Here is a 494,053-nt window from a genome sequence, read left to right as displayed (position 1 = left end):
TTTGCCATCACACCTTTACCATCATTGGTAGAGTGATAGGAGCAAGAAGCAGCAGGCATGGCAACACACCTCAAAAGGCAGCTTCTGCACCAGGAAACAGGGCTTACTTAAACCTTTGGTCTAGGTTGCTCTGGCTAGTCTTAACTCTTATTCAGTACAGCTCAGGTTAGTCTCCACATAGAGAGTACGTTTAAGGAAAGATTCAACGTGGAAGCTTAGTCTGATGCTCTGCATACCTTCTAAAGGATTCTCCTTTTCCCTTTCTCTCTTTCTCTGTTTACGATAAAGTCTACAGATTAAGACAACATTCACAAATACCCCCCTCCGCCTATTCTGTTCCTGTTCAGGAAGGAACCCAGAGTTCTGTGCCCACACAAACATCCTTTCTGCCAGGGTTTAACAGACAGTTGCATTTTTTTTTGACTCAGGATCATGAGGAACAGCTTTCTTGAAACCTGCAGAGGGAATCATGCAGAAGAAGAGCACACATTTCACAGCTGGATGTCGGCCAAAGCACTAAGGTTTGTGCTACAGTGCAGTGGTAGTGGTTAAAATAGATCAAATGAAATGAGGAGAGCAGCAGGAAAGGAAGCAAACTTGGACAAAGCAGGGCTAATTTTCTTCATGGCTTTGCGTCTTCCAGTATGTCTTCTAGCAGCAAAATTTCAGGAGCCATGAGGACTTGCTGTCCATGATGAAACTAAAACAAATAAGTGATGCTGTGTGTATCAGAGAGATCTAGTTTCAATCTGTAGATCTTCACATAAAGGGTTTGGGGAAGCAAAATCACCATTTTTAACTGTTACCTCTCTTGCCCACTACTCAGTTGACAAATCATTCAAGCAGTCATCACCTGAAAAGGCGGTGTAACTGGTGGCACAGCAGCTGTACAGCACTTGGAGGGCTTTAGCCACTTGCTCTAATGGAAATGACGGCAGCAGCGATGACCAAGGAGCACAGCTGGGACTGATTTGCAGCAGGCTTGGAAAGGCAAAGCAGCCCCAGGCCAGGAGTCTGTAGGTGGGCTGCCCCACCCTTTGGCAACACCAGCATCCTGCCCTTGGCTGCCGACCTCAGAGCAAAGGCGCTCCCAGCTTCTACGGCTCAGCCAAGCTGCAAGAAACAAACGTGCTTCTCCTTTTCTGCCCAATGTTATTGTATAGCAAGAACCTGATAATCTCCAGGTGGCTTTATTGGCCCCATTTCCCAGCTGGCAAAGCAGCTCTCTGAGAAGGTACCTGCCTGCTGCAGTTACCCATCTGACTGGCATCTGAGCAAAGTGTCTCAACTGATTGAAAACTGATGCATTAACTTCTTTTTTTTTTCAGTAAAATGTCTTGATGTGAATCATTTAACCTCTGTGTCACTCATCAATAATGACGATAAGTGAAATTCGATAGCGCTACATGAAATACACAGAGGATTAAACATCACTCGAGGCACACTGAAAGTGGGCGGTGTTACCATATCTGGGAGATCTTAAGGAGGGGTGAGAAAATGAGTTTTGCTCTGCAGTCCAAGAAGTTTCGTTCCTGTAACACAAAAACCAACTCAGCAAGGTGCTCCAAATGGTGATCTTAATCCCTTCCTGCAGGCCAATGAATTTCCCTCCTTATCCGCCATCCAAGAACTGAACAAGTCTCACCTTGCTTGAGGAGTGCTCAGGAAATGATCACTTGTCTTAGCAATGTCAGAAGATTTGTCAATGAATATGAAAAATGTTTTCAGGGAATAGCAGTTGGGGCTGAGCCAGGTGAAGGTTTCTACTTAATTGGGGGGAAAAAAATAGATCGCAGCATTTCCATCACTGTGGAAGCATTTTGAGATCAGCAATGGATTAGGCGTTGAAAACACCAATGGCACCGACGTAGCTGAGAAGACACTTAGTTAGTGATGAACCAGATTTTTGACCATAAAAACTTCCAAACGGTGGCCTTTAATTGCCCAAAATAGAAAGGAAATTTAAAATCTGATCCCATTTGAAAAGCCTTCCCAAAATTTAGTAGTGCGTTAACAAGTTTAGCCTAAAAACCCTCCAATTCCAAACCCTGAATTTAGAAGAGCATGGAGTTGAGACATGACTTTCCCAAGTAGTCTTGTAAAAGTGACATCAAAAGGATTTTCAGCTAAAATATTATCAGTATGTTTTTTCCATTAATGGTTTAACTGTCATTTATGTTAAAAAAAATAATAAATCAGTATGCAGAGAGCTGAGTTGGCTTCACCATGGTTGAATCAGTACCAGAAAATGTCATGTCTCCAAAAGGCCCACGAGGAGCCTTTTTTCCACCCCTACTCTTCCTATGAAATTCTTCCACTTGTGAGAAGACACGATCAAGCAGATCCCATAAAAGATGAAGGTATAAAATAAAGTCAGGGGCTGAGGGCCCTTTAGATTAGCATAATCCCTCCTCATAACAGGAAAATCCGCATTGCTAGTGTTTAAAATTATCCCAACTAACACACAAAGTATTGTACTGTGTTGCAATTAGATTAGCTAAGGTAGACCATCTTTCCCAGCCCTCATTTCAGTGCTGACAGAAGGTACTTCAGGGAAAGTGCTGGTGCACAGATGTTTCAACAGTTTCAGCAAGGCTCAGAAATGGTTCATTTGGGAGCACAACTGGTGAACAAAGGGGGTCTTTTCTCCCTTCAGAATAAACCTCTATGACAGAAAAAAGGAGGTTTATTTATTTTAAGATATTTCAAACACTGTTACTAATATTAAAAAAAAAGACGTTGCTTCTTGAATAAAATAACTGCAGAACTATCAGGAGGTTGCTGTTGTAAACTTGCTGTTGTGTACATGCGCATTAGATTGAATGAAATTACTCAAATTAAAAAAAAAATAAATCCCCAAATAAACCAAACTGGGTATCATGCCAAAAAGTGAGGAAGATTCTCCCCTAGCATGAATAGCGCAAGTGAGGCAGCGAAATTTGTGTCATTAGCTCCATAACCACTGCACTGTCCTGTTATGTAGGAGGACCCAAGGAGAATGCTTTGGCTGTGTGAAGAATGGGAAAAGAGGTGAAACATGGAAAGACCATATTTTAACAGCATTATGAAGGAGGAATGTGAGTAGAAGTCCAGCTCCTGAGACACTCTGTCAACAGGACCATTACCCTGAAGTTCCCACTCCCTTGGCAAGTGCTCATGCATTCCCATCTTCTCCAGGGTGCCCAGCAGCCTGTGGCAGGTGGAACTTCTCCTGCACTTTGTAGTTATATTTATTCTGCCAAGGGTGGCCACTCACTTGCCCTGTGTCTTTCACGCTCTGCTCCTTGCACTGCTGCATCCCTGCAAGCTGACAAAATTTCTCACCTGTCAGCAAAACAAGACCCACTCCGGGGGTTTTCTCACCACATTGCGTCAGCTAAGAGCATTTCTTACATCCGACCCATACAGTTAAGCCAGAAAAGACCTTGAGGCTGGGCCTGGGCTGTATGTTTCTTTTGGTGGTTGTGGTTTGCTTTTCTTAAGACGCTGAATTTTGAGCCTACTATTGCTCACAGCTAAAGAAAGTACAGAGAAATAACGCTCATGGGCAAAACTAGCTGGAAGGCTGAAACCCTGGCCAAGACATGACTTACTGACCTCAAGGATTTAGCTAATCCTGTCCTCAGTGGGGTTTTTCCTGGAGGCAGATGACTGTAGCAGTTTAACCGAGCGGTGAGATGAGGCTGTGCTGTGCCTTACCTCACTGTAACCAGCAGTACAGGATCCAAGATGCTCCTGTAGACAAGCAGAAAGGATGGGGAAGGTGTGAAAATGCTGATCAAGTGTTATGAGAGGAGACAAAAACATGGGGCCCCTCTGATCACAATTGCCCCAAATTCCTGAGGCCTCAGAGTCATTCCTCTGGGCAGAGCATGCCACTTTTTAAAGGAATCTTCCCCTAGATCAGTGCAACTGCCAGTGGCGCAGGCTGTTTTCACTGCCCATTGGGGCGGTTGCTTCCAAGACATGCAACTCACCTGCAAGGCAGGATTGAGGCTGCTTGCTTGTGGGGCAGTACTGAAAGATGTGGGGCTGATCTGTTGCCTGATGGGGCAACACCAGCACGCTGGTGTCTTTTGAAAAAAGTTTCTTGAATGCTCAGGCCTGAAAAGTTGCTGTTTCAAAGCACCCATTTGTTTTACAAACTGTCTTAATTTAACTTTTGTCTCACAGAGCAACCTGCTGCTTCGTTGAAAAGCAATGTGGGGAGTTTTGAGCTTTCCTATTGTATCTTGGGGTTGTTGGTTTCAGATTGCATTTTTTTAAATGAAATTGCATAAAATGTTGTTTTTCTTTCAGCTAAAAGGGAAATAGCTTTTGTCATCGAATCATCAAGTCGTAGAGTCATTTAAGTTGGAAAAGACTATTAAGATCATGGAGTCCATCCGTAAATCTAACACTGCCAAGTCCACTGCTAAACCATGTCCCTAAGCACCACATCTGCACATCTTTTAAATACCTCCGGGGATGGTGACTCAACCACGTCCCTGGGCAGCCTGTTCCAATGCTTGACAACTCCCAGCTGGACAACCAGCAACAGAAATATCCAAAACCAACTTAGGTTTTAAGTCCAGAGACCAAACACCACCAGTCAGAGGTGTGTTCAGTGGAGAAATCAGAGCCTTCTGTCCTTCCGTGCGAACTGAGGAAATCCAGCTCTTACAGTTCAGAACATGAAACGTCTGTGAAGAACAATGTAGCACCTACTGAGAAAAGTCTTTAATTTTTTTTCTCCAAAAGCCATGCTGGGAGAAACGATCACGAACATCATATGAAGCAAAGCAAAAAGTAGACAAAGAAGCAGCAGTAGGTCTGAGCTTAGTGACTCAGAAATGGCAAGTTGTATCACCCAGGTAGGACTGACAACTGAAAGACCACTAAGATGTAAAGCACAATATGTGACAGCAAACTCCAGCCACCTGCATCCTCCACAGTGTGCTTGAGGTGATGTGCAACAAATTACAGCTTCATATGTGATTCTTGTGTCAGGAAGCAGAGATGGAGCAAGTCAGGGTATAACCCAGTTATGGAGGACATCTAAAAGACCGTATGAGTATCAGAGGCACAATGGCTCTTTGGATGGGGTTTTCTGAAAGCTATGCAAGCTTCTTTTTTTATTTTGCAATGTCCAGGATGAGACAATGCTAGTACCGTCACTGCTTCAACCAAGAGGCAAATATCTCATTTAAAAGTTTATTTTAATGAAGTTACAATAAGGCCTCCAGCTGGAAAGGTTATTTATTAACCTCTTATTTACAAATCGAGCCCTGATTTGAAAATTAAGGCATTGTAATTTAATATTAACCCGCATGTCAGAAAATAATGAGACAAACTACAGGGAAAATTGCATTCCATATTGCAAAAGACCCATTTTATTTATAATGACCAGGAATACAAGTCATGCCAACACTGATGGATCATACTTTAAAAATCTTGATAGCTCATTCATTTCTATAATTATATTTATTACAAATTAAATAAGTTGCGGACACCCTTGATATACAAAGAGACAAAATTAATTTGTGAATCAGTATTAATCTGTCATCAAACTAAATGAACTCTCTTTCTAGCAGTCTACTGAATGTAATGTACTGTACCAGGCTTTCTGTGATCCTCAGGACATCAAAGCGGTGGAAGTTCAAGTCCAAGATATTGAAAGAACACCACAACAATTGGTTGTATGTAATTTCTCAGTGACGCTTTTAAAAGCAAGAGATGAGATCATGCTAGAAGACTTCATTGGCCAATTTCTGGCAATCTAAACAAATTCTAACATTGCAATGAGTCTTGGTGTGAGGAGTTTGCCCAGGTGCCTCAATGCAGTTAATTGTTAGATCTCCATGGACCTTAAAGCAACCAAGCCCTGTGGTGTGGCCATCCTTCACCCTGCAAACTAAGCCAGCAGTCACGGCTGCTCTATGCCACCACTCCAGTCAGCAGCAAAACGGAGCATGCAGCTTTTTAGCACTTTTTCTTTTGACTCCCTATACCTAGATCACTCTGTGGAAATTGAAAAGGCTCATTCATTACTGCTGTCCTTTTCCTGACACTGCAGGTCCCAAGTCCTTCTGGCAAAATCCTGCTGCGCGTTGGCCACAGTGAGTGATATCAGCCCAAGCAGTGTGGGTGATGCTTCCTCCCCTTGGCCAAGGGAGAAGCAAAGTTGGCTGTTTGGATGTTCTTGGATGAGATCACAGACCCTAATACTCAACAACTGCCACTGCGGTTAGCTAAAATCTGTGCCCATCTGCTCTGGGGTTTTGTGCCTGTGTACAAGGAGTTCTGCCAGCTTCAAGAGGCTTCAGGCTTTCCTCCAAATTAGTGTATTTGGAGGGGAAAAAGAAAAGGCTCAGTGCTACAGGTTAGAGCACATTGTCCCAGCAGACACTTGAAAAGTGTGTGTGGCTGCATGGTAGCCCGTCCCCTTGCCACCTACATTTCCATCCTAGTTTCACCCCCCTAGTCAAATAGGACAAAACTTGCCTAAGGCAGCAGAAGTGCTTGCTTGTCTCTGGGAAGCAGAGAATCATCCCTGTGTTTACAGTCTTCTTATTTTTAGCTTTCTTCTACCATCTTTACTTACTTTCACTTTTAATTCCTAATCCACCAGCCCCCCACCCGAGCTCTCCCAGAGGGAGGTGCGCTAGCTCATTGTCTCCAAGGCAAATTTTCAACTCCAGAAGGTTAGATCCCATTCAAAATTGGCCAAATCCCTCCCCTGCCATAGTCTGCTGATCTCTCCATGTCATTTAGCAGCTAGGATCAACTAATAAAGTACAAGATGTAGAAATGTCATTTAGAGTTACATACCCGTAACTAAATAACTTTGTAATGAATGAAAGGCCATTTTGAGCTGATGCCTTGAAGAATAACTTCATCTCCATCAAGAAATAAATATGACTATAACAGAGACAGCCTGCATGTGGCATCAACAAGCCCTCTTTGTGTTTCTGTAGGAAAGACTGACACCAAGTGAGTTGTGTGCTTGCATCATCTTCACCTTATTTTGTTTTAATACTGATGTCTCCACCTCAAAGTATTCCTATGGCTTTCAGTCTGCTTGCAGGCAGCTGCTGGGCCCCTTCTGTAGGAAACAGAGAGCTGAAAAGGTGTTTCTGAGCTAAAAAAATTTGTCTCGGGTTAACTTCATGTATAGAACAAGAACAGTACCTGGTTTTGTAATATAACAGTAATTAATTCTGACTGTTCATAAAGGAAAATTCAGTATTGCCAGAAGAAATTATTTACACATCTTTATATGACAGTGTTTTTCCATTCACCTTTTTTGGAAAGTTTCCTTCAAAAGACATTAAACCCATACATTACTATTTAGAGTTTAATTCAACCCAGGCAATAATGACCCATAAATATTCATGATTTTGTTTTAACATTAAAATAACATCTGTTTCAAAACATCTGCAATCTGTTTTCAATGCTTCAGTGACATTTAAATTAACTGTAACTAATACAATAAACCACTATTAGGGATAATGATAATGAAAGATGCCCTATTAACAGACAGGAACAACATGGAACCGAATGAAAAACGAAACAAGAGGTTGAGGGGACAAACCCAACAGTCAGATACCAAAGCTCCTTGGAACCTAAATTCACCATTATAGGAGAGTTTCCTCTGTGTAGGATTATTGTTTAAGTATCTCAGCTGCTGTGTCTCAGCTCTGCTTGGGTCTTGTTCAAATTTCCACTGCGAGAGCAGTAATTTATGGGGCAGGCAGTGTGACTGCTTTTAACGCGGGGAGGAGGGCGGCGAAGAATCGTGCTCTCCAGCTGAAGGGGCTCGCAAAGTATTTCTGAGCTGGAAAAGCCAGCCACAGCCCGCCCAGGGCTCTCCCAGCCAGATGCGGTTAACAAGTGTATTAACCTCCCTGCCGGCCCACAAGACGCCTCCAGCAAGCAGCTGTGATCAGTGACTGTGCTCACAGGCGCTGCTGTGCTCCGGAACATGGAGTTAACCAAACCAGTTAACTTTCCACCCAAAAGGCTGTTGTTTTCTACTATGATTTCTCTTTTTTCTCCTCCCGTGGTCAGAAGAGATGGCATCATGCACATCTGCATATCATTGCAAGGGGAAAGGGAAGGTTGAGCACATGACAGCACTGAGGAGGAAGGTTCTCATCCTTTGCAGGTGGCTGCCGGTGGGCTGATACTTGGCACTCACCTCCGTGAGACCCATACACACCTCACGCCTACTACGGCACCCAGCTGGAAAGTTTTACTTTCATGGAAAGCCTTGGTGGGTCAGATCATCAATCATAAATCAATTTGTTTAAAAATTACTTAGAGGTTTTGTGGTTTGTTTGGGGTTTTTTTTAAGCCAGCCCTCCCTCTTCGATTTTTCCTACTCCTCAACAAAAATCCAGGAGGAGTTTTTAATCTCCTGGATCAAATGCAGAAGGCCAGAGCAGTAAAAAGCAAGGATTACAGCAGCTGGGTTTGCTCTTTTCTGACCATTTCTTCAAAAACAAAATTCCATGTTAAAATACATTTTTTTCAATCAGAACAAAGCCAGGACTTGCCACATATCTGTCCATCCTCCAACAAAATAAGAGCAGATGTTTACACTGTCAATGACACTTTTCTACCCCAAAATACTTTGGCAATCTAAAGAGGTCATTGCATACGTACAAATAACTCCAGGAATATCCCCACGGGCCCTCATCTTCATTGGCCCAAGCACCGCACCCCTAGCACAAACCCTGTCCCTCGGCTGTGCTCTCAGCCCCTAGCACCAGGCTGGACCAGCTCCTGGTGGGCCACCATGAAGCCATGCCTCTGCGCCTTTCCAGCAGTGACAGGAGTCCATGGAAAGCAGAGCATAAATCCAAACCATTTAAAGTGTGATTAAGACTTCCCCTGATTACTGCTCTGCATGATATTGAATGCTTCGGCTGTTCGTGATTTATTGAAGTAATATATAATATGCTGCATTCAGTTAACAGTCCCCATCAAGCACAATCTAGCTGAATAAAAAAAAAAGAGAGAGAGACAGGGTACTCTAACAGGAAATCTCCCTGGATTTAAGGGAAATGGAAATATGTGCATGGTAATCTGTGTCCAAAGCTTTTAGCACTTCAAAAAGTGCCAGTTGCACTGGTTAAAATCAGCATTGCTCTGATGGTGAATGGTCTCAGTGCCATCCTCATCCACTGCTTCCCTCCATCACTAGCTCCTTTACCCAGACTACTTTTGACGCAGACATTTCATTTTGGGGTTTTTTTCAGCTTTGGGGTTGTTTGTTTTTTCATTTTTATTTCAGAGCAAAATTTGTCTTTCAGGTTCTTTGGCACAAGGGCCACTGCACTGTGTTTTGTGCATCACCAGCAGTGCATCACTAGTAGTGCATCAGAGTAGAAGAGGTGAAACTGGTGGTAACTATAACCTGAAAGGGAATAAACTGAGACTGACATGCAAAAAAAGAAAAAGAGAAAATAGCAGTATAAGCACTCAGTATAGTTCCACTGCTTTTAATGCTTTAGTTTTAATAGCAGAAGTAGCTGTTAGATACGCATGGAAGAGGTTTATTTATTTTCATGTAAGATACTTGATGTATTATCACTCCTTTAGGATCTGATGCAATGAGATACCTCCACAGTGGGCTAATTTGAAGGCATCATCTTCAATTAACAGTGATCTCAATCACAAGCATTCAAAAATAAGGTGGCTGCCTTAGAAATGATAAGATTATAAATCAAATGTTTTATTTGACTTTAGTTTTTGAGGACACTTGCTTCCAAATTCTTGAGTGTTTTTTTTTTTTTGTGAAGGAATAATCATCGGAAATAACTTCTAAAAACCAGCAACAGTGAAAGCAGATCCTCTCACAAAATCACCCCTACACCACAAACTGGGGCTTTCACCAAACTAGATGCAGTGTCCAGAAATCACAAGCATTCTCAGTGCAGTACTCGAACTTCTCCAGCTCATCCAAAGCTGTGTCTGAAAACACACGTGGAGTCTGGTTTCTTTTCCTCAGTTTCTAAAACCGAGGAAACAAAACCCAATGCCAACCCTGATACTGATGAGAAGGACTTTTGTTCAGTTCTGATGTTCTTGCATGAATGTTGCAGAGGTGTTTTCTGCACCACAGCACATATCTGACTTACAGTAACTGTGTGATGGACATCGGTGCCCATGTGTATTTCTCTCCCAGTGAATGTACATTCCAGCAAACAAGGGAACATTCTTGGCATTGCCTTGGCTCAGCTGGCAAAGAGCAAGGCTTCAGCTCATGTCTTCAGTTATTCTTCATCATTCTGGATGCCAGGCAGATGTCCTCCATGCTGACTGCAAAGACACACAGCCCTCAGAATAGAGTCCCTGCTGTCAGATGAGACTCCAAACACACTCTCACCAGCAGAATTCAAGAAAAATCCTATTTACACACCCAATGCCCCCAGCCCAGGGATGCAGATTTGGTCCTGCTAGGGAGTTGGTACATACATGTTTGGGTGGGGGCTGGAGCACTCACTGAGCTCATGAAGACGCAGCATTTGGCTTCCGAGCTCTAATATCTCTAAAGTGCACACTAACAAACAGATTTTTTTTCCTGCAACTAATGTGGGTGCATTTAGATGGGAGGAGCAAAAGTGCAGCCCCAACCTGAGACTAAGTACATGCCAAGTTGTTGAGGTCTTTCTCCAAAATCTAGGAGCCCTAGAACTTCTCTGGAAAATGTCTATAAGAATATTTTAGCATGTTTTCCCTCAGTCTCACTTTCAGAAATGATAGCATTGTTTTAGTTGAAACTTTCCAAATCAAATTAGCCCATTAAAAGTCTGGCAAAGTTGTAGACTGCTGGGCCTTCAAATGGGAAGACTTGGGTAGCCTAGCAGAGCAGTGAAAGTCCCACCTCTGCCAATGAGGTGCAATGCTGCATCCCTCCTGAAACCCAGAGAAGCATCAACAGCCCAGAGCCCAAACATTACAAACCTTAATATTGCAGCATCAAGACTATTGCTATTTCACAGCCCAATAAAGCAAAAAAATGCATATGCAATAAATTGCCTTTTTTTTGTTGTTTTTTCACAGTTTGATTATCCATCGTGATTAGACATTACTTAAAGCAGTGGTGACACTGTCTAATCATTCTTGTGAAATATAGACTTCTCTCTCCACTTCAGACAGAGCCAACATTAATACACATTTATGCAAAGCAGAGCTGGAGCTGTCAGGGGCTAATCTTTACAAGTATGATAAATGATGTTTATTTTCAGTGATGGAACGAAACACCCGGGCTGACAATAATTGTAATAAAAAGGACAGATCAACTTCTATAAAGTGATTGAATTACCAGTCTATTGCATTAATGCCTGATCTTGGCTCTGTCATAAACCTGCTTTAGGTTACCAACGACTGCACATTAGGAAACATCCACCTTCAAATAGACACTCTGCCCTTGACCTGTGGAAATGCAAGGAATCACTGCAGGATGCAGGTTTTGGCTGCTCTTACTTTCATTTGTTTACAGTAAAGTGACATTTCCTCTTCTCAAGGCGACAAAGAAGCATCCTGTGTCTTCTGAGCCTTGCAGCAAAACTGCAAAAGCTCAGCAGCTGCATGTGCCTCTTCAACACACACACTATGCCCAAGTTCCCATGCACAGGGATATCAGTGTATGGGAAACACTGAATTTGCTGCTTGTGCCTGCAGCGCAGGTCAGATTCACCAGCATACACAAGGACCAACACAAGGACTGTGGGTCACCAAACCTCTCTTGAAGCAAAAAATGGAGAGAGGTTGACCTCCCGCACCTACCCAGGTAAGCAGCAGTGTCCTGCACTGGACAAGGTATGACACAGCCCAGAGCGATGGAGAAAAAGAGAAGAGGTGTGCCAGACAACTGGACAAAATTCCCATGTCGCTTATGCATTCAGACTGGCCTCCAGTCCACACATGAGCAGGAGACACCCTCCACATCTCCAGCAAAGACAATTGTCCAAAAGGCATCCTTGGAAGACAGAGCTCTCTTTGCCCGCATCTTTAGTTTTGCAAAGAAGGATATTTTAGGTCTCAGCTTTATCTGTTGGTATTGTCAAATGGGAGCTCTACCCCTAGGTTTCTCTGTGCTTGCCCTGGCTGTGACATGAAGGGGAAAAAAAAAGGCATTTGAAGCCCTCACAGGGCATCCCTTTGTGTGTGTGTGTGTGCTCACAGGTAGTGACAGGAGACATGTTTCAAGCAAACCTGGCTAAAAGTGAGGCTTCTGCAGCTTTCCCAGGCTACGGACTGCTTTAGTCCAGATTCAGGACCCAGCCACAGCCCACTGACTACTGGGCTACAAGAGGAGATGCTGTGCCCTGGTCTACAGCCCACCTTAGCATCTGTGGTATGACCAAAACTGCCCACAAACAACTGTGTCAATTGATTGCTTTGTAAGTAACTCTGACATAGGAAGTAAAAACATTTTCAATTTTCAGAATGGGACAGATGTTGTGGGGAAAAAGAAAGAAAAACAAACAGAATAAAAGTGTGCAGCTATTACCGTGTACATTTATATACATACTCATGTATCTATTTTTCTGTGTTTCCCTCCAACTCGGCATTCTGACATAAGACTGAAAAACAAAAAGCGAAGATAAAAATGGGGTTCAGTCTCTCACAAAACAATATGCTGGAAACGCTTTCATTCAGGTCAACTGAAACATTTGTTTATGGGTTTGGATTATTTCTTTTATAGGTTTTCCATTCCATTTTGTTTATATTTGATGTCTATTCCGTATTTTGAGTATTCCATGTTACTATTCCAGTTCACTTTTTTGATTATTATTCTGTTTCATAATTCATTTTGCATTATTTCATGTAAGAATTTGTACTGTGCACAGTAGTGCCAAACAGAATTCATTTCAGACTGAAAACTTGAAATGTCCCATTCTGACAGATGACTGCTGTGAGTTTATTGAAATGAGTTATTCTGATTTTTTTTTTTCCTCTAAACTTATGTCTGTCCAAATTGACACACTCCCATGGGATAGTTCAATTTTGGCAAAGCAGCATTTTCTGACAGCAGACATTAAGCAGGAAATTTTCAACTTTTCTCAGACGTGTATTTGTTTGCATATGAGTGTGTGGTGCCACAGGACAGGACTCCACAGGGACTGGGAACTGATGACCACAGCACGGGCTGGACAGTAGGAGTTCTGATCACAGCCCGGATGACAGTTCCTGACTCTATCCCATGGTACTTCTGAAGGTCCTTATAGATTATATATTGATTTTGCCAGCAAAATAAGACAAGTAAACATAGTTGATCTAGAAAGCTGACTCACATTACTGAAGAGCATTCCCAGCATCAATTCCTTTATGAAATAAACCTTCTTTCTGCTGGATTTGGTCTGTCCCCAGCATTGCTGTTACAAGGTTTCATCCTTTGCAGTCCTACCTGCAGTCAGAAATGCAACAGACCAACCTGCAGCATGGCTGCTGTCTGCAGACCTGGGACCATCTGATATAAAGCCAACAGATGTGGCAATTTCCTAGGATGGTTCTTCAGCCTCTGGAGGGCATAGGAAGAGAGGAGGAAGATGGACTCTGACCTCCTCATTCAGCTCAGGCTGTATGAAGAGGCTCAGGTTTGGAGGCACTTCCAGCAGATGCATCAGAGAACAGCAATACATGAGTGTGAATATCCCTCATCCTACTACTGCAAAGGGTGATGAAAGCTCCTACCCCTAAGCTTCTTTCCCTCCCATTTGCTAATCTGAGCATTGAGATTTTTCTCAATACTCTGCTGCTAAGGGGGTCACGTGTATAGCATATGCATCTCATAAAGAAGTCAGAAACCTCTAAATTACATCATACCCCAATTTTACACGTCACATAATGCTACATATTCTCTGGGGTGAACTATTGTCAGACTGAAAATCAACCTTACCATTGGCAGATTTTTTTTCCCCCCATACAGCAGTGATAAAAGATCCGGCACAAACTCCTGATCATCCAGCATTGCCTGTGCCTACACTTTGATGGCAGAAGTGCTTGAGGGCTGAGTCAGAACTGCTATAGCTGCTTTTGTCACATCTCACACGTCAAAGAGGAAAGGAAGGTGCCATCATCCAATAATGTCAGCAAGACATGGATGTCCTCAAAGCATGGCAACCCCCAAAAGTGCCAATTGTTAACCCAGCTGTGCAAAGTGCAGGTGTTTACCTAAATGAAAGAAAGACTGAAGGAAAAAAAAAAGAGATATGCATCCCCTTGCTCTGTGACAGCTGTCACCAGCAGGGTGACAATTTCTATGCCCTGCTCACAGGCTGCTGAGATGCAAAACATGGGCAAAGTGGCAAGAAAACATGTGGTATTTTCAGAGAAAATGCTCAAGTTGTTTTCTTTGAGCACCAAAGCAGCCAGTCTGCATCCCAGTGCTGCTCCAGGCAAGGGAGGGATAGGGCCAGGGTTACAAGCCTCTCTGGCACTTTCCAGGAGGAGAACAGGGAAACCAAAATACTCTTAATTCTTTAAATAAATTGGTTTTTGCCATACCAGTCAGCTTCTTACTTTTTTCTGTTTTGTTTATACCAATCAACCCGCAATGACCACCAGGAAGAGGTAATGGGATAGCAGAAACTGTTGGCCTGGTCCTCTCAAATCACAGGACTAAATCCCTGAACACAGAAGGGGTCCCATTTCAACACCAGGTGCTGGTGAAACGTGTTCTTGTCCCCAGCTCCCACTTTGATGCTTCCAGCGGGAGCTACTGCTCTTGCAGCTCTGTGCAAAACAGCCTGACCCGCTCACATTCAGTATGTTGCTGGTCTGAACCGACCTCTGTGGGTTTTGCCTGGGGATGAGGAGGAGACACTTGCGTAACCTGCTCCCCCAGCAGGGCTGCTGTGACCCTGGAAAATTGAAAAGGAAAAAGCAGGAGGAGGCAGAGCATAGAGACCTCTTTAATGGCCAGGGCATCTCACTGCAGCAAAGAGCAGTAGTATGAGACTGGAGGAGAGCAAAGCCAGGGTGTCAAGCATTGTGCAGTGGAGAGGTCACACACAGGGTGTTTACCGGGATTGCCAGAATGGGGAAAGAGGTTTCTGGTATTAGAGAGCATCAAAAGGCAGCACCATGATAAAAATTGTGCAAACAGCAGGAACATTTCTTTAATAAGTCTCTAGACAGATAAATCACAGCTTAAGGAGAGATTGCGGTGCTGTTTATTAGTCATTTGTGCATGATTTGCTCACACCATTGGTAGTGGAATTTCTTTTTCAGGTATTTAATTTTCATCAGAAATGATTTGTGTGCTGCACAGCAGTTCATACTGACACCATTGCCCTGCAGTGTATGGGCACCTGTAACCAACCACATACAGATGGCTCCAGCCTGGAAGAAAAATGCTGACGGTGGCCTCCTAAAGGAGAGGCCCCAGTGGTTTAAAGGCATAAATTTTACGTGTATCTTTCTAACTTTTCAAAGCTGTTAGGTTTCCTTGCATGGCTGAGCAATATCCACCAAGTAGCCTTTAAGCTAGATTCCTTATTTCAAGCCACTTCCACATCCCAGATTCACACTGGGAAACAATAGGCTAGATGGTAATATGTGACGACACACAGAACGAAGGAGTTAGAATGCTGGTAAAAAGAAAAATGAGCAGAAATTATTAAACACACACAAATTACATTTTAGAAGGCTGAGTTAAATGTCAGCGTAATTTGTACCTGCTGTCAATCCAAGGGGTTAAATCAAAACTGAATTTTCACCTGTATGTAACAACCAGCAATACAGCAGTGCTATGACTAAAGCAACATAGCAGAAGCTCTACAGCAGTTACCGCTGTATAGGTGAGATCTCCCTATTTGGTGCCTCTCCAGAGCATATATTCCCAGATTTGGAGAAGTAACTAGCTGTCTTTCAGATACTTGTGAGACCTATTGGCTTGTTTGTCATTTTTGGGCAATTTTTTCATTTCTGCTAGCAAGAGACAGCAAAGCAAGATCTTGTATGGTAGCCAGAGGCTTTCAAGATCTCCAGGACAAGTAACAGCAAAGGTTACTTACTTGGAATAGTTTAACTTATTTGCAAATCAAAATAATCCCCATTTCTTGTTCTTCTGATAGTTCAATATACATTGACTTCTTCACTCAAAGCCTCACTCGCCAGAAGAAGCTGTAATTCAAAATGTTTGGATTTTGGAAGCCATTATCTGAGAAGCATGAAGAACCCCAAATTAACACTGCACCATTGTGTAAAACTAATTTTTTACCTTATTCAGACACACAGAGAAATTCAGTCACTAGTCTACTCTCTGCCCAAGTCCTTGAACTCGCAAGAAACACTAGCAGATGTTCATTAGTGCATTGGTAACTAGAGAATTGAAGGCACTTGTTCACTCTGTATGTGATGAATAAATGTTGGAAAGTTTATGATGGGGAATAGCGCTTTTAGTTTGAGGCCAACTGAACACACTCGAAAAAGTGTGTGAGGAGCAAGGGGGACTTATGGCCAGCAGTTCTGCCATTTTGTTCCCATTACTATTAAATTATATACGTGAGCTGCCAAAAACCTGGGGGTATCATAACAAATAAGAAATATTTGGGTGAGATTAATGATTTTTTGAGGTTTAATAAATGTTTGGCTGCCTATAGATATGTGTGTGACGCCTTCTTGCTCCCTGGCACCAATAAGAGCCTGGACATCACAGTCATTTCACAGACCAATGGCCAAGAAGAGCAGGGCTGTCACGAGAGCTTTGCAAGCACCAGTATCACTTATGGTCACAACACGCCTTCCAAACTCATCTTCAGGTTTGCACTTACTTGACAAGTTCAGGAAGTTTTCCTGCCCTGCAAATACCTCTCCATGGCCCAACTCCACCACCAGTCCTCCAAAATCCAGCAAACCTCTCCTAAACCCCTGGGTACCTGTCACGTGCACCAACCAGCCTCTTTAGAAAGGAAAGAGGTACTTTCCTTAGTGTTAAACTGAGCTATGCGTTTCCCAGTTTGGCCTGGGACTTCAAACAAAGTAACACTGCAAAGAAAAAGCCTGAACTGTGCAAAAGAACAAAAGTAACATACGGCTTGGTGGTGGAGAAATGGCTTCACTCTGAAAACCTCAAATGTTTAAGCACTTCTTGTTAAAGTAATTAAAAAAATGCCCCTCTGGTCCAAAAGGAGAAAAGCCAATACTTCTCCCATGGAAGCTCTCTGGGCCAGAGCTCTCGCTGAATGTGGGAGTGAGCAGCTCCGTTCAGCCTGTTAGTGGAAAAATAACTGAAAGTGGTCTGTTGGAAGCGGTCTCCACACACCCAGGCATGCAGACACATACACATATACACAGAGCATGTGGGTCTGACTTAATTATAGCTGGCAAATGCAAAGGTTAGATATGATTGAGAATGATGCTTGACAAAACTATACTCTGCGAAGGAAAACTCAGTTTCCCAGATTAAAATAAAGCAGACAGTGGCCACATCTGGATTTTTTCTTGCTCTCACATTACTCTGCATTTTCTGGTTAAAGCTGAGATCTCCCCAAGAGAGTCTTTTCTTGTGGTATTTCTAGCTGGGACTGGACACACCACAAATCTCATGAGAAAGTCTTTCCTTCCAAGATTCATGAGCTGAAGGCTCATGAAGCACAGATAGTTCAGGGAAGTGACTGACTGTGTGGATGCTTTCCAAACTCTCAGCCTTTTGGGAGTCCAGTAGCCTCCACAAGAATACAAGGTCTCATCTCACCCTCTTCCCACCAGCATGGACACTTGATGTTACAACTGTCTGGAAAGTTCCTTACTTCAAACAATTAAACAGGGAAGAGAGAAGTCTCACAGTGTCAGAGCAGAGCAGCAGGGCTTGGAGGTCTGCCTGACTGCTTCAGGGTCATAAAGCAGCCATCTCCCCACAAGTGCTGATGTAGTTGGTAACATACTAAAAGGAGAGAGGCACTTAGAATCGCCCATCTGCTGGTTTCCATTGCCAGGGAACACCAAGCTTTCTTTCACGCTGGAAGGTGAAAGACATCCAGCAGGGGCCTCAGACCTCCTCTTGCAGGAGAAAAAACGAAACGTTCCACCCCAGTCAAGTCTGGATCTAATCCATCTCCATAGCACACACAGAGAAATCATCTGAGAAAAACAACACACACTGCACTGCTTCAGAGCCCTCTCCATCCAGGTTCATGCACCTACGTGCTCAGTCTCTGGATCACCAGAAAGGGTATGATGTTTTGGAAGGCATTTATCTGCCTGTGGGACGCTAGGATCTCATTCCTGCCCAGCCACAGATTTGATACCTGACCCTGGATAATCTACTTAAATCATCTGTGCCTCAGTTCCCTATCCATAAAAACAAGAAGGAGAGAGAAGTAATGATATTTCCTGGCATCCCTTGGATGCTGTGAAGATTAATGCATTAAAGAACAAAGTGCATCAAGATTTTCCAAAGGAAAAGCAAGTCAGAAGGTCAGTATAGCACTGGGAAGGAGTGTGTTTGGACACAAGTTTTGTTTATTCCATATTGTTTGTGTCCAAGGGAGATTTGAAGGTTAAAATTAAAGCAGAGTAAGTGCATGTCTGTGCTCCAGAACAGACTGCTCAGTGTGTGGGCACATAGGAATGCTTTTAGGAATAAGAGGTTTGAAGACTATTGTGAAAACTGTGGTCAAAAAGAAGTGAAATCTACTGAATCCTCCAAGGAGCCTTCACTGCCAACCCCTCAGTGATCTTGTGGGCAGAGCTGGTGGATATAGACTTCCTTGTTCTTTGACCCAAATGCGAAGTATGGAGCTGCATAATCGGAAGAGGCTCAGCCACCCAGTGCCAAAGCTCTCCCTTCTCACTCTGGCTCTATTGTGGCTTCAGAGTAGCTCAGGCTGAGCCCCCAAAACCCACCAGGCACCTCTGAAAAAAACCTTAGCACAAATCTCCTGAAGGGTTAGAGCCCTCTTTGCAATGCAGTCCCGCTCCTGAAGCGCACAACCATCCTTCCTGCCACTTCATCACCACTCAAACCTGAAGGCTTGTAGCTCTGCCTCTCCTGGAGGAAATCTCACTCTAACAGTGTGTTTTGGCACAGTATGTGTTGGCCGGGATCACACCACATGGGGACTGTGGTCATCATATTTTAGCACAGGACAATGGGGCTTCCAGGACCTTTCCTTTTCACATGAGAGAGCCTTTGTTTAATAAGTGTGGAGCCAGCTGGGAGCTGAACACCCTCCAGTTCATTCTGCAGCATCATGCACCACAAAGTTTATTTTCCTTCTGGCCTCAAGAGACTCATGTTCCTGGGAGGGAACTTCTCTCTCTGGAGAAGTTAATGCTGTGTATTCAGGCCTCCTTCAGCTGACAAAGATGCCTAAATTCAGGTCAACCTAGGCTCTATTAGGCAATATCTACCATTGTCAGGAGCACACCTATCTGAAGAAAATTGAGCTATTTCTATTTGAGCACTTATCTAGGCATTTAAGTCCAGGACACATTGCTTCTGAGTTCTCATGTCATGGAAATAACCACCTCACAACTCTAGGGATTTTCCAAATTAATTGCAGTTACCTTCAGATTCAAATACATCACTGGTAAGTCCTCTCAGCTCAGTTACATCATTGTCACACCCCATCCCTATCAAGGCTATTGTGCTTAGGAAATTCACTACATGGGAAACAAAGGCATCTGAGCCAGCGTTATGCTTCCCAGCACAGTGCTGGGATCACAACTGCTCTAGGACAAGATCAACCCTGACTGCTCAGCTGCACACCTCTTGTTCATCCAGTTTGCCCAGAGAAGCCTGAGAGAGTCTCTGCTTTCATGCCAACACAGGTAGCCCCATCCATTTAGAGTTCAGGTAACTAAAAGAAACAGAGCTAGCGCTTCCACCCTCCTCTGAATGGTTCAGGTAACTAAAAGAAACAGAGCTAGCGCTTCCACCCTCCTCTGAATTACAGAGGTGTGCAAAAATAAATCCAGGCATTTGAGTGATGGGCTCCTGACATACCTCCAGTCTACAGCACCTGTTGCCTTTCCTCTTTTGAAGTATTATTTTAAAGAGTGCAAAAAATTCCTAAGGCAAAAATGATACAGTGAACCAGCAAAGAACACAGGGTGCTGGGGGCTGGTGCATTGCTTCCTGTGAGCCTCCGACTGGGAGTTCAGCTCTGAACCTGTGAAAAGAGCCTGGCAAGTACAGACTAAAATTACCTGGGGCTGAAAATTCAAGCTGGTCTTTGTAGGAGTCAAGGGTCCTAGGTGTTGACCCACAACTGCATCTCCCCCTTTGCCCAGCCCTGCTGAGCCTGAATTTCAAGGAAGACCTTGGTGATGGGGAAGGGCACTTGAAGGATGTGCATGAGGGATACAGGACAGATCAGGAAATAGCAGTTTCTTAGTGTAGGTGTGGTAGTGGGCTTCAGATATGTGATAAACTGTAATGAAAAGGAAAGACATTGCTTTCCTGCGCAATGTGTATTGCATAAGAATTCAGGGTTACCAAGCACAGCAAAAAAAGTTTGAGATTAGGCAGCAGGAAAATCTAACCATAAGAGGAATACAGGGGGAAAGCTGCAGAATTTTCCCCATCTTTCAGAAGCAGTCAGATGAACAAAAAAACATCAGGCAGCAGCCAGGTGCATTTTATCCTATCTTCGTGTGTGAACCTTTTCAGACCTTTGCCACTCCTCTGCCCTTCCAGGGTGTGCCGAAGCAGCCCAGGTACACCAGTCCCCTGGGGACGCTGTGAATCCCAGCCCTGGTTTGTCACTGAAACCACCAGAGATCTCAATGTGAAATGTCACTTTCTTGAGTACCTCCATCCAACATGTTTATCTCCCCATTCCGGATGAGCATGAATCCTACTCATATGCTTAAAATTGGTTAAAATTTCTAGAAGTGCAGATGCGTTTCATTTGTGGGAGGAGAAAAAAGCACAGTTACAGGGAGTCAACATCAGTGGAAAGCTCTGAAGTTTCAGTGCGGATGTCAGGGATCTCAGCAGCTCCTTGATGGGCTGTGGCAATGCTAGGCCCCCTTGCAATCAGTATGGGTGTTCTCACTCCCCATCTCTCTTCGGTTTTTTTTTGTTTCTGTTTTTTTTTGATAGATATAGACCATTTCAAACCATATTTCCTAAGACCAGTCCTAATACCAAATGTGCCTCCTGTGCCTGGTGCAGCAGGGATGGTGACTGGTGGTGAGCAGCACCCAGTGCTTGCTGGGCTGCTGGTACTCTTGCCTTGCTCAGCACCCTACCCACTCGCTGCCTCCACGTGCCCTGCCTCTCCCCCAGCACTCTGCAGCAGCACCCCTGATTTATTTGACTCTGTTGGAGTCTTGGCTAAGACACAGTGCTTTAGTTTTATATGACCCCCCCCCTTTCCTTGTGCTCAGCTGTGAGAAGCAGGAGGCTTTTTCAGCCAAGCTCTTCCCTACCACCTAGTGGGAAACCAGATCTTTCCCACTGTGGTGTGCAGGGGATTGCTTGCTTGATACCTGGACAAGCCTTTTCAGCCTGTCTGCTGACAACCACCGAGGACATCCTAACAGTCCTCAAAGGCCAGGGCAGCATCAGGCCAACTGCTCCTTTCCTGCCTTTTAGCAGTATCCTGATTTAGAGGCCAGCAAGCCATGGTTGGCCTAAGTTGCTCCTTCCAGTGTCCAGGATTTCTAGTGCAAATAGGAACTTCCCAAGCCCATTTTCTGATCAATTACCAAGCAAAAAGGAACCGAATTTTTCACCATCTCAATGACTGTCAAAGCAGCAACACCCCCACCCCCAAAAGAATCTGAATTTCCCACTTGCACATACTCTCCAAGTTTTCCTGCCTCCTCAGCCAAGGTTTCAGCATGACCCACAGAGCCCCGAGCTGCCCACAGCCTCGTGAGCTGTGATGGCCCCGCAGCACCTGAGCACTGGCCATCAGTGTCCAGCCCCACGTCGGCTCTTGGAGGAGCACGGTTCTCACCAAACTCCAGAACAGGTTATTGCAGTCTGCATACTTAAATTCTCCCTGCAGATACAGCTGCCTTAATTTCCTGTCCTAAACTGTAGGGTAGTGTTGCAGCGCGTTGTTAAACAGCTGCCATGTGCTACCCAGAGGGGCTTGTATTTCAGTGGTGGGTGAGTTCAGCATGCTTCAAATACAGCGAGAAAACAGACAAGAAGGGCACTGGATTAAGGCCACTGCTTGCATCCCTGCTTCCCCAGCACAGTCTGGGCATTGCCAGCTCTCTACGCTTTTTCTCACACAACCAAAATCTGAACACCTCTTTCGCCTTGACCAGTCAGCAAGTCCTGATGGGGAAAGCCAGCCCTTCCTCCAGCTGCTGCCAAAACAAAGGACACAAAGGGTTAACAGAGTGACTGCCAATGGGGGGAGATCTTGCAAACTGGAGACCCCTTTGAGTTTTATGGAGAGGGCTAGTGGGGGCGGAGGGACTGGGTGGGGGAAGAGAATTTTCTTTATGGCTTTGACAGGAACTCCCATCATGGTATAATTATGGAAGTGAGAAGTCTGCATGTAATGAAGACCATATGCCGTGTTAAAACACACACGCACAAATATTAGGTCCCCATGAGGCCTGCGGGGGAGCATAGAGGGGATCAGGAAGGGATGGTGAACTCAGCCCTCCCCCCAAAACTCCTTGCAGATTTTCCACCCAGCTGTGGCGAGGGCAGCAGGAACGGAGAGTGGCTGGAGAGCCCAGCACAGCCAGGCAGGGCCAGTTTAGTGTGACAAACTTCCAGTTTCAATAACACATTAAGTGGAAGGAAGGATCTTGATGCCAAAAAGAAGGACTTTCACCCTGCATTGAAGCAGACAGCCTCTGGGAGCTGGGTCTCGTTCAGCAGCAATTTTTCTCCAAGTCCCACTACAATTTTTCCTTTTCCTTTCAAACTACGCCCTCGCTGCTCTTTTCTCACTGGAAAACATCTGCATGCAGCTGCCTGTGGAGGCAATCAGCCCTCTTCCTTGCCCAATCCAGCTGCGCCAGTGAGAGCAGCGGGAGACACACGACGTCCCTAAGCAGCTCCTGGGCTGCGGAAGACGACTTCAGCGAGTGCCAGGGCCACCCAGCTGGTGTTTGAAGTCCCCATGCCATCCTCTCCATCACCCCGCCTGCTCTTTATAATGTGACGCTTTCTTGGCTATGGCATATTCGTCTCTTCTCTACGGATTGCATGTCTTCTGCTTCACATCTCCCACTCAGTCTCTTTCTGGGTCCTTTCTGATTTTTTGAGGCTGTTTTTCCCTTTTCAGGTCACATGCTTGCAGGACTATCTTCTTCTTAGCTCACCTTCTGGGTCTGTCTCACTGCAAGCCTCTGTGACATCCACACTCACCCTCACATTCGTTCTGTCAGCCTAACAGCACACACCATGACGCATTCAACTCTCCACCATATCTCTCAGGGAGCCATTCTCCATGTTAACCTTCACGGGGGTGGACACAAGCTGTGCTTCATCAGTCTTAAATCCACTTACAACATCCACCACCCAACTTTGTCCACCCTTTTCACTGCTGACAGGACAGACTTTGAACTGTAGCAGATGCCTGGTTTTCTGCACTATGGAGCATTTTCTCCCAGCTCAAGCTGTCTGACGCAAGCCCCTTTTGCTCTTCCAACTCTTTTGCCAGCAAAAGGAAAGTTGTGCTATTGCATAGCAGGGCTGGAAGTGAGAGCTGCAGGAATCACTGTGGGCAGCGATGCTGCTCTCCTTGCCCAGCAGCATCAAGGGCATCCAGCTGCAGGTCTGGCTGGGGTCAGCAGGGGAATGCAAGAGTATGGGAAAGCAAAACTGATTAGCTCAACATAAAGCTCCCCTTGCACCTAAGGAGGGGAAAACGCATCCGTGTGTCTACAGTAGAAAAGAGAGGTGAGAGGAAAAATCTCATTCCTTGGAGAAGAAATGCCAAATGAACAGTGGATTATTCACTGGAACTGACAGCGTGCATGAGAAGAGAGCCCCTAAACTGCATTTGTCTTATCTTTCATACAACCCGCATATAAAAATACCTTTTTCATTCATTTACATATATACTATTGTGTGTCCTCCTAAAAAGAATGTAGCTGCTTTCCACCACCCAAAGCTGCTACTATGATTCGTTACAGACACAAGGTTTGGTAACATGACTCCAACAGCTTTGAGGGCAGTATTAGAAGGGAGTCATCCACTTCAAAGGGGGAGAGCCCATATTTCCCAGACATGCAAAGGGTATTCACCAAGAGTGCAGCATAGAAAAGTGCCTGGATGGAAGTTGCTGCCAAATACACGCTCATTTTTTGATTTATCTGTCCTCCTTTATCAGTGTAGGTTCCTTCTGCATGTTTCCCATCTGCATCTGCTCTCAGGCAAAGCAATGAGAATTACAACATGCAAAACTGTTGCTCCAATTAAAAGTATCCCTCACCATAGTGGCTAAAAGTTGCTAACATTCGGGGCTCATCCTCCCCAACACTCACTACCCACACACTGCAAACCCTCCTTACTGCTGTTTCTGTGCCTGACAAGAAACAGAGACATGTCCTGGTGTGTCCAACCCAGCTATGATCTGGTGAGTTTTCCAGGGCTCCTATAAATTTTACAGCTGGTTCTATGTAGGAGAGCTGTCATGCAGAGGTGAACCACAGGTGCCAATACAAGTGGCCTTCCTCTGCTGAGGATGCTGGAACAAGGAGCAACCTTTTCTTTTCCTGGTGTCTGCTGTGATCTGCTATTCCCATCATGCACAGTGTGTCATTTCCCATGAGTACCTGCCTGTTTCTGCCATCTGCCATGATTTATAGAAAATGGGCAGTGATTAATAGCCCAGTCAATGCCGAGTGAAGCCATTTTCTTTCATTTACCTGCTCCCTGACCTCCCTGTGCAGTCCCAGGCAGGGGCTAGGAAAGTGTATTAATCATGCACTTAAAAAATATTTAAAAAGGGAGATTGGCCAGGAGCTCAGTCGTGTTTATGGAGTCATTTTCTACAGAGGGTGCAAGCTAATTGCCAGATAAAATAAACCAACTCTTTGAAATGGATATGAGTCACGTGGAGGTACTCAGTGTTTGGTCCTTGAGTGATGCCCCAAACCCACATTCCTCCCTGTCACCTACCTGAGGTGAGGTCCAGTGGTGGCTGCAGCTTGCAGACACAAAGGATGGGGTATAGTGCAGCAGCTCAAAGTGTGGTCATGATTGTAAGAGGTCTTTATCACTTGAGAGGTCTGTGCTTCCATTATACCACAGTAATGGCACCACGACAACATGCAGCAAGGCGGACAGAGGGCTTACGCCAGGCAGGATTCCATCTGAAGAGATCCTCCTGCAGGGAAAGAGCATTTGGGGAAAAGACCTTCCTTTCCTATCATGTTGGCTGTATTCCTGGAGCGCATGAAGGTATTTTGTCCCTGTCTGTACACATATGAACAGTCAGTAGAAGTGCTCCAGCCCACCTCCCCAGGCGCAAAGAGGGCTCTCTTCACCATATTTGCCAGCTATGAGTGACAGGACTAGCTCCGAGACTCCTTAAACCCCAAGAGGAACAGATAACTTTATGGGCATGAGCATCCGTGTCTCTTGATCCTCCAGCCCCAAGACAAGAGCCAAGAGCCCCTGTTCACCTCTGCCTTCTGTGGCACAGAGCTATGATGCCATCATCTGGAGCAGCACCCCATTTTGCTTCAGCTCAGCTCCGTTTCCCTTGCTTGCGCTATGTCCCTGGGTGGCACCACATGAATCGCATCCTGTAGAGCTCTGCATGGCCTCCTGGAAAAGGTCGCTCTGCCCTGGGCCTCTAAGGACAGCCAGGGTTGGTAGCAATAAAATTAAAATCTCTTGTTAAGCCAAACGAAATTATTGAGTTATTCTCACCCGCCGGAGACCAAAGCTTTGTTGACAACTTAATTAACTGTGTTCGTAATGAATTTTTGGCCACATGCAACAGACTAATTATCAAAGCAAACTTTAATCTCTTTCTAGGCACATCAAAGTATTGAGAGCAAAAAATATTTACATGAATCTCAGATAAAATTCTTTGCACTAATTCTAACATAATTAAAATTATGTTGGGGATAAGGTAATTATGCAAGGTGCTTATATGGCATAACAATGTAATATGAGCCTGTGCTTCTTTTTTTTCACTTGTAGTCAATCAGCAAAGTCCTCAAACTTGTATAACTTCTATTAAGTGCACTTTTGAACTACAGAAAACAGCATGACTTTTAAAGTCAGTTAAGGCATCTAAAACTGCCCACTAAGGCCAGAGGTGATACAAGCACCTTCATTATTTGCATTATCTGAGCTTTTTCACATAATAACCAGACATGAGTAAAACTAGTGAGCTTTAACGGGCCACTGCAGCATTTCTAACTGTCTCTGTGCAACCAGTGATGGGTGTTTTTTTTTTTCTTTCCTTCAATGTGTTGATGCAAATTTGGTGACTGAGAGGTGAAGAGGACTGTATCAACCCATCCTTTCCTAAGGGATGCCCCTAAGAACAGGTCAAGTGAGAGAGAGAAGAGCAGGAGAGGGGAAAAGGACCCACTTTGCTACTAGGATGAGCTGTGGCAGGACACCTCTTTGCCCCAGGGGGAGGACACAGTAACACAAGGCTGGCACCTCTTCCGTGGGGGTGGTAATGCCTGAACACCTCCCAAAAGTTCCAGAGAGCAAAGGCGGTCAGAGAGGATTCCTGTTATTTCCATCTCCATTACCTAGACTTGCACAACTGGCTGTGCCAGGTGTCCCCATAGCTGTAAGGACCTGGCCACAGCAAGCTTGGTCCTGGCTGCACGTGTCTCCGAGGAACTGCCTGCAGTGCAGCCCCCCAGCTGAGCCTGGGCATGAGAAAATTATCAAAAGGCAAGGTCATTCCCAGGTCCCACCAGCCATCTGTGCTGGGGGTCACTTCTGCTGTCACAGGAGGTGACCTAGTTTCAGGGAGCAGGTCCTGGACCTGTCACCCTCCATCCCTCACTGCGTCCTCCTGTCCCTGGGACCAGCACACCTGCACTGCTGTGACCCAGGGCCTTGTGGTGCGGACCATGCGGAGAGTCAGTGATGACCCAGAAAATCTTTCAACTGATGAGCTGAGAAAGCAAGTTGTCTGGGTGTGAAAAAAAAACCCAAAATAAAATAAAACACTGCCTTAAATCTGCATCACTGAACCGCAGAGATAAGTCTCCACAGGTCCCCAGCTTGCTCCATCCCTAATGTAGAGTCTGATGGTCTGATCCACCATGATCAGCCTCCAGTGCTGGAGATGACACCTTGTCTTTCCATGCTGGCACTCCCATTAGAAAGTTTTATAACTCTTCCTGGCTGGTGTTTGAGCTTTATGTCCTCCCCACCAGCGATGGACAGAGCTGGAAATATCCTTGGGTGCAGCAGCCTCATCTCTCTCAGGATGCTCATCCAGTGCCTGATCCCCATCCCTCCGTGTGGGATGAAGGCAGGACCCTTCAACAGCTGTTAAAGCTGCCCCGTCTTGTGAAAACACAGAGCTCCGCTCCTTCCTCACCATCCACGGTGGGTGAATCGGCAGCAAGGCCACAGGGCCTCGTTCTACATCAACATGCAGTGGCTGTGAGGAGCAATCAGTCCCTATACCATCACTGCCACAGATGTCGGGGCATATGTTCCTGTTGTCCCAGCTATTAAAATCATCTCCTTTGGAGACATTCGCTGGTGGTAAGTTTACTTTTGAACAGATTTCTGCCTAGATTTGACTTCATTAATCAAATCATTTCTCAACACAAAGCACTGAGGACTTGCTGGAGGTACAAGTTTGGAGAGTAGGGCTGTGCTTAGCAGCTCCAAAGGGCTGCCTAGAGGCCCTCCCAGAAACACACAGCTTCAAGAAAACTGTTAAGCTTTCAGCTTGGTCTGCAGAGCTTAAAAAAATTAATGGGTAAGTTTGGAGCAACAACAACAACCACTCTTCCAAGCTTGGTTTTCTTCTCTATTGCTGTAGTGCCAGTGGAGCCTCGGTGATGAATCCAGCCCAGACTGGTGGATTTGCCCCTATCTCTGCAGACTGGGTCACTCTATAAAAGCAGAGGTCTGGGGCAGGACTTGGTGGAAACTCAGGCACATGGCAACACACCCACGCTAGGCACCTCCAGCTCTTCTCACCTTTCAGCTGGTCTGAAACCACCTAAAGCCACCTCAAAGAGCTTGTCCCCTATGGCATACTAAGACTGGGACACAACCAGGAGGTCTCCTACAATTTGCATCAACCACAAACCACTCTGGAGCCAGAGCAGTTTCATTTTCTGACTAGATCAGACTTCTGATTTCATATTTTCTAGTATTCCTGCCTCTACAAAGCACAGAGCATCAGACTGAATGGAAACACAGACTAAGAGACAGATAAATGAGCAGAGAAGAGGCTTTCAGGAGCTAACAGCTTTGCTACTCCTCAACCTCAGCCCACAGTCTGCTGAGAAGACTTTTTGCTCAGCATCCCATCAAGAGGGACGATGGACTCCTGACGAGTAGAAAGAGCTCTAGAAATAACTCTCTTACTGGTACCAGTATTAGCCAGTGTTATATCCGCAAGACAACTAAATTTGCATCAAGAAAAAAGAGCACATCCCATCTCAAGGTCCTAAAAAGGTGAATAAACTATAAAGAAACTATGTGGGTTTCTTCCACAAAGGCAGGTGTTAATCAGGAGTTGCTCAGAAGACAAGCCCTACTACTTGGCCACACAAGTAACCAACCAGGTAATTGCCCCAAGGCATCTGAGAGATGGGATGGAAGAAAGCTTGGTCATTAAATCTGTGCACAAGGAAGGGTTGCAAGATCCTTTCCTCCCCCTATCTCTCTGGTCAAACACTTTTTACACTTGTTCAGCATTTGAGTAGATGTAGTCAAATCTAAATTCTCATCAGGCTCCTGTGCAGTGCTCTTCCTTAACGTGCAATTGCCTAAAAGACAACTCCCACTTTCCTGGAGTCTCACAACAGCTTGCCTTTTTTTTTTTTCTCTTTAAACCTTCAAAGCTCCTGCAGGGTCAGGGCCGCGTTCAACCTCCAGAACTGACAGACATGTTAGGAATTACAAAGATTTTAGGACTCTTCATTCTTGGCTTCTCGGCAGAGGCCAGGACCTTTATGTCGCTGACACCATCCAGTCAGAGAAGAGGTGCTAGGGCTGCTCTCTAGCGGCAGCCTGCAGAGACCAGAAAAGAGCAGCATGCAGATGTTACCCACATCTGGAGTAGCTGAGCTCAAACACAGCGCAGGAGGCAGACAGGCTTTTGGGGTGCAGGGAACAGCAGCAAATATTAGATAGGGGAGTGGCAGGCTACAGACTGGTATGTATATCCCCTGCCCAGGTTTCTTCTCCGGACTAAAAGGAGTAGCGTTTTCCATTAGTTGTCCAAAATCATTTGTAATATCCATTCAATATATGTCTTTTAAAAGAAATCATTTTTCACAATTTTTTTGCTGTTTGCAAAGCAAATGCTCTGGGTGCCTTTTACTGTGGTACTCAAGCAGCTCCATATCTTTTTTTTTTTTATCCTCACAAAAGCTTTTTGAGATTAAGAGATATTCAGCCCCTTTTAGCGATGGGAAACACAGAGAGGGCTAACTTTAAAGGGGTTTTAGAACTGGCCTAGGGGAAGTCACTCAGCATCAGTGGAAAAAACAATTCATTACCCATTCTCCACTTCATAGCTACAAAGCCTTTTAGAGGAAAGTAGTAAACAAAAGTCATTCCCAAATTATTATTCCCATCACTCTGCAAATGATGGGATTTTTCGATCTGAATAGAATCTACAAGACTGTGTTTTGGAGAAGAAGGAGGTCTTATTTCAGCCTTTACACCAGCCCCTGCCAGCAGCCGCCCCCTTTAGAGGTCATGCATGGAGCAAAGGTGTTAAAGGAAGGCTTTCCTGCCAGGATGAAGCAGCTACTGCATCCCTTGGCCCCAGGCAAATTCCTAGGGCAGCATCCAGCCATCTGAGGGTCCTGAGGGTGTCCGGGCCCTCAGCCTTCCACAGAGCCACAAAACTGCTGCCAGCATCAAAAGCTGCCACAGGGCTGTGGGGGAGCTTGAACCTGACTGGCAGGAGCAAGAGTTGGGTGAATCAGAGCTGAAACATTTTTTTCTGGTGCAGAACAAAAATACAAATCATTATTGACAAATCCTTGAACCTGCTGTGGTGACAAGTAAATCTAAGCCTAATCCTTGTTCCAGGGAGAAAAAAATATACTCGTTCAGTGTCCTGCAGTCCCCCTTTGGAAGGGGAGCACCAACAGCAGGTGGAGCTCCGAGATCAGGAGTAAGGGCTGGAGAGGGATGTTACAGCTCCTCGCTGCCCAGGGAGGAAACTTAGATTGGGTTTTGAAGGAGACCTGAAAAGTCTCAGCTCAATGTAGGCCTTCGAAGCTCCCCTCGCTGCCACAAACTGAAAAAAAAAAAATGAAATATTTTTTTTCAAATCCAGAAGGAAAGTCTGGGAGAGGACAGAGCCTGCTGATTTTTCAAGGGAAGATGGATGCTGTGATGTTGGGACACAGTGTTCAGCTCCCAGTCCTGCTGCCATCACAGGCTTCCTGTGCAGCCTTGCCCAGATCACTCAGACAGAAGTCAGAAATGGCCTTTCACCATTTTTCAGGGAACTTAGACTATTGCCAAGCAAATGGACACAGAAGTGTCCTTCAATCCCTATCCCTGCCTCTTCACTTGTCAGCCCCCAAGGTACCCTCCATCATACATGAAGCCTCCTGCAAAATCTTCCAGTGACAGCTAATATTCTCCTGCTCATAGCCAAAATGCAGAGCCACAGCATACCACAGGCTTTTTAGTATTCCCAGGGTCACCTTCCAGGGCAAAGCTGGTGTTCAGTCACAGAACAGGGCTCTGGTGCTGGTCCCAGCAGCAGCAAAACTGCTGCTTTACACTTGTTGCTTTGGTACACTCTGAAACTCCCTTAGGAAGTCAGGGATTAGAGTAAACGTAAGTTTTACAGATATAGAGTGTTCTTTGATGGTGTTTGGGTCATGAGAAGGAATAAGGAGAGAAAGAGTGATGCAAGGGTATCCAGGTCAGCAAGGCCAGGCTGACCACGTGACAGATGGGGACTCATCCATCTCCCTGCCAAATGCTCAATGTAGCAGTGCTCCAAGTTGTGAGAGAATTTATAGAAGAAATAAAGCAATAACTTAAAAGTAATAAGCTCAGACGATGCCCTCCTTCGCTTAATTTTTAACTGTGGGGGTGACATCCAACCAACAGAACAACTTCCACAACAGATCCTCACCAGAGCAGATCCTTGTCCTCCTCTGGGGTTTCTCAGAGGTGGCAATCTCACTTTCTAGGGCAGGCCTGGCTGGTAGGCCAGCAGCTGACATGGGCATCTCAGAAGGCATTTAAAAGAAACACATTTAAAGACAAACTGCATTCATGCTGTTAGATTTAACATACTGCTTCTGCAATAACTGCAATGAAGTTACATGTATGCGAAGAGTTTGGATAAAGCTGTTCTGCAGGCCAGGTCTAGGCTATCCCATTTACCATCTCATTTATGGACTCGGCAGTCAAAACAGCAGTAGTTTACGGCTCAGGCCACATGGGAGCCAACACACAGCTCCAATGACTCCCCCTCGCGTCCACATCTCTGGAATGCCCCTGCCATATGGTAACAGTAGGGAATGAACTATTTGCTCCACAAACATAACCGCAGCCCAACATTGCACGAAAGACATAGGAATAAAAATAAAAGCATGTTTTAACCATGTTGCAGCTATTGTTCTTTAGCAGGATTTTCATCTCACAGCAATTTCTGAGGGAATTGAAGTCTTTGTGGTTTCTTGCATTTAAGGGGGAGAAAAGAAAAGATCAAAGTACAACATCCTCTGAGACATGGCCTGGGTGACACTGTCCCCAGATCACTCAGTGGCATGTGACGTCGTAGCTTGCAAAACATGCTTTAACAAGGAAAGATGCATGAACAGCTCAGTGCTGGCTGCCCCACTACGGAGCTGAGCAGCAGAATGTGGTGGGTAGTGGCACCTGAGCCCCCCACATGGCTCGGTGAATGAGGTAGCCGTGTCCTGGGTAAGGCCAGCACAGTGTCCTATTAAGCCCATCCTTTGAGACTTCTCCCTATCTGCCTGTCATTACTGCCTCATCTGGGACATGCAGGCCCTTCACAGTACAGCTCCTACTTGCCAAGGAAGACAGACTGAAAAATTTCCTGGAAGGAAAATAACCTAGGAGATCATGGGCTGGTAGAGTGGGCATCCCATGGTTCCCTGTCCACCTCTGCACCCTGCACAACTTGTAAGCATCCAGCGACCTGTAATTCTAGCAGAGGGCAGGAACATATGGTGACCAAGGAGCCTCTCGGCCTTGCAAGGCAGGGAGCACATCAGAGGGTCAGCAGAGCTGTGTGCCTTGAGCTGCTCCCAGCTAACTCATCTGACCACCCAGCTGCTCTGTACTCACCTATAAGCCTTACAAACCCGCAAAGCTTGAGCAACATGACCTAAGATCAAAGTGAGTCCTTACTAGAGTAAGGAGTTGGACCTGAGACCTCTTGAGATCCTTCCAACCTGATATATTCCGCGTGCACCATGAGATGGTTATCCTGGGTCACCACAACATCTTCCTAAGCACCTCCCATAGTGATCCAAGCCCTGACACAGAGGCTCTGAAGCCAGATTTCTCCTGGTATTTAGCTTATCCTTTCTGCCAACCCAGCTGGTATAGACCATCACCCGAGCTGCAGAGGACCTAGAAAAGCCCATACATCATAGATGTTTTAAGTCCAGCCTTCCCGGGATTTCTTCTCCAGTTTATGCTACACCAGCAAGAATAAACCCACATCTTCCAGCAGTGTTTTGCTACAGTTGGCCGAGATGATGCAGAAAGGCACAGGGCTTAGCTCCTGAACCCTGTTAAGTTTGCAAGGCTGGAATCTGAGGGAATAGACATCAAAACACCTCACAGAGCAGCCTCAAGAGGCAAAGCAGAACTTTGAGCCTGGGAACTTTGACCACATTGGTAAATAAGCAGGCAGGGATTGGGAGACTGGAGAAAGACTCCTGTAACATCCTGGTCTTCCCATAAAATGAAAGAACAGGCTGTACATTTAATAACTTTGCACTTTTTATGACATTATTGTCTGTAAACCCTTTTAGTTTCCTTAGTAATCAGAAAGCCAAGTCCTTTAAGAGAAAATGCAGTGTGCTCTCCACAAGAACAGAGAATGAAATTTGGTCTCCTATGCAAATAGTTCAAATACAATCAAAAGCAAACACTGAAAAAGGTCAGGTTCCCAAAAGGATATATGTTTACATTATAAATAAGGAACTGGGAAACAGGAACAATTTGACAGTTTTACTACTTGGGAGCCTTGTGACTCACTAAGGTAAATAGCAATTTCATCAAGGGGCTTGAGGTGCAAACTCCCAGTGATGGCACCGTGAGGATTTCTTTTTTTGTGGAAAACTGGAAAAAGGCTTATTCTTTTTTACAAAACCACGAGGCTGACCCCAAATAAGGTGACAGGGCTTCCTATTTTGTGTCCTGTGTGTTTGCTTAGTTGACCTGAAATCAGCACAAACAACTGTGAAGAAAGAAGAATTTGTCACTTAAATTATTCACTGAAGATAAAATAGTATCTAAGATGGGTCCAAATCCTCAGGGATGAGGAGAAATCAGTTTCTTGTAATTATTTTTAACTCCTTTTTGTTCCTAGTCATGGATTGTTAGTACACTCTGGCTTTCAGACATTGGAGGGTGTTTGGAGTAACAAAATCAAAATCACTAAATATTTTACTATTTATAAGTAATCTGTTACAGGCAAGTAATGAAGTCCTACTATAACTTTGAATTAATGTATAACCTAAATAACGGCTAGCTTAGTGCTGGCTAGTTGGCTTACATCCCAGAAGGCTTTAGGCTAAAGCAGGGCCTCATATGGATGGTTAAGTAATACAATATAAAGTAAGAGACCTTAACCCAAGAAAGAAAGAATGCCCAGTATAGGGAATTCTAAATATAAGACACAAAATACATACAGAAATGTAAACGTAAAAAAGCTTTCTATAAGGGAAGACAAAAATTCCCTTTGTCACCTCCCAGGAGGTGTATGAAGTGTTTAGGGCTTGTAGGCTGAGCTCCAATGCACCTCCTGACTCCCACCTGCAGGAAGAGGTGAAGGCTGGTGAAGATCTACAGTGAATATCATTCAGGTATGAAACATTTGGCTTAAACGTTAAAATGAGCCGTGACTGCTACGGTATTTAATGTGAGAATAGCACTCTCCCATAGCCATCCTCATTTACTCTAACACACAGACTTGAAAAAGATTCTCCCAGACAGAAAGCTGTACCTGTATTCCTACCAGTCCGTCAGCTGTGCACAGCCCCTCAAAAAGGGAAGCTCAAATCCCCAGTTAATTCTTCTCAACCCCCGTGTTATCATACCTTGAGATCTACATTTAACAATTTCAGACAAAAAAGACAGAAGACTACACATTCATGAGAGTAAAAAGTCACATCTGTACAGTTTTGGTAGAGTTAATTTTGAGACTGGGCATATGCCTACACGTCAGTGACATGCTAAGCGCTGAAGGCCAGGTAGCGTTTTCCATCATTTTCAGAGATACAGAACAGTTTCAGCTCCCACAAAGATGCCAAGGATATTTGAAGGGAAAAGATTACCTTTGTAACAAGACAGACCTAAAGACAGCAAACCAGATTCCCCAAAACTCCATTGTATGACAGCTCCCTCCTGGAGTTGCTCTGAATTTCAGGCACATTCAGCAGAATTTAGCTTGGGTTTTCCCTAGTTATAACATAAAACTTTGTATTGATCTCACAATATTGGATAATTTCTCTATGAGAAGGCAGTCAAAGCTCTTGAATGCAGGATTTCACTACTTTGTTTATACTGACAGGCTGAGAGAGTTGGGCTTGTTCAGCCTGGAGAAGAGAAGGCTCTGAGGAGACCTTATAGTGACCTTCCAGTACCTGAAGAAGCTACAAGAAAGCTGTGGAGGGACTGTTTGTAAAGGCCTGTGGTGATAGGACATGGGGCAATCGGTATAAACTGGAGAGGGACAGATTTAGGCTAGACATAAGGAAGAATTTCTTCACCGTGAGAGTGGTGAGGCACTGTAACAGGTTGCCCAGCAAAGTTGTGGATGCCCCATCTCTGGAGGTGTTGAAGGCCCTCTTCTCCAGGCTGAACAGACCAAGTGACTTCAGCTGCTCCTCATACGGCTTCCACTCCAGACTCTTTGCCAACTTTGTGACCCACCTCTGGAAACTCTCCAGTAGCTTCATATCCTTTTCATACTGCAGCGCCCAAATCTGCACACGATACTTGAGGTGGAGCTGCATCAGTGTGGAGTAGAGAGGGACAATCACCTCCCTCAACCAGCTAGCAGTGCCATGCTTGATTCACCTCAGGACATGATCAGCCCTCTTGGCTGTTGTTGGCTCATGTTCAACTTGCTGTCAAACAGAACCCCTAGATCCCTTTCTGCAGGGCTGCTCCCCAGCCTCTCACTCCCCAGTCTGTGTGTATATCCAGGATTGTCGTGTCCTATGTGCAAAACCTGGCATTTGCCCTTGTAAAACTTCATGCGGTTGGCAACTGCTCAGCTCTCCAATTTGTCTAGATCCATCTGCAGCGCCTCTTTGCCCTCAAGAGCGTCACCAGCACCTGCCTCCATGGGCACCAGGAACTGGGCAGCAAAACACCTCCCAGGGAACACTGAGATGACCTGTCCACCAAGAGGTAAGCTGATAGCTCATCGTGAGTCAATATGCACTGCAAAGCACAACACACGGACATCACACACGCTTAATTTTATCAGTACATTTTCAAAGTATTCTCCAATTGCAACTTTTGCAACCATTTTATGACTGAAAAACTGAGACACAGAGAAACCAAGAACCTTCACTTAATTTCAGATATATTCAACAATTTCAGTGTTTCTTTGGGAAAAAGCTCATGTGAGGAAAAACTGATGTACATTTGTATATAACCAGTACCAAGTGAAAGAAGGAGCCTGTAACAGTCAGTGTCTCTAATTCTCTGTTCAACTCCTCTGCCCCCAGTTAATCAGCAGATTTCCAGTTCACTAAAATCACACTAACTATTGCAAACTTCCCCGAGTGCTTCCAAAGCTGAAGATAGTATCTGCTTCAAAACAGGTGCAACAAGACATACTGTGCATCCTGTTTAAGACCAAGCCTCTGATAGGTTGTTCTTTTACCTGCCCTGGTTAGGGTATTTTAGGCTGTGGGAGAAGTTCAGCCCAGATCTGTCTCTGCTCCCACATGCATGTTTGGCTTGTAGCTTAGAGTGACTGCAAAGCTAAAAGGACACAGAGAACCATACGCCAGCAAGGCTGAGTCCCTGCCCCCTCTTCTCTGCTTTTGTAGGCGCCGCTGAAATTTCATCTCTGCAATCAGCTGCATCTGGCACATCGGATCAGACTGGTTCTTTCCCAGATGCAAATGTCAGGAAGGGAGGGAACACAGGCCAAAACTAATTTATTGTAAATGTGGGACAGTAGGAGGCACCTGTGACTACAAGAAAACCCAAGCCCTGAAAACACCCAGCAGAAGAAAAAGGATGGCCTGAGGAACTGTGTAATAAAATATCTTTTCTCCTAAGAGGCTAAAAGAGAACAAACAGTCGGACAGAGATGAAAAACACTGTTTCAGTTGAAAGAGGCATTAGGGACTGCTTCCAAGAGGAAGGACCAACCAATAAATTCATAGCGAGATACAGTAAGAGCCATGGAGCAGGATCTCGGTGACAGCAGTTTTTTACTAGATGCTCACAGAGACTTCAGCAGGACTCCGTTTTTTTTTTGGAGTCCACATGATCTGCAGTGCAGCACTGAACAACTGCAATCTGAGATTCCTAGGGGTGACTGCACACCAGCAGGGCGAATATGCGCATACAGCACATTAAATACATACCTCTCCCACAATGGTCTCTGTCTATACATTAACTGCTGATCCTGGCTGGCTGCATAACATCTGTGTAACACTCGGTGCCAGTGCTGCACAACCATTTTAAATGCTTGAGTGAAGAAAAGCACAGATGTTTTCCAAAATCCTGCAGGACATTTTCACTGTTACTAACAGCTGGGCATGCTTTTGCATGGTATCATCACAGCAGACACAGTAAACACAGAAGAAAAGAAGAGCTGGGGCCTGAACTGGTCTGCCAGCATTCCAGAAAGAAATGTTATTTCAATAAGGAGCACAAACGCAGATGCTATTTCTGAGCAGAGCAGAATCCCTCCCCACCAATTCTTCATACGTTGCTTGAATTTTCTACTGTCTCTCCCGTATAATAAATGAAGTTATTTGTCTGTGTGATTTTTGCTGCTGTCATTATTCTCAGACTTAGTGGTTTCTGGAGGGGAAAAAAAAAAGGGGGGATAGGAGGGGGGGTGGGAACTGCAGGTTTTGAAGCCTCTCACATCCGGGCCTCCCTGTCTGACTGGAGTCATTTGGTCTCCACGTGTAGCAGGGGGGCTGTAGCCTACGCTGGACCCTCTGACACCCAGAGCAGTGGAGACGCAGGAGTCAGGATCCAGCTGGGAAGCCCAGGAAGGGGAACCTGTTGCATATGCACTCTAGCTGCAGGTACTCGCAAGCAGCAAAGCTATTCTGCATGTGCTAATGCTGTTTTCACACACTCTGCCTCTCTCCATCACAAAGACAAATGCTTGCCAAGATTAACACGTTTGCTGAAATGAACCAAGACTGAAAATACTTCCCTCTAGCCACACAATATCAGCAGAACCAAAGTGACCCTTCCCAATCAGATCTTCAACATTCAGAGGATGTGAATTCAGTGTAACATTTTGCCACGTCATTTGAACAAGTTTGTTTCAAGAAGTGCATAGAGGAGGGAGGGGCTGTTATTTATGGGCTTTGCTGGTTCCATGAAGAGGTGAAATTAAAGAGTGAAAATCAAAGTATATCTCACAGTGCCGCATATTAACATAGTGTTTTAGAAAGGTTTGTGGTTATACCCATGGAAAAAACATTAAAGAGGAAGAAATATACTCTGAGTGGTGTAAACTTATTTTGTCACATTATTGTGGCTTCTTTCTGCCTGAGAAGAAAACATTAAACTATGCCAGTGTGGAAGAAAGCTGCCTTTTGTTTGTTTCTTTTTTGTAATCAAATCTGTCTTGCAAACAGACAACAAAAACTGGAGATTGGCTTGGATTGTAAGAGAGTGACATAGTGGAACCAGAGCTACACAGTGCACCTGGAAGTCACTCTCTATGCTTTTTTTTTCCTCCTCTTCCTCAACTGCTCTTCAGGCCCTATATACAGCATTTTAATGCAAATATTCATGTTTTTCTTCCAAACATTGTGCCAGAATCTAGGATTCCTCCATCACAATCAGTATCCTCACTGGGATAAGTCCTGTGGAATTGTGGAAGCACAAACTAGTTCCTGATCATTTTTGAGGTAAAGTCTATCCAACGTGAAAAATTCTGGAGGGCCACACCAGTTTGTATGGAGCACAGTCTGAAACAACCTGTATTTCTTATCTCTAATTCATGAGATCCATAGCCAGAGCTTATAGGTCTAGCCAGCAGAGCTGCTTTTCTGGCTACACCACGTCTCTCTGGGATTTGGCCCACTGTCCAAAGTGCTTCTACTCTCTATTCTAATTGAGAAAAATGCAGAGAGCACCTCAGGCTCCATTTGTACCAACCTGCAAACCAATTTAGTTATACTTTAACTCATACTTGAAAATGAGGTCAAAAGGTGAAGCCTACAAGCCAAGGAGAAGTCCTCCAGGAGGCATGTGGTTATTGGGTGCAACACAAAACCAGCTACGCCATCTCCAAGCATAACCTTCTGATTCACCATGTGCAGAAGCCTTTGGAAAATGTTAAGGACCACTATCGTCCCTGGAAATACCAGTTAAATTGGGTGAGAATGTAAAGACTTTTGTTGAATTCATTCATTGTATTCATTCTGCCACTAGATGTGATGCTGGGCAGCTCACTTTTTTCCCCAAAAGAAGCTGAACAAGCAAGTCAAAGCTTGCAAGAGTCTACCCCCTCAGCTCAAAGTCACCACGTTTTTACCCTGCTGGGGCTTCTGGGACCCTAAAAAGCTTCCCAGGCACCCAAGACACAATATTACAGATTCTGACATCCCTCTCCCTGTTCTCTACAAGCACGTAAAGCCCTGTTGCTTCAGACAGATCCCAGATTGTGTTATTCAACCTGAAATGCACAGAAGACATAAGACAAGTGAGAGCTTAAGTAGTGAGGAACCTGCTGCAAATCTGCACCATGAGCAACGTGCACAAAAGCAGGGGACTCTGCAGAGAAAAGCATAGCACTTGCTACAATGCAAGAGACATGCGTAAAAGTGGGGCAAGCAGATCCAGTGGTACTTCTGCAGGATGCCTTTCAGCACAGGACACGTGCCATCCTTGTTCAGATATAACTAACAATGGGACGTCAAAATTCCTGAAGTTGTGAGGGTCCAGGCTTCCTCTTTTATCTGATCTCACACACCTGTCACCTTGGTATCTTAGCACAATCTCAAGCTTTTCTAAGTAAACATTTCCACAGAGCAGCAATGGTATGTGCTAACTCTTTCATTTGCTCTTTGTATTTCTCAGGGATGCAGGCAACTTCCCATTCAGCAGGGCTGAGCACCTTTTGCCACAGAGCCAAGGGAAGGCTCTCAGAGGATATGGCCAAGCGTAGCATGTTTTTTTCTCTCATTTTCCCCTGCGGTGATGGTTCTGCCCTGCCCTTCCTTCCCTTCAGCCCAGTTAGACAAGTCAGACAGTCTCCAGTCTGACCTTTCTCTGCCTCCTCTCCCCCCTTCATCTTGCTTTCCAGCATTTACCATGGCACAACAAAAACGCATGTCTCCAGACAAACTCTGTGCCTGACCCACACCTGCCCATCGATCCTTCTTAGATCCTATTTTTGGAGTTGGATATAGATACCTCAGTAGGCTTATAGCATTTGTGTGTCCTTCACCCCTGTCATTGCAGAATGACTCTATAATTCTTTTCACTTCCTTGGATCCATGGAAAATAATGGGGAGTTGATATTTGTATCTGGATGTCTTACAAGATACTTCTGCATATCTGAAGAACTATTGAGCTTAGGAAGTAACTGTCAATCTAAACTCCATCCATCCTTCTCTGAGCATCTGGGTAAATCTCCAGCTGATGTAAATCAGTGCAACTGTGCTCCATTACTCCAGCTGAGATCTGGCACATATATATTATAGCTCTTCCAATATTAAAAACACACATTCTCTTTTTATGTGAGCTCAAATATTCATATTATTTTCTGTGGGCACTTCTACTTTGTTTGGTGCATATTAGTGTCCCCTAAAGGATGGGTGTGAGTAAAATGGTTGTAGCATTTAGGCTTTACTCAGTGCTCGGTTTCTGTGGTTCTTCTCATTGTTGTATGCATCATTGTTTAAATGATGTGAAGAGTAGATGCAAATAAAAATCTGTGTGTGAGAAAGGAACTGATAAAGGACCAAAAGCTATTTGTAGATGAAATGCAAAGTACTTAATGGGATTAATGCCAACAGAGCCAAATAAGGATAGTTGAGTTATCTGGGTGCCAATCTAGAGCTGAAAAGCAGATTTTGTACGTTTCTAAATGCTATATGATAGGACACTGTATTGGAATATATCCATTATCATCGAGACAATGTGCTCATTTACACCAGAGGATGAATTGGCCCCTTCTCTGTATATGGAAATGTATTTATTTCACTGAGATTACCCCACAAACTTATCTTTAGTCTTAGGCCACCTGAAACTGAATTTTAAATCTCTGTGTCACCGTAATATCCCAGTGCCTCTAAAGGTAAGACCCAAGCTCTAATGGTTTTCTCCAAACCCACAGCCTTGCAAGAGTCCAGGGGATCTTTTTTCCACAGCTGTGAACTTCTGCATCAGAAGATTTTTCTCCTGACTTTCACTGATTTTTACATTATTTGATGGCCATGCCTTGAGTACCAGGCAGACTTACTTGATGGCTTCTGAGTCTTGACTGCAGTTCATCACTGTTTTTCACAATAGTTGCTGAAACAGCTCCATGTTAACTACTACATAAATCTCCTATTTCCCCGAACACAGACAGTTTGGAATCTTCTGCTGTGTGACTAGAGAGTTTTTTCCTTCCCATCATTCACAGTAGAAAAGTTATTAAAAACAGTGCTTTTAATAAACCCCAGAAAGCTATGTATTTCCTGTACATGCCTGGCTAGCAAAAGAGGCTCTTTTTCAAAAGTGCCATATGCAAAGCTTGTATCATCTGCCAAGAAAATAATACCTGTACTAAGAGTGAACCAGAAGAAGAACCTGTGCTTGTTTCCTTTACCAATCAACTTTCAATTGGTTCAAAAAAATTACTGGGAATGAAATTTCTACCCTTTTTTAAAGCCCACGAGATTCCTGTCAGCACTAGAAAAATCCTATTGCAAAAACCCTCTCCATCTTGTCTTGTCTGTCTACAGAATGAGCTGGCTAAGAAACATGGTTTACTTGGTCTGTTGCAACATCTGGAAGTCATATTGACACATCCAAGCAAACGAACTGGAGACCAGTAAGCTACATAAAGAATGAACATGTCTGGCCGACCCTCTTCTAGACATGACACTATCATGAGGGGGAAATACATAGAGCCCAAGAGGCAAATGCGGGTGAAAGGAAAGGATTACATAAGTACACTCACCTTCACCATGTCACGGGTCTTGTCTTTAATTTGGGTTCAGAAGGACAGCTGATAGTCCATGCTAGTCAATATGTACACTTTCCTGCAGAAGGTTAAGGGAGATATACAGAAATGCTGTTATAAACAATTTGCAGGGTAATATCTCCTAAGATGCATTTTTAGCTCATCAGATGAAATAAAGAATGGTCCAATCTACAGTGAGACTTTACTACCGTAATAGTCATGGCTGTACAAAAGTAGTTGGTGACAGCATCAATGCCTTGTAAATAAAGCTGTTTGTAAATGGTATTTCTTCCACAGTGGCTATTAACTGGGGGAATTTCCATATTTTCCCAGCTCAGCATCACACTGCAAACTGAGATGTTCCAACTTGAACTTGTTATCAGCATTTCTCACTTGGTGGTGTCAATTTGACATCTTTTACATCACCAAAGAAGCGCTGCTGGTCTTCTCTATTGTCTGCCTTTGGAAGTCATCCAAGCAGTGCTAATCACAGCTGCCAGGCCTGGGATGCTGGTATGCTCCAAAACATCTTATAAATTCTGCCCTGGCATCTGATGTGCAGTTTGCTGCACAGATGGCATTGGTGAAACATCTCTTGAACGCACTAAATATTTGTCAATAGCAAGTCCGTGTCTCAGAACCATCCAGCAAATTGGAATACACTATTGCTTTGTTGGCCTTTAATTGGTGTGAAGTTTAATGCCACATCATTCCCCAAATCTATGCGATAACCACTGAAAGATATGCTGGGTCTGCTACTGTGGTTTTGCGGCTTTTCACAAAACATGTCATTTGCCACAGCCCTGCCACAGAGCAGTGTCTGAGTGACCTCTCTGGGCGGTGGGTGGCTGCTTCAGGCAAGGACAACTGAAACATTGAAAGCAGGAGACACTGATTTGGTAACATGTCACATCCCCACTGGCACAAGGAAGGTGCTGAAGACATGAAGACCTTCTGCTTCAGGTAGCAGTGTTGCTTAGAGCAAATACCTTGCCAGGAAAGGCAGAGGTCAAAGCCTGCAGTTACAACAGAAAGTCTCTGCCTGGCACCCGGTCTCCAAGCCAGCCCCTCCAAATGATCCAGTTGATAATACCCCTGCTCATTGCAGGGAGGGTTGGACTAGATGACCTTTAAAGGTTCTTTTCAACTCAAACTATTTTATGATTTTGCCATTCCACAAATTTATGGGAGGTAGTGCAGAGCCAAAATCTGAGATTATATCCAGGTTTGACATAAATTGCATCCACGATGGTTCACCGTGACTATACCCTGCTACCTGCTCCCTTTTGTTCCAAAGAACTCTCCCAGGAACAAACTTCTCTAATAGCAGCAGACTGTTCCCAACTACTTCTATCTTGGTGCAAGGTAGGAAGGACCTAGAAGAGGAAGTGATACATTTCCCCCCAGGAAGGATCGAGTCACTAGAGTGAGTGCCAGGTTGATTGCAGGGCTTTTGTTTTTTGGCTAAACATAGCTTACTGTTCAAATCATTTATTAATGGTTTTTAGAGACATACATCTGACTGAAATGATAACATGCAAATTTGGGATTAGGGACCAGATACTGGCCCTCAAATGCCATCTCGGATTCAGAACTGAGAGCAGCATTTGTACAGAGGAGCAGGCATCCAATGTGCAGGATTTCCTTGGAAACCACACAACACTAAATTGATTGACCTACGGGGCAAAGTTATTTCTCCATACAGCTGCCACAGGATGAGAAAGTATCTTGTTGATGTAGGTATTACAGGGAGTTTATTGCTACTTGTAAAGAGCCCATACACATCAACTCTAAGACAGACAGCAGACAAGGCAGCCTGGCTGCGGTGTGGACAAGTGGCATTGCCGCTCTGTACATCAGCTGATTCTACATTTGGCTAAGACCACCATGTTCTAGTAGAGAATAACTTAAATTTTTCATATCTGGAGGAAGCAAGGAAGTATTTTAAAGGTAGATCTGAGCCTCCAGTACATAACTCAAAATACAAACACTAGGAATTTCACATCACTCCATGACAGCTACCCAAACCTAGTTATTGCACCGGATTCAATCCAGGTCCCATCTCAGGAACTCACCTAAAGGTGAATGAGGGCCAGAAATTCAACTGATACCCTAAATATCATTGAACAAAGAGCAAGCACTGCATATAATACAATAAATTCCTTTGGTCACCTGAGGGATGGGCAGGTCTTGATTTGACACAAACAGTTGTAGGGTTTTGTTGCAAACGACAACCATGCAGGCATTTCATTTGTTTTTACCCTTGGCTGTTATCATCTCTCTGGAGCTGGCTCCAGCAGAACCAAGTCAGTTGGTTCCAGTCTAAGCTTTCAGGGGAGGGGAGGAAGGAGGGACCACTTATTTGCACTGCTAAGCAAGGCTAGTATTTCTGTCACCATCTGCCCTGCTCTTTTGCTAGATGGCTTTAAAAAAAAAAACCTAACATTGCTAAGAAGAGAAAAAAAATAACAATCCAAAACCATTGCTAGGAAGAAGAAAAAAAAGAAAAACAAAAACACAAACCCAACCTACCCCAGTCAGCTTGCCTCCACTACATATCTGCTCTAATCAAAGGTTAAAAATGAACTCAAGCCAATAAGATAGAAATGGAGAATAAACATGCAAAAACATCTGAGATTTACTACTCAGATAGTACTATTTTCCATAGGATTTGACTAAGAATTCCTCACAGAGGAATGGAAGGCCAATCTCTCTCTGTCCTTTGAATGGAATGGGGATTTTCAGGTCTTTCCCTAAGTGCAGGCATGCTCACCTTTCTGTGGATGTGAGCAGACGTAAATGCCACGTTCAGCAGTCAAAGGTTCAGTACAAGCCTGCTGCTTTCAGGGGATCGGAGGTTTAAACAAAGCCTGTAAAGACAGCAGGAGCCGTCCTTGACTCAAATTTCTGATCCAAAAGCCCAGTGAAGCAGCAGGTCATCTGAGTATGGATGATTTGCTCATCCCGAGTACGAGGGTTTTCACTGAAATTCATAATGAGGTTTGCAAAGAACGCTGCAATAATTAGTGCCAAAAGGTGCAAAACCCCATTCTTCCACTTCATTTCAGCTAAACAACTCCAGGCCTTTACAAATTCCAGCTCTGCAGCCCAAACACACAGGACATCTCTCTTGGCAGTCATAAATGCGTATGTTTATGCCAAACTTATTTTTACGCAGGAACTGTTGTCATAAGAACAATAATCCTTCCCCAGTGCGGGAACGCTACACATCCCTAACTAACATGTCACACAGACAGGACATGCTTAATTAAACCCCACATAATTAACTGTGCTTCTCGTTCCACTCTAGGCACCTGAGATGGTGTCTCTGCATGATGCTGTTCTAGAGAGCGTGGACATACCCATATTCTCCAGGCTAGCTTGGGCACCTCAAAAAACACAGCACAGACTGATCTCCTGATTTTTCAAAGAAGAGAGACATTTCCTTGACTCAACCAGCCACATGCAGTACAAAAGCCCTTATGGTTGATAAATTCAGATTAACGCAGTAGTCATTTTATTTAAAAGTTGGGCAGAGGGACAAAAGAATGGTGGTTTCAGACTCAACATAAATTGTGTGTTATTGTAGGGTAGCAAAGTGTGTGTTTTCCCTCCTATGATCCCCATAAGGAACAACCTATAACATTGTGAGGACTTGTTGCCATTCTACTTGTCTGTACTGAAGCCAATCTTACTTGCCCTTTTATGCCTGCACATGCGGACTCGCACTGAGGAAGTTCTGATCCCTAATTTCTGTCCACTGAATGCTGTCTCCAAAATAACCACCCTTTACTAAGCCCTGCAGCAGGCACAGCACAAATACGGAAAAGTATACAACCTCTGACAATCTAACAGCCCTCACAACCTAGATAAGCAAACCTGAAGTAGAGCATGTCCATTGCCAGGCACTGCTCTGTCCCCAGCTGGCAAATCATTCACTGCTGGTCTTCACTTAACCATATGTTCTCCAGTTCATGGGCCAGGGATAGGTGCTAAGAATCCCCCCAACTCCTGCATCCCTCCTGGCTTTGCACCTCTGCAAACAACACAGGTTACTTTGCTGTGCTGGGGGACTGAGGAGAATCACTCCTTCTAATACCCCAGGGTATTAGAAAAAAATATCCAGTGTTGGAGGGAAACCTGTAAAAAGCCAGCAAAACACTAAATCGCCAAGGAAAGGCTTACATTCTAAGCTGACTGTATTATCCTTGAAGAGCAGAGACCCAAGTCCTCAACTGATGTCAACTGGTGTTAACTGGTGAGGTCCAGATACATCATCCATTTATTTAACCAAATTCAGTATATTCCATGGGACTGTGTCGTGCTTGGCAATAGGCTTCTTGTTCTATATGTGCTCCCAACTAGCACAACCCACATTGAAAGCATGAGATTTCCAGCCAGTGTTATTTGAAGTTTGGGATTTGGAGGTGGCTCAGCAAGTGAAACATCCCACATGAGTTCAGATCACAGCAGCGGTCAGAAGCAAAGCTGTGCGGGCTGGCTGTGCCTGAGGAAATCCAGAGCAAACAGAGCAAGCAAGCCAGACTTTGCTGAGATCAGCAAAGAGAGGCCATGGCTCAGTGTTCCACAGTGCACTTACTACGTGGCTATCTGGGTACATCAAGTAAAGAGAAGGTGGAAGGCTGAGAGACAGACTGCTAGCATGCTTTTGCTTGAACCATGAGAAATCTTCGACTGTGTAATCTCCTTCTCTCAATGTATTTAAATTCATAATATGTTTAGTCCTATCAAATTACCTAATGGGGTGAGGAAACCCTGTTTTCAAGACAGAGTTGCATCACAGGTAAACAGTATGATCTCGCAAGGTCCCAATTCTTATCAGTGCATCCAAATTCCTATTTAGGAACATAAATATAATTGTAAAATTTAATCCAAATTAACCACTTATTTTCAGACATGCTGAACCAAACATGCAAGCAAATATCCCTTTAAGTCTACGTGCAGATAGCTCATCCCTCATTCACAGTGGATCCATCTAGCTTCAATGGGGCATGCAGGGAAATCCAGGCAGCAGGTCCCATGTTCCCAGGTCTGAGATCCGTGCACAAAGAAAAGCCCTCACCCGCAGAAAACTCTGCTTGAAATTCACCTGAAAGCATGCCATCCAAGTGCCATGCAAACTGAGCTGAGGAACAAGCCTGTGGCACCTCCCACGCCCACCTGCCAGCTTAAGCAGACAACAAATCCATCACTTACGTCTAGCATTTTGCATTAATCAAAGGTGGAGATGACAATAGCAGTAGTTTGGGTTTGCTCTACCCTTGCACATGTACTGCAAACCCAGCAAGTACTCTGCACACACAGCTGCCTCCTCCCATCTCCACAAGGTGCTCAAGTTCATGGACCGAGTCCAAGCAGGGTTTGATCTGAGAACAACTGAGATTCAACTCAGTAGACATCTCAGGACAACATGTGCTTTCTGTGACCCTTAGCAGGAACAATTCCTCAACAGTCATTTAAGAGACAATTCTGACTCACTCCAGGGAACTGCCAGCCTAATTCTGCTTCCTTTCTTCCTGAACACTAGAGGGTCCAGCAGCAGTTCACATCCTGACTCTAATAAGTTCCATTCTGGACCATGGTCATCTCCTCCAATTTAACTCAGGCTGATGTACCACCTACAGCTCTTCTTGGCAATGCAGTTTCCTCGCCCTTAGCTCCAGCATCCTGGAATTATCCTGACTTACTCCTAAATTACAATAAACCAAGAACATTTTCTTGGTTTTCCTGTAAATAAAAAGCTAACTCAGGTCCTGCACTTTCTTCCCCAGAATTATAAGTGTCAGCTAATAAAAATTTGAATTAAGGAAGCAAGTACAAAATTCAGGAACCAGTTCATTACCGAATAGGTGCCTGATTGTTTTGACAGAATTTTGGAAACTCTTTTAAATGCAAGACAGATAAATGAACTTTATATCAATGAGCACAACCAAGAATTATTTAACATCAGCATGGACAAGAGACAGCTACAACACAAACAGCGGCCCTTCATTGAACCTTCTGGCATGCAGCTTCTGTTCAAGTCTGTGTCCTCAGAGACACCTTTGTGTTGTTCTGTAGTGTGTTTACCCTGGATTTAGAAGCTTTTGTCCTTATCAGTCTGCTGTGCCTGATAATAATCTTCCCTCACTCCTTCCTTTGTAAAGTTTGTAACAGAAATTCGATGTTTGTGGACATTATGAAAACAAATGCGAGTGAAAAAAAAAAATTGAAGAAGCTCTAAGGCTACAGCAATGACCTGAGGAATGTCTTTTTTATTTCTAATGTAGAGTTAGTTTTTTTAATTTGCATAAACATGCAAGTCTTCATATACGCCACTCAGCAATGGTTTGGGGTGAAACTAGGGCAGGGAGAGTATGGACACACACTTCTAAAGTGCATCATCTCAGCTACATATTCACCCCAAAACATCTACCTCTCCATAATGTACATCTCCTACTACAATATCAAGTTTCTGGATAGACAGATGTTATCCTTTTCTTTCCTGACAGCATTTGCTTTGCTGTCAACCCAGCAAAAGAACCAAAGAGATCTTTCTGCATGGCTAGGACTCCTGACAGAAAGAAGAAAGCCCTTCAGCTTATGTCAATATATATAAAAAAGGAGGTCAGTATCACAGTTCCTGGTTGACAGATGAGAAAAGCTAAGAAAGAGAGCTCATACCTCTCCTACTTTGAATGAGCGGGTTTGAGCTGCACAGGCTCCCACTTGCTGGCCCACGCTATCTGTAGAAAGCCCAGGTGGCTTTGCCTGGAGGCACAAAAAACCGCTGTGTATGCCTGGGAGAACATGCATGCCCTGGATGATGCCTCAGGCATGGGTCACTGGCTGATTGTACAGCCAATAAGGATGGCCTCAAGGCACACATTGCCAAGCATATAGCTCAAAGACATCCAACAGTTCTCAGAGCCAAGAGGTGGACTTCAGGCTTCTGGTCCTGTTCTGTCTGTATTGTCTGTCTTCCAGTCCACAGGAAATTAAAATAGCCTCCAGCTAATCTAGTGAGGTTGTGTTTTCAAGATATCGATATTCAACCTGAATATGATGGCTCTTTATAAGCAAAGAGGTGTATCAGAGTATTCAGTGCCTGTGATAGTGACATTTTCATCAATATACTGAATGACATACGGAGTATAAAACAGTGGATGGTTGCTAAGAAGGCAAATATGGCCTGCAAAGGTGTCTCAGTCTCTGTAAACCCAGTCCTCAAGACTTGTCTTGTGGAACAATGGGGTTTAGAGGAACAACTGGGATTTACCAGAAAGTTTTTTTGGTTTTTTTCCTCCTTGTTTTCTAAGGATATCACACTGAGTGTGCTACAGTACACAGGAGCAAAAGCTGGGTCATAGTCTAAGATAACACAATCCAAGTGCTAAAAGGAAAAAGAACATCTGCAAAAGGACAAGTTTGATGTTTAAACAGCAGAAGTTATCATTCAGATATTCTGATAGAAATTCTGCTGGTGGCAAAGAGTGAAATAACGTACTTGTTTCAGCTCCAAACAGTGTTCTTTACGTAAGTCCCTGCTGGATATGCTACAAGGAATTTCTGTCATTACAATGATTATTGGTTTGCTGTGGAGTCTTCGAAGGCACATAAGAAATCTCACTTTAACCACACTTCAGTCCTACCTGTGTTAGTGCATGGAACAAAGACCCCAGTGCTACTAAGAAACTAATGCTATTGCAAAACAAACACTCCATGCAAGTCGCCTGTCCCATTTTCCTCAATATAAAGTGCTAGAAATGTGTGTCTAACACAGATGTCAAATGTGCTACAGGGCTTGAAAGTTCATCTGGTGTGAACAACTGTCATTCCTTGGATGAGTTCTCTCCCTGAATGAATCACTCTGCACAAAAAGTCCTAATCATCCACCCCAAATCAGATAATGTTATTCACCTGGCTGCAACCACATGCTAGCTCACCCACAATGAATTCTTCTAATTACCAGTGATTCACCCACTACTGAATCTGGTACAAGTCCAAGTGTAGAGGTTGTACTGAATCAATTCAATAACGAAGAATGTTAAAGACAGTTATTCCCAAGTTGGAAGGACAGTGATCAGGAGTATTCACTTAATTAGGAAAAAAAACCCAAACACCTAAGTTTTACTGCAAGAAATGAGTGTTCCTGCTCCATCATCAGTGTGCCCTTCACTGTTTCATCCACAAAAAATGCCAGATTTTTATGTAACTTTGTGTGAATCTCAAAGGGCTGAGTTAAACAATCCAAAACTTGGAAAGCTTGCCCGAACTATTTGACCTTCTTAAGTCTGCAAAGTCTGATACCAAATACTTAGTCAGTTCCATTTTCAGCCAAATGCAGAAGCACAAAGATGCAGAGATGAAAAAAAAAAAAAAAAGAGGTGGAGGGGGCACGCAATGGTCACTGAAACTGCTTACGACACTGACTGTATAGAACCACAGAAGTCAACAGCCACTGTTACTTCTCTTGTGACAGTTCAAGTGAGATTTGCACACTAGAGACATGAGTGTGACTGCTACCAAATTCAAAGGGCTTTTCCAATCTGTTTCTGCCCTAGAATTGTTTTCTAAGCTAGCTCCATCTTTTCTGGAAATTGCTCACAACTTTCTTTAAGGATTCCTTTGGGAGATGAAGTTTTCTAGGCTAAGATTCAACCCAAAAGGTTTTAATTTTAGCCAAATTGATTTGACCATTTTTGAGTGGTGAAGGAATGGAAGAAAATACTTTTCCCATATGTTCCAGTCAGAGGAGTATGCTTGCCGAGCAGAAAGAATACTTGAGGAGACAAAGGAGGAGAGGGGGTAAATATCACTAATGGATAAAAATACTCCCAGACACACTACCATGAGCTAAGCCCTAACCTTGCGTCAAAGACTACAGCAGCAATGGCATTTGCGTTTACACCAGCTGAGTATCTGCCCCACAGGAATAGAGAAGAAAGCTTTCTATTAAAATTTTGGAGAGGACACATCAGAATCTAAACAACATGGAAAAAGCCTCATATGTTAACCCCCTTCTTGTTCTTTCTCAAGACTAAAACACAACATATTCCAATGCACAGAGAAGACAAAGTGTTGCAGACCCTGCCTGGACGTGATGAGTTCCTGCAGTAACACATCTCTGCCCAGACCTTCAGCAAGACTCAGGACCCCTCAAGGAGAGGGTCCTTAACCACAAGGGATCACTTAATATCTGTGTGCTCCTGGCAGCCCAGCTGCTCAACCTCTCCGAGTCACAACAAGCCTCCCATATCTCTACCTGTTCCCTCTTACCTGAGGCAAGAGAATATGAAGTCTAGGAAGGAAATGAACAAAGTCAGTGGTGAACACTACTCAAAACCAGAGTTGCTCAAATCTTAGCAGTTCCAGAACAAGGCAAAGACAAACCTTAAATATTAGAGCTTCTAGCCCTGAGCATAGAAGCCCACGGATCCATACTGCAAGACAACCCACGCTGCCACGCTACTTTAGGCAGAATTATAAGGCTTGAAGGCATGCCATGTGAGATAAGAGAGCTGGGCCTCACAAGAATCCAGCTGCACAGTACGAAGCCCAAAAATTAAAAAAAAATAGTTTCTTTCTTAACTTACTCTCAATAGAGGCTCCAAGGTTTTCTAGATTCTTGATGTCACAAATGAAAGAGGAACTAGGCAAGGATACAAGCAGAGTTATGTAATTCAATGCCTGTTTACATTGTGAAAATCTATAGGTATACTAACTACTACCCATAAATAACCTCCTTCAGTACCTCCCATTGGCTGTTGAACACAGGCTACTTGTAAATGCATGAGCACAGCTGGAGGACACTGAGATTGCTTCTAAGTGTTTGATAGGACACAGATGAGTAGAGGCAGAGCTCTCAGTAATGAAGGAAGGAAAAAAGCAAACAAGGTCTGAAAGGCAAGCTTGAGACCCTTGTGCTTGGTATGAATAGACAGAGAGAAGCAATACTGAAAAAGAAGTGCAAATGACTGTAACACCAGCATCATAAATCAGCAGATCTTCCTAATGATGACCAAGCCTCCATACTTTTGGCAATAGTAGTCTGTGTGAGGTTAGATGAGAAAAGTTAAGCTAGCAAGAGGCTAAGAAGGAAGAGAAAGATGCAAAAAGGGAGAAGGAAAGCCCTTTTAACATAATAATAAAAAAGTTTATATAGGTTATATACATGTAACAGAAAAGACAAAAGTCACATAAGCTAAGCAGCAGCCACTTAGTAGCCAGGAAGATGGTAGAAAACCAATAGGTTGGTATTTTAATTCTGAGCAAAGTTTAACTGTAGGTTGTCAATGATGACGACTAACCCACTTATATTCCATGCCATGGACACCTGGAGACATGAGTGTCTGTAGGAAGATAGGACAAGTCTATTCTAAAAATTTTTTTGATGTAACTATATCAGCATGAAGAAACAAGTGCAGACAGCTTACAAAAAAAGCCCTCTTGCTGGAACAGTTTATCCTGAATGATGCAACTGAATGATACAACTGAATGATACTAGTTTTAGCCTGGAGAAGAGGAGGCTGAGGGGAGACCTTATTGCTCTCTACAACTGCCTGAAAGGAAGTTGTGGAGGGGAGGGGGCTGGGCTCTTCTCCCAAGTGACAGGGGACAGGACAAGGGGGAATGCCCTCAAGCTTGGCCAGGGGAGGTTCAGGCTTGACATCAGGAAAAATTTTTTCACGGAAAGGGTCACTGGGCACTGGAACAGGCTGCCCAGGGAGGTGGTTGAGTCACCTTCCCTGGAGGTGTTTAAGGGATGGGTGAATGAAGTGCTGAGGGGCATGGTTTAGGGATTGTTAGGAATGGTTGGACTCAATGACCCAGTGGGTCCCTTCCAACCTAGTCATTCTATGATTCTATGATTCTAACTAATCCAAAAAAGAGGATATTTTATCACCTTGCTTTTTACTCAGGAACATTTGCCAGCACAGATCCCCTGAATGTGAACATGTCTAACTATTGTTAGTCCATAGCATAGGCAGGTTTTTGCAAAATACACCAATCTAAGGTCCCAACTCTGCAACAAGATCAGCAACGTGACATTCTAGGAAAGGTTTTCTATATTGCAATCTGCTAATTCACTTGCTGTTGTCAGATCTCCATGATTAAAGATAAGTAACACACCCTAAAAGCTGTATGTTTATGTCAAACATGGTGGGGTTTAAAAAAAACATTAAGTAATAAACACTACACTTCTTTTTAACTACCCTTTGTTTAGGGTTGTCAGTTGTGCAGGTTAGAACTTCGATTACAAATAAAGCTGATTTTTTTTCACCCTGGGAACCGCAGCTGTAGGGTCAGCTCGTTGTATCCCCAGAGCAGAGTAATGCTGCAGTGGGCACCCATGGCAGCATTGACAACTTGCCCAACCAGCCACACACCACTGACTTCAGGTCCAGCCACAAGTGGGGACAGTAGCATTGACCACACAAGGGAGAAACTCTGAATCTGAATGTGGTACAGCCCTCTTTCCCCCAAAATTAGAAGATGCATGTGCCTGGGCCACTGGGTCATGACTCTAGAGAGGATCTGGATCTCCCTGTGTGGCCTTGGTTCCTTATATGAACTTAACATTGTGTCTCTGTGTCCAAGTTCACTGTCCATCAATGGGTAGAATAATTGGATGGAGGTCCTCTCTGATCTTTTTTAATAGTATGCAAAACTCTTAATAGTATGCAAAACACATTAAGGTAAGAGCTTCACCTGCAAACATAATTCTATCATGGTTATAAATGTTCTTCTATTTAATTCCACAGTTGATTTCATTTGATCCCGAACGAGCACACTAACTTGCAGACAAGAACACAGGTACAGAGATGCCATTGGCGGTACTTTGCTACTACTACAAAATATTTTTACTCCTGTCACACAAGTAAAAAACTTTTGAAGTGGCAAAGTACATAAACAGTCTCTATACCCAATTCTATACTCTGTTGAAAAATAGGACAGTTCTGTGCCCTTACTATGAGGTCTGGGATGTTGGATTAGTGGGGAAGGCCCCGAGTTTAAACATTCGGAATATAGTAGCCAAGCAAAGGAAGTGTCATGAAGAGCAAGCTCCAAGCAAGGGAGGAGAAATTAATAAGTTGTTGTAGCACTGCAATATCTGACATCCTTTAGAACATATCAGAAGTCTCTAGAAGATACTGGCTACCATGAAGCTTTGTGGGTTCCCCCCTGAAAAGGAAAGAGAAATGGAACCCATGAATAGTTTCAATTACTTGCTGATGAGACACACTCATCCCAACCCTTCAACTCCTCTACCACCACGCATCAAGGATTGTGTTGACCATAATGCTTCTGAAAGCGATCCTGATATCAAACAGAAATGTGGAGAAAATCTCTGGTTTAGATTTCAAGACTCCACCAGAAGGGAGCAGGAGAGACCTACAGGAGAGCTCCAAGTAATGCATGTGCAACAGACAGTGTTGCCCTGCACAGAACTTGGCTTTGCTGTAGGTGTGTCAAAGAGAAGCTTCCAACAGATATGACAACAGCAAGATTAAGAAATCTCACCAACATTACCTTGTAGCCTGGGAAATGGTAGCTTTGCAGTTTTCTCTATGCATGCAAATTCTATGCCTATAACCATGCAAGTTCATGAAGCAGTAGAAGTTGTCTCTTTCCTTTCCCACTGCTGATATACTTCCAGTTTATAAATACATGTATTCAATTCTGTGTAAAAGGAATAAAAATTAAGTCCAATTTAACATACTTTTCTAAAAACGCAGCTGTATCTTTGCTTGCCAGTAGGGCAGGTTAAGACTAAAATAGAAATCTCCTCTCACTTGGATATATCGGTCCTGGTATCAAATTTGCAGTAAAGAATTGAGAAATCAAGTCTTAACTCAGCACCATGAAAAAAACAGCAAGAAGGAATGTAGTTTAAATCACATCTAGTTAGGAACAATATTTCAGAACAGGTTTCACAATATAACAGAACAGAAAGTACAGAAAGCCAGACTGGTGCAGAAGAGTTTCCTAGACAACACTTCACAAACCCCTGCCGTGGACACAAGGCTTCAGTTGCTGCCTGGCACACAGTTGCAGAAACAGCCCTGCAGCAAGTTTTACAGCTGGTTTCTTGGAAGACCACATTAGTAAAAAATATTCAATGTAACTATGACAGTCTTTAACTGCTTGGCGACCTGCTTTTACCTACCTTCCTCTAACAGCAGCTCCCCTCAAAGCACAGATCAGGGCCCTCTACGCTACCACTGAAGAGTCAATGCCTTACACTTGACCTTGGCAAACTTGCGTCAGAGGAAAAAGGTTCTGGTATTTCACATCTGGCCCAAATTCAGGGTCACAGTCCTTGGGAAGGCTTAGGACTGTGAACTTTTCTCAGAATTGTCATATAACCTGTGCTAGTCACTAGTGGATGTAGTAGCTGAGAAATCTTGGACACTCAACATAAGCAGTTTTACCCTCTTCGTCGTGGGTAAGAGTTCATATTTAGAAGCTATCATGAATGATTAAATTCAAGACCTGGGTTTGAATGACATTTGATGATTAACTGCAAGCTAATTAAGAAGTTAAGCAGAAGAAGTGGCTAACCTTCATGCAGGTGTCCTCTCAAGTCCAAAAGCAATCATCCCTGTTGGCTCTATCAGGAACAGCTGTGGACATTTACTGTCCACCTGCCTGTCTTCACTCCCTAGCTCAGTGTTATTGCTGCCAGAGTTTACCTGGAGCACACGGGTACTCCCTAAGCTGTTCCAGTGCAGAACCAGCCAACATAGAGCACACTATTCCACCAGATTAAGCAGAAAGAGAGGAGCCCTTCAGAGAGGAGTGGTTGACACTTCCAGGTATACATTACTGTCCATCTGCCAAAAATCACTACGACCAATGATTTGAATTAAACAGCTTCAGTGACAGCTCCAAGTTAACTCATCTGATATTGCCCAATTTGAAGCAGGGCAGAATCGCACCTGCTGCCAAGGAGAAAGAAAACAGGAACTCAATAGATGGTGATAGTCTGGTGGTGACTGGAGGAGGCAGATATCTATTCACAACCAAGAAAGCCAGCTTTGCACTGAGGTAGCTAAGGAGTACCCACAAGGTCCAGGGTTTCGTAGGACACCCGCAGTCAAGCGGTGGGTTATCCAGGCACAAGTAATGCCCAAAACTTGTCTGGACATCTTCAGGAGCACAGACAGGAACCCTGTGGGCTGAGCAATGGATCCTGTTTATCCCATAAACTCAAAGTATAGTCTCACTAAGCTTTCCTGGCAGCTGTGTTATATACACAGAAAACTGAGTGTTGATGTTTACAAGACCCAGAACTCGTTTCTGCTCATTTCTATACACAAAGAACAAAACATTTAGGTTCTTTCCATCTAAAATAACTTTGCTTTTGTCCTTTTGCCTCAGCTGTTCAAGAATGAGGACTATGTGACCAGGAGAAGGGAAATGCTTAGAAATCCTTCTTGTTCCACCGCTGCTGTTCCTTGCTGACATTTAGCCCAGACAATATGAGCACCACCCTCAGCTACACCCAGCTCGGCTCAGTGACTTCACTGGGAAGCTGTGGTGTGGCACGGCTGTAACTAACAGCAGAAACAGCCCAAATATTTCTGTGTGGAGTATGAAATTGTTTGCTAGACTGAAGTTTTCTTTGCTCAGTGTATTTTGGATGCAAGGTAAGTTGCTTTAACTTTGCTGCACCATTCCTGGTCCCAGGGCAGAAGAGATGGGAACACAAATTCCCCTTCCTGGCTCTGCCTCAGCGACAGATCTCACCTCTGCTTCTATCTTCTCATCAGGGAAAAAGAGTGATCCACACACCGCTTTGCGCCTCTGCAAGCTAGAGATGGAAGTGCAGGGTGAAGAGCTCTCTGTTGTAGCTCCATCACTCACACCTTCCAAAATACCAGCTGCAAAGGGTGATGGCGAATCACAGAGGGGCATTTAGGGAGGATGTGGTAGACACCATGCAAAGGGAGCAGAGTTGCTCTACTGCTGAAGCTGCATTATTTCAGTGCTGCAAATCTGCAGGTCTCTGGAATTAATCTATGTAGCTGAAATACCAACCCAAAACAAGACATGTCCCGGGTGAATATCAAGATGTAGGATGAAGGCAGAAGCAGCGGTGGTCTCCCCACTCACCACCTCCAGCCAGGAGTGAGCTGGGACAAGCTTAGCACTTGCCTAAAAGAGAGCTCTGAGCCATAGTGCAAGAGCCACAAACCCTTGTGCTGGAACAAGAAAACCCCATCTGCATCCCTAACCCTGGGACTGTACACCTCCCACACTGCCTCAGCCCTGGTGTTTCTCCAGAGATCCTTACATTGTGATGAGGGTTTGGTTCTTGCTGTGATAACCTGCCTCCTCACATACAGATGCCCAAGTCCTAGCTCTGGCCATAGGTCACCCCCATTTCCTTTACTTTGCCCATTGCAATGCCAGGCTCTTCATTCCGACCCAGCAAGCTGCCGCATGCAACATCAAGGATGGTGGAGCTCCCAGCCAGGACCTTCAGACAGCAAAGCCAGAACTCCTTATGTACAACAGCCAGTTTAGCTCACTTGGTCACTGGAAACCCTGCTTTTGATCCTATCTAGCCTTGCACCACTCAGCTTCATGTACACGTGGCAGCAGAAGGCAAGGATTAGCCTGCAGTGCAGCCTGACTGCCAGATCTCTGCGTATCAGCCCACCCTGTCCAACGAGTTCCTCACCTCACAAAATCCAGAAATAAATAAAAAAATGTAACAGCTAGAACGTCCCAGTTAATGATTAAACAAGGACAGTTGCACAACTTCCCATGGAATGTCTACGTTGATGGCTGTGGTACACTGGCGGGCAGGAATGACAAAAACAGTCTGATGGTGAGGAGAGGATGGGGTCTGGGTGTCAGCTGCAGCAAGACTTGGCAGGAGATGGGCTGTCCTTCTATGGTAGGAGCCTGGTCCCCCTATTAGTGTGTCTCAGCCCCAAGCTTCAGAGATCTGGAGCACAGGGCCAGTGTCAGGCAGCCTCTGTAGAGTGTGGGAGTCCTACGAGGATGGTAAGCAGGAAAATGCAGCATCGTTGTGTGTTTTATACAACTGGTTCACTCGCAAGCATGGGTTAGTGCAAAGCAAATGCAAACCTCGTGCCTCAGTGTCCTTATATATGTGATTAAAAGCACACAGCATGCTCATAAAAGAGCTGAGTCTCCAGGGCTGACTTATAAGTGCCAGACAAAAATCCATCAAGATTGATGGGTCTTTTTTAATGCATTCGACACATCTGACATTATATCGGACTTCGAAAAGCCCTGCAGGAACAAAGGCCATTAAATATCTAGATTAAATACAGTCAAATAGAAGTTCAGACACCAAGCTGTTAGTTTGCATGGGCATGTCCTATGCTTGGAAATGCAGTAAGCTTTCAAGTCAAATTCCTGGAAAGGTTAGCCTAACGCATAACTCCCAGATCACACAGCTTGTTAGGAAGAGACTCTAATGCAACACCTTTAGCAACACCCATGTGCACACCAGCAAGGCAGCTTCTTGCAGACAGTTGTTGGAGACAAAAATCTGTTTGGCTGGTCATTGGGTCATTTCAGCTATGGAGATGGCATGCAGCCACAGACAACATCCAGCCGGTGCTTCGGGATAACAAGAAACGGGAAAACCTAATATTGTCGCTCAAAAATGGATTAATGAATTGATTCATCTGTGGGAATAAAGTTCTGCATGACACACCTTGAGTCCAACAAGAAGGCATGGAAGCACACACATAATGGCCAGCACAGTGTAGGATCTATTTAATGATATGTCCTGCAAAGAAAACCCTCCCTTGCCAACTTCCCTCATTATTTTTGAAAAAATAAATGAAATTTCCTGATCATAGCCTGCATGAAGGCATCTGGAGGTGAACCATGTCATTTCCAGTATTAACAATTTGTTCCTCTAAAAGACGTCAGGAGAGACATCTTTGTAGAGGCCACCAAAGAACAGGCTTACAGACAAGGCAGGGTAAGGGAGGGAGATGATCCCACTGGGAACAGTCAAGAAGGACCATTTTTAGGCAGGCTGTGATCTGAAAGCTTGGAAACCACTCCATTTCTCTCATGTTGAACAACACAGAGGTCTATAGGCTGATATTTATTGCAAATAGCCCATCTACGCCACACAGGTATCTGAAACACTTTAGATGAGCAAACTTCTCAGTCTTGAGACCAGTTCTTTCCCTCAGCCTTGCATTGGCCACCCACTGGCCCCTGCCTGGTTAAGGCTTCAGAACTGCTTCATAGCTAACAGCAATTATTATTTTAGTTTCATCATTGCTTTTCCAAGTGGCTTCTGCCTCTGCTGTTCGGAAACAATGCTCAAGGCTACCAGCACCAGATCATTAACTCATCTGGGAACACAAAAATGAGATTAAGATGGACAAGGGAGGACGTTTTTACTGAGGGAAGGTTTTCCACCCCATGATAAGAACCAGAAATCGTCGTGGGAACTTGGTCACAGAGGGCAGGGCATCAAGAGGGAAGGGCAGACGTGGTGCCAGAGAGCATTGCTGCATTTTGCTGACATTAGCGCTACTCACCAACTTGTGCTGCAGTCAGCTGGGAACACAAGATCTTTGTAGCCTTGTAGGCATCATATGTAATTCCCAAAGTGTCAGAAAGAAAGTTGACATAATTTTTAAAAAGGAAGCCCTGCTCTAAAAGTTTATCTACTGGGATGCCCAGGGTTGTGTGAGACGATTTTGAGGGTGTTTAGGAGATGCATTTATTGGAAACCACAGAAGAACTGGTGTTCCCTACAGCTTGTCACAGTTAGAGTAGCTCTGTATGCATGCATCATCTCCCAGAAGGAAGGGGGCAGACAAGACACTGTGCTCAGGCACAGTTGATGTTAGGGGTTGGCAGCATAGCTGTATTCATCTATGTTATGTCCTCCGTGCACAGCACTAGCAGCTGTTAGAGCATTCTCAATGCTCTGCTCATGCCTGCCTTCTTTCTACGGGTTTTACCTATCAATATAACTTAATTATTTACATCTCTGCTGAAAAAGCTTCTCAAGGCTCTGTTCATAAAGCATTTAGTTTCTGATTTTCTGAGCCTGATCCATTGACATCCTTTTAAGCCTTCACATTCATTCCTTCTTAAAGTGACACTCTCCTACCGAAGTGTTCAGTAAAGGGCTTTGGAAATCAAAGCAGAGAAGCAGGATCTTGGAAAAAAAAAAAAACCATTTTTGCAGGTGCATCAGTTTTGTATCCACAGCCTGCCTTTAAAACATGGGAGAGCATCACTTTTAATGGCAGCACAGCTGTCCACGCCGGGACCCCCCGCTATTGGCCATTTGCAGAAGGCAGAGCCAGCCCACAGTGTTACACACTTCATCCATTTCCATGTGTATTCACAGGGATGAAGTCTGTGTCAACATTGCAAGGTCTAGTAGGTGCTAATGTCCACTCAGAACACAAGTAGCGTGTTTCCTATATTCCACTGCACTTCCTCACCTCAATTTCTGTTTAAGACAATCTTGCTTGGCACACACCTTGATGGTGAGGTATGTGCCATCTGTATATAACTGAAAGTCACCTCTTTATCTCAGGAATACCTGAAAATTACCAAAACTAGGAGTTTTGTTTCCTTTCTTGTGACTTCAGGGTTTGCGGTTTGTTGGTAATAATGTACACTTGTACGTTATCAAATAAACAAGGTACGCCCCTACACCACCCATCTAAACATTTCCAAAGTACTTCTCACACGTTCTTTTCTTTCCCATATTCTGAGTATTAAGCAAAATGTTTTGGCTTGTAATTTTTTCCTACCAGCACATATGCGGATTTTTTACCAAATGGAGGACTAATAAGTGTATTTGCCAAGAGGTGGAGTACAAAATTCCATACATCTGCAACACTATTAACCAAAGACTCAGCTTTTGACAAGTATTCATCCCAATATTTGCACTGGAATATTTGCAAAACACTCATATGCATCTCTCTCCACAGGAAGGATCAAAGAGATAATCATGGAGAGAAATGCTCAGGTATTATGAATATAATGGCATAAAACCTGCTGAATATAGCAGAAAGGAATAAACATCAAGCATCTGGCCCAGTACATGCTTGGGTCTTTTCCCAGGACTGAATACTGAGGGAGGTATATTGAACTTCATAAATGGCATGACTGAAAAAAAACCCTAATACTCTGATAATTCAGAGAAGCTGAAGTCAAAAGGAAGCATCTTGCTTGTCAGCTCTATTGAAATGGCTTTTTCTCTGTTAAAATAGTACCTTGCTATGACTAAACATACCTTTCAGTAAGGATCTCATCCAGTAGTTATCAAGAGGCAGATTAACAACCACATCCCAGAGTAATTTTTTTAATCTTCTTCCCTTATACTTTATTTTAAAGTTCTAGCTCCTCGCTTCAGCTGGCTGCAAACGTGTCATGTCATGTTGCTCGTTCTAGAAGAAATGGCATACTGCTCTTGCTTCTGCTAGTACTTAGGATGACAAAGTCAGCCTGCCCTGCATGAGTTAAAAAGACAGAGGGAGTTTCTTACAACTCTCACTGTAAAAAGAGGCTTCTCCAATCCCAGTGCCCTTTTAAAGGCACTTTTCTGTGCACCATTCATTTTTTCATTTCTCTAAAAATCTCTAGAAGTAAAGGTACTATGCAGGTATCAATCTCACCAAGACCCAGTGAAAGCAGCATAATACAGTTGAACCAACAAATGAGAGCATTAAAAGCTACAAATCTACTGAAATTTTAGCCACATACTTGACACTTCACCACCACTGAAATGCAGCCAACTTCCAAAAGCACTCCTGGTCCTTTAAAACTACACTTCAAATACACTCCAGTTGCTTTGGCCTCGACAAAAAGATCACTACAAAGACCACAATATCATATCAAACCATATCGCAGAATAGAATAGGATATATGACATAATATAACATGACGTAATATAGCATGACATAATATAATATAATATAATGTAATACAATATAATTAATAGAATTGCAGTGATTAATATCCCTGTATTTAGAAGTGCCTTTTTCAGTCTTTGAGGGCCATATCTTAAATCCTTTAGCAACCACTTAACTTTATGGTAGTATGGCTATGTCGGTGCTGCTGAGCCTGATTCATCCCTGTACAAGAGGCTATGTTTTGGTTACGCTGTAACTGAAGTGAAAATACAAGTTCCGCAGCTGTTTCATGCATGGTAGTAACTCATTTGCCTGACGTAATTGAAGTGCCTTCCTCAAGCTTATATGATTGTTAAAGATGTCTTAGGTGAGTTGAATTGGACTACTGGTAATGAATCTTTGCGGATGTCTATAGCATCAGATGACAAAAAAAACCCCAAGAACAATCTTTTTATAGGTCACAGGTAAATATATTTGAAATGACTGTTGGTTCTACACTCAAAAAATCTTTTCAAATTCCTTAAATATCTCATAAGATCTCTGTCTCTCAAACTGCACTGGATGAGATTTGAAGTTTGCACTGCATATCATCACCAAGGAGTTCATAAAACACACAGTCCCAAAGTGGGCATGGTTTTTCACTCTCAGTCACACAGTATGTGATCCTAGATGCATTGCAGTTTTTCCATTAGTCTGCTGTAAGAACCACAGATTAGAAATTAAAGGCTAGCAAGAACTGGACTGACAACATAGAATCATAGAATCTCTAGGTTGGAAAAGACCTTTGAGGTCATCAAGACCAACGTACCTGTCTGCTACTAAACCATATCCTGAGCACTTCATCTACAGATCTTTTAAACGCCTCCAGGGACGGTGACTCAACCACTTCCCTGGGCAGCCTCTGCCAGCACCTTATAACCCTTTGAGTGAAGAGATTTTTTCTGATGTCTAATGTGAACCTCCCATGGTGCAACTTGAGGCCATTTCCTCTCGTCCTATTGCCTGTCACTTGGGAGAAGAGACCAACGCCCACCTTACTATAACCTCCATTCAGGTAGTCGTGGACAGTGATAAGTTCTCCCCTCAGCCTTCTTTTCTCTAGGCTAATCCAAACAAGGTGATCTAATTATATTACAGGGGAGGTTTTTCTGAAAGCTTCTGCAGGAACAAGGGAGTTCATCACTATTTTTTAAACTCTGAAAAAACGCCAGCCTTTGGCTAGGTTAAAAATTGACCCTAAGTGTAGAAATTGCTGTCAGCAAACATAAGTGATGTGTCTAAGTTGAGAATTCAAATTGCAGACCATCTTTGCTGGGGGAACTGATGTTGCCTTACACAGCCTCCCTAAGGAGGAGCTTGTGTGAGTGTGGGCACGTGTATACAAACCATGGAGGTGCCTGAAAATATGACTGGTCAGCTCTATAGTCAATTATTATTCGTTCTTTCTCAAGAAGAACAACTTAGAGTCTCTTTAAAAATGCCAAATATGAAATTTAGCTCATGGGTGCTTAAAAACTTAAAATAAAGATACAGGAAATCTGTGTTTTGTAGAGGAAGTCAGTTCTTTGATAGGAATTGTATATGGCTGAAGACATTGATATTCAAATATAGATGCTTTGAAATTTTTCAAAAATGAGTGGCAGTGCATTGTACAACAGGCATTGTGATAAAGGAAAGAAGACAATATTTTCCAGACAGTGTCAGCATCTGCGCACTCTATATTCTGACTAAAAATAGAAGAATTACAGCAATAAACTACCAATTACCATATTTCTGTGTGAATTACTTTCATCTTGCCAAAGAAAGAGCAAAAATTTATACAATACTGAACAATGATCAAAACAGCATTAAAATATGACATTTCTGTAGGTATTTGTTTGATTCTTGAAAAATGAGTCAAGATTATTTACAGAGTTATGTAAATGAAAGGACTGCCTATACATACGCACACACACATATGCATGCATTATATTCATTATGCAGAAACATACCCAGAATTTCTTCAGCCACATTGATTTGAATGTATGCCATTCCCTTCTCACCATCCTTTGTAAAAAGCATTCCTTGGTTTCAAAGCAGTAATGTGTTTCATGGAAAACTGGCTACAACCAGTTCAAACGGGTTGAAATTTATGACCTTTCTATCAGCAATCAGTCTCTTGCAAGGAAAGCTAAAGGGAAATGATCCTTGAAACACCACTCTGGGTGGCTATGGAAATCCTTTTAACTGCTCACTAGTCCCAACAGTGACAATAAGTAGATACTATTTGCCAATAACATTGATTGCCATCAGTCTGGGTTTACTATACTTTCACACATATAAACTGCATCTCAGAAAACCCATATATAAATGTATGAGTGGTTTTAAACGCAACCTCAGTTCACCTTGGCATGAACTACCACAGATCTCCACAGATGAGTCCAAAGCCTGGCAGAAATCATACAGCTGCTACCAGGACTTTTTCCAAAGGAGAATCTTAATACACATGCACATTCACATAACTAACTGAAATTAGAAACTAGAGATCCACTAGGTCAGTCATTCCAGCCCCTCACTATTTTTTGCAACTGTAGGAAAGTCTCTTTTAGAAATTAAACTAAGAGGACAACCATGTCCAATCCCATTTTTTGCCAATTTACTTTGTTTAATACAGCAACAACATACAAACAAGTCACGTTCCTTCACCTTTCTTGTGCAATACAACCCTTTTGTTTTTCTGGTTGTGCTGGGCGTGTTTCTCTGTCTCTCTTTTGGTTTTAGTTCATTTTCCTTGACTGGAAGTCACCAGAGATGTAAATCAGCACTACAGAGTAATTGCTCCATGCTAGCTGAGCATAACAACAGCCAGGAAGCGCGGATATTCTGCATTTATGTCCCAGGAAAAGAAAGGGAAACCTAACTCCACACTAGTTACAAAGCACAGGAATACACTTTCCTCAGAGATGGCGTGTTCTCCGAGTCCTCTCCCATTACCACGAAGGCCTCCTGCCTTCTGCAAATATTTGCCACATTTGTCCAGAGGCAGCATTGGTCCAGAGGCAGGTGCCCACATCCCTACACAGCCACTGCTGCTGATCACCAGCCATTTTCAGCAGCAAAGGGTCTCACAGCACTGGAACAAAATATAGAGGACTGGTCACAACAAGCTAGAGATGAAGCTCACAGCCAGCTGTGTCTTGAATTTAAGTGGTATTAGATTTCATATTCTGTAGGGTACTCTTAACAGATAATATATTTTGGTATAATACCTCATTAATATATTTCTGGATTGTGCAACAACACAGAAGCCAGATGTTAGCAGACAACCTGGACTACTTGTCTTGAGACTAGTCTTTCTGGCGCACCCAGCCAGGCAGTGTTCGGAGAGAGGTTGGCTTATTTCTGTTCAAGACAGAAAGGACAACCAGCAGGTCCTGTGCCAAGATGTAACTTCATCTGCCAGCAGGGACTACATGGACACCAATCTGTGTGGGGCTACAGGACCAGAAGGTAGTTTGTAGTGGATGAGGTGCTGCCCACAGCCCTGCCAGCCCCTGTCCTCGCAGGCAGTCCACACTTGGTGCTCAGAGACCCTGGGAACTGAAGCTGCCCACAGACTGGGCTGCAGCACATGCTAAGGAGGCACTCATGGTTCTTATTGGTGATGCACCTCCCACTCAGGCTTTGCTCTGCTGTGCAAGAGGCACCAACGCACGGGGCACACTCTGTTCCCATGTGTTAATCCTTGCCAGAAACCACCGTATCTAACCAGAAGATTTACTGGGGAATTTTTCTGTTTATGAGGCAATAACCCTCTTCTTGTCCAAGTAAATTTGATAATTGCAGCGGAGGAGACAGAAAATGCTATTCCTGGGCAAACAGAGAACACCTCGAGTCATCATGGCTACAGCTGGCTACTAAAAATATCTTTTGTTCTGGCCTCAAACAAACCATGCACATAGGCTGGAGGAGGTGGCGGGGGAGCCTCGAGAAACCAAAGAGCCACTGACACCTCCACCTATCAGGAACCTGTAAGTGTTTTCTCTTCCAACATGCTAGACCACAAGGGAGGCACACAGTACAAAGAGACCTTCCGTTCATTGGAGGCACTGCTCCGGGATCTACCCTAACATCTATGTAGCCAGCTCAGATGTTTCTCAACCTCCACTCCCCAGATAAGGATGAGTGTGGATGCAGATTTCTGAGGTCTGCCCCCACCTGCCACCAGCTGGTTTTTGGCTCACGCTCAGTACTTGATGTACTTCACTAGAAGCCACTAAATGTTTATAGGGAGTTTCTTTTGATTTTAGCTTGATTTAAAGAAAAGCCATCAGAGTTTGGAGGATATGGGAAGTTTTGCAAAGAATACTTACGGCCTGATCAAAGCTTGGGAAATGAAATTAAAACAGCACTGTAATTCCAAGGTAAACACCAGGGAGAAGGAAATCAGTGTGGAACGAGACATAGCTTGATCACAACCAGGATAATCTTCATGATGGCATCTGCCTAACAAGCCCACCACAACAGGTAAAGAGGAATATTGAATCAAGGAACCATCAAGTCTGTTAAAGACCTCCAAGATCAAGTCCAACCATCAGCCCAACACCAACATGCCCACTAAACCATGTCCCAAAGTGCATGTTCTTTTAAAACCTCCAGGGTTGGTGAATCAGCAACTTCCCTGGGCAGACTGTTCCAATGCTTGACCACTCTTTCAGTAAAGATCTTTTTCCTAATATCCAATCTAAACTGAAGAAACTGAAATCTGTTTTGCAAAAGTGCCCAGCAGCTCGAGTAGGCAAATCTGGAAAAAAAAGTTGGAGACAGTTCACAAAGCGCCACAGTTCACAAAGTAGCACACAGGAACATAAAACTGTTTCCAGACACAAGAAAATGAGGCATTTGTTCAGGCCCCTCGGAGCAGCAGCAAAAGCCGAGACAAGTAGCTTGTGTATTCACTCTACTAACAGCAATGCCAACGTGCTGAAACAGGGAAAGCAGCTTTGGCTTAGGGGTGAAAACTATTGCATCCTCATGTACCATACAATCCCCTATGTTGCCAAATATGGCCCCCAGTTCAGAAATATAGAGATTATGTGCTCTGCAAATTGAAGACAAATGTGGACTTGAGTGAGGGACTGAAGAAAGGATGTGATAAAAGCAGCAAGGAGCAGAGACCACAGAGACTCTGTATGACATTTATATCAAGAATAAATCCTATCTGATCTCAGAACAAATGGTGACCGCAATTACCACAGTTACTGCTCAGAATTATAGAGTAATTAAGGCGCAGTCAGGTCAGAATAGCATTTTCCCATTAGTTTAAGGTAGAGGCTGCAGTAACAGGCAGGATTTTGTTCAAAAGCACCAACAAGCTGCTCAGTTACACATTACAGAAAAATATTGGTGAAAAAAATCCACAAAGGTTATTTGAATATTAGAAATCAAATAGAAAGTCCCAAGCCATTTTTATTGGCCCTAAATGATCAGTGATGTGAAGGACATCAGTCAAGTTTACAGCATGTATAAAGGCTGGTGGAATAAAAAAATGTGTCCTTCTGAGGGTGATGCATGTGCAGTTCTTTAAACTGAATGATAAATTAATTGATATTTTTATTCTCACTCCTCGGGCAGAAAGTAACAGAGCCAAAGTGACAATTTCATATCCTAGATATTTTTTACTGTACACAGTTCATCTGACACAGGGATGGTAGTCACATAGGCTTTAGTTCTGCTAGGTTTTAAAGGCCTTAAGGTGTTTTTTAAGCAAATAACTGCTTGGTCTTACTGCTAGCAATCCAACAAGACATTTGAGAACATTTACAAAATAATAAAGCAACTCTCACAAGGATTTTGAAGCTTGATTGATGTATGTTTAGTCCTGTTCAGGTACACAGCAGTCCCATTAAAACCTGCAGATATTTTGTATAACAGGGAACTGAAAATAAAAAAGGCCTAGAATGGCAGAAACTGAGATGAGAGGAAGTCAGGATTTGTAAGCATATTAAGAAATACATCAAGCTAAAGAAGAAGCCTGTCTGAAATAATGCCACAGGAATGCTCCCAGTTTACCAACATCACACCAACCCATATATGCAATGAGCACAATAAGGCAGACACACCCACGGTCTTGGCAAGGAAGGACCTAGAGAGAAGATGATCCGGGCAATTCTCCACCTTCCAGAAAAAAGAGGGATGCATACTTAGGGAGGACTGGATTCAAATCAGTATCTTCAGCATTCGAATGATAGTCACCAGTGTAAGCTGGTCGCCTAGGTTGTTTCTGCATATCTATGGGTGAAGACTACTGATGTGGAGACCTGAAGCAGACTGGAGGAATTGCTCCAAGCTGGCTGACCATAGTGGGATATGACACCGCTAGCTTAGACCAGACGCTTGACTTTTGGATGGTAAAAAATGGCTTCTAAGCATGCCTGATCTACCGAGTTTGTTTCCTCCAAAGAGCGGTGGAACTGAAGGAAACCTTCAAATCAAAGCTGCCACAGAAAAACCTGAGTATTGTTAGCAAATACTTCTGAGACCAGTCGTACCAAATTTCCTTGATCCTATGAGCAAAAACTTTCATACAGACAAGTGCCATGAGACCTGTTTGAGGTCCTGGCCCCAAGGTTTGTAAAAAAACAGGCCCAATGGCTCTGCTGTCCTTGTGCCCCTGCAGCTAAGCCCTGTCTCCTGCCACGCTGGGACTGGGGACAGGTTGCCTCCTGGAAGACGTCCTCAGTGGAGGAGAGAATGCAAACTGCCCCTCGCCCTTGACTGGAACGATAACAACAGGGGTGGCCCAAGGCCATGTCAGGGATTGTGCTTGAGATTAAACAGCATGGACAGCAGAGAGTCAGAGCCTGAGACCAGGCTTTGGTGCTGTGGGATTTGCCAGGTCTCATTATTCTTTACTGGATAATACACAGCTCCTGTTTAGCTGAAGCATCTAGATTGTCTTCCCATGGAAACCCAGTCCATGCCTGTAAGATCTTCCCTCTGCCAGGCACTGGGGCACAACAGGATCAGGATCCAGGATCAGGAACTGGGTCTGGGAGTTGCAGTCAAACTACTTTTGGTTCCATGCTGTTCCAGATCATCTGCCTTCTTTAAGCATTTAAGTTTCTCAGGTGATGGAGACGGCATTTTTCTAGAAGGCAGAGACCTGCAGAGCTGCATTACTGAATACAGAGGGTTTCTTTCAATCACTTCTGCCCAGAGTGACTTCTGAGCTCCATTCAACTTGTCTAAAGTTATCATCTATGTCCAAAATATCTTAAGTTCTCTCTCAAGGAAAAATTTGTTCTGACCACTGACGTTTTCTGCCTTATAAAAGTTTTCTAGAAAAGGCAAACCATAGTAAATTATCTCATAAAAATAGGAGTTGTCGACATTTAACAAGCCTGGATCTTGAGAAGAATACCCAGTTAAATCAGCATGCTTGGTAACAGCATTACATTGTCATATCCCAGTAGATATTGTTATCTACCATAATCCGTGTCTCTATTCTCAAGCCAAAAAATTGACATGCACTACTTTATAAAGCCATGAGTCTAGAATCTCATTCCTTGGATCAACCACTAATATCTTCCCTAATGTTTGAAGGCATTTTATTCCCTTTGCACACATCAAGATATTCCCCTTTATTTTCCTCTAAGGAAGGCTTTGCTCCTTCTGTCTGCTGAGCTACTTTCTCTCCTTAATTTCATTGATGACAAAAATCACATCACTAGCTATCTCACACTAACAACCCTGATCATTGTTTTGCCTGGTTATGCATTGCTACAACACTTAGTTTCAGTGCCCAGGCCCTATGATCAGCTTCACTACTGGAAGACTTTCCTTCTCCCATTCGTTTTGTTTTCACGACCCCATCTAATTTTGTTGCTTTCTGGAAAAAGCTGGGTTTCTGGGTCAATAATTTGTCATCTTTGGAATTTCTCCAACTACTGTTCTGCTGTTTCTTGTGGTACCCTTATGACTACGTTGAGCTGCTATTGCTAAAACTGTTTTGGACTATTTTATCATTCCCCTCCTGGGATGAGAACACACTCCTAGTTCACATGGTCTTGAATGCAGACTTCACAGCACTGCATGCATTTTCAGCAGTTTCCTTCATTGTAGCTTATTTGCATTGTCCAAGGATACATCCCACAACACTATGCATTTCCCTTGCCTTTGTCAGTGGCTGCAGTCAACCCACAAACCCAGAATATGGCATGGTAACTCTTGCTTTCCATACACAGAGACAATTTATTGTCCTAATGGATTTAACATTCTGCAGCAGAAGATTTACAACTCCTGCTGGGGCTGATACACTGGATTTGCAGCTTAGATGACATACCAGATCCGAACGGCACAGCACATTCTCAGATCTAAACAAAGACCTTCTCTAGGCTCCTCAAAAGGGAGCTGTCAGAGGACATAAATTGTAACAGCTTAAGGAAGTCAGTGGTATAGTTTCACCAACTGGCATTCAAGTTAACTTCATCAGTTGATGAGGCAACTAATCCATGCAGTCATCTCCTTTTGAGGTAGTCGTATCACTTTATTTTAATTTCTGTCTACACTTCTGCTCCTAATGTTGATCCTCAAGCTGTCAGCTGAGCTGTTCTCATTTGTTTCAATATCATTGACAAACCATTTTTGGTAAAGCTAATGATTTTTTGTCTGCTGGTCTAGGTACTTGGCTTATGCCCTTTCACTATTGCCAAATTTATCTTTGCTCTTATGTTGCAATTGGTGGTTAATGCCATATGTTAACAGTTCTTTCTAATTAGCTTCTCCTTTAAACACATGTGACAGGGAAAGCTTTTATTTTCTAAACACAGATTGCCCAGTAAAATTAACATACAACATAGGTTTTTTTTCTAAAGCAAGAGTGGTGTGTGTTATGGCCAAAATGCCAACAAAGTTATGACAACACAATCCAGGATACTACAACATAGAATCTGCCTGCTGATGCCACAGTTTGCAATTTTTTTTTAGTTTAGAATTCACCCCCTTCAACGAACTCAGGCAGAACAGAACAAAAAACAAAAACAAAGATAAAAAAAAGGACAACAGAAGAAAAGATGAAGGAAAGGAAGGTATTCTGCTACAACCCAGCACAAGTAAAGCCACTTGCCCTGCCTGTTTTCCTCCTTTGTTTAGAAATATGAGACTGAGGGTCAAGGATCTTCCTTCTAACTTTCGAGTTCAGTGAGCCGGCAATGGATGTGTCAGCAAGAACCATACCGAAGATCTCACGTTGCTAAAGCCCAGGTTCCACCCAGCTCCCTGGCCTCCTTTGACCCCAGCACAGCAGACCATAAGAAAAGACACAGCATCATAAAGAAAACTTCCTTCACCATCCTCTACTAAGCTGCAGACTACTGTACACTTACATTGGCCATTTATAGTAGAAAAGCCTTTAAAAACACCCAAAGCCAAGCTGTCTTTCCTTGAGAACATCAGGGATTTCATGTAACTATGAAACGTTCACTTTTGTGTGAATAATGTGTGGATCTTTGAATTGGGATCTCCTTCTCAGAACAAACTATGGCTGACCATAACTCTCTTCATGGATACAAGACCCTGTAAATGAGGAAATTGCTTAGAGGCCTTCAAGATACTGAGTTATAATATACCCAAGTATTTTGTATGTGTATGTTTCCCGAAACAAAACTCCATACATAACACTTGAGCACCACCATGACTGCTTTTAATCAGATTCAGTGTTGAAAATAACTGGATGTGGTTTGAGCATATACAGCAAAGAGTGCACCTTTGAGATGTACATTCCTTTTCTCCACACCAAACAGCATGAGGAGGAAGGAAGGCATTTGAGCAGGTGACTCAGTCAGGTCAGGGAGGTCTTTCAAAGGCTGAACAATTTTGGCACCATGTAAAATATTTTCCTTAGAGTTTGAAAGCCTAGAACACTTCAGACAGTTACAGAAATAAGATGAGACATTATGATTCACTATCATGATAAACCTGACCAGCTAAATCTCACCCAAATGACATTTAAGACCCTTATATGCTTTGTTGATCTTTTTTCCTAAGTCTCCCATGCCTTTAGCCCAGTCTGCCTCCTGTCCCTTAATATAATGACATTTTACAGAGATGAGAGCTGAGATTTTAGACTGCAGAACTGTAGCAGCTATACACATAACCCATGAAGCAGAGTGTCAAAGATTCTCAAACACATTTTTACTTTGCTTTGTGGAACCTCATGTGTCAGTAGTTGTTCACGACAATAAGAGTTTAAAATTAACACTGCCTTAAAATTAAAGGAAGGGAATTTGCCGAACATATAGAAGTTCTTTCCCTTGTGACTGAAGTAGGTGAGATGTCTTTATTCATTTTGTACAGATACCAAATGGTACTCAATACAAACTGTTATTTTGCCACATGACCCTGTAACTCTCGCGGAGAAAGTCACAGCTGACCTTCAATCTGAATTTCAGTGTTTGGCTTAATACTGAAGACCATAAATTTGATCCAGTTATCTGGTGTGCTTTGTCACATCTGTAAGCCCTTTAGCTAAAGACTCCCAGGAACCAGGCGAGATTCAGTCTGAGTGGAGATGGACTGGAGCCACAAAATCTGGATGCAATCCCATGCAGTAAGTGTCTCTCATGAATATATATGTCTTTTATTAAGAGTCACATAAGGTGGCTAGACGAGACTGTCTGATTCCTACCTTTTTCATGTCCTGCAATAGCTTCTTTAGGGCTTCATCATCATTGCCTCTTGCACAATACATGCTTTACTTGCTTCTTTTCCATGTGTAGGACCAGGTGGTCCTTAAACAGTGCTCTCCACATGGCTCTGGATTGCAGACCTGCAGGGGGAGACTACGGAAGCGGTGGATGCTGGGTTCTGCTTGTCATGTTAGCCCCAGCATCAAGGCAGGATTAGGGCAGTAGAGCAGCTTCCTCTGCCCCCAACCCACCTCGTGTGCCTAAGCCCTGGCAGGCAGCAGAGGGTCAGGAGCGTGACAGCTGTGGGAAGCAATCTCCCCATAAGGGGAGCAGGCACTCTGTCATCTCCAAGGTGCTGCATTGGTGAGAACATGATGACTAGATTAGATAGAAGGAAGAGAAAACAACCAATTTGATGCACATGGCAAAATTCTGCAACACCAGCACTGGTACATGAGCTAGAGACAGCTGGAAACAGAGCAAATGCTGGCATGAAGATAGACAAGCACTTTAACACCACTGCTAATACAGGGTGAAGCAGAGGCAGGGAGATCAAGTAGTTTGCATAAGCTATGGAGCAGAGCTCAGTTAGGCATTCTGGAGCTGGACTCAAGCCGCTGTTAGACCAGCGGATCTCAAATAATCATTCCCACAAACTTCTTCTGTGGTGATATTTCTGAACAATACCAGGGAACATTCCATCATAAATTGTGCTGTGCTCCATTTTCCACATTATAGCTATGATGTAACTCAGTAACACTTTGTCCCATCAAGCTCAACAACAATAGATTTAATCAGAACATTTGTCTCAGAGAGACAATGGGGAGTTCTGATTAATCTGGCACTAAATTCTGATAGTTGCCTACAAGGGAAATTTTTTATTTATTTATTTTCTAAATGCTTGCCCTTGGCGGCTCTTCAGTATGCAACATGCCAAGCCTGTGGGCTGCCAGGAGACCTGTGAAGATGTCCCATGCCATTTGACATGCAAAGAACATACTTCATTTTAGACATGTAACATTTCTGCAGGAGCACAAGGAGGAAGACAGACATCCCACCACATAAGCCAACCACATAAGCATCAAGGACATCAGACCAGAGTCAGGTGTGAAGGGTCAGTCCTGCAAGACCTTGTTGGTAGAAGCTGAACTGCAGCCACTGAGCACCCAAAAGAGGAGAGGGGACAAGGATAGCACTGCATCACTTCTCTACACTGGGTTGGTTGGTTTTGCTCCTTTGCTACTCTTCAAGACACCGAGACCTCAAAAACCTTACAAGTTGCTGCAGAGTGGAGAGGCCCCTTCACATAGAACAGGTGTAGATGGAAATCCAGAAGAGAAGTCAATACACAGGCTTACTTGAGTATGGCAGTTGACAGACATCACATTCAGTCAAAAGTACAGAAGCAAAAGCTACAGCACAGTGTGATTACAAACAAAGCCAGGGGTCAGTCCTGCTTTGCTGCATATTTATGGTAAGATTGGAGTTGTAGTAGGACAGTTTAACCAAGACAACAAGCAGTCGTAACAACTTCACAGAATCACAGAATCACAGAATCACAAGGTTGGAAAGGACCCATTGGATCATCGAGTCCAACCGTTCCTAACACTCCCTAAACCATGTCCCTAAGTACTTCATCCACCCGTTCCTTAAACACCTCCAGGGAAGGCGACTCGACCACCTCCCTGGGCAGCCTCTGCCAGTACCCAATGACTCTTACTGTGAAGAATTTTTTTCTGATATCCAACCTGAACCTCCCCTGACGGAGCTTCAGGCCATTCCCTCTAGTCCTGTCCCCTGTCACTTGGGAGAAGAGGCCAGCTCCCTCCTCTCCACAACCTCCTTTCAGGTAGTTGTAGAGAGTAATAAGGTCTCCCCTCAGCCTCCTCTTCTCCAGGCTAAACAACCCCAGCTCTCTCAGCCGCTCCTCGTAAGACTTGTTCTCCAGCCCCCTCACCAGCCTCGTTGCTCTTCTCTGGACACGCTCCAGAGCCTCAACATCCTTCTTGTGGTGAGGGGCCCAGAACTGAACACAGTATTCGAGGTGCGGTCTCACCAGTGCCGAACTTGCATGGCTCTTGACAACACTGGCAAGAGACCACACTGTTGCACCCAAGCAGCAACTGGGACCAAGCAGACCCATCAGGCTGTAGGGTGGGTTAAAGCATTTTTAAGGTTGGGCTTATGGATTATCCTGTATTGTCCCCTTCTGCAGCCATCCCTGTTCGCAGCCCATCCCAGACAGCTTCCTCCCTGGTTCACACGCAAACAGCTTCCCCACATCTCTCCTTTATCCACCTGTCTCATGCACACTGAAAGCCACCAGTCCCGCTCACATCCCCCAGCCAGGGTGGCTCCTTGCATGCAGCTGCCTGCATCCCCAGCACAGTAGTTGCAAAAAACTTTTCCATAAAAGGCCAGGATATATCTAGGCTGAGACTCAGAATTGCTCTTGAAGTGGACTCCTGCTGGGCAGTAATACTTAGGAGTTGAAAATTTAATGTGAGTGTCTATCTCAAACTAGCCCTTAGCATTAGCAATCTAAGGAAATTCGACGTAGGTTGGAGAGGGTATATAAAAAAGAAAACAGTGAATAGGAAAGAAGAAATGTAGTAACCACAGCCTGCAACAAGTTCCCAAAGCATCTATCAGCCTTAGGGTCTCGTTCTATCCTTCTTCCTACTGCTCAACTTTGCTATCACTGCTTTCACTGCAGTAGCACAAAAGGGCCAGTTATCCTGGAGGGGATTTAAGTCCAGAGAAAGAAACTGGACTTCCCTAGTGCTCCACACCAGAGGAAATATAAATAACCTATTAGCATGGCGTCTTCTGCACATCCTTCTCTTTCCACAAAAAAAAAGCAGCTTCTCCAGTACTTGAGATCAGACAAAATTCTAGGTTGCCTTGTTTTCACCAACACCGTCCTTCACCCTCATCCTCTTGCCTTTTTGACGCTCAGCACAAGATACTTTGGCAGTTACAAAAGATTTTCTGTGTGTTGATGCTGGAGTTGAAGAATCTTTCTCTGGATGGATCTAGTCAGTCAGAGAAGAAGCTTGAGGGCTGTTACAAATATATTACTTCTTTTGGCCAGCCTCTGCCTCCCATTCATTTCAGTAAAATATGTTTGTTTTGTTATAAATCTTGATTTGATTTTTGGGAAGAGAAATGCCCACCCCTGCCAAGAAGAAATGGTACATTCTACATGTCACCACTATGTCACCCTCTTCTTGAGTTAGACGTTGTGAAATAAAAAGATCAATTTATATTAAGGCCAGATTTTTATCAGGTCAAGGCCTGTAACAGAAGGAATCTATGCATGGAAAATATATTAAAAATTAATAAGAATTACAAAAAAAAAAAAAGTCCCTGCTCAGAGCATGTAAGCTACTACCTTGTTTGCTAATTTATCCAAAACTCCCTAACATTCTCATGACGGTTGTTTCGTCCACCACTGAAATATTATCCTGACTCCGATTCCATTCCAATAGCTCTCAAATCATACAGTCATGTTGCTAAACAGATAATAGTCCCGTTGAACAGTCAAGAAGGGTTTACATGATGCTTCTCCAAACAGATATTTCTTCCAGAAACTATTCACATCAATAGCCATATCCACAGTTATTCAGTGCTCATCAGACTCTTGCAAATACTCATCAGCCAGAGAAAACCAGAGCCCTAAGTTAATGATCCCCAAGTTAGTTTATCTCAATGTATTATTTATTCACTTCTCACTCTCTTTAAAATAAGATATTTGAAGTTCTACCTCAAGATTTTTCCTTTCCATATGAATTTCTTTTGGAGTCTGGTAGGTTTAATTATTTTCAGCCCTTGCAGCAAAAAGCAGAATGCAGAAAGAAACTTAAAACATATGATCAGAACATTTTTTGCTTAAAACACGATGAACAATCCATTATAATTATTTATGACTTTGGTCTGAGTCAAAGTCAGAAAACAAGTATGTCATAAATGACATTTTGATATATTTCAGTATACCACTGAACTGCGTCAATGGAATGACTTTTAACTTGTTTGGTTCAGGTTCCTGAGAAATCTTATCAGGATTCTTGCTGAACACAAGCCAAAGTTGAGATTGTTTGCATTTTGAGTTGCAAATTAAGGGAAACACAAGAAATGTTTTGGGTAACTCTTGAAGATAACTAAAAGAATGAATGTTTTCAGAAAACAGCAGTGGTTATGATGGTCTAAGGGCACAGGCAAGGCAGTGTCTGTAAGCAGCAGATAGTATTTATGGAAGTGTTCGCTTGTGCCTGAAAATCTACCTAATTTTCCAACTATAATAGCAAGTTTAACAAAAGGCATAGTCTCTACCTAATTACTCTATCCAGGCTACTTCTACCCTATCCTCTGCCTACAAAATTTGCTCCGTTTACCTACAAACCCTCCTGTCCTTTCAAGGAATCCAGCTGCTTTAATTCAAGTGGGCTATAAGTGAAATTCAACTGATGATCTATGGTGAATTAAAATGCATGGTCTAACAATAGCCATAGCACATATCAACACTTTCAGATATGTGATACAGAAGGACACTACATACTATTGCACATACCTGCATCCCTTTCATTGCAAGAAATCATGGAACTGACTTGTCTTGGTTTCAACTTTGAGTTTGCCATGATAGGATGACTCAATCCACTCATTCTTAACTAGAAAGACTGATGATATAGCACACTCCTCTAGTAAAAAATGGTTCCTAATTAATTCTCATTCATTACTTCTCCAGGAAAATATTTACTACTTTCAGCAAGCAATAGTCCTGTGCTAAAAACAAGATCAGGATAAATTTTCCAGCTCTGAAAGGCAGTTTCGCAAATCCAGTGTGATTAGTAGTTTTTTCTTTCATTTCTGAAAATCTACAGTTTCTATATCACTGTCCTTATTTTGTTTAAAATTTACAAGATGAACTTCCTGCCCCTGCAGTCACCATTTGGGTTCTAAAAGGCTTGTGAGCAGGCTAAGGCAAGCTAGTTCACTCATTCATCAGAAATGGTCAGCACTCTAAGGAAAACTTGCTCTGCTTTAAGGTCAGATGAAGTGGGTCTATCTTCCCACACATCATCCACTTTTCCCAAAGGAAGCAGCCAGCTTGTGGCTTCCCACTCTGCAGCACAAAACAGACAGCAAGTGGAAACACAGAAGTCAGGATTAAATAATAATGTCAATCCATGCTGCCTTGCAGAATGACAGGCACTCTGGGTTTGGGGTTTTTTTTTCCAGTTAACACATTCAAAAAATACTGCAGTGCAAGGATTTGGCCTATGCACCATTTTTTTTGCTTTTGTCACATCACCACATATCCCAGTTTGTATTTGTGTACTGCCAAATCCCATGTGAAAGCAGTTCTGCCACAGCAGGGCTACCTGTGATGATTAAGAAGTGCATGCACTGAGTCTCCTCTGTGGTCATGCTGTCTTGGTAGAACTTCATGCAGTCATAACTCATCTTGAAAGAGCAGTTCTGATTCAAACCTCATGGAAGAGGCTGCACATAAGTTAAGCAAAATTAGTGGTGCTGGCATTTATGTGTCATTGCAGGTAGAAGATCTTAAGACTTCTGTGAGTTCTATGAACTTTACTAAAATGACACATCTTCAATTCTTTAATACATTGGTTTTGGTTAAAAGAAAAACCCACATCAAGCTGTTTTGCAGCTTTATTCTTAAGAACCAATGACACAATATCTGTTGTTGCAGATAAAAATAAGAGCTCTTTGTGTGAGATTTCCTGGTTTGAGCAATCCTAAAACGTTGCATAGCATAACGTTTCAAGGGCTTTTAAAGTCATCAAGAGACACTGAGGGCTATTTTCAAGCTTTCTCTCAAGGGGAAACACAAGAAAGATAGCATGGATTTTTTTGTCTTTGAAAGAGCCATGCTTAGTGGAAGCACGAAAACTGGTAGAGCTCCATTTGGTGATTGAATAACAATTCATAGCAAGTTATAACTCTACTCATATTGCTTTTTGAAGTAACTGCAAGAGGTAAGGATTTGGGGCTTCATCTCCTCACAAAACATGCTGCAAGTACCAGCAACAGGAAGCCACAAGCAGCTCTGGATCCACACTGCTGCCTCAGTAGACTTTTGTTCTGTTTCTCTCTGGGCTTGTGGATTTTTTAAGCTACTCTTATTAATTAATTAATTGCTTCATCACTAACTAAGGACATCAGTCAGATCCACAAGCAGCTTCCGGAGCCCATGCTCAAATTGTCTATAGAGAAGCAAAGAATCAGGGTTAAGAAGGGCACCGCAGACAACAAGGGCAGTCATAGCCTCTTATCCCAGAGCCACAGATACCTGCAACGGCACAGAAGAGACCGCTTCCACTCTTGCAGCTCTGCTGTTTGAGAGGTCAGATACCTCAGTCCTGTCATCCTTCTGACAACACCACCCTCACACAAACTGTCCCCATCCCCAGCACCACCCTACCCCACCAGTGGCAGCTTTGGCCATGAGCAGCCTTGGCTTTTGGAGGGCCATAGTCAAGCCACACACCCCAGCCCTTCGTGCTGATGGGCTTCAGCAGCCTAGGATGGAGGTATTAATCAGATCAGGCAATTGAGCCTGGTTAAGATAAATAAAAAGAAACTTTTTTTTAAGTGGTCAGTTATCCCACTCCTTTCACAAAGTGTCTTTACCCCTACCTGCACCAAAGATACCCTGAGTGATAAGAAGGGATGATGGGAACTAAGAAGGTAGGCAGAGCCTCAGTGCAATGAGGTAAGAAGGGGATGAAGTTAAACCATCACAGACGTTACTGCTGGAAGCTTAGGGAGATGCTGAACCATGGAGATCCCATCCCTCATTCAAACTCCACTGGAAAAAGAAACCAACTCCTCAGGGTGTAGCACCACTATGTTGCTGAACTCTCTGGTATTGTCTGCAGGAGGATAAGATACACGCTACATTCAAGGCTTCCACTGGTACACTTGAATATGCATTTATTTCCCTGGCCTCCTCAGACACACTGTCCTGGGCCAATATAATCATTGTTGCAGCTATGGGGTGAATCAGATGAGAAAGTTCCCCAATGGCAAAACCAGTCATTTATCTCTAACCCAGAGTCTCCACTGTGCATGTGCTGGCACACAGTGCAGGCAGCACACCACAGCCCAGGCAGAACTGTGGTGTAGAGCAGAAACATGTCTTGGGTCAGCGTGGCAGCCAAACACCTCCTGTTGTGAGATCCCATCCCCAGGCAACCCACAGACATCTCATCCTGAAACAAGCAGTGCAGAATCAAGAGTAGGAACAGGGCAAATCACATGAAGAAAAGATGAAAGGAGAAGAAAAGGGCTGAAAAGATGCAGTGGCCTTACCTACAGGTGTGTAGTGAGGTGTTGCATCAAAGGCAAATGTTGGACAACAGAAAAGCTGGGTCATTAATATGCACATCAGTCCCTGGGATTGTCTGGCCGGTTGACACCTTAACCCAGGCAGTGAGCAGCACCAAGGAGGAGGAAAGGTTTGCTTTGATCTGTTAAGCAATGAAGAGCAGGCTCATAGTGGTGCATAGATAAGGATTTTACATCTTGCTAAGTTCACAAGCTCACAAAATCTCTGAAGATATGGGAGGCACAAGCTGGAAACATCAACTACAGGTGTTCTGATTGCCCATGACTTCTACCTTACCTGTGCAGCAGGATGAAATATTGCTCCTGCCTGCACAGGGCAGGGAGTCCCACCTCTGAGCCTTAAATCTCTGGTGACAGTGGGAACTGGTGCAGCCAGGGCTCCCTTCCCTTTGTCACAGGCTACATTTTCCTGTGTGGAGGGACCAGTCTGTGTGGTGTCACACACTATAACTGCTTGGTGCCGATCCAGCTCTTGTATGGCTTGTCATAGCGGGCACTAACCTCCATGCATGACTGTCAGCCAAACACTCTCTACCACACTTTTTATCTCCCTAGTTGGTAATTACACCAAAGAAGGCTCATTGATAAATATATAAACATTTTCTCCCTCACTTGTCATTGTTCTTCTGTGGTTCAAACAGCTTCAAATGACAGGTTTGAAAAATAGCCAGGGCTCTTAAAGTGTGGGAATGGAAAGTTTCTGAATGCTGGCAAGTGTTTATCAACAATTGCACAGTAGTATCGGCAACCAAGTAGCAACAGAATTGTGCCAAATCAGATGGAAAAGGAGTGGACACAAAGAAAGATCAATAGATTTAAAGGCAGAAGTGAGTTCTGAATAATTTCAGAACTCACTGTGTGCAGGCCATCCCTGTGTGCAGGCCATCCCTGTGTTCCGGAAAAGGAGCCGGTGGGGGGAAAAGCCAGCTTGGTGGAGTAGGGAGATCTCAAGATGCGTCAATAAGAAGAAGAAGCTCTATGTGCTCTGGAGGAAAGGACAGGCATCTTGGGTGGACTACAGGGACGAAGTGAGATCGTGCAGGGAAAAAATCAGGAGGGCCAAGGCCCAACTAGAATTAAAACTCGCTAAGTCTGTGAAAGACAACAAAAAGTCTTTCTACAAGTACATTAACAGGAAAAGGAGGACGAGGGAGAATATCCAGTCTCTAGTGGATGCAGAAGGAATAACAGTGACAGGGGATAAGGACAAGGCTGAGGTACTTAATGCCTTCTTCGCCTCAGTCTTTAATAGCAAAGGAAGTTGTTCCTTCTGTTTACAAATCCAAGAGTTAGAGGGGCAGATTGAGGCTCCCGTGATCCAAGAGGAGGCGGTTAGAGACTTGCTTGCCCAGCTAGACGCCCACAAGTCTATGGGGCCAGATGGGATCCACCCAAGAGTATTGAAGGAACTGGCGGATGTCCTTTCCAAACCCCTATCCATCATCTTCCAGAGGTCCTGGCTGACTGGGGAAGTTCCACTAGACTGGAGGCTGGCTGATGTTGTGCCCATATACAAGAAGGGTTGCAGAGAGGATCCAGGGAACTACAGGCCTGTCAGTCTCACCTCAGTGCCAGGGAAAGTCATGGAACAGGTAATCTTGAGTGCTATCATGAAGCACACGCAAGAGAACCGGGTGATCAGGCCCAGTCAACATGGGTTTACAAAAGGCAGATCTTGCCAAACTAACCTGATCACCTTCTATGACAAAATCACTCAACTACTGGATGGGGGAAAGGCTGTGGATGTAGTCTTCTTGGACTTCAGTAAAGCCTTTGACACAGTTTCTCACAGCATTCTGCTGCAGAAACTGTCAGCCTCTGGCCTGGACAGGCACACACTCTCCTGGGTTGAAAACTGGTTGGATGGCCGGGCCCAGAGAGTGGTGGTCAATGGAGTTAACTCCAGCTGGAGGCCAGTCACAAGTGGAGTTCCTCAGGGCTCAGTACTGGGTCCAGCTCTGTTCAATGTCTTTATCAATGACCTGGATGAAGACATCGAGTGCACCCTTAGCAAGTTTGCAGATGACACTAAGCTGGGAGGAAGTGTCGATCTGCTGGAGGGTAGGGAGGCTCTGCAAAGGGATCTGAACAGGCTGGACTGCTGGGCCGAGACCAATGGCATGAGGTTTAACAAGGCCAAATGCCGGGTCCTGCACTTGGGGCACAACAACCCTATGCAGCGCTACAGACTGGGGGAAGAATGGCTGGAGAGCTGCACGGAAGAGAAGGACCTGGGGGTGCTGGTTGACAGCCGACTGAACATGAGCCAGCAGTGTGCCCAGGTGGCCAAGAAGGCCAACGGCATCTTGGCTTGTATCAGAAATGGGGTCACCAGCAGGTCCAGGGAGGTTATTCTCCCTCTGTACTCAGCACTGGTGAGACCGCACCTCGAGTACTGTGTTCAGTTCTGGGCCCCTCACCACAAGAAGGATGTTGAGGCTCTGGAGCGTGTCCAGAGAAGAGCAACAAAGCTGGTGAGGGGGCTGGAGAACAAGTCTTATGAGGAGCGGCTGAGAGAGCTGGGGTTGTTTAGCCTGGAGAAGAGGAGGCTGAGGGGAGACCTTATTACTCTCTACAACTACCTGAAAGGAGGTTGTGGAGAGGAGGGAGCTGGCCTCTTCTCCCGAGTGACAGGGGACAGGACTAGAGGGAATGGCCTGAAGCTCCGTCAGGGGAGGTTCAGGTTGGATATCAGAAAAAAATTCTTCACAGTAAGAGTCATTGGGTACTGGCAGAGGCTGCCCAGGGAGGTGGTCGAGTCGCCTTCCCTGGAGGTGTTTAAGGAACGGGTGGATGAAGTGCTTAGGGACATGGTTTAGGGAGTGTTAGGAATGGTTGGACTCGATGATCCAATGGGTCCTTTCCAACCTTGTGATTCTGTGATTTCACCCACTATTTGCTGCAGCAGGAGTTTCTCTTCAGTAGCATCTCTAATCATTCTCCCAGTGACTCTCAAGGAAACTCATAGAAACCTCTAAGATCTCCAGTTGCAGGACAACATATACCTCAGTCAACTTAGCAGCATTTAAGTAAAACCAATCCAATAGTTTTGTTGTCATTACTTGGGGAAAATATTTTATTAACTCATGAGCTCTTTGTATCTGCTTAAGAACATTAAAGTGCTCAGGTAGGCCTACAAAGACAAATGATGCTGGGTATCATGTGCTACATGACGCTACAGAATAGTTGCTGCTCAAGAATATATAGTGAATATGTTGTTCTGTGTAGTGGGATGCACTCTGACCAGTTATTTATAATAATAGAGTTATTTCACTGACCACCATTGAAGTGATGCTCTCAGTTACAGTATGTGAGAACCCCGAACACTGAACAGTCACACACTGTACATCTCCCTGTGGTAAAAAGAGCTTGCCCTTGCTTCACTAGGGCAGATATGTCACAGGATTCTGCAGAGCAAAGCTATTTTGACACTATAGAATTTCCTTTTTCAGAAAGTCTCTGTGGGGAAAAAAATACCTTCACCTCCCCCAAAAGTCCATCCAAATAGCACAAAAGTAATAGAAGTAAAAAAAAAATTAAAAAATCATTCTGCCTTTTCTCCAGCAATTTTTGCAAAAACTGGGGCATCTTTACCAAGCAAGGCTTCTTATGCACTGAGAAAATCCACATTTGATAGCATTAAATTCCCCTCCACAGACATCACGTCCTCCTAAGCACTCTCAAAGGCAATCCACTAAAATACATAAGTAGTAAAACATATGACAGACTAGTTAGTAAAGGCTAGGCTTAAATCTAATGCCAAGTAAGATCCTATTAACCCTGCAGATCTCAGCTGAGCTGTTCTCTGGGATGCTGCAACCGTAGCCAAGTGGCATTCAGATTTATCCAATGTAGTGCCTTCTCTGATGGGTCTTGTGGATGCCCCTGCCCGATGCCAAGCACAGCTACAGTGAAGTCCAGGTTATACAGGGCAGCCCAGCACACTTGTGTCATTCCTCCTGAAAGGGAAATGCTTAAAAACTTGATGCAAGCTTGGGTTTTAAAAGTTCTCCTCTACTTTTGCCATATCTGTGATACCCATATCTTACACCACTGACTTCTGTTGTGTATTTGTAGCAAGAGGAATCAAGACTTGTGAATATTGCCATGGAAATCAGGAATTGCTGACCCTGGTAGACAGACCGGACCTGAAGCATAAGCATACACTTGGAGTCAAGAGGCTTGGTTATCAACTCACAGGTAAGCCATTTCTCCCCCAAGACCACAATAGCATCCAGGCTTCAAAGGTTGTGGAGGGTAGTCAGGTGCTCACATAATTTAGAGGCTCTAAGTTTAAACCTCTTAGGTTTTGTTTCCCCTCACTGAATGAGGGGGAGCATCTCCCAGCCTCCCCAGACTCTTGCGAAGAATCTAGGATATGGGGTGAGATGGCACTGCACTCCATCAGCAGAGCAGCTAATAAGATATTTAGCTATGAGGGACATGTGGGGATCCAAGGGACAAGAAGAGCTAGAAAAGTCAGTTTGCCCAAAGTTCTAGTAGTAAAATGGGCAATGCTCTTTGGGTTCTTTGTACTCTTTCTTGCCTGAAGGCATGAGGGACAGCACACTCATGCTATCCAGAAACCACATCCTTCCTAAGTCAGGACTCCCAGCAAGCACAACTGCAATATGCCAGGAGGTCCTTCAGCCAAGCCACTGGGACAGGTGCCTTTTCAGAAGACATTTTTCACACTCGAAGCAGTCAGAACAAAGCGTACAGCCGAAATAACTTAATACACAAAAATGTACCTTAGGCAACTGGTGTTCAACCCTGCTCTGCTGCCCTTCAATTACTGAGGTGAACAATGAATTAAATTATGCTTTGCCAAGACAAAAAAAAAAAAAAAAAAAGAAGTCTGTTGAATTGTGTCAGAACATCCCATTTGGAAATGAGGCAAGTATTTTTGAATGGCAAAACCTAAATTTACCATTTGTTGAATCACAGCTTTGGAGTGATATTTTTACCCTACATACAGATAACTCAAAAAGTTACCAGTAATGAAACAGGAAGAATTCTGGATTCTTTTAGGGAAGTTTGAAATGAAATTCCACAAAAGCATTTACTACTGAAAAGACCATGGTATGCACAGTTCCTTAGTAATGTTGGTAGGGACTACTCGCAGCAGCAGATGTGTCAGGTAAGATTTGAAATGGGGAAAACAAAAAAAAGAAATATTTAATTGTTTTTATTATTATCATCAGATTATGCTGTTCTCCACATTTTAGGTCTTTCAAAGGTCAAAGCCTTCCTAGGGTGTGTCCTATATTCATCATGAGTGTATTGCACTTAGGACTAGACTCTTCAGTATGGAGACCATGGTTACAATTTAGATGATTAAGAAAATTGCAAAAACACTAGCTAGAATTTTTCCCTTTTTGAAGGAAAGCAAGACAAGCATGCTTGCCTTCAAAGGAAAGGCACGAAGGCACAATGTAAGACTTCTTGTGCTTATGAGCCAGACTCAACTTGTAAGACTTGGTTTCATGGTAGAAAGTCCTGCCACTTGTAGCCTCTCCATTCAAATTGAAAAGCACTGAAAGGAAGATGACCTGCAACTTCATTTACTTCAAGCCTGTAACTTAAGGATTGGCATCTTTCGCCCACCAACTCCACAGCCATTTTTCCTCTTGATGGTGTATGCTTTTACCAAATGCAATAAAAAGCTGAGTTAATGCACCCTTTCATATCTCAGTTACATAGGTCACAAGAGCAAACAGAGCTGGAAATTTGCAGGATGCACAGCCAATTACACAAGATCCTAGTTTGGAGATTTAATGCACGCGCATCACAGGTACCCTAAGCTGCCTAAAAGGCAGCGTACACTACCTTGCACCACAGCACATGTAGAGCAAAAGGGTATCCATGCAGCATTCAGTAGCTCATCCACTGCAGTTCAGCCTCAGCTTAAATCCACCACACCCCTCACACTGCCGGTTCCACCTGTCACTGTGAAGCAATACTGTTTACTGTTGTCAAGTAAAATCTTAAATTTCTAGTTGCAATTTATGTCTTCAGCTCCATTGTGACAAGTTATAAGGTTAGCTGGCAACCATTATCTCCACAAGAACTGCCAGACTTAATAGAAAGTGGTTGCCAAGTTAAATTCTTTCTATTTGCTGGGAAAAATTATTAAGTAAACAAATGTATCCCAATTTAATTTTTAAATAGTCATTCTTAAGGGATGAACTGACAGATAATTACAGCTTGGCACGCTCGTGTTATTTTACTTTTCTCCCACTCAGCACTGGAAAGACAAAAGCCTTTCTTAGTAAGTGCATTCATAGATTATTGGAGACAAGAATGGGACATTATGATCTATGGTGAGATCTCCTGGCTAGCACCAGCCATGGGCTTCCCCTTGCTGACCCTGCACAACCCTAGGAAGCCTTTGGACTGCTTCTGCATTTCCAGATATCTTTTGAAGACTCCTACCGCCCTAAATTATTTTATGAGCCTGTGAGTTTATAGCCTTTGTCACAATAACAGGTTGACGTCAATCACACATTCTGGCAAGACAGTGAAACCTGATATTAAAGACAGGAGCAAGTTTCATCCATACTGCCAGTTTTCAAGAGTAATTATCTCATTGAATGCAAAATCACCGGCCTTTAATTAGTTTAATTGCATCCTTCTGCAGCTTCTGCCAATGCCAAGGACAACACAACCAGTACTAGGCTAGTAATGGATTAAACACCCTCAGGTGAGACATGGCAGGAAATATCAGCACAGCTTACAGCAGCAGACAATGCTGTTGGCTACCCCAATACTTTGGCTTTATGGTTTGGGGTCTGAAAGCTTCTTGCCTGTGTGACAATTTTTATCACCTAGGCAGCTTAGGCAAGATGAATTTCTCTCTGCATTCCTCAGGAGTCATCTCATTTATGCGACTGGATAGGCAAAACCTCAAGTCAAACAAGGCTCTTGAGAAGCAAGACAGAAAGAGCAGATAGAGCATCACTTACTAGAAAAAGACCACCAGGATGACTAGGGGTGGCCCGAACTTCATGTCGTTAGCTTCATTCCTAAGGAGAGAGCACTCATTGCTATAATGACAAAGCCTTAGAGCACTGCTGGCATGGACCGGGCACTGCCAGCCCTCAAGGAAATGAGAGAGAAAGACAGATAACTGGGGAAAATACTGTTAAAGAAGGGGAAAGACAAAAAATATAAGGATTTTCACATTGTGAGACTTCATACAGACCTTTAAGGAGAATAATAAAGCCCAGCAAGAAGTGCAGTACATACTAGTGGTTAACAACACACAAGTTCAACCTCTTCATCCACTCACATGGGATGAGTGTGTTCCCCCTCACCCTTTTTCTTCTTCTTCTTCTTCTTCTTCCTCCTCCTCCTCTTCTTCTTCTTCTTCTTCTTCTTCCTCTTCCTCCTCTTCCTCCTCCTCCTCCTCCTACCTTAGCACTGCCTCTCCTCCAGCCAGCTGGGGAGGAAATTTTCTGGCTTTATAAAGCCAGGTCTCCTGACCAGGTGCAGAGAGGGCTCCTTGTCTCTGCAGTAGTAAGGTTGACCCCATCATGGAACAATCTGGGAAATTAAAACTTACATAAACACCTACTGGGTTGTTTGAATGTGCCAGGAATATTTTTGCAGGTTTGGTGGAAAGGACATTTACAGAACTACCTTTCTTTCAAGATACCCACAAAAAAGTCAAATGTGTAGGTAAAAAAGTGTCATTTCCCATTAAGGGCCACCATTCTCTTCCCCAACATTTACTAATAAGAGGCCTCCTTGCCCTCAACCCACCTGGCACCCTGCTGAAGGTGACAGGAAAAACAGCTGAGAAAGGACTCCAGGGGTGTAACTTGGAATCTCTGGAGGTTCAGCACTCTGCCAGGATGGGATTTAGTGTCCTGTACTCTTGACTACCAAAATGGCCTGTTAATTTTTCACTTAATGGCTTATCCTGGCTTCAGCTATAAATCTCTACAGGAAGAATAAAGTTAAAAATTGTCTTATGCTTAGTGATACACCCTAAACAGACAATACAGACAACAAACACACTGCCACAACGAATCTCTATATTTAGGTCAATTATTAACTAAATGATGTACATAATGCTTAAGTTCTTACTGTTCTTCCAGTGCTTAATGGGTGCTACATAAATTTTCAGTTTTTTTTTTATTTATGCATTTTATATTTATTACATTTTTCTCCACACATATGCACATATTCCCATATTCATTCAACTGGGATTGGCAGCAACCAGTCAGGACTTTATCAGAAGTCTGATGGTTTGGGGTTTCATGAGTTCCACAATGCTGTGATGTCATGAGGATTTAATTTTAAAAGCAAGTTTAAAAAGGACCCTGATGGCCTATCCCTCCAGCCAATGAACCCTTCCCCTCCCACAGGGCCTTGGGCTTGTACTTAACAGCCACCAAACCCTGATGAACATGCACATCTCTTTGGCCCACACTGTTAGTTTGGGCTCATGGTCCTGCTCTTTGCACCTCTGGGGCTTGGAGGCTTTGCATTTAAATGTAATTTTTAAGGACTTCCTCACCAAGAGAGACCAAGAGAGACATCACCTGTGGATGTGAAAGCCTGAAAGGTCACATATTAATACCACTTGATGACATTCAGGAGAGAGGAAAAATTGTTTCATTGTTTTAAAGTGGGAGTCTCCAAGAATCCAAAGGCTCATTTTCTCAATTGCTTTGCTTATGTAGCTGGGCAGTATGTGACCACAATGTTCACCACAATTAGATGGAAAACTCAACTGTTCAACAGAGAACTGAAAAGTGCAAAATAAAACCAACACAAGACAAAGTACAAAATTGCTCTCACACAGAACAACAGGACCCTCTTTGCCATGCAGACATGGTCCGCTCTGCACATGGGGCATGATCATGACGTTCCACAATTTCCCCAGAGTGGCTGTGATGTTTGAATTCCCCTTAGCAGATGGGCTGGAGACCATTTCTTTAGCTGGGATTCATCTCCATTTCAGACACGGATAGACAAAACAGGACTGAAACATCCCAGCCCTGTTCCTACTGCTGCAGCAACACAGGTGGGCTTCACTTTACTTGTGCCCTCTCTTCGTCACAGTCTTTCAGATCAAGCCAGACCGTTATCCAAGAACGAGATGGGTGGTTTTGGGACACATCAACTACCATCATGAAACAGAATGGCTACTCTGTCATGACTTCACATGAACGAGGATATCATTGCACCAGCTGTTGGCTTAGCCCCCGCCCCAACAATTCTGGAATAGTGTGTGCAGTCGTCAGTTCTTTGGGGGAAAATAGGAGTAAAGAAAGAGCACTCAAACAATTAACATATTTTCTGATGTTAATTTTAACTACACAGCAGTGAATCAAATTTTCTGATAACAAACCAGAAATCAACTGTAAATAACCTATTTTAAATACGAAGAACCACTAGTACTTGAAAAAGGTGCCCAAAGATGAGATTCTAGGTGACAATCCCATGGCTTACTTTCAGCCATCACTTAAGGCTTGTATCATGAAATACCCTGTATCATTCATGGAGAGACACAGTGTCCTCCAGAAACAGACTAACTGTGAGGCTCGGGCTCCCTTTATCCAGGCACCCCAGGCGAGGAGCAGAGGCCGGCATTGCAAAACCCACCTCCCCACTCTCATCACAAAATTTGTGGACTCATTCTGTTTGTTTAAACAACGACGGAGGGAGGCGTCTTCCTAAGCAGTCTGTTAGTAGTTTGCATTTCTGAGCAGGGTGTTCAGGAGGTGGACATGCATTTAAACCAGCAACATGGCTACAGGCATATCTCTCTGGGAACAGCCACTCCTCTTCTGCGAACAAGGCAGGGATGATGCAAAGCTATCAGCAGGGTCTGGCAGAGCCAGAAGAGAGCCAAAGCTTTTGAAAAAGCAAAGCAGAATGCCTTTCTTTTCTTGTCACACTAATTACTTCAATAATCACCAAATTTATCCCCACATTCTCACTTGGACTTCATTTCTCTCAGGCCACACATGTGACAGTAAACAGCTATGGCTGGTCAAAAAACAAAGTTGTGGCCACATAGGCACCACTGTGAAATGAGGTAAATCTGCTGGAAAAGGGAAACCGTGGGCGGTTCTGGAATAATTTTGTTGGGGACAATGTTCTTTGTCCTTGAGACAGCTGTGCTGAAGCACGCACTTGGCTTAACATTTGTGGCCTCCATGGTTTTGTGCTGAGCTTTCCTTTCCCAGGATGCTCCAGCCATGCAGACTCAGCCACATTTTTCTTCCTGCACAAAGTCATGTGCTCATTTTTCACTTGACTTTTCCCTGATTTTACAACAGGTTGAATTAGTAAGTGATGTCACAGAGATCTTCCCAAAGTGGTACCAACCATCCAGAAACTCTTTCTTCTGGGAGAGGCTAAGCTTTGAAAATGTATTAATGAAGAAATTCCTCCTACTGTTGCATTTCCTCCAGTTTACCTAACCCAACTGCTATTTCTAGCATTCCTCCTCTCTAAAGTGTAGTCTTAACATGACAATTTAATGAAATTTTCAGCTTGGAAATTGATTTCTCAATCACTAATTACTCTTGGCTAATTTTTGATTCCTGCTAATAAATCTTTCTTCCCACTCTGTCATACTTGCTTATGACTTAATATCAGTGAAATCAGAACTGAGGCTTTTCTAGGCTGCAAAATGGATAGCAGCATGGTTTGCAACAGCCAAAAATAAAAGATTTCAAGATTAAAATGATAGATAGCAAAAGTAAGAAAAAGTGTATGTATTTCATAATGAGCAGTACTATTAATGTATCAGGCGTCCTCAGAAGGAAAATGACAAATGTGGGCCCTGTGCCTCCACACCCACACTAGGGAGCAGGCAGATGCTGGTTTACAAGTCCCAGCATAAGGACATAGGCGATCTCATACTCCAAGATCACCTACCATATGAGGAGGAGGGACACACTTTATCCGGGGTGGTAGTATACAGTCTTTTGCTACTTCATTTTGCTTTATTTAAAATAACATGTTCTTCCAGCTTTCTATTTGCTGTTCTTGCTCAACAAGCTCCAAGGTGGATTTTATTTCTTGTTCTATCTTACCAGAATAGCATAATACTGAGTGTAGAGTCTGATTCGCATCACTGCTCTCCAAGAAATGGGAGGAAGGACATGTTTGTGTGTGTGTGATGAACCAAGACAAACACCACAGCCTACTGTGCTCTCCTCGGCAGGCTCGTAGCACTTGGCACTTGAGTTTCCTCCTGAAATGTGAGAGGCTGGTGCGCCCCAACACCCAGTGGCTTCTCTGCCTCCCTGGGCCACGCATCTCTGTGGAGCAGAGAAGTCTACATTTGTCTGAAACTCCAGTTTCATCAGGACAAGCAGACTTCCTGTAATATACTACAAAAAAAAAAAAAAGATTAAACTGTTGCAGTGTTAAATCTTTTCTACCGAGGTAAGCCTGGAAGCATTTAGCTTCTTTACAGAAAGGGTATAAGGGAAGGTATTCCCCTGTCTGCTCCACAGTTGTGACTAATCCATTTACCTGACAGACTGCATTGTTTTACAAATTTGAATATTAATTTTAAAATGTTTGTTTGCTGTTGAGGATTTAGATGAGGCCAATGCTTTGGTTAAGCAGCTCCAGTCTTAGGTCTCGGCTCTCCTCGCTCGCGAAAAGCTCTTTTCAATTCCAGACCAGTCTCAAGCGCGGCTGCCACTGACTTCCGGGGATATTCTCTAGGTTGGTCTTTTCCTTACAAGCTCCTCTTGTGTATTTCCCATGGAAAATAAATTGTGCAGCATTACCCCTTTCTCTGTCTTGGAATCCCTTTTATTAGGCAATTTCACACAAACAACCTTTTTTTTGCGTTTACCAACATTTGCCAGCATATGAGTCAGGTTTCCAGGAGAAGAGGGATAACTCTGCATGGAGCTCAGTGGTAACTACCCACGCATGTGATGTTCGCATGGCACCTCATGCCGGTGGGGCTCAGGGCAGGATTCACCTTTCTCTCCCTGAAGAGCTGCAGGGACTCTCCCTGCAGCTGTCGCAGCTCATACAGCCACTAAGCGCTTACTACCAGTGGTCTCATGCGCTCAGTACCCTCCAGCCAGCCCTGGAGAGCCCAGATGCCAGCCTTGGACCCACAAGTGCCTACCAGCATTCTACCATAACACCACAACCCACTCAGCTCCCCTGCTGCTGCCTGTTAGTGGACTTGAACCTATACTGAAGCAGCCGTGTTGAATTCCAGCAGCCCTGTAAGACATGATGCTTCTAACCTTCTTCATCTCAGGGTTCAGACAGATGATTTTTACCTCTGGGGATACTGTAAGCTGAAAGAAACTATGGTAGAAAGACCCTTTCCTCTTCTCAGATGTGCCTGAGTCACCAGTAAGGGAAAAATAATCAATGCTCACCTATCTTACTGCAGGAACATTGTCTGTGCACTTATACTTTGCATATGAACTGATATATATAGATGTACACGCTGCATTTTCTAGTTTCGTGATTCAAATACTTCTTCAGCAAAAGAAAGGAGCCAAAATTGCTCAAAGTCAAATGGATTTTAGGAGAAGCTGCTCACTTTCAAGATTTCAAACTATCTGCAGTTTGAAATTTGGATTAAGGAGCCCCACTACATGTAGGACATTCATTCCCTCTCCTTTGCCTTAATGTGAAATTTGGCTGCTGTAAGGTACTATTTGCAGACTCAGCTCCATCTTCTCCAACTGGAAAATGACACTGAACACCTACCAGTCTCCCAAACATGTATGTTATTAGATCTATGGCTTAACCCTTTGAGGACTAGTGTTCCCAGCCAAAACATTGTGAATGCTCCACATCCAAATCTCACTGCCTCTACTCCAGCATGTGTCCAACAGTTGCTAAATGGGACAGAACATTGCATCCAGGAATGACTTTCTGCTCATCTCTGATGTCATACAGGCTCTGAAATGCCTGTGTCCTCTGAGCACTGCAAGACCAAAGCCAGTTTTGATCTAACAGCCTGTGCTCTCACTGAAGCGTATGCCCATTGTCACGGTTTCTGTAAGAACTCATGCCCTGACCTGGATTAAATACAAACTGGTCGCTGCATTGTGCTGCAGAGAAGTGAAGTCAGTCCAAACACAAAGAAAACACTGTGGGACATTTGGCTACGGTTGATGTTCTCTCAGCAGCATTTTGCACACTTCAGTCCTACTGATTTTGAGAGTGTGCCCGGCACCTTACATCCGCACACCAAGGAGGAGCCACCACCAAAGCTCTCCTGCGCCCATTCACACCAAGCAAAGCAGAGACCAAACCCATGCTTCTTACAAACAGGTTTATTTGTATTTTGACTGGAGCACAGATTCTAGATACAGATTTCTTCTGCACAACAGTACAAGAGCCAGTGCAAAATATGCTTTTTTTTTTTCTTTTTAATTCATGTACAAAAAAAAAAAAAAAACCCAAAAGCCAACAAACAAAAAGACAGAGTGTGGCAGTATTTACTCACAACTGGTATGCCTCAGCCTCCAATCAACCCACCTCTACCTGCCCTCGCCTGTCACGCTGACTTTGTGGTCAGCCTGTCTCGAACGGCTGCATTGTCAGTGAAGAGAGGTAACTCCCTTAGCCCTTTGAAAGATAAATACTCACCCCAAGCAAACTGGGACAACAGCAGGTTGCTTAAAAAAGTTGGACACGCCAGCTGCTTACCAATGTGTGTCCCCCCCCAGAGAGCAGAAGAATATTGAAGGAATGGCAAAAAATAAAAGGTACAAATTGGAAATGCACAAATCGGAAATGCACAAATTGGAAATGCACAAAAAATAGGCACCAGCTTAACCCATTTTTTTTTAAACAGAGGCAAGAATATTAAAATACAACTCCAGTCTGCCTTCTCATATTCGCCTACAAGTAGCGATGACCAAGGCCAAAGGAACACTTCCCCCTTTGAGTACCCTGTGCGATCAAACCGATTATAATCTTAAGAAAATGTTTCTAATAGTAGCATAAAGTTAAACCATTTCACAACTGAAGGAGAAAGAAAAGCTACAGTCTGAATACAAGTATTTCTTTGAGACCAGTCAAAAACAAAAACAGAAATGAAAATAACCACTGTCCCAGTCATCAACCAGATGATAGTTAGAATTACAGCCAATGCTTAAGCAATACAACATCGAGCTAGGAAAGTCATCATATGGTTGTTCTGCTCAGGGAGTAGCTCTTACTAGTTTACAAAGCATTGGACAATCTATTTTGCTTTTAATCTAACTAATTTTCAGAAGCTGCAATATAGAACTGCTGTGTTACTGCAGGAATATGCTTGCCTTCACCAAGGCCTGGAATTTATATTGCAGAAATTCATCAAATTTACATCTCTCCAAGTGTACCATGTCCAAATCACCTAGAGTCATTATTATGGACTTCTACATTTCTACCCAAGGAATGGCTGGGTTTCAAAGCTTAACCTACCGGAGTCTTTTACATTGAACTGCCATTAAACAAAGCAGAGTACCAGTAAAAGCCAAAGAACAAAAGTACTCAGCACATATATGTTTTGATACAGTACGGTTTGTATGTGTGTATATATATATGCGCATAAATATGTATATTACATTATAAGAAGAATGCCATTCAGGACTTCTCAACTGCAAAAATTGTTTATCACCTGCAAATCTTGAAACTTCTGCCCATTAAATTTCACACTAAGACAACAGAACTCCAGTACTTTCCAGACTGAATTATTTCTATTTTAGCCAATTAACCAGGCAGGGCCAGCTGAAAGAACAGAAGCTTTAACACCAGTTCTGCCAGGCGTCTCAGGCAGATGGCACAAATTTCTGTCACCAGATTATTTGCCCCTGCCCTGCAGCTGTGTTTCATGGCCATTTCTGTGAATTTTCAGACCATCAGCAGTGTCATACTAACTAATCTCAATTTACTCAGTTGCCAGAGAAACTTCTGCAATTTATGAAATAATTTCAAACAGCCAGTATAGTTTTAATTAAAACTTAGCAGTACTGACTGGAGTCATATTGGTTTTAATCGTATGATGATTCTGCCTTTTCATCCCTAGCAAGCCCACTTCTACAAGTAGCGGCTGTTACCATACATACAACTTAAGAGCTGGACAGTTTGGGATACCATACTATTAATTGTAATCCTAAACTCCAGATCTTACAAAGGTCTGCTGTACAAATTTCACATATAGAGCTGAAAAAAAGACTCATTTAAATCACTTCAAGCAGGAGGTTTCATTTGCTACTTTTTAAAAAGGAAATAGGAGCAACAACAACAAGAAGAAAAAAAAAAAGGCAAGAATAAATGTAACAGGTACTTAAAAGTAAATGCAAAACCCTTTTGGATATCTGGATTTGGGGGAGCTACTAATCTCCTCTGCCTTTAGCCTATCTTGAATATAGACATCCAGCCAAAGATTAGTGCTTCCTCCAGTCCCGAGGAGATAAAAGCTTCCTCCTGGAAGCTGTCATATCCTCAACTAGGGCAAATTAGTTTCTCCAGGGATGTCAGACCCTCTGTAACCACAGTGAGAGTTTAAGCAGTTAGCTAGATTGCCTGCCACTTACACAAGTGAGACACGTCTCTCTCTCTCACTCTTCACATAAGCCACCAACATAAATCCTGAAGTCTTTGCTTTGTTCCTGTATGGACAAACTCCCAAACTTCAACAGGGCAAGGTTTTGTTTTTGTTGCTTTGGAGGGCAGAGAGAAAGGTTGGTCAGTAGTCCACTCTCACACCGATGTTGCTCTGAGCACTTGCATTAGCCATTCAGACACGATCACTCATGGCCAGTTTGCCCACACACAACCACCCACTGGTTACACAGCATCAGACAAAGGACAAGGGTACAATATGTTTTCCTAACACCCAGAGATGCATCAGTGTCTACATCTTCCTTAAGGGGCACAGTGGAGGGGAAGGTGCTGATCTTTCTGTGGTAACCTGTGATAGGACACAAGGAAATCGAATGAAGCTGTGTCAAGGCAAGTTCTGACTGGACATTAGGAAAAGATTCTTCATGAAGAGGGTGGTTGGTCAGTGGAAAAAGCTCCCCTGGGATGTAGTCACAACACCAAGCCTGTCAAAGTTCAAGGAACATCTGGATGACACTCTTAGTCATAAGGTTTAGTTTTAGGTAGTCTTGCAAGTAGAAAGGAGTCAAACTCAATGATCCATATGGATCCCTTCCAACTTGAAACACTCTATGATTCTAACTTGAAGTAACTTTACACTCTCTTAGACACCAAACTAGCTGTGCTGCATCACTATATTACCAAGCACAGACCTCAAAGGTTCTGCCTGGATTAGAGAAGCTCAACAAGGACTAGAATGACTGTCAGGAAAGTGCAGGCCTCACATATACACTGAAGTTCTACAGCTTTACAAACATGCTAACATACATACAACGGTAGAACCCATCCTGTAGGACAATATTTATATTTTGTGTGATTGTCTACTCTGGTATACCTTCTTACAGTGTGGAAAGGAGAACATGATGTATTGTTAAATTCACCCTCATATCAGTATAACATTAATTTATTTTAAAAATTTAAATATAACAAGGCCCTAACAGAGAGTTATTCTTGTTTAAAATTAATCAAGCAAATGCTACTGAAACACTACAAGAGTTCTGCATATCGTTCCTCATGGGCAAGATCTGTTTTTTAAATAATCAAGAACAAATCTTATTTTTTTATAAAATGAGCAAACAGTTAGAACCATAGAATGGTTTGGGTTGGAAGGGACCTTACAGATCATCTAGTTCCAAACCCCCTATCATGGCAGGGACAGAGTTAGGGATAGTTCTCAGTCTCTAACTCTGGGAACAAAGCTCCCTTTATTCTTTTTTCATGCTGCTGTTTTTCAGTATTGCCTTCCCCCTGAATTACAGGGCTATCACATATAAGTGGGTACAGTACAGGCTATACTTCTGGCAACTCCAAGGTCTTTTTTAAACCTAATGCACCTGATGAGAAGGTGGCCAACACGAGCCATACAAATATTAGGCCAGTATTACAAAACAGAATGAAAAACTACAGCAATTGTGCATCTTCTAAGTGCTCCCGACAAAATAAACCAAACAGCTCCTGATACGCAGGAGCACATTGGTCCCTCCTACTCACAAACACAACTGGAATTTATTCCCTGTTTTGGAAGGCAGCTGTAACTGTGTGGACACCACCTGGATGACTCAGTGCCCCGGTCTGGGAGCCACCCAGGTGTCCTACTCTACATGCAGAGCAGCACAGATCAGACTGCAGAACGAGAAAGGTGACACAGGCACCAAAGCATGGCCTCACCTTCTCAAAAAGATGGCAAGCCCTATCCTCTACAAAGGCATAACTTCCTCCAGAGCTTCTCCCAGCTTCTCTGTCTGATTTCCCTCACTCCTGGAGGCCACATACAACTTCCTCACCTATTCAACCTGTGGTCAACCAAGAAGTCTCCAGCTCCTTCACTTCATGGGAACAAATCGCCATGTCCCAAAGCTTGGGCATCCTTTTTGGAGAAACACTACATTTCATGGAGCATCTAGGATGGCCAGTTGAGCAAGATTGTGGCTAAGTAGGCAATGTTACTCAATTAGCTGAGTTGGCTGAAGGTTTTCCCATTGTAACATGATTTTCTATTCTAGTATTATTTTTGGTGAAAAAAAAATCAGTGGGGATGGGTGGAGATTTTGCGCAAAACTTGATGTTTTTAATGAAAAAAATGTTGCTTTTCTCAATATTTTGCTGTTTATTTCTGTTGGGAAAACTTGAAACACATTGGTTTTGTCCGAAAAATATCAGTCCTTGTCTGTTCAAATTCCTCCACTACCAGCTGGGAGCTGTAATTCAAGGGCTCCATGTCCCCCTCTTTCCCAGAAGGCTGGGCTCCTGGGCACCCCTCCAGCCTTTATGACGCATTCCCCCTTTGACTAACCCACAGTAAGAGCATCATGCGATCTGTAACTCAGCCAAAAAACTCAGCTCCAAGGAAGACACGGCACACAAGGCACTTGAATGGTAATTTCTGAGGTCTGCAACAGTAGCTCAAACTGATGCTGCTTTAAGGGCCAAATGGATTTAATTAAATGTTTCCATTTCAAAAGGCTAGAACGTTTTATTCAGCGTTTTCCAGCTGACAGTTCCTCATTTTTTGAAAAATGTCCATTCCAGGAAAATTTTTGTATTCCAGATTTCCATCTCAACTCAAGATGAAATTAAATCAGAATTTGATGCTATATGGACATTCTGTTTGGGAAATAGCCTTATTAATTAACTGTCAAAAGTGAAATGGCCCCGTCCGTGCAAGAAGGGTGTGATCCAGTTTGTCTTTGACATCAATGGAGGCCACTTTTTCAGCTTAGTGGAGCCTGGATGGCATCCCAAAGAGCAAGGGAGGGTGGAGTTGACCATAGTAGCAGATATTGAGTAGCAGATATAGGAGTCAAGAGTGAAATAGCAAGAATACAAGAAGCAGCAACTAAGATGATCTGTTACCTGAACTCAATCAACACTCAGTTTTACTTACTTTAGTGAGTAGCAAGGAGGAAAAAATCATTATTATAAAAGCTAATTCCCAGTTACAGTAAAGATAGTTAATCAATGCTTTGTAGACTAGAATAAATCCATAGTATGAATTTGTCATGAGCTCTATAACTTTCAATGTTCAAAACATTTCCTCAGAAAACATTCATATACTCCATTCAAGGAGACTAATCTAAAGATAAAGATACAATATGGTACTTAACTGCTTGCCTTGGGTTTTCTGTCCTCCCTCAAGCCCTGCAAAATTGTTTTGTTGAATCGGTATTACAGAAGCTCTGGCAGGACGGACTGAGGTCTCTGGACTTTGAGCACATCGACATTGTAAAAAGCAGCTAAGTATGGGCTTCCAGGGCTGACACTCTAGGTGAGGACTGGGCACCAAATCCATCCTCTGCCTTGACCAATCTGTTTCTAGATTTAGCCCCAAGCCTTTCACCTCAAAGAGTAAAAGAGCCCCAGGGAGGCTACATCCATTAGCAACAGGGTGTGTGTTGAAAGGAAGGGAGCACTCAGAACAGTAAATAAATCAATTCACCCAACCATGAGGGGTCTAGAGAACAGGTGTTTGTTTATCTTTCATTTCCCTTTAGTACAAGGCAGATGTTTTTAAGTAATAAGGAGAAACCTTGACAATTTTTAAGACTGAAGAGGAAGGGAAGGAGGAAGAAACATGGACAAGCTTTGAGGATGTTCTCAGTTCCAGCTTCAAAAAGCCCAAAAATAAAACCACACACCACCAAAAATGTATATCTGTAAAAGCAAGTTTTTCCTTAAGCTGTTTGGTAATTCTTAGTTCATAGGACCATTTTATCCAGAAGGTTCTTCATGTTTCCAGTCTAGGTTGTAGCAATCTCAGTGAGGCACTAAATTTTAGGCTGTTAAAGTCTTTTGGTGCAGCTCGGTCATTTTAAAATGATGTGGTAGCCATCATTGCTTTCAGCTGTAACAAAGAAATGCAAATCATTTTTTTCAATGCTTTTAGAAAACAGCACAGATACAGAACTCCAGATTTTCTTCTTAGACAGTTTGCAATAGTTTGTACTCTTGTTCCACAATCCATTCATAAAAATCAATGTTGAACATCTAGGTCAAAGTATTTATAATAAAAAAAATACAACATGCTAACTGTCAACATTTAACATTTTACTAAGGATTTTTGGTCATTTATGTCAGTGTTATCATTGGAGTTATGAAAGTTTTATAACACTGTAACTGGGAGGAAAGCATAGATCAATCACCATCAGTGTAAATTGATGCAACACCTTGATTTACACTAGATTAGATTACTTATTTTTTCAATATAACAACACCAAGTTTGTGATAACGTTCAGTGCAGTTGAAAGGAGAAATTATCTTTAGAACTACATGTAATAGCGGCAGCAATACATACCTTTTAATGTGCTGATTACAAAACAAGATTCATCTTGGAAGTTTTGGACCATCTGAAGGGCAGAAGGAAAAAAGCCAACACAAAATATTTTTAGCAATTTAATTTAATTTTCTTTCAGTGCCACTATAGAGTTTTGAGAAGTTATCAAACAGCATTTGGTATCTAGTCCTACACAGTCCTGAACAACCCTACTCATAAGATTACTGAAGTACACGACTGATTAATTAACATTCTTGAAGCTGCTAATGCACTTAAGAGAAGCTTATACTTAAGTGCTTACTTGGAAACAATCTGGCTTGTTCGGCATTTTACCATCCCTTTTGCACACTTGATCCTGCAGGTTCTTATACCACTCCAGTTAGTCTATTAAACATCATGCTGTTAATTGCCTTCAATGAAGCTACAGTAGTTTAGGCTGGATGAATACAGTCCCTCTCCTAAAACCTAGCAAAGGTAAATCACACGTTCAGCTAAACAGCGAGGCTTTGTTCAGCTTACATGAACATCTGGGATCATATCTAGAGGTGGTCAGCCCTGACAAATAGACTCCTTGCTGAATAAAGGCATATAGCTACCACAAAGCAGTGTCCACCGGGTTATTCTGACCAGACATCAGTATAGACACTGCACCTGCAGGAATAATGTCCCTGTTCGTATTTTGCCGAGGCACAGGAATCTTAATGAAACTGCTATGAGAGGCAAGGCAGATCATGGGAAGCAAGATTAGTATCTAAAGCTATTTGAGTTATTCTTGAGAAACAACTAGATTTTCAGAACACAGCTTCTAGTTAGGCCCTGAACTAAAGAGGTGAATTAAGAGATTCAGTTGAACTCAGATCCGATCTGAAATGTTCACTTAAGCTTCATCGTCAATGCTTCCTCCCATCTTAGAGTAGCTGCGTGAGACAGAGGAGATGAGTAACTTTCAAGAGAGGTCTCATACAGTTGGAGAAGATGCTCAACACTTAACTTCAGAAGAAGGGTGACCAGAAAGTTTCTGATCAGCACAGAGAATCCAACTTCATGCAAAAGCCTTCTCCTAGCTGTTGAATATCATTCACGTAAAGCACTTTCAAGCTGTAAGTTCTCACATCAAATATGCTTTTCATCTTAGACTAATCACCCTATTCTCTTTGGTTTTAACATCCACCCCCTGCTCTCATAAATCAGACTTCACTGGCCAGTCTGTGTGTCTGTGCCTAATGATGCATGAAGTACATTCATAGAGTGCCTCACTCTTGCCACTATAGTACTGGAACAAGAAAAAATTATTAAAAAAAAAAAGCAATAGACTTCGTTAATAATTGACTTAAATAAATACTTAAAGCCTTATATACCCAAGCTGGCTCAGACAATTCCCCTACCAAGAGTTGCCTCCAAGCATTTTACATCCATAAAGCATTGAGGTTTCAGATTTAATCAAGATGAAATAGCAAGGAGACCTTAGGAATATGCATTAGAGCCTTCAATTTAGGCTCCAGTTGAGACCCATGCTCTGCTCCATTTGTTTTAACAATGTTTCTTACAAATGAAGCTCCATAAGTGATTCTGGTGCATGAATAAGTAATTTAGTGGGGGGGAAAGAGGAAAAAGGGCAATTCACTATTAACCTGCAAGTTAATGGCAAGGACTAAATTAAGCCACCCTGTAATGGGACAAAAACAACTAACAGAGGTCCATGAAATTAAAATATATGCTTACATAGCACTGACTCTGACCTGGTGGTTGTAATCACCAGCAAAGGTGTAAGACTAATTGTCCTAAAGATTTTTAAACTTGCCTTCTTAAAGAAACTTTCCTATCCAGTTTTAAAGGTCCTCACTATAGATCCTTACTTCAGAATTTATTTAAGCAGCCAACATGAAACAAAAATTACTGATTTTGTTGTGTTTTGGTTTGTTTTCCAGAAAAAAAAAAAAAGCAAAGTCTTTAAAACCAAACCAAAATCAATGGTATGCATGAATGAGTTGTTTAACTTTTTGATATTAGTAACTTTGCAAAGGTTCACTGAAGATTCATTCCATAATTTAAAAAGTCATTCTAACTTCAAGAAGTCAGACAACTATGGCTCTGACAGAGTTTTTATTAACCCCTTACCTCATTGCTCACTAATACATGGATCCCTGTGGGTCCCTGCCGATAGATTCGATTGATCTGCTGTGGAGAAATGCTGTACAAGTTTGCAATTTTCTCCATTAATTCCAGTGTGGTCAATTCTTCCAAGAAGATTGCATGGTATACTGCAACAAGTTGAAAGCCATTACAGAATTACAGAGTAATTATAGAATAGCAACTACAGATAACACTAAGGTGCACAATATCAACAACCAAATAGGTTTAAGATCAAGGTTCAAATCTTGACAGTAGATAAGCTTAGTACCTTTACAGCCGCCCCCAAATATCTAACTTAATGATTTGTAGAAACATAGACAGTATTTGGATGCAGTCCACAAATAAAGCACACGTCACTTTTGCCCAGAAGCTAATGACAACATGTATCATGGGCCACTAAAAGAACCCTCTCATAAAGGTGTTAAGATTCTTTGATAATGTGCTTTTACCAAAAAACCATTTTAAAGTAGATCCAATTAAATAGCATAACACGTTATCATGTTACACAAAAGTAGTATTTTAGTAGATGTTATCCCACTGACCCCATAGACACAAACTAAAGACCATGATGTAGCAATCAACTGTAGATGAGAGTTTTATAGATAACAATATTATTTTTAATATCCAATCCAAACAGAAACAACCAAGTAGAAAAGCTGTGCCCAGTTAATGCTATGTGTGAGAACTGAGGACAATATTTATTCTCATTTGATCGTGTATCATGTCACAAGGAATGGTTAAGAGCCATGAGTCCCCAAAAGCTTTGAACTTCTAAGAATCAGAACCTCTTTTAAGACACACTGAACTTCCATTTCCCAGAATATTTTCAAACAAGCCATAGTCTAAAGCAAAGTGTGGATGGGAAGGCAGTTTTTAATGCTATGGTCCCTCCCAACAACTGAATAGAGACTTTGATGGGGCCCTCTGCAGATAGCTTGCAAGTTGGATCTGTCTCCCAGGCAGACAGTACCATCTGGAATCTGTAGCCCTGAAACCAACCTAAGTATCAGAACTGTGATAAACAGGACCTCTTTAAACACACAGGACACCAAGTTGTTCAATGCAGGAGCTCAAGCAGAATGCAGCATTCTCAACAGATAAGTGTTTAACAAAATCCAAATTAGAACTTACCACAAAGACTGCCATCTCCATTTTCTCGTTTTTGGTGGAGATGGGACCTGTTTTGCTCTGGTTCTTGACAAACATAAATTGTCATCTTGGGCCTTACATTTCTATGGATTATTAAAAAATAGTAGTGAGTTATTTAGTAGATGTAAAATTTTTCTAGTCATCTAGCAAATACTGAGAGATGGAATCATTCAGGCTGTGCATAAAAAAAACAACAAAGGGATAGTCTTGATGCTGGTGATTAGATCTCTTAGGAGGTCTAGTAAGAGCCCCCTGGGAGGTGGTGGTACAGTGCAGAGCATCTTAATCTCTTCAGGATCAGATAAGAATAAACAGTTTTCAGCACTTGCCAAGCAATTCCTTATACCTGCCTCTACTGATTTGAAATCTGCCCAGCTGGAGAATTTATGTTATTGCCATATAAGTAAGTTTAAGAGTCATTTGAGGCTCCAGGGTTTGACTGGTTCATTTGTGGTTTGTTAGCTCTGATGGAGATGCAACACAGGGTATTGTAGGCTGTCTCTCTCATATGAAGTGGATGAAAGTTGTCAGCTGGTAGTAAACAAACCACTGAAGATCCACATTATGATGCTATTTCAGCAACATTTCTGAGCTGTGCTTGGATTTGAACACTATTGTGAACTCCAGCCTCTAAGATCTCTCTAAAGTGTTAAAAGGAGGTCTAAATGCTGCAGTTTCAAGAGTAAGTTCTAGTTAACACTGAAATTATCAAGGGATGCTGCCATAAGAATAAAATAGGAAGGAAGATGTACAAACCTTCCTTTGATTGCATTAAAGAGCCGAATTCCATCAGCAGGCCCACAGATTTGAACAAAATCTTCTTTGGACATCTTCAGTAAGTCAGCACCTACATATTTCAAATTGATTTTTTTTCAGAAGTTAAGTAAATCTTAGCTTCCAAATTATATGGGCAGCAGGAAAGGGCAGGGGGAAAGAATCCACAAAGTTAAATCAGAGGAGGTGTAAATTCAGAGAAGTGCACGCTGCAAATCAATAATTGTGAAAAGGAGAGCTAGAAGCTGCCAGAAGAATAGTGCTGCACTGGAAGATATTCTAGCCAACTCAGAGACAAGATATTAAACAGTGGCTATTAAAATGCCCAATTTTCTCCAACTGCCACATTCACCAGACTGTTTAACCATGTTGCAAGTCAGAGAGGCTCCCCAAGATTTCAACATCTTTAACAATTCCTCCTTCCACCACCTTACAGCTACCGTTAGGGAGAGTACAGTGAAGACGGAGCTGCAGATGGAGCCAGACTCTTCCCAAAGTTGCACAAGGACAGGATGTAAGGCAGCAGACAGAAATGGGAAACACTGATTAGGTATAAGGAAAAATTTCTTCACTGTGACAATAATCAAGTATTTGAAAAGGTTGATTAGAGAGATTGCAGAATTTCTGACCTTGGAGATACTCAAATGCAACTGCACAATGCCCTCGACTTCTTTCAAGCAGGGGGGGTTGCACCTAATGAACTGAAGAAGTCCCTTCCATCTGAACTTATTCTCTTCCATCTTAACTTATTCTATATTTCTACAAACCGTTTTGCCAAATACTAACTAATCTAGAATGAAAGAATAACGACACTGGATCAGACCAGTGATCCCATCAACAGTGGCCAGCAGCAGATGCTGTTGATATGAAGCATGAGCTGCACTTACGAAAGAGAATAAAGACAAAATAATGGGACTGTTTAAACTCACCCGAAAAACTTGAGAAGAGTCTACAGAATGGAGAGAACCTATTACGATGAAGCCACTGCTGGGCATCTTGAATAGAAGCAGAAGGAAGGAGATGCTACATTGCAAAAAGAATAAGAAGGTCTTGAAATGAACTGTTCACCAGTGTCCTAAAAAAGAAAAGCACCACATTAACATGATCTCGAGTACTTACATCATTGCTGGGAGGCAGGAGCTCCACTTGGTGGGTTGGAGAACTGTTGCTAAAAAAATTATATGAAGTTGGAAAAGAAAAAAAAAAACATTATTTTAAATTTTACATTGCATTGTTCATCCTCTTCCCCCTCCTCCATTTGACTCAATTGCCACATGTTATGTACCAACTTGGCTTTTTTCTCTATTACATTTTAAAAAAAAGTGTCCAAAATATGGACCAAGGAAAGGAAAAAAAGCACAAACCTAAAAAACTCTACTTGAGCCTTTGTTGGTCAGTTGAGGTCCTACTCAACACAGAGAAAACACTGACCTCATTCAAGCTCTTCCATACAGGTGACTCACTAAAATGACGTCATCTAAGCAAGGAAGTTGTAATCTATTAGTGTGGCTGAACTGAAACATTTTATGAGCCAGAGATTCCCTACCTAAATCTACGCCCTAATAATGATTCTTTAAAAAAATGTAATAAATAATCTTGTAATTCAAACCTGGTGTTATTTTAAACACAGTAAATCATGGTTTAACTGTATTAGACAAAACCATATTTCTACTAAAACTTCCCAAAACACAGACAGGACCAACACATCAAGGAATTTCCCAAAGACTTAATAATCTAACACTGTAAGAAAATGCTCAACAGATCTGTCTTCTAACACCAATTTTTGTCATTTCAGTGTTTTTCATTATTCATCAGTTGAGGTTGCTCATTGAAAATTTGTGAAACATCAATTAATTAATGAGCTACACAGGGAGGTGACAAGGCTGTAGAGTCCTGCAAGAGTAAAAGAAAAGCCTATGCCAAATTCCGAGGGGAAAATGTGTTGCATGGAAGACTCAGAAGTACCGAGGGACCACAATGTGTATTTCTGTCATCGGCTATCATCTTTGGTATTTCAGGACCACCAAAACTGTTTCTTTATGATGGCTCTATTAACCAATTAAACCTGCCTCATATGTTAATCCCTTATTCTGCAACAGCTTCTGAGAACCTAGCCTGAATTTTTTTAAATCCCATTCAACTGGGAATTCAGCACCCCAAACTAGAAAGACAGAAAAGAAGTAAGAAACATCAACTCTGAAGATGTGCTGAAGGTTGAAAGTCTCTAACTCTCTTGCCAGAAAATACTGGGAACTGCTGATACAGAGCATGGTGTGTTCTATGAACCCCACAGAGGAGTAAGAGAGGAAATTTGTGACCATAATTGCCCTGGTGGTCCACTGATGCTCACCTCCCAGCCACCACAGAAGCAGTGGACATACAAACAGTACCCTGCATTACAGGGAATTCCTGGATGGAAGGTCTTAAAAGGCTTTATGGGAAATATTTTCCTCTTACTAGGAAAGGTGGTCCTTGGCCTCTTCTTCCAGGATATAAAATGCAGGGATACACAAAACATATATACACAAAGACTATCATATCAACAGGAAAGATAAAGCATTTATTTGTTACATACCCATCTCCAAGGTTAAAGCTGTTCGGAGAACTGTTGTAGCTTGGAGATGGATCATTGTTCATTTGATAAGGCACATCTGGCCAGGGAGAGCACTGTTGGAAGAAAGGCAGCAGGGATACTTTCATAAGGATGGAAATAAAGGATTCGATTCTCCTCTCATACCACATTCATACTGTGGCCACACCACTAACTTCAGCACATCACTCCTGCTGGGAGGAGGAGACGGGCCATGGATTTTCTACGCTGCTGTCCAAGTGGGTTGTCAGGGGGCGAGATTGATTCCAGTTGTGCATTCCACAATTCTCCCATTTCACAAAGCCTGTCCCCAAATAACACTGGGCCAAAGTGTGCACAGCTGTAAGTCAGAGCAAAGCCAGTAAGTCATCTCAGACTGAAGGCAGCGATGATACAGAAATACCTCTGGTCTCAATTATAAATCCCTAACTAAATCCAGGCAAGAGTGACAAATACGCTCCAGTGGCATTGCTTCAGGTTTATACCAGTGAAAGAGCAGAATTCGAACCAGCCTGTTAAAACCTCTGACTATCAGTCTAAGAGATTGAGTTATACATGGATATTATTACATGGTGAAAATTTAAGATAGACAAACAAACACAAAGCTACTAAAAGCCTTCACAAGCACAGGTCAAACCCCATATTCCATTACAGTAGTGTAAAACCAGAGTAACCCAGCTAGAATTGGGGACCCTGTTCTGAATTTAAGCCACTGTAATCAGTAGGAGAAATCTAGCTCTGTGGAAACCCCTGCCATCAATAGCTCAAGAAAATGCTCTGTAGTACCCTTATTTGCAATGATAAAAAGAGGACAAGTGTAGCTTTGGAGTTTTATCACCTCCACAAGCACTAGCAAATATTTAACTCTTTGGCAACCCACATTTCCCATGCAATATGTCAAAGTGCATCAGAGCTCATAGGGAGAGTTTGGGATCTGCCAACTCAGTAGAATTAGGTCTGTGTACACAAGAGCCTTGTTAACAACCACCACGTTGAATCAGAAAACATGCTGGTCGCTCCTGGCAATGTGAGGAAAATTGAGTGGGAGGGACTGGATCTCACAAACAGGAAGTTTATTTAAATTAAGAAAAAACCCTCATTTTTAGAAGTCCAGCAAGCCACTTCAAAAAACAAGAACTAAATCAAATGACAAGAAATTCCCACAGGGAGATGGAGCAGAACTTTAAAACCACTGTCCAGAGCCCTGTTGCTTAGTAATTCTGCACCCTGAGGTAATCTTAGTTATGGCAGGGAGGGGTAGAAACACATATATCTACATTCAAGATAATCCTAGAGTACAAGCCAGAATCTTTGAGGTCTTGTATGTAATAGTAGCTTCATAGGCACATTCACAGAAAAACAGATTTTAATAATTTAATCAGACAGCCTATTCGTTTGTTCAAGTGCCCCATCTCCAACATGAGCTTTTCCCAGATAGTTTTGAAAAAAACACCTCACCTATCTAAGTGCCATGACAAGTGCCTGAGAGCACAGCAGAAGATAGAGAAAATGTTTCTTTTAAAGCTAGGCTGTTAAGGGTTGGTTTATACCATGAAACAGAAGAAGCTCTGGCAAGAGATATTTTATGATCCACTCTCAATTTCAATCATATCAGGGCAAACGTGTCTCCACAAGACAATCTCCAGGGCTCAGTCAGACTGCTTTTTGTCTCAAATCTATCTCCCAACATGCTGAAGTAGTATGACATGCCTAAACCACTTTACCTCTGTGAGGATGGTTGTCTCATAGGAAGGTTGATACTTCTCCTTCTCTTGGGTGGTCTTCTTCTCCATTTTTTCCCTGTCAGTCTTCTGTTTTCTGTCTGCTCCTTTGGGCTATAAACACAAGCACAAGCTTTCCCTTACGCCAAGTATTACAAGTTTGGAAACATAGGCCAAAGGATTTTTTTTCTATTCTGTTCAAAAAAGTCTCCTTAAGATATAAGGGGAAACTACATATGAAAAAAGAACAAATCTGTACTTTCTAGATGAAAAAAGAAATAGGCAAGCATCTCTACTGTTTCTGTAGCATCTCCCATTAATGCCTATTGCGATTCCAAAATAGGCTGACCACAGTCCTGAGATTTTATACCAACTATTTCAGACCATAAGCCCCATGAGTTACACACCTCAACTGGTGTTTGTACTATCTCTTCAGAAGCAGGAAAGACACTGCTCACAGGAGCAATACTGGAGCAGCAGATCCTTTTAGAAAACAGGCCTATGGAAAGCTTGTTGTTAAGTGGCCACAGGTCGACCATGTCCAGTTTAGGAGCTTCAAAGATGCTTTCTCTCTGAAACTTTCTCTCCTCCAGGCAGCAAGGAGAGGAAGTCTACTGCAACAAGCAAAGGGTATTTAAGGTCTCCAATATATACTCTTATTGTTCATGGAGGACCAAATCAAAGAAATTGGAGACGCCATAATGTCTTGATTGCCTAGGCACACCAAAACACAGTGGATACCCTAAATATCTCAGTATTTGTACAGTGTTCAAGGCAAAATGGACTGGGATAGATCTTGGTGCTGCACCTGACTCATTAGAATTTAACTAGAATTGCTATCTAGTTCAACATTTGTTACTTTGCGTGCAAGCGCTCTGTTTAAGATCATAAGCACACCCAGTTAGAAGTCAGTTCTTTTTCTTCATTATTTGCATCATTCCTACACCACTCAAAAATTGTGCATGCTCCTGTGTCAATCTAGTTGATGACAAAGACCGAACTACCTCATACCTTGAATACTTTGATCTGGCAGCTTGCAGAATGCAAGTGTTCTGTGTATTCACCATTTTCATTCTGCTTAAAGGTGTCAATTTGCACCCGGAAGGGCACCCCTTTTTCTCCTCCATGTTTCCGTGGAGTAAATTCTGTGCTGATGCAATGTACCTGGCAAAACAAAAGCTGTGCTCATCTCTGGAGACAGTTGGAAGCTGTGGAAATCTGAATTTCAGATTTTGCCTGAACATGAGGTTTTGGCTCCACCTGAGAAACTAAAAGAAGCAGAAGAGTTCATACACTTTAATTTCTGTTCCTCAGAACAAAATGATTAGAACAAGGAGCCCAGAAAGAAACACAGCAGCAGGGAAAGCCTCCTTTGACTTAAATAAATCCCACATACAGATTAAAACCACATAGTTGGTGTTTGGAATGAGAAACACTCATGAAAGGAGAAAGCAAGCAAAACCAACTGGTTGTGAACAGTTTCCTCCAAACAAAATTCATGCTTAGAAAGCAACATCTTTTTTTAAAAAAAAAAGAAAATCCTAGCTGCAGCAAGAAGTAGTACTCAAAAGCTAACAAGTGGCTAGCAAGTTAGTTGAGCAAGTATCCTCCAAATTAGTTATATATGTTTGTTACTTGAGTTTGTAAGTTATCACTAGCATTTTTCTCTCTTCTTCATGTCCTGGCTACCTTATAGCTCTCCAGGTCCTTATAAGATACATCACCACTGCATTTACCACAGGAATATCACTTCCCTCTTACCTGAATGAATGCTGAGGCTCTCTTTGATGGATCCCACAGAAATTCAACGGTGTTCAACTGGGTTGGGCTGGCTCTGGGATCCAAGATACCAACTGACAGTGGAATATCTGTAGAAGAAAACCCCTAAAATTTTAAAAATATTAAATTGAAGAAGAGAAAGCATTTCCATACAAGATGCATGTGAAAAGCCAAGCCACCAGTGATATATCTGTTTGGCACTTATAGTGCTAGATGTTCTTCCCACCCAAAGACATACAGCATCTTGCTTCGAAACTCTGCATAGCAACCATAACGAAATACTCTCACCTATATCAAGGATGCGGTCCCCGGGCCGACTCCACCTCCAGCCCTCAAGCTGCTGATGCTCTGTATACTGCAAGCGTCGATCATGGAAAACTACACGAATTATGCTCTGTTAAGAAAAGATAGCAAGATGAACAATGTGATCCAGAAGCCCCTCTCTTGAGATGACTTTGGTTTTCCAGTGTAGAAACAAAAGCTTGATCTATTATGTTCTTCACCCCCATTCATGAGGAGAGTAGAGGGTCCACCAAAAAGACCCATCACCATCTTTACCAAATTCCTAAGGGACCCCTGAGCGAGAGAGCAACACACTTTCCCCCTTCACAGGGCACATCTACACTGCATAACACAGCCCTGTGCAGCTTTGGGGTTCAGTCTGGAAGCACCATAGCAATGTCCACCTAATCTTAGGTGTCATGCCATGTAAACATCACTATACTGTCTTGACACCCAAAATGGTTCATACTAGGGTAGTATTTAATGTGTCTGTACCATGCTCCAATCCTAGTATATTCTAGTCTGTTTAGCAAATATGAAGGCCAGCTCACCTCTTCCTGCACCAGTGGAGCTGATATGTCCAGACACCTTGTCAGTGGGAATTGAACTTGATTCCAGCCATTAACAGCCAATCATTGGATTTGCCCCAGTGTAGTTACCATGGAATAGGAAAGCTTCTGTAACAGGAGAATTTTCATCTCTAGTCTGCAATGGTGCAGCCATGTCAATAACTGGAGAAAAAAGGCTGGCATAAAGGCAATCCCCAGGGCAGACAAGTCTAAAGTACTCCTAACTAATTTATCCATTTCTATATTTAGAGTGCTGTACTTACATGAGTTAATGACCCTTACATCCCAACTTCTCAAGTCTGTGCTCCTGTTAGGGGCTTCCATATCAAATGAGTGAGCAATTTTTGCCAATACATCTGAGAAATCCCCAAATGAAGCCCTAGCTCCAAGAAGCAAGCGAGCCACAGTGGGAACAGCTGCAAAATTGGAATCCCAATCCATGTGCCTCCTGAAATGGACCAAACAACAAATAGGGAACTGCCTAAACTTGGGCAATACTTGAAATCCAGATTGGAATCCAAATTTTGCAACTAGGCCTCACTTCTCCTAAGAAATCCTGAGGCAGAACAGCCAAGAATCGGGGAGAGGAAGGCTTGAAGGCTGGATCCAGAACCAAGATCTGGACCAAATTCAATTTGAACGATTTTGAGAAGAGGGGAACAATAAAAAATTCCCCAAAACCAAACCAAAATATCAAGTTCTGTATGTTCATAGTTATTCCCATTACCAAAGTAAACTGGAGCTATGCAGAATCTGCATGGCAGAACGATGTAAACACTGGGGTTAAGAAGAGAAACAAGTCTGCCTCTCAGCAGTTTTGACCATGTTCACCTCTGAACTTTGGGATTCCCCTGAACCCAATATTCACAGTGAAACTCTGGGGTCATGATCACAAATAGAATAAAGTTTCCCCTGAAGCCCTGTAAAGCCAAGCTGCATAGTCCCGTGAAACTAGCACTCAACAACTCCATCAGCCCTGCTCCCATTAAAACCAATGGCAAAGTATTTTCCATTGTCTCAGTGTGAGCAAGGTCAGGCCCTTCATTAGAGGCTGTATGTAGTAGCAGGAAGAAAAGAAATCTATATTTCTCCTTACCTTTACATATTTTGTGTTTAAATCTTGAAACTCTCCCAATTTCCTATTCTCAAGTAGACGGATTTCATAAGACTGACCTAGAGTTTAAGGAAACATTTCCAAGGTGTTTAATATGTTGTAGCAATGAGAGAGTCATGCTGGCATTTACGTGGCTAATAAAGCATACGTTTGATCAGGGAAAGCTCATTTTGGTAACATAATGCATTTGCCCCAGTAATCGAGTAGGCACTAAAAGCACAGCAGAAATCTGAGGGGAAGGTTTGTTGTTTGGCCGTCAAAAGCTCTCGGTTAGGGTACTGGTCATAATCTGTCTCCTGGGGCTGCTGATTTTCTGGTTACCCTTCAGAAAGTTGCCAAGATGTTTGAGGCAGTTGTCCCTTCATGCCACGTGGCTGCAAGAGCACTGCCTTTGTCTGTCCCTTCTGCTGAAGCAATGAATAAGAGCTGCTGCCACAACAGGTCTAGACACTATACCGAAGAGGATATCAGCTTGGGCAAAATCTCATCTTCCTCAGAAAGCAGTCAGGTCTGTAAGGTGTTTCGGTGAATCAGAAATACAAGATCTGTTCCATAAGATCTTGAATATGGCTTCCCAGGGCATAAATACTCCTTCAGACATGCATGTAGAAGCAGCAATGGGTACTACGGCATGTGCAAGGACCAGTTGTGGGAAAAAAAAGTCATGCGCCAGCACCCTTCCCACCACCATCACCCACAGAATTAGGAATTTAGCCAGTTCACCAGCTCATTTATGAAATAACATTTCCCTCCAAGGCTGAAAGCAGATAAAGGAGAATGATGTCTCAATACCTTATGCACAAATGTCTAAGACAGTACAAAAGTTCATTGTATAGGACAAGCTTTTTACAATAAACCTACAGCTGGTACAGAGGTAGAACAGGACCATTAGGATTAATTGAGCATACATATACTTTACAGCTAGTTTTTCTTGTTCAGCTTGCTGTCTTCACTTCTACTGAAAAACATACAAGGTATGACAAGGCAGGCACAAAAGAGACCAGTTTAGGTTTTCTGCCTCAACCAGTATCTCCTCAGAACTGGCTCTGCAGAAAAATGCAAAGCTGACATCTCCCTCAACTAAGAAGCTGTTATCAGCAGAGACAAAAAAATGCTACATTTCTGGATCTGCATCTAGAAACAGAAGACTTATGACAGTAGACGTGTCAGAAAGGCATCATGTTTCAGGCTGATTCCCTTTGGGGAATCTCAGCTCTTCCGGTTGCCCATGTGAGTACAGACCATATCAACAGAGCACAGGGATAATTGTGCTTATTCAGCTGGCTGGCAGGGGAGGGGGAAAGGACAAGAGGCCATTTTGAAACCCCAAATGTTTGTACAACACTCCTACTGATGTCAATAGGAGTTCTGCAAACAGGAAATGACCCTTGAGTCTAGCAAGTGGCTTAGGGCATGGGGAGAGAGGAGAATAAACCAGATGAAGTACCAGATTAAGCACTGGAAACACGCATAGATCTTAACTCATCTCTTTGTGCATAAGTAAACCGAAATGACAACAGTGACCTTCTTTGGAACACTGTTGGACAACAAAAGTGGGTTTCATAAACCAAAGTCCTGAAACAGACAGCTTCCACATTTTAACTCCAGAGACTTTCTAATGTTCCTATTGATACGTATTAATGTTGCTCACTTGGCAATTTTTTGAGATATGTACATACATCCCCACATGATCTATACTGCTGCATTAGCATAAAAAGATCAGGCTCATGTTCACAAAACTGGTTTTCTCTCATAGAATCATTTAGGCAGGAAAAGATGATTAAGATCATTGAGTCCAACCATTAGCCTAGCACTACCAAGTCCACCACGAAACCATGTCTGTTGTGCTACATATGTGTCTGTGTTACATGAAGTGCTTGGCTTGGCTTGGCTCAGTTCGGCTATGAATTTCACCAACACAATACAGTTGTCTCAAACAAATTTATACAGTCGAGTATCTCTTACACTTACAGTTCATTCCTGTGCAAATATGAGGCTAATTAATCATTATAGGAAAAATAATTTAGGATTTGAGGCCGTGAGCATCCAACAGACAGTAAAATACATCTATGACTATTCTCAGATGGGGTACGAGGGACAGAGAAATTACATGGCATGAGCTGTGCCATACAGGAAGGCAATGGTAGAATGGTAGGAGCACTACCAGCAATTCAGTGAGTGTCTCAGGAATTAGCAGGTTTTGGGGACACTTTTGTGCACTGATACACTCCTGCTCTTCAGTCAACCCGATTTGGTTATTTGTAGTTCCATTGACACAAAAGAAAATAACGGGCATAAAAATATTGTCTGTGTTCCTTTCAAACTAGTGTCAAGTACTCAGAATATTTGCAGCGCGCATCTTCCAACCACTCGCATGGGATAGGAACAACACTGCAATCTAGCAGACAGCAGGTGCCACACAGCTCTTCCTGATGAGAATGATTCAGCTGAGATGGAGTTAAAAACAGATACCACCCATTGGTGAAAAAGAAACTGTAGTGCAGACAGAGTTAATATTAAATGGAAAGTCAAAGAGGAAATTAAATTCTTTGATGAAAGATGTATGGGTCATCTGATGTAAGCCCTGGAACTCAGTCTATGCCATGGAAAACCTCAATCAAAACGGTATTTTATGCTAACTGCTTTCCCCTTGACCCCTGAATGTTTAACTGCAGTTAGTACACAGAATTGTGATCAAAACAAGACTGCTCCCAGCCAAGCTTCGTAAACACACAGTTTACTTCCTTATCTGTGGAACTCCATCAGTGAGAATTTGGTCCTAGTTCCTCACAATTCCTTTATGTATAAATGTTTTCGTACCAATTTTGAAAAAAATTATTCTCCTTGCAACTTATTCCAGCAAATACATATCATTGCTTTGTGGCTAATGGAAATCATAATTCATTGGTATAGCACAGGCAAGGTTCAGATACTACTACTTCCATAGCACCAAAATGCTTTGATTATATTTTTTCACTTGGAGAAATACCTTGTTTACTCTATGTTTTCTACCTTAACTACCTGCAAAACTCCTGAAATTGTGAATTACAATCTCAGCCATATAATTATGAGAATTGCAGGCAAAAAAAAAAAACTGGATCCTGCTGGAAAGCAGGATCCCTTTATAAAATAAAGCAAATAGTAGCAACCTAACCTGAAGAAAGCTAAACTCCTCCTAGTATCAAAGAGGGCAAAGATGTCGCTCAAGACTCAGCTACACAGATCACGTTTGAATCCCGCATCCCTGGCTCACCAGCACTAGCAGGTGTAGAATGACAGTTTTCTGCTAGAACTAAATCAGTAACAGATAATTCTCACTTAAGTATCTAAATCTGTAAAGAAATGTGGCTGCAAGTGTAACTAAAAAACTGCATTACCGGTTCCCAAGACAGACTGCAACTATCAAAGCCCAAAACATACAGCTGAAATATAGAAAGTTCCCCCATACTGAGTTTTTACACCTGTTTTAGATGGAAATACAGATTAATGCAGGTTAGACTTCATCTTTCCAAGTCAACGTTTGGTGGTAAAGCTGGAGACAGTGGCAGAGAGTATCAATGCTGAGACTATGCAATGAGTAGATTGAATTGTTTGACATTGACTAGGGCAGTATGTGGTCCTTGGCTGACGAGGGTTTAACATCCACTGGGCTCAGATGAAAAGAAGAGCCTGAAGAAAGCAGCTGTGGCAATGGGAGCAGCAGCAGCAGTTTTAGAGCAGTCCTTCTTTACCAGGATGATATTCAACATTGCTGAATGTTAGTCTTAAACACATTGCTAAAGCTGGCTGAAACCCTTTTCCTTCCATATTCTCAACACTGGCCTTAGTTGCACCGCCACAGGCAACGTGACTTCAAGACAGCTTCAAAGCTGACGATTAGCCCAGACTCTGCTGTTGTTTAAATACTGGACACATACATACAAGGTCCCCTAAAGCATATCTATCACTACTTGAAACGAAGAATGCATTTTTTAAGCAAGTCTCCAGCACAGCTGAGGCCAAAGCAGCCTCCTGCCTGCACGACTCAGTGTTCTTCACACACAGACCTTGCCTCAAACCTTCTTCCCTACCTCAGGCAGGGAACAGAACAGAACAGTAAATATTTGGAAAACCACATTAAATTCCTGAGATACAATTTGTCTTCCAGCTTCACTGAAAACTTCAGGGGCACCAATGAAAACCTGGGCAGACAATTATACAGTGTAATTTGTATTTTGAACAGATATTCCCTGAGCAACAGCAAATTTATGCAATCTCCTCCTAGGGTAGAGTTTGAGCAACTCTGTTTTAAAACAAGAGCAGTACCCAACAAAGTAGTAACCACCCAGGTCCAGTGAGTTCCTGCTTGGTGATTCATGAAGCAATTGCATCGATCTTAAGAGGATTTATAGACCCTTTACTTTTTTAACTTTTATTGTCCTTGGTAATTAGCACACATTAAAATGCAGGTGTGACCACTTAGTTTGGGGACAAAAAGAACTGAAAGTCAACAATTTGCTATAGATAAAAAATAATTTAGTTCAACATGGGAATGCTTTCACACGCTTAAAAGGTACAAGCTATAACAGTTTAACTATTGCTGGAGTTCAATCAGCCATCAGGAATCCTAGGCAACTTCTGGTTATAGAAGACTGTGGTTATTTCAAGCTCAAAGTTACATTTTGTTCAACAATTATTTGCTACACAACTACAATACTCTGCTTGCTCTTTTTTGTTTGTTTTGATGTTGTATTTCCAGGGCCACTTGCACAACACCTTTAGTGGTTTTCTGCACGATACACTGAGACGATAGGCTAATTTCCAATTAGGAAGCTGATGTCCTAGACCAATAGGACTCAAGCCTTACTTAGTCAAGCCAAGCAGTCTGTTTCCCTTTCCAGCAATTAATTAAATTCTAACCTTATATTATACTAAGCAATATCAACAAAAGCCAGTGAAAAGAAAAAAAAAAAAACCTGCAAGTCCTCTTTATCAGAATGGCTCCACACAGCGCTAGACAGAACCAGCCTGGAAACTGTTTGATTATTAAGCCAAGCTGGCCAATAAAAATTCCATTTAGCAACTTTATATGAACATCCTAAACAGCATACAGATAAAGGCAAAGGAATGCTGACAGTTGAATGCAGCACGCAGAAGGAGGGGAAAAAGAAAAAAAAAAAAGCATTTATCCTCCCAAACCAAAGAAGATTCAGCAGGTAGGAGAAAAAAAAGGAAGATTAATGAACCCACAGGGTAAAAACGCAAGAGTGACAGAGTTGGTATCTGATCTTGCATGCTTAATTGACCACATCTTTTTAGTCAGACAAAAGCAAAATTAAAACTTCATGTAAGAGTGTCCCGCGTGCGGACACTCTGCAGGACAAGGAGCAAGGACCAAATCCTCCCTCCCCAGGCCACAAATAGCAGTGGAAATTCTACAGTTGCTCAGTGCAGCCTGATTTGACAGGATACTGTAGAAGGTGTTTATTCACAGTGCATATTATAAATTCACCGGCTACACAATAGGCCAACCTGAAAGCTTTCATGGTGCTATGAACATGGCAGTCCCACAGAGGACCATCTATGGCTCAGGAAATGCAAAAGGAACAGAAGAGTTGTTCTGGTACAGCGGCCCATCTTGCCGCACTACTCATCTTCAACAAAGCATGCAGTTATAAGCGCAGGGCAAATACAGCCCACCCTTCCCTGGCCATAACTTCCCAGTTTCTTGCATTCAGTGTCCAGATTCTATCCATATCAAACTGCCCAGCTGTGACTAACACTCACGGACTCCTTTGTACGATCTCCTTCTGAACTTGCAATAAGAATCACGATTTACATATGCCTTGCTTTAGTATTCACTATTGCCCTTCACCTGCCTCCTAACTGCTTCCTTTTGCAGTAAAGCTACATTAGTTCCACTATGTTTCGGTACCCATCTGATTCCAATATAGAGAATATATAAGTGCCATGCTTGCCACTACCACCAAAGCAGCAAGACTCAGGAACACAGCAGACCAATTTGACTACTAATTCTGCTACCACACCAGAGAGCTACACTGTCATCGTGTTCTCTTCCTATGTTCTTCCTCCATTTACAATCCACCCCCAGTTTGAGGGGGTTTCATTGTCCCCTTCTTTCTCTTTCCCTACCTCTTTCTTGTGGGAAAACCAAGCACATGCCTCAGAGCCAAGTTTGCTGGAGGAAAATTTCAGTGCTCATTTACTATATGAACATTTGGCTGAGCCCTGCTCTTCCCAGACTTTTGAAGATGGTGTATTTTACAGTGGTGACACTTCATAGCTAACAGGCACTAAAAAAACGCTTCTCATTTACAGTGTTTTCCATTCAAAAGAGAGGGATGTACATTTAATTCCTCCAAGACAACAGGCTAACTTTGAATCAAGGACACAAAACCAGCCAGTAGACACAGAAACACTCCCAGCTGCTAAATTCACTGTATGCACTCGGGCGTCTCTTGCACAGACCTTGTCCACTTTGTTGGACCACACCTAATTCACACCATGGTATAAACTTTGATTTTTAATGCAAATTATTAAGTGAAGAAATTATGGACTTCTGATGGAAACCTGAAAAAATATCTGCCCTGCAAAAATAATTTCTTCCTGTATTTCCTCTTCTGTAGGATGCACTTGAAACACTCAGGACTATCTTAGTCACATCTGTCCAGCTCAGAAAACCTCAACCCCCTCCGAGTAAGTAAAAAATACAGGCTTTTTCTGGTTTCAACCTGTTGTAAGTCAATTTGGACAACAGGTTTTATAGCTCTTTAAGAGTACTTTTGTGTGTAATATTTACTTGAGTTACAGATAACTAAGAAGAATGGTCCTGGGTTAGGGTGTTGAAGAGAGATGCAGAATAGCTAAGCATGACTCCTGACCCTGCCCAGAAGCTCCCTCAGATGCCCTCATGTAAGTCACTTCCTTCACCCTTTTTCGACAGCAAGAAACTGGGAGAAAGCAAGTCCTCGTCCCACACCTGGCTGCTCAGTTAGTGCCTACCACTAAAACTGCTATAAAACCACAGGCAAAAATTTCTCTACCATAATTACCAGAATCTTAGAGTAGATCTGGATAATGGAGAAAAGGAAAAAAAGTGGCATGGAATACAAGGGAAAAAATCTTACAAATAATATCTTACTTCTCACTACACTCAGAGGAACTTCTAAGCACTTCCGTCCTTCACAGATATTAAAGATTTACAGAAGTGGGAGAACAAAATCCAGTCTAGAGGCTTCCAGTAGGAGCTGTGCTCAGGCTACAATCCAGCAAATTCACAATCCCATTTGACTTTCATCCAGATGCAAGCAACAGGAGAAAGGATTACAGAAAGAACAGAAAATAGCTTCTTGGTTAAAAGACAACGGAGATTCTAGCTTCATAGGGACAACCAAAGTCAGATGCTCTACTTACACAGAGGTGCCCTGTCATCTGAAGCAAGATTCATGGTGAGCTTAGGGATGGTGTAGTTTGGAGACAGGATTGCTTTTCCTCGGCTGCCAAGTAAAGACAGAACTGCCAAACATATGGGGAAACTGCTGCTAGCACAATTAATGGCTTCATCTGAGACATCAAAACCTGCTCAGAGCAGTCTTCAAAGTCAGGCAGGAGACAAACTCTTTCTCCAAAGACAAAGAGGTGCACCACCAGAACCAAAATACTAAATAGCCAGTCTCAGAAACAGGAAAGATGAAACAGTTTTGTTAAGTCATTTTTTAAGCCATCCAATCCCAGGGACAGAGTGTAAAGAGATCAAGGAGCAGTGTGGCACTGCACAGTGTTCAGCGATCAAGGATGCGCAGACAGGCAGCCACCAGAGAGCACCTGATATTCACAGTCTCAACAACACAAAGTCATTGTTGTGTTTGTGTTCTCAGGCAAGGGTGGAGTACACGTTCACACAGGAGGGGCCACCAGCAGTAAAGCTCCTTGAAATACCCAGGGCCTGGTCAGCAATGGCAGTGATTCTTAGGAAAAGAGGCAGTTCTTAGTATGGGGCAAAGCAAAAAATATCACCACAAACAAAGCTATAATTAAACCAGAAGCACACCCAAGCAGACTTGGTCACTCAGCCTCCTCTACACTCCATTTAGGCAAATAAAGAATTGTTCCAGGAAAACTACAAACACTCAGACAAGTCTGACCCATAAAAACTCAATTGCGTATGAGTTAACGTCAATACAAAACAGCTTTTTTTCATTTACTGTAAATCTCAGTGTTTAAAGCTGGGTTCTCTAGCTGTAGATTAGAAAAACAGATTTGAACTTCAGACTTTAAGGGAGGCAAAGGTTCTCATTCACCTTCTGTCGTGAGCAATTTTGTCTCCTAACTAAGCAATTGGCAATCAGCTTCAAGAATGACCTCTTCAGCTGCTCACTGCCCAGTCTTTTCTACACCTTTCCCTGGAGGAGAAACCAGGAAAAATCTGCAGTAAACTGAAGCACAACAATACCCAGCAGAATTTAAACACAGCACAGTTTTAAAGTGCACCAGTTTATGCACGTGTCTTGAACCCAGATACATGCCTTTGCACTTGAGGGCTGAAATTTGGGGCTTTCATTTAGGTGTGACCCAGGCTCAAACTAAGTCCATCTTTAGCTCCATGAGGGTTGCTAATATACCTCTACAGCAGTGCTCCCAGTATCATCACAGATCTTCTCAGATGTTAGTGGTTTTCTTTCATGGTTTGGTGTTTTAGCTTGTTTGTTTTCTGAACTGTCTAGGACTGGCAATAAAGATGACTTCTGGAAGACACTGTAAAGCAGAGATGGCCAGCCTTCCTAACCCAGCTGTATACTGAAATGCTCACGCAGCCAAGAACCACAAGTCACATACCACAGATCTGCAGAGCTAAACAGAGACTAGGAAAACTTTACAGGCAGGTGATGACCCGTTACTCTTAAGTATCACTGTGGGACAACGCTGGATTTGTCACACAGCCTGCTCTCAGTGACCCGCTGCCATCAACCTCAACCACCCGCTATTTGGACTACTTTAGATCTAAGGCTCCGAGCCAACTCAATGCTGGTCATGAAACAAAATCATGACTTCAATAGCTCACAGTCCACATGTGGTTCTGGCACCATGAGCTGGCTCTCTTCGGCAATGACTTTCAGGTTTCTGTGGTTTTGGGCTTTTTGTTTTTTTAAAGGCATGATTTTATTTCCTCACATTTATTAGCATTGAGATCTACTGTACAGTGCTTGTTTCCTCTGCATTCTCCCTGGTGCAATTTCTGGAACCACCTTCATTGCTCCCATTTCTGTCCATGTTTGAAACTAGTTACAACCAGCCATGGTCAAACCACACCCCATATGACTGCAGACCATGGAATACACAACAGCATCAAGCCCTCTTGCTAAATATAATAATAATATTTTTAATTTTGTAATATGGTTGCTGGTTGATTGTTTGTCTGAAAATCCCTATCCACAAGAGACATTGAAGTAGTGCTAAAAGGTGGGCTAGTTCCAAAAACATTAGGTGATGTTTGTGCGGAAGACTTCTGGACAATGTAACTCTGTTGATAGACGCAATTCCTGACCAAAAGAGCAATGCCAGCAGCAGCTCCTAATGTGAGGACATGGCACCTTTACCAGTTTTGTGGACTGAAGAAAGGTATGATGTCTTAACGCCACTCCAACAAGCCTATACTCTGCCCCACCAGCTGAGTAGTTCTCCTGAGGTCAGTAATGATCTCTTAATGTAGGAGCTACCCTAAGGATTAACTAACTAAGATCATGTTCAGTTTGGGCTTACAGGACTCTGGCTCCACTTTCGCAAAGAATGTGAGAAGGCAGGGGGGAAGAGATTGGGAAGGACAAGTGTAATGAGTCAGTCTTTGGAAACCAAGCTAAGAATTTGAGTCTAGTTACTTCATTTACAGGCTAGTTCTAAAGCCATTGCCAGCAAGCACTCATGGTTTCAAACCGGAGCAGACAAACTTGGGAGCCTGCCACTGCTGAATGTCCCCAAGTCACCTTAATACAACAGCTAAGCTCACTCCCTTATGCTCACTCACAAATGCTTCCCCTGCCCTTGCTGAAAATACTGGTCTCCAGCTCAGGAGCCCTCTCAACTTCTTCCTTCACCTTTCTGGAGAGGCCAGACCAAAGACCTCTCCCTCCCCAGTGCTACTGATCATCCATCTGGGTCTATCCATCAAGAAGCAAAACTCGTGGGAAGTCATTACCCTCCACAAGCTTGAAGCCCTCTCCTGTTTGTGCACAAACACAGCCACTGGACAGTTCTTCTTCCTAGCCCGTATGAAACCCTTTCGGATCTCACCTGAACGTCTCCACCGGTTCCTCTTCTATCTCTGCTACGCAACTTGGCCTTCAATCGCTACCCAGTTCTTCCAGCCTTCCTCACTCCATAGCTCTGTCAGACCTGACCCTTCTCCTATCCAGTTCTGCACATATACTATCCTCTGAGCCGGTCCACTCAGCAGCTGATATTGAACCACTCACATGTGGAATAGGTGTTTTGAGGCAAGAAGCAAAGCTGTTTCACAGTGACAAAAGGTGTTAGAGTGGTGAAGAGGTTGAGTCATGAAGGAACATTTGTTCAGCAAGTAGCAAGAGTCACCCAGCAAGCAGAAACGTCAAACACAGTTCTAATGATTTGGGTAAGCAACCACACTGGACATGAATTGCTTTATTGGAGCTTGGACAGCCACTATGTCTTTTTATCTGCCTTATGAGGAGCCAGCTATGACTGAAACTCTCACCAGCACAGATAGGGTGGAGGCACATACTTCAATGAAGTTACCCATTTGCTAACGTAATCCATCACAAAACTCAAGTATACAAGGAAGAAGGGAAGTTTTATGTAACAGTGTTTGGCCAGAGCATGATAAGCATAGAAAGAGGGTAAGGTGCAAGAGACATCCCTTTGCTTACAGTCAGTGTAAGGTGATAAGGTGTAGAGAACGGTTTAAATTGTTTCATTAGATGGCTATGGCACTGCAGCTGGGTCACAGTGCTCTGGAGCCAATCAGCTCTTCTGTCACGTCGTAAGTATTGGCTCCACAGACCTGGGCTGTCTCAAGTTCCCCTTCACGTATCTTCTCAGGCTCATACAATATAATTCTATTAATGGGATTAATTTTCTGTCAGAGCCTTTAACTTGCACCTAGCTCTGGGTCAGTCAGGACAATTGAGATCAAGGTGAGAGTCTCTGGTTTGTTTTAAGCAGGTCAAAGTAAAGAGTTGCAGCACCCTCCTCTGGTTTTGGAGAAGGAATGGGAAACTACCTACACAACAGGTATCTGCTGGGAAACTATATAGCTTAAGAAACAAATGTGGTTCCTACAAAGAACTGTTGCTGAAAGAAGAAAATTTGACTTAGCACTTTGATTTTTGCTTTTAAACACACATCTCATATTTTTTATTCCAGAAGCTCAGTGTAGGAGGAGTATGGTTTTGACACTGATGTCATAAAAAAGGCCAAATGTCTCTTAATGCAGAAGTTCCTAAACACAAATCTCAAAGTGAAACAGGAGGTTACCTGTCAATTCAAATCGATTCTTTGTCTGGAATTGCAAGACAAACCCTCATCTCTTTTTAACCCTAGGCAATGTCTTCTCTCATATCCCACCAACAGAAATTAAGACTCCCCAGCACTGACCACAGTGGGTTGAAAAGCGTCCCCAGCATCCTCTTCTCCCCATATCTGTAGTTACCTTCAAGGAACACACAAGCTTCTCACAGCAGCTCATATCCACATGGGAGCAGATTCCAGTCCCTTTTTCCTAACTAGCACAGGCGACAGACTTTGGTCTAAAGGACTTAGTATGAAGGTAGACTACATGTCAGATGACCTTACAGTCAAAGCCTGCCCTTGCTACCAGAAATGGTCAATACTAGAAGCAAGACTGTACCAGTGGTGTGGTCTCTGAAGCAACCTGCTGGAGTGGAGCAAAATGGCTTTTAAAACAGGTAAATTGCGAGATCTCAAGGGGAAAAAAAAAAAAAAATCCATCTACATACAGAGGTTTTTCAAGAAACACAGAGCATCTCAGAGTAAGGAGGAAGACTAATTGCTTGTGAGCTTAAGTAAATGAGATGACGATGCTCCTGAGAAGGTGTCTGGCAGATGCAAAGCTCTGACAAGAGAAACAGGAAAGCAGTGAACCATTCAGCTGTCAGGAGATGGATCATCTTTTACCACAAATAACCTCAAAGACCATCTAGAAAAAGGTGCTGTTGCCACTGTGGCAAGCCAACGTCACTAAGGAGTGACCTCTTCTTCCCCCAGCTCCTTCTCCACTCTGCCCCACTGCACAGCTCCTGACAACTTCATCCCTGTTTTGTTCCTCCAAGTCTGTCTAACCTCATGCTCTCCAGGGGGTATTCTGCAAAGACACACCCCACCTTGTCCTTTTGAGGGATGAAAGACAAGATGCAGAAGATACATGAGAACTGGTGGTCTGTCAAGGAAACAGGTCAGTACTATATCAAGACAGAGTAGGAGACAACTCCTTGTGATACTGAGCAGGAGAAAGCCTAACACAACGTAGTCTATCTGCAAAGGCAGTAAGTCTTACTCTGCACAGGAAAACTCAAACTGCTCTAGTTACATTTTTTAAAACTCAAAGTATTCTGTAAAGAATTGGCTAACTTTTGCCCTATCTAGACAAAAAAAAAAAAAGAGCAGACACTGCCTCATGTATACTAAAGTATTTGGCCATCAACTGCTTTTCATAATAGAAAAACTTTTACTCTGAAACAGGAATGGATTTAATGTTTCATAGGAAGATTCATCTCCATCTCACCCTTGATGTGCCCCATATCACCTTCTGAGCTCTGCTGTATTTGGATGGATAAACAGTGAAGATGGTCACAAGCCTGAAGAATCTTTCTATCGCTGACACAGCACAGTGCCAGCTTATGTAGCAGGAAACATCTGGCTCCCCAGATGTAGGCTGCAGCATTTGGCTGATCTTCCTAAGGAGGCTGCATGGGTCTATCAACCAGCAACACAGACCCAGCAGTCAGATGAACCTGAGGTCAGAGCCCAAAGCAGACGAGCACTCTGCTTTGTACAAATGTTGAGAGAAATGCAGCTGGAGCAGCACCTGAGCAAGCTTCATGCTCAGTGTACAAAAGCTTGAATTGCTAGGGCAGCGTCCTGAAGCACGAGAGGATCTCGGTAACACAGGGCAGACAACTTTCAGCTTGTTTCTAGACTAATATCCTTGTTTACAATCTGGCAGAAAATAAGTGTAGTAATTTTTAGGATAATGTGTGCCTGGAGAAGTCTCATCCCTACAGGACCCACATGCAGAAGGTGCTGCAAAGTGGCAGCCAAACTCCAACCATGGATGTGTCTGCACAAATTCTGTCAAAGGGAGAAAAAACCCTAGAGAAACGTGCAGTGCTTGTTTATCCAGGAGTAAAAGTTAGCCTGAGCTCAGTTACAGAGGACCTTGCTGTACTGAACCTAGCAATTCGTCACATTCGGGACTGAGCAGATCCACATTGCCCAGCCAGCCATTGAGAGCAATGTCAGGCTCTGCCCAGACCACTGAGGAGCCCTTGGAAGCTTGCTAACTCATCCCCTGGCAATGCCCTCCAGCAGTGGTTGGAGACTTGCAATGTTAAGATTACTCCAATCTGTTTAATTCATCTGGCTTTTTAAGCTGGAAGTAGGAGGCTATGGTTTAAATTGTCTGAGATCAAGCCAACGCCTGACCACAGGGAATGGTGCACGCTATAACGCTGCTTTAAGTCAACAGTTACATCAATGGCACTTCATTATTTTATATCAGTTGACAATCTAGTATATAAATGTGAAAAAATATCCTTTCCCTCTTTTTCCCATCCTGCTGCCCTCCCAGAAAGGCACAAGTATGGGATTCAATTTCTCCCATGAATCGCTCCCAGGAAATGCGCCCTCCTTCAGTACAGTAAAACCCCTACCTTGGTTGAGGTAGGTCAGAGTTTCTTCGTGCAGTTTCACAGCAGGTGACGTGGCTGTGCAGAGGACGTACTGAAAGGGAGGCAGTTTGGCATCATTCTCAGGAGACAGCTGCGGTTCTTCCTGCTTGAAGATTGGTAGTGCAAGGACATCTCTGTAACATACAGTTTACGCACATTTAGGTACAAAGACTTTACGGAATATCCTCACCTTGAGCTGCATTTGATTCTCATGCACTGAGATAATGGTCTCTGGAGAAATGCCAAATTATGACAGCTAAAAATGAAAGAATTGTGCCTGTATAATGTAACAAGGTAACTTCTGCCTCTAGGATGTCAGCATTAGACACAAAAGAACACAGCATTAGTGAAACAGAATATTTCTGACAATTAATTTACTATTCTAGAACATAAATTACATTTACTTTTCAGTTAAGCAGTCTTCCTGATGAGGAAAAAAATTATCAAAAATAGATTCTTCATCCTTGTGGAAACACACTGGTTTAACAGATCTTGGGTTCACAGATTAAAGCCTTTCAGAAAAAAAAAGCAAGAAAGGGCACTTTATTTTGACAGCTGAATGTCAGATTAGCAAAATGTCTACAAGTAGTAGCCGAGAGTGTGCAGCAGACACAACTCTAGTGTAAAAAAAGATATATTCAGGTGAATGATGGCATGAACTGCTGGATTAATTGGCTCATAACATCTCCTTGCACTCCAATAAACCTGGTCACTAACTATTAAGACAGTATGGGGCTACCTTCATAACTGCAGAGGTGCTCAGGGACAGTTTCACTAGGACCTGTGCACAATCCCAGTTCTGTCTCCTTTACAAGATGTGCATGCTGACCTGCCTGCTGATTTACAGTGAGACCTATCCCAATCCACACTAATCCCCAAGCAGAATGGGTGTTAACAAGGCTGAGAGCACAACAGAATGATTAGTACAAAATGAGACGTCAGGAATAAGCATCCTTATCTTATGTCTGATACTGAAGAACCACATTAGCCTTTCCCACTTCACTAACATTTCTGATCATTGTCTCCACGTACTTAAGACATAATTCTCTGTCCAAATTAGGAGGATTATGTTGAACACCGGGACAGTTCAGAATAAGAAGTGATTATTTTTTTCCTCCTCCATTTCCTCCAGATGCGTAAAGACTTGACGTTCTCATTATAGAGTCTACAGTTCTGCTCCTTTCAGTAATTCCATACATAAAAAGCTTTAAGAAAAACTGTTCAGGAACATGCCAGTGTGTACAGGCATGCCCCCATGGAATGAGCATTAAGAATTTTTTCCTTGCCTGTTCAGTTAATGATCCACCCTGCGTTCATTCACAGCGCCCACAACCTTGAAGGCCATTGAGGTCATTTGTGAAATGGTGCAGTAGTTTATAGCAAACTACTAAATTACCTGATTCAAATACAGGTACTCCTATTTATGGTAAAACCAAGCCAGAGAGCAAACTATGCCATTTCGGCTACAGATGGGAGGAAAGAAACACCTAGTTCTGCCCCCATTCTCTCTTCCAACCCCAACTCCCTCCATATTATCACCAACTTGTAGGCATACAGCCCCAGCTGCTTACTGGCGTTATTGACATAATCACAGCTCCTGCAGCCACAGAGACCATTATTTCCTTAGTGGTGATGATTTACTACAGTAATGAAATGACAGAAATGCCTACAGTAGATTTCTGAAATAGATAACATTGCTCCACACACACGCAGGATCTGATACTGTTCCACAGTCATCTCACTCGCCCCAGATGCCAACATTTGCTCTTAACGCATGCATCTGCATAATGCTATTGGAATGTGCGTTGCTTTACAAAGAACAACAGATCAAAAATTCTGAAGCCTGAAAGATTTTGCAGATGTGCAAAAAAAACAGCACAAAATCTGGCCCAGGTTTAAGAGTTAGGTGTGAGAAATTTGTACACCTATTCAGTGGAAACAGCTGAGAAATTTAAGCAAGGGGAAGTCAAGATTCAAATATTTCACATCAGGCTCTTAACACCACTACACTTGCTGGAACAGCTGTCTGATTGCTGAAGACTGTAAGCATGGAGGAATTCATGATTTGGTTTCTGGAAAGCTTCACCGTATTAAAGCAATGATGAAGCCACACGAGCTAACCACACTTCTGTTCCTATAGGATTTGAACTAATGGCCAGTAGTATCCATGGCTTTGGATGGAGCTCTTCTAAAATATTTCACAGATGAAGGCTTACGAGAATTTCTAAGCTATAAGTATGTAAGATATCATGATATTTGCTCAACTCTCTTCATTCAAGAGTTGTAAATCATGTTTTGGAAAAAGTAGGCTATTGCAACATTTCCCATCCTTAAAAAAAAAAAAAAAAAATTAGAAACCCTTAAAATCCTCCCAGATTTCATCTTTAGGCTAAAGCCTTACAGTTCTGGTCTTAACCAAGGGCTAGTCAGCTTACCTAGAAAGAGAAAAAATTATTTGAAACAGTTCAATTCAGCCATACAGGGTTTCCATTAAAAAAAAAAATATTATTCAGTAATATTGTCTTGCTATAACTATAAATACCGCTGAGGTACGGCAGAATTTACACAGAGGTCTCAGAAATGCACAAAGCCTTTGATCTCTGCAAAGTATAATTGATAAAAACTTTTCCTACTACTACTTCAAGCATTGTACTATTTCAGTTTCCCATGCAAAGTTGCTACAAGTGGATACGGAAAGCCTGCAGAAAGGCACAGCTCTGCAGAAAAATGCCCTCTAGAAATGCATGCCTTGACAGATTCCCATGGCGAGTGAATTGGCCAGAATTAGAGGCCCCCACAAAAAAACAAGGGTATATTCAACTGACATTTCCTGAAACACCTGAGGCCATTCCTGCCATATGACTGGTTTTAGGGCTTTTAGTCCCAGATCAAACACACCACAGTCATAGTGGCAGATATTAAAGCTGAAGTTTGTTGCTAAAACACTGACAGGTTACCTTCACACTAGCAGTCTTCCTGCCAGATCAGCCATCCTTTATCCCCCCTAGACAACATCAGGCCAGCAATAATGCATTTTCTGGCCAATTAAAAGGAATCGGGATTTTGGGCTCAAGCCTGACTCAAACTTGATGGTCTTGTAGGACTTGTGCCACAAATCCATGAAGTTAATGAAGTAGCCTGGGTACCATAAATTCTCTCTAACACAGAGAGTACACAGAAGTACCGATGCTGATGCTCCTCTACTGCTACTGTTCTCACTGTCTTAAACCAATCAGGTCTGCAAGCACAAAGCGAGAATGAACAAGACGTTTGCCAGATACATGTTGTTAAAACAGACTTACTGGGACGGAGTGAGGAGGTGTGTGATGAAGTGCTAAAGCTGCCAGAAAGCAAGAATCTCACAGTACTGTACCATTTAATAAATGAAAACTATTATTTAGTAAAAACATCCTTTGCAAATACACTGATAGGAATCAGGAATAGTTAAGACTGCGGGTTTCCTTGAAAGGGAAGTATTATCTGCATCCAAAGTGCTTCGCCAGGCAAACTCGATATTCTCTCAACAGTGGTTATTTGGGGGTACATTTGGAAAGAAAGGCTCTTGGGCCACAGCCAGGTTCTCCACTGCGGCAATTCAGCAAAATCACACTTTAGCAGAGCAGCAGCAGTTGACACCAGCTGAGAGCTCAGCTTTACATATATTCCGAAAAGGAATAATTCATAAGCACCCAGCAGAAAAGAAACTCCCAAAGTTGTCTGCTTTGCTGTCTTTTAGAGAGAGGAAATATGGTTTTGTGCTACACATGTTACAGACTATTGTTTAGCAGCCCTTGTACTTAAATTAGGGACTTTTAATTAAACCCAACTGTGTGGAGGCAGGAAAAAGCTGGTTTAGACAAGTTCAGAAAGTGAAATTCTGAGCTTTTTACCCATCGTCCCAAAAAGAAGAGAAAAGAAATCCCATCCTGAGAAAACTGAACGCCCTCTTCTTTTGCCAAGAGACGTTTTCCACATACTTTTGACAGCGCTTTGCAACCGTCGCACCTTTTCCGTTTGAACCGCACTACCTGAGCCCTCCAGAAGCGGGAAGCCGGCAAAAGCAATAAAGCCAAAGTGCAGAGAGCCGTCTAATTAGGCGCTAAAAAAGTGAAGGGGGGGATAGAAAAGAGCGTACACGTCTCAGGAAGCGTTAGCAGCGCTGATGCCGGGGGATGCGCGGGGTCCCACCGCCGGGCATCCCACCCTGGGGGGCTCTCGGGATGGAGAGCAGCCATCCGGGGGGGCTCCCGGGGCCGGGAGGGGACTCACCGCAGGTAGCTGCCGGTCGAGTGCTGGTTGTAGTGCTCCGGCTGCGTGTGCCAAAACAGCATCTTGGGGGCGAAAGGCGGGGAGGGATGCGGGGATGGAGGGGGCCCGCCGCGGTCCTTGGGGCTGGGGGAGCCCGGGCAGCAGCAGGGAGCCAGCCGGGCCGCCCACCCCGAGGCGCGCCGGGCACGGCTGCGGCAGACTGGAGCCGCGGCTCCGCCGGCTCCCGGTGCTTTTACGGCTCAGCCCCGGCGGCCGCGGGTTGGTCGCACCGGGGAAGTACAGAGCCTGCCGAGCCCTCCCCCGCCCCGCCCCGCCCCTCCTCGCCGCCCGCCCCGGGCACGAAAAGGATGGGGCAGTCCCGGGGAGGAGGGACGGGACCCCCGAGGGCAGGGAGGGGGCTGGGCACGGGGGCAGCGGGTGATGGGGGGGTGGGGAGAGCGGGGGTGTGCGCGGCAATGCCTGCCCTGGGGGGAGCAGGGCGTACAGGGCAATCCCTGCCCTGGGGGGAACAGGGGGTACAGGGCAATGCCTGCCCTGGGGGGAGCAGGGGGTACAGGGCAATGCCTGCCCTGGGGGAGCAGGGGGTACAGGGCAATGCCTGCCCTGGGGGGAGTAGGGGGTACAGGGCAATCCCTGTCCTGGGGGGGAACAGGGGGTACAGGGCAATGCCTGCCCGAGGGAAAGCAGGGGATAGAGGGCAATGCCTGCCTTGCCGAAAACAGGGGCAACAGATCAATCCCTGTCCTGGGGAGAGCGGAGCCGGGGTGGGGGGTGGACAGGGCAATCCCAGTCTTGGGAGAGGGCGGGATAAAGGGTATAATCCCTGTCCTGGGGAAGCAGAGGATTTGCCCGTGTTCTTGAAAAGCCACCCTGCTCAGGTAGGCTGTGAGGTGTCCGGGCAGCGGGGAGGCCGAGTATGAAATCACTGCTCAGGAGCCTCTGAAGTCCCTGGTTTCTTAAGCGAAGGACAACTGCGTGTTTTACCTCCGAGCTGTCTGTCTCTTACGCTGGCCTGTGCTTCATGTGAACTTTATGTCAGGGGCGTACGTTCCAGCTGAAAAAGTGAGAGACAAAGTAATTTGCCGGTGGACATACAGGAACAAACAGATAGTATTAGGGACTAAACTCTCCCTGACCCATCCAAAGCCTTTCTGTCTTTCCTAATCCAACTTTCCTACTCCCTAAGGAGAGATATCTGTTTCTTTACCATTTCCCGTTGCAGATCCTGATCCTCACCTAGGATCTGTCCACACCCATCATTTTACTAAGCCCCAGCTCTCAGGACATCTTCCTGTCACATTAATCCTTCTCATGATTGATAGTTTGGAAAGGGGGAACAAAGAGGTAGAGGAGGTTCCCTGTTTGGTCATTTCCTATTGTCTGTCCACCAGCAGAAATGGAACCAGACCTTTAATTACTCAGGGTCATTAAAAATTTTCCAGTCAGTTTTGCAGGAGGCTTCCTGTGCACACAGCTGTCACATTTCAGCCAAGAAAAGTGCCGTTTACTCAGGATAGCCGTTGCCATGTATTATGATGTACTGCCGTATTTTACAGCTGAGACAGCAGTATTTCACTGTCAGGTGGAACTTTTATTATCCTGCCATGATTACAGAATATCGATATTGTCACAGCATCTATAGATCATCATTAGGTTGAGCCCAAGAGAGTCAGATGCAGTAGAACTATAGGCATTGGCAGTTCAAATGCTGATGTGTCATGATGTGAAAAACTAAGTAACCTGAAGGGTAACTAAGCAGCTTCACAGAGGTGCTGTGAGTCTTCAGGTTTGTAAGATGCGTTATTTATATCTACTTATCTCTTAGTTTCAGCCTAGCTCACACAACATCTGAGCAGCAGGAGCTCAGACCTTGATTGAGCAAAGTCTATACATAGCTCTTGGACAGAGAAACAAGACAAAGTTTGCTGAGGTGTCCAAGGACTTCTCTGAACCATAAATATCCTTCCACAGTTTAAGCAGTTTGCTGCACCAACCAGAGAACAACGTAGTCCAATGGGAGAGTAAATGACCACACTATACAAAACAAAGGATCCCATCAAATCTGGCATGTCAATATTTTCTTTACTGTCTTTCTAGCAAGTAAATATGTTGGAGGAAAAATGACTTTAATCCTACTCGTTTGCTCTCTGGCCTGTTGCTGAATGTAGAAAATAAAGTGAGATTTGCGAAATAATTTTATAGAAACTCCACCAGCAGTTCTGTCTTCTGAATTTCCTGTGCCTCCCATCTCCTTCCTAGCCAAATCTGATAAAAAAAAAAAAAAAAAAGACATCTTTGGTTTTTTCCTACCTCTCCTGAAAGTAATCTCAGCCCTCTTCTGTTCTAACTCCTGCTCTTCCCCCAGCATGGAAGTTTGCATGACAGCATTAAATGCCTTCTCCTGATCTTCAAAATCCACCACATCATACAGACCAAGTCCTCATCCACTCCCCTCTGGGGCTCTCTTGATCACCCAGCGTTTGTCCTTCCCCTTTCCCTAACACAGCCTTCTTCAGTGAAGAAATCTTCTCCACTGCAGCTTTCTCACCCAAACCTCCCTTTGCTCTCCTACTCCATCCCAGATGAAAGTAATTTCTTTCCCTCTGCTGTGCTGATTGCTCTTCATCTCTCTTTTTAGATGCTTGTTCATTTGGCCACAGTAAAATCTTTGCTCATATGATCAAAAGGGATTGAATGACTATTTAGTTTGATGGATTTTCTACTTGAGTTAATGCTATGAAGGGACCTTGGGATATTTTTTGTGTGAAAAAATATTTTAAAAATAAGTATATTTTCCTGTGGACATTTGTGCTTGGGCACAAAAGTACCATGCCAGTGAGTTCAAGATGGCATCAAGAGGAAGAACATTTTTAAGTATGTAAATCCTCTAGATTAAAAAAAAAAAAAAAAGAAAAAAACATCACACAAGAAAAAAAAAACTCACAAAACCTTCAAGCATTAATATGTGCACTTTCAGTTTAAGATATTATTGCCTCAAAAGTTTCTTCTTCGCTGGTCATTACAATCCCTTTAGCTAAGCACTAAGTGGAAAACGGGTGCCCTTCAACTGCTTTGCTGGAGAGTCAAGAGGTTTGCATCAACTTCTCAGTGCTCAGAGCCAACCTAATAGACTTTGCACTGAAGTGGCTGAGATACATTCATGTTTTCTATGCCCTTTTTCTCCTAAAAAAAAAGGTGTTTCCATTAGCCAAGAAGGTAACGGGATGTGAGCATGGGAGTCCTATAACACCACAGAGATGGCTGAGTAAAAAAATTCAGACTGATAAAGTAATTAAGCACTTAAGTCCCACAAAATTCAAAGGAAACTACATATCTTTATACCTTTATAACTTCCACTACAAACATCTGAATTGCCTCTGAAAGGTCTAACAATAACTTCTACATCAGATAAGCAATTTTGTGTCCATGAAGCCCAAAGTAAACTTAGGTGAAGGATGAAGGTAGAATACTGTACTGAAGAGCTTCCAAAAGCTACCATCTGCTTATTGTGGCATTAGACAAGGTTATTCAGGGATTACTCCAGGTCTCCCCTGATGCACGTGCCATAGAGTTACAGCCCGTCTGGATGAACTGCAGGGATCTGAAATGAGTTGTAGAGACTGACATGGCCAAGCAAGCACTGAATATGCTTTTAAGAAAAAAAGTCAGCATGGTGTCTCTTGTGTTGCTTCTGTGTATTTTAGCTCATGGGTTTCCAGCCTCTGACTTGGGGATCCTTGTGGGGAGCTATATTTAAAGAGGCCCTGCAAGATAAACAAGAAAAGTGGCCATACTGTGACTGGTTAATTTGCTCTACATTTCCTGGAAAATACTGAAGGCACCGGAAAGGACTGAAAACTCAAGGTCTTAATCAACTGCAGTGTTCTGAATGAAGAAAGGAATCACAGAATCACAGAATCGTTAGGGTTGGAGGGGACCTTAAAGATCATCTAGTTCCAACCCCCGTGCCATGGGCAGGGACATCCCACTAGAACAGGCTGCTCAGGAACAGCTTTTATAGAGCCCTTATTGTTCTAAAAGCTGGAAAACCATTGTTTTACTTTTGACGGGATTTGGGACAGCTCCCAGTGGCAAGTGCAGGCTCTCCTTGGTAGCCCACTGACCCCTGATGTGTCCTCATCCATCCTGTCCAGGTCCACTTTTCAGATGGAAGCCAGGATAGATGGGTTCCAATTGCCCTCTACTGAAGAGCACCTCGAGGCATAGCTGGTGCCAGTAGTCTGGGGCAATGGCTACCACCAAGAGTATGAATATAGTCTTGGTGTTCCAACCAAGAAGAATGACGCAGAACTGGAAAAAACTGAGAATGAGAAAGGTCTTGAAAATATGCCTTATAGTGAAAGAAACGAGGAGGCTAGTTTGAGTTTACCCAGAGGAAGATTAGCAGGTGAATCATCCCATCTATAAATACTCACATGGGAAATCAGCATCTCATGACAAATGCTCCTGAACCACACAGCAAAGACGTGAGAGGCAGTGAATAAACACTGCAAATCAATAATCCAAGGCTAAGAACAGATTGCCTAATTTAACCAGGAAAGTAATCAACCATGAGTGCAACTTTCCCAAAGTTTGTGGTTAAAGCCCCCATTCACCATTTTCTAGATGTAAATAAAGAGTAAATTTTTCTCCTAAGAAAAGAGAAGTTGAACAGAAAGGATTTCATTTAGGTCCTGTGGCCAGTTTGACAGAGAACAAAGATGCTCGCTGGGACCCTTTTTATCTTCAAGATCTCTGACATTGCCTGGCCAAAGGCTTCCATATGCCTTCCTATTACAGTCAGCTCCCTGTTCTGCCCTGTGTGTCTAAGGCAACGTAGCCCCTTCCCCAACAGCCAAACAGCCAGCAGTGCTCATCTGTTGTGATGTGCTGTCAACACAATCTTCATGACACAATAAGAACCACATTAACTGAACTTAATAGCAAAACAAATATCAGGAATAATACCACGCAGATTGGCTTATTTATTTTCTAATTCAAGTCATTCATTAAAACCCTCACCATTTTCCTTTTATCAGAGGTCACCATCAAATTTCCAGCTGCCATTGAATTTCCAGGCACAACCAAGCAGTGATGAATCCATGAGGTCTTTTTGCCACAGAAATTACACCTTGTTTGCAAGCTTTCCCCAATACCATATTAATCATTTTGACTGTTCTGATTTTATCAGCAGAACCAAACTTTTTTTTTTTTTTTTTTTCCCCCCTTCCTTGTGAATATTTCTTTCAAAGTCATTTTGTTGTGGAAACAAAAAATATTTACACAATGAGGATGATCAATGATTGGATGACACAATAGCACGTTAAAAATGCTCATTATATATCTGTTGGCATTGGCTGTCTCATTGTGAACAATTACAGGGACCGGCACTCTCTGGGATGGAGCACACACAGTAGCTGTGTTTACGTTGCTGCAAGAGAGGCCTCCGCCACCGACAGTGCTACTAGGAAAGCAGCACATGGCTTGAAAAAGAAAAAAAAAAAAGAAAGAATAACAACAAAAGAACGCATGCACTTTTTGGCCAGCAGCAGACACTGACTGCAAACAGCTGTGCCCACTACGCGCCTTGGGTTAGTAACAGTCCCTCTGCCTGAGGTCACCGAGCATGCTGCCAGCTCCTCGCAGCCTCCTCTGTCCTGGATGGGAAGAGCATAAATAAAATCATGTAAATAAAGTCGTGTCCTCACACACAGTAGGCTGGCAGAACAAGGAGGATCATCACTGCCCAGTACTTTGTGGGGAACGGTGGCCCAAGGCAAAGCATTGTCACCCAGGGCCAAAATCCGGCCAGCTTTGCTCACAGCTCTGTTGTCTACGGAAGATTTCTCTTCATGGCAAAAAAATTGTAGCTGCGATAAAAATATCTTGATGGTTGCTTGTATCCCACATCTACCCACCAGCCTGGTTTGCCACCCTGCCCCAAACGCCGGTGTCAGCACAACCAGAGAGTGGAAAAGGAGGGATGGAGCAACCAGAGGCCAGGCTGCAGCAGGAACTGCTTAAACCAGCTTCGCCAGAGAGGCTGGAGTGTGAAAGTGCAGGAAGAGGTGCCAGAAGATATCTAGTCCATAGATCCCACAGACCAAGGCTGTGTCCTCTCTCTTCATGAAAAGGAAGTCTGAAAAGCCTGAACAGAAGGCAGAAGGAACTCTGCAGATTTGCAGACACTAAATTAGGTGGGGCTGTGTGCATGCTGAACACCAGTGCTTCAATCCAGCAGGACCTTGGGAAATTTGAGGTCGACAGAAACCTCATGAAGTTTAGCAGAGACATACGAAGTACTGCATGGAGCTGGAATAACCCCGTGGGCCAGTTCAGGCTGGGAATCAACTGGTTGGAGAGCAGCCCTACTGAGAAGGATGCACGGGTTATCTTGAAAGACTTTAAATATGGGACAACAGTTCCTTGCTACAAATAAGGCAAACTACTTGTAATGCAGGAAATCAAGTGAAGTTATCATCCCTTCTTGTCGATGTTAGCGAAAGTGCACCTGGCAGACCCTCCAGTTCAAGACGGATGTGGTGAAACTGGACAAGATCCAGCAGGTGACTGCTGAAACACTCAGGCCCTAAAGCACTTTTCCTGTGAGGACAGCTTGAGGACATCAGGCTTGCTGAGTAATGATGATGAAGTTAAGACAGGACCTAAGAGCAGCTCACAAGCTATGCAATGGCAGCTAAAAAGATTGTAGAGCCAAATCCTTCTCGGCAGCAAAGAGATTGAAGCAATGTCCGCAAACTATGACTTGGAGATTAGACTGAACAGCAGGAAAACCTTCTTTACTAGGGATCTGGAACACTGGAACAACAGACAGTTAGATTAAAGATAACCAGAGGTCCCTTCCCACTAACATTTCATCAAGTCTATGAAATCCAGCCACAAAGGATACTGTGGTCCTTACACAGGAGTTCCTGTGTACAGGCCCCACAATCCTGTTCATGCTCAAGGCAGTGTCCAGGTCTCACCACACAGGTGGTGCCCAAGCACATATAGGATGTCTGCAGCTTCCCAGCTTCTGAAGACAGTCACGGCGAAAGGTCTATCTGCTGCTCTACTGCATGTGCTCTCCTGCCTCAATGAGACTTCTAAGCAAAAGCCCTCTAAAAAGTGTTTAACTCTGGAGGAAAGGTATTATAATTTCAGCTTGGAAAAGCAACACTGACAAGCAGACTCATCCTCTCCAATGTAAACTACTCAAATGTGAAATGAGTCCAGGGTAATAATTAGACACAGTTGAACATGTAGAAAGATCTGAAATGCTCCACCTCAGGGCATTTATCTGTTATAGGACAGCACAAAGCATGAAGAAGTGCATTACAGAGCCTTTCATCTCTTCTCAAACACTTTAGAGACAGTTTAAATTCCTTGAAAGGAAAACATTTTAAAACCCTTCAGATACTCAAAATGCCTTTCAATAGTCCCTCAGAGAACTCTTTGTACAGCTCACAAGACCGCTAGTCTTTCACAAATACTATGACTTGTAAAAACTCAAAATATGAGAAAACAATGAGAATTATTATTATAATATTTGATCTTCGCTTCAAAGCTCTCTTCCATCAAATGAGATTTTTCTTATAGAAATGCTATAATTAGATGATTCATGCAACAAAGTCATAACCAAGAAGATAAATTGGAAAAGAGAGTGTGGTTTTCTTGTATTAACTGCATGTAATCTGACTGTAATTGTTCCCAACTGGTATATCTACACATAAAAGCACTTCTGCAATGACAGTAATTTGTACAATTATTCTAATAATATGCTATTCCCTTAGTTTTTATAAATCTAATTTAAGACTTTTGATATGATGTCGGCACAGCAATTCCAAAGTCTAATAAAAAGCCTCTGAAGTCCCCGGCAAGGTAAGGTGAGTGGAGCATCATCCCTACTGGCTAGTTACAAATGCATTTATTTCCTTGTTATTCCTTTCTCCCCTCAATATCCCAGATTTCCTGCTTGCACGAGGTGTCGCCTCTTGTGTCTGCAAGTCCTGTGGAGCAAGTTAAGTACTAACATCGCACAATAGTACACAGTGTGGATGCAGCTTACACATGCAAATGTCCTATCAGCATCAGGTAAGGAGCCAGTGGTCTCACCTTACAGGTGAGGAAACTAAAAGGCAAACTGATATCCCATCGCCTAGACAGGGACAGATCTGTAAGTAAATCCCAAGGTTATGGATCCCATCCTGTACAGTCTGGCTCTCCTTCACAGCCACACAGTTAGACCAGGGAGGGGCCATTTCTGTCAAGGTGAGATATGCTGTACTGAAGTCTGTGACTTCACTTTCTTCTTATGCGTATGGGGGTGAACTTAAGAATTGTTTGACAAAGATTAATGGGATTACACAAATGTAAAAACCGTGTAGGTAGAGGAAGGATCAGACTCTTTATCTTTCTGTAGCAGCAGTGAGGTACCTTGACCTGTATATACAATAAATTTAATGAGATAGTAGAAAACCTGACAATTTTAGCTCATTTCAACACAACCCATGGCAGCTGTACTTGTGGTTTAAGACACTGTTGTTTTCAAATCGGCACATATTTCGTATCTCTTTAAGAAACAGATCACCTGACTGCTGAGGTACCTCTGTGGCATTCATAAAGACTTCCCAGAATGGGGTGGGATGGCAGTCTGAGGGCATGAACCGTAATGAATATCCCCAGATAAGACAATCCAAGTGACCAAAGTGCAGAGCTGCTACATCCTCACTCCCAAACCAAGGCTTGCTGGTTTGTTTTCATAGTGAAGTAACTAACCTCACTGCAAAACCCTCCAGAGACCATTGCCTTAAGTTTTCTCATGATGTAGATAGGCATTGTCAGCAGCAGTTCAGATGCATGGTATTCAGTAACACTTGGTATACCATGGCAGAAAAACACCTACTTCTTCTCTCCTTTATGTTTGATTGCAGAACAGCTGTTGGACAAGAGAGACAACAGATACTGAGGATATAGCCAAGGGTCATTATGCAAGCAGAAACCATAGTCTTCAACACGATTTTATCTCAAGCTAGAAGCACTCCCATATTTCATAGTAAGGACAAGCATCGGACTTTCAGAGGATGTTTTCCGTTGCTCTACTTTAATCAATCAGTGCCAATTAACCAATATTTAGTTTCAGCTTGAGGAAGGGATGACAGAAATAGTTGCATCCTGAGACAGACATCCCATCAGCTTCTCCAAACCTATTAACTACCTTAGATAAATTGGCAATCAATTAACTGAGATCAAAAAGTCTAATACACAAACTATCTTCTTTACAATCATCCTTACATGGATGGCCAGGCCCAAGGAGTAGTGGTAAATGGAGTTAAATCCAGTTGGAGGACAGTCACAAGTGGTGTTCCCCAGGGCTCAGTGTGAAGGTGAAGGAGGATAAGGTTGCACAGTTTTAGGTGTTTACAAGGTGTCGGTCTGCCATTCTTAATGACCTAATGTAAACATCTGTTTAAGATAGGACACACAGTGTCTTAGACTCCCTGGACTGTGCCAGTGAGATTCCACTGTCTGTAAACACTGGGGATGAATCAGATTAATCCTGCCAAACATCTGTTTTCATTTATCAAAACAAGGTTAAGAAACTTGATCAGCGTTTATAAATATCTCTTGGGAAGGGACTTTTTGTAACACAAACAGAAGGGAGGCAGTAACACTGAACGGGAAGCTGACCCCATCCAGCAGCGTCCCCCTCATAACACCTGGTGTGAGCAGCAGCAATCACCAAGATTATTACGAGAGACAGCACCATTAAAATTATTGTGAATAAATAGAATAAAATCAAAGTGACATAATCTACTTGGTAGTGTCAGGCAGTTAGATTTACATCTAGTCTTGATAGCTGCTTTTCAATAGTCTCTGTTTCTTTAGTGCACCTGGCATTTTGATTTTGTCGTTATACTCACCACCTGTGCTTTTGAAATACATTTAAAAATAATTCCTGAGTTCTTCTTGTTTGGACTTTTCTAACCTTAGCAGTAAGTAAAATTACATATTTTTAATCCAGCTAATCCAAGCATAAACTGTGTTGAAGAATGGTCTGTACTATTGGTGCCAGCATTCAGTGTGACTTGGAATCCATAGGGGATTTCAGAAGAAACCCCATATTGTAATAATATTTACAAAAGGAGAGGGATGGACTCCTTAAGTAGCTTGCTAATTGCCCAAAGCTAATGAATCAAACAGTAAATAGCAAGACAACAGAGGGAGATGGCTCTTGGTGGGCCTGTTGGAGTGGCTCACCTGGTGTTATGCCAGCTCAGCAGAGGGGAGTTGGGAACAATCACAGACTGTCACCTTTTGGTCACAAGAAATGGACTTTTAGTAAAGGTAATTTCTTAGCCAGACCTCTCAGTCTTAAGTATTAATAATTTTATTACCACAATTCTAATAACATTTGGAAAAATTTAAAATCTAATTAACTATACAGAAGATACAAAGATTGCCTGGGTGATACATACCTGAGAGATGCCGAATCTCCTAGCTCAGAGGCAAAAATGAGTGATTTAATACAACCAAGTAGGACCACAGGACATGGGGAGGGACAGAGAGCATCAGCCTTACTCATGGAGGTCCATCTGCCAAGGAGATGGTAGGCAGTACCCGTTGGTTAATGATGACAGAGTCTCAAGATGAGACTTTGGAGGTGGGGAAGGGGATTTTATTTCAAAAGCAAACTCACTTTCACTCACACCCTTGTACCCACATACTCACAACCAGGAAATGAGCATCTCTCCTTCACCCAGGCACCAAGACGTGTGTGTCCAGCGTCTGCTCAAGATCCCTCGCAGTGACACAGAGCACAAGGGTCATGACTCTGTATTCCTCATCCTGGGTCCTTCCATGGCTCGTGACCTCTCACTGCTTTGGGATGTGTTTTTTGAATCTAGAGCTGACAGCAACTACCTTCTATTTTCTGTCCATTCCACTCCAGCTCTCTGGGCCATCAGAGTTGACTCACTGCTTTTTCTCTCCTTCTTGAGTGCCTCAAGGCTCCAGTCTCAACCTTTATCCTCCTGCTATCACACCTTCAATGGTCTAAAGCCATGGTTTAGACTCTGCAGGTTGTCCTTTGCTGCAGGCCATCCCTTGTTTTCCTGATCCACCCTGAGGACACATTTTTGCCAGCACCATTTCAGCCCAACTTTGCCTGGATAATCGTGACCAGGGGTGTTCTTCTGCAGCATCTCCTATGGTGATTTAGAAGCCAGCGATTGCAGGTGCAATCCTATGGCTGCTTCTGGATAGAAGGTCACACTATAGCAGATTACAGCCAGTGACCCAGAGAACCTGCAATGGCCCAGGCTGCTCCTAAAAGGTCTGTGGAAAGTGATTGCATCGAGCAGCCAGTTGGTTATACATCTGACTTAAAGGGGATTCCTATCCCTACTGGAAATAAAGAAAAAAAAAAAAAACAAAAAAAACCCACACAACAAAAAAAGCCAACAAACAAACATTGAAAAATGTTGAACTAGATAATGCAAGAGCCTTCCAGTAGCATTGAATATGCTATTCATTGAGGTCGGAAGCTATTATGGAATTTTTCAATACATGATTAAATCTGGGCAGCCCGAACTCCAGAAGCAGAGGGAGGAAACCCAGCAACTCTGGAGCCAGGGCCCCTCCGGCAAGGAAAGCAAACATTTTCAATGGCTTTTAGAGGACAAGTTGGCCAAGTCACACAGCAGTTCACAAGCACCATTATAAAGCCAGCAAAGCATTGTCAGGTGAGCTGCCTAAGAGGGCAAAAATTGCTCCCTACTCTGCAACGTGTTAATATTTGGGCATTTGTGGGTTTCAACTGCTGTATGAACAAAAGACAAGCTCTAAAGCATAGGGTTTTAGTGCCCATCCTAGGCAGAGATAGCAGCAACTCCTCAGCAGGCAGAAACCTGCTCTGGCATTAACTTCTCAGCAACTGAGATGACCCACAGTAGGAGCTGGGGTGACACAGACCTGCCCAGGCAGGAGTGTTGCCTCCCGCATGTCCCTTTCCGCTCACCACAGGACATGCCTCACATCTCCCCTTACCTGCACCAGCAGTGCCAGGAAGTGAGCAGTTTCCCCTGGGAACTAGTCTTTTTCCATTAGAAAAAAAAAAAAGTGGCTTTTTTTTGGTCCTCAGTTTGTTTCTTATCTGGATCGGTCCCTGGATCTGAGTCCCAGTGTGGCCATAGAAACAGTGGTGCCAATGCAGCAAAGGGAGCAGGGAGGGAAGAAGCCAAAGGAGGACTGGGGGCACATCCTACCCTCAGCACAGCGAGATATGGGTACCACTGAAGATATAACCTGATGTCAACTCCAAAGACACCAGTGGCAAAACAGCTTTCCATGAACCACTTCAACAGTGCTTTGCCTTGATGGTGTTCCATTCCTCCTTGTGCCTGGAAAAGCCTGCTGAGGCTTTCTGCAGACAGCATCTTCTTTTCTATTGCAGTAAGTCTGGGACATTGTTAATAAAGCAAACAAACCTGTGAGCTCTAATCTTCACTGCTCTGTTTCATTCACTCCCAATGTCCCAGGAGAAAATAAAACAATGCATTCACTGACCGGTTCCTGCAGGGTGCAGGAGCAGCTCGCAGTGGGGACAGGTGGCCCAGAGCTGGGGAACACCCAGGGGACACTGTGCCTGTCCCTCCTCACCCTGCATTGTGTGGCTCTTCCCAGGCAATCTGATACATGTATGATATGACAGATCTTCAAGGGTAACATCCTGCAGTCAAGGGAGCGACTCTGCCATGTCCCCTCCAAAAAGGAGCAAATTAAACTGTCTGTCCCTCAAAAGCCAGTAGCTTTTTGATGGGTCTCTGATTTTAGAGACTGCTAGAGCCCAGGTATTTATACTTCACACTCAAATACATCCAACTGTTTTTAAACCAGAGAGCATTGGCAGCCTTATCAGAAGGCCTTGAGAAACCTGGTGGCTGTTACGCGTCTTCCTCCTTGGAAGCTCTTGGTCAAGGGCACCAGATGATAACCAACATTGATAAAATGGCCGCATCCCCTGCTGCTGAAGTGGTTCCACTGTTTGAAGTTGATAAGACTCTATATTTTGTTAAATATAAAAAATATATACCACTGCCTGGAGAAAGGCGTTATGCAGGCGCTGTCTGAGGTAGAGCTCCCTGTCCATCTGCACGTATCCTCGGCACCAACGGACGATGGAGACCTCAGTTCAGGCAGCAAAGTCTGCACGGTGGCTTTAGTCCCAGGACCAGTGGCATCGCTGCAAGCAGGCAGGGACCATCAGTTGCACTACCCATCGTGGGGCAAATTCACCTTGGAGAGCTGAGGGGAGGGCAGCAAGGCTCCTCGGCAAAGGCGCCTTCTGCAACACCCATTAGGTGGAGTGAATCTGAGGTGTATGTGAGGTCAGAAAACAAACCTTGGATATCATTTAAATGTATTTTAACAATAGAGGAAGCCGATGTTTGAACATGCATTGTATCCCCTGCAGACACATAATAGATGTGGAGAGATCCTGGAAGTGAAGGGAATCAGCAGTGATTTGTCATCCCCTTGATAGCAGGGGCTTTGAAGGAAGATGTTCTACATGCCCCCAGTGATCATAAATGCTTAGGTAATTTTGGATTTTTGGATGCACGGTCTGCATGGCTTTCTCCAGAAGGGGACCCTGCTAGTGCACCATCTCGTGCCTTGATTTCCCCATCTGCACATCTAGGATAACTGGGCTGTCTGCACAGGAGCATTTGGGAAGGTGGATTGGTTAATATTTGCTTAATGCTACAGAGGTAGCACTATATAAGTCTAATTACATTTTATGCCCTCATGTGATAAGGATGTCATCTTGGATTAGAGGGGATTAGTTGTTAATGACATTCCTGTACATACCAGTCCCCTCCAGGGCTTTGATTTCTGCTGAGAAGGTTTTTCACTCTGCTTCCCAGTCAGCAAGGACCTCCTAGATATGCTAATTAAGGAAATCAAAGGGGTTTGATGGCTGAAAACAACACTTGGTGGATACCTGGAAATGTCTTCAGCCAAGCAGAGGTGTGTGCTCAGTGAACACAGGTGTGCACTTGGCATCTCTCTTGCTTTGGCATCCCCAAACCTTTAACAGGACTGGGGAAGGGGTTGACTGCATCCCCTTTCTTCACACTGGGCTCCAAACGAACTGCTGAGTTATTAAGTACATTTCTAAGTTAATGTTTAGCACTCACCCAAAACACAGAGATTGCTAAATGCTGAAGGAAATCGAGTGAGAAACCACATGCCGGTAATAATCACAGGGCAAAATGCTACTGAGAGGACAACCCCACATCCCAGCAGCACTGCTCTCAAGGGAGTGCTCCAATCTGCAGCAACATCCCAGAGCAAGCGAGAGGGGAATCCGGCTCCCACACTGCATGGTGAGAGCCAAGCAATGATTTTTTTCTAAACCTATTGCTGTGAAGTTTATATCCTTACATCTGCAGTGACACTAACCACTCTCAGAGGACTGCCTGAAGACTCCGTGTTCTCCCCTGGTTGCAGAGCCATCAGAGAATGAGCTGAGATCCCTTCCAGGTATTGCTTGCCAGAGCTCCCACCAGCTCTGAGCATTGGCTTATCCTTAGCACAGGCTGGATTTCAGGCACTGAAGGAAAGGGCTATCAGCTCTTCAGAGGGAAAGGGGTTATCCTGCCCCCAGCTCCTACTAGTGTGAATTTGTCAAGGAGGAAACTCTGCATCCACCACCTACTGCTGACCACCTAGGATTAGACAGTGGGACCCAGAGTTCTCTCAGCATCAGGATGGGAAGGATACCATCTCCTAGCTCTCAGCCCCCAGCTGACAGGAGCAGCTTGTGCTCAGTGCAATGAAGAAGCTCAGTGGAAAGGAAAACCACCAGGGACTTCTAAAGCTGCACTAAACTTCCAGAGACAGATCCCACCTCTGTCCTTCAGTGGGGACTCTCTGCAGCCAGGTATAAACCAGGGAGCTGTAACATGAAGTGGTGGGAACTGGTGGACAGGGAGCACTGAACAAGAGCAAAACTCTTGCAAACACCCCTAAAGCCATGAAACTGATATTTGCCCAGGCTGCATGGTCATGGCCAGGGAAGCAGCAGGCTGGCAAGAGCATTTACCAGCATTCTAGGAGGAGATAGTCTTCCCTGCAATTAAAGCTGGGAGCAGAGGCTGGCAGCCTGAACTTGTTGCAGAAGCAGCATCAGCACTGATCTGCGTGGAAAAGTGCTCCCAGGACAAAGGGGACCCAACTGAAACAGATGCTGAAGATGCTGGAAGGGAGTTTGGAGAATGCCAAAATCTCATCTGCAGTGGAACCAAACATTGCTTATGGCTGGACACAGGGCAAACAGCCTGTTCAGTGGCACAGCATCCCAGACGAGGACAGCCTTAAGCCTCAGACAAGCCTTCACCGCAGGTCCTGTTGTCCTGATCTCTGAGTAGTGCCTCCCTCCAAGCCTGCAGGGGCAGATGGATGCTCGTTGGCCAAGGAAACAATTGAACATGCAAGGGAATATGGACAGGGCATTTTGCAATTTATATTTCAATGGGAATAGGCAGCTGCAAGACTAAACAATGCATGAAGAAAAGAACCAGGTATCCTTGCAGTTTTACACTGGGAAGCCCACGTCCTCTGAGCCAGACAGCCCGTCTTTCACATACAGCATTTTGGGAAGGGGTTGTTCTGCATTGTTCTTATTGAATAATAAGTGAGGAGATTTTTTAATTTGTTAGCACAAATAAAATGACCCCAGAAAGGAGGAATCGCTGCTATCAGTGCAGGTTTTGGGTAAAAAGGGCACTAGGAGCCCTTTATGGCCCCAGGAGCATCCACAACAGTGCCAAGTGGGCACAGTTGAGCAAGGCAGAGGGCTGCCAAACCTTCAGTCCCAGTTCTGGGGTGCCCAAAAGGGCTCAGATGAGCACAGCACAGGCTGAGTCTGCCAGGAGCTGGGCTGTGCTGGTGCTGCTGCTCCAGGGTCAATGGGATGCAAAAGCAACAAGGGATTTCCACTTACCTGGATTAGTGCTACAATGCAAATAAATCTCTCCATTTATTGCTTATTGTTTGCCAGAAGAGCTGGGCTGTTGCAAGACAGAGACTAAATTGCTGCAGCTGTCAGTCTGGGTAGGTGCTCCCTGTCTCCCTGGGCGAGAGGAGCTGGAGTGCAGATCAGGACATCCTATTTAACTGCCCGCAGCACAGTATCCTTAGCTTAGGACAGTCCTGAAAGGCAAAGCTGCAGCTGGCCAGGAGGCTGAATTTTCATTCCTAAAAAAAAATAAAATTAATGAAGATTTTGAGGAAAGATTGTTAGTTTGGTGTCTGAAACAAGACACATTCCCTGGAAGCCAACCCATGACACAGCAAGCACTAAGGGCAGCTGTAAGTTGGGGTGCTGGGGGTCGTGTGGCTGCAGATGCTACCAGGATGCCCTGGCTTGGTGCAGCCAATCCAGAGCCACAGCAAAGCCGTTGCCCTGTGAGCCATGAGCATCATGTTCCTTTGGCTCCAAAGACAAACCTTCCTCCCAGCAGCTACTCCAAACACAGGGCATGGAGCCAGGCTGTCAGGGAAACCAGCAGGGTCCCATTAGCACTTTTATCAAACTCAACATTTTTTGGCAGAATATTTCTGGTTTTGTGAGTCAGCAGCCTTGCAAAGTGTTGGCTGCAGTGAAGCTCAAGGCAGACGCATGGGAAAGTCGCCCAGGATGTGCACCTGAGCCGGCTTGCACAGACACCATGCTCAGAAGGAGCCATGCTGCCAACTGCCCAATGTGCCGGCTGATCCCACTCTTCGTCCATCAACAGATGAGCTTGTCAAAGCTGAGTTTTCAGGGTAAGTGGAATAATATGCATCAGGTCAAGACAACAGAAGGATCCACCCTCAGGCACATTCACTCTTCAAGAGTTACTTTCCCTTTTGTATGCTAAATCAAATCAAAATTTTGTCAAAATTAGGTCTGGAGACGAGTCAACTTTATTACCCTGGCTGTTAAGCTTTCCTCATCCAAGTTTTTCTTGCTAATGCCAAGACTTCGTGACCCATCCTAAGATAAGAGGTGTCCACCCTCTCTGCATTCCCCTCTCGCATATTTGAGGGCTGCTCTCACGTCTCCTTGGGCCCCTTCTGTCACCCGTTATCCAACCCAAGTTGAGCTTTCTGGGAGTCATCACGTTCTCGCTGATCTTTGGCCACCTTCCAACATGTCCACATCTCCCTTGTCCCAGCATGAAGCTGGTCTTTCTTCACAGTCCTTGTCTGCAAATCCCCGGCTCTTTCTTCCAGCAAGTCCTCATGCTCTCCACGAGGATTTATGGCCTGGGAGTTGCTCGGCAGGGATGGAGCTGTTAGTGCTGTTGGAGAGATGGAGGAGATAGGGCAGGGGATGAAGGCACAGGGCAAGCCAGCAGATGGGAGACCTGCTGGGAGCCCAAAAATGCTGCCAGGCCCCACTCCCTGCTCCCTCTCCAGCTGATGGCCAGGAAGTTTGCATGCAGGGAGCAGAGTCAGGGCTTCAACATCAGGTCACAGTGCTTGGAATGGAGTTTCACTGTCACGGGCTCAATGTGGCTCAGGGAGAGAAAATGCAGGGGACTGGGGTCTCACAGCACAGACCGGGGGACGTGGAGCCCCCGCCAGGGGACAGCTTTGTTTCTCTCCTCTCTATCTTTTTTCTTCTTTTTTTTAGTTTATAATCAGTATAGTTTACAGGAGGACCGATAGACGGTGAGTGGAACACGGCTGCTCATCTGCCTCTCTCAGCAGCATCCGAGGGGCTGCAGAGCATCAGCTGAAGACACCTCCACACAGGAAAAAGCAGGAAAAAACTGGCAGGGAGTGGAAACCTGGCAAGCAGATTAGAAACCCAGCTTCTATTTATAGATCAGCAGTGAGAAACTGCCCCTATGACAGAGCCATCTGTTTAACTCTTTCAGCGCCGAGCACCAACCATGAGGTGCTGAGCCACCCCTGCCCCATGCCAGAGGGGTGAGGGAGCATTTTGGCACAGGGGAAGCAGGAGGCCCCATCCCAGGACACCCCATGGTGCAGAGGGGGCAGGAGGCAGTTCTGAGCATGATGGATTTTACAGAGATACTCCCCAGCAGGGATGATGGGGATGCAGATGAGGTTACAGGTGTAAAGCCACTAAGTCACCAGGACAAGGAAGAGAACATCCCAGTGTCCTGTGGCCAGAACAAGCCAAAAATTTCCTCCAGAGGAGAGGCAATGAATAAGTTTTAGACGCAACTCCAGCGTTCTCATTTTCTTTTGTGGTCCCTGAGCTTTGGCAGGATTGGCAAATGGGGCCAAGAGGGACATCGCTTTGAGGACCAGCACAAACCTGTTGCCCATGAGTGGCTGAAGATGGTCGCAGGAGGCTGCTCCATCCCATGAGAACGGATAGTGGTCCCTACCCGCTGCTGCTCCAGAACTTCTTGGCAAGAGGATAGCCAGACGTCATCACCAGCTCCCTGTCAAATTAGCAGCGATTTGTTAAATCTAGTAGTGTTGCCAAGGAGAGATCATGGAAAGAGCAAAACCCATAGAGCTCACACTGCCAGTGCCCTGTGTGCCCAACAGCTGGGACCAGGAGCCAGAGCACTGGGTGAGGCCCGGCAAGAGGCAGGCAGCACACCTCCAAGACCCAGGAGCAGAGCACACTGGTGCCATCTTCCTGAAGCTCCCCTTCAACTACTACTTAACTGCTGCCATTTGTGAATGCCTTTACACTATACACAGTTGTTAAATATTGCCAACCTGCTCAGCCTCCTGCTTTCCCAGGTCTACATTTCACCAAAAGTGATGGCAAGCAGAGACACATCTGAGGAGGGTGAGCTTCACTGTGAAAAAGACAAACCCCGACGTTAGCCCTTGGGGCACCTGAAACAGAACAACAGAGCTGTTTAGCTCTGCCACGCTACGTTAGACTTCAGTATAACCCAGTTTATCTGCAGGGGAAGAGAAAGAGCTGCAACACTGAAAGAGTGTAGACTTACTTAGATTGGACATAAGGAAGAAATTTTATGCTATCAGAGCAAGGAAGCACTGGAACAGGTTGCCCAGAGGAGTTGCGGATGCCCCATTGTTAGAAGTGGTCAAGGTCAGGTTGGAGGGGGCTTTGAGCAACCTGACCTAGTGAAAGTTGTCCCCACCCACAGAAGGTAGAGTGAACTAGGTGATCTGCAACTACATACCCCAACCATTCTATGATTCTGTAAAAAAAACGTGCCGTAGCTGCTTAGCTGAGAGTTGGGGTTTGGTACCTGGCCAGCAACCACTACCTGTAACAGAGATCTTTGAGTGTGAAGCTGCTGTTTGCTGGACATGCATGAGCTGTCCTGTGCCACAAGCAATGCATCTCCTGTGCTGGCTGCAGCAGGCAGACAGTGGGGAGTATTTTTCATTCCATTTCACCTCCTGCAGCTCCACAGCCAAGCAGCTCCCCTTGGCCAGCTGATCCAGGGTCAGCCCTGCTCCCTGCACAGGGATGGCTTGCACAAACAGGTCTGGGTGCAGGCAGGTTTCATTACAATTCTCCATCATTTAAGTACCAAAATTTCTTCTCACATACACCTTCAGCCATAGGCCTCAGCCATTTGCTGCCTCTGCATGGAGAGACTGTCCAGCTGTTCTCCCTTTTGCTTGTGTCAATAGCTATTTTTATAAAATTGCTTTTCTTTACTTCTTAATTGATTTAAATCCTTTCCCTTAGCTTTCTTGTTAAAGGTGGATTTAAAGAGGAGTTCATTATCTTGGCCATTTTTGAGTCATTATGAATTTCATCCCTCTCCTCATTAATTACTCATTACCCCTCGCTCTGGAGTGCTGCTTTGTTCCTGATGTGTTTGTGAGCAGCTTCCCCAGCACCCTGTAATCCCTCCAGCCTCGTGTTAGCTTGGTCTGGTTTATGCTGCCTTCGTTTTCCCCTCCGCCGGCCGCTCAGCTGCTCCCCATCTCCTCCCAAATGAGTTGTAGGCTACACATTGTGCCCAGGTGGCTGTTTCCTGCTCAGCCCTCCCCCAGCACCCGGCCCCTGGTCTCTTGGCGAGTCAAAGCCCCCAAGCATCATCCTCACCCCTATGCATCATGCCTGCCCCAAGGGACAAGTGTCCATCCCTGCTGACCCCCATACTGGGCAACAAGAAGAGTCACAGCTCCCAGTCAAGGGGTTGGCACTGGAGTTCAGATATAAATAGACTTTTTTTTTTTTTTTTGAAAGCAGCGGCTTTGCTCGGACTGTTGCAGTACCCACCAAGTTATGACAAAGCAGCATGGAGAGCAGAGTAATGATGCACAAGGACCTTTGGTTTAATGAGCCAATATTTCCCAAGCCTTTGCCTGCAGTCAGATCCCCAGGGAGAACCCGAAACATGCACCTCCTGTGCTGCAGCTGCAGCAGTGCAGGGGAGCAGCTCCAACGGTGTAATTGTCCTCCCATCCATGCATGACCTCCCCTTGCAGGGGAGAGCCAAACATGGTACGGGCACTCAGGGAATGATACTGCTACTGGAGCAACCTTCTCCAATCCCATGTGCATATCACCTATAATCCTGTATTACCCACAAATGGATCCTTGACTGGGATGACAAGCGATGGTCTTTCTCTGCACGTAAACAAACACACAGCAAGAGACCCTCTCCATCCCAGAGGATGCTCAGGTTGACCTCCATGTCCATGTTGTCCAAGCAGCTTCCAAAAAGCCTTGCAAGGACACATTTCCTCACCACAGCAGGGGATGGAGATTTAGTCTGTCAGTACTACATGCAGTTCTGCATTGAGCCTCCTCCCAGCAGGCTCCCACCAGGGCTGGGTTGTACTCACCAGGGAGGGCCCTTTCCATACTTCATGGATGTATATGAAAAGGCAAAGCAGGAAAAATGGTTTGAGCTTGTGAAGGGAAGAGAAGGGTGTGCAATATTTGCTTGAGGAGGGTAAACGAGCATTGCACAAGCAAGTAATAGTGTTGCACAATCAGAAGCGGTGGAATTATTTAACTTAAGTTACCACTGATCAACTGAGCTGCACTTTCTCAGGGATTTTAAGCCAAAACATCTTATCCTTTAACTGGAGCAAACTAAGATAAGTCACCTGGTCCAGGACTGCAACTCTGCTGACATGCATCGAGTTGCTCCCTCCTTGGTGGGAGGGAAGGGGTCACAAAATCATTTGAGGGGGATTGCAAATGCTGGGCTGTGAAGAAATCAGCAGCAGTTCAGACCCTCAAGGACAAAGAAATTAATTGAAAATGGGCTGCAAGTGCTTAGATCATGGCTTCACCATTGCCGAGAATCTCCTGACTACCTTTAATTGCTTACACCAGCCCTGGTCCTCCACTGTAGGGGAGAGCCCAGCAAAACCATCTAAGCCAGCTATTGGAGCCATTCCTCATTCTCCACGTGTGAAGCAATCGTGCTTTAGGACAACAGGGGACTTCATGTCAAAGGAGTTAAAAAGACAGATACTTTGAGGTGGTTCAATACACACCCCTTTGTCAAAGCACTGCAGTCTCAGCCCTAAGGGACACGCCAAAATCCAGCGTGAAAGGAGCCAGAAGATGCAGTGAGAGGATTATTTTCTACTGCTTCTGTATTTCACTGGGAGCAGCCACTTTGGGATGCTCCTGTTGCACTTTCCACTTGCTGCGGTTGCATCCTGTGAAACTGTTGCCTTCTGCCATGCTGCTCCTGCAGCAAAGAGGGGTGGCCTCTCCTGGAACCCCGCAAGGTGCAAGTCTTGACACCAAAGCCCATATTAGTGTATTTTCAAGGGAGATCAGGAGGGTCAGACCTGGGCAGCGAGTGCTCGGAGACATGAGCCATTGCTGTAAGACAACTTCTCTCCCCGAGAGGAGCTCTGTGCGTCAGGCGATGGTTGGTGATGAGCCAGCAGTTGCCCTTCTTGCCCTTCATCCCTCATAACCTGAGCAACAGCTCAAAAGTTTGGTAAAACCCAGTTGCAGGGTACAGAGGTGCTCCTGGAGATGGAGTAGGTGAACGCCCAGCCTCCTCTGGTCCTTATTGCCTTCTGCTCCAGAGGGAAAGCAGACCTCCAACCATGGAAACAGCCCTCTGCACAAGTCTCGCACAAACTGCCAGAATGACTTATTTCTGCATCTATGGGATATCCCTCTCCTCACCTCCCCCCCGAAGTGTTTTGCAAGGACTGACCAGTTTTAACACGTGTCAGTGAAATCCAGCTCCCCAGCTCGGGTTGTCTAATACCACATTTGCAATGCCTCAGATTTCAGGGCTCTTCCAAATCTCTCAGGGCTGCGAGGCTAATGTAGTCCAGCATCTGGAGTTTTACAGGGCACAGACAAGATAGAGCTCTATTCATTGTCTCTTGCCTTTTTTTTTTAACCACAGGTACTTGGCACTGCTCAAGAAAAAGCACATGGGAAGCGCTCTGGGAAGAATCCAGAGTCACTGGGGAAGGCTGGACCTTCCCTTGTATTGCTCTGACAAGCCGCAGTGCCAAAAAAGCCCCTGCCACTGCAGGGGTGAGATGGTCCATCTGCAGCAGGGAAAGCACTCACTGCTCCTCACTCCCAGCTGGAGCCCTGAATCCTCATTCAGAAGCGTCGCTGGGCTGGCACGGGCAGAGCCTGGTGCCAGGAGACACCAGTGAGGCTGCTGATGCTGTGAAGGGCCTGCAGCTAAACAAAACTATCACTTGGCTTAAACCTCCCCCCAAAACTGTCAAACTTGTTCTAGCTCAGTAACTAGTGGAGGGTATAAAGGGCAGATAAAGGAATCCTCTTGCAGGAGAGACAGAGTATAGCTTAACCAGGAGTGCCTTATCCAGCATCGCCAGAACCATCGCATCCTGAATGCTGCTGCTCATGCACTGTAAAGCTCTCCACATACTCCTCTCGCTGGGAATATTCACACCAAGAGCCTCCCATATAGGATACCTCAACAACCTGTGCTCCCTTGCACCCACCAGAACGTATTTGAGGACCTTTTACCTTGATGCTAAAGAAATAGCATCAAGGTAGAAGTGGGCATCAGCTTCCCTAGTGTAGAGCATGGCTTCAACTACAAGTTTTTAAGCTGGGATGAGTCATTATTCCCCCAGGATAACACCCAAGCGCTTGATCGCTTAGGCTCCTTGGCCACTTCAAATTTAAGTTCTTTGTTTTTTGGTACCAAGCACAGGGACCTGTGCAGTTCCCAACACCCCCTCACCTCCCCAAACACTTCCTCACCCAAATTTCTACTGTCTCATATTTTACAACCTCTGTGATTCTCTTAACGAGCCTCATAACCCAGGCACCTTTTGAAGCCCTTGCTCCTTGAGTTATTTTGCACATGACCATCAGCTTTCAAGCAGCATGACTTCTCCAGTTGTCACAAGAATCCAGTTGTCACAAGAATCCCCTAAAATCATGACTTCCCAAAAGCTTTTAAAAGCTGACAGCAAAAAAACAGCACCCCAAAACAAGCAGCTGCCCTCTGGTGCCACTGCCACCCAGCCTGCAGGAAACAGCCAACCCACCACGCGCCCTCTGACACTTACGTGGAAACAGTGCAGCCAGGCAGGAATAAGAGCAAATTCTTTACAATCAAAAGCTTCTGGAATGAAAAGATGTGTTTGATAAGCAATCTACTTTAGTATTTCTCCCCAACAAAAAACTCCAATTTCCATTTATTCTAGGGCAAACTCAAAAGGGTTTAATTTTTTTTTTTTTTTTAGCAAATTCTATCACATAAATGTTAACAAAAACCATCTGTACAATTGCCATGATACACTCAAAAGTGAAACAAATAAGATATAAATACAGATATGAATGTAACATGACAAAAGCGAAAAAATAGAAAAAAATACATGCGCATGAACACGGTGCCAACAAAGTCATTTCTCATGGATGGCATTTGTCAGAGCGCTTTTTTACTTCCCATTTAAAACATTGTTAGCAACATCCTGCTGTATTCTACAAACGTCTATTCTTCTGTCCCTTAATATGTAATATTATGCTTGATAAATAAAGGGGTGGGGAGAAAAGGTTTTGATGACAAAGATGCGAGTTATATTACTTATACAGGTTATTGTAAGCTAGTAATAAGCAATAAAAAAGACAGTCTCGTATTGTATTGTAATCCAGGCAAGCACACATAGTGTACCTTAAGAAAGCCACATGCCTCGATATTTCTGCACTACATGAGAACTACAGTACGTAGACCTGTGGGGCGGATGGATCCAGTATTTGCCCATGCCCACGGAGCACTGGTGCAGCCAATGGCAGAAAAAAACATCCACATCTGAGATTTCAGCAACCTTGCAGCCAGGAGCCGCTGTCTGCTGAGAGTTTTCTCCCATTCAGACTTCTAAAGCATGGTGGGCAAATGAAATTCACTTTTTTTTTTTTCTCCTTTTTTTTTTTTTTTTTTTTTTTTATGGTACGAAAAATTGAAGCCCTGCATAATGGGCAGCAAGAAAAAAAAAAAGGCAGCTGCAGTAGGTGGCTACTGCCGGGAGAACATGAACACAAGCTTCACCGGTGCGGTGAGGCACTGCCAGCATGCAGATCTTTCTCTGCAAGTGTGTGTGGACACTGTGATTTGTAGCCAAAGAGACCTTTATGCTTGCTGAAGAGAAAACCAAAATGATTGTACAGCTTGTTGAAGTCAGAACACTGGAGATCAGAGAGGTGACATTCAGAGCTAGCCCTTTGAGTACTTCAAAGGAACACAAAAACAACCCTGGTTCATGTTCAACATACTAGACAACCTTACTATGTACATTATACGCAATGATTTATAAATACCTAAGCAGAATGCTCTCTACTGTATACAGGTATAACACACTTCTAGAGTACTCAAAGGATGAACAGTCCTCGACTGACTCACGTAGAGAAATTAAGTAGCACATTAATGAGCATCTGTTGACAAACAGAACCAAATCTGATTCAGAAAGTAAGGCCTGGTTCTACCATTTGCAGCCCCAAGTGTGCCAATAGTACTGGAAAACATGCTCGTTGCTGGAGTTGCACCCGTCCTTAAGGACGAGCTGTTAACTCCTGCTGTAGTGTCAGCGCACGTGCCAGGGTCAGTTCAGGGACGTTACAGTGTGTTCACTCTCAGTGCATACTAACAGGATTTCAAAAAATATATAAAATCATTGGAGAAGGAATTCGATTCCTGGAGGCTTGCTACAGTGTGCCATTAAAAAAAAAACTTAAAAAATAAACAGCAAACAGTGATGGACCAAGCTCCAACCCAGCTGGGAAGGACTGCAGGCCATTGGGTCAGCTATGCTGACTTCTGAACCCCAGAATTGGAACAGAAGATACTGAACTGAGATGGGGAGAAAGAGAGGCATAAATACTAAGCAGTTAAAAGTACAAATTAAAAAAAAATAACCAAAAAAAAACCCCAAACCCACTACTAAAAATTCAAACAAGACAGCTAACTGCTGCCAACAAGTTGGCTCAATATTTCCTCAAAAGGGAAAATAAATTCACGTTTGAATCATTCAAAATCTAAAAAAGAATATTCTAACAAGCATACTGAAAGATGTTGAAAAGGAATGGTCCACAGAAAGGGAGACACCAACCACGAAGCAGCCAATTCTCCCTCTAGCAAGGATGGCTTTTCTGAGCCTGTAGAAAGAGCCTGGGGGAATCCAGTAATCCTACCCACCAGGATCGTGTGGTTTCTCCTGCCACGCATTGCTCATTGGAAAAGATGAGGAAACAAGCACTGCCAGCAAATGCCTGGACGTATCTTGACAAACTGAGGAGCAGGTCACCTCCTCCGCTCTCATGTCAGCAGAGAAAGGAACTGACAAGCTTTGCCACACAGTTCTGCACAATTCCCACCAACCCCTCCCGAGCTGGGGACTGGGAGGGGAGCTGGCACCAAGCATTACCTCCCAGCACAAATGCTCAGGCCAGGGCTGAGACACACCAGGATGAACTGACGGAAAGGGAGGACACCAGGGATTTAACCTCCCCGCTGCACTCCCCTGCTGCCATACCGGAAACTCATGTTCTCAGTAGGCTACCAAGATGTCCCTTCAGCTCCCCAGAGGGGAAATGGAGGGAGCTGGAAAGAGATCCAGGCACTGAGAGCAACTAGAGAGCACACATCCAACACCACAGCTGCAGGCCCACCATCCTCTTAAATCACTGGCACTGGAAGAAAAACTCAGTTCTGATCCATCACATGTTTGGGGTGGGCAAGCCCTTCAGCAAGGATCCAGCCCAGGGTCAAACACACCACTAGCATCGTCCTGCTTCCCCTGATTACAGGCAGAAGAAGGGCTAGCTCACCCTCTGCAAACACGAGGGTGTTCCTTTGCGGAAGGGCAGTGCTGTGCGGTATTTGACTGCTGCTGGTTCAGCTCTGACTTGGTCTTTCACCTGATCTGCCCTGCTGCACGCTCACCCAGAGCGTCCTGCTGACAGCAATGCGCAGAGAGAGCCCTCTGCACCCCTCCAAAATGCAGAGCTCCCAGCGGGGCTGTGCGTGGGACCGGCCAGGAAGGAGGAGGTTTCTAAAGGCAGCTAACAGCACTGCAGGCTCTTCAGGCACAGAAGGGGCTGTGGCAGGCAACCAGAACTCTCCCAGATGGCTCCGCAGGTGCTTCCATGGGGTCAGTTTCAAATGTCCTTTCTGTCCTCTGGGATGAACATTTTTCCCAAAGCACAAAGGAATTGTGGGGACAAAACACTAGCGGGTCAGGTCAAAGCTCAGCCCTTCAGATGCTACAGACTTCAAGGAAAAATCAGCTAGTCTCCCAGGGCAGCACTGAGATACAGCCCTGCCAGCTCCCAATGCCCACCTATGGATACACTCTGAGCCTAATTCAACACCCACCCACCCAACTCCAGTGTCCCATCGCAGGCATCAGTCCCAGAATTGGGTCTCAGGAGATTCCCTTTGGGAAATAACAACTAACCTGGAGAGTCTTTTGAGCGTATGAAAGAGCCGAATGTGTTGAGAGGGGAGAAGTATTTACAAAGTCAATGAAAGAAGCAAAAATCCAGCTGTTTTCCACTGCACAGCTGGCTGAAAAGCAGTTACAGAGGGATCAGCCCATCAGAGGCCTGTCAGAAGCACTATGTACAAAAACTCAGGTGTTTAAAAACAACCTACTTTTTCATTACTCACTTGCTATCTCTCAGTATTAAAGCATCCGAGGCTGGAATCACAGCCACATCTGCAAAGATCTCCCTAGAGAGCCCTGCACGTTAGGCAAGCTGCAACAGGGAGTATAAAACAGGACAACAAGACTTGTAAGAAGAGGAGAACCTAGCCAGAATGGCTGTGGCCACACGGAGAGAGCAGGTAACTAGCACACAGAAACCAAAACTGGGTATTAACTAAACCAACAAGATTTGTTTGAGCTTTACGCATGTCCAGGTTCTTGGACTCAGTTTTGAATGCTAACTTAAACATATTTCCAAGATTTCAGCAGGCTATACAAATACGTTTAAGTATGGCTTTCTGTTGTTCACTTTTAATGAAGACTGCGACACAGACCTTGCTTCCTTTACATTCAATACCAGTAAGATTCTACACAAAAGCTTTTAAGGGACTAAAATACTGATTGCAATAAATATCTGCATGGCCTCCTTGAGCTGATGGAGCGCGCCAGTGAAGAGTAGCAGAAAGGTCTCTGAGAGGCACCGTTGATTGCTTCTAAGTCTACACATATGTCCACATATCTCCATTAACTGTGCGTTGAAACATCTGAAGAGGAACTGCTGTTGCTGTTGGTGGTCTGGGCCCTCTTTATGTACAAGTTCAGTAGCTTCATCTGAAATAAAAATACAAATAGCAGGTAAAGATGTCAAGAAGAAAAAGCAGACAAAAGTCAACTGCAAATCTTAAAACACGCATTCTGTGGTGAAATCAGTTTGGAGTGAGCTGACACTGGGTCTGGAGGAAAAGCAGAAGCAAAGCTGAGCATATTTCAGAATGGAAGGAGGTGAGAAGGTATACCTAGTTTGGCTGAAGTTCCAGACATTTAATGGTATTTAAAAAACACCCTGGCATTTCACTTCAGCAGCCAGCAGTTCACAGGCATCAATCCTGCTCTGGGGAAGCAGGATTCCCATGGAGGTCAGTAGGGCTGCAGGCTCACTGGCAACCCAAAAGCCACAGTCCTTCCTAGGAAACACCCTGAACTCTCCATGCCTTATAAAATGTTGATTTTCAATGACATTTAAATATCTTCACTAAATTGATACTTCTTGTGAAACTGCAGCTGTAACAACGATGCATTTCCTTTGCATGGGTTTCATGTGTTGATCTGCCTTACCACCTTAGCTCCAGATCCTGCAATGACTCATGCATATGTTTAACTTTAAACATGCAAGCAATCTGTGTAAACCCAGAAGAATTACTCACATGTTTATAGTTAGTTATGCGGTGGAGCAAGTCCACGGCACCTAGGGTACTGGGATAATAAAGTCTCTCCAATATTTTATAGGGGGATTTCCTAACTGCCCACATATAACAAGGTAAACCTCAGCACCCATAGCTGTCTCTTTCCAGAGCAATTTGGAGGCACAAGTAATTTAAGGGCAAGGCAACTCAATTCAGAAATAAAATCCAAGTGTCCTCGGTCTCAGGTTGTTTTGGTCTAGACCACACTTCCTATCCACAAAATAAATCACTGTTTCAAAATAACAGAAGGAAGCCCTCTGAACTAAGTAGCCATTCACAGGCAGAAGTCTATTTAAAAAAAAAATGCAGAATTCATCTTAAAATTGCAGAGAATTCTTGGGTATAATGACTTCAAATTGAAGAAGAAATCTTGTGATGGCTTCCTGAGCAGCACTGAAAAACAATCAAATACTACCCACCTCAACTTTAAATGCCAGTTCTTGTCTAAAGGACAGAGCTGAATTAGGACTTGGTTTCACTTGCAGCATCAGGTCAGAATTTGAGTTTTACTCTTTTCAAGGATCACCTGAGCTTGCTGGTGTCCCAGGAGGAAAGGGATACCTCTCCTAAGAGTGAAGCTTCACCTGCATTTCTGCTAGGTCTTATCACAACCTGCTGCGGAGGGGACCTGCTCTCCCACCCATCCCAGCCCTGTATTCCCGCTGCTCTTTGTACGAGATTCCCTGTGCAGCCACAGAATGGACTGAAAGCTAATGAACTGGCATTGCAGATCTGGTTCACAGCCAGAGCAACTACCTGATGCAACTCACTGCACAGTCACCCCCGGATGCAACACCAAACGGGTGATGTGAACGTGGCTGTAGTGAGAAGGACCCGCTCAGTGGCAGCTTGCAGTTATGCAGGATCAAACGCATCATGAAACTGATCCCCGAACCCTATCAAGACTTACTTAGTGGGATTTCAAATGCTCACGCTGCTGAGCAAGTGCTGTGCTGTTCTATTGGAGTTTGGCAGGGGGGGATAGGTTTCAACAGAGTGAAGGGAACTTGACCCAGAGCTACTGTGGAGCCCCCGGTCTTGCTGCTAGCAGTGCAAGCCATTCAGCTGGCTATTAGGAAAACACCAGAGATGCATTACTCTTATACCTTGCTTCCTGTGAGCTGTGCGAGATGAGGTTTCAGTTCTTCTCCAATTACTGAATAAATTGCCACTAGGCAAAATACGCTAGCTTTACGGACGCTGCTCTCGGTATTATCATAACCCTAGGAAACAAGGGAAAATAAAGGTCAGAAGTCAAACAGCACTCACTAACATCCTTCCAGAGATGAACAGACTAAAGAGCTGATGAACATTTTGCAAACGTGGCTGACCTAATGATCAATAGAAAGGCCCTGCTTAACCTGAATACTCAGAGCAAGAGAATACAATCACTCAGTATGTTTTATTTGTTCCTTATATTATTAGTGTCATGTTATAAGTTACTAATAACTTGTTATTTACAGCATTAAGTAACAACAGTTTTCCAAAACGAGCTTAGGACTATCAAACACACACAACTCCCGTGTTCAGTTCAGCCAACCGTATGTTATCCTGGATGATCAAGACTTCTTGGAGGGAAGCCCTTGTGTTCCCAAGCTTGCCTTCAGAAAAGTTTCTCCTGACAAATCCAACCCAAAGAAAACCAATGCTGCTCCTGAGAGCGAAGTTACATATGCAGATGAATTTTGCAGCAAAACAGCCTGACTGTTGTCTCACTCAGGACACAAAACCCAAAATCTTGTTTTGTGAACAGATAATTCTACCCAAATATCTCTTTGGACAGAATAGCTCTATCTAGGCATTAGAAACTGCAAGAATCCATGGATGTTTTCCAACTCTTTAAAAGCACTGGGCTTAAGAACTGCATATAACAGTGCTGCCTGATAGATGAACCGCCTCCATAGCATGGAGTTTTGTGATTACACATCAGGTAGGAAACAGGACAGAATAGAGCATGTTGAAAGACCCCTGTAGGCGTGCTGGATGTTTGGCAGCTTCAGGAGAGTTCACGCTAGCCACCACGTCACTCAGCAGCTGGTGACATCAGTCCTGTACTCAGACAGTTATTTATCACTAAGCAGCCATGCCATGAGAAATGCAGACATCACTTCAGCCTGAGGGTCACTGGCTCCTTCAGATACAGGGTGACCACTACCAGGAAAGCCAGGAGGAGGGATGACGTTCTAGCCGCAGGGCCAAAATACAGTCTAAAATTACAGTTTGCAGTCTCAAAGAGCGCTGAACTAGAAATGCAGGAGACCTAGGTGAGCTCAAGAAACGTCAAGCTATTGAGGACCAAGGTGGAAAAAAGGCTGAGCCCAGGCCCACAGCACAGGAACACCCACGGAGAGACAATCCACTGCTGGGAGATCAGCTGGGACACAGCGCTCTCAAGTTTGCTTGACCTCAAGTTTCCCTAAGGGCCTGGCATTTTGCTTATGTGTGCATCTCAAATTGCTCTCTTCGGGGCAGGAGAATCCACGTGGTGTTGAGCCCCGAGGGGGGTGCGTCTCAGCGGGTGCTGGGCTGGTACAGCCTGCTCTGCATGTGCCAGTGGGCCATCACCCCACCTCTCCATTCACCAACTTGCTTGCAAGGCAGCAGCTGCTTCCTGCGTTTAATAAAACAGCCCAATGGTTAGAGCATTTGCTTCTGAGATTACACAGATTCAAAGCTCTCTTCAGCCTGAGAAGATTTCACCCCCTCAAGGCAGCCAGGGCTCCGTGTCAGGAACAGGGCAAGCAGCACAACTCTCCCCAGCCAAGCTCTGTTCTTACATGGAGATCCCCATCTGCTCACAGGGTTTTCCCTCCAGGCTGCTAAACCATTGGACCCTCTTTGTCTCTTCAATGCTTTGTCAGCACACTTGGCATGGTAAACAAGCACATGGGCCATTCCCTCTGCACAGAGTCCTTCAGTCAAAATGATCCCAAAATACTTTTCAAAATGAAGAGATTCCTCCAATAACTATGAGTTTCTAAGGTGAGGAAATAGCACAGGCAGCTCCAATATGAAAAATGGCAAACTAGGCTCCAAAACAAGATCCATTTTAAGACATGGAAGCAATTTAATAAAACAAGTATAACTGCATTTTTAAAGGCATGCTGCTCCCAAACTTTTCCGGTGCATTGAAGCTACACTGTTCAAATTGATGTTGCCAACAATTATGGCTAAAAAATTTTTACAATATAAGTTTAAATCAATACAGAATTGCCCGATTCCAAGGGGTGGAGATTTAAGAAAAGGATTGCACGAGTTGGCACTACAAAGTTGGGATACATGCTGAGAATTTGTGATTTTGCTCTTATTGTTCAGCTTCTGTGCTCACAACGTGGAGGCTTCTTTACCGCGGGACCTTACCCTCTCACACCTGTCTCTCCTTTCACATGGATTTGTTGTTACAATGCCCCGGCAGGAAACACACACACACACACACTCACTGCTGCCTTCCCTTATTTCTTCCTTGCTTGCAGCCTCATCCCAGCCACTGGCACTGCTTGTGCAGGGGAACAGAAGACAACATTGCTACAGCCAGCACTGAAAGCTAAATTCACAATGTAAGACCAACCCTTAGCACTGGCAAAAACACAGCTTCCCACCCAGCCTGAGAGTGTTTTGTAAGAGGCTGAATGAAGTCAGTGAGTAGGAAAAAGAGAAGGACACTACAAGATGTATTGCTTGGGATGTGCTGAGACATAACATGTGGCTAACTCTCGTTCTCAAATTTATTAAATGGTCACTACCAGCTTGTTTAGGAGTCAGGTCAAGGCACCTAAATTGTGGAACATATACATAAGAATCTGAGTTTTCTTCTCCTTAACATTAAAAACATCAAAAGATCAAATATGAAAACTTAAATGCATTAGAACTTTCATTTACTGAAATCTGACCCAAGAGGGTCCATTCTTCTTTTATGTCACAGACCTAACAAATTACTCAGTGCTGTTTTGTGCTTAGTAGAATTTGGGATTCTGTACCTGTAACAACCCAGGAATGATATCGGGAAGGAGCTGATGTAATGATTCCTTGGAAATCCTCTCGATGACTTTCGTCTGCATTTTGATGGCAGCTAAGTTAATTGGATAATCTGCAGTCTGAATGATGGGGCAAAGCACCTTGATGCACTGCTCAGGGTGGATGGAACTTGCCAGGGTGGAAGCAGCTTCTTCAGCAGCTCTGACAACCTGGAATGAAAGCAGAGCAAAACCTTCCATTAATAAGGTCACACGTCACAGCCCAAAATCACTGATGTGTACTAGGAACGACTGCCAGGAAATGCTCAGGGATGTTCATTAACAGATCCGCAGGAGGCTCTACAAGAGGTGACTGACTCCGAAAATTCACATCCTTTGCCTCCAGTGCCATCTTCATTCCAGTCAGTGGTAAGAAGTACATCCTGCCCAAAGTAACTGTGTCAAAGTTGTGGCCTGTCACTGAAAAGAGACGGGCACTCTCACCCTAAGAGATGTGAGAGGATGACATCTCTCCAGCTGCTGTCAAGGAACGTAAACTCACCAGCTTACACTTAATACAAAATCGACCTCCTTAAACTTTATAATGAATGACACCGTTGCACCTTTTAGTAAACATCTCACCTGCCAAGTGCTTGGGTGTCCAAGCTGAGGCATCCATGTCTACACAGACGTGTCATGCAAATTCCCAGTTAAACTATACTGTAATCAAAGCCAGGCTGCAGACACAAACAGGCTTTAGGGTACCCCTGGCCAGGCAGCTGTGCTCTCCACACATCTGACCCACTGGAATCACTAAAAAACACGGGGGAAAGAACAAGTGGCAACAGTGGTAGCACCCACCTTTTGCAACTAGCCCTCACTGTAGAGCAGTCATGCAAGACAAGGGAGATGATAAATTAATTTCCACTGATAGCCTGAAGGAAGGGAAATCCACAAGTTTCACACTCTTCCCCACTGCGAAGGACAGCTAGCTGAAAGAGGAAAGACCCAGTCCTGGTCTCTCCTCCCACGAGAATTTATTCATCTTACATTCTGCAGTAATTGGATAAAACAACAGGATGGGAAGTCAGGTTTGCTTTTTTCAAGTGTCTGCACTAATTGCCAGGCAAAAAAAGTGAAGCTTCCTTTTGGTTAAACTCTTCCTGGCCACAAATCACACACTCTTTGCTCCCCATGTTCTTGTTTCAGTACAAAAAATAGAGGATGCTTTTGCTGATCTTTTCCCACTCCCCTCCTCTCAGGGTTTACTTTTAAGGGAGGGTAAATTGCAAATAGACAGGGATGCCCCACTGGGCAGACTTAAGTCTGACACCTCAACTCTAAGAAGATGCAAGCATTCACGGATTCTCATGCTTAGGATCTCCCAGGCAGCCTCAAGACAGTCCCTAACTTCGAACTCAGGAGCATTAATGCAGCCTTTCAAGGCACACTCTCTTTCCTGATCGTGTGGAATGCCCAAACACCTAGCATCACTTCTCTAACTCATCCTAAACTGAACCACCTGGGGTTGCCTGAAGTCAATGCTTTGAAAGTAGCACTAGGAATCCTGTCCCAGGCAATCCCCCAAAAAGCAAATAAAATAAAACCACGTCTCCCACCACTTAAGATTCAAGCCACAGCTGCTGGACTCTCCTTGTTCCTCTCCTCCACACACTGTCATAATACCTAATGGGGATTTCTGTTTGACTAGGGCAACACATGGACAGACATAGCTCTACAAAACCTCAAAAGAAGGCAAGCTTTCATTATTTTTAAGTAACTACTGTGGGTAATGCATGAACTGGAAGTATTTGGAAGCTTATTTCAGACCTCGCTAGGACAAGAATGTCTCTCTGCCTAGACTACAAAACATTTTCCAGAAAGGTTTAACAGATTTTAAGGCAGCAGCAGTGAATAGTGACCAGAAGAAATCACCTCCATCTACAAAGCCTGCTTCACTCACAGTCAAATCACTAGCATTAACCTTCCACTCAGACAGATAGCTACCTCCCTGAAACATGAATGGCCACAGGATACTTGCAGACCCAGGAAATAAACTCATCTGCTCGGCTCTTGGCATCCTCTAAGAGCAAATCCAACAGTGAAAATGATCTCAGATACTTCAAGCAAGGTACAGGCAAGACAGTGAAGCAGAACTGAGACCTTGACTGCTTTTGTATCAGCACCCCATTTACAGAAGAAAAGCTGTCAAACTGCTCCAGCTACTTCAGGCCTTTCTCAGCATTTAATTATAATACTAAAACATGTTCCAAAAAGAACAGCAATCCACAACATGGTCAATACTCAAAAAACGTCATCCTGAAAGATCTGTGAATGACTATCTAGCAGAACAGAACGTTAGTTTTGTTTTTCCCTCTTCCATCCATTTCATTGGTAATTCCTCTTTAATTTTACACACGAGAAGCATGAAAGTTAACCTCTTTCCACAAAAGCTATCTTAGAAGGAAGCACTACCATGATTTTGTTGGGAAAGGAGAGAAACACCTGAATACTTAAGGGAAACCTAATGCCATAATTCCATGCTTTGGTACCACAGCATTCAGTTGCTGGAGTGGATGAAGTCAGGAGCTCACAGGAGGTCTCCTTTAAAGGAATTAATTTCTTGGCACTACAGCTTTTGACATCGGCTTTCCTGGTGCTGAAATACTGCTACCATCAAGCTTTCCACAAACAATGTGCTGGACATATGAAGAGCCCAGATATCTTGTAATCAATTTAACAACATTCACGAGCAAGCCACTCAAGCTCAGCCAAGCCACCAACTACAACTATTTGGACATAGGCCATTTAGGATTTTGCTTTGCAACAATTCCAAATACTGTTAGTAAAGGTTTTCAGATACTCTCCGGAAAAAAAAGCTTGCATATCGCAACTCACTACAAACAAAAAATATATTTTTTAATCTTAAATCCCTCTCGTATCGATAAGAAAGCAGCAATATTTTAGAATGCATCTAGGGTCAGATGCTGATCTTCAATATACTACTGTAAACTCCTAAAAGAGCAGGAGAAGGTAAAAATTTCAAAGAGTAATTCTACCCGGGTTTCAGCTCCACATCCTGTTGGTTGCATACAGTTTACCAGGCACGTTAAGTAGCAGGTAAGAGGCAAGTGCATGAGTCAAAACCTTTTTTTAAAAGCCTATTAACCAATTCCAAGTACAATGGGTTAAAATACAGCTGTAATGTTTCATAAAACAAACGAGGGTTCAAATAGCAACAAGGTTCATCTGTAAGCAAGCACTGCAAGCTTAAGGTCAGCAAGAAAAGTTGTAAAGGTGCAGGGTTTATTTATGCTCCTGCAAATCCTCCTTTCAGCAAAGCTGCCCATTTCTAGCAAGGACCTGGCTGCATTTACGCAGCAGTTGGGCGTTTCACATCACTTCTCCCTGAAGTGCCTTCCTTCTGAATACAGGAGGACATATTACACGTGTCCAGTAGGCTTCCTGCTGATATTAGCTTGTAAATGTGACAACACCAGGGAGACTTCCAAGTCTTCCAAGAGCACATCTGGCAGACTGTGTCTGCATCTAAGCCACACTTCAGCGAACCCCTTAACCGTATGTTTACCCTTAGTAACATGATGAAGTCTCACTGACGTCAATGGGATTGAAGCGTGTTCTTACACGCTTGCTTGAACCAGAGCCTCTACCAGTAACTAGCTCCCAGCTCCCTTGGAAAGGGCTGGCATGGGATGGTGTAGGAAGGGGCAGGGCAATACCAGCTGAGACTAAGCCAAAAAGACAAGCCCATCCCTGCCAGCTAAGAAAGTCGAATGCCACCATTCTGCAATGCAAGTTACCAGTTCTGTCCCAAAGGTCTTCCCTTCTGGCTTTGGCAGAACAAAACATGCAGCCACCCAGACAAACTCTGCAGCCCATGAGGGAAAGCATGTCTCTGAATATTTATAGAGCACTCTTGAAGCCCCACTCACCTGGTAAGGCCAGAGAAATCAGCAGCATTCACACAGAGGGAAGTGCATTATCAAAAGATACAAACTGCCAGGTCATTCAGCAATAAGAACATGCAATTATATCAGAGTTTAGCAAAGATATTTTGCCGTGAGGCACAACACTTGTCTTGCGAATTATACATACCATACAATATCAAAAAAATCAAATATCTTTTTTCATCAGGCCTTTAACCTGACCAGCAAAGTGAAACAGCCTTAAAAGGAGTGGGAGAAAGGAGCAGACAGCATCAAGCAACAGTTCTTCCTCCAGTCTTTGGAGGCGAGACCAACAGATACACACTGGGAAGCAACAGGAACAAACCCATTAGGCTCATACTAACAGCAGACACCACAAGAAGCAGTGGTCAAGAAATGCATCCTTTAAATTTGAGAAAGAGCGCTGTTTCAGTACATGCTCAGACCGTGGAGCTCATTGTCACAAGAGGATTAAAACCAGACAAGTTTACTTAAGAAAAAACAAAGACCAAAAACACAGAGAGGCAGGCAGAACATTAGCATGGCAAGGCTGTAAGCTTCTGATAGCTGGAAGGAGGGAGGATATTAACAGGGAAGCATCACTGTACGCTCAGCTTCTTGCTAGTCAGTCAGGCAGAGTATCAAGTGAAGTAACCTTTTTCTGACCTAATACAGTTATTCTCGGTGATCTCAGAAATATGAAGGAAACTAGCAAAGCCATCAAATGATGATGGTAGTTGGAAGCAGCAGGCTCAAAAGGGTGGCTATGAAGCAAGATGGGCAAGACTAGAGAGAGCCTACAGTATTTTAAAAACACACACTAAGCTTTGTGTAAGGTATGTCACAAACATGACTCTACCTCCCAGTAAAAGCTTAGAGCAAACTATGGCTTGAACTGGATAGTTCGATATCATTCAACACAGGGCAGGTAGCCCAGGAATGCAGATCTAAGTGATAGCACTTTGCCTTAAAGAAGCAGGTTTTTCTTCTTTCCAAATGTTTACCTTAACACTGTACAGGCTTGAGACTAGATTCAGCCTGACTTCTGCTGGCATAGCATAAACTGTTTGCTGATGGGTTCCTGAAAAGACATCTGTTGTGCATTAAGACCTCTCTAGCGAGTCTCCCAAATGAAAGAAATGGTTATACTTCTACACAGTTTGCTTCAGGGAAGGAACCATATTCACAGGCATGAAGCCAGAGAGGTGTAGCACACAGGCAGGCTGTTCACCTCTAATAATGTCTTCCTTAGTGCTATAAAGGAGTACATTTCAAAGTAACAGGTTAGACTGCCCCAGGAATATGCGCATGAAATGCTCTCATTTCAGTGGGAGGGGATATGCCGAAGTGCAGTATTAGGAAGAGTGCGGTCAAGACAGCCACCTTTCGCAGATCCCTTTCTTCCAAGAGAAAAGCACATCAGCATCATTGACATCCTACAAAATTTGCTGGACAAACTTTGGATGATAATTCCCACTGGTTTAACTGATTCACAATGCATTGCAGCCATGGGATCATGTTTGCTTAAGACAGCCAGGACCAAGACACTCTCTCCTGTGAAATTTCTTCTGCTCAGCTATTACTCTGTAGCAAGACATTATCACTGTCTTCACAGCAAGCAGTTCGTCTGTGGTAACCTGCTCTTGGTCGATACACAGAAGCTTTCTAAATGGTTTTGATGGTTTCATTTCTGCTTTGAAGTGACACAAACTACTGGCAAATAAGGAAAGAAAAATACAGGTCCTGACTCGCCTGAGGCAGAACACACCAATGTTCATAGGCAACACAGGGCATCAGGGTAACATGCTGGGGTCTCAGCAGGGCAGCATCTGCACACCTATACAAGAGCTGTATGCAGGATCATCAGCTGGTGTACTTTGCCACAATTGCTACCTTGCACCATCTCTGCAGAGAGTCAGAGGATGAGGCAGCGTGGGTAAAATCCTGCTGAAAACTTAGAGGCTTTGTATGCTATTGTGAAATACATGGAATGCCAGAGAATTTTATTAAGCAGAAGAATAAGATCTTGCTTTCGGGCTTACTAGGCACACAGCTATGGTTTTGAGCCAATTTTTGCCATCTAGAGGTGGTTACCTAAAGCCTGCATAATCTAAGCTGGAGGCGATGCAGGCTTACCAACACGCAGCCAGGCAAACTCCCGTCCCTGAAGGCTTTACAGTCTGATCCAGACAGGAACAAACAATTAAGAACTTGGTTGCAAAGCAGGAAGTGGGCTCAGCAAAGTGGAGCGCTAAGTAGATGAAAAAACAATGTGATTTTTATGAGGGATTCAGAGAAGATGAAGTAGATTAGACTGCTTCTCCTGCGCGCTAAATACCTGAAATTAGAAAAAGCTCATGAGGATATACTATGAAACACCAACAACTACCAAGATGCAGCACTTGGTAGCTTCCAGCATGGGCTATCAATTAACCTTAAAGACTGTGATTATTTAGTGCTTTTCTTCTTTAGAAAGCTACATTTTGCAGAAACCTCCATAAATCAAACCATCATCAGAGGGCAGTGACATATATAAGATGATTTGCAAGAGGCCAGCCTAAAAGCAGCTCAGCAAGATAGTAGTAGTTATCTGCAGTTAATGGATAGCTGTGATTTCTTCTTTTTAACACTCTTTTAGAGGGTTACAACAAAGAATGTTACATCCCATGTTATGTCTATGGACCTTCTTGATATTAAGAGACCAAAATTAGATATCTAAGACATGGCACAATATCCTTTCTTTACACACAGAAAATACTCATCACATAGGTCTACAGGCTTAGTTGCTTATTTTCACTTTGTAACCCTTTCCCAAGATAATGAACCATTTGTCTTCCAATACAGTCAATAATAAAAACATACTCGTTTTGCTGGTATGAATCTGAAGCAATGTCATATCAATGGTATTGGGTCAGCAGGCAGTATCTCTCCTTAGTTATGGGTGAGTAACTACACTGGAACAAATGAGTTAATATTAACTAATTGGCAACAGAAAGATGGTTCTCTTCCAAATAACTCCAAACAAAGAGTGATAAAAATCAACAAGATTTAATACCATCCACAACTTCAATTACATTCTAATGCCACAAAAGTAAGTGAAAGGCATTTACGTGTCAACCTCCATAAATATTTACAGTTATGACTGAAGCAGGCCTGACTCTTCACATCACCCCATAAAATCAACAGCACTGAATAGATGGTTATACTAAAAACAGTATAAAACAGGCTGAAGTCAAAAAAAGGCAAACTAAACATGGATCCCAACAGAGTCTTCTTAGTCTGTAGCCTAGAGTTACATTAATTTTGAAGCTCCACTGTGGTCTGTTCTTTGCCCATCTCCTGTATTCACGCTTACAACAGGATGTGACTGAACATCCAACTCCATGTACCAAATTCCCCTCCCCTGCGTCCCTGGAAAGAGAAGCGGTGCTCTTAGCTGTGCCATTCTGCTGACATTAGACCTTGCCTTCAGCAACAAAAGGCAGAAGAGCTCTAGGCATGGCAGATTCAACTGTCTAAAGAATTCGGCTTGGACACAGCTGATTATCCAAGCATCTCAAGATATCTAACTATGCTAACACTGCTTCACACGAATTACATTATTTGGACTAAAACCACAGACCCTTTTGTTTCAGACAAACTTCAACGAGATATCAGCACTCAAACAGAGGAGGGGGTGGCATTTGCTGAGTGGTGAATATGTTGGTTATAACTTTTTACTTGATCCCTCTTGGCCATGCTGAACAGCAGCAATATTGAAATTTAGGAAGTCAAATAAAGCTCCCTCTCGATTTCCAAAGAATCATCTCTTAGTACAACGACCTATTGGAGACAGTACCAAAAATTAAGGGTTCTGTACTATGCTCCTCTTCAAACTTTTTCCTCTTTCCTTAGTCACTTTAGACTGATTTTTCTTACACACATAAGAAAATCAGAGCAATAGCTTGGGGCAATTAGCAGTCCCTGTGCTGAAGGGGAAAATCAGGTAAGAAAGACTGAAACAGATGCAGCTCACTCAAAACAGTTATTTTCTGCAGCTTGTTACATATCACAGGACCTCAAACTATAAAACCAGGATCATTCTTGTCTTCTAATACAAGGCAGAAGCAGCCCAGAAACATAGCAGCCTGGAAACATAACAAATATAGGATGGAGTGACATCCTATCAAGGCATCACTGGCACAAGGATTAACACTCTCCTAGCCAAATTATATAGCAGCTTCCCTCAAAATAGTTTTTGCAGTACAGGGGAAGACACTATGTAGTCAAAGGACCCGTACACCACTGCCCTTATTACTTTTCTGATTTAGTGAAAAAGTGCAAAACAGACCACCGAGACCTTCCCTTCTGTTCTTCAGCAATTCTTTGAAAGTGCCCTTTTACCACCAACTGGTGAATCTTCACTTAATCTTGACCAACTCAAAGGGCAGCTCCTCCATCCCTTCTGGAGAGCAGTGCTGCAAAGTCAGCAGTGAAAGTGAGCTGAAGGGCCAACATGGGATGGGAATTTGTGACGCTCTGGCCCAGGGCTATGAATTTACCAACTGAGCCATGCCCACATGGATGCTCATTTAATTTTTCAGACTTAACTAAATTGCCAAGCCCCAGTTACAGGTAAAAATACCCAAAGCATATTCCCAGGTATATCTTTAGCCTAGTTCATGTAGAAACCCAACTGCAGGTTGGGAAGCCTTTCTTAACTTCATGAATGCTGATATTCTCAAGCTGCTAACAGACAGATGATGCCTTTCATGGGCTGCGTCATGGTTCCGAAAGCCTTGTTCAATGTTGTGCTTGATTTCTATAAAACACCACCAGTCCCACGAGGGCAATGAGTTCTGAGAGGCATTAAGAACAATGCCAGAGACAATCTGGAAAGGTCCTGCTAGAAACATCAGTTTTGGAGGACTCGGAAAAAAATACAAAGGGCACAGAGTCAAGGTGAGCTGAGAAATATGCAACAAGGAAAACCTGCCAATAAAAGGCACTCCTTCAGAACACAATGTTTTGTCTGACTGCTTTATCAGGAAATCAATTTACAACTGCTTCTTATTACTCTGAACTGAAAATGACAGGAGTGCAAAGGCTCTAAATCAAGGAGAGGAAGGCAGGCACGGCATGACAGTCCTCATTCACAAAAGGATTAAACACATTCTACTTTTGCATTTTAGAGAAACCCAGCCTGTTAAGTTTCTTTACCTGAGGGCATTTTTTATTTTGTTTTGTTGTTTTGATTTTTAAATAGTACAATTTCTGCTACGCACAGCTAACAAACTTATGCCACTAACAGAGCAGTACGATCTATACGACCTTTACGGTCAAAGCTCTCCAGACAGAGGTGTCTAAAATTGGTAGTTTAGAAAAAGCCTGTTGCAGAGAAGACTAAGTATCACAGATTTCAAAGTAAGGACTTTCGTAAGAAAGCCATCACAGACACATAGAGAAATTAACACAGCACTTTCCAAGGTTTAGTTCAAACTTGCAACGTGCACAAGATAGATGAAAGATTCAGCCTAGAAGTCGACCTACAAAGACAGACTTTAAATGTAATTTGAATTCATTTACTTTAAATGTTATCATCATGTCCCTTTACTTTTATTTTACTTCAGAAGATAATTTTAGTTTTACACGTGAGTTCTCTCACTAAAAGAAAATGCAATTCACCCTTCCCCTTGCTTCTTCCTCTGTCTCAGTCTCTTCTCAGCAGCATGGCCTCTGTCCATTGCTTCCTGATACTCACCAGTTCCCAGTTCTCCAGCATAGCCCAATTTCACCACTCAGTTCTCACACACAGTTCTGCTTGAACATGGGCTTTGAGTTCTCCAGGACATTTCCTATCCTTACCCACACAGACAGAGGGAGCACACTGCCCTAAACGCGCTCTGCAAAATTATTAAACATGCACTTTTCCAAAACAGGATCTCCAGCTCTCCCAGAATGAGTAAGGAAATCCCGTGAAGTTGGTAAACAGTGGCCTACAATTCCATATAGCTCCAAATCCACTGAAACAGCTATGACACCCTCAACTTTTCTCCTCCCTCCTTCAGCACATAATAATTCTGCCTCTTCTTACTTGGGAAATTTGTTCTACTGACAAGATGAGTCAATGTTTTTTCCTGTTTAATCTCACAGTTCCAATATTTCCTCAGCAGGTCCATACTGCCTTCCCAGTAGCAACACTGAAAGGTTCACTCACCTCCTTGTGAGAATCTTTATGTGCTTCCAATGTCTTCATGATGGTCAACTCTGCATAGTTCTTAAACCTTGCTGGCTGGTTCCGTAAGATCTCTCTCAGGACTCGCAGTGCCAGAGCTCTTATTGAATGCTGTGTCAAGAGAATTCCACATACAAAAAGTCACATCTCAAAACTGCAGTTTGAAGTAAATTCTCATGGCTCCCTATGCCTTGTATCGCTCTACAGGCTCTGGTGGAGTGAACAGTGCCATTCATATCACCAAAATTCAGAACTGGTCTCCTTGCTTGCTTTTGTACAAAAATCCACTTAAAATGACTGTTGTCACAGATGCAGGAAAGAATCAGAATGCCTCTACTTTTTTAAATTGCATACTCTTTTGGGAGTAAAGTACAAATTTTTACCCCAAGCAGCATGTCTGCATTACATGAACCTACAAAGAAACTCAGATCATATTTGTTTTGCCCTTCCTCTCTTACTTTGCTTTGCAGATTTCAAACTGAGCTCCATCCATGCGACAAAGCTGTTTCTCATCTACTAATGCAGTAAAATCAACTCTCTTCCTGTAACCCCTGCAGAAATTACTTTCAAGAACAGTCAGTCATTGTAGTCAATACAGACCTATGTGTTAAATTTTTATATCAAAAGATCATTAGGAGAAGGGATTTGTAACACCTGCTTCAATTTCTGTTTGATAACTGTTATCATAAGTTTTTGGCCCGTGGCCACTGCGGGTAGATTCTATCATTTCAGCAGAGGAATACTTACTTTACTCTATATTCAGCTTTTAAAGCATATCCCTTGCTATTCATCTGGAAAAATTAATGCAGTACTACAATTCACATGTATTTAGATAAAGCCACCATATCTTCTGATAGGTGTGATGACGCTACGATTAAACACATCGGACTAGAGCAACTCATGCTTACGCCACAAACAACTGATAAAACGTCAGCCACTTACACTGCTTCAGAACGATATACTTTACAAGGAGTATAAAAAAATACAATGGATTTTGTATTAGATGAAACAAGAACTGAGTGCTTTAGTGTTTTGAAGCCTAAATATTAAAACATTCAGATGGAGCATGGCTCTGATGTGAAGGCGCAGCATGGTGCTGAGCCTTTACCGTAGAGTATCACTGTGCTGCAGGCTGAACAAATAGCCCCATGTGGAGAAAAGTCTAATCTGTAAATCATATTTGATAGCTGATCAAAGTGGTAAAGCTGTGATAATAATGCAGTGCTTTTTTTAACACTTCAAAACAAGATCCCCTATAAAAGCAGGGTGTTCTTAATGACATTTTTGCAAGAGACAGAGACACAACCCATGAGATCTAATAGCCTGGATCTTTAAACCACACTGAGAAAAATAAGTAAATCTTGTAGGGTGCCTTTATTCTCCCTTTTGGGGGGAATGGGTATGATATAGTTGAGAGCTTGTAACTTCCTAACTTGGAAAAGAACAACTTTTAAAATATTGATATTTTTGTACAAGAAGTTATCTTCTAGTCTGAATCTAGTTCAGTTTCCTAGTTATTTGTTACTAACAGTTGGGAGGAAGAGGGGAGAATTGGAACACTTCAGAGTGGTTTAAGAGGCACTGAAAACAAAAGCAGAGTTGTCAACCTTCACAAGAATAAACAAGCGGTGCAGCATCACTGATGAGATCCTGTACAGAAGCAACAGGTTTCACTTTCACTAGCGTTGAAGAACCATCACCCCAGATGAAAGCGCACATGAGTCAATACAAAAATCTACATCTTACATCTTTGTCTCCAAGTGTTTCCAGCAGCAAGAGCAGAATGGTTTTGAAATGTTCCTCCCAAACTCCAAGATTGTCTTCTCTTGTGATCTTCAGCAGTTCCAGGAGAGCTCCTTTCCGCTCCTCCACCCGCTCGTTGTGGTTGGAGAGCTCTTTCAGAAGATCAGCCACCAAATCTGAATGGTCAATGGGTACTTCTAGGACAAATGGGGGCAAATCATTTGGGGAAATGGGGAAAAAGATCAAGGATGTAAAGATTACTAACCCTGTACAGAACAAAATTGCAGATAACAAGGGTCCCCCTCAAAATGCACCAAATCCCAGGTGGCCTCAGTTCAGCAGGCAAAAGAATCCAACTAGCCTGCAGTATCACCCCAGTTCATAACGAAGCTCATGAATCTGCACATGGCTTCTAATGAACCCGGAAGAGACGACAATTGAATTTCATCCAGTTCCAATAATTACTTCTACAAGATGAGAACTGCCACAGTTTTTCCCAGACACACACACACCCAACACCAGTGATTGCATGTATGACCTTAGATCAAAGAACAGTGACTCATTAGTGTACCTTCCACTCTTTATAACTGAAACATCTCACTCAATAGTTCGTTGTTACTGAGTGTTTCATGTCATTTAATGGATGGCCCCCCCAACAGTGTCCTTAGAGATGCATTTAGATGCTTAAGGGACTAGTTTGAGGGAAACTCTAGGCAAACAAAAATTAAAACTCCAGCTTAACATTTTTCTCAATATCCACAGATCAGGTTCTGCTGATACATGACAACACAGAGTATTTTCGTACCACTCTTCAGCTCAGATAAAAAGTAATACAGAACACATTTATGGGCAGATGTATCCGAGCGCACTACCCATACACAAATACACCACGAACAGAACAAGCTGCCTGCAGTTTACAAGATATGCTGATACAAACCATCCCGAAGCTGATCCATGTCATCATCGAACACTGCTTCCTTCAAGGCAGTCTTGTCATAAGTGTTAATTGTGTCAACATATGGGTAGGGATTATACTCTCGACCACGTGGCCCTGAAAAGGTGCGGGGAGGCTGGGTGTTAAGTAGGGAGGTTTTGTTATCTAGAGCCATCCTTCCTCCTTCCACGATGTCACTGCTTCCACGGACATCGCCGGTAGGCACAGCAAGGCCACCATCTCGAGACACCTGAGGGATCAAACAGACAGAAAATACATGAGACTGCTCAAATTCTGGAAGCTGTAGCCTTTCTTAAATTCACCCACTAATATGAAGATACATAGAATCATTCATGCATACATAAAGCTTGGATTACCACCTCTTTCCCTTACACATCTACAACTGTTCCAAAAGTATCTCATGATCATAGGGCAAAAAGCTATGCTAATGTTCCTAAATCTAAGTTATTATTGCTAAAACTGCATGAACTGGCGAAGATAAGCTCTGGAACACAACTAATTTTCTAAGAAAGAGAAAGGAAGCAAAAGCAACATCCTCCTCCTGATGAAACTTCACAACCCACTTATGGGAGACTGGATGACATTTAACAAGCTAACATGAAGTAAACAACAGAAAGGTCCTGAAGAAAAATCTCAGACCAAGAATGTTTAACTTTGAAAGCTAACTTAATCTACTAATCTAAACTTGTTTGTCCAGATAGGAAGCAAAACTGACACACAATCATAGAATATCTGAAGTTGGAATGGACCAATAAGGATCATCGTTAAGGCTCCTGTACATTTTGAAGTCCATGTATTTAACTAAAACATGTGACGTCTCACACGGTAGATAATTATGTAACCACTCACGCAGCATAAGTGACAATACGAGTTGTGCACCCAAAGTGATTATGGGTCCTTTCTATGGACAAAGAAATGAGCCTGAGAGGGAAATCCCCCATGCATTTTGAGAACTAACATTTCCCACTACAGACCTGACACACCCCATGAAAAAGCCATCATCGAGTCATGCTAAGCCTGAGGAACACTAGCACTATTTCCTTCATACACAAGACTCCCTCAAAAAACCCAATGGGCACATTTCACAACAGACATAAGGGACTATTTTAGTGGGACCTCATAATTTAGTTACAAGAAGTTGGCAACCAATAAGCCAAAGATGCTTGCAAGAATACAGTAGGAATAACTGTATTTTGCACTGTCACAGTTGAACACAATGATTTAAAATTTCACATATCCAAGGAGGGGGGGATATTAAACAATTGAATACTTACAATGTCACAGTCTTTCTTTACATCACGTTTGATTGGCTCATTGAGGTCCTCTTGACTACGGAAACTAAATTTTTCAATCGCTTCTGTGACTCCACGAAGAGAGCTGTAGATTTCATCAGAATTTAGGTTCTCCGTGTCATAATCCAGCATACTAAAGACCAAACATATATGAAACGTTACGCATGAAATAATTGGAATCTGCTTTTGACCGTTAACAAAAACAATACCAAGTCAGAGACTGATGATTTAGCGAACCCTTTCTAACAGAGACTTGTAACAAAACACAGATGGAATGAAAGCAGACTTTGGGTCTGAGTTGCCCCTGAAACGGAGCTTAATCTAGGAGCCCCCCTTCACTGAAACTGGTGGTGTTACATCGCTGTAAGTGAGGGGAAATTAGGGCCACTGTTTGTTACGTTCCACAGTAGTGACTGTGCTAGCTTCTGTACACACAAAAAAAAAAACTACCCCCAGCATAATAATGGTGTTATTTAAAATGGAAAAATAAAGAAAATCTATCAACATGAAAACTCAAAGGGTTGTGACAGCTAGTGGAAATGAAATCAATGAAATTCAAGTTTCATAATATATCAAACATATCCTACCAATGGACTCAAATGTGACAAAATTAAATGGAAAAGAAAATGCATCTTGACATAAACCTTAGTCTAACACGTCCTGTTTTCATTTACAGAGCAGTAAAACCAAACCCACTTGCACTATGTCTTGATAAAAGATGCATTTCAGTATTGAGCCTAAGTTTGGGAATTCTCTCACTGAAATCTGATGCTCTCTCGCAGTCGGTCTGTTCCACAGAAATTTCTCAGTAGCATAAAGCGACACAAGTTTTGGGGATGCCTTAAGGAGTATCCAAAATTAAGTTCCATGAAAAAATACCTGGCATGCCAGGGCAGAGAGGATGTGGCTAAGAAGAGAAGCTTCTACACACTTGGAGAAAATGAAAAGGCACTATTGGCAGGGCTTTGCTCTGTCTAGGAGGAGAAGTTGAGTTTGCATGACAATCAGTTTTCCAAGAGAGATTTAATGAAGCGACCCAGTAGCTGAGAACAATTTCTCTGGGGGAGTCTGGGATCTTAGTAGAGCCAGAAGCAAATAAACCAAAAGAATTTGAGACATTTACATCAAGTTGTTTGCCAATAAATGGAAAGAAGTGGCTCCCTACAGGGGTGAATTACTATTTCTTAACAGCTGGGGAAGGATGACAGGATGGGCTTCGAGGGGGATGGCTGAACAAAGAGCTGTGTTCGTTTCCCACAAAAGAAAGATTCCCTGTGAGGTGGGTGGGGGGAAAAAAAAAAGACACAAAATCTCTTCTGAACCCTGGGTACACAGCTACTAATTTAAACAGAACTAAAAGTAGGATGCTAAATATCTAGAACCACTACTTTTTTTTTTTCTGGAAGAAACTCAGGAACTTCAGACAGAGGAGAAGTCAGACTGGTGCTGCCCAATTCCTTCGAGATTAACACACTGAAAATAGCCATAATCCCTGGCTCCCAAGCAACGCACTTGCACTACGATCACACAAGCATCACATATTCTGGCAAAGAAACCAAAGAACAATTCCCCAGTTTTAAACACTGAAGAAAGCAAGCACCTAAAGAACAGACCAAGACTGGGGAACAAAAGCTGTTTATAAAACTACAGAAGTCAAAGTATCTAGGGCTTTTAAACAGCTGAATGACACTAATGCACTGTGATGGCTTTCCAGACAAAAGTGAAGGCAGTTCTTAGATTCTTTATATGCATAAGCAAGGGTATGACAGCCTGTGTTTCATATGATCTTGAAAATGTTAATTTTGAGCTCAAGCACATTTAGTTCATATATCTTATGGGGTTCTTCATACTATTTAAGTGAGCAATGAAACCACCATTCAAGAAGATATACATGTGACTGTACTCATGTACCCCCACCAAGAGATGGCACGACTTACCAAAGTCACACAAAAAGAGAAACAATCACAGATGCACTGACACTAAATCTTCTGCTACAATCATCGCTTCTTTCCTTAGGGATGAATTTTGCCCGACACTGTTACCAAAGAATAGACCAAGGCATGGACTCTTCAGTTCTAAAGGACTAAGGCAATTTCCCAACAAAGAGCCACCAACCTGATGTATTTTTCAAAGCAAAAAAACACATTAATAAAAATCTAAAGAATCCAATTACTTCATATGTCAAGAGTAAGTCTGTGTAGGAGATCACATTACGGCTGTGTGCGACATAAACGAAAACTCTACATATGAACACACTTGTCTATTGACAGTATGTGTGCTGGAATACTTCACAGACAACACAATGGGGGAACAAAAAATAAAATGGAACTACACCCACCTTGCAGGAAAAATAATGGCACAAAAGGGAAAAAAAAAAAAAGTTATGACCCATGCAGAAAACTTGAGCAAAGTCACAGGATGAATAAGAAGTGAGTAGAGATGAGCAGTGTTTAGGGATGTCACAACATTATTTTCCATCTTCTGCTGCACTGAAACAATGCAGCTCTCTACAAGTTTATCAAGATGAAGGTTGGCAGTTTTCCAGTCTGACATGAAATATATTTTAGTTCCATAAAATATTATTCAGTTTCCAATCCAAACTATATGTAAATAACCAACAGTTTAGCATCCTCAAGCAGCACACAGTAATCTATTCCCTTGCACTTTCAGGCTCTGGCCTGGAATATATATCAAGTTATTCCAAACCTTTGTCAGTTAATGAAAGGAGGAAAAAAGTTCTCAATGAGTTTAACTCCAAAAATCAACGTGGATCTCTTCCACAGCTATATTAGCGTCCTAGAAGAGTCAGAACATTGATTTAAAGTTTTAATTCTGCAGGTATTCACAGAGGTACAGACTGTGGGATTCTATTTTCTTTCTCAGACATCACAGATTCCCAGATTGTAACCTCAAACAACAATTTGTTCACTCTCCTTTCTCTGATTTTCGATAGGAACCTCTTGCTTCAAGGAAAAACTACATATAGTCTTTCTCAGGTAACAGCTATATTTAAGTCAGGAGAAAACACACCTACAGAAAGCCTCTTGTCAGACCATAAACTTAAAAAAATCCAAGAAATTTAGCATAGAGGTCTGACAAATTAAATGTGCATTCGGAAGGTTTTTTTATTAAACCCTGTATACAGCTTTAGTCCAGTATACTTGTTAAAGATCTGTATACAGATTATAACAAAATGCAAGAGCACATAAGGAGGAAGAGATGTCAAAATTAGCGATTAATAACCTCTAAATTTTGTTGTAAGGACAATTTTAATTTCACTTTACAAATTTCCAAAGTGTTCCACAATCTCACTGTGCCAAATAGCTGGTAAAATCACAAACACAAGCTTCATCCTCATTATCCTATGGATATTCCCTACTGCAGATGTGAAATCACTACTGAGCTGTATTTGTCTGTTTGAAAGTACTCCTGTGCCACGTGCACAGTGTGGCCAAATTGAAAGATCTTACTCATGTTATCTAGATGCAACCAGTGCCTGCTGAAAGTGCTCAGCAACTGCGTTCTGCGTTGGAAACCAACTGTGAAATGCACACCTATTCAGGAACCTGACAGGGAGGAAAAGTCTGGAAAAACACACTTTTTTTTTCCCACTTGCACCTTCCCCGAGCAGTGAGCAAGTGGCTGCCTGCCACCTCCACTCTCTGAAAGCTATCGTCATCATCTCTTTTCCTTTTCCAACCAAAGCTTCTGCAAATCATTTCCCACATTTGAACAAATCCCACAGCGTGAAAGGTAAATAATACTGTGACACCTCTGACAAGTTGGTTTAAGAGGTAGCTTGTTACCTGGGAGAGTAAGAGCGTCTGAAAGTCTTGTGGGAAGGAGCAGTGGGGATGGAGTTAGGCTGAGAAAGGGGAGGGGGGTGCTTCGACAGCCCATCTGCACTCCAACCCCAGAACCGACTGCCGCGATCAGAGGAGAAACAAAAGAGAGAAAAAACAGAGAAAGGAGAGGGAGAAAAAAAAAAGAAACTATAATCTGAGTGGTTTAATGCTGTCATGCTACCTTGGAGAGAGAGAAAAAAAATTAATAGAAACAAAATTAAACAAGAATACTCCATTGAGCCCCATAAGTCATTGGCTCGGCCTTTATTATTAATTTCTACTTTTATTCCTAACATAAAGACATGGTTCACAGAAAAAATAGTCCCTGCGTGTACTAACCAGTAAACTTTACAAATCGATATAGCCTCTATAAACAACTATTAAAATGCTCTGAGTGAACAAACCCTGACTACACGTCTGTATTCAAACTCCAATCAGGTATTTGCAAGCAACAGGGTTTCCTTGGAAGAAAGGAAAGTTTGAGTCCTTTTTCATCAGACCAACTAAGGTAACTTGTCTAGTTTGGCTCCTGGTGCCTTCTTAAGAGCCTGCAATCAGGCCCTACACAACCAAAGCTTTGCAGGGCTTAAGATCGGATCCTACTCCACTGGATTCAAACCGATCCCAAAAAATACACAGCCAGTGAAAGTCAGTCTAGAGTGGAAACATATCATGTAAACTGTGGACTTGGCCTAGGTTTCAGCAGACAAACTTGGAAAGACTGGATGAAACCAACCTCTACGTCAATTCAGATCTCTCATCAAACTTTCACAAGCCCCTTCTGATTACTGTTTGATTCTGCGCCTTTGGGTCAAGGCATCCATCCCTGTACCAATTTGCCTATCGTTTGCTTCTGCCCTGTTCCCTTTATGGTGCATCGATTTTCAAAACCATCTTCTAAAGGAGACAGTAGATGCTTGAGCTGGGGGGAGTATTCAGGATAATGCTTTATTTCTATTAAGTTCAAGTACACTGTCTCAGAAAGTCACATTTGTGTATACGCAAGTCAAAGATACTGCAAGATGAGAAGCAGGAATTGCTCCCCGTGCAAACAGCAGCAAAGCCGTCTGAAAACTCCTCTGAAGAGTGGTGTCAAGAAATTAACTCGTTAACCAGCAATCAAAACCCACAGGTATTACACACAACTATTAAGGAAATCACCAGACACCCACACTGCTCATCAGAAGCCTCACAGCTCAGGTCCCACCTACCTGCAAACAGGCCACCAAACAATGCAGGATTAGGACAATTGTATAAGGTGGATGGTTTATTTTAATTGTTTTTCCATGCCTTGCCTTGCTCAACTTAATACTGAAAACTGACAGATTTTATTTTTAATGGCATTGCCTATTGTCAGTGAAAAAAATAAGCATGCAAATTTACAGAGCCAAATAAAATTATTAGTGTTTTATTTTGATGCCTTCCCTCTGGAGATCTTTGAAGGACTAGCTCTGGGTTTTTTAATAACTGGAACTATGCACAAGTTTCTGGGCTACTAGGAAAGGCAAGAACACTACACCAAATCTATTTATTTGATATTCCTTCAAATATTCCTGTAGAATTCAAGGTGAAAATTCACAACGCGAATGTTAAATTTGAGTTTAGAGAAGTTCATTTGCCATTCAGAATGGTATTCCTACACTGGAGGACTTAACAACTAAGTATCCTTCTTTTTACATTCATGTAATAAATCTCAGAAGATTTTCTCTGTCAAACACATACTCAAGCCGTTCATCTGAGCACTGCCCAGGAAACATTTTTTCCCCTAAGTCAGAAGTCTGTCTTTTCCCCCTTCTATTTTCAGTCTTCCCAAGTGGTCTCCCCTGCTTTTCTTCTTCAGAAAATACCTCTTCCCTCCATAATTCCTCATCCCCAAAACTAAAACTGCTAAGACAAAAAAGACAGGTACAAACACAGAAGTAACTCACACATGATGCATATGTTCTAGTGATCATGAAGCAGAACGGGATGGAGCAAATGAAAGCAGGAGAAGGAAGAACTCTGCTCAAGCCCCTGAATGCACGCTATCCTTCTGAAGACACTAACATCAGGGGATGCTTAAGCAGATGTTATCATCTGGATAGGCAAATCAGCTGTTTGCATCAGCAAAGCCCAGTTCAACCAAAACATTCAAAATATATCCAGAGAACTCAAATATACGTAGCACACACAAATACAAACACACAAAAATTAAAACACTGGCCACCTGGAAATCAGTCGGTGCAGTAACATGGGGAAAGTAAGGTGATCTGAGGGTAATGGCATGCATACACACCACAGAAAGTCATTATCAGTGAAGACTTGGTGATTAATATTTAGGATATTGTCCACAAACAATGGGAATATGGGAAAGCAGCATTTTTACATTCCCACATGACCCAAAGTATCCTTTCTACACATATCCCAGCCCCAAAGAGACACACATCTCTAGATATGACTCCTCCAATCTGTGCATCAAGAAACAATTCTAAGGAAAGTATAACTTCAGAACCAAAGCTGGCATTAAGAACAGGAGAAAATCCTTCAAGTGCCTGCACAAGCCAAAGGCACAGACAAGGTAAGCAGGGCCTGTACATGAAGCACCCCAGGAAGCAATAGCCATTCAAAACTTCAGTACAACCCTTTGGCAATGGGTCCCATAAAAACGTAAAGCCAAGCCTAAGTTTCAGAGGAGAGCTACACAGAGAAACTGTGGGTATCTTTATCCTTTCACAACACTATCAGAATGACTCAGGTATGCTCATTTTCCATGTTTTTAGAGACAAAAAGTAATATTTCACAACACTGATGAATAGCAAAATTACAAGCATTTGTAATGTAAACATGACACAGAAGCTTCTACGCCAACAATTGCAATCCTGCAGTGTACCCTACTTCCTGTAATCTGTTATCTCATCTTCCAAAGCCTTTTCTGAAAGAAGGACGGCCACATGTACTTGTTAGAATCAAGAGCTAAATTATCCCGTGTTCTGTAAGTCAGGACGACGCTCAAACTGTGCTACAGAAGACATTTTCAAGAAAGATGCAGTCCAGCAGAGCATCAGAAGCTAGTGCCACTGATTCGCAGCACTCACCCCTGCCTTTTCTATAAATGGCAAAAATATGCAGCTCCTGTTACTGCTCAAAGGTCACTCACCAAAAAAAAGTAGACCTTTTCCCCTGAATCTTCAAAAGGCTTTTACAGCAGCTTCCACTTTCACCTACCACTGAAGAGTACCTTTTACGCATCACTGACATAACTAGCAAGGAAGTAGGACACACTTCTTGAAAAGACACCTAAATTTTTGGATCAACATCTCCAAGTTCTCCATAGAAAATGGAAGGAATGATTGTTTTCCAAAGCAAATTCCTGAACCACTGCAACAGTGACAGTTTGGGTCTTAACAACTTAATGGCAGAATACTCTGGAATTGCATAATATCTAACTACTCCTTGAGAATAAATCACACGGGCAAAAAACCCTCCAGTTCCTAAACCCAAAATGCTAGGACCTAACAGCAACAAAGTATGAATGCTGAATGCTTTAATCAATATTTTGATACATGCATCCTGACATCAAGAGTTGAGAAGAATGCAAAGGCAAACTGAAAAGCAGTGAGTGAAACGGCAAAACACAGTTGTGTCTCAATTGCAAAACCCCAAAAGCATGGTAAAAGGTCATGGATTTATAAAACTAAGTGCCACATGCAAAGGTGGCCAGAAAAGCCACAGGGAGACATATCTCAGTTTATAATTTCCCATGACAGAAATCAGCAGGGCAACAATGCTCAAACTAGTCAAAAAGGAAGCAACATAGTTGGAACCATTCCCCTGAAACTCTATCACTTGAATTTCTTAATGAAACCTTTGTATGTATAACAGGCAACTCAACCTTGGCTTGCAGTAACTCATTTTAGTTTTGGATTACAGCAGATTTAGGAGTCAAAGATGTATTTAGAGATCCAAAACTTTCCCAGCAAACCCCATGTGCTCCTCATATGCTGCTGGAATTAGTCTAACTACTCATTAAAGGCTAAAAGCCTATATTCTTCATGACACAAGGTAACTTGCGTGTCTAAGCATCCCTCCCTCCAGACAACGTTTAGCAAGTCACGACAGGGTTGATGAACAGATTTCAGTGTAAATTACTACACTAGACTACAAACTGCAGTTCTCGCCCAACATGTTTCCTTCTGTCTCTTCCATGACAAAGGCAAGTGACCTCCCATGGAGAAGGCAGGCAGACAAGAGTAGCAGCTTCTAAGCTTTCTCAGCACGAATCAAAGCTTGTCCAGGCAACAGCCTAATACTTTGCTCCAACATTTCTATGGTCCCAGAGCATACTGTTTAAATTCCAATCTCCTCTGCTCTAAGTTTTTATGGTGCAAAACATGCACATGCCCAATATCCAATAGTCCGTGTTTGCGCAATAAAAGATTTTGGGGTGGACTAACATATCCTAAGGTAGCATCTGCAGCTTCAGCAAAGCATCTGGTTGCAATAGACCTGCTGCCCAAAGGATCAGATCACCCTTCTGCTGATGAGCAGCCAGGAGAGTGATTTGAGAGGTATTCAGAATTGAAACACAGTCACCACCTTTGCTTGTTCTGCATCCTCACAAAAAGCATAAGAGGGGAACAGGAGATTCAACGCTTCTCTCAGCAGCACAAGCACTGTACTGCAGTCAGATAAATTACTGATCACAAGGGCACACCTTAAAAATAAACACCATCTGAAAACCTTGACCTGAAAGTCATCACATACTTTCTGATATTTGCTGCCTCAACAAGACTTCATTTCTAAAGCTGCCTTTTAATATTACCTTTATTGAACCCACAAACGTGATTCTGGAGAAGGCCTAGTTATGAAAGAAAATAAATATTAAAAGAAAAGACATTAAGATTACACAGATAACATGAGGACTGGAACACTGAAGTCAATCACCAACCACGTATTATCATGTTCAAACCCTGTTTCTTTGGAGCAATCTACTGTAAGCTTTTGGTCTTGTTTTTGCTTTCAAAGTGAGTCACATTCTGCAAATGCACACTCAGTGTTGAAATCCTTTAATATTTTGCAAGTGGTTTAATTAGCCTATCACATTACCTTGGAGACAGTCCACCATGGGAGCAGTTGGTAGGTGAAGTTAAGGGGCTGGTTCTGCTGCTGGAGTGTCGGGAAGGAGTCCGACCAAGGGTATTGCTGGGAGAGCCCTGGCACAAAAGCAGGAAGACAGGGATTAGCAATGTGTTGCAATGCACAGGGCAAGAGTACACAACAACAACAGGTCCAAATACTGTCTTTGTTTGAGCCAGACAAGCTTAGCGCAGTTTTGGTTCTGGCTCCTGCCACAATGTCTGCAGCCAGGACTCATGTAATCATTCATATGATCTTGAAGGTACTGCTCTGAGGATAAAGAAAGCACATGCACACTTTTACACAATCCATAGTACCTGCAATTTTAACTACGCAATATCTACAGCCTGAAAATATTGTCAAGAGAAATGGTTTATCAATCCCCGAGGCTACTCAGCTTCTCAGACATGATTTGCCAGGCTCCAAAGTATGCAGATCATTACTCTGGCAATTTAGCAATTAAATTATGCAGCTATTTTGCACATTGTCTAAAGCATTCTGATTGTGCTTGTTACAAGCATAAGTAAGCAATCTTAACTTATCATTTTTCCAGTGGCCTGCACAATCTTTATACCACAACAAAATGAGTAGAAATTGCTCCCAATTCAGACTCTCTTCACATAAAATCAAAGGTACTAGGAATCCAGTCCATTTGCCTGCAAGCCTAATACTGAAGTTCTAGGGTCCACAGAGGTCTACTTGTCCCTCTGGAAGTGCAAAGATAAGAGGGTTCTGATTCCAGCAAGTTTCACAAGATTTCCATGTAAGAAAAGCAAAAAACCACCCTACTCCTTGCTGCTCTAGAGGGAAAAGAAGTTTAGAAGCACACTTAAATCCTCTAAGATATTGCTTCAGAGGAATAAAAATATGCAAGAGCTTCTTGTAAAACCAAAACATAATGTAATAGGCATAGACTGAGGAGACCTTGTAGGTCACATCAAAGATCCTGCAAGCTTCTTTGTAGACAATGCACATAGTGGTAAGCCCATAAAATCTGTGGTATCAGGATCTCTGTTTTAGTCACAAGGTTGTAACTGGCAGGATTTTCAAATGCACCAACTTGAAAGCTCAAACCCCACACCAACTTTCACATGCTTCTCAGTAATATTTTTTCCCCCCAATCTGTACCAGTTAAACTATATTAAATTTAAAAATCTCATTTTTTGTTTTAACTGTCCCTATAAAAACATCATCAAAGAGAAGCCTCTGTTGCCCTATTGCTTCAAGACAACAGCTATAGATAATTCATGATACTGAACATCTGTCACAGCTCAATGAGCATCTGTCTTTGGGACTCTGCTGTTAGCAAGGACAAGGGCCTCTCACCACACTGGTGTTACTGGAGTTCTTGAGGTGGTTGTGCAGAAGCTTGGTAGCACCATCCTGGAATGTTTTTGGCAAGGCACCAAGTAACATGGTAAACTCAGGAGTGTTCAATTCGAAGAGAGAAATCAGGACTATTTGTGCCGCCTGAAAAGAGGAAAGAACAAAACATCAGCTTTTATTCTTTAAAAAGATTATGCATTCTGTTGGCAATGATCCTTACGGTAAACACTGTGTGTTTCATTCAAAAAGATTCCCGTACTAGAAAAATTTTTGACATATTCCTTGTGATATGCCATAATGAATTGCTAACTGCTATGGGTAACACTAAGTTCTTGGAGCATACAATATAGTTTTGCACTTATATTATTAACTTCTCAGAAGTGAAGTGTACAGCTGTTCACAGGTAGGGAGAAAATCTTCCCATTGTCCTGTTCAGCACGTAGTTCAATTGAACAAGTTACTGCAGAAATTTACAGGAAGAAAGTAAACCCAGAATCTTAGATTAATAACCTAGGGCAGCAATTTGTCATTCCCATACTTTCTCTTTTAAGCACAAATGGGACCAGCTCTCTTCCCATCCAATCTCTCCTCTTGCTCAGGATCTGAAAAGTTTGTTTCATCAGATATATAATCCCTGTTTCTGGTTTCCCACCCCTCCTTGCAAGTCTCACCATTGAGGCTGTTTCAACAACAGGAGACTCCATTTTAAATTGAAGATTTACTGAGATGGTGAGAACTACCTCTGTCTCATCCATGGACAGCCTAAGCCCACCAGATTCCCTAAATTTAATAAGTGAAACCAGGGCACCACTAAAACAATTGAGAATTTTACCATTCCTTTCACTAGACAGGGTTTGCCCCAAAAGCCTGGGAGAAAAGCTGCCAGAACAGGATCTCCACTAACTCCATTAGCAAACATACAGCTCTGCATATCCTGAGCTAAGACAATGGAATCAAATGGGAACGGAAGCCGAATAAATCACGTAGTGCAGATCTGCAATAGTAATTAACATCACATGTTCCTAACCAGACTTCTCCAGCAGCATACAATCCACGTGGATTGCACCAGTTCTGGTTTGGGGTTTCTTTTCCCCTGCCTTTGCCTTGAAAATATACAAAAATACAAAAAAATTATTAAAAGAACAATAAAAAATGAAGCAACAATGAAGGACCTCTGATGGTCTGCAGCACCACCTTCTCCAACTTGAGTGGAACCATCGACACATCAACCTCCAGAATACAGATCTGGATATAAAGCAGTGGCTTACGATCACAAAGTAAGAAGTAAGAAGCAAAGCTACGCATACTCTTATTTTGGAACAGCATATGTATAGGCTTAGGAAGACCAAATACACGTTTGACCCTTTCAGGAAGTTTCTAAAACTTCCTGAAAGTGAAAAAGAACTTTAAAAAAGGGTAAAAATATAACTCATTGCTGTGGCAATTACTGCACATATATTGTTCTCAGCAATTCAAAGGCATTTTTAGTAAGTAATGTGTTTGTGAAGTTGCAATAATTAAGTGTATCTGCATTTCCCTGTGAAGTGGAATCCTTTAGCAGATGATCAGATCGGGTACACAAAACCCCTTTCATAGTGGAGGGGAATCAAAGTACCTCATTGTCTCACTGTGCAAATTGCAGTTCAAGCTATACTATTCCTTCTGCTATTGACCTCAATTTACAGTAACACAGCTTTGAATAATAAAAAAACCATTTTCCATCCATTCAAGCTTGGTAAGTAACCTCCTTTTCACATGGCCAACAAAGAAACTGAGGCACACAACACTCAATGAGCTTCCAGGGACTGCAGCGAACAACAGGTCTTCGGACTCTTCATTCCAGATGGATCATGCTGCTTCCTGCCAAAACTCTCACCGACTTGAACAGAAACACAGTATGTCATTATTCACTTCATGCTAAAGATCTAAGGATGAAAGAAGTGGGGAGATAATTTTCCCCATGGCTTTTGTAACTCCATACTCTACCCTCCTCTGACCTGAAGTTTTGGGCAACTCTGCCATTGAAGCCTGCCTGGTATCCAACAAGGATGTGTAATTCTGTCCATTTTGATCCAAGAACTTTTAAGTTTTCACCAGCACAGTATTTTCTGTAATAAAAATATTACTGCAAACAAGAGATCTCAGAACAACAATCAGCACGCTGAGCTGAATGCAAAGTGATAAATCATGCCAAAGTTCATTCTCATTTGTGAATGGCATGCATATCCCGGATGGTTAGGAAGTGGACATGCAGGTCTTCTGTGTCACAACAAGCAGATCTCATATTCATTGAAATTAAAAAAAAAAACAACCAACACAAACACTAAATACCACACACCAGGAAAACTGATCCAAGAGGGTTCCCAGGTTGAGAGATTGCTCAGAGACTAGAATATCTGAATGTATCAACTGGTAAGTCAGAAACTCACACAGGAACAGTGAGGTGGGAAAGGATTTCGGATACCTTTGTCCCACATACCTCCCATTGATGGGTTAGAAATAAGGTCATCCTTGGAGACCTCCTAAGCAAATAGAGCAAAACAGGCACAAGGGCACACACACTCTATGATGTGACGTTCTGGAGGTACCTTTCTTGTGTGCCAGAGAGGTCTAAGATGCAACTCATAGATCTGAGCAAAACCTGCACCAAAGCTTCTCCGGGAACTTTGTGATCCCATAGCTTCACTTTGAAGCAGAGTTACCAGTTGGTACAGTTTAACCCTAACACAAAAACTGATAGCACAGTCGTCGTGCTACCGGAATATCTGAGGGAAGTTTTGCCTCCCATAAGTCAATTTTGTTGTATTTTTCTGGTTTGTCTTTCATGAAAATAGGACTGTGCCCACCCTCCCTCTTTGCACAAAATACAGGAGTGTCTGCCAGTATCCTGCGTACGTGGTGCTCTTCGGCAACTTTGCAAATAGGCCACTGGGCTCTGAACAGAGTGCTGAACAGTTGTTTACAATCTTATGTCACCTGAAAGAAAGCAGACCTACAGTCTATGCTTTCTGAAATAAAGCCAAGTACTTCTAGAGCCTAGGAGTGTTGCTCAAGTAAAGTTTTCGAAAGCCACATTGGAGCTACTTGGGTTAACCTCAGCTGTGTTCTTTTTAAAAATCCTCAGCCATCCAACTGCTCTTCTAGATTTATTTCAGGCAGAAGCCATTATTTGGAAGTTCAGCCATGATTTCCTACTCAAGATTTAACAAAGGCCTTGGTCCCTGCTGCCATAAAAATTAAGAATACTATCACTCACTGACCTCAAAAGCTAGAAGGTCCATACCAGCCTGAAATCACATTTAGAACATGCTCCAAGTTTCACCGTTGTAATACTTCCCAGTTCTAACACAGTTAATTTCACTTCAGTAACGAAGAGCATCAGGAGCAGTGTTTCTACACCTGTCTAACAGTTAGATCTGGACACACTTGAAAATCCTCTAATTTTCATTTATCTAGCATGCGTTTATCTAGTTAAAGGACAACTTTTACAGGAAAAATTTTAAAGAGTCATAAATTTGTGGATTTTCAGCTTGTGACAAACCAGGGCATTTTCATAATCTCAGAATCACCAGTCCTTTCTGAAAATCTGGCCTCTGTTTCATTAGATTACTCAAGGAGTAGGTAAATTTAAAACAAGCAATAAAAAACTTATTCTCCATGCAATACTTATGCTTGATGGTCTATAATTTGAAGAAAGAGTAATATCTGGATTTTCCCTTGTCTTTGTGTCCCGGTACCATTAGCGTGGTACACTAATCCATCTTCTTTCAGTGACATATAACGTAGACTCTACTAATTATCTAATCTTAATGAAGCAGTTCTCTGCTGGCTTGAGCTGGAGAAACTCTAGTGACTTCAGAGCCTGGCTATTCTAGTGAGGGGGCCTGGCTCCACGTCACGTTCTTGAACCATTTGCAAAGGATCGCTTATGTAACTTAATTATTTTCCTTATAACAATGCAGGAAGGGATCAGGTTCCACAAACTGATAGCAGCTCCCAAAGTTTCACACTTAAGCGGGTGCAATTCACGCTGCCCAACAGCGTCAGCTGCTAAAGGGACACAGCTGCTTCAGCACCTTATGTTCTTTTTTTTCACCTAGACAGGGGGGTGTTGGCCAGATTTATCAAAATCAGTAACCTCTGCAACTTGGTTGAATTATACAAAAGTCTCTTTGAAATGGTATAGGCTTACCAAGCAAAAAGATCAAGGCTAATTGGAAAAATCTATTTCTTTTAAAGAAGAGACATGGTCAGTGGCCTAAGCTTAATACAAGTGCCTTACGGTTGCTGCTGTCGCTGGTCCAGTAGACCAAGCAGAATTAGCAGCTTGTTGACTAAGCTACATGAAAGCAGTTTTCAAGTTAGTCAAAATTCTATTGGAGACGGGCTCACAACACCTTCAGCCCTGTAAAAGGAGAAGACCTAATATCCGGATTTTTAATAAGGGACTACAACAAGAGAGTTTACAGAAAAGCACACCAAAGCCAAAAATTACTTGACAGACACACACGCTTTTTTCAGGCTCCCATTCAAGACCTCTTTACACAGCTAGACAGTTGAGTTGAGACTGCAAAACACGATTAGTGTGATTAGTGCACACAGCTTTTAGTCTACCTGTTTACATTTCTCTTCCAAGTTTCCTTCACCGGGCCCTGAGGAAGCTGTAGTTGTCCTAGCTGGCAAATCCTCACCCACCCAACTATGCATGGTCTGGGTTTGACAAACAGGAAAGTTGATATTATTTAGAGAAAATATATATTTCAACTAAAATCATCTAAACAGTACACATGCTATCTTTTTGCAGAAGAGTTAATCAGTTGCTTGCTTAATTTCAAGTAACAATAAAGCATTAATATTTGATTTAACCAGAAGAGCATTCCTTTCAGCAGAGGGCAGCACTGGCTCAAAATTCGAAGTTCACCCACAACTCTCAAGCTCATGGATCCTCCCTTGGTACTCCTACACGACTTTGCTTTGGCGGCCTTCTGATGGTCTCCAGAACCACCTGAAAAACTCTGCTGAGGCATAGAGGTTTGGCAGCGCTGCACTGAGAGGGCACCAGGACTTGCATCAGGCCATCCAGGCACAGGGGAATTAGGTGCTTGCATCTGCTTGCACCCACCCTTGCAGACATCCCTCTCTAAGTTGAGAGGAGGGAGGAGTTAAGAACTTGCAAACTCACAATTCCAGTGTGGGCATCAGTCTGATCTCCCTTTTGATAAGTACAATCATACTCTGTATGCATCATTCATTTTGCCATCTAGTCTAAGGCAAATGTGGTTTGAATAATTTAAGGCACACTGGAACAGAGAAGCATTCTCACATCACTTGGAATCATATTAAGCTGCAGATCAAGTATCGATTCACTTGAGATCAAGAGGCAGCAATGACACGTTAGGCAGCTTGTATTAGCACACATTGGCACAGGGCAATGCTTCGATTCTCCAGTGAGCGCAGCTTATGTTAACTGAGTTAATGTACATCTACTAAGAGTGTTTGCAGGCTCTAAACAAGTGTTAATTAAGTATACTTTCCAGCAGACATTTAAGTGTTAGCTGGCATTAAGCTAACAAATTATCTACCAAACCTCCTGCTTGTTCTCTTTTCAGGTCTAGAATCAGATGAGTATGGACATCCACATCACTGATATGGTAATATGAAGCACAATGGCTTCATCAGTTTATACATAATCCAAGCACGTTAGCTTGAACTCAAGTTTTTAAACACACCACTTTTCCAAAAGACTTCTGAGAATATGCTGTTTGCATTCACATCCTGAAAAGGAAGAATTTATTTAACAGATTTACATACAGAATTCACGTACAGATTAAATCCATATTGTTACTGTGTTTTAGACACCACACACTTAATCTATAATGAAAGGATTTTACAAGTCACTAATGGTTGCATTACATGTGTCAAACACATTTCAAACAAGTGACAGCAAAAATCATGTGGCACCAAATCATCACAATCAGATTACTGCTGTACAATGGGTTACAACTCTATGTGTGGATTATTCTTTTGCATCCTGGGCACTCCAAAGACTACAGCAAAAACGTTCGGTATTTCGGGACAGCTAGATGATACCTTAGAAGTCAAGTCAATGAATGCTACTCCAAGAAACTTCACTCCTTACAAAATGGCAAATGTTGCAAAAAAAGGTTTCTGGACTAGAAAGGTAGGTTATATTTCATGAACAACTAAGAAACTCTTATTGTAAGTCTAGCATGATCTAGGTCTGAATTCTGAAAGGCGGATTACCACATACAAGCTGAGAAATTTTAAAAGAGGCTACCAAGTAAGATTGTTTGCAATAAAAACAGGCCCTTTAATCTGCACGGAGTTTCAAAATGCTAGAATAAGCACAGCAGACTTATCCACAGTGCTGAGAACACAGCTCTACAATGCATTATGTAAATATCACCTCTAGTCCTGATTTTCAAAATAGATACATCACCTGTACCTATGGAGATGTGTGTATATTTCCATAAATGGCAAGAACAAACTTACCCATACACGTAATATAAGCATAAGTATAATACATTCTATGAAGAAATTCCTTCTAATCTCGTATTATCACGTACTAGCTCTTACCTGTTTTAAGCAAACCAAGAAATTGTGCTTACATTACAAAGTGCTTTCAACTCAAAGGATACTAGAAGGCTGTATAAACAGAGATTCATTTGAAGGAAACCTACCTCAGCACCATGCTTCCACAACAAGCACATCATGATTTTCTAGCCACTAATGTTGGGAAAAGCCATTTTCCTTACACTGCATACACTAAAAACATTTGGGCTTTCATAGCTCTCTAGCATCAAATTCAAAACAAACAGAAAATTATGGCTCCTATTTTGGAAACACAGCTAGGACACAGAGATCCTTTCTGTTCTAACAGCATTAAATCAAGTAAACGCTGAAGCCCGCTATTTTTCCTAATGCTGATTATACGCAAATGCCTGAAAGGAGTTCCTCTGTGCATTTAGGCTAAGTTTGACTTGTTTAGGAATACCCTTTGGCTAAAAGGCGGACCTCAGTGGTATGGACATGGTCCTATTTTAGATTCCATAAGGAGTTTAAGGGCTGGGTCTCTTGTAACTTGTTTCTTCATGGAGTTCACGAGGTTCACAAATATGACGTAGAAGCATAGCAAGAGTGCCAAAGAAACCTCCCACACAGAAAGGTAAGGGTCTGTGATGGGGGAATATTAAAACAATTTGCCATTCAAAAGCATTTCTGCGAACACCCTCTTTGCTGCTGCTGCCATTAACAGGCCATGACGAACAGTGTTTATGTCCCAACACCAGTAAACATGAATGCCACGTCGGCTCCCTACGAGTCTTTTGGAATGCTTTTACAGTGAAGCTTCTTCCCCAGAGTTGCTCAAATCACCCTGATGCTAGATGGAACATTAAAGCTCCAGGACAGAGTTTAGACATCTCATGGCATCATGTTGCAAAGGAGCTCGATTTAATTTCCTTGGCAGTGTTTGCTTTCCTGTGGGACCTCCAATAGGCATCACGGTGTTATTTAACCGATACTTACTCTGGGCCTTATTTATAGACATGATTTCCCTATCGAAGTCACAATATCAATATTTTTCGAGAAATGACATCTAGGGCTACTAGTTAATGAAGTAAATAAATCTTTACTGCCTGTGAAGAGCTAATTCGTTGACCTGCAGGTTTCTCTCTGAATTCTGCCTCATCTTCTAGTATCACTCAGAAACAGTTTCTCAGTTAATCAGTTTTAGGAACAGAAATCTAATTCCAAACTTGTTTTCTTTGGACATCTCTACACTTCATCTGTAAACCAGTGGTGATAATCCAAGGAGGACCCTACCCCTAGGTGATCTGAGGGGGACTTCATCTTCATGTAAAGCACAGTAACACAAGCACTCTCCTGGGCTTCTTGATTCACAGCAGTGGTTGCAGTTTCTGATCAAGTTCCATCCACTGTCTGTATTCAAGGGCAGCTGCCAAACTCAGAAACAAGTGGGATAGTTGGAAGTTTTCCCACTTACCTAGGTGGAAGGCAGAACGACATGTGGTTGCCCATAACATGTAAAAATATATTCAGGTTGTAAAATAAAGCTCCTATAGGAATGTTTCATCAACAGAAGTGCCATGTAAGAATCTGGCACAAAGGAAAAAATTTCTTCTTCCCTGAATACCAATGACAATCAAGCAATACAGATCTTGTTCTTTACCGTTAAGACCAGGGCTTGGCTGATTAACAAGATGGTAGGCAGTATCACTGCCCCCTCTCCTCAGAAGGCCTTGTTCCCCTTCAGCCTGTACAAGATCCTCCTAAAAGGCAAGATCTCGTATGCCCCCACAGACAACTCCACCCCCTCAAATGCTGAGCACTCATGTTTAATAAAAGTTTCCATTCACCTGAGCCTTGGACATGAGCCTCCTTTAGGCTTTGGTCAGAGCCAAATCAGAAGCCTCATTTTAATTTCCATTCTCAAAGTGATGGCTTTTTTCCAAGATCAAAGTATTTTCCCATGCAGAGCCCAAACCTGTCATCCAAATTCAATAAGCACTTCACCTACGTCAGGATTGCACAATAACTTTGCTGACAATATGAGTGATAACATGGTGAAGTTACTAACTTAATGTCCTCAGACCTGTCATCGTGGAATTCGCATTGCCATTTTGTATTACTTTTCTGTGCGGTAATTAACTGGCTTTTGTGCAATAATTTCATTAATTCTTAAACATTTTCCAGAGCAAAAATCAGAATAAACACCCAGTTACACAGAATAATAAACCAAGGCAGAGGAAAGTCAGGTGCATTGCACAAGGTTAGACACTAGGACAATGAAAATCAGAGCTCAGTTATCTGAAATCCTGATGTGCACCCTGCCCATCAATACGTTCTGCTTGGGGTAAAAGCAGCGAGTCTGCTGTATATGCGGAAATGTATCAACAGGTGCTCTCCTTGCACTGGAACCACATTCATTCCATGTCTCCACACAATGCTGCATTACTTGTTCCTACCTAATGGCTTTTGTCCAGCATGGAGGACAAATGCCTTTCACCTTTCTTTTAGCACTGCCTGCAGGAAGTAAATCCTAACCTGAATGCACGGTAAACACCCAGAGTATTAACAATCTTTAAAACAAGACAAATATTTACCTGTAGCACACTGTGGATCACCTTATTTTAAATATAAAACTTGACAATAATTTTGACCGTACATAGTTCATGGCTATCAGCAGCTTATATGGTTTCTGCCCCGAGACTGAATCACGACGTTTTGTCAATGACACTATGTAATATCAAGTGTATGTTCCTTAAAGTACATCATGTTTTCCTTGTGATAACAGAGTTTATGTTTAGCTAAAGATATCAATCCTCATGAGAACACAAACTGCTTTATGCACAACAGTATTTCCTTTGACTAAGGATTCTTTTCTGATTTCAGTAGCTATAAAACACAGTCTGTAGTTCAAGGGAGGTGTCAGACAAGTGAAGTGTGCTCAGTTAGTCATCAGAAGAGTATAAAAATTTATTAATAAAGCTGGATCATTCAGTTTGAAAAAGGTATTTTGAATAAATGTCACTTTTGCTACTTTTTGCTCTATTTCTCCAGCACCTTAACACTACAGGGCGGAGACTTCTACCACCATAACACACAGTGAATAACAGTAATGGACACATGATTACTAATAAAAGGATAATCCCACTATTTACTGAAAACATAATCCTTTTCTTGAACAGACCCCTTGGTTGCTACCACGGGATCAGATCTACATGACTAATTATCACATGTACACAGCAGCCACGTGCTTTCCCCATTGGCAGAGATCATTTAAATACTTCAACACAAGCAAGCTTGTTTTACCTGCATCTGCTCAAAGGTAAAATCCAGGCAGAACAGCATGGACATCACACACACAGAGATGCTACTTGCATTAAGGTGGCATTCAGTAACTCAAATCTGGACAAGAACCACACTGGCCGTGGGACTACACCTCTTAAGGGAAAGAGTCCCTGTCTCCACGAGCAGCTGAGCACTGGCATCGCTGTTCCACCAAGTCCCCTATGCAGTAGCATAGACTGGACTACGCCAGCCAAGACTCCTCAGTACCACAACTAAAGTTTGTTGTTAGCCATCTTCCAGGAGCTGAGCTGATCGCACTGGTGGTCTCAAATCCAGATTCTATTGAAAAAAAATACCTTATTTTACACCTTTTACAGGCTTCTTGTATTACTCTGATCATTTGAAGACAGAGTTGGTTCTCCTCCCTCTCCTCCATAACTTCAACTGCTATTTTAGGTTGTGACAATGCTTACTAGGCATGGTCTGCTCTACTCTTAGAAAACCTCAGATCTTGAAAGCCATCGTACTGTGTTTCACAAGGACAGAATCTTCTAATCTTTAAATGAATCATCTTGATATTAAAAAAGTACTTTTTGTCCAAGTTCTAGTCTCCAAAAAAGAAGGACACTTTCTTAATTGTGTTCTTTAGACTATTTCACCTGGCTGGGTTGGTGCCCTCAATAATCCAGTTCATTACTGCATAACGGCTTTATTAGTCTGTTAACTACAGTCCTGACAGAGCTAAAGGCCAAAGATTGCTTATAAATCCTTTGCTGCAGTGTTTCTTCTAAAGCCCCTGGTTTGTACTATGTTCTTAATAAAATCATAGAACAGCAACAATATAATGAAATAAAGATCACCTGGGCACTCATTTTCAGCAGCCTACGTAAGCTTATCAGTGTAATGATTTATCTGGAAGCTAGAGGCACCAAAGGCAAATCCAAGTCACATGCAGGTTTAATAAGAATTTAGATTCAGTAATCTTTCATCAGCCCCCAGGACACCTGCCCAGGTACTGCTCCGGTGGAGTTTGCTGGAGGTTTTGCCAGAGCTCTGCACATCTTTGGAACAGATAGAAGGATGGACATCACACTGTGAACACCTGCTCCCCACAGCTTCACAGCAACAGCCAATTTTTTAAGCTACTGCAGATACTCTTCACTCAATTTTGCACGCAGCAATGATGACCCCTAATGGTGAAATATCTCTTCTGCTGAGCAAGATGCAGAGATTTTGCTTTTCAAGGTATATTTCTACTTAAATTAAGTACAGCTCCCTCTCAGACCACCAGCAGAGTAAACTGCTTGAGGTTTACTTGAACTGTAACATAGAAGCAGCGTCCTTGCCTGTTCAATTCTTTCTGGCTTTGTAGATGGAAACTTCAAAATAAAAATGCACGTTCCTGATCTAAGTTCAGGATTTATTAAGTCACCCTTTCTTTCCAGAGGCAGACTATGTTACAGAAGTAAATTTGAGTCCCACTGGTGTGAATAATCGTTGCAGAAAGTCTTCAGAAAAAGGAGGATGAGACTTTTTCTCTAGACCTCCAGTCAGCTGTACACCAGAAAGCAAACAGTGCACACCCAAAAAGTTGCCTTGCAGCCTTGAACCTATCAGATAATGCTACAGCTGCAGCACCTTTGATACCCAGTGATATTTCAATGAGAATCAAATAATCACTAATAAAAATATAATTTTCTTATTTCCAAAGGCATAAAATATTATTCCAGTATTAATTAACATTTTAAGTTCATATAGAACATAAACTTCTCATACAATTTTTACATTCTGAAATGCTGAACATTACATTCTGAAATTCTAAATTTTTTTAAATCTAAGTACATCTCAAAGCTTTTAACTCCTACTGAAATCTATTTCTACATCTGGGCTGGAAAGAGAAGGTAATTTTAAATCGTGTTACAGACACCAGGTACAGAAGTCTCACTTTTCTCTTGGGAGAGATGAGTATCACCATCTGCCCATTTCAGCTTGCCTGACACTTGCATCTACAGCAAGATAAAGAACAACGTAACTGTATTACTCAGGCCTGACCTAAATGTGCCAGTTTTTTCCAAGTTGAGATGAACACACAGCTCTTAAAAGAAAAGAGCTGAGAGGCCCTGGCAGCTTACTGATTTGTTTACTTTCTTTTAACAATAAAGTTGTGCTAGATTTCATTTGAGACTAACAAAGCACAAAGCCTTCACTAAATAAATAAAAACCTAGAGATATTTCCAGACTGCACAACAAAGGGCACATTTTCAAACTATGATCTCTTTTTGCATGGTAATAGTAGCTAAAAATAACACAACTAAGTACATACTAGAAAAAAAATAAATGAAGGCATACTTCAGAAACGTGTCTTTACTGAATTGGCAATTTGGTTTAGACAGAAAGGTATGTAAAATAATTTTTTTTTAATTAGAATGTAACTACTGAATTTTCCATTACCTTTATGACTGGTTTTTGTTGGTTTTTTACCTTGAGTTTTTTTGGAAGAACAATAATTACTGCAAATACTTCACCATTCTGGCTTACCTTTCTCACATCTGAGCTCTTTGGTTCTGTTGTCCAAGTTATAATTCTAGATACGGCAAGTCGAGTCTCGCTGGAGTTCACGAAGTCTGTTGGATCCATCTGTCTTGCCAAGGATTCAATATATTTCAGGATAGCAACTTTCACCTGAAAAGCAAAAAAAAAAAAGGATTTCTTATCTCATAAGCTGTCAAGGATTAATTTATCCCATGATAAACAGATGCCACTGCAGATTGACAAGACCTAGGTCACGTTTAGAGGAACAAATATCCCTGTGATATGTCTCTATAGCATGTTTCAAAAACCAAGAGCAACTCTTACCCATGACAAATTTCATGTATTAAGAGTCTGGCATGGTCTATAAGAACTGTCTTGAAATAGATACGTCTGCTTGTGCATTTGCATAAGTGAATCAGTGCCCTACCACGGTGTTTCCACCAGAGGTTATTGTTCCAGATGCCAAAACACAGCTTTTGGTCTCAAACCAAATGCCTGATGCTGGAATCTTAAAAGATCCAAAATTCAGGAGACTGAAGAAAGAATACTTGAGTCATTTGTCATATCTTTGGAAGATAAATATGTACAATTTCTAGAGTTCACAGTGTTCCTACAGTCTTGAAACAACAATCTCCTGAAAAAGAGTCTGCAGAACAGCATCCCCTTGGGAGGATTCAGTAAAAGAAAGCTCTGGTTATTTTTTTTGCCCCCCCCAAACCTTACTTGCCATATGCCCAACCTGTGCAACAAGCAAATGTGCCTATGGTCCCAAGTTTCCAGCTTTTCGGACTGAGTCTGGTTCCTTCTGTCCTTCATAGACAGGTTTTCTTCCCACCAAGACCAGGGTGAAGAGGAATTTTAATACATTCAGTGTCCCTAACGCTCAACTTTTACTGACTCGTGACGAGTCACAGGGTCCTGTTCTAAAGATATTTAGATTTATTAAAAAGGAGAATGAAAGAGTTAATCAAGATTGCAAACAGAATTTCTACATCATGCAGGTAGTTAGGACTAGTTATACTGTCAGGAGTTCTATGCCCGACATGGCAAGGAAAGACAACCATGTTGATGCTTTAGTGAAAAGACTTTTGATACCAACCTTCAGGTTTGGTGTTTGGGTCTGATCTACAATAAACCTCATCAAAATGTTAAATTGTTGATCAAATGGAAAAGAATCTCTGTCCAAAGAAAACAAAGGCAAAAATGTAATGCAACAATTTTTCAGGACTAAATTAACACAATACATTAAAGCTTACAGAACAGATTTAAATACCTACCGTGCTTTTCTTCTTAACTTTACCATCAACTAGACAGACTCCAAATCTGGGGATTATTAATTTAATCCTACCAAAATATGCTAAATCAATACCTTTATACACTCTTCCTCTACTTGCTCTCTGTACATTTATCCAGCTTTTGGCACACTCATTCATTCCTTCTTCATTTCAGGCTGTTATTTGTACCCTTATCTCTAGTAACAGACCAGTTCATCTTTTTCCTCAAGGTTTATAAATGGTTTTAATCTCCCTTCTCTTTTCCCCTCCTCTATGCTATCTCTTCCTGGATTACTACTATTTCTTTCTTAATTATTTAATTTCCAAGACAAGCTCAACTTTATCGTAAGAGTGTCCTGTGCTGGACGTCCTTAGAAAAGGACAGACTACAGAACTGGCGTGTACACTGCAGCAGCACGCAAGGTCTTATCCTGATACAACCTTCATTTGCTGTTTGAACACATGAAAGATGCTTTGAACTTTGCTGCAAAGCATCATTCAAATTCTGAATACTGCAAATACATAATCCGAATGAAAACTGATATTGAAGCATATGCACACCAAAAAAACCCCAAAAATTAACAAAAACTATCAGTTACACGTTTTAAATGTTATGCGTTCAAGTTTTCTATTTAGAAAAAGAAAGGCCTTTTTAATTCAATGCTTGAAATACTGTGACATAACTTTGTTCTCCTTTATTCTGGTATTCATCAAGACTGAGCTCTCAAAACATATGACACTACTAGGTTTCTAAAATGTTCATTAGATGCCTTCCTCTAATCCTGCAAAACCTCCGCAACATTTGCCATCCGAGTACTGTACCTGGTGACATCCAGAGCTTTTTGAACCTTTGCCTGCACAGACCCCAGCAAATCCGCTCCCATTTTCTTCAGCAACTGGGTGAGGAGAACAAAAAGCCAATCCTGCAAGTCATCTTTATGAATGATGATGAAATCAACCAAGGTTTCCAGAAACATGCTGAAGACCTATAAACAAAACAAATGTCACAAAAAAGGAATACCACGATGTAAATAAAAATAATCAAAGGGGAGGGGTTTACACTGAGTTTCAGGATGATTTTGTTATAGACAGTCTCACAAATGAATTATTTTAGTGACTACATTACTCTGGAAAAAAAAATACAAGACATGTCTAAAATGTGTCGTATTAAAATACCACATGAAACAAATGAAGGAAGGGGGTAGAATACACTTACTCTCTTTTGTGAATTCCACAGCAAAGCAGGCCATGCAACGAAACAAACCACTCGTTAGCACACATAGTGATCAAGGCTGGTTGTTCAGATGCAATTTGTCAACAGATAAAAGATGCATTCATTGAAAGTTCACATTTCCTTAAAATACACTCTCTTCTCAGTGGAGTTCCTTATAATATTCTATACCTTGGATCAGATCCAGTCTCCCCACTCAAAAGTAATATGTTTATATGTACCAAGGCTTACATGTGTTTAACACCACAACTAATGAGTTTGCAGCAATAATTTTATAAAAGCAGTGCAAATGAACAATCCCACTGCCAAAGAGGACACATTTGAGTCCAGTGCACAATAAACCCTCACCTTCCTCAGAAATTGGAAATATCTTGCAAACAAATAGCTACAACTTCACGCTTATGATAACATCTTCTGAACCTCTGAGAGCCAGAGCATTAGGCCTTACAGGTAGGAACTGCCACACTCGGAGGCGTGCAAGGACAGCTGGTCTGGACTATAATTACTGTCAAAAATGCACACTTCGAGCAAGACCTGTGACAGACAACTGTGTTTGGCCAGGAGGTTTCCACCTTTATTAGAAATTGTTTACAAATTGGTCTGAGGTACAAATATTTATACAACTTACTCTTTCTAAAACTGTATTTAACCCAACAGCAGATGTATCTCCCCAGACATTACTGTTTGCCCTCAACCAGCGAACCTCAGGCAAGAGCATGAAACTGTTTTTCCCTCTCCCTGCTCCCGCTTACCTGTCAACAGAAGACCACTGGGTCTGAAAGTGCCTGTGGGCCCAATTTCCCCATCCCCTAGCTCGCTTCTTAAGAGATGTCTGTAAATCCATGCCCCAGCGTTTAATTTCCAAGGTCAGTGTTACAAAGAAGGCAAAGTGGCTATATTAAAGGCATTATTTATGAGATCCAGAACAATACATCATTGAGACTCCATAGTGTTCTCTGGTGTGTGCAACAAACAAACCCCAGTGATGCTGAACTGTGGCTCATCACCCTCTGTGGACCTCACTTTAGTGCTACCACCAAGACAGTCCCCTAGAGAACTACAGAAAACACTGAATCTCTCACTCCAGGAGCTGACATCTAAAAGGCATTGGGCTGCTCCTTAGGAAGCACAGAGTAACCAGTTCTAGCAACATAAGAGAGAATGAGATATCCCTTCATTGTAAAATAGATAAAAATCAAGGAGATTTATAGATGCCAGTCTTCTCCGGCAGATGGCAGGGGTAGAAATACAAAACATTCATCTTGGAACAGTGTCAAATGTGCACACATGGTAACACAAGAGAACGAGCCAAGTCTTTGTGATCTTACCTTGCTGTGAGGGTCAGCAAACATGCGAGTAAATATTTCACACAGCCTTTTTAACTCGACTCGGCTAAAATACATAAATAAAATATGGTATTAATGCTAGAGCTCTCGTTGCAGCAAAAAAGCTAGTAAATACTAACAGCTGAAAAATCTATGCTTCTTTATTTAAATGTTACTTAAGTCACACTTTGAAAACTTTGAAAATTGAAGCAAAGTCTTACCTGCTATTTTAGTTTAGCTGCTGGGATCAGCAGCCTTACATTAAGAAATCTAATAATTTTTTTTTAAAATAAATCGAAGCCAGACACTTGCATTTTCTGCAGCTTCTATTTTCTTCAATACTGTGGATGGCAGAAGACAACTTGAACTGTGCATCTTTGGGAGGTATTTAGTTTCTGCCCACATTAAGGTCACTGATTCAGTGAAACACGGGTTTTTTGCAGCCTAGGAACAGGTATCTCAAGTCTCCTTTGTGTCAAGGAACTTAAATTTTCAAGTCCAAGCAGAACTTTTATGCTGTTTGGGTATATACTAATCAAATACTTAGGTCTAAATTCTCAGCAGCTTCAACAAAATCAGTCTAGAATCGCTCAGTATTAACAGACACCAGAACTGACTCTGAAGCCTGAGAGCAGGCACATTAAGGACACAAAAGTATAGACCTAGAAGAGCAACAAGTGGGCAGCCTGGTAAATCCAAAGATAATTTAATCAAGGCACAATCTAAGTGTAAGCTCCTATTCACAGGAGATTATTAGATGCTCAATAATGCTCCTTTTATGACAGGGAGGGGAAAGAACGACATATGAATCCTCTTCATATTGAGTTTGAGTCAAATGTAGAATTGTTCGATGCCCAAGCTCTTATTTGCAATGTATTGAAAATACAACACAAATCTCAGTTTTCCTGTAATACAAACTGTCAAAGAACTTATAAGTTTTGCATCTATACTGTGCAAACAAAAACAGAGCAAGATAGGTAATATTTCCTGCATACTGAGGATGCAATTAGATATTTTTCACAATTACTATGAAACCAGAGCAACTAGTGAGATGCACATGGATTGCTCAGAGAACAGCCATTCAGGTCTCGACTACAGGTACTCCCTTTCCAGAAAGATGTTAATTCTACAATCCACCAACGTATCTCCCTCCATCTCAAAATAAGCTTCAAAGAAGAGGCCAGAACATGCTAGTAGTCTGCAATGGCTTTACGTTAGCTTGTTTACAAGTAACACGGGACATTTTTTCAAAAAACCTATGCATGAAAGGCTGACTTGGGAGTCTGAAGTAGAGGAAAAAGTCTTTGTAGTGATACCAGAGCAAGCTGTCAGCCGCATTCAGGATGAGACTGCAGTCTCAAAATGACTACTCTACAAGGCTTTCCTGACCTCATGCAGACTGCAGCTCTCTGAATGAACTCCTGTTTACTACTCTCACGAATTTTCTTTCTGGACAAAGGTTACATAAAGAGTACAGGCATAAGTGTCTCTCTTTCTAAAAGCTCATGCACTGAGGTAACAACCCACGTACTATATTGAAACAGGCAATGGAAAAACATTTCCTTAAGGGACTTGTTGGTCTTGTTTCATTTACAAGACCCATAAGAAGCCCTTGGAGGACTAGGCCAAACGACGCTGTACAAGACAAAGAGGATAGGTAAGTACCACACCACTTTGCATGCACATCTTTCTGGATACGCAAATCTCACTTCATATGGGATCTGTCATCTTTCAGCTCAGAGTACTAAAGAAAAAGCAGCCACATCACTGCCTTCTATTAAATTCGTCATAGCACAATAGAAGATATCAGGTTTAATTAGAAGACAGACAGAGTTGCCCCTTGGACTAACCACCCTGATAATGTTCTGCAAGATGCCGTGGGAACAAATTAGGTGATAAAAATCTAATCATTAGAGCAGGCACCAGATCAACTCTGAACCAAGGAAGCAGACTGAAAGGAAATATAATCTAGAGAGCTAAAACCAATATCAAATTAAAAATATAACTCTGAAGGGGTGTAGTTTTGGGGACAGGTTTATAAACTATTCAGGATCGAGGCTAAATAAACGTGCTAGCTTAAGGGACTAGTGACAGCAATACAATTCAAACACTGCAACCTGCAGGACTGAAAACAATAACCGAATTCTATTCACATTTCTATTCTGCTAAGAGCTACTCATCTGAGTAAATAGCTCATCACCCAACCGTCTCAGTATTTCTTCCATTAAACTGTCCCCAACAGCACTCAAACTCTTGGTTATCATCCTGACACACCTTTGTAACAAAAATTAAAATCTCACTCAACCTTTTTGTGCAAGTGTACGAGATGCCAGAGACTTTCCAGACAATTCATTTGAATAAAAAACCACAAAAGACAGCATATATGTGGGAAGTATCTTTTACAACTTGTAAATAGACCACATCAAAAAGCATCTCTGATCTAGAGACTCTAACTACCAATATATTAAAAAATGTAGCGCTTCCCTTTTAAGGACTGTACCACATCATGTGAAGTGCTGGAATATTCTTATGATGGCAAAACCTTTCCAGGCCTGCTCTCAGTACATTTTCATTCAGTCTGTTAACAACAAATATTTTCAGCGACCGTAAATGCCTTTTAAAATGGAAACAATTGCGCAAATCCAAGTAGGTGCACTATAAACCACACAACAACCACTTATAAACTTGGTCATAATTTAAGTACATACTATTCATAATAAGAAAATAAAAATGTTGCAGCTATTTGTGCACGTTATCTTCAAAGGAGCCAAAAGATAAACAGCTTGTTTCCAAGAACTTTCACTGTAAACTAAGGGCGAGAAGCCTATGGCCTGAGAGCCAGTTAACATAACCTGTGGCCATATGAAGTTTCCGCATGACTACTGGGTAATTCTAAGATCTCTTTTAATATTTGCCATGACACAGGTGTATGAAGGGTTTATGTGTCTTTCAACAAGGGAAAAAAATCTGCCTCTCCTACCATAAGCACAGTTTTAGAGTTGGAACACCTACTTTATTGCCTTCAGAAACTTCCCTCTATGTTATAAATAACATCATTTACAGGAGACTCAAGTTTCTGATAAAAGATCTTTCAAGAGTTACAAATAATAATCTTTAATTATACCTAACACAGCCTTCATGAAGAGTCAAAGTATACTCAACATACTGAAAGTATCGTCTGATGTCATCTTTGAAACACACACACCCTGAGCCATTTTAGAATAAGTGCAGTGTTTGCTTCACCAACTAAGTTGCTGGGGAAAAAAGATACTGAAGGTTCAAACAGGCTAATTAAAAAGGGTAACACCCTTTGAGTGCAATTACATTACCATCATTGTGGGAAATCTCACTGTGCTGCAACAAGCAGCTACCATTGGAGGCCTTCACAAGAAAGAGAAAAGCTAAAAGAAGATAACATACTTACCTGAGTCCCGTCTATATTACTGCTACAAATTTAAGACAAATTATACTGATGACATAGCAGAAATTTTTCTAACAGCAAAGCCCCACATTGCAGAGACAAAACCTTCACAGCTGTGAAAGCTACTGTCAGCGTAAGGTAGGTAAGCATTACTGATTCCTGACTACAGCTCTCTCTCATGAATGACTAACACTATAAAGTTATCAAGGTCACCTCAGTGTCCGTTGGCTTTTCAGTAAGTTCTGAAGACCTATGAGCCCCTCTTTCCTTTCAGACCAGTTGGAGCTGGCACAGTGGTTCAGGACCTCGGCCACATCTTCAGTCTGCCGCAGGTAATGTGGAATGCCCCCATTCCTGGAACCATAGGAGCGCTCCGAGCAAGCGCTTGATGCATCACTGTTAGCATCGTCATCAGAGTACATCCCATAGGGTTCATATCTTCTTCTCACAGGCTTTTTCTGGAAAAGAGGAAACTCAGACTTAGTAGATTATATACAGGTACATCAATGCCAAAAGAAAAACATTCTACCTGTAATCATTAAAAGGAAGACTAATGCTTTTGTTATAGTGACACACGTGTTTTAAAGAGGTCACCAAACACTGCCCTGCTTACCTCTCACAGTATAGTAAGACAGATCCCATTGATTTCAATGAGACCATTTGAGTGACTAAGGGGAGCAGGGCCTGCCTTCCCCAGCAAGAAAGCAAGACACTTATACCCAGTGGAATTAGCTGCTGGTAATGAAATCGTGTGTTGTTCTAATGCCAATAATGGTCAGTTTCACTGTTAGATTCTATGATGATACAATCTCTACTTAAAGAAAAAAAGAAAAAAAAAAAAGAAAGAAACGGATGAAGGAATCCATGTTAGCATGCACAGTCACTTGGATATTGATAATTAAGTGACTCTAGAAATGCACTGGGATATAGGAGATGACAATTTCTCTGTTAGATCACGCTAGGATTTTTCCAGAGGCTGCTAAGGGAACTGAGTATTGAAATATCAGTAATTTCCTTAGCATGGCATTAGATGACCCAGTTCCCTTAGGTACATCCTTGACAACCTTGATACTTACAGAAGTAATGTTAGAATAACTATAGGAGAAAAACAAAATGTTATACTACAAAACAAACTCTTAAGGGAACAGGACTGATAAGACAATGCATCAGAAAAAGATTTTTTTATGTTCTCAAGTGTCTGCTATAGAATTCCTTCCAGCGTACAGTCCTGTAGTTCTTAGACTTGCGAAGCCCACAGTTTTGCTTCCACTAGGACTGCAGGATTGAAACATAGAAATTAACTCAAGTGCAGTATCATGGGCGTTAGCAAAAGGGTGGGGAAAGTTGTAAAGTAGAAATAAAAAGTCAAGAAAGCACTAGTACCTTGCTCCTGGAGTCTCCTAACAGCTGTAGGCAGGAAAATATTGAAGGGTGGGAAAAAGCATAGAGAATTATGTCAGAAGCTTATGTAGGGATTGTTTTTGCAACAAAAATGTATAGCAAATGTGTCTTAGCAAATTAAAAAAAAAATACAGTTTACGCAAAATAAAAGTGGGTACAATAACACCTGACTTTACCTCCTAACTGTTGCGCTACTTGCATTGCCTATAATTTCCATTAGGGAGCTTGGAAGTAAGATTATCCATTAATAAGTTTTTTCATGACAAATCTATATACACCACCTCTTTGCTTACTTTTCAAAAACTCTGCTTTGGAAGATACCAGAGTTTTCGTTAGTGATTTATTTCCCCACCCATTATTAGTAGCATTTGCTTTTAGAGTCTTGGAAAAGAAATTCTGATGTCAGGAAGCCACTATCTCCAGTACAGCACATTTAACCAAGTTCTCTTTCAACTCACAGTTCTTACACTACACTTTTTTGAAGCTCAGCTTTTCCTAAGACCCCCTGGCTGGCACCTCTGGCTTAAAGGCCTTTTCCATCACCCTTTGAGGTTTTCTGACAGATCCAAGCACTGATTCCCAGTATAGACCCTGTGGATTTAGGCCAAATCCAGCTCTCAAACACAAGCAGTGAATCCAACAGGAATTGTACACAGACAGTAGAGTTCACAGAAGGACCCGCTGTACTTTCCATTTCCAACTACAGGGAAAAGAAGGCTGCTGGGTAAAAGCTGGCATCAGCTCCCTCAAAAGGAGCCTGAACAGAGTTTGTAAATTTTCTGTTGTGAGAATATAACCAAGACAAAGAGCAAATTGTGGTGGTGGGAAAGAGGGGGGGACAACAAGACCACATTGCATCCCCTGAAGTCATACAAATTCAGATTGATCAACCAGTCAGCAGCATCACCACTCGCTTTCCAGCTAGACTTAAGGATCTACCTTTTAAGCATCCCACCCTTTAAGATTTTAACATTCCAGTATAACGTCATTTTGTTTAAAAGAGTGGAATAGATAAAAGGGAACTGTTGAGTCTACCTGAAGATTAAGTCACACCTAAAGAGATCTCGCAGAGTAGCAGTGAACTGAAACACTGTGACCCTCTCCTCCCTCAAGAAACCTGTATTCAGCAACCATGGACATTCAGGGAAACAGGCTGATTTCCTTTACATAGGCAAACCATCACCTATGATTATTTCCTGAACTGCTCTGGTAGCAAATTTGAGGTGCTGAGAGCAGAAATTGGCTCACAAGCTGTTGTATTTGGTAACGAAAATGGCCACTAATTATATCAGCCCACTAAATGCATCAGTGCCATCTATTATGTACTGTCCTACCTTTACACTATTAACAAATACTTGGGTTTTTTTTTTTAATGGAAAAGTAGATTTTGTAAAAAGTGACATTTCTGTAGCAGTACTCTAATGCTAGAAATGGAGGTGACAGGAGCGGGGTGATAATCAAATGAAAACGGGAAAATATTAGCCATTCTTATGGAAAGTAAACTAGGAAATGGGGAAAGGACATTTATCACAAATTGTGCGGACATGGTTCATTATCCATAAGACAGAACCAAGATATCTGTCTTGACATACATCAGGAAATCCTCCTCTCGGCTCAGGTTTAGAGCTGGAGAAGACCCAAGGTACACAGCTAATGCTGCACAATAATTGCTCCTGCCTCTACACATCCTTTCTCCCCCAAATACTCAAGGTAAATCCAAAGGTTTAACTTAACACTTATCTTAGCACTTTCTGGGCTCTAGCCAAGAACTATAATAGTACAACAAGATTACACAGCACAATGAAATTTTTAAAAATTACAAGAGATTTTCTTTGAAATGCACTGAATGTTTGAAAGTACTAGCAGCAAACTAGACAAATACACTTCAATTTAACTGCAGGAGATGGTTCTGATTACAGACAAGCCATGTTATGAGCCAATCCAAGTACCTAGCAAGGTGCAAATAACTCAGCGCAGGAACTTGTGAAATTCTCAGTTCTTGTTGAAACCTGACCAGGAATCAGCACTAACAGAGGGAACACTGTAGTTTTTGACAATCTCCATGCAGGTAATGGGACTGATAGAAATCCCTGACTCCGCAGGTATCGAGCATCCTCACAGTGCCGCATTCATCCTCTGACAGCAAAGTGGAAGACAAACAGCTGATTCAACACATCCTGAAGCTGTAGCACCGAGGCACAGCAGTCTGTTTGGTAACAACTGCGGAGAACTAACATGGAATAAGGAAACAAATACTGCTGCCAATACACCCAAAGCCAGCAAAAGGCAACTAACTCTACAGCATCAGGCACTGCACAGTCAGAACAAAGCTATTTAGAAAGAGGAGAACGTACGTACAGGTAACTTTAAGCCACTTTCCGGTGTTGGAAGCATTTTGTATTTTTCCTCTTACCAGTGCATCAGCCACAGCAGCCTCCAGATCTGTGCTTGTGCTCAAGACTCTCATGGCATTCACGGAAGCAGGCATCCTGCCTGGCTGTCCGAGTCCAAACCGGTCTGCACAAAAGACAACATTGAAAGGGATTGTTAAATGAATTCACATTCACTCGGAATCCTAATCAGGTGCCTGAGCAGCTCTCCCCACGGACTTTGGGAACTCACAGTGCTTTTCCACTAAACGCTTTTATGCACAGCTCTAGAGACTTTGCCATTAGAACAAGTAATAAACTATTGTTTGTTGGGCCCCAGAGAGAATTTTGGATCCTCAGGGCATTATTTTTAAAAAAATATTTTTATTCTTCTAAAGCTGGGAAGCAGGGTATCTATTTCATGTTTCTTTCTCAACGGAAGTTATTCTGAAGTTGTATTTTAATATGGTAGACATGCCAGTCCCAAGTAGGCACTCTCAGAAATCAAGAGATAGCTTCTCATTAATTTCAAAGAGACAAAATCATGCCCAGCATCAGAACATGTTAATAACTGAGCACTTATAAATCCTGCAGCTTTTTCCCAGGCAAGGATGCAGGACTGACAGCACCAGATTAGCCTGTTTATGTTTCAAGGCTTGATTAACCACTAAATTCTCCCCCTACACCCTAGAGTATAAAAATAATATTTATGTGCTTGTGAAGTGACTCCAACTTTTGGTTTGTTACTGTTTTTAAGAAGCTTTTTAAACATACACTGGACTGAAATACCATTTATAAGCTCTATTATATCAAAACCAGTATTTTTGATCAAACAATACTGTTCTCCCATCGAATTTGATAGCAAAGCTCTTAGTGGCATCCAGACTAACAGGAATTAGTCCAAAAAGCTATTTACACTATTAATACTAATTAGGATACTTTACAGTTTGCCCAGTCTGCCAAAAAAGTTACTGAAATTAGTTTCTTGGCAAAAGCCAAATTCAGAAAGGCAGGCTAGCAGGGATATGAGAGAATCAGTGATCTGAGTATCGTGGGACAGGCTCTGGCAGCACGGTCTTTCTAGATGCTGGTAGATCAGACACCGTGTTACTGGGACCGTGGCTCTGGTCTATAAACAGAAAGAGACTGGTTTCGGCATTTGAAATTTTTGTTTCAACATGGGCTTGTCTTTACTCACGAAGGACTGGGAACATCCTTCCTGGGATGTACCTTATACTTCTGCCCCCCTGCACCCACACATGCCAATAAGAGTTTTGCCAGAAAATTCGGTGGTGCGTGAACCAAGCTGCATGAATTCAATAGGCCTTCAGCAGAGCCTCATCAGAGGCAGTCATCAAGAAGCACGACAGAGGGATCAAGACACAGGGGCCTTTTATTAGATCATCTGTATTTAATTTAACAACAGAAAAACACTGTTTATCGAAATGCATAACTATATTGTGGATTTCCATTAAACTGAGGTCAAATATAATAATCAGCAGCTTACTGTATTTTGGGGGGGAAACACTGCCCTTATCACAATACTTCCTTGCTTTCCTCTTTACAAACTTATTGCACTGAAATATCTTTTAAAGAATTAGCTCACACTGACATCCATATTTTAAATTGGAGGCTGAAGTTTGCCAGTCTACTCTCCTAATTCTGAGGCTTTAACGAGTGTATCAGGTTGTGCTGCTGGGGGAAACAGGGAAGATATTTTTTTAATCTGAAATATTTTGAGCAAAAAAACCAAACAACTGAAGGCTAGTATTTATTTCAAATAGAAGTGCTAGCTACCGAAATTTACTGTTTCTCAGAGGCATGTACCCAGACAAGACATTTCCGATTCATAACAAAAACACATTTTCTACAAAACACATTACAAGGGAAAAAAATAAACTTCATAGAACTACTGCCAAAAAGTAATCAAATCATAAAGTTTCACAAAGAAATAAAAGTTGTATGTGTTATTACTATCCCCTTTTTTAATGCACTTGTGCTGAAGAATCATTTCAAATATTTAGGTGAAATAGTCCTTTGTCTCCAAAATGGAAAAGGTCTGTACATGCTTAGCAGAAGCACAGTGAAGGTGATAATGCATAAGGTCTGATCAAAACTAAAGTCACTACCACAGAGATACACATTGCAAAGATGTACAGAATACAAGTATTTTCTTAAGTGTAAATGATATCTGGTACGGTACAAGGACGGTAAATGTTGAGACAAGTTCTGGAATCAGTTTTGTATTTAATCCCAACCCAGTAACATTACTCAACTGTCACTGAGATCAAAATTTGGCTTTAACTTTTGAAATAACATAGCATCAAAAATACCACTTTCATTTGTTTTCACGTTACTTTAGTATTACATTAGAAAAGGGAAGATAGTTTGGTTTTTTATAAAATGAAGAACAGAATGACAAAGTAATTCAGTTGTAGATCAGCTTAAATATCCAGCATAAAGAAACAAAATGGAGCTTTTTTTAACAAATTAAGTAAGGTGCATCATGCTTGCTGTTATCTGTCTCCATGGCTATAAGGAATTTTCCAAAATACTTCTCCTAGTGATCTTTAAATTCATAACACTCAAGTCCCTCTGGGCTTCTCCTCAAGACACTGATGCCATACCCGAGTGCAGAAGTTAGACTTGAGGAGAAACCTCAGCGTTTCTCTAACGTGGGGCTGGGAATATATCTGGCTTCAGGAATAACCGGTGCAAGCAAGCCCAATATTACTAGGCAAGAAATGAGCAAAGTGAGTTTTGGCCATATTTCCTTGTCTCCCAGTCTAGATCCATTATACTGGTTACAAACCTCGTGAAAACTCCCAACCACCATTTTTGGCCCAGTTTTGACATTTTCAGGGAGATTTTCACCTTCTTTAAGGACACAAGTAACCATATACAACTTCAATATGCTTTGTACTAAATCACAGGAGCCAAACTTTAAGCGACTATTGCAGGAAGTGGAATGCAAACAAAGCCTTAATATAAGGTTTAAAACTGAGGTTGGGGGTTTTTTTTTAATCTTTTCAGTTATTTTTGCTAAATGCCTATTGAAGTTGTCTCTTTGAAAAATGCCAGAAAGTCAAATCAACTTGCGTTATTTCTGCCAAGTAAGCTGACATGGGAAATGTTTTGAGAGTTTTAGGTAAGTGACAGCCAGTTAACTAGAATTAAGAGAAACAGGGTATTTTTCACTCCCTACCTGAAGGGGGTTAATTAAGTAACTTTCAGCAGCACTAATTCTTTACGCAATTTCAGCCTCCAACCAAACAATGAAGCCCCACTCATCTTTGACATCATCTTTGTCCCCACAACTAAGTTTTTATTGACCCAAAGCTTGCAGCCTTGATTCACTTCTTTTTAAGACTCCCAGTGAAATAGCCTGATTCCAAAAGGATTTGCAAGTTCTCCGCAACTGTGAATCCAGAGGTGAGGAAGAAGCCACTGGAATCTGCAGATTTTTCTACTTATATGTAAGCATTAATCTTCTGATGCAAAAGCTCAGTGAAATTAAGGGAATCATCTTTTAAACAACTTCCTTGTACTTTGGACAAGGCCTTCAGAATTATATGAAGGGTGGGTCAGCACTTATTATCCTCCAAAGTTCATTTTGAAAGCTCATCAGGTGCTTAATTCTTGCTGCTCTCGTGTATTTTGGAGAGGATCCCACAACGTACTTTCAGTCCATAATATTCAGTAATAAATGGGCTGAAACCTACTGGGATCCAGTCCTACGTACTGGGAACAGCTACGCTGCTAAAGATGAAATACAAACAGAAGTTGCAAGTACTCTGCATCAGTCAGGATTTAGCCCATGCTGCGCAACTGATCCAATTTACAGGAGAATTGAGAAAGCCCTGGATCACCCTTTGTTTAAACACTGCTCACAATGTTCCTAAAATATGTAAAATTAAAAACATCCAATAAATGAAATTCAAAACAAAAAGCCAACATTGAGCAAAACGGAACAGAAAGCCCCCCAGCGGTGAGAAGCACATGCCAAGTGCTGGCTGATGCACGTGACAGCAAATGTTAAGATGGTGTAAAACAAGACTACGGATAAGAAGCGGATTCATGCAGTTAGCGCTTGTTCACCTGACTGCCCAACAGAATCAGCAGTGGAGAGAGCACTAGTGGACCTGGAATGACGTCGAGAAGCTGCAAGTAGAAGGAATGGCAACACCCACAGGATTAACACACATTTAACCCAAGACAGCAAATGCCACAATCCAAAGGGGATGCGTGTGACCGCTACCAGTAAAGGTGTTTCATAGCGACAGCGAAATGACGCTGTATATGAATGCATAACAGATACAGTGCAAGCGCCACAGCGACACCTCCGTCTGTAGCTTCCTCCCTTTCCCCCATGACCATAAACACGATGCGTGACAAAACTCATCTGTAACAGTCCCAAACCCGGTGCAGTTCAGAAAAAAACCCAGTGCACATCAGTCACGTTCCAGACCCACAGATCTGGAAGACAGCGATCACGAGAACGTGGAGCACATTAACCACAGAGCAGGATTTAGATGTGTTTGATCTAAACCCCAAAGTGAAGCCATGATGAATGGTTAGGAATTGAGCTTGCAGGTGTTTTTCCACAACATTCTAGCCTATGCATAAAAAAAACATTAACAAAGAGAATGAGTAACCACAGAAGTAGAAAGAGTCATACAGGGAGGTCAGCCAGCCAACATATATAGGTCTTTGGGTTGTCTTTTTTCCAGGTAAACGCATGTACACACATCGTAACTCTTGCTACAACCAGAAGTCTCTTGCTTTTAACAATTTCGCATACATGTTTCTTGAATTTGAGTGCATACATACACAGATAATCTGAATACGTATACCACACACCTACCTAGAATTACACCACATGTATACAAACTGTTAATAGCAACGGAGCACACAGTAGCAGAAAAGCTGAAGCCAAATACAGCTCCCACTTCAATTTCCAGTTGTCAGCAGCACATGAATCACAAAATGCCTTTGGAGAGTTTGTCAGTTCTCGGATTCAACATAAAGGTGGGTTCTTTATAAAAGCAAATGGAAAGCTCGTCCAGCCATTTCCAAATTACAGAAATATAGTTTTCTAAAGAGGCTTTCCTGTGTCTAGCTCAAAGCAACTGACCCAAGAAAGTGATTGCTTATTTGAGCATCATAGACTCACTGAAGGCCTTGCTGCTTTAACATCGTTACTAGTACAGCCAAGAAGCTGAAAAAACCAAGCAGAATCGCCTTCTAATACAAATAGGTTTTGTTAATTACGTACATACATGTGCAGTAGCAAAGTTATAAGTCTCCTGTTTCAGGCAAAGCATTCATAAATACAAATACTATAATTATAAAGCAGAAATCATCAAAATGAGAAAAATAAAATTTAAGGCTTTTTCCCCCCAGCTGTGAGAGTTTGACTAAAAGCTGTACAGAATAAGCAATGCTGTCTTTAACTAAGGAAAACTCATGCATTTATTCAAGAAATCCCACTGACACCATAGGTAACTCATGAAACATTTGCAGGTTCAGTGCAAGATTATGGGTTGAAACACAAAATTAAGATTCTGAGCTCACAAATGCTTTCTCTGGAGCTATCTGCTGTGCCCCTATGGACGTCACTGCAAGATCAAGGCCCGTGAAGAAAGAGGAATAACAATTTAAAAAAAAAAAATCTCACATGTCTGCAAGGAGGCTGAATGTAGAGTGACTCTTCACTGGTGTTCCCTAACTTAGGAAGCAAGAGATTTGGTGCACAGACATGCATTCCTGCACAGCAGCCCCAAAACGAAGCAGAGCAATTTGCAAGGTCAGGATGTCAGTATCGACATTGACTATAACACTATTAAACCCAAGAATCAGCTTGCATATAGCTGGCTTAAATATAATTCACTAATATACAAGTTAATCTTTATGAGCAAAAATAGACCATGCATAGTAGGATTATATTATCTTAGTATTACTGCTTAGATTAACTGGGTGTTAGAAATACTGCAGAGCCATACAGTTGTGTCTTAAACTGACATATACCAATTTCTTTCAGATTAATTACATACTTAACAAGTTCATGAACATGTCTGAGCTTAAAACATTTCAATGAAAACACAAGAAAAAATGTCAACTGTATTGGGTTACTATTACATTGATACTTCCTCTCCACCTTTGCTTCATGATTTTCAATAGCAATGTATTTCTAGAAATGCAATCTTCTAATTAAATATCATGAGCTAAAATGAAATTAGCATCTCCCCACAGTAAAGTTCGTTACAACCAGTGTAACAGACATCTGCAACTGAAATTTTACAGTCAGTGTAGGAGTTACACTCAGTGGGGTTGGTGTGCAAAATTCACACCAACAGCGATCCTGGTAACACTGCATTTATTTTTCAGAACAATGGCTAAAGACAGTATTTCAATTCCTGTATTTTCACTTCAATAAACAAAGCAAGCACAATGACATAGAACACTGACAAATTAAACCCAACATCCAGCCTGCTTAAACACTTTGGCTGGAGAAAAAAAGCTTCATCCAAAATTGAAGCTAGGCAGGTAACTATAAAAATGAGCTACAATTGTGTATCTCTTCATGGCTTCGTTTAATCCATAAAAAGTTAATCTATTTATCTTAAATAAACCCTAAAGAGCTATAAACTGAGTTCTGAACTCTAAGTTGAACTCCTTATTTTTCACCAAAAATTGAGATACTACATATAATGGAAATAGATTATTTTATAGCTCAAAACAATGAAGTTTTGAAGCCCCAAGCCTCTCTAGTATTAAACTGAAGATTCCACTCTGCACCACTGAAATCAATAGAATTTTTGCCAATGAAGACAACCAGCCTCTGCACTGATGGCCAAATCAATAATGATATCATCCATCTAAGCTTAAAAGACTAAAGTACAGTATATTAATCAAGTATGAGAACCAAATAGGAAAATTTTGCCCTTCTCTATTTTTCATAACTTTTTCTCACTATTGGATTAAAGTTGCAGAATTAAGCACTTACACACTACATCATATACCTTTATTTTGTCACTATGTGCGAAAGATCCCGTAATACCATTCTTCAGCCTTGATGAAATTTTAAGAGCTTCTTTCTCACTTTTAATACCACATGCACAGCTAAGAAATCAATACATAAATGAGGAGGGTCTGGAGATAACTATATTTCATTATGTCTGAGATGACAAACGGTTCTTTCATACAAGTAATGTATTTGGTTGAATATATGCTACGGTGTCTGACAAGAAACATTAAACGTTTCCATCACTGTGCAGAAAAACTCCTGCTTATTGTGAGTGTAATGATATCTTCCATTTTTCCTGTACACTTAAGGTGCACGTTAATGAAAATCTCTTAAAACCTCCATCATTTTAGGCTGCTTGAAAAAGTCTCCTACGAAACGGCATGTGCAAATTGTTAACTCGTGATTGACACTCTACAAAAAAGAGCTTCTATCTCTATTGGAGAATTTAGTAAAGAAATTACATACTGTTACAGTACCCAGCTGTAAGAAAATCAGATCATGAATAATTAGAGTCACTCAACAGTCCACGATACTACCGACTACTTCACCGTGACCTAGAAAATAGTAGCTTGCTCTCCTGTGTATTTCCATCAGCGCCGTAAAGTGAAGCACAGCAGCCCCATATAAGCTGGTTTAATGAAACTAAACATTACAAAACTTCAAAACCTAAGATATTTTCCTGCTAACAGTGAAGTGCTGAGAACCAGAATTGAAGCATGCAGAAGAAAATAGAAAGGAAACAGGGTTGAAAATAGGGAGTGTGTCAGGAATCTAATAGAGGACGGGAAACAAGCTCATTCCACCTGGCAGTGCCTTGAAAGGGCAACCAGAACAAGGGAAAAGGAGGAAAAAATTGACCCTTAAAGCTCCAATGCCTACATGTACTCACCAAGTGGAGGAAAGCCCCGAGCAGGGCTTGTATCTCGACTGCTCTCACGGCTGGTATCACGGCTGCACCCCTGACTCATGCTGGGTCGGGGGATACGACTGCTCCGTGCTAGCATGCAGCATGGAGAGTTTCAGAGAAGGTGAACAAGTTTAATGAGGACAGAAAGCTCAAAGTCAAGTCACATTTCTGTTAGTTACGGTAATTAGTACATTAGTAATTATAATTTGCAGCAGCCCGTTCAGGCTCTTCACAAACCAACTACCTTACATGCTGAGCTGTGTTTGCAATGTGAAGTTTCAGCAGCATTCAATGTCTGGTTGACAGTCTGCTTTTTCCTTAAGCAATTCAAGTTTTGTTATTCAAGTAGAGCAGGAATCTTTAATCATTTAAGGGAGCTCTACTGTTACCAAACACGCAAAGCAGATGAAGCTAAAAGAAAACCTTCTGGAATATTTTTTCCTTAATTACAAGATAACACCCTGCTGGAACAACACAGTAATGTTTTTAACCAGGTCAAAATTTTTAAAAGTAGTCACAATACCAATATTCAATTTTACATAAATTTGTTTCTCACAAGGATAGTTTTGCAATGAACAATTATCCTAAGGATAAAAAGTGTGTTGTACAGACTTGCAGAGGGTTTTTTTCTCTAACGAAAGATACTGGGAAAAAGCATTTAGACCCTGAATTCCTGAAAGACGGGTTAAAAAGTTGTTTGAATTTTAAGACGGCAGCGGGTTCAGATCTTTCACAGAAGTTATTTAACTTCTGCCGCTCAAACATTACTAAAACCTTATTTTTATGCTTTTATATGCACACAGACTGAGACATATGTGCACTTAAGGGGAGCTTTAAACTATATTCTTTACTTTGACAAAGCCCTACATCAAGAAGACTCTCATCTTTGGTCTGGCACCTATCAAATGTTCGATCTCCCACAGCCTAATAAGGCTCCTGCCTGGCAGCTGTATCATGGGAACTCCTCATATGCTCACTCTTCGTCTGGCCAAATGCAAAGCAGAAGATAGATGATTAAGCTGTTATCGTAGTAAAAACCAATCCCACTGCCCTTAGCTAAAGTTTTGCCCAAGTAGGAAAAACAGAGCTAGGCCCTTAGAAGGTCTCTCAACATCAAGGATTTTAATTTTATGATTTTATACAATGAGCATTTTAGGTATTTAAAACTGTATTGTTCCTCTGCACATTCTGTGTCACTTTGACACAAAAGATGTTTGCACCTTTATGCCCAGTAGATAACACAATGTTTTCTTAGGTAAAAGAATACCAGTTAATTGTTATGAGTTTACCTTGAGGAATTTAATGACTAAAGAGGGATTTCTTCTGCTGTTCTGAAAATGCAGTAGCATATTTTAAGTGTTCAGGAAAAGCCTTTAAGGAATTTTCTGATGCATGGAGCAAAGTCTAATCTAGCAGCTTTGATGACAATGGAGCAGAGGCACATACATACAACATGAACCTGCTTTATACTAATACTTTAACACTATCCTCATATTTATAAAAGTAGTGCCATGTGCACAATTCAGAAAATATATATACTTCTAAAGCTCTATTGGTTTGTTTACAGAACCTAAATACCTAGACTCGGGCTAATGAAGTTCCCCTACAGTGTTTCAGTGGGCTCACAGACCCTGGATCTATTAGTATTGAGGAAACCAGTACAGAACAAAATAGAAACCTTCATATTTAGGCTTTACGATTCAAATAGGCTACTGCCAGATTCTTGGTTTGCCATATCCTTCCCAGTTTTGCAAAACCCAGCTGATACATCTCAGATGAATTAATGGTTCCAATGGTTGAATTTTGATGTCAGACAACACAAGATGAGCTACTGAGCAAGTTGATCACTATAATGTCTACAACTTCCGAGTTACATGGTCTTATAGTAAATAGGACTGACCACATAATATGAACTGAATGAAATTAGGGTCCATGAGTACAAAAAGCCCACCTCAGATGACAGGTGAACTACAGGTGAAAGTAACACTCAAGTCTTCCACAGCAATACTTGCTTGAAATTGAGGACACTCTAGAAGCAAACTTCTCATTCTTGGGTCTCATGCTTATATGTAAATAATGGCAGCCTTCGCATCTGGTTTGCACAAGAATTTTTTTTCTCGTAAGCAGAGAAGATCAGTCAATCTTTTCTATAACAAAACCCTGCTAAAACTAGTAAAGCTCTTTAGAGAGGGAGAGGTGTGAACGATTAACCAAAATAGTTTAATGGATGCACACAATACATCCTCCTTCCATAACAGCTAACAGCAGCTGCATGAAGTACGAAGAAAATGCACTTTAATTGCATGAGAACAGACTTGTAGGGTAATGCTGCAGATGAAGCACAATACTGACTGCACAAACAGGGCACCCAAAACCAAACACTAGGTACGTCATGAGTAACAGTCAAACAAAAGATCTGCATGTTACTGGATACAAATACAAAAGCAGGGGAAAAAGAATGAATTGGAAAAAAATGAATGATATGTCTGTTGTGGACTCCCAGGCACCTGCCCCACATTTTTACTGCTGCGCTGTGTAGAGAAGATTGGATATCAGCTGTTCAGAGCACTTTCTTTGGGCACTGCCAGCAGTAAGGGGCAGCAGTGTTGTCAGTCAGACAAGTCTCTCATACAGTCCCAGCCTGCCTTTGCAGTGCAGGCAGCAAAGGCAGAGAAGAGAGACATTAGTTTAAATTTCGGAATTCCTAACCCCTGAAAGTCAGACAGAAATTAAGTGAACTGATTAAAAGGAGTAGGCAGGATGGAAGCAGAGAGCGTGCCTGCAGCCAGCTCTGAATTGAGAGCCCAGGACAGCACCAAAGTGGGTTGCTTTCAGTAAAGTCCCAACTTCCCAGATGTGTCCTATACATCTAACTTTTACCAATTTCATCTTGAAAAGCAGAGCAGTTGGATGTGGTTCACATAATTATTAAAACACAATATTGTGCTGTCTTACACCAGTGGAACCCAATAGATGTAAATACCAACAGCAGAACTCAATAGAGCCCCCGTTAACCAATCTGCCACTTGGAAGAAACCTGTATCTCATTAGGGTGTGATTTTTAATAATGCTTAAGGAGACTAAAAATCAGCAGAAGTTTCTTTTCACAGCAATACAAGCATTTTAAAGAGCCTGTAAACACTACTGTAACAGCCAAAGTAAAGCTCCTGCAGTTGGGTACACCCAGTAGAGGCAAGTCAGGAACTGCCTTCAGCTTTCCAATAAACATACAGCATAACCCCAACGGAACAACCACTGCTGCATGAAATGAAATGACCAGCTGTGGCTTTTGCAGTTTCTGGAGAACGATAATCTTGAATCACCCCTTTCAGACCTACACCATCTCCTGAGCGTCCCACAGGATTAGTGTCAAGCAGATAAACTTTCATTCCACGGGAAATGGACATCACCTTTTTTGATGTTTCCTTCAAAGGGCTCAAAGAAAAGCTTGATATTAACTGGACTATACTTTTCCTTCCCCAACAGGGTATCACCACTGAGCAGGCAGCAAAGGCAAGCTTAAAACCACCAAGGGCCACAAAGCAGCTCCAGAGAGATAACCTCAGCATGCCAGATGTGCCTCATGCTGCCTCTTGAGAAATAACATACCCCTTCAATGTTTCCAGCATGCAGAAAGAGCATACTTCATGGATACTTGTGGTCATTACGGAAATCTAAGCTAGCAGCAAGCTACCGATGTTACCAGGCATCCAAATGCAGAGGCTCTACTAGCTTGCCACTGCCCCAGAAGGGCCTGAAAAACTCCAGCAGATGGTTCCTGGGTAAAGCCCTACTGCATGCAAGGACCCATACAGCACTGGTCTGGCTGCAACTCTGAGCCACCTCTGCAAAAACTACACAAGTCAGTGAAGAACAGGCTTCAGGAATCACCCAGTTCTACCAGCCTGATCTGCACAATGGTTCCACACCCACTGCACTGCAATGCGACCACATACTTAAGAGGTGTTTTAGCCCACGGGATGAACACATGTGAATCAAATATATAAATAATCCCACAAAGCCTAAAGTATTGCTTCTACATTTGATGTATTATGTATGCTCAAGCACTCTCCTGATAGACTCTGAACAAGTCTATTCACATACTCGGGGCCAAGGTGAGTGGGAGTCTATTTAATGAAATGAACAAACAAAAAAAAAGTCAAGGAAAGATAGGGACTGAAGCAACACAATGAGAAAGCATAAAAACTGTTCGCTACAAAGTAATAAATACAAAGCAATAATGCTATAAAGATGGCAGCTCAAGTACTATCTCCATCCAAGCCAATATTAACATTTTCAAGATCCAACTGAGTGCTAAAGGCACAAGTATCAGACTCTCCTGCTCCCATAACAGCCTCAAAGAGTAGACTGTGGCCACCAACTGGGAGCACGGGTAGAAGCCACACATCCGATGGATCTGTCAGAGCTCTCTCCCACTCCCAAAGAACAAGCACTGACTGTGTTCACAGGGAGCACATCAGAGCAGCAAGGTAACAAATTAGACTTTCAAAAGAATTCAAGGCTTCCATAATATACCTGAAAGCAGGCAACCCAAGAGTGAGGATTTTACACCTGGCAATTTCCCTTCCGATGCTCACGAGTGTTTAAAATCAGACCACACAAATGCGATCATCAGCTTAAGCAATTGTGATGATACTATCCATCATTCTTTGTTTCCTCCTAAAAACAATATCCTTCTGCACAATGATAGCAGAACAACTGCCTCTAATATTTGGGAGGCACTTCACATTTAAGAGCAATGAACCCAAAAGCACAATGTATTCATACAGAAGCCATAAATTAGATCTGACATGATAGGAACACTGAATTTGGAAAAATAATCACAATAAACATTCAGTATTTTTATAAACCATAACAGCATATGCACTCAGGTGCTTTAAATTCATTCCAATACACTTGAAAAATGAATAAGATACTTCTCAATTAAGAACATACTCTAAAAAGAAAGTTAGCTTGAATTTAAAATATGACTACTAAAGCAATAGCTAGTATTTAATTGACAACATGGATATTTCAATCAATTTCAACCTACTAGTAAACCTTTTAGAGATATAAAATAATCTAGCGAAAGTACTATTTAGTGTTCTTCCTCTACATAAGCTTCAAACTTCTGAAATAATTTCCATTTCAAAAAAGAAAATATTTGCTCTTTCAGATAGAACACACTGAATACCTGTCCAGCTCAGTTCAGATACACAGAAGTTTATATATAATGATGCTTACTCACCTGACTTAAAAAAATGAGTCTGCTGATAAATTTGAAAATAAAAACTATTATACAATATTTATACAACAGTCATCGAGACAACAATAGTGGAAGTACAGTAATTAAAGCATAAGTGTGAAACATCACCTAAGAAAGTGGCTCCAAGATATTGAAGATGAGACAAGCAAACCATTTAAGCTACAAAATTGCTAAAATCATCCAAGAAGGTGCTCTTTGTTCTTGATTCCAACTGAGTGTAAAGATTGTTCAACTCAATTCAGGACTAAGCTGCTGATGATAAATGAGGTATTTTTGCTGTGATGGTTATTCACGACAACTTTTTTGCTGCCTGATCTAATAACATCGCTCATATTGAATTTCAAACAGAAGGCATCTCATGACACCTTTAGGCGTACTTTGAAAATATAGCTCAACCTGAAAAATTAAAATTTCTCTCCTACAAACCACAATCACGTTAACCTGCCAGCTGAAAAGCTCATTAGAGTAACAGCAACATGTAAACAGTTTCCTAATCAACAGGGTGGCTCCTCTTTTGAGCACGCTGGGCAGCATGTCACTGCAGTGATTATTCTTACCTAGTCCTATTCTGTTGGGACTCGTCTCTCGACTGCATCCCTGGCTTCGAGGGATCTTGCTGCGCTTCTCTGAAGATGATGGCATTGGCTGGACTCTGGATGCTCCACCGCTCAGGCCACCATAGGCGCTTCCTAACAGCTTACCAGGAGAACTAGACCGGCTACCAGCTAGAAGAGAAACGGAAAAAAAAAAAAACAAAAACCAAAAAAAAAAAACAATTAAAAACCCTCAAGATTTTTAATACTCTGACAGCAAAACTGGAATACTATCAGCTCTATCTAAGAATTTGATCCAAATCACTCAAAAGTAAAGGGCTTTTGAAGAGAACTGAGCAGAGTTTAAGGACAATACACACTGGCACATGAGCAGCCCCTGCCTATATGAACCACACTGCTCAGCTGGGATCAAGACTAAAGCAGACACCGCAGTGTGTGAGTACCCCCAGCTGGCTTTACACAAGCTTGGGGAGGTGCCAGGAGCAGCCTTGCTGCACCAAGCATGGAATTCACAGGCTGCTTCACTTCCTTGCAAAGCAACACAAATTAGCCTGCGTGGACTGCTGTGCTACAGCAAGCTGGCTTCTGGCACACCAAACCTGTTGCAAAGTAGCTTAGGTATCTCCACACTACACCGCAGTGGTGACATTACTTTCCTGCAATAATTCAGTGAAGAAAATCCACAGGAAAAAAATACCTCAGCAGGGGAAAAACATATCTCAACAGCAGCAGGTCAACACAACAAAGGGTAAACCAAGCGAGCCTGTCACATGTTGGTGTACTTAGGTCTCACTGGTTAAATCTAAGCTATCTGGTTTTCAGCTGGAAAAAAATTTTAGCAAACTGAGTAAGAGTAGTTGGTCTGGTTTATTTTTCATTGTTTGTTTGAATAGTCCATGGCAAGTTGACATTTCTTCTAAGCATGGTGTCTGCTAATCGAGTTCTATTTAATCACAGTCTACTAATCAAGTTCTATTGATATGCTTACATTCCAACTGCAGGAATTTTTTTTGCTGTGGATCTTCATTTGGTACGTTGTTTGAAAATTAAGTAAGGCAAGCTTAAAGGTAATCACAAAGAACCATGGGAGTAATAGATTCAAGACTCTTCAAGACTTTTGCTTCTTCAGATATGTAATAGTCACTGAAAATTTGCTGCCAACATTGCCATTCCTAACATTCAAGTTGTTTGCTAAACTACGCAGGAAAAGTATATTTAAAAAGATTGCAAGAACATAATCAGGCAAGCTCACACCCTGAACCAATATTCAGGTAGTTTTCTTTCAAAAAAGTACCCACTCATCTCACAGAAATTTCAGTTTCAGATACTATTATGACAGGCGTTCTTCTGCCTTAATTTTAAGACTGTATGCAATTCTATTAATCTGATGGACAATACCATAACACATGTATTATTTTAACTTACTTGCCCCTCTACTTTCTTAGACAAAGTCAAAGCAATTAAATCACAAACTCCAATACCGTTTGTGGTGCTGGCTCCCTCTCAAAATAAGAGAGAACATTCGTGAGAGATGCCAGACTCACACACAGCATCCACACCCTAAGGCAGATAGATACTCCTCTCAGTGACACTGCTGCAATCTCACTGATGTCAGCAGGGTTGCACCGAACTGGAAGAAGAATTTAGCACCTGAGGTTTACACTGCAGCAATGAGCCAGCTTCAATACGCAGAATACAGGCTTACCATGTTTGATTACTATGAGAAAGCAAAATCATTTCCTGTACACATTTGGATTTATGACTTTAAGAGAATGCTTTTTAAGTCTCACAGTTAGCAGAGAGCAAGGGAAGCTTTAGCAGTTAAAAAATGTGAAGGAAGCAACATGAGAAAACAAGAAAGGGAAAACGTTTCTTACCACCAGCAGGATTAGCTGATCTGGATCCTTCATTATGAGGGCAGACCAAAGGACAGGCAAAAAGTGAATTAAAAGACAGCAAGACAATACAGTGTTCAGCATGCGGTTTATGCTATACACAATGCAGGCAGATTTATTCACAAACATGTCACTCCTAAAGCCTCTGCATAATGCAGTGACTTAACGTGCAGATGCAACTAACCATTTCCCACGGCTGATCAGCTGCCTAGCTAAATATCAACCAACACACTGACACCCAAGTTCTCCTCTAAGTCACACCCCAGCCCAGTCTGCAAAATTACAACAGGATTATCCACTGTGTGGGCATGGAGAATTTGATCCTGTGACTGTATTATGTTCAAATTCATAAGTTATTTCATGCAATATTCAGCTTAAGGATAAGGATCACATCTGGTTGGGCTAGGCTGGAATCAGGATTCAGCAAACTATACCAAGAGAACAGGTTCAGATGTGACCATCATTATGCTTCATAAGACATTCCATAAAAAAAATAAGCCCATAATCTTTGAAATCTTTGGATACTCAACTATTCTTTAAACACTTCTGAGACTTGTCTCATCTGGTCTGATCTTCTTACACCAAACTAAGTTTAGGAAAAAAAGGTCATTTCTGGCTTTGGATCATTTTTATGTTCAAAAATGAAGAAATCAATTTAGATTAGCATTCCAAAGCCCAAATTCCTTCATGACTTCAATGGAAAGACTTCTATTTTGCCTCATCCTGAATATACTACTTCTCTCTTCAGCTCTCCCAGCCTAACACAATGCTATAAACTGCTTCCCCATCCCTCCAACATGACAGAGCAAAGCAATGAGAGCATGAACAGAGAAGAGCTTTAAATAAGGGCGCAAAGCAAGACAAGTCCTCAGAACAAACATATCTTTCCACAAACCCCATCTCCTCTTACCCACAGGCTTGAAGGTCCTCAAAGTACAAGTGAAAGTTTTCTCTCTCCCCCCAACTCCTTTTAAAGTTCAAGTGACAAAATTCTCCTTAGATACACATGACAAATACGCAACAGCACCGCACGTGTGGCTCGGCTCCTAGAGGAAAACTATGCCTTGTCCGGTAGCTAAAGAGTGCAGATGTGTCATGTGAATCAAAGAGCAGAACTCTTTTCCCCATATCTACACAAAATAGATAATGTCCTATTTTTAATTGATACCGAATCACATTAACTTCGACAGCTCACGTGTTACACATACAGAAGTACAGTCACATAAGCAGAAGAAGCTTGGCAGCGGCAAGAACCCAGTCAGCTACAGACACAGAGGGTGTCTCAGAGGGACCCAATACAAGCTCAGTCCTACGCATCCCAGCAACATGAAACTCTGCTGTGCAACTGGTTAAAAAAAAGCAGCAAGGAAGCTCTCAGATTTGGGACCATATTTGTTAATTCAATATATTCAGCACACGGTGGCTGAATAGGGACTCATTTTACTACAGGTCCAAATGTTATTTGGCAGAAGTGAGCCAAACCCTCTGCTGATGCTACCACAATTCAAGAGAAATGTATTACTAGCTATTTGTTCTCCTCCCCCAAAATGAAACACTTCTTACGCTGGGACTGGGAAACCACTTTAGCCCGGCTGCGGCCTCGGGTATCAGCAGGCATCGAGGTAACACTTGTGGCACTGCCAGAGCTCTGTCTCCTTGTACGAATCCGACCTGGAGGAATGCAAAGACAAGCAGACTGTTAATAGGTTTCTTCCAAAAGCAGCAGCCTCTAACATGCTTGTCCTATGCTTGCAGGGCTGCTATACACACAATTAACCAGGGTACAAAAGAAAAACTCTACAGGGAGAGGCAACATCTTTCATTAGACTGGCTGAGACACAGGGAAGGAAGCAGAAATACAGTCAAGATCCACGAGGCTGAAAAATTCTTCACTTTCTGTAACACTATCAGTCGGTTTAATTAAAAAATATTACCTCTCTACAGCTTTTGCTTCTGTTCTATAGTAGCTTCTTTACAAAGGATTTACAACAAAAACTTCAGCTTCCTAAATGCCTCTTCCTATATCCAATTATTACTTTCTGACAAGATGATCACCCTTCCAGAGACTGGCGTGACAGATGCCCCCAGAAATTCCATCACTGGGATTTCCAATTAGCAGTTCAGTGCTTTATATCCTGCTCTACGTGCGCAGGCTGGCATGCACTCCTGCGAGAGTCTGTCAACACAGCCTTACTATGCTTTTATTTCAGGCTCACTGAATTTTCCCTGCTGTTTACAGATCCCTCATATTTATCCCAAGATCAGTGTAACTTTACTTGTAATGGAGAGTCCCATTTAACACAATCAACGTTGTGGAAAAATTATTCTGTGTGTCAGCTCTTTATTTAAGCAGAGAATGGATAAAAAGTGTTCTTGGTCCTTCTTCTGTCCTTTCCTCGTGAAAAAGCCACAGAAATTTGAGCTAGAAAAAGCTTACAGGGTCATCAGTTCATCCCCTTCCAGGGCAGGGCGGTTTCCTACAGAATGTTCTTTCCAGTGCTAAGCTTCAATTATCTGTCTCTAGTTAATGGGAAAGAAATGATAATTAAGAGCAACACAAAGAAAGCCTCCATCAGCACTTTTCAACAACTCGGTTCTCGGCCAACTCTGAAGCTGTTTCTCAGGCCTAATGCCAGTGCTAGCCTGCATTCAGAGGATGACTTCAAGTTTCAGGCATAATAATAAAAGGAAAAAAACCACAACATGGAAAAGAAGAGCTTAGGCAACTGCACCCACTAGTTACAGATATTCATCTCCTATTCTTTGTCTCCACCCTAAGCATATAGAGAAATATGGACAGGGACATACATACTTCCCACACAAAAAAATCCCTTCTCATAAGGCACTCACGCAGGACAAGACGATGGTAAGCGAACCAAGCTGAACGGACTGAGAGGACTGTTCTTCACTGATCTCTCAAAATATTCATAACGTGGCCTGCAAGCTTCTTACAGACAAAGTGACAAGGAGATGCTCAGCTTTGAGAAGAAAGCCTAGCCTTGTTTCCCAGGAAAAAGCCTAGAAGACAGCTGAACTTCACACCTCTTCCCCAACACCTCATTTTAAAACAGCTCAGTGGGCGAGACAGAGGTTTCTATGCTCAAACAATTATTTGTAAAAGTGACACAGAAGAAATAATTACCACAAACCTAGGAAAACATGGAACACTTTAACCACTGCCTCCATTAAACAAGCTCTGCCCACATCCATGTGGGTCCAAGATCATGAATCTGGTTGCTAAGCTCTTCTTAGCCCCAGATCTCTTCCACCCTAGGATATTACTTGCCCCTTACCAAAAAGTCAGCGTGTCACATAGCCAGAGACAGTTCTGCAGCTCTCTCCAGGCCCTTTCCGATTGCTTGCAAGCCTGGCAGACACACAGCTACACACAGAGGAGCAGAATCACCATGGGACCTGTCACAAGGTGCATACCCCAAACCCCACTGCAAGCTTCAAAGAAGACGTGCATGGGGGAGGAAGCAGGACCACACTCTTGTTGGAAGCCTCAAGGCTTCCTTTCATTCCCCGCATCAGGAAAACATCACTGGAGGCAGCAGGGGTACAAGCTAAGACAAGAAGGTAAACTTGACCAGCCTTAGGAACTACTAATGGAATTAACTTCATCTTTACAGAAGGTCAACAGAAAGCCTGGGCATTGGAGGTTTTTTGGTTCTGTTTTTCTTTATCAGCAGGTAACTTAAGAAGGGGAACATTGAACAATATGTAATAAATTACTCTCCCACCTCAGGAAACACAAGTCCTAACATACTATACAAAAAGAAACCAAGGTTAGCATATGATACCAATTCTAGGGGCTTTAAGAAAGAAAAATGAACCAAAGACTTAGAACTAATTAACTTGATTATCAGCAGGATTAGAAATACAGAGCTAAAACCTATTTCAAAACCCCAAATAGTCAGTGGACAGACATAAACCAACTTGAGTAGTTTCTGAATGAATGCCCAGGAACAAAATTCTGCTCCCTTTTCGACTGGTAGATTTGCACAATGATTTTGGCCAATGGGTGTCAGAGAGAACAACGTGGGATGAAGAGTTGCCCTTCCACAGAGTCCCAACACTGATACTCGTTCTCTTATGCTCCTGAAAAGGCTGACAAGCATTTCAACTAACACTGCACAAGACTTGCATTGTTCAGATGATAACAGGAATAGCAGGAACTAGAAATTCATGACACAAATATGATGTTGAATTGTACGAATACTTTGATAGCACAGTAACAGCTCCCATAGAAGAACTTCATTTTTTTTAAGTCTATGGCATAAAGTAAAATGGGGAGAGGGGAAAATGTCTCTTAAAGTCAAGGTCAAATTCTTCACACAAGCACAAGGAAAGAGTGCCATCCGGTATCAGTTATATGTATTCCTTGAAGCATAAATTATTAATATACTTTACAAAGGTGGTTTGAATATTTTTTTAACTTCAAAAACTATGTATTTGGTTTTTCATACAGATAATTACTTGCTGCATAGAAATGGTTCAAAATAAGTGACTCAAAGCTACTCTTCAAGAAAAAAGTTAAGATGCTAAGTTTTTCCTATCCAAGTACATGTTTTAGCTGTTAAAAAAAAAAAAAATGACCCATTGGAATTCAAAACTGCTTTAGGCAAATCGGTATCAGATTGAAACACAAGAGGGAGATCTGCAGTGTTTCATATGTTAACTCATCTTTACCCGCATGCACAATTTTTAAATTGGTCTGATGATACCCAAAACCTTTTAGCTTTATAGCAATGTAAGACAAATCAATATTTGGCTTGAAATTCTCATTTTTTTTAATATATACTATACCAAGTAAAATATGTGTGTGTATATATATAAGTTCATCTATACACATCTCTACTATAATATATTCCTTTAAAGATTTCAACTATATGTGGCTTTATGCCTATCAGTCTACCCCAGACAGAAAACTTCATTTCAACCAAGACTGTAAATAACGTATCAAATTAAGTTATTCAGATAACATTTTTGTTGTTGAACTCAAGTAAATACTTCCCCTCCAAAAACTTCTTTGCTTTCAAGTAGGTTTGTTTATCTAGCTCAAACTGCAGATGCAGTAATTCATATTTCATAACCATTATTTTCCTCCTCCTCTTAAAAGAATTAGTGGATCGTGACAACAGCAGCACAGCAAAAGAACAAATAAAGACTGCCCCAACTAGTTTCCAAAAACCGTGGAAGTATTTCCATAAAAAAAGCCCTTGATATAAATTTGACATCTGACATCTCTGCTCGTAGAGAAAGTATTTTGAGACTCCATATAAACGCTCTGTGTCAAGAGACCATTTGTGGATTTTTTTAAGGGGGTTTTGCTTTAATTTTTTTAAGGTTATTTCCAGTTTTTACAACAACCAATGAATCAGAATCAACCTTGGAATGTCTAAAATATGCACAGATCTATGAAGTTTGTTTTGTTTTTTAAAAAAGGAACAAGCACAGGAAGACTCTACGATAATGGTTTTGTGCTACAAGAGTCTTCATCCAGCAGCATTGTTCTGAGCCCCTCTGAGAGGACACTACAGCATCTCCATCGCCCATGCTCAGAATAGATACAGGCTTTGTGAGACCCAGCCTGAATATTACATGGAAGAAAACAGCTTTCAAATAGTCTAGAAATGGGAAATAACAGCTCCACAACTGAGTTAAATCAGTTTAATCAGTTCCATGCTGTGAATAATGACACCTACAACCAGACAAATTCAATAAGGAAGCATTGGGATGGTAATGATCTCTCCACCGATCACGTTAATGCAATTTGGTTACTCAGCACTGGGTTCTTCCCCAGCTTGGAGGAACACATTCCTGAAAGAGCCACTAGGAGACCCCTAGCTGTGTCCCCGCTAAATGACAGGTGGACATTCGAGACATGCACACACCAATTAAAGATACAGATAAAGATACAATTTACAGATAAATCTGCCAACTTTTTGCAAAAACCACTGGAATGGTTTCCATGCATATTTAGCATGTGTCCAACACTATACCAGTATAAGACCTGGCTCTGCACCATAATTTCCCCTGAGAATCACTTGACCTGTACTGGAAACCATCAGCATACACTGCCTGTGTGTTTTGCACAGGAACTCCCTCCAAAGCAGAGGGAACCATAGTGGCACCATTTTGCCCTACATTAACAGGCACAGGCAAATCAAGTCAGCATTTGCAAAGGGATGGACCAAGAGAACAAAGAAAACCCCTACTTGAACATTTCCATTCAAGATATCACGTTCACTCATAACTTTGAATCAAGGCTTGCCCTTGACAACAAGCAAGACCTTTAAACAGAAAAGAAAACATGAATGGTGATCTCTTAAAACATATGTTATTCCAAAGTCTTTGGTAAGGCTCAAGATGTCCAACAGAGCAGAGCACTCTTTCTGAGCCTAAGAAAAACAAAACAGACTTTATTTCCTTTCTGGTGAATAATAAAGACTATTAAAAAATGTGCTCCTGACTCTGGAGACTGATGATTTTGTTTTAAATTGGCCAGTTTCAGGACAGAGCAGCATTTATGCTTCCTCCTTTTGGGAAAGGCTTATCTGAAGGGCTTGCCTTAGTGATCACATTGAAAAAAACCGGCAGGCAGGTAACACAAACCCTGTGAGCCATTGTTCTGTACTGAAAGTCAGGGCTATGCACCTTTTTAAAATATTCCTTGAAAAGTTGTTTCATGATAAAACAAGCAGAAATTTTTCTGAGGTTTCATTTTAATCAGATATAGGGCACAACTGTATAGCATTGGCTGTGAAGTCCTGATCAAAACTATACAGGTTTAGATAGTACAAGCTTTCTGCCTGCAAAGCTCTTAATGAAGTTCAAGAGAGACCCATGTGTGAAGGGTCTGGGCAATCAAGACATTGTGCTGTGCATGAAAACACAGCCCCCACAGCACAGAGGCAGCAGAAGACCCTCCCACACTTAAGCGGTGTACAGCCTCCTTTTCATAAGGAAATGCATTTCAAGAGCATTTGTCAATCAGAATGACACTACTTAAAACCAAAGGACCAATACTCAGCTCTTTACTTGTATTCTTGCACCAGCATAACCCACTTTATCTTGCTCCTGTTTTGAAATGTCTGGCTCAAAAACAAAACGCTGAGAATTCAGGGCAAAGCAGATGGGAACTGCCAAGTTTGCACAATGCTGGCTCCTGCTAGAGGGGAAGGTGCAGAACTTTTACACGGTGGATGAAGAAAACCACGACGGGAACCACACTGCAAATTTATCATCAAGCTGAACCACACAAGAATCCAAAAGGATTTGCTTTTAAAGTACTTACTGGTGACCTGCAAAACACCCCAAACACATTGGGCATTGTTGTGGATAGAACTCTTGCTTTATGTTCAGAGTCCCTCTTACAACTATTTCCAGAGCAAGGGGATGCTTTTCTCTTCCCCTGCCCTCGCCTCCTTAATTTTCACATTTATGTCAAAAATATAGAGTTTTGCCTTCTCTTTAGTTCCTGGCAAACTCTGCAAGATCAGAGCTGGCAGAAGACCATTCTCAGCCCTCATCTGTAAGATACAGCAAATTCTGAACAACGGCTGGTTTTCCCTCAAATGCCTCAAGAAAAGAAAATAAGATGATGAATTTCAAACAGTGATTAAAATCAACCTTCAACTGCTCCAGCTGTAGTGTGCCACGTTGTTCTAATCATCCCTGACGCTCACTCCCTCAAGAAAAGAGAATCCTATAGCAAAAATATGAGGGGGATGGTAAACTCCATCCCTGATCATTCACCTCACAATCTTTCCCCTCAAGTGACTTGCTGGTTTCTATAACAGATTTCCACTAAGTCCAATCTGATTCCAACATAGCCAAACTGAAAAAAAAAAATCTACTCAAATTAAAAAGACCACACTTTTGCATGATGACAATAAAGTATTTAATAAGCTAAAAATAAAGGTATTCCAGAGGACAGCAGTTGGAACAGGCCTCCATGAATATTACTACAGCCTAGGAGAGTATTGAGAGCTGCATAGGGTATTTCATAAATTATTATTAAACATTCAACGTCTCAAAGTTAGGTCAAAAATAGAAAATCTTGAAAACCAGACGGGGGAAAAAGAAAAGGAAAAGGAAGGGTCAGAGGTGAATAAAAAAATCTCATTATTACAACAATCTGGAACTTCCACCGAATTTGCCTTTGATTTAGACATACAGGTGTTTAGGCCAACTTCATATTCCATATTACTGACAGATCACAAAGCACAAACACCTGCCCATCACCCAGAGCCAGCTCATGTCTCAACACTAATATTACGTGACAGTTCCAAAACTGGTAGAGATCTTTCCCTCTAAATAATAAATCAATAGGAAGGAAAAAGAAGAAAATATACACATGTCACAATGGCACAGTAGCACTTCTGACAACACCACAACCAAATACGAGCAGCCACCAAGGATACGAGCACAGTCCCACGAGACAGTAATAGATCCCTTGAAAAGAGACTTGCATTTGAATAAAATAAGTTTGCTAGGGGGTGTGATATCCTTACTAGGCATTCCTGTTTTGAACTCCTGTCTGCCTCAGAAAGAGTGATTTCCCAGTGACTTTTTTGCTTGAGAAAAATAAAGAACGAGCTTTGACAACAAGCCAGAGACACAGACTGGGAGCACTCCCAAACTAGCAGGCTCAGTGTGCTTGCAAAGAAAGCCTTTCCTCCAACTGTCTTAGATGTAAGCCATTTCACTCAGACAGTTAACAACAATAAGAAAGCACTCATGTTTAAAGAGGTTGATCAAATATTCCTTCCCTAGAGATCATTGTTTACTGTCCTCATTTTTCTGCCATGTGATCATCTCATTCAATTCGCTCACTGCCCAGTCTCTTCCCGAAAGCATTTGGCAGTTGTGACCTGAGCTTTGGATGGAAAAACACAGCAAACCTTTACACATCGTGCAGCAAGAAAGCACAAGCCCCATGTTGGTTTTTTGGGGGGTAGGGTTGGTTTTGTTTTTATCTACGCACAGGCCACCTTCAAATGAAAACAGTGCCATGATAAGGAGACCCACATACACCTTTGTGATCAGAAGTCATAAAAGTAGACTAGTGCCTATTAGTGGGGAGGAGCTTGAAGAGAAAATGAAGAATACCCCATGGCATCAAAATGAGCAGGACAACCATGCAACATTTCATGCAGGTCACCAGTGAACATGGATGAGAACCAGATAACACTTTGAGAACAGAGACCAGGTAGGGTTGTACGACTGTGGACACACCTCAGTTACACAAAGAGACTGCTTACCCTCGGCTTTAGTGGTAGTACCATCTTTAGGCAAATTAAAAAAAAGAGCAAGGAAAGGGTTAATAGAAAAAATTAGTAACATCAACAGAGGTGGGCACTATATATTAGCTACAGAAATATAAAAAAAAAAAATAACACCATTAAAGAAATGAAAAAAAGTCGACTGAGCATCAAAACAAAGCTCAATGTATCTGAAGAACATGGTTGCAGGTTTTTCCTTCCATAATAACCAGCACTGGCCAAACTCCATTTCCTTTGTTTGCCTCACCATTTCTCTTGTAGGAATGTGCAGGTGACAAATGTCTCTACTGGCTCAAAAGGATGCAGACTACTTCAGGAGCAGCCATGTTTGTATCACCTAAGGTATATTTGCTGCTTTTTTCCTACAGTCTGTTTTAAGAGCTAGGCTAACAATGCATTCAATATCCTGGCTTTAAGGACAAAGAAGGCTTTATTAGATGCTTTACCCCCTCTTCCATTCTTCCTCATTACATTGGACTGTTTCAAAGCAGTTTTTGCCACTGAAGCCGGTGTGCAGTGCAACTGAAAAAATGGATGCATCTGTAAGCTGGAAGGCACACTATTATGCGATCAACTTTATATTCTGTGTGATGCTTTCACTCCAATGTATCTGAATCTTGAACTAAGTATGAAAAATTTAAATCAGAATAAGAATTCAGCTTCTGAACCAAACACAACCAACACACAACCCACAGTAAAATATTTCAGAAATGGAAGAAACCTGTCTACAAAAGGACCAACAGAAATGAGATGGATGTAATTCACCAAGTATATTTTGTCTGACTAAAGACAAATGCTCTATGCTAAGGAGAAGCAACTTTTCAACTGACTCAGTGAAGACAATCTACGGAGCTTAAATGAAGATTACCAAGTTCTGATTTTCCTCCCTCTTGCAAGGGTGAATCAATGAAAAAGTTCGGAATTAGACGAGCGTGAAACCAGCAGAATGAGAAATTAGCTCAGATGATCACCTCTGCTCATAACTAAGACGAAGCTCTGCAAATGCAGTGTCAATCACCGCCTCACATTTCCTCCTCCATGCCGCCTCCTATGGCAGCTCCAGGAGAAAAAGATCAAATGCAAACTTTGCTGTAAGAAATCCTGAAGCACCCGAAAGTGATATAAGATGCCTTGAGAGAATAATGCGATACGTGACTATAATTGAAAAGGGATCAGAGTAAGGAACAGATACATATATTCCCGCATGGTGCAACAAGAAGGCTGATTTTTTCTACATCTTTCTCTTTTGTAAAAGAGAAGGATAAAACTAAGATGTACTATTCAAAGCATAATACGATTAATGGAAAACCAGTTTCAGGAAAGGAAGGAAGGAAGAGAAGGAAAAGAGATAGGAGGACATGTCAGAAGGAAGAGAGCAGTAATTTCCTCAACAATGTCCCAGAATCGTAATAAGATCTGCCCTTCCCCGGAAAGAAGAGTGAGACGCAGACTAGTATACAATTCAAAAACTAAGAAGTCGCTTCAAGTCAGTTCTGTTGCAATTTTTCCCTTAATCCCAAAGGGCAAGAGATCACACACTGATCCTGGAGAGCTGGTAACTATCTCAGAGATACGTTCTTCTAGTTAGTTTAATATTCAAATAAAACTACGAGGAACTTTCTAGCAGTAAAGAAAGCTAACTGCAAGAGTAGAACAAGCAGATTTACCTAGTGATGCGTATGAGCCTGGGGGCAAGGCTGCAGCAGAACTGAAGGGGGTAGATGCTCCAGAAGACGTCACTTTTGACTTGGCACTAGCTGCTGCATTCACATCGACGTCACTGCGGGATCGCTGCAGAGATCCTGGTGTTGACACAGATTTTGTACTTACTGTAGATGCTGCAGATGGGAGTGGGAGATCCAGAATAAAGAAGATTAATTTTTTGAGCTGTGTGCTTCAAAGAGCCTGACTAACAGTTCAATGTACTATTTTTAACACTCCCTGCTGGCACTGAAATACCTCAACTAATAATGCTTTATCAGAGCAATGTGGGTTTCCCCAACACTGCCTGCAAAGATATTTCAACGCTGACCTGATGCTACCTCTAAGAACTTTATCAGACACCGACTTAAATGCTGAGATCAAAAGGCTGCCAGGCCAGTAATAAAGAAATGATGGGAAAGTTCAACCACAGAACCCATCACCAGCTTGTGAGTTGCTGGCTAGACCTGCAGATCCTTCAGTCGAGGTTCTAACTCCCTTCTCAACACCTAGTCTTCTCATGAGGACTGCTCTTCCCATCACTTGATGCTGATGCTTATCCTCTTAAGCACAAAGCTCTTCTACTTAGCTGCAAGTAAACATGTATTTGTGTGCACAATCAAGTAGGTTACACAACAGCTCCTTGAATGAAATGTCTCAGCAGGGTGTACTGTATACACACACCAGCCAGAACCCTATCTTAGTCAGGTGTAGAAGGCAGCTTATCTTCTAACAATGAAGTTTTGCCTATTATATTCTGTATTACAATTTATTATTTAGGTTACTGTATGCATTTACTCAGGACAGGAAAGCTGCACCTGAATATTACATCTGACAGTAAAAATAAATTCCATCTCATTGCTAATCTAAGACTGTAGGACTCATGTGCAGATGATGCTTCCAGTAAGTGCTGAAACCACAGAGAATAAGTGACAGAAAATTGTAAAGCTTAATGCACCGTTAGACTGTGTAGCTGCATATCTTAGTGTAAGCAGTAGTTTATACCAACTATTGCACAGCTAAAAATACCCTGACTAGAATTTTCAAAGCTCTTTAGCCTTCCCTTCAGGTGCAAGGAATAACAGATTTACTAACTTTCAAAATGCACCATTATTTCAGCAGTTGGTGCACAGGATGTGGTGTACAACCCGAAACTAATTAGAAGTGTTACATAGTAAGTTGCCATTTTAAGGAGCAGCAAATAGCGATTAAAGTTGTTGTTTGCATACTAGTGTCTGAAAGTCTCATTCTAATTCATCACACTTCCTCAGCAACACCTGAGCACATTTAGCAGCTCCTTTTCTCACCTCTAGATGTAGTACTTCCAGTAGGACTTCTTTTGGCAGACAATGGACGGCTAGAAGTTAATATAAATACTTATTAAAACAAAAAACTGGTATTTCATAGTCAGTTCTACTGTTCCCTCAGTACACAACTGAATCAATACGAAGTTATTTACATACAGGGATGGACTAACAAAGCTACTGTTTAAGAATAAATACAGCACCACCACAAAATTCTTTACAAAAGCACTAAGAAAAACTGGTATGTACGTTACTTGATCAAGAAGAGATTTTTAAGAACACTCTTTGTAGATGTAGATAGTTACAGGTATTTTTTATATAGGTCTAACACTTAACCTGCAGACATTTGGAGCATAAGCTGACTACCTCTAAGAGAAGCTAAAATAAATACAATCAACAGAAAAGTTACATATTGATTTTATAGTTACAACTCAAATTTAGGTTGGTTATTTTTTTCTGTTATATTGAAAGAGGCAGACTAACTCCTCTAGGATTAATACTAAACAGAATTTCAATTCAAGCACTTTTAAGCACAAATGGAAGGAATGACTAAGAATATCCGCTGAACACAAAAAGATTCCTAGAAAATTATTTATGGAGTCAAGATAATGATTTTTTTTTTAAGCCAGTAATGGGTTTTGCTAGCTCTATATTTTAATGCAATGCTAACTGAAATAAAAAAAAAAAAACAAAACACTAAATTGAAGAAGCCAAGCGTTGAGGCCAAGCAATGACCAGATGAGACAAAGCAATCTAATGGCTTTCTCCAATTCAATGGAGCTATCCGCAATTTTTTAAAAAACAAGAGGTAGTGACATCAAAGGACTTACTTGAGACTCTCCTGGGAGCTGGAGGAGGAGCGATCTGACTGTGGCAAGGACACGATGCTGTCAGAGTTCTTCAAATGTGACTGCAGGGCTTTCTGGTAGGAAGACTCCAAAGTGTGGTACAAATGCTCTGCCTCTCTGCTGAAGTGACTGTGGAAACCCCAATAACACCTGGAAGCAAGGCACAATGCTGTGAACATTTCCTTGTTACATTTTAGGAGGCAGCAGAGAGTACAGTCAGAGCCCTTTTCACTACTGGCATTAGTGGACTGGGCTGAGGAGCCATTTCAGCCACCTACTACCCCTATGACAGGCTCAAGACCTCACTTTCTTCAAACCGTTGTAGAGGTCAGGCAGCCACACAAGACAAATGAAATTAAAGCAAGAAGACAGGAACACATCATTTGGTGTGCTGTAAAAACACAAGTAGTCAAAAAAGCTTTATTACAGAAGAATTCCTCATCCCTCCAGCTGTCTACTGTACATGGGAGACTGCAAAGCCACAGGCTGATACTGGTTTGCGACTAGGCGCTCAAAAGCTACTTGAAAAAAATGCCAAAAGCTTAAACACACATGGGCCTGGTTCAGGAAAGCACCAGCTGGTGTTGTTTTCTTCTGTGAGTTTAACAAACAGGTCTTCTACAATGCTGCCGATACAAATCTTCTGTACTGAGTTGAGGCTGTTGACTGTCTTTTGGGGAAGAAATAGTGAGGGAAACAAAGGAGATGCTCGTATAGGTTTCCAAACACTGCCACACTGAAAAAAGAGCATTTTAAGATGAGAGAAGAATTCCTCTCTGATCCAAATCTAGTGGCTAATGGCTAAACACTATTCACTTTTGTCACAAAGGAGATGAAGGCTCTGAACTCTTTTCAGGGGGCAATTAGTGGGCAGTTTAAGAGTAAGGTCCTTAGCTCAAATGAATCAAGAATTGTTTGTGTGTGACAGCCAGTTTTCAGAGGCTCAGAGAAGTCACGTGCATTCTCACATCACCAGGAGGAAACAAATTTCTGTCTTACAATTAGCCATGCTGTTAATTAAGAAACGTGGTAAGAGAGAATTAAGCATGCCCTCCGAAGTCTCATGCCATTCTCCTTGCTGTCTATTCAACTTAACCAGTCACCTGCTGTGAAGTCTCAGTGCCTACTGTACTTTTCAGTGATGGACAAGTTCCCTTTCAAAAGGATTTAAATAGGCCTACTGTGAAACATCTCTGCTTATAACATTTAGATTAACAAAATTTATTGTTCATTGATTCCACGTTTTACAGCACTCTCTTTCTGAAGAAAAATGTTCCACTACTGTTCTGTTCAGAGGAGCATGACTCTGGTAACTCAGCATACTACTGTAAGTACAAATATATTAATGGAAATGCAAGAGATCTTCAACAGAAAAAAAAATAGTTGCAAATATTAAAGTTTCCTACAGATACACACAAAGATATTACTTCAATGTCATAAAATATTTCCTTAATTTAGGATACCATTTAGCAGTGTACTAACATAAGGATTTTTGTTTCAAGAGTGGCAACTAACCCAGTTCTGCATACAGGCCAAAATAAAAGGGGAAAAAATACTAGAAATAGTAGTATTATTTTTATACTAAACAGAAGAAATTTCAGTTAACTACAAGGAACCCAAAGAAAGATGATGTTACTAGTTCTCAACTCTAGACTCTTGAACAAGTCAGGTAAGCATTTTACCTGCTCAGACAGACAATAAGGCAGTAAAATATTATAAGAACAAAGTGAAACAAGCACCATTAGAAGGTGCAATACATCTGTAACTCATGCCTATACAATCACCTCCCACTGAAGTACACGCTCCCCTTCAAGGGAAAGCTGGCATTCACTGCCAGGAGAACGTAACTTGTCTGGACTTCAGTCACTGACACGCAATATCATTGACTCAGTACACAATTGGGGCAAAACAGGGGAGAATGAAAAGACCACCAACAACTTTCACTTACTTTCTTGCCTCTATCCTGGCTTCAGAGTCTGCATCGTGAATTCCCTTCTTTATTGTTTCAGCTAACACTGATATATGTCTGAAATAAGAAGGGAAAGAAACATTATCCAGCAGTCCAGACAGATGCATCACACTTAAAAACAAATGACTAATTTGATTGTCCTTTGGTCTCCAGGAATAAAGAGTTCATCACATACTACCATTTCCATTTAAGATCCTTTAGAGCCTTTATTTAGCTACTCTTACAAGTTAGTTTTATTTCACCCATATTGCTAACTAGGAAAAGGCAAGCACTGTTCTTCATAGGTCAGTCTTTAGTTAGCTATGGAAACTGCCTGGGTACTTTAGGGCTAAGGAAAAAAGCTCCCACCATTATTTTCGCTGCTCATTAGTTTGAAGTGCTGTAGAAGCCTCAGAAACTCCTGACAGATGTTTAGTAGCCTTCACTTCATCATCTCAACTTCTGGTGCAAAGAGGGTTGGAGGGGTACAGTGGAACAAGCAGCCAACAAAATCTATTGAGTTCAGGGATTCACTTAAGTCACGTTTTTCAGGGCTGCATGGAGACAGATTGACTGAACTCTGACTGCTAGAACCACAGGAATGAATGTTGTGTGTGCACATGCGTACGTGCTTTTTTTGTGGCAAAAATATCTCTGGTAAGAGGTGAGATTATATCGGGTAGCTCTAGATTATCCTTTCTCCAGAATTATCCTACACACACATACAAGCAGAAGAGAATTACTCCACCTGTTTTCAGAGCTTACCTTTCTAGGGAGTGTGTTTGCCACTCCTGCAACAGCAAGTCTAAAAATTCAAAGCAGCGCCTGAGAGAAGAAAGAGAAACAATGCTGAGTTCTCCACGTTAACAGAGGCACACCACTTTTGCCGTACTTGCCTCTAGAACAGCCATCTTTTGTTATGAAGCTTTTGGGGACATTAGAATTCAGTAATGACCACCATAAAAAACATCAACATCTCTATAAATGCCATCAATAAACAGCCTGAAGTAGTAACCAGAGGCATCTCTTTACAGCAAAGTCTGAGGAGAGGGCTTGACACAAAACAATCCAGAAAGCCTCCTTTTTCATTAAACAGGATACAGACTCAGAAGAGCCATGCTAATGCTACGTTGTACCCGTTAGCTCAGGCTTCACAAGGAAATTTCATTTAGCTCCACATGGAAAGAGACTTTTCAACTTTAGTCTTTCTTCTGTATGTCAAGAAGCCAAGACACAAGCATTCTGTTATTTGTTCAAGGTTTGTCACCAAATTCAGCAGCCACAAAGCCCTTCTTTTTCTTTAACCAGAAGAGCACTAGCTAATCTACATGCACCAGGCAAGAGTCTCCCAGTGAGGTTGTGGACTGAAGTACAAATAGAGGACCATTAGGACATCCAGTCCAACCTCCAGGTGACACTATCAAAGAACGCTACTTCTGCTGACTGGCTCAAAAAAAAGAGCATCACTAGAACAGCTAGAAGTGGGAATAGGAATGTGTCTGTAAAGAAGCCAAAATAATATGACATTATCACAGTGACATGTAAACAAAAAGATTAGTTTAAAAAACATTTCTCTTCCAGAAAGTGCCTATTCGTCTCTGCAGTGCTGTAGCTTATACAGGAGAGCTGACTTTGAATTTGATCCCAACTCATAGCAGAGAATGAGATGCGTTCTTTAACTGTGTACATAACCCTTTTCATGAGTAAAAACAAATACATGACTATTATCACAAAGTACATGTGAACATATTTACTGGTTAAAAAGAGAATAAATTCAAACCAAACACTCACCTTCTAACTGCAACAGATTTGGAGGTACAATTACTGGTTATGATGGGTATTAGTCGAGGGATGTGCGTATGCTAGAAGAAAACAAACGACAAAACCAGGAAGAAATTTTTACACCTCAGTTCCATGGAATGAAAGGCCACATCCTTCAGTCACCTCAGCCTACTATGTACATAGTTATTTTTGTTCAATTCTTAAAAACAGAACTGCTAAATAAAAGAACACCAACAGATACAGATGGATTTTTTATTATTAAAAATATTTTATACTATATATCTGTTAAAATATATTTAAATAGGTATTTTGTTTTCTTCTATTACAGGCTCCAGTCACTTAAGGAGCTGAAGTCACTGCAAGAGGATCTAAACTGTCAGTGCTAACAACTTGAGATACACGAGATTAACTACAGCTTCCCCAGTGAACCACTAGCCCGAAGTCACCTCTGTGATCTAATGGTTTTAGGAAACCTGTACTGTCTACAAGGAATTCTGGAGCATAATTAAGACAATAAGTTTGTCCTGCAAGGCAGGTTTAAAACCTATGCAAAGGAAAAAGCTTGCTTAGTTCTTAGAGGCATGTAAACATATTACTCTGCAAAGAAACATTTTTCCTACTGTTTTGGCAGGGCTTAACTATTAACATTTAAACAAGGCTGCACGACATCTGAGACAGCCGAGCCCAGCACAATCCCCAAAAAAAGATTATCTTCTAATTTTCATTGCAATAACATTCACATTTTCTCAGAAATACCACAGTATCTGGAAATCACATTGTTGTCTTTTGATGCATACTTACTCGAATGATTAATCTAACTGCTACAACACCAGAAGTGGCCATGACTTTGGCACTATTCGGAATAAGATTAAAAATTGTTGGCATGATGGCTTCTGCCACATGGTCAAACTTGTTTCCCAGAACTGATGACAAATGTCTGAAAAACAGAATGAAGTCAGGCTGGTAAGCATGGTGAGGATTAAGCGAGTCAGACTTCTACAGAACATGTGACACAAGCACATCTGGCATCTCTGCCTTTGCAACTGTCACCTCCTCTCCATCTCCAAAGAACAGGACATCACGTTTCAAAAAAACGGTTCCTTTGCTTTCATTTCAAACTACAGTTCTACATTCATCTGAACTCTGAGAAACAGTAAGTTCAGCATAAAATAAAGTAACTAGCACAGCTAAAAATTTATTATAAAAAAAAATGGGATCACGATGAAAGAACAGATTCTTCTGAACTTGTTGGTTTGTATTACAGCTTCTCTGAAATTCTATTTTGCTTCAATACACACAAATTTTAAAAAAGCTGTTAGAAACACAGCAGCCTCCTTTTCCTTGAAGTGTTTCACAAAACAAACCATCGAAAATAAAAACAAGTTCGATGCAGACTAAAACAAAACATGCATTTTCAGCTTTATTGTTCAGTCTTTCCTTACTCAGTGCACGATTGCATTGCTTGCTTGTTCATTCAGTATATCTCAAATCAGCATCACTTAAAATTCAAGAGCACTGTTTGGCAAAACTACAATTAGTGGCTTACATGGACGTGGGTATAATAGCTGCAGCAAAAATCACAATCTACCTACAACTATGTAGTACTAGCAGCATGAGTTATATCCTAAATGTGTTTTAACCAGTCTCTATTCCTTTTTCACATTTCAAGTGCATTTAGAAAGTAAACTTACCCCAATGTTATACAAGCCTCGCGCACTACTTGAGACCGCAGGTCTTTAGCGGATAATTTAAACGCTCCATCCAAAAGTCTTAAGTGTTGGAAGAAGTTATCATATTCTGCAGCTCCAGCCAAAAGTAAGGAGCGGATCTTTTTCAACTGTGAGCACCAGAAAAGAAAGCATTGATTGTTAATGGGCAATGAACACAATGACAGTTACATTCACGGCTGCTACTTAGTTTCCAGGGTCTTTGTACAACTGTTCCTCAACTTGCATTGAAGAACTCTTGTTCTTAAAGTCCAAGCAATTTCATTATTTCAGGTCTCTTATTCATCTTACAGGTTAGCACAGTAAGCATGATAAACACGCTAGCTAACTGATGTATATATATATATATATGTGGTGCATACAGCTACTTAAATCGTATTGCTAATAACCCAAACATTACTTTTTAAGCCAAAAGTATCCTGAAGGTTCTCCTCTCTTCCCCTCAGAAACTACCTATCTACAAGAGCTTCTAAAGCTTAGGTGCTCTCGCAGCTAAGTATTGTATTAAAAAGATGATTTGACTTGAAGGGCATGATTCATACTTAGATCCGAGTAATACTGATGTATATCTAAAATATATCCATTGACTTCACCAAAATAATTATCTGGCTCTACTAGAAGTGGAATCCTGACCCCATCATAAGGGGAAGTTTTCTATTAATATTTCAGAGATCACTGTTCTATCCTATAGACGTTCTTTTGGACCTCTTCATGTGCCCTCATGTACACTGATGCACTGTACAGTGCCTCAATTTAAGCTGTGACTCAGTATAGCGAAAAAACACTGAAGTAAGCTGAATCAGCACAGTTTGCCACTCAGATCTGTAATACAGAATTTGACAGACATGTCAAAGTTGCTACACCACTGATGAAAGCCTACAGCACAGACAGGATCATGCATCTATTTATATCATGGAAACACAGTTCACTTCAGTAAAAAATATTCAGGCTTGGCATGCACGTAACATCTGATTTTCCACTTCCACATTTCCCACAGTTATATTTATTTATTCACCTAAGTGTGTAAATTCTTTCTGAATTGTTTTACACCTCTCCTTTCATAACAGTATAAACAAGTTCCTCATAAGCATAGCAAATTTCTGCCTCATCAGGAAGTTTTATGATATTCTGAACACCGACATTCTGATTTCAGCATCCACTAGCAGATTTCTAGCTTTACATCTAGATTTGCTGCATGACTTTCAGTTTGATCTGATACTGTCTCAGTGGATTCTTGTGTCTCAAATAGCATTTTCCTACACAGCCGTGGTCTAAATTCAGTCTCCTAAGGAAACATTTCCCCCAGGCTTGGGGGACCATAACAGATATTCACCACTTAAACTACATTCTACTCTTATTCTGAGCTTCTCCCCATACCCTTTTCATAGGATTAAGGTCAGTGCAGCAATTCTTACTTCAATAGAGTTCATGTCTAAAGTTCACTACTTACCGCAGAAACTCTCTGTTCCCAGTCATGCTTATCATCTGATAGTATCTCTTTGATTTTGTTCATGGATTCCTCAAGATCCCGGCTGGAATAAATCTGCAAATTAAAATATGGAGTTGCACCATAATGCAAGATTTACTCTAGAAAATCAGACTGCTTCCCAACTACATTCTTCCATCTTTTACCCCTCAATGTTCGAATGTCACATGCTTTGCACAAGGCAAAGAATTGACACCTATTTCCTGCAGTCAAAAATTGCTAAATGACCACAAGATGATTAAAAGACCATCTTTTATTATTTTACTATATTTTCACAATTCTAAGCAGATTTCCCCCTGCAGCTAGTGGCTGTATTAGTGAAGACCTACAGAAGGTCGTGACTGGATACATGTGCTGTTCAGCTGTCCCAGAAACAGAGCTCTAGTGAAGAAGACAGGATACATGACACATCTCAAGTTTTTGTTTGGCCAGACTCTACTATGCAGCATGTACATCCAATCCCAGCTCCACGTCCGCACCTGTGATACCTCTATCACAACCCTCCCACCCCCATTCCCTCCACTTCCTAGGGTTTCACTCAAACTACTGGAATATACCACCATTTAAAACTTTTTTTCCTCCAACTTCCAATCTGCCTTCCCCTTAAAGGTTTGCCAACATCACTATGAAGCATGATCTTCCAGCAATTAGGACTAGATACTACATTCATCTTCTGTTTTTCAGTACTCTTTGTTTGAAGATGTGTTTCAACTTACCTGAACTGTTGGGACATCTTCAAATGCCTTAATGAAGTCTTCTTCATCCACAGCACCTGCTCCCTCTTTGGCTGCTGACATACAAATGAAAAAAATCTTTTCAATCCTCTTAGCAACAAGAGAATCAATTAAGAAACGACCAGCTATCAAAGCACCTAATCAGGAGAAAGCTCACTATCCATGCTGCCTCCGAGTGCTGCAGATGTATTGAAAGCAGAGACAGGGAAATCCAATGCCAGGCACAGACCAGACATTCACAGCACCCTTCAACTCTTAGGCACAGAGGGCACATTAGGGAAGTCATTACAGTAGTCACTCAACAGTTAGGGGACATAAGTCCGACAGATGAAAGGGAATATTTGCTTTAATTATATGGGAGATTTTATTTTAAAGGATTTAATCCTTTCTATAATAGATGAAAGTACAGATCTGACAGGTGCACAAACAGACAAATAAGATAAATAGTCTCTGGAATACTAATCAGATACAGACTGAATGATATCGGGAACATTCTCTTTTTCTATAGGTCACACAGAATTACTGCTCACTTTTCTCTCTGCACCTTCATTATCAGCAATGCCCAAAGGTCTTAGAAAAAGGCCAGTGTATCAATTTTAGATTGCATAGGCTGAAGTTTAGCCTGCAGCTGTAAGCAGTCTGCCTCAGTTCAAGTAGAGTGGCAGCTATAAAGGCAAAAATCTACACACTGCAATATTGACATGATTTACGCAAAGCCCTCAGTACATAACACAGGTCCAACCTTTCACAAATTCAAAAAACATATTATAGGGATGTGGGGACTGCATGGAGATTCATTCTACGAAAGTTCAGTTGTGGCACACAGGCAGCATTCACTTAATGATTTCACAAGGGAAAATTTGTTATTGGATCCTGAGAGCCAGCACGGAAGTCCCTGCAATAAGCTCAAACACGAACGCTATAAATATTTCACATAAAGTCCAAATCACATCTGCTATTGGCTTACTTGAAGACTTGGAGCCCAGAGCTGCAGACCCAAGTCTGCGGGTAGTCCCCATCCCAACTCTGCGTGAGTTTGCAGGGGCCTTTGAAGATGTAGAGGAGCTGGCTGAGGAAGGTCTGTTCCCATCCACGGAGTCTTCATCATCAAAAATTTTATCTGCCAAAAAAAGCACACTCATCTGTAAGTCCAATGAAGCAAATGGATGTCCCAGGGAACACACCCACGTAATGGCAAACGTGCTGCATGTTCAGGTCTGTTCTGCCAACTCTCAGCAACACCTTCATGCTAGAAATTCAGTTGCGCACAAATGGTCACCAGGCCACCAAGCCCAATACTTTGCTATTGCAGCCACCATGTTATAAACCCTTTCAATGAATGCATTCAGATAAAAAGAATAAACTTCTAATCTACTTCAGAAAGATGCAAGCCACAGGTGATGCTTGGGGTGTCTGCAGTCTGTGTTTCTGATGCCTATGCCTCTGCCAGCTACTTTCCTACAGGCTGTAGTGAAACCAAGACCATGAGCAGATCCAAGATCCAAGTGGGGTGGAGGATCACGCAGCACAAGCTGCCCTGTCACACCCTGCCGAGTGCCTGCACCAGAATGAGAATAAACAGGGGAACCCAGGAAATATCCCACTGTTGATAAAGCACAGACCGCTAATCAGACCCATCCAGATTTACAATTCTCCTCAAACTTTTGAAATAATCACCAGAGATACTCTACAAAGAAATACAAAAGGTTATTTCAAATCCATAAAACCCATAAATTTAAGGTGTAGAACTTACTGAACCTTTTATGTGCATCCAAAGAGAACTGCAGCCTCTACCTCCAAACATGAACATAAATTAACTTAAAACGTATTACAGTCACTTTGATTCTCAGTGAAGGTCACTTCAATGCCAAAGGAGTGCTTATATTGCAGTTTTACACAGATTAGCTAATCCACTTTAGAAACCGGCCTTCGGTTGAAAGGTGACAAAATGTTTGGACAGCTGATATAGATGGCGCACGTTATTTATTGAGGCCAGAAAGCCACCTCGGTCTCCATCACTCAGCTTCTCCGCACTAACACTTCATTCAAGATTTGAGACCTGCCTCACATCCGTCCCTCTCCAAAAGTGCAAGGCACACACCCGCTCTCCATCATTTCAGAAATATTGCATTTGAGAAATGTCACTTGGCAAAAACTCGAGCATGTCCTTTAATCCATCCCTATTCAGGAAAGCACCTGGGAATAACTAGTAACAAACAGAGGCTCCCAGTTAGACACTAATGAGTGAAATTCAATACAGGCTGAGCTTTCTGATAGTAAGAAAATAAATTGATAACAGTGTAGACACATTCTAGGGGAGGCCAAAGAACAGAAAGAAAAGCCCGTATCATCTCTTCAGCTCAGCTGCCTTAAGGACTTTCCCTACCCAAACTGGTATCAGCTCATTAGCTGCTGGGCACAAGAGTACTGTCACAAATCATCTAAAAACCTAAAAACCACATTTCCAAGATGCATCCATGCACATGATGCCTTACTCTGATCACAGCACAAGACTGAAACGACAGGTAGGCAGCAGCAGAGGTTTACAGTTGGACTCAGCAATCCTTAAGGTCTTTTCCAACCTAAATGATTCTATGGTTCTATCCAACAAGTTAAAAAAGGTAGCCAAGGACATCTCTCCCTTAATTCTGATGTTCAAGAAGTCTTGGAATATGGGAATGGGCTAGGAAAAAATAGCGAAGAAGAAATAACAACAGATACTTGGGCTGTTGTTCAGGTAAAATTGAACACGATGGAAGTGAACACACGAACTTTAACATCAAGAAATTTAAGGTCACATAGCTAGGGAGAAGCCACATTTAGGATGTAGGCTCTCTCTCTAACTAAGTACCCTAAGGCAGCCACGGAGGTTGTGCTACCTCCCTATTGACACTGGTCATGTTCTGACACGTGTAATTCAAAAATAATTTGAAAAGAGCTCAGGGAAGAACCATGAGAATGATTAAAGGATTGGAAAATATGGTTTTAATTAAATTAAATGAAATTTCACTGCAGGGGACTGTTTAGCCTGGCCGATTCTTAACAAGTTGTTTGATTACATTCTGTGTTAAAGCAACAACACAAGATTTATTAACATAGCTTTCTAGTGATTTACTAACATTGTTTCTCATCTAATAGAAAAATATACAACAAGGTCACTGGCTGGAGGTTAAAAACAAATTAAGTTCTGAATTGCCTTTTTTCCCCCTCCCCTTTTTTCCAACCTCCATTTTTTGCAATAATCACAGGACTGACTGCCTGTGAGGTTAGGGGGGTTCACCCAGAGGATTCTAACACAGGCAGCTCTTAAACAGCAAGGCTGAATTCTTTTTTTCCCTGAAAGATACAGCCTAGTTCAAAGAGAAATTATTTCAAAAACATTATTTAGTGAGAGCTACACAGAAAGTCATGGCAGATCAAAATAGAATTTAAAATGTATAATCTATGAATCCTATAGGAAGGGCTTTAAGTGATGCAGAAAGACTTGTACAAATCTTGAATACAAAACTTCTGAGCAAAATTTGTCCCAACTGCATTTATTTCAAAAGATCATATAGATACTAAGCAAATCATTATTTGTCATATATATTACCAGCCAAGAGAAAGTCAGTCATACTCAAAATAAAAGGTACTTTACTACTTCAAAACCACTTTCATCTGGTAATAACGCTCTCTATCAGCTGCATTTCAGACTATTTATATGCAGTCTTAGTTAACTCGCTTCCTCTCATAGCTGCATTTTTAAAGCTCCTCTGGAAAGAAAACTGGGTGTGGTTTGCTAATTCATATAATAAAAATTCAGAAAAAGAGATATTAAAAGGATCACTCTCCTGTAGCATTTTAGCAATTGCATCGACTAACATTTCAGTGTAAAACAGGCTTTTCTGAGCATTAGCTGAAAAATAACACTCAACAAAACCAAACAGACAACCCACAGCTTTGGGGATGTTTGCATTATAATCACATCTCCCTGTTTGTTAAGTCTACAAACTAAGCACTACATATTTATCAAATCAGAATATCCCTTCAATAACCCAACAGCATTTTCTCCTCTGAGCAGTGTAGAATGACAGCGCCACATTCAGAACTGCACATCAAGTCTTCCAGCAGCACGTGTGCAGGACAGAAAGAGAAACAAAGAACAGAAAGAAACCTGAACACGGGAGTACAAAAAATAAGACAAAACTAAGCTATTATACATCATCATTAAAAAGCCCTTTTTTCCTCCCCCATTCATTGACTCCTGTTCACAATAATCATTTGAACAAAGATCCTATTTTTTGCAGCCTATCTGCAAATCCCAAGGTGGTAAATCCAGCATGGGTGTAACTCTGATGACTCCAGCAGAGGTGCACTGAAGCGGAATCGGTGCCACATTCTAAAATTAAACAATCATTGATGTTCTCCCATCCCAAGACCCCCAAAGTGCTCATTTATAAGGGCCACATAGTCCCCTCCGTCACAGACATGCCCTATAAAAGAGGCCTTTGTCTGCTCACCACTCCTGTCTCAGACAAACAGAAAACACAATTTGCCTTACATTTTTCAATACCTTTAAATTATTTAAGAAGAAAAAAGATTGCTTACAAGTACATATCCTTCTGCAAATAAGCTTCCTCAACATTCCTTCATATTTTCCATAGCGTGCCGAGATGTAACAGTGCTTCACAGAGCGCCGCAGCTTTCAGTCCAGAACATAATCAATCATTGCCCCTCGTATTCATTAAGCATGCTGTCTTCACACGTGGATTTAAACAGCTACAGCTCCAGTCCTCTCTCTATGGCTGCAGCCCTGCAGGATTCTCCTCAACATCCATTTCAGCCCAGGAAACTTTGGTTCACTTCTAGGAAGGAAATTCCCTGCTAGCGAGGGAAACCCAGGACAAATAATCCGGGATGAAGATGAGCTGACTCTGCCTGGCTGAGCTGGCTTGCAGTAGGAACCAGCCTGACTTTATCCCCTGGGAAGCTGCTAACAGGAGCATCTCAACAGCTGTCATCATTTGTCCATGACGAATAAATTTAGTCATTATTCATTTTAAACTGTAACCCCTTCAGGTCTGGGCAAGGTGTAAAATGGGGAGTAGAGACTGTAGGAGTAGTTCAGGAACAGTGACAAATAAGGGCCAGCATTTTCCCTGCCTGAACCACCAGTCTGGGACCTTTTAAAGCAAAGTAATTGAGTCTCAAATTTCCTTTCCAATGAAAGGAGATGCTTTCTGACTTTTAGAAAACTTTAAGATGTCCAATTCAAATCTTTTAGTTATTTATCTGTAAGCTTTGGAGAAAAGAGCTATTCTGTAGTTTCAACAGAGCATGAAAAGCAGCTTGCAATGAAGTCAGTTCCTAAAGAAGATGCCCTGCTATGGTTTTTAGGCCTTACTCTGCAAGGTACTAAATCTGCTCTGGCCCCACTGTACCCATTTGTCATAATCCACATCCAAGAGTCAGTGCCTCTGGAGTGGGCAACTTGCAAGAATTTCTACTTACAGGACACCCCTTCACTGCCCTCCAATTCTGCATTTAAATTTAAGCTGTTAAATCTCATGTTTGACATCTAAATAGACTAAAGCACCATGGCCAGAAGGTGGAACCTAGAGATGCTCTGCCTGCTCCAGAGTTTCTTCTTTTTCCCAGATACAACCCAACATGCATTGGCCAATATCTTTCAGACAGACACCCCTTAGACACTTCAAACTGTGCCCTCCCCAAGCGCCAGCCTCTGGCATCCCTTCTCCAGCTGTAACTCTCATAGGACACAAGGCACAGCACTCTCCTCTCTGCGGGTGTACCAGCAGCTTCCAAACATGACAGCTTCAGCTGAGTTAAATACCTCTTCCCACCAGCACACACCAACCCACATATGGCCTCACTGCAAGCCTGCTCAGCCCAAACATTTATAGGTATCATGTAGGTTTCTCCAGAAAAATGAGTTAGGGACCCACTGAAGGTAAAGGGACCTATATATGCTCCACAGCAGGACTAAGTGTTTAAAAACAAAGGAATCACAGTCATGAGCAGCAGGATGCAGGCAGAGCACATCATCATGTTTTCTCACTGCCATCTCCCACAGCTTCCCAGATGCTCCCTCTTCCTGATCCCAGCCATGGCCCCTCCTTCCCCACCCTCCACACCAGGCCCAGTATTTTGAACCTTTAAAACGCCACCCGCTTGGGCTCAGTGTCCCCAGTCAGCCACCCCAGTGCCAGCTGCCACCCCATCCCCTCAGGTCCAGTTCTCCCAAGCTTTACCCACCCACCAGCTCCAGTGTCAGTTCACTCCACTGCTATCTTTTTGCATAATTCAATGAACCTTCTCATCTTCCTTCACAAGTGGCTTTTAAAGGAGTTCTCTAACCTCAGTGGGGGATCCCTCCAAGGGTTCCCCAGGACTGAGCCAGGCACAGCGATGATCATGTCTGCAGGACTGTGTCTGCCACCACTACCCTATTTTCACTCTCTCAGCTCACAAATTCTGCCCTATTTAAACCTAGAGTATGTGTAATTGTGGGTGGGAGTTTGTCTCCTGAATAGGGTTCTACAGTGTAAATCTAGACAGTACGTTTATGAGCAGAACAGTGATACAGCTGCCATCAGCCAGTGGTAAGGTGGTATTTAAGAGATGCAAGCCAAGAATGTCATGTCAGGCAAGTGGATGAGTGCTTTTTATTTTAATAATCATTCCACACACTTATGCTTTTCTTTAATTCAAAATGTTTCAGTTTTCCTTCCCTAGCCAGGAAAGTTAAGGCTGCTCCCTCATTCTATCTACTCCTGATATTAGATCATATTCACACAGGCAGTTGTTCTGATACAAGTCCTGCTCAGTTTCAAGCGCATGGCTATGGCAATTTCAGAGTACTGCTGTCTGCCATCCCCTGTAAGCAGACAATGACAAACAAAGCACATTTATGTAAGTGAGGATTCTGACATTTATTAAACCAATTCCAGTATGATAAAGTTAACTGAGGAAACTGATGACCTGACCACATCCAGTCGGCACATGGGAAGTAAATACTAACTTCTCCCTGAGAGAATAAGCAATAGCCCCAGTAACATTCAAAATCTGATCTCAAGGATTGGCCTGGTAAGTCAGACAAATCTTCCTGCAGAAGACTCCTCTAAAGTCATGCAACTCATGATTGATTGAATTTGCTTTTCTTAAGAATACTACAATTTTCAATCCTGGATTCAGATGGCTTCGATCTAAGTTGTATCCATGATGGCTTGAGAACAGCAAGCTTGAGAACAAGAGCTTTAAAGACTTGAAAACAAGAGACAAATAAAAAGGATTCAATATTTATGAGCCTGTTTGCTTCCAAACATGACTTTTTAAAACCATAAGGCTGACAATATTAATGCCAGCATGTTAACAAGCCACAGTATGCATTGTAATCGCATGTGAGGATTAATACAACTGAGAACAGAGGAGACAAAGTGCTTTTTCCGAAATTGGAAGCTGAGATAAATCCATAAAAATAGCCAGGATTTATTAGCTTTGCTAATTACTTTAGTACAGTGCATACAAACACCTAAATAAGAATCACAAGCCCATGTGCTAGGCGCTGCTCAGACTGCCTTTGCCCTACACTGTTTAAAAAGAACATAATAAGAGACAGACACAGACATGCACACAAGGGGGAAAAAAAGTGAGAAGATAAAAAGATAAGGATCTCTTTTCCGCAAAGTCATCCTTGGAAATACAATACTCCCACAGTGCCCCTTCAAGCCAGCCACACAGCTTTCCCCCCAGACCTCAAGAGCATCAGGAAATCCACAACGCACACTTTGGAAAAAAACACACACCCAAAAGGCCACATGTTTATATATACTTTCAATTTAAAGCATGAAACCAGCCTTTCCGTACCCTGCACTCACCCTTCCTGTCACCCACAGGCTCACTCTTGTGCCTTTCAGGGCACCTGCCTGCCCTTCATAGCCAGGTTCTCCATACAGAGATACAATTATCTCGGAACACAGACTTCCACAAACACACCAACTATTTCAGGGGCCATTAAACAGCCCACAACAGGGTGTTACATCTGTATTTCACTGCCACAGCTTTCCCAGTCGACTGTGCTTGAGGGTGCTGCCCCTTTTGTTGTTGTGCACCCTTGAAAACACTCTTTACACTGCACGGGGTGGGAACAGGCCAGCAGCAGCCCCCAGCACAGACCCCGCTCCCTCCTCACAGCGCTCTTGTTCACAAAATTTTGCAGATAAAAACACAAAGTGGGTTGTATACCAAGAGCCCTAAAGACATTAAGCAATGAGAAAGGCTCACAATGGATCAAGGGGGTCTTTTAGAGTCAGAAACTCTCTTTTTTCCAGAACTATAGGAATTAGTGGCATTTCCAGACCGGTGTAGCTGTAAGGAAAGCCATCCTTCATCCCTGAAGAGCAGATAAAGCTATCCTCTGTGCTGCGCAGTGCCAACATTGTTTCTCTTCAGTTTTAGTGAAGTTTAATTATTAAGGTAAATAATTATATAAAAGCAAGCTAATTACTCTGCCCTCATTCACAAGACAGCAAATTTCAGGTCTGTAAAAGCACAGGAGCTCCCTCAGGCAGCATCTCCATACACACACACATTGCAGGGATTCCTCTTCAGGTTGAAGAGGAAGCAAAAAACTTTTCCCCTCGTCTTCACCTCTAGTTTTCAGCCGGCTCTCAGCACTTGCTAGAAAACTTACAGCAACAGCCTGGACTGTCTGTGCTTGCAGCGAGCCTCTGCTCTGTCAGAAATTCAGGTAGCAGGCAAAATAAGCAGTGGAATTATCCAGCTACCGGTCATCCACACAACACCCACCACCCAGGAAACAGCTCACTTTGCCTGGGTCGATGGTCAACCTTGCACAGACCTTATTCTAAAATTTACATAAATGCAATTAAAAGGCACAGCCATTCAACAGCAGTGAGAAGTATGTGTCATTAACATGTAAGTAAACTGAAAATAGAGTTGCTAAGGGACATTAATGATGTGAAACCTTTAGGGCATTACCAGAATTTGGCTTAAGCTCCATTCCTAAACATACCTTTTTCCCCAAGTAATTTTTCATCTCACTAAGAATAAGAGTAGCGTCCCAAATATTTGCTTATTTATCTTCAAATCTGGTTTATGCATATTCAAAAAGGACATTTGCAAGTGGCTCAGAGAAATGAGAAATCACATCACAAAGTATTAGAAAAAAATGTTTTAATTTAGTTCTTGGCAGGCTGCTTGGAGCGTAGCCACTTCTGAAACCCAGTCCTCTGTTTCACAGGGCTGTTACCCAGCAATGCCACAGGAAAACCGCTACCAAAGACAGAGCTAAACTGAGCTCCCAGGGAGACATCTGCTGGTGACGGCTTGGGTTTTACTGGCCAAAACCCAAGTGGAAAAGCAGATATCTGGGGAATCAATAGATGAAGTTCTGCCTTATCTGGACTGTCCATACCCTATATGAAGTGAATTAAAGGCACACCAGGAATCTGCAGCCTTTTAACGGACATGCTTTTCACTCGCAAAGGACAAGAGCACCCAGTGCAGACTGATCAGGTGCCTCCAGCCCCACAGACCAGGTTCAGGTTTCCAGCTATTAGCACCATCTGTTCCCATGACATCATAGGAAAATGCATCTTCTCCACTCCCCAACTGGCATTCCCTGCACAAATCCCTCTGCTTACTCCAGTAATTATCACAACTGTAGCTCAGATCTTGACTGCTATAACAGGCATCACTGTCAACAAAAGGAAACCGCATTTTATATTGCTATCACTTACTGCTTCCTGAAGGGCTGCTCATTTTCTATACAAGCAGCGCACTGAGGGGTAAAGCACTGACAACTGGTACACAGAGCTGTATTAGGAAAGAAAGAGGATCCTGACATTTTTAGGACAAAGCACTGACACAAAAAGGCCAAAAGCATCTTGCTGCCTCGGGTTATGCAGAGCAAACTGGGGGAGGGAGGGCAGAAATGCAGGAGGAGATTTCACTTTCAGCCACCACAGAACATCCTTCCCAGTCCAAAGCCTACTGCTGCACACAAGTCCTGTGGCAGAAACTTTCTATAAATACCTACAAAGAGAGAATACCTCCAAGCCAAGAAACACACATGCAGTTATTCCTGAACAAGGCTGTCAGCCTACATCTTCTATTCAGCCACAGAAAACAGGAGCCAGGACCTCTGTCTTGAGATGTTCAACTGCCTAGTTAAAGGCTAATGTAAGAATGGAGGTACTACAGCTGCAAAACTTGCGTTGTTATGCACATTACACATCAATGACTCCCACCCACAGTGCATTGCCTGATGCATAATTAATATACTTTAATTAGATAACCATTTAAAATACTGTAAAATGCTCAGTGGGGCAATAACCATGCAATAAGAATGTCTAAAACTGCAGGTGGTGGAGACAAAAGGAACACCATGAAAGGAAGACTGGGGAAGCAATGGGCGGTGACTCGACACCCTATGTATATTTTGAGAAAGATTATCAGCTGCAACAACACGGCTTCACTAAGGGCAAATCACGCCTGACAAATCTCATAGCCTTCTACAACAGGCAGTAAGGGAAGGCAACTGACTTCATCTACCTGGACTTGTGCAAAGCATTTGACACTGTCCCACATGACATTCTGGTCTCTAAATTGGAGCGACATGGATTTGACAGAGGGACCACTCAGTGGGTAAGGAATTGACTGGATGGTTGCACTCGAAGACTTGCAGTCAATGGTTCAATGTCCAAGCGGAGACTAGAGACAAGTGTGTTCCTCAGGGGGTGGTACTGGGACCAATGTTAAATATCATCTTTGTCGGTGACATGGACAGTGGGATTGAGTGCACCCTCAGCAAGTTTGCCAACGGTACCAAGCTGTGTGGTGCAGTCAACACGCTGGAGGGGAAGTGATACCATCCAGAGGGACCTTGACAGGCTTGAGAGATGGCCCTGTGCAAACCTCATGAAGTTCAACAAGGCCAAGTGTAAGATCCTGCACCTGGGTTGGGGCAATCCCAAGCACAATTACAGGCTGGAGGGAGAATGGATTGAAAGCAGCCCTTATCCTGGCCTTGAACACTTCCAGGGATAGGGTTGTGGATGAGGAGTTGAGCAACGTGGTCTAGTGGAAGGTGTCCCGACCTGTGGCAGAAGTGTTGGGAATAAATGATCTTTAAGGACTCTTCCAATCCAAACTATTCTATGATTCTACAAGCACAATGACCAGGAATTTCTACCATAAGGAAATGCTTAATCTTTACAAAGATGCATATTGCAACAGCCTGTGAAGGCACATATGCAAACAAAGCATACAGACAAGTTATGTTTATTTAAAAATAATTCAAAGTTGGATTTTTATTACCTGGCTATGCTCTGTATCTAGAAATAGTTACCAAACAGTGGTTTGAGATGTTTTTGCTGATAGAAAAAAAACATCTGGCAAAGGCTTCAGGAGCTCCTGGGACGGTAAAATTGCTAGTAGGTTAAAGATCTGGCAGCATCCACCACTGCTGTTAGCAAAGAAAAGGGGAAAGGGACAGGGTAACTACCCGGATGCAGATTCCTCTTCTGGAGTATTTAGTAGAAGTGACTGGCTGCATCAGCCCTCCTGGAAAGAAACAAACCCAAAAAAGTTTCTGCTTCTGCCTACTCTTAACTAACAAAACTAACACAAGGAAGAGGAGCATTTTTGCCCCACCACCACCTCAATTCACCTCTACGCAAGCAATCAAGCAGGAAAGCAGGGGCTGGCTTTGATAAGCTGCACACAGAAAGGATCCTACAACTCATCCTTCAGGACCATCCTGCCAGTGCCAAAGTTTGCAGCTCACACCAGCTTTCATAAATTCACCTACAGAGCTCAGACCAGCATCTCGTTAGAGCTCATCTATTTCCAATCGACCCACATCACACCCATTTTGGTAGATACTAGCAGAGAAGCAGCAAGTTTGCCATCAGTGAAGCCACCTTTGTTTGTTCTGTTTTGAGACACTGGGAACAAAAATATCCCAGATTATGAAAACATTCTGGACTCTAGTGACTGCTTTGAAGGAAAAAAAAAGCAAGCAGCACTCAACCTCAGAACACTATAGCATGCTTTACTTTTAGTGGAAAATGCTTGTTCAGTAACTTTTAAAAGTTACTATGGATTTTCAATAATGGTTACTTCTTGTAGTACTTTGCACAGAGTTCTTTGTGTATGATCTGAATAGGATTATTTCCATTTTTTGACACACAGCAGAAACAGAAGCAAAATACCCTCACGAACAGGCTGACTCCAGATCATCGGGAAAAGTCAGAATCAGCAAATGCAAGAAGATATGTCCAAGTATAGGATTTCCTTCATTCAGTCACCATCACACTAGGAAAAATTCTGCTTCCAGCTAATCGTCTGGCTTTATACATTGGGAATGAAAGTGAATGCAAGGCAGTGCAAAAATTGACCTGATTAGTTTTTAAACACTAATAACTCAGATTGCCTTCTATGTGATTTCAAATAAGCACGGAGAGGTTTTGGTAACCTACGTAGGGGCCTGTTCGACAGACCCTTCAGTACAGTGTATGGTTTCCATGTGGCTGGATAATGGAATCTTAAAGAATCAAATTCATATTTAATATGACTTCAAATAAGCAAAGCCTGAATTCCTGATCTACAAGTGGAAAGCTTCAATTCCTGAGACACATCAGTTTCTCGAGTCTTCTTCACCCACCCTTCAAAGCTGCATTTTAAGCAAACCATTGCCTTAAGGAAAACAAGTCATGGGGAAGAAGGCTCCAACGCCAAAAATGTGTCACAGCTTATAAAATATTAACTTGGCTTCTGTTTTCCCAAAGCTTGTTTCCCCTCCTGCAACTCCTTTAAAACAGAAGATAAAGCTCCTTCCCTCCATGTTTCTTCCCCATGAACAAACATCATCATTAGCTTCAGCAAGTAAAGCAGTCATATTCAGGAAGGAAAAAGGAAATACAAAGGTGGAGTCAAGACGCTGCTGAAACTTCTGTTGCTTTTGTCATTAAAGACATCAGACTATCAAACATGATTTTCATATTTCAGAGGCCATGTGAAACCCTGAGTAAGTAGAGGGACTCTATTGTGCTACAAAGAGAAAAGCATTTTTCCCAAAGCACTTATAAAATAAATAATGCAGTCAAAGCACAGTTAAAAAGAATTGATATTACTCAGACTTCATATATAGGAAAAATAAGTGCAAAGATTCTCCTCCCTTTCTTCTAAAAGAAAAAGGGCAGTCAAAGAAACACAAGCGCTTGTGTGTTAATCTATCTATTTAACATAATGCTGCCTAACCCATTATTATTTAGCCTCCATCAATGGCGCTGTTCACTTTCTCCTTATGGCTCAGCATCCTAAGCAGTCTGTACCCAGGAAAAACAAACTTGGCACTCAGTCATCTAAAATTTTCTGCCATGACTGAAATTTGGTCACAAATGCGACTCAGTAATTAACTGATAACACAGCTGGTCATTCGAGTTTTTTAGTAACCATCCTGATTTCCTCTCCTGTACTGTGTGCAAAGTAGAAAACTTCCACAGCTGTTACACTCATGAAAGAATGATGAAAGAATCAGTTTCCTCACATAAAGCTATTTGCCACATCAAATAAAAATATCAGTCAGGAGCAATTAGGAAATCAGAATCAGAAAAATGTGATGTGACAGACCAGTATAATCTCCATTCATCTGACCTGAATTCTACCAGGTCCTTTATCATAGCTCCTATAGCACTTGATTGTAGACCACCTCACCCACCAGAAAATCTAAACAAAGGGACTCAGGGCAGGCTAGTTTTGACCTTAGTCATTTGGTTTAAATCAAAACTTAGAACCTAGTAAGAGGTGGTGGAAGCTATAAATAAACATATTTACAAGCAGGCAAAAGATCTCCTCTGGTTCAAGGACAAAGTCTGTCAAGTAAAAACGAAGGATGAATCTGCCTCAGGACTCAGACTCACAATCAAATTATTGCTGCTTAACAAGTTATAAGACACCAGCTGAGCCACGGTAACAGCCCTTGTGCTGCTCTTAAGCTACAGCAAATGTAAAGTAATATAATTTAACCTAGCCCTAAAGAAAGTTAAGCCAAGCAGAATCACTCACATCTACCACAAAGAATACAAACATTAATCACAACCCAGTTAAACATCTTATTCTGGATATAGCCATTACAAACTTCACAAAACAAATACTGACCTAAAGGGAATTAGAAGACATTAAAATACAAAGATATTCCCATGCAAAAGCTGGGAACACTGATGGCAGAGCCTGCCTTAGCCATTTTCACTACTGCTGGAAAAAGAGTCACATCTTTCCTTAGCAGTGACACCTCTTCACCAGTGACTCTGCCAGCACAGTGCAGCTGATGTAGAACAAGATTCAGCATCAGGTGAGCACTGATGCTTCAAGTCCTACCATCCTTCTTCATTCAGAAAAGGCACTGAAATCATTAAGTGAGGCAACATCAACAGCAAACATTGGCATTCATGAAACTAAATGCCCCAGATCTGAAAAGCCACAAGGAATGTCAGATTTATGCAGATGCAAAGAAAACCTCCACCCCAGTCTCACAGATTAGCTTAGCCACCAATTTCCATCTACGCAGATTTCTTGTTTCACACAGGCAAAGCTGCCTCCACACAAGACTTAAAAGGAGACAACAAGTCAAAATTAAAAAGAAAACAACACTTCATTAATATAAGGAACCATTTTCTAAGCAGCTTGAGATCTTTCCTCTCCCTAAGGCAAGTCTGGCTGGCACAGCTATTTTGTACATCTGTGACCCTGAAAGATCACTGCATTGATAATTCAAACAGACAAATGCGATAGCAGCTTCCTCCCCCTTGCACCGAAATGCCTGCTCAGTAGAGAGCTGCCTCCTTTCGTACATGACATTTCCACTTTATTCCTAAACTGCAAGCTGCGTAGTGTAGTCCATATAAAGGCTCAGCTTCTAGAAAAATGCCTTCCCCTTTGCAGCAGACTGCTCATCCTGCAAGCAGTGTTAGAAACTCTCTGACAGGTTCTCAGGTTGACATAATGGTCTTCTACTTGGCCTTTTCCAGTGCATTTGCCCGTAAGTGATGTCTAGGAAGAAGACATTTGTTTTTGAAGCTCACTATGAAGATAATCACCCCAAGGTTAGTATGTGCAGTCTTCAGACTACAGACACAACAAGCAAGAGCAGAGGGAAGGAAAGCTCTTCCAAGCATCTTTAAAACCAAAGACAGGAAGAGGACACTTCCTAACATCTGCATCATCTCCTACAGCCCTATTTTCACTGAGTATTTTTCAGATGATTTTGTTGCCATCTTCCCTTCACTTCACACTGATATACAAGAGGAAAGATGACTCAGCAGAGGTGCAGAAGAGCACTGTCTCTATTTCACAAGAAGCAAAACTGATTATTTTCTTCAGAAGGGCAAGTTCACCCTGCACATCCTCACTCACATGTGATGCTCTGTAACACACCCAGGTACTGTATGGCAATAAAAAAGCCTAAGTTCAAGTTGATTAAGGCCCTTTGTGTCTCATGCCCTACATCTGCATCCAGATGCACCTAGGATTTATATTCCAAAGCAGGAACAAAACAGAATAAGGCGTAAAGAATAATTAAAATATTTTATTTTAAACACATTTCATTTCAGGTACAGGAGCATGCCTCGAGTCAGTGGTACAAACATTACCAGGATGCACCAAGACTAAGATGGCTTGGATCCGCTTTCTAGTATTAAAAGTTCACATGAAAGACTCCTTGAAAAATGATTTCTCCTTTTACGCATGTCAAAAAGGAGTATATGAGTTGGGAAGAATTAAAAAATGAGGGTAAGTTGCTCAAAACACAATATGTTTTGGAGTAAAAACTAAAACAAGGGAGGTGATGGTTCTTGTGTATAACCCATTTCATAATAGCCTCACCCTTGATGTGCAAAGCTACACATCTGTGTTATGTACAAGTGCATATACATACATATTGGGTAGTTTCTATTTACTGTATGCACTACTTGGTGCAGCAACATCAAGAATCCAGGTGACACCAAGATCTTCCTTCTACCAGCTGAAGGAGGCACTGAAGCCAATCTGCAAATCACAACAACGAGTTACAGACTTGATCCAAATGTTTCATTTCTGAACCTCTGACTTCTTGGCTTATTCATTTGGGTTTTCACAGCGACCTGCAGCCCTAAGGAGTGTATCAGTCCCAAAGTACAAGCAACTTCAAACGGTTCTAAAATAGTTTGAGAGACTCATTGTTTCCATTTATTCATTCACCAAGCAAAAGGAGCTTGACAAGCAAATAATTTCATTTTAAAGTATAATACTGCTTAGAAGCAACAGTGAGATTCCAGGCTTATGGATTTGCTTTACATTTTCACAAGTCACAAGCAGAAGGAGCGAACATGTTGGTGTTATGCTACATGTAAATAAGTGCTAATACTCACTTTGACAGGCAGGATTACTATCTGTTGGCACATTAAAAAATGCTCACAAACTCCATGACTCAAACACTATCAGGTATGGAAGTGGTAATAGCACAGAGGAGGTGTGAAAAGCGGAGGCAGATACGAGTACCAAATTAGCAAGTTTTTATTATTAGCAGCTGTTTCCAAGCACTGTTCAGACTATCTGAAGAATCAGTATGAAGAACTAACATTAAAAAAATTAGCATGAACAAGTGACTATAGTCTATAAAGATGAGAACTGAAGAAAACTGAAAAGTATCAGTAGTAGCATATCAGAACATGTCAGCAGACTGGATTGCAGAAGAAAAAGCCACATAAATCTCTCTCCACTCAAGTCAGTAATTTTTAGCACACAATATAGGCTGCTGGTGCCTCATTGTGTAACCAAAATAACAAGGAGTGCTCATAGGGCACTGCAGTCTGACAAAGGCTGTTACTGAAAACCAAACACAAGGGGCAGACTAGCAGCACTGCTTCCAGAAGCAGCAGGAATAAAAACTTTGCAGAAAAATAACATCTTATCAAATCCCTAAACCCAAATTCTGTACTCAATGTGTAGATAAACCTTCAGCACGTCTGGAGAAGGCAAGTACTAGTTACAGCTTTGAGTGCCAGACCACTTCGTTCCTTTTACAGGCATGAGCACTGAAGCCCTGTATCCTTGCAGGCATCCCAGAAGTAAGATTTCTGTCTAAAGATAATTATTGTTCATATATGGCCAACTGCTTTACTGGCTCTCGGTCTATTCAGAGAGAAAAGGTTCTGGGGCTTCACAGAACACAAGAGCAGTATTAGACTGGTTCATCTGAGGCTCACAAGCCAACCACTTAGGTCCCTTAAGCCACCTAAATCACTCACCTCCATTACAGAGTAGTTACTTTATTTCCAAGCAGCAATAATCATTATTTTGTCCAGACTGGAACTGAATGGTTAGACAATGGCTATTTACCATTTGTACTGCTGGGGTAGTCTGAAGCAACTGGTGACCAGCAGCACCTCAGTCCACTGGGTATTGCGCAAAGCCCCACGGTTCCCTACACATTGGCAATCACTGGACCCACACTTAGGAGCCACAAGCCAGCCAGGGAAGCAACCTTTGAACCATTAGCCTGCATATTAACCAGCACCTGGGGAGCTTTCTGTCCCACGTTAACTCAATTGAGCTAAACAGATGAAACTATGCTGACACTGCCCCTCTGGAGAGGGTCTCTTCTTGTCCTTATTTAGTTTGAAGTAAAGGGTCTGTGAAGGGATAAGGAGCCCTTTGCCTCCTGGCACTATTGAGGGAGGAATCCTTAAGTTTCTCATGGAATTAAGGCACATCCTAGGTTTGAACTTCTCCCTGCGTGCCACATTCTCACTTAGGTTCCACACCTGAAGAGAATGGATCCTTTACAATAAGCAAAAGGTCAACCACCACCTTGCTAGAATGGAAAAAAAATAAATGAATCCCACCACAAACGGGAAAAAAAAGGGGACAAAACTGAGGAATTTCAACTTTCTAAATGAAAATGTTTAACTAAAAGCAATAACAACAAAGCAGCCTCAAGCCTGTCCAAGTCTCACTACTGCAAACACCACCACTATGCCGGCAAATCATCTGGTTCTCTTTAACAGCCATCTGTGCTTGCCTTCACTTAAACCAGAATTAGCAACAGAGGAATTGGCATCCGTGGCAGAGAACTATAGATTCATTTTCAGCTTTGCTCCAGAGATTAAAGCAAGTAAGATCAGGTGTTTTAACTGGGAGACATGAAGACGTGACATTTCAAGGCCACTTTTACATACTGGCATTCACAAGAAGTAAAATGCTCCAATTAGCCTCAGTTTGAACTGCTTGGCTTGCTTTCTTTCCCATGCAAAGCTTCAAACGGTCCCTACTATTGCACTCCTCCCCAACCCGGAGACTGAACTGATGAAGTTTTAACTGAAAAGCAGAACAGAGGAGATGGGCCAGAGAGCCTCCACTCCCTCTTTGTCTTATAGTAGATTTTGTATTCAATTTTTAAACACTAGAACCAGGATCCTTCTAATTCATGCTGGCATCTGGAAACCCCCTCGCACTGACATAAAAGAACCACTGATAACTACTGCCTAGAACGTGGTGGGGGCCCCGTTTCTTAGCCACCTAGATTACATTTAAACCTGGCTTACTTAGCTTCCTTTGGCAAACATTATTAAGGTGGTCAAAAAAACTCCTCTGTCACCAAGATGAATAAAATGCGTTCAAATATCATGAGTTAAAATAAATGCTTTGTTTTTCTGCATGGGGAACTGGAACACACAGCTCAGACAGCGAAATAAAGCTTACCATTACAAGTTAGGTTCTGAAGACTTCTAAAAAGAGTATTTTGAAGAATGGCAAGAAGATTAAATGGAACAAAATAGTCCGCCTACTAATTTGTAGCAAGCTGCTCTTCAGACAAACAATTAGAATGTATCTACAATTAAATACCAAGCTTTAAGTTCTTAATATTAAAATCTAAGTGTAATCATCTTAATTCTTTATACATATATCCATGGTCCAACTTGACAGTCACACTGATGACAGACCAATAAAACTAGAATAAAGTATTCTCATCAGTTCTAGAATAACATCAAATCAGCAGAGGATGTAAATTAAATGATACATGCTGCCATTTATAGAGGTGCCTCTGTTTTGGCTTGCAGGCATTTCATGCTGACACCAGGCTGTGTTGTTTGCTGAGGTCATATTTTCTTCTGCTTTTAGCACTGTTACCATTCTAGAAAAACTGCAGCATTCAGTAACAAACACAGCATCTCAAATGACAATGGCAATCTTTGTCTTAAGCTTACTAACACACACAGCTATAAAAGTACCGAGTAAAAAGACATTTGATTACTTTGGAGATCTTTCTACTGCCTCCTGCTAAAGGAAAAATAAAATCCTAGAATAATTTAGGTTGGAAAGGACCTGTGGAGGGCAAGTGATCCAACCTCCCTAAAGCAGGGCAGACAAAGCTGTACCTCATTGCACAGGGCCTCATCCAGCCAAGCGCTAAAAGTCTCTATGGATGGAGATCTTCTTAGCAACCTGTTCCAGTGTTTCATTCACTATCCCCAAAAACTATCAGCTCATGGTAAAAATTAGCACAGCGCTGTCCCCTCAGTCCCTGTTGTACATGAACTACTGGAACTTGCATAAAACCTAATGAAAATCTCTTGCTGGAAAAGGTCTTAATTCCAGTTCAGAGGTATTTTGGAATTAGTGATCTCTGTGTTACAGGTACAGAGAAAGATTCTAGCCCAAAAATTAAAAGATGAGCTGCTCATCACAGTCTTTCATTGGCATTTGTACTGTGCTGTTTTACAGAAATCGCCCCCATGCCGTAAGGGAGCAGAAACCACCCATGTTCAAAACCAGCTGGTAGGGTAGTTACCGGCCAAGGGTGGAGAGCATTATCAAACATTGCCCAGTAGATTCTTGCATTAGACTGATAACATACAACATTTTCTGGGGCATGCAAAACATTTTCTGGTTTAGACAGCTCTGTGATCCAGCCTTCCCAGGAGGAAGCTGGTGGAAAGGGCTGAACCATTTCCTCAGGCCCAGAATGGAACATCCTACTGTAGGTGATAGAGTCCCCTGCCTGGTTTTATTAAAAACATTGCTTCCCATGGTTGTCAGGCAATCATCTTTCACCACTGAGAGTAGCAAATAAAACACTTCAGTTTTTAACTTTATTTTTAATGCTGACTAGGGGGAGAAAATAAAATAAAAGCTTCATGTTTACTATTCAGCAGGACCTTGCGCTGCCCACCTCTGCCACAAAACTCCGCAGTGCCCCAGTGTCCTACCACATCTCTCACACTCTCGGGCAACAGAGAGTGCAAAGGCACTTATACCACACTGCTATAAACAAGAAATAATTTGGACAAAATAGGGACAAGGCTGCTTTAGAGCCTATAACACTATGCTTCAGGAAGCAATATGAAGGGGAGCAGCAACCAAGGAGCACAATGTTCATACCCAAGACTCATCCCAGATTCTGTTCCTTGGAGAAGGCCCACTGTGGTGAGACAAGATCCAGCACATAAAAAAAAAAAACCAAACCAAAAAAAAAAAACCACCAAGGAGCAAACAACAAACAGGAAAGCACTAGAGACAAGGATGAAGCTTCTTAAGGGGGAGGGTACGGAGAGTAAGTTTCAGTAAGCTGGTGCATAAAAATTTTGCCGGTGGAAGCTTGGGATCAGATCTTATTTAAGTCTCCAGTGAAAAGGAGCATGATTGTCTCTCCACATCACAGAAGCTCCATGTGATTAGAATTCTCTGCAGATCCAGCTCCTGCCCAGCACAGGGCTCAAACAGCAGGAGCGTAAATGGGAGCTGAAGTGCACTGGCAAAGCTGCAGCGGGAAAGAAGAGTGCCCAGCCCTGCCTTTCCAGGGCTGGCTGCAGGACTGCCCTTCATCTCTCCTGCTCACAAGCAAGAGCTGGGGTGTGTTAGGGTGGTGGGTGTCAGGGAGAGGGAGAAATATAAATGATCAAGAACAAAGTTAGACCCATTCTTCATAAAGCAGACCTAATTAGAAATGTCTGATCTCATTAAGAGACAGAGCTCCACTAGACAGGGGTTCCATTACTCAGGAGAGATGTCTGTGGAAGACATGCATGATTTCTTAAAGATGTACTCTTTTTTCTCTACCCACACTGCACCAAAGGGAACAGCCTCATTACGCAGCAGTGAAGGGTAGCACCAACTCCATATGTCAACCGCATAAAGAAAACATTGGAAGAAGCAGTGCCAACCCCATATATATACAAAACTATTTCATATACAAAACTATTTCTCCCTTCCCTCTGAAAAACTAGGACTATAACACCCATACGATGCTATTACAATATAGTCAACCAGCAGTTTACAAACGGCCCTGTTCCATTTCCTGTTTAAATCATTAGAAAGCATCCATTAACATAAAAGAGATCAAATTTGAACTAAAAAAAGAGTGTAAATTTACCTTCCTTGCCTCTTCATATAAGCATCTAAAACACTATCAAACCACAATCCATTCTGGTCTCCAATGAAGTCCAGGTACAAATCACATCCACTGGACATTAGCATCTGCATCTAATACCAGAAATGTCCATGTCAAGCATCTAAAGGACTTTTGTGGTGTTTTGATGAGCTCTGAAGGAAGGTGGGTCAGGTCTGCCCACAGGAAAAAAAAAATCAGGGCTGGAAATGTAGTTGTATGTTTTGCCATTCTTGAGAAAACCAGCTCAGGTGACACTGTACAGTGATTTAAGGTATTTTTTTCTCTTCCTCTGTCAGGTATTGTTTGTGCTAAAATTCACCTGGCTTGATTCTGAAGGCCAACTGCAAAGCAGCAGCCACTAGCAGCTTTCCTCATGGAGTTCCGGCTGCAGTGAGCTCCCTGCAGGCTACACGTAGGGCGTAAACCAAGCCAGGATTATTCAGGTCTGTCTGCAGTTTTGGACTTCAAGAGAATAAACAAGAAAGATACTCAAACTGCTTTGTACAATGCAACAAAAAGATTCCTTTGACAGAGCAGCAAGGCAGAATTAATTCCTTCAGCAGAAGAAACCTAGTCATTATACAGTATTTGCTGTCTTAATACTACAAAAAATAGGACACTTTTACTTATTATAGTTTGGTTTTGCTCTATTTCACATCACTGTATCTATTTAAGTTACAAACAAAACACTTCAGCCAAACATAATGAAGGAGAAGGGCGACGTAATGCCAGACCAGGGCCAAGTACAGACAACGTATTAACTGTACTTCCCACTAGAGTAACAAATGAGCATTTGTCCAGTCCTGCATTTAGAAGAAAAAAGGTCCTCTTCATGCCCCCAACGCACATGGCTGTAACTGCAGTTATTGTTCTACCACTGTATGTTAAAACTGGATACACCATCTGTATTATTATGTCTTTCTCAGAAATGGACTTGGCAGTCAAATCTCACCCAGCCTAAGGTTAATGATTCGTATATTTGAAGCGCCCAGATATGGGAACACCTTCAAGCCTGCAAGCATTTGCTCTTAGGTTCTTCAGAAATTAAGCAGGTGCTTTTCAGTATAGACACTTAAATAAAAATCTCACTAAGGTTATGGTAGCTGCAGCTACTGGGGTTATGCTACTGCTCTGAAAGGGCAAGGATGCTGCTCTTCATAACCAGCAGGAGAAACATGGATGCCTCACGTACTCTCATTAGCCCCAAAATCCTATCCTATAGTTCACTGATTACGTTAGGGTGACTGCTGGCCTCAGAGGCTGCTAATTACAGCAGCCACGCTCAGTTCACTTGTTACATTCTCAACCGCAAAAACAACTTCATCAAATAAATGAGAGCAGCAGCATAAGAATTCCACAAGTGTTCCACAAGATGTGCAAGAAATTTCATCTCTCCCCAAGCAGTCATAATCAGCAGCCTCAGCAATGGCCAAATGACAGCAGTTTAATTCTAACTGGGACAGTGATTCTATATAAACCCAGCTCAGAACATTCACTGCTAAGTATCAGGAGCCTGTTCAAGAGAATCTAGCACCCAGCCAATATACAGAGGAGGAACAAAGACTCTCAACCCCTCCACCATTTTTTGTGGAGCCTGAACTATCTGTGAGCCTTTGGCAAAATTTCCTGCTCAAGAACACTTCTGTAATTCTTTCCATAGCAGCAGAAAGCATGTGATACCTTCACCTGCGCTCGATGAGGTACACTACTGTGCTTCTCCAACAAACACTACAGACATAAACAAAATACAGACTAAAGACACAAAGCACTACATAGATAAACAAATGTGACCCAAATAAGCTTCATCTACCTGCACAACATACAATTATGGGATACTTTTTACTCACAACAGGTTGCCCTTAGCATGCCACTCCTCCTTTAAAATATTTGAGTAATTTGTATATCTGTCTCCCAGAGAATTGTTGACAATTAAAAGGCTGACTTCCAAATCACTGTTACATTAACAATAGATATATGTGTGCGTGTGCAGGTGTATGAACCATCCTACTGATAAATTTGCCCCTGGAAGAGGCAGTTTGTAATAAATGACAAAGCTCAGAGATCAGAACTATGGAATTCAGAGTTATCCCCTGCATGCGCAAATGTCACTGGAGTTATAATATTGCTCCAGTCTTGATCCTTAAACTGTTTTTCACAAAAGATCTACAAAGAAGAAAGCTGGGCAAAGCAGGACAGAAGGTACCAGGAAACTGGTCAAGATTTTTCAAGACAATGACCACCATAGATTTGAGACAGCAAGAGTACTAAGCATTACCAAAATGTGATGAGCTCCACAGCTTTACCAGGTGTTACTGCAGTTTCCCTGTGAAGGTTGTAGGATCTTTTCTAAATCATTCTAATTCTTGTTACGGACACTGGACAGTAGATTCACCCTTACAATGTGTTCCAAGATGCATGCATTCTCCAAGACAGCCGTTGAGGTCCCTCAGATCCACACAGTACTTTCACCAATAGGGATGACGAGAACAGGCCTTGTGTAAAGAAGCTCACCTCCAGACATGCAGGATATTCATGCATTTAATCCCCACTGGTGTTAATTGAATTGTGCATGTTAATCTTTGCTCATAAGGTCCTCAATAAACAGCATCATCTCATCAGTTAGCTGCCCACTCCTTTAGCCTACATTTCATGTTGGTTTGCCGGAAACACCCTGAATTGCATCAGTAGAGTGGTTCTGCTTGGTTACTCCAAAAGCATTGTCAAAATACCATTTCTGTGTTTATATAAAATTACTGGCGGGGGGGGGTAGGGAAGTGATGATGCGCACACAATCAAACTCTGGTCTGCTGCTTCTTTGCAAGTGAATCCTAGGGTCAAGACACAATAGCACTAACAACTTACACACTTGTTTTTCTTCTGACATTTGCTACTACCACAGTTCAGGCAACCAACCGTGACCTGGAGGTCAGGCATTTCCCAGCAGATAAAACCAGCTGGACTATGCCCCAGGCTCTTCATTCCACCAGCTGATTTTTCAAAGCTGAGAAGCTCCCAGCATGATAAAATCATCATGCTTCATTAACAACAGATATGTGCTTGTTTTCTTTAATAAGCAGTTAGGTACATTCATTATTCAACATAATTCCAACTTCGGAAAAACAATATACTGTTCTCAATTCCTCCTTTGACCTGGACAGGAGTAGCCAGAGTAAAAAGGTCTGTCAGCCGTAGATGGTGACAGTGTCCTGTGAAAGGTGATGTAGTTCAGGATGAGAAGTAGACTAGACAGCTTTTGGTGTTTTGTTCCTGGAGCTGGAAGACATTTACTGACTGCTCACAAGTAAAAGCACACAAATGCATCCCCTGCCTCCTCTAAAAATAAAAATGTAATAATTGCCATGGAAGAGCACTGTGAAACCATAATATTGCAAAACAATCCAAGCCCCTAAAATGAAGAACTGCCTGTAAAAAAATGGCACCTACTGTCACATGCAGTATTAATTCCATAACATTCAATTTCCCCAGGTGATTTCCACCTTCAATCCATTACAAAAAGAGCCGCCAATTAACTCCTATCTTTAGATAGTAAGTATCAATACAAACCCATGGTCTATACAACTCCAATCATCTCAGACTTCCTAAATTTAGTCTACTACATCCTCAGTGCAATAAGGATTTCAACAGGACAACGGGTACATAAAGTGGAGAGAAGAAGGGAAGAAAAAATGAGAAGGATGCAGCTTTTGCAAAGATGGCTAACAGAAATCATTTCCTCTGAAAGCTGAGACGAAAGGCATGGGCTTCTGATGTACCAAAAATAGACCAAATACACGCTTCCACCCTGCAAATTAATTCTTTACAGGTGAATAGATTTAGAGCTCCTCTGCCTTTCCATTTCACCTAGTCCTCTCCAGTCTCTCCAATTGCCACAGATACCCTTTCTGTTACAGAAACACAGTTAAAGCACAAAAACGCAGAAAAGTCAGCGATGTCTCCATTTGGCACGTCCTTGGAACTGTAATACAGTGTTATTCAAAACTTACAACCAATTTAAATAATCTTCCCATCTGATGCTGCAAAAGAAAACAGTTAGGAAATAAAAACCTCAGTGATCGATCAAAAACATCACAGTCCAGCCTGTCTGAAAATACCTGTCCTTCACCTCTCACAATCTGTTCAGTTCAACTATATAAACACATCCTCTTCTTTCACCCAAATACATGTATCAAATACAGAAGCTTAAACTGCGCGTGATGTTGACACCAGGCTGCAGATGTTTACAAGCTATTTTCAGCTGTTCAACTGAAAATAGCCTGTAAACACGTAAATAGCCTATGTTTAACTTTTACAGCACAATTGCTTCAGTCTCTTCACATCATTAAAAAGAAATTTAACAGGCAAATACTCAGACACTAACAAATAAAGCCATCCATCCCTGCGACACATTCATTAGCACCCACCTTTCCCTGTAGTCATTATCTGCAGTGCTGCTGAGGTGCTGGGGAAGAGCACTGTGCTCCGAAGCAGCCTTACAGTACATGTCTCTCGGCAACTTCGCCACCAGAAAACTCTCCACCCTCCTGAACGACTTGTGTGTGTGACCCAGCTGAGATTGCCACCTCTCCTCCAAAATAAAAGCCGGCTCAGCATTCAACCGAGAACCGCGTGTCCTGCCATGCTGGCTCGCTCACATCCCTCCCATCTAAATATAAAAGATTAAAATCCAGGAGGCAGGAACATGCTTATTTACAAAGCTGTGTATTACACAGCAGAGCTCGTCTTGTCCACTTGTACCCTCCACAAGGATGTACCACCAGTTAATAGAACTCACTCAAGTATTGCTCAGAACTACTACTGCTCTCAGCCCCTGTGCAGGTGAAGGGATATTTCCTTGCTTTTTTTATGCCACAGGAATACTGAGTCAATGAAATGAATTTTCTATTTCATTTTCTATTTCAACTCAAAAACAGTATTCATAGAGAACAAGCCATAAGGAAAACTAAATTGCAGGAGGAGGTATAAATGCAGAATAGCATAGTGCAGCGTTTGCTGTTTCAAACCCTCTCTGTATTATCAAAGACAGTCGCTCCTCCTTCCACCATGTAATCCTGGTGCTTAGATGTGTGTTGACAAACAAACAAAATCCCACCCACAGACACATGGCAATGCCTGGCACATGTGGGTGATTTTTCCTACTTATAATAGATACCAAAATAACATTTCAGTGACTCTGCTTTATTACCACCAAAACACAGGAAACTAGAATAGTCTTCGCTTCCATCTAATCACCTCCAAGCTGTCAACTTCATCATAAACAGAACAAATTCAACAAATAGCATATTTACCTTAAGCAATATCTCAAATACAGAAGTACTTCTATTCAAGAGTAATATTGTTCCTTCTTCGTAGGCTTTCAGTAACTGAAATTATCACATCTGCCATTTCAGTATTGTTTAAATTAACCTGCTTACCCTTAGAAGACTAACTCAGAGAGGCAACCACTGAAACTACATCATCTCCTTACCTTACTCTGTGCAAGTATCTGTAGGGGAGAGATCTCAGCTCCCGACTTTTGGCTTTAAGATCTGCTTTGATTTCCTTGCAGCCCAAGACCGCTGCCTCCTCCACTCCTGAGCACAGTCAAAACTCAGCATAGACAAGAAAGTTTAATCCCCTCCCTACCCACAGGCATCATATTGGCACATTGTGTGCCTGCGCACAACAATATAGAAGCATCTCCCAAAAATTTTGTGCCATCTAAATAAAAGGAAGGATTACATCAAAGAATGTCCATATTATGACGTTCACAATGAGCCAGAGTATAAAAAACAAACGTTTTGGTAGTACCAGCTTCGGTTTGGATTACCCCCTATCAGCCTGTATCTCTCAGTAGATCATCGAGTCATTCTTTATCTGTCCTGAAACTTGATTATAAAGTCTTCTGGAGTCCAGGATCTGATCCAAAGACAATTCAAATCCAAAGAAAAACTGTATGCTTTATGTTCAGGTCTTTCCAGCCATAATACAAGGAAGCCCATGCAGCATAAATTTCTTGGAGTCTCTGTTTAAGTCCAATAGCCGCTCTCTGTATCACGTCCAACTAAAGATCATCGCACAATGCCACGCAAAGTCAGCAGCTGACTAGCTGGCAATTATTGGCTCTTTCATGCTGAAAATGTATTTGTCCCAGGGGAATAAAGCATCTCCGTAATTAGCAAAAGCAGTTACACAAAAAATAATTAGTTTGCTGAAAGCCCAAAGGGGGAAAACCTATAATTTTTGTTTCAAGAGGTTGACTAATGATACACCAAATAATACAAGAGAGATGCACTGAGAATCATCGAGAAATCCAACATGCATTTTAACTTCATATTCTCGCTATAAGAGCTGCTGGTAGCCTAGCAACAAGCAGCATACTTTGGCATGCCAAAACCTCCCTCTGACTTAATGAAACACCTCAGATCACCATGCAAACCTCCCCCACCCCACTACTCATTTAATTGTTGTATTACTAAATGATAAAAATAGAACCTAGCCAAAAAAACAATCAAGCAATACAAGATAAACTCAGAGAAACACTAGTGGACCACAGTACAGAAATATAAGTAAATATAAAAGACAAGTTATTTTCATAGACTTAAAATTCATATTCTGATTAGAGTTGACTCGAGTTATTCATGGGATCAGAAAATGCCCTATTATTTTAAGCACCTTTTCTAGTCAATTAAGATTTCTGTTTGTCTGCGTCTTGGGAACCACTATTTAAAAAGCCTTTAGCAGCTTACTCACTAATCTCCAAATCGCACCCGATATACAAATGATGCTGCAACTACTTTCATTTACTCAAACCCTCAGTGAGCTGGTAGAGAAAACTTATCCCAAACAGTAGTAGCAGAGCTAAGAGACCAGTTTTAGTCATTAGTCTTTGACCAATTCTTTTGCCATATTTCACCATTGCAGAAGCCACAGTTGCTTTCCCACCTGCCCAGCATCACTATGTCCTGCAGTAAATTAGGTTTAACAATTACTTTCAAGTCTTCCAATTATCACAAAGCCCCAGGCCAGGAGCAGTGGCACAGTTGTGAGTGACACTCTGGCCAACAGCTTGCTCTGGGTTACCCACCAGAGAAGTACAGATTCACCATATTCACCCATAAAAGCAAATAAAAACAAGTTAGACTTGATCTTTGTTAGCGAGCTGGGAACTCATGATACAGCTTCAGTTATCCTTTGCATTTCAGAGGCATGTGTTAACCCTGAACAACAGAATGCCCTTGCCCAAGGGGTGAAGTCTGTTACTTTTCAGCCAGGTCCGTTCTGCAGCCAGTATGCACCCAACACAAGGAGGAGCTCAGGGCAGAAAACTCAGCATGAGGGAGCTTCCACGGTGCCATTTCACACTGACATTTCACGCTGAGAGGGGCGTACAGACTGCAGTCTGCACGAACACGTGCCAGTCTGCCTCCCAAAACCTTGGGGACAGTCACGAAGCCTTTGTAGAGCGAGAACGAGTACACTCTGGCTACAGAGAGGGAATAGCATAAGCTTTTAAGACACAGTACAACTCTACCATATTGCCTGAAGTCATCTGACCGAGGCCATATAACGCGAAGGTTAACACGTTAGTAGTGTGTTCACACACTGACCGCCGCTACAGGCCATGTCGGGCAGGCTTACAATCTAAAAGGAGAGGTACAATCATGACAGACTGACATCCCCCACAATCAATACTGTACTTTGCCAGTCTCAAAGGATTAACAACACTGACACAGCTGCTTCCTGAGAAAGGGCAAATCTTCAGGATGTGCAGTACTTATCATCTTTCCCGGTGTTTTTGACAGCTGCTGAAAGTGTCACCTTTGTTCAAAAGCTGCAGGAGGTGTCAGAGACACAAGAAACCTGACAAATTTAGCTCATCTTTAGGCCATAACAAACTTGTGACTATGGGTGAAGATAAGCCTCCTCCACTGGCTTATACAACCTCAAAAAGATAAACTGGAAGCTGCACAGAGCTGCTGACATGTTAGATATGGTCAGCCTGTGTGCTCTATTTGTGCTGTGCTCAGAGGGTGAGGAAGAAGTAACAAACCAGTCTATAGCACTATGGGAAGCCGAGCCCTCCGCTAGACGCACAAAAAAGAAGTATTAATAACATGTTCTCATTATTAATTTAAAAAAAGTTCTAATATGCGAAGCTAACTCATGCAACTACAGATTTTTTTTATTGTTAGGAAAGATGAAAAGGTCCTGTAGAGCAGTGGGAGAGGCCTTTCCACATCTTGGTCTTTGATCCCATAACACTTCTCCATTCCCCCCAACTCCCTTTCCTCCAGGCTACTCTTCAGTCTCAGTGCCAAAACAGGAGCTTTGGCAGTAGAGAAAAACTAACGCACACGCTCTGGGGATTGCATCCAGCCACAGCACAAGCAAGGACAGTGAGACATCAGCAGATCGGGTTATGCAGAGTGAGGAAGACAGGCATGCTTATGTATGGAAGCAAAAAAAGCCTGTCCATGAGCTCAAGGACATGAGAAGCTGTGCAAAACCTCAGGCACTGTATGAAAGCTAAATCTTTATATTCATCTAAATAGTGACGGAGGATGGAATAAAAGAAGAAAAAAATAACTCTCAATGAAGCCTAAAACGAGCAGATCTAACACCCATAGCTGCTTTACTTGTACTTATGGACAAAAAAACCCCACTCATGCCTATGGAATTTTGAACCAAATGGTCTGCTTTCTTGGAAAGAGATGGCACTCTGAGAAATGTCAGCCAAGAAGAGGTCATCCCCATAATCCCATCTTGCTCCTGCAGCCTTGAATCACATCCCAGCGTGCACCAGAATGCTCAGTCTAGAGATCAGAACAACCTCTCAAAAGCCAGTGATGAGCAAGCGATGTGTCTCATACTGTTCTGGGACATACACATGCGAAAATGACTGCACAGCTAAAACTTGAATTGCAAATCTAAGTTAACTTCAGTTTCTTGCTTTTAACTGATGCTTAATCTTACACATCTCACCTATTTCATACTAAATACTCAGCCGATGCTTTTCCATATCACGCAAAAGCATAAGTTAAGCCTATTCCATCACGTGCACTAGGTCTTCAGCATTCCCAGACATACAAGAAAATCACATCACACTTTGGAATAATCCAAAATGTAACTTCAGAATTTTCAAATAAGTCCATTTTATTATTTCCTGCAGGAATGAAGTTTACTGTATTTTAAAATGGATACAGCAAGAAGAATGGTGCCTAGGAGTGAAAAAGACTTTCTTTCCTATTTAAAAGAGCAGAGACCTTTCTACATTCTTGGCTTCTAAGACCATGGGGACATCTCAGCCTTGCAAGGGATGCAAGCTTGATAAAGAACCCGCAGCACTGAACCCATGTTCCTTCTTTCTGCTCTATTTGGCTGTTGGCAGAAAGATGAATTCCTTTACCAATAATTCTCCCAAGAACCTATCCCTAAATATGAGTGATACTTACTAAAAATACTTCCTAGCTCAAAAGCTTAACTATAAGAAATGCATTAATAAGACATGTGTTTTAAAAGCAAGCAAGTACTAGTCTCAGACAAGAAAAAACAGAATCAAGGCTCTGATAAGGGCTTTGGCTATCAGTCATAAACTGTAATACAAAGCACACAAACTTAGGAACTACAAAATACAATCCCTAAACAATATAAGCTTTAAATAGAATATTAATGCGTACATTAAAATCTGCCATTCAGGGCATTAAACTGTAAAGACTTCTTCTTTTAAATTACTGATTTACCTTATGAACAATTTAAACAAAGACGCACAAGGACTCAAAATCAGAAGTTCTATATCCCTAATGACACTTCAGGAGAAAAGAAGGACAGCTCTAACACCACCTTGTGCTCTTGAAACTTAAGCTTCATTGTCCTCCTGACATTGCTCATAAAACAGAGCAGACTAGACATCAATTTATTTTCTGCAAAAGCTATATATTTCTGAATGATCACCCAACACTTGTCTTCCCTAACAGAACACTTACTCTGTGTCCATTTGAATGCCTCACCAGCTGAAAATTGCTATAAACACCCCAAAAGAGAATTCAAGTACTTCTACTCACCACTTGTGCTCTGGATCATGTTTCCAGATTTTTGGACTTCATCGAATTTTGTAAAAATTACATTCAATCTGTTTGAAAGTTAAAGAAAGAAACACATCGTGAACAAGTGAATTGAATTTTTAGGAATCTTCTAAATTCAGATGTTACACGACAAATCCTGCTTCACTCAGGTCATTGAGTCAACATCAGTGTCAAGAGAAGTTATGTAGAATTCAAACAAAAATCACAACATGCAAAGGCTGATGAGAAAACTGAGAAACAACCGATATTAGAGATGCAAGAGATACACTGGAAATCTACATTACTGAAGAGGACACTTCTAATTGTAGGAGCATTTCCAGTCCATCGCTACTTTGCCTGCATTAACTATTTGCAGAAACACCATAAAAAACATAAACAGCTTCACACATTTGGTTTTAGCCTTAGCACTTCTTTCCCATTCATGTTACAGGCTCAATGGAGCAGAAGATCTTTATCACATCTCATTATCTGTTAATTACACATCTGTAACTATTTTATTGGTTTTCCAAAGGTGCTGTGGTGTATTTGGCCAAAGGTACAGGATCCATGTTAAGTGCAACCTGAGTGTTTGTAAGATTAAAAAAAAAACAAAACAAAACGCACCACACTGACCACAGGAAAACGTTCAATCATGCAGCTCCTGAAACCTTCTAGAGGAAGGAAGGGAATAAAAAGCAGCCAAAAAATAGTTAAGATAAGGACATTTTCCACTCACCGAGACTGGGGTAGTCCTTTTTTACTGAGATCAGCCCTTACACGTTCACCAACGTGTCTATAAATTTCCACAAGACTGTTTATTGCTGCATCTCGAACCTGAATGGAAGATGAGAGAAATCAATTGTCTTCATAATTTAAATAAATAAATCCCTGCCCTACCTTGGAGAAAGAAATTTGCATATTTCTCAGCAACAACCGTTGCCACTATTCACATCACCACAGAACAAGCTTCCATCCCTGCATTTCAGACATTAGCAGTATCAGCAGGTCTAAGGGAAATAAAAAGGCAGTCAAGAGATCAGATGAAGGGTTTGATACCCAGACACATACACAGGGAGCTCAACTACCTTTGCCAAGCTCCAACCTTCATGTGCAAGAGGTACATTTACAGATGGAAAAAGCAAGGGGACGCACACTAACAGACCTTATATCGCTAGCACACTATACAACAAATGGATTTTTAACGCTGTCTTACAAAATTCTGCTCCCGAGTTGATTAACATGGAGCAGAGAAGGAGTAATCAATCACCCAAGTCACCACGAATTTTGCAAGTTTACCAAACTGAGCTGAGCACATCCTTTTCTCCACCCAACAGAAGAGCCACAAAAGTGGCTGAAGTGTCAGTTCTCTACTGAACTCCCTCCACCACTGGACATGGCAGGCAGAGAATGCAGATTATCTGCTCTGCCTACAGAAATGCCACCTACAAAGCTGTACATTTCTGCTTCATAGAAGATGGCCTGGCAGCCACCCAAGCACCCCCACACATCAAGACCAGACAGAGGATGTCTTGTGGGCTCAATCTCAAAATATGTGGGCTCAATCTCTACAGGTGGGAGTCAAAGGGCAGGCACGCGTGCCCTACTTCCTAGCCAAAAAAACGTAACACTTGACACCCGCTGATCTCGCCCCGTTCTCCTGCTCCACAGCCTTCCCTGTTCAGCAGGTCACCGCCACCCATTTTCAAACCCCTGCCTTCACTCACACCAGGCCTGACTCAAGAGCCCTTGCCTCTCTTCTCTCTGCCCACCAGCCCCGTACACCAGCAGGCAGGGCCTCTGGGCACAGCTGAGCCCCAGTTCCTGGGTAAGCAGACCCTGACCCAGCCTTGCTCTCAGCCTCCCACAGTCAGGGAGGAGAGGTGGCAGCACCTGCACCTCGCACGCCTGCAACAAGCCCATCTGCCCCACAGCCCCAGCCCACACGTGGGCAACTAGGGCACGCTCTGCCATCCCCCGAGCCTGCTGCGGTGCCCCCTCCAGCCACCGCGCGCAGGGCAACCGACCACAGAGGTCCCGGCTGCATCTTCTGCCAGGACTGCCTGTGTGTCAAGCTAATCAGAGGCTGCAGGGGTAAACGCCACACTGGCTAAGGCAGGGAGCACCTGCTGTCGCACTCAGTTTAGTGTACCACAGTAATAACAAAGCTTTAATACTCATTTTACTTTTGAGAAAATAGCCATACTTTAAGCCCTGTTCTCATACTAGATGCTCACTGGGTGACACAATTGTATTAGCTGAAAAGAAACCAACAAAAACAGTCTTTCTGGAAAGGGCAGTAACGAAACAGTTTCCATGTCCATAACAAAGAGGAAAAACGCTGCACTTGACCAGGAGCTGTATCTCCATCATCTCTCACCAAGAGAGGGCAGCACTGACCGAGCATCGATCTCCCAGAGCTCAGGAGTGAGCACTGGCAGTGCAGAACCAGCCCCAGGGGAGGCAGGACCAGAGCAGGCACTGTTCAACCAGGAGCCACCTGGACAGCGATTTGTGTCCCATCAATTCGGACAGGGGCTTTCCAGGGATGAAGAACCAGATCCAGGACAAGGGGCAAGAGATCAGCCTCATTTCCCGCAGCAGCTCGGTACTGGGATAATGAGCTGTGTGCCAAGCACGTGGACAAGACAACACAAAGGGAAAGCACTTCTCCGTGCCTTCACCAACTCATTCAACAGCTCACCAACGGCAGGACCAAGATGTCTGGCTGTGCAACAAGTCCAAGTAAGCTAAGCCCAGTATCCGCTTGAATGGCAACAGCTTGCTCAGTCACAGCTCAGAACCACAAAAGACCCTGAACATTAAACTTCTTTAGAAACTTATTGCGGTAACAGATTTACCCTCCTGCACCACCACAACCAGCAAGGGAAAGCTGCTTGGTCCTCCTGGAATACCGCCAGCTCTCCAGAGCCAGTGTAAACATGGCCGTCCCACACTTCAATCCAGCTAAACACCCACTTCAGACCTGGATCATGTATGTGTCACCCGTGCTGTGAGAGCAACAGTGATATTCAAAAATTGCTAGTACACATCACATGACAGAAGTTTGAAGCCTGCTTTCCTACCCCTCCCTTCTCACTAGCCTCACATGCTTGCATCCAATTTCAGAGTAGGTTCTGTCCAGGGCAGGACAGAAAGTGGGTAGGACAAGTGGTGTATTTTTTTTATTTAGCGTGCACTTACTAATCTAAGGTTCCTTTACAGCCTGCCCTCCCTCCACCCTTCATTCAGAATCTCCCTGTACAACTTCTGGCAGTGCATCTGGCCAGGCTGTCCGACTGGTCCCATTTTCCCCTTCCTGCCCAGACTGGTTCTTCTCTGAAGGCAGACGGGTGCTGCACTGAGCCCAGAGGGATCCCTGCAGCCTCGCTTGCAATCAGGCTGTAGGGCACATGAGCTCCCCTCCCACGCAGGTTACCTGCTCTGCTCATCTCAGTAGCAGATTCACATTGTTCTGTTGAACTCTTAGAGGAACTGACATGCTGGTATAAGCCCGCTTCAAATCATACCTCTTCAAAACAAGCCAAGGGCTCTTCATGAACAGCATTGTTCAGAGTTCACCAGCAGCAGCACAATTAACTAGTTTACAAGCCAGAACCAGCAAGGCCATCAGCACAACCTTTCAACGTGACTCACAGCAAAAGCTTACCTGGCTGTTTGGATCTCCAAGTAAGTTACATATATGTGGCACTATCTTACTCAATGTTAAACTCTGGGCTCCAGATCTGGGAACAAAGAACAAAAGAGCAACGGTGTGAATCACAGGGCAGGCTTTGTACGTAACGCAGGCTTGCAGGAGGTTCCAACTTACGCATTGAGTGTTGCAATAAGGCAGAGGCAAATCCCTTCTCTCGTCCGGAAATTCTTGTGTTTGAATCCTCCTAGCATCCTGTCCCACACATACTGTGGAAGACAGAAAAGAACATGAGACAGAAAAAAATGAGGCCGGGGAAGAGGCAGGGGAAGTAGCAGGTTCTTTATTCCAGCAGACATACAACACCTCTGGAGCTTATATTTAAGGTTTACATTCCTCCAATCAGGACAAGCAGAAAAAGAACTTTTAGATCTGACTGATTCTTTGCTCTCTGCTGACTTGACAGTAACACCCGAGTAGCTAAAGCAATACTTACAGAAAGCAAGTACCTTCCAAAAGCCCAGAACAACTACTCCAACATCCACCCATCGAATCCTTGGGAAACCCACTGAGACTGACCTTCTATGAGTATCCTGACATGCCACAGCATTCTCAAGTGAAGCAAATATAACAAAGCATGGAGAGATGAAGCCACTTCAGACAGAAGAAAAACCTCTGATAGAAAAAAGTTGTCCTCCTTTAAGAAGCCAGTCAGTCACTCACACCACAAAGGGCTGTCGGGCATACCTGAGGGTTAGCAGCTTGTTCCATGATTTTTAGCAGCAAGGCTTGATCCTGCTCCCTCACCGAGTCCTTAGAGTCTCCCAGCCTATCAAGTAAACTTGGCAGCACTGAGGAAAAAAAATAGGAAGAACCAAACCTCTAATCAGGAAATTGTGACAATGACACAGCCTCTCTGCTCTACCCCCTTGCTTGATGGAGAGTTCTGGCCCTCTCACCCTTCAGCCCAGCCTGAAAACACCAAAATCCTCCAGAGAGCTCTCCTGGGGAGAAGAAAGGCTTTGTTCACAGCAGCCAAAGGGGACCTCAACACAATGATGTCAACACCCTCCCCTCTCCCCCCCACCCCGAGCACCCTCACCTGTGCCAATCTGAGCCTTGAAGCGATCTTGCAAGCGGGACACGAGCGCAGAAATTATGTCAATCCCCAGGAGAACCACCTGTAAGCACAGAACAGACAGCATTTTAGTGTGCAGCCCTTCATCTCCAACCTTTGCACTCAAGAGGCAGGAGCACCGGCACACGCTTCCATGGGAGAAGGGCCCCTTCCCACCCAAACACCAGCACTGCGCCCATCTGCTCCAGAGCTGGTAACAGGCTTGCACAGATGCACACAACCTTCCCTTGCACATCTTCTGCCAGGCAAGCCGAGTGGTTTACAAACTGAAAAGACCTCAAATGATTACTCCCTGTGACATTTACAAGCTGAAATCCAATGCCAAGAACTCAACAAAGCCAACAATTGTAGCTGCTGCTCAATGCTAGACTCATTCATATGCAATGTATGCATACCATACACATAACGATTTCAGTATTTGCTGTAACTAACATTTCTCATTAATTTTAATTATTATGTTTATAATTAGAAAATAGTGGCAATAACAGCTGCTTAATTATTCACTTGCAGAAATTAAACCCAATGCTTTCATGACATAACTGAAACCCAGGGAAAGTCACTTTATTGAGAGAAGCTTCAGGACAAGCTGCAGATCAGAAAACTCACTCTGATTAGCTCCGCTTAATAATGATGCAAAAAATACACCATAGACCAAATACACCCTATCGCTTGTACACTAAGTATTTGGCAGGACTCTGTAGAATCAGAGAATGGTTAGGATTGGAAGAGACCTTAAAGATCATTGCAGTGGGGGTTGGAACTGGAGGATCTTTAAGGTCCCTTCCAAGCCAAACTATTCTATGATTCTATGATCATCCCGTCCCAACCCCCCGACCATGGGTAGGAACACCTCCCACTGTACCAGGAGCTCAACACTTCATCTGACCTGGCCTTGAACACCTCCAGGAATGGGGCATCCATGACATCTCTGGGCAAACTGTGCCAGTGCCCCACCCTCCTCACAGGAAAACTTTTCTTCTTAACATGTCACCTCAATCTCCCCTCTTTCAACCTAAAACCATTTCCCCCAACCTATCCCTGCACACATGGATCAAGATCCCCCCCACACACACACACACACCTTTCCTGGAGCCCCTTTCAGTACTGGAAGCTGCTCTAAGGTCTCCCCAGAGCCCTCTCCTCTCCAGGCTGAACATCCCAGTCTCCCTCAGCCAGTGCCCACAGGGGTGGTGCTGCGAGAGCTCTGCCAGCCCTTAGGACGGCCACTCGTGCGCTGCTGCGCGCGGGCGGTAGGGGGCGCGCTGAGCTGCCGCCCGCCGCGGGTGCCCCGCCCCTATGCAAATCATATATGCAAATCACCGACGCCTGGCGCGGGGCACTCTGGGTAGCGGCTTGGCCGTCGATAAAAAGGGCTTAAACCGGAGCCAGGAGAGAAATGCCGCTCTCCGTGCCGGGACGAGCGGGGCGCGACCCCGGGCCGGGCGGCGGGGGAGGGAGCCGATCGCCGCGCCTCGCCCTGACTTTGCGCGCTGTTGGCTTTCTCATAGAGGCGGCGCGGGAATAGCGACTGCTTAACCGTCCTTATCTGGGGGTTGCGTGGCTGCTCAATGAACGCGTAGTGAGAGCAGCCCTGCTAACACCTTGAGCAACACAGTAGCGTCCGCCTCGCTGCGCGGCGCAATTTTTGGAACCTCGCTCCGAGGCACCTGCCCGGCGCAATCCCGAACACGGCCGCTCCTACGGGTACAGTGGCCTCTGTCGCCGGTACTGGCGGGGTAGAGCTGCCCACTGCTTCCTTTCTGTCCTGCAGCACCGCTTGGCTGTGCCCTGTTCTCAATCACCCTCTTAGGGCGCTGCCCGGCACCGGGAGCGCCCCTCCAATAACAGCGGAGTCTGATTGCTGCTTGTAGTGAACCCTCTGCCGCATCCAACCAGCCCGTTGTAACCCTCCCGCTGGAGCCACCGCGGCTGCTGCGCCGCCTCCACCCACCCGGTGCCCGGTCTCCAACCCAGCTCCGCTTCGCACCAGGGCTTAGCCCAGAACCCAAGGGCTTTTCTGTACACCCACGCAGAGTCGCCACCCCATCTCCTCCACACATCAGCGCTCAGTCCAGAACCCAGTTCCTCCGCACACGCCGGGGCTTAGCCCAGAACCCAGCTCCTCATACCAGTGCCCAGTCCCCAGCCCAGCTCTTTCACACTCAGACCATACGCTGGCTCCTCCGTGCACCACTGCTGTCCCGAATCCGACTCCTGTGCACATCAGCGCTCAAGGTTTCCACCCTCCGCTTGTCATACAGATTCACTCCAAATTCAGCTCTATAGCAGCAAAGGCCACGAAAACGTGCTGAGGAAACAGCCTACTCCATGTCAAGTCTCCTAAAAAGAAACTTCCTAACAAAAGCAACTGGATCTTAATTTCTCCCAGATTCTAACTTCACCTTCTCCAACCCGCTCCTGCACATCAACAGGTCCTTCAATCACATCATTTTTTATCTCAACGCCACTTGCAGCATGCCCACAAGATCTCTAATCTATTCATATGCTAAAGGAGAGCTTTCCCCATGCTTTCACATAACCTGTGTTTCATTTTTACATTCACCTTGCACCCTGGATCCAATCTACCACTGAGCCAGCTGCCCACTTGTCCACCAGCTCACTCAGCTGCTCCGGCCGGGGTCTGGCAGCACAGCCCCAGCGTGAGGATGGGCTTTCCATCCTCATCAGCAGAGAGATGCTTTTAAGAGAAGTCGTTGGGACTCTGAACGCAGGTCATTATTCACAGCCATCGCATCAGCCACATCCAAGCAGCATCCTGTGCAGAGACACCAGCATGCTGCCTGCAATTACAAAAGTGTGCCCGGGGGATAAATCTGATCCCAGGAGAGGAAGGGATCCATCTCTTCTTCAAACTGCCTGCGAGCCGGAAAGAGCAAGAGGAACTCATCACTCAAACATTAAAAGGAGACACAAGCAGAGTGCAAACGCAGCCGTTACCCTGCAGTCCACCCCTAGGGTCAGACAGTGAGGATGAGCTAAGCCTCCTAAGACTTTCTGCTGTTGGGCTTATAGAAACAGAGAGCTAATTAGCACGATAATTACAGTGGCGGCTGGGACAACTATTGGGAAAGCCACCCCTGGGGGTGAGCAGGTGTTATTCCCTACTGCACTGCATTCATTTATCGACCCGATGTGCCACTGGCCTCTGACACAGTTGAAGGTCAGAGGTGGGAAGTTCAACTGTGCATGGATTGAGATCCCACGTATCCATTAGAGACAGAGAACAGAAAATACAGGGCATGATCGCAAAGGAACGAAGAATTAATTGAATTCTCCCTGCTCCTGAGGTGCCTCCTTTGCTGTTTTGGACTGACTGCAGCAAAAAACCCACCCCAGTTCTCCATGGCAGCAGCTCCTCAAACTCTGCTTGGATTAACTCACAGATGACCAGGAGGAACCTCAGGAGCAGGGAGGCTATCACGCAGGGCCAGAGCAGCAACGGGCCCTGCCAGCAGCCACCCCACCTTGTTGCTGTGATTTTGCAGCACACCCTCCCCGGTGAAGCCAGCCAGCAGGCACTGCTCCACACCGAGGAACACAAAGGGCAGCTCTTCATCCGAAATTCCAGATAACGCTGCTACAGAGCTATTCCAGGCCTTTACATCAGCCAAGGTCTTGCTTTAGCTCCAAGCAAGGGTAGGACTCAACTGTACCATATCTCTAGTAGCACAGAGGCCCCCAGCCCTCAACCAAGAAAACACCGATCATCAGCTGCTGCTTTTAGCCCCCTTTTACTCAGGTCCCCAAGGGAGATCTCGGGTCTCCCAAACCTGCTGCAGAAACACAGAGCTGTACAGCCCTAGGTCTGCGGCTCAGCCACTTTGCTTATTTGACTCCAGAAGTTTCCCTCCAACTGCCAGGTCTCAAGGCACCATCATTCCCAGTAAACAAGGCTGTTGTTAGTTCCTGGGATGCAACACAGTGTTTCATTTCTTTTTTTTTTATTTTCCAAAGAGGTCATTAAAAACTTACTTCAAAGAACTCAAAGCATCTGTCCTTTAATACTTGGGTGGTGTTGAAAGGCCTGCAGGCAGCTCCACATATCAGAGAGCAGACAGCCTGCCATCATCTGCAAATGCTCATCAAGCACAGCAGACAATTAAATGCATCCGTACAGCTTAGAACAAGACACACCTAAATGCACTCCCATAAAAGGGCAAGAAAGCAAGAGCTCCATCCTGCACCAGCTGATCCAGCACAAAGTGACCAGTGAATCACAGCCTCAGGCTACCACAACAGCCAGCACTAACAGGGCAGAGGTGAGCCCTTTCCTCCACTCTCCACACCACGTCACATGCAACAGAGATGTGCTGCCTGCTGCGCAAACCTTTACCCCACATCTCTTGCAGGGAATCAGCGATGGACTGAACAGCACATCTCCACAGGTTTCACTCTGCTGGCTTCCCGCTGGTCCTTCCACACTTGGCAGCTTGAGACACCAGTGGGAATGCTGGAGATACAGTTTCTGTCCCAGCTGTGTCACCGTCCCAGCTGTGTCACCAGCTTCATTCATGCTCCGTTTCCTCATTTCCAACACTGTGGAGACACCTCTTGGCTACTTCAATTTGGGGGCTGTCTGTGAGGTCTTTCTTGGAGGAGGGGAGGGAGGTAGGAAGGACAAAGTTCTGAATCTCAATATGCAAAATAACTGTAAGAGAATTCAACCAGTTTTTTTAAATACTTAGAATCATTAAGGTTGGAAGAGACCACTAAAAGCTCATCAAGTCCAACCATTGGCCCAATACCACCGTGCCTACTAAACCATGTCCTAAAGTACCACGTCTACATGCTTTTTTAACACCTCCAGGAATGGAGACTCCCCCACTTCCATGGGCATCCTGTTCCAGTGCTTCACCACTCTTTGAGTAAAGAGATTTTTCCTAACATCCAATCTAAACCTCCCCTGGCACAACCTGAGGCCGTATCCTCTCATCCTATCACTTGCTATTTGGGAGCAGAGACCAGTACCCACCTCACTCCAACCTCCATTTAGGTTGCTTAGATTCTATTGGAATCATAAAGGGCACAGAGAAGCACTCACATACTTTAAGTAAACTTAATATATTTATAAAAAAGGAGAATGCTTCAGATTACACATTGAGAAGCCTGAGATGAGCCCCAATGTGCTCCATCACTGATCAACAAGTACTGCTCAGTCAGACAGGGAGCAGTCCTGATCCTCAAGACATGAAACATCCACCACAACTGAACTGGGCACACAAGACCAGGCAAGAGCTCAAGGCAGCAGACAGTTCCAAGTTTAGTTTTGAAGTCAGGTATGGTTTTTGGGTCAGGACAATAACAAAACTTCTGGCAGAGAGACAAACGTGAAGTTAGCTTATGAAATGCTGACTGCTGTGTTCCACATGCACACGAGCATAACCACATCCACCCTGGAGGAGTCTGTCTCCTGCCTTTCCAGCAGTTACTATTTCATGTTCTGAGGCAGGATCACACCTGCACTGGCAACATGAGCGCATCGCCTCAGCCCAATGATCCTAGTACAGACACAGGTCCCATGTGCTATTCCGTACAATACAACTTGCAAATTCAACACCAGCAAACAAGGTGGCAGCAACATGAGCACAACTGGTTTTAATGGCATGACTACAAGTTGCGGTCAAAGAGCTGAACAGGGGAAGACTTGAAACAGTTATTCCCGAGTTCTTTACATGAGATCCCACCCATTCTGTCACAGACACCACCTTCAAAATCTACAGTTTTGGCTGTGGGGCACTGCTTCATCATTCAACATAGCAACACCTCAAGAAAGCAGCTATTTGGTTTGGATATACAAATTTTTCCATTGGAACATGGACCAAAATCTCTTGTGCTTTTTATTTTTCATCATCTACAGATTTCTATATCTTTTATATTTAAAAAATGTAACTAACACAGGAATTTAAAATTTCAAACAGAGCAATCTTTTAGGGACTTTTCTTCTGCTTCAAGATACTGATGAGATGCAAGACATCTGTTTTGGATTTAGAAGAATGAGGAAAAGAGCTACAGAAAACAGGGACAGGACACTGCCCTCTTACACTGCCTATCAGTTATTCTGCCCAGAATCATACTAGGCCATACCAGATCAAACGCAAACACTACCTATGGCTGAGAACAATCAGAGACAGCCCTGGCACTCCATCCTTCCCTAGCAGGGAGGCCAGATCCCATACACTGGGCAATATTAGCATTGAGGTGCTCCTTATAGCACAGCATGCAGCTGTTCAGCACATCAGACTAGCAGTACACTAAACAGATCTAGATTTAAACCATGCAAAAATTTCCATCTCTATATCTCTTTTCCTGGTCCCTCCTACCTCATGCTTGACAATCACTTCTCCCCTCCTGGCAGTACATCCAGAGATGCCTCGCTATTCCTTCTCTGCTGTGAATCCGTCCCCTGCTGTACGTTGGTCCACGAAAACAGCCCTCTCTACAGGCAGTGCGGCCCAGGCTGATCATGCTGTCATGCCACCTTCGCAAAGGAAAATCCTGGAGGTTCTGACTTCCCTGTGCAAGTTCTCAGATCTCCACTACTTGTGGGCTCCTGTGAGTCCTAGGCTCTCCAATATCATCCTGCAACTTTACCTTCCCTGCACCTCCATGCCAACCCCCACCCTGTGCTCCTATGACTGTACTGACCCTGCAGGTCAGCAGAGCCTCCCTTCCTCTCCAGTACGACAGCCAGTGCTATCACAGTCTCCACATTACAGTCCCAACCATTTCAGCCTCTGGCCAACACTTCACTTGTACAGAACAGAGCAACACAACTTCCCACAGGTCTTCTGGGGCTGGAAGAGCAGGGAGAACTGCCATCAGCCTATCTCCTACTCCCCTCCCACTGCTCTAACACAACACAAAAGACCACATCAGAGCACACATCAGCATTTTTAAACTACTGATTGCAAAAGACTATAAAGGAGCAGCATCTCTGAATTATGGACAACCAATCACCCCAAAGTCCAGGGAAGATGCTTATTTGATGCCAAATCACCAGCCTACAATGGTACAGCATCGTGGGACCATGAGGAAGGACAGTAAAGACGAAGAGACAAGTGACTGCCTGACGGGGCTCACTGATGGAAATGGATGAACCAAAACACCCCATGAACAACCAGCATTGCAAAGCGAGTAAAAACCTGGTTATTGAAAGTTCTCCATCTATAGATCAGATAAGCAACTCAGTAAATAATGCATATCTCTAGAGTGAAACAAATCTCAGGACTAAGGTCATTTAAATGTTGGGAGGTACTAACAAAAAGTTGTAAGAAATTATCACTACAGGGCACCCTTCTTTTTAGAGCCAGAAAAGCCAAAAATCAAAAAAACTCCAAGAACAATCTTCTGGATCCAGTAAAAGAAGTCAACAAAAACCTAGTTGTCTCCTGATGTAAGAGCTAGAGACTGCACAGAATGTAAGAAAAATTCAAAGTAACTGAAGGAAATGCACCACAGAGCAATAAGTTATCACTGCAGAAATTCCAAAAAGAAAAATGGAGGTGCTTAAAAGAAAAATGGGATCATTCTGAAATATGGACGTCTGCTTCCAGGAGAGCTGACAAGGCCTAGGTGAAGGAGCTCCATCAAGCCAGCGCCCCCCACACTGCTCCCTGCCCTGCCTTGCCTCTGCTCACTGGAACTGAAGGGGTGACTTCCAAAGAACAAGCTCATCATCTTTGGCAAAGGTTCTGCATTGGTCCTTGAGCGTTTGCACGTAACCGTGGTGAGAAAGAGCAGCGTGTAAGCCCTAGGCTCTGCTCAAAGAACACAGAGGGAATCACAAGCTCCAGAGTCACCGCTGTGGAGCACAGCTGCCTCTTCCAGCCAGAGCAAGGTCAAAGCTCTGGACAGCACAGAAGGTAAATCACTACTGACACAAACCACAGGCTGTGCTCCATCTCCAGAAAAGCAGCACTTGAGGTAATACAACAGGAGACTTTTTGCTGTTGAAGGTAAAGTCTCAATTTAAATTGCTCTTTTTTGTTTCAACTACTCCAAACGCTGCTGAAAACCAGCAGCAGCAAACACTTGTTTCAGACAGGTACTCCTGTTTTTGCAGCCCTTCATTGGTATGGATATCTGCGTGGTGGTATTCAGTGCTCAGTGACTTCACATAAAACACCAAAATGAAACACCTGCAATACCAGCTGCTATTGCTTTTGGCTCCTCACCAAAAAGCAGTTAAGTGTCTTAGTCACAAACACTGCCACCCTTCTGTATGTTTCCACTTCCGCCAGCTGAGTGCTTACACTTCCAGCCAGGTTCTCAGCCATTAAGGAAAAATGGATGCTGCTCTGGAAGCACCAATGAGATCACGCCTGTGTGCATCAGCGGGGGATAAGGCTCACCACATCCCTGAATGAGCCTACAGCTGTGGCGAAAAGTTGCATCCCAGGAGCTCACGGCAAAATGAAGCATCCTACAACGAGTGCTAAGATGTCTCTTACAAAAGAGCAACAAGAATATATCAGGGAAAGGAAAAAAGCCATTGCAATTCTCTGCTTTGTTTTTCATAAGAAAACTGAAAGCCTTTATTACGACAACTAGTAAACGGCTAGTGTAGCAAACTGCCTTATTAGCAGATCATGTTGGAGTTTATCTAACAAAACTATTTTCCTGTCCATGAGAGGTAAAAGCCTGCTACGGCGCACAGACAAAGCAAGAAACCACACTGGTAATCCACGCCTTTAGGCAGAACTGTATTAGCTGGGGCACCTCAAAGTTCCCAGCACAGAAGTGCTGACCTTGACTCCATCTCTAACACCTACAGGAATAGAAAGGGTTTAGACAGCATCTGGAAAAAAACAAGGCAAACACACAATCTAGGTGAGATCATCCACAGCCCTTTACTCTTGAGGAGAGCACTCAGGAGGTGCAAACACAGCCAAGCCCCACCAGCTGCTGGTCATGTGGAAGAAAGCTGGAAAAAAAAACCTCAGGGAGGCTGAGAAGCCACTGTGCTGGAGTCAGCAGAGCCGACTTGAGTAGGGTAGAGGGTGGTTGCCAGACACTGGCATCTTTCTGGATCACAGCTAGTGAAGCTTTTTATTTTGCTTTTAAGAGTAGAAAAGAATACATGCAATTAAGGATGCGATGGCATTTTCAGCAGCCACAGCCTTTGCAAAACTCTGGAAACAGCTTGGCACCTGAAGCCGCAGCTCTGAGCCCTGTGCAGTCAGACTGCCTGCTCAGCTTCTACCACATGCTCCTTCATCTTTGAGAAGAGTCTCCCAACATAATACACAACATCGTAATAGTACAACAACAAAGAACTCCACTGAAAAAAAGGAGAAGAAAGGTTAAAGATGCCTTTGTTAGCTGCAGAAAGACAGACAATAGCCCAAGTAGGTAAAGAGAAGGATGCTAGGTAAATAAAGGGGCCACAGGTGGCAGGAGGGAATGCTTCCTCCATGGAGGGAGGCATCAAATCAGCAGGAATGCAATTCCTGCAAAGCTGTTTCTTTAGTCCACAAAATCATTTCACCCAGAGGAGACTGTAAGAGCTGAAGCTCCAACCACTTGCCACACGGAAAGCCTTAGCCTCTTAACAGAAGGGTAATAGCTTCTACATCCTATCTACATTCCAGCTTCAGTAATTACAAGATTTCTACCTGGAATTCCCCCTCAGTTTCTGCTTGCAGAATCCTTTCTTCACTTTCCATTCCTAAGAACTGCAGCAAAGTGCTGCTATCGCTGTAATGCTCTAACAACCGAGTAAATAACTGATTTTACAGCTCCCAAAGAGCCTAAAGGTCTGACTACTTAGAAAGAACAGCACAAAGTATTATGCTGAAGAGCGCAGTTGGAAGAAGACTCAGACTACACTAAACCACAGAAAGTGAAAGAAAGAGGCTGCTTACTTTCTTTTCGCCTGCAACCATAAGACAAGATAAATTTGCAGCCAAAGAAAATCACTTTACGATGCAGACAGTCACAATCCATAGGGCGAGGCTAGGACAGAGCTCACTGCCTCAGCAGCAAACACAGCAAATCAAACAAGAATCCAAGCAAAGCTTTCCTCTAATATATCCATATATACATATATATGCTTTCACAGCATGTCCTGCAGATCTTCAGGCAAGTTTTATATGACAGCCCTAACAAGTGCTGTTCGTAACTCTGGGACAGCTATTCCAGTGCCCAGTATCACAACGAGATGATTTCAAAACCTTATGTGACAAAATTAAAATTCAGGGTTTCAAAAGATTTCAGAACCATGTGGGACTCTGATGCACGAAGGAAAGAGCCAAATGTGCAGAGAAGCACAAAGAACCAGCCTCTGAGACTGAGCAGCATCATTTTCAAGTATAGTGGATGTCTCAACACATGCTGCCCTTCTCCACTGGACCTACATCTGCTCCTGTCCCCTCAGGGCTGGTGAACATGCAGCGACCGACATGGTACTGGCAAGCACTACCCTCAAGGGAAGTTTTCAGTAGCACAAGGTCTTCCTTCACAGACAAGCTTTGGAGAGGACATGCTGCATTTCAAACACCTTTCTGATCCATTCAGGAGAGCCCAGATATCCCTTAGAGACACAGGTTAAAATACTTATCAGTCTCTCCTCTGCCAGTGAGGGGTGCACCTGAGCTACATCTAACCCAGCAGCCAGATCAGCACAGCCCAAACAACAAACAGAAGGCTTCCTATAGCTTTCTGCTACTCAATACTGTCAAGGCAGGTCAGTGAAGATCAAGAGCTACAGGTTTAAGCTGTTGATTATAACAGTTTCTTATTTTATCATTTCCCTCATTCCCCAGGGTACAGTTAAACGCTGTTTTTCAATGAATGTCCAGCAATTCGAAGGGAAAGCTTGCAGAGATTTACTATTGGTGCTATACCAGTGACTCTAGCTGAAACCAGGACTCCAGAAAACCCAGTGACACAAACACAGTAAGGGACCATCCCAGTCCTGTCCTGCTCACCTGAGGGTGCCTATGCAGGTAGAACCAGACCTCACATCAGCAGGTACGCACCAGCGCCCACCTGCAGCCTGGGCAGTTGTCACCATACGCTCTGCCTGGGACACTGGACTGAGAAGGGACACAACTGACCCAGGCCTATCACCCTTCAGAACTCTTTACAGAGCTTCTGGCTCAGCAGCTCCAACCAGTCTGTAGCCCATGCAAGCCTCTCACAACTCTGGCTATCTCATACCCAGCTTTCAGCACAGTTCTAGATAACGCAGGCATCATTTTTAATTTCTCTTAACTTCTGGTAAGTAGATATCTTCCAAGAATTTGATCTATCTGGTCCAGGAAACAACAATCACAATGAAAATAGATTCTGTCTCTGCCCATTTAAAAGCTACTACTAACTTGGAGGACAATGCTTTCCATGCACTCCAGAACTAAACTCCACATGCCAATTTCTGCACAGGAAATAACCATTCTTTTCCTTCCCAAATATATTCCTCTCCTCAACTCCTTTTGACTTGCACGTCTCTCCCTTTGCCTTTTTGGCTGTCATCACAGAGATCTGGAGCAACAGCTGAAGCATCACTACTGAGCTCTCACAAGAGAATAAAACATCTGTTTTCCTCCCTCAGACTAAAAACAGACCCCTTTCTAATGTTTCTAACAGATACTCAATTATATGACAGCATAGTGAAGCACAATGCATCTAAATTAGTGCACAGTCTTGGGCCGCACTGGGGTATGGCAGACAGCCAGAAACTCCCAGGAGGTTTTGCAGTCCCATGTAGGCTACCAGGTACCCAGGGTCCAAGACACCCACAGGCAGGCAAGGGCAGATCTCTTGCCTTGGCACTCAGAGGCTGCAGACGTCTGCAGAGCTACTCTGGAGCAGAACACGTGCACACAAGCGCTGTGTGTTTTTGCTGTGTTCAGCTGTGTACTTGTGACTTTTCTAGCAAGCTGTTTGGAAAAGCCAATTCCATACACGTAACACTCCATGTCATCCTACTCACCTGACATTCCAGGCCTGAAGTGAGTGACAGTCATCACCATGGGCCAGCTGTTCAACAAAATCTGCCTGGAGAGAGCTACACTGGCTATTTTAGTCCTGTTGGAAACCCACTGCTACACAACTCACACAGTTGGCATCTGCAGAAGCCCAGCCACAGGCAGATCTAGGCGACCAGCTTGGCAATAGCCAGTTCAGGCTCCAACTGGAGGCACAAGGGTGGGCTGATACCAGCTGAGACTCAGCTCAACCACTACTCACACTGTGTCTGTTCCTGTAGCTCAAGCGCTCCAGTCTCCAGAGCTGTTAAAGGGCTGAGACACTTTACAGAAAACAAAAGGAAAAAAGAAAAACCAAAACATACCACACAAACACCTCAAGGGGAGAGAAGGGAATTCTTCACTGTGCATCGCTTGGGGAGCCAGCATTTTCTTACAGGAAAAGAACAAGCCCTCTGAGCAGCTGACAGCACAAGTGGAAAGCTGATTGGAAAATTACAGGGACAAACCACATACATTTTGGCTTCTATATCCAGCTCCAGAAACAAATTTAAACAAGTCAGGCAAACAGTTCCTATCCATGCTGTAGCACCGCAGCTACATACACACAATCATCTCACACATTATCGGCTTCCACAAATTCTTGTGGATTAATACAAGAAAGGAATTAATCGAATATTCAACTAAACTATTAGGTCTTGGATTTATCTTAAATGGAACTATTAAAAAAGTGAAATACATCAGAGGAACAGAATCTATAAATGCACCACAAACCACCACTCAGTTCGACACAGGGAACACAGACAGCAGACAACTGGGAAAGTGCAGCCAGAGGGAGCAGGTACCTCCTGGCCAGGCTCTACTCGCCTTTCACAATGGTTGTACCACATTTTTCTCTCCCTCACAGCTCCCAGCATTACCCTCAATACAACAACAGGCAAGCTGATCAAGTGTTTAAATAACCGTTTTGACTGTGATTTTAGATCGGATGCCCTGTTTTGCAGTTCAGTTATTTCTTCGAAGAGCTATGTTCTCACCAGACACTTGTTGACAAGAGCAGCCTTCCAACTTTCTGCTGAACAGGATATACTCACTATATTTATGCAAGCAGTTAATAGCACAGCATACCTTTATAGAAATGCAAAAACTTAAGAATACAAATATAGCTTAGCAACAGAAGCTGTGCCATGCTACAGGGGGCATGGAAGGGTTTTTTCACATCAACGCTACAGAAAAGGAATACTGAAAAGCAACTCTGAAGATGAACAAACGCAACCTGCTAAATTCCAGTTACATTTCACCTCAGAGAAGAAAGAGAACAACGCTTCAAGAATTTTGAAATTGTTCTTTAGTTAGAATCAACAGGTTTTGGTAGAGAAACACAGAAACATTTGTAATTTGTCAGGGAAGAGACTTGAGACTCAGCTGTCCCCTGCCATCACAGGCAGGCTCAAAGGTGGATTTATTTATTACAATCTCTAACAGATTGGTGTAAGAGAGGCTTGGTGCAATTTTCTAAAGCATAAATTAGGTGTCAGCTTAAATTGAAATATGCAGCACCTAGAAGCACCAATACCTCTGAAGATGTGCCCTTCACATCTTCAAAACCCTTTCATTCTATGCCGGCTCATCTCCTTTTATTCACACAGGGTGGAAGTTACACAAGCCTTCCTGCTCCACTAACTTCAAAAGTGGTTTCTTGACTTTGAGGCACCTATTCCAGACTAAAGTGCCCCTATTAACATAGGCTGGGGGATGAAGGGACCAAGAACAGCCCTGCCAAGAAGGACCTGGGGGCACTGGTGAATGAAAAGCTGGACATAAACCAGCAATGTGTGCACACAGCCCAAAAGGCCAACTGTATCTTGGGCTGCACCAGAAGAAGCCTGGCCAGCAGGTCAAGGGAAGGGATGCTGCCCCTCTGCTCTGCTCTGGTGAGAATTCAGCTGGACTCCTGCATCCAGTTTGGGAGCCCTCAGCACAGGAAAGACATGGATCTGTTGGTGAGGGTCCAGAGGGAGGGCATGAAGATGATTAGACTGCTGGAGCACCTCCTCTGTGAAGAAAGGCTGAAAGGCTTGGGCTTTTTCAGCCTGGATAAGAGAGGTCTCCAGGGAGATCTTGTAGCAGCCTTCTAGTATTAAAGGAAGCCTACAAGAATGATTGGGACAAATACATTAGCCGGCCTGTTGCAATAGGACAAGTGGTAATAGTTTTAAACTAAAAAAGGGTGCATTTAGACTAGAAGAAACTTTTCACACTGAGGTTGGTGAAATACTGGAACAGTTTTTGCCAGAGAAATGGTGGCAGCCCCATCTCTGGAAACATTCCAGGTGAGGTTGGAAGGGGCTCTGAGCAGCCTGATCTAAGTGAAGATGTCCCTACTCATTGCTGTGGGGGGCAGAGGGGTGGACTAGATGACCTTGAAGGTCCCTTCCAACACAAACTATTTTATAATTTTATGATCGGTATTAGTGTTTGTCTTAAATAAGGAAGAATCTTTTACACAGAAGAGAAAATATGATCATTCCGAGAACTCCAAAAACCAAAACTTGATGCCTCATGAATTCTGAAACAAGGCAGACATAATGTTGGACAAGATACCGTGCCATTGTTAACCTGACATGAAAAAGATGCCAGATTGTTTCCTCCCATCCCATCCAGCCCATCTATTGCAAATGCTGTACAGAGTTAAAAGACACGATAGCTTTTAAACTCTTCACATCAGAAGGGGTCTCCAAAGGCCAACAAGTTCAACAACATCCCCATCCTGCTGCTCAAAATTAGATCAGGTTTGTCATATTTCTACAAAGCATTTTGTTTTACTTGATTCTTAACATGCAGGCCCTTCAGCTGCCATTGACTTCCAATGTTCATTAAAACTTGAAATAATTTTACATATTTGAATTAGAATCAACCCTGTCGATGCACAGATTTAATGAGCTTCTATGTCACCACTAATAAGATCTCACTGGTAGATTGTGAAACAGCAAAAGTGATTTTACTTTTATAATCCTTCTCTAGGTACAGTAGTGTAAGCCAGGCAACATTTGTAGCCCCCAAAGACTTCAGCTACCTGACAATCTGATCCGTGACAATCCTGGCCTTCAATGGGATTTCACAGAGTTGTAAAGGACCCGAGACATGGATCAGGCAGCAAGATCTCCACACATACACGTCAAGATCAAATACTGCCAGTCAAAGCAGGAATCGGTACATTCTTTTCGGAAAGAAATGGCACTGAGCTTTTGGTTTATTTATCTAGGAGGTTTTCTTTACCTTCACATCATCTGATAAAAGTAAAAAGTTTAAAGTCCCACACAGTGATAGGCTCTGATTACTATTCCTCTATCAGTCTGTGCCAACATCAACTCTGTTCAGGAAGGAAGAGGGATTGCTGCTGGCAAGTCTTTTGCAGTCTACAGCACAGAAACTCCTTCAGAAGAACAGGAGATTGAGTTACAGATAGTAACCCCGTCAGAGTAGAAAACATCATTTGGAGAAAGAGGAGTTAAGATACAACGATGCCCAAAGATAACACCAAGAAATTTAACATGCTTTTCTGAAAGCAATACTTGTGGTACAGGTTAGAGATCGAGTGGCTGCTTTCTCTTCAGCACAGACACTGTAAGAAAAGTCAAGCAGATCAGTTGCTAATCTTCCATAAATGACCACCAACTGATTACGAAGGGGATCCAGCTACAGTCGCTTCTCTTCGTGCCCTTCCTCCACCCTAGCAAGATAAGAAACAAAAACTAGTGTTTTTCAAGAGCTTTCATATCTTCATCTGGAACAACAGAGCATTATAACTATCGTAAACTTGTCACGCTGAGGTCTAGCAGTGCTGTGTGTTGGAAAGAAGTATTATTTGGCTAGTTCATATACATCTGCCTGCAGTGCTGGGACTGTGCCAGCACGCAGTCCAGATACAAATGAAGTTCAGCCTAAGATCTATACGTGCAGAACAAAAATCCATGCAAAGCTACTCATACACTCACATCACCATTTAAAGATATTTTTCCTTCCTTCTTCAAAGGATTTGACATTTTCTGAGAGCGCACACATACATTCTGTTCCTTGTCTTTGAATTCATACATCAAAGAAGATGCCACAAACACAAAGCAACATAGAAGCAAAGCACAGATCCTTCATTAAATCTTTCTTTAAAGAAAAGAACTGCAAGAGATATGCAAGCCTGGCACTATTTTTTAATGTATCTTGACATTAATCAAAGGTAAGGAGTCCAGATTTGCTGCTACAGGCCAGACTGACCCATCAGACCAGCGCAAACCCAGAATCTTAAGCTAGCCGTCTGCAATCACACCATTCTCCTCAGAAACAGAATAGGTGAATCAGCAGTCACCACACACTTCTTACCTGGCTTAATTCAGACTTTAAAAATCACCTAAAGGTTATTAGGTAGGGAAAAAAAAACAATTTCAGAAACAAATTTACAGCCACTAAGCTACTTTACTCTACTAGGTAGAGCATATGCTCTTTAAAAAGTTTATTTTAAGTTGTTTTTTAATGGTTCCTTAAGTGACTCATTAAATAATCTTTAGACAATGAAAACTTTATTTTGCAAGACAGATGAATTCAGTTGCATTATATTTCAAAAAAAATTTTCTTGATCAGTGAATAATCTGTACTAGAAGTCAGGATATGGCAACAAAGACCTTCCTTTTATCCCTTATTTCCAGCAAGAAACAAGGTCCCAGACAAAATATCCATGGAAAGTAATCTTGCTCCCTGCTCCTCAGAGGTTAGTCTGAAATCCCTTTGTAGCAGGGTTAGAGAAGGGATATAACACTAATCAGCACTGATTTTGTTGTTCCTTTCACCTCTGCAAAGTGGCACGCAGACAAATAGCACCCTTTCAGCCTGCACCATCTCTGCAAGGACAGGAAGAGATGTTCCTTGACCTTACAGAGGCAACAATGCACTTCCTAGATGAGTCTGGGAACCACAAAACAGAGTTAGAGCAGAGCCAGGATTAGGGTCCCAAGTCTGCCTCCCAAGCCTCTGGTCAGGTCTTCATCTCGCCCACAGGATATGCGAGTCTGAACCATCTCTGTCCTGCACTCCGGCAACCTGAGCTGACAGCAGTGGGCAGACTGCACCAGGCCTGGGAGAGGGTCACATAACATCAGAAGAGATGTTAATTCCACCCTCTTGGGTGGGAACACAGGACCCAGCTCACTTAAAACCCATTGCTAGAAAGAAACTGTTCTAACATAACCATAGCGAAAAAGAGCTGCTGGTTATGTCCTGCCTAAACAGCCTTAAGTGAATGACTTTACCACTGCACCCACCCACGAAAAGCCTGAAAGTCAGTTCAAGTGGATCCAACTCTCGCACCTTCCGTCAAGGTCCTAGCACACAGTGCCTCCCACACCATCAGTTTTCTGGGTTTTGATCAAGCCTAAGCAAGGCACGTTTACATGATAAAGGTCCTACAGTAGGGCCTGGTGGCAATTAACAGGCAGATTGCAGCTGGAAGATTTTGAACTTCAAATGCCCGCAGCCCCTGCTCCCTGGACATAGCTACCCCACCACCAAACTAAGCCAAAAACAAGCCCAGCACATGGCACGCTCAGGAAGGAGCCGACACACATGGGGCAGCTCTCCTGCCCCACCATGTCAAAGCACAAGAGCACGAGCCAAGCCAGTTTACTGCTAACACAACTGCAGTTCAGGAAGTTCTTCTGAGGCAGGCTTAAAGGCCATCGCTTGCTCCTTCACGCTCCCACTGTATTCATGTGGCCCCTCCCAGCACGCTGCAGTTGAGCCTCCACACACACGCAAGGTGTACTCCCACAGGCTGCAAAGCTAACCAGGAAAAACAAAAAGGTAGCTCCAGCAAGGAAGAGAGAGGGAAAAACACAACCACTAAAGAGAGACAGTCACAAATCAAAGCACCCTTACCATCACAAGTCACTTTTGCCACATATTTCAGATGACTGTAAGACACTTTATAAGCCCAGTGATCACCGAGGAAACTACATCCCAGCTGACTTGTCCAGGTCACTCCTGCTGCAGCCAAGAGAACAAGTCTTCAAGATCATTTCTCCACTGCTGCTTTCCAGGCTGCACATGCAAGAAGCTCACTCAGAGAGACTGACTAGAGCCCTTTATCTCCATGGGCAAAATTCTTTGTGCACACAGATCAATCCTACCATCTTGTACTGGTGCCCCTCACTACAGAAATGCCTTTAATGCATGTCACCACATTCTTGATAACAGCAGAAGTTACTGCCCAGGGTGACAAATCAACACTGTGACCCACTTGTCTGCCACAGCATGAAAGCCTCACAACGATGTCTCCTTGGTAAGACTGCAGCCACACTCACCCCATCTGCCAGCATGCTCTTTTCCCCGCCACATGCTGCACCTTTCCAGAGATTACTAAAAGTATCTCTGCCCACGACAATGCCTTCAAAGCTTCATCCCACAACTCCCCCCACCTCCTCTGTGTTAATGACACTGCTACAGAACTAGCTAGGAACCAGAGCAGCTAGTGTAAAATGGATAAAGACTTCTTTAGATCTTCATTAAACAATGAAGACGTTACACCTCCAAGAGCACACAATCCCTCAGCCAAAGGGAGACATAAGCAAAGCCCCTGCCTTTGAGCCGCTCTATCGGCAGGCTGGTGAGGTTCCTCTCTATCCTTCAATTACTTATCACCTTCCCGAGATGAAAAGAGCAGCATGCCCTTATCCTGGAATCAGGCTAGATCAAACAATTACAGGATGCCTTCACACAGGCAAAGTTCTACCAGTGCTGCAGAACAAAGCACAAATTACTACCTGCATTTGGCAAACAGGTAAACAGTTGTAGTGGAAACTATTGTACATTGAAGAGACTTGGCTCGCATGGACTTGAACGAGGGTGGCGATCAACTTTCCCATTTCCTCCAGGAGAAGGATAAAGATAAATCCTCTTAGATTAGCTAGAAAGGAAATTAAGCATGAAGAGCAGAGGGGCACTGGAACAGACTAATTCAGGAGGCTGTGAAATCTTCAAAAGATATATTTTAAGTATCAGTTGGATAAATGTCTGACAGAAGATATTTGGGTACATTTGGTTGTCCTCTATGGACAAGAAACTGGATTTGACTGTTTCCTCAAGTTCCTTACAGTACTATACCTACAAAGCCCGTCATTAGAAATACAGTAACAGCACAATAAATTATGGCACTAGCTGGTAAACATCCTCTGCGAACAATACAGAGCAAAGCTACAATAGACTCATTAGCAATCCACCACAGACATAAATTATACCAGCACATAGAAGTTACTCCCCAGGGTAAGGCTGACACCCTGGTTAGCAAAACTTTCCAACACTGGCTTAACTCAAGATTAACGTACAACAACAAAGAATATCAAGGCTAAGGTGAATCTTAGACTCCCTCTCCCATGTCTGAAACCAGAACCACATCCATCCTTTCCTTCCTTGCAGGATCCTTAACTAACTCTACACTAATGGCCCCAACTTAAACACAAACAGAATTTTCTTCATGACAAAACTCATTTGGGGCCCAGCTTTGAGAAGTATGAGGCAGGAGATTTCTTGGAAGAACAAACTAGGGAAGCGCTCACTCACAGAGTGCATGAAAGAGTCTCCTCCTGCTGCAAAGAAGATGCAAGAAGGTATTTGGATTCCATCATGCTAAGCTGCTCCAAGACCCAATAAAACTCCTCATACTTGTGACAATCATTATTCAATAGCAAACAATAGCTCTTAATAAACTTTTGGCTATCCAGAACAGCATTGTAACCACCCATACATCTAACTTCGCAGACCACACATGCTGGACACCGCATGAAAGGGAACCAAGGTTCGCATATTCAGTATGCTCTGTACTGGTTTTCTTCTAAGGGTGACTCAACTGCACCACCACAGCAAGTCCTGCTGCTAAAGCCAGAATAACACACAGACCAGCCCTTTCCCAATTAAATTGAAGCCATTTATGCAACACTAAGTGAGCTAAGCCTTGTAAAAAAGTCCCCAGGCCATTCAAATCAATGTAAAATTCACTTCAGGCTGGTAGTGTTTTAGCTCATTAGGGACAAATTTAAATTAAATTGTATGAAAGTGTGTCAAAAGGAATTTGCACAATTCCCCAAACCTTACAATATGGGAAGTGTCTTCCCTTTACGTAGTTTAAATCCACCAATGAACGAAGCCCCAAGGTGAGGCCTGTGCCGGGAAGCATTCACACATCATCCTTAGCTGCTGGCTCTGGAAGGGGCAAGAAACAGGCTGATCTGAATTTAGACATCCTCCCTCGACTACAGAGGTCTTGGCATCAGTCCCCAGCTTCAAATCACTACAATGGGCTTACATAGCCAGGATTCTCAATCCAATAAGCACAATATTTTCCCAAAAGAAAAGAAAAGAGACTCAGGAGGAGGGAAAGATGTTGTACGCTGGGTACTGCCACCAGAGAAGCCAGCTGAACCTGAGTCTGTAGCAGCCCAGTCTCCCATGAAGCATAAGCCTCATATCTCCACTGACTCAGGCTGTGAAGTTCACAACCTGTGCTCTCAGGCCTTGCAAACAGACTGATTTATGTAAAGCGAGGACATTAAAACAGTCCAAGATACCTAGAAGAAGAAACTTTACTTGAAAACCTTACCTCAAGGGTTTTGTTTTTCTGTGGATAGCCTGAACATCATAAGGGCAGAGACCACCAAAACACATTGCTTACCACAGGCTAATCATACACATTAATGTGTAGATCTTGTATCACATTACAATGCCTATTCATCTTGAAACCACAGTGAAAAAATACAGTCTAGCTTGTGGTTAATATTGCCTAAGAAGTCATATGCAGTCTCAGGATGCTCCAATAGCTTTTATCCAGAGCTTTCCCCTGAGCACTGATGAACAAGATGGGAAAGAAATCTCCAAGTGGGCCACTCAGCCCTGCTGCTGGGATCCTGTCTCCTGTTGCTTCCTCCACCGCAGAGCACAACCACCTACAGGCAAGGGATGCATCGCCTTTTTGCCTGCAAACACCGTGAGCAGGACCAACTATCAAAAAAAAGTCTGCTGGTGTCTGCAAGGTATCTAAACCCTCAACTCATGAGTCACCTTGCAAATGTACCAGACAGCTCTTCTCCCTGCACAAAACAGCTTGGTTGTGGTGCAGGCCTGTGGTTTGCAAACTTGGATCTTGTCATTACCACCTCTGTTCTATAGCTTTAGCAACTAAAGGAAGGAGAAGGGCTTGCTGCAAGCCAGGAATCAATGGCAGGCTCTTCAGTATTAACCACTCTTCACTATCACTCTCTTATTCACATGAAAGAAAATCCACACAGCTCCTTCATAGGCCACACTGGGAGCAGTAGAGTCATTGAATGCTTTGGGTTGGAAGGGACCTTCAGAGACTATCTAGTCCAACCTCTCCGCAGGAGCAGGGACATCTTCAACTCAATCAATCAGGTTGCTCAGAGCCCCATCCAATCTGACTAGGAATGTTTCCAGAGATGAGGCCTCCACTACCTCCCTGAACAACCTGTTTCAGTGTAAAAAATTTCTTCCTTATAGCCAGTCTAAATCTAGTTTAAAACCATTACTCCTTGTCCTGTCACAACAAGCCTTGCTAAATCATCCGTCCTGGTCTTTTCTATAGGCCCCCTTTAAGTACCGGAAGTCTGTTATAAGGTCTCCCTGCAGCCTTCTCTTCTCCCAGCTGAATAGTACTAGTTGACTAACAGTGATCTGCAAGGGAAGTTTTCTACTTTCAAAGCCAGACTGTGCAACATCTTTGGGAAGGGGGAAATGGCAAGGCTCTGCCCTCTAATCGTTTCTCAAGAGCCCAAAATACTTGAGGCATAATTAACTGCTGCTAAGGCCATTAGCTCAGCAGCAACTAAGCTCTTCCCACGGCTCCTGAGCAAATTCACTGGAGTGGTTTTGGGAGCTGGATGAACAGACCAGACCCAGAGAAGGAATCCTGCCAATACACTTCTATCTTCTTTACACATCCTCCTTCAGACCTGGGGGAACAAGGCATCATTAACTTGGAATGACAAGCATCTGCATGTGGCATTAGCTAGAGCACCTGAATATCAGCAAGAGAGAAACACCTTTTCCCTTGGAGCTAATCCCTGCAAGGGCATCTGCTTTCCCAGCAAACCTTTACACCAGAAGAAACCCATATCCCACCCAGTTGCTCACAGTTCAGCAACGCAGACAGATGGTCTTTAATTAGTAATTGTAATCTTCAGACACACACAAAACCCACCTGCAATTGTTTAATCATGGTCTTATATCTAAAGGGGCAAGGCTAGCAGGCAACCTACTCCTCTCTTCCACACAGTGAGGAATCCTTCTCAAAAGCAACTTGTGGGGCAGCCACCGTTCTTTTGGGAGGGACTTACAGCTTCATAGAAACCATAAGGCAGAAAATGAAGAGTGTGAAAAATAACCAGGGACTTCCTCTCCGCTACAGAGTCACCTCGCCTGCTGACCTACTTCAGTCATGCAGACAGAGGAGGGCTCCTTCCCACCACGTCAGGTACAAGCACTTTCCTAACACTGGTTCTGTACCTTTCTTCCCAAACAGAGAAGAACGCCTCTTGTGCTCAATTCATGCATACCAGGCTCTTGCACTCAAGTCACATCACAGCAGGTCAAGGAAGCTCCAAACCAGCCAGATAAGGGAAAGTTTCAGCTGCCAGAGCTGTGGTGGACAGAGACTGCAGGAAAAACAACAGCAACGAGCCCTGGGAGCCAAACTACCTAAATGTGACTGCTGGTGAAGCAAATGGGAAAAGGCAGAAGAGCTCCTCCACATGAAGCAGGAGAGAGTGAGAAGGCGCCCCTCTACTACTGTTTTGGCAAATACTCATATCTTCAGGGCACTTTCTTTTCCATTCAGAGTGCGGAACAGAGGCAGAGTGTACTACATGCACCCTGCACCACTTTCTATCCAGGTCCCGCAAGGGCTAGTTTCTGTAGCTCCAGAAAGACTCAACGGGAAAGAGATAACATTCTATAAAGTTAAGTCAAAGGCAGCAGAAGAGAGGCATCATCTCACCTCCTATCTAGCCTTCAGTTTGTTTGGATTTTGTTGGTTTATGTTTTTTTTTTTTAATTAATTTAAAAAGAGACTTTCTCCTAAAAAGGTTTGGAGAGCATTGTATAGGAGAGCAAAGGACTGTTCCAGCTACCAGCAAGAATCAGAACAAGCTCTGCTTGTAAAGGGGGTAAAGGACACAAGTAGGGACCTAGCTCCCATGGGCTTGTGGTACCTGCCTGCACAGGAACACATGGCCATCAAGATCAGCAGAACTGAAACAAGGATGCAGCCTAGCAGGGCTCAGCAGGGTGCACAGCGTAGCAGATCCTAGCCTCAGCCACCAAGCAAGAGCTCTCAGGCAGGAATGCCATGCTCTCCCTCCTTTCTTGGAAGTTTCATTCCATGCGCTGTGAGCTGAGCTTTCAGATCTGCTCCACACTTCACCGGCAGCCCAGTGGCACAGTAAGAGGCCAAAGAGCACTAAAATTCACTGGTCCATTGACAAATTTTCTCCATAGGATTGCTTTGCTACTTTGTGAACTAGGAACTAAATACAACCTCTGCCCCATCATCTAGTAACAAAAGAACACAGCACCAATATTTAAAGCAATTTAGCTCCCTTGGCATAAAGCAACACTTTTATGCCAAGTTCATTGTCCAACCAGGTGAAAGCAGCACACTTCAACAATGGATTTAGCCACGTTTGTTGTATGAAAAGTAATTCCAGATCCTTCCGGAAAAAAAGCACAGCAGAATTTAAAAATTTATATTGCTCTCATCCTTCCAAAAATCATTTTACTTTCTTTCTTTTGATCTAGCAAAGACTTTCAGGATATGTACATAATTAACTACGCCAATCACAAGAGCAGCAAGTCTCCAAACCAACTATTTACAGTTTATGTAGGGAAAAAACCGCATTAAATGTTTCTAAATCTGATCTTGCAAGATCTGGGGAGAAAAGCAGTTGGGTTCCTCCTAACAAGAAGGACTTCCAGTCAGTTTTATAAGCAGACTGATGCCAGTGAAGGTTTTAGACAACAGGCAAATAGCTTTATCTGCATTAACAGAATCCATTAAATGCTCCAACCCTAATATTCTAGACAGATAAGAGTCCCTCTACTGAAAGAAGACGCTACACGAGGCATGAGCCACCACTGCAGTCCAAGACCCACCAGGCCTACAAAACTACACAGACTAAAGTGAGGCTCAACTGCCCACAGCGCAGAGATCACTTACTGCTCACTACTGACAAAAGAGCATTTAAAAATCCAGGAGGATTCACAGCTCTCTGCTATCTCCCCAACTCTCCCCTTGCAGACTCCTGGAGCTCACTGTATTAAGGAGAAAATTAGCTGTGCAAGTCAAATGAAGAGCATATGCTTCTTTTCAAGTTTCCTTTTAATCTTTTTGATGCCAGATAAAAGGAAAAAATGAGATCCACCTCACAGGTATGCAACTGTTCCCAAAATCAGCACCAAACAGAGATTCAAAACAGACAGGCACCAAGATGAAAACAATATCCATATGCAGCTCAAGTGTGTCATCCACAAACACTAAACCTATCAGTGAGAAAAAGACAACGATTTTGTTGCAAAGGACCCCTCTCAGCCTTATCTGGGTTCAATCACTATCTCCCTCCCTGCCAAACCTGAACCTTCAAATCAAAGGAACCAGATGCACAACAAGTTCTTGCAAGAATCTGGACCTACTGCAGGTCCTGGGACGACCAAATAACTGCTGATGGGCTCTTCCAAACACCTCATTCTCAGCTCTTCTACTTGTGACAGAACAGTAACTCTTTCAAATATGAGACAACCCTCAACCGATCAGCCAGCACGGACCCAAGCAAATAATGCCTGCACAAGGACACCCCTTCGTGACTGAAGCCTTAATTTGAAATCACAATCCAGCTTGCAATGTTGCTTAGTCAGCTGCGTTCCCCAGAGACATTTATACCTATAATGATTCTATTCAAGTTAAATGAGATTCTAAATTTCCCCCAAAATAACCCAGAGCAGAATGCAGGATGTCAAAATCACCATTGTCTGGAAGCAGAGGTCCTTCTCACACCACTGATCTGGGAAGGGCAAAGAAAACAGCAAGGACAAGAGAAGAAAAAACTGATTGAAAACAGTGTTATCTGTCTATCATCAAGCTACATTAAACAACGCAGACAGCAAAGACCATGATCTCTTTACCCTATGTTATTTGCACCAATAGCAGCTTTTTAGAGGCAGAAGGGGCTAATTAGGTCAATTAATCTGATATCCTGTGTAATACAGTTCATGAAATCCCAACCAGTTCCTCCTCCACTGAAACCAATTATTTTCTGTGAATAAAGCGTTCCTTCTGGAACAGGATTGAGGCTTAATCTGATTGAAGACCTTCAAATCAAATAAAGGCAGAAGATCAGGACTAATAATTCCGACCAATTTTATTTTTGTTACAAACACTGCATACACCACAGAAAAGGCAGACAGACACCAGCATTCTCCTCATGGGCCAAAATAGTACCCTCCCATCCTGAGGTTCGCATGCAATAGTCTTCAAGCATCTGAAGTGTACAGGCACCTACACACTTTCTATAGTAAGGATGTGGGTCTCTAGAGAGCAAATGTAAGCCCACAGGCAACAGCCTCGCTTCCTTCAAATTATCTCTTATAGCTCCATAATCCAGGTTCCACATAGCCCAGAGATCACAGGTGGGAAACTAGCACACTCCAGTCAGACTGCAAAAACAACCAGCGAGGGTTTGGATTGTTCTTCTATCAATTCCTGTAGCAGTACAAAAAAAAAAAGTAGTAGCCAAAAAATATTTTTCCATCTTCTATTTTGTAAAAGCTTTTGTACAAAACAGCACCTTTCAGACATGACACATTCACACAATGTCACAGTAACTGGCATAGAAGCCAAAATTTCACAGAAATTCACATTTAATTGACTATAAAAACTACCAACTCTTTCTATGGTTGTTCTTTTTTCTACTCTAAAACCACCAAAACCATAACAAGAAAATACAGATTCAAAAGCTTCAAATAGGGGAGTGGGAAAATGAGAAATTTCCATCACATACCACATACTCTGACTTCTGCAACAGTAAACAAGATTAGCTACCCTCAATTACCTATTACTGAAGGTCAGCCTCAAAGGAACGCCTATCAGAAAAAAAAATTCATAATAAAATTCAAATGTGAATTCATCTTTATTAATACACAAGTAACACAGGCATAGATGTTATTACAAGCATTTCAAGAGTTAAAACTAAAAGAAATAAGACAGATCTTTCCCACATAAGCTGCGGCATTCATCCAAAATTGCATCCCACCTCCAGAGAGCCTGCACATGGGCAGTATTTAAGCAGCACATTGCAGCAGGTGGGGTCAATTTGACAACTTTACTGGCAGCAGGATTTGGCTGTTAATTAATTAAGTACCAGATTTCCATTGTCCCAACCCTACCACACCTTTCCTGATGAAAAAAGGCATCTTTTGGAGCACTTTTGTTTTAATTGTTGTTCAGCCAAGTTTGGCTGCAGAGCCATTTTCTTGTTTCATTCACTTAGCAGAATCACTGCTCTCACTTATCACAAGCGCCTTTGCAAGCCCTGGAAAGCAATCCCAATAACACATTTCATTTCCATCCTCCCAGCTGGAAGATACCAGTCACCTACAACAAGAGCAGTGAAGGGAACAGAAGGAAGGCAGCAGACTCAGTCATCTCCTTGACCTCTCAGAAAACTTTCCTAGCTCACCTCCCACCCTGATGAACACCATCCCGAAGGGAACAGAAGGAAGGCAGCAGACTCAGTCATCTCCTTGACCTCTCAGAAAACTTTCCTAGCTCACCTCCCACCCTGATGAACACCATCCCAAAGCCCTGCCCCTCAGCCTCTTCTCTTTGCAAGAGACACATCAGAACTTCTGCTCTTTTTCTCTCAGATCCACACATGCCAGGCATCACTGGACATCTCCCCACAGGGAAAGCAGAGTTTATCCCACCCTCATCCTTCCCTATAGCCTCATCTTTCCTCAGATAAGCAGGTCCAAGCTGCCAGCCCAAGCACACCTGCTCAGATTTCCCAAGGCCTTTATCCAGGCCTTTTGAACCCTATCTGCACAACGAGTTCTTGGAGACATGACCACTTACAGAGCTTCCCACCCTTTCTCAGTAAGTGCCTCGTAGATCCAAAGCACAGGCTTGGCTTAGCACTGTCTCAGGGCTGCAGGTACAGGACATGAGCTCCTCTGGCTGGGAGCATGAGAACCACAGGACCGCCCCAGCCCCCTTTTGTGCCCAATCCAACAAGTATACTGATGTTGGACCAATGATTTTGGGATCATCACAAAACGCACACCTACAAAACAACTGTGATAAATTTGGATTCTAGTTAAGAACAGAAAACACATAACACATGGATGTCTGGAGTAGCCACAGGTACAGAGCATCAGGTATGTATTCCAACAATTCATCCCAGCTTTCCTCTCTAAACCACTTCCCCTTCATCTCATTTCCCTCCTTTATGTTAGCTGAAAGGACTGGGGAACCCACGAGACTGATCCAACCCACATAACTTCACTGCTTTGTCACAAGAAACCTGCTTTCCGCAGACAAAAACATCAGCAACCACTCTCACACCACCTTTCTCACTTAGTTTTGTAACAGAAATACCTCCTAGAAATGCAATCAACTCTCCTTCTTTGTGTTTGTTCATCTACAGCACTCTCTTGTGCTACAAGTCCTACACCATGCACTACTTCCTCCTGCAAATGGCCACCAGAACACTCTTTGAAAGATGCCTGTAAGGCAGCCATCATTGGCATCAGCCCTGTTCCCTCAGCAACAGCACGCTGAATGGCACACAGCTGACAGAAGACCACATCAGCACAAAATACTCAGTTAAGACCTCTTCCTGCCTACGAATATGAAGGATGGCTTTCAAGTTTACTAAACCCCTAACCTTGCAGCATTTCATGCAGACCTAAAATCCAGCCTTTCCCATTTCTCCAAAACAGCTACAAGTTCTCACATGGTTCTCAGTAGCTCACTTTTCTGTTGTTGCCTATCCTTTCCCTTTCAGCTTTCCCAAATATTCAATCTCTGCCCCATTTATACAACTACTGCTGCAGAGGGAATTGTCTTATCCTAGTACCTTGCCTAGGATGAACCTTCTTTTCACAGCCCCACCCTCTCCAGGAGTTCTGCACATTGAAGCTTTCACCTCTCCATCTTCAAAGCACTGTCACTTGGCCTGAGATGTCAGCTCCTGCTTTCCACTCATCTGTGATGCCAGTTCTCATCACGCCACCTCCAGCTGAAAGTTTTCAAACAAGAACGACAGCACTTTTCTCCACATATGCCCTCCTGTTTGGGAAAAATCTTCTCATTAGTTGTAGACTGGCTGACTAGAACTGGAAATTCCAAAAGGAAACAGATGAAATTGAATGGGGAGAATAGGACCAGAACACAAAGAAAGAAGCTGAGCTCTTTAAAAGCAACAAATAAGATCAGATCGTAACAGGAACTGAAGGTGGTGGAGTCTTTCACAAGCAGACTTATTCACAGAACTTACAGCACAGCAACACTAAACAGGAAACAACTTCCCAAAGACTTAAGTGGACAGAAGGTAGGATGCAAACAACAGACTACCAGGAAGACCACCAACGCAGGCCTGAAAGGAAAGCTTTAGCCAGACAGACAAAATTAAAAGATACATTCCAATCTGTAAGAGCAGGTACCTCCTAAAACCTGTTTGCAGTTTCAGCTTTCCATACAACATCCAATCACTGCAAAAGAAATTCCTTTTGGAGGCTAAGCAGTTCAGCTATGCACAGAAAAGCAACATGTCAGCAGTCCCCTTCCTTCCTCAGGATACAACACTGCAACGCTTCTCTGAACGTCTCAGAATTAAACAGCATACACAAATATCTTCTCCAGAGTCTTCATTTGGACAGCTAGGAATGTACTCCAACATCTGCCTAAGGATCATTGCATCCACAGCACTCTAATTAAACAGCTAAGAACATGCACAGATACTTCAATGTTCCTCAGCAGTTTAAGTCGGTGCAACAGGACCAACTCCATCAGCTACGAGCAAACAAGATGCCCTCCAAAACTTGGGCACACCTTTTTGTTTCAATGTTAAAGTCAGTTGTTCATATTCATAAGGCCACTACAGAAACTGGGTTCTTAACAGGTCTGGCTCCACTGAACATTTTGGTGATGGGTGTACATCAGTAAAGCCTGTAACAACCAGCTTTAAACAGAACAAGAGGTATCTCCTTTACTTAAGCTTCTCATAGTGAGACGTGAAGTCCTCCTACACTCTTCAAAGCAGACATTTGTTCCACATCACTGCAAGAACTGTGATGCCTCCATTTGCAGTAATATATCCAATCAGACCCAACCAACATGACGATGTCACTTGATGTTAGTCACTCATGACAATACAAGGCAAAAGCACTGCCTTTAATGGAATATAATTCTAACAGATACACAAATAACTAAGACAAATAGCAGACAGAGCCAATTTATAACGCACAATTCACAGTAAACACAGATATTACCCAAACAGTATAATTTCAAAATACACTAAGCAGAAGCAACCTCAGGTTTTCCATTTGCTATTATCAGGTTCTCAGCCACCAGCTCACTGGCATGAACACTCCTACCCTGGCAAGGCAGTAACACAGTCAGCCTCACAACACTTCTGCACACCCGAAGAGATCCTGCCAGCCTTTGCACTTGCGCACACATCCCGATGGTCTGAGCAGAGCCAGCCACAAAAAGGTACAGGCAGGAAGGGGCTCCACTACCTAGTTTTTCATTGTTTTCACAAACTTCCTCCCAGAAAGCTACTTTTGGAGGTTAAAAATTATTACTAAGCACAAAAATTTTCTTTCTCACACTTAACACAGAGCCCAATCCTACACACTTTCTCCTCTGGCTAAACTCCCAGCCATGCTATAAAAAACTATCTTGCTTTCCATGCTCTGATAACTGGGACTCTTTGCTCTGATTCTTGAATACTCAAATGTTGCTTTGTTTTAAAGTTTCATATTTGGCACAACAGCAATACCAAATGAGGAACATAGCAGGTTTTGTCTAGTTATAGAGAGACCTGATCGAGGAAGAAAGCAATGAACAATTAGTGGGAGGAAACATTCACTTGGAGAGAAGTCAGAGACTACACATCTCCACTGTTTTCCACACCTGCCCTCCTGCATTTAACGACATGGCCACAGAGTAGATCACACACGAGGTACAGATAGATGAGGCAGCTTTATGCAAACTCATACATAGCACAGTCCAGACATCAGAAACTTTGAGCTCTGAGCAAGTCAAATAGCAGGAAAAATCTGACTGCATTGAGCCTCAACGAGATTGTCACTGGTACTCCAGGTAGTTCATCCTAGAGTGAGAACATTCATTAAGACAAATGAAAACAGCTACACTGTCATTACTGGCATCCTAAAAGCGTTTATATGGGAGTTGATTCACATAAACACTCTGACACTGGGACACTCACCACTTATGTGCTAATAAATTTTGTTAGAAAAAAATAAGAGGTAAGTTCAAAGATCCTGGCTATAAACAATGTTACAGTGAATGGAACTAGATGAGCCCAAGGGCTATTGCAACAGGAATTACCCTGGGATCTCATGAGCTGATCGTAATACCATACAGTAAATCTTACTTTGCAGCTTCTTTGAGAATGCAACTGCTGCAAAAGGAGGGCTGCCCGAGCCAGAATCACGTATCTGAAACAAAACATACCCCTGCATCAGACTGCCTGGTCCTCCAAAAGCTAACACAGGCTCAGGCTAAGAACACACCAGAAGGTTAAAAAAATTAATTCATTTTTATTATTATGTATCAGGTATTTTTCAGTCTTCTTTTTAAAAAAGAGATCATTAAACTGTTTTGTCGACCATCCATGTATTCTTCCCTCTCCCACAACTTCTAAATTCTCAACCAATTTTAGCAAACATCAACCTAATATGGTAGAGAAAAGAGATCCCAGAGATATTATGCTCTCACAAATAGAGTAACCAGGCAAAAGAGGTCCCAATAAAAAAACCAGACTCCCACATGAGGAAAATCACAGCATTAGACACCAGCAAATCTACATAGAAAAAGCCAAAGGAAATGAGGCCTCATAAAACTTCTCTGCTTACATAATGAATTCATTAAAACTAGACAAAGTCAGAGGCAACCAGACCCCACTGCCAGCGGAACTGTCAGTGATTTTTCATGCTTAAGTTCAAACGGTGAGACAAGAATAACTTTCAAGATGACTTCAAGGAATATCCCACAAAGAAGGCATGGAAGAGCGTGTGCACTTTTAGCTGAGAAGCAAACAGGCTGGTGGTGTTGGTGAGGGGAGCCTGGGGGCTGATGAACATTCCTTTCAGCATCAAGAGGACAACAGAACTCCACTGAGCCATTTAGAGACTAGCAGAAAAATCAAGATGCCTGTAAACAGACCACTGCAAACAACCTGCAGTTCAGGCAACGATGCTTAGGCAGGAGTCACTGCGTCAGGGAAAATGAGGATTCTGCCCTATTCACTCTGCTACCTACATTCTTCCTACACGAGTGGAGCCAGGCCACACATGCTTATCAGAAACTGCTAACTCTAAGCCAGAGGTAAGAGGCTCGTGATCGTCAAGCACAACATGACAGTCTCTAAAGTCACTTTGGGATTTCTGAGGACCAAGACCAGCACACCTGTTAAAATATTTGTTTATTCAAAGTGTTAGAGCAGTTTCAGGCATAGTATTGTACCTCTTCTCCCATACAACGGGCTGAAATTAACTTTCCCTATCACTGCGCATAACCCTGTTACTCTATATTGTATATAAGCTATTCAAAATCATGACAAGATCTATCCTAAAACCAAACATATCTTGGTCCTTATCTATTCCTCTCAAAGTTTTCCAATGTGCTTGCTGCAGGAAACCATCTCTCAACCAGCCTAAATTTACTCACAGCTAGTTCATACCCGTTCGCTCTTGTGCTAACCTTGCCCTTTAGATAGTTCTTTCCCCTCCCTGATGCTCACCCCTCTGATGTATTTATAAACAGCAGTCATATTCCCTCTCAGCCTTCATACTGTATACTACACAAGCCAAAGTTTCAGCCTTCTCTGGTCAGCCAGGCTCTCCAATCCCCTAAACACCACGCTGGCCCTTCCCTGCACCTGTTCCAGCTTGAATTCCTCCCTCGCAGACGGGCAACTAGAACTGTACAACACATGCCACAGGAGGGACCAACGAGGCACTGCACAATAGCATTAGTATGACCTTATCCTCACAGAAATAAAGCCCCAATAATCTGCTCTTTCCACCGATGCCTCAGCTGTGACCCCCAGCCTGCAGTCAAGTAACACCCCCAAGGTTTCCTGAGTGCTATTGAACTGGGTTAGATCTCCAAATAAACCCTCGGGACAAGCACTGAAGTGCATCAACTGAAACACTACACCAGCATTAAAGGAATAAATTTATCCTCTCAATTTAGTAACCACAATGGTTCCTACTGCTGTGTATTGACCAGACTCTCAGTCCCACACAAGTGCTTGTTTAGCCTTTCCAATGCTGAGACGACCGCACAACCAAGCGCCCAAGAGAAAACAGCTCCAAAACCAAAGCCATAAATGACTCTTGCCCTGAGCCCGTCCCATCACTGAAATCCGGTGGGCATGTAATAAAAAACTGGCCAGAAAGCGAGACTAGGGGCTCAAGTCTCTACAATCCAGAAGGATATGCAAGGGAGAAATTAACTTTGTATCCCGTTTTTCTACTCATCTCTCACCATCCCATAACGGCCACAGAGAGACAGGACACCACATCAAACAGCCCTTGCGTGCAACACTGTGGAAACAAACTTCTGCCTTATTTATTTCAACATCGGGACTCCACTCCTCACACTCCCGCGGGATCCTGTAGGTTCTCACTATTTATATTAAATTTCATAATACATTAGTAAACAACTGAAAAATACTTTTGTGAGACTGAGTGTACCAGACAAACTTCTTTGTTTTCTGTAACCAGCAGCACATTCACACCACCTATAAAACAACCACAGTGTTACTACTCCACTGCACTTCTGCCCACTCCAGCTGGAAAAGGACAACCCTTCCTGCTACCACCAGTCATTATTACCTTTTAAGCATTAGGAAAAAGCCACAGGAAGCTCTAAATGCTGGTTTGCTACAGCAAGCTAATTTTTTCCCTGCCCTGAATACGAAAGACTGAAGCTTATATTGAACCTGATCCAGCCCAGCTGCTACCAATCTCCTACACAGCACTGCACCCTCCATGGCACTCCCTGCTCTGCAGATACCAAATAGGTAAGAGCTGCACCATAATCCGATCAAATTACCACACGGAGCAGTAATTGTTGGAAAGGCAGGCCCAGCTACCAGAGCCTAAGTGACTGATCAGCTGGCCTGGGAATTAACACCAATGCCTACAGGAAACTGGATATCCTGGAGCCCAAACTCTGCTCTTTTGTAAGTCTGAGGCAGGAAAACCCACCTATGAGGAGCATGCCAGCAAAGGAGCATAAAAATCAAGGACTGTGCATACTCTGCAAAAGCAGTTCAAGCCCCATGAGTCTTTAGATCTTCTCCCCATACGAGGAGTGCTCAGAACCAGTTTTTGCCAAGGCATCTTTTGCAATATAAGCATATGCAAGGATTAGTCTCTACTCCAAAGTCTAGGTCTCAAGATCACTCTTCCTCCACAGTCCATTTCTCACCTCTTTTGGGCATCACAACTAATTTAATTCATTTTTAGTAACAACTATAGCTTCATGGTAAAGAACTTTTCAAGGATGAAACTGTTAAATTAATGTATATAATATTACTGATGATCCTCATGTACCCCAGTATCCCCGAACTCACCAGCTAACAGCAGCTGCTTGGAAACCCTTTATAAGTCTCTTTTTCTTCCCCAGATGGCGAAGTCTTTTCTCTGTGCATTAAATACTCAACAAAACACACTTACCAAATTATATCAATCCACAACCATGCATAAAAATTATTTCTTAAATCAGGATTTCTTCCACTGAATTTCAACTGAAATAAACATGGTATAGAGAACAAATGTATGCTTATAGTGAACAACCATTCATCAGCTTAAGTAACTCTAATGGATGCCACTCTGAACTAAGCCTGCACCATCTGTTCTACCCCTCAATTACAGAAGAAAAAAAAATATTCAATACACAGTTTAAGAAAGCCAACTAATTTAGCTAAGTTTTATTTCTCTTCAGCTCAGTGAAGCATGCTCTTGTAACATTTGATATTCAGACACAGATCAGAATGGAAGGCTGCTTTCTCTAACACAATCAGGAATTCTGTCAGGGGAAATAAAATCTCCCTGCAATATTTCACCATATACAAAAAAAAAATTCTCTGTCACACTTGCCATACATTTTATAAAAGTTGTGATGTCTCTATAAGCCACAAAATCAGACAGGCGCTGAACAAACCAAAAACGAACAAAGCTTAGGATCCAGTCCTGCACAGCCCTCACCTTGACAGACTGGGTCTACCAGCACAGCTTTGCCTGTTCTGCCAGGAGGCCTTCCCAAGTGGAAATGTCCTCAGGAACCATTCTCAGCCACTGCATCAGCATCCATTAACCATGTCAGTTCTTAACTCCTCTTCTGCAGGCAAAGCCCCATCCTGTGAGCTGCTGGGCACAGAGCCTCACGCAGACCAAACTGTGCTGTGGCAAAGGGATTACCCCATGTAAGGGTGAGATTCCCTCCTTGGCAAGCACAGCCTGTGCAGTGGAAGTAGTGGAACACCAAAAAGTCACTACCTGCCAAAGTGCAGGGAAAAAACCAAGAAGTTTCATCCAGTTCCTTACTGCAAAGCTTCACCCAGGTTCACTTCAAACTGGCCTCTGCTACCATTCTGCAATATAAGAAAACATTGAGTAGAACCTCCATCCAATTTGATAGACCCTGGACTGCTCAAAGGTTCTGTCATCACCAAATCTCTAAGCTGAAACTGCTCTTGAGTGCTGCTAGCCAAAAACAAACCGGCAATACCAAGGGCTACTTCTACTGTGAATCACGACTGCAACAGCACATACCACACATCACAGGGAAGTGAAAAGTGCAAAAGACTTCATCCCCATTGCCAGACAGAGGTGACGGTATAAAACTCTCCTGTTGCAGAGAAGCATGCAAGAGAACATCGTGGCCTAAAACACTCAGTTCACCTCTAGGAATATCACGCTGGTAGAGCAACATTTTAAGATCCCGGGCATATTCCTTTATGCTAAACTGCTGCACCTCCAAATGAAAAAAATCAATGGCACATCATAGTCTGGGTACTGAGAAAGGCACATCAGCCACAGATGAGTCGGAGGATCCCGCATACTTAACACCACCATGACTAAATACTACCACAAGCACCTAAAAGTGAGATTGCTCAACAAGGAATTGCTGCTATTTTCAGCTCTCCCCACTTGCTATACAATTGTGAAGCAGAGGCCGTGCTGAAGGCCCTGACGCTGCTGTGTTTTTCAAGGCAGACAGATCAGTGCAGGCCTTAGTTATTGTTCAGGGATTCAAAGCTCTGCAAAATAACTCTCTTTTTTGCTTAGCAGGGTAAGAAATGGAGTCCAGCAGAACCATCAGCCTGAAACAGCACAGACCAAGCAAACAAAGCCTGCAAAGAAACACAGTGGAGTCAGGATTCATTTCTCTTTGGGCTGCAGCATCCTGCAACACCTTGTCCAGACCAACCTCGCTAATAAGCCCCACAACTACTAGTGCCCATGCAAACACAGGCTGTCCACTCCAAGTAACTGAGCATCAAAAAGTAAGAGCTCTCAAAGAAATCATCTTTTCCACCTTGCAGCCTCCTTCCAGCTACCCATAAGTACTGCTGGGAAAGCGCAGGCCAGGCAATACCTGCTGGGTGCAGCTCAAGCACACTCCTGGCAAGTACAGATCCATAAATGGCCTTGTGCTGGGCCTCAGTGCCTTGTTTCTGTGACAACTTTCACGCTGTCTTGACTTGAAAAGCAACTATCAAATGCTCTCTGCACCTACGGCAGCTGCCTGCTATGAAGAGGAGATCAGTGACCAGGTCACAAGGCCACTTGTTAGAAGAGTTCCAGAGAGCCGAGTGCTATCAGTAGTGCGCTAAGTCTCACACTCTTTCACACACAATGCCTTTACAGTCTTGGACAGCACCAAGGAAAGGGAAGCATCTCTTCCCTCCATCATTGCTCTTTTGTTGTATCACTTGGAAGAAAAGATAATATTATCTCTTATCCCAATGCTGAGGTCAAAGACTTCAAAAAATAGTGTCATGCTAAAATAGAAACAATGTACAAAAGCCACCAAAGCCTAAAAACGTCAGTAAGGGTCATGACTTACACAGCTCAAACTCACATGCCAGCGAGAGAGACAGCTTGAGCCCTCTCCATGAAGGCACAGTAATTTCATCATCAGTCAATGCTCCTTTTAATCCAAACTGAACTGGATTGGCTCAGAGATGTCACCTCACTTTGGTTTGCTGATGTTTCCTCAGTGATAACATATAAGCACAAGTGTTTAGTTAAAAAAGTCCTAGACAGGGAGGAGCCATGAATCAACTGGATGCTCTCCCAAGATGATGGGCCTGTTATCCAAACCCAGTCTAATTCCAAAAGCACATGCTCTATCACTGAAGTGTTAGGAAATTTCAGATCACATAGATGATCTCAATCTTTGTTTTAAGCTGACGCTTTTCAATATGGAGTGGGGTGAGCAGGGAAACAGACTGCAAATATAACAGCTTTTTCAACCGTGACCAAACAACTGCAGCTTAGCTCTCCAGATGGCTATTCTAGGGCACTGATGCTTGGCCTTTCACTCTTGGGGTTGTTACACTAATCCATGAACAGGATCGGATGACACCAACTACGTGGTTCTCCCTCAGACCAGACAGAGCTGAGCTTCTGAACCCCCACCCCAGAAGCAGTCAAGAAAGGAAACAATAATGCAGATACAGGCACTAAAACAAGAGACTGGCATACAACGATGAACCATGCCTCAGCTGGATACTGAAGCAGGCCTCACTACATCACTAACCTCCAGGCAGCAAGCTCACTCCACTCGAAAGATTTCACATCCTCTATTATACTCATTCACTAAGAAAACGTCGCTCGGATGTCTGGAGGGTGTCTCTATTATGTTTACTAATCACTTATTAATTACAGCAGATGCTATGTATGGAAGATGCACATTAATGAACAGCCAGCTTAGTAGCATGAGTTCTGGAACAGAGTCACTGCTGTACAGAAATGCCACCAGTTTGTTACTGGAGAGCAAATACTATAGTGAACACTAAGTGTGTACTTCAACAGACAAAAGACTGGGAAGGGGGTGGAAGAGAAAGAGAAAATGTTATCCTAAAAGAAATTCTGCAAACTAAGCATGACACTGGAATTGCAAAGCATTGCATAGCTCTGCAATCCACATTGCTTCATAAAATCCAAGCAAACAGCACATTTCATAACAATTTCTAGTCTGCTCTGCTTGGGTAACCTTTCCATTAAGAACCATGGAAGCCTGTTAGAAAGTCAGTTAGCAAGAATAGGGGGAATAAGCTCTCAGAAAATTATGTACACACACCGCTTGTTCATGACACTGAACTAGGAATTCTTCATGTGCTTTCCCAGAATGGATACTCTGTTAAGACTGTATTGGTTTTGCAGCTTGTTAGTCAGGCTTTTTTGTTCCTACATGCCAAACCCCTTCTACCACAGCTGCTTGTTGACAAAAATGCAGCTGTGCGGAACACACTGACCAATAAATGCAATCTCACAACCACTCCCTAATCAAAATTTCTGTTAAAAATAGTTTAAATTAACCTGAGAACTTTTAAACTAACTCCAGAGCACTTGCAATCTGCATGGGTAGTCTCACCATCCCTTCCACAGGGAAGCACACTAGCGCAAGTTAATTATCTTCGGGTTCAGCTCTGTAGGAACTTCCAACTCTCAGATTTTTCTGGACTTACCAGAAAGGAACAAAGTCTCCTCTTACATCCCACACAACAGTTTAAGTAGGCTCTTAGACTTGTCAGGTGCCTCATGAATTCCTGACCAGGACAGGAGTTTTCCAAGCCACAGATGAGAATCCCTCCCCATTCTCAAAGTGCATGCGAGCAGTAGGACTTCCTCACTGAGGAAGAGGAGATAAGCAACATGACAGGGATAACAAGACAGAGGAGTTCCATGTCCCACCAACCTATTGCAACACTGCCAAATTCAATAGAATACACGCACACATTACCCTTCCTGAACCAAATGCAGATCACTTGTACCTAAGTTGTCCATAGAAAACAGGAAAAAAAAATTCTAGCAAGAACTAATGACAGTGAAAAACACTGGTGTTTATTGCAGTTTTATAAACTTATCTGGCAGGAAATTACCAACATTGCTAACTACTGGGATGATCAAAGCATGCCACCAGCTAACAAGGTCCACAAACGAACCAGGACAAACGAACAAAGTATGAATACCAAATGTAAATAGATTAAAACCCCATTTACTGAATTCTTACTGCCTGAAGTCCTCAATTCATATATGCTATCAACTACCAAGAAGTGGATCAAGAATGGTTAATTCAGTATAATTATCAGCTTACAGTATAGCATATTAGAAAGTCTACTATGCTACTTTCACTTGCACCAAGTAGCACTTGACACCAAAACTTGACTGTAATCACATTCCATCTGACAAGCCTTACCTTGTAATTGCTGGAATTTACCCAGGAAGTGGCCAATCCATCAACCATTTTATCCAGCATAGTCTGATCATGTTCAAGATCAGATGACTTCTGTTTATCTGAGAAGTAATCTATCAGTTCCTGGCCAACCTGAAGTCTCTTCCCAACATCCTTCTGCAGCACCTGTGCTAAGCAGTACTCCATACTGGGCTCCATACCGTCTTAGAAATGCAGCACCAGCAAGAAAACTAGAGGGCAGTAGGTCCGAAAAATCCCTCTATAAACATACGCAGGAGGTTGCCTCTTTGTTCGATGAAGGTTACTGAGGGTCTGAGTTTCAAAGATGCAATTCTGAGAATGGCAACAATGCACCATGTGTGTGTGAACAGCAGCTGGCAGGATATTAAAAGTCCAATTTAAATAACTAGTAATAGACGAAGCAACGAGCTGTGCTATACTGTTGAGTCTGCGGTAATTCCCAGTTCAGCAGTCCATTCTGAAAGAAATAAAAAAGAACAGTATTATAGGTTAAATTAAGACTGGAGCAAAAAAAAAGATTGAAAGCATGTCACAAAATAGGTTATTCATATACAGCTGTGAAGCTGTGATAAGCTGCATACGAGCAGCATTGCTCTATTTTAAGGAATCAGGCAAGGTAGGTCAGGACAAAAACCTTCGTTTTTCCTTATTACAACAGTCATCCACCAATTCTCTAGAAGTTTTAGTGATAGATAGTAAATCTGGGGCTTAAGTAAGAGATGATTAGTAATCAATAGTATTGTAACTACCACGGTCACCATCCACCCACAAAGATAGAGAAAAAACCCTTAAGCAGGTCACCAGGAAAACGCATTTGCTTTAAGAAATGAAGGCAGGAAGAGGTCTGGATCCTGTTTTGACCGTTCACAGAATCACAGAAACATGGAATGCCAAGTTGGAAGGGACCTTGCGGATCATCTGGTCCAACCTCTTAGGCAATATATAGTTTAAATGAGGTGACCCAGCACCCTGTCAAGCTGAGCATTAAAAGTATCCAGTGTAGAGGAATCCACAACTTCCCCAAGGAGATTATTCCAATGTTTAACTGTTCTCATGATGAAAAATTTTCTTCTGGACTGTAAGCCTTCAGCAGTCAATGCTCAGCTGGCCAGCATGATACAGCCCTAACGCCTGGGCTCCAAGAATGGAGAAGGAGTTCTCAAAAACTAGGTTCTCAAGCTGTTTCCAGGTTCTCAGCTGTTTTCCCAACTACAGGTGCCCAGGAAACAGCACTGGCCTAGTAGAACAGCACGAACACAGCTCAACCAGCGATGCCTATGGTGTCCTCAAGAACCAAAGCCACACACAAGAAAGGCAAGGCCAAACTCTGCTGCCACTCAGAGGCACAGCACCATCTGTGAAGCAAGCTTCTGGCTTACGCGTAAAAGAACAGTTAAATGTCCGGGATTTGGTTACGCTCCTCAACCCTAGAAACTTTTCTGTCCAAGGACTTCACTAAGGACCCAGTTAGTTTTTTTGTCCCTCCATCTGTAGCCAAACAAATCCTTTCAGGTAGCTAGGAAACAGAGACCCATCCCTCTCTTCGCTCTCCCACAGACCAGGGCTCCTGCATCACCATGCAGCTTCCTGAAGAGTTCCCTCGCCACAGGTTAGCTCTTTTAAGGAGGGAGGGATAAAAATCTAGAGTGCCTTTTTGTTTCCTATCTAATAATACCCAAAGCTAAAAATCTGCCCTACTTTTTCCATCAGTACGAGGAAAGCAGGTCAAGCTCAGAGCAAGGGAAGAGGCTGTGGAGCAGATACGTGGTTCAACAAACAACTGGAAGGAAGCTGGAGGCACATGTTCACTAATTGGAACCACTGGGGCAGCAAATCTAAATACCTTCTGTTTGAGCAAATAAAACCTTCACGAAAGTCTTATTAAAACAAAGCGGATCTGACAGCAAAGGAGATGCACACAAGAACCCTGGTATGGAAACAAAAGCACACCTTGCACAGCAGACTTGTTCATTATCTCACCTCCATCCTCCTTGGCCAGACTTCCAAACTGCCACATCTTAGCAACACCACCATAGCATCCAGATGCAGCACAGTGGCTTGAGCTTCCCTTACCCTCCAAGTGCTGCCAGACAGGTCCCAGCTGCCAGCACCACTTATTCATCAGGCAGGAGTCACCAAAGAGCAGGTCCTCCCATTCCAGACAGCCTGTTCAAATCTCCGCTGGCTGACAGTGATCAAAACTGGTTCTATACATCCAAGGAATCACCTCAGCCAACCACCCAGAAAATCCTACAGCCAGTCAGAGGGGACTGTTTGTGCCTGTAGACTAAAATCCCTCCTCACCAACAAAACCTCACTCTCCAGAAGGAAGCATCAGATACAACTGCGCACACAGAGCACCTGGGGCTTTAAGTCAGTGCCATGACAGCTTACTGCCTGTGACCACTACTCCAACCTTCTTCAAATTCGAAAATTGTGACTTGACTTCAAATTCGAAAATTGTCAGCAACACCCTAATCAATACTTTCAGAGTAATGCCTTCTTTCTTTCTAAAAGGGAGGCACTGGTTGCAGACTAGAAAAAAGCCACACCTTTTCTTCTTGCTGAAGCTATAGTTCCTCACTTGTTTCAGTTTTACACCAACTCTGAACACAGCACTCTGAGCTTTTCCCATCCTTAACCAAACTGGTTCACAGCATGGTTCTGACTACCCACGGCGGTACAGGCAAAACAGGACCGCTTCAAGCAATCAAAAAACACAGCAGAAGTCTTTCCGAGTCTCCCTGTCTGTACCTTTGAACACTGGACTCCACCCTGCCCTCCAGCATGGGCTGATCTTGCCCCCTGCTGCAGGCACTCCAGTCAAACCAGACAGGATTACGCAGAGGAGTCTACAAGCTTCCGAGCATCTAACTGAAGGGTTTTTATATGGTAGAGGAGCATTTCACTGGGTAACTCGTTAGCAGAGAATTACTGAAATAAGGGCCAAGTAAATGACATGTAGCAGCTACCACGTTCTAGCCCAAACCTTTCAAGGTACCTGTGTGGTTTGCTTCTGGACTCCAGAAGCTGCATGCATGTTCCAAAGAGGACTTCTGTTAAACCAGGTAGAACATGCTAAAGAAAGTCCCTTAATTGCTTTTAAAATGGAAATGTCAAACTTGCTTAAACTTGAAAATTCAGATTACAGGAGGGTGTGAATGACTTAGTTACCACAGAATAGCCATTTTTTATTAACTCCGCACGCAGACAAGTCCCAACACGTCCAAAGCAACCATTAGCCGCCACACTGCCATAAGAAAGGAATGTTCAGTTTCAAGTCTTTCTTCTACATCGTTTTCATGTAAGAGTTTGTAAATCTCTGCCTACAAGCACAGAAATAAACTTTTAAGCCAACTAATATAAACAAATTTCTCTCCAAGTTCCTCATTTTTTAAATATGTGAAGGTAGACAGAGCAGAGAAATTATGGTGCACTGCAGAAGAAAAGACTTGAGTCGATCTTGAGGACTGTAGTCTGAAGAGGATCCACTACACATTATGGCAGCACCAAACACATGGGGGAGAAGAGCCAGAAATGCCTCTGAATCCTGGGGAAAACAGTAATAATAAGCCAACAGGGAAAGCTGAAGTTGGCTCGCATCTACCAGCCAGCAGGTGTAAAAGTTGCACCTTTTTTAACTACAAAAAAAAAAACCAAAAACCAAACTTTTCCACACATGTTAGGAAGTCTGTTGATTCCCCCTCTTCTTCACATAAGGAAGTTGAAAAAATACCACCTGAGAAAACCAAGATCCAAGCTGGCAAAAAATGCAAAGAAGCATATGTCTGCTACAACCCACCAAGTTTAAAATCAGCTGGGCAGATGCTCCCCACAGAAGCAGCTTTGGAAAACACCAAGCCACACTGGTCCTCTTCTGTTCCTATAGGATTTAAATGCCATGGGTTTCAAGACACAAACAATTCAGGACTAGGATTTTGAGTACAACCTCTTCCCACAGAAGCACAATCATGCAGAAGTCAAAACTAACAACTCTGTGGCACAGGTCCTGTGTTTGGAGCTCCTCGCAAGTTTTGAGAAGGCTTGAAAATATAGGATCCAAAGCAAGGGCTTTCTCCAGTTCTCTCACTAGGCTTGCAGATTGCACTTGGGGAGATAGTGCCAGGTGTAGCCTAACCTATGTCAACATGTAGAAACAATAATGCAATAGGGGAAAAAAAAAAAATTCTCCCCACCAGCCCAGCTCTGTCACTGCAAAAATAAAGTTCACTCTTTCAGTAATAAGCCATTAAAACTACAAACTTTATCAAAGCCTCTGCCAGTAACACCTAAATTTTCCATCAAGAGCTATCCAGTAGAAAGCCATTAGAGAGGTTTAAGTTTAATGCCAACTTGGAGCTCAAAATGATAAATTGAAAGGACATGCTGACAAAGATTGAACAGCCCAAAGTTACTCAGCTCGGAAACTACCACCATGCCATAAAAGCTGGTACAATTCACAGCAACACAACTGCCTCAGCATGTGGAATAAGTCGATCCAAACAGCAATAAAGGAATTATTATTACCTAAGACACTGTGGCAACATTAAACTGGGTACATAAGCTAAGGAGCTTTTTTTTTTTCAGAGCTTAGGACTGACCCCAAACTAAGTGAAATTGCATTATCTGGAATTCCAAATAGGACTCTATCTTAAGATAACTCCACAGGAAATTTTAAATCTCCTTCCTCTTGCAATGAGGAAGGAAACCTGAAGCATGTAAAGAACACAACACTACTCTCTGGGGGATTGCGTATACTTGGCAGCTCTTCCAATATAGCTATTTAACTTCAAACCTTCTGCTCTAGTTATCAGGTTGAGTTATTATCTTTGTCATGTTTCACTGTCATCTTCATTAGCCAGCAAGTCAGTGCAGTCCACAACTTCCCCAGTCAACCGCTCTAACACAGCTAAATGAAGACAAGTTTGCAAAGAGATAAAACCTTGCTGCCACTCAGGATGGTAGGAAAGACCCAGTGTCACTCAATAACTCAGGCCTTTCTAATCACATTCCTAAAGCTGTATCTGTAACTACTTCCATCCAATAAGCTTAACTTTAAACAACTTCTCAACATGACAAGACTTCTTTAGTGTCTTTTATTATTACTTCTGTTGCATACGGTTAGCTGTAGCTAACTATATACAAATTTCAGTTTAAAAGTAGTTCAGAGTACATTAGACAGACATTTCCTTGAACCTTGACTTTCCACAACAAAGAACTCTCCTACTAAAGCAGACCTCTGCCCTAGCCAAAATGCAGTGATTTTTCAAGTACAAAAGTTACCAGGCACCAAACGTGCAGCAGCTCACTGCTACTGTGAGGTGGGCAGTATAAACACTTCACTGTTGGTTTTGCCAGCCAAGCCCTCTTGGGCAAGAAGTTCCAAGCAACTAGAAGAGCACCTAGAAATCATATGCAGCAAAGACCAAACAAAGATCTCAGCAAGGTAGTGTCGAACTGCAGCCCTGCACAAAGGGTGGAAACTCTCATCCCGCTGCCCACTTGTTGTGCTTTAATTTTGGTTCATCTAGCACAGCTGTCCCCTGCCCAGAGGGGATTTAGTATCAGGCCTTTACAAAGTAGACACTCGCTAACCACTCAAACCTACTCTACCCTCGATTCACAAGTAGCAGAGGACAAAACAACTGTACTGACTCTCTAAACTCTAAGTATTCTTAGTGGCTCAAACCTGCTGAGAGAATGAGGTGGCAAGCAAAACATCAAGTGTCCTACTTGAAGAAGAAAGCAACCTTTTCCTGGAGGCCAGGAGGCAGTTTGCAGGAGGGCCCACCCAATAACTAACAGATGATCTCTACCTTTGGTTCACCTGCCTCCTTAAGCAGGCAATATTTCCTTAGTGCCCAGGAATATTGCACAATCAAGGCTGATTGTTTTAAATCAATAATTAGTGTTTCTTTGTAGCTGAGCCTCCTCAAACATGGTATCTTATATTTCCAGCACGACAACTCATGCATTTCTATAACTAGCTGATGGGACAGCCCCATGCTTATCTCCATGTACTGTGTCTGGCTGCATCTTCAGGAGACTCCTTCCAGCACCCTACACAGGAACAGCCAGAGTAGCCACCACACCTCCAGTACCGAGCATTACAGCCCTGCTGACAAGCAAAGCACTGCCCATGTGGATGCAGCTTCCCGGCTGGAAGTGTTACTAGGCTTTCAATAGAGGGTTTCCTCCTCCTCCCACGCAAGCACTTGTAAAGCTCCCTCTTGTCGCGGACAGTTCTCCCTCAGAATCACTTCATCTGACTGAAGGCTTCCTAGGACTCTGCTAAATCTGAGCTGTTCTCTAAACCTGCTTGGAGGCTAGAAACCAACCTACACCAGGGCACAAATCTGCTACCGTGAGGAAAACCAAGGCAGATTTCTAGAATGAAGATGGCTGAAAGATTTCCAGGGCTTACGCTAAGGCCTCCTGGCCCCCACACAATCCTTCTGGGGCATGCTAGCTGTGAAAGTTGCATTACCCTGCCCTGGGTAAGATCAGAGATAAGCTTCAGATAACAGGAATTCTTATGCCTCCACTAAAGGTTTGCAATGCTGCCCTGGTAATTGAACACCTCAAACAGAGCCACAGATCTTAGTGAGGCATCAATCTTCCAGAAATCTCCACAGTAATGAAGCTGTAGCAAATCAAGACAACTTGTAGGTCACCTCAATGTGACCTCAACACCCTACACTAATGGAACCACTTTGCAGAGTGGGAGTAATCCTTCAAGAATAGGGTAGAAAATTAGATAAGCTTTAACATCCTTTGTTTTCCCAATAAAACTGCTCTCTGAAATTAGTTTGGTTTTAACTTTGTCAGAGACCAAGGACAAACCTAGAAAGAGCTTCCAAGGTCTCCTTCCTTTTTAACAGTTTGAGCACCAAGATGCAAATCAAAATCCCATGATGTTAGGAGCTGCTCATAGAGATTGCAGTGCAGGGTTCCAAGGTATCACACTACAAGCACTTTATTCGGGACCTACTGGACCATGGGAGTAGAAATGTCCTCATAACAATTTACTCTGTGAATAGTACCCAACCTGCGGGTTGGTGTGTACAAAAGTATCCTTTCTCTCCTTCAGTCTACAGATCTCACCCTACCTTAGAGCCTGTAGACTCCACCTGCGGGACCCTGGACAACAAACCAGCCAGCACTGGCTCTTTCCGACTTCCAGCTCTGCTCTGTATCAAAGCCAATGGGTACCCAAGGTCCACCGAGGGGCTCTGGTGATGCATCTTAGAAGAATGGAGATGGCGTCCAGCCTCCTTCCTACCTCAACTATGAGTGCAGGACAAGACTTTGCAAAGTCACATCCTAACCCTCTCCTTCACAACCCAGCAGCAACAGTGGATCACCTAGAAAAACATGGGAAGAAAAGGAAAAAGGGACTCGCATGAAGCTTCACATGGGTAAAATGTTTAGCAAGGTTTGGAAGCAGAACACTACCAAGAACTAAAGCAGGGTGGCCCATTACTTGCCAGACAGCAAGCAGGATGAGTGGTTTCACAGCACACATCTGAATCCTGTAATCTCCATTTGTGTAAATCCCTTAGGCTAACATGACCAATTTAGCCGGTTCAGATGATGGAAAACATCTCTTAAGGTACATGAGTTGAAGAAAAAGGTGGGAGAATACCAAGAACTTCCTATTTCACTGGCAGTAATAGGACAGAAAGTCAGTGCTTTCCCCAGAGCCACTGCAAAGCAAATCTCCAATGGCAATGGGAACCAAGGGCAAGATAAGACCTTAGGGAAAGGAAAAAAACCACACCACCTGTGCTGGCTTTGCATGGCAAGGTATTTGTAGCAGGAGGGCTACAGGGGTGGCTTCTTTAAGGAGCTGCATGAGTTTTGCCCATTTCCAACAGAGCAAATCACAGCTGGCTCCAAGACAAACCCATTGCTGGCCATGGACAAGCACATCAGTGATGGCAGTAGCACCTCTTGGATAACATAATACAGAAGCGGGGGGGGGAAAGCCTGCACAATGGCAATTGCAGCCAGAGAGAGGAGTGAGAATATGCAAGATCAACAACTCTGCAGACACCAAGACCAGTGGAGGAGGTGGGGGAAGAGGTGCTCCAGGCATCAACACAGTGATTCCCCTGCAGCCCATGAAGGTCCATGGTGGAGCAAATACCAACCTGCAGCCCATGGAGGAACCCATGCCAGACTAAGCGGATGTCTGAAGGAGGCAGTGACCCCCTAAGAAGCACACACTGGAGCAGGTTTGCTGGCAGAACCTGTGACCCTGTGAGGCACTCACACTGGAGCAGTCTGTTCCTGAAGGACTGCAATCCATGGAGGGAACCCATCATGGAGCAGTTTGTGAAGAACTGCAGCCTGTGGGAAGGACTCATGTTGGAGCAGTTCATGGCAGACTGTCCCCCACTGGAGGGACCTCATAGTGGTGCATGAAGCATGGGGGGAGTCCTTCCCCTGAGAAGGAAGGAGCATCAGAGACAGTGTGTGATGAGCTGACTGCAACACCCACTCCCCACCCCCATGCACCACTGAGGGGGAAGAGGAGAGAATTCAGGAGTGAAGTTGAGCCCAGGAAGAAGGAAGACGTAGGAGAAGATGTTTTACGAACTGGGTTTATTTCTCATTACTCTACCCTGATTTAATTGGTAATAAATTAATTTCCCCAAGACAAGTCTGTTTTGTTCGTGACAGTAACCAGTGAATGATCTCCCTGTTCTTATCTGGACCCATGAGAAATCGTATTTTCTCTCCCCTGTCCAGCTGAGGAGGGGAGTGATAGAGCAGCTTTGGTGGAGACCGGGCATCCAGCCAAGGTCAGCCCACCACATGCTGATACAGGACCCGGATAATCTAGTTTTAAAGAGATCAGTGGGTTTGATATAAATTCCATACCCAACAAATCCTCCAGGACTTTGTTATCCCCACTGATGCGTAACTGGCTACTGGCACAAAGAAAGTGGTTAAGCTTTACTGTACAAGTCCAAGCCAGAACTATCCTAGAAGAAGTACTTGAGAGAAAAGCACTAGTCAAAATAATAGATTGGAATGAAAAAAAAATAATACACAAGATCATACCAGGGACATGAGTCCTCAAGGGACTCAGTGTCCAACTCAGCACTTTTCATTAAGATTTCTTCCCTCTGCAGCTCACATTTTCTCCTAACTCACGTTAGGCAAAAACAAAAAAACACTCCATGCAGTCCACACCTCAAATATGTTCACTCACAGAAACATCTCAGGCAGGTAACTAGACACTACAGCTGCAGATAAAAGCACTACCAAAGCTAAGACAATGACCTACACGCACACTTGTGACAACAGGCCACACCAAGACTTTGCTGATAGGAAAACCAACCAGATACCCAAATCTGAAGACTGGAACTCGCACAGGAGCCTGTAACAAATTGGCTGTGGAGCAGTCTAAAGTCAACAGTTTCAGAAAAAGTTTATTTATCTGGAAAGCCTGAAGACAGACCAAAAAAAGTCCATCTCTAAATACAAGCTTCTCTTTGCTTGCCCCTGTTCTTCAAGGCTACCAGTCCTCATGGAAACTGCTGGTCAAGGACAGGAAAACTCTCAGTAGCAACTGGATTTCAACTGCTGACAGCGGCCAGCAGAATCCAGCACCTTGGATCAGTTCAGCTCCAAGGAGGGGAAGCAGGGTTACCCTCCATGCTCAGGCATAAGCAGATTCTATTCAGCCTGGCATTTGCAACTGCACATAAGCGGATGGCATAAGAAATCCCCCAACACAGGCAGCAAGGGATTGCAGAGAGCCACCACCACACTGGAGATTTCTAAAACAATGGGCAGAGGGAGCACAGGACAAGGAGGCCCAGAAAAGGGTTTTGTTTGACAATACCATGAATTGGGCTGAACTCTAGTGGCCGTTAAGAGACTGCTGGGCTATGAAACCACCTATAATGTAACATGCAGAGGCAAACCTGCCATTCCTCCCTTCTGCTCACCATCACTTTGAAACACAGGTTTTGATCCAACTCCATTTTGATCAGATCTTTGCCTCAACAAATCACTGTTGGTTCAATTAGGCTTTCTGAAATAACTTGAAACCTAAAGCACCTACAAGCAAAGCGTAAGGGAAGGGCTCCAGCTTAAACCTGAAACACAGAAACACTGCACAAGGGACCACCCTGGTTAGGCTGTTCAGCCCATTATTTTGCTGGCAGGGGAAACAAATTACAGATTTTTAAATCTGCCCACTCACTTCCAACAAACTAATGATGATGACTCTTTTCTAACAACTAATTTTGCTGCTTCTTCTTAGCATATTCTTTCTAGATACACCATGGACATTTCTCTCCTTGCACAGCCAAACATGCAGAAATTTGATTAAGCATCAGAGCAGGAAACCAGATGAGTTCAATCGCTAACCATGAATTGAGATCAAATCTCTTGGAGAGCACCTGTAGCCTCTCAGACCACAAAATCCAACTGTTGCACTCCTAAAACTTGAAGGGTTACAATTCCATCCAGTTTGTTTGGGCTTTGGAGGAGGTGGGGTGGGTGGTGTGCAAGAGCGCTTGTGCTGCAGAAGAGAGGAGAATGAGAGGAGAATGTGATCTCTCATGTTCATGACAGAGCCTGACACTAGCACAGCACAGAACGCTGAGGAACTTGCCTGTGTTCAGCTCTTCAGCATCCTGCTGTGCAAAGCCCTTAACTAGCCCACATCAGGCTTTCAGGTAGCTTTGAGGACTGATAGCATTTTGGATATTGTCCATTGGAGCAGCGTGTTAAGTGAGCACTAAAGAAACACGCAATGCAAACTTCAACATTGGAAAGGCTTATGAAAATGAAGAAACTAAACAAAGAGCAACATGAAGTGCAAACCATTAAACAAAGCTGAGGCTGTTCTGCACGAGATTGCCACAAATATCAACCCTTCACCAAGGAACGAGGCAAACCCCTTTCCTCACAGTCAGACTGCTTACCATTTACTGAAGTCACAGTCTGAAGAAACTAACAGACAAAATCAGTCTACTTTATTCACTGAACTGACAGACCTTCATACACTTGCCAGTATTTTTATTAACACACTGGCTGGTGCTGTTGGAAGGTGCACTGTCAGAACCCAGGAGGAAGTTTCACTTACAACTGCCAGCTGAGCAGGCACTAGCAGCAGCAAGCCCGATCCAGAGGTGCACCAACAAGACTCCCAGATCTCATCTCAGCAGGGCCTGAGATAATGAAAGACTGAGAGTGACACATCAGCCTGATCCAAAGTCATCTGAGGCCAGAAGGGTACCCATAATGGCAGCCCACAAGCTTCAAAGCCGCAATGCTCTCACAACAATTTGCCTATACACCGAAATGGGAAGATGCAAGCAACAGAGAGAGGTCACTACTTTTTCCATCTGAACTTTTCACGTCCAGCCTCTTTCACGCTTCTTATAATGCAGCATGACCTGTCCCTCATACACAGGTTGCTGAAGGCAAGATCCAGCTCCTCATATTGTAAATCAGTACAGAAGCAGCCAGACTTGCTGTCAGCTCTCATCCTCTAACAACCACCAGCCTTGACCAAATTGCCAGATGGATAGGGAAGGACTGACTAACTTATGTGAGAAAAGATAAACCATTTCAGTTTCATTTTGGCTCTTTAAATACCTGGTTTTCATAACACTGAAGTTGCAGCTCCAATTTAAGGTCCCTACAGAACTTCAAAGATGACTGGAGGACTAGCTCACTCAATTGTAGGCACTCTCTGCAATTGTCCCTCTAGGGAACGTACACACTAGAGAAACGCTTCCCTCTCACAAGCACGCTGCTGGCTCACCTTTGGCCCTGTACATAACCAGCCAGGTGAAGCAAAGCCTAAGTGTTTAACTTCATGGGATTTTTCTTCTTGAAATAAACTTCTGAAGCTGTCTAATCAATTCCAAGGACTTTACAGCAATGTCACAGGCATCAGTGTGAAAAGAAATTCCATTTACGTTGGCGGCAATTTTTTCAAAAATGAAAAGATGAAACAAGCATGAGTATGAAACAGAGAGACGATCACCTATGGTGACACAGTCAGTCAACACTCTGTCCTTCTCCTAACTTTCAGGCTTCAGTCCCACTGATAGGGTTCAACAGAGAAAACAAGCAGAAGATGGACTTTGCCAAGCCCAGGACTGCAGCACAAAGGTTTGCTCCACACAGTGAGCTATCCTACCACAACGAGGAAGACCTGAATATGACAGCACTGCGGTTCCATCCTGCACCCAGCACAGTGCTTTGCTCTAGCAAAAGCTCATCACTTTGGAAGTTTGGAAAGTTCTCAAATACACCCAGCTGTAGCGCCCCCTCTAGTTGCAAACCTCTTTTAAATCCAGTTCAGAATCCCACACAGAAGCCAACACTTGCACCTCTAATGCTTTTGCACGACCAAATTTGGGAGCTACTGACCTAAACGGTGGATTTATGTCACAGGTATCAAGAGATACTTTGGTTTGTTTACAACAGCATTCAGGTGGCATCAAGAGGAGATGCAATGGAAATGTAACTGCTCAACATACAGAGAAATGGGCTGCTCTACTGAGCAGCAAAATGGACTCCAGGGTATTTGTCAGAGATGTTGGCACAAGCCCTGGGGTGGAGACCACATCCCTGCCCTCCAACATGGGCTCCACACATGCTTCTTCTCTTAACCCTCGTCTCCTTTACTAAACGCTGACTTGCAAAATACGTCTGCAAAGGACAGAGAGACCTGCTGGTCTGAACCACTCTCACCTCTGGGGAGGCTCCGCTCCAGGCTCCCACACAACCAGCCCTACCTCAGCTCCCACCCTTCCAGAGAAGCCGTGCAGCGGGGTGGGGAAAGGGGCAGCTTTTCCTTTCCTCGGGGATGTATGAGGTCATCCACATCTCAAACACCTTCAGCACAGCCCACAGGGGCCTGTGTGAACACAATGACAAACACCTACCTTCGACGGGCTCAGACCCAGCATCCCTCTTCCCGTAGGATTCGCCTAAAGGATGAATCCACCTCTTTGCACCAACTTCCCCTCCTCACCCAGCTCCCAGCATCAATTTCGACGGGAATAAAGCGAAGCGGAGACTTCAGGCACACAAAAGGTGCCTAAAGAGGAGCCGAACCCACACAGACCCCTCGGCGGCTTCGCAAACGCGGCAGCCTCGAGCTCTGCCCGCCGTTCACGACTGTTGAACCCCCATCGTGCAGAACAGAGGCCTCGTTCACCGAATTTCGCTCCGAGGAGCACGAGGGGACGGGAACATCACACCCCCTCCCCCCCCCCCCCCCAATTCGGTGCCACCGCCGCTCCCCGCTGCTACCACGCACGCACGTCCCCTTCCCCGTTACCTGCAGGGGAGCTGTGGGGGGGGCTAAGGGGGGGGTGCGGCTCAGTGCCGGCGGTATCGGCGGCGGCAGCAGCACCGGTCGCGGTGCATGGCGGCTGCTGCGCCCGCCCCGCTTCTCAGCGACCGCGAAGAATGGGAGGCAGCGCGCACGCGCCGAGACTCTCCGGCGCGCGAGCCGCCCCCATCATAGAGTACGAGAGGGGAGGATAGAGAGGATCTCTATGGACTCTGTGAGGTCAGCGCGCTCAGTACGCTTGCGCGCGGGGAAGGTGCCGCCCCCCCGCCCCCTTCGCGCGCACGCGCACCGCGTGGGGGTCGCATGTGATTGGCAGAGCGCGATGGGTCGGGGATGAAGGGGCCCCCGTGGGCGGCCCGGGTTAGGTGTCCCCAGAGGAAGGGTTGATACGCGGTGCGGTGTGGGCAGAAGCGTGGAGATGCCTGTGAGGGCATGAAGACAGAGACACAGAAAAGAGACACACCCACAGACATAAACACAGACGCAGGGACAGGCAGAGACACAGACACACACATAGAGGCAGACATACACAAGACAGGCAGAGACAGTCACTCACAGACAGACGTGCAGAGGGACAGACAGAGACACACACAGACAGACGCAAAAGCACAAACCCAAAGACACGCTCAAACACACGGACACACACAAACACAGACACAGGCAGAGACTCAGGCAGAGACACACAGACGTATGCAGACAGACACACAGGGACGTGCTCACACACACAAACACTGTCACACACAGAGACGCAGACACAGAGGTGCACACACAGACAGACACAGATACAAACACAGATACACCCGCACCATTTGCATCATTCACTGTGAGGGAAACGGTGTTTTATGCAGTCCTAGTTACAAAGCTGCATTTGGTGGATGAAAAGCTGGACATCAGGTAGAGACGTGCACATATAGCCCTGAAGGCCAACCGTATCTTGTGCTGTATCACAAGAAGCATGGCCAGCAGGGCAAGGGAGGAGATGCTGCCCCACTGCTCCGTGCTGGTGAGACCTCACCTGGAGTCCTGCATCCAGTTCTGGAGCCCTCAGCACAGGAAGGACATGGATCTGTTGGAGCAGGTCCAGAGAAGGCCACAAAGATGATCAGAGGGCTGGAGTACCTCCCCTGTGTAGAAAGGCTGAGAGTTGAGGTTGTTCAGCCTGGATCAAAGAAGGCTCCAGGGAGATCTTGTAACAGACTTCTAGTATTTAAAGGGAGCCTATGCGAAAGCTGGAGACAGACTTTTAGCAAAGCCTGTTGAGATAGGACAAGGACTAATGGTTTTAAACTAAAAGAAGAAAAGTTTAGACTAGATATTAAGAAGAATTTTTTTCTGCTGAGGGTGGTAAAACACTGGAACAGATCGCCCAGAAAGGTGGTAGATGCCTGATCCTGGAAACATTCAAGGTCAGGTTGGATAGGGCTCACTGACCTGATCCAGTTGAAGGTGTCCAAGTTCACTGCAGGGTGGAATGGACTAGATGACCTGTAAAGGTTCCTTCCAACCCAAAGTATTCTATGATTCTATTATTTAAAAGCAACATTCTCCTGAATGGAATGAGCTCTCCCATTCCATGACTGAAGTGAAAATGGGCAACAAAATACCTGTGCAAAGGGTGTTTGCCATACAATCATAGAATGTCCTGAGTTGAAGGGGACCCACAAGAATGATTGAGTCCAGCTCCTGTCCTTGCACAGGACAACCTCAACATTCACACCATGTGTCTGAGAGCGTAGTTCAAATGTTTCTTGAATATTGTCAGGCTTAATGCCATGACTGCTTCCCAGGGGAGCCTGTTCCAGTGCTCCACCACCCATTGAATGAAGAATCTTTACCTGATATCCAGCCTAAACCTCCCCGGCACATCTTCCTGCCGTTCCCTTGGGTCTTATCATTGGTTGCCAGAGAGATCAGTGCCTGCTCCTCCTCCTTCGCTGGTGAGGAAGCTGTTGATTGTGATGAGGCCTGCCCTAAGTCTCCTTTTCCCCAGGCTGATCAGACCAAGTGACTTCAGTCACTCTCATATAGCTTCCCCTCTAAACCCTTCACTAATTTCGTGGCGCTCCTATGGACAGTCTCCAGTAGCTTCATATCCTTTTCATATTGTGGCGCCTAAAAATGCACATCGTACTCAAGGTGGGACCACACCAAGCAGAGTATAGTAGCACAATCCCCTCCCTTAATCTGAAAGCAATGCCGTGTTTGATGCATATGCTTGACTGTCATCTTCCGCAGGTTTATGACTGTTGCTTTTGTGTTGGTTGTAGGGAACCACCATTTCAACGCATACATCTTCAGTTATCCTCATCCTTTTTGCTGCAGAAAGCAGCTGATATCTGTAACATAGTGTAACATGGCAGTTTCCAACACGTGTGTAGTCCAAGCCATCAAAACAGTTCACACAGAAGAATCTTTGTGGAAGAAATGTCTCTTTTTCACTCACAACTTCTTGAGGTAATGCTACTCTTCTTTTTAGCAGAGTAAAAAGAACTGCTTGCCCTTTTTGTCCCAAGAACAGCTTTTTGCAAGTGCCCTACAAAAATACTAAATTTGCTTATTTGTTCTTTCCCACCATCAGGTCCCAGAGCAACACGTAACTGCAGGTATGCATGAAGGAATCTGCGTAGGTTGAACGTAAGAAGTGGAACAGGCTGCACAGATGTCAAGAGAAAGGTGGGTATATTAGAGCTTAAAAGGAGCCAGCTCTGTGTAAACTGAACGCTGGTGATTACAAACCGGCTTTAGAAATTACCTTGGTTCTCACCCCCCAGGCAGTAGCTAATCTCCTGAGAGCCCTAGCTGGCTAAGTACCACCCACGGTGGAGACAAAACAGCTCTAATTCACCTGCTGTGGCGTTCCAGTCCTCACACTACTATCCGTGTGCACTCAGAAAAGGCTCAGCCCCCGTGCAGAGTGCTCTCCCTCCCTAGTTGAGCAGTTCTGCAGTCAAGACTCCAGTTGTTTGCCCTTCTCTCATTTTGCAGTCTCCTAACAGAAGCTGATGACAGGGTAGGATCTCCAGCACATTGGTAAAGCATCAATTGTTCCAGTTCAGCTGAATCTGTTACAACTATAAACAAAGTTCTATTGGAGAGTCCAGATAGTTCCCTGTCTGCTACCCAAAATACAATCACACTCCATTTTGAGGAGGAAAAGGAGATAAAAATTGATCAAGTAGCTCTAAGTTAGCTGAAGTATGATATGTAATATTTCATTTAGCTTTAGTAGAAATCAATATTTGTGTGTCACACATTTGGTGTGAATTCGTTCTTTTCAGTGTTACAACAGAGAGGCCTTTGCCTCAGAAATCTCGCAATACTGCCTTCTGTGTTCTTCATCCCTCTAATCTGCCCTGCCATCTCAGCACCCCTGCCTTGCTTTGTGTGTCCTGTGATGCTCCTCTCTAAGGAGACACAGGCAGCAAGAAGTGTGCTAAGTCCAGGGTTGTATGCATGTGCAGATCAGCTGGCAGACTGCTGCCAAAGGAACTGCACCATGCACGAGCTCCCTCCTGCCTTTCCCTGAGGCTGGCAACAATTATTTCTCTCCTGTAGTTCTCGTGAAACTTGAGATTTTTTTCCCGTTCCTAAATGCTGAGAGAGAGAAAGTAGAGGGCTAGCCTGACAGCTGAATAGATGCAGACAGACTGATCGCATAAGCCTCATTTTCATTAGGAATATGAGTCTGAAATATATTGTAACCTGCAGGTTTTCTTCAACTTTTAAAAGGCAGGCATTGAAGGCACTGTTCTGATTTTTGCCCTGTAGGCTTCTTAAAAAAAATCATTACTGCATGTAGGGTTGTACTGTATCACACACTCTACTGCACACTCCATCCTGCTTTCTCTAACAGAACACTGTCATTTCATGAATTATTTTTTTACTTTTCTTTTAGAGCCTCACAGCATCTCAGTATCGTTTAATTCTGCTCAGAGGAGGCTCCTCCTGATTTTGCTGAGCATCACCTTTCACAGGGATGTCAAGCTGTGTTAGTTCTAGCTCCATCCTGTGTGACCATTGCCTGTGAAAGTTCAAAATGGAAACCCACCATGAAGGCAAGTTGGGACACCCCAAGAGCAACTAGATCTATGTTTCCAGGTGGAATCAGATCTGAATGAAAATCTCAGCTTCTCCAAAGTTATTCTTGGGTAGCCCATCCTTGGGAATTCATCCTGGGGTACAGAAAGTTCTCTCTCAGCAGAAAGGTAGGAACATCTGTCTCTTGCAAGGATACTGTTCCCAGTGAAGCAGCACATCTCACCTGTCCACCTTCAAAATACTGTTCCCTGCTTGCTGAGAAAGTTCTGGATCATTGTGAGTAGAAGGTGGGCACCTATACATGTGCAAAATCTTCCATTTGTAAGATGAAACAGGAGGTCAGCTTACGGACAACTGCAGTGTGGGCACAGAAAGCGATATGGAAGGGCAAAGTACAGCCAGAAGACTTTTTCTAAAATAAAGGAATGCATGGCTATTCTAGCGTTCATTTACCAATACTACTCTTTCAAACAAAAACGCATCAATATAAAAGAACTAGTGGGAAGCAGAGGGATGGATTGGGATGGAGAGAGGCTCTACTTCATTGGAAACCCTGACTGTACCCGAGTGATTTGCTTTTTCCCTTTTCTTCAGGGCCATTTTGCACAATGTCTGCTCAGGAATCTGAGGGACGAGTGCTCCAAGGAAAAATATTTTCAATTATGAATGACAGCATGATGATGTAGTTGCCTGTGACAGCAGAGGACAGCAGCGTCAGAGCCTGACTGTCCCTGGGTTGCTACCCTAGACTTGAGCACACTACCATGCAGACTTAGAAAGCCACGTTTCCTTTATGTGCTGTCCCAGCTTGACTGCTTGCATGGCTAGAGGGGGAACAACTTTGCTTGACTCGATGTTACACTGCGTCTCTCCCTTTGCTATCTCCTGGCACTTACATCTCCTGCATGCATCACCTGGACAGCCTTACACAGTGCTAAGGAGAAGGCTGGATTGCTCCTGGCACAAAGATAAATAATGTGGGCCAACAGAAGGTGAAGCCCCAGTACTCAGCTGCTGAGGACTGTTGATCTCACTCTGGCATGGACTCACTGTGTGAGTCACCTCCTATAGCCCTCACCTACCTTACATGTGAAACAGTGAACAAACTCCATGTCCATACTGTGTGAGAACAACCACTTGAAACAGGGAAAGCACTAGCTACAGTTGCTATAAATTGGATGGGGGAAGATTTAGGTTAGTAATTAGGAAGAAAATATTCATGGTGAGGGTGGTGAGGCACTGTCACAGGTTGCCCAGAGAAGTTGTGGATGCTCCCTTCATGGAAGCATTCAAGGCCGCGTTGGATGGGACACTGAACAGCCTGGTCTAGTGGGAGGTGTCCCTGCCCATGGCAGGGGGTTGGAACTGGATGGGCTTGAAGGTCTCTTCCAACCCAAACCATTCTATGTTTCTGCGATTCCACGTCAGATCAACATTAATTTTAATAATTCCTTAGTTTTGCTTTGCACGTGACAGTTGTCACATCCCCAGATTCGAGCACTTTCAGCTCAAGACAATATGCTCCTGCCCTGCTATCTTTAATTGGCACTTTCCTGCCAAGCCTCAGCATTTTGCATCGGGCTTTTTCCACGTGAGAGCTGCCACAAACAAAGCAGTCTGCTGACCCACTTAACTCCCACGTGAAGGCGCATGAAGCTTCGCTTCGGTCACCAAATAGAAAAGAAAATGTGAGAGCAGACGGTTTTGATTAAAGGGAAGTGAGCAAATGGCTTCAAGGTTCATTGTGTGCACATGGGCACGTCTGTGTGTGTTCACTCCTTGCAGAAATTTGGCCACCCAGGGAAAAACCCAGAAAGCAGGTAGTCGTCATGCAGTGTGAATTGGGTTTTATTTGAGATTTCCCCTTGGCATGAAGGTCCTGTGAGCCAAGCAACCTCCCCAGCAGGCCTCTTCCTCTGACCTGGAGTGACTGCCTCCAGGGCGGGAGATGCTTCATCCTCCCTGACCAAAACATCAAGGAAGGTACCAATTAGTGTTAATTGTGGTGCCCTTTGTTTTGTGACTGGACTCTGAGCTGAAATCCCCCAAAACTGAATACAGGCAACTGGCAACAGCTTTTCACCCGGTTTGACCCAAGCTACATTTAGTGCAGTATACTAGAAGGTCTCTAGAGTAAACAAGGCACAGGCACTGGGTCTTGTATTTGCACTGGAGACCATATTTTTCCTGGCTGCATCCAGGCCTTTGGGAAGAGACATTTACCAATCAAACTAGCAGGATGCCTATTTTTGTCTTGCACTTGAGTTTACATTAAACAACATTTCAGTCCCATTTCCTCTTCCTTCATAATTGTCCATTTACACTCTTTCCAATGGATTTACCTCTTCCTGTGCTTGTTCTCTGTAGTGATCTGCTGTTATTTTATATAGTTATCTGTGTTATTGTATCTTTTTTCCACCACCCAAACACAGTTATGCTCACCTCTCTCTTTATTTTTCATACTTGCACATCACATATGCACATGCCTTAGCAGCATGGATTCTTTTAATCTTTGAAAAACATTTCCTTTTTATCCTCGCCCAAATATTAAGCCAACTGGAAAGCGACATATCAAGGTTAGGAATGCAGTCTGGTCCTGACAAGGAAAAATGCTGAGCTTTGCAAGACAGGCTAAGTGGATTAAGATCCTTTTTAAAGATTAAGTCACCCTTCACCTCAAATGCAGATTTCTACTGAAATTAATGGAAGCTTTCACAAAATGCAAGTGGAGGGCTGACAGTGAACAGCAACACAGCAAACATACTGGCAGCCCACTCAAAACCCATTGTCCAAATCACCAACTCCAAATGGTTCTTAACAAACAACTGATCGAATCAATACTAGATATTAACACGGTAGGAGTTCATCTTGTAAAATTATGAGCTGATGGGGAAAAAAAAGCTGAGGTAGTAGTTTTCAGGATAAAAACTTGAGTTGTGATTCATCTGATGCGCCTGCATTGACATTAAACCAACAGATAGGTTTGCCTTAAGACAATCCATACTACCCCTGAAATGAGTCCTTTGCGCTTGCATTGCTCCTGCCAGCCCCGTCACAAAACTCTGGCAGCTCCAAACTCGGATAGTTTGGCTTTCAGGATACCATTCAATAGAATGCATTTTAAGCACTGTCCAGCTGATAAACCACAAACATCATGTTTTGTGGGGGATAGCTGAGTGAAAAGCATTATAGATTGGTATTATAGATTTGTCTTACGTTTCCTCTGTCCAATGCTTCCAGGCAGATGAAGCCAGCCCCTCTAACAGGCAGACCTGCAAATGCAGCCCAGCATCTGAAAGTCATACCAGATCCCTTCCAGCTCTCACATCAACAGAAATAAAAATCCTGCAGGCAACAAAGCAGCTGTGCTGCTGCGCAACTGGCACAGACCCTGCTCACTCCCCACCACATGACTGCCTTCTGCAGGGCATGCTGGTGAGAAACAGTTACTCTGAGTACACCCAGCCAGCAAGACAGAGGCAAGGTACTGTCCTCAATCTAAAAACGGTGCAACACTTCCAGCCTTGCAAAGCCACCCTGACAGAAGTAATTCTACTTCCAAGCTCGTTTTAAAGGAACCAAAGCACATGCAAGCTGGGGGTTTGTGTAGCATTTACAAGAAACTGGCAGCAATGCAACCTTGCAGAGCAAGCAGCCTGATTTCCAGGTCTGCAGCCCTCCTCTGGGTCAGCACTGGAAAAAACACTCAGAAAAAAATAGGGCTTTCCAGAATCACTGCCCTAGAAAACAGTTTTATTTGTTTTTCTCCTCCCTATTCTTTAAAACAAGTTTCAAATCCAGACCAGGCCCTAGGCTCCACGTGATGGATCCAGTGGAGAGCCAAAAGTGTGGCCCGAGATGGGTGGTGACTCCAGCGTCCATGGCTCACTGCAGACACGCACCACGGTCTGGAAGTCCTGTAGCATTTGTCCTCACAGTCCTGCTGGCTCCCTTCTATGCCACATTTGAAGACAAGTATGAACCAGCATTTTCTTCCCTGACTGAAGCCAAGAATCAAGTAGGAGCTTCTCTGTAGCATACCCTTTTCCAGCACAGGAGATCCACACAGTTACTAGCTACAGACACTCGGGTGTGTAAGTAGTCCAAGCCTCTCAGGACAGCCGGCATCTCTGTCCCTGCCATATGCTTAATTAATTCTAGGTGGGAGAAATGAGGGGAGGCCCTGCTGCACCCTGCATGGGATAAAATGCTTTGCTTTAGCAATTCTCACTCATGCCATTAGCCCTTTCCTTGGTTTGCTCTGACAGCTGTTGGCCTGGGGCAGGAAGGGATGTGCCTGGATTAGCAGTGCCAGGCAGCAGACTGATGCAGGGGACAGCCTTTCGCACCGCCTCCATTCCAGCAGCACCCTCGAGTTGTCCCCCGCCTCTCTCTGGCAAAGAAGGTGGAGATCATTGCTGCCCAGAGTTGGACGTTTCAAGGCTTTGTGGGTCAGACTGTAAACTTTGGAAAACAGGATGTATTTGAACAGCATCTTGGACAATGAAGGAGTCTGGTCCAAAAGGAGGGCTTAGGGGCGTTCCTGGAAAACACCTAATGGAGATCACATCCACAATACTCCTGTTACCTTCCTGCCAGGCTTTCACCAGCAACACCCTGCACAGCACCTCACACAACACAGTCCTACCCTGGCCGGCTGCATTGCACAGGCAAAGCGAGAACCAAACATCCTACCACTCTGAAAGGAAAACTGGGAGAGGAGAGATTTCTTATAGCTACCGTCTACCTCACTGGTGCTTTAGTTGGAGAGCAGAGGATGTCATCCCTCAGAGCCATGCACAAATCCTCCCTTGCACCATGAGCTATCTGCAGAGAAGTTTTAGCCCTGTTCCTTGGGGCTGCAGACATTTCAAAAGCCAGGTATGCAAGCAAACAGGCTTGATACTGGCAAGAGCAAGCGTCACCTGCCCAGCCTGCTCTCCTCCTCCGCTCAGGACTGATGAGCAAGCACTAGTGCTTGAACCACAGCTTCCAGCACCCTCCTGACATGCTGTGCAGCCTGGGAATCCCACAGCACATCTCACAGGGAATAAAAATAAGAAAAATTTCAAACTGCATCTTTAATTTCCAACAGTCTAACACTGCCAAATTCACCAACACCCTTTTCTCTAGAGGTGGCATTGGCTTCATTATTTCTTTCTCTTTGCTATTTTGCAGCCAAGTCTGCTTTTCTCCCTGCCATCCCCAATCCCGCATCCCATTCCTCTTTTACTTGCCAGCTTCATGTGCTGGGAAATGTTCTGCATTCCCTAAGCCCAGCTCTCCTTCCTGCAAAACAGACAAATTGGAACAAATGAGTGGAAATTAGCAGACTTTGCTAGCACCTAAGCGCTCTCTGAAGCTTGAAAACAGTACAATATACATAGGTGTTCAGTAAACCAGCTCCACAAAGTCATTGATTACAGAAAGTTTGCAAGTTATGCCTTGAAATCAAAGCCCCAACACTCCTAGCATTCCAGTAAGCCCAACTCACAGCCTGTCCTAAAATCAGTGGCCAGGTTTCTGTTTGTCCAAGATGAATGAACAAATGACTGGAGAGCTGAGAAATAAAAACCGGTGCAAGGTCTGAGGCATAACTCATGACACAGCACGTCTGTCCATTTGCTACGAAAACTATGTTTGGCAAGTATCAGGTGTCTGAATTTCTGCTTATGTACATCTCCCAGGACTGCAGTATATTAATAACAGAGGCAGCCTAAAACCAGAGGCTATCACCAAGAAAAGCTACCCTTCTGCTGAGAGTTCCGTGGTGTAGCCTGCGTATTGTTGGGCTTTACTCAAACAGCACAGAATTTTCTTTCCTTGCTCTTCAGATTTGCCATCTCAGCTGATCTCAATTGAAGGAAGACCAGTAAACAAAAGGAAGGGAAATGAAAATTACAGCAGGAAGCAAACCTTTTTGTAAGCACAGCTTTCTGGAACTTCTTCCCATCGCTCACACTGCCATGTGAATACAGAGAACGAGCAGCAACCAGGGTTCTTCTAGCTTTAAGGCACAAACCTTTTCAAGAGGTCTGCAGAAGACTACATTCCTGGCAGCTCATACAGCTTGACAGGATAGTCCTGGCACAGCAGGCATGAAAAGAAGCCACAGAGTCAAACGGGGAATAAAGCAGTGAGCAGACCCAGGCTTCTAGGCAGGGACAGGACACTGGGTGCAGAGAGAAGCGTGGTAAGAGAAGCAGAAGAGGAAGAAAGCAACTCCAGATTCAAAATACAGGCCAAGGGGTTGGAATAGGAAGCAAAGGAAGGGAGCTGGTCATGCATCAGTGAACAGGAAACTGCACTGGATAAATTACTCTACACAAATTAAGTTTTCTTAAGAGCAGCTTTAACTCAACAGCCTTGGAAGAGTATTTGTGGCAGCACCCAAGAAACAGGCACATTTGGTTTAGATCCATCACAGATTTCTCCCATATTCTTAAATCTTGTTTGAGATGCATTAGCCACACGAGTGCAGCCAGTCACTCCAGACTGCCTGGACTAGACAGGCTTCTTCAAAAATCAGGGAGGTACTTTCCCAGGAGACCTTGTGCTTGTCGGCAGACAGTGCCCCACACAACTGCAGGTGCTGCCCCCCGGTGTCAGACTGTGCCCCGGCGACACAGCTCCAGGCAGGAGAAAGTACAACCACATCATCTAGTTCATCTTGTGGGAGGTGTCCCTGCCTATGACTGGGCGGTTGGAACCGGGTGATCTTTAAGGTCTCTCCCAGCCTAAGCCATTCTATGATTCTATGATCTTGACACAATGGCCAACTTTATTTTCACAACTGTCTGCTCTGGGCAGATGTATTTTGCTTCTCTGCTGCTACTCTCTGCTGTATGAAGTCAAGGTAGTAAAGTTTGTTCAGCGCCGCATGTCACTTACAAACCAGTAAGCAATTTCTGCCAACCCCTCTGATCACGTTCATCTCAAACCTCAGCTAGGGATGTATTTTCCATGTGTTTGAGGTGTAAACACTGCAATGTACAGAGAACAAAGCCTGCTAATGTACATAGCAGCACTGCCACTAAAAGTAAAGGACTGTCAACGACCATCAGGCTGCTCAACAGATTTCCCTAGCGTGCCAAGGATGACAAGCATTTGATGTGGATGCACTCATCCAAGTGGCTTCCCCGACAATTAAGTTACAAAGGAGAATGATGACATTCAAGTCATCGCAACAATGTCATTATGATCACAATTGTTCAAATGATCAGGCCAGATAGGACAGAATTAGGCTCGCCAATGGTTCAGATTTCTCCTCTGCCAGGTTTCTGAGATAGCCAAAGAATTAGTGCCAGGCACCTACCTGAGCAGCCAGTTATTATCACTTTTTCTCTGAAATCTTCTGCCAAGTCTGACCAACAGCAGCAGAGTGTTTCATCTCAGACAATAAAAGATCAAAGCTAAGTGTGTGCCACAAACCCCAAACTGGAATTTCTGCATGTCTCAGATTTGCAACAAAATCCAAATTCTAATTGCACAGTAAAAGCGCATTATCCGACAAGACTGGGTGCCTGCACTCAGCTATGGCAGGACACGTTGGAGTAAGAATAAATCTTGACGCACAACAAAACGCTACACTTGGTTCTCTGAATTCAGACTACTGGCGACAAAATCCTGCCTTCCCATTCCTGGTTCACCCACCCAGGGGCTTATTACAATATCACAACGTGCTTATCACCCCCTGAAGCAGAAGATACTCATGTTTTATGCAGTCAATGAGACTAAAATACATGGACAAGGTGGCTGCAGGGCCCAAAGGATAACAGAACTCCTAATACAACCTAGCCTGCTGCAACTGCTGGTGTGTCGTCTTCTCAAAGAGCTTTGCTCTGTCTGAGAACAGCTGTATGTAAGACAGTTGTCACCGTTTGCTGCTCTCTGTAGCTCAGCAGGATGTCCTTCTAAAGGCAGCCACACTCTGCAGGTCCTCAATGTTTTCTGAACGAGGCAGCAGCTTGGTTATAGCACACAAAGCCCAAGTGAATTAGCAAGTAATCTTTGCCCAGTCAGCCCAGAGGCAAAGCAGTACGTGCAGGCCTGCTACCTCTGCAGCATGTGCTCAGGCAGTGTGTTCTGCCTCTGCCCCGGACAGTGCACGCAGATCGTGACTGATCACAAACACTAGATGGAATTCTAAGTGTGTCTTCCTCGGCGAAAAAAAATCCCTCACCCTCTCTTTGTGTAACTATGAAACACAGACATCCAGTTAAACAGAAGAACCACTACCAAGAGCCAACAGAGTTGAAAAAGTTATTTGTTTTATAACCCGTCATTAACTATAAATGTAAGATACAGCTGCATCAGCAAGTTTTGAATGGACAGCCTCACGTTTTCTTTCAAAACAGTGAGAGCTAAAGACAAGTTACAGAATCAACTGAAGGTTCTGGCACAACTGCAGGTGTGTCCTAGCACGGGCACTTGTGAGCACAGAGGCAAGCCCATAGGCCCACTGATGCCTGAACAGGAGGGGGAGGATTTATGAAGATTCCTTGCCTGGGAAAGACTGAAACAGTCTAGTCAAGAGGAACTAAGCCAAGGCAGCAGAACCTTCATGAGCTCCATCTCACCAGTTTTCGAGTTGAGGAAAAACACGGCTACAGCCATCAACATTTTAAGTCTATTTCTGTTTCTTCAGGTAGGGGTGTGTTCTTGGCTTCTTCTTTGGTCTCTGCGCAGCATTCTTAATGTCGGCAGGGGGTAGTTTGAGAGTTATTTCACTGTCCTCTGTGTCATCATCTGCCTGGGAAGCTTTACGGCGCTCGAGCACTGTTGGTGTACAGACTGGAGTAGGATCCTGAAGAGACCAGAAAAACACCATTCATTGCAAAGCAGTCACTTGAGCCAAGTTGTCACTGCCTCTACGGTACCACAGGGTGCCTCAGTCCAGCTCTCTTTCAGAGCTTCCACGCTAGACAACATTGTGTTCTTTTCATAACCAGCTACTCTTGTAGACAGTGGTTCTTCAGACAAAAGTGTCATGTGAAAGGCAAATATAAATTACTTCACATTTTCTAACACGCGATTGTGCATGTATGCTTTCTAAATTTTCTATTTGCTGGTTCAAAGCACTAAGAAAGCCAAGAGGAAAAGAACTGGGAAGAAAAAAATGTATATTTGAAACTGGCATAGAGAAATGCCACATTCAAGCCCACAGCAGAGCTGAAACATCCCACTAACTTCCAGCTGACTGAATGTACGAGTTATCCCATGTTCCTCACAATCAGCCCCATCCCAATTATCACAAGTAAATCCAGTAACGTTAAACCAAAACCAAACTCACAACAGTGATGAAACAAAACAGAAATGTTAACACTCAATTGACTTTTCAGGCTGTCAGTGCCCCAAATCTCACACCTGATGACCTGAGCTTTCCTTTCACCTTCATGTTGGCTTTAGCTGGCACTAGTTTGCAAAACACTGGAAAAGCATCCCTGGAGAGCACGAAGGAAGAGGGACAGTATAGTATGTAAAGGGGAACAGACAGCACTAGACTGTATTAACGGTTCAACTTCTGTTTTGCCAAAATAGGTCAGAAATAATACAATGTAGTGCAGACCAACAGAAAGATGCCAGCAAGGAGATTGTTTTGTACCAGTTTAAAGCCCAGATGTGGGTGAGGTACAGTAACTGTCTCCAGCACCCTGTGCTTCTCCCGCCTCAAACTGGTGCTGAATAGCAGAGGTTGACAGGAGACACACCACTGCCCGGCCGCACCTCGGGATGAGCACTGCTAGTTACGACACACCAAGCAGAAGCCTTTGCTGGTAAGTGTTCCCACAGGAGAAAGAATGGAGAGAATCCAACCACCCTCCTCCATTCAAGAGTGTTAATACATTTCAAAGGTGGTACTTCTGGCACGGAAATCTCTCAACCGAACAATGGCAAGGTTTTCAGGTGTTGAAATGAAGAAACCAGCTGCAGACTTGAAACATCTGCCCTAGTGTGAATGGTGGAGCACAGTGCTGGGCACCACGAGGAGTGCTCCATCTTACCTGGCTGCTCAAAGAAACGTTCAGCTTTGATTTCTTGGATGTTTTATGCTTTCCTCTCATTCTGGAAAGATCCTGTGCAGCCTAAGAAGCAAGAGAGATCAGGTGGATCACCACAACCTTCCTTGTGTAAAGACGCTATCAGTCACTTAATAGGTTTCTTTCCTTCCTATCTACAAAATCCTTGCTACAGCAATTGCAGTTTGAATTAATAAAATGACTTAACAGTGCTACAGAGGTGACCTGGCTTGAACAAAAACACCCAAGGCAATGCAAGAAGAGTTTCTACTGTGCATTTTAAGAAGACAACATGTTAAACGGTATTGCTTAAAATTCAAGTATTTCACTCAAGTGCTCTGCTAATTAGCAATACCCTTGGTTGGCTTAGGCAAGGTCTAGTGATGGAAGCTCTGGTCTTGGGACCTGCCTTCAAGTGCCTCCCCTGCCAACGTCCCCCACAGAACCTGCCTCACTGCTCTTCTGTCATCCACAAACAAATATGAAAACCACAGGATATCCAACTGTTTATACTAACAGAAGAAAAGGAATGTCTTCCCTTTGCTGTTACGTATTTACTTCTCTTAAAGGCAAACCCACATGTGCGTGTAGTGCAGCCCACCAACAGCACTGCACCCATTTCCAGGAGCTTCTATACAGTTCTTAATGCCAGTAACTGTTCTTGTTCTCCAGCTTTTACCAGTTCCACATGAAACACGTCATTTTCTTGTATTTAACACAACCTTAGAAACATGTTTCTCATAAAACACTTATTAAAACGACACCAGACTTACAAATCCTGGGAAGTCATAATCGAGCCCCTTCTCAGCCAGCCTCTTCCGTAAAAGCTTCTCCTTTCGCAGCAGTCTCTTTGTCATCTTCGCCTTCTGAACAAGTGAGCGAATCTTATTGTACCGCCTGACTGCTGGCTGAGAAGGCTTCAGAAACATTCTCTTACAGTTTTTGAAGAGGTTTTCATGGACCCTTTCAGGAGACATGAACTGACCTGCATCATAAACATATGACATTAAGTTACAGCAGAGCTACCCCTCCCATCACATGCATTCACATAACACTACTCAGTTCTTCCTATACTACCCACTGCGCCAGCAGAGCGCTCATACGGCATTTTCAGATCACAGAAGATGTAAAATAACTAAATACTAACCACTAAGACAACTGGTAACGGATGGATGGAAGAAAAGAACACTTTTCCAGTGTCACCCAGAAAACAGTCAGAGAAACTTTTTTTTCAAAAGCTGATGCACATATTTCATAATCCTTTACAAAGTAAGTGTTGCTATCACCACGCCTGGGAAACTAGCCAATTTCATTCGTCTTTTAATCAAAAAAGCTCCTTATGTCTAACTATACAGACAACAACTGCAATAGTTATAAATACTTCATTTAAAAAAACACTCAGATCCTCCTAATACTCCAAAAGAAAAAAAATAAAATCATACTATGAATTTCTCTTGCAGGTTAGAAAACTTAACACTTCAATTCATATGGGCACTTGTCCTCATACTTACACTTCAGCAGCCTTTCAGAAAAGAGGTAGTTGTTCATGGTGTCAGCCACAATCTTAGCCACATCATCGGACTCAAACTCTATAAACCCGTAGCCTTTGGTAGCTCCAGTCTGCAAGGAGTGACACAAAGAAATCTGAAACGATGCTTTGATATCTGAAGAACTTAAATAAAAATAATTTATACAGCCAGTCATAACCCACTCTCGGCTAAACACAGGTAATTTCACAAGGTTCAGTGAGACCATGAAAAGCACCAGATTTAGTCCTAAATTGATAAAACATTATTTGTAAATATATATTTGCATATAAAACAAACTGCTCACCAGTATCTATTTGGTAAAAAAAACCCCTGCCCTGCATTGCTGTTACCACAGGAATACAGCATTATTACAACGTGATGATAAATTCAGAAATGAGAAGTTAAATTTATGGTGCATGAAGCAACAAGAAAGCTAAACCAGAGTCTTTTCCATGACATTTCATGTTCTACCTTGAATTCATGTCTTCCGGCAAGACCTCTCACCTGAGCACATTTGCTTATGGGAAAAAGAGGCTGCACTAGCTGTCACTGAAGCTGCTCATCTGCAGTCATGGAGTCACAGACAGGTTTGGGTTTTGGGCGCCTCTGAAGATTGCCCAGCCCAGCATCGATGCCTCCCGCACTATCCATCAGCCCCATACTTTTGGAAGCATTATTTCCAGGATGTGCCATTAAGTGCAGTTCCCCCTCTGCCCACTCAGGAAACAGCAGTGAAGTTTTCCACATGATGCACATGGAAGGAAGCACCTCGGGCAGGTGGGAAATGGCACGAGGACCTGCTGAGGCACCCCAGGAAGGAGCCAGCCTCACTCATTTGCCATGCCTGCAGCATCTGTAACAGAGCCTTGGGGACACAATGATGGTGTGGCCTAGGCGAGGCCAGCCAGCTGCAGCCACAGGGATGTGTCCTGGGCCCCTCAGGAGCAGTGATGGTGGGAAGGCAGCCCGTCAGGGGTGGAAGCACCCCAGACTGTGGTCAGAGAAGGAGAAGTGCAGCATTACCTTCTTACTCCTTGAGAGCCTGAGCCGTGTCACCTTCCCGAACTGCTCAAAGTACTCCTGGATCTGCGGTTCACAGAGCCCCCGCGGGAGATGCCCCACGTACACTACACCTGGTGTCAGCTCCTCCTGTGGGCAAGGGATGAGCGCATCAAGTCAGGTCATAGAATGGTTAGAAGGGATCTTAAAGATCATCCACTTCCAATCCCCCTGCAGGGACACCTCCCACCAGACCAGGTTGCTGAAAGCCACATCCAACCTGGCCTTAAATGCTTCCAGGCATGGGGCATCCACAACTTCCCTGTGCAGCTTGTGCCGGTGCCTCACCATCCTCATAGTGAAGAATTTCTTCCTGATGTCTAATCTAAATCTTCCCTTTTCCAATTTAAAGCCATTCTACCTAGGCCTGTCACTACCTGCCTTTATAAAAAGTCCCTTCTCAACTTTCTTTAAGACCCTCTTCAGGTACTGGAAGTTGCTCTAAGGTCTCCTCGGAGCCTTCTCTTCTCCAGGCTGAAACATCCCAACTCTCTCAGCCTGTCCTCACAGCAGAGGCGCTCCCGCCCTCTGATCATCTTCATAGCCTACTCTGAACCCGTTCCAACAGTTCCATTTCATTCTTACGCTGGGGATGCCAAAACTGGAAGCAGGACTCCAGGTGGGGTCTCACAAGAACGGAGCAGAGGGGCAGGACCCCTCTCCTCTCGCTGGCGCCCGCCCCGCCGAGCTCACCTTGCCCGCCCGGCTGCTGCGGGCCCGCTGCACCTTCTGCTGCAACTCGTGCTGCAGCCGCGGTTCCAGGGCCAGGAACGACTTGGCCGGTACGGCCCCCTCTGCGGACACGGGCGCCGCCGCCTCCGCCATGCTGCCTCCCCCGCCGGAAGTGCGTCACTACTCGGCGCACGCGGGAGCGCGCGGCGTCGCGCAGGCGCAGAGCAAGGGTGCGCAAGGCGGGCCGCTCAGGCAGCACGCGAGGCAGCCTCGCGCCGGAAAGGCGAAGGCCCGTTTTGCGGCGCGGTCAGGCAGCGCGCGGGGCAGCCCCGCGCCGGGGCGCAGAAGGACCCCTGTGGCGCGGTCAGGCTCCACGGGCGGGAGGCGGCGCGGGCACCATGTCTGTGAGCGATATGTTCGTGGCGCTGCAAGGCGCCCTCACCGCCGACCAGGACATCCGTGAGGTGGGACGGGGACCGAGATGGAGCGCGGGCTGGGTGGGGTCTCGGGGGCCGGGGAGCCTGGGACCAAGGGCCTGGGGTGGGGCGGGCGGGAGGGAGCTCTTGGCCTCGGGGTCGTGGAGCGCTGTGGGGGGGCCTCCGGGGCCCGAGGCCCAGGCTGACAGCGAGTGCCTGTCCCCGCAGGAGATCCGGAAGGTGGTGCAGGCGCTGGAGCAGACGGCACGGGAGATGCTGACACTGCTGCAGGGTGTGCACCAGGGACCCGGCTTCCAGGACAGTGAGTCCCGACCCACTCTCCCATGAGGGGTGGGGAAAAGCCGCGCGTTTTGGGGAAGCAGGCAGTGCCCTGGGGTACGCGGGTCTCTTTGCCACAGGCGGAAGAGCTTTCCCAGGTGTCTGTCTGGTGTGGGTGCCCCTGGGGTGCTGTTCATGGGCTCTCAGGGCGAGAGATATGTATACAGTTGGGAAGTTTCAAGCCAGATGAGTAGAAATGCTGCCATTCATCTTCAGGGAATGCTACTTCCCACCCTCCTCTCCTCCGTAGCTCAGTCCTTTGCTGTTTCAGTGCAGAAGAGCTTGTTCTTACAGCTGCTTGCTCTGGGTTGTTGTGTTGGCTTGTGGGTTTCCTGCTAAGTGACATGCACGTAGATTTTTGTATGCTGATAATTTTGTGATCACCCATTGGGCCTTTTTGCCCATATCCTCTTCCTCTCCTTTTTCCTTTAACCCCTCAAAAGCTGTAATCCTAAGTGCTCTGGGGTTGGTGGGGCAGAGGGGGAGTTTAACCTGTTTCGCACAGGACTGTGTGCATGTATAAAGTCTGCTTAATGTTGCAAAATATAAAGAGACTCTGCACTGGCTGATAGAGCTGGAGCTGCCCTTGATGTACGTTTGGGTGGCCACTGGAAAGTTTCTGCTTGTTTTGAGATTTGGACTATAGCTTGCCTGGTTCCTTCCTTTCAGTCCACGTTTGTTTAAGATTTTGATGTAATGTTTCTGTGCCAGCCTGGTTCCTACAGGGCGCGAGAACAGTTCTGAAGGCCTGGATACCAAATGCACTCTTTCTGCTCCTCCACCCCATTTTTAGACTTACTGATGAAATGACTGTAATAAACAGGCTTTTTTCCTAAACATGTGATTTAGGAACTACTTTTTTCTTTTCAAATTGATGAGTATCTCCTGAGCAGAAGCATCTGTTCTGACTTTCTTGGAAATTCTTGAGAGGAATGTGGGAAGTGGAGACATCTGGCAGGCCACCCTTGGGAGATGAATAGAGGAGGAAACCTGACCAGGTCTGTTTCATTCACCTGTAGAGCTGACTGGTTGTTAGCAGCCTGATGATGCTCGAGCTGGAGGCCCAGGATTTCTCTGGCCTCCGAGAGCGTACATGTTTAGCAACGTGTAACACCTGAGGTTTGACCTCTGCTGGTGAGGGCAGCTTCCACCTTCTTAGGAAATCTGTCTGTGCCAAAAATTAGACCTGTTAACTGGTTAATGTACACAGGCATGCACTCATTTTTCGAAGCTGAGCAACCATTTGGATATTGTGCCAGTTGTTTTGTGTGGGCATCAGCTTCAGGGGTTGCTTTCCAGCATTTAATAACTGGAGTCTTGTGTTTGGTTCAGTGTATTTTTCACTTGAGTTTTAATCGGGGGAGAGAGCTGGTCCTGGAACTTGTGGAGTCTGAGAAGAGATTTGGAATAGTTAGAGTTAAAAAAGCAGAAAAAAAGAAAGCACAGTTTCATTCTTGCAACAGGAAGATAATGAATACGTGCTTAATGGGTTAGAAGTTAACTCACGATAATGGACCTGTCAGCTTGTCATCAATAACAAGCATAATAAGTCAGTCAGTGAAGGTTTAGGTTAGTAAAGGTTTACAGCAGAATAATGTAGTGCTAATTAACAGGAGGATTGTTAGGGGGACAAAACAGCTCTTGTCAGATGTCACATATTTAGATTACAGTTTTATTTTATAGCGGTTATAGTTCTGTGCTCTTGCGCTGCGATGGCTGCATGGCTCACTGCAGCATCTCGTTTGTGGAGTCAGTACTGCGTTTTTACTAAGAAACTGGAATGATTCTTCCTTAGTAGATTAAAAAGCGATAACCAATTATTGTAAGTATGAAAGAGAGGATTATTCATGGCAGCGGAGTCCTGGTCAGACTTCGTAGCATCAAGAAGTTTAGCCTTGTATGTATTTATTCCAAAATGTAAGGAATACTACTAATCCTGTTAATAAGCTATATTTTGAACTATGCAAATGTTAAATTATAAATAATCTATAGAAACTAATAACTAATTAATTAAAAGGCAGAAATACCGTTAATTAGTACAGGTTTGTGGGTGACAGTCACCAGTGGTGCTTGCTGGTTGGAGCTGTTGTGCTGTGGATAGTTTATGCTGGTGCTGTTGCCTGCAGAAGCTGCTTGCTTGCTGTGCCCCCCCTCCTTGTGGCAGCCAAAGTGGGAGGAGACTGAGTTTCTCCTGCAGCCTGCTGGTTGATCCTTTGTAATTATTCTTGCACCATCGGTTGGAGTAGAGTGAAGAACACTCAAGGAGGCAACAGAGAGCCAGAGAAAACAGGGAAGGGATTTGCACCAAGCTGATCAATCTGTCCTTCCAAAGAGAAGGGTCAGGGGTGGCGTGAGCTCTGTTAATGGAACTACCGCATAGCTAGAAGTTCCATGGAGGGCAGTTTCCTGTAACAGTCAGTAGTATTTAAAACATTGTTGCACCATGTCTTTCCTCTGTTCTCCAGGAATTAAAATGCCTCCTGGCTAAACCAGTTTTCATGGAGTTTTCCATTGAACCTCCTTTGGTGTGAGGCAGCCACAGACAACAGCTGTTTCACAGTAATGGCCTCTCCATGGTCTCTCCCTGCAGCCACCTGAGACTGTGTTTAGCTGTGGGATAAAGCATTTTCAGCTGTGGGGAAGGGAAGGAAAACCTGTGGAGCTTTAGGCCAGCAGCCTTCAGGACAGGGTTAGAGGGTTCCTCTCTTTCTGCTCTGTGCCTTAAATGGAATTTGAGAACTGCTCAGGAAGCTGTTCTGGGCAGCCTGTGCTCGGCCTGCCGTTGGCTGACATGAGTGGGCGTGACAGGTAGGGTCTTTGGAGGCTGAAAGTCTACTTGGTCTGACTTTACTCACAAAACACATCATGCAAAACATCAGTGGTGACATGTAAGGATGCGCGGTGACAGTTTGGAGTTGGGAGGCTACATGTGTATTGTTGGGTGCTGAAACTTTGCAGTAAAGATTGTTTCTGTCTTGGATTCCTTAGGCAGAAGCCGAAAATTTACTCCTTGTTCTGTCGTCACCTGCCCTGTGACAGCTTACGTGACCAAGGCAGAGGCTGTAGCTCGAGAATAGCTTTTGAAGGGTAGCTGTTAGTGAGCTTCATAGTTTCCTTCCTTCTGGCTGCCACACAGAACACTTTCACCTTTTGCTTCCTGAAGCTTTTATGTTTAAGTGCTCCCTTGTTTTTCTTCTTTTTTTTTTTTAACATGGAATTACCTTTTATTAGTTGAAAGAAGTTTTTAAACCCTTTACTGACTACTAGTAGAGCTTCTTTGGTAAAAATCATTCATCACAGCTTTCAGGTGTAGCTTCTGTGAGTGTTGTTTAAATAATCCCAGCTTCTCTACATGAAGGTGCAGGAGAGCCTGTGAGGTTGATCTTCTGCCTTCTTTGGGTCGTGACCAGAATTTCTGAGAAGGCTGCAGTTAAGTACGGATTTGAGTTCTTTCAGGCCCTGGTGCTGCAGGTGCAATTTGGTTGTAACTCGTACCAATAAATGGGAGGGGGCAGTGGGTGATGTCAGCAAGAGACAATTTCTCTGCAGAGGTAGAGCATAGTTGGCACAGGCTAACACCCAGCTCCTTCAAATACAGTGATTAAAGTGGGAAGTGCACTTTCCTGAAGGGGCATTGCTCCTCATCCAACCAAACTCTGATTGATGAGGAAAAAAATGTCATAAGATTTTCAGATGGAGAAAGAAAAGTTGCTTTTCCTTTAACTGTATGAGTGTTTTGGTGGTGCTGCTTGTAGTACGTGCTTTCTTTGGGCCTGGCTTCCGTGTGCCAGGCTCCTTTGCTTGTTGGTTTGATCCACAGGCAGGCACCACAGTGACTATTTGTTCCTCTGTTCCTGCTTCAATCTGTTTGTATCCCCCATTGCCTTCAGGTCTGTAGGCTGTGTGACCTTTCCTGTCTTTCATAGCAACAGTAATTGATTGTGATTAGCAGTGATTCTGAAATAACACTGGCATTTTGGCTCAAGTTCGACACTGAGGAGTAGAGCTGATCAGACAGCTTAGAATGTGGGAGTATTTCTCTTCTACCTGTGTGATTTACGATGTGATGATGAGTATTTCTCAGACTGACTCCACATGTCAGTAGGCTGTCTTGGATAACAAAGGAGCATGAATAGCACTGTCTACACCAGAAAATTCTGTTTACAAACCCCGTGTTCTCTGTCAAATGCTGAATGTTGCGCTGTTTTTTTTTCAGTACCAACAAAATGTCAGAAGGCTCGTGAACACTTCAGTACAGTGAAAACACAGCTGGAATCTCTGAAGACCAAGTTTCCTGCTGATCAGTATTACAGGTGGGCAGGATCACACATAGCCAGACATGGATATGGGGATTGCCTGGGCATATTTGGCATCATTACTCAGGAAAAATGATTTAAAGTTTTATGGGCTGAAGGCATCTTTCTGTTTGAAAAGAATAATGATAGAGAAGTGTGAGTTTTTATCAGCATAGATAAGAAATGGTTTTGTGTAAACACCATAACTTTTCACTAAAAATATTCATTATTTAATTATTCTTCTAGAAACTTTTTTTAAAAAAGGAAAAAAATGTAAGAAATTGATGTTCTGTGGAAGCTGTCCATGTTTCTGGGAGCAGGGCATTTGCTGCTCCATTAATTTCAGTTAAGCTGTTAGCTTGGGGGCATTCCTGCAAGCGGAGCTCTGAATCTCATAAAATGGCTGTTTGATGCCGCAGATACTAAACGAAGTTGTCACTGTTGTGTTCTGTTGCTGCCAGAAGGGGACAGTGTCTAGCAAGAGCATTGCAAAGAACAAGGATCTTGTCAGCTCAGATTTGCTGAGGGGAGATGGGAGGGAAAGCCCTGGATGTCTTTTGGGCACAACAACCTGAAAACCTCCAGGAACTGAGTAGGAGCATGAGCAAATACTGGTGTCCAGTGTAACACCCGGGGGTGGGAGGCAGATCTGGAGTAGCAAGGAGAGGGCTTTTGGGTGGTAGTGTTCTGATAAGCCAGAAATATTGCCAAGTGCAATGTGTAAAGGTGGAAAAGATAATGTATACGTAATGATTGCTTGTTGCTGAACTCCGCAGTAACAGATGTTACTTATTTATACCTTGACTCGGTGTTTTCTTCAACAGATTTCATGAGCACTGGAGGTTTGTGCTTCAGCGGTTGGTGTTTCTGGCAGCGTTTGTAGTCTACTTGGAGTCAGAAACGTTGGTGACCCAACAGTCTGTGGCAGAAATTCTGGGAAGTAAGTTCATGTTGTATCCAAGGAGAAAGTTTGTGACATTTTCAGACATGTTAGCATTCAGAGGTACCAGTAAGCAGCAGAACTTCTGGGTTTTTTTTTGCGAGAAATAAGTCCAAAGATTTATCTGGTATTTGATTTCATTATATAAACAACAAATTACTTTAGAGGGTAGAAACCAGCAACCCTAGTGTGAACAGAAGTGTTTATTCATTAATAAGTTCTTCATCGATGAAGATTATTCATTCAAATTGGATAAACAAGAGCTTGTTTTTCTCATTTTTTTGCTCTTGGTGTTTAAAAAGTGTGGAAAACAGATTCAGCTCTTATGCTGTAAGAGAACTGTGTCCTGACAGAGCAAAGGGTTTGGAAAAAAAAACCAGGAAGATATTAGTCTAAAAAAGAACTACAGGCCCCTCTCCTGGACATTGACATTGATTCAGTTCTTGTGTTGGATCGGTTATCGCCTGTTGCACATCCAGCTGAGGGTGTATGCGATGCTAAATCAAAATGCTGAGAAGAGACAGTAGCTACATCACATACAAGAAAAGGCTGATTTCTCTTTTGTAACAATATCTCATAAATTTGGTATTTCAATTTGACTCCAGTAAACTAACGCAATTCCAGCTCACTGGTTTTTTTTGTGTGTTCAGCATCACCTGATTATTGTTCTGGTTTTCGTCTTAGTTGAAGCTGATCGAGAGCGAGGCTTCCACCTGGACATTGAGGACTATCTTTCTGGCATATTAACTCTTGCCAGTGAGCTGGTAAGGAAGATATTCATGTGTATGTTTGGATTGAAACTGACCTGAAAAGATAAGTAATGTGTTTTCATAACTTTCCAGAGTTGTTACTGAAAGTTATGATACACAGCACCTTTATCTGAACTTGTAGCACACTGTCTCCTTGAGCTGTTCCTCACTGGTATTTTAAGATTTAAACTAGTCACTTGATTGAAAATCCAGGATTGTTTACAACAAAAAGGTTGATCCAAGTATAAATAATCTGACTGCCTGGAACAACACTGCTTTATGTGGTACTGTAACTGATGGGAATAATGATGTGATGCAGGTGGGTTCCTCTGCTGATGTTCTTCTCTGTGCCTTCCTCTTGTAGGCTAGGCTGGCAGTGAACAGCGTCACCGCTGGTGACTATTCTCGTCCTCTCCGCATCTCAACTTTTATCAACGAGCTGGATTCTGGCTTCCGTCTCCTCAACCTGAAGAACGACTCCTTGAGGAAACGTTACGATGGCCTGAAATATGATGTCAAGAAAATTGAGGAAGTGGTTTATGACTTGTCGATCAGAGGACTCAGTAAGGAGACAACAGGTGGTGCGGGTGGAGAGAAATGAAGGATGCTCATTTTAGCGGCATCAGTTACCTCAGATGGTTGCCAATGTAGGAAGCGTGCTAGGGAAGCCTTCCCACAGTAGTTTAGAAGAACTGCAGTTGAAAGCTGCTCTCTATTTTCTTACAAAAGATGTAGTACGGGTGTTAGATCTCCAAATGTTTTGTAAAGTCATGTCTAGGTTAGGGCAGGAGGTTCCGTTTCCAGTGGAATTCCTCTGCCAAAGCACATGGCACTGTTCTGTGCAGCAATCAGTCAGCAACTCCCAGGAGCTGAAATTCTCATTAGTTCCATAGTGTCGCTTCACTGCTTTGGCAGTGACGTGCTTCAGCTGTCTCTGCTCACACACCTTTGAAGATGTGTGCACAGCGCACATCTCAGTGCAGATACATGTGATAGTTTAAAAAACACAGTTTGTAAATATCTACACATTTTTTTAAGACACTGATTTTTTTTTTTTTGCCTTTTTGTTTCTTAAATTTTTACCCTTGTCAGGAAGAGGAACAGATAGATTTGCATACCTGTTCATGAACCATATTTTTTAAATGGCTTCTGTTTAATGTATCCCCCCTTAATTGAGAAACCGCTGAAAATATTCCTGAGAATTTCTCCATTGGCAGGTGCAGGACACCCGGGCACCATCTCTTATCTTTCTTTCTTTCTTTCTTTATTTCTCTTTTTTCCTTTCCTCCAAGATTTCTGTTACTGCAGAGAGCAAGGTTTTTTCAAACACCTGCTTTCTCTGGCTGGTGTTTGTTGTAATGATATGAGTGAATGCTGAGTTCCAGTATCATTTGCTTTGAGAACTCAGTGTAACCAACGTTTATTTTAACTATCAAGGTTTCCGAATAGAGGAGTGACAATTGACAAATGGCAGGTAGTTCCTGAGTTTTAACAACCTGTATGGGCCACCCCTGAACCTGTGTCCCAGGATTAAAAAAAACCACACCAAAACTGTAGTTGATGTGGTAAAATGTTTGTATCTTCAGAAGAGGGGAAATCACTGCTTTCAGATACTTTGCATGTAAGGTGTTTGCAAACACCAGCAGCCTCTTTCATTTGTGTAAATGGACAGACTCTTACCTCCCCAAGTGTTCTCATCTACTAAATGACTGGGTTTTGCCATTCTTCTCCTACTTCTGCTGGTGCAGGAGGGTAAAGGAGAAGAGCTGACTTCTTTAGGAAAAGGAATATTTCCCCAGGAGGAACAGGAACAGTCAAGTTTATGTGGGATTTGTTAGTGGTTAATTTTGTTAGCAAAGATTTTCCATTGTTTCAGTTAGAGTTTTGGTTTGTTTATTGAATGAAAATGGTTTCTTGGTTATTTTGGCCAATAAAAGCTATTCTTTGATTTTGGCCATTTGTAATTCTGCCTGTTGTCTGTTTATCTGTTGTTATTTGCTTCCCTTCTGGGGTTCCTGCTCTGAAATATCATGATTTAAGTTCAGCCTTCAGCTGTCCTCAGACAGTACCGGAGTCCCTTGCTCTGGCTGCATGCTGTTCAATGCCCCACTCCTACCGGCTGGCGATGGAGCCCAAGTCACGCTGCTGACTGATTTTGTAGCTTTTCATTTTAATTTTGACTAATTTCACTAAGTAAAATGAGAGAAGCACGGAGGAGTTTATCGTTAGCAAATCCAAGATGTGGCAAGGTTCATCTTTGGCGCATCTCATCTTTCATGTTTGTCCTCATCCTTTGTATCTTATGTCTTATAAGGTAGGGAGAAGGTAACACCCCTCTTTCACAGCTGAGGAAAATGAGGTGTGACTTCCTGAGCCCCATGGCAATGAGACCAGCTGTCAAAGTAGATCTTTGTTCTTTCCCTGTGCCACTATTGGCTTGTTTCTTGCTTTAACCCTGTGGAGGTGGGAGGAAGGAAGGTGTTTAAGCCCGTCCTACTGCCAAAAGCAGATACTTGGGATGAAACAACACCCTGAGCTCTGAGACAGCCGTGCAGACCAAGGTCACGCAGGAAATGTGTGGGAGCAAGGGAATTACAGAAAGGCTTCCTGAACATCAGTCTGATGTCTCTTAGGTCAGAGGCATCCTGGCATGCTGGACAGGAACGTGGGGCCATGTGGTGGGGCAGGTTCTGGTTGCAGGACAGGTGTTTGTTTAGGCTCTGTGCCGGCTACTGTCGCTGTTGTTCCAGTTGTGTTTGGTCATGCACTAAACAGGTCTGTTTCCTGACATGGGATCCCACGTGCCTAATACAGATTTTCAGGAGACCATAGTTCTGCTGGATCTTGCACCATATATGGTGATGGTGAAGATAGAACAGTGTTGTGCCACAGTTACAGGTGCTGTGGGAGGGACAACTGGAAGAGCAAGTCTCTTATCCAGGGCCACAAGGAATGGGATCCTTCTGTCTAAGGCTTTGTGGAGAGGAAGTGCCAGAGACCCTCCAGTGTTGTGTTCCTGGAAGGTGCTTAGCAAACGCCTCCTTCTTTCCCATTCCTAGGTTCGGGAGAGCCTAGCATTTTCTTCTGGAAAGGTATCATTTGCAAGAGCCAGGCTGCATAGTGCATTCCCAAGCCAGGTCTGGGAAAGGGAAAAGGAAACCAGAAACTTTCTCCCTAGTATGCAGCAGAGAAAGCTGGGGACATGCTTTTAGTAGCTTCCTCTGTGCAGAGGTAGCCTGCAGGACCTTGTCTCTGAGTCTGCACATCACTCTGGTCCTAAATAATGTGTCTGTCCCAGAGCTGGGAGCAGAGGGAAGAAGATGACTCAGAAGGACCTGTGCAGGGAGGGGGTCTCGCTGACCCTTCCCTTTCGCAGGGGTAACAGGAGCAGTTAGCTGGCTGGGAACAGCAGTGAGACGGAGCTCTGAGGACTGCAGGGGCTTGATGGCCCATGATGAATCAGATGCACTTGAACTCTGAACAAATAACTCCTGTTGGCGCTGAATGGACTGTGCAGCGTGTGATGGCAGCTGGGAGTGCGTCAGCGCAGGAGCACTGGAGAGTCTGACTCAACAACGGCGCAGCGTTCTCTGAGCCACTTCAGCCTGAAGTGTGTTCCAGGGAGTGCTCTCTTGGATCGTCTTTTTATTCGCTTGCTGGTGTGGTGTTCCCCCCCCCCCCCGCCTCTCATCTTGACGTCATCTCTGTGGGTTTTCTTTATTTTGGTAAAAAGGGCATTTAAAGGGTGATGAGCTGCTCTTTATTTATATCCTCGCCTGTTCAACCCCTGCAGATCAATGAAAGTGCTGACCTGAAACCGTGCAGGGAAATAAGGGTGAACAGAGCTTTGTGGCACAGAGGGCAGACTAGACTGTGGGGGCTGGCTGTGGAACTGGGCTCTGTGCTGGGAGCGATTAACTGCAGCCCGAGTCCAGCAACCTCGTTAAACTGGCACTTGTTAAAGGACATGTTATCACCTCCTGGCTGCCCTTTTCTAGTGCCAGCACACGTCTTTGTGCAGTGAACTGGATTGGGAACTGATTGAGCTGAAACAGTCTTTATTTTTCAGCAGTGTTTGCTCCCAGTCCAGTTCACCACACAGCCCTGTGCATGCTGTGTCAGTGTTTGGAGGGAGGCGTCTTCCACTCCCTGTGGTGCCAGTGTGAAGTGTTCACTGAGCTGTAACGCTATGTGGCAAACTGATTTTTCTTGCAGTAGTTTAACTGCTTCCTGTTTTGTTAAGATTGCCAATGATTTTCTCTTTGGGAAAATAACTTGCCTTCATTTTACCGCAAAGTGATGACTTGGGTGCTATAGAGCCTCACTCGTGTCTTTCAGCCGGTAAGGTCATGACATGCAAAGGCAATTAAGGAGAGCAGAAAGCGAGCATGGGTGACTCCCGGGGTCTGTGTGCAAGTACTGACCCGTCACTCATCAGCAGTCCATCTTCCCTCATTAAAGTGCTGTTTATCACTGGATGTTGCGGTGCAACTGTACTAAAGCACGTGTTGGGGCTGTTGAGGTAGCCTCCTGCCCGTGAGTTCACCGAGTGTGATTAAGCAAGAGTTTGATTGTGAAAGGAATAGTCCTTCATGGTGTACATCCCCTGTACACATGCTGTGGGTCAGGCGTCAATTGAAGATGAGCATCTCCTTGCAGGTTTCTCTGCCTCTGTTGTTACTTCAAACTGCAGCACTTGTGGTTGGCCATTGCTGGAGGATTGCCTTGCCCAAGAGGAAAACAGCTGTTCTAAAACCAGCCCTTCCTTGAAAGAAGGGGGAATGCACTCTTTGTATGAATGTGTGTTCATCTGCACTTTCACAGTAAGGGCATACAAACATCTAACTTGCTCCTGTTGGAGAAAATGTAAGCCTGAGCCTGCAAAGGTGCTGTCTGCTTATCAGGGAAACCTGCTGGCTCCCATCCTGATAGGGAGAGTTGTCTGCCTACCTCTGGGTCTGCAGTGGGACGCTGTGCAGCTCTTAGGGGCTTCTGTGAAGTCCGGTGACCACTACAGCTGGATGGAGACTTTAACAGGGACTGCAGAAAACCTAAAGGGAAGAAAAAGCCACGGATTTCAGCCCCTGTGAAAACAGTCCGGGGCTATAAAGGCCTTGTTCTCTGCATGTTTCAGTTACCTCAGGTATCAGTCATGGGATCTGCTCTGTGACTTTCTTGTGACCTCCAGGCTTCCCACTCTCATCTGCCAGCCCTCCCCGCAACACCCAGAAGTGTTTGATGTGGGTCTTCCCATGTATGTGACTCTAGCAGTACAGGGGAGGGAAGGAAGAGTTCGAAGCCACCTGGGGCTCCACTGCTGCTGAAACACAGGGTTCCTTTGCCTGCTGCTACATAAAGCTCCTTTCTTAGGAAGGCTGTTTGCAGTCTGGGTGTGCTCACCTGCTGAGATTGTTTCTCGGGGATGCAAAGCCTGTGCTGGCAGAGGTTGCACAGCGGTGGGATTTGAGCTAGAGGGTAGCAAATTATCATTATCCATCACTGCCAATGGACCAAGAGCTTAATGTCAGTTTTTCAACTTTTTCCATCTATATGAGTGCTCCCAGTCCAGTCTGGGCAGAGACCAGTGCTGGCGGATGCCCTGCCCGTGTTCGGATTCCTCCTTCGGGCTCTTCACTCTCTGTTGGAAGAGGACACTCTGTGTTCGAAATGTTCAGCTTCTCCATCCACGTTGTTGAAAGGTTTCCCTTACGGGACCAACTTCAGCCTCCCAAGGAAGATGTCTTTTTTCCTAATGAGTGCCCCTGGGGCTTGCCTGGAGTTTCTGGATTGTGCAGCGTTATTCTCAAACCTTTGGATTTTCTTTTTATGTTTGTCCCTGTCTCTAGTAGTACTGATTTCTGCAGCATCCTCTGTGAGAAACAAGGCAGATCTTTTGTCTGCCTGATCAATAGGACTTTCTGCTTCATCGTACTCCACTGTAGTGACAGAAGATCACTCAACAATGACAGTGAGATTTTTGAGCATCTATCTCATGTCTGGCAGGAGGGCAGTTTCCTGCATTGCTGTTGGTTGCAGGTTTTTCCTATTTCAAGTCACAGAATGTCAGCCTAATTCCAGCTGAATCTTACCTGATTCCCCAGCACACATATAACAGGAGACGGCTGACATCACAAAAGGAGTTACTATAGCTGCCTCATCCATGAGCCCTGTAGGACTATCTGTGACATTGTGCTAGAATATTGGAATTACTTTCCCTTTGAGCATGTCAGGGACAAGCAAGACAGTGTAAGATTCACCAGAATCTCCGGCTGGACATCTTCCTTCCTGGGACCATAGCAACGTAATAAATTCATGTGCATTGAATGACTGGATCTGAGATAACCTCAGAGCTTTTTTTCAGGATTGGAGATGTGCTGAAGTTAACCTCTCAGCCTCTGATGACACTCCAATAGCTTCTTGCTGTCAGACCAAAGCTGGCGCTCCCATTTAGATGTGTTCCACACTGAACACACTTTCCCTGTCCTTGCTTCAGTTAAGGACAACCAGAAATGTACAAGAACACCATAAAAGAAAAGATCTCTTCACTAAAGCAGAAATCTGCCCTCTGACGTATTTGCTCTTCATCTCCTTGTGTTTTTTTTCAGGCTTTCCCACCCAGCCTGCTGACTCTTAAGGTAGTGATTCCTGCTTCCCCTGGGACTTAATCTCACAGGGGTTTTAATCCAGCATTCTGTCTTCTTGTGTGTCTGCATTTTGAGCTTAAAACTACATGGACTCTATGATAAAAGCTGCCTTTTGTTGTTGTTTGCTCAAATCAGAACATTTTCCTGGTGTGTAAGACTCATCCTAAATTCTGTTTAAAAGGTCATTTATGGATTCTGGTAAATCAAGAGAGTAATTGACTTTCTCTTTTTCTCTAGCATGGTACTTCTAGAGAGGTCTGCTTGTACTAGCTGGGTAAGTTTAATAGGCAAGTCTTGAAAAGCAATCTCAGTGTTGTCAGTCATGACAATGAGTGGTGTAAAAATATTATGGAGCCTGGGATAGCTTGTTTAGAACAAATCACTGCTTTCTTGGCTTGCAGACAGCCCTGCTCCCATGTACTCTGGGTCATAATAGTATTTTGTCAGATTTGTTAATCAGAAATGGAAAAATACAGCCCAGCTAATCTCCAGGGCTAAGTAAGATGTGTACATGTGATACTGAAAGACCTGGAACTTCCCAGGAGAGGGATCAACCAGTTCAGAAGGGCGCCTGGGGATTATGGAAACCTACTGCCTTGTCAGTGTGCTGACACTCCTGGCCCTTCCTGTGCAGGCTCACCCCGCAGCACGGGCTCTCGCAGGGCCACAGACTGTTCTCTGCTCGTGCTCCCTTTCAACACCTGTCATTTAAAGGCAGGCAAGCAGCTGAGTACACACCGGATACGTAAAAGATAAATAACGCTGGAGCCACAACCTCAGTCTCGTTTGACAGGTCCAACAATCGGGCTGTCGTTTCCCGCAGCAGGCTGTCCCACATCAAAGAGCTTGTACTGTTCCCTGGCCACAGGATTCTTAGGAGAGGGCTATGGCACCAAGTACATGTTGTGCTCGTAACTCAACACCCGGTGATTATTTATGGACCTTTTGGGGAAAGTTTGCTTGGTTCAGAGGAAATAGGCTGCGATTACTCGGAGCCTGGCAAGCAGGTGTTTCCTGTGATACTTGGAAAAACTCTGTATCTGACCAACTGAACAATTGCCCAAATGCAAGACTGATGCTAAATATCAGACTTTTTACATATACTTATTGTTCTCTAACTCTAACCTTTTTGAACAGCCTGGGTGACTGAAGGTACCTTGATTTAAAGATATGGCTGTACAAACAGTCCACGGCTGGTTTTTAACATGAATTGGTGTGGAGAAACTCTCTCTGCTGGACAGCAGTTGAAACCTTCCCAAGAAGCCACGGCCTTTTGTGACTGCAAAAGCCACTCACTGTTTGGATAAATTAAGCTATTAAGGTTACTGTACTTATGCCTTTCCTTATAAAAACTGCCACTGGAGGTAATGGAGAGAAGGCAGCTGCATCATTTTGATCTTTGGAGAGAAAGCAAGAGTGCTACAAGCTGTTGTTTTTACATGTTAGGTGAACAGGCTTGAAGGCTCATAGATGCAGATCTGTCATGACAGTGTAAGAGAAATCTTCCTACAGCAGCTGCTCTCTTTGGGCATCCATTGATTTGAAAAACAAACTAAAAGCGATGCCTCATGTTCTTCACTGGTTGCTCAGTGCATATTTTGGGGGAAACAAACAATTTATTGTCTGATGACTAGAAATAGCTGGAAGGAATTCCAACTCACCGGAGGGAGCCAGGCTACTGCCCTGAAAAACATTTTGCCAGCTATTGCTCACTCAGCTATGTTCTGCCACCCTCAGTCTTGAGTGCATGTTTGTAAAGCCTCCAGATGATGCAAAACCTCCCATTTCCTCCAGGACAAAACGATACAGGTGGTGCAGATGAAAATACAGCCAATATGCATGTCTCACTCGCACTGCTGCCTGCCTTACTGGCTGGAGCAGTGCTGCAACAAGCGCTGGTGGCTGTGGCCAGAGGACAAAGCACTAGGCCTGCTCAGGTGCTAGGTCAGTGGTGGCTTTACAAGACGAGGGCTACCTGTGTGACGGTAGCCTCTGGGTGCTCGCTGAGGCTGGCTCATCCCTGGAGAATTTGCTTGTGTGAATCCTCCTGTAAAATAAATGCCTGTGACAGAAATATTTTGTTGGTAGTGAATAATACTGATTGGCTTTGTCTTTACCCTAGAGGGGCTGAAAGAAAATTTCCAGGCTGTCCTCCGAGATCCACTGACCAAACTTCAGGCTCCTTAAATTTCACCTCCAGGGCTGTAATCTGGCCTTTGCTGTGTAAGTCACAGCGTGACATTTTGCTGATCTTGTAATCGCAAGGCAGCGGTCAGTGGTAATGTCAGGCTGAAAAGGTTAAACCCTGTTTGTTTGCTGCTTTACCATTGTTTAGCCTCAAGCCATTTCCCTGCTGAGGAACTAAGAGAGGCTGGACCTTACAAGGGAGCGCTTTGTGGCCTCAGTTTTGGCTCTCGCGTCTGGCACGCTGGGGCCTGACCTGCCCAGGCAGTGCTGCAGCCAGAGCATGAGATTTTGTGCCAGTCCGTTATTGTCCAGTGAGAATTAGGGTAGCAGGCTTGTACCGTTCTCCCAGTCTCATTAGGAGTAGCCTCTGAATCCTGTTCAGGAGATCTAAAGAACGGATGTAGGCACATTGTTCAGCTGAATGCCAACCACACTAGATAAAATATCTACTCCAGAATACAAATATTTAAAGAAATACCCACCTAAAGTAATTGAAATGTAATTATTAAAACCTTTTCTGTTACTCTACAGTACAATGTAAATTGTTCCTTTCAATTAAATTTTGAAATACACTAGATTACATCATTTAAATAATCGCAAACTTTTAAGTTCACTATTAGTGGCAGCAGAGCTATATTTACATACACTTCTGAGATATTCCAGATGCAGCATTATGTTCCAGTCCCTACGTCAGATAAATAAGACTTCCATTGGGGGTATACTGCTGTTCAACAGGTTCTACACATGTTTGGGGTGTATGCATCAGAGGGCAAGAACTTCTTTTATTCTTCTTTGCTTTTTTTTTTCCTATGTGCATGCAGCTGAATCTGAGCAAATTCATACCTACTTGATTTGGATTAAAGATGAAAGAACTCTCTTTTTATACAAGTATTTTGGCTGAATATACAGAGGTGAATAATGAAATACAGTCCTTAGGATTAGTGGTGGAAAACATAATTCATCTCCAACTTTCATCTCTCTCGCATAATACTGCACCGAATTTTGACCCTGACTTTACCTAATGCTGATGAAATACAGTCAATAGTGGAAACCTCTCTCATGATGTCAAACTGCTTTCAACACAATCCATGCAATAGCAAGCATCACATATCATTCTCCTGCAGTGCAATATTAACAAGTTATACTCAGTATTTCCCTCAGAGATCTGCTCCTCGAGGGAAGCCCATCTCTCTATGTACATCAGCCACAAACAGGTTGTGAGTCCTGCGGCTGGAGACCAGAACCAAGCTGGGATGCTTGCTTCCAGTGCTGCCAAGAGTCTTCATGGGCCAGGCTCCTCCCCATGTTGTCTAAGGAGCAGAGCAAGTTCAAGCCACTGAGGCTCTTGATGGTCCTCGCGTGTGGCACTGGTCAAGCCAAGTCTCCCTGTGTGCTGCTGTGCAAGACTCAGGGCCTGGTGTGAGGGGTGCTGATCATGATGTTGGGCAGTGCATTCCGCCGCTTCTTCCAGGAGCCCAGCTCCTTTGAGTACCGCCTGATCTGCCTGAACCAGTGGTGAGTCCTTGCCCGGTCGCTGTCCCGGAACACAAACGCCTCCCGCCTGATCTCAATGAGTTCAAAAGTGTCATCGCAGTCAGGATCAGTGGAAACGATGCAATTACTCAGCCTCAAGGGCTCCCTGAGCAAATGGAACTTCCCATTGTTTTTGTCCCTGATGAGTACCAGCACAGCATCTTTCACAGGCCCTGACTCGGCTGACTCCAGGCTGGACTCCGACACACGCTTCATGTTCACCAGGAGGAGGACCTGCATATTCTGGAATTTCAGGGTCTTGCTGCCTTTCTTCACCCACTGGCCATCCGGGGGCTGTGCCAGTTGCAGAGACCCTTCCATCACAAATCGCGTTTCCTCCCGCAGCCAACCTACAGTTTTGAGGGCAGTTTCTCTCATCTCGATGTTGATGACTTCCCTCTTCTTCTTGCTGTCCTGGCGAAAGGATCGGAGGGTCCATGTGTTCCCCTCCTGCTTGGTTTTCATGTTGATGTGCTCCAGGTGGGACTCGATGCGGCTCTTGGCCTCCCGCAGGCTGCCATGATCTGGGTGGTACTCGGTGGTGGCCTTGATGATTCTGCTCAGTAGCAGTGGGTACTTCGTGACCCTCTGCAAAGGGGCCATCAGGAAGGACCTCAGGTTCATCCGCCGCAGTGCTGTGTTGTCGTTCTGGGAGACGTTGAGGAATATTCTGCAGGGGTTTAAGAAGAGAGAATGAAATAGTGGTGGCTGTTCTGCCAGCAGATGCTGCAATCCTCAATGCAAATGAACAGCGTGGTGCTCACAGCTGCTGGGCACCGCAGCCTCCACTATGGTTTTAACAGCCTGGTGAATTCTGTCCTCTCAAAATCTAACAACAGTTTCTGCAGCTGTGCTTGGCTTGAGGTGCCTGGGACACAAGCACGTAACATCCTAGCAGTCTTCTATTAAATGGTTGTAAAAGGACAAGGATGTGATCTTTCTCTGGTACACAGTGACGTAGGCCCAAGGCAGATACATCAGCTTCTATCAGATTACATTAATTTGTAATTCCTTTCATAATTCAATTACAAAGCACTCCAAACAAGAATTTGGTACTGTCATCACTCTAAGCTGCTGCGGTGGAAAGAGCAGTGACTCGCCTGATGTTTCCCAATAGCAATGGGAAACAAATTCAAGTCACGGATGCTTCAAACAGTAGCTTTCCCAGGGGAAATACAAACCATGCTCTGGCACAGGGACTGAGAGCTGTTCTCAGCTTAGTGTTATCTGATGACCGTTCAGCACAGTGGTCAGTGGGGAAACACTGCTACTGCAAAATACAGCTGGGGAGCAACTGCCTGCCTCAAGGACTGAACGTATTTTGGAGTATAAATTACTCTCTTCACCCCAAGAGAGAGCAGCTCATCACTGAACATCAGCATCAAAGCTTTCATCTAGTTGAGATGACAAATGCCTAACCCTCAGCCTGGTGCCTTCCTGTCCCCAAAGCCTGGAAGAATTTGCTCAGCCCTTTTCTCACCTGAGCAGTTCTTTCTCCTTCTCCAGCGTGTTGAGCATGTTCACGGAGGAGGACTGCTGAAGACAGTAGGTCTGAAAGGCTGGCAGCATGTTGACGAACTCTAGAAATATTTCGCCAATGCACACGGTCATCAGGTCATCATCACCCTGCAAGGATGCAATACAGCCCTGTTGGGTTAGCTCAGGAGGGACACGAGCATGGAGCCTGCACACAGTGCTATCAGCACAAAATCTACTCTAGGATCTGGTGAACACCAGACTAAAGGTGGAACTGGGCTCACCCTTCCTGGTGGGAAAGCAGTCAGTGCAGATCAAGGGGGCAGCAGTCCAGGGGAGGAGAAGGAAAGCTGGTCTAACTGCTTGCTCTTATACTCATTAAGAGCTGTCTTCTCTGCTTCTGTGGGCTCAGCCAGCTCACCAGAGCTTGGGCTCAAAGGCCAGAGTGAGTGGGCTGGTCAGGAAGGGTGTACTGGGGCCTTTCTTTCCAGCAGGTCTGCCATAAGGCTAACGCAGCAGTATGGATATTATCAGAGCATTTAGAAGCAAATGGGGAGAGGATGTGTACAACTCAGGTAACAGACATGGCACTTAACAACTTCTGCAGGTGTTTCCAGCAACTGGCCTGGCTGGGAAGCAGTCTCCCTCAGTTGTGCTCTTACTGGCTACTTTGATGCCTAAATTAAAAATAAATTTCATGGTAAATTGTTCTCTGGTTTCTGGATGAGTAATAAAATAAGGGAATTGTAAGAATTTGGTGCCACAATTGGCTCTTGGCTTTGTCAAGGTACAGGCTGACCTGCTCTGCAATCACTACTCATTTCAGCAGCAAGAGAGGGAACAGTTCTCTGGCTGCTGGTGGCTTTTTGATGCAGTACTGAGCTCTGACTGCAAAGGCAGCATGGAGGAGACGGGGAAACCCACGGCTTCTTGTAGAAGTCATTGTCTCAATAAATTATTCACAGGGGACATCACACCCATGGTGCACATCTGTCCGCACTGTGCCAAGTGCAAGAGAGTAGTTGTCAAAATTGCCAGTTTTTGAGACATGTGTCACTCAAGTCTGACATGCAGGGTTTAGAAGAGAGGGAGGACCAAGGTGTTTCCTAGAGAACACAACATCTGGTGAAACTGATAAAGCAACAAGCAGGTTTTGGTTTCTTGAAGAAAGGAGGGTGTGGACCTGTCCTTTGCAGTGATTGTTTGCTGCTCTGGAGTCTTATTTCTATTTCTCTGCCCTCTGCCCACAGCAGGAAAGTTCCTGGTGCAAAGCAGGGTGCATCAGCAGAAGCAACTGGTACACAGAGTTGCAAGGGCCAGTTGTCACCAGAGCAAGGAGCAGCCTGTGCTGCCTGGCCCCGCAGCCACCCACGGGGCGAGCTGCGATAAACTGCAGCCCCAGGCAAATGCACATAAGCCAGTCTGAAGTGAGCCAGCCCACGGCTGCAAGAGCGTGGCCTAAGAGCCGGAGCAAGCTGAGCTCTGTGCCCCCATGGTCACACTCAGAATTCTCAGTGTCCAAGCTAATTGGCTTAAAGCTAACTTTGATGATGGGACCGTTAGGTCCTGTTAATGGGATAAAAGAGCTAGACTGCAGATGGCCTGGCTCATGTCTGCCATTACCACAGTAGAGAGCGAGGCCAGCAGCTGTGATGTGTCACAGACCTACTGAAATTGCTGGTTTTCAATAGCTGAGGGAGCAAGGGACTAGGTAGATGTCCAGAACCCAGGAGCCCGACCTCCCGATCTCTGCTCCACCTATGCTGCCTCACTAACACTCAACCTATTCCTGTCTGCCTGGTCTGGCCCCTTTAGAGCATGCAGCATCATACCTGGTCAAAGGCTTGATCGATCTCTTCCTGGAGTATCTCCAGGAAGGACTCATTGAGGTCAATGAGCTCCTGGATGTTGCTAAAGATGCCCAGGAGCTGCTCCTGGCTCAGCAACCCAGCTGCCTGCATGGGGAGGTAGAACTCCTCTTTGATGATACGCAGGTCCTCTCCATAGCTGGCCTCTGTGTTGATGAACTCCAGCACAGACTCCTTGCGCTCCGTCCTGCGCTTGCGGCACTTCTCACAGAGGTCAGCCCGCCTCTGATTGCAATTCTGCACATCCGTCTCCACCGGGAGATCCCTTTCTCCACAGTCGGTGCAGGGACGGTGGGCTTCCCAGGCCTGCAGGGAGCTCAGTGTTTCTGATGCCCGGTTCCTCCACTTTCTGGCTGCCATGTGGCCAATGCCACTATCTGCCCTCTCCATATCTGCTGACTTGGTTCGGGTGGCCTCGCCGGGATCCAGGTCATCCCGGACATCGTTCACACCAACAATCCCGCTGTCTGTGCTCAGGCTGCTGATGTTGCTCCAATGATGTCTGGAGCGTAGGGAGCCACATGGGGCATGGCGGGTTTCATCAAAGCTGCCACCATGGCCAAGGTTGGCTTTGGCTACCACTGGACCTGAAAAGAAACATGAATCGTTACAGGCACTGCCAGCTGCACAGAGCTCACCTGAAGTGCCCAAACCTGGGGCACTCTGAGGGGACAGGTTACATCTGGTGAAAGCAGGGTTACTGGTTGTCTCCTCTCCTGTTTTGCTGCTCAGATTGGTGAGCGAGAGTAAATGGCTCCCAGGTGAAGCCCAGGGCCTGTCATCCCTGCACTGCTCATACCTGAGAACTCATTTGGGCTCTCTCTTCCCCTGCCATCTGCCAAGCAGGGACAGAGACACAGCGGAGTAGAGTCTGATTTATTGCACACTTGTGTTAACCTCCAAATGCTTCTATTCTCAAGGTCAGTGGAGTTACTCCATATTTATACCAGCATAGGAGGGCTCAGCATCTGGCCCATCACCCCCCGCTGAGAGTGCAGAACATGGGTACCGTAGTCTCGCTCCTGCCGGCGCTTCTGTGCGTGCTGCCGTGCTGCAGCTGCAATCTTCAGCTCCAGCTGCTTCCTCTTCACGGAATCTGTGGGCATAGGGTCACTGAAGTGTGGCCTCAGCCGGCACTCCCGCTGTGCCTTGGCACCATCTGTGCTCTCATGGACGATGTCAGAGCTGGATCGGCGGCAGCTGGGACTGGGGGTCTGCAAGAAAAGCAAGTGGGCTTGGAGCAACGCGGTGGTCAAAGCAGCACCTCGTGTGCAGCCACTGAACTTCAGTTGCCAAAGGACAGATAACAAAACTCATCATCAGCAGGACTGCAAATGCAGCTCTACATGAGCATTAGGAAATCCCTCCCTCCAGGTACCTTGTCTGGCTTAGTCCCAACAGCGAGGACTCCTCTCTGTTTGCTTTTGTGTAGCATTTTCAGTACAGTGGCTCCATGGTGGCTGGACCATGGTTGTAAAACAACCATGAAGTCAACAGCACAACCCTAGCTAAGGGCCTGAAGGGGAGGCTGAACCTGTTCTCTGCGGACCTGAGCGAGCCTGCGTCTGTTCTGTGAATGTTTCAGTGCTGGGGGGTCCAGAACTCCAGCTTCTGTGCCTTACCTACATTAGCAGTTTGACCAAGTGGGCACTAGGAGGGAGTCTGTCTGATCTCCCGGGCCGCGCAGCAAAGAGGGGCTGGTGGCACACTGAAAGCCATGAAGAGGCTATCGCTGAACTCCCTGCAGGAGGTGCAGCGCTCAATAGACACAGGCACAAAACTGACTCCTGTTTCATACTCTGTAATAAAAAAGGCGCTAAAGTTTAGTTGCTTATGGGAATTCCTGTGATTTCGGATCCCAGGCTCCCAGCTTTCCCAGTTCCTACAACAAAGAGATTCTTTAGAGCTCCTGACAAGAAAAACAATCCTAAACACATGCCCAAGACAAGAGGGTAATTCCTCACCCTTACATTCCCTGCAGGTGGAGTGTCGCTGGATGTCTCATTGCTTGGTTTGTCTTCCCAGGTCTCTGTTGCCATGGACATCGCTGTGGGCTGCTGGCTGTCCTCCGGAGGTGGGAGATCAGCTTCCCTCAGATCACACTGTCCCTTGGAGGGGGATTTGGCAGCAGTCTCAGCATTGCAGCTGCAGGGGAAAAAGCAGACTCTGATGAACACTACGTATGCAGTTCACCTGCTGCGCCTGACACAGATGAGACTGAGCAGCAAACCCAAGTTCGAACAACCAGCTGCAACAATTCAGGGAAAGTGCAGGCAGGAATCTGTGCTGTTTGGCATAGACGGCTGTGCATCTGTTCCGGGGGCTCTAAACACAGCTCAGTTATAGCAGTGCAAATTGGGTAACTGCAGTCATACCAGCATCAGTCGGGGATATCAAGTCTCAGGTGTTCATAGGGCATTTTTATGTCCATAAAACATCAGGTTCTCCCATATGGATCAGAAAACTCTCTTTCTAAGTGGGTCATATCCATATTTGCTGCTACTTAAAGAGATGCTGTCAACACAAAAAACATATTGCTCATCTGGAAGAAAAACACCTGCTAAAAACCATAACACTTTGAAGGGATTAGAGGATTAAAAGAGCTTTTCCTCTGTTTTTTCATCTCATATGATCCCAAGCCCACTGAAACAACTGGAAAGATTCCCTCTGCTTTCAGTGAACTCAGGGTAAGGCCTTTTGGTGCACTTAAGAGTACTGAAAAAAAATTAGCAGAGTCTGTTCTCACTCGGCAGTTCTGGTGCTAACAAGGGCCTGGTCTGGCTGATACAGGCAGCCTGTTCCAACTCCACGTTCCTCTTTCTGTAGACACCACCACCTCTCAGACAGACACAGTCTGGTGCAAAACCACTGATGTGACAGAGTAGCTGACAGACTGTAGTTTGTGATACTACTTGTGATAAAATTTTTTAACAGACTCTCTAAAGCACCTTATTTCCATGCATAATGAAGCCTGCTTGGAAAAATACATTTTTTGCATTTTGGGTTTACTTAATTTTTATGGGCCTGGATTCCTTTAACAAGAAAGGTTTTCAGGACTGCATGAGGATGCTTGTACATAGAGGAAGCCTGTGTCTGGAACATATTTTGGGTTATGGATGTATTTTGTGCTTAACAAAAGTCTCCCATGACAAAAATCTGCTTCTTCTTAAAGGTTTTACTTCTGAACTTACACTGGTAGGTCATACTGCGGATGCACAATTCCAACACTGTCAGTTACAAGCAGACACACGAGACAGATGGGCATTTTCCTTACAACGAATGACATTTGGGTCTGATAACGAACCATCAGCCAGCACTGAAATCACTGAAGAGGGAACAAATCTCCCAGAACACTAACTGGCTCTGTTGTCAGGCCAGGAAAGTTGGTTTGCAACTTTGCAGCTGATGCTTCTTCATCTTCCAGCATTTATGCTTCCAGGCCCCAGCTGACACTACCTGAGGATTAACCAGTTTAGCCACAGCTGCACAGCAACGGCACAATGCTAACAGGAGGCTCCTGGCTTTTGCTTTCTGCTGTGCTAACTCCCTGCCATGTGGATTTGGAAGCATCACTTTACTCCTCCAGGCTTCTTCTACCCAGCGCTGTAGAAAGGGGATACCAACACCAGCGCTGTCACAGAGCAGTCTGCAGTACAGACTGCGTTATCCCCCTCACAGGGTTGCAGTAAAGGCAACATGAGCACACAGCAAAGCTGTGATCCAACCATGGTTCTTTTCTCGACAAGTCTGGCTTAAGAGGTTCCTGTCTCCTTCCTCCCTCCCATCCCCGGCCACATTTGGGGCACCACTCCTTCAGCTGGTCCAGTCTGTCTGCGTGGCCATAATCTAAAATCAGTCTTGAAATTCTCTGGGTTTAAAAAAATATTTTCCCTCATGTATTTTCAGACAGATCATTTTTTTGATGTTTCATTGAGTTGGGTAAAGTACGAACAATTCGGCTGGGCACACCCATGGGAGGGAAGGCAGAGGTTAAGAAGCAAGAAAGCTCTTGGAGAGGATCTGCCACTGCCAGAAAACAACCATCTCCAAAAGCTGCTCCTGCTCAAACAGCTTCTGGTTAAAACATGCAGAAGAAAGGAACCATGCCGAGGCACAAAGAGGCAATGGGATGTGTCCAAGATGAATAGCAGAGCTCAGAACTCTTGATCACACCACCTCCCACCACACAGACCACATTCTCAGAGAGAAGCTGAGATTTCATTTGTCATTTTTACAGAGTTTCAAGATCATTCACTTAAAAAATGGAATGTACTCCAAAGTATTATTGCTCTTCCAAGGAAAGCTGACAGCAGCTCTTCTGATAAAGTCTGTGAGCCAGATGCCATTGCTTATTGTGGTTACTATAACCCAAAAGGGGTATTTTTAACAAATCTCCAGATGTGACCTGCAGTGGGAATAAAAGCCAATACTACCCAGAGAGCTGAGCTGAGGAAGTGGGACTGGAGACTGAAAAATTCAACCCACTCCACGGTTGGTCAGCTAGAGGTAAGAAAGGCAATGATGCAGAGTCCACACTCTGAAAGAATTCTTCATCCCTGGTTTGACTGCTCTTGTTCTAGTGGTGATTAGATCGCTCCTGCATGATGTACTGGCCATGCCATGTGGGGCAAGTGCTGCTCCAAAGAGCAGTCGCTGTGCACCACATCACCAGTGTGATCAGAGGGATGCAGACAAACCAGGGAGGATACAAGCAGTTTTGTAGAACCAAAACTTAGGGCTGATCCTTTAACCTTTTCCTCTGGTTTAAGAGGAAGAGAAGACACTGCTAAGAAAAAGGGATATTGCCCCTTCCTCCAGTCCACGCACACTGGCAGAGATCTGGGCTGCCAACAAGTCTACATGAACGGCTGCTCAACCAGTCCCCTCTGCTCTCATGCAGAGCTGCAGAAGGAAAGACTCTGGCATGTTTCCTTCTGTGGGATCAAACCACTTATCGGGATGGGAGTTTTCTGTCTAGGATTGGTCTAAGTTTTCCCTGTTCTTTGCAAGACAGATGATGCACTTGGGCCAGCACAGGGATGCCAGGTTCTTTCTGAATGTCCTTTTGAACCTCTGGGCCAACCAGCTCTGAATCTCACGGAAGCAGAGGCACTGGGTGCGTGATGTACAACTGGAAACACAACTGCTTTCCTTCATGGGCTCTCTGGGATTCTTCATGATCACAACATTGTGCAGGCCAGCATTTCTCAGCCCTTTCCACATGTTTCTCACTCCTTCCGACTAATGGAAACATTTTTGTCCACTCTTTCTCTGCTGGCACCTGCCTTCCAGACTTGAAGTCCTCTGCTATGAGAAGCTGCTATTGTACCCACCATCCCAGTGTCCTCCCAAACACACACCATCACTCCTTTCAGGAAGCTTTCTTTCTCAGTCATGGCCTTTGCCTCCTTCTGCAGGTTTCTGTTGCCACCTTGTGCCCCTTTTCATAGACAGGAACCCCAGGTCCTTGCATGTCCTTATCTGGAACAAACTGCTACTTCAACAAGTTTCTATACTGAAATACATACAGGATTTCCACCTAGATCTCAACACCCCTTCCCCACCAGGACTACAACCTAAGTTAAAGGTATCCACTGATCTATGAGGCGGTTAGAGCCGCTGTAATTATGAAGCTGAAAATCAAATCTTCACTGATGAAATATTAAGCCATTTGAATGAGTCTTAAGCAATTAACCATGAATGACTAGGAAAGTAATTAACTTACCAGGCAAAACAGCTTTGTAAAACTGTAACACTTCAACAGAAACAAGAGAAGACAATTTCAGCTATCTTATTCTGTGATGCTCAATCACAGCATCTCTATGAAAGGCTTGCTCTGAGCTCAGTATCTGTGGAACTGGGACCACATGCCAGATGTCAGCTTATTTCATTTGAGACTTAGAAAAAATGTGGCTTGGGTGTCAGTGACCATAATTTAGAACCCAAAACATCCAGGCAAAAAGTCTGCCACCTCTGCAGTGAGAATCAGCTTGAGTTATAAATGAATGTTCTGGTACTCTACAGTCTCAAGTGAAATGGTGGAAAATTGAGAAATTTCCAGTCAAAGGAACCTGGAGTTTCCCCACTAACCAGTACTTTGGTGCTGCCACTAGATTTGATTTCCTACTACTATTCTGAATGAATGACAACCTTCACCATTAATTGTTATTGCTATGGAAAATAAACAGGCCACAGTCGGTCCTCCGCATGAAACAACTTCTCTGACACTGGAACCGCTGTCATTCTTGTTCTCAGATCGATTACCGTTTTGATGTTAAAAAAATTACCTCACATTTTTCAACAAATCCAACCAGGGACACTGAACACATTCACAGAAACAAAAACCAATGTGGATATTAAAAGCACAGAAACCACACTGAAACCGTAAAGACCCTGGGCAGAAAGTGTTTGGAGGCCGGGAGAGTAGTGGGAAGAAAGATCACACGCACTACCCCGTTGCTATAAACTTTACTATGCATGCACCTCGGGCTCCAGATATCAGTCAAACCTTTGATCTGCCTGAAGACAGCTGTCCTTACGCTCCTACTCACAGCTTCTGCCTTTCTGTGTATTTCATTTCATATAACGATAAAAATAGCCTATTCAATTTAAACGGTTGCACACCCTAACTTTCCATCTGCTTCGTCATAGACTTTTCATACCAATGTTCTTTTCTAGAATAGAAGCACAAAGGTTGGGCTGGACAGCTGACGGAAGCATTTAGGGCTGTGATACCACCTACTTCCCTTTGATTAGAAAGTTGCAGAAGTATTTCTGCTTGTCATTCTGGCTCTGTGTACACCAGCAGCTTCAGCTCCACTGAAATTCTTTCAGAAGACTTATTCCTGTGCAGAAGTCAATATCATCTCCTCTAAAACCCTGGTCCAGTCTCAGAGCTGTAGCATTCCAGAAATATCAAGCCAGTGTAGAAGGTTGATGCCCCAGCATTTTACACAGCGCATCTGTGGCTGTCATAAGCAGCCAAGAAACAAGTCAAATGTAATCCTTGGTGAAGCCAGTCCTGAAAGCCAAGTGTAAGGATACAAAACACCCCACCAACACTTCCTCCTCCTTCTCCCGACAGCCTTAACTAGAGATAACACAGTGGTAAGTGACCCAAATTCCCAGCTTCCAGAACTTTGCTAATTCCTGTTGGTTCACCTGCTTGCACAGAAAGGAACCCTCATTTCTTTGGCAGGAGGGAGGTAACAGCACTGCAGTGCCCAAAACCCAAACAGAGAGCAGTTCTTGTGAAAATCTTACCCAGAGAAGGGGCAAACCCTGGTTGGGGAAAAGGGAGGAAGGCTTTATACAACTATTTTCTGTCACTGCTTATTCTGCCTGGGTTGGCAGGAGAACACCATTGGCAAGTACCTTCATTTGCTGCCTGTGCTGGTCCCCAGAGGGTGGCTAAAGGCTCACCACAACCATCTTGCTCTCATCTTTTTGCCAGTTCATTATGCACAGGCAGCAAGTGAAAGCACTTGTTGCTGCATGTCACACTACCTAAATTCAAGTCCTGCTGCGGTGGGACAGACTCTACAACTTTTTTCAAAGGAATCATATCAGTACTTTGAATCCCTCTGCTGTCCTGTACTTTGAATAGATGTTAAAAAAAGACCTTTCAACAATTTATTACAGAAATAAAATGGGTGGAAAATTTGGTGTCAGGACTGTGAAGGGCTGCTGTCTGGATAGCATTACGGTGTTCAAAAAGGCAAAGTCTAGATGAAAATACTTTTTGATGTTTAATCCCACAGAAATATGGAGTTTAAGCTCAATAGTTTAAAGACACGTCCATTTGCCTGTCAGAGACCCTAAGATGAAAGGCCCTACCAGCAGCATGTTTATGCTATGGGAATTAAATGTAAATATCAGGAGAGAGACTAGATCATTAACAAGGGAACTGTTTTCAGGTCACCCCACAGAGTGTGTTACCTTTTCTTAATAAGTTCCAGGGCTGAACCTATGAATTCATCCTTCATTTTCTGTAGCTTAGCTCCATAGCTGGATAAGTCTGTAGCTTCTAACAGCAGCGATGAACAGCAAGAGGACTGGGCTTCAGAAGCCAGTGACTGCCCTGCAAGGTGGAGGACATCATTTAATTGTCTTGTCTCTCCTTGCTGCTGCTCATCACTCAAGATCTCCTGTCCAGCTCTGTGTACTGCTACTGCCTGCAAAGGTGATCGTGGAATAGGGCTAGAGCAAATGGGGACCAGGCACCTATCCAGGCTGGAGATCTGCAAGGTTCCATCCTTCACCTCAGGGCTGCTCATTCTGAAACCATCCCATGTGGCTGGATATTGGGAAAAGCTAGCAGAAGTGTAGTTTTCATGGAACACATCGTCATCATCCTCTGCTGTGACAGTGGCTTCATTCATAGCTTTAGTCCCCAGAGTTCCTGAACAGATGTTCTTATTGTTCTCCTCCTCCAGGGTCTGGTTTGCAGGCAGACCCTTATTTAAGCAGTCTGTTGGCCCACTGCTGCTGGCAAATGAATTTGCCTCCTTACTTCTCATTTGCTTGAATTCCTCAAAGGTGGGTATATAGAGCCTTCCTCTGCAGTGGCCTTTCTTGCTCTGTCCCATGGTGGCTTTGACATGTGTTTCCCCACTATACTGTTCCAGGGTTTCTGCTGTTTTGGATTTGGCCAACTCATGGCCTTCCTCAGCATGCTGAAGGGGCAAATTGGGGGAACTATTCTGCCTTCGGAGCTGAAGCTTCCTCTGAGCCTCCTGCTTGATGTCTTCTGGACTGATGATCCTGTGTGCAAAGCACAGTCTCTGCCTCCCTGTAAGGCTGTGCCTGAGAGCATTGTGTTCCACCAAAACTGTGCAGCGGTTGACAGTACAACCGTTCTTGTATTGCCGGCACATCTGGCAGTCAAAAAACTCCCGGGCCATCAGGTCAGGCAGGGCTGCCTGTGGACGCACTGGCTTGCAGGGCTCTGCCACCTTACTGCTGTGCAGCTTCAGCTTCTCCTTCAGCTCTTTTTTGGCATCCCCAGGTAGGACTCTTTCCTCTGCAGAAGGGAAAAGCCACTGAGGCACTTTGGCAAAGGGAGGGAGGAACACATTCTGCGCTGATCGAGAAGTTGGTTTAGCATGGAGAGAAAGGTTTCTCAGAGAGCTCGATGTACTTTGTAGCGGAGCTACATCCACACAGCCTTCTGTCCACTGACTGGTGCCTCTATAGCGAAAGATGATCTCATTATCCAGGCTCCGGCAGTGAGAATACACCCCAGAGTCAGCAACTGTTGCCCAGTGAAGGTTCTCCACGCTCCGATACATCCGGTTTTCCACAGGACTGGCCAAAGATGCCTTGCCTGTGTGGCAGGAGTTTAGAGTGTGGAAGTCCCCAGAAAAAAACTGAGTGTCTACGTTCTTTAGTGGATGCATGCTGCTAACCGAAAACTCCTTTAAGCCATGTTGTGCATAGAGCTGATTATTTTGGCAGCTCAAGATCACCCGGCAGTGTTCCTGCCTCTCATCAACACTGATGTATGTCATAGCAAATGCACATGGAGGCTCTAAGACAGTGGCGTTTAGGGGGAGAGGAGGGAGCAGGGGTGTTGCTTAGATGCCAGTCAATGTCCACAGACCACAGACAGCGAAGCGTGCTGCTGGGTACTCACAAAAGAGAGCTTTCACATGGGTTGAGTCGCCATGCGTAGAAGACCTGTGAATGGAAGGAAAGATGAGTTACTGAAGCAGCCTGGTGATGACTTGCAGGATGTAATAGCAGGTCTGCTTTCAGGAAATGCAGTAGCCAAACAGCAACAGCTTGGGTAGAAACAGAGCAGCATAACCAGGAGATGGATTTGGGGCACGGAATCTTTTTAATCTTAAGCCAAGGCAGCAGTGATCTTATACTACCCATCTGAATTTTGGAGAAGTTTATCCTATCTACCCTCAGCAATTCTCTCACAATAACACTGCTCAACTCTAGTGACGAATACTCAGAAGTGCTTGCTGCCGGCCCGGCTTACTCAAGCAGCTGTGCTAAGGAGATGGGAGGTTTACAAGAGATAGCGAGGTTCTTTCCCTCAAACGGGTTGCAGACAAGAGTGTGTGCATTAAGGAGGAGGCTGGGTGTGGGAAAGGATGACATGAGTATGGTCTCCTGGAAGGCTCAAGTAGCAAAGAGGAAGAAGTTGGCTGACCAGTGCTGGTTTTGTTCCTGAGAGTCATGCTGCAGTCCCTTAGTACTCCAATTCCCCCTTCACAAGGAAGATACATATACTTTAGTGACTGGTAGCCAAGCATTTCCAAGGCCTTTCCAGTGCAGCGACAGAGGCACCTCACAGACTTTCACAAATGCACCCTCCTGACCCCTTAGCAACAGGTCCAAATGATTACCCCCATGACAGCTCAACAGAGGCCCAGAAAGACAAGGTGTCATTTCCAAGGCTGCTCCTGTTATCTTTGCCCAGCATTTTAAGTCCCAGGGAACCTAAGTGACTAAATCACATGTTCAGAGAATTAAAATCCCAAAACTCCAGTCTGGGCCAGCAGGATGTAAGCTAAGTGTCTACATCTTCATTGGAAGTGAAAGGAGCCTGTTTACATTGAATGGAGAGACTCTAAATTTCTCTTAAGGATTTGGGCCTCATGGACTTGCCAGCAGTCACCCAAGACATCCGTGTCTGCTAGAGCGCCATCCATTCCGTCCCTTGGCAAAGGGAACAAGTGAATGCCATATGTAAAGGAGAACAAGAATAGGCAGGGAATATGGGATTAGCCTGAGATTCGTAAGGGCAACACAGAGCTGGGATGGTGGGGCATTGGTCTCTAACAATAAGCCAGGCAAGAACCACCCAGGCTAAATGTCGAGGAAGGGGACTTGGTAAAGCAAGTCAGGGCCATATAAGTTACAGCCCAGACTCTTTGCTTTGTAGTGCAGCAGGTTTCTCCACACGTTGTCAGCCATCCAGGCAGCACAACCAGCTTCAGCATGCAGGGAACGAAGAGGCTTATTACTCCCTGAAGGATAAGGCACTCAGGCATCTAACCATGTGAGGCACCAACAGACATCTTCCATCTGAGGAGAAGTCTGAGGCAGTGGTGTACTGCCTGTAAGCCAATCTTGGTAACTCGCTGGTAGTTTGTTTCACCCCTTGCTTACAGCGGTTCCAATTGGCAGGCTTTCCCTGTATTAATGAAACCATCTCTAATCTAATCCCAGAGACAGAGCTGCTCCTGTGGATCACCACTGAACGGAGAACGTAATTTCTATCCTTCAAAATCGCTGAAAATAAAAATTAAAACTATCTCTCAAGGTGTGGCTGCTCCCCAAGATGTCACAGGCACTTCTCACCCAGTCTTCTCATGGTGGGGCTGGAGTTCGCCCTTCTTCACGGCTCTGGAGGAGCCCACAGGTGACAGCAGAGAAACGTGAGGATCAGGACTTTCTGTGATCATAGGTTATAACATGATCTGTCAAGAAAGAGAGAATGAGATGATGTGAGAGCCAGCCGCTGACTAGAGAACAGGGCTCCTGTGAGAAAGTGCTGTTAATGAGAGATGCCATGGCCTGTCAGGCTGATCTGTGATCAGGTCACAGCCACGGGACTCAAAGTCGCCATGTACTTTCTGCCCTCTGCTTTCAGATCAAGTAGAAAGAGGAAACAACCACTGCAGTAGTGAGAGCTGAGAATAAAGCGGTCCTTGCCCAAGGCAGGCAGCTACGTACAGGAAAGCCTGAGGACAAACCAAGGGCCATGTGAGAAGGTTCCTGGGCTACACGCTTGCTCAGCAACCTCTGCGTGTATGTGTGTGAGAGCAAGGCAGCCGGAGAAGAAAGCGCACAGACAAGGGAAGAAGCAGTCACAAGAAGAGCAAGGAAGCAGAGGCACAGAAATGACAGGGTGGGATCTGTATCTGTCTGTGACTGCACCCTTCACCGACGGATGGGGCATCACCGAAAATACAATTGATCTGTGTCCTCACAGTCGCTCCTCAGGTGGGAGTTCACTGCTGGGGCTCATAGTGCTGACCCCTCTTTTCTGCAGGGCAGCTGCCGTAGCACCAGGAACGGGTGGCAACAGACCACGCAGGAGGGTTCTGCATCCCTGTTACACAGGGGAATGCCTCAAACCCACAGTCAGGAGAGGGTACCCCTGCCCTGCAGGAGAGGAGAGGTCCATTCCTCCAGTGAGTGTGGAAAGTGCCAGTGGTCACGAGCACCTTCAGGGAGAAAGGTACTACTGCAGCTCTACCAGGGCAGGACTTTCCAGCAGGAGATGTGTGTAGGGTGCAAAAGTTGGTTTTAGGAAAGGAGCAGCTGGGAGAAACCTCTTGTGGGGAGAGTGAGGCAGGCAGAGTGAGGGACAGCGAGGTTTGGAGAGCGGAGGACTCAGAGAAGAAAGACAACAGTCAGATCCAGGAGACAGAGACTTTCCAGAGGAGGCTGTGCAAACTTTGCTGATATGTAGGCAGGCAACAAAAATTACCAGATTAAGTGGAGAAACAAGGGATTTTTCTTTCAAAATAATCTATTTATATTTTTGTCACCAGTCAAAGCTCAGTTTTCTTTCTCTAAAAAGTGACTTTTTGCTCTAAGAAAACACTTGAGACATGGGAATTCCCTTTGATGCTTTCAGGAGAGCTCAGAGCAAAAGTGCATGTGGCTGTAGCTTCCAGGTGGACGTGCAAGGGGGCTCAGTGCCCTGGCTGTAGTGAGGGAGAGCCTCAGAAACCTGGGAGGTCTCTTTTACCTCATGCCTGCAAAGCAGCGGTGGAGATCTCATAACAGTCAGCTTAGACAGGAGCACCTTTCTTCCCTCTCACTCCGTCCTTGAAAGGAGCATCTCTTTCCTCCTGAAGTCTATTTATCTTGCCCATTCCTACATCATGTCACTACCCTGAGTGCTGTGCACAGCATGTCAGGTCGCTAAGCTTAATTTCACTGATCATCCAGGCTAGCTGCTGCCCGAGTCATGACCTACGAAGTGGGACTGGCTGTACTGAGGCACTGCCTGCTTCCCTCGCTGCACAAGGATGCTTGGAACAACAAGCAAGCAGAGGTCCTTCTCAAACAACAGAAAATTCTGACCTGGCTTGTAAGCAGGAAACACTGAGCCCTTCTCTCGCCATCCCCTATTCTTGTGCTCCATTCCTCATGGTATATGGCAACAGCATTACAGTTTCAGGTCAAATATCTGCATTTGTGCAGTCAGTAACATTGCTGTAATATAAGTAATGTGCCTATACACTCAGCTGGAGTAATATGATCACAAGCATGTTCTAGGTCCTCTGCTGGAGCAGACCATGAGATGGAGACAGAAAAGAACATATGAGTCAGTATGCTTATGGTTGACATGCTAAAGATGGTCCTTCAGCGCATCCTTGCAGGCTCACTGCACATACAGAATATTTAGCTGCAGTCATTCATGGTCACCATTGAAAAAACACCAGGAACTACAGCAGCATGAAAGAGTTTATCCTCCTGCCACCTCAGAGTTACAAATAGAGTCTGCAGCTGGAGCAGGTGATCTCAGGTATGGAAACTAGCAAATGGCACAGAAGTGTGCAGCACCGCAGAGAAGTACATGCTGATCTCTCACATGGTGACCCAATTCAGGGTCCTAACTCACCCTCTTATGAAGGTGCACAGCAGTCCTAATGCACCCTGCATTCTCTTCCAGTTAAGCCAAACAGTGACTTGCCAGTTCTTTGTTGCTGCCTGGTGTACATGAGCAATGTGGGTTGGTGCTGCACTCCTCTGTTTACCCACTTGGGTACTTCCAGGCAGTCCTGCCCACGCTTCCCCAAGCTAGGGCTTTATTCTAGCTGAGCAATCCTCCAGGCCAATGCCGACCTACCCCAGCCAAATAACAAAAAGAAGCTTAGTGTTGGCTGCTGCTGGGGGACTGGCACATCACTGCTCTTCGATCACGTTGCCTGTGCAACGTTTGCCCATTTCCTGGCTCAGGGACCGAAAAGCTCCTGGTGGTTACGAGCCTCACGCCTTAAGTGAGCATGAGACTAAAGGCATTGTGTGCTCAGCTTATTTTCTACCATGTAATTCTGTTCAATCAACTTCTCTTCTACTACTCTGATAAGTGCCTGCTTGGACACTTGCCACTAACCTTCACTTTCATGCAAAATCCACCCAAAGAACTTATTTCTCAAGGATTAAAGCTTGGAGGATAAATTAGTTGTTCCTACACACATAAGGCTGCCCAGGGAGGTGGTTGAGTCATCTTCCCTGGAGGTGTTTAAGGGACGGGTGGACGAGGTGCTGAGGGGTATGGTTTAGGGAGTGTTAGGAATGGTTGGACTCGATGACACAGTGGGTCCCTTCCAACCCGGTGATTCTATGATTCTATAAGAACTGTTCTGCCTGGCTGACCTTCCCAGCAAAGCACCAAAGTGTCAGGAGGATGAAGCAAGAAGGCACAGGATAAGTTGTCCAGTGCAGGTGAAAAGCACCATGGAGAGTCCAGCCATGTCCAGGGACCTCAGGGACAAGGGGACAGGGGACCACAGAACCTCACAAGACCTCAGGAGAAGAGGACACCAAATCTGGCAGGGCTGAGTAGGTTTGCCAGTGCTGCTTCGCAGAGTTCACTGCAGCAAGATTTCCTTGACAGACCTGTCAAACAGGGAAGCTTGTTCCATGAGATGGTGGAGAGCAGCTTGCTATGATCTGGCCTCTCCTGTCTTCATCAGAGAGATCAAATGAGTCTGCTAAATTTTCCACTCTCCACATTTACAACATCTCAGTCACAAGCAAATTAACTTCTGAGTCATGGCCATTGCACCAAACTCCTGTTTCCCGGGGAGGGGAGTAACCGGAGTCACCTTACTCCATCTTGAAATAAGAGACGAAAGTAACCTTCAGGTCTTATTCTAATTTCTCTGCATTGGGTTTTGCAAATTGCACCACTGAACAGAGGTTGGTTTATTCAGGAATACAGTCTCCCTTTTATTTCAGAGATCTAACCAGCTACAGGGATGTGAAAGGCACATTTCAAAGAGCTGTACAAAGGATTTTAGCAAGCTATGATACTGCCGTGAGTTTTTTACTATCTGATACAGCAAACCTCATGGACACAGCACGATCTGTCTACTGCAGTGTCATGCACATCACTCCACTTCATCTGCTTAGAAGAGCACCAGCAATCTCAAGGGAAGGAATGCCACATATATCTGGTTTTTTTCAAGTTAAAGGTTAACAAGAAAAATAAAGGTGCCTTGGCTGTATTTGCTTTCTTAGCTGTTCACTTAACCAGAGCTGTGCTGCAGGAACTAGTTGATGCATTAGTATGGTTGGGTGACTGCAGCTGTATTTCTTCGGGTTTTTTGGTTTTTTTTGTTTTTTTTTTTCTCTCTAGCAGTTGAAAAAGGAACATGGCTTAAATAGTGTCTGATAATTGCAGCAGGAGAGGTGCAGCCACAGTAGCTACCTAAAGCAGGAGAATCTCCCGGGTGTCTTTTCCTTCCTAGGGTGAACAGCTGAGCATAACTTTCCTTGAGTTTACAGTACTATCACTGTTTTCATTGTCTGCTCCATGGCACAAATCAGGGTCACCGACAAGAGGAACAACTACCATCTTGGTTTCAAAACTAGAGAAAAATAAAACCTCGATAGTCTGCTCACTGCATTTACAGCCCTTGTGTTCTCAGCTTAATTATAAGCATGGACCACACTATATCAGAGACAGCTTGGCATAGGGAACAAAGTCCCTCTTGAACCTCCGAAGGTCCAGCGCAGCCAGGGTCTAGAGAGTTGCTGAGAGCATAGGCAGTAGCATCAATTTCTGCTGTGCAATGAGCTGCTTGACTTGTCACCTGATATTGTCTAACCTTATTCCTTCTTTTACATCTCATTCTTTTTGGGGGTTTTATTCCTGCTTCCCCAATCTTCCTCCATCCCACTGCTTTCAACACAAACTAACACAGCCTATCTGTGGCTACTATTTGACGAGTACCACCTCCGAAGCATCACCACCACTACCACTGCCTTCAGAAAAAGAACTAGTCTTTCCCACGATCAGGGCTGGCTGACCAGAGGAGCCCGAAGGTATACATGTTCCAGCCTGACGTGCCAGAGAAGAAGCTGTCCATATTATCTCTTGCTTATCACAGGAACATCCTGCTATGGTACACACAGTTCCACCGAGGAGAGTGCAGGAAGCACCATAACTTCACTTGACCTTCTATTTTGGTCAGATGGACTCCTAAATAGTATCAAAGCAGAGGAAAAGCTGATCTCAAAATTTCATGGAAACACTAAATGGTCTTAAGCACTCTTGGCTCCCTTTCTGGGGGTTTTAAGCTGTTGGGGGGCTTTGCTTTTAATGATATGAAAGGTTTCACCTGAGAAGCCCAGCGGCTCCAGACGCCTGTGCAATTGGCAGCAGTGCCTTCAATGAATTTTTCTGATTGCTCTGTTAAATCAGAGCAGTTCCTCCTTTTTGTGTCACAGCACAGTTTTCTCCCTGTGTTCCTCCTTCGGAAAGCCTGTGATGACATGACACTTCCAGCCTACCTCTAAGGGCTGGCATTCCAGTGCAGCATACTTTCAAGGTGACCTGTGTTCCCTCTAGATTCCTTGCTTTGGGAAAGGGTACCCTTTTCGTTTCACCGGTGCACCACTCCATCTCTCATATAATATTGCTCCACCAGCCCTGCTGACAACGCAGCAGATGGAACGGAGCTTGAGAGGGCTAGCATTGACCTTGCAGCAAAGGAAGGCTGAGTACCTTAGTTACTGTAACAAATGCTATTGGAGATACCAGTGTTGACACCCTCATCATGTGCCCCAGCTGGAGCTGCTGTGAAGTGCCCCAGGAGACCGCATCATCCATCACCTGTCAAGCTTTCAGTGAGTCAACACCCTGGGTGGCCACAAAGCCCCTTCCAAGGACTCCTTCTCAGGAGGAAGAGAAGGAGTGTAGCAGTTCCTGTTTGCAATAAAGTCCTCTCCTGGGACTGATCACAGGCAGAACCAACAAACCTGGAGCATGCACCTGATCGATAGGTGCTGCACTTCTCTTCAACAGCACGAGACAACACTCTCCTCTTAGAGCTGGTGAAGAAGCCCATGGGGGTTATAACCAAGCACAGCCAATGTTTAGCCTGATATTCAGGACCAGGTGGCTTCCCCTGCCCCATGTATGTGCCATGAACCTAGTATTCCCATGCCTTTGGGTCATGCCGAGCAGATCTTGCCCACCTCAGGCTGTGCATACTCACAGCAGGCACTATCAGCCTTGTCAGGAACAGGCATGACCTGAACACAGCCTCAAATTCTGCTCCATACTTGGCTCCAAGCTCCCTAACTTTCACACACAGAGTTCTCTGAGGCAAACCTGAGCCAGGAAAACCTATCCAGTGCCCCGTGAGATCTGGGAAGTACAATATATGAGCCTGCTTCACACCCTGGCACCTCTACTCTTCCTCCAAATTCCTACTCTGCATAGATAAAACATTGGCACTCACTGCAGAAAATGGTCACAATACAGCTACAAGTGAATTTATTATTCCTCAGGACAGGGGGGACAGAAAAGGTCAAGGCTGTCACTTGAAGCTCAACCCAGCAAACGGTACAACATAAATTATAACTTCGCAATGCCAGCTCCAGTCCATTCTCCTCTGGCTTCCAGCTGACAGAGGTGCACCACCAGCACAACCCCACCAGCGCTCAGTCAAGTGCTGGACATGGCTCTGTAAGCCAGCCCAGTGCTGTCAGCCTGGAAGCCCATCTCCAGCAGCGGCAGGTCACTTTGGAAAGAGCAAACACAGATAAACTCGTCTGCAGCAGGCAGATGATGACGTGGGGAACTACACATCAAATCCCCTAAAACCATCTTGATCCTCTGCATGTGTTTTATGAAGGCAGAGCCAAAATGCAGGGGGCAGGTGAACATGAGAACCGAGAGAGAGAAGTAAATCAAGCGAGCAGCAGGGAAGAGCTGATCACTCCCTTCCCCTTGCAGCATGTGATGCGGATCAACAGAGCCTTCACCTAGGCACACAGCTCTATTTTTTCTTCTGTGTGCACTGAAGACCATCTTTTCAACTCACAATTTTCACTCACTCTGGCAAGAAAGAGGTAAAAAGTCAAGTCACAAGAAATGGAGGAAAAAATCAGGCTTTTTAAATATCATTTGACCCACGCTTTAACATCATGATGTGCAGTGCCTAAGTCATGACACTAGATCTTTTCAAGGTGGAACTACTCCTGTCCAGCCTACGAATACACGACCCACAGGGTACACAGAAATACAGCTTTTCCCATGTCCTGTTTCATCAGTCCCAAGATGGCAACAGAAAATCAGTCCTATACAGGTGGATCCATCAGGGTTGCTGGAGGGATTCCTAATTTCTTGTTCTAAGATCGTCCCCAAAGTCTTAGCCCAATCCTTAAAATGCATAGGGCAGAGGAAAGAAATCACATATTAATTCTAAGAATAAGGTGTCTATCGAAGTTTCAAGGCACGCCTCACTGGTGAGCTCAGAGAGAGGCCTGGGGGAGGAAGGAGCTGTTCAGGAGGATGAGAGAGATGGATGATCTCATCCCATGCCTTGTTTGGTCACATTCCAAAGCTGTCAGGCACTTTGGGATATTGCTGGCAGGGACAGGTTTGGCATGATGAGATGTGGATGGCAGTAGTGTCAGTGTGGATGGCCATGGGCAGTCACTTCACATTCCTCTGAGTGGGGAGGTACTTAGCAATGCTTCTACAGAAAATCTGGGATGACTGTATCCATTAGCTGTCTCCAATGAGGGATTTGTCCTCGGGAGCTCCTGTGCTGCATGTTGCTCGCTACCAGGCAGTGAGAGTCCTGACAGGGAACTGGTGCAGCCAGCCAGGCTCTGCCTCTGCATCAGCTCCAGGGAACATCACAAGCTTTTCCCTACCTACCTAGGAGAATTTATTTTCTTCTTTTTTTTTTTTTTTTTTTTCAGATATTCAACTCCTTGATTCCCAACTCCTCCAAGGGGCCTCTCTAAACAACGCCCTTCCTTTCAGACGCTGACGCTTTTCAGCTGAGTAGACTGTGGGCCAGACCATAAGCTGAGTGTAAATAAGTACAGTTTGTCAACGCTAACTTCGACCGGCTGCAAATTTCTCTTCCTTCACTATTTAGCAGAATTATATGACATGTCTTTTATCTCTCTCTGCAGTTTAGCCTGCTGTTACCCCTTCCTGGCCCCTGAGCTTCCTGCTTTGCTCTGAACTCCCTGTAGGTTTGCAGGATAAGTTGCTTATTTGCAATGTAAAGTGCCTCTGCGTGCCACAGCTCCGTGCAAACAAACCCAAGAGAGGCACATTTATCCTTACATGTGCAGCAAATCCAGACCCGTCTTTTCCTGGCAGCAGTTCCCTACAGCACATACTGCACACAACTGGCTAAGGGAAGGAACATGTTGCTTATTGCCACCACACAATGCAGGATCTCTCTGGGGAGACGTAGGGGAAGGAGAGTGAGAGGATTGATCCCACAGAGACCCTGAGCTCTCGCCTTTCTCCTTGAAGCTGATGGCAATGGCTCACCACCCAGCTCAGCGCTGTGCCGACTCTGAATGTCAATGGGCAGGATACCAATAATGACTTCTTGTCGCTATGGTGATATTGACGGATGGTCCCCCGCGCTGGTGGGAATTCAGGGAAAGCTAGCAAAAAAAAAAAAAGTGGGTCAAAAAATCCCCCAGGAAATTGTGAGTTCGCCTACAAATGGGCAGTTGTGTGACATCCCAGATGAATTCAGTGGCACTTCACACTTCCTGACTCATCCTCCCTCTTACAAGAACAACGTGGTGTTCTGCAGAGCCAGTGCAAACACTCCTGCTCGCAGAAGGGCTCTGGCGCATAGGAGCACTGCTGCAAGTGGGTTTCATTACCAGGCCTCATTTTTGCAGCTTCACCCCAGCAATTCATTTCAAATACAGAGTAAAAATCTTGGCTTCGGCGAAATCACTTGGACCTGTGCCACTGGGCACAGAGCCAGGATTTTCCACAGCTCTCAGGATGCCTTATCACAAGTGACAATTTCATTCAGCTGCCATGATAGCCACTGGGTACCCTCTGCCTCTCCAGAGCTGTTTCAAGCATGGAAAATCCACTGTTGCAGAGGTTTTTGCTATCTTTTCCTGAGGCTCGGTGCACTCTCCAAAGGTGGTGTCATGGGCTCCCTCACAGCTTCCTACTCTGCAATACGCAGCTTAAGAGTAATCTTTTACCCTTCATCCCAGCTGAACAATAACCAGAAAGGACAGGCCGTATTCCAGTCACAATTGAGCCCTCTTACCCTACACAAATGTTCTAGGGATTTGGGGCACAGGGGAAAACATTCCAAATTCAGGTTGGTAACAAATTAATGAAGAAGGGATAAAGTCCCAGTGGGACTCCCGCTTCCTCTGCACATGCTATTGATCTAAGCCCACCAACGGGGACACAAACTGCAATATGCCTTGCTTTGGAGGGAATTTTAGTACAATTGGTACATTTCAAAGAATGCTTTTTGTCCTAGCAAAGACTCTTATCTTTTCTGCTGTGGTCCAAGAGTTGCCCTACAAACATGCAAACTTACCAGAGGACTTTTTACTCCTAACAGTGGTACCGCTCCAGGCACATACCACTCCATCATCTGGTGGGCACACTTAGTCTGGAAAGTTGTATTCTTGTGCATCTGTTACTATGGAATAAGTATATCTGTGGGGGAGTGGTATCTATAGCAATATTATTATGCTGACAGTTTTGCCAGTAAATGCCCCAGTGTAGATCAGATCCAACTCATGTGCCAGCTCTTCCATCACATGGGTATTCAGATCCTTTGCCTCAGGACTGAAGACAAAATTACCCTGCCCCTCTCTTTTGCATGTTTTGACAAAGGTAGTTTTAATGGACTATGGAGTCTGAAAGAACTCCATCTACATCAGGAACAGATCCCTAGAGGAAAATTCAGTTCGCTTCTCCTACATCACACGTAGCTGTTCATCACATTTATTGGGCAAGGTTCCTAAGCACATGGAGCCCTGACTGGCACTAGCAGAGGCTCTCTCGTATAGCAACCCTTTGATCAGGCTGTCAGCATCGTTTATTTGCTTGTGTTTCATGTTCTTGAATACTCCAGCAAGTGATTTTTCCCAGTTGATGATCAGAGGCAAAGGCTGTTCTTTCAGGCTGGATTTGCACCTCTTCCCTTCCCCTCCATTTCAATTATCTATGGACGTGATTGAGGGAGGGAGGGTGGTTTGCAGCTTCTTTTGCCTGCCTGTCTGTATTAGAAGCTTTAGGAACACCAATGGCTGGATAATCCAGTTGGTATTTTCCCTGTAGGAAAGGTTGTGGCTTGCAATTGGCAAACCTAATTGTCCTGCTTGACCTGCAGCCGGCCAGGGCGGGGGGGTGAAGAACCAGTTTCAACATCCTGCCTTTCTCCCAGCTAGAATTGAGGGGATATGGGGGCTGAGTGCTATGGGTTGAAGAAAGGAGGTATCACCACAAACCAGTGGGGCCAGACAGGGACAGGAACTGGTTTATTGCACTGGGAGACACAGGAGGCTATAGGAACATAATAGCTTCTTGAAATTGGATCTCTGCCTGCGAGGAACTGTTGTTCTACTGCGTATGCAGCAATAATTTTTCTGCTAACAACTCTGTGACTGCAGAGAGATGGCAGCTGGTGAAGTGCGCAGTGCAGCTCAGGGCTAAGCAGAAGTGGCCAGTTTGGACAGGGCAGAAACACTGGATGCCTCCACTTGGAGACACCAGGATAAATGCCATTAGGCAGAAATCCCAAAACTCTTTCCTGGAAAGAGCACATATTCTAGAGGGCAACATTCCCAGCGTGGTCTGCCCTGAACAACTGTTCAACAAAGGTTTCTCAGAGTAGATCCTTTACATCACGATATTTACCATAGACAATATCAAATACATTCAAGATAGGAGAATCATCTCTCTGGGCTATCTTTGAACCCAGCTGGGCATTAACTCTAAAGTGACCCCACAGGACTGTGTTTTGGAGAGACGAGACCGGAGGCAACACAGACCCAAGTGATTTCTCACCACATGCAATCCTGGCCTCACCTGCACCCATGTGCATCGTGTCATGTGTGGTTTACTGGCAATGTTTTTAAAGTCATCATTCAGAAACAAATTCTATGACTGATTAATACCAGCACATGCTGGGAGATGGTCCTAACCACACCTACGTACTTTAAGTTACCAGTATTGACAAAGGACTCTGCTTCTGGTGTTCCACCAGTTCCTTCTCTACAGTGAAAGGTGAGGAAGCAGGTCGGACATCACTCTTTTTTAGAGCCAGCTGTAAGAAAATAGTTTTTTTTGCTCAAATGCACTTGATATTTCCTGCAAGTAAGCTGCATCTTCTTGCAGTGCAGGTTAGACATTGCACATGTAAGACTGAAGAAAAATAAGAAAAATACATCAGTTTAGCAGCTCTTTCTAAGTGAGGGAGGCAGAAGAGCAGTAAACCAGACCCCTTCTCTCTCTGCTGTGGATCTCAGGTAATAGCTACAACCCATAAACCCCATAAGGTTAAGTGTGAAGGAGACCACAGATACAGTCAGAAGATACCCCATCCCCTCTCCTAGGCCACTAACTTGCTGCAGAGTCTGAAGCATACTTCTCCCAACCAGTTCTGGGTTCTGTATTTCCTTAGCAATCAGAGTGAGATATAATTACTTTCGTGCCTTTCTGCAAAATGTTCCAAGTGTCTCACAAACGTTGCTATATTCTTGTTAATGCCTTTTTTTTTGGCAACTGGGGGAAAAAAGACACAGATCACAGCAGCTGATGAAAGCCATTGCATGCATATTTAAATTACCAAGGCAGGACTAAGCTGAACCAAGAGCATCGTGGCTGAGCTAGGGGCCACCAACCAGCTTTCTTCTGATAACCTGACTCCTGCAAGCCACTGAAAGTCTGCAGCCTTTGTAGTCGTCTCGAAGTACACATGCCTACCTGAAGCTGAACACTACAGCAAGGACAGACAAAACCACACTATAGATACAACTTGGTAATATCAATCAAAAGAGGGGAAATACTCCCTACGCAGGCCGCCACTCACTCATGCGAAACAGATACGAACCCTTCGTAAACACCTTTTATAAGGAGTACTCTGAGAAGCCAGGGTGGAGATGCTGCAGCCAATGTGGTGGTAAGATTCTCACACAATACAGCACATCAGAAAAGGATTTAACCTCAACGTCATAAATATTGCCCATCAACAATTCCTGCATGTAGCTGTAACACCTCAGAAAGTTTAATTACCACTTAAGAAATGGAAGACAAAATGAGCTACCTGACCTTTCCCACCCCAGATCCAGTAGGTCAGCATTATTTAAGACAACTGGGAGCCTGAAAAGCTAAACATTAGTGTTGGCAGATGAACAGATGGATGGATCACTGCCAGCATAATCCATCTTCACACTTGCATCCGTAGGACTGGGTGACATTCAAAACTAACTACTTCTCTGTGCAAAAAGAAATTAATGCAATGCAATGAGAAGGCTTTAAAATGGACTCATCAGCTGGCAGGACCAGTGGCAAAATGCTTTATGGCTGCTATTTAATACTGCAGTCGAGGCTGAAAACAGGAGTCATCAGGCTGTGACGGAAGTAAGGAATGTAGTGGCCACAGTGGATTCACTGGAAGCCAACCCCTGAGCAAGCTGTAAAAATCTGACAGGATGATGTCATTTTTCCTTTGTGTATAAACACTCTAAATCTAAATAACCTTTTAATCAGAACAGGTAAAATTATAGTATTATCATCAAAGGAGATGCTCTGTCTACAGTTCCATGAAAAATTTTGATCCCTGCTCAACTTGGATGTTTTTTTGGCTTTGCTTGAGGCTCTACAAGGAAATCGCCCAAACACTGAAAAATAGAAAAGACTTAAGGTCCATTTCATAGGTGATTCTGAACGTGGTCCATTCCTGTGCAGACATCAGCTTGCCTGATGACAGATGGGACTCGGTCCAGAGCTTTCAGATCCAGCTCAAACACCTGTTGCCTGAGCACAGAGAACACTCCTGCTCCCTGACCAGGGCAGGCACAACAGAACCTGTGATGTGCTGCACCAAAATGAATGACGTTACCCTCTCAGACAGAGGGCACTGAAGCCTGCAGACTCTCACACATCCCAGGACTTTCTGATTCTCAGTGAGGATTCAAAAATAGAATAACTTCCTCCCTCTGCTAGCTGTAGCACACTGCTCTGTCAGCTGAGACTATATGACTCTTCAAAATTGACACAAATAACTCTAACATGTTCCTTTGTGCTGGTAATGCTGCAAAGGACAGAGATCTGCCTCTGACTGGTCTACAGCCTCACGCAGATCAGATACATTGTGGTTTGGTTATTTTTTTACATTGGCTGAAGTCTTCTGGATTTTCTGCATCTGCTGGCAAACGTCAGTACTGATGACAAAGTCAGTCAGCGCAACCCAGCGCAGAAATAACCCCAATCAAGATCTGAACCTGGGACACCAGGATTATGAAGCTACTTAACTAACCCAATGCAGTATCTGGCTTCGCTGAACTTGCCTGTGTAATCTGAACCAAAAAAGCACTCATTTCCATTTACTATTGCCCATATGCCACCTCTAAATATACTTACACATTAGCATTTATGCAACATTCAGTACAAAATCCATATGGCTCCTTTCAGCAAGCAGGGACAGTAAGAAGAGCGAGCTGCAAAGAGAGTCTGGAGAAGAAGCTTGTGAAGATTTCTTTCTAAGCACCATATACCATTCATTGCAGATGGACAGTGACAGAAGAGTTATTACAACCTGCTCCAGATGGGCCAGGTTTTCTTTCTTGCAGGAAGTTAAAACTGATTTATTTTATATGTAATGTCCACTAGTGATCCCTCTGGAACAGAAGGTGGGTGGCAGAGCAGATCCAGGCTTAGGCTCAGGAGTGTCAGAGCCTGTAGGGCAATTACCCTGACGGAGCCTATCTGGGACCTCCACCTTTGCTCCTGCTGCATTTGAGTCCTCACCCTGGTCCTTGCCCAAGCTATGCTCTACTTACACTGATTCTGGCCTGGCCAGCTTGACTTCTTCGGTGATATCAAAGCTGTGTTGGAACTACAGCTTTCTCCAGGGCTTGCTGGACTGTTGGCTGAATGAGGGACTGCTCTGCTCTTCTCGTTCGGGCCAGTGGGACCGTACTCCATGTCAAAGGCAACCAAGGCGGCTGTCTCAGCTTGCCCTGCTGCCTGGCTTCCACCTCACCTTCCTTTCCAGAGACATCCACCCTTGCTCTTTGACAAGGAATTTTCTGAGCGCTTGAGTATTACTTCCCCATGTTAAACAGAAGAAAGAAATGTTCACATGGAACAAGAGAGTAGAAAATGAAGAGTTTTCAAATGTCCCATGCAGCAACCACTGCCAGGAGACCTTCCAGCATGCAGGAGCAAAGCAACTCAAGCCTGTCACAAGAGGCCTTCTGAATGGCAAACCAATTTGCTTGTTAACAATTTGCTTTAACAGATTAAAAAATGTGTTCATTGTCACTGCCTCAATCACAGAAAAAAAAATGTGGCAGCCAATTAACAACTTCTGGATGATGTTTAGCTTAACTATCAAGACTACAAGACCACTAAACTTTCACCTCCTCTGAAAACAGAAAAGGCTACAAGCCTGTAAGAGACTGCAGTCAGAGCAGTAAATCAGGAGCCTCATGCTGCTATTACTCCCAATCTTATAGATGACGGGTTCTTAACTCCAAAACCTGCTGTATCCCTTCTGGGCACATGCTGTGTTAGACTTAATCTTGACAGGTAGCAAGGAATTGATCACAGAATAAAAAACACAGCTCGTTGCTTAGTTACCAACGATCAAGACAGTTATATTTGCTGTGTGCAAACAGAGCCCAGTGCAAACCAATTATCCATCATTAGGACACTAAAAATGTCATTTTCAGAGAGCTGACAACAACTGTGAGCCAGGTAATAAAGGAAATTTGAGTAGAAAAATATAAATGATAATTGGGAGCCTATTTTTTTGCTAAATGTTCAAATAACCACAACCCTGGAAAGTAAATATATTGGTTTGGAAAAAACAGGATTCTTGTTTATTGGGAAAGTGAAAGCAAGCATTTTACGCATACAAACACACACTGGGAAAACAGAAAGTACTAAATAAAAAGTGGCAAGCTAAGAACTGCACATAACTAATAAAGGGAAAAAAGACACTGAGAGAATCAAAGACCTTCAGGATTAATGATGATGTGAAGGAGCTGAAGTATGTTGGGTCTAAAAAACAGCATAGCGTCATTCCAAAATGATGCAGAACTAAAGTCTGTAGCAGTGCTATGAATGTGGAGTAAGAAGAAAACACCTCTGCCAGCTGCTCCACAATAACTGTCTTGGGAGCTCTGTGACATTAATCTGAAATGATTCACAAAATTTTTTTTTGCTTGAATATCAAAATATGAGATAGGAGTGGCTTTAGGTTTAGGCCAGTTTGGAAAAGACATTTCATAAGAGCAGCACATTCCCGTTGGTTGGGAACAGAAGCTAAAGTAAAGTAGACTACAGAAAGGTGCATGATTTTATGGTGAAGATATTATTTAACCTCTAGAACAATTATTTGGAGGCTGCGATGATTAGTGGGAATGGCTTGAGCATGGGAAACAGCCCTGTGTCTGTGTGAGGCAGACTAGAAGAGCCAGTAGGTGCAACGCTTGCAGGAATCTGCAATGTCCTTCCCACTTTTGGAAAGAGATATATGGATACTGCTGTTTAATACACTGTGAGGAACTGCACTCTTATTTCTCACAATTAGGTGCTATTCTTTCATATTCCATCCCCAAAGATCAAATCATTAAATCTCCCGTAACTGTGGCCTTCCTTTAGCAAGGTCTGTCTTTCACCTATCAAACTGAGCCCTGCTGACAGATCTGTGGATAAGCTGCTGTGCTTGGATGTCTTACCAGCAGCACACTCATGAGAGTGTGCACCACGTAGATTAAATACCCGGGGGCTATCCTGCACACTGAATTTGTCACTGGGGCTGTAAACAATTCATGCTCAGTACTGCTCATGTCCATTCTCTCTTCTCCTTAGCAGTTCACCTTCCCTCTCCTGAAACACGTGATAAGAAAAGCAGCTACAGAGGTTTGAGTTGCTTGCACATGCTGTAAAGCACAGCTATGCTGTATCTGACCATGTCCTCATGACAATTTAAGCTCTCTGAAGACAGGAATAGTCAGGGCTGGATGCAGATGCAATAGAATTCTGTTTGGGCGGAACGGTCTGCTTCTCTCCAGTAAAAACTGCATGAACTGTGTACAGGAAGGGTTACGGCCATAAGCACTAAACCCTCTACAAGACCTGGGTTGGAGGAATCCCCTGCCCTGAGTAACGTGCAGTTTACAGAGCAGAAGAGAAAGGAGGAAATAGGTCAGTCCAACTTCTTTATGCAACACAGCACAATACAGTAAAGTCAAATTCTATAGGGGACACAGAACATCTATTTGCCTTTGACTGCATTATGAGACTGGTTCTTATTTGGCCAGGAGAGCAGAAGAACAAACCAGACTGAGCAATTTTGGGGTTGATAGCAAACAAATGGAGACAAGTGTGTTCCTGCCTATTCAAGAGATGCACAGAAAGCGCTAACAGTGCTTCAGTGTCAGAAAGTATTTTCTGTTGCTGAGTTTGAGCAGAAGCTGAGGGAGACAGGTTACAATGGTCACCAGATGAACTTTGCATTTGCTGTGGCAGCTACTGCACTGTAAGAAGTTTATTAGCAGCCTGGAAAGGATATATGCAGTGTACCAAGAGATGCTGCTTGCACATGTATTAACAGCTGCGCATGGCAATGCATGCGTTACACATAAGATTGGTTCACGTAGATGCTTACTAAATGGGACAGGTTCACACATCACAATCTGCCTGCTCTGGAGAAATTAATATTAGAGACCTAGAAACCATTTCATGAGAGTGAGTCTGTGTAAAAGATGGGAAATGCCCCTCTCAGCTGCTGTGAGGTTCAGGCCATCTGTCTTAAGGGTTACATTCTGCCCTGGAGGTCAGCGTGTGGCAGCTGAGTCCATTTCTGCATGTGCAATGCCATCCTCCCTGCTTTATGACCTCCTGAGAGATGTGGGAGTTCTGGTGCCTCTTCTGCTCACTGTAGATCTACCCCAAATTAGCATTGTCTGCTAATAATCTCTTGTTAACTATCAAGATCCTTTAGTTATATAAACCTGGACCAAATGAAAAAGTCCCCAGGAAATAATGGGCTTACCTCATCGTATCCCAGCTGGCAGCACTGCTGAGAACACGGTGGAAAACTTGATTTATTAAAATTAATGAAGGAACTAGCTAGTCTTGAATAATTCATTACATATCAGCTGCTCCTGAGGTAATAGGAGCTCAGCAAGATCCTCTTTAGCACTGTACAGTGGCTAAAATCTTTAAACAAAATTAAGTCAAAGACTGGCTAGTTAAAGATTGAAGCGCTTTCTCCACGTGGAGTGGGAGGCCCCAATTCCTGTCGCTGAGGTCATCCAGCTGCCACCTACGAAAATCACCAAGGTCTCTCAAATAGAAGCCAGCTAGCTAACACCACTGATTTTTGCCAGGGCACGAAGCATTCTGCCTCAGCCATCAACTTCTGCAGAATACAATCTATCTGATTTTCACAGTTCTTACTGATGACAGGTTTAGATATTGATATTTACCATAAGTTAGAGATGTCTGAGGGTGTTGGCTTGCTTTTCTGATTATTATGTATGAAAATAAATCGGACATGCAAAGAAGCAGCACTACCATCTGAGTATGTAGATCTTAAGGTGCAATCACTGCTGCTGCTCAGCGCTTTCGTCAGCACCGGCAGAATCAAATTACTCACAGCCTGGACAGTGTCAGGGCTGGATATTGGAAGCATGTCAGAAGGCACGGAACAGAATCCCACTAACTTAATCTGGTGCCACTTGATGAAACAAGGGCTCTTTTTCAACTCTGTTGAAATCAATGGTAAAACCTGTGATAAATGTGTAAAAGCAGCAGCAAAATCAGGCTCTGTAATTAGATGGCTGATAATTCTCTTCCTGTATGTCATCCTGCAGAGGTCAGTGGAACTATAATTAATAAAGAGGAAAAACAGATGAAAGCAATGAAGACCCTCCTGCCTCCCAGCTGCTGGTATGGCATCTACTAATGCAATCACAAAACTCTACCACTAACCGCAGCTAAAGACCCACCCAGAAGTCCACCACTTTCTCTCTTTCCAGCTGGTGATGGCAGGAACTGGCCCCACAGGCAGTGCCACGGCCAGCGTTGCTACTGTCCTCAGCTCCAGCTCTGGTTTGCACTGTCTTGCTTTGTCCCCCACTGGGCACGTAGGAATCTGTAATGTGCTGATAGTACAGCAGCTCTGGATTGTACTAAGACAGCTGGACAAGTCAACCATTGACTCATGATTTTGATGAACACGGAGAGATCCCAATGCTTTGTTGACTGCCTTAAGCCAGATTTTATTTCCAGATGCCATTCCTGCTTCAGCCAGAGCAGATGATTTTGGCCAGGCCTCAGCATCTGAAGTATTTTGGTAGAAGCACTCTGATGTAGGCAACTGGCACCATCAGACATTTGACCTCGCCGCAGGAGACTGCCAGTTTCCTCTCTTCTCCAAAAATACTGCTTCATCAATCACTTCTGAGAGTGTTTTAAAAATTAAAGCCAACTCCCCTTGCCTTGAAATGGAGGCAGCACTTTCTCCTCTTGCTGTCTGTTAATAGCTGCTCTGGGGAGGTCACAGAACATTGATTTATGTTCCTGAGCTTTTTGTGGAGGTAGGTTAAGATCACCTGGAGGAATCACAAACTGATGTTGTGACTTCTCACCCCGACGCGTGCAAATGAATCAAATATTGTAACTCTCACAGCTGCAGGGTGGAAGAAGTTGGGAACAGGCTGTAACCTGGTAACATGTGAGACTGAGGTCTGGTCCCTAATCTCGTGGGGTCCTCCCAGAGAAGACATTTCAATTACTGTGTTTTAACTCTGATATCTGTAAAAGGAGATAAAAAAGCCTACCTTCCTGCATCTATTAGAATTAGACCCTTCCTCTCCTTGCAGTCTTTGAGCACCAAGGAAAGCTGGGTAGGATTTCCTAAAACTGATGTGTAATTATTTGGAACTGACTGAACTCTGGGACCTGTGTCCAAGTGCAACGGTCCCAAGCCACTGTCTGAGCACAAGCTGGCATGGCTCTAGCTACCTTGAAGGCTACAGGTGCTTTCCCCTCCCAAGCTGCAAGGAAATGCAAGTACGTGGGCAAGGACAGGGCTGTGGCATCACGGCACCAATCCATGAAGCATACAGGTCTCTCTTTATATACCACCAGGACAACTGTGTGTGCAGTCGTGTTTTTGCAGCTGCTTTTGGTCTTTCACCATTGTTTTCTTCTCCTTTTCCTTCTTTCTGTCTTTCTCCTTCATTTTCTTCTTTCTTTAAACAGTCATCTGTTATCTTCTGGAAAGAGCAGCTGACTTAGTGATGATGTACAATTGCTCTGGGAGCTGGTTTAGGCAGCGTGGTGCCCTTCTGACTTGCCAGACAACAGCAGTTGCTATGTGGTCTCCTTTGCTTTGTTCCTTCAGGAGACAATTTGGTACTTACAGCATTTTCCCTGACCAAGGCATCATCCCTGAGATATGCTCACATGAGAGTGCTTCAGGGAATTCCAGCTGGGAGGTGAGAGTAAAGGATTTCATCATTAAAAAAAAACCAAACCAACAAACCAACAAAACATCACACCACAAAAAAACCCACAAAACCCCAAAGAAATCCTGGAGGAGATGCTGTTTCCTTTCAAGTGATTCTGTGAGAAAGGGACTGCAAGAGAAATGAGGAAGAAAGAGTTTATTAGTTCTAAGACTTCTTTTCAGGAAGATATTAAAAGTCTTTTTCAATGAAAATCATTTGGGAAAGGGTGGAGGCTGGAGCCTGTGCTAACATTCACCCAGCTTCCCCTTTCCCAGCTGAAACAGTGAAAAAAGTCAGAGAAGGGCACAAAGCAGCCTAGTTCTTATTTGAGGCCGCAAGGAAGGCAATTGGTGTAAATCAAAAATAAGACAATAAGATGCTTTTGTTAAGTTCTTTTTTTTTTATCTAAAAATATATAAAATGGATTGAGCTGGCTAGGACTTTTGGGACACTGGTGTGGCTGGGCTGGGATCACAAAACGCCTGTAAATTGCTTGAAGAGACACATAGGTCTTACTGGGGTAGGACAGTGAGGGAGCAGAAGAGCCCTTCTCCCAGTCCTGCCCTCAGCGCTGGTGTGCTGAAGGCACACTCAGTGCCGCTGACAGGTGGGCCCAGCTAAGCATTAATCTTGGCTTAGGAAAACAAAAAAAGTTAAATGCTTTTGCATTTTCTCTAAGGATATGGTGGAACTAAGCAAAAGTGTATATTTGTACTGCTTTGCCCAAGGCAGCATAAGCACCTCCTCTGGTGTATCACTGGGTCCCCAAAGCTTTTGCTCATCCGAAATGAATGGCAAGTATCCCGGGGAAATGCTGCCAGGCACAAGGACACTGTGACACTGCCAGGCTAATGCACGCTGGCTGTCCATGAATGAGAGTCTGCAGGATTCTGCCCCAAGCTCCCTATGATGATGACATTTGGGATCTGACCCCCTAGTATCTGATATTTCGCTGCACCCTAATTTACCTCAGTTTTTCTGCGGTAAATTTTCACAGTGCTATTTTCTAATCTTCCAAAAAATCATTTTCCCAATCTGTTGCCCGGTATCTCTCAGGAAGCTGGTGACAGCAGTTCCTCACTGTTCTGGGGCCAGCATGAGTGGGATGCTGGCAGGTAGGTGTACAGGATAGCTTTGGAGGTGAAGGAAGACAGAGATGGACAGAAGATTTCTGCCACCACAATCTTCTGGACATCACACAGAGCAAGGTTTGGAAATAAAACTTCTGTGAGATGGAGATAAAGGGGTAGTGCCAGACCCACTCGGATAAACCTGAGGCTTCCTTGCAGCTACAGCATCCATGTTAACATGCACCACATGAACACGAAGCTCAACTGTTTTGATGTTAATTGCCTGGCTGCTTTGATTTGATATAAGCTTCTAAGTCCTAATGTCAGCTGCGTGACAAGACAAACTGATATTTACCTCTGATGTCATTTTAATTTGGCTTGCCCAGTACTGCATGCTTGGTACATGTTTCTATGCATTAAAAATTGTCCACAGAGCTCATGCTTTTGGGTTTTTTTTTTGGTTTTTTTTGGTTTTTTTTGCAAGAGGAACAAGTAATATTTTACATCTGAAGTGTCTGTTCCAGCTCCGAGTTGAGGCAAACCTACTCTGGCCCAACTTCAGCTTCTGCTCCAAGGAACACTTCCAGGCCACTGGATAACCATTATCGTTATCCAGATAATAATCACTGAGCTGCAGGGGTACTCATTGGCAGTGCAATGACAGCACCTGGATACCTGGTGGCCTCTGGAGATGTGACACTTGCACCACTCACACAAGCAGTCAGTGTACCTTACTTACAGTGTACTCCACGTTTGCTGAGAGACACACTGGTCTCGTGCTGTAACAACACACGGAGATAGATGATCAGTGACCACGCAGCACTGTTTGGAGCTGGGAGGTTATAAGCGTGGCTGAGGACGAGGTAGCTTCCCAAGACAGGTCTTGGCACAATGGGATTCCTGCTGGAGAACATGCCAAGGGGCTGAAACGCAGAGGGATGCAGGATTGCTGTCAAATTTCTGCCTTTATCCTAGCTTTCTGCTTTGGCTCTTTGCTATCCAAGGCGACGTAGAAAAAGAACACCATGGGGGACAGAAAACACCCCATTGCTTCTCAGCACTGCACTGCCCCACGAGTAATTAGACTAGGTGGAGCGCCAAGTTTGCAGCCAGGCCAGCAGGCCAGCAGCAGCCAGGAGCAGCCAGGAGCAGCAGGCTGTGTGGTGCACAGCCAGCGTCTGGTTCCAAGCTAGGGCTGGTCCAATACTTGCATCAATATACTGGCACACCCCAGCCTGGCTCCATGGGGATGTCTCTGAGCCTGCGGAGCAAATTCCTGCTTCTGGGACTGCAGGTTATCTTGCAGTCACCCCTGTTACAACCAGCAGTTGTCTCAGCCTCCTTATCTCAACTTCTAGCAGGGGTTTGTGTTGAAAGGACTCAGGTTCTGTCCGCCCTCTCCATTACAGCTTCGATGAAGTAAAAAGCAAAGGAAAAAAGACATCTACTCAGCATCAAAGAGTGCAGGGTCCTTCTCTAGAGAAAGCTGGGGAGGATCTCTCAGTAGGGTGTAGTCTCACGCCACAAGCTTTGCTGCCGGGTTCCCTCACTGGGAGGGAGGCCCTGAGGCCAAGAGTCTCCCTGCTGCTCCACAACCCCATGGACAACTGGGCAGCGGTGCAGTCTACCAGGTGCCCATCAGCCCAGCTCACACATGGGCACAGAGGCAGGAGGCCGGGCACTGCCTTGCGACAGGCTTCCCAGCTGTGTGTTTGGAGCAGCACTGCTGGAAGACACCTCCGACTGCAGCTCTCCCCTCCTCGCCAGCCAGTTCCTCTCGGTGAGGACCACCCCTGTGTGCTGTGCCTAGAAGCAGGTTCACCTCCATCAAATGACCACAAACAGGTCCTCGCACTCCACACATTGAAAAGAAAGGAAGCTGGGAAACCTGGGCTATTGCATATAAAGAAGGAGTACAATGGGCTTGAATTTATCCTCACTTACATAGATGTAAACAACCGGATCAGAAGCAAGCAAAGGTACCTGATTTCGGGTACTGCCAGAGTGAGGAGGAGACTGTATGGGGTGTCAAGAGCTACCAAGGGAAGCCACAGTGAAATTGGCCACCCCTTTCAGCCATTTACTACATCATGAGACAGGATGAATCAATAAAGATATTGAGCTGGGAAAGTTAATCTGCATCCAGAGCATCATAACAAATTAAAAGGAAATAAAATCAGTACAATTCCACTGGCTCTCATTACTATCGCAGCGGAGAGTAATTAAAATCCATGAGCCAAATTCAGTGCTGGAAGAACACTCCTGAAGCCAAAGGCACTATACAAGGGCATTGCTTTTTCCAGATGTTATGTGTTTCAAACAGCAGCAGGAATGGCAAAATGGGCAGAAAGGAGAGGGCACAGGGTAAGAGGGGAACTTATTAGAAGCCAGGCATTCTGCTTCTTGCACTTCCCCACCCGGAGTCATGCTGTCCACCTGCTGCTTTGGTGGCTGATGGGGCTGAATCTCAAAAGTTCCAAGCATTTGTATGAGGGGCTCCTACTCAGTTTACGAGGCCTCCCCAAGCCAATATATAACTGTCATTCATCAACCCTGGCTAACACCACCGTCCTGCCTCTTCCCTGCCCCACTGCCTTACCCTGCTCCCTCTTAGCTCCTCTCTCCTTCCCACCACTCAGCACAACCTCCCCCTGCTACACCCTCTCCTCCTTGCTACAGAAATTCCTTTTCCTTCCACAGAGCACCCTCTGCTATCCTGTTGCCTGACAAGGCTCTCAACCCATTCTTCTGTGCTTCCCTACAAGTTCCTCATCCTTTGGCCCTACCAGATCCCTAAAGAAGATGCAGAAGGACTATCACCTGCCCCAAAGCCATAGCCATTTGCACTCCCATCAGAGCTTTGGTCCAGCCCAGCATTATTTATGACCTGGAACTCTGCTATGAAGCAGGAATGCAACTTCAAGCAGCATCCGCGGCCCACATCTTGGTACCCTACCCCTCCGTAAAGCCCCACTGCCCCTCAGCTCAGTCCAGCAGCTGATTCCTGTTCAGTGGAAGGAGAATGTGTGATGCACAGGAAGCACATCCACCCTCATCACCACACACAGCACTGTGTCCAACTAATCAGCACTGCAGCATGAGATGGGAGGGCAGCCACTGCACAGGCACCCAGAGAGGCAGCTGAAGGCAACACTGGCTGCTGACAGCCAGGGGGACTGGGATGTGAAGGCCAAGGTTTGGTTCACAGGGCTCAGGAGTTGGCACAGTCATTAAAGGAGAAAGGCACTGAACAGAATAAATCAATTTGGAGAAGTCTTATAGCCCGTGTCTACTAAAAGATTAGATCTCAGCATTCTTCTCCAGCTTTAAACTTTGTGAATCTCCTATCTCCTGGTTCCACACCCTGTGCAGGGGTTCCACCTATGGAAGCTGTACTGACATCAGCAGGATTATGCAGCTACTAAATTCTATACCATGTATGGCAAACTCCAGCCTGCACACATATGTTACAGCTGAGGACTTTTACACATGGACACATTTAGTATGAAATAATTATGATAATCTACAGAGATAATTCAAAGTCAATTGTTAATGCTCTTTTACAAATTGATGTACTATGGTCCTGCAGGTGGAACTACTAAGAGTTGTATTTCCAGGCATACAATGATCTTGTTCACTGTCTGGAAAGGTGGATATCTCACCTGACCAAGTTTTGCCTCAGTATGCCTTTCAAAAGTCCAGTCATTCTACTAAGACATACCCATCTCCGTAACCACATTCAGATCCACCGATGACCAGAACAAAAGCCTCACTCTTGGAAGCGTTCAGCGCTTACATTCATAGCCTCACAGAATGTGCTACATAATTTCACCAAAAATAAGTTCTCGCACCTTCCAAAGCAATTCATCAGGAATCCTGTCCATTAAATAGCACCTACGCAGGGTCCAACCTCCCTCACTTCTCTAATTTCCACCTGAAATCAGCAGACCATGTCTCCTGATTCAAAAAGCCAGGACTTCTCTCCTAGGACACCCTTTTAGCTCACTGAAAATGAGCAGCATGAGCTTCTGCTGTGTCATGCAAGCAGGTGCATTCACTTTGGCTACTGTGGGAAGGAAAGGTCAGATCTTGTTCCAGGAGGAAAGCCAAAGATATGGCCAGGTAAAGGGAAGCGTTTCTCCCACAGATCCCAAGAAGGGAAAGTATGTCTAAATGTTTCTCTTTGTGGTGGGATAGGAACATAATTTTTAATGATGTACTACTTAGCTGATACATAGCATCTGCTCTTCCTATTACAATAACTTTAAGTTGATTTGTATAGCATTTAGACATTCTCAAAGGGATTACTCTTTATGGTAGCATAAGCTTAGAGGCATAACTGGAGTTCTGTCCCGAATATGGCTTTATTCAAAAAGGACCGTGTTTTGACACAGTCGTTATACAAGGCAAGATACAGGTAAAAGTGTTGCTCCTAATGCAATGAAGAAATAAAGTTGCTGAGACTCATCCCTCTGGACAGGCCAGGTTCTTCTCATGGAGGTCAAAAGCCATCCAGTAGAAAGAAATCCAAGCTATGTACTAATGCATCCTGCACTGCTGTAAGCATGGAGGGGACGGCTGATGTGACTGTGGGCTGTGCTAGTGCCTGCAGTTGCTTCTGGTCTGCGCTAGCTCCATTTTATGGATTTACTTCACGCTACTGCTGTAATGAAGAAAAGCCTGAGGAGGGCGATGAGTGCCAGAATAAAAAAATGTTATAGAGTTCCAGCTCTGCTGTTTGCGTGTGACCAGAAATAATGCAGCACTGTGTAGATGAGCAACAACTGTGTCCTTTAGAGACACGGCTATATGGCAACCAGGCAGGACAGAACCTGGCATAAAGGGCAGTAGATCCTCCCTGACAAACACGACTGGCTGTGGAGGCAATTTTGTATTAGCAGACCTGCTTCTCAGAGCCAGGAATGGGATGTCAGCTCTTCCCACACCTGCTGGAAGGTGTCCTGAGACTCAAGTGGCAGATCAAACAAGCAAGCTATGAACCTCAATATTAAAAAGCTGATCAGCTCAGAGGCTGTTTATCAGTAAGGAAGGCTTCCATGGCCTATACCTTCCTCTTCCAGAAACAGATGTTCTTTTTCTTTCTTTTTCCTTCTGTGACTTTGGCTGATGTTTGTTTTCAATGACATTAAGCTTTCAGAGAAGCTGGATGAATGACTTGTGAGGTGTCCCCACTGCGGGTATGCCTTCTGCAAGTATAAAGCACCCATTTCCAAAGCCGTGCCTAACCCTTAGACTAGGAAGAGGACTGCGGCGTTGTGGTTCAAACACAGGTTATCTTGTGTTGTGGAAACCTGAACCCCAGTTGTCAACAGAGGACAGAGCTGTTGCAACAGCTGCGGTAAAAGAATGGGACACATCATAGAATCACTAGGTTGGAAAAGACCTCTAGGATCATTGAGTCCAACCATTCCTATCAACCACTAAACCATGTCCCTGAGGACCTCGGCTACCCATCTTTTCAATATCTCCAGGGATGGTGACGCCACCACCTCCCTGGGCAGCCTCTGCCAGTGCCCAATGACCCTTTCTGTGAAAAAATTTTCTGATATCCAGCCTGAACCTCCCCTGGCAGAGCTTGAGGCCATTCCCCCTTGTCCTGTCCCCTGTCACTTGGGAGAAGAGGCCAGCTCCCTCCTCTCCACAACCTCCTTTCAGGTCGCTGTAGAGAGCAATAAGGTCTCCCCTCAGCCTCCTCTTCTCCAGGCTAAACAACCCCAGCTCTCTCAGCCGCTCCTCATAAGACTTGTTCTCCAGCCCCCTCACCAGCTTCGTTGCTCTTCTCTGGACACACTCCAGAGCCTCAACATCCTTCTTGTGGTGAGGGGCACATAACTGAACACAGGATTTGAGGTGCAGTCTCACCAGTGCCGAGTACAGGGGCAGAATCACCTCCCTGGACCTGCTGGCCACGCCGTTTCTGATACAAGCCAAGATGCCATTGGCCTTCTTGGCCACCCGGGCACACTGCTGGGCTCACGTTCAGTCGCTGTCAATCAACACCCCCAATCAAACACCCCACTTTGCACATCAGTGCAAAACAGTTAAGTACCACAAACCAGGACTCCTGAGGGAGTGCTCTCAGATCTTCTAATTGAGAGGTTTCAGTTCAGCTCAGGTCTGAGGTTTTTCCAGGTTAAACTACCACAGCATGGATTAGCAGTGAAACTGTATTGATCCTTTATGAGAAGCAGTTACCCTGAGAGGCACTTTCTTAGAAGGGGTTGCCTCTGTCTACTCCCAGAAGCAGGCTGGCAGGATCAGCCGCATCACCATGAGTGACAGGAGTATTTCAGCACAGAGCTGGTCCATATCCCCAGGCACTGATGTCCTGTTGGTCCAGAGGGCTCAGCTTCAATCCAGTACCAGCCATGGCCAGTGCCGACCCTGCTCCAAACTCTGAACCACTGCTTTTCCTCTAGACCTCTCTGCAGGGTGAGTTTATTGGGCAAGGTGACTGAGATGCAAAGATCCTTACGATGAGCAAGAACTTGATTAGAGGGCATGGTAGGCAAGTTGTCCTTGAGACAAGCTAGGAAGGCAGCAGATAAATCTGTCACAGCAGCTCTGGCTGGCTGTGACACTAGGAACTAATGTCTGTCTCTTCCGTGCTAGGTCTGAATGGACTCGTCTCTCCTCAATGTCTGAGGGTCTTTAATTCCCTTTTTCCTGAGGGAAAAACCTTGAATGAAAAGTTCAGCTGTGTGTACTCCAGGTCTTGTGAATCACTCGCTTGTGGTCGAAGTCACTGTCATATTTCAGCCCCTAACTGGCTTCCTAAACATGCCTGCAGAAACAGTCAGATTACTGTGTTACAAACGAATTAGTTTTGACAGGACACTGCCAGCATTGCTCCCAGATCACGGGAAAGCCAGAAGATGGGCTGCACAGTGTCTGACTGGAGCAGCCCTAGCTCTGCTTCCACAGCTAACACGCTGTCTTGCTGCTTCTGCAGGCACTGACAAAGAACCAAGCCTGTGAACTCCCACTACCATCTGCTGAAGCTTCATTTCCCAAAGGAAAAATGGATTTTTGCTTACATGTATCTTTAAGCACTTCAGCAGCAGAGAAAGCAAGGGCGTAGACACTCTCTGTAGCTAAAACCATAAAGCCATGGTTTTTTTCTTTGTAAGAAAAAATTTACTCCTGCTCCTTGACCTTCTGTCTAGGACAGGAGATGGAGAAGGATTTCAAAAGCTTTAGTTCCTTCCTGGTCAAAAGTCTTTAGGAGGGGTACTGTTTAATTCCCAATCAGTTTATTACTCGAAGGTGAGGGGACTGTCTCAAACCCAGGTTCCAAAATATCTGCAGAGTGCCCCAAATTATTCCAGGCCCTTAGCTATTCCATGGCAAAGTGAGTATCTGCAGACAGTGGCGATTTTTTTGTTTCCCCTTGTGTTTCACCTTGAAGCAGCTGTTAGCAAAGCCTGAAAACTCCTCTGCCCCTCAGTGTATTTCATACAGCCTTGGCAAAGGGACTGCAGTCTGTCATCTCATGAATATGGGAATTGCCTAATTCTCCAGTTGTTCTTATTACCTCAGCCTGAGGGTCCCAGCTTTCCATAACTAATTCCTGAAATCACATACTTTCCCATGTCCTTGCTGTCCTTGAGCAGCAAATTGCTACTCCTCATATAACTGATGCTGATGTCTGCTGTGGTGACAGAGGTTGTCCTGGGACCCTCCCTGAGCAAGGATGACACTGTGGACAAGGCTACCGACCCCAGCCCTCCTGGCAGCTCCTGGAGCTGCTCACCCTTTGATGCTATTAACTTACAGCAGGGCGTTTTGGAAATAACAAACGCTGCAGGGCACTCTGCAGCGGCTCTGAAGCCTGGGCAGCAGGCTGGCAGCAGTAACACAATCCATCCTTGGCAGCAGAGGAGATCCCTCACCCTGTTCCTATAATCTACGGACTTCTCTGCCTCCTTCCACATCCTTCCGCATCTGTGACTCCCACAAAGTCAAAGGATTTGCAGGGTCTCCTATCTGTCACTTCACTTTCCTCCCCTTGTCATGTATGTTCTTAGTTTACTTTCCCTCCCTGTGCCATGCACCTGTTTTCTGCCCCTTCGTTATTTTTCCTAACACCACGGGTGCTGCCCACCCTGGCCATCTTCCCAAGGCTCAGAGCTAAAGCTGTTCCTGTGCTGGGAGGTGATAATGGCTGCCAGGAATCAGCTGGAAGGGCTGCTGCAAACAAGGTGAGGCTGAGCTAATTATGAAGCTCGGGCTGTGAAACTTGTGGAGATTCTGGCCAGAGGTGCCTAGCTTATTCCCAGAGAAAAATGGGCGCATCTTTTGAACGCTGGCAGGTGACACGTGAGCTAAGTCACCAAGCTGTGGAGAGATTTACGGTCCTGGCTGGGGAGTGCTGCATGTGATGCCTCCCCATCTCACACACACCCACGACTGCTGCTGCCGAGCAGCTTTGGACAAGGAGAATGTGCTCATGCGCTGCAGTGGCATCTGAGGAAATGTTGATGCTGGTTTCGAGGGCCAGACCCCTGCACAGCACAGGCAGGTAAGAGAGATGCTCAGAGGCCAAAAGTAGCTGCTGGGTCAGGATCATGGCAAGGTGGAAAAAACTCTAAGTTCTTCTGTTTTCTTTTGTGATACAGAGTTTTTTTTTTCCCTAGAGTTTGCCAAAACGTTAACTGCATCAATGGTAAATACAAAACAGATTACGTCTTCTAGAAGTTCATTTCTTCTTCATGGTTCAAAACTGGCCTATATAGAAGCCGCAAAAGGAATCACCTTGGAAGTCCATGGTTTTGTAATCAGAACCTCCCTTTCAATTAGTTCTATTAAAGGGCTGTAAATACAATAATTCCATCAATACCATGGAACAGTCATGTTGCATTTGTATTAACATAAACGAGTGCTAATGTACCATACAGCTAATCTGATAGGACAGTAATTGGCTGATGCCCAGCCAGGAAGACCCTGGAGCTACACTTGCTCTCTCTTCTCTACAAGAATTTTCCTCTCAAACACTGGAAATGAAACAAACCCTGATACCGTATCCTCCCCGCCAGCAACAAATGATGCTTCTTGCAGCTGTGGCACCAAGGGGTTTGGGGTGTTTTTTTGCTTTGAGGAGGAGGAGAGGGAAGTGTATTTAAAGTGGAACTTGATGTCCTACAGATTTACATATTAAGAAATCGGCATTTTTAGAACATCTTATAAGACTTGATCAGAGTCACCAAGCACCCAATGGATATTAAACCCAGAAAAGCATTCAGTCTGCTCCCTCTGTGACTACTGGGAGCTGTACATCATCTTCTACTCTGCTGTAGGCTTTTCTTACCCAGATGAAGCTTAAAACTTTGTAAATGCTTTAGGGCTACTATTGTTGGGTTTGCTCTACAGACAGGGAAGCAAGACTTAAATCTGACACTGCAGCCAGCGTTCTCTGGTTAAAGCCCTTAAAGGAGATCAACATAAGCAATGCCTAGGGACGGGAACTAGATACCAAACACAGCCCATCTCCTGTCTGGGCCACAAAATCAAGCGGACAGACTCAAAACAGGCTAGGATCAGGAGTCTTCTGTATTGCAGTCACAGTAGTAGCCACTCATTTTGCTTTTGGAATTATGCCCTTCAAAGAGCCTTAAAGAGGGGAGACTGTTTTGAGACTGAGGCTGTCAAAGAAGTCATAGCAGATATCTGGTTTTTTTTTTGCATTCGGCTCATCAGCTCAGTGCACGCTTTGCTGTCTGGCTGTACAGTGCTTTGCCTAATGCACCCTCATCCACGAGGGTAGAGACCCGCGTCCCAAACCCTCCCACGCCCTTCCCAGCGGACACCTGCTTGTCACTGGGGAATCAGCGTGCCCTGGTTCTACTCCAGTACAAACCAAAGAACAATCAAGAGACTTGTTTTAATCAGAAACCATTATTCACAACAATACAGTGCTAAAGGCACATCATTTTTGGCTATAGGCAGGAGCAGTACCTCAAAATCCTGTCAGCGCCCAAACCAGCTCCCGGAGCAGCCAGTGAAGCCAAGAGAGAGTTCTGTTAGAGGATGTGAGGAAGACTATCCTAAATAGAGGATTTAGCATATGGGAGATGATGGCTTAAAGTACTGATCTGACTTATATCTTTCGAGGTCTCCGATCTGTTTCTCCATCTGTAAAATGGGATCAATAAAGCCTCCCCAAGTTGCAGCAGGGTTCCCAGTCTTAATTGATGTCTGTGAAGCATTTTGAGAGCCGTGGATGAAAAGGAACCATTACGAAGCCCTCGGGCCTCACTGTAACATCAGCTGCGAACCAGAGCTGTTTAAATGCTTTTCAGTGCCACGACGACCAGGAGACAACGAAGGCAAAAGTGCGGATGCACCCGGGGCTGCTTTGCTGCAGCCTAAATAAAAATGGTAGGTTTTATAGATTTCCCTGCAGGGAATTCCGTCGTACCTACTGTTTGCAACGATGCATTAAAACTTCTGCCTCTGCAGATTCAAGCCCATGCCTTTGCCAACAGCGCAGGCACCAGAACCCGTTATGGGTTTGGGAAAACGCATCCCGGAGCTGAAAACGCTACGAATCGCATGGAAACGAGTATAAAGAAAGGACTCACTTGGCCCCGGCAGCTGCGAGGAGCGGGGCGCTGCTCAGCCCCTCCGGACACCGCCCCGCGCCCTCCCAAAGGCTCCGCGTGCGGGGCTGCCGCTGCCCGGGAGCGGCGGGGCTGCAGCCGGATCGGAGAGGGGCGGCAGCGCCTTTGTGCGGCGCTGCGGGGACCGGAGCGGGGAGCGGGGACCGGGCTGGGGCTGCGGCTGCAGGGGGGACCGGAGCGAGCACCGGAGCCAGGGCTGCAGCGGGGACCGGGCTGGGGCTGCGGCTGCAGGGGGGACCGGAGCGAGCACCGGAGCCAGGGCTGCAGCGGGGACCGGGCTGTAGCTGAGGCTGGACCCGGGGCTGCCCGATCCCCGAGGAGGACACGCGCCCCGCAGGAGCGCCCCCCGAGAGGCGCTGCCCGCCCGCCCGCACCTACCTGCGCAGCGCGCCCGGGACGCGTTGCCGCCTTCGCCGCCGCCTTTGTTGTGCGCGCCCGCCCGCGCGTGCCCCGCCGCAGCCAGAGCCGCGGCTTAGCGCGTCGCCACGGCAACCGCGGGCGCGTGCGGGGTAACGGCCTCCGCGCGGGGGGCGGGGGCGGCGCTGCAGCCGCTGCGGAGGGCGCGGGGGGAGGGACAGCTCAGCGCTGCTCGGCTCGGCACAGCTGGGCAGGGTTTTGCTGGGCTGGGCTTAGCTCGGCACAGCACGGCTCGGCACAGCTGGGCAGGGCTTTGCTGGGCTGGGCTTAGCTCGGCACAGCACGGCTCGGCACAGCTGGGCAGGGCTTTGCTGGGCTGGGTTTAGCTCGGCACAGCACGGCTCGGCTCGGCTCAGCTGGGCTTAGCTCGGCACAGCTCAGCTCAGCTCGGCCACAGCTTAGCTCAGCACGACACACCTAAGCTGGGCTCGGCAGAGCTTGGCTCAGTTCGGCACACCTGGGTTGGGCTCGGCTCAGCTCGGCTTGGCCCAGCAGCGCCCGATCCGTCTGCCCACCCTGGCTCCCCTGCTACCCAGCGTGCCTGGCAGTGCCTGGGGCTGCAGCAAGGAAGCTGGGCGTGGGGTTTGCTCTCCACCTCCCCTTAGGTGCTTGGGATCCCGCATGTCCCACAGCCAGTAGATGTCCTTTGGACTGACTGCCCCGGAGGGCCCTGGTGTCTGCTTACACCTGTTCTGAAGCAAGCGCAGCTCTGGTGGCTCTCCGGAAAGCACCAGCCTTCGTGGCCTCTTCACGGTGATGGGCAGTCTTGCTCAAGCCAGCATAGCTGCTCAGAGAACACAGCCCAGGCGATAGCAATGCCTTTGTCTTCCCTGTTCCTGGGCACTGAAGTTGTATCCTGTATTGAGTTGTAACCTGCATATGCAACTATTTTAATTTGCCATTCATTCTGGGGTAGCATTGCCAGCTTGAACACCTCTTCCCTTTCAGAGAGCAAGGACTTGGCTAACTTAACAGTTACTCTGCTTGTTTCTAGGATTAAGTGTCGCAGCTCACTGGCTCGGTCACATAATGCTAGATTGAGCTGGGACTTATTATCCATCTTGTACTTGTGTACGTTCATCTTGTTCCAAACAGTCCCCATCCCTGGAATTGTTCAAGGCCCGGTTGAATGGGCCTTGAGCAGCCTGGTCTGGTGGGACGCCCTGCCTATAGCAGAGGGGTTGGAAATGGATGATCTTTAAGGTCCCTTCCAGCCCAAATCATTCTATGATTCTATAGGTTCTGAATTGGTGAGATGTGTTAAATGAAGTTTCCCTGATCAGAATTCTTGCTTTCATGGGTTTATTAAGCGATCAAACATACACGAAGACATTGTTTCTGTTTTAGGATGTTAGATTTATGTCAGACTTGATGATCTCAAAGATCTTTTCCAACCTAAACAATTCCATGATTCTGTAATTAAATTAATCAGGAAAAAACTAAATTCTGCAAAGAAAAGCTGAATTCAGAGAATCACACAGAATCACAGAATGCCAGCTTGGAAGAGACCTCAAGGATCATCTGGTCCAACCTTTTAGGTTAAACGAGATGGCTCAGAATCCTGTCAAGCTGAGCCTCAAAAGTGTGCAGTGTAGAGGAATCCATCACTTCCCTGGAGAGAAATGAACAGCATGGCAACCCAGAGCTCTTTCTATGGGTTCAACATCTGATTATACAAACATCTTTTCTTTCGGTGGCCTGTCAAACTCCCATTTTACCTCAGCAGAAAGGCATTTTGGTAGCACTGGGCTCACATCCTTCACTGAGGCCCTTAAAACAAATTACAAATGCAACATACAAAACCTCCTCGGTAAGCCTCATCTGAGAGGGGAGAAGACAGAAGCAGGGACAAAATGTGCTCAAGGTCACAGTGGAATTCTCCAGCACAGCTGGGAAAAACTGCCAGAGCTGCGTCATCCTGACCTTGGTCCTCACCTGCCAGACTTTGCTCTTCTGTCCTAAAAAGGCAGCCAGAGTGAACTCAGCTCAGCCTTCAGGCAGGGCAGGGAGGAGGGGATGGGAGACACCTGTCTATTAATTCACTTGGTAAATCTGGGCCAGTGTATCGCTCCTTTAGTAAACAGTCTCTTTATTAAAGAGTTTTTCACTGTATGCATGGATTCCTGGAGGACAGCCTGGTCTTTCTGTGCTACAAAGGATGATAAAGAGAACTTGGAGACCAATTGCAATCATCTTTACAGCTCCCCCTGCAAAGCGATGCCTCCTCCTCTGATGCATACTAATTTATAAATAGCCCCGATTCTGCTACTTGGAGAAAGCTTCAATTTCTCCTTGTACTTGATATACATGATGCAGTGGAGAGCAGATGTTTGTACCAGATTCTGCTCCCATGGAAATCAGCAGTAGAATATTCGGAGGCAAAAGGCGAAATAACATCAGGGTTATCTCCTGTCTTTGGTTCAGAGCTCCTGTTACAGCCAGTCTGAAAGGCCAGGAGACGCCCTTGGACTCAGCAGCGTAGTCTCAAGCGCATGCCTGGGTCTCTGCTGGAGATGAGCATCCTGTTGTTTGCAGAGTCCAGTTACAGCTAAAGCGGAAAAAAATGGTATCTGTCTGCATCAACAGGAATTTTCCTCAACTGCAGGAGCCAGCAGAAGACACTGCTTTGTGTCTGCCTCTGAAAGGGCAAAAGGAGTGGTTTTTTGTTCCTTTTGCTGCCTTCTTCCTGCTCCATGACTCTGGTGGCACCTTCAGCAGGAGAACAGTTGCTGTCCCTTCTTTTTTATCCATATTCATCAAAGGATTTTGTTTTCCAGATCATTTCCTGCTGCTGAAGCTGTAGCAATAACACTCCTGTATAGCTTTACTTAAAGGAGGGAAGAAGCAAAACCACATGACAAATGGGTCCAATTTATCACAGCAACAGAAACCTGCAATTCAGCTCAATCGCCCCCACAGGCCAGCTTAGACTGCGTCAATATTTAATGACTTGAATGCCACTGCCTTTGCAGCTCCAACTTCACTTCTCCCCCTCCTCATGTCACAGCGTGCCCCCCAACTTTGTCACTTCAGCAGTGGGGGACGGCACCCCCGCGATTCCTCTGCTGCCAGCAGGGTCTGTCCAGAGGCTGCCAGGACCTGCGTGGTATCCAAAGTGGCACAGCCCAGACCTGCTGGGCATGACTCAATTCTGCCCCTTTTTCCTACCTCGCTAAACCATCCATGTGGCACATTTATGTTCACATTACAGCTCCCAGCTTTCTGGGCATGCCTGAGGTCTGTGGCAAGCAGACAAGCAGGAGCAGGACTGGACCCATCTCAGCTCAGAGTGTCTCATACAGTCTTTTTCTGGGTGATTATGAAACCCAGACTGTTCACCTGGTAGCAGGCTGGAGGTGGCTTCTGTTCAGCTGTCTATGTCTGTTCCCACTACTCATGCAGGAGTATTTTATCTCAGAAAGAGCTGCAGTGAAATAAATCACCAGCACCATGTCCTGCGTATTGTATGAGAGAACCTGGAAAAAAAAAAAAAAAAAAAAGAGGATGAGCCAAGCTATGCTAAATCCCTCCCAGCCATAAGCAAAGTGGGGCAGCAGGGGAGCTAGGGGATCTCTTTTGCTGGTCCCAGCTTCCAAGATGGCCACAGCAACTGGCATCCAAGAGCATTGCCCAGCTCTACCCTGGCATGCTGCAGTGGCTCCTTCCTGGCTCGCTCTGGCTGGGACAACAAGAGGCACAAGCGACAGGATATATGGTTACATAGGGCCATAGGCATATTCCCTCATGACTCTCTCACCTCTGTTTCCTTTGTCTGTAAAATGAAGATGACTGAGATCTCCTAGTGATGAGCATAAAGTAAGAAAGGACATTTCTATTTGTCAGGGCAGTGGTGAGGTAGGGGAATTTGCACTGCTGGGCTGGTAATAAACGACTCAGCAACTTGAATTCCTCCAGCAAGAGTGCACCTTCCACCAGGTGCTCTGTTCACTTAAAAACCTCCATTATCCAGCAAACCGCATATTCGAAGGGGGGAGTTCATTATCCACTCAATGGCAATGAGTGGCAGAGGCCATTACCATTACAATCAATGGCTTTTTGGTAAGTTGGCTCTATAATTCACTTGGTATTTAACACTGGCCAGGGGGCTCATCTCTTTACATCAAATACATTAAGCAAAGCACCTTTGTGAACATCCCCTGTGCTAAAGGGCTGTTATAATGAGAGTGATTAGGAATAAACATAATAGCAGAGGCTGCTGTCTCAGAATAGATTAGGTAAGTGGCTGCACGTCAGAGCAGACTATGATGTGCATAGAGGACTCACGTATGTGTGAGGGAACAGCTGCCTTGCTGCAGTTCATTCAGAAACGCTGGGCATTTTCCGGTGCCAGTGCCTGGCAGCTGCTGGGCAGTAGCTTCTATCCCCTGGAGCGCTGGGGGACTGCCCCTCAGCCCCTCCACCCTGGTGGCTGTAGGGTGCCTGTCTTGTTACGGGCACGGTTAACAGCAGAGCCGCGCAGAACGATATGTAACTCAGCAGACAAATGGAAGTACCCTGGCAAATACTTAATGGATTGTTTTCTACCAGTTAACTCTCCAAGAAAGGAACTGAGAGCCAATTCAGTGCTTTCCAAATCACAGCTCTGTTAAAAAAATACCCTAGAGCACGGCTGGTCCTCTTGGCAGCTGTCCCATTATTAATTTCAATGTATCGGCTCCATCTGAACGGGCTTGGGCTTCTGCCCACTATTTCTATTTATTTGTTTTCCATTCATCTCCACTAACATTAAAACTCAAAACCTTCTAGAGAGAATGGAAAACAAACATGCTGAACCAGTATTGCTGCCCACATACAACTGGCAGAAATCGCTCTGCGTTTGCCTCCTCTGCAGTGAGGTAACACCTAATTCTGAACTCTTTGGGCCTCTTATCTAAAAAATAGCACAGGCAGCTACGGCACTAGCTGCAGCCTTGAGTCCTCCTTGCTTCCTGGGCACATCAGTAAGCAGCATCCTTTGGCCCCTGACTGCAGGTTTTTATTAATACCATGTACCAGGTCACAGTGACTGCAAAGACCCTGTGCTGGAGGCCTTTCTGAGTTAAACAGCATCTGCATGGCTTAAGAAGACAGAGCTCATAGTCTAAATGGTCACACTGGGGCTGCAATCCCATATAAAAGTTTAGACTGTGCCAATGGTACAATGCCCTGCATTGGCTGTAGAAAGAACTGTATGCTTTTAAAGGAAAACACAGATAATCGAAGAATATTGGCATTTTATTTCTGCCTTTTGCTTTTTTTCCTTGTTGCTATTAAGTGACTGGTGGAGGTTCCTCAGGTCAAGCTTTGTCTGTGCTGACTACAGGTAGCTGTACCCTGCCAAAAGCCCCCAGCTTGCCTGACTTCTCATCAGCTTCTTGGTTCATTCTGAACCTGTCTATATTTCAGTGCACAGTGCCTGATATTATAAAATTTTTTGCATTAAAAGGTTTTACAATCATAGAATGTTCTGAGTTGGAAGGGACCTTAAAGATCATTCTAATTCCACTCCCCTGCCATGGGCAGGGACACCTCCCACCAGACCAGGCTGCCCAAGGCCCCATCCAACCTGGTGTTGAACACTTCCAGGGATGGGGCATCCACAACTTCCCTGGGCAGCCTGTGCCACTGTCTCACCACCCTCATTGGGAAGAATTTCCTCCTAACGTCTAGTCTAAATCTGCCCCTCTCCAATTTATAGCCATTCCCTCTAGTCCTATCACTACATGCCTTTATAAAAGGTCCCTCCCCATCTTTCTCATAGCCCCCATCAGGTGCTGGAGGGACCTGATTCTTTACACATCCAAGTGTGAATAAGAACTGAAAAGTCAAATGTTATCAACTTATCTTTAAAGTGACATAAGATACAAAATACTCTCATTTAAACAGCACAATCAGTGGGCTCTAACTGTTAGCATAGAGGAAGAGTTTCTTAGTAAGATAAGTAAAATGCACTAAAGTAAGGCTTTGGTCTTTTTCAGTGCTTTGTCCTACAATTTAAGCATTCTCCTTCCTTAAAAACACACACAAGTGAATGCGTAGTGCAAGGTATGACTCTGGTTGAGTGAGAAATTCTCCTGCCTGTTACCTAAGAGGATTTCCTTCCACCAATAAATAGAGTTTCCAGTTCTGCATTTAGGGCATCATCAGGAATGGCATCATCCTCCACAAACTCGTCTCCAAGCTTCTTCCACCATGGCCAGGAATTATATTTCAGCATAGCGTTGTGTGATTGTCTTGCCTTGGTAGCTACAGGGACTGATCGACTCATGAAGACATCAAGATCTTTTTCAGTGGTCTCTGATAACCCTGGAGCATCTGTAACAACAAGAAGAAAAGTTTTCTGTATTTTGTTTACAATTTTATGAGTATTCCAAACAAATAAAGAAGGAGCCCTACCCTCCCACTTCCCACTGTCCTAGGCCACTACTTTCCCCACGCTGGCATTACAATTTTATGTCTGGGTAATAACCCTGATTGGAGAAGCAATCCAAATTAAGGCTAATTTGAAAAAATAAATACATAGTAGGGGAGGGAGTAGAAGGGGTGAAAGCAGGGCTACTTGATTCAGATGCAGTGATGGCATTCACTAAAATGACTTCTTGTGAAACTACGACCTAAGAGAAAGGAGATCCTGGTTGCTACTGCTGGATCAGCGCTCCTGGTGCAGAGTGATATCAGTATAGTGTTTCCACCGCTCTAGTACTGCTTATTCCCTGCCTAGGGAACCCAGCACAGTGTAGGACTGTGTTGCAGATATGCCTGATCAGGGAGCGATGAGCTGCAGTGACACAGCATGTGAGAGACTAAGTAATAGAATTCAGTAACTTGCTGAATTTCGTCCTGCTTGGGTGCTCTCTGGTGGCTGCCGTTTGCTATTCTTGCTCTTTCACTCCAGGCTACTTGTCTGGAATTAAGGTAGCACAATAGTGAATTCCATTTCAGATAAAATCAGGCCAGAAAAATGAAAACATGACTGAGAATTCGCAGCTCAAAAATTTCCCTCTTTATCTGGAAGAGGAGAGAGCGCTTCAACCAGCGGCTAACTTACAACAAAAGAAAGGAGAACAAAGCAAAACAAATGTAGAGGAGGAGGTGTGAGTTCCCCTTCTTAGAAATTCTAATACCATTTACAGGGCCATTGCTTTCTTTGTGAGCATATCAGAGAAAAGCTTGTAGCACAAGAACAAGCTGCTCCTTGACAAGCAGGTGCATGTACTTAACCTATAGCAACACCTGGAAAAGCTCTCACAAAGCCTTAATCTCAAGATAGGCATATGGTAAATGAAGAAAGATATTCCAGTTTTGAAATGAGACTTCACCACTGTTCCTTCCAATTTTCTCTCTAAATTAGTTTAATTCAAATGGTAATCAAAACTGTGACCAGAGCAGTCACGTACTCATTAGCAGCTCCACATCAGTGTTGACCTGAGCCAGTAACGCCTCTCTCCGCTGCACTGCTCTCTGATCCAGTCTGTTCCTCAACAGGAACTGTGCCAGCTTTTCCTGGGCCTGTGTATGCAATTCCTTACTCATTTCTTCTGACATTTGGGAAGCCTGGAGGAAAATAACAGTTTGTTACCACTAGGAGCTGTCTATTTAAAATCTTTTGGGGGCAGAATAATGTCTAAACAAGGAATGCAAATGCCATTCTTAATTGTTAGCTTAAAAAAAATTCTGCTTCCTCTTCAACTCTCTCCAAAGCTAACCATCATCAAGTACATAAATTTTACAACTACAGTTTAATTTGAACCTTTTTATTAGATTAATGGCAAAAATCCCCAATATCCTAGTACCCTGCTCTCAAACGAGCAGGGTTAATGTACGCATACCTCACACAGATTATCTTGATCAGAATTTATGAAGCTGAATATATTTCATCTCTACAGTGTTTTATGTTGCATCATTAATGTAAATTATGAAATGACTAAGAAACAGACCGGATGCAATCTGATGTAGTCATCCACCTTCTGCTGCAAACCTAGTCTCTGCTCATCAGTCAGTCCCTTGGGATCTTTCCAAGGAGAGACTGGTCTCCTGCTTCTTCGTTTTTCCAAGAATTTAGAAGCCTTTGTAAAGAATATATGAGAATAAGACAATCACAGAAAGGAAGTTTGTCTTCTCGCCTTGTTTACAATCAATCAGAGAAAGAAAAATGTTCAGTACAGGATCTGCTAATACATAAATTTAGCTGTTATGCTGAAAAGACAGCATACAATGGTCAGCATGAATGCCGAACAGTAAGAACACTCATAATAAATTACTGACTCATCTGCAGTGTGGTGAAATTCCAGCATTAGGTTTCAAAGTGGCAGCTCTTACATTTTATTTACAAGATTGTACCAGACTTGGTAACCCATGCAAGGTTTAACCCATTCTAAGCAACTTGTGGCTCTAGACTGTCATCCTCTGAATAATTTTTTAATAAATTATGGCCATATTAACACTAAGAGAATAAACAGAGCTCTATAAGGCATCACAACAACCCCCTTAATCCTATCCAATGCTAGAACAAATATATATGTATATATACTTACTGCTCTCTGAATAACAACAGCTGCTTTATACTCCTTAAGAGATTGTCTCTGTTGATGAAATTTTCTTCTTGCGCTATACCCTCGCCAGAATCTCTGGATAGTTAATGCTGATTTCTCCTCCATTTCCTCCATGTACTTGTTTACCTGACCTACAAATGTAACAAAAATCCAGTTACAAGAGAGTGAGTTGGCACATCTTAACAATTTACATTTTTAATCCTCAAACTAGGTAATATCAAAAAAGCTTGGGTGCTATCAGTTAAAAACCCTTCTTCACCCAAGGTCCACTAGCTGCCATGTTTCAGAGACTAGTAGCTGCAACAGAGCTTTGTAACAGAAGAAAACTGTGTCTCCCTTTCTCCCGCACTGTTCTGAAGGCAGGAAATCTTGATTGGTAATTACTCGGCCCTTGCAGAATTAGCATGTTCTCTGTCAGATAACTAGGGCAGGAGAAGGCACAGTAAGACATGAGTGCAAACAGACATGCAAGATTAGGAAATACATTTGAGGAAACTGTTCTTAAGAAGGTCCAGACAGTTTAATCTTCTGATATAGTTTAATATAAATCATACTGGCATGGATTATTTCCAGTAGGGCCAGCTGTCGTTCATGGAAGAGTCTCATGGCTCTCTGTCTCTGAAGTTGCATTTGCAGTTTTAGATCCTCGTCTTCCTTCTGCTTTTTTAAATGCTGCAGCTCCTGTTCCCGTTTAGCTCTGCAACACACAAATACATTAACAATTAGCTCAAGTTGCACATTTCCTAAAAGCATCTCTCTCTCTCTCTTTGTGTTAAATGGTCCAGCACTGAGAGATGAAATCCATAAAACAGTCTGCCATCCCAGCTGTTGGCTGCAGGACCACACCAAGCAACAAGAAACCACCTGCAAGTTAACAAATTACCACCCTACCTATAGGCCCCAAAAGTTCTGAGCTAGTTACTCCATCTGGTATCAAGTCAAAGGTTATTTTTTCACGTGGGATAAAGTTCTGAGGACCTCAAAGGGAAAATGCTCCATGTGGGACATTCACAGCTAGGATGAACTGGAACAATTTTGACTCCATCATCTAAGGAGGAGATAGGGCAAGATTAGCCATCTGCTCCAGTGTTCACCTTTTCCAGTGCACCCATCAGCATGTGGCACCTGCTTTCCATAATACATCCTATTATTTCCGTACCCACCGCAAGAGTAGATCAAAATGCTGGCTGTTGAGGCTCACTTCCTAAATTCAGAGGGATTTTTATTTCTCCAGGAAATACAGATGGACTCATTTTCTCCATCAACTTTGCTAACAGAACACTAGGAAAGATTATTTCTTGCAAATTCTTCCTCATCGGTACTAGTTGTCATAATTTGATGTTAGGATGTTACCCCCCTGTGCTTGGCATTAGAAGAGCCTAGCAGATGTTTCACAGATGAGACAACTGAAAACTCTGTAACTGGTCCTGAAGTGTTTAAGCTAATAATAGTCTGTATATCAATTATGCGTACACTAACACATTACTACAGAGACTAATATATTAATGCTAAATAAACTTATGTATCAATACTTAGAATTACCCAGACCTCCTGGACATGGTCTCAGTGAAGCATGAGGAGCTGTGAGCTTGGGCTCCCTTCACTACGCCTTCTCCTTCCAATGGAACTGACCTCATTAGCAGCCTAATGCTTGAGACTTTAGGAGTTCACCCCATAATGAGGTAATGATGTGACTCCTTCCCCCATTGCAGCAAAATCACTTGCTCAGGACCCAAGTACCCGGTTGGGCTCATAGCTCTGAGTTCTGCTCTCTTTTAGTATTTTTCCACTGAAATGAAAGGAGCACCTTAAGCACTGGAAAGGAGGACAAATGGACAGAGCACAGCCATAAGGGGTGCCAGAAAGCTGGGGGGAAAGGCTGTAGACTAGAACTACTGTCCAGCAATTTTGGTAAAAGCTGGGGGGAAAGGCTGTAGACTAGAACTACTGTCCAGCAATTTTGGTATTTTTGGATGTCACATACCTTTAGACTCACAGTACTATTACTTGTGTGTTCCCATCACTAGTATAAACTGAGTTATTTTCGCATCAACCATACCTTCTCCTCACCCTCCATATCTGGGTGGGGGAGGATGGGATGGAAGCTGGTGTGTAAAAGAGATGCTCTGCATTTAAAAATCCGGCCCCCACTGATAAACAGCCTCCACCATAATCCTTTCACGACAGTAAGGCAGACTTGAAGCGTGCCTGCACATCTGCCTACAAGATCATGACATATGTCAGAATGGTCTCAAGGAAACTAGAGGTTTCCAGCCCACACATTTCTGTGAGTTAGAGCTGTAAATCTTTGCATTTTTAACCCAGGCAGGCATATATTACTTCTAAGTGGAATGATGTCACAGGGTCAAACAGGACTTTTGATGACATTTTTCTTGATTAAGATTTTCCATAGAAATTTTTCCACCAGGTGGAAAGCTACAATGATGCTTCATAATTTCATAAGATGTGCATCTGTGACTACCGATAGTGTCTGTCTGGTAATTAAATGATACCGATTCTTTCCCATGTAGCCTGCAAAACACATGCTCTTCATTCTCTGTTCCTCCTAATGAGGGGACATACTTGTTTGCACAAGAAGCAAAACACACATAGAGTAAGACCCAAGCTTCCTGCAGCAGCTCATGGCACAGATCAGCTTCTCTCTGATCATCTCTCTCTATATAAAATGGTTTGATTTTTGATGCATGATTAATACAAATTATTGTAGTTTCAACAGTTCTACAATTATCTATGTAACAGTGAACTGACTTCAAGGAGAGATTACATGCTTTAAATATTCACTGAGGAGACATTTCTGAAACTTCTGGAAGAGTTTCAGAAGTTTACAGCTTGCAGAGTTTAAGATCTTCCACTGCAGCTGCAGGTGAGCCAAGTTTGGAGTTCCAACCTCAGCAGTATTTAACATTTGTTCTAAAATAAGTCTGTGAATATAACCAAACTCTGACTGATAAAACAACCAAAAGTCCCCTTGAAAGCTTTTCTAAAGTCATGCTTACAGTACTCCAAACACTATTATTCAGAGTAACACTAACTGTAGCTTTGACCGGTAACAGAAGAAAACAGCACTGGAGCTGTACAGTTACTATATTGTGCTCAGTACACTGGGACTGACTAAGCCATGAACACACAACTGTAAGAATATGAATACATTTCTATTCCTCTAAATATTAAACAAACACATTCAAAAGTCCACTTAAATGACTCAAGAACTATTTAAGAGGCATGCATGAATGCTTACAATACTGAAAATATGAAACAAGTCAAATAGTTTGTTGGTTGTTGGTAGCCTTGCCACCCTTTCCCTTTGGCTTTACCACGTTATGTCTTATTCCGTCATCAGTTTCTGGGCTATGATTGTGGCTCGCAGGCTTGAAAGGTGCCTGATGAGGGAAGGAACATTGGCTCAAAGTGTACGGTGGTGTAACAAGGTGCAACAAGGATGCCATTCTTGGTGTTTCAGAACAAAAGCTGGAGTGGCTAATGGCCTTCAATGGACATTGTGCTTGCCCCTGCAAATCTGCCAGAATTTAAAGATTACACCCTAGTCAGTCTAATATCTTCTTAACTATCTGCTTTCTAACACTTGATCATAATGCATGTGATTTAACTACCTGATTTCTAAGACCCAGTTTTGACACAGTAGTGCTCAATGTGCAAAAAAAGGCTGATAAAACCGCTGTGGAGTCTGAATTTGATGTTTATCCCTTGACCTATGCCAAACTCTCACTAAATTTCTCAAAAGAATTAGCCTAATATGCTCACCACTACTGATATCCTGGTTCAAGTAAGACAAACATTATTTATGTAGCTTCATTCTTGTGTGGTGCTCCAAGTCGGAGGATACTATTTCTAGGTCACTGAAGTGACTTCACTTCTGGGAGTCAAAGATTTCTAATATTAATGAAGAACAAAGTCTTGCAGGCACTATACTGAGCAGGCACTATGATCCTTGGTTTCTGTAGCACTCTGGCATGGCAGATTGGAAATTCCAGGACAGCTCCACGTTTGATTTACCGTAGAATTTCATGTCAGGTTAACTGTGAACCAGCTAACTGTTCTAGGATCAGCACATCATCTTCTATTGCTACTTAGTGCAACCCCATGCCACAGTGTTCTACATTTTTAATTTTCCATATGCCATAAATTTTTACACTGAAAACATAAAAGCATCACAGAAATATACTAAGTTTTTTCATGGAGAAGTTTGGCAGCTGGGAAAGGGACAGTTGGAGCTTTTGGCACCAGAACTGGCAGTTTGGTTCTGCTGGGAAAGCACATTGTTTGGATGTTTCTGCTAAAAGAATCTGTAGTGAAACAGCTCATATTGGCACTACATTACCTTTATGTTTCAGAAATAACAGCTGACTAGAAAAAGGCATCTTCAGATGAAGGAGGCTCTTGGTCAATACAAACTTATGCCCTGGGACACAGGAACTAATCCTTAGGGAAGCTATTTCCACCAAGGACAGGAAGCGAATCAACATAGGCTTCCCACAGTCAAATCATATTTGACCAGTCTGATGCCTTCTGTGACAAGATGACTGGCTCTGGGGACCAGGGGAGAGCAGCGGATGTCCTTTCCCTTGACTTTATCAAGGCTGTCATCACAGCCTCCTATGCAGGGCAGGGCTGATGCTCAGAGGAACCTCCACAAGCACAGAAAATGGATCAACAGAAACCACATGAAGTTCAAATGCTAAGTTCTACACCTGCTACAAAATAACCTCATGACCTGGGACAAATTGGGCACTGACTACCTGGACAGCAGGTCCAATGAAAAGGACCTGAGGCTCCTGCTGGGTGATAAGTTGAACATGAGCCAGTAGCGTGCCCCTCCAGTAACAAAAGCAAGTTGTGTAGTGGGCTGCACCAGCAAAAGCAGAAGCAGCAAGTCAAGGAGGACTATTATTTCACTTTACTCGGCACTCCTGAATACACCTGGAATACTGGCCACTCTCTACTGGGCCTCCCAGCAGAAGACAGCTATTGAGAAAATGAAGGGATGGTGACTGTTCGACTGGGGACAATCGGGTCTATGAAATGCATGATACACAAAGACGGGTGAAGAGATGGGATTTGTTTAGGTTAAAGGAAGGGAAGACACAACCAGACTCTTAGACGTGCACAGAAAAAGGACAAGAGGCAGTGAAGAGCTGTAATAAGGAAATTCCCGCTGGCTGTTACAGAAGAATTCTTCACAAGGTGAGTCATGCAGCACCAGGACAGGGATCGAGTGAGACTGTGGGGTCTCCATCCTTGGAGACCTCCAGGACTGGATACAGCTCCAGGCAGCTGGATCCCACATTAAGGCTGGTCTTACTTCAAGTAGGAGATAGGATTAGGTGACCTAAATTTTTCTAGTGACTCTGTGACATTAGAAAGCCCAAACCAACCCAAAACTTCTTCCTAGATTCTTCTCTTCAGTGCTTTTTATAAAGCCATACTGTTTACCTGAAGCTTCTCTGTAAAGTGGTCACTGCTTGGGGCAGTTTTCTCAGCCTTTTCCTTGTCTGAAATCCTCTCCACATAGCCTGGATTATACAAGCTGCTTGATGCTGCTTCTGAAATTAATAAAAATGTTGGTAGTATATTTTCTCTGCATATAAAACCACTTTATTACTGCTTGAACAGTTGGAACTATCTCAACATTTAGCCAAGACACATCAGTTTTCAAACACAACAAAATTCAGTATTTGTAATAGACTGGGGAAGTTAAGGTACTGTAAGATGGTTATTATTGTGAAACCTGCACTTGCTCCAAAAGGAGCCCATCTGATCGTCTGGGTTGATGCTCTCTGTGGCAAACAAATGAATCTACAGCATAAATATATATTACCTGCATTAATGAATGCTAGAAATTTGTATTTAAAACATCTAAAGCATTTGATATTTCAAATGGCGATTCAAGCAAAATGGCTACACAAGAGAGGACAGAAAGTTTGGAAAATTAGCAGCAGGAAAAATGTTACATTTGCAGTATGATCAGAAGACACTGAAGTGCAACAAACATGAGAAAAAAAATTCTATTCTTAAATGGATTTTAAATAAACCCAAAACAACACGCAACACCCTGCTCAGCTGAAGATGAAAGCAGGTCTCTACAAACATAACTCTGATTTCCTTTAAAGCATTGTCTCTGAGAAACCTGCATATAAAATTTTGCTAAGAAGTTCATAAAACACACATTATCTCAGTTTTTGGGAACACAGCCCAGAAGGTGTTCTTACTGAACACTTTCTCTGTATGACTTAATTCTATGTGAATGCTGCTGAGAATTCTGAGAGCTACATTTGTAACACTGATATGAGAAAAGCAAAGAGAGTTATTTTTTGTTTTATAGTTAGCAAAACAAAATTATATTTATCCCTGTGACTGGATAGAGATCTATGGTGATTCTGCAGTAGAAAATCAGCCTTTTAAGTCACAGTCCCATATCTTCATCACTGGACAATTACTTTTCGTCTTAAAAAATGATGGGGGGCAGGGAATAAGAAATTTACAAATCTATTAATATAGTAAAAAAATAGCACAGGCTTTGAAAAGCATCACCAGAGTGATAAAGTAAATCCACTCTAAACATATCAAAATCACACGTATCTAGGATTTCACATGCAAAAGCCTCATTAAACTTCAGCACCTGCATTTTTCCTTTTCCATTGGGTTGTTCCAACTGCAGCAGGTCCAAGAGCTCACTGAGCTCCTTGTCAAATCCTTTACCAGTCCACTGTTTACTTAAAAGCCCTTTTAATCCTAAGAGAGAGAACAAGCAAGCAATACCGCTAAGGTGACTTTTTATTTTCAGGTTTTCAAACTAAAAATTCTCAAGTCAAAAAATCAAATCTCATTCTATGTGCAAAGGAAGAGCTAGAGCTGAACACCATCAGTCAGTTTTGAGTTTCAATGCAAAATATTATCAGTGAATACCCAGTGCTCCAGCCCTCACAGAAATATATTAAACAGTAATTGTAGTTCTCTATGTCCAAGGCACTATCTATTGTGTCTACACAACTGGCAGTTAAATCATCAATGTACTTTCAGTGTCTTATCAGTTAGTCATTGTAAGCTGCTAAAAGGATGTAAAGCACCATGCAAGTGCTAGGCTTTATTAGCACTGCTTTCATATTAATATTTTTTCATAATAAAATTTAGTTATTTATTTATAACTGGAATTCTTTGCAGTCTTAACTGTATAGCATAGCCCAGCTGTGAGTACACACACGTCTAAACCCTAAGACAAAATAGCTTTTTAGGTTTGCGGTGGCTAGAAAGCACACAAGCGCTCCCCTCATAATACCCCTGTGCAGTGGGCAGGACACAGGTAGACAACACCACATGATTTTTAGCTTTGTATCAGACAAATACCAGAGTATGAGAAGTCTATGGGGAGCTGGAAGGAGAAGGAAGGAGGGCAGGAAGTAGACACATGTTTGGATAGCCCCCTGAAGAGCTGCACTCTTCCATTTTCAAATCATTGTCTGTAAGCATATTCATACAGTGGGCAACTTCAACACTCATATATACTTAAGGGATCTGGATAAGGAGCACAAAGTCAACCAAACAGAAAATGCACCTCTGTTCTATCACACACACACCATTTTGGAAAGACAATGACAAACACTTCAGGAGAGACTCTAAAGACTCCAAATGGAGTTAGCAGGCACCCTAAGGCTGCCTGAGCTCCACAAAAGCAGGTATCCCAGCTACACAAAGCAGTTCCTTCACAGAGGTCCTGTGTCTGGTGCAACCACCTGCCAGTTTCTGTACAGCTTACACAGCCATATCTGCCTTTCAGCTACTGACAGGGAGCACGTCAAGTACACCTCTCAGAGGCATCAAACCATGCAGACAAAAGACTAAGCCCTCCTGGATGCCTGATGTAAAGACATGAGGTTCAGGTGACGCTCTAACCTCTGGCAGGCTGCCTTTACTGACAGAAAGCTTACACTGAAGCACCTCATACTGGCAGTGCTCTTGAGACACTGCGAAGCCAAGTTACTTCAATGAGATGGCCAGATGGCGGAAATGCTTTCCCTGTTGCCACCATTCCTCAAACTCCCTGAAGGATTCCAAAACTTGTCTGAAAACTAACATAAGGACTATAAAACAAACAAAAAAAAGTACATTTTTCTTCTCCTACTGGAAATACCAAACATGTACAGAAGAAAGATAAAGAGTCTCTAAATGACCATGGCATATTGTGATTCCTGAGAAAAAAAAAAACCATAATCCTTTAATGGAAATTTACACCTCTTCAGGCAAGCCAGCATTTTACAGCTGGGATGATCAGGCTATCACAGCAGCTTCGCAAGAATCCACAATGTGGATAGCAGCCTTAGGAACGCTGCATTTAATTCCATACCAAAAGGAAGACCTTTTCTCCATTCTGTAGGCAAAAGGGGTGGCAAAGCTGCCCACCTGGTTCACAAATTTATCTGGCTGGTACTGCTTAGTAAGTAGTCAGCACAGGTGTAAGAAAGGGAATAGGACCATTTTGTCTAGCACACCCACTACTTACTGCCCTCATCCCCAAAGAACTGAGGCTGCTCACAAACAGCTTTGACTATCCAGAATACAAAGGACCTGGCAAACATCAAAGCTTCTTTCTTAGTCTCCATGAGTATGACAGAGGACACAGGAGTTTTCTGGAGTTCCCTGCTAGAGGACACCTCATTAAATAATGAATAACATAGAGCAAATTATATGCATACTCAGCCTTCTCATCTAAAGGCATCAAACTAAAATGATAAAATTATTTCACAAATTCTTGAGAAGAGTTCATTCCAGCCTCTTGGATATCAAAAGACAGTCAGTTCCTCCATAACAGGACAGCACCTGTCAAGGTCAGAAGTTGGCTTTAAGTAAAATTTCCATGCTTCCGGATTAGTGAGCCTTAACACACTGACAGATGTCTGACATACAGCTTCTATTGAGGCAGCACAGACACCAGGATCTCTTAATATCCAACCTTCAGAAGAAAAAAGATGCAGAGCATCACAAAGAAAGAAGCAAAGCTCATCAGGCTGGAAGTGACAACAGCTTTAAGAGACAAGTTGCCACATGCTGAGTCCTCAATACGCAGAAAAAAAATAAATCTGAAAAACAAAAAGGGGTGTGATGCCTTAAACTACAATGAAAACAAACAGTGGAGAAGTGGGGAAAAAAAGCCTGAGCACTGCAGTTTTCATCTATATTGGATAACTACTGCACCAAGACCTCCATCTTTGTACTTGCCCAGTGGTTGCCCTCAGGCACATTTACTAGCCTTTGTAGCGAGCAGTGAGTAACTTCACAAGCTGCTTGCAGAATTTTGCCACCAACAAGAGCAGTTTCGTAGCAGCACTTCCTATAACAGGATTGGTGGTAGATGAAAGCCTATAAACAAGTTCATCCAAAACAGAGTGAAGGGTCTTTTCATCAACCTGGAGCAAGACAGAACTTAACAAAAAAAACAGGGTGGGGGTGGACAGAATTGACATGTTAGTTACAGATTATGAGCTTTTTAACAGTCACTTACTTTTAGATATGTCAGGCATTCAGCAAGTCAACATATCCAGCTGGCTGGACCAGCAATCCGATCCAGGCAGTACTACTGCTTCAATGAACTGACTTCCATCTCTTCAATTTAACAAGAAAATAGATTTTTTTTTTTCCCTATTTCTACAGCAATTACTAGGAAAAAAAAAAAACCCCATCAATTCTTGTATATGAAAAAGTTCTATTTTACCAAGCAGTAATTAACTAAGTCTTAAATATAAAATTCAGAAAAATCAATGATATAAAACCAACTAACCCGTTGACCTTCAAAACACTGTGCAAAACAGACATCATTATAATTGCTGTTTCAACATCGTCTGTCACTAACAACTGCAGGAAGTGATCATTTTGCAGTACTGCAAAGAAACCAGAAACAAGCAAATAAGAAAACACACAATCAGAACCAGACTTTAAGATACTATAAAACAAATAAACTTTATTATGGAGCACAAGCCATAGCAAGTAAAACCAGATACTGTTCCTGGAACAAGCTCCCTCTTTTATAACTTTCTACACTGAAACTTACTGGAATAAGTTAACTATTTCAACATCCCAAAACCACGCTGAGCCCTGTTTTTCTGCCTTTGGATATCCCTCAAGCACTGGTGTTGCAATGGAACAAAACATTTTATGTTACACCAGCACCAGTCTCTTGTTACAGCAGTGGAATTATCATTGAGGCAACAATATCTGGAAAAGATAAGGACTTCAACCTTGACAGTTTACTTAATGCAAGTCCAACCAAGTCATTAAAGCACAACCTTTTTGTTCTGGTATATCATCGTCTACATATTTAGTAATTTTTCTGGCCATGTGTGTTTTCAGTTAAACATCTTACGATCCTTAGTTTTTTGTTCTATATAAGAAACAAAAACAAATTCTGCTTTATATTGTGACCTAAAACTCAGTGTGATTAACACTGGTTTAACAGAAACCTTGTTTTGGTCGGAAGCATATAGTGATGTTTGTTCGATATATGTAAATTTCCTGGCATGGCAACAAATTCAGAAATTTGTTTGCAAGTCCTTTTCAGAGCCTGCAATGTACTCTGGTCAAATATCTCCATATGTTAACCCCAGACAAGTAAAATAATCAACTGTATCTCAGCAGAAAAAAAACCAAAACCCTGTTTTTTTAAGGTATAGAATTATAAAAGGAAATTGCAGGAGAACACTTTTACTATTTATTTCTGAAAGACTCTTCAATATTTCCCTTCTGCATTTTAGATATTGCTCTTTCTGTTAAGAGTTTGCTTTAGCATCTACTCCAATTCAGAAAACTAGGAGATTAGTTTAAGAATGATTATTCATACTTGTAGTTGTCATAAATAAGTTGTCAGGTGTCATGAGTCTACTTTTCCCTTACCACACGCTGCTAGTTGAATGTGCCCACCGAACAGCCAGCAGATGGCATCAGTTACTAGTCGGAACCAGCGTAAAAAATCTTGTTTTTCTTTATCCTAAACAAAATAGAAGTAGGTAAAAGCATGCGTGTATGTATCTTTACAGTGGAGTTCAGCTTGGTGCAGTGGGAAGGTTTATAGGCTTCAGGGATTTGAAGAGCAACTCCACCAACTGCCCAAATGAGGGTGGTCAAACTGTAGAAACCAGTCAATAAAAACCTGACCTGTGAGCCCTTCAAGGCCAGAAATTGATCACCAAACTTTAAACATACTAGAAGAAGCATCCATTCTTGAAAACGTCGTAATAGGGAGAAAGAAGTCTTGTTAACTCTTTAAAAAATATTTGATAGCATAGGAGGGTTAAGAAGACAAATAACTCAGTGTAAACGTATCATAGATTTTATCAGCAAAGTGGAATATAATTTATTTAAGATTAAGGGGGGGGGGGAAGTGGTATAAAGGGGCCAAGGATATGGTTAGAACGGTAAAGGTTCCTAAAAACTGGCTTGGTGAGTCTTCAGAAGCACCTCCTAGTTGGAGGTAACAAACTACTGCTACGCTGATCAGTTTGCCAAACAGACTGGTAATGCTTGCCCATGATAACTCTGAACTGGAACAAAATGACCAGGAAGAATCGAGGTTTTAATGCATGAATGCACATACACATGTGCAGTCTGGATTCTGTATTCCAGGCGTGAGACGCAGACCACTGGAAATCTAAAATCTTGGTGTGTGGACAGAAAAGGGACATTTGATAGTACTAAATTTCTGTAAAATGTTATTATAAAGCACTTGGCCTGATATCTCCCACATCAACTGAGCCTCCACAAACGAAAGTCTACTCCTAGATTCATGCTGTTAAGACCCAGCCATCAGTCATGGTTTAACTTTGTATTTGGTTCTTAGTGACAATGAGAGATACAAAATCTAAATCACACTAATAAGTTGAGCTGCAATATTATATGTTCAGTGTTTTGGAGGTATGTCAGTTTCTGAAAGCTATTTCAGTGCTTCCCTTGACTTCAAAGACTTGGGAAAAAGCAAATGAGTGCAGAATAAACTACAAATCTCCACTGGTAGAGTGGGATTTCCAAAGTTCCACTGAGCAAGCACCAAGTCTGGGTGCACAGTCACCTCTGAGACCACAAGGTTTAAAAGCCAAAGTACTACTTACAATGTAGACTGCATTTGCATTCAAAAGAAATCTTTGCCCACAAGCATGACTCAAGTAACATATAGGCTGAGACATAATAAGAAAGCATGAGGGAAATTACATATTGTGGGTAAGACTCGAGTCTCCTGGGATGTCGTTCAGGAAGCTTCCTTCTTAAACACTAAATGCACTTCTAAAGTATTGAACTAACAGAAAATATGCTACTCTGCTGATGGTTTCTGAGAACTGATTGTGTTTGTGGTGTCCATCACAATACTTCACAGGAAACCTTTGACTAAGTCCTAGAAGCCAGTAAGCCAAGAAATTAGATACTAAGGGCAAACAGGGATGTTAAACTATTACAATCCATGAGGTTGGTTATTTAAACTATTCATGTGTTTTGTTTGTTGGTTTTTTTTCCCTCTGATTCTGGAAGATCAGAATGCGCCAAAAGCATGCAGGAACCTAGCTGGGCAAAGCCTTTCTTCTCTGCCAAGAGGGAGAGAAATATGAGCAAGTGTTCAAATCCACAAATTCACAAAATCTGCCTTTGGGGTTCTCAACATGGAGGTTTGGAAGCAGTGAGTGTTTTTTGGATTTTTTTGCCAATTTCATAGCAGAAATTGTATGGTAAAACGAACTTCAGCAAGAGTGATTTAAAATCTTAATTTCCTAAATTTCCTAAACCTCTTTTTTTTGTAAAGGTGAATAAGGCAGTGGGAACAGAGCAATTACAAAGAACTGAACTAAATATACGCAAAGTTACTACCGTGACTGGGATGCCACGTTTTGTAAGGCATTTTTTTTCCATCATACTGCTCTAATTCTTCTACCCTACTTACAAATTAATTCCTTCCCCCGTCTTTAAAACTTGCAAGAAGTAGTAACCAAACTCTCTAAACAAACCTATGGCAACAATCTAGCTTTGCACATGTAATGGACCAAAAGATCCACAATGACAGAGTTCAGTTTCAAAGCTCCGAGGCATAAGAAAAACTAATGTAATTTATGGAAAATAACTTTTCATAACATAGTGTCCCTAGAATAAGATCCTACTTATACATCTGTAACCATGGGAAGTTTATAGATGTTCTCTGCTATTTAACTATGAAATTTAAATACCTTGATTGCTCGGATAAATCGGGCTTGTAAGCGTCTTCCCAAAAACAGCAGGTTGTCTATAGCCGAAGGAAGGAATTTAGTGTAAAATTCCTCAGGATCTTCTTTCACTTCTAGTCCTACACAACAATGACTGGGGGGAAAAAAAAAAAAAAAATCAACCTGAATAGTGGAAGGCCTGTTTGAACAGCTTTGAATGAGTGTCACGTCATCTGAGAAGAAATGCTTCAGTGGCACGGGACAATTCAACACTGAACAACAGCTAACTGCTGTGACTGGCTCCAAGATAGCTGCCTCAAAAGGAAGAGGGATCACAGGCAGGCTGGAGACAGCAAGTATATTACCACTTATTATAGCACGTCCTAGTTTAAAACACTTGCAAGGCACTTTCTCCTTTAGCTCCACAGGATCTGTTCAGGCTTGTTCCATGTGCCAGATTAGGGTTCTGATGCTCATAAACAAAAAAAGGCAAAATAGAAAGGTAGACAAAAACCTGATAAAGAAAGCCTGGTAATGAAGGGGGTACAGACCAGGAAACGAAAATATGTATAAAAAAATATTAATTACCACAAAATCTGCACCGAGCCTGTCTACAAGTTTCCTTTAACTGAGGAATATGTGTAGGCAAAAAAATCAGTTCTTCAGATCTCAGTTTTCTTATTTTACTCTACGCAAACTTGTCGGTCATTTCGGGAAGACTTTTTACGAGAAACTGGGTTCTGCAGCTGAGAAGTTTTTCAATTCCTTACTCCAGACTCATACTAGTGCAACAAAAGAGCCTTCCTAACTTAAGATGTCAGAAAGCAAAATTTGTATCTAGGCTTTTGTATGGTTTTTGTGAATGCACATGCATAAAGCTTTGCTCCCTAAAGCCCTTGCAAAGTAAATTCTCGGCATGAAGCGGAGATTCATCTAGTTACAAAAGGACATTTTTATAGCTAAAATAAATATCAGCTTTCTCTACATATGGCAGCAGCTTATAGGGGATGATTTAAGTATCACACAACTCTTGTGATAAATCTTGCATCCCTTGGTCAAATTCCTGGCATTAAAAATTCAAACTGCAGATATGGCATAAATAAGAGATGGCTGCCTAATCGCTTCATGCTTTAGAATTTTGCTCCCCAGCTAGGGCAAAAATCAAGAACTCGGGGAAAATGTAGAACTTTTTCCTGACGTTGACAACTGAGATTGAATCACTGGAGATTTGAGTTTAAAGTTGTCTTACTTGCTAGATATGAATTGAACTTAATTATGCCATTCTCATAGTATTGCTACATCAAGATATCTAGTCTGTACAAACTGTGTCCTCTGTTGTGTTTAAAATGTAAATAAATATTTAAAATAGGTGCAATTAATAGATACTTAAATAGAGTCAAGCCATGCTGTGAGTCAATCAGGCTGAAGATTTTTGCAAGATGAATCTAAGTAAACAAACTTTGTAAAGTAACTGCAATTCAAAATTAGCAACTACTGGGTAAGAACTGTGACACTGATTAGTACTGTTCACTAAAAAAAGGTAAAGCCAATGCAAAAACTGTTCCCACCAAAAGTTCCACCCAGCTCAATGAAGCACAATGCAAATGAATTAAACAGGACCAATTAGGCTATGCCTGACCCCTCTGCTCTTGACTGCTCCCTGCACTTTAACCCTAGCCTTTCCTGAACAACAAGCCTAGTTCTGGATGGGAGCCAATGTATTACAGCATGAAAAGGAAAAGAGCAAGATGAAAGGCCAGAGAGAAAACAAGAATAAAACTTCTAAGCAATTTTTTTTTCACCTTAGTATCTCTGCTAGCTGGGCAGCAGTAGCCCAGCCTCCACGCAGTCGAGAGTGGTCTTGCCTAAGGACCAGCATACAGTACCGAGTAAGATCATAACTGTATATATCTTGTTTAATCTTTCTGGATTCTTCACATCCCAAGAAAGCACTGTTTAAAATTTCTGTGGGAAGAAAGCAGGAAAGAGACAACGAGAAACCTAAGATTTTGATGTACAAGATGGATATTTTTTTCTTTTTCCAAAACTTAAAAAGAATTTGTGTACATAGAGCCAGGATTAAGGCGATTCTAAAAGTGCTAACAACAGCATAAAATATTTTGTCAGCACTTTTCACTCCTACAGCTACAACCCATTTGTAGGATTATATGACAGTTGGGAAGGATAGCTAAACTTGGGTTTCTATTTTCTTATTAGAGGTTCAGTAGTAAAACATACATTACCTGGGATGTAGCCCATTTGTATGAATTTCCTAGGCCAGATAAAACCACAACCACGGCGAAACATATAGCTTCCTTGTAATTACATCCCAATTTAGAACAGGACCTAACTTGTTTCTACTGTTTCCATGAGCAGTGGCTTTGTGGCAAAAGGAAAGACAGGGCAAGTCACACAGGAGCTCACAATTGTGTTTCTATGTTAAGACTTAAAACTGAATGCTGAGAACCACTCTGGCTCTCTAACCAAAAAGCACCAGGAGAAATGATTTGACCAAGTGCAAGATCCTTGCCCACACCAGGAAGGGTCTTAAGACAGGTGACAACTGAGAAGGAAAAAAGGCTTACTCTCCATTCGCTCCCCAGCTCCTCCCTCCTTATGGTTGCTAAGCCAAATGCCACTCAATACCACTCTGAAGAAGTACTATATATAAGGTATTTTTTATACCATTAGATATCTAGTAATAGGGTGGTTTTTATACTATCAGATATCAAGCAATAGAGTACATTTATACCATCAGGCATCTAGTATGAGGCATTATACCATTAGATATACAGTATATACAAGGGCACGAAGTGATAAGACTAGGGGCAATGGCTATGAACTGGAGAGGGGCAGATTTAGACTAGACATAAGGAGGAACTTCTTCACGATGAGGGTGGTGATGCACTGGCACAGGGTGCCCAGGGATGTTGTGGATGCCTCATCCCTGAAGGTGTTCAAGGCCAGGCTGGATGGGGCCTTGGGCAGCCTGGTCTGGTGAGACCTGTTCCTGCCCAGGGCAGGGGGGCTGGTTCTTTAAGATCCCTTCCAACCCAAACTACTCTATGATTCTATGATATAGGGTATTATATTGCCAGATACCTGGCATATAAGGTATTATAGCACCAGATATCTGGTATATAAGGTATCATACCATTATATACAGTAGACAAGGTATTATCAGCCCTGGCAGATTATCAGTTTCCAGCCCTGCCAGAAATGGGAATAGGCCTCTGCCTCCCCGGAGGCTTCCTGTGTTTAGGGAGGCAGAGGAAAGGACTGTCCACACTTCCCACCTCATCCTTTGATTTCACAAGCGGTGCTAATTACCCTTTAGCTCCAGCAGCAGCAGAGGGATGTCCTGTTCTCTGCTCTCAGTGACCTGAACAGCCAAAGCCAGCACCCTGGGGTCCGCAGGGGCCATCCCCGCGCCGGCCATGGGCGCAGAGGGAGGGAGGGGGCCCGCAACAACATCGGTTCCGGCCCCTCAACGATTTGTTTCGGCGTAGGGTCCTTCAGCCACCGCTTCTCCCGACCCTGCAGCTCCGGCACAGCCGCCTGGAGGCTGCCACCCCGCTCCGAGAGAGGAAGGGAGCACAGAGGAAGCCGCGGGGCCCTCTCCCACCTCCCCCGGCCTCGACGCTGCCGGCCGCCCTGAGGCGAAGCCTCTTCCTCCCGCCCGCAGCTCCCGCCGCCGCGCGGGCTCGCCCACTTCGGGGAGAAAGGGGGAGTTTGCAACACCTAACCTGCGCATTCCAACGCGAGCGCCCCCCCGCATCCCGCATTCCCCCTCCCCTCGCAGTCTCATGGTCGCGGCCGCTCTCCACCAATCACCGCTCTCTCTTTGAGGGAGGAGGGTCTCATTTGCATATCCGAGTACGGCTCGTGGACCCCTACCGGGAGGTCCCACCCCCTTTCTCCCTGTTCTCCAATCACAGAGCAGGCTGTATGTGACGTCACACACGCAGACCTATCAGAGCTCGTGGTGGGCGTGGCTTCGCCCGGCACGTGGGCGTGGCCGGGGGTGCGAGAGATGCTCGGGCTGCGGCGGCGGCGGCAGCGGCCGCTCGGGCTCGCCATGGTCTGAGACGCCGCGATGAACGCAGCGGTCCCGTCGCTTTTCGATCCCAAGGAGCGGGTGTTGAAGCTGGGGGAGACCTTCGAGAAGCAGCCGCGCTGCGCTTTCCACACTGTCCGCTGTGAGTATGAGGAGGGGGGAGACACAAGGGGGACGGGGTGGGGTGGGGGACCGAATGGTGTGTGTGTGTCGTCCCCCCCGCCCCCGGTCCCCTCCGTCCTCCTCGGGATAAAACACCGTCTTGTCCTTGCTGGCAGCTCCAGAGGGTGGATGGGTGCGAAGGGAGAGCGGCTTGGCAGGCGGCCGTGCGCTGGGGGAGGAGCAGGGCAGCGTGGCAAAGCCCCGGCTGGGTTTGTTTGCCTATTCCCTTCACTTTCTTTATTTCTTTTTACGCCTTTTTGTACCCAGAATGAGCGTCTGGATGCTGCAAACCGACTGGGAATGAAGGTCTAGTTTGGGGGAGTTTGGTACAATGGGGCAATGAAAAGTTAAAAGCAGCGTTTAATTGGGTTCCAGGAGGGAATTTTTCACTGTGAGAACAGTTAAACATTGGAATAATCTCCCCAGGGAATTGGTGGGTTCCTCTACTCTTAACGCTCAGCTTGACAGCGTGCTGGGCCGCTTCATTTAAACTATATATCCCCTAAAAAGGTTGGATTAGATGAGGTCCCTTCCGACCTGGTGTTCTATGATTAATCACAAAGCTGTGTGCCCTCCCTGAGTACATAATTGCTGTCTGGAGAGGTGTGTGCTCAGGGCTTCTGAGGGTAGCTAGGAAACAAATGCTCTCAGGATTATAGTTCTGGTAATTTAGGGCTGCTTCTTCTTCTGGGTTTGATGTCTCGTTATTTATAGACCAATGCCCCGCGATTCAGTCTCACGTACGTTCTCTGGAGCATGTCGTGTATGATTTCACGCAGTTCAGTGAGACGGGTAATGCGCTTTCTGTGAGCGAATGGAATGGCACTCGGTAGGATTGTCTGCGACTGTGGGAAGGGAGGGAGCAGGGAAGAGCTATAAGTGGATTTAAACAAATGCTGTAACTTGAAATTTACCCTAATTTTAAAGCACACTAAAAACCACGTCTGGTACCTCCCACCCTTACGATTTCTTGCTGACTCCTGTAATTTGATGATTTATTCTGAGATCTGTTTTGAAATCTCTCTTCCTTTCCAACAAATGAGACATAGAAACTGGCAGGTTCATCGTTTCTGCCAAATGCACATGCAAAAATTCCCTTGTCTGATACCTGAAGTTTTTGTTAACAAATGAGTAAAGGAGAAGACATCTGCTGGGTAGAAGCTAAGATCAGAAGTCTGTTTATGGACACCAGAATCAGTATCTTAATTTTCTAAAGTATTAACTACGTAGTGGCCATACATTAAAGCAGACGTCCTCTAGTTCCTGATGAGAAACTTTAGAACTATTTTACACTCACCCCTGCAAGACGACGTGTAGGGCTTTACTCTAAACAGGGTTGGTAGGGGCTATTACCTACGCCTCAGCTCACAGCTTGCTGTGTGTGTAGTCCTGCCCACCAGCTCCTGAAGCCTGGTTTTCTTGCCTGGTTGGTCTGCAAGCTGGAGCCAGCGTTCCCGGCTGTGGTTTGTGCCGCCTGGCCACTGGATTGCGGGCAGTGTTACTGAACTGGGATACTCCCCAGACGTAACAGAATGCTGCCCAGCGGTGGGTGAGGTGACAGTTGCGAGGCAAGGAGCGTTTGCCATGCCGTAGCTGAGGACTGTGCTGTTTGGTAGGTCCCCTTGATGCCTCCAGTCCCTCCATGCTGCTCCCCAGCACGCAAGGCAGGGCACCCCACATCTCCAGGCTGCGAGACTGGCCCCGTGCCCATGCTGGCTGGAACCATGGGTTCAAACCCACTTATGTCACCACGCAGGTCTCAATGCTGTCATATCTCTACAGATCTGTGCAGGCAGGGCTTTAAGCTGCAGCCCTTCCCAATTAATTTGTGGTGGAAATAATGTTTTATGGATAATGGTATGCTGTGCAGCTGCAGTGCTGGTGCCTGAACACGTGCTCATTTTCAGTGTCTCAGGTTTTTGGAAAGGACCAGAAATTGATACCTTCTTCTGTTTAAAACTTGTTTTAATCAATGCTTTAGATGTTGAAAAAGAAAAAAAAAAAAAAGGAAATGAATATTTAATCGGGAAGTAATTTCACTTTTGTCAAAAAATAAATACACTGAAACTCCATCTTTGGTCAGCTGCAGGCGTGCCTGTTATAGGAAAATCAGGAGTGGATACAGAAATGGATATTGAGGGGTGATGCTGTTCTTTGCGTTTTCAGTCACCTGTCTACATCTCCCATGGTTTAGATCGTCATTTTCAAGAACTGTTTATTGATTTTTCTGAAAGTAATTCTGTGAGGGCTTATCTCTTGAAATACAGCACAGCTCATTCAGCATCTTTAACTACTAAAACTTAAAAGCATTTTTCTGATTTTAGCTGAAGGGTGTTCATACTTATGCCGAATCTTGAGAAAACTATCTTGACTTTGAATTCTACTGACATAGGGAGGGATCTGCTCTGGGGAATGGTAGACGATACATTAGCAAAAAAGGCTTCAACTTAATAACCTCAAACTGCAATTAAAAGCTGTTTACGTTTGTAAGAGTCCTGAAAAACCCGTAAATAATCCAGTTTGGTTTTATGCTCAGATGACTTTAAGCCTGCGTCTATTGATATGTCCTGTGAAGGAGACCTTGAAGTTGGCAAAGGTGAACAGGTGACAATAACACTACCAAATATTGAGGTGAGTGGGGTGGCTGAAAAGCGGCAGACCTAAGGGAATGATTTATTGTGTTGTCATAAGTGTGTGCTGAGTATAGAAGGATATGAAGTTTCAATGCGTTTTCAGAGCTGCTTGTGTTATTTGTGAGTAGAAAAACATATCCTCTGTGAATGTAACATTACAAAAGACCTAAAGGTTAAACAGCTGTACTGTAACTTTAAGTGTATTCACCACGTTGGAACTATGCTGTAGGATGACCCAGAAGTGTTGCGTACACAGAAAAGCTTCATGTGGATGTTGGCAGTGCAAGTTTTCCCTTGGTATTTATTGCTCTATTGCAGTTCCAAAGCAGGAAAGACTGGAAAGGGAAAATTTACTACCTGCCATGCTTTACTGCTCTGCTGATATGGTAACTGAAACCCCTTTTAGTTAAAAGGAGCCCTACAGAGAGCATGATCTCGTTGGGAAATCAGCATTTAATCAGTTTGAAACTAAGCTAAGCTGGGTGAAATCCCCTTGCAGTCAAACACCAGCTGCTTTTGGTCATGGCTACTGTGAATCTAATTTGAATTAACAGATAATGTTTTTAGAGGTTAGAAATGTTCACTGATAGTGAAATTGTCATCACTGTCATGGATTGCTGTTTGAGGGGGGGGGGGAAAACAACCCTGCAGGAGTAATGCTTACTGGACTTCTGCTTGAATAGGGCTCAACTCCACCGGTGACTGTGTTCAAGGGCTCAAAGAAACCTTACCTAAAAGAATGTATCTTAATTATCAATCACGACACTGGAGAATGCCGCCTAGAGAAACTTAGTAGCAACATCACTGTGAAGAAAACCAGGTGGGTGATTTAGAGGAGAAACAACTGCGCTTTACTCATTGCGAAAATTGATTTGTTATTGAGTCTAAATTGAGATGCGGGGCTACCTGTTACTATTTTTAGAAAGCTGTCATTTATAGAAAGTACCTGGCCTTGCTCAGTAGATGGAAAAGCTTACTTTCTCAGCATAAGCGCTTCCTAGCTCTCTGGTCTTGACTGGTGGAAGAAATGGGAATATTTGTTGGGTTTTTTTAACTGAAAACTGTTACAGTGTTGAAAGCGATGGTGACTATTTTTCATGAGTTCAGTTGGGGGGAGGGTGTGTGGAAAATCTGTTTGGAAAGTAGCTTGCCTGCCGTCTTCTGACTTCTAAATGAGAAAATGAAAAAGATAAATTTTGTTAACGGCTTGTTTTTTTCAGACCAAGTTTATTTTTATTTTTTCCGTCTGCTGCTGAATGCACATAGGTTATTTCCAGCAGAATTATTATTAAGTAATCCTGAGTAGTCAAGTATAAAAACAGATCAAAAGACAAAGGGTTGAGAATTTATTAGCACTGTTTTAAAAAATAACTTTTAATGTATATAGTATATACATTAAAATATATATTACATATACATTAAAATATATATATACATATATGTAGTTTTAATGTATATAGTTATATGCCAGTATAAGAATGTACTTAGAAATCTAACAATGCCATTTAGAAAGGCATGACAGATAATTCAGTAACTTAAGATACTGTATCTCCTGTATTCTTGCCTTTTTCCTTGCATCTTGTCTTGTAGTAATTACGAATGTTTTTGCTTTTACACGCAGAGCTGAAGGAAGCAGTAAAGTCCAGTCTCGCATAGAGCAGCAACAGCAGCAAATGCGAAATGCAACTAAGGTTCCAAACAGCGTTAAAAATTCTCCCCAAAAAGAAAAGATGTATCCCTCTTCTCCTATGGATGATATTGAACGAGGTAAGCTCCACTGGCACGGAAGTTAAAGGAATTTTGATCTTAACTAGCAATTATTTTTTTAAGAGCCAGGGTTTTTGTTTGTGTGCTTTGTTGGTTTTTTCAATTGAGATACGCACTAGAAGCTGATTATTTAAGGACTTCATCCTGGTATAGAAATGACCACTCTGGCTCAAGTGGTAACAAAGCAGTATTTGAAACTTCCTAAGGTAAAAAATCGGATGAACCATTAGGTTTAACAATGCCAAGAGTCCCACTGCTCTTCCTCCTTGAATCTGTCTGCTGCTGCTACTTTAATCAGGCATATAGTTGTCCTGTGGCACTGGAACCAACTAAGCCACTTTCATTTTGAAGTCACTCCTCTGTTACTGCACTCAGCAAACATATACGTTACAGTGCTCTTCAACTCAAAATATATTTTAAATTATTGGATAAAGCCTTGTGAAAAATGAGGTTCTATTGGAAAAGGCATCTAAAAAACAGCATAAATCAACCCTTGAACAGGGCTACGTATTATTGAGAGACTCTGGTTTGGTGCAACACTCATATTTCACTTAACTGGAGGTTTTATTTCCTTTTGGAGGACGAGGAGGATGGCAGGTGGTAATTACTTGCTACAGAAATGTTGACAGGTGGCGGTTTCATTGACTGGAATTGACATCTGCCTCCCAAGATGTTATGAATTCTTTTAGATAGTTTTTTTTAGATGTGTCGTTATGAAGGTTTTGGTTTGGTTTTTTTTTCCTTTTTGATCTTAAGCTCTGACCAGAAATCCATACTATAGAACAGTACTGGAATCCGTCTGAGCTTGCAAAGAGGAAGGAGTACTTGAGGACATAGAATAATGATTTTTCTTGGTGGTCAGTTGTTTGTGGGGGGAGTGGTGGTGTCAAACGTTGGCAGCCACTTCGGTGACTTGCAATATGTATCAAATTCTACTATAGTGCCAGTTCAACATTGAGTACCACAAAAGAATGTGGAATAATTGACAAACAGGGATGGTGGGGGCCTTTTAAAGACATCTAGTTCATCCTTCGTTCCTAAAGTCAGATTTCTGACGTAATTTTTTTAACCTGTTCTTAAAGCCTTCCAGTGATAGATCCTGTGTTCTCCCTGGTGATCCATTCCAGGGCTTTGCTCTCCTTACTCTTCAGCTTCTTCCTAATAAATAATCTGACAGTAAGCCCATTACTACTTTCATATTTATCATGCAAGTATAGACCAGATTACTATGCTGCTTTTGAGCTGTCCTTCACTACTCAGAAGCTGTCTTTCCCATTCTTCATGCAAAATGATGCCAGGTGGTTCAATCTTTCCTTAAGAAAGGAAAGAAGTCAAGTTTTCTAGATCCCTGATTCATTGTCACTCTCCTTTAGCTGTCTTCCAATGAGTCTAAAAACTTCACCTGAAGTATAGTGCCTAACTACATTTGCTGTTTCAGCTCAGGTTTTAGCAGTGCTGAGTTGAGCAAGAAGACTGTCTTACAGGCACGCTTCATCTCTATGCACAAAGACCAAAGAGTGCCACATCTCAGTGTAACGCTTGTCATTTTCGCAACAGCATGGTGCAATACGACCGTGCCTAGTGATCCACTGTAACTCACAGATTCCTCAGAACTGTTGCCTTCTGTATATGTACAGCTCTTCCTTTGCTGTTTGGAAATACTTGATTTAAATTTTGCTGATTAAATTACTTAAAAATTCAAGGCAGAGGTATTATTCCTCTGTTTTAGATATTAACCGTTAGCCTTTCACTTAATTTTTTTTCTTCTTAGACATTGGTGAGAGCAGGGAGCAAGTGGAATTAAGTGCATAGGACTTGAATGGCATCTTTCAGCTAGCTTATAGCTCCAGATCTGTGATGGATCAGTTTTTTTCTTGGCATTTCTTCTCTAGAATTAATTTTGAGATGACTTCTTGATATTTCTACTAGCTTCATCCTAAGTTTTGCCTTACATTTTCTGACTTCTGTCCTTAAGCTGTTCTCTTATACACATCTTTAGTAACAGGAGGATGCTTCTTCCCTGCACCTCTTGTCTTTCTTTAGGTTTGAGTCAGCCTGTATGATCTTTTATTGCACTTTCTTCCTTGACGCTATCTTAGTTTGTCCTTCTAGCCATAGCCGCAGGTGCCATTTTTTCTGAACACCGTTTTCCTTTAGACCTTTCCTGGCCTTTGATAATCTTACTGGCCTAAGCACATTTCCTTTAGACTGGCCTTTGATAACTTAGAATTGGAAGACTTTCTGGAAGTTTGTGTTCAAGCTTATTCTTTTTGTTCTCTTTTCTTCTCTCGAGTAAGCACTGAGCTATCTTGTATGTTTGACTTTCATCTTCAACCTGTTCTTCTGCATTGGGTGAATCTGAAGTGAGATGAGCCACTCTCTTACTTGCTTTTTGTCTGCTGTATCAAAGCTGTTCCTGAAGTGTTCCAAGTGCTCGTAAGACCTTTTTAACAAATGACTGGGTAACTCCTCAAGCTGCTGTACAAAATCTTCATCCACAGTGATTCAGGGCTGTATGTCAGACTTCTTGCTTCAGCAGCACCCTTATTTTGCACAATTATTGTATGTACTCTTTCTGCAAGACTTAACTTCCTCTGTATATTGGACTTCAGTTAGTATATAGAAAAATGCATACTGTGTAGGACAATCTCTCTAGTCATACTATCCTAAATATTATCATAGTCGGATGTGTTATTTCCTCAAGAACGCAAATTGGTTGAGTCAGTTTGATCTGTTAATTTCCGATGTTTCTCATCTACGTCTTGTTGTTCTAGATTCCATCCCCTTCTATAAAGAGAACAAGGGTTTGATGAAATCTTCCTAATAGTAAAGTGTAGATGGTTCCTTTGGATATTCTCGTGCTTAATTTGGTTTCAAGCAAAATGTCACACTGTCCAAACAAGTCTATTGATTGTAATGCTGAATTCCTGGGGGGCATTCTGGGTGCAGCTGCAGACATCTTACAGCTACCTTATCTGTAACTGCAGTTTTAGTCAGTGAAAGGCATCTTTGGGAGTGCTAAGGAAAAAACAGGAAGACTTGCTAGCTGCAGAAAGGCTATGTGGGATGCAGTACCCTGTGGAATGTGGGGTTAGCATTTGGGTTCACAGTCACCCTTGTTTTAACGCTCGGCTTGAAAGGGAGAAAGTGCCCAAGCTACAAGAGAAGAAAACCACATGACAGCCTGGATGCTTGCTTATGCCCTTTTCTTCGTTCTGGAGAATTATGGTAGTTTTGGTTTGGTTTTATTTTTCTTTTATTTGCTATAATGTGTATACCTGATTTGTTGTTGATGTTATACTTCAATTATGATGAATGTTAACAGAGAAACAAATCTTATTGTTTGCAGAGCTAAAAGCAGAAGCCAGCATCATGGACCAGCTGAGTAGCTCCGACAGTTCATCTGACTCTAAAAGTTCTTCGTCCTCTTCATCAAGTAGTGAAAATAGTTCTAGTGATTCTGAAGATGAGGAAATGAAGCCCTCTCTTCCTGTATCAATGTCAATGCCGTATTTGCAGTCACAGCCGACTGTATCTGCCATACCACAACAGGCTGTCACTGACAAAGATGTCAGTCATAATAGATCCCAAGAGAGCAGTGGTCATATGATGAATACGCTACGTAAGTACAAAGACTGTTCTTTTCTTAGCGCACAATTCCAGACATCAAGATTCTGAGAGGAAACCATATTGTTTTTAAGTATGTCTCTGTTATAATTAAAACTGCGGGAAGTTATGCTAGATTTTGATTGTTCGGCAGCGGTCTGAATTAGCCACTGGGCTAGAAGGTTCTTGGTCCTCAGACGTATTAAATTAAAGCTGATGCAGTTGAAAGCGTTTCCTAAGCTCTTCTGGCTTCCTCCCAGCTACATACATTGGGGCTAGAGAACAGTAATTTTGTTTTGAAAATACTTGAACTAGCAGAGCACTCCCAGAACGTATGCTTATCATTTCTTGGGTACAACTGCAGGAAAGATAGGATGCTGGCAATACTCTGAATTACAGAAAAGGTGGTGCATTCTTAGCCACTTTGGTTACTATTCTTCATGGCACTGTTCCACTGGACAGCATGGCAAAACTGCCCTTTGCACATGGGGAAGCAAGCAATTTGCTTTCAGGTGGTGCGATTTTATTCCACCCATTCAGGCAACTAAAAATGTAATTTGAACAGTAGCTGTGATGTTCTTCAAGTGGTTGCTATGCAGCCTGGAACTGTGTGCTTGGTGTATTCAAAAAGATGAGAGTTTGGACAGGGGAAAAAAAAAATCCCACTGGGTAGAGAATCTTAAGGTTGCTACCTAAATAGCAGGAGTGTTTAGACATAGGAGTACTCAGCTATGGGGACTTTTCAAAAATTATTACATTTTTAATTAGCTGCAGCTCCCAGTTTGAAGAGATTCTCATCTACCCTGCCTAAGAACTTGAAGGGTTATCTTTTCTATGTAAACTTGTTACGCTGAAATTTTAAACTCTGGCAGATCTACTTTTATTTCAGTACTTAATGGATAACTTGAACAGGAATTTTTTTTTTTAGCCAGTATTTAAATACTTTAATTAAATACCTGCACTCGTTATTTATGCACTGCATTAACAGGTAAGAGCAGACTGAAAAGTCCTGTGACTTCATGGGCAAAAGACTAAATGCTGCTTTAGTTTTACTGTCACTGCAGAGAACAATGTCTTCATGTTTGTAATTTGCATAACCTTAGAGTGTGCCATTTATTTCAAGCCTTATTCACAAGTGGGATTTCCCATTCTTCGTGCTTTAAATAAAGCTGTTATGAAAACGAGATTAAGCTCTGTCCCCAGTGACAGAATCCCAGCTGGCAAAGCTTCCACCGAGAAACACACTTACAAGTACAGGTGGCCAAGTCTGACGGTCACAGTGAGAAAGCGCTGTGTAAAACATGGCAACAACAAAACTGAAACGAGGGAAGTTGGTGGCTTGCTGGTGCTCAAGAACCATGTTGGCAGGTAGAACCTCTGTCTTTAGCATCAAGGCTTGGGCTCAACTATCTGAGCCTGCCTAGATTTTTAACTTAATGCCATTTACTTTAGTTATGGTTACGGTTTTATTTACCACTTGAAATGATTCTGTCCCCAACTTCCAGTGGAGTTAACACTTAAAATACACTTCAACAATACGACAATCAAACCACTAACTTTCAAGGAGAGTGTGTTTCTTTAGCTTCCTTGCTGAGGGAATTTGGCAGGAGAGTGAAACCTGGAGAAACGAAATGGGTAGCACATGGTTGTAGCTTGAACAGCAAGAGTGCTCAGTCGGGGTCCTGTACAGTCATGCCTTCCATCTCAGTGCTTTACAAAACTGAAATATTGAATCAACAAATGTCAGCACAAGCTGTTTGCTTGTCTAATCCTGTTCTGAGGTTTTGACCGCTTATGTGTGCGTGACTAGTTTTGTGCTCTGTAGAATCAGGACCATACTGGGTAATTAGTGAAGTTTTCCTTTAGCTTACTGTGTGCAGGCAAAGGCTGGGGGAAGGCTTAGTTTCATCTCGCATGCAGAAATCATACAGCTGAGGTTTTGTGGAACTTGGAAAACACAGGAGGTGGTGTCTAGAGCATGGTAACCAAATACTTCTGTCAGATACTCATCTACCTCTTCAGAAATGTGGGGCTCAAGACTGACCCCCGCCCCCAAAATACTCCTTCCCCTCTCTGCCTTCAGAAGCTGATTATAAGGCGAACTGTGAGCATATATAACACAGTTTGTAAATGGTGACACTAATGAATCTGTTCTTCGTAAATATTCATTCACACGTTGCTTTATGTCCACTTTTTTGTTTAAATAAGAGTTATGTTAAAGTAATTTTCCAAATCAAAACTAGCATCCTTTGGCTATTCTGGGGCCTTGTGTTGTGTACATAGCATTCAGCACAACTTCTCTTCTATTGATGCTTGGTGCTGGTACAAGCAGCTGCTTGTGAAGTAATTTTCTCTTGTACTAGTTTGGTGTTGCTGTGACCACCAGGGTCTGTGAAACGCTTGTCATTCCTGTGAGCTTCCCCGTCCCCTGTAACTCACAAGAATTCAGTTGAATGTGTTATAATCACTGATTTAAAAGTTTAGGAAATGTAGTTTGCAGTGCAATCTATTTCCCCGATTAATATTGCTAATAAGCAGGTGGCACTATGAAAACTGAATTCAACAATTTTCCCTGATTTGTTGCTATTTCATAAGCATAACAGAGTCTCTAGATGTTTCTTCAAAGTCTTAAGTAAATGAAATTTCCATTCTTGCACCAAACCCGTCTGCAAGCTACCAAGTGTAGCCTGTGTTGTTTTGCCATCTCTCTGCAGGTGTTTGTTTGGAGGTAGGGTAATAAAAATAGGGCAGAAAATTTTCCCTGAAGTAAATCCTAATGCATTATTTCTGACTCTGGAACTTGGAGTTCTTGCTTTTCCCATCTGCTGGTTTTCACAAGCGCTGGTATTTTTGGCTGGTGTTACAGGGCTTGTGTAATTTCTATCAACTATGTTGAAATAACTTTTGAAGGCTGCAGAATCACTATTTGGAAGGTTATCTTCTTGTTCATATTCCCAGTCCTCTCCTAAAGCAGGTAGTGCTTAAAAGTGCTGGGATTTCTAATAAATCACTGTAATTTTTTTTCCTTGAAGTGATAAATGTGTGAGTTTAATTTCCTAATGCCATTCTCCACCTTGAAATATTATTTCTTAGGGTAATATATTGCCCTGAATAATCACTGACAAATTACTTCATTTTATTCTTTCAAAATAGCATAAAATCCTTTACTTTTATGTTATAATAACACAGCTGCAAATGTTGCCTCCATATAGAGGATCAGGAAAAATTTGTCTACAGTAGTACTTTAAGGATAGCTACAAACAGCCTTCTTCACTATTCTTGTCTTATAAAAAGTGTTTTCTGTTTTGTTGCAGAGAATCATGAACCACTTCCTAAGCTTTAGCACTGACATAGTGGAAAACAAAGGAAGGCTGAATGCAGCCATGTTAAAGACTTCAGTGTTCTGGCAGAAATGATATGCCTCATAACAAAAGATCCAATCTAAGTGTCTTGCTGGGTTTACCCTTTTGAGGTTACTTTTTTACCCGTCTGCAGAAGCGGTCTGTGAAGGGTGCTGCAGCTGAGGGAAGGGCATGTGAAAATATTGTGCCCATTCACTTTTGGTGATTCTTCTTTGCTTTTTAGGCCATTTCTGCATAACCTGACATGCATTTTTTCCCCCCTTTTTAATGGCTGCTTGGCAAGGGAAGTGTGAATAAAAGCATATGGGTTGGAACAAATTCTTATAAATGTGTGGGAAGTTGCTCAATACGATGTAGATTCTGTATAGCTGTGCTGCTTTGTGGTTTTGTTAGTTATCTGACATCCTGGAAAAGATCCCCCCTCCCTCTTACCTCCTAAGCTTTTGGACATCCATTGCAAGCACAGTGTATTCTTTCTTCTTTCTTTCCCATTTTGAAATATATATAGGCACCAAATTAAAGTGCAGTGTAAAATGCCTTTTGATGTTTTGTTTGTTCACTTGTTCCAAAACCTGTTTGGAATAGTAGGTCACTGATACATCTTTAAATGGTACATCAAAGAGCTGCTGCTCTTGATTGAGACACCACTTTGTTTTCAAGCACAGCTGAGTAGCATTCAGATGTGTTTCAAAAAAACTCAACAACTCGTTTTTCACAAAACTGCATTCACCAGCAGTTTTCCCACTTATGAAGCATGAAAATGTGGGTGGCAAAGACAGCTAGGTGTTGTCTTTTGTGATCTGGTGATATTAAATAAATACAGTTGTGGCTAATAAGCTAATGGCTTGCTTGCCGATATTTTAAAACTGTAGGAAAGCGATGTCTCTGAGCTTCTGTCACTGGGGAGTTTGCTTCTACAGCTATTTATTCTCTTACCAACGAACAGTTTGGGTTAGAAGGGATCTTTAAAGATCATCTAGTTCACCCCCCTGACCTGTTCGGTGTTAGTTTTTGTAAAACTTTAACTGGGAAAAGGGAATATCTTGAAATAAGAATAGTATTTCCTTGAAAATGACTAATATGATGACTCTCTTTCTTCTAGGAAATGACTTGCAGCTGAGTGAATCTGGAAGTGATAGTGATGACTGAACAAATTTTTGGCCTTAAATGTATCACCTTTTTTGCTAAATATGTCTTAGCATCTGTTTTGCACTAAGATTAGATTACCAGAGACTGGAATGAATGTCCTCGATTTTGATAATAGACATCCTAATTTTCTACTGACACGACACATCACATCTATAATAAACAGCATTGATATCCTGTCAGTGCTATGGTTATGTGTTTATCTTTCAAATTACTGTATTTACAGTAAAATTGTATGATCTGATTTTGATTATTTTTGCCTCAGCCACCTGTTTTACTTGAAACTGATTTGTAACAGCTAGTTACTTTATATAAATAGTTATGGAATGGAGAAATTTCTGATATTTATGGAGGCAAGTTTCCTTCCTATGATTTAAATGCTGAATGCTGATCTCACAACTTTTACTTGGAGGGAGTGAAAGGGAGAACAACTAAATGAGGTCTGCTGTGTCAGCTACACTTTTCGTTCAGTTCACAGTTTGTACCTTTAAGGAAACTGCTGAATAATGTGGTCCACTAGTGCAGTTACAGTTTACAATTGTTCAACACATTGCTGAATTCTTAATTTCATTGTATTATAGGAATATATATATTTCTGAGCCTCAAGATTCCTAAGGGAACTTGGCCATTCTCTGCCTTTTGTATGTAATTTGAATAGGCCGGTCTTTTTACAACCTTTTTGTATCTAAATTTAGGTAACTGCAGAGACAGCAATGAATTTCCTTCATTTAATTCTGTAACAGAAATCAGAAAATTTCTTGTAGGAGTATAAAAGTAATTTAATAAAGCAATATTTATCATTTTCACGTGTCTGATTCTGGTTTTACTGATTAAGAAGTCTACTTTCTACTTATAATACCCATGCCAGTGAAAAGGTCATGCAAATAAATAGAAAGCAGTGAAATGGTAGCTAATACGGACTCCCTACACTGTCTGCAAGGCTTGGGTGTTTATTGCTTTTGCCTGCATTGAGACAAGCCCAAATGAGGGCTCGCCAAAGGGTTATGGCAGTGCTAGTGTACCGATGAATGCTCATTACAGATTGTATGTAAATGCCATTGCCAAGTGATACTGGGTTAGAGAAGAAAAGGTGTTTGCCTACTCTCATTTTTTTCCTCATTTGAAATTACATTTCAAGACCTGAAGAACTGCAGGTAGGAGTCCAGATTTCATCCTTCAGTTTACAACTGAAGAGTTTTGTAACTTAACAATAGCAAGTGCCTGTAGGATGAATTCTGATGAGATAAATCTGCTTAGTCTTGCACAGAAGGCTCCCTTGCTAGATTGCAGTGATTAAATTGCAGCTCTGTGTCTAAGCTGTGAGGACTGAATCCTATACGTAAGCTTGAATGTGCAGACATGAAAAAATGCATACTCAGTTAATGTACACAATAGATGGTGCTACTCCCAACTGTGCTGCGAGAATCAGCCTGTGCTTACTTCTGGATAGATTAAGAAGCCAAAACCATGTCCACCCCTCACAAAAGAGCTTTTATTGATAGAAAGGCAGGAATGAAATATTGGAAATGCTGCTTTGTGATGCTTCCCCGCCTTGCGCTCTGTACCCCAAACTCTGTCCGTGCTCCACACCAGGAAACAATTCACTAGTCTTCCAGCTTCCTAAAGTTGGTATGTTAAGAAGCAAACCGCCTTGTTTATACTCCAAGGAAAAAACTCAATCTAATAGCCATGGGTGAATAGATCTTTGAGAAGAAAAGGGATAAAGAGCAACCTTGAGGGAGGATGCTATGTAATAACTCCAATAAGATAGTTGAAACTTTCTTAAAGGAAGGGGTACTGAGTTCTCTGATGGATCATAGCTATTGGAATGGGAATTCCAGCAGAGTACTTGGTTCTTGGCACTTCTTCTAATGAGCTTTGCCAGGGTGATGGGAGGAGCTGAGGTGTTGCAGGTAACCTCAGGATGAAGGAGCAGCCCTGTGCGCTTAATAGAAAGCAAGGCAGGGATAATGCAGTGTCCTGTGCTGTAATGTCCTCTTTTTGCCTTCCCCTGTTCCTGGTGATTTATTTCCATTAGAGCCTTCCTTTAGGCCAGTGCTAAATTCTAATTCTAGGCAGAACACTGGTGTTTTTTTCTGAATAGCAATGAATTCAGGGTGTATGGGAGTGAACAGATGTGTGGAAGCATCAACCAGGCCAGGGTCTAAATCATGGAAAATGTGTGTACTCATGGATTGCAATCACTCCTTCAGTGATTACTGTTGAGTACAATCTACCTGCATCTGTATATAATTGTGCTCATGAGTATACAGGTGCTTAAATACAGCTCTGGGACTAAAGCACACTTCCAAATTCCTGAGTCAGCCTTAGGATTTGATCTTCAGGTCAGAAGCTTTCTAGGATGGGAAGACTCTGGGTTAAGCTTTTGTATAGTACATAGTACAGAGTGATTTAGTGGCCAGTCAGCCAGGACCCAGTCTAAAGGAGTACGTGACCTATACAGATACATTCTGTTAAATGCACAGTTATAATAATTCAGGAAAGGCTCTCTTTAAACGTCACGACGGGGAATAAGATTCTGAGAGTTCTTACAGAGTTAAGGGGAAAAAGATAAAAGACCTTAAATGTGTGAAGGAAAGGCTCTGTATGCCTTATCCAGCCCAAACGTATGTGATATGACTCCCCTTCTCCATGCATCAAACATAAGCAATGGAACTGAAGAGCTTGCTTGGGGCTGTTGCCACACAGAGGGGGTTGGCTTTGGTCTCATTTGTGGCTTGCTGGGGGCATTTCCTCCCTTAAGGCTTGGTTTGTGTGCCCCGCGCAGTGCTGAGCCCCTACATCACCTGCTACAGGGAGCTGTGAAGCGGGAGGCGTGAGAAGGTGGTTGCACTGAGATTTAGAAGCATGAACAAAGGAGGTACTCTGGCAATAGAAAACCAAATCAGATTGTCTTTTTTGATCTTGAAGTTTTTTATGAGACCTTGATTTGAAAATTCTTTTCCTTTAGAAAGAGTTTTATTCCTGTGACGTCAACTCAACTAGAAATCAATAAAATCAGGAACTGCTGTAAATTCCTTTGACTACTGTTCCTACAACCTCTGACTGCCTCCTCCAGAACAGCCTTCTGAAACATATCTGGTTCTATCTTGTTGCTTTCAGCTATCTTGTCTTTCCATCCAGAGATTTAAAGCATATGTGTGTGTTTGTTTCTCTAAAAAGTAAATGCATTTGAAGAATATTTTATTGTGACATTATACATTTTAATATGACACTATAATTAAGCTATTGTGTATGTTTGGGCTTTGAGGAACATCTGTGTATTACTTGCATAGATAAATCAAAAATATCTTCCAAATGCAGTTGGAAACTTCAATGGTTTTTAGTCTTCTGACTACTGCAGTGCTAAGGACCCCTGCAGCGAGGGCTCGCTCCAGCCCTTCTCTCTGCATAGCACCTGGGATGTGCATAGTTTGTCCAGTAACTGCCTCTTCAGGGCTGTAGTGTTCAATCAATGGTGATTATGTATGCTTACCAACTATAACTACTTTGCCTGGCAGCTTCTGAATTTTCTAAGATCTCTGTCCTACTCTTGTTTTTCATGAACCCTGCCTTGGGCCATGTTGCGAGGCTAAGGAGATGTCTTCAGGGCAGCCCTGGCACCACTGTATTCCATGATTAACACTGGGATTGCCATTTACTTGGGGGTTTCTGTCTAGCTGTAATCTCCTCTTCAGATCCTTGCCCCTAATGCTGTAACAGGCCTTTAGGAAGTTCTAGCTTATAAGCATCAAATTTGATAAGATGTCCACGCATTTTGTAGTTGTTTGGTAAGTAACAGTCTTATTTCCCACATAACCTCTGAAAATTATTTTGATGCCTGGGCATGGATTTCTGAAAACTGCTGCTTATTGAAATCGTGATATCACCATCAGCTGGAGCACAGCCCATTGAGGAGTTTATCATGGAGGCATCTGACTATGATCAGCTTTAGTGCATGAGCTGTGTTTTTATTTTGGAAGAGGTTGGGAGAGAACCATTTTTCAGGTTAAAGGACTTCAGTAAGTCAGTTCTGTTCTATCGGACAGTGAATCATCTGAGAACAGAGCAACAGCGTTCCTAAGAAGAATTACTTGTCAGATCTTCCCTGGCTGATTTCTGGAGAACCAGAACCATCTTTCTTAAGCAGAAGAGATGAGGAAGCCCAGGCTGGACAGGAAGAAAGAAGCCCAGAGGAGGAAAGAGAAGATGATTTGGCTGCTGAATGCTTGCGGTATATGTGAATTCCTTCTCTCATCACTTTTTGAGGTCATTCAGCTAATGATATAAGGTGCTGAGTAGAGTCTAAGTACATGAGGAGTTCAGCTTTTTGAGGAAATGTATAAAAAAGAGTGAGGAAACCAGAAGTTTTCAATAAGGGTGTTTGCATTTTGCATTTTCCTGCTGTTTTGGTGAAGTTAAGAAAAATGTGAAAAGAAGATAAATATGTACTGAAATGTGGAGAAAAAGGTTTGAAATTTTAATTTCTTTCACAGTTTAGACCTAAAACCTGATAGGAGTAATCATTCATATCCAAGGGGAGTATGGAAAGACCTATGTGTCTCAGCTGTTACCCTGCCCAGTTCAATAAAACTACCATGACATCTCCTGTTTTTTAACTGGTTAGGAATTACATCCCAAGTGATCTTGGTCCCCTTGCATAAAATAATTCATGGTGGCTTGTGTATTTGCAGGCAGCAGCTCCCTGCTTACCAGCTATATGCACAGGAATGGGAAAGCTCTAAAGAATCTGTTACTGTGGCTTTTATTCTTATTTTGCAGATTTTAATGTTGGAGAGAAGCTTCTGAAGGGCAGACTCAGAGCTCAAGGTCTGTGTCAGCAGAACTATTCGCCTCCTAAGCAGAGGTACCAACTTCACACAGAGTTTTCATAAAACTAATGCTACATCTGCTGTAGTGAAGGGTCTGGCCTGCTGGGAACAGTGAGGGCTTGGGCTCTAGTTGTTTCTGTGGTTTTCTGAATCCATAGAAGAAATGAATGTGTTCCCAGATTTTCCTTCTGTGAAAAGCAAATCTCTCAGCTGTGGTGAGGGAGGAATGGAGGTTAGAGGTAAAGATGAAGGAGCCTTTCATTCAACAGAGAAGGCTTTGTTGATGCACGACATATACCTGGTGAGTTAGCTGCCAAGACCTCTCTTGACTTGCTTTGAACAGAGGCCCTTGTTACAGAACCTGTTCTCCATCTCTCATCTCCCATATGCTGTCTTTTCTGTGTGGCTTGGTTTGTTCTCATAAGTGTGCTTACACATGACAGAGGATTATTTGCTCCCTGTAAGAGATGAGGCCTTCTTCATGCTGTTATTTAAAGTTTAAAGAAAAGTGGAGTGTCTTAAAAAGGTAATTAAAGAAGACCCAGCAACAACCCAAACTGTTCTTTAATCTCTTTAGTTTCACTTCCACATGCTGTGCATCTTGTTCTACCAGTTTCAATGCTCTTGCAAAACAGTTGCACAATGACTTCCTCTTAGCAACCAGCAGAATTAAAGTTGAGCTCACCTAATTGGCTGTACCTTTTCTAAGATCCCCAATGCATTGAGTTCCCAATGAACTCTGCAACTCCCTCTTTTTTCCTGCACCTTTTCATTGTCACAACTTTTGGAATTAATACTCATGGACATCCTCATATTCAGCTGCCATAGGGACAGCCTGAAATACCAGCTCATTCCTTAACCAATTTCCTCTCTGCACATAGACAATTTATGAAGAGGGGCTTTTAACAGAGTTTTAATTCAAGTGTTTGTGGCAGTATTAAAAAATCTCCCACTATGATGTGCTCCTAAAAGCTAAAGTTGCTCTAAAGGCTAATGTCCAATGGAAATTTCCCCCTCAAATATAAAGATGTTTTGTGCCAGTGTCTGAACTTGCTGGAATACTGAGCGCACAACAGAGGCAGCACAAGATAATGGACCTCTCAGAGCATTGGGGTCAGACCAACTATTTTGGAACTAGCTGTTCTTCAGCAACTTTTCTCGAAAGGTTTGCGTGCTTCATGATTCTCCTCCCACCGCAGTGTAGAACAACTTCCACCCCTGCGCTGTGTGATAACCTGACTTTTGCCCCCTCCCACAAAAGTTACTGACAGAAACATTTAGCTAACATTTCATAACTGCTTTTTTTTATAAATACTGGTCATCAAAAATGTTTGCTAAATGTGACCTGAATGTAAATGGAGGAAACTCCACGCAGATTAGCCGCGAAATTTGCGTTGTTCCCTTATTTGAGCTCCTTTCCCCCTTACAAGCCAGACTTTGCCTAGTAACCTTCACCAGGATATGGTATTTGTCAAGGATACTGATGATCTGTGGCTGTGGCTATGTTTAACAAAGGATGCAAGACCGTTATGCTATTTAAGAAGTTCTTGCCACAAAGAGTACATTTCAGAAAGTACCACCTGGAAGGAGCGCATTGAGCATAGTGGGGACTTTTTACCCCCATTAATTTGTAAAACAATATGACTGCTAACAGCTTAGAATCCATCCCTGCTTTTATGTTTTCCATTTGACTCCCTCCTAGCAATGAAACAACAGCTACTCACAGGTGAATAATCGAGGTCCCCGAGAGGGAAACTTGTTAAAATTTTAATAATGTCTTGGCTATATTTATAATTCTGTAGAAATGCTCTGAGCTGAGCGAACCAAAGAATCTGCCGTGTTGCATCGGAGCCTTTGATCCAAATGGCCTCTGTTCTGGAAACGAGAAGTGCTTATGCTGCATAAATCTCTCTAAACCTAACAAAAATACGCGTGAGATTTTCTGTGCTGTCCTAGAGCTCATTCTGTCAGGTAACTTCAGCTGCTGTTACATGGGAGGAGCTCTGTGATGGGAGGTTGGCAAACAGCTACTGTCCGTGGGATGTGTATGACGGTGCTGGTGGATTGATCTGACACTTTCCAGGACTTTCAGAGCAACCCCCAGGCAGGTGCCTTGGTTGCTGGAAGTGCAGAAACCATCAACTGCTCCCTGCTGTGTGGTAGCTTGTGAATCTCCTGGGCCTTATCAGCAGCTCACACCACACACAGAGACCTCCTGCCTGACAGAGATGCTCAGCTGCAAGAGGCTGCCTCGCAGCTGTGTTTTCTTCACCTTGTATTTCTTTGACAAGAAGGAGGGGCTGTACAAATGGTAAATTTGTTTTCCAAGCTAAACAAAAACTTTAATTTCAAGTTTGCTTGCCTTGACGCCTCTCTTCTTTACAGGGATAGTGGCAGGGTGCTCAGCAGGGAGGGAAATATTGTGGTCACAATAAAGTGAAGTGACTGTTCAAGGCAGTGTGATGGCTCAGCAGCAGGACTCCTCACTGCTGGACTCTGCTCAGATGACAAAACCATACAATTTAACATGATGCCAGCCTGCAGCACTACTACAGCCCTCGCTGACCAGCACGCAAAATGGTTCCAGTAAAATCAGGCCACTCAGGTCTCCTTTCCCCCCATGCTAGCATGAGCTTCCCTCCTCTCTCCCCATGGAAGAGGGTATATAGAATTGTGTTAACTGCACCTTGGAGCGGGGAAGTGATGATATACCACTACTCCTTCCTGGCTTTGCTGAGGCCTCTTATCCTTATCTCACGGGGTAAATCACAAAAGTTCCTTCCCTCTGCCTTCCCACCATGTGAGGGGAGGAAATTAAAAGCACCTTTGCAAGGTATACAGCTTCTCCACTCCCTCTGACTGAGACGTGGAAACAAATTTTGTCTCAGCCCTAGTGGCAAGGAGCACATCAGGTACCTTCTTTTAAGCATGACTATGCTGAAGTCAAGCTGGAGCTGCCAGTGACCACCTTGCATCATGGTGTGTGGTTGGGCTGCCCATAATGCAAAAAGAATGGGGCATTCGTGAGCCCTCTCCTGGTCTCCCTTTGTCCCTCTAGCCGCTTGTCCTGGGCGCAGCTCTGCAGTAGTACATCAGTACAGCATTGCTTCCTTGCAGACATGCATCTGTGATGAGTGGCAGGTCTGGTGTCCATAATCGGTGAGCACGAGTCTCTCACCCTACTTACTCCTCATGCAGGTACTCGGTATTGGTCCAGTTGATGCAATAGTAGTTTATGTCATTGCTGTGTCCTTTATGGCAAAAGGGAATGAGACCCTATCTTCCGAAAGGAACCACTTTCAAAGCACAAAGAAAGAGCCTCTCGGAAGAGAGACAAGCCATGGGAACCACACCAGCCAGTCCTTTTCCCTCTGGGCTTGAGTTAGTCACATATCCAAGCTTGGAGTCCTGTCAGGGCATAACCCACCCAGCTGCATGGTCTCCCAGCCTCCGGGAGTGCTACCATCCATGAGGAACAAAAAAGCATAAAATGCAAATGTTTGAGTCACAAACAAAGGGTGGGTGAGTAGGATTAGGTGAGGCTGTGCTGACTAACCCACCCCAGCAACAGGCAAGTATTGCTCCCAGTTTGTTCTCAAGCAGATGGGTCTGGTTGTGCTGAAGCTCAAGGTGGTGCTGGAAGGCGCCACTGATGCAGAAACATCTGAACTCTGATCCCAGGCCTGAGTCTGGCTGGATTTACATGGAAATATCACAAAATCGATGATAAAAAGCAAACCAGGAGTTTGTCATTGCCACAGTTACATCTGACAAAGGAGAGTCGAATCCCTTGAGGCAGAAACAATTTATCTGTGGCTCAAAATGACTCATTAGGAGCTGTTTCAAACAATCAGCGTCTTTGTATTGAAAAGGCACGTCCTGATGAATTTGGCAAGGACACAATTCCAGATTATTTTATAGTCTGTTTTGCAAAGCTGTACACAGGGTTAATGACAGTTTATTATTAATTGTGTATCTCTGGCGATTTGCAGAGACATTTGCCTGACTAGAATCTTGTTCCTGCTTTTAACATTTCTAGTGCTTGAACAATGAAACAACTGGCAATTAGAGCACTGCTTTCTCGAATGGCTTTATCTGAAGCTTTCAGGGCATGATGCATTTTATTGTGACATGTCCTGTATGGACAGCACAAAATTTACTCATCTCCAGCCACAGTGTAACTTCTCCCAGACCTGAGTGTGACAGCTGTTTGTTAGCGACCCACAGTGCCAAAATAACTCTTCAGAGAGGCAGCCTAACAGCTGGCTGGCGCTGGGCTGGGAGGAAGCGAGACGTTAGGATATATTCAGCAGAAAAGCAGCTTACCTGTTCAGTCACACTGGCAAACACAAAAGTGTGGCTTCTTATCACAAGCAACATGTGTGAATGGGGTCCAAGGCCTGGCTGCTTCAAATTTCCAGGAATTAGCTGGTAATGTATTATCTGTGTTAAGATAAAACCGTGTGTCCAAAAGGCCCGCTGTTAATTCTCTTTTGTGTGTGGGTGCAGAGATACAGAAAGCTCCGAAGAAAGAGCATTTGGTGCTGTTGATTCTGGTCTTGACAGGATGAAGGCAATGGTTCGGTAAAGGGCACTTCTTCAGAGTGAGGGAGAAATAGTTTATAACAGCTTTAAATGCCTCAGGGTAGTAACACGGATGTTAAATTCTGACCATAATTTAAATTAATTGCTAAATTCTAACTGACTTCAATGTAACCAAAATGACAGTTCGAATTTACAAATATCTGAGTGGCTTTCTTCAGGGCATAGGAAAGTAATTTCCACAGGGATCAGATACACGCACAACTTCCATCTCTCTTCACTGGCTTATGTCGAATGACTGGTGTGGTTTGGTTGGTCTTCCTGCACTTCACTCTTCTAACGATTGCCCACAGGAATCTTCATCCCTATGCACTAGCGTAGCTGGGCTGTCAGTGGGAAGAGTGTAAAGGTCCTGAAAGCATCCTCTCTCCTGGGGTTTTTGGTACCTGCGTTGGGCTGAACTAGAGCCAGTGCAACAGAGAGAGCTCTGACAATGGCTGTACAAACACCCGGATGGCATTTGCATGTGCCCTGCATCCCATAAGCTAGGTTACCTATTGGGTCCCACACAATTGGGACCCCTGAGAGCTTTGCTACCCCCTTTTCCCCAGCTCCTACTCAAGGATCTTCTCCTGCCTCACTCCTCCAACAGGGCTAACATGCCTTGGAACTCAGGCCAAGTGCCAGAGCCGGCAGTTGCCCAGAGTTGTGTTGGTTTTGAAGAACGCTTGTGTTTGTCTCTAACTGCCTTTTAAAAGTGCTCTTTATGTCTCAGTTCATCTTGTAATGCTGTTCATCTTGCAATAGCTTCACTATTGATTTCTATGTGTACATCTGTGCATGGGTCAGATGAGAGTAACTCCTGAAGGGAACTATTTCCTTCCACAGTTCCACCAAAGACTATGTGTCCCAAGGATCACCTTCCCAACAGCAGCCCTGAAAGAAAAACATTTCCAAAGAACCATCCATGTAAAAAGCCCCACAACTTTATGTTGCATTTTTGTTTCTTGTACATGGATATTTTCTCCTGTGTTTCCTGAGGTCTGTCACAAGCACCTAGTCCCAGATGTCATATCAAACCTTCCCTGATAGAATTCCTGCTGCAGCCTGAAAGCACCAGGTTGGCACCTAAGCTGTTTGGCAATGACTCAGTGCCGATTGGAAGATTTAAAGGTAGTGACGGCTCAGGAAAGTGCCAGGGAGAGAGTGTTTACTCCTCTGCAACCCGATCCAAAGGAAAGATAAATATCCTCCTGGCTGCAGGTCCAGGCTGAGGTGTTTACAGGCTGCCTCACCCACTGGTTCCCTGGACTGCTCTGTCTGCTGCCGGAAAACTTGTTCTGTAGTCAGCAAATGTCCTGGTCTTCACAGGTCATGGTTTAATCCTCCCTGCTGAAGGCTGCCATAATTAAAAAAAAATGGTGTTTTCCCTCCCAGGGGTGACCCTGTACATTCCCGTTCCCCCTAATCCTGTGTCACCAGGGCTGGAGAGCTCTGCCCAGACTCAGCCCAGAGGGACTTGGACAAGCTGGAGAAGTGGGTCCGTGTGAATCTCATGAGGTTCAACAAGGCCAAGTGCAAGGTCCTGCACCTGGGTTGGGGCAATCCTCGGTTTCAATACAGGCTGAGGGATGATGTGACTGAAAGTAGCCCTGCAAAGAAGGATTTAGGGGTACTGGTGGATGAAAAGCTGGACATGAGTTGGCAATGTGCACTCACAACCCTGAAGGCCAACTGTATCCTGGGCTGCATCAAAAGAAGCGTGGCCAGCAGGCTGAGGGAGGGGATGCTGCCCCTCTGCTCTGCCCTGGTGACACCCCACCTGGAGTATTGTGTCCAGCTGGTGTATTAAAGGAGCTACAGGAAAGTGGGATGGGGGGGAGGCTTTTTATCAGTGAGGGCAGTGAAAGAACAAGGAGTAATCGTTTTAAACTAAGGGAGGGTAGATTCAGACCGGTTATAAGGAAGAATTTTTTTTTACACTGGGGGTGGTGAAACACCAGAACAGGTCGCCCAGAAATGTGGTGGATGCTCCATCCCTGGAAACATTCCAGGTCCGGTTGGACGGGGCTCTGAGCGAGCTGATCTGGTTGGAGATGTCCCTGCTCTTGCAGGGAGGGTGGGCTAGATGACCTGTAAAGGTCCCTTCCAACCCAAACCATTCTATGATCCTCTGGAGGCAGCTGCCCGGGGCAGGCTCCCCAGCTCTCCCCCCAGCTCCCTCCAGCCCCCCAGCACTCTCCAGCCCCCCCCGGGGCTCCCCAGCTCCCCCCGGGGCATCTCCAGGTGCCCCAGCCCCGCGGGCGCCTTTCACATCTTGACCCGCGGTCAGTGCCGCGAGAGCGACAGATCCCCGTCCGCGGTTTCACTTCCATCGTATCCCCCGGGAGACAGAAAGATTCCATCCGCCGTATTTTATCCCGGCTGCACAGCGGGGACGGAGGCGATGGCTGAGCGCCACCTCCCGGGCTGCACCGGGCGGCGGAGGGGGCAGAACCCGGGCTGGGAACGATGCTGTGGGAGCCCGGGGGAGAAAAGGGGGGCTCGGGGGAGCAAGGGGAGCAAAGGGGAGCCCGAGGGAGCAAAGGGGAGCAAAGGGGAGCAAGAGGGAGCAAAGGGGAGCAAAGAGGAGCTTGGACGAGCAAAGGGGAGCTGAGCAAAGGGATGCTCCAGGGAGCAAAGGAATGCAAAGGGAAGCTCGGGGGAGCAAAAGGGTTCTCAGGGAAGCAAAGGGGAGCTCGGAGGAGCAAAGGGGTGCTTGGGGGAGCTCAAGGGAGCTCACGCAGCCCACAGGGGAGTGACCCCAGCGAGCACTGATGAGCAGCTGTGAGAGCTGTCAGGGCTCTCACGCCGCTTCCCACCCGTTGTAGGGATGGGAACACCTGCGCCAGGGCTGGGAGGGAAAACTCCCAAGTCCAGTGTATGGTATGGGTGGAGCTCAGGCGGGAATGGGGCTCAGGAGCAGCTGAGGCAACGAAGTTTTCTCTGCCTGGGCATCCCTTTTCACTGCCAGAAGTGAGGCAGTCAGTCAGAAAAGGACTCCATATGCTGTGATACGGATTTGTTCTCTCTTCCTTTCCTCACTTGGTAACATGGGCTTTTACCCTTTATAGAATTGTGCTTCTCAAACATCTTTGTTTTGGGACATAGTTAAGTGGGCACAGTGGTGTTGGGCTGACAGTTGGACTGGAAGATCTTGGCGATATTTTCCAGCCTTAATGATTCTATGATCTCAGATCAGGGACGGAAAACCAGTGTGGTACCAGGTGCTCGCCAGCTGCTGCAAAATGCGCTGCCTGAAGCCTGCCAAGTGCAGTGCTTGTGTGGCAAGGCTTTGCACCGTGCAGGATGTGCCACACGGTCCCTGTGTCCCTGGGATTCCTTGGACTTGCTCTGACCAGCAGAATGCTAGTTATAAGAAAGGAGAAAAAAAGTATATGTCTTATTTGTGACAACAAGACAGAGAAAGGGCACTCTGCCTGGGTGAAAGTGGTGGGACAAGTGCTCTGCTGGTGTACCAGCCCTGTCAGACACTGGTTCTGAGATGGGTACCTTGATGCTAAACATAAGCAAGAATTTCTTCACTATGAGGGTGGTGAGGCACTGGCACAGGTTGCCCAGGGAAGCTGTGGATGCCCCATCCCTGGAGGTGTTCAAGACCAGGTCGGATGGGCCTTGTGCAGCCTGGTCTACAGTGTCCCTGCCCATGGCAGAGGGTTGGGACTAGATGATCTTTAAGGTCCCTTCCAACCCAAACTATTCTATGATTCTATGATTCCATGATTCAACTCTATGCTGCCCTGAGAGAGAGCAAGAGAGGGCTGTGCTGCTCTAACTGTGCTGTGCATTTCCAGGTGAGATTTGGCTTGAACCAGGCATATCAGAGCTTGGGGTTGAGAACCTGTGCCTGTCTATGCAGGTATGCCCATGGAGTCTGGGGAGGTGTTAAATACTGCTCTTCCTATTTGCACTTAAAAGCCTCCTGCATTTGGTGTGCCTCCTCACCTCTACCAGGAGAAGGGCATAGGGCTTAGTCATTGCTAAACATTGACTGACATGGAGATTCCGGAGAACAGAATTTAGCAATCATGCTGGGATTCCACAGAACTGTAGTTAGGAATAGGCAAGATGCACTGTATCCTTGTTCCCTCAGGTCAGTAAAGGTCAACCTCAAGAGCTCTCCATGGTTTTTATTCATCATCGTCATTATTATTATTATTAACAACAACAACAACAACAACAATAATAATAATAATAAATTAAAAAGGAATCTCATCCACACATTCTCACTCTGATCGCTGCCAGTCTGGATGGAAGGAGGCAGTAGGCAGCGAGTGAGGCAATGAAGAAAGTCTCTGTAGTAACCAGTGAGACATGGGAGATTTGCACAAATGAATTGTGGTTTCTGGCTAATATACCTTAAGGAAGAAAGTCTGCACTAGACGAGCTGCCAGTCTGCTTCCGTGGGAAAGCAGAATGAATGCTGTAGAGTCACTGCCTCTCTCTGCATTTGAAAGGAACTCACACTTCCCATCAAATCCTTCAGCTGTGTTCACAGGCTGCAAGCCCTCCACTCCAAGGCCTGTCTCTCACCAGGTGTGCAGATGATATCTCACACAAAGCAATTGTTGTACTTGGTGCTTTTAGGCACGACTCTGATATTTCTGCTAATGATTATTCCTCTCAATAACCCCTGCGGTGGTGCTTTTGTTGCAAACCAGGAAACTGTAAAAATACATCCCTTCCTCTCAAGGGTGTTTTGTGGTTCAAGCAGAGAGTTGCAATGCAAAAGATCTCTTTTGCCTTGCCATTGGCTCAGTGTGATTGTAGGCAAGTAATTTCCTCTCTGGAGGAACTTCATGTCTCTGAAATTCTGAGAAGCTCGTGTCTAACATGAAAAAGTGGTCGAGTGTGGAATCTCTTGTGTACTGGTAAAGCAAAGGAGTGTTTTGTTCTCACTCAGTTGTCTTTTATTACTTACCACATCAAAGAAGAAAATGGTAGAGGTCGTCAGCATAAGGGGAAATGCCTTTTGAGGAATATTTAGTTCACTGAAAAATACAGTTTTGCAGAATGAAATTACATAGGAATCTGGACTGAGTTCAGTGAATTGTTTGGGCCAAAAATGAAGAGAGAAAACTTTTCCAAGGAAGGTTTTGTTCTGACCTTTTGTCCTGACCTTTTGTTCTGACCTCTGAGCCTCAGAACAAAATGTCGCAGGTTTTGTCAAAAGTCATGTTTATTTAAATCACTACAATTTCTGGGCAGGAAAATTAAATATTTAGTGTGACCTGGAGGAGAGGTGGGCTCAAAGTTGACTGAAAGAGCCTGAAAAAACCCTCAAAGTGTCTGAGATCAGCCTGTTTTGTAGGTTATAAAAATTCTTTTTGCTCAGCCATCATCCAAAGCTCCAGGTCTTTATCATGATAAACCTGAGCTGAAGAGAGGACTCCCTGGCATTTTTCTTATCTCAGTGTTACAGTTTGCTGCTCCTCTCAACTGCAGGAAAAATTTGGCTTGCATCTCAGTGAGGAACACAGAGGAGTGGAAGCAATTTCCAGCCAAGAACTACTTGAAACTGGTTGCTGTATCCTACAGCTCCTCAGCTGGATGAACTGTAAGATACTGAACAATCCCCCAGAAGAGCTGTCTGCCTCGCCTTTGCCCTGAGTAGCAAGCGCTCAGCGTCATCTTCTACCTATTTGTCCTGACACGGAGCTTCCTGTGACTCAAGTGACCCTGGGAGGGAGACCCGCTTTCTAAAACAAACACTGCCAGATAGAAGCTGTTTTCAGTTAAGATAAATTGTGTTGCATTCATGCTGTGTTCTAAACTCTTTGAATTGCAGATAGGTTGTCTCGGAAAAAAGCTCATAACAGGCAAACCCCATCTATATATTAGTTTGGTAATAAGCCCTAAAGCCCTGGAGGAAGAAGGTGAAACTACTGCAGTTCTTTCCCAAGATCTGGTGGTGACTATAAGCACTTTATGTTGAGAAATGCAGCTATTTTTTTTTTCCTTGAAACTGAGAGAGAGTGCTTGGTGACTACAGTTATTTATGTTTGAGTGTGCTGATGGGGAAATCGAGGCATCCTTCTATAAGGACTTAATTAGAAAGGCTCAAGAGTGATAAAATATCTGCAAAACATGTATAACATTGTCTTCAAAGCCTGGCTTATCTTTCAAATTGTGGGTGTCCATGAAGAAGGAGTGTCTCCTGTGTGCTAGAGTGCATTGCTGGGTGTCCCTGCTGCAGCAGTGACTCGCAATGAGCTCTAGACTGGACAGTACACCTGTAACACCGCTGCGGGCATGGGCGATGCGAGGCTGGATGCGCCAGTGCCTGCACTGGCCAGGCAGCGGCACTGAAAGCAAAGCTAAATCCCAGACGTCAGCTCTGGCAAGGTGTGTGCTGGCTGCAGGGAAGGTGTTGGACAGACTCTCTTGTGCTGGTAGGGTGGAGGGGGGATGTGGAAGGGATTGTCAGCTGCAGTTTGCAGAGCACAATGGGACATGCTCAATCCTGTGTCATTCGGGAGTTTGCTCTGCTAGACCAATTGTTCACAATATGCTTCTGTGCTCCCATCTGGCTTTCTCGGGCTAGATTCCACTGAGGCTGTTACCGAAGGAAAGCGAGGGTCTATGTTGCTTGCTTGATTTGCTCTGCAGAATGACACAGAATGCTTTCCCTCCTGTGAGAGGGGTATTTGAGCCCTCTCTTTGTTCTGCCTCCTCTGTCCAGTCAATGAAGTGCTGCCTTTGCTCATGAATGTGTCTGTGAAGTGCAAGGAAGCAAAGAGAAGCTGGAGGCAGAAGTGTTGTTAAAAGGAAACGGGAAGAAGGGAGTGTCTGCCGCAGCAAAGGTTCTCACTGTAGCTAGTGACAAAGGCAAAGATTGCCTATTGATCTGCAAAATTGCAGAGTATGCACGATGCAACAAATGTGTTTGAGCTGTTATACTTGACTGAAAATGTTTTGATGAGATAGGTTTGCTCAGAAAATACTTCTCAAAAGGAGGATGATTTTGATTAAACTCTGCTTCAAGGAACAACGTACAGAAACTATTGTGTGCTCTATTGCAGTGCATAGCATGGGAGCTGCAGCACGCATGGCAGCAAGAGCTGTGAGGGACTGCTGAATGTGAGCTTGGATGAATATGTCCCAAATTCATGTACCAGATTCATGGGTATTTTGGAGCAGTTTTTTTTCAACTTGTCCTATTCAAATTGCTCCACTTTGTAGAAAAACTTTCATTAGCCCTGAGAAAGCTGGGTTCAAGTCACTGCTTGGTTGTGCTTGCAGAGGTGCTTGCAGGAGACCTGCTGAGCAGTCAACCTGGACTTGAAAAGTCTCACTCTGTCACAATTGATAGCCCCTGGGCACCAGGATATCCATGCATTTCTTTTCAGAAAGGACTTGAGAGGCCTTGATTTTATTCTAAAATGGGATTTTTCGAAGTTGCAAAAGTCCCTGTGAGTTGGGAACCTGTTTCCTATCCAGCACTTGTATCAGTAGAGCAGCTGCAGGAGTGCAATGCTGGATTTACAGTGTGTTCACATGCATGCAGGAGTTAATGGAATAGGAAAATTAAACTCAATAGTTTTCTCTAGTTTTAAGATAAGTTCTAAATTGGGAGTATTGCCCAGAAGACTTGCTGGAAATCTTCGAAAATACATGAGTGTAAATTTCCTTTCAAACTGTATTAGGTATTATCTGTTAAATAACTAGGCGAGCACAGAGCAAGCTGAACCCCTGACCCGCTCAAGTGAAACAGTTCTCTCTGGGTGAATCTGTATTAAAATAATCCCACTGGATGGGAGGACTCCTTTTCTGTTTTGATTCTGCAGGTCAAACGCTGTGAAAACAAACACCCTCTCCAACCCTGTGCCCCTTTTCAGAGCACCACCTGCCTTGTTCTTGTACAATATCTCCTGTGCTGATATTACAGCTCTTCCCCTCCAGTGTGTAGGGCCAGAAAGGCTGGTAGACCAGCTCAGAGGTACTGTGGGTTGCCAGTTCACTCTATTGGCAGATAACCTGGTGTCTCAGACCGAGTTCGTATGCAATATTGTTCAGGATGTTCTTGCTGCAACACAGGATTATCATCTGCTCGCCTATCTTTGGTTGCCTCAGAGTGCTGTTCTTTCCTCAAGTTGTCTTTAAAGAACGCAGCTATTGCAACTCAGCTTCCTCTGTTTTTTCAACCTCTGAACAAGAAAATAGATTGTTTGTATGTGGTGTGTTTGGCCTTTAAATTGGTAGAGGAATCATAGGGCTTTCAGTTAACAAAGATTTGCACTCTGCATCTACCACCTGTGCAGCAGTGAGTGGCTGTGGGAGCAAACAGACCTCTTTGGCCTGTGAGGTCCTGCGATTTTATATAAGCAGCAGGCAGAGAGTCTCTGAGACGGGAAGGGATGGAGCCAAAGGGGCTTAGTCTGTCCTAAAATAGAAGCCAAACATGCTTGGGATGCAAAACACACTTTTTCTTTCACATTTACTGCTAGCTACCACACCTCTGGCCAGGTGGGCAGGTACAAGCACAAACCTCAGCTCCTGCCAGTCACAGTCCCCGCTGCCTGTGCCTTATATCAGCATTCCCCTCACCTAGCAGGAATATAGCTTTCCTCCTCTGCTGTCTGGCTCTGATTGATGCTGTCATTTGTGTATTGAGACAACCAGAGCCTATAAATCCTTCCAAATAACCTATTATTAAAAAGGGATCTCACCTTCAACTTTGGGGTGGTGAGAAGGGCTCATTATGCTTCTGTTTGTTAGCTGTGCTCATGTAGGCAACGTCTCTTGGGGCCAGAGATAACGCTTGCATGTGTGCTGTAATGCAGTCAGCAAGTAGGTTGCATGCATCAAAAGATATCTTGAGGGCAGGTGAAGATTTCAAAGGCAGCAGCATACAGATATAGGGGTTTTTTTATGGCTTCATTGTGAGGGCTGATGTCATGGGAATGGGAATTTGTGACTTCCAGGTGGCAGCTCACTCCAGAGTGGTTCAGAGCAGTGGCATAAGCCAAAGGAACCCTTTGCTGCTTCCTTACCTATGATTGAGGGTGATGATGGGTATAAAACCAGAGGCCCTACTTAGTGAGTGCTAAGCCTGACTTACGGAGCCTGTTGCAGTGCTGGTTTTGGGGGACAGAAACAGACACTATGAGCAAGGCAGGCTCTGCCTCGAACTGGTGAAAGACTTCTCAGCCTGCTCACTTCCCGTGTTTGAGGGGCCTTGCTTCCATAGAGGAGAGCAGGCATGGACCGGCTGTGCACTAAGCCTTGCTTACAGACCAGACTACAAAGACATCTATGAGGCGTCATGCATGTACAGATTTGGCAGTATTGACTATATACTCTGCCTCACCTCTGGAAAAAAAAATGCTGAAGTAAATGTCTGTGCCCAATTGGATTGAATTTTTCTGCGTTCTGGAGATTTCTTCCTCATTTTTTATTATTTTGCCTCAGGCTGAATGGTCTGTTTTAGGGCCAGCGTAATAACTATCATAACTTTGTCAGGCTGACACATCAGTATGGTGCCAATCACAGTTATAGAGACCCTGGGACCACTTCATCACAGCAGCTTCACTCCAAGGCTCCTTTTAATCTTTCCTAATAAAATTTAAATGACAGTAGCTGTTCCAGTCATGAACCAAGAAAAGCCTCACATATTATTTCCTCCTTTATTTATTTTTTTTTCCCGCAGTCTTGGGTTCTCCTTTTTACAGTGACTAATATATATGAGAGCTGACATCTTCCAGAGATACTATCTGTGTCTGAAACAAGCAGCGCTTCTGTTTGGTGGCTCTCTTCTCAGCAGACAGGGTGTTTACAGTGTGGTGTGGGAAATTGTACAGTTGGGCTGTCGCCACCCTCATCAGAAGCCAGGCTGAATTTCCTGATGCTCATGGGTGGTTTTCACCAGGAGCTGTTCTTGAGCTTGGATGGAGATTTGCTGTGTGCTCTTCTAACCAGCCATTAGAGATCTGGCCCACTGATGATGCTGAGGTAGATGTCTGCCTTTCAGTCCCACATTAAATGAGGAAAGCAAATGGGTCTTCTTGTGCCTCCAGAGTTCTCCTCTCTGCAGTAGAAGACAGTAGAAGGAGACCTTTAAAAAAAACTGCACAACCTTGTCACTTTAAGCATGAGTAGCATTAAATGGCCTGTGTCACAGAGTAACGGGCCTTGCACTTAGAAGGAGAGGTAGGGTGGTTTGTAGTGGATTTTAGGTACTGCAGGCTGCACAGTCCACAGACTTGGACTAGACCCTGAGAAAAAAATCTTTGGCTGTAAGAGTCAAGCCACAAAAGCCAGTCTCAGCCTTCCTGAAGTGTGAGGGGTCAGGGAGCTGTTTGGAAATCCTGTGGCTTGAATCTCAGTCTGAGCTATTTCTTGCACTGAACATACTGGGACAGAAGCAATAATTTGGATTATGCCCATTTTTTTTGCTTATTTTTCCTTTAACCTGCAGATGGCTGCTGTCTTGTATTGCTTTTCATCTCTACAGAGAGCAACTGCTCCTGACTGCATTACTGGGAATGGATGTTTATGATTGATCCCTTGGTGGCTGCAAAACCCGCCATGCTCTATCAAAGCATCACACTCAGCATGGTTCACACAGGTATTTTTTTTCTGAGCTGTTCCTCAACCTGCATCTAGCGGAAAGGTGGAGAATGACCAGAATCAGTAAGGCACTCAAAGTCTTGGTGGGAAAGAGGAAGGATGATGGCGTGGGGGGGGCAGGGCATGTGATTCAAACAGCCCATGGGCGATAAGCTCTTGTGTTGGGGTTGTGGTCTGCTGATCCAGACTCCAGGCATTGCTAGGTTCCCCTTCATGTCACTCATAGGTCATGAAGCTGGAGGGAAAGCAGGAGAGTGTGCTGGTCACGTGTGAAATCCAAGTGCTTTAGCAAGGAGGTGCGAGATGGGGACTGATGTACTTTCTCATCTCAGTTAACCTCTTTGCCCTGTGAAGTTGCAGAGATCTAGTATGGGGAAGATCTGCTCCAGCTACCGCACCATCACAGACCTTCCCTTTGACCTCAGGACTTTTTCTTCCTTTCTTTTAGTGGTTGGCCATCACACATGTAAGGGAAAGGGCAGTGAATCATAATCAAGGCATTTTCCATCTCCTTTCAGGATGCATGTCAGGGAAGGTGATATCTGGGGCCTTATTAATACTGCAGCGGTAAAATGTCACTGCCTCTGTGGCACAAGCTGGCTTTGATTTACATGAGTATAATAGAGATCAGACTGAGATCCTCAGACTTCAGTGTCAAAGGCCTGTATTACATTTTCTTCCCTGCTGATGAAAATGAAGTCCAGGGGGAAATGAGTGGTTTGGTCTCATCTGAATTCTTCCTGGAGTATTGTAGCCTTTGGAAACTCCAGCTGGCAGTCAATGCCTCTCTTCTTGGCAGTCTCAGCTGGAAAAACAAGGAATGAGTGGTCTGGAAATAATATTTTTGGCATCTCTCTGCCATCCATGTTATCTCATTTAGCTACAAGAGGGGCTATCACCAGGAACATCTGTTTGTAGTGTCTAGGTGGAGAATGAGATAACATTTAGAAGATACACTATGCATCTGAGCCTCTTGCTTTCAAGAGCCAATCCCAAATGGACCATCTTCAAAAGAGACGACGTATTTGGTTACACTTCCTGTCTTTATTCAATATCCAGTGTCCTTCCATCAGCCCGTGTCTTTCTGCATGGCTCTTTGGCCCACACCCGCTGGCATCATTGTGCTCTTGTACCTCTCCAGCTGCCTTGCCCTTTAGCAAGACTGCATGTTCTTGAGAAACTTGATCTTGGGAGACTTCTGGCCCAATTGTACCTATATCAAGAACCTGGATGTTACAGGGCATCATCAACTCTTTCTATCCTAAGTTATTTGCAGTTGGCTCATTCAGAAAACACTGCCTAGATTGGCATTTACATTGCTGACTGGTTTCAGTACTTAGCACTTCCCAAATTTTAGAAAGCGTGGGGAAAGTGAACTAAGCTCAGATCTGTAAGGGATCCTAATGTGATGTTGGGTATCCGAATCCTTTGGCCTGTGAAAATTGTTTTTGTTTTGGTAGAAAGATGAGCGTTCTGGCTGCTGCTGGAGGATATGAGTGGGAAGACCCTGCACGTGGGTGCCTGGTGGCTGAACAGGCCTGGGCTGCTTGTTTCCCTGTGGTTCTCACCTAATTCTTATTACAGTGATCTTTTTGGGTCCCATTTATCTCCACTTCCCTACTCTAAGACTTCGTTATAAATCACAGCAGAAACTAAGAAGCTATGGGAAAGGTGGGGCTGTTTCTGTTTTCCCTCTTCTCAGGTGTATGCCTTCCCAGGGTATGTGTACTTGCCCCATTCTAAATTGCGAACACCCTCTAAGGTTTGTCTCCAGAAAGACAATCTTGTTACCACTGAGTCAGAAACAAAACCGCAGGTCAGACTAGTTTCTGGCAGCAGTCTGGAGTAGTTCAGGGCTGTTTTGAGGGTGGATGAGGGCCTTGCTTCTCACTCTCAAGGGACCAAATCCTTTTCAGCTCAATTTAACCCGTGTAAAGGTTTTACAAGATTTCAGACTAATGCCATCTAGAGACACTTTCTCCAATCTATTGCTTTTTTGGTGAATCTCTGAAGAACATCATAAACCCTTAATTTTGAAGCCTATCAGACACCCAGGGTGTAACTGAGGCTCAAAGATTTACAGTAACTCCTGCAACACCTTTTTAAACCCCTTTCTTTTCTCTTAACACATTCTAAACCCTGTGCCCCTGTGCCATTTTCTAGCGTGTATCAATTTCTGCAGTTTCTAGCAGAGAGCACCTGAAGTTCTGTTTATGGGGGACTTGCATATGAATTATTACCTGCAAAGCTTGCAGTCAAGTAGTGGGTTATAATACTAATTAAGGCAAATGTCATAGCAAGAGCATGCTGACGTTGTTGGAATTAATGGCCCAAAGCATTACTACTTAGCACACCTTTTGAAGTTAATGGAATCGTATTAATTGGGATCTTGGAGGTACTGAGGGACATAGAGTACATCACTCCTGAGCAGCACCTCTGTTATTACATTAGGGCTGGAATAGCATCCAAATTCCTCCTGCCTTTTGTGCTCCTTTTGGACAGCCATTTCACAAGTGGATGGCTCTGACAAGGCCCAGGGAAAGGTTGTTTGGTCCTAGGGTAAAAGGTGAAAAAGTCCGTTCCAGCTGTGGTAGCAGAAAATCACTCTTCGTCCAGAAACCAGTGCTAAGAATTGCCAAACTGTCCCTGGCACTATCCTGGAGGAACAAAGAGGTGTGTTCAAAAATATTGTGCACCCTTGTTCCTGTCTGATTCTGCAAATTCATCCCCCCTTCACGGGGATTGTTCTGATGAGCCCAACCCAGGGTATCGGTGCAAGGCACAGTGTCAGAGCATTAAAGTAAAGGTATCTGTCAGCAGTACTGAGTTCTTTTGGATATTAGTCAGCTGCAGGAGCAGTGAGACTGGTGCAGAGCGTGGTTAGACCTAATGCTAAGGAAATTCTAGTTTTTAAATACCAAAAAAGCAGCTCATGGAGGGCATCTGCTTTCTTTGAAAAAAAAAAATGAGTAGGAGCTGATACTTTTCCACAGAAAACTGAAACTCAAAACTTTTAATAGAGTGCTTTGTGCAGCTGAGGAAAAAGAAAAAAAAAAAACCCAATGGTTTTGTACTGAGAATTTTGATTCCAAACCAGAATGTTCTCATTTTCATCCAAGTTTTCCACAGGGGGGAAGTAATTTTCAAGCATCTCTCATATAAAGTAATTAAGCATAGATGAGGAATGGATGATTTCAGAAGATTAGGAACACATACTTTCTCTAGGTAACGATATTAAATCCTTTGTGCACTGGGAATGGAAGTTTTTATGATACTGTAATTTTACTGTGCCACTTTATCCTTGCTGAGTTCCTATTTAAAAGAAAAAATACTTAGCTATGATGTAGCATTTTCTGTGTACTAAGAGTACAATCATTAATTGTCCTTTGCTGCATTACTGGGATGTAGGTTCATGATTATAATTGACTAAATTAGTAGACTTTCACATTATGTCCTGGGTTAGCATAGGGAAAATGTTCATATTCGCTTGAGAGGATGATAATTTGATGTCAACTCGGTCTCCCACCATATGCAAGTTGAAAGAACAGCATAGTTGAGCCGGTGCTGCCTGCATGGGAGAGTTCCCTGTCAGCTTCACGCTGCCCTCTCCTTGGACACCTTGGGTGTCTGACTGCAACATGGAGAGCTGCTCACAGCATGTGCACCCTGATCCTGCTACAGACTTACTGCGGGATGTTGGACACATCTCAGTCTTGGTGCTGGGTCTGCTGTGCAGCCATCTATAACTGGCTTCAAGGGACAGGCAAGGTTTGCCAGCAGAAAGTCTTTCTGTGCAGGGCAGTTTCTCTCAGGGCTTCTAATCCTGACCTTATCCTGCAGAACTGCTTTGCTCCCAAGCAAGTGGGAAGCGCTCCTGGCTGTTTAAATCTATCGCAGTTCTGTTTGAATTGAAAGATTCCTCTGTTCCTCAGCGGAGTGTGTTGTAAAACAATCGGTGACATTTGTTAAATAGAGAACACGTAGGGCAAGGACTCCATCAGCTCTGAGGAGACAGTGAGTAATGGCCTCTTAATGTATGAGAGCTTTAAAGCTACTATAATATCCTTCAAAGTTGAGATAGTGTGGTGGGGTCCCACGTTGCTATCCCACGTTCAGGGGCAGGCTGTCGCTGAGCACAGAGCCAGACACTGTACTTCAGCAGCATCTATGTGGAGGGGAAGTCATTAGTTGCTGTGCAACATGCATCAGAGATGAGACAGATTTATTATTTACTTGCAAGCGTTGCTGTAGCACCCATCACTCAGCTGGTTACCCGTGCCTGCTGAGAGCCACTTTGCACTTCTGGCGGTGTCTGCTCTGCCCTCTGCCTGACACAAATCAATATGCTAAGCCTCAGTGAATTTGGGAAGGAGGTAAAAGTTGCACAGCCTTCACCACAAAAAGCTGAGTGGAGGCGAAGTGTTTGTCTGTAGTACGATGGAAACTTGCGGTATAGCTGGATGTGCGTCTCCTTGTTTTGGATCCCTCAAACCTGTGGTGCCAGTGATCTCTCTCCAAAAGCTTTGTCTTACCCTTTACCTGCTGTCTCTGGAGGGATCAGAAGAAAAGGCCACACAATAACTTCATTCCTGCACGAGTCCTGCATGGGATCTGGCTTAAATTGAGTATCTCTTCCCCTCACGTGCAGAGGTCTTGAGCTGAGAGGAGCCGCTCAGTGGAGGGGGCTGTGTGGGGCACACACAGGATCTGAGGAGGTTCCTTACCCGCCAGCATTATTGCTTCTGCCACACACAGCACAGGGCTGAGCATTTGACCTCGTCTGTCACCGATACATGAAGATGCATATTAGCGCTATTTGAAACTTGGCTGAGTAACAACTATTTGGTAATGAACTGTACATTTTTAGCTTCAGAGTCTCTGGGATGGATGGATCGGTGGATGGAAGCAGAGGGATGATTTATATCCCCAAACCTGTTATTTACAAGCAGTCATGTTCCTCATCTTCCTGTAGACAAATTGAAAGAGTTGTAAATTTGCCATATACAGTCCCTTGAGCTAATGCTTATGGGAGATGTAATGTAAAACATTCATTTGTCCTGGAGAACTGAGCATGAACAGCACTGCCATGGAAATAAGTACAAAACTTGAAACTAGGTTGACGCACTCCACACATTCCTTCCTGTAAATTATATATTGTCCATATAGACGCAACACAAGAAGCAGGAGGGAAATTAGGGCTCCTGAGTGTCAATTCAGTTTATTAATCGTTGCCACTAGTGACTAGTTAAGGGCTAATTAAGGGCTAACTGTGGGTCATGAGAAGTGAACCGGCTACCAAATAGGCATGACAGCATTGGGCTTTTATTCCCTAACTGATCACACAGACCTGGAAGCGTACCCACTGCTTCAAGTAAGCGTGAGATTACTGACATTTTGGAATTGATTTGGAAAAATAATTCTGCCTTCTTTCTGAGGAAGAACCTTGTGTGTGTGTGTGTCTGTTGGAATACAGCCATTACATGACATAAGGTACAAAGTGCAGGACCTCAGAATATTTTCACTTCTTCCTTTCTGGACACTTCTGAGAGGCAGTGTTGTTAGATAGGACTCACCCCACGCAGAAGAATTTGCAAGAGCAGGAGTGGTGAGGGACTGTTATTTTCCTTCACAAATAGTCTGGTATTTTAGTATAATCATTCCCAGTGCCTGTGGCTTACCACCCGGCATCCTGAGTTTAAGGAAGAGGTGAAATATAGCTATTTTCTGTACTTTGTTTTTCCTGCAAATCTGCTTTCAACCTGAAGTATGGATTTTTGAGGGCTAATGTGGAAATTGATAGATGTAGTTAAATGGATCCTTCTTAATTCTAGTAATTGCACTGGCTAGACTGGAGCTGTTACTGATCTACAAGAAGAAATTGCCAATTTTTCCGTGGACTTCTTATGAGAAGGAAGAAGCCAAGACTCTGTAATATTTTGTGCCTCAGTCTCTCTTCTCCCACCTTCACAGTCTGGTTTCTTGCTGTGGGTGGAAGGCACCAAGTAAAGTGAATCCCTGGTGCCTGCTCTGTCTCATGGCATAGCTAATGGCAGATCCTTAGCGTCCTGACCTCAGTTTTAGCTGCCGAAACTGGCCAAGCCGGGGCTAAACCATGGCACATGAGCCTTCTTGCTGTCCTGCTACACAGGCTGCCACACGTGTCTAATGCACTGGAGAAGAGGACTTTACCTATTTGTCCCGGGCTACTTCAAGGTACTGTCACAAGGAGATCGTCAAATTCTGTGCTTTGGATCTGTCTTTCTTCCTATGTGTGTGTCTAACAACTGTACCTAGGAGCTCTGCAGTGGCTGAAGAAATGGGGCATCACAGAGTAACTGCACCAGTCTCATAGTCCTGGGGCTGTCAGGACATCTGCTTGCCTGCTTGTTCCCTGAGTCCTGCTTGGATATCTCAGCGCTGTGCTACTACAGTAGCAATATTCCAACTAATCAACATACATCTTCTATAGTGTTCTTTTGCTAGCACTGCCAGATGTTTTAAAATAGCTTCCTTAAACCTAATGCTCTCTGGCTGTTACCTTAATTTCCCACACATCTCCTAGGTGTCTTCTGTCTTTTAACTGGGTGTTTCATGTATCTGGTGGTGGCGGATGTCCTATATTTTCCAGAACCACTTTTGCTGCTATCTGCACATTATCTGTTCCTCTCCATCCCAGAGATATAGTCCCTGTCACAGCACTGCGTCCTCCCTTCCCTGCAAAGAGGCATGAGGGAAGAAAAAAAAAAAAAAGCTTCATAAATTCCCCAATTTCATCACCTGCTGACTCCAGTTCACCCCCATCATTTTTACTCGAGTAATCGTCTTGTTTATTTTCTGTCTGATGCAGACTTGTCCACAGTGCATTATGCTTCCTGGGAACCTCTCTGTAAGTCTGATACTCAATATCTCTTTCTGGTTCCTTAATAATCCTCCTAACTCACTTCGCCTTGTTTTTTATAGGTCTTCTAGTCCCTTTGCTAGGTAGTTCATATCTTTAATACAATTCTTTTTATTGTTTGTGCTCCTCTTTACCTTCTGGCCTAAACACATTGACGTATAATGCCTTGGGTTTTGCTTCTAGTCTAGACTCCTGTAATTAGCACTGAGCTCACAGCAGGAGAAACAGCAATTTTACAGAGTTGCCCATGGACCTGTGCATGTGAGAGAGTATTGAGGGGCAGAGCCCAAGTACTGCTTCCCAAACTGTCTCTGCCTCTGATTCCCCTCTTAGGCGGTGCTGTTCCTTTCCTTTTCTGTGGCTTCTTGTTCTTTCAAGTGCTAACTTTGTCTATTAGGCCTGTTTGGCATTTACCACAGGGGAGCTGGGCATGAAGGTGTCTCCAACCTGCAGATAAGAGAGATGTCTCCCTGGTAGTAATAGTAGGGGCACTATCCCCCGTTTTTGGGCTTATATCTGCAGAGTCCAATGCCAGCTCAGCAGAAGCAGAGAGGTAGATTTGGTTGTGTATTTTAAGGCATGTGGAAATTAACACTGGTCTCTCTATGCTTTTCAAACCTTAAATGTGTGTGTAAGTTAGAAAAAAACCCCTAAAGATAACCCAGTATTGCACTAAAGTTGTGAAGAAGTCAGGAAATTAATGACAGATGGAAATGGACAGTAGCGGATAATAGGGTGTTGTGTACGTGAGCCTCTCAAAACAGGTGTGTCCTCATAATAGTCTGTTCTGCTTCGTGGATCTCTTTTATATTTTGTATCATTGATATTATGTGCAAGATTAGTGTTGGATAGCTGTAACTAGTCCCCAGGTGGGTAAGCATGTGAAGCAAGGTAATGTATATGCACAATTTCTTCTGCTCCAGTATGAGGAACAAATCAAAGAATCCAAGCAAGGTTTCATCCCTTATCCCAGTCTTCAGCCTGTGCTTGGGGTGAGTTCTATCAAACAACACTGCCTCTCAGAAGTGTCCAGAAAGGAAGAAGTGCAAGGTTTCATCAGTTATCCCAGTCTTCAGCCTGAGCAGGCTGGGGTCCTGCTCCATGCAGCATCGCCTGTGGACACTGACAGTGAGTAAATGGCAAAGAGCCCCTCATCCAGGTCCATACCACTCCCACTGCTGTCTTCAGGCTCTACATTGCAAGCTATGCTAAAAATAGAATAAGGACTACAAGTTAACTTTCTCCTAATTCCAGATAGAGAACTTTTTCCTCTGATCAATATGTTGGCTTGTCTCCACATGCAATATAGAGTTTCTTCAGGTGGACGCAGGACTGCTAACAGGAAGGAAATGTCTCTACAGGCAACATGTTAACAGTGTGAAAATAAAAATCCTTTCTCCCTCACATTGCTGAGATCAAATGAAGAGCTCTCCATGTCCCTGACCTGTCACCTGAGTTCCTGTCTTGACTTTATGTCTGTGGTAATAATGACAATAAGGGAACCGGCAGGTTGACTTTCTATTGAAGTCCCAAGAAAGGACAGATAGCTGAAATATGGTGAGGTGATTCAGAGAAGCAAAGATCTTGAGGAACAATTACATCCTTTTTCAATAGCAAAAAAAGCTGTGCCTGTATGACTCCATCGTCCTGGTGTGCAGAAGCTACAGATGTGATTTTAAGGCCCTGCAAGTGTTGGCATGTGCATAGCACATCTTGTGCCTAGTGTCGCTGTGCTTTGTTGCTGAAATTTTGAAAAAACAAAGCTTGCAGTAAAATGGAGGGAACTGAAACCAAGTAGGACATAAAGACATTGTAATGGAGTAGTTGTAGTTCTGGCATAACAACAAAAGACAGTGAGGGTTTTTGCTTTGGAGAGAAAAATGGCACTGAGAACTCCTGGATTCTTTTGTTTTCAGAACCAAAGTGTGCCAAGCAAACCTACTTGCCTTTTTCCCTGGATACCATTATAAAAATTAATAGATGTAGGTAGGAACACAGTATGTGGAATAGAGTAAAGTATTAGAGACAGTGTTTCCTGAGATGTTACAAACAAAATTAATTTCAGTTGGCTGGGAGGTAAATGCTACCCTGAGGCTTCAGAGACACATTTTGGATGGCTAACTATGAAATGCATACTCCTGTCTCAGAGGAGGGTGTTTGTGTGATTTTCTATGCTTGGATACTAACGTGTATATTTGCTTTGTCTTGCTGGAAGAGACAAAAGCAGAGGTGTGGTGTGTTCTAAGCAGTTCCCCAAGCCTGTGTTGCAGCAGGACGTTGAAACACAGCCTCCCGAATATTCTGGATGTGGGTTCCTCTCCCCTGCCTTCAGGCTGTCTAAATGCAGGCTGAGGAGAATTCGTCACCTCCTAAGGAAGGGGTTGGAGAAGAGCAGCCCAGTTGCCCACTGGAGAGCTGGCCTCTCTTCAGTGACTAGAGGGACCATCTCAATGAGTAGGTTAGACAACAGATGTCACTTTTGGATGGCTGAAGATAGGTGAGATGTGTCTCTCACCTGTGGTCACACTTGTAGATATATTTAGTGAGAGTTACTAGACTACCTTTATACTTAAAGATTCTGGGAATTTTTGTGTACAATACCTTGTGGATAGCTGGGGGTAGGTGTGAATGCCACCCATTGCAAGCAGCTGAAAGTACCTGCTCCTGCGTACTGAAAGAAAAAATACTTTCCAATTTGAGCATTTGGGGAATAAAATGGTAAGATAAAATCCCATTGTTCTGATTTTCCTGTTGGTTTCCATCTTCTGATATCAAACATGTTCTTATGTCAGTCTTGAGAATTGCTGGCTGTGGAGTTAATGCTGCACAGTGCCTTGGAGTGGAGCACACCACCTTTCCAGTGCTGCCTCTGTTCTGAGGATTCGTAGGAGTATTAGCTGGACCTGAGGTGCAATCTGAGAGGGAAAACAAGACAGCATCACACAGAAATGATCCTCTTTGAAAGGATTGTTTTCTTTATTTCATTCACTTTTTCAAAATCATCCATATTGTCTTCCATTCACAATTTCTCAGCAGTTTCAGAACATTTAATTAAAAGACCATAATCATCTATACCTGATACTCTAGGTAGCTTCTACTTCCACCTTCAAGAAAAGCTAAAATTCCCTAGTGAGGATAAATGGGGAAAGTATTAGACCAAATTGAGTAGATACAGCTTCTGTGGAACACAGGCAGGAGGAAAGGATACATAGAACTCATATCTCCTGACAAGACTGCTCAGGCAAGACATTAGTCACAGGCTGGGAGTCAAATGGCTTCCTGAATAACATCAGGAAACAGCAGCTATCATCAAATGACACATCGCAATATGATACTTTGGGGCAAATTGCTTAATGCATATGCATTTCAGCTTAACTTGCTGTGAAATAAGGACAACACAGTGCTCACTCATCCCAGAAAGTAAATACATGGGGAAGGTAATAAGTCACAAGATATCCATGTTATGGAATGACACATCAGACTGTACTGTGCATTGAAGCTTATGCACTGCTGCCTGTTCTTGACAAAGGTGCAATTTCATATGGGGATATCTGGAAGTATTTGCAATCATCCTCGATTGGAGAGTTTTCATCAGCATCCAAAGTGGGAGGAACCATCCCATTCATGGGAAGTGCTCCTCCCCTCTCATACAGGTAATTGAAATTTCTGTACTAGAGCCCTCTGAATGTCATACACATTTTTCTGCGCATGCCCTCGTGTGCATACATGGTGGAAAACTAAGTAGGCCACATTCTTTTGCCCCTTAAGGAGGAGGTTATTAAAATGTGAACTCCATAGTTTAAGTTTTAAAGCCCATTTCATAACTCATGTAATAATGTTCCCTCCATTTAATAAGGCAATTCGTTGATCTGCAGCAGCAAATTATACTTTTTGAGCATTTAAGTAATACTTCCACTTGGCTTCCAGTTTACAAGGCAGTTTAATATTTCCCTGGGCTCTCTAGTGCTGACTCTACAGAACTTCTGGTGCTGGGCATTTATTCAGCATAGAAGCTTGAACACAGTTATTGCTATTTTATGTACAATTTGGGAACATTTCCTTTTAGAAATCTTCCATTTGCCCAGCTACCACCAGTGCCATTGGACTATGCCCAATTCTGGCAAGCAAGTCCAAAAGGAATGGTTTATTCCAAGTGAGCTGCGTAGTCAGCCAACATCAAGAACACCTGGCCCAAACGGGACAGGGTGCCATATTTCTAAAGCCAGCCTGACCTGGTCACCATCTCTTCAAAAGCAGCAAAGGACTCAGTGTATTCCCTGAATAGTGGAGGGAATTCAAATACAGGAGTCGGATGCCTTGAGGAAAACTATTTCATAGGGAGCCATTGAACAAGAACTGGTGGTGTTTCTGTGTTGAGCTCTAAATGATTTGAAGAAGGTATTTTTGTGACCCTAAAGTGGTTTTGGCTTTCCATTTAGGTCAGTTCATATATTGAAAAATATTGTTGTTCTCTACAAGCCTTCCCCCATCTGTACCCTTAAACCATGTCCATCAAGGTGGTCACAGCTGAATTCCTCACAGTGCTGGAAGCAGAAGCCCCTGGCCCTATCCATTTGCAATCGTAGCTGTACTGGAAATCCGCCAGGATACTGGAGCTGGTTCCTGCAGACAGAAATATCCTACTTGTAATATTTCTTGTTCCAAATGGATCTTTTTTCATCTAAAAGCCCACCCTAGCCTGGAAACAAACATGTTTATTCCAGGATATTTCAGAACGTTTCTGAGACATTTCCTTTAGGTGGCAGCAGGAGTACAAGAATGTTCAGCCTCTTCAGTACTCTGAATATAGAGCCAGTTTCACAACCTTTCCACAGCCTAACACAAATGAGTGTTTCTTTTCATTATTAGAGCAACTTACTGATGAACAGAAGCCATGAGTCAAGACCCCCTCACCTGTCTGTCCGGTCCTTGAGGTCTTGGAATGTAACTGCTATGACAGTCTGGACACAACAATGTGGAAATGATGCAGTCCCTGCCTGGGGGATCTCAGTCCGAACTCGGTATTACCTACACATAACATTGCAATGAAGAATGGAAGCCAAGGAGATAGGAAGGAGAATACTCAGGATTTTGGCATTGCTAGTTTATTTTACAAGTCGGGGCAAAACTATTAATAGCCTAAATACAATTGCAGTAGAGCTGTGGAGTTCTCCGTCTCTGGAATGGCCTTACTGCTTGCTTATCTGCTGTAAGGTCAAAAGATATTTCCCTATTCCCCCCCTCATTTTCAGACTTTTCCTTCCTTCAGGTCTTGTTTGCTTTGGAAGAAAAGTCCCAGAAGATGTGCCCATCACATTCCCTGGGAAATGCTTTGAAGTTTATGGTCTGCTTGAGAGACAAGGAAGCATGCAGAGTCCTTTCCCTTTTGGACACCAGTTTGCCTAGGAACTTATTGGGAGGAGGAACAGGGATCTGGAAGGGTCAGATCTCTGAACTTCCACAAGTTGCTCACGCATTTCCATCCAGCTAGAAATGAGCCAGTAGCTGTCAGTACTTATGAGGACAACCTGCCTGAGGAGAGGCTGGTCTTGGGCTTGTGGGAAACAAGACAGAGCCTGAACTATGTCTGTCATCTTTCTCTCACCAGTAAATGATGGATATGGGATCTAGCTGGGTGCCCATGATTGGGAGCCACAGGTGATTCTCACACGCTGCTGTAGAAGAGCCTGTTCTGCTTCAGACCTTTCTGCTTTGTGGACTTACCTCAGACTCCTCATTCCTCAGTGCTGCTCTAAGGGAGAAATTGTGTTTTTCCTGTATGTTGGGCTCCTCCATTCTCAAGTAGGCTTGGAAATGGCATCACCTGTTTGATGAGCAGGCAGATACACCTGATCTAGACATTGCAGTGACTCATGGGAGCTGCTGGCTGGGTGGTATAGGTCTCAGTATCCTGGCATTCTCCATCATACATTCGAATACTGTGTTCAGTTCTGGGCCCCTCACCACAAGAAGGATGTTGAGGCTCTGGAGCGTGTCCAGAGAAGAGCAACAAAGCTGGTGAGGGGGCTGGAGAACAAGTCTTATGAGGAGCGGCTGAGAGAGCTGGGGTTGTTTAGCCTTGAGAAGAGGAGGCTGAGGGGAGACCTTATTACTCTCTACAACTACCTGAAAGGAGGTTGTGGAGAGGAGGGAGCTGGCCTCTTCTCCCAAGTGACAGGGGACAGGACTAGAGGGAATGGCCTGAAGCTCCGTCAGGGGAGGTTCAGGTTGGATATCAGAAAAAAATTCTTCACAGTAAGAGTCATTGGGTACTGGAACAGGCTGCCCAGGGAGGTGGTCGAGTCGCCTTCCCTGGAGGTGTTTAAGGAACGGGTGGATGAAGTACTTAGGGACATGGTTTAGGGAGTGTTAGGAACGGTTGGACTCGATGATCCAATGGGTCCTTTCCAACCTTGTGTGATTCTGTGATTCTGTGATTCTGTGATCATGATTAAACTTCCTTCTATTCATCTGTCAATGAACAGCCACCGTTGCCTCACAGCCTCCTGGAGCCTGGCCATTTATCCAGCTTTTATAGTGAGTAAATAATATGCTCGGTTATATGTCTGGAAATAAGGTTCTGTACAAATTCCTCGGGCAATCAATATACAGAGTCGTTTTATGTTAGAAATAGCTTGTTCCAAATGGCCGTATATATCTTTATTATACTGTAAATTCTCACACTGTCACTGGAAGCCACATATGCCTTATTACCCAGCTTTGGTTGCAAAGCAAACTCTTCCTCTCCTTCCTTTTCCAAGTTTCACTCTCTCTGCCTATCTCCTTGGCTCAAGGCTTAGGAATTAACTGACCTTTCCAACGCATTGCAAAATCTTCCCTTCTGATACCAAAGAGCCCTTTTGGGATTTTTTCTCGCTTAGAAGACTCCACTGTAGCCTTCTTCCAAAAATAAAAATAAAAAATAAGGCTTTGAATATCCATGCCTCATAGCTTTACTATTTTAGGTGTCTTTTCTCTGTCAGACTTATTTCTATAGCAAAAGCCTTGAGAGCTCCCAGCCAGCACCGAGCCGTGTTCTGTCAGGAGCTGTACCCAGTGCACAAGATGTCTTCAGCTATCTTGAACCAACAATTTTAACAGAGGTCATCTGCATCCTCTGGTTAAAGTCTCTCCACATCTGGGGACTAGTCTGGAAGGTTTTCCAAAGATAAAGTTGTGGGACCTGGGTGATGGGATAAAGTGAGGACAGTTCTGGCCATGTCATGGAATACAAACTGCATTGACACTCTAGGCAGGGATGCGGGAGATGGTGGTTACTGCCCCTCAGCTGCTAGGGGACTGCTTCCCAGTCCTGTGATTTAGCTGGAAATTCACTGGCAGTGGTGTAGGAGGAGGTTTTTGGTAGCTGTGAGTCTTCTTTGGAGGGAAAATGTTGAAAAATCAGGTGAGGGGCAGAGTGGGGTGATATTTGCAGATGGAGAGCAAGAGCCTTCGAATGCAGGCTCAACCCTTGAACAAAAGCATTCCCATTCTCCTGTCTGAGATGGAGAAATGAAAGCTGTTTGCAGGGTTAAAGTTAAGGGCTTTAGAGACTGCAAAATAAAAAATAATGGCTTGATGAGAAGACAGGAAGATGAAGCATAGCTGTGCCCTGGGAAGAGTCACTGCTTGCTCAGCATGACTTGCTGCTGTTACACCGGCTCAGAGTGGGTCCCACCTTCAGACTTCAAATTACTTTAATGGAAGTGTCTCTTTCTTTTACTGTTCTTAGCACTGTTGTTCCTGGAGAAAGAAAGCCCAGCTTGTCCTGCTCTGGTGCAGCTGTAGCAAAGTTCTGGCTATGTGAGGGATGCTCATGGGGGAGCATGGGTTTATTTTACTGTGGGTCTCAGGTGAGCTCAGAAGAAAGATGTTTCTTTGCAAATCCAGCATGTTTGAGCAGGTTCTGAAGAGGCACCTAAAACACGTTGCTGGAAAGGAATTTTTGTTTTTCAGGATGAATGTGGATAATCAGGTGCATCCACATTGCAAGGCTGAGCCTGGGTGGAGGGGCTGTAACACAGCCCACGGGTATAGGAGAAGTTTCTCCACACCTGGAAAGAGCTCCCCTTGGAATGAAAGTATTTCTTTATGCCAGGGCTGGTGCTCTGCTTAGCACAGAAGTGGCCAGAGCTTCATCTGTGGAGATGCTATCTGTGGCTGAGCCATAACCTTGGACCACGGTTCTTGGGGAGGACTTGCTGCCAACTCTGCAGAGAGAGGATAAGTGAAGTCTATCAGCATGGTTATGTGACATGTTTGGGAAGACCATTAGTAAAACATCTCTGTGAGCATCACCTCACTGTGCTGCAGCCCTCTGAAGGCCAGCACTGCTTGTGGGGGGGGACAGAGAGCCCCAGAAAAGCCAGTGTAATCCTGCAAAAAGAAGTCACAGCTGGTGGCAAGGGGCACATCCTTTGCTGGTGTAAATCACTATGACCTGATTGATTTTAGGGCCAGCTTTGGTATTGAAGATTTCACAAAAAGTTCTTTCGAAAGAATCTTTAGAGAAATGTTTCCCCCTTGGTCTCCTGTTAACTTGCCTGTGATAATACATCTGCGGTGTGCTATCACAGCTTGCTCACAAGAAAAAGAAAGAAGGAGAGAGGCTGCTGTTCATCTTATTGACTGCTTATTCACTTCTTTAAAAGTAATTAGGAGTTTAATCAGGGTTTCTATGGATTTTTGGGGGAATCTGTAATTAAAATCTGCACAGTCCCCTTGCATTTTATACTTACCTTTCTCCCAGAGCTGCTCAAATATCTTTAATATTCTCACTTCCTCTAATGAAAACTGTCAAGTACACCAACATAAAAATGAACAGCTAACAAACCTCTGCAACAGGCTGCCAAACTGCAGCCCCTAACAGGTTTTTGTTGTTAGGAAAGGTCTGATCTGTGATAACAGCCCAGGCTGTAGGTTAACAGGCCTGATTGACTCCAAACTGCTTTTCCTCTAATGAATAGAGATGTTTCTTTTCGTCAGTGTAGAGAGTGCGGTGTTTGGAGAGGGGGAAGGGAAGAAGGAAAAAAAAAAAAGCCATCTCACTGCATAGGGATGGAGCCAGTCTCTTGATAAGCTTTCAGTTAAGAGCAGATTAAAATTAGGTTTATCTTCTTCTGGAAATGGCAATGATGTTAATGTAACAATACAATGTAATAACTTAATAACCCAGTTGGAAGTGACTCATCCACGTTGGAAAGATCACAATTTTGCTGCCTCGTTCTAGGGAGGTGAAGCGTGCACATCCTTCGTTCCTGTGGGTGTGCAGGCACTTGTAGGGAGAGGCAAAGCTGGGCAGTGGTTCATGGACTGGCGGCTTCTCCTCCCTGGCTGGTTCTCAGGGTGGTTGGATCATCTACCTTCAGGGATGCTGGGAGGTGAAAGTTGGGTCGAGTGTGGCTGGGGAGATGATTAAGGGCTCTGATTTGCCTTGAAATGCAAATCTCTTGATAATTAGTGTATTCCTGGAGGAAGATCTTCAGTTGCTGGCAGGCGTCACATTTGGAGGGCAGCCAGTCCAGCTTCCTTTTCCAGCAGCAGACCTACAGCGTTGCCTTCTTTATTAGCCTCTACCTGGTAAGAGTGCCTTGTGTGCATGGCCTAGGCAACCAGGAAGGGACCAGTGTCAACTGGTGGCCCTGAGGGACAGTGAGTCCCTGGTCTGAGCCGCAGGCAGGAAGCCTGTTTGCCTCTCTGTGAGACTCAAGCATTTGGAGCAGCTGGTGCCCGTGTGCAGTCATCACCACCACTCCCCGACATGCAGTCCAACATATGTGCACAGCCTTGGGATGTGACTTTCTTCAGGTTGCCTTGGGTGTTGCTTTGGAAAACCAGTGTGATCTGGTTTCCTGGTCTCCTTTTTGCCTTTCCTCCTGCTCTAATGTTGGTTGAACTGCTCTTTTTGTATCACTTTGAGTTCCCTGGGGCTGTCCTTCACAGTTTAAGACCACAAGGACCTGGTTTGGACCATATATGTCTGAGTTTGCATCCAGACACTCGATTGCATTCAGATGTCCCTTGTAAATAAAGAAGCTCTTTTCTTGACCACATCAGCTGAGCAATGTGTCCCTCAGCACATAGGTTAGTCTGGCAGGCCAGCAGCTACGAGAAATTATTTTCTTCCCTGTGAATCACCCCCAAACTGTCTGTCCCTTCACCCTTACAGCACCGAAAGCTTCCAGCAGCATTGGTTGGACTCGATGATCCAGGGGGTCTTTTCCAACCTAGTGATTCTGTGACTCTGTGATTGGGAAAGTTGGTGCCCGGCCAGCTGGCTTGAACGTGTTTGTCGAAAATATGCTGACTTGGGCTTCTGCCTCAGATCTGGTCTACAACAATTCCTTCTTGGCTCCTTTCTGTGTGCCACTGGCTTTTCCAAGTTTCTGAAACAAACCTGGTCCTGGAGGAGTCCTGCATTGGCGTTTGTCTTGCAAGGTGCACGGAGGAGTAAGCAGAGCCTGAGACTCCGTTTTTCTGGGTACTCTGTTAGCACACAGCTCCTAATCCCAAGCAGTTTTGTGTGACTGACAATGGAGAATTGAGGTGCAGAAGCATGTGATGGGTCTGTGTGTAGAAACAAATGCTGAGGCTCAGCAGAGTCCTCCAGTGCCTGGATCTTGCTGCTTACCAAGTCCCATTGCTTCACCAGGAAAAGGACAAGGTCTCAGAGCTTTGAGATGTAGCAACCAGTGTCTGGCATTGCTAGGAAAAGACCCAGGAATCAAACACTCAGAGCTTGTTGTCCCATACTTCTCGGTCTGGCATATCACATGCACTAAGAACTATGAAATCTACAGGTCTTAGTGGAAGTTTACCTCCTCTGTTCAGGTAAAGGAAATAGATTTCCTCTGGCACAGGAGAGTGTTAGTAAAAGCTGCCCTGTGCAGTGTTTGCTGCCCTGAGCTCAGGTGTTGACCCCTGCAATTAACCCAGACTGTCACCAGGGAAGAGTCTGATTGAACTGGTGTCATGGGAGAGTGCAGCTGCTCACTCAACTCATGTCTGGATGAGGCTGGATGATCTCAGACATGCCCTTTGGTTTCAGGGACAAAGTTGGTAAATCTGTTCCTGCAATCCAGACAAGGCAGCTTTTTCCTGCTCTTCCTGGACAGAGGCTATATCAATATATTCATGTCCAGAGAAAAACACAGTCAGAAACACTTATTTATTTTTTTAATGAACTCTCACTTGAGATCGCAGTCCACGTTCCTTCTAGTGTCTGTGGTGCTTTGAAGGCAGGATGCACATCTGGTTTACAGCTGCTGGAACCTGTAACCCCCCTGCAGATTTGGGCCTGCTCCTGCAATGAGCTCTGAGTCCTCTGCTTCTAAAACGGTGTGGCTTTGTATTTAACCCCTTTGAGGGCCAGAAGGCAGTCTCCCAATGACCTGATTGCCAGGGAAAAACCTTTGTAGGCAATTCTTCTGTAAGGGCCCACTAGCTGGAATTAGTCTTGATGCATACCAGCTGTTTGATATTGCCAAACTGCCAGTCCTTCTGCCTGTAGAGTTTTACTCTTAACACTGATCCATTACATCTCCTGCTGATTAGTGCTCTGTTGTCAGACACAAGGCAATGCCAACTGCTTCTTTGAAGGGTTTCTCATGTTCAGAATCCTCTGCACACCCTGTGGAGCAGATGTGGTATGGCTGATTTCTCACCATCCCTTGGCAGAGGTCACTGGTGCAAGATGCTAACGCCATACCTGGTGCTGAACCCCTGCAAGAAGCTGAGACGATCAGCCTAGAGGGAGAGACAGGAAGGATCTTCCAACAGAAAGTAAACCCTGGTGTCTTTAGCTCCCTCTTGATTGGGATTTACCAGCTGCCTTCTGGCTTGTGGAGATCTGATTTGACTAGGAGAGGTTTGCTCACCTCGTTTCATGGGTCAATCAACACCGTAGCCTGTAACTCCTGTGTCAGGGAAAGGTACTTGTCTCTGTGCCTTACGTGATGTTTTATGGAGGGCAGTACAGAGCTCTTCTCTTCCCTTGTCATCAAGGCTGTTGTCTTGTTCGAGAACCTGTGCATTGAGCTTTACCCTTGAGAAGGGATCAGATTAAAGTGGTTGTCTTCCTGGATAAGGCACTTAAAGCCTCTAAATAATAGAGTGTAATGATATAGTAATTTTCAGCTGACGATGTCTAAGCACTTGAATGAGTTACGGTGCTTTTGTGTGCTGCCCATTCTGTTATGTGCTGGAGATTTCCTGCACTCAAGTGTGTCAGTGGCTTCCTTGTGCCCTTCAGTTTATTTAACTGAAAAAAACGAATTAAAGCAGCTTTCCAGTAAGACAAGCATTTACCTGTGCCTAAATGCGAAACCCTTCAGGGCAGTATTTATTCACGTCTGACTTCGAATTTGGGCCTAAGCCTTTACCTTTTCAATTGAGTAACTCACTGTGATTGATTGAAGGATGGGTCTGCTCAGTCCAGTCCAGGTGGATAAATTCATTGGTAAAGAAAGTAAAAAACAATAAGCAACTGAAGTTAACAAGGAAAGGTCAGCCTGGAGAAAAAAAGACCATATTTCTTTCCCTTTGCTTTGTTTTTTCCATCCATAAAATGGAGTTTATAGCATTCTTACAGTCTTAAAACTGTAGTTTTAATTCAGCAGTACGTCTAATGCACTGGAAAGTCATCCCATGGAGTGTGAGGGCACAGCAATGACGTGTCTGTGATTCTAACCCAGTCCCCTGTGGTTTTCCGTTTCCCACTTCTAGTTATGCAGTTGGGAATGTTAGACTGCGGAAAGAAATGGCTTGAAAACAATTAAACTGGGAAGTAGTTAGATCTTGTGTAATAGGGAGAGGAGAGCAGAGGAAAACCGGGAAAAGGAAAGGAAATAAAAGTGGTGTCAACACTGACAGCAGCATCCATCTGTCCATCCTGCTCCGGTCATGAGACTCAGTTCCTTTACCCTGCTCTGTCTGATCTGGAATGTCATTCAGCACCCATCTGGGTTTAGCAAAAAGTGTCCCTCATCCTTATATTTTGTCTGAAGTGACACCTATCGGGTTGCTTTTCACCACTTTTTATATTGGTGACCTTGTTTCTCTGTGCAGAAACTCGTGATAGCAAAAGTTCTGGGGCCCCAGTCATCCTCAGACTTGTGTCTGACCTCCTGCCAGAGTCTGTCGCTTTGTCTACTGGGATGCGCATCTGTCAGAGGGGCTGCCCGTGTCAGGAGGCTTTATTGTTGATACTCAAGGCCAAACTTTGCACCCACTTCAGTG

The 494,053-nt window shown here is 43.7% G+C and overlaps 7 protein-coding genes, 1 long non-coding RNA gene and 1 other non-coding gene across 22 annotated transcripts; 3 read left to right on the top strand and 6 right to left on the bottom strand.

Annotated features, from left to right (window-relative positions):
• Positions 1–9,350: 9,350 nt before the first annotated feature.
• On the bottom strand, positions 9,351–54,338 carry LOC128852518 (uncharacterized). 2 transcript variants are annotated; one of them, XR_008450399.1, is made up of 3 exons: positions 54,207–54,338; positions 41,670–41,751; positions 9,351–10,305 (listed from the first exon to the last, which is right to left on the bottom strand). It is a non-coding gene; the product is annotated as an uncharacterized LOC128852518 (long non-coding RNA). The 2 variants fall into 2 exon arrangements; XR_008450398.1 differs by lacking the exons at positions 9,351–10,305; positions 54,207–54,338 and adding exons at positions 25,065–25,253; positions 46,890–46,973.
• A 38,543-nt stretch (positions 54,339–92,881) lies between these two features.
• On the bottom strand, positions 92,882–130,051 carry TFCP2L1 (transcription factor CP2 like 1). Its single transcript, XM_054070273.1, has 15 exons — positions 129,796–130,051; positions 125,509–125,660; positions 111,569–111,645; positions 109,910–110,015; positions 109,604–109,710; positions 108,854–109,006; positions 107,846–107,956; positions 106,107–106,198; positions 104,651–104,699; positions 104,461–104,554; positions 103,514–103,604; positions 102,740–102,840; positions 101,594–101,736; positions 99,497–99,548; positions 92,882–99,046 (listed from the first exon to the last, which is right to left on the bottom strand). The coding sequence occupies exons 1-15, from the start codon at positions 129,855–129,857 to the stop codon at positions 99,009–99,011; spliced, it is 1,428 nt and encodes a 475-aa protein (XP_053926248.1). The 5' UTR covers positions 129,858–130,051; the 3' UTR covers positions 92,882–99,008.
• Positions 130,052–153,427: 23,376 nt separating this feature from the next.
• On the bottom strand, positions 153,428–321,948 carry CLASP1 (cytoplasmic linker associated protein 1). 7 transcript variants are annotated; one of them, XM_054070775.1, is made up of 42 exons: positions 321,474–321,948; positions 282,699–282,777; positions 282,344–282,447; positions 281,774–281,865; positions 281,612–281,687; positions 278,681–278,778; positions 277,945–278,012; positions 247,400–247,552; positions 246,415–246,488; positions 245,663–245,755; positions 244,177–244,322; positions 243,287–243,422; positions 242,495–242,565; positions 241,469–241,528; positions 240,704–240,781; positions 238,738–238,905; positions 237,911–237,960; positions 236,570–236,740; positions 234,882–234,905; positions 227,176–227,283; positions 225,595–225,621; positions 223,721–223,888; positions 217,880–217,987; positions 214,062–214,124; positions 210,008–210,111; positions 207,577–207,600; positions 206,407–206,651; positions 202,776–202,839; positions 201,039–201,202; positions 200,042–200,120; positions 198,949–199,092; positions 191,191–191,286; positions 186,577–186,720; positions 185,221–185,327; positions 180,097–180,213; positions 176,273–176,423; positions 174,981–175,227; positions 174,047–174,240; positions 172,283–172,411; positions 162,164–162,370; positions 159,293–159,409; positions 153,428–157,554 (listed from the first exon to the last, which is right to left on the bottom strand). In XM_054070775.1, exons 1-42 carry the CDS (start codon positions 321,666–321,668, stop codon positions 157,468–157,470), a joined length of 4,830 nt encoding a protein of 1,609 aa, XP_053926750.1. In that variant the 5' UTR covers positions 321,669–321,948; the 3' UTR covers positions 153,428–157,467. The 7 variants fall into 7 exon arrangements, with proteins under 7 accessions (XP_053926750.1, XP_053926751.1, XP_053926752.1 ...); XM_054070776.1 differs by lacking the exons at positions 214,062–214,124; positions 217,880–217,987; positions 225,595–225,621; positions 234,882–234,905; XM_054070778.1 differs by lacking the exons at positions 180,097–180,213; positions 191,191–191,286; positions 214,062–214,124; positions 234,882–234,905 and having other exon boundaries at positions 153,429–157,554; positions 174,047–174,237.
• On the top strand, positions 284,270–284,387 carry LOC128852614 (U4atac minor spliceosomal RNA). The gene has a single exon (XR_008450598.1). It is a non-coding gene; the product is annotated as a U4atac minor spliceosomal RNA (small nuclear RNA).
• A 25,169-nt stretch (positions 321,949–347,117) lies between the features above and the next one.
• On the bottom strand, positions 347,118–352,326 carry NIFK (nucleolar protein interacting with the FHA domain of MKI67). Its single transcript, XM_054069559.1, is given in 7 exon segments — positions 347,118–347,515; positions 347,518–347,671; positions 348,870–348,950; positions 349,658–349,869; positions 350,396–350,504; positions 351,437–351,562; positions 352,166–352,326. Coding segments are annotated over 7 exon segments (849 nt in total). The 5' UTR covers positions 352,298–352,326; the 3' UTR covers positions 347,118–347,480.
• Positions 352,327–352,451: 125 nt separating this feature from the next.
• On the top strand, positions 352,452–360,847 carry TSN (translin). The gene is made up of 6 exons (XM_009570494.2): positions 352,452–352,608; positions 352,789–352,882; positions 357,116–357,212; positions 358,019–358,134; positions 358,819–358,898; positions 359,248–360,847. Exons 1-6 carry the CDS (start codon positions 352,543–352,545, stop codon positions 359,482–359,484), a joined length of 690 nt encoding a protein of 229 aa, XP_009568789.2. The 5' UTR covers positions 352,452–352,542; the 3' UTR covers positions 359,485–360,847.
• A 6,917-nt stretch (positions 360,848–367,764) lies between these two features.
• Positions 367,765–415,823, bottom strand: LOC104067707 (myosin-M heavy chain). 5 transcript variants are annotated; one of them, XM_054069552.1, is made up of 8 exons: positions 415,385–415,404; positions 383,908–384,026; positions 380,530–382,269; positions 374,556–374,736; positions 373,601–373,805; positions 372,556–373,178; positions 370,728–370,873; positions 367,765–369,917 (listed from the first exon to the last, which is right to left on the bottom strand). In XM_054069552.1, the coding sequence occupies exons 3-8, from the start codon at positions 382,098–382,100 to the stop codon at positions 369,122–369,124; spliced, it is 3,522 nt and encodes a 1,173-aa protein (XP_053925527.1). In that variant the 5' UTR covers positions 382,101–382,269; positions 383,908–384,026; positions 415,385–415,404; the 3' UTR covers positions 367,765–369,121. The 5 variants fall into 5 exon arrangements, with proteins under 5 accessions (XP_053925527.1, XP_053925531.1, XP_053925530.1 ...); XM_054069556.1 differs by having other exon boundaries at positions 374,562–374,736; XM_054069558.1 differs by having other exon boundaries at positions 367,767–369,917; positions 382,226–382,269.
• An 879-nt stretch (positions 415,824–416,702) lies between these two features.
• Positions 416,703–440,886, bottom strand: IQCB1 (IQ motif containing B1). Of its 3 annotated transcripts, XR_008450456.1 has the most exons (15): positions 440,514–440,886; positions 438,986–439,148; positions 437,208–437,337; positions 434,896–434,989; positions 433,787–433,886; positions 433,259–433,431; positions 430,634–430,746; positions 429,448–429,557; positions 424,530–424,672; positions 423,958–424,106; positions 423,361–423,489; positions 422,821–422,977; positions 421,509–421,738; positions 418,763–418,899; positions 416,703–418,250 (listed from the first exon to the last, which is right to left on the bottom strand). XR_008450456.1 is itself a non-coding variant. In XM_054070337.1 (14 exons), the coding sequence occupies exons 1-13, from the start codon at positions 440,620–440,622 to the stop codon at positions 421,509–421,511; spliced, it is 1,800 nt and encodes a 599-aa protein (XP_053926312.1). In that variant the 5' UTR covers positions 440,623–440,886; the 3' UTR covers positions 416,703–418,899. The 3 variants fall into 3 exon arrangements, 2 of the variants coding, with proteins under 2 accessions (XP_053926312.1, XP_053926313.1); XM_054070337.1 differs by having other exon boundaries at positions 416,703–418,899; XM_054070338.1 differs by lacking the exon at positions 423,361–423,489 and having other exon boundaries at positions 416,703–418,899.
• A 313-nt stretch (positions 440,887–441,199) lies between these two features.
• On the top strand, positions 441,200–454,720 carry EAF2 (ELL associated factor 2). Its single transcript, XM_054070395.1, has 6 exons — positions 441,200–441,382; positions 443,939–444,033; positions 444,719–444,855; positions 445,657–445,802; positions 449,152–449,424; positions 453,873–454,720. Exons 1-6 carry the CDS (start codon positions 441,280–441,282, stop codon positions 453,917–453,919), a joined length of 801 nt encoding a protein of 266 aa, XP_053926370.1. The 5' UTR covers positions 441,200–441,279; the 3' UTR covers positions 453,920–454,720.
• Positions 454,721–494,053: the final 39,333 nt, after the last annotated feature.

Source organism: Cuculus canorus, chromosome 6, assembly GCF_017976375.1.
Source record: "Cuculus canorus isolate bCucCan1 chromosome 6, bCucCan1.pri, whole genome shotgun sequence".
In the NCBI taxonomy this organism is placed as follows: domain Eukaryota; kingdom Metazoa; phylum Chordata; class Aves; order Cuculiformes; family Cuculidae; genus Cuculus; species Cuculus canorus.
Note: the sequence above shows the minus strand (reverse complement) of the source record. Positions and strands in the feature narration are given on the sequence as shown.

Bases quoted from the DNA above. Each gene is read 5' to 3' on its own strand.
- EAF2 (XM_054070395.1), top strand. From the start codon at position 441,280: ATGAACGCAGCGGTCCCGTCGCTTTTCGATCCCAAGGAGCGGGTGTTG. The intron at 445,803-449,151 runs GTAAGCTCCACT...TATTGTTTGCAG, and splicing joins TATGGATGATATTGAACGAG to AGCTAAAAGCAGAAGCCAGC. The intron at 449,425-453,872 runs GTAAGTACAAAG...TCTTTCTTCTAG, and splicing joins TCATATGATGAATACGCTAC to GAAATGACTTGCAGCTGAGT.
- IQCB1 (XM_054070337.1), bottom strand. From the start codon at position 440,622: ATGGCCGGCGCGGGGATGGCCCCTGCGGACCCCAGGGTGCTGGCTTTG. The intron at 439,149-440,513 runs GTAATTAGCACC...TTCTTCCCACAG, and splicing joins GCTGCTGCTGGAGCTAAAGG to AAATTTTAAACAGTGCTTTC. The intron at 433,887-434,895 runs GTAAGGGAAAAG...GTTTCTTTGCAG, and splicing joins CATTCAACTAGCAGCGTGTG to TACTGCAAAATGATCACTTC.
- CLASP1 (XM_054070775.1), bottom strand. From the start codon at position 321,668: ATGGAGCCCAGTATGGAGTACTGCTTAGCACAGGTGCTGCAGAAGGAT. The intron at 186,721-191,190 runs GTAGACTAAAAG...TCCTCTTTTCAG, and splicing joins TGGAAGAGAAATGTAAACAG to GCGGCACAAATAGTCCTGAT. The intron at 180,214-185,220 runs GTAATGTGATAG...TGATCGCGGCAG, and splicing joins CATGGTGGACTGTCTCCAAG to TCGGTTCTGGGGTTGGAGTG.
- TFCP2L1 (XM_054070273.1), bottom strand. From the start codon at position 129,857: ATGCTGTTTTGGCACACGCAGCCGGAGCACTACAACCAGCACTCGACC. The intron at 109,007-109,603 runs GTAAGAGGGAAG...TTGTTTTGCCAG, and splicing joins GAGCCTCAGCATTCATTCAG to GTACATTGCATCAGCACAGA. The intron at 106,199-107,845 runs GTAAAGTGGTTT...TTCTTCCAACAG, and splicing joins AGACAACCATCCTCACAGAG to TGCTCTCCCTGGCCAGATGT.
- TSN (XM_009570494.2), top strand. From the start codon at position 352,543: ATGTCTGTGAGCGATATGTTCGTGGCGCTGCAAGGCGCCCTCACCGCC. The intron at 358,135-358,818 runs GTAAGTTCATGT...TTTTCGTCTTAG, and splicing joins TGTGGCAGAAATTCTGGGAA to TTGAAGCTGATCGAGAGCGA. The intron at 358,899-359,247 runs GTAAGGAAGATA...TTCCTCTTGTAG, and splicing joins TAACTCTTGCCAGTGAGCTG to GCTAGGCTGGCAGTGAACAG.
- LOC104067707 (XM_054069555.1), bottom strand. From the start codon at position 382,100: ATGACATACATCAGTGTTGATGAGAGGCAGGAACACTGCCGGGTGATC. The intron at 373,806-374,555 runs GTGAGGAATTAC...CTTTTCTTGCAG, and splicing joins CACCTGCAGGGAATGTAAGG to ACCCCCAGTCCCAGCTGCCG. The intron at 369,918-370,727 runs GTGAGAAAAGGG...AAACCCCTGCAG, and splicing joins AAGGAGAAAGAACTGCTCAG to AATATTCCTCAACGTCTCCC.